This window comes from Panthera leo, chromosome E3 (assembly GCF_018350215.1).
Source record: "Panthera leo isolate Ple1 chromosome E3, P.leo_Ple1_pat1.1, whole genome shotgun sequence".
NCBI classification, from domain to species: domain Eukaryota; kingdom Metazoa; phylum Chordata; class Mammalia; order Carnivora; family Felidae; genus Panthera; species Panthera leo.
This window is the reverse complement of record NC_056694.1, coordinates 20,606,367-21,183,082: the sequence shown is the minus strand read 5'-3', so window position 1 is coordinate 21,183,082 and position 576,716 is coordinate 20,606,367. Positions and strand designations below refer to the sequence as shown.

Genomic DNA, 576,716 nt, shown 5'->3' with positions numbered 1-576,716 from the left:
TGGAAAGCTTTTCCACTGAATCAAACCGTGCATGTGTCTGCATTGATGTTTTCTGTGTTGGTTGGGTTCCCCTGAGAGGCCGGTGCCCGAAATGTAGAATTTGATATTCAGTAACGCTGCATGTGGGGCTCACAGTATATACCCGTGTCTCAGGTGTGCAAGTGACAAGGTGTTAAGGTTTCAGAGAACTGTCACTCCTTAGCAGACACACATAGTTCATAGGGATCATCATTACCAATTGGATTTTCCAGTCCCCAGTCCCCCTGGGTTTTCAGGGCTCTGCCTGTGCTCACAGCAGCAAGCCAGACCCTCATCCCTGGGGCTCTCCTGGGGAAACAGGCTCATGGCGGCCAATGGGATTGGCAAGGATTCTGTTGGAACTAATGGGTTCTCTGGTTACTTGGAGTGGCCTCAACCGTCCCTCCCCAACCTACTTCCTCTTTGCTATTATTATCCGATTCCCGCTCAGATGGTCCCATTTTGTCCCAGCAGCTTTACATGATGCGGGGAGAGGAGCTGGCAAGATGGAACCCAACTCGGGCTTGGAACTGAAGATGCTTTAATTCTCAGCTTTGAATCACCTCCGATCTTGAAATGATGACTGAAACTAGCATGGTCTAAACACAACAGGAACTAATTCTGGCTGTGACCTGACTGCTGATTGGGTCTGGATCTTAGTCTCTGCCCTTTCTGCTCTCCTCCGAGGTCGCAAGGGCTCGGTCTTTTCTCTTGTGGGTTTGCGGAAGTAAAACTAACAAACTTATCTACCCGCCACAGGTAGTCAACCACAGGAGATGCTACCTGGGCGTAAGAGTATTCTTGTTATAAAAGGAATCTGTGTGAGCCTTTTCAGCCAGACCCAGGTTTGGGTTAGACTTGGCAAGCTGGCAGTTTCTTTCTTCCATGGCTTCTGTTATCGTGCTACTGAGTCTGAGATCAGAGTGAGGCTGGGCGGGGTCAACTGTGGCAAGGCTGTTCAGCTGGAGGGCCAAATATTGTTCTCTAGCTCCTGATGTAGAGACACTAAGAATTTCTATGTTCCAGTCATTTAAAAAAAGTGCATACAAATGTGGCACCTGGGTCACTCATTCGTTTATCAATCTCAGTATGTGATACAAGTGAGGTGAGGTGGTGAGGCGAGCCCTTGGCTGGTCCTCAGGCAGCAAGGAAAATTATCGGCTACTGTTTTCAACATTAAGTGGTGTCGCAGTGGGCAAGAAAAAGTGCCTTTACGTTTGCTGAATTATAGAGGGGTCTAGCGTCCCTCCCTCGTCTTCATCGGGATCTGATTTCCATGACTGTATACTTTGCCATAATTTTTCTTGAGCCCTTTTCAACTATTCTTGTTCTTTTTCATAACGCTTTGTGTTTTTTCCCAAAGTTGGCTCCCCCACATGAGTGGAAGCTGATTCTATCTGTCAGATAAGAGTTGGCATCGGATTTCAGGATTTCATTGTCTAACTCATGTCCAGGCGTGGGCGAGGCTCTCTGGGGGGTGCTCCTTGCGTATGCTTCTTTCAATCTAGACTTAGAGGGACGCCTGGGTGGCTCAGTCGGTCGAGTGTCCAACTCTTAGTTTCAGCTCAGGTCATGATCCCAGGGTCGTAGGATCGAGCCCTGTGTCAGGATCTGTGCTGAGTTTAAGATTCTCTCTCTCTCTCTGTCCCTCTCCCCCACTTATTCTCTCTCTCTTAAAAAAAAAAAAAAAAGACTTAGACAAATCATCTGCTTCTCCATACAACTACCACACAATGATGATTTAAGGATGAAATCACTACAATAGCCACTGCAGTTCAAAAAGATGTGCGAGGGAAAGAGATATATGGCAACCACTCGTCCATAGCTATTCTGACATCTAGCCAGGCAAATGTCTGTTCCTTGATTAGCGCTCAGTACGAGACCTTGAGAGTTATTGCCATGGCTCTTGTCTTTACCCTCTGGGCTTCTGATTCTACACTCTGAGTCATTCTTTCCTTTCTTCCCCCTGCCCCCCCCCCCGCCCCCAGCTTTGCTGAGCTATAATTCACATATAACATGGTATAAGTTTAAGGTGAACAATGTAATGATTTGATATATGTATAGGTTGCAAAATGATTACTGTGATAAAGCTAGTTAACACATTCATTTCCTCACATAGTTACAAATTGTGTGTGTGTGTGTGTTTGTGTGTGTGTGTGTGTGGTGAGAACATTTAAGATGTACTCTCTTACTAACTTTCAAATATGCAATACAGTATTGTTACCTGTAATCACCATGCAGGCCACTAGATTCCCGGAACATATCCATCTGAAAACTGGAAGCTTATACTCTTTGAATGCCTTCACCCATTTCCCACTCCTGCATCCTGTCCCCGACAACCACCAATCTGCTCTCTGATTTTTTGAGTTTGTTTTTTTAGAATCCACATATAAGCGATCGTGCAGCATTTGTCTTTCTCTGCCTGAATTATTTCACTTAGCCTAATACCCTCAAGGTTCATCCATGTAGTTGCAAATGGCAGGGTTTCCTTCTTTGTTATGACTGAATAATAATTCCAGTGTGTGTGTGTGTGTGTGTGTGTGTGTGTGTGTGTGTGTATACCAAGTTTTCGTAACCCATTCATTTATTGATGGACACTTGGATTGTCTTCATATCTTGGCTAATTGCAGGTAATGCTGTAACAAACATGGGTTGCAAATATCTTTTTGAGATGATGATTTCATTTCCTTCAGATACATACCCAGAAGTGGAAATCCCACTGGTCAAAGGGTAGTTCTATTTTTAATTTTTTGAGGCACCTCCACACTGTTTCCCACTGTGGCTGCACCAATTTATGTTCCCACCCACAGTGCACAAGGGTTCATTTTTTTTCCACCTCCCCAAGTGGCTTGAACTTCCTCACAGTATGGTGGCCTCAAGGTGGTCAGACTTCTTAAAAGGTGGCTCAAGACTCCAGTATAAGTGTCCCGGCAAACAAGAAGAAAACTACACCATCGTTTTCTCATTTGTGGCTTCAGAAGTCATAGCATGTTACTTCTATCATATTCTATTGGATACATGTGAGTTACAAGCCTGCCCAGATCCACGAGGAGGAGACAGAGGCTCCCCCTCTTGATGGAAGGATTGTCAAAGAATATAAACATACATAAACATATATAAAATATAAAGATATAATTGGTGGATATATCTTAAAACCGATATAATATCTAAGCTTTAAACACATTAATTCACAATATTTCTACTCCAGTTATAAGATAGAGAATTTTCCTAACAATTGAGAGACAGTGAGCTGTGCTGGAGATAATTCTCAGTTCAAGGACCTGGACATATCTTTTTTTAGATATCCAAAGGACTAGCCCAGGATTGGCAAACTTTTTCTGCAAAGGGCCAGATTGTAAATATTTTAGGCTTTGCAGGCCAGATGGTCTCTGTTGCAACTCCTTGACTCTGCTGTTATAGTACAGAAGCAGCTGTAGACAACACATAAACAAGCGAGCATGCATGTATTTCAATAAAACTTTATTTATAAAAACACGCAGTGAGCCAAACTTGGTCCACAGGTCATTGTTGGCTGACTCCTGGACTAGACCATGGTTCTCTACCGAGCTCCAGACTAGCCATGGAGGGGGCAGGGCTCAGTGGTAGATATCAGAAAAAAAATGATGCTGATGTTGGCAAGTCTGGGCTTAGGTAGCTTGAGACCCTGTCTCTACCGACCTCTGATGGTGGCTGATTGAGGGTCTGAAGGCACTCCTGAATTTCCCTTAACATCAAAGTACCAGCTGGGAGAGTTTACCTAAACATGTGTTTACATGAAAATATAATTTCTCTTGCTGGACAAGGTAGATCCCCTGTTAAAGCTCAGTGATTGTTCAGTCTTGGCTGGTGGACAGCAAAAATCATGGCGCTCAGCAGGTCCTTGAAAAATCTTCTCTGGCCCTGCTTAGTAGAGAGGATGGAAACGATTCAAGTCCAGGACTCTAATTTCCAGAAAAAGTCTCTGTCGGATTAAGGCAATTCCTCTGTCTCAAGAGACAGTCTGGTAAACCTGAAAATCATCAGAACAACAGTTTTCAGTGCGGACCAAATTAGAAACACAGCATTAAGATTTAGGGCACAGTAAAGGCTGATAGAGAGATTAGGCTCCCTCATTATCAGAAGAACATCAAAGGGGATCAACGATCTCTGACTCGGCACCTAATTCATCACCTATCCCTTTATGGCCAGCGTCATGGCCAGATCTTGCCCTTTCTGGTTAGGAATCTGTGTTAGTACAAAAAGGAGAGAGAGTGACATTTGACTTAATGTCATGACCCCTTGTCTGCTCTATCTGAACTCCCAAGTTAAATCGGCTCTGGTTATTTATATGGTCTCTGGGGCTGTGTGTCAAGGGGGAAAGTGTTCACTCTTATTTACGGTTCTAACTCAAAGGCTAAGCTATAAGGTAAAACAGCTAACACGTCGCCCAATAGTTGCACACCATTATTTTGGTACAGAGTTACATTTGCGTTCTTTGTCGTAACTTCAGTCCAGGAACGCGGGGAAATGGGGTTGCTGCCATGGAAGGAGCCCGTCTTTCTCCTGCAGTCTTGTTTGTCTGGCCTTTCTCCTCTATTCCTTTTGATCTTGTAACCGCAGGGGTTTGACCTTACAGGGTTTGGCCATGACTATAACTGTGTAACGCACAGACGTGGATAGATTACTGATACAGCCAACACACTTCCAAGGCTCAGAACTACAATGAGTTTCTGAAGATGAGGCAATAACTTCCGGAGCATGGAAGACAGAAAAGATCCAGCGTTCGATGGTGGCGAGGTGTAGAAGCGATCTGTTTTGAAAGCTTATTCTGCCAATTACTGGTCAGTGCGTGTCGCATCCATCCATTCGTTCAATCTGTCTGCCGTTCCGTGCCTTTACCTGGGAAATGGAGGTGATTTTCTATGCTCCATAGGGCTCTCGTGGAGATTGTGTGACATCATTGATTATGATTGTGACTTTGCCAAGTGGCTTGCTGTGGCCTGAGGAATGTAGTTGGGAATGACACCCCATGAATTCTGAGCCCAGGCTTTAAAGGCATTGTGTGTTTTTGCTGGCTCCTCAGGGAGCCACTCTTCTGCCTCCCAGGTGCCCTGGGCCCCAGAACGGGAGCAGAGTGACCCCAGGTGACATGAGCCAGACCTGAAGCCTGGCCAAGCCCAGGAGCACACCGCTGAACCCTAGCTGAGCTGCAGGCGCAGGAATGAGAAGTAATTGCCTACTGCTTTCGGCCACTGATACTTTGTAATTGTTTGTTATGTGACAACAGCTAACTGATACAGCCACAGAGAGATGAATCAAAGACACAACGAGCTTTCAGCCCAGGCATGTGGGAGACAGAGGAGGGAGGGTCACGCTCTGGGAGAAACTCATCGGTGTGATCGTTGAGCAGTGCCCTTTGTCTATCTGGTTCTTGTTTCTTCTAATGTGAGGAGATTATATACTCATTGTAGATGGCCCCATATAATCGCAGTTCTAGGTAAAAACTTTCTGTATCTATAGACTTACTGTCCTATGTGTATAGACCAATCTGTAATATTTGTTCAGGGGCGCCTGGGTGGCTCAGTCAGTTAAGCGGCCGACTTCGGCTCAGGTCACGATCTCGCGGTCCGTGAGTTCGAGCCCCACGTCGGGCTCTGTGCTGACAGCTCAGAGCCTGGAGCCTGTTTCGGATTCTGTGTCTCCCTCTCTCTCTGCCCCTCCCCTGTCCATGCTCTGTCTCTCTCTGTCTCAAAAATAAATAAATGTTAAAAAAATATATATATGTATATAAAAAAATATTTGTTCAGAAACGAGAAGCCTGAAAGGGCCCCGCTGACTTCAGTAAAATGACGAACAACACGGATACATTGAATAGGACCTTGTTTCTAAATTCCTGCAACAGTATGGAGAAGGACCCTCAGCCTTGGAAGAATTAGATTTAAGGCCAATGAAGGGAGCTAGTTGTATAAGAAAATTTGAGACCCCTTTCTCACAAAGTTATCCCGAAGTGATAGCACAAGCCAATTATATAAACTTTTAGCTTTAGAGAAGATTTAAAGCCCAGGGGCCATGGATGAATTTCATCAGCTAGTATAGTATGCTTTAAAAAGAAGTTACTTGACAACGTGGAAGGATGGAGGCGATTACATACACATACATTTCCATAAAAATACAATTTCTTTTGTAACATTCCAAGATCTGACAACACAGATCTTCTAGTAAAGCAAGAAACAGCCATTTGGAACACGAGTGAGAGCTTTCTCCTTTTGATAGGAATTAACATTTCTTTCTTTAAAGAAAAATAAAAAGTTTATTTTTGAGAGAGAGAGAGAGCGTGCATGAACATAAGCAGGGGAGGGGCAGAGAGAGAGAGAGAGAGAGGGAGAGAGAGAATCCCAAGCAGGTTCCACGCTGTCAGCATGGAGCCTGACGTGGAGTTTGAACCCACGAATTGCGAGACCATGACCTGAGCCGAAGTCAGGAGTTGGCCACTCAACCGACTGCACCACCCAGGCGGCCGGGACTTTACGTTTCTGATTTACCCCAGTGCTCATCTGACCAGCACTATCTGCCTTGCCCCCGAAACCCGTGGAGTTTATTATGCTTGGTTTTGACAAACCCTAATGACTGATCCTAAACTGGTCTAGATACAGAGGTCTTGATTACGTGAAAATCACCATCCATAGTTTTAAATTGTTGTCATGAAAAGTAACTAGATCCTTTCTCAAGGAGCTCTGTGGTGTGTCCATCCCGGCAACTCGGAGACCTACTTTTCTAGATACTTTATAGAGAACAAGTTTGCTCGGGGTCTTCTTTCAATGGTTGGATGTTGAAAGGGCAGTTGAACCCTGAACCCCTCTTCTCATCTCCTGCCTTGTTCCTTCTCCTTTATTCCACATTTCGGTCAATAATGTCACCCATTCACTCAGACTAGACACCTACAGATCCGATTTTCTTCTTTCCTTCACACCCAAGCTAATTCACACCCAAGTTACAGCTTCTCTGTAATCTCTTCTGTGTCAATCCCTCTTTATTCTGTTCACCTGGCCACTGCTTTAGCACAAATTATAGCTGGATTATTGTAAATAATAATAATAATAATAATAACCCCCAAACTAATTGGTATGTCTGATGACTTCGTGTATCCATCAATGGGTATAATTGTTATGTCTTCGTGTATCCATCACCCCACACAACTCCATCCTGTAATAGAATGAGATTTCTCAACATGCATCATCTGTTCATGTCGCCCTCCTTTTAAAAACTTTTCAGTAACTGATTTGTCATTGGCCATAAACTCAATGCAAGAAATTCCAAAATTGAATGCTATCTTTCCTCTTAAATCTTATTATCTCTTGCTACCTTTTGCCGCAAATCCTATGTCATGACCATTCTGACACAGTTGCAGAATAAACTCTTCAAATGTATGGCTCCTTTTTTGTTTGTTTGTTTGTTTTTTCTGGTCCCCCTGCCTGGAATGGTCCACTTTCCATGGCAGTCAAGAAAACTGCTACTCATATATAAGGTATCAGATCGGGGCGCCTGGGTGGCTCAGTCGGTTGAGTGTGAGAATTCACCTCAGGTCATGATATCACAGTTCATGTGTTCGAGCCCCACATCGGGCTCTGTGCTGACAGCTCAGAGCCTGGAACCTGTTTCGGATTCTGTGTCTCCTTCTCTCTCTGCTCCTCCCCCACTCATGCTCTGTCTCCCTCTCCTCTCTCAAAAATAAATAAACATTGGGGCGCCTGGGTGGCTCGGTCGGTTGAGCGTCTGACTTTGGCTCAGGTCATGATCTCATGGTCCGTGAGTTCAAGCCCCGCGTCGGGCTCTGTGCTGACAGCTCAGAGCCTGGAGCCTGTTTCAGATTCTGTGTCTCCCTCTCTCTCTGCCCCTCCCCTGTTCATGCTCTGTCTCTCTGTCTCAAAAATAAATAAACATTAAACAAAATTAAAAAAAAAATAAATATTTAAAAAATTTTAATAATAAAAAATAAATAATAAATACATAGAGTATCGCGATGCTCAATTATCTCCTTTCCTTTGGAATCGTTTCTAGTTTTCCTCAACCATAAGTCAAATTTAATTATATCATTCCCTCCCCACTGCTCCAATTGCTAATTTTAATTTTCTCTATTAGAAGACTTATCTGATGGGCATAATTGTTTATATGCTTCCCTGCCACATTGTTGACTTCTGGGAGACAAGATTAGGTCTCATTAATCACTGTGGTGCCACCGTCCGTGACAGTGCTGAGCACATCGTAGATATCAGTAAATGGTTGCTTGAAGAAGGAATGAATGAATTACAAATGGACCTCTCCGTGTCTCTTCAATGAGGTAAGACCTGGACAATAATATGGGGGTCTTAGTAGAAGCTCGTAGAACACTAATGTTCATTTCCTCCTGCCCCATTAAGCAGAACAGGTGATCTCCACCTGCACACCTAGCCCTCTCTTGCTCTCCCTTTTCTCAGACCTTCCTTTAACTGTTGAATTTTTCTCACTATTCACCTTCGGCTTGCCCATGCAACTTCAGCTACACACTGACATCATCCAAGGACCTTTCAAAGTGTTCATGACCGGATTTCATCCACAGGGATTTTAATGTAACTGATCTGGGGGAAGCCTGGGCATGGGAATGATTCGGATGTGCAGCCAAGGTTGAGACCTTGTGTTCCGGGCCTGAAGTTGGCACTTCTTTCTGGTTCCACATAATAAAGCTGCTGACAAGAGGTGATCCTCACTTTTTCAATACCTCTGTAGGCTCCAGGTTGGTCAAGTGCCAAGGTCTCCATGCGCACAGGGAATCAGATGTGGGAGTCGAAACTAAAAAACTCATGTGGGCTCTTTATGATCCTTAGGTTATCTGTATTTTCTTGATTTATAGAATAAACTTGACCCCTGCGAGAATTTAAGCGTCTCTTCATAGACTGTAGTTCCTTCTCTCTCTCATATATTTTGGTTCTGGGACCTGGAAGCTATGGCTTTTACAGTCCTTTCTGGCTTTTCTCTCAACATTTGCCTTGTTCCACTGAAAACAGACATCTTTCACTCAGCATCAAAATGTCATGCTAAGAGAGTTTTTAGTATCCAGCTTGTAAGCCAGGGTGAATCTTGAAATTGGCTCTCTACTGGAATCTAATCAGCATGATTCAGGGGTCTTTCCAGCCCCAATCCAGCTGGAACCTTCTTTTAGGACAAGCAGTGTGAGTATATGCCATATGTCAGAGAGTGAGGGCAGTCATACGGATGTGGAAGAAGAAAGATGGGAAGGGGGAGAGAAAACGGCTTCCCAAGCCCAGCTGGTGGATCTGACCTAAGGAACAGGTCATTCCCTCTGGCCTCAAAGCCTTTCCATATCGAGGAAAGATGTATTTCTCCTCATCCTTGAGTTGAATCAATAAGGCCCTTTTTGGTGGGAAGTAAAACAGTGCCTCACGTGGAGGGAGGCATGGGCTCCGAGGGTGGACAGAGCCAGCACGTCTGTATGCCCCCTGTCTCCCCCGATACTTCTCGAACAGATGGAAGGCTATGAAAAAGAATAAATTCCCAACAGCATGAGAAAGAAGAAAGACAGCCATGCACTGACACGGAAATCAGCGCATTCCTGATACATGGGAAACAGATATGATCAGATTCACAGAGAAACAGAACCGGAGGAAACAGCTCACAACATACGGGGGAGTGGACGGTGGCTAAGTAGAGGCAATTTAAGAAAAACTCCAATCCTACAGCCAATAAAATGGTAAGGACCTCGGGAGTACCCACCGAGCTCTCTTCAGCTCTTACATGCATGATGCCATATCTCTCTTTCATTTTTATTGGTGATATTTTATTGGTAATATTTCCTATTTCATTGGTGAGATTGGGGATAAGAATTCAGAATTTCCAAATTCGTCATCAGTTATCCATAACTGTCACAGGCGGAAACATGCAGACGAAACAAAAAACATACTGCTTATTATCATGAAGACAGGTTTCTCAGTTTCTAAGGTATATAAGCAATTACGTATAGATTTAAAAAATATATATAGATGCCTGGGCTCTCCTCAAAACCTCTTGAATCAGAATCTTTGTGATTCCAAATACCACCATCTCCAAAAATTTCTAAAGGAGATTCTGGTGTTCTCAATGTCAAGGACTAGAGTGTTTTCTCCAGACTCTAGTTAAGATTTGGGGCGAGTTGGGCTCTAACAAATAGACTTAATACATGCTTTACAGGGACCACAGGTAGAATGGGAACATGGGAATAATGTGATAGATAGCATAAGAAGACTTTCTAGGGGCGCCTGGGTGGCTCAGTCGGTTGAGTGTCCGACTTTGGCTCAGGTCATGATCTCACAGTTTGTGAGTTCGAGCCCCGCATCGGCCTCTGTGCTGAGAGTGCAGAGCCTGGAGCCTGCTTCGGATTCTGTGTCTCCCTCTCTCTCTCTGCCCCTCCCCTGCTCACACGCTCTCTCTCTCAAAAAATAAATACATTAAAAAAAAATTAAAACAAAACAAAACAAACAAGAAAACTTTCTAGAGCTGAATATTCTCTTTAGGTCGAAAGGCCCTCTGGTTACTGAGAAGAATGGAGGAATAAAGAAACCCATACATGGAGTCTCTGTAGAGAAAGTTGGGGATACAAAGGATAAAAAGAACACTTCAGGAACCATTGGATCTTGGGTGTGGCCGAAGTTGATTAATGCAGGGGAGGAGATCAGAAGCTTCAGGCTTCCTTATGTCTGATGCTTCCTGCCTCAGTTTCCTTTCTTTTCTACAGTGGGAAAAATAGTAAATAATAAAATCAAGTCAATAATAATAATAAGATAATAGTTTGGAGAGTGAAATGAGTTAATACATAGGAAATTCTTATAATTCTTATACTAGTGACAGGCATATGATAATAATAAATGTTTGTTAATGAAGTTTTGGGGTGAGACGGGGGGTTCGTGGGGTCCGGAGCCAATGGCCAAGAAAGAATTCTTGAAGACGTCTTTGGTGCAAAAAGGCAATTTCATTAAAGCACGGGGACAGGACCCGTGGGCAGGAAGAGCTGCACTGGGGTCCTGACCATTAACTGATGTTATACCCTCAGGTTGGGAGGGGGTCAGGGATAGAGCAAGTCTAAGGAATTTTGGAAGCAAGGTTTCCAGGGCCTTGAGGGGCTAGCTGTTGCCAGGGAAACACCATTTATTACTGTTTAATAAAACCTCAGTCTTGAGACCCCCTCAGATGCATATGGGGGGCCATAAGCTTAAAGCATGATTACCAGCATGTATCTTGGGGCAGTTGAAATAAAGGAAGTAGACTTACAGGGTCCTCGAGGTCGGGATAGTATTAAGCTAAGCTTCTGCTTTGCCCTCAGCAAAGGGTCATCAGCAGGCAGCTGAGCTCCTCGAGAGAGGTCACTCTGCGGGTTTCAAGGACTTGTCAATGGGCTACAGGCAGTAAGGGAATTAAGGTTTCCATTTGCCTTAGTTTCCCACTCCACTATGGCAAGCACTTGAGCCCTTTTCCTTTGTTCCGAGGAACGTCGCACATGCTCCCCCTGGGGGCGTAGGGTGTGCCAGCCTGTATTTTGCCCTCAGCCTGCCTCCTGCTCCCTCATCATTTATTGTTATCATTCTTATTCCATAATAATATGCTTATGAAAACTATTCAATAATTCTCCTGTGCAAAATATATAGGATGCTTCGGTGACTCCAGGGGGAGGGGTCCCGGGGGGAGCATTATTAATTTTATCGTTAGTTTTGTGGCAATGCTTCTCCAGGTCCGCTAGACACAGTGGGGGGCTGCGCGGGGTGTGCTCCCTGGGTCCTGCCAGCCTGGCCATGTCGCGCATTTTAAAGATGGCATCGGCCGGCCTTACCTAGACGGGATCATTCACTCCCGGTGTCCTCATCTATCTCCAGCTTTTAGTTCTGATCAGAACACGTGAATGAGGATGCTGCAAGGAAGACTGTGGCTTCCGGAGGTGCCCGGTGAACACCCAGGGAGCATCTGAGAACCCAGAGGAACCTGGCTCTGTTCCACAGAATGAGCCGGAGATCCTGGTCTGTGGCATAGAGGCTGTAGCCAGAGCGCAGTGGCTCTGTGGGAGTTTGGGAACAATCCTGAGAACTTGGCAGCCGCAGCGCCCTCCGTGACCTTCGTGAAACTGACAGCTCTCTCCGGCTGCTTATTCCCCCCTTCTCAGGCTGCTGTCTCTCTTTCGCTTGCAAAGCTGAAAAGGACAGCTTGAAATTTTACTGTCTGGGCACAAGACCCTCAGTCTTGCGTCCTTAGAGTCCCTGACACAACCGGAGAAAAACGTTAAGGCAGTCGGGAGTAACAAAGGAAGTCGTAAGAGGGGTGAAGGACGGAAAAACCTTTAAGGCATCCTTTTTTTCTCACAACCTTTTCAGAAGGATCAGGTTTGGTAAAACAGGGGCCCCCGTGAAGGTTACCACAACGTGCCACCTCGAAATACGCCTCTTTGGCATATGGACTATTTTGAGCGAAAGGCCATTGAGAACCAGCAGATGCCGGGAAAGCTCTAAACGCAGGGCGCGAGCTTTCCTGTCCTAAGGAAATGTGCATTTATAAGGAAAATTTACATTTGTAAAGAGGATTCTTAACAGCTCTTACCAATATAGAAGCCACCTACTTAATCCGCTTAACAAAGTTTACTACAAACAAAAACCCTTGTTGACCAGAATTTTCTGGGTCCCCTTGCCAGATCTTTCCTCCCTCTCTCAGAAACCCTAAACACCTTTCCCTTTCTTTGGGGTAAGGAAGTAGGTGAGTCCAAGTTCTGACCACCCCTTGGGCTCACCCACCTCCGGGTGCTCCCACATGCACGCACAACGCGCGTGTTCGTAAGCTTCCGTTGTTTTTCTCTTGTTGATCTGCCTTTTGCCGGCCTAATTTACCGGGCACCAGCCGGAGAATGGAAGAAGGGTAGAGGGAAATCATTTTCCCGCTCCTCGACACCAGGCAAGGGTCAGAGTAGCATTTGTGTTTCCAGGGTCCCAGGGCTAAGATGGAAAGCTCTCCCTCGAGATTCTAGAAAGCACCACAGCCAAAGGTGGTGGAAAACCTAAAGCCATTCAGTAGTGCCCATGTCCAAATTGTAAGGTGGGGCGGGAGTCAGTAGGTTGCTATATTCAGCAAGGAGTTCAGAGACAAGGAGATGAAATCAAGTACAGATGAGAATCCCACCAGATTCTAAGCATCTCTAGAGCAAGATATGTGTATTGTTTACCACTGGGTTCCCAGCCCCTGGTGTAGTGCCTGGAAAGCATCTACACCAACGTAGTGACTAACTTCATAATCAAGTGGTCTTGAAGGGGAGGGGCTAGGAGTTAAGAGAAACATTATCTACTCTTCACGACTTTTTTAGGAGCTGGCTGGAGCTTATTCCCTGGTTGTGTCGACTCTGCTTCAAGGGCTGAGTAGAGGATAGACGTTCCATTTTTTATCTCCTACTGGTTTCCAGGTACCATGTCAGGCAGGAGTGATGCAGAAATAAAAAAGACATGGTGTTTTCCCCTGAGAAGCCCAAAGCTTCACAAAATAAATGGTATTCTTACTCCCCATTTAATGATCAGTAGGAGTTTTCCAGCTAGACAGAGAAAGTATTCCAAGAAATGGAATCTTGTATGCTAGGACCCAGCTGGAACTTTACTAAGGTGACCACATGTAGTTAGGATATAAGGTACTGTTAGAAAGGGGAGTGATAAATGTTTGTAAAGCAGCTAGCATCGGCCCAATTGGTAAAAGACCCTTATCCTTTACCTTTAAAGTATTACTTCATCTTGTTGTGGGTGATCAATAGCAATTAAAGGATTTTATGAGATCTTTGGTTTTGGTAAGAATGACCTTGGATAGACGTATGGAGAAGAGAATGACGGAGTTGACGCTGGAGGCAGAAGGACCAGTTGTGGAACCTTTGTTTTGTCCACGTGAGAAATGATGAGACCCAGAACTAATATCTAGAAATGGCGGGAGGTAGAAAATAAGAAGACTCATTTGAGAACCACGTAGGAGCTGGAATCAAGAAGATTCGGCAGGAGAGATTGAGAATTACCATGATGTTTCTAATTTCGGAAATCAGCTGGAGGGTGATGCTTTTTATCCAAGATCAGGGCACGAGAGGGTGAGTACGTGATCAAGATGATGTGCTCATGTTGATATATTAATGTTGAAATAATTGTGGACATCCAAAAGGATCTGTCCTGTGTGAGTCTGGAACCAGTGGGCAGGGCAGCCATTGGCTTCCTTGGGACTCTGCGGTGTCTGAAATATTTTACTTAATGACGGATAAAATTACTCCTGAACTCTTCAACTGCAGGTAAACTGAAGTTTACTCTCCTTCATAAATATCATCTTAATTCCCCAAATGTATGTCTTTTCTATAACATGAGGTCGGAGTGTCAGACCCAAAGTCCAAGTGTTCATTCCCATTGGCCAAAGACGACCCAGGGTCTCTGATCATGTCATACTCTTCACCAAGAGGCAGTACTTACGTACCACTCAACAGCCGTCTGCACCCCAAGTCCATCTCTCCCGCCTCTCTTCTGGGTAACTCCTCAGCTGCTATATTTAGACCTCCTCCCTACTCACTGAATGAACACTTTCCAAGGCCATCAGAGAACCCCTAATCGCTAAATGCAGTGGGACACTATTTCTCCGTTCCTTCGTGGACTCCTTACAACATTTGAGCCCGACTACTCCTTTCTCATTGAAAATCTTCTCTTGGGGAGCCTGGGTGGCGCAGTCGGTTAAGCGTCCGACTTCAGCCAGGTCACGATCTCGCGGTCAGTGAGTTCGAGCCCCGCGTCAGGCTCTGGACTGATGGCTCGGAGCCTGGAGCCTGTTTCCGATTCTGTGTCTCCCTCTCTCTCTGCCCCTCCCCCATTCATGCTCTGTCTCTCTCTGTCCCAAAAATAAATTAAAAACGTTGAAAAAAAATTAAAAAAAAAAAAAAAAAAGAAAATCTTCTCTTAGCTTTCTTAATGGACTCTTCCCTGTTTTGTTTTTTCTTTTTTTCTCCCAACTGTGACTACTTCTTTTTGGGTCTTTTAGCCAAATCCTTATCCTCTGGACATTTCTTTTTATCATTTTTAACATAATGAAGCTATTTTTCCGCTTTTTAAAACAGACACATCATTGTTGAAGAATGAAAGCAATCCAGAATAGTGCGAAGTTGACTGAAGCAGATCGCTCCTCAATCCATCACCTACAGGAAACTAAGGTTCACGTTTTGATGGTCAAATTTCTCCTCCCAAGCACTTTCTCTCTGAAGTGAATTAAAAAATGTGTCTAACTAATTTTCTCTATTTGATTTTTTTTGGGGAGGGGGGAGTTGTTCTCAGTTTTGGAGGCAATTCTACCAACCATGATTACCAGACAAACTGTTATTTTGCATTCTGTTTGAAATATTTGATATCTGTCCATAGTGAGTTGGGCTCAGTAATGAGCAGCTTTCAGGGAAATCTCTGTCTATAGAGCCGGGCTTCTGCCACAAATTAAGATCAAGTATGTCTTGCTAAATGGCAGGTAATAGATTCTTCATATAAATACCAAGTGAGGATTATAAAACTCTACTATTGGTACTAAATTGGGGGATATTTGGGAGAAATCCAGAAGAGACGGACAGTTTTCATTTTACCTCCATAACCATTTATTACAATACAGCTTGTGCTGGATGAAGGAGATCGTGTATCTCCTGGTGAAGCACATTAAAACTTGAGTTGGGGGTAACATCATAGGATAACCCTGTCTCGCCATGAGGTTAGGAAAGAATGGCCAACAGTGTTGAAGCAAAAACCCTGGATGGGGGTTCAAAAGGCATGCCTGATGAGATCGCTGTCATGGGCTTTCAGGAAAAGGAGCTCTTAACAAGAGAGTGATAGGTAACTGATTGATTCTTATAAGGGGTTGTTTCTGCAGAAAAATTTCAGGCCGGAAAATAATGGCCTGGGCTTGCATACCCTTCAAAGTAATCCCTGGTCCCAAATACCTACACCAGTAGCCAGCACACTGCCTAGTTATTATAGTTCCCCCACTTAGGGAAATTGTCCTGGGTTTCCCCAGGGGTGGTGTCTTCAAATCACTAGGCAAGGAAGGTGTTTTCTCCAGGAAGACTTTAGAGTAACAAACTTTCAGAACAAGAAATTTATTTTCCTACCGGGAGATTTACTGGCTTTACCCCTTTGTTATAAACTATCCTTTTCTGTCCTAATAGACCAGTGGTTCCCAATAGGTGGAGATTTTTGTGCCCGAAGGGATATGTGGCAATGGCTGGAGCCATTTTTGATCTTTGCAACTGAGGGGAAGCGCTATGGCATCTAACGGATAGAGGCTAGACGTAATGGGTAGAGGCTACGTCGAAACATTATCTGGCCCCAAATATCAGTGATGTCAAGGCTGAGAAACCCTAAATAGAGGATGTGCTCTGGACCAGTGGCCAAGACATAGTTTCTCCTATGGTCATTTTCGAGTGACAACTTTTATTGCACTTGATGATGTTTTCCTCCAGTGTTTTGTATCCATTTAAAAATATCTATAATATCCGACGGGAAGAATCTGTTGGTTATGGTCCTGGAGAAAAAGACACACGTCACCCAGAGAACTGGATCTTGCTGTCACCTACCGTGTTGCTACTATGTTTCCTGCTTGGGTTTGTTGCTTAAATGTTGTAGTTTTGAAATGTATGGGAGGAAGTGACCATCTGTGTTTTCTAGGGAGCAAATGGGTAGAATGTACTGGATGCCAATTGCCTTGTTTGATTAGTGCTTCCTTCCACCCTGGAGTTTCTCATCTTAGAAAAACAGAACGACTTCACCCCACCCTTGGTTGGCACAGGGAGAACAATTTGATACAATATGGCACTGTTACCTGATGAACAGTCCAGGAGATCAGGATTGGATGGTTCCCTGTACTCAGTCAGCCAGAGGGGATTCTCGAGGACTTACCGTTGAGACCAAAATATTCCGGTTTAGTTAAGCTGCTCGGTTGGTCTGAAAAATTGCAACTCTAAGATATGACATTGGTGACCATTTTGCTTCTCTATGGACTAGAAAACAGAAAAGGTGGGGGGGAACTGAGGCTTAAGAATGACACCTGTATAAAGAAGGGGAGTAGAAAAACCTAGAGAGAGTGTTGGGGCAATCCGTGTTGCTGGCTCTGGTTGCTATTCTGTTCTGAGAGGCTGTGGGATTCCTGAGTATCCTCACGGAAAACTCCCCTTTTTTGCACAAGCTGGTCTGATCGTAAACACAAAGTCGTATTTAGGATCAGACAACACGATACTGTAGTTTTGTTTTTTATTATGAAACAAACTAACTTAGCCAACTGGAAAGGCCGATAAATACAAATCAAAAAAGACGGCATTTCATTTTTGTTGAACACACTATGACTTATTTAACAAGTTCTCCTTACCAGTGGATATTCAGGAATCCAGTAGGTTCATTCCCACAAAGAACGACCTTGAACATACTTTTTCAAAAATACTCGCACAATTCTCTTTTGTCCATAAATCCTTTAAGTCAGATTGCTGGGTCAAAAGATATTTCCATTCAAAATTGTTTACATATGGTCATACTTCCCTCCAGAAAAAAATTATATTTATTTACACCTTTATCAACAGTGATTGGGAGCTAGTGTTTCCCCCAAACTATTAGTAACATAAGATTCTGTGAACAGTTTCCGTGTTGGCAATCTGGAGGAAAAAGCTCCCGGCACATTTAAAACTTTGAATTTATTTGATCACCGGTGAAACTGAGCGTCCCATGTTTATTGTTGATTTGTATTTCTTATTTTGTGAATTGCATCCCCATGACTTTTCACCACTTTTGATTTCAGAGTTCATATTTTATAAGCAATCTTTACATATTAGGACATTCACTCCCTATTATCTGTGCTGCAACTCCCCCCCCTCCCCGACTTTGCACTTTGTTTTTATTTTATTTCTGACTTTGTATACATATATACTGAAAGAGTGCAGGCATTTCTAAAGCTTCCGTAGCCAAATTTCTCCACACTTAACTTGTCTTCCCCTGGATTTCCTATTTATGAAAAGAAAGGCAGGGGCGCCTGGGTGGCTCAGTCGGCTGAGCATCTGACTCTTGATTTCAGCTCAGGTCATGATCTCACGGTTCATGAGCTCGAGCCCCGTGTCTAGCTCTGCCTGCTTGGGATTCTGTGTCTCCCTCTCTCTCTGAGCCTTCCCTGCTCGCAATCTGTCTGTCTCTCTCAAAATAAATGAATAAACTTTTAAAAAAGAAGAAAGAAAAGAAAAGCAATAACTTTCACCCATATTTTATTCTGGGACTTTAATTTTTTTATTTTTAAACATCTGATACACCCTCGTTTCCGACTTTTGGGTTTTCCACCCACAAACATTTGTTCCTCCGTCTCTGCAATATCTTTGCAAAACATCCCCTTGTTCCACCTCCAACTTCTTCACCTTGGCCAAGAACTCGTTATTTTTGTCCTACATTCCTGCAAAAGCCTTCCTAACTAGTCTCCCTGCTTCCAATCTGAGAACTCTCAAAGTCAGTCCCAGATGTTGCTAGAGTAGTTTTTTAACAAGCACTTCTGGGGGACTTCCAGGAACGATTTTTATTTGGGCACAGCCATTTGATTTTTTTCTCTAAGATTTCCATGGAAAATACTAGCTTAAGCAGTTTAAATGACTCTCTGATGTTCAGAGTGCAGCTCTGGTCATATTTTTTAATTCCCCCAAATTAAGTTAAAAATCCTACCAGGATCCCACGCTTCAGAAAGACAGGAGGTTCAGCGTAACCTTGTAGCAGATGTTCTGACCTAAGATACGAAGGGCTGTTGAGCTTTTTTTTTTTTTTTAATTTTTTTAATGTTTATTTATTTTTGAGAGAGAGGGAGAGACAGAGCATGAGCAGGGGAGGGGCAGAGAGAGAGGGAGACACAGAATCCGAAGCAGCCTCCAGGCTCTGAGCTGTCAGCACAGAGCTCGACATGGGGCTCGAACTCATGAACTGCAAGATCATGACCTGAGCCGAAGTCAGACACTCAGCCGACTGAGCCACCCGGGCGCCCCAAGGGCTGTTGAGCTTTTAAACAGCCTTCGGAGAAAGAGGAGTTTCTATGAGTGTGATATTATTCTCCCTATGATGAAGACACTGCTTACCGAATACTTGGGAACTTCTTCACATTTCCAAGCTTTCTGCGGTTAGGTTTGAGCCGCGTGGCTGATTTTCATCAATAGGCCGTGAGCAGATGTGAGGGGCGCATGTCCAAGGGGAAGCTCCAAGAGCCAACATATGGTTACTCCACTTTATTATTTTCTTCTGTCATGAAACTGTTACGGTCCAGACACAGGTACTTTATTCATCCTGTGACCTGTCCTGAAGATGCGGGCCACAGTTTCAGTGGACTCACGGTGAAAGGAGAGCAAGGAACAAATCACAGATTTTGGCATCAATCGCCAGCACGGCATAACTCAGGAGACCAGGTAGAAGCTTGCAAGTCGTCCTAAGGTCAGGCTCTGAATTGGTACCACGTCACTTCTATTATACTCTAGTGACCAAAGAATCCACAGGCCAGCTCGGATTCAGTAGACGGGGGGGATGCGAGGGGGTGGGGGGTCAGTGTCAAAGAATTTGTGGCCATCTTTCATCTGCTACGATCTACTCTCTGGCCACCAATAAGTTCCTCTTGCATGCAAAAATGCCCATTCTCCTCCAAGACCACCCACGTCTCATCCCATCACGGCACTGGTTCAAATTCCAAGAGATTGTCATCCAGATCAAGTCCTGGTATGGGCGAGATTCTTTAGATGTGATACAGCTCCTCGAGTATCTCATTCCTCTTCATCTGAAGATCTACAAATGAAAGAGCTAAGCCATCTATCTCCCAACATACCCAACATGCAATAGAAAGAGGCAGGAAAACTATAGCAGACGCTGAAGGAGGGGATATGGGGCACACACAGCAGTTGCTAGTCTATAGCAATTCTAAAATCCAGCCAGAAACGTGTTGCTGGTTCCTTGACTCGAGTCCAGTTTTACTCCCTGGGAATGATTTCCCATGGCTCTTGGCTACATGCTCTGAGACCATTCCATTCCGTGAGAAATCGATCAATTATGCAACTGACTAGCCTTCTCAGCCTTCTTCCCGTGGAAAGTTGGAGATCCATCATTTCATGGTCTTTCTGCCCCTTTTACAAGATGCCAGTACTGACACCAATTTAGTTCTCTTGAATATTATGTGAATTTCCTCTTAATCTTTTTAGGCTTCACTCCATTAGACGAAAACAACACTCAGAGATGTTTTCGTGACAGGCTCTCTCTGGCTTCATTTTAGAGTCTGAGTGCTGTGAGACTCTCTTAAGATGCCTAGTTGAGGGAGTCCGTGAGGCATGCCCACAAATCTTTCTGAAGAGGCAACAAAAAAAATCTCAGTCTCATCCTTGAGATGATCTTTGCCCTGAGGCCATTTCTTGTCTCCAGGCCTTTTTACCATCTCGAGAGACTGGGATTGAAAACTGGTTTTCTTTTTGAACCTATGGATTCTGACTCCCTTGTATTTCCTCTCAATTCTTATTGAATTTGAAAACTGAAGAGTTCCCTTTTTAAAAAAAAATTTTTTTTTAGGCCCTCTCTGTATTTTCATACATGTAACTCAACAAAATCTGCTGGCAGCGTTAATATTCTTCCTGGGAATCCCTTAGCCAAATCTATAGGTTTCCTATATATTTCCCGTTACCTCAGGTAACATACTGCTTATCTTTTCACTGTTAAGGATACACATCCCCCTTTACATCAGCCTCGGATAACAAGCTCCTTACTGAACCCTAAGCTTTCACGAAGACTCCTCGAGATTCTTCCTGCTGTTGTCTACAACTCAGTCTGAAGGACGATGTCACGTATCTGTGTGTGTGCGTGCGTTTTCATGGCAGCACCCTACTCTACAAGTACCAGTTTATGATGTCATCATTGATTGGATTACAAACCGCTTTTAGACTTAGAGGCCTGTAAGAACAATCAATTTGTGATGCCGATAATGATCTGAGTTTGAGATTCAGTTAGGGCATAACGGGGACTGTTATTATCTGTGTCTACTCTACAGTGCTTGGGACCTCAGCGGGCGAGGCTCAAATGTCTGGAGATGGCTAGAATGGACTGATCGGGACCCTAGGTGGAAAGATAACTCCCTCTTGGATTCTTTCCGTCTCTCTTGCTCTGAGGCCAACTGCCATGTCATGAAACAGCCCTCCGGAGAGAGAAGCCATGTCAGAAGAATACTCAGCAGCCTACGGAGAGTCCCACATAGTGGGAAACTGAGGCTTGCTGCCACCGACGTGAGTGATCTTGGTGGCGGATATCTGAGGCCTGCACGCGAGCACACGGGCGAGTCTGGAAGTAGACTCTCCCTCGGTCAGATCCTCACATGACCGGAGCCCTGGCTCACATCTCAACTGCGACCTCATGACAGATGCTGAGCCGCTCAGCAACTTCTGGATTCCCCATTGACGGAAACTGAGAGAAGTATGCGTTGTCTTAAGCTCCTACATTTGGGGCAATTTGTTAGACAGCCATAGATTGTTAATAATGTTATTCCACTCTTCTCCTAGGATAGTATCTTAGATGCGTGTGAGGCAATGCACGTTGTAGTTCGCGGGTTCACGGATCAACGTCATGATTAAATGGGCCCTTCGGGCCGACCGCCTTCGGGAGAGGAAGAGGGTTTTGTGTGTGTCTGACGTGGAATGAGGGGAGGTGAATATTCAGGAAAACGGGGTGGACTGTGGAACATAGTCTGCTATTCACAACATTTGCTTTTCCTTCCTCTGGGGGAGGATTATGCTTCTCCACTCCATTGACACTGGGTAAAACTGTGCAACGTCCCTCGGCCAATGAAACACGAGCAGGAGCGGGGTGCGCCATTTGGGGCGGGAATCGTATAGCCTCCCTGACATTCTTCGCCGTTGTCTTTCTTCTGTGCCATGAGACGAGGGTTGCTTCCTCAGCCTTGCACCTGGAGTGAAGTAAATGTACAGTAGTTGACTCATAAATGGACACGGAGTCTGAGCCAGAAATCAATCTCAGTTGCTGGACGCCATTGAGACTCCAAGGTCACTTGTCACTGCAGCATTACTTAGCCTACGCTGACTCACACAGTGACCCTCCGGTTCCCTCTTTTTCTGCAGCAACAATCACAAGAGCTGCCTGCCTGCCATGAGTGGCTGTGTGCCTGTGGGGAGAAGAGCCCATGGAGGCCTTCAGCAGAGTTGTGACAGGAGCAATAAACCAACGTTTTCTCTGTTAAACATCTAAGATATGGGAATTATGCTTAAAAAAAAAAACCAACTCCAGCATAAATAAACCTATTCTAATACACACCTCGTCTCCCTGAGTATTGATCCTATCCTTATTTAAAATACTGATATTTGCTCGTTGTGGATTTTTGCATTGATTTTGATTTTTTTAAATATTGTGTTAAAATAATATTTCTCTTGGTTTACTGAGTTCGGGGGAGACACCCTTAAATTTTGGACTGATGTGAGTGTCTCACTAGCTTCACTAGCTTCACCTGAAGGATGAAGGCTTCATCCTGGCCTTGCCCCGAGGTGATGCACATGAATGCAGTTTTGTTCTTGAAGGCCACACGAACTTGACCTTACGTATTAAAACCACAAGGCGTTGAGCCCTGAGATGTCCTGGCCGGAGTATTCTAGCACCATCAGAAGCAGAAGGTCATGGGATTTTATAGATAGAAAGGGTCCTAGAGTAAAATATCCCAAATCTCTCTGCTAGAGAGAAGGAAATTGAAACTCAAAGGGAAAACATAATTTGGCCAGAGTCACATAGCTGATGAATTACAGGTCTTGTTCCCAAACTCATTATCTTTTGCCTCAAGTTTAGCATTCCTTCTGTTACAATAAAAAAAGCCAATTCTAGACCCTTTTCTTCACAAAAAGAAATCATCTCCTTGTTAAATTTCATCTGGGTATTCTGGCAAAAAAATGTTGAGACATAATAAAAATCTGGAGTTCCTTTCCTGTAACTCTAGAGCACGATTTTACTCCAGTTTAGTCTATAAATTGACATGGATTATGAGGTTGTGTGGTATTTAGCTTTATGATAATTACCTATTTGAATAGCTGATAAGAGTTAATTTATCCTGAAGACAACTAGAAATAAAAGAATAATTGGGTTATAAAATTAAAGCAATAACATCTGCAGTTTCTACTACATTGAACATATTTGATGTAGAGAATATTTCAATTAGGCTCGCAAAACCTGTGAATGCTTTTTCTTCCTCAGATTCTTCTTCAAAAGATAGAAAGCCATAGCACACCCCCAAAATAAGCAAAACTAGAGAACTTGCCCAGCCTTTTGGTATTTCACATTTGTCTGGAGAAAGGCCAAGACACTTGGCCTCAGATTCTCTTCCATGGCCAGTAATTGCTGAGGTGAAATAGATGGTCAGCCTCGTGTGAGTTTAATTTAGTTGCATGATTGGGCAGTTTCTGGACGACTAAAGACTTTACTTAAATCAGATAGCCATGGATTCTAATGCTGGCGCTATTGATAACTCTCTGTGACTTTGGGTTAAATTGCTTGGCCTCTCTGGGTCTCATCTTTCTTACCTATAGTCACTCATGACTTATTAATCCGTGGCCTTCTTTGTTCCCGTCACCCTGATGAGCACTGGGGGTTGGGGGTGATGGAAAATATGTAGTTCCTGATCTCAAGCAGCTTATGATAAAATATGGGCACAACCACCCTCCACATAAGACAAAATTTGGTGAGTCCCACGCAAATGGCGTATAAGAGAGAGATAAAAAGGAAGGCATCACTTTCGTTTGGAAGCGGTGGCCTACTGGGACTGGGGAGGCAGGGAGAGATCGGCCCCGGGTGCAGGCGATTGTGGAAAACCCAAAAATAATAATAAAACCAACCCCAAATCAGCCTACCATCTCAATCGCTGTCTGCTGGCAACGTTAAATTACATCAGTGATACGACGCTACTCTCCACCGGGGCTGACCATTCTCGCCATCTGGAAGGTTGAAAAAAGGATTCAGAAAGGAGGTAGAAGAGAGAAGCTTGACCCTGAAGCAGAGCTAAGCTTTATTGGAAGAAATGGGGGAAAACTTTCAAGGCAGGTATGGTGTCAAGTTGGGTAGAGACCAAGGTGCAGAAAAACATATGTTTGACCTCATCGTTTTATTTAAGTCTTGTTGTACAAAGAGTATAGTATTGTAAATCCAATCATTAATATGTAGAAGGAGATCCTTGTTAACTCTCCAACACATACACATGCATTTTTAAGTGTAATTAATTACCTAGAAGAAGATGAAGTATGTGTAAGGTGTAATGACTTGTAGTGGAGCGTTTTCAAGAATTGTTCTACTTGGGGGCGACTCGGTGGCTCAGTCGGTTAAGCATCCGACTTCGGCTCAGGTCATGATCTCACGGTTCAGGAGTTCGAGCCCCGCGTCGGGCTCCGTGCTGACAGCTCGGAGGCTGGAGCCTGCTTCGGATTCTCTGTCTCCCTCTCTCTTTGCCCCTCCCCTTCTTGCTGTCTCTCTCACTGGCTTGCTCTCTCTGTCTCTCAAAAAGAAATAAACATTAAAAAAAAAGAAGAAGAATTGTTACCCTTACTTTGACTTGCAGAAATACAAATCGAAATTGTAAGAAAAAGGAAAACTTTTAGGTTTGGGAATGTCCCCTTGAGGAAAGAGGCAGGTCAAAACCTTGCACTTGATATCATAGGCTTCTTTCTTTTGTTTTCTCATTACTAAAAGGTTCCTCATTTATCAAGATAAATCAGTTGATTCAATGAGAAGTAGGCTAATGTGTTTGACTTAAGAGTTAAGGAGGTGAATATATATTCTCATCTATCAATCTTGGAGCATTTAGACCAATGAAGGATAACAGGTGGAGGTTAAAAAGCGTGTGGAAGGCAGATCCATGGTCCCCTGGTCATAGGAATAAATGTGTGTGTGTGTGTGTGTGTGTGTGCAAGGGCGCGCACACACGCACGCTAGTGCATGTATTATGCTTATTCAGTTTACTGCTTCGGTTCTGGGGCTGACTTTGTGGCGCCCCTCTGGAGAAAGCTGCTGAAGGCAGTGGCCTAGCCATACAGAAGCCATGTTGGATGAGGAATGAATAGCTAACACCTTTTCTACTGTCAGCTGCCACCATCTCAGCGCCCACCTTCAGCGTTTAGACAAAGGACGCAGGCTGAGTACAGCAACAACTTTCTTCTTTGATCACCCCTGGGTTCCAAGAGACTGGAAGGAACAAGCACTTAATCTCTCTATTTGTGGCAGCCGGCTACGAAGGATCGGGGAAGCCAGTGCACGCCTCCTTATTCCTTCAGCTAATGCAGGGACCATCTAGCGCAGATGTCAAGGAAGAGTGGCATAGTCCAAAAAGCGTGAATGGCTTGGTATGGCTGAAACACAGAATGCTGGAGCAGTGAGAGAATATTAGTCCAGAGAGTAAGCTGGAAAAAGAGGTATCGGGGGGAAAGAGAACTAGAGGCATATTCGTCATTACGAGAGGTTTTGTTTGGGGCGCCTGGGTGGCTCAGTCGGTTGGGCGTCCGACTTCAACTCAGGTCGTGATCTCACGCTTTGTGGGTTCGAGCCCCGTGTCGGGCTCTGTGCTGACAGCTCGGAGCCTGGAGCCTGCTTCGGATGCTGTGACTCCCTCTCTCTCTGTCCCTCCCCTGCTCACACTCTGTCTCTCTCTCTCAAAAATAAATAAACATTAAAAAATAAAAAGAGGTTCTGTTTGAATCCGTAGGCAGTGGGGGGCCTGGGAGCACATACACCAGCGGATGGTGGGGAATATTCGCAGTGTTAACGTGTTGGAATGTTAGGGTGACTTTCCCAATGGTGAGATACATTACAAACAGAGACGGCACGGTTGACATTTTTGCTTTTGTTTTTAATTTTTTTAAGTGTGTCTATTTATTTTCAGGGAGACAGAGATAGTGCAAGTGTGGGAGGGGCAGAGAGAGGGAGAGAGAGAGAATCCCAAGCAGGCTCTGCGCTGTCAACTCGAGAAACCATGAGATCATGGCCTGAGCCGAAACCAAGGTCAGACTCTTAACCGACTTAGCTGCCCAGGCGCCTCATGGTTGACATTTTTGAAAATGACAGGCTGTCACCTCAGGCTTCACTACGGTATCGCCTAAGGATAGGTGGAGGGTTGGGTGATCTCCTCAAGTCCCTTGGGAGTGCAAGGAAAGAGTTTCTATTGCCAGAGCTCCTGGAATCCTGGAGAAGGAGTGAGGGCATACCCATTCACTTTTTTTGTGGATATAATAACGACGCATTTGAGTTCCGAGGGCTGGATTGGATTCCTCGTCAAGAAAACTTCTAGCTTCATAAAACACTGCCCTTCCCTTCCATTTCTTCCCATTCGACTCCAATGACAGAATTCATAATTTTCAGGATGTAGAAGTCAGTAGTTTCCTTAGACAAAAGCGAAGCAGTCCAATTTCCCAGCCGTTTACAAGAGCAAACACTCCTTTGGCCTTCCCGCCCTCAAGGAAGGGCACCGTGTGTCCCCAAAAAGGTCTGTTCGTGGCGCTCTTGGTGTTTGTGACCTGTGTGAGTGGCCTTTTTTTTTTTCCTCCAACACAGAATCGAACTGGCCCGTCTTATGTGTTTGCGGATGAAGAAATTCCAGGGTCGGATTCATCACACTGTATTTGCCTTCAGAGGAGTTACCCCGTTGGCTGATTCCTGAGAGCGTCCAGTGCAGTCACTGTGGACTAGGGTTTTGCCTGGTGTGTACACAGAACTTTTCTAAAATGACCTATAAACACGCAAACTCTTCCTGTGTATGATGGCGTCTCTCCCTCCTTTCCCCGCTCCCCTGAGTCTGTGCATGAAGGGGAACACTGTCTTAAAATGCAATAACTTTCCGTGACACTTTATTATTCTAATAGCCATAAAATTACCAGACACCGCATCTTCTATTTTTATGCACGGTAGCTAGGGAAACAAATTCATGCGCACATCTTTCTTCGCAAAGCAGAACTGACTAAAAGGTCAGGGGTTTATTTTTTTTTATTTCAGTTTATTGCTGTTTCATTTGGAATTTATCCTGTTCACACCCTCTCCCTTTCTGACCCACAGCATCGAAATATAAAGATGGTCAATAGCCAGGACGGGAGAGATTCAGATGCATTCAATAACGTGCAGAAAAGGGTGGGCATCTTGCCAGTGTCTCCATAGAGAGTTTTAAGTTGATTCTCCCTGCGAGGAAGGTTTGGGGATTCATACACTGTACGTTCCCATTTTTTAAAGTTTATTTATTTATTTTGAGAGAGAGAGAGAGATCGAGAGAGAGAACGCACTGGGAGGGGCAGAGAGAGAGAGAGAGAGAGAGAGAATCCCCAGCAGGCTCTGCACCATCAGCACAGAGCCTGACACACGGCTCGAACTCACGAACCGTGAGATCACGACCTGAGCCGAAACCACGAGTCAGCGCTTAACCACCGGAAGCACCCAGGCGCCCCCACATTCCCATTTTTACCAGTGTCGATACCAAACTGAAATGGCGAGGAGTCAAATCCACTTAATCGCTCCTTAAAGCCCCTAATGGGTCTTTATTGCCTATAAGCACACCCTGGCTTCAATCAAACGTTTAGCATCATCTCTTTAAACCCTGAGACCTTGACCTCGTTACTCTTGGTTACTTACTCTTGTAACACTTCTGTGCTTTCGTGCCCAAAGCGTGCCCAAAGCAAGTCTTCTGCCTGAGACTCTTCAGCTTAGTCCTCAGAGCGAGACCATAAACTCTGGATGGGCAGGGATCATGTACCTGCGGTATAGAGAGTAGACACTCAATAAATGTTTGTTTATTGGCAGCCTGACCCAGCACAGAAACTATCTTTCTTCCTGCATTATGTCCTTCTTAGAATTCCGTATGTGTCCGGGAGTGGGGGGCGGGGGGGGGGCGGTCTGCAGGTAGTGCCTTCTTTTAATCTTTGTGTATTTGCGAATGCCTTTAATTTGCCTTTACATTTAGCCAGATGTGAAATTACAGGTTAGGATTCTTTTTCCTCAGCACTGGGAAGATATATCACTCCACTGCCTTCTGGAATCAACTGTTGTGGATGAGGAGTCAGCTGAGAATGTAATCGTCATTCCTTTGTGGGTAATCTGTATTTTCTTTCTGGTAACCTAAAGATTTTTTTTTTTTTTCTTCATCTGTCTGCATTTCAGTAGGATGTGCACAGATGTGTATTTATTTTCGTTTACGCTGGATTTGGTACATCTCTCAGCAAATCTGGAAAATGCTCAGCCATTATCTTTCTAAATATCTCTGCTCTGCCACTTGCTTCATTCTACGCTTTCAACATCCCTATTAGACATATTTTGGAGCCCATCCATTTATCCTCCATGTTTTGAAACTATGGCTTCATGAAAAAAAAATTTTTTTTTTAATCTCTCTATGATGCATTTTTCGTTGAATTCTGAGCAGTATCTTCCAATTCACTAATTCTTGCTAAATACATCCATTCTGGAGTTTGTCTCGTTTACTGACTTAACATTTTTAGTGGCCATATTTTTCATTTCCAACATTTCTAGCAGACATTTTTTAAATATACATTTTATAACTGCGTGTGGGGCTCCTGGCTGGCTCAGTTGGCAGAGGGCGTGGCTCTTGATCTCGGGGTTGTGGGTTGGAGCCCCCCGTTGGGTATCGAGATTGCTTTAAAAAAGTAACCGTTGTACCACCCCCCCCAGAACTTTTTGTTTTACTCTCGATTAGATGTTTGCTTTTTTCCCCAGCTTTTCTTGAGATATAATTGACATGTACCATTGTGTAAGCTCCAGGCGTAACATGTGTTGATATGGTACATTTGTATCTTGCAATATGATTACGACCGTAGCTTTCCATTACGTTACCAAATTACCATTTCTTTTTTTTTTTTTAAGTTCATTTATTTATTTTGAGAGACAGCGCACAGGGGAGGGGCCGAGGGAGAGAGAGGGAGACAGAGACGCACAAACAGGCTCAGGGCTGTCAGCGCAAAGCCCAACACGGGGCTCGGACCTGTGAACTGTGGAACTGTGACATCAGGACCTGAGTAGGAGCTGGACGCTTAACCGACTGAGCCATCCCAAGTTACCATTTCTTTTTTGTGGCAAGAACATTTAATATTGACTCCTTGAGCAACTTCCAAGTATATAATATAATTCCGTTGGAATTTGTACCCTCTGATCAGCATCATCCCATTGCCCAAACTTGTATCTTTTTGCTCCAGCATTGTGCTGGACCTTCTCCTCTTGAAACCCGGACTTCGCCAAAGGTTCTCTCATCTGAGGGGGATTATTTCAGAAAGTGTTTTCCTGGGGCTGCCAGACTGGCGGAGAGGGGCTGGCGCCAGTTCAGGGACCACTGCAGGGTCCACAGCCACGACCGGGGTCTGTCTGCCTGTTTACCTGCTGCGTGGGTGAGTAAGACGCTTTCCAGGTTCCTTGGCATCCGGTGCTATGTCCCACAGCTTTCCGAAGGTACTTTTGTCCATGATGGATGATGGAGTTTGGGTGGCGGTGGCTGGAGGGCACAGATGACGGATGCCTTCTGGCATCACGATGCTGGCTTCACCCTCCAGAACTTACCTGTTTTAATGTTAGCCTCAGATCCTTCTAGTATGTTTATTGTTGTCTTTTTTTCGTGAATGATCACCCATCATGGGTTGTTCGTTGTTGATCCCGTCGGATTTCTTCCTTCACGTGAGGTCTCGCTGTGTATTTTGTGATTTTGTACTGTAGGCTCATCTTGAGTGACCGTGTTTGCTTCCCTCCTGTTTTCCTCTGTCCTCGCTCCTCCCTACGTGCCAGGTTTGCAGCTGGCTCTTCAAGACCCCCCAGTCCAGAACCCAGATTTCTCGTGTGGGGTCGAGGCTGTTGTTGATCGTATCGCACCGAGCCAGTGGGCTGCTCATCCAAGTTTTCGGTAGAGGCTGTGTCTGGTCCCTCCCGCCTGCCTCCTTATCCCATTGTAGTAGAATCTCAGCTTTCTCAACTTTCTTGCAGAAGTGGGAAAAGACTGTCTAGCTCCTAGGCTCACGCCGTCATCTTGGCTCTCGTCCCCTTCCCTTCGTGGGGAATGTTTAGTCTTCATTTTCTCGTAGGAGCCAAACTCCTGGCCGCCTTTTCTCCGTTCCAGCAGCCTGTTCACCACCTTGGGCTTCTGATCTCCAGATACGTTGCCCACGGCAGCCTTTGCATTGGTGTGGCACAAGACGGGAGGGAAGGACTTTGATTTTGTGGTTAAAGGAAAGGTTAATTTCCCCCTGTCCTTCTCACAAGATATAAATAAGGAAGCCTGTGGCTCTGATCATTACAGGGAGCCATCTTATTGCCGTAAGGAACCATCTTGTGTGTCCATGAAGAAAGTCAATATTAAGGCAATGTATCAAGTATAGGTAGTATCTTTTTCATTTTTATTTTTTATACCTTATATACATGTCTCTTTTGCTTATATGCTCGTTATATTTTATCTTTTGTTGCCCTATGTTTAGAATAGCAGTAGGGTTTCAAGACAGGTAACTTCTAATTTTTTTTCTTAATATTTATTTATTTTTGGGAGAAAGAGGGAGACAGACAGAGACAGAGCATGGGTGGGGAGGGGCAGAGAGAGAGGGAGACACAGAATCTGAAGCAGGTTCCAGGCTCTGAGCTGTCAGCACAGAGCCCAACGCGGGGCTCAAACTCACGAACCGCTAGATCATGACCTGAGCCGAAGTCGGACGCTTCACCAACTGAGCCACCCAGGCGCCCCCTCAACATGGGTACCTTCTAATTCTCCCTTGACCAGAGTCAAGCTAGACATTTTTAACTCTGCTGCCTGTAGCAGATGCAGTGGTGGGCTACCGGGATTCCCGGTAGTCAGGACAGAGGCATTCATTCCCCAGCTTCCAGGAGTGTCGACTGTTGACTGTTCACTGCTGAGTCACTCTGCAGGAAGTTTCTGGGCGTAGGGGAGCTGCCCTGCCTGAGGTTATGACCTTTCCTCAGGACCAGCTAAATTCCACTGGCCGGTCAAGGAGAGATACAGAGGCCTGAGCTCCTTGCTTTAATTCGGGACAAGGATAGAAGACCATCCCTCGTCCACAACTCCCTGTGGGGTGACCTCGGGCCTTTGCTACAACTGCATTCTCTACACCTTCTTCTGTTCGTCAATTCGCTGCACTCACTGCCTTATGGGTATTAATTCTAAGAGCACCTCTCCTAGACCTCTTGCTCACAAACTTCCCTCTCAGTAGGCTGTGTCCTGGGGAATTTTTAAGACACCACGCTGTGGGGAACATCAAGTGTCACGGGGAACCCCGTCCAGCTCCTTCCTTACAGCAGACATCCGGGAATGTCTGTGGAATGCACACACAAATAAAAACAAAGCTGCCTGAATTTAACCTGCTCCGTTTTCCCAAGCTACATAATTTTTCCGATTTTACTAATAGAACTTAGACCTTCAGTGCCTGAGAAACTCATCCAGGGAAAGATACTGTTCCCTTACTTTGCAAATCCCCGTTTTAACTGAAGTTTAATGTTGCCTGGACGGACCCAGCGCAGCTGACACTTTTGTAAGACGTTTGGAGAGGAATTACTTGCACACACAGTATTCAAGTGAGCAGAGGATGCGGGCGGCAGCCTGATCATGAACTGAGCATGGGCTGTAGATTGAGGTTTGGCCACAGGAAAGAATGGAGGAATGGCAGGGCTGGAGAATGGTAACCATGGTGATCCCTTTCCAAACATCACAGGGGTGGGGACAGCATGGTAACCTTACCTCCCACAAAGCCCACTTGACACCTTAGCTGGGCACTCTTTTCTCAGGACTGGCAATTAAGATCCTCTGGGCAGGGGCGCCTGGGTGGCTCGGTCGGCTGGGCTTCCGACGTCGGCTCAGGTCACGATCTCGCGGTTCGTGGGTTCGAGTTCCGCGTCGGGCTCTGTGCTGACAGCTCAGAGCCCGGAGTCTTCTTTGGATCTCTGTGTCTTCCTCTCTCTCTCTGCTCCTCCCCACTCGCGCTTCTTCTCTCCCTGTCTCTCAATAATAAATAAACATTTAAAAAAAAAAAAAGACCCTCCAGGCAACTTTCATCTCCAAGGGCACAAAACTGAGCATCTCCTTGTAGAGCATAGAGAGGGTGATGGATGGGAGGCCCACACCTGGAGAAATGGTGAAGTGGATGTGTTGTCAGGTGCCTGAGCGGTCTCCACGGGGACATTTCGACGGTGCGTGACCGTGCGGCATTAATAAGAATGAGAACGTAAGCACGTCTCAGATCGTTGACATGACCACCGGTGGTGGATGCCATTGTTTACCCAACCTGTGTCCTTTCCCCCACTCACCTTTTTCAAAGCCTCATCTTTTTTCTTTTTTTTCCCAGATATTCCTATCCTCCACTCAACCCACTTTCTAAAGACAGATTCTGGTTTCTCCGTGCAAATCATGGTAACCCTACTTCCCCCGCAAGTGTTTGTTTCAGGAACCCAGATTTTAGTAAACTAGCATTTCCTGGTGATTTAAAGGGACGGGACTGCTGAGATGGCCTTTTATTTTATGGTGAGGGGAAAGGATTTCCCCTCCGTCTCATTTACAAGATATAAAAATGGGAAAGCATTTTCCCTAGTTGCCTCGAGGTCAACTTCCTTGAAGGAAGGTAGGAAACCACTTCGGGTACGTGCAGAAAGCCACCTTGTCACCACGATGGAAGCTAATGTGAGTCCACATACAGGAGAAGAGCAGTCAACGAAATCTCAGAGTAATGGAAACAGAGTTCTGGTTTTACTTACTGTGGGTCCTGCCTCCCCTTGACCTAATGGTGTGTGAGATAGTAAGTTTCCTTATCGTTTAAACAGATTGAGCCAAGATGTCTTATTTCCTTACAGGTGAAAACATCTCATTGGAAACATAAACTTATGATCAAGTACTGTCTTTGCAAGTGGTTTATAATTTCACGGGCACCAAATAGTCACTGGTGCCAGTTACAGGCAGAAATTATCTTTAAAGGTCTGGATAAGCAGATCTTGCTGTCAGTGGATTGGATTTCTAATGCCAAGTAACGGTAATGACCTCTGGTTGGCGCGCCCGGGTGGCTCAGTCGGTTGAGCGTCCGACTTTGGCTCAGGTCACGATCTCACGGTTCGTGGGTTTGAGCCCCGCGTCAGGCCCTGTGCTGGTGCCTCGGAGCCTGGAGCCGGATTCTGTGTCTCCCTCTCTCTCTGCCCCTCCCCCGCTCGTGCTCTCTCTTTCTCTCTCTCTCGATCCCTCTCTCTCAAAAATAAATAAACTTTAAAAAGTCAAAAAAAATAATGACCTCTGGTTGAAGGTGACTGCTTGACTGTATGAGTTTGTTCCCTCTCTCTACTAATATGTTCCATAAAAGATAGTGTAGGAATGAAAATCATGTCTAAATGCTCAATGACGAGAAGATGAAAAGAGAGTCATCAGAAGGAAGAGTTCACCAAATCTCTGGAAAATGGATAAGATACAGATGATTGAAGAGTGATGAAGCAGAATCCAGGAAGCCACAGCCCAGCGTATTTACAGAAAAAGAGGGTAGGAGTACAATGTGGGGCACAAAACAAGGTGATTAATCCAAAGTCTGTTTTTGAAACAGTCAAACCCACTTCACCCTGGAGGACGTAATTCTTGGAAGCCAGGCTACTATGCCGAGACTTTTAAAGGAGGAGTATCTTCCTCCAGAGAAACTGGAAGTCTCCAGAAGAACGTCCTTTACATTTTATCATTTAGGGGCTCACCAGGGAACGATTTACTTGTTTCCCCAAACCGGTCTCTCTTGGAGCAAAGTGGCAAAATCAGTAAGGTCTGTCCATGCTATGGGGCCCTCATCAGGCTTAACTGACTTCTTCTTCTCCTTTTTTTAAATATAATTTATTGTCAAATTGGTTTCCATACAACACCCAGTGCTCATCCCAACAGATGCCCTCCTCAATGCCCATCACCCACTTTCCCCTGCCCCCCCACCCCCATCAACCCTCAGTTTATTCTCAGTTTTTAAGAGTCTCTTATGGTTTGCCTCCTTCCCTCTGTGTAACTTTTTTTCCCCCTGCCCCTCCCCCATGGTCTTCTGTTAAGTTTCTCAAGATCCACATATGATTGGACTTCTAACTGACTTGTTCTTGAGCACGAACATTCATAGGTCCTCTACTGGGAGACCCTCCAACGTGAAAGAGAGACATCGAAGTGAACAGACACAAAACATAGTTCTGGAGGAAACAGACGTCATGCAAAGAACAGGAGGGAACTGAAACTCGCGTGGACGTTCCCTGAGAGATGTGAGAAAATGTGGCAACAGGAAACGAGAGGAGGACAGAGTGAAAGCGGAATGAACGTCTCCCAAGAAATACCTCCCAGACAGTAAAGATCAATTTGTCAGAATAGAAAATAATTCAATAGAAGAGTTGGAAAATCAGATCTGGGAAGCCTCTGAGAAGTAGGACAGGGAAACAAAGAGGTGGAAAATACGAGAAAAGAAACCCAGAGGGTCAATGAGGGGGCGTCCAACATCTGACCAAAAGACAAATGAGAGGAGTAAGTCAAAGAAGTAATAAGGCAGTTTTTCCAGAACAGCAAGACTTAGTGTTTATATTGAAAATGTACACCCAGTTCCCAGAACAATGAATAAAACAAACAAACACATACATAGCACATGACCACCAAATGTCAGAACATTAAGGTTAAAAAGGAAGTCCTAAAAGCAAAAATGAGAGAAAAAAAGTCCAAAATGAAAACAAAGGCAGCAACAAACCATCTATCAGCAACTCTAGATATTACGAGCTCTTGCCTTTCTGAGGGAAAATCGTATCATTTTAGGATTCAATACATAACTAAAGTATCAATAAATAGGATGGGAGAATAAAGACATGATCAGACATGCAAAGCCCAGGAGGAACTCTCCGGGGAGACAGTGGAATCCTAAGTCTGGAGAAGTGGTTGAACAAAATTAAAAATATGTCTAAAGTAATTAGTTCCGAAAAAATGGAACTCCAGGCAAAAAGTCATATGAGAAAGAACATTTAATCATAGCTACGGCTGTGCAGTGAACCACATTTAAGCAGTCATAATAATGAAATCACTATTGATTTTCAATTTTCCGAATCAACCTACGGATACAGCTTAGAGGACTAATTACTGGTAGGGAACGAAATGTAAGTCTTGTAGATCTGACATGTAAAAGTAACAATTCAGAAGAACTCGGGAATTAGGAACAGGAACAGAACTGAAATCAGCACCTATATTCTCACATGAGGAAGTAAGAAGTCAAAATACAGTGTTTTGAGGGAAAGGAAAACACAACATTAAAAAAAAAATTGGTTTAAAAAAATTAGCCAACAAAATGACATAACTTCCCATCTTCTGGTTCTTGTATCGTCTAGATTATCTTGTCGGGAAGAAAAACAAAGGTCCTCTTTTTTTGCAGTTGAAAGTGATTTTCATGAGAGAACACCTGTAGCTTCTGATGTTATCATGAAATCAAGATTTTGATTTGTCTTCACGAAAACGGCCACGTATGCCTTCAACTGTCACAGGCGAATGGGAAAACTAGCGAGACGGGCATAACGGATGAAGGATACTATTGAATCAAGGGGAGTAAGTAAAAACCTAAGTCAGTTCGTGCTAAATTGGAGGGGTGTTGCTAACATGAAAAGACCCCTGGCTATCGCAATTTATATTCCATTCACCTAATGGGTGCCGATTTCCCACCATATTAAACGTACCGCCATCGTATGAAATTAACGCTAAAAATTGGATTTTGTTAGTCTCGTGAGGCTGCTCACTTTCCGTTTGCAGTATCTTCTGGGCGGCTCGGCAGGTTTGCTGGCTCAGTGGTAAGTACCCGCTGAAACCACGCAGAATTACGCTTCCTGACGAGGCGGGTTCTCAAACCCAAAGCCCCACTATGACTGAGTTGCCTAGATCCTCCCTATTCATAAAGCGATCCGTGGACCCCAGCCCTGGCATCCCCCCGGGGGACTTTAAGAGATACACAAACTCGGGCCTCGCCCCAGACCTACTGAATCAGATTCTGCATCTTTAACTAGATCCCCAGGCGATGGACATGTGCATGAAAGTCTGGAGGGCACGGACCCAGCCCTTCCTCTAGCATCACGTACAGGTACGCCCCTCCCTCCGGAATCCGCACCCACTGTTCTCCCACCCATTTCGGCCCAGCCTGAGCATCTCTCCTCTGAGGACAACCAGAGCTCAGGGGACCACGTGTGCACTCCCCCACTTTGCTACCAGTGTCTCTTGATAAACTATCCAGCGACGAGCGTGCCCCGAGTCCTCATCTCCCAAGACTTGGTATTCGTTTGCATCTGCCCCCATCCCTTCCCCGGTAACGGAACAGTAACAGACTTTTCTCAGAGGGTTGTGAGCCTTGCATGAAATCATCCGCATCGAGCACTCAGCACAGAGTAACATCTCAATAAACGCGGCTAGAATTATTTAGCTATGATCAAAGAGTCCCGGGTGACAACATTCAGCAGGAAAGGCTCATATGTTAATGGTCTCCAGCCTCGGCTGTCATCAGGTTCATTTCCCTCATCAATAGCTCATTACTTGATTGTCAAGTCACAGACTCTATAAGCCACACACCATCACACCGAATAATAGCGATGATGGCAGTTCTCGTGTGTAAAGCATTGCAGAGCCGGTCTCCCCGTCATCCCGAGGGAGGTCTGTCTGCTGCAGGTGGGGGGGGGGGGCGCAGAGCTGTGTGGTCTCTCACCCCCACAGTCCGGTTCAGTTTGGCTCTTGAGCTCACAAGCCGTCCATCCTGCCTTGCTTGGGTCCCAGGGTTTTCCAGGGCCAAAAGAGCCTTTGTTTTCCTTTCACTCTCATCTTACTGCACAACCTTCTCCTTAGAGAGTCAGGCATGCGTCCGGAGGCCTGGGCTGGACCTAAAACCTCACACGCTGAGCTGGGAAAGACCCTTTTCCACCTCACCTACCTCACCCCAAACGGGAGCTTGGTAGCTGAGCGAAACCCTTTCCCCGGACACTCTCGTCCTGGGGTGACCCCTTTCCCAGGTGGGTCCTCAGTCCCTCAGTCAGGCTTCCGGAAGGCCTTCTCTGTCGTGACGGCAAACACACCTCCTCATGTTGTCTGAATCGCAGAAGTGACTGGGCCGCGTGCCCATACGGGCTCCTTTCACACTTCAAACAACCTGTTCTCCCGAGTCTGGAAAAGTGTTCTTCACTTCGAAAGACCATCATGTGAAAGTGGAATTTGACATATGCATCCCCAGGACAAATGGACAGGAAATCATAAAGAAGAGGGAGACTGCTACTCTGACCCTCTTCCTCCCTGTGAGAGGCACTGGATGCTCTCCAGTGTTATCACATTCAATTCCCCAAACATGTATTTATTTAGCAGATGAAACCGTGGCTTGCACAGGCTTAAGAAACAATGCTGGGATGAACTCCTGTATGTTTGACTCCCAAATCCATATCCCTTCTATTTATGGCTTCATATCATGGACTTGGCTGATGACAGGTACTAAGTTCCCTGTCACGGGGAGCATTCAAGCAGAGGCTGGAGGCTGGAAGGCCTGGTCAACTGTCCCCGGGCCTGGAATGAAGCCAAGGGCACCCGGGGGTTAGAGCCTCGGGCAATTCCTAGAGCAACGCCATAAAGCAGTTGATGAAGGAGACGGTCATCAATCCCAGACAAGGCAAGGGAATAAGGAAGTACCAGAATATAAAGCTAACAGTACCCATGATCTATCTATGATAGACCAGAAGCACAGCAAGTTGGTCTATCATAAGGTGCATTGCAGAATAGGTAAAGAAAGATCCAGAGCTGAAAGCTGGTAGTGCGTAGGCTAAAACCGGCCCGCAAACATGTTTTCTTTGGTCTTCAAGCATTCGTTCCTTTTTACTTAATCGACATGTAGAAACTGGTAGATTTCACCCACAGATCCAGATTTCAAAGCTTCTCTTTCAAAAGTGGGGCGACCTGGTGATCCCGGGCCCACATTCCTATATGGCAGCAGCCGAGCGGCAGCTGGTTCCACAGGCAGGGCAGGTGCTCTCTCTCCCATTTGTAGGTTCCCACCGTCTTGTATTGCTATGTCTTTCGTTTGCATTGTCAGCCTGGATGCTGAAAATAACCGAAACAATTTATGTTTTCTGCTGCCGTGCAGCAGAGAGACATGGAGAGACAGGCCGCCGGGGTGCCCGGTGGCCCGGTCGGTCGAGCGTCCGACTTCAGCCCAGGTCATGATCTCACGGTCTGTGAGTTCAGGCCTCGCGTCGGGCTCTGTGGTGACAGCTCAGAGCCTGGAGCCTGCTTTGGATTCTGGGTCTCCCTCTCTCTCGGCCCCTCCCCCTCTCATGCTTTGTCTCTCTCTGTCTCTCAGAAATCAACATTAGGGGGGGAAAAAAGAGAGGCTGCCTTTGTAGCATATCTCAGACTTCTATTCCCTTCAAGGCTCACTTTAAGCCACAGTATACAGAGCGTCAAAGACAAGCTGCTCCGTACAGAACAATTACGAAACAGGGGTTGAAGAGAGAAGAGAGGGAGAAAGAGGAAGGTGAAATTCCGTGAATGTTTCCTACAGCATGACTTCAGTTCTTTTCAACTACGTGTTTTGTTGGTTTTATAAAACTCTGGTTTAAAAAATCCTCCGGGTTTTGGTAAGATCGTGGACCCACGCCAACCGAGTGACCAGCGAGATAGGCTGAGAAGCAGCTCCAAAGAGCAGTGGGGCTCCTTTGCTTACAAGCGATAAAAACCAACATCAGTACACGGAAACAAAAGAAGGGTTTTTTAAAAACAATTTTTTCAAGTTTCGTTGTTTATTTTGAGAGAGAGCGCGTGCGCAAGCAGGGGAGGGGCAGAGAGGAAGAGAGAATTCCCGGCAGGCCCTGTGCTGTCCGTGCAGAGCACGACGCAGGGCTTGATCTCACGAACTGGGTGATCCAGACCTGAGCCGAAATCAAGAGTCAGATGCTTAACCGACTGAGCCCCCTGAGCACGCGTAAGAGAGGGGCCTCATGGAAGTATATTAGATGCTCGTGGCATTGATGGGAAGGCTCGAAAGTATGACACAAGTCTAAGTAAGCACCCAGGAGTTCCTGTGGGTAGAAATATGAGCGATTCTGGAAGGTCCAAGAATCAGAGACTCCCCCTGCACCTCACTAAGGGGCAAGCTGGAATGGGTGACTCCGATCGATTTTAGCTATTGTGCCATTCTGTGTAAGGTCCTGATTCCAGAGAGGAAGCTCGACGGCCTAGCTTACATCAAGGGAAGCTGGATTGGTCCCCACAAAGTCAGAAGGGAGAAGACACTATTAATAATCAGCATTTTCAGCACTAAGGCCAGTGTTTGAAACAAAGTAGACACTCCGTGAATAGCTGTGAAAGGAACCAATGAAAGAATGACAGAATATGCCCAGCCTCAGAGGAGGGTAAGATAAGAGCATCTGGGAAAAAAAAAAAAAAATGGTCCTTAAGCCCCAAGCCAGTGGGGAAGAGGTGATTTTTCCAGAAGGAAATCAGGGTGATAATGTCAAGAGAGAATGGAATAGTGCTGGGCTCCCAACAGAGAGGGAAATGCAGACAGATGCTTTTGATTTTCCAGCAAGGTTTATATAACAAACATGGAAAACTTCAAATCTCTCTCAGTGTTTCACACTTCAACATAGGAACGAGGAATCCATCCAAAGGCAGCCAAATCCATTCTCGTTTTCCTGCATACGCAAGGTAGCCAGATTTGGGCTGCTGTTGACTGGTGACCTGAAGGGCTGCGTCCCCACTACTCTGGTTCTGATGAGGAAGGCCATCTTCTGGTGCCAAGCCCGGCCCCGAGCGAGTTCCCTGAGGTGCAGGCACACCTCCTCCAAGAACATGCCATATGTACAAGAGGCTGTTCCAAGGAGAAGCAAATTTGCACTTCCCACTCAAAAGGGGAACGGGGAGGAGGGGTGTGAGGAGCCCCCAGATTTTCTGCTCTTCCTCCGAGGTACTTTAGGAAGGAACACATGACTCATTTCAAAGGATCAAGGGAAGAACACCACCTGGGAAGTGGGAAACGGTCAAGCGGGCTCAGACAGGAAGCGCGGTAGTGGTGATGATGAAACAATGTATCTTTCTTCAGTGGATCTGACTGATGCTTGTTCTTATGGCCCAACCCACCCGTCTTGCCAGCCGGTCTTATACAATTTAGCTTTCAGTTAGAAGTTGTCTTGTGAGGGCTTCAGAAGGCTTAATGTGTGCGCCTCCTTCAGGCCGCCGGACCAGAGGCTCCGAGAAGCCTTCGGAACATTCCTTGCAACAAGAGTGGGCTGGCTCTCCAGCCCCTGTTTTAGCTGTAAGTCAGAGACCTTTGTGTATTTCTGTTGCTTGGGTTGGCAGCGTGGATGCTGCGCCCTGGGGTGAACTTGTTTAGAGAAGAAGCGGGAGGAGGGGGCGCCTGGGGGGCTCAGTCCGTTAAGTATCTGACTCTTGATTTTGGCTCAGGTTCTGATCTCCCGCTTTGTGAGATCGAGCCCCGCAGAGGGCTCCATGCTGACAGCACGGGGCCTGCTTGGGATTCTCTTTCTCCCTCTCTCTCTGCCCCTCCCCCCTCGAAAGAAAGAAAGAAAGAAAGAAAGAAAGAAAGAAAGAAAGAACTTAGAAAAAAAGAAACAGAAGGGGGAACAGTGTGTCAGCAGCCTGGGTACCCCTAAAGCAGAGGGATCTGAGGACACGTGGACCTCATCCGATGACATACGTGTTTTTTCAGCCTGCATAGGATTTATTTGTGGAAGGATTATTTTCAAAATTGTACGAAACCGAGAGGCTTCACACACTAATCTGGATTTCTAATTTGTCTGGAAACTGCGTAAAGTCTTAACGATACGGGGTCTGCTTGCCCACCGGGATGCGGAGTAGAGCTGTGGTGTCCCCACCAGCAGCGGTGGCCCCTTGGGACAGAGCCCGGGCTTTTCAGGGAGACCCCACTCAGCTTTGTGCCTCACCCAGTGTGCGCATGCGGGGACGGGGGAGGCCAGGCAGGGAGACAGGACTGCACCCCCGCATCTCCAACTTTACTTCTGGTTGGGCGTCCGTCTTCCGTTGCTAAAAGCCATTCCTCTGCCTTTTGGATGTGGCTAATGACTATTATGTGTGGAGGGTGGCCAGTGGCTTGGAACCAGGCTAGGAAGATGGAATATGGAGAAAAGCCAGACAGGATGGCAAGTCCTGGCAGAACATTTCTAGCTGTATTTGCTGCTGAGGCCAGGCTGTACCTGTGTCCCGTGTCTCCAGACGCCTTGGGGGACGTTAGCCATACTTGGAGCTCATCTTGGCATCTCTTAGGTTCTGTTTTCAAGTTGCCAAGCAGGAGTTTGGCTTGTAAGGCAAGGCCTAACTCACCTCGTTGTATGATGTACCAGATCGCGGGTCTTGAATGCCACGCTGAGGGTTTATATACGGACAACGGGTTTGGAAACACCAAAGCATCCCAAGTTCTTCTGCCTAGTTCTTCTGTCACGCCCGCCCTGTGTTTGGAGTCAGCTGCTCCCCAGCGACGCCCACCAGAGCCACGTGGAGTGGTTCACAGCCCCAGGGATCCATCCACCTTCCCCAGAAAGACCTTTTTGTTGTTGTTGTTAAAGCACTTTGTACTTTCACATCTGGTGTGTGCTCTTTTGGTTTGCGAACTTGCGTCATGGTTATTGTAGATGCGGGCACCACGACCGATGCGTTGCCTGTCATGGCAACACCTTTAATAATTAAAGAGTGGAACTGACCGAAGGGCCTATCACCCATAGGGAAGCTGACCTATTTATGGCACATTTACACGATTCAATACCGTGCAGCTTTGGAAGGACTGATGTGTCTGTGGCTTGGATGGGGTGATCTCTAAAGTGTATTCTAAGCAAAAATAGCAAGGTGTTGATGAGTGTTTTTGCTGTGTTTCCATTCATTTAAAAAGTGTGCAGGGGCGGAGGGCGCCTGGGCGGCTCAGTCCGTTAGGCATCTGACTTCGGCTCAAGTCACGATCTCATGGCTGGTGAGTTCGAGCCCCGCGTCGGGCTCTGTGCTGACAGCTCGGAGCCTGGAGCCTGCTTTGGATTCTGTGTCTCCCTCTCTCTGCCCCTCCCCCACTCATGCTCTATCTCAGTCTCTCAAAAATAGACGTTAAAATTTTTTTTTTAAGTGTGCAGGGGCGCCTGGATGCCTCAGCTGCTTAAACGTCCAACTCTTAATTTCCCCTCAGTCCATGATCTCACGGTTGGTGAGATCGAGTCCTGCGTTGGGGTCTGCACCCACAGTGTGGAGCCTGCTTGGATTTTCTCTCTCCCTCTCTCCCAGCCCTTCCCCCACTCATGCAACATGCATATGCACTTTTTCTCTCTCAAAATACATAAACAAAAAAAAAGTGTGCAGACACTTACTGATTTTTATATAAGATGGGATATTTTTAGGAGGTACTCCGTGCCTTTTACCTGGAAGCCTGGGGCACAAAGGTTGAGGGACAGGTAGACTTTTCATCGTATATCCTTCTGTATTGTTCACTTATTTTACCATGTGATTTTCTTTTCCAATAATAAAAATTGAGTCGTGTGCTTGGGCGCACTTAGTTCTGAACTTCATTTCTCCTGGAGTCGGCTTCATTCCTTCTAGGAAAATGTCTACATCCCACAGTACAGTTTTCTAGAAGGAATCACCACGCCTGCCTGGCTGGTAGAAAAGAGCAGGCGGTCCTGGGCTCCTGCTGAGACCCGGGATTCTTTTCTTAGAATTCTGGGTGAGAACAGCTCTCCGGAACGACGTGGTGCCTTGTGGAGTTGCTTAGCAAGGGGGCAAAGAAGATACAGAGCCAGGTAGCAATTTTGTGTTGCTTTCTGCATGTTGCCTTGGTCTGACACCCTCCTCCCGACACAGTCCCCTTCCACTTCGCCACATGTCCAATGAGCATGATACTATGTGTCCTTCCCACTGCGGGAACATTTCAGGAAATGAACAGCACAGATGAAACTCTATCTGGGAGGACTGTGTCTTCCCTTGCCACCCCCAAGGGGCGGGGGTGCGGGTCTGTTGCCTCGACGCTAAGAATACAGGTAGAGCGGGGTAGGGTGAGTGGAATGAAGTGTGAGATCCATGAAAGACTCAGGGGGATTGTAGGCAATAAATTGTTCTGCAAGCAAAAGGGGGAAAGGACTTCTTGAGAAAGGGAAGCAAACGTGTAAGAACATCCCAGAATCTGGTACATTCAGAGAGCGGCGAGCGGCTCCCGAGGGGCTGGGATACAGTTTGAAACAGGGTACTTATCAGCAGGTACCACTAGAAAGTTCTGCAAGGAATTGAAACCTTATTCTAGAAGAAACTTGGATGCCTAAGAGGTTTTTTTACGTGAGAGAACGATGAGCGAATTTTATTTGGCAAAGAACGGGCAGAAATAGAGGACACAGTTACCAGAACAAATCCCTCCTGACCGGAATGGGGAGACGGATGGTTATTGCAATGCTTTCTAGCTCAAGGGGATTTACCCTGAAAGAAGACAGTGATAGGGGCTCCTGGGTGGCTCAGTCGGTTGAGCGTCCGACTTCGGCTCGGGTCATGATCTCGCAGCTCGTGAGTTCGAGCCCCGCGTCGGGCTCTGTGCTGACAGCTCGGAGCCTGAAGCTTGCTTCCGATTCTGTCTCTCCCTCTCTCTGCCCCTCCCCTGCTCATGCTCTGTTTCTCCGTCTCTCAATAATAAATAAACCTTAAAAAAAAAAAAAAAGGAAGAAGAAGACGGTGACAGTGGGGATACTGGGGGGGCGGTGAGGGCAGCGCTGAGAGGGATTTGTGAAGTCAAATCCAGGAGCTTGGTGACGGGCTAAATGAAGGACTGGAAGGAAGGCCAGCAATGTCTTCGAGTCCAGGAGAGAGCACACCCCTGGAAGACCGGTGTTTGCCCTTCAAGTGTTCAATCTTCGTATTTCACCCACAGTTAAGAGCTGTTCGCGAGCGAGTGTCCTCTTGATGGCACGAATTTACTTGGCCAAACGTTTATTAAGTCTTGACACTGGGCCCTTGTAAGGCGTGAAGGTCAGGAAAGTCTTCGGACTTGAGTAGTTTAGATCTGTCTCCCTCTCATCCACCAGAACCAGCAAAGATACGTCCTCCCTGCTCAAGAACAAGGAATGCGCTCATAACGATTAAAAGGAAATAACACTATCCTCCTTTGAAGATCAGTGGGAAGCCTTGCACTTCAGACCCCCCTCCCCCACTCACCAGTACTGTGTCCCTTCTACCCCAACGCCAGTAACTTGGGCGCCACCCAGGAAAGGCAGCAAGGAGATGAGTACATTTTGAGCCACATCCTTCCTCCAGGACCACAGGAGACTAGCAAGTATCATAGTTGCTGAGTGGGAAGATGTTTTGTTGCAAACAGCTCCCACCCAAGGGGAATGGGCGAACCTACGGGAGCTGCTCGGAAGGTGAGGTTTGACAATGGGGAATCCATACCCGAGGCAGCCTGGCTTCCCTTGCGGCTGCCACCGGACGTCCTGCTCCACGGCACCCTGGCCGGGCGTCCTGGCTCTGTCGGGGTGTGGTTGTCAAAGCCCTGGCTTGGCCGAGCCCAACTCCTCCCCTTGACGGGCTCCTGGAATCTGCTGGAATTTCTTCTGCCTCCAGCAGGATGTAACAAGCTGGGGAGGTTTTTCGCTCTGCTGCTTTTTCTGCAATTCTTTTCTTGTTCGGGTGCCAGCGGGCCCTCGTCCTTCCAGGATTCCAAGCTGTGGCGTCTCTGAAGGCTGATGTAATGGTTCTAAGCCTCAGAATAGAAGACCCACTTTTTGATATGATCTGTCTGTTGTGTGTTCACCTCGCTGAGTCCTCTTTGCTCTCTTGCCAGCCTTTCTAAAGACCCACCAGCGCCTTTCCGTGTCTTTCCCCCCACCGAGGATATCTCCACGGTCCTCCTTTGAGCTCTGCCTACGCATTCTCTGTCTGGGCTCCCCCATTAAATTGCATTTTTCAGCTCCTGGATCTTCATAAAAAGCTTCCAGAACACTCATTCCTAGGCTCAGCCTCTTGCCTCAATTCAGGTCTGGTATTCATTCATTAATTCATTCATTCATTCAGAGACATTGATGAGCCACGTATGCTATGCCAGTACCTACCCTAGGCATTGGGCAAATAATAAGACAGACACAGTCAATCCTCACAGAACCTCTATCCCGGCTCTTCTAGCCTTTCTTATTTATTACAAAAAAATCTTTTTCAATGTTTATTTATTTGTTTTGAGAGACAGAGAGAGATAGAGCATGAGTGGGGGAGGGGCACAGAGAGAGGGAGACACAGAACCAGAAGCAGGCTCCAGACTCTGAGCTGTCAGCACAGAGCCCGATGGGGGGCTCGAACCCACGAACTGTGAGATCGTGGCCTGAGCCGAAGTCGGGATGCTTGACCGACTGAGCCACCCAGGCGCCCCTGCCTGTACGGCTTAACTGCGACCACAACTTTTTTTGTTTTTTAATGTTGATTTATTCTTGAGGGAAAAAGAGACAGAGTGTGATCAGGGGAGGGGCAGAGAGAGCCGGAGACACAGAATCCAGAGCAGGCTCCAGGCTCCGAGCTCTCAGCACAGAGCCCAACATGGGGCTCGAACTCACGAGTCGTGAGACCATGACCTGCGCGAAGCCGGATGCTTAACCCACCCAGGCACCCCGCATGCACAACTTTTCATCTGTTTTCCCCTGCACTCAAAATCTTTGCAAACATTCTTGTTACATAATAACCTTCCATGCCCCTCCCCCCACCATCAGCTTGAAAGAAAACCCCCAACCACGGTCTCTCAGCTGCACGATCAGCTCCTAGCCTGCCTTTCTGAGCCTGTTTGCAAGCAGCCCCTAACAGGGCTTCCCGGGAAGAAGGAATAAGAAAGGGAGAGAAGAGGGAGAAGGAGAGACTCCAGAGGAAGAGGAGATTCAGGTGCATTGGGACTGTTTATTGAGTGTCTACATTGTGCTTGGCATTGTGCGAAGGTCCTCACGCGCACCAGGCCATTCAGCAATCCCCTCCAGGCACTGATGTTTTCTAAGCTCCTTTGAAATATGAGAAAGTGAAATTCCGAGATTTTGTGGCAACTCATCCAAGTAAATGAGGTAATAAATAATGATAGCTATCACCTGTGGAGAACTGACTATGGAGCAGACACAGCCAAGTTCTACACCAGCACTGTCTCCATCGTACTTCTGCGAGGAGGTGACTTTACCATCCCCATTTTACAGATGAAGAAACTGAGGCCCAGAGAGGCGAGCAGGTCCAAAGCCACCAACCCCTGTGTGATGCAGCCTTAAACCAACTGCAGCCTCATGTCCAAAAAATCTTAAGAGTAAAAAGCAATTTACATAGATCCCGGATTCTTCTCTAGGAGCAGCAAAGGGAATCCCATCGCTGGCTACAGAGGGAAGCTCATGTAATCCCCTCTCTCCAAGGACGGCGGATACCTACGGTTTCTCCCGTCTCTTCCCTGAACCCCCAGCAGCTTGCTCGCTCTCCTTTCCCTCCTCCCTGCATCTCAGATCCCTTTCCTCATGGGAGTAGCTCTGTGCCTTGGCTAATGAAAACCCATCAAGCTTTTCTCTACCCAATTTGCTTCTCTATGCCAAACACCCCAAATCAAAGACCCACGGGCCGTATTCGGTCGCCACTCTTTGTCTTTGTTGCGCCAACGCAATTTTTAAAATACCTCTGGGCAACATTGAAAAACGAGTGACTCCCAAAGGTCTGGCCTGCCCTTTGCCTGATTTCCAGAAAATCTATCAAGAGCGGGCCTGGATCGCTGGCCGCCCAGGCACACACACCGTACCCTTCACCCCACCGTCTCCCAGCCTCAAGCTTTGTGCCATTTATGTGTGGTTCCAGGTCTCCTACAAGAAGGGGGAAGTGAAAGGTGGAGGGAAGATGCCATGTTTTACTCTGGAGGCAAACAGCAATCCCCTGTGTCTAAAGATTTAAATAGAAGACTGAGGGTCTTTGAAAACGGAATACAAGCCTGGCTCCTTACTCACTCACTTATTCCTCCTGGCCTGTGGGCTTACAGTGTCTACATGAGATGAACAGAACAAAAACCCCTCTTCCCTCCCCAAACCCAGGCCAAGAGAACAACAAAAAACCCAGTCAAGCAGACAAACACAGAAAACACTTTAGAACGGGGTGGGTGGAGGGGGAGGGAAGTCAGGAGAAGGAAATTGAGGGTCATATGTTGGTAGGTCTCCTCGCTCTGGTTCTGGTCACAGCCTTCCGCCTCCCTTACCGAGTAACTAACAAGCAAGCAAGCAAACAAACAAACTACTCCTTCCTACCAGAAACCACCAGCTCAGTGCGCTAGACGTTATTTGAATGTAAGTAAAACGGCTCCTTTGGCAACTACCTGGCAGCCAACGGCTTTTACAACGTGTTTTCTGATACAAACCGTTTCGCAAAGAGCTTGTATCTTTTTACTACCAAGCATTACACTCTGAACAGAAAACCTAATAAGATTTTCAGCAGAGATTTTAAGAGGATCCATCATAGGACTTAACAACAACTGTGATCTATTATGTTTAGTGCAGGAATAAAGACCTGAGAGAAATGGCGATTTCAGTTTGACTTTACGGCCCCCCAAGTTGTGTTCAAGTTAAGTGAAAGTGAAAAACTTCGTCCTGGAGAAAAAGCAAAGACCGTGGGCCCAAGCACGGGTTTGAATTCCCCTGTTCCTCACTTACAAGTGATTGCACTTTGGGCAAATTGCTTAACTAATCTGTACCTCTGTTTTCACAGCTATTAAAGTAATCCTACTGCATAGGATTATTACAGTGAAGATTGTGGCACAGAGCCTGATTCATAGTAGGATGCCCTAAATGCTTTAAGTTATATATGGGACAGTAGTTCAGCCAAAACCAGCCTAAGTAAAAATGAGAAATTCTTGGCTGGCCTAACTGAAAAAAAGCTCAACAGCAGAGCAGCTTCAGGCATAGCTGGATCCAGGTGCTTGAATTATGTTGTCAAGGTCCAGTCTCTCACCATCTTTGGGTTCTGTTTCTTTCTGTGCTTGATTTCATTTTTCACTGAGCCCAGCAGACTAGCTGGCCATTTTGGGAGCCAGCAGATCAGAACTCTGAAAATATACATGCTGAGATGTGGACGGTCTGGAGGCGGGTCTCCTTGGGCAGTGCAAAACTAGTCTGGGCACCAGAGTTTGTGTGTGGTGTCCTAGTAGGGGTGGGATTCAGGGCCAATGTGAGAACATATGACATTTCGTCCTCATCAAAGCCGCCCAGAATAGGCAGGTCCAAGATCATCGCTTCCATTTGAAAGATAGGGAAACCGAGGCTCCGTATTAGTAAGAAATTACCATGAAATTAGTGGCTTAAAACAACACACATTTATTACCTTGCAGTTCTAGCGGTCGGAAGTCCAAAACGAACCTGACGGGGCTACCCTCGAAGGGTCAGCAGGGCTGCGTTCCTTCGGGAGGCTCCAGGAGAGAATCCGTGTCCTTGCCCCTTCCGGCGTGGGAAGGCCACCCGCGTTCCTGGCTCAGGCCCCCTTCCCTCTTCAAAGCCAGAACGCAACATCTTCAAGTCTCTCTTTGACGCCGATCCTGCCCCTCCTGCTTCCCTCTCTCCTTGTAAGGACCTTTGCGATTATACTGGGCCCACCCAGATGATCCAGGAAAATCTCTCCATCCCAAGGCCCTAAATTGCATCACATCTGCAGAGTCCGTTTCGCCATGTACGAGAGCATATTCGCAGGTTGCAGGGATTAAGGCACGGGGGTATCTTGGCAGAGGCCGTTATTCATTTAGCCCAGCACAGGCCCGTAAAGGGAAAAGGCCCTCGGTCACTCCGTGAGCTACAGCCAGAACCGAGGTTAACGGTTCTAAACTAAGACAGTCCGAGTAAGAATCCTGGTTCCTTGGCAGAGTGGCTGTGTGCCCTCGGTCTGGCGTCTCTGAGCCGCTGTGTCTTCATCTGTCAAATGGGTAAACTCTTACAAGGGTTAAATGAGATGCTGCTTTAAAGCATCTGACACAGTATCAGACGTGGAGCAGAAAAGTCGTCGTGCCCGGCATTCCTGTTAGGTTTACCTGCCTTGAACGAGCAGGGCCCCTTGAACATGGGGCTTAGGGAAAGCTAGGGAAGAGCCAGCAGCATCCTGGAAGGGGCTTTGGGAACTCACCGTAGAGAACTTGGACTCGTCCGAGTTCCGTTCCTTATTCACGTACCTAGGCAATAACAGGTCTTTCCCTCACAGAATTAAGTAGACAATGTATGCTGGTGCTTTGCATCCTTGCTAAGGATACCTCCTTCCCTCTTGTCTTTCTTCCCAATTTATTTGCTTCTCTTTTCTCCCCCCCGCCCCCCTTCCTTCCTGTCTTTCCTTCTGCTCTCTTGCCTTCCTCCTTCCCTGTTGGCCTCCCCACGTCCCTCCTTCCCTCGCTTTCTCCCTCTCGTTGCCCGGACTCGAGACCTCCATTTAAGAGCAATTAATCAATTTCGGCGACTTCTGATGTCGACTCTTGCTCTCCCCTCGTCGGTGTCGCGGCAACCAGTCCTTTCCACTCATCAGTTTCTTAGTTCTGCAATCTAAATGCTAATGGTCCCTGCCCAACCTGCCCCCTCACCCCCCTCTACAGATTCACGCAAGCCTCGTCCTGGCAGAACTGTGCAGAGGCCAACGGCAGCTGCCCTCCCCACCCCGCCCCTCATCCGGAACGTGGGCTCGGAACCCTGCCATCTTTGGAGAGCGGGGGACAGGGGATCTTTCGCCGGGAGCCCCCCGGAGCGTCTTCCTCCCCGGCAAGGCCCCGTCTATCGAGCCGGCCGATGCCCACGCTGATGCCCTCATTCCCTTTCATGCACTGGTGCTTTTCAGCCTGATACTGCGAGTGCAATATGCTTGCCAGTAATGATGTCTTATTGGAGTGTAAAGATTTTCTCATTTCACTGCTTTATCCTGAATTTAAAGTATTTTGAAATTCACTTACCCCGGAGAGGGCCGGCAGCCCGGCGTCGCTGTAAATAATCCGGCGCCTGCTAAGGTGTTATCTCTGAAACGGGAGATGGGCCAGGTGGCCGCTCTCGTGCGGGCTGGGCAGGATCAGGCCAGAGCCCTTCCATCACAGCCACCAGGCAGCCGCTTTTCTTCCAAGCGCTGGCCCTGGGCGCGAGGGCACCCGAACCCCTGCCTGGAAAGTCAGGAAATCTCAGAGCTGATGCTGAGACCGACGCCGAAAGGGGTTCAAGGCAGAGGGGGAGGGGGAGGGAAGTGGCTGTTATCACTACAGTCAGTATCAGCGAACATTTATTGAGTGGCTGCTGCCTGCTAAGCACCCGACTCCGTGCTGGGCAGGATTTCCCTTCCTCAAGCCTCTTGGTAACCCTGGGAGATGGTCGGGAGTCCGCCCCGTCTGGCCAGCCGGCCAGATCTGATGCCGCGGGGAGTCTCCCTGCCCTCCAGTGTCAAGGTCATTGCTACGGGTGTCCGTGGAGAATAAACCAAGAAGACAACCTCTCCCAGAGCTCGTAGGTTGCACTAGGTGCTTCGATTTACAGCTGTATCGCACGGGCCCATTTGTGACCAGAGTGGCTAAGAGGCTCATTTAGACCCAAAGCCGGGGTTGGGGCAGCCGCAGCGGTCAGGAGCACACACACTAGAGTGGACCCTGACTCCATGGCTATTTTCTAGCTGTGTGACCTGGGGGACGGTCCTTTGGGACCACGGGTTCCCTCATGTGTGATCTGTGGATAACAGTGGCACCCACCTCCCAGGGTCGTGCGAGGACTACGTGAGTCACCGGCACAGCGCACACGTGGGGTAAAGGCTGTAGAAGGATCCCTTAGCCGGAACCTTGAAAACCTGCTTCACCTCCTCCGTGTAGACAATCTGTGCCGTCTCCCGCAGGTCATCAGGGTCGGTGATGTGTCCGGGCGACAGGCAACAGAAAGCACGTCTCCAAAGGCGCCCGTCACTCCTGTCTCTCTCGTCCTCCCTCGAGGGCTGGATGTGGACGGTGGTAGAGGTGCAGGGTGACCAGCTCATCCCACCTTGTCTGGAGCTTCCCCGGTGTTAGCACCGCAGGGCCCGTGTTCTGGGAACCCCTTGGGTCTCTGACAAGCCAGGAGGAGCGAGATCTACAGACGTCTGGGTTTCGTGGGGAGAAGCGTATGACGACACCGTATTCATTTGCTAGAATTTGCCAATTCATTTGCCATTCATTTGCCAGAACAAAATGGCACAGACGGACGGCTTCACCAACAGAGAGTTAGTTATTTCTCACAGTTCTGGAGGCGGGAAGTCCAAGATCAAGGTCCTGGTGGGGTTGGTTTGTCCTGAGGCCTCTCTCCTGGTGCACTGACAATGGCGGAGTGGTCCCCCTTGTGGGGTCTCTAACGATCCCTCAGGGCACAATCACAGACCTGCCGGCGGAAAAGCAGAGGAAATGAAAAATGTGTTCAGCTCACGGGTCCTGGAGGAGGAAGGCACAGCCCAGCACCCTGGGGACCACGTGGGCGGAGCCCCCCGGGAGGTGGGCTCACCCAAGGGATGGGGAGACCCACCTGAAGCGCCTCTACTGGGGGTCGGGGCAACAGGGATGAAGAGGGTCCGTTGGTGCATATGAATGTCACTGGGCCACAGTCCGGGGGAGGGCAAGGAGACAATTTGTGGCAGGCCCCGGCCTGGCCATCCGGGTGAGCGGGCACAGCCTGGGTGTGGGGGTGCCGAGGCCGCCGGAAAAGAAGAATTTTGAAAGTGCACGATTCGCCTTGGTTTTCAGGTGGTCATCTGCTCGCTGCGACCTCACACGGCCTCTCTGTGCTCACCCACCCTTGGCACCTCTTCTTAGAACACCCAGTGGTATCAGATGAGGGCCACCCCCCCCGGCTGACCCCCACTTAATCTGATTTACCCCTTTCAAGGTCCCATCTCCAAATACAGTCACATGCGGGGGTTAGGGTCTCAACATCTGGACGCGGAGGGAACACAGCTCGCGGGTGACAGCCGCTGTGGGTGTCACGGCAGAGCCTCTTCCGCGCAGGCCCTCTTCCACCTGGAACTCCAGGCAGCTGCCAGTTCTCTCTGCACGCCGTCACTCTGTCCCTTCCCCATTGGTGGCTCTGACGGCCACGCAGCGATCTTTAATTGGAGGGCATAGCTCAGCGGCAAGCGGGAGCCAGGCGGACTTCTGATAACAGGTTCCAATTAACTGGCTCTAATCTTTCTAAAGGAAAACTAAAGGCTCCCCCACCTCTACCCTGCCCGGAGCCTTGCGACCGCTGCCCGCTGCGACCAGGGAATCCCTCAGCTCCTGGGGGCCCGGGGTCGCCCCCGGCCCTGCCGCTCTCCCGCCTGGGCGTCGCCACCCACCTGACCGCGCTCGTTCATTCCGCCTCTTCTTTTCCTCTAGCATCCTAACCCGGTGTCTCTCTGGGGGGACGTTTGTATCTGCCGTTCTCTGTGCTCCTCATTTCCTGACGCCTCCTCATTATTCCACCCGAAGGCCACCTCCTCGGAGGGACCTGCCCCCAGCCACTCGGCCACATCACTCGCCAGATCTCACGGCTGTCCGGTGCGGGCGGTGGGAGAGGTGAGGTGAGGCCATCTGTCAGTTAACTATCAGGATCCCCTCTACGTACTATGCCAGCGAGCTCCAATGACACACGAGACAGGTCCCGATGCCCCCAAGGAGCTTGTTTCCGCGTGGGGAGCTCTACAGTAAACACAGAAACATCCGGACACACTCATGCCTAGTTTACTGGGACGCTTTCAAAAAGCAGCAAGGTAGGGGCGCCTGGGTGGCTCAGTCGGTTAAGCGTCCGACTTCAGCTCAGGTCACGATCTCGCGGTCCGCGAGTTCGAGCCCCGCGTCGGGCTCTGGGCTGATGGCTCAGAGCCTGGAGCCTGCTTCCGATTCTGTGTCTCCCTCTCTCTCTGCCCCTCCCCCGTTCATGCTGTGTCTCTCTCTCTCTGTCTCAAAAATAAATAAACATTAAAAAAAAAAAAAAAAGCAGCAAGGTAAAACTCTTAGCCCTTCTGGAAAATCGCCGGACTAAATCCATATGCCCGAAAAATCCTGGCCTCTGGAATTGCGAGCGATAAAATATCCCTTTTGTGCATCAGCACCCAGTCTATGGGACTCTGTTACAGCAGCCTGAACTGAGACATTGGTTTGATTTCAGTTGTCTTAGTGGATGTTGCCTTGTGTGCAAACTACATTTTAAAGCACCGCCCCCCCCCCCGCCAAAGTGCCCTTTTGTCTGAAGCAAAATGTTTGACATTCATAATGACCCAAGATGTCAAAGGGCATAGAAATATTAAATGACTATCAACGCATTTCTTCTCGTGTGATTGCAAAAAGTCGAAAATCTCTGAAAAGCAGAAAAGAAAGGAAAAAATCACCCGTAATTGTATCATCCGTGCACAGCCACCATTTACGTGTTAATGTCTTTTCTTAGGGGCTTTCTTTGGTGCATAGAATTTGTTGTTGTTGTTGTTGTTGTTGTTGTTTTACATAATTATATCCATCCTCTAGACGCAATTTTTATCTTGTGTTTTTTTTTTCCCAGTGACTATTATATCATAAGCATTTTCCACATTACACAGTCTTCATGAACATTGCATTTTATGACTCGGCGATGTTCCATGCTAGGATTAGGGCATGGATTATTTAACCAAACATTTACATTAAAATTTTCTTGATCTCACCGTTACTTGTGCTGCCGCGATGATCATCTTGTTGTAGGAACTGAACTCACCCCCTCCTCTGCCCCAGCCCACCATCCGTCTTGAGGCTCCATCATTAAGCTGTAAGCTCCAATGTGTAATTACGGGATCAAAGGGTGGGACCATTCTAAGGCCTTCTACGCACATTTACAAATTACTGTCTCCAAAAGGCTGTGCCAATTTACACTCTGATCTGCGACGTTACAAACTACCCATTTTGCGACACTTGTGTTAATATGCCTATTATCATTTTAAAAGACCAGCTAATTTGAAAGGCATGAAATGTTATTGTTTTTATTTGCATGGCTTTGATTAGTAGGATATTGAAAAATGTTTCCATGTTTGTTAAACAGCCGCGTTTCCTCTTGGGAAAATGTCTGTTTATGTCCTTTGGCCATTCATCTTTCGGCATCTTTGCTTTTCTTAAAGATTTGCCTTAATTCAAATATATAAATACATCGTTCCTTTTAATTATGTTTGCTGCGAATGTGTTTCCCCGTTTGTTGTTTTCGTTTCAAGTTTGATTATGCTTTTTATGTACAGAAGATTTAAATTTTTTTTGTAATCACATCTGCCCATCTTTTCCTTTGTGATTTTTAAATCTTTTCTAATGTAGACGCTCTTCTCTCCAGAAGCTTGATTAATATTCATTTCTTTTTTATTGTTTATGCTTTGGTTAAAAAATAACTCTTTGATCTGTCTGGAATTTGTTTCAGGACATAACCTTGAAGAGACTTTTCTCATGGCTAACCATCTATCCCAATAAAATCTATTTGATAGTCTTATTTTTTCCCTTCTTTATCATGTATTAAATTTTCACATGGAATGGGGTATATACGAAGCTGTTACGTTCAGTCAAACCGAGGTACCACACTGTTTAAATGACTGTATTTTCAAAGTCTGTTTCAATATCTGTTCCTGCTGGTCCCTGGGTGCTTCTAGTTCAAGGACAGATGCCTGGAATGGTCCACTTTCACTCTCCCCTGGCTTCACAGCAGGAAACCAGTTCAAGGATAAACAACAGAGACAGTGGGATCCGCACAAAGAGGAAGGATGATGCCAGTCCCAGAAAATTTCCCATTCTCCTGAAATGATCGCTGACTTTGAAAGTTCTTTTAAATATCAGCTTCACTGAGGTAGAAGTGATATATGGAATTGTAAGGGGGGCACCTGGGTGGCTCAGTCAGTTGAGTGTTCGACTTTGGCTTGGGTCATGATCTCAGGGTTCGCGGGTTCAAGCCCCACATGGGGCTTTGTGCCGACAGCACGGAGCCTGCTTCACATTCTCTGTCTCCCTCTCTCTTCACCCCTCCCCCACTTGCACGTGTGCACTCTTTCTCTCAAAACTAAATAAACACTAAAAATTAAAAAAAAAAACTATAAGGTATTTAAGGTGTACATCCTCACGATCTGATGCTCATGTACATTGTGAAAGGGTTTCCCCCCGTGTAGTTAATTAACTCATCCATCAGCCCACATATTTATCTTTTTCAGGACAGGTGAGAGCATTTAAGTTCTGTTCTCTGAGCAGATTTAGATGATCCAATATGGGGTTATCAACTATAGTCACTGTGCTTTACATCAGATCCTCAGACCTTATTCAACTCTTATTTTTTCATTTTCTTTTTTTAAGAGAGACAGACAGAGAGTTGGGGAGAGGGACAGAGGGGGGCAGAGAAGCTTAAACAGGCCCCACTCCCAGAGCGGAACCCGATGGGGGCTCAATCCCACAACCCCGGGATCACGACTCGAGCCAAAATCAAGAGTCTGAAGACCAACCAACTGAGCCACCCCGAGCGTCCAGACCTTATTCATCTTACAGCTGGAAGTTGGTACCCTTTTATCAACCCTTCCTGATTTCCCCCGCCTCCTGGATCCTGGCCACCATTTTTCTAATTTCTGTTTCCATATGAGTTTGACTTTTTTTTTTTTTTTTGATTCCACACAGAAGTGCTATCTGTCTTCTGTCTGGCGTATTTCACTTAGCGCGATGTCCCCACGGTCCACAAGCTGTTGCAAATGCCAGGTTTTCCTTCTCAGGTTGAGCAATATTACACTGGATACATGATGTTGTTTGAAGTGATGGAGGGTCGGAGCTGACGGTCAAGAAAGTTTTCTTGGGACATCTTCGGTGCAAAAAGGTGGTTTTATTAAAGCACGGGGCGGGGGAGGGGGGCGGCGGGGACAGCACCTGTGGGCAGAACGAGTTGCCCTGGGATTGTGAAGAGTGACTGTTTATACACTTGGGAGCGGGAGAAGGTAAAGGCAAGGGGAAGTTTCCAAAACGTCTTTCATATGCTAAAGAAGATTCCCCAGATCCTGGAAACCTAGTAATTGTCAAGCTAAAATTGTCCCTTCCTGTCCCCCCCCCCCAAAAAAAAAAAACACACACAGCAAAGCACTAACCTTAAAACAGTTGGGAGTTCCTGGACCAATGTTCTCCTCTGCCTCAAGTATTTGCCAATGGGCTGCAGGTTATAAGATTTAATTTTACCTACATTTCCTTCTGCCTTTGTTCCCCACATCACACATACACCACATCTTGTTTCCAGTCATCAGTTGACAGACCTTTGGGTTGTTTCCACACCTCGGCTATTGAGAAGCGTGTTACAGTGAACTCGGGACTGTACGTACCTTTTTGAGATCTAGTTCTCACTTCCTTTGGATGTATCCCCCCAAGGGGAATGGTAGTTCTGGTTTTCGTGTTTTTGAGGAACCTCTGTATCATTTTCCATCATGGCCGCTCCAATTTCCATTCCCACCGAATGCACTTGAGGGTTCCTTTCCCTCCACACCCTCACCAACACTTGCGATGTCTCATCTTTTTGATGATGGCCATCTTGACAGGTGTGAGGTGATAGCTCCTTGCGGTCTCGATTTGTGTGTTTCCCTGATGCTGAGCCCCTCTTCATGTACCTGTTGGCCGTCCGGATGTCTGATCTCTGACTCTCGTGTCTACTTTTTCTTCTGTGCTTCACACAGACTTCCGCTCTTGTCACGCCGAGCTGGGAGTAGTTGCTCAGAAAGGATGGCTTCTGGGCCATGAGTTATGTCCTCACCCCCACCCTGTGCTCCCCGGGACGACGGGAGCCTGACCCTCCACTAACTCTTTTTCCATTTACCTCTGAGTTTGCTCCTTCCCCTCCAGCCTGACAAACACCTTGCCATTGTGGGTGCCATTTTTATTTTTATTTTTTATTTTTTAAATTTTTATTTCTTTTTTATTTTTTTTATTTCTCTTTATTTTTCTTTCTTTCTCACAGGATTTTATTTCTTCCTGACGTGAGGCAGATGCCTCCCAAGGTCAAAACCTTATACCTAAATCCTTAGAACGCATTTTAATGTACTTCTTTGCAGACCTGAGGATTTCAGATGTTTGTTACCTCTCACTTGTCTCGTTTAATCTGAGGTCCTTTGCTACACGCTGGGGAGAGGGTGGGGCGGGAGGATAAGAACTACATGAGAGGCACACGGAATCCCTGGTAGGAAGGGGGACCCGGGAACTCTCCCCTAGGCACCACCCACAGGCCATCTGAGGGCATCTCCACCCACCAGAAATTAAAGGAGCGATGTTCAGCCTCCACGCCACTTAAAGCTCTCAGGCAGGAGCCTCTCTGCAAACAGACCGCAGGAAATTAATATCCCACAGTATCTGCACAGGTATGTCGTGCCCCCATCTAGCTACAGAAGCTGCTATTCTCTGGTTAGCATTTTGAAAATTTAGGGTTCGGATTCTGAAAAAGCATGCTTTCAAAATCCATTGGCACGATGCCCGGGAGAGATCCGAGCAGACCGTCTCACTGTGGATCAGGTCTTAGCAATGATGGCAGGTAGAGTAAAAATGCCCAAGGCACGATCCACTCGTTCATTTACGTCCTCATTCACTCGCTCACGTGACAAATGCTTATCACGTTCCCGCTCCACGGCAGGCATCGTCCCCATTCTAGGAACTTGGGATGTAGTGGTGAAAGCAACATAGTCTGGGGGAGGAGGCATTCAAACCGCATCAAATGGAGGAGACAGGTAACAATAGAATGCACTGTTTTTCCTTCTGTCTTTTACTTTCCAACCACCTGCCTTAATGCTTATAAATGAAATGGGGAATCGGTGCTGGCTTGTGGTTTATCGATAATCAGTGGAGATACCTTGCACACAGGCAACGCTGTTGGAAGCTATGCGGTGAATATGTATTGCGGCTCTTTTAGAAATATGCTTCTATTCGTCACTGCCTCTTGAGAAGGAACGGTTTCTCACCCACTGGGAATCCGTATCTGAGGTATTTTGCTAATAAAATAACCCAACGACAGATCGCTGCCAAACAGTGTCCCCATGTGGGATCAGGGAAACTGAAGGCTTCCACGGGTATGGATAGAATCTTGGCTCGTAGATCCGTCCAGGATGCGAGCTTGTTTGAGAGCAAAAGATTTTTTTCCCCTTTCCCCCAAAGGGTTACAAAAGGGAGAGAAAAACATGAGCATTTAAGCAAGAAGCGTTCAAAATTAGTCACAGATACTTTAGGGGCTTTGCGGATAGTCGGGGGATTCTTAATTACATGTCACGATGCCTTGACTTCTTTATTTGATTCAGCAAATCCCTACTTAGCCGCAGCCTATCACTGGCCTCACACAGTGTTTGGCATAGAGTGGGATCCTAAATGAATGTTTGGTTTTTTTTTTTTCCAATGAGGCAACGTGACAGATTCTGGAGATACACCAGCTAGTGCCACTAGCCTTAAGAAGATCATAATTTAAGTGGACGACCATTGTGTGACCGGCTGACTCTAGTGCAATAACAGCCGATGTTTATCGAGCTCTTCCTGTTTCCCAGGCACCACAGCAAACACTTTATGCACCTTATCTCTTAAATTCTTATGATAACCGTATGGGGTAGGCAGCGATGTCTTCTCGGGTTATGTCTGAGGTCACAGATGCAGGGAGAGGTCCATCAAGCTAGGATGGGGGTGGGGTCTGAACCCAACGGTGTGTTCTCTCTTTTGCTTGGCGTCTTGAAGGCTTCTGGAGGGCTGAGTTGGGTGATTCAGCAAGCTGTCACCTGAGATGAAAAATACAAGAAACTGAACAGTGTATCACATCATTTTGCTGCTAGTCTGGTGTAGACCTGGTGACCCCATCCTGGCAACACCATCTCCTTGGGCTGCCTCAGTCTCTGGGTTGGGAGGAGAACCTGGCTCCCTGTCCAGCTCTCCTCCCTCGCTGGACGTTTGTGTGTTCCCTACTCTGGCCCTCCCTATCCCCATTTCTGTGGTTACTCCATGCTGGGTGTTGCTAACTCAGGCTGAACCACCCGCATCTGTTACTGACATACCCATACTGGAAAACATACCCCATCGACTAGGTTTTCTCTCGCAGTCTGGCCACCCTTCACCCCACAATCCCAGCAGCTGGGTGCCCGGCGCATCCCCTCCCACATGACATCACGAATCCCTTCTGTTTACAGTAACCTGCCCCCCTTACCTGCAGTTTTGCCTTTTGCGGGTTCAGCTACCCGCGGTCAACCGCAGCCCCGGAGGTGGATGATTCTCCTTTGATGTACCGTCAGAAGGTCAATAGTAGCCTAAGGCCATGCCTACGTCACTCACCTCGCTTCGTCTCAGCACGGGGGCATTTTCTCATCTCCCGTCCCCACAAGAAGAAGAAGGGTGAGTCCAGGACTAGAACATATTTTGAGAAAGAGACACTCGTGCATAGAACTTTTATTACACCATATTGTTATGATTATTCTATTTGAGTATTGATTATTGTTATTAATCTCTTACTATCTCTAATTTATGAATTGAACTTGATCATACGTAGGTATGCATAGAAAAAAAAACAGTATATATTAAGTTTGGTACCAACTACACTTTCAAGCATCCATGAGGGGGTCTTAGTATGTATCCCCTGCAGGTAAGGGGGGGGACCACCGAACCAGCCATTATAGTAAGCCAAGCACCTTCATACATAACGCATATGAGTCATGTGCTATGGAGTGTTATTGGGTAGCATATCATTCATCACTCTTATTTCCCCTCTCAACCTCTCAGAAATATCCATATATATAGGTCATATACTCCTATCACACTGCTTTCGTTAAGAGATAGTGTATTAGGTATACAACGCTGTGTAACAAGTTACCCCCAAACTTAGTGGCTTAAAGCAACAGCACTTATTCTCTTACGGCTTCTGCGGCTCAGGAGTCTGAGTGTGGCTTAATTGGGTCTTCTGGCTGACGGTCTCTCACAAAGCCACCGTCACAGTGTGGCAAGCGTTGCGCCCCAAAGCTCGGGTCCGAGGGGATCGTCTTCCAAGCTCACTCACACGATCGTCGGCAGGATATGTTCCTCGTTGGCTGTTGAACTAAGATTGCCCTTAGTTTCTGCCCCATGAGGCTCTCCACAGGGCAGCCACAACATGGCAACTTGCTTCCTTGGAGAAAGCAGGAGAAAAGAGCCAGACAGGGAAAGTGTGAGCAAGACAGAAGTTTCAGTGTTTTGCAACCTAATCTTGGGAGTGCCTGTGCTGCATACATCCTGTATAATTCCCGGACCGTGGATCGGATGGAATGTCACTCCCAAGCCTGTGTTATGTGACGTGGGCCAAAAGGAGTTTGCAAATGTAATTAAGGTCTCAAATTAGTGGGCCTAAAAATAGAGACGTTATCATGTGGAACTGACCTGACCACACAAGTCCTTGGGAAGCTGCCACATATATATTTAACGAGCCTGGGTCTCACGATGAGAGACGAAGCAAGTTAGAGACTCAAAGCACAAGAAGGATGCGACATGCTGTGGCTGATTTGAAAATGGAAGGGGCCGTGTGGTAAGGAATGCAGGTGGTCCCTGGCAGCCAAAAGCAGCATGCAGATGCCAGCCCGCAACAGAACAGGAGCCTCAATTCTATGGCCACAGCTGAATTCTGCCAACGGCAAGAATGAACGGGGAAGTGGATTTTCTCCAAAGTCTGTGGGCAAGGACTCAGCCTGACCAACACCTTGACTTCAGATCTGTGACACCTAGAGCAGAAAACCCGGCTAGCCTATACCCAGACTCTTGACTCCCGGAAATAGGAAGATAACGCTCTTACGTCGTTATAGGCTACGCGTGTAGTCATTCGTGATGCCGTGTCATAAACTGAAGTGTGTCTCCCTCCACCCCCAAATTCACATGTTGAAGCCCTACCCCCTAATGTGACTGTATGTGGAACTAGGGCCAAAATGCAGGAAATCAAGGTTAAATGAGGTCCTAAGTGTGGGGTCCTGCTCTGATAGAAATAGTGTCCTTAAAAGAGGAGACACGGCGGCTCCCTTGCTGTCTCTGGGTGCACTCACCGAGGAAAGGCCATGTGAGGCCACAGCCAGGAGATGCCTGTCTGCGACCCGGGAAGAGAGCTCTTGCCCCAAACCAAATTGGCTGGAGCCTTGATCTTGGACTTTTGGGTTCCAGACTGAGAAAACAACTTCTGGTTGTTGAAGCCACTCATCTGTGGTATATTGTTATGCGGCCAGAACACATGCAGTGATAGAAGACTGATAGAGTGGCATCCCATCACATCTGCTGTATCCCATTCATTAGAACTAGGTCACCAAGAGCACTCGGCTGGCTCAGTCGGTTGAAGTCCAACTAGATCTCGGTTCAGGTCGTGATCTCACGGTTCATGAGTTTGAGCCCCACACTGGGCTCCCCCACTCTTCCCCACTCTCTCTCCCCCTCCCCCACTCTCGCTCTCTCTCAAAATAAATAAATAAACATTAAAAAAAAAAAAAGTAAGTCACCAGCTCCAGCCTGCACTCGAGGGGAAAGGTTACCTAAGGGCATGACCCAAGGAGATGGGGGTCACCGGGGCCATCCCAAAAGTCTGTCTATCCCGGATGCATTTAACCAAAATGTCATTTAGCACATATGCATGCCAGACATTAGGCGGACCATTCACAGACCCGGAAAATCTGGAGATAATTCCAGCTTTCAAAACCATCCGCTCCTCACGCAACTGTGGCATCACTCTATTCCCCCGAGCGGCCATGGGAAGCTTTGGGGCGGCTTGCATCTTCGTTCAGCTGGGTGACAGTGTGGCACAGGGGTGCCACGTTCGGGTTCAGGTCCTAACTCTGCCCTTTCTAGGTGTGCGTTCTTGAGCGGATTGCTTATCTATCCTGAGCCTTTGTTTTCTCACAGGTAAAATGGGCAGAAGAAAAATACTTTACCCACAGCATCACTAAGAGGATTCAATATACTCATGCGTGCAAAGATCAGAGCCCAGCGCCCAGCACATAAAAAAGGCTTCACAAGTATTATCCACGTTAAAAAACTAATTTCCACTGAGTGAATTTGAAAGATCTTATTGACTTTATTCAGCAATTCGTGAATTTGACGGATGGAAAGGAGTTCCTAAGAGCTATACAAGGCAAGACATTTTGCAGGCAGAGGGGGGCAGGACCAAGGAAGTCCTCCTAGGCAACAAGCGGGTTGGTTATTGCAAGGTCACTGTCCCCATCGAGAGTGGCAGGGCTTTGTCAAGCAGATGACCTAACACATTGGGCGAGTCCTGATTGGCTGGTTTAAGATCCTGTTTCCGGGAGAGCTGAAACTGTAAGGAAGGTAAGTTTCTTTTTGGTGATGCGGGGCTTAGCATGAGCGACTCCACGTTGGGCGTGTTGTCTTTTCTCTAACATCTACTCTTACCATCATTACCGAGAAGGTCTTCTGCACAGCCTCGCGTGCACAAGCGATGATGTCCGCTCTTCGTGAGAGTAAACCGTCCACCTCCTTCAAATATCTTATTCATTTCACCTTCATAGCACACGCTGTGAGATAGCCCCTTGGTATGCCCAACTTACAATAACAAAACTTAGCAAACGCTACAGAGGTTTAAGGCGTCCCATCATACATCAATTGAACATTGAAGTTAGGATTCGGAGCCAGGTCTCCCGACTGAGTCCCTTCGCTTCCCACCCCACCCAGCTGCCTTTCCCAGCGGCCTCGGTTCTAGGTGGCTCAGGACCTCCGCACTGCCACCTGGGCTCCAGGTCAGATAAAAAGGCTCATTTTCTTTACACGGGGAGCCCTTTGGCCCAAGAAGAGGTTTTCCTTCATCTAGGATCGCCAGGTCACCCAGATAACGGAAATTATTTAAATATCTGTCATCCCTTTCTAAATTCCAGCACCTCAGACTGAAAAGCCAGGCCTGCTGTGAGGGCCGCCCGCACAACTCTCTGGGAGAGCAGGCGAGAAGTTGGAAAGGTTGGTTTGAGACCTGATACTCCTGGCCCGGCACAGCCGGGCCCGGGTTCCATCCCCTGCAGCCCTGGGACTGTGCGTGTCTGGGGCTGAATTTCAGGGGCAGGGAGGGACTCTCCCAGCCCCCATCCGTGTCCCTGGGCCTCTGGGGGCACTGTAGAGATGTAGTCCATTAAGGAATTACCTCCGTGCTAATGCTTTCCACTGAGAAGTGCTATTCTGCTGGGGCCTCCTGAGGGGTAGCTGAAAGTGTTTCATTTCTATTCATTCTATTCTCTGGATTCTTCGATTTAATGAGGTCTTTACTTTTGCCTTTAAAGAGTGCTCTCACCCCTGTGGAGTCTAGCTGTTGGCTGGAATTTGAATACTGTGGGAAACAGGGAAAGAACAGGAGGAGAGGGACCAGAAGGTTAACCCCACACACACTGAGAAGGAGCCGGCTGTCTCTGACTCCCCATCTCTGGCCAGCCTCACTGCCGCCTGTCCTGAAATTCCAAATTTGGTGTCACAGAGACCTCCCACCTACTGGTTGAACCTGCCCCAGTTCCAGAGCAGACTTCCTCGGGGGCACAGAGTTTCTTAATAGTCTCCACCCCCGGACCAGTGGGAATCAGGATGAATTCACTCTCAGAAAATAGAGCCGAGACAATAGCTGGGCCTCCGGCTGTCTCCCCTATCCCTGTCCGTCCCCAGGCTCTGTCGCTGGCGATCACATATTTGTCCCTGGACTCGGTGCCAGGATACCCCTGAGTGCCCACAGAGTGCAGAAAGCTTCTGGAATATGGAGCTCTACTCAATGCTCATTCCATTCAAGAGATAGGGCGTCCAGCTTGATTGGCCATTCCATCACCCTCTCAGTGACCCTGCTTAATTCTCTAGACCCACCTTTAGCCTCAAACTCAAACCCAGCGTACTGTCCAGAGCCCTGGTCGCTCTTCAGCCATGACGAGTGGATCTTTCCATTCTATAACCTCCACCCGTCAGACTCCTCAATATTCTGGTGGTTGGACCTCTTGCTACCATGGCCTAATTAGCATTGAAAGAGTCACACACCTTAGACTCTGTAGTCCCTGCAGCTCCAGTATAACCAATATATTTGTCTCAATCTGGAACGGACGGGCCAACAACAGAATGGAACAGGCACCAACTTCTGGAAGAACCCAATGCGATAAGCCACCGCTGAAAACTGTCTTGCCGTAAGTTGCTGGTAATCAGCCACCAGGAATCAGACTCAGAGTTCCAGCTGACTCTCAATGCCCACACAATCTGAAACACAGCACTTCCAGCAATATACGTCCACCCAATATTTATTTCATTCAAGAGCCTGGGTTCCCAACTTGGTTGCTCATGTGGTAGTCCTCCCGGCAATCCTCCTCAAGGCCATAGACTCAACTTTAGCCTCAAGCTCAGCCCCCACCTAATGGTCTGGAGCCCTCAGACACACTTAGCTCCTCAGAAACCGGGTCAACAGGGAGGTGAAGGAAACCAGTATGAGGCACGTTGGGAGACTGAGGCACTGCCGTGAAACCCGCAAGAGAGTGACGCTCTCAGACTTGCGCTAGCCTGTTCGCTGATGCTCAATGTCAGGCAGGCATTGGCAATGGAGTTACTAGAAAGCAGTGCCTTCCAATATCCCCTGCCGTCATCTGAGACCGAACAAGGTCTTTCCTTCTGGCGGTACGTTGGGATCACCAAGGGAGCTTTTGAAATGTCAGAGGCCTGGTCTCCATACCCAGAGATTATGACTTCATTTGTCTGGAGTTAGTCCCGGGCCTTAGCCCTTTGGAAGAACTCCCCAGGTAATCCCAGTGGGCAAAGGACCGACGATAAGGAGAATTTCTGGCCTAAACACAGTAAGATTTAGAGTTTGACAGAGGCCACTAGATAGAGCCCTCTGGCTATGGCGTGGAACTGGAATCCGAGGCGGGAAAAGAAGGCAAACGATCATAGAGACTGGGCCTTAGATAAACTCAGCGATTTCTTCCAGGTCCACCAACTGCAGTCTATTCCAGATCTTTCTCCCCACCAACAGATAAAGCCGAGGTTCCTAGTGGACCTCCAGGCGAGGTCCCTCATGATTTTGGGCTAAGGGATTGGACTGAACTGAGTTGAGAAGTGAAGGGCCCTCTGACCATGCCTGGATGAGTCAGGGGCTAACATTTTGGCAACAGCACTCTTCCTGATTCAATTACCTTCTTCACATTATTCTCTGGCATAAAACCCTTCCAGGAGCCTCTAAGTTGTTGCAATAAGAGGCAGCTACAGACCTGGGATTTGGAGAAGATAAAATGAGCCATTTACGAGCCTTCCCTTTGGAGTGAAATGGGCCAAATGCATTCTTTTTACAAAGTTAACCAGGAAAGGAAACCATCTGAAAACAAACCCTGTGAATGATGGTCCCTGGGCAGAGAGGGGGTGGAGCCTGGAGGTAGGAGGCAAGTGACGCTAACGGCCAAACAACGATCAATTAGCCTGCGGAGTTGAGCAACTGTTGGGTTTGCCACTGACCGCATCCAAGTTAGAGCTCTTCGGGGACCCGCGGTGGCTGTCAGTGCCCCGAATGAAGCTGTGTGAGGCTGCCGGTGCCTTTGGCTGCTTTCAGTGAGCAGATGTCACCTAATGTGGCTCAGCCTCATTTCCATACGAGCCGCCCAAACCCTGCCCCAGGCAACCTTTGCGCACCTGCTTTCCCAGAATGCCCAGCGCAGGGGGTCCAGGTGAGAAAGGATGCTTGCAGGGATCGCTTCTAAACCTGACGTTTGGGGAGCGAATAAATAAACGACCGAGTCGATCCTGCACGTTTCTCATGACTACCATGTTGTCCCTGGCCGTCCTGCTTTTTTTCTGAGACCGCATAATACCGATCTTATATTCAGTCATGTAAAATATTTATCAAGTGTCTACTTTGGGTAAAGGACTTTCCCCCCCCCACCCTCAGGCCCTGGGGAAGGAACAGTAAGCGTAACAGACAAGCTTCTGCCCTCAGAGTGCTTCTTGTCTAGTGCAGACAGAAAATAGGCAGGCATTCCAATAAGTAAATACAATTTCAGAAACATAAAAGCTACGAGGAGAGTGATGCAGAGGGACCTGAGTATCAAGGAAGTTAGCACAAGCAGTAGTAGAAAAAAACAGAGAGGGGCGTCTAGGTGGCTCAGTCAGTGGAGTGTCGACTTCAGCTCAGGTCACGACCTCACAGGCTGTGAATTCGAGCCCCGCGTCGGGCCCCGTGCTGACAGCTCAGAGCCTGGAGCCTGCTTCTGATTCTGTGTCTCCCTCTCTCTCTGCCCCTCCTCTGCTCTGTCTCTCTCTCTCTCTCAAAAATAAACATTAAAAAAAAATTTTTTTTAAAAACAGAGAAATTGGGGGCTCCCGGGTGGCTCAGTCAGTTAATCATCTGACTCGATCTCAGCTCAGGTCTTGATCTCAGGGTTGTGAGTTCCAGCTTTGCATTGGGCTTTGCATTGGGCGTAGAGCCTACTTTAAAAAAAAAAAAAAGGAGGGCCACCTGAATGGCTCAGTCGGTTGTCAGACTCTTGATTTTGGCTCAGGTCATGATCTCAGGGGTGTGGGATCAAGCCCTGAGCTCCGCGCGGAGCATGGAGCCTCCTTAGAATTCTCTCTTTCTTTCTCTCTCTCTCCCTCTCTTCCTCTGCCCCTGTCCCTCATTCACATACTCTCTCTCTAGTATAATAAAAGATATTTTAATTTTTTTAATGTTTATTCATTTTTGAGAGAGAGACAGAGAGAGAGAGGGAGACACAGAACTTGAAGCAGTCTTCAGACTCTGAACCATTAGCACAGAGCCCGACGTGGGGCTTGAACCCATGAGCAAGGTGGGTGATTGCTAATGGGTACAGAGTTTTTTTTGGGGGGTAGGGATAAAAAGGTTCTAAAATTGTGGTGAGGGTCACATCACTATGTGAATATACTGACAACCATTGAATTGCATATTTTAAAATGTTTGTTTATTTATGAGAGAGAGAGAGAGCAGGGGAAGGACAGAGAGAGGAGAGGGAATTCCAAGCAGGCTTCATGTGCTCAGCACAGAGCCCCACGCGGGGCTCGAACTCGTGAACAGTGAGATCCTGGCCTGAGCTGAAATCAAGTCGGACGCTTACCCCACTGAACCACTCAGGTGCCCGAATTGTACACTTTAAATAGGCAAATTGTATGATATGTGAATTTTGGCTCAATAAAGACTTTACTGAAGGGAAGAGCAGAAGGAGGAGGAGAAGAAGGAGGAGAAGGCAGAAGCAGCTGCTTCCAGCCACAGAAGGATTAAGGATTTGGAGGAAGCATTCTGTGCAGAGAAAATAGATCACGTAAGTGTCCCAGAGTCCCTGCTCCATATTTTATGGTACAATAAAAAGAACATGGGTTTAGGACCAGGCATATCCTAGTTTGAATACTATTCCCACCATTTACCATGACTAGCTTCTTTTATAATGTTTTAAAATTTTTTTTTAATGTTTATTTATTTTTGAGAGAGAGAGAGAGAGAGAAAGAGAGAGAGGATGCTCAGAGAGAGAGAGGGAGACCCAGAATCCGAAGCAAGCACCAGGCTCCGAGCTGTCCGCGCGGAGCCCGGCTCGGGGCTCGAACTCGTGAACCGTGAGATCATGACCTGAGCCGAGGTCGGCCACTCAATCGACTGAGCCCCCCGGGCGCCCCATCTTTTAAAAATGTTTTAAGCTTCCGTCTTGGAGACCTTACTGCGCAGCAGACATTGTGCTAATGGCTGTACGTGCACCGATGTAATTTCATCCTTGTAAAAGATATGTCCCCCCCCCCAAAAGATATGTCCAAGTCTTAATGTCCACCCCCCATGAAGGTTACTTTCTTTAGGAAAAGAGTCTTTGCAGATATAATTAAGTTAAAGATCTTGAGATGCGATCATTCCGGATGACCCATGTGGGACCTAAATCCAGTGACAAATGTCTCCATGAAAGGCAGGAGAGGAGAAGTCGTGGACCTGGAGGCAAAGGCCACGGAAACAAAAGCAGAGGCCGGCCTTACGCACTCGCTATCCAAGGAGCAGCCGGAGACACCAGGAACCCGAAGAGGCAAGGAGGGTTCGCTCCCTAAGCTTCACTGATTTTCACCTGTAGGTGGACATTCATCATCGTGCTTTTGAGTCCCTGCTGCCCGTCTTTATTAGGAGAAACGGAGAATTGTTGACAAGTGTCGGGCTCGGGTTCAGCGCGGGGGCAGACACGACACTCGCCGTTGAAGCGGGGACGGGAGAGACGCTCCCACGAATCCCCCAAAGCCTCTACCAGGCTACCACAAAGACACCCGGCTTCTTCGTCTGCCCACGGGGATTGGTAATTCCGAATCCCCTGACCGCAAGAGACTTCACCGAGAAAGCAGACTTTCGCACACCGGACGTCGTATTCCACGAACGACTGGGCAAAGATTGGTCTACGGCGAGCTCCAGACGCAGGAGCAGAAGTCAGCGGCACGGTGGTTTCTCTCCACGTCTTCCCATGGTACGCTTTTCCTTTTCCCGTGGCTGGGAGGGAGGCCAGTCCCCAGATAAGAGGCCACCGAGCACTCCGTCCCCCGCCACCGTGCCCCCCAGACTGGCCTCGGACCGGGGCGAACGGTCGGGTCGCTGCCGGGTCTGTGCACAGTGTCTGGGGAAGGGGCTTCTCCTCGTGACTTGGTGCCTCATTTTTATTTTTAATTTTCCCCCCGTGTCCTGCCCCGGGGAAGGGAGAACGCTCCCCCAAGCTGCGACGCTGGGTTCTTGCAGGGCGACAAGTAGCATCTCTGATTCCCCAGTCTCTCTCGGGACACGGCTTGAATAACAGAACTATTTGTTTACAACCCTTTGGACTTACATTGGGAGATACCGGTTCGTCGAAGGTTTGTCAAATAGATTTTATGATCCCCGTTTCGCCAAGAGTAAAAAAATAAGGAAATTGGGAGTCGGGGACAATGTGATTTTTGCCAAGTCCCGCCACTTCTGAGCACAGAGCTGCTGGTCGTCGGCCCCGAGGTCCGTGGGAGCTGAACCGACGTCAGACTCTGTCCCTGACTTTTACCCAGAATTTTAGAGATTAGAGGCTTCGTCGTGTATCATCTCTGAGGTTTTTCCTTGCGGTTTTTGATACAGGAACTTGTGCGGTGAGAACCAAATGTGTGCACCCATTTCAATTTGGAGATTCCATTTTAAACGTCTGTGGGACGATGCGAGAGGAGACTTAACACTACACTGTCGGTTTCAGGTCTGTTTACACTCACCATTTTATCTCTGGCACTTAGATCTTTTTTTCCACAATATCACAGCTGCCTCCTTTTCAGCACAACCATTTCCTGTCTCTTCTATGCCCCGGGGAAACCACATAAAACCAGGAACGACGGAGGGTACCACACGCAGTCAGTGCCTTCTGGAAGTTTAAGTGAACTCCCTCTGGCTGCAAACCTCAGCCCTCCGAACAGGCCCACCTCCTCCCCCACCCACAGCTCTGCTTCAGCAGAGGATTTGTCTGGGAAGGCCCCTGAGTCCGTGTCTATTTGGTGACAGCTGTCCAAATGGAAGAGGTGTCACGCATTTGGAGAATGAAGTTATTTGGCCGAATTGATGGTGTGTGACCATGAGTGGCAGATGTCTGTTTTTCTGCGCTGGGCACAACACCCTCACTTCTCCTGGTTTCCAAAGCAGACACGCTGTAGAGAGACGAATCTGAAGCAAATGCCGTTTCTTCTGCGGGGGAAAGAACAGCGTCATTCTGGTGGCGTGAAGTCCTCCCGTCAGGGTCTTTCCATCCCTAAAACTAGTTCCCAGCCTCCGCCTTTGCTGAAAGCCTGCATGATTTTTCTCCTTGACCTCTTCCCCCATGGGCGTCCAGAGGGCCGCTAGGCACGGAACGATGCCCCCTCGCACAGAGAAGAAGAAGCCAGAACTTCTCAGGGCCTTTCACGTGGAGTCTGTACAACATGGAAGCTTCCCTTCAGAGCTGTGATAACACCGGCTTTGGCCCGATTCCGGCAGAATGGGCCGTGTGGTGGTTCTTCCGGATGGAGCTGTATGCGCAAGGGACAGGGGTCGGGGAATCAAACGTCATTAAAATCTTACCATCAGGCCCCATGCTGCACACTCAGCACGTCTTTCCAACGAGCTGGGTTACGGTGCTGTTGTCCACGGGGTTTCTCTGTCTCCTATAAAGCCCCAAACTCACGTCTTGAAGTCTACCTGTTCTGACCGATGAGTCGAAAAGGCACAAAGGTGCTCAGGCGGCGAGGGGGACGGGGTGAAGGATGCCGGAGAAGGTCATAGATGCCCAGAGTAAAGAAGGACAGAGAGTCGTAAACACGTGCAGGACCTACCTTCATCGTGTGTGACTTCTGCTTATTGGAAAATGGGACCCAGTCAGTGGCCTTGACCTTAACCACACATGATTAGCTTTGCTCTTTTCTGGGGAAGAATGAGGCTGGGGGTAGAAGAGGGTATCTGCCCCCGCTACCCTAGCTGACCAAGTCTTACACTCGGCCCCCTTTTCCAGGCCTCACTGCCGTCATCAGAGGGATATAAAAAGAGGAGAAAACTCCGCCATTAGCAGCAGACCTAGGAGAGCACGCCATCCAGGTGCGAGAGAGTCAAGGCATTTCTCCTAGATAGAGTACGAAAGGAGCCAAAGCGAAGGGGCACGACAGAAGCCAGTCAAACTCTCCTTCCTAAAATGATGGTAGAAAATAAACAGAAGGGATCTTGCCAGAACTCAGTCATCAGCAGCCGGTTTGGAAGGGCAGTGACTGGAGGCTGGAAGGCATCCGAGAAACGCTGGACGCTGAATCCTTTTCCATTGCTTTCGAACTTCGCGGGGCTTGGAGGCCCCAGAGAGGGAGCGGAGATACAGCACCAGAAAAAAGGCAGCTGTTGCCACACTGAGCGGGTGGGATGAAGACACGCCAGACGGAAGTCAAATTCTAGGGGATTGCTAGGTTGGGAAGTCACAGAGTGTCAGCACGATTGGACTACACAACTCTTAACATGCCTTCTTGACCTGAGAATCTGTGATCGTATGAATCAAGCCTAATTCATTCTGTATTCAACTTCTAGCCTCTGGTCCTGTACGGGTTTCGATCAGCTGCCCCGAGGGAATGACCCGGAATATATATCAGAAATAAGCTTTCAGGAAGAGTGACAGATGAGTATCAGTTCTAATCCAACAAACTACACATATTTGAGCACACACCGTATACTAGGTCAGGAGACTCTGCAGAGAAAGGATAGATCATCACATTTTAGAGGGACTCAAAGTCAGGTAGGGAAGAAAGGCACTTAATCTAGGGTACCGTGTGATTAAATGCTATAATAGACCATCGCTTAAAGTGCTTGGAAATATAGATGAAGGGTAATTAATCTGCCTCAGGGAAAGCTACAGAGAGAAAATGATTTTTTAACTGGGCCTTGAGTATTAAGTCATGGCATTAACTGATCAGACTTTGTGAGAAGAAAGCAAATCGTCTGCTGTGATGGGAATGTGGGGCGAGGGAAGGGAAGTGGAAAGGTTGGATGCAACCAAGTTTGTCTGCCGTGTTGGAGAATATGTACTTCTTTCTGCAGGAATCGGGGAGCCGTTCAACCCATTTCTTAGAAACCTGTTTCTGGCAACAGAAACGCCTTTCAGGCACGGAGTCAAAATGGATCGAAGATTCTAAGCAAGATGGTAGGGTGAGTACATCAGAGATCTCTACCCTCCAAATCAACACATAGAAGTGAGCAATCAAATGCTTTGAAAAATAGATAAAGAGGGGCGCCTGGGTGGCTCAGTCGGTTAAGCGTCCGACTTCGGCTCAGGTCACGATCTCACGGTCCGTGGGTTTGAGCCCTGCGTCGGGCTCTGTGCTGACAGCTCAGAGCCTGGAGCCTTTTTCAGATTCTGTGTCTCCCTCTTTCTCTGACCCTCCCTGTTCATGCTCTCTGTCTCAAAAATAAATGTTAGGGGCGCCTGGGTGGCTCAGTCGGTTAAGCGTCCGACTTCGGCTCAGGTCACGATCTCATGGTCCGTGGGTTTGAGCCCCGCGTCGGGTTCTGTGCTGACAGCTCAGAGCCTGGAGCCTGTTTCAGATTCTGTGTCTCCCTCTTTCTCTGACCCTCCCTGTTCATGCTCTCTCTCTGTCTCAAAAATAAATGTTAGGGGCACCTGGGTGGCTCAGTCGGTTAAGTGTCCAACTTTGGCTCAGGTCACGATCTCATGGTCCGTGGGTTTGAGCCCCACGTCGGGCTCTGTGCTGACAGCTCAGAGCCTGGAGCCTGTTTCAGATTCTGTGTCTCCCTCTTTCTCTGACCCTCCCTGTTCATGCTGTGTCTCTCTCTGTCTCAAAAATAAATAAACATTAAAAAAAATAATAATAAATAAATGTTAAAAAAATTAAAAAAAAAAAGAAAAAGAAATAAAGAAATAAAGAAATAGACATACAACCAATAAGCAAAAATAAAAAACCAAAAATCTCTGCCTCCCAAACCTCCCTCCAAAAGGCTTCCTTGGGCCAAAAGCAAGTATTCAGTTCACAGTATTCCGTGAAGACCATATCATACACCCCGGAAGGGACAGGAATATACTCTCCTGTAGGAAATGGGGGGATGAGTCACTCCGTGGTGGGAGTGGAGATCCTGTCTCCCCACACCAAGCCGGGAGGCTGGAATTATGTACGTAACCCAGGCAAATCAGCATAACAGAAAGGGTAAGTGTTTGGGCTTTGGAGCCAGCCTTCGTGGGGTTCCCAGCTCTGGGACCTTGGACAAGTTATTTACCCTCTCTGTGCCTCAGTTTCTTTATTTTTAAAATGGAGATACTGATAGCATCTTTTGTCCATTCTTTTACGGAGATCGAGTGTATTAAAGGCGTAAGTTGTGTACAACTTACTGGAACGTTGTAAGTACTTGGTAAGTGCTGGCCATTATGAGGGAAAAACTTGGGAAAGCTCTGTGAGCCTGTCCAGGGTTGTGTCAACACACAATTCACCTTCGGTGGAGGGAGGAAGTGGACACCAAGGAACTTGGACTATACTACGTATTGGTGGTGGTGGTGTAACCATTCTGGTTCCCGGTGATCACCATGCAAGATTTCAAAGATCTCAAAAGACATTCCAAATGAACAGGAAAAGAACTCCCGAATTTATCTATCTTGCATAACCAAAACTTTGTACCCTTTGACCAACATCTCCCGATTTACAGCGATGTGTATAGCGATGTGACTATAGTTTTCAAAACTGTATTGTATACTTGAAATTTGCTAAGACAGTAGATTTTAAGTGTTCTCAGCACACACACACACACACGCGCGCGCGCACGCACACGCACACACACACAGAAAGAAAATGAAAGGAAAGAAAGAAAAGAAAAAGACAACTATGGGGGCACCTGGGTGGCTCAGTGGATTAAGCATCTGACTTCGGCTCAGGTCGTGATCTTGTCGTTCGTGAGTCTGAGCCCTGAGTCAGGCTCCGTGCTGACAGTTGGGATTCTCTCTCTCTCCCTCTCTCTCTGCCCCTTCCCTGCTCTCTCTCTCTCTCTCTCTCTTACATATATCAAAACATTTGAGTTGTTCATCTTAAATATATATTATTTTAATTTGTCAGTTATACTTCAAAAAAATTGGAAAAGAAGCTAACAGGAAAAATAATGATTAACCATTCTCTATTCCATTCAAGGCTAATGAAGATTAACGTGTTCTCTGCTTTGAGATTCTTACGGCAGAAATGTTATATGATCCTAAAGCAGAGATCCTTCATCGTTTTTTATGCCGTGGGCCCCTTTACGAGTTGGGTGAAACCTGTAAACTCCTTCTCAAAATAATGTTTTTAAAGGCATAACATAAAATATATAGAGGAAACTGTATTGAAATACAGTTATCAAGATTCAAAAAGAAACCCAAATCTGTAATATGGTAATTAATATATGTGCTTTTAATTAACACATTAAATAAAAATGATCCAACAGTGAGTCTACTAACTACCTTAATTTCAAAGTGAGGAAGAGTACACATAATATGTTTATACACCTCCAACAACAGTAAAACGATATGAAAACAGCTGTGATTTTTATTAGTGATGAAGGCAGCGGTATAAGGAAGAATCGTATTCAGAATTTGAATATTCACCTTTAGCTTAAGAATCAAGTCCCACATAAGGCCTTCATGAAATTATGTCCAGTGTTGACCCAACAGATTCTCTGCATCCGATGGCGATTGGGGATGTCCAATAACTACACGATTACCTGGCACAGAGAAGGAGATCAATAAATATTTATCAATGAGTGAATGAGTGAATGAATGAATGAAGCCGATCAACCAGAGAAATAAACAAAGGAAAGCATCCTCTCCTGCCCACACATTCCCTATTTGTCCTCCTCATTCCTTGTCATCCCCATCCCCCCACGCCCTTGTACATGCACATATTCACTGCACGGATATTCAGATATTGATTGGGCAGCTACCCCATGAATGACATCATACTGAGCTCTGTGGACGATACCAAGATGAATGAATGAGACATGCCTCCGGCCCTAGAAGAGGGCATAACCTGGAAGGCTGTGATTGGAGCCCAGCAAAACCTCACTTGTGTTCAGCATGTGCCTATTTTTTTTTTTTTTTTTATTGATTGCCTATTTTTTCCTTGTGAGCTTCTGTAAAACCTGGGGAAGCATCAAGGCGAATCTCGAAGTTGCCAACGATGAAATAGCAGCCAGGTTGCAGGATCTGAAAAGGAAACCTGTCACACACAGGGCTTGTTCGAACCACGCAATTTGCAAAAGCTGACTTTGGAAGAAGTAGGTCAGTTTGCAGAGTTAGCTGCCATACGATCTTGCAAACAGCTGTCCGAGCTGGAACCTAGGTCTGCTAGAGGAAAATCACAGATGGGACCTCTTTAAAATATTCCACAGGGGGGTGCTTGCTATTGGAATTTTTAAAGATTGTCTTACAAGATGTTTCCATGCTGACTTCACGGAGAAATCAGGTCACTTTGCCTACAACATTCGATAATAATCAGAGTGGAGGTGCAAATTTTCTTCCCGATGTTACTGCCAGATTTTCAATAGACCCTATTCCGCTGTTGGTTGAAGGAAACTGCTACTCCAGTACAGAGGTGGTGCGGGTCGGTTGGAGAAGTGACCTCTCCGCCTTTCTCAGCGGTCAGCTGGCCTGTCAAGGGCATGTGCACAGCAGAGCAGAAAATCCTCCCCGCTTTCCATTTTCCTGGTCGAGAAGTCCAGGATGTAGAATGGGGGGTTGATAAACTACGGCCCGAGGGCCACTGCCTGTTTTTACCACGGGCTGACTTAATTCAAACTTACCTCTCCTCTGTTCATCTTAAAACCTATAAATATGCCAGAGGGTATTAAAGTCTGCTCCCTCTAAAAAGTTATTTTATTTTATTTTTTTATCTTGTTGAAGGTATAGGTGAAATAAGACAGGTCCATAAATAACTATAACACAAAGATCAAAGGAGTAAGAGAGAGACAGAGAAAAGTACTTTGGGAGCTCAGTGTGGGAAAAACTACTTTAGACTTAGGGAACAGAAAAAGCTTTACAGGAAAAAGAGGTATTTAATCCAGCCTTTGAAGCATGAATAGAATCCGAACAAGAACCCCATGAAAGGGAGCAGAGTCACAGATCCCATATGATCTGTGAAGACTTGGGAAAATCACCCAGTGTTTTGGATCTCCTCCCTCTACCTATCCATTCATCCAACAAAGATTTGTTAATTTTCCTACTAAGGCATGGGATTATGGAGCTCCAAACACAGGGGTTTAACTTTTCTCCTCTTTCTTCTCTCAGTGTCCAAAGTCTTGCCTAAAACGACCCAGGAAGTACACAAAGACATCTCTAAAGGCAAGCAGGGAAAATGGCACGCATCTGCTACAAACCTCAGGGCATTTCTCCTAGAGTCAGAGAAGTAGAACCATGTTAAAACAAGCGTGGTGGTTAATTTTATGTGTCCACTTGGCCGAGCTAAGTGATGCGTAGATTGCTAGTAAAACATTATTTCTGGGTGTGTCTGTGACAGTTTCTCTAAAGGAGATTAACACTTGAATCAGTAGACTAAGTAGAGAAGATCCACCCTTACCAATGTGGGTGGGCACCATCCAATCTGTTGAGGGTCCAAATACAGCAAAAAAGCAGAGGAAGGGTGAATTCTTTCTCTCCTTTCTTGAGCTGAGACATCCTCTTCTCCAGGCCTTGGCCATCTGAGTTCCTGGTTCTCAGGCCTTCAGATCCTGGGACTTACAGCAGTTGACCCCCCCACCCCCTTCTCGGGCCTTAAAGCTCTGACTGAATTACACTAGTTTTCTTGGTTTTCCAACTTGCAGATGGTGTATCGTGGAGCTTCTCAGCCTTCATAATCGTGTGAGCCAATTCCCGTAATAAATCTCCTCTTATATCTCTCTCTATATCTTATTGGTTCTGTTTCTCCAGAGAACCTGACTAATATAGGAAGGCAGAGAAGACCGCAAGAGTTGCGGAAATTGAGAAGAACACTACACTGCTCTTCAAATGTGGAGAGGTGACGTCTGGGGGGAAGGCTAAGTCATGGTACGTGGGACAAGTTCCACACGTGAATTTCATTCATTCATCAAACCGCAGCTGCTTCCATGGTCAGAAATGGTAACACCCAACAGGAAGCTGGAAAACAAGCCTCCCCCATGACTTCCCCTGATTGAGAGTGTCACTGGGAAGGTCAGTAGAGCCACAGTATCTACTTGAAACAGAGGTCAAGTTTAATAGAACATAAGATAAAGATCATTGGTGCCTAGCTCAGTAGCTTTACCAAACACAAAGACAAAACAAGGCAGAGAGCTCCTTTAGCACCGGGATCCTTATCTAGTCCAATTCAATTCATACAGTCCGTCAGATCCTGTAATGAAAAAAATCGATGCTATAGAAGCATCCAGAGGGACAGTAAAGAACTTATGGAGATCCTTCATACTGTCTTTCACAAATATTAGGTAAGGATAGAAATATCTCCCATCAAGGCTGAAAAATAAGATAAAAAACCAACTTGAGTCCCGTGGAAAGATATTTCAACAAAAAAAGAGGAAAGAAAATATAGATTCGAAAAAAGATATTTTAGGAAAAAATAGAAGTGCATTTTAGATAACATATATTTTCTACTCTCTAGGGAGTCAAACAGAAAAATAGGATCATATCATAGTAGTCTATGATGAAAAGTTGTAACAGGAGATAAAAGGCAAGATATAAGGAAACCAATAATGCAGACTTTTAAATTGCATTAGAAAACGAAATCAGTGGTATATGACTCATAAACTTGGGAAGCTCTTGAACACGGAATCCAAGAAAAGGCAATGAAAACAATGAGAGAGAATTTTACAGCTTACGTATACAAGAGAGAGAATAGAGATTCATGATATACAGCATTAGTTGTTGGAAGAAAGAGAGAGGAATAAATGTTATATAATAATCAAAGACAAAATTGAATACAGCACTCCTGAACTGAAGAGAAAACCAAACCTACGAGTGTTCAGGGTTCAGCTAGTTGTGGGCAAATTTTACAGAAAGAAATGAACTCTGAACTATCTCTGTATGTGTGTGTGTATATATATGTGTATGTGTATATATATATATATACATACACATATATATATATATCTCCATATATATATATGAAGGGAAGGTCAGTAGAGCCACAGTATCTACTTGAAGCATACATACATACATATATATGCATATATGAAGATATATATGTGTATGTATATATGTATATATATACATATATATATGAAGATATATATATGTACACATATATATGAAGATACATATATGTACACATATATATGAAGATATATATATGTGTGTGTATATATATATATATATATACACACTAATTTAAGAATAAAGAGAATTCTAGGAGGGTAAAGTTTGTATAAAAATGGCTACCTACAAAGGTAGGTCATTGGGTTGGCAGGTGTTTTTTTTTTTAATGTGTTCCCCATGTTCCCTTTTCTTTCCTCATTCTTTTTTTTTAAATTTTTTTAAATGTTTTATTTATTTTTGAGACAGAGAGAGACAGAGCGTGAGCAGGGGAGGGGCAGAGAGAGGGAGAGCGAGACACAGAATCCAAAACAGGCTCCAGGCTCTGAGCGGTCAGTACAGAGCCCAACGCGGGGCTCAGACTCACAAACCGTGAGATCATGACCTGAGTCGAAGTCGGACGCTTAACCGACTGAGCCACCCAGGCGCCCCTCCTCATTCTTAAAAAAGAAGACATCTGTCCAGGATCAGAAGTTCATAAAAATACTACCTAATAATTCTTTTTTTTCCCTGTTTACTCTTGTGGTATCTGAATCCCATCCACCCACCCATCCATCCATCCAACAAATATTTATTGAGCATCTCCTGGGTGCCAAGTACTGTTATAGACAGTGCAGATACACCTGCAAACAAAAGAGACCAAGGAAAATAACAAGTATGATATATTCTGTGTGATAAGTGCTATTGAAGAATAACAAAGCAGACTAAAAAAAACAGAGAATGGAGGAAGGCTCCTTTCTAAGTTGGTCTTTGCCACATGAATTGAGGAAACAACCAAGGTGGGTATCTTGGGGAAGAAGGAACTGTAAGTACAAATGACTTGAACTAGAAACGTGTTCGTTTGAGGCATTTGTGGAAGAGCGAGAGACCAGTTTGGCTGAAGCAGAGTGAGTGAGGGGAGAGGGCGTGGGAAAGGAACCCAGACACGCAGGTAAAGGCGAAGGAAGAAGGTTGGATCACTAGGGTTATGAGACGATGTAAGGAGGGTGAATTCTGTAGCTGAGTGAGATGGGGACCAACTGTAGCGTTTTGAGCAGAGGGGTAACGTGATCTGACGGGCCTTGTAGAGGAATATCAGTGAGTGATGCATGAAAGATAGGGGAGGCAGGCAAGGGGAACAATAAGGAGACCAGGGGGGAGATAATAGTGGGTGGTGGCTGATGCGATCATCCCAAACCTCCAACTGAAGGCAGAGTGCACTGCTTCCATCAAATCTTTGGTTAGTGTTCAGCTCCCTCGTGAGCTGCTCTCCTCTAAAGGGACATCTTCCTCCTATTCCCACTGCCAGGTCCCACACACTTCTGACCTGAAATTCTTTCTAGAAAGCGATGGTTGCTGTCAAGTTTTGCTGCTAGATTCCTACCATCTTCGCTCCCGGAGGTTTTTTTGTCGTGGAGCCAACGCCTCCGCAAGTTCAACCCGCTTCAATTCTCTCAGATTTGCCCACTCTATCTGAATGCGGGAATACGCTGGGCAGACCCCGCAGGGTGGTTGACCAGTTGTCTGATCGTTACAGCCACCCGTTTCTGAGCCAGTGGAAATGCTGGGCCGACAAAAAGTTGTTTTACCCTTTTCTGGTGTTCTTGCTTCCGTGAGTCAACAGAAATCCAAGCAGTTCTTATGTCCTATTAATCCGGGGCCATTTACCCCATAAATGAATTAAATTCTCCCTATATCTGGGGCCTTGCAGATTTTGCCAGTTCCCCGCCCCCCTCTCTTTCCTGTAAATATTCGTCTTCAGTTTTTTGTGTGTTTTTGTTTTTGTTTTTCGTTTGTTTGTGGGTTGTTTATTTTTTTGGTAGTTTTTAGAGAGAATAAAGGAGAGCCAATACCTGAAGCTGTTAGCCATTCGCCGTGTTAAACCAGGTGTTACTGAGACCGTGCTAAGATAATAGAGGGTATTGCGCTGCAGAAAGGGACGACAAAAATGCCGACAATTATCACTATTACAAGCATTTCCACAACAGAATGAGTTATCAAAACAAGAATTAGACACGCATGACTAATTAATTAGGGAACATAGTTTGTACCATGTGGTCCGCTAGAGTTGTAACGAAATCTCAATTTTCTACAAACTCACAGGGATGAAAGCTGTTGTGTAGAACAGAGGCACACACTTGCTTTGCGTCAGAGGTTGGTTGTGCTTTATAAGTGGCATTATTTTGTTTCTGTTGGGTTGTCGCACATCAATCAAAACTTCAAACTCAAGGTCAAGGATGATAGAGAAGCACGAGAAATAGCTGAGTATGTAGAATGAAAAACACATAAGGAAGTGTGCGGGTCTGTTTGTGTCACTTTTGATTTGGCATTTTTGCTTATAATAACAAAAATACACTCAAAGCATTATTCTTTAAATCTCTGAAGGACAAAAGATGTTGTAAATCTAAAACTCTCTAGCTCCAGGATTGCTTTTTTTTTTTCCCGATGGAATTACATCTACAATGCAGTTTCAAAATTTCACAATGGGTTTAAAACAAAAGATTTCAGTTATCGGAACACATGGCGAACATTACTCTAGAACTTCTCGCCAACATAATAAAACAAGAAAACAGAAATTATCAGTTTACATTTGCAAACACAGAGACAAAGTTATTGTTTTTAAACAAAAAGTCAGTCTACCTTAAAACCCCATGAATATCAACTTTAATAATAACAGGATTGGGGCACCTGGGTGGCTCAGTCAGTGAAGTGTCGAACTCTTGATCTCGGCTCAGGTCACGACCTCACGGTCACGAGATCGAGCCCCGCGTTGGACTCCAGAGCCTGCTTGGGATTTTCTCTCTGCCTCTCTCTCTGCCCCTCCTCCTGCTCACACACACACACACTCTCTCTCTCAAAACAATAAACATTTTAAAAATATAGTGGGATGAATATGAAAGTTCAGTAATGTGGCCAAACACAAGAGAAACACATCAACTTTTGTATGTGTCTGAAAAAAATAGAAAATTGCACAGTGCCATTCCTATGATGACCTAAAAATAAAATGTCTAGGAATAAATTGAACAAATAAGAGCAGAATTCTTGGGAAGGAAAATATTAACTTGACTAGAGGACACAAAGGAAGATAAAAATAAACAGAGTCAAATAATGAAGAGACCTACCAAGTTCTTGAGTAGAAAGATGGATTTCATCAAGATTTCTAATTTCCTGAAATTGATCTAAAGTCTAGGGCTATCTTGCTACAAATACCAAAATAGTTTTTAGAGCCTAGGAGAATGACAAAAGAGCTCATTTGTAGGGAAGCATAGGACTATAGCCAAACATATCTTGAGAAAGAAATGCAACGTGATATAATGTAGGTATTAAAACATACGATGAAGACATACGCTACCGAAACAGTGTCTTACGTATAGAGGCCTACGGATCTTTGGAACAGAACAGAAAGCCTAGAAATAGATTTATCACTCCACTAATAATACCTCCAGGCCACCTGTTAGATACTATTTTTTCGGCTCTTAGATATTACTACTAATACACATGTAGTTGAGGTGGCTGGTGACCTGGTTAAGCTAGGTTTCAGAAAATTATTTGTGAGAGTCTGAGAAGCTCCCCAGAAAGTGACTCAATCATTGGGAAAATGCCAAGTATGATCAATGTGACCCGGTATCTAGATGTAGCGATTAGAGTTAAGGATCGCTTGGGATCCAGCACGATGGCCATGACCAGGTTTTGTCCCTATCTAGCTTTGTGGACTAATTACCAGGGTCTGAGTAGAGACACTGATGCATAAAAACTGGAAGAGTCTGTTTCACCAAAACGTACAAAATAATATGGCACCAGCTGCCCCACTTTGGTACCATTTATAACAGAATGAAACACGAAATGGATGTGTGTTGGGGTCGGGGGGGGGGGGGGACTTGATAGATATGTTTTCAGTCAGACAGGGCTAGAGGAAGCTACAATAATAAATGACACCAAAGCTCGATGACTTATGACAACAAATGTTTACTTCTCACTCTCATGATATGTCCATCATCGCTCGGCTGCGGTCCCACAACACAACATCTTTATCCAGGAGTCAGAGTAGTCGAGCAGCTTCCATGGGGGGGGGGGGGTCACTATAGCTCTCACGACACAGAAAAAAGAAACATGGTAAACCACACAGTCTTTCAAAGCTTCCTTTGGAAGCCACCCTTCAGCTTACCTTTCACTGGCCGGAGTAAGTCATATGACAAAGCCCGATATGGACCGAATGAGGCAGGGATAACCCTCCCACAAGGCGGGGTATCACTGGGAGGGCAGAGGAACGTGTGATGGGTCAGGAGTTCACTCTAACACACCCATTTCCTCAAAGCCTACCTTGTGGCCCTGGGACCCACAGAGTCGTAGGGACTCCCAGTCCCCTCGGGAAATTGCCCTCCGGCCCCAGACCCAGCAAGACAGAGAGTTTTTCTAGAAGCTGTCAGCTTGTTCTTCCCTCTCTGAGGTGAACACGCAGCCAGTGGAGCAGATGTTGGCTGCCAAGGTGATGCCAGGCCCCACGGTGATGGACAGCTCCTCTGTTTTGTTTACTCTTAGAGGCAGGGTGATAAATTCCCCTTCTAATCGGGTTCGGTGTTTCTCACTCTCCGATGCACCAGCCCTGCTAATGACTGATTCACTGAGGTTAGCGACTAAGACGCAGCACGCCGCACTCCGCTCTGCCTTTGTTATGCAAAGTCATGCCCTCACTATCTCCTGAACACAAAACCCAGTTCCCGAGGCTGGCGCGGCTAGATGATGGAGTGTGCAACAGCCTCCGGTAATTTGTTCACAGGAATTCGGGCCGGTATAGTCTGTCACTCCTGCTACATTCGGTTTAACTCGCTGGGGGGAGAAGGGAGCTCGGAGGGGACCCCTCTGAGGCCGATCTGCAAATAAACTCCCAAAAGTTCCGGAGCTGCCCATCCAAGAGACCTCACAGAGCTAGTGCTCTGTGCCCTCCCCTTGCGTCCAGAGAAGCTTCGACTCTGGAGAAGAATCCCGGGGGGTAACTCCATGGGAACCCCAGCCTTTGACAGCCACCACTGCCGTGGCTTGAGAGAAATTAAATCGGACACAGCATGGAGAGGATTTTTTTTTCTTTTTCAGTCCGGGCCATGCATTTCTTCCTCCAAAATTCATATTAAAACAAAGACCAGTGAAAAAGAGTTAAAGGGAGTGGATCCCAAACCATAGCACCGTTCCCTAGATCTATGCTGAAAGCTGCTTTCCAAGTGGTTGGATGTTTAAAATGGGGCAGGGTTGGGGTGCCTGGGGGCTCAGTCGGTTAAACATCTGACTCTCGATTTCAGCTCAGGTCATGATCTCACGCTTTGTGGGTTCAAGCCCCACGTGGACAGTGCAGAGCCTGCTTGGGATTCTCTCTTTCTCCTTCTCTGTCTCTCTGCACCCCTCCTCTGCTCACACGCTCTCTCTCTCTCTCTCTCAAAATAAAAAACTTTATTTTTTTTAAATTGTTTTTATGTTTATTTATTTTTGAGCGAGAGAGAGACAGAGCGTGAGCAGGCGAGGGGCAGAGAGAGAGGGAGACACAGAATCCAAGCAGGCTCCAGGCTCCGAGCCGTCAGCACAGAGCCCGGTGCGGGACTCGAACCCACGAACTGTGAGATCATGACCTGAGCCGAAGTCGGACGCTTAACCGACTGAGCCACTCAGGCACCCCTAAATAAATGAACTTAAAAAAAATAATAAAGAAATGTAAAAAAATCAAATGGGGCAGGATTGGGGACAAGGCATCCCAGGACCTTAGTTATTGAGGCACAGAAGTGCACCTGGCTGTGTGGCTGATTCTCATATGGGCGTCAGTGTAATGCAACACGGTGACTGTGTAAAGGGTCTGAGGGTGCTATTTGGGAAAGTGTTGCTACCACCAACGACGAGAGAGCCCCACAGTGAAAGCACAGGTACAGGGCAGAGCAGAAAGTTAATTGGGTGGAAGACTTTTGGTCATACGAACTGATTCTTTTGCACCCCACACAACCTGCGAATTAAAAACCCGCGTCACCTAAAAGGCAGGCTAAGTCAGAGTGCTCAGCCCGGAGCTCACCTGGAGCCCAGGTATGGCCTTGAACGGTCAGAGACCGTGCTGAGAATAACCGGTGGGGGAGATTGCGACTCTGTGGACATCAGTTGCCCAGTTGGCACAACGTTCGGGACGCGTCCTTGGGAGAAAACTTGATCGGGGTCAGACTTGATTTCGGTGACAGAAAACACGCTGATGTTAACTAACCTGCGCTGGCGAGGAAAATGCATCTTTAGGACTTTGTCATAAGCACTGAATGAGCCAGCCAGAGAGACAAGGAAAGAATATTGATAAAGGTGTGTGGGGCTGTGGCTAATTTACTTTCCGTGTGGACTACCTCGGTCAAGGATAAGTGAGGAGAATAGCTCTTTTAAGTGCAGTAGGTAAAGATCTCAGCCTAAAACACTTGAAAATGCAAGAAATTATCTTTCTTTGTGTTCCAAAGCGATCTGTCTCGCCAAGTCCCCAGTCCCCCAAAGGCATCAGAAAACCTAACTCAGTCCAATTCTTCCTGTAACGTGCGCCTTCCCAGGGTACGGTTTTGATGCCGTGCGGCATGGAGACCTCAGTGGGATGGAGTTAAGGCTTTCCTTTTCTGGTCTTCACAGTGTGTTACTGAGACTTCCATCACCTCTGCCCATGGGGCCCTTTGGATCCGGGGGCTTGTTGCTTCTTTGTTTTCATGCTCAGAGTGAGGTTGCCCCTGGTCCCACCTGCCCATTCGTGCCACGAACCCTGTATCCGTCACGGCTCTCCTGAGACACAGACACAAACATGGTGTGTGAAGATATATAGAAACAGGTTTATTACAAGGGATCGGTTTGCACGATTACGAAGGCTGAGAAGTAACTCGATCTGTCACCTGCTATCTGGAGGCTCGGGGAAGCCGATGGTAGTCCCAGCACGTAGCCGAAGGCCTGAGGGACCAGAGAGCCAATGGTATAAAGTCTCAGTCTGAGTCTGAAGGCCCAGGAACCAGGAGAACCAATGTCCGAGGGCAGCAGAAGACGGATGTCCCAGCTCAAGCCGAGAGAGAAAATTTCCCCTTCATCCGCCTTTTTGTTCTACTCAGGCCCTCAGTGGAGTGGGTGAAACCCACCCACATCGGTGAGGAGAGATCTGCTTTACTCAGTCTACCGATTCGGATGTAACCTCTTCCAGAAACACCCCCACAGACACACTGACAGGTTTTACCAGGTCTGCAAGCATCCCTTAGCCCAGTCAAACTGACACATAAAATTAACCATATTTTATGTATATATATATATGTGTATCCGTATCCTGTATCTGTGCCTACATAGTCTACCTCTAAAACTGTATCTATGTATCTATCCACGAGTGTTTGTGTATTCTTTTAAAAATACAGGTGACTTTGGGGCACCTGGGTGGTTCAGTTGGTTAAGCTTCCGACTTGGCTCAGGTTATGAACTCACGGTTTGTGAGTTCGAGCCCCGCATCAGGCTTTGTGCTGACAGCTCAGAGCCTGGAGCCTGCTTCGGATTCTGTGTCTCCCTCTCTCTCTGCCCCTCCCGAGCTCTCTCTCGCTCTCGCTCTCTCTCAAAAATAAATAAACATTAAAAAACTTTTTTTAATAAAATTTTTCCAATAAAAATAAAAACACAGGTGACTTTTGCATTTGTGTGACGTTTTTCTTTTTTTTAAAGTTATTGAAATATAGGACTTTATAAAAATGAACGTACCTTAAAACAATATGATTTTCTGTAAAGTGGAGAAACGGTGATAGCAAAAATCAGTACTTGAGAGCTTACCATGTATTTGCCAGATACTCTATGAAGTACTTAAAATGATTATTTCATTTAATTTGCACAGTCAACTAGAAATTGGTAGACGTTATCCCCAGTTTGTAGATGCAGTGGGAAAAAAATGACCTTGATTTTACTCACCTGGAGAAAACTACTGATAATTTGTTATGGTCCTGCTTTTCTAACAATATATACTTTTTTTCCTCCAGTAGTGTAGAGCTGTTAGATGGACCACTTTTTAGTTACAGATGGTGAGCATTTTGAGGTGTGTTTTTTTTTTCATTTTTTAAAACTTACTTATTTGCAATTCATTTATTTCTTTATGTTTTAATTTACATCCAAGTTAGTGAGCATATAGTGCAACAATGATTTCAGGAGTAGATTCCTTAATGCCCCTTCCCCATTTAGCCCATCCCCCCCCCCCACAACCCCTCCTGTAACCCTCTCTTTGTTCTCCATATTTAAGAGTCTCTTCTGTTTTGTCCCCCTCCCTGTTTTTATATTCTTTTTGCTTCCCTTCCCTTATGTTCATCTGTTTTGTATCTTAAATTCCTCATATGAGTGTAATCATATGATATTTGTCTTTCTCTGACTGTTTTCACTTAGCATAATACCCTCCAGTTCCATCCACGTAGCTGCAAATGGCAAGATTTCATTCTTTTTTGATTGCCGAGTAATACTCCATTGTATATATATGCCACATCTTCTTTATCCATTCATCCACCGATGGACTTTTGGGTTCTTTCCATCCTTTGGCTACTGTCGATAGTGCTGCTATAAACATGGGGTGCACGTGTCCCTTTGAAACAGCACACCTGTATCCCGTGGATAAATGCCTAGTAGTGCAATTGCTGGGTCGTAGGGTGGTTCTATTTTTAATTTTCTGAGGAAACTCCACACTGTTTTCCAGAGTGGCTGCACCAGTTTGCATTCCCAGACATTTTTCTTTTAACAGAAATAGCATCATACCGTACACATGACATATTGCAACTCACTTCTACAGTGTGCATAAAAGACATTCCCAGATAGACACGTATAAATCTACTTTGTTTGTTTAATAGCCACATGGCATTCTATTACACAGATATTCCATTATGCATTTAACTGTCCTGCCACTGCTGTAGATTTCATTATCTCTATTCGTATGTACCACCTTGTGCCATGTATTTACTTCTCTAGATATCTACCCAGGTTTCTTGGTAAAGAGTCAGATGCATTTCTTAAAAGGAAAAAATATTAGACTGTTGAATTGCTTTCTGGAAAAGTTTTACCACGTGGATCTACCAACAATGCATGGGAAGGCTTTTCAGCGTGCACTTACTTTTTTGTTGTTGTTTCTTTATTTTTGAGAGACAGAGAGAGACAGAGAGAGCATGAGTGATCAGGGGAGGGGCAGAGAGAGAGGGAGAGAGAGAGAATCCCCAGCAGGCTCCGTGCTGTCAGCACAGAGCCAGACGCGGGGCTCCAACTCACGAACCACAGCATACACTTACTATGGCCTCAACTTTACCATTCTTTGGGGGGAAAAAACCCAACCAGGAAATGCCGTTGTTTTGTTTTACATTTACTTGGTTACTAGTCAGATTACACATCTTTCCATTTGCAATTCTTCTTTTCGTGCAGTCTGTTTATACTGTCTGCCCAATTTTCTATTAAGGTTTCGTGCTTGTGCCTCGTTGATTTTTGAGAAATCTTGATATGTTTGGGTATCAATCCTTTATAGTTATTTTTCTCCAACTGTATTGAGATGTGATTGACACGTGACCTGGTGTAGGTTACAGGTGTACATCTTACTGACTCGATGCACTTAGATATCACAACATGATTACAGTCTCACCCGGACCGTACCACTGTCCACGTATCCCTAGACTTTATGGTACAGCTTTCTGTTTCTGAGCCCGCCTCTAGCTCTGCGACGAGCTCCTGTGAGGCAGGGATAGCATTTTATGCACCTTTGAACTTCCTGGTTCTATTTTCCAGTGTTTAGCCCAAAGTCTGGCACAGAGAGTGAGTACAGTATCACAATAACATTTGTCTCGATGGATTGGATAATTAGCTAACATCACCGTCACATATTTTCATATGTTTTCATGTAACTAATTAGTGGCCCTTTCATTTCATCTTGAAGAGCTCCCTATTTTCAGCGTTTCTTGGAAGGCATGACTTACAAGCAGTAATGAATTCCCTCAGCTTTTGTTTGTCCGGGAAAGTCTTTACCTCTCCATTTCTGGAGGAAAGATTTGCCAGGCGTATTTAGCTCTTCAGTTCATCCAGAATTGACCTTTTGGGTATGGGAAAAGGTAGGTATCTAATTTTTTTCTTTCCAGAGGGCCAAATACTATTTGCTGGATAACTCATTCTTCTCTGCCATTTTGAAAATGCTGCTTTTATAACATACTGAACCCGCATGCCTGTGTGAGACTTTTCTGGGCTCTCTGTTCTACTCCATTGACCTGTTTGGCTAACTTCACACCAGAACACATTGTAATGGGTTGCAGTTTTTAAGGAGGCTTTCCTGGAACTTTGGTACTGGAAAGGAATCACGGTGCATGTAACTAAGACAATGACTGACCTCTCTCACACACACTGGAGCTCTCCTCGGGAACTCTGACTCACCCCTTTCCTCCTACGTGAGGCGGGGAGAAAGGCGCTCGTCCTCCCCACTGGAAGAGCTTCTGGCATTTCCATAGCTCAGTGATTGGCTTACATTTGCTAATAATCCCAGAAAAGAGAGAGAAGATTTCCCTGGCCTCTCTGTCTAGGACCGCCGTTCAAATCCTCATGTCCTATCCTAGGGTTTAGCCCTTCTCAGGAGGACTGTCCACTTCTGGGCCGACTCTGCCTTAAGCATGTGAGCATGTGGCCTTCTGGATGGCCCGCACCACACAGTACACAGTGGTCCAGTGACAATTACTTCAGAGTGTCTGAGTGTCTGGGATTAAATTACATCACGTGTGATGCCACAGCCCAGGTGGTTTTAGGATGTGCCAACTCCATCTCGTTACCACTCAATTTCTTATCAAGAGTTGGAAAAAAAAATTAACATGGCGTCTGGTCTCACCCGGACCGTACCACTGTCCACGTATCCCTAGACTTTATCGTACAGATTTCTGTTTCTGAGCCCGCCTCTAGCTCTGCGACGAGCTCCTGTGAGGCAGGGATAGCATTTTATGTACCTTTGAACTTCCTGGCTCCGTTTTCCAGTGTTTAGCACAAAGTCTGGCACAGAGAGTGCGTGCAATATCACAATAACATTCGTCTCGGTGGACTGGATAATTAGCATTGTCACGCAGTCTCCCCAACGTCATCCTAATTACATGAGACTCTTGAGCCCTGTCACACACTCCACAATCTCCATTCCTCCTTTGCCTCCCCCACGATGCCATCGTGTCCTTTCTTTATCTCAATATTTACTCGATTGTCTGCATGACCCTCGTGTCCGTCCCCATTAGCGTCTTTTACATTAAATCAGATATCTGCACCAACGCAAGAGGCTCTTTGCAGCTCCATCAGTGAGCGAGGGATCAGACAGCTGAATGGTTGATTTAATTGGCATGAAATAACTAAGCCATCTGTTCCGTGGAGTTGATCTTTTAAGTGTTACTCTCTTGCCTGCTCTGAAATGTCTTGGCCACTTGGAAAGCTCATGCATGTCAGGTGGCGGGTCACAGAAGATGGATGATTTAGGACAGAGAGCAAGGGCTTAAGGGAAGTTGAAGAATTTTATGGCGCTCTCTTTCACCCGGCTTTGTCTGTCTTTATAGCACTTATTAGTACCTACTATTCACTTGTTTATCTGTCTCTCTCCGTAGAGGCTAAGCACCAAGAGAGCAGGGACTTGGCCCTTTATGGTCCCTGCTGATACCGGGGTCTGGCATACATGACCTACCTTGATTTGGGCGGCAAAGATCTGCTCAGCTCTTTCTTGGGTTTAGTTCCCTTGGGACCTGGTGTTCCAAAGGTCCGTTGGGAATGTTGGGTAGATGGCAAGATGGTGTGGAGGGCAACACAGGAAGGAGTCTAGAATCCAACTTGGCAAGTTCAATGCTTCTGGCAAACTTGATTTTTGTGGGGAACGGCCTTGGGGTTCAAGGGCCCCAATCTAGAGGAACAGTGAGGGAAGGCACAGCAGTGGTGGGTTGGGGAAGCCTAGTGAGGTGGACCTTGGGAATGTTGTTTAATCTTTCTGAACCTAGATGTCCTCGTTTGTGAAATGGGGATGGTATTTACCACCACCTTCAATTTATGGTGATTAAATCCGATAATGCACATGAAATAATCGTCAACATTTATAGTATTTACTACGTGCCAGGTAATATTTTAAGGGCTTTATATATACCGGCTTACAACAACCCTCTGGGTTAGGAACCATTATTATCTCCAGCTCATCCAGATGGGGCAACTGAGGTAGAGACAGGTGCCCATGTTCTCTTAGCTAGAATTTACACCAAGCCCGGTTCTCAAGTCCCTGACAGCCTGGTATAGAATGGTAATAATGAGGGTTGAAATCTGGAGACGCCCAACTTCTTCCCACTTTTCTAGTCTGCTGAGCTGGAAAGTAAGACAGGATTTAAGTAAGTTGCAAAACTGAAAAGCTGGATTAGGTGTCTGGGTCACGGCTGGTAGCCTGTTCCTACATCTGGGAGCAGAGGTCAAAGTGAACTACTGAGGGGTTAGGTCCAGCTCCTAAGGGCTCTGGGACAAGACTTCAGTTCCATGGGAAGTGCACATGGGAATCGGGGCAGAATTACGGGAACCGGCACCCAAGCACTCACATCCAAGTGTGTGAGTTTGGGGCTCACCAGCCTTACAGCCTCCTGGCCTGGTTATACACTGCCAGGCCAATCAGCTGCTGGCCCAGGGCCTGGATAAGCCACCGCCTCCAGGCCAATATCACTGGTGGCCAGGCAAGGCCGCCCACCCCATTCTCTGCAGCTTGACATCATCTCTCCTGCCTTAGTCAAGCCCATTCTGTCTGTTTGTTCAGCACATTGGTTGAAGACCCCCTTCTGGGCCAGTGGACTCCCACGGCACCCATGATTTTGAGACAGAAGGTGTTCCGAGGGCACACGAGGATCCAGGCTACAGAAGACAGTGTGTTTCGTGCCAGGAAATGGAAAACAGAAAGATGTTCCATTTCTGTCCAGCAAACATTTACGCAGTATTCCTATTCTGTGCCCAGCCCGGTTCTAGGCACATGATGCATATTAACTCACCTAATCCCTCAACTACCCTGTGAGGGAGGTTCTTTTATTCCATTTACAGTATATGAGGTCAGTGTTGGAACCATTTTGCGGGTCCTGATGTCTCCGGAAAGCATCCCAGGCTCCGCTCCCAAAAGATGCTCGATCCTTTTTCTTTGTTCTATTCTTTCCCTCTTCCTCCTCTTTCTCAATTTTCAGTGACAACCCTTCCTCTCAGACCTGGTTTTTGTTTTCTGACCACTTCCACACATCTAAAGCTTTATTTATCCATTCAAGTAGTTACTGAGCTGCTAGCACGTTGTTCCAGGCACATTGTTCTAGGCACCCATGACCCTGCCTTCTTGGAGTTCACATTTCCTTGGCGTGGAAGAGACAATGGAACACTTGGGCACTTACACGCTCCCCCAACTCATCTCGAACACCCGTAAGTGCTACTAAGGAGTTAAAACCGGCTGACATGAGGACAATCAGGGAAGCCTTCTCAGGGGAGGTGATATTTGAGCAGAGATTTGAATAATGAGAGGGGACAGATGATAACAGGATGCGGGCGGGGGAGAATTTCAAAAGGAGACCGCAGGTGCGGATTTTCTGAGGTGAGGACGAGCTTGCTGTGTTCCAGACACAGAGGAGAGGGAGTGCTCTGCGCATGTGGGGGTTGGGACGAGACGAGATGGAGAGAGGCGGCTTGTGAACAGGCTTGTAGTCGGTTCCCACGTCTCCATCTTGACGGTATGGGTTACCAACGTCTTCTAGAAAAAAGAGGTACAGGGGGTGTCTGGTCCCCAAACGTAACACTCCAGCAGTTGAAAATCTGACCTTCCCTTTCCAAACGTGGCGTATCCAGTCCAGCTTTAAATAGCGGAGGCTAATGCCTTTTGCTTGATCATAGGCAGCAATTTTTCCCAGGAGGACACTCTATCTGGAAATTTCCAACAGATCATCTGATTTCTCATGGAAATCTCTCTAAAGACGGTAAGTTAATTATTCTGCTTAGTAATAAGAATAGAGTTTTATCAAGACTTCCTCGTAGGTAAGAAGCCTAGCGTTTGGGCTAGGTTGCTGTAAGCCCCAATAGGTAGACTGACCACCGAGAGTTGCAATATACTTGGCAGATATGCTATTTGAGAAAGTTACAGATGATGACCATCTCCAGTCCTGTGGTTTTCAGTCTCCAGATGCCCCTCGCCATTGGAATCTACCCACCCTTTGGCATTTCCAGATCCATCAACCCAACCGCTGGGAACCAGCCTGCTACAGGAAGCCAAGTCATGGTTTGTGTTTAAGGAGATGCTGGATCTAATTCCATTGTTCTGTGGTTATTCTCGAAGGCAAATACATATATAAAGAGAGCACACTAAGAGATACTGGGTCTACTTCAACCGCTGTAACATACAAATACACAGAGATAGGGCACTGACGCTTGTATGCTCTAAACTTTGAATCCATTTTCCACACAGTAGTGTGGGTGATCCCAAGAAACCACAGAGCTGGCTATGCTACCGTCAAGCCAAGAACTTGATCTTGGCTGTATCTCTTGAGTAGGAGGATCAGAAGGTACACGAACCCTTTAAACATGTAGGGACCAGATGCTAAGAATTCTGAATTCCATTGCCAGCCAGGGACACTAGTGGGAAATGACAGCTTCCATCGCTTGGAAATCTTGAGAACTCCTGATCAGGTGGGAATTTGAGTCTGGGCAAAACTCCTTTCATCCGAGGTGGCTGGGGCATAATTACTAGCTGACGACCTCAAGAATTTGTCCAGCTTGATTCATCAGGCAATCCGGATTGCTTAAAGCCTTTAAATGGTATCTTGTTTCTCTTGGGTAAAACTCCAAGGTGTCCCCAACTCCCCCAAAATCCAAATCCCTTGCGTCGCACACCAGGCTGGACAAGAGCTGGTTCCTTCTCTTTGCTCACTATGTCTAGCCACACTAGCCTCCTTTCCATCTCTTAAGCACGTGATGCTCCCGCCTGCCTCCAAGCCTTTGCACATTCTGTGCCCTTTGCAAGGGGCTCACGGTAGCTTAGGTGTAATTAACTCTGATTCTCCCTTCAGACATCAACTCAAATGCACTTCCTCTGGGAAACTTTTCCATCCCCTTGAAATAAAAGTTTTCTTTAAGAGACATTTTCTTGTTAGTGCCCTATAGTTTTCCTTCACAGCACTCGAGTAGATTTATCGGCATTGTTCTTTTGTTTGCTCGGAATCTGCCTCTGCCACTAGCTTCTGAGCTCCATGAAGGAAGTAACTGTGTAGGATGCTTTCATTGATGTTAAGTCCCTAGTGTTAAACACTAGGAACACAAACGGTACTCAACAAGTACCTGCAAAATGTATGAATGCACCTTTAGAACATGCTGGTTGGAGTTAAAATTACTTACCAATGAAATTGGGGGATGCCAGTCCAACCCCGCTCGTTGTCTGGCCCACGGTAGGGGCTCAATAAATATTTGTTGGCCAACTGACAAACGTGGAAGGAAGGAACGAGAGGTGTTGTCCAAACGGGCTTGTTGCCCTCAGTATCTCCTTTCCAGTTCATCGACTCAGCCACGGGCATCCCATAAACGTCTACCTCCAACTTCCTCCCGTGGTCCTCTGGGATGCTCTCCAAATTCTGCCTCCAGAAGCCACTCGCTTTGTTTTGCTTTCTCTCTAATGCCGATCATCTGCTTCAGTCCCCGTCCCTTCTCTTCGGATGCTTGGTGGCCTTCGTGACTCTGTTGCTCTTTCCTCTACTCCACACTCTGCCACGGGAAACAAACACATCCCCCTCTGGGACTCTGGTTTCGGCTCTCGTCTCTGCGTTCTGAAGCCTGGGGCTGGTCCCATTTTCTCGCTCAACTGATCTTTAGAGACAAACAGCACTCGGAAGGGGAAGTCAGATGGTCGTGATCTGCTGTGATTAATATTACTATGTTGGACATTTTACTGGCCATGAATTCACTTATAAACCCAGGAAACAGAGTGGCCTGCCTCATAACTAAACAACCAGGCAGAACAGTAAAGCCAGGCCTGTACGCCTGACCAGATGGGCTATTTGTGGATCAGTTACTTTGGCCATTGGCTGCTCCAGGCGTTGGCTGGTTATCGTCTTCCAAGTGGCCAAATGTGACGGTAGCTTCATTCTCCAGCAGGGTCTTGGCTGTGTAAAGAATTGTGAACTGCCAGAGCAGGCAACGGTGTTGGCTTCTTGGGACCCGAGATAGAGCTGGGGCCCCCAACCCACATAGCAACTTGGCATTTTTCTCCTGGGCATACGGGCTTCCGTGCCGGCACGGGGGTGGGGGTGGAGGCATCAGGTGTATGTAAGCCCATGCCCAGGCCTGAGCTAAAATCACCTCTTCTTTTCAGAAAGCACATTCCGAGTTCTCCAATCTGGACAAAAACGCAGAAGAATCTGATACGACTTTCCAGGGCAGCGGTCTTCAACCTTCACTGCACATTGGAACCGGTGGAGAAGTGTGAAGAATCCCGGAGCCCAGCTCCGCTCCAGAGCAACGGCAGACCTACAGGAGTCTCCAGGCATCGGTGTTTTTAAAAACTCGGCAAGTGATTTCAGCGCACGCCATGATGGAGAACCACTCGTCTCAAACTCAAGCGTGCATACGAGTCAGCCGCAGGCTGTATTAGAGCACAGCTTCCCAAGCCCCAGCCCCAGAAACCTGGGTTCAGTATTTCTAGGGTTGAGCCCAGGAATATGCATGTTAACGAGCTCCCGGGTGATGCTGCGTGTCCACGACCCATGCGTTGAGTGGCTCTGTTCTAGAGCTTTGCTACTCAGTGCGTGTAGTTCATGGACATCCTCCAGGAGCTGATTGGAAATTACGAATCTCAAGCCCATCCCAGACTTGTTATAGCAGAACCCACATTTTATTTTTTTGGATTTATTTATTTATTTAACATAATTTATTGTGAAGTTAGTTAACATACGGTGTATACAGTGTGCTCTTGGCTTCGGGGGTAGATTCCCATGATTCATTGCTTACGTACAACACCCAGTGCTCATCCCAACAGGTGCCCTCCTCAATGCCCATCACCCACTTTCCCCTCCCACCACCCCACCCCCATCAGCCCTGTTTGTTCTCTGTATTTAAGAGTCTCTTATGGTTTGCTTCCCTGTTTGAAACTATTTTTTCCCCTTCCCTTCCCCCATGGTCTTCTGTTAAGTTCCTCAAGTTCCACATATGAGTGAAAACATAATATCTGTCTTTCTCTGACTGACTTATTTCACTTAGCATAATACCCTCCAGTTCCATCCACGTTGTTGCAAATGGCAGGATTTCATTCTTTCCCATTGCCAAGGAGTATTCCATTGTATATATAGACCACGTCTTCTTTATCCATTCATCTATTGATGGACATTTGGGCTCTTTCCATACTATGGCTATTTTTGAAAGCGCTGCTATGAACATTGGGGTACATGTGTCCCTGTGAATCAGCACTCCTGTATCTTTTGGATAAATACCTAGTAGTGCCATTGCTGGGTCATAGGGTAGTTCTATTTTTAATCTTTTGAGGAACCTCCATACTGTTTTCCAGAGCGGCTGCACCAGTTTGCGTTCCCACCAACGGTGCAAGAGGGTTCCCGTTTCTCCACAGTCTCTCCAGCATCTATAGTCCCCGGATTTGTTCATTTTAGCCACTCTGACCGGCGTGAGGTGGTATCTCAATGGTTTTGATTTGTATTATTGCCCTGATGATGAGCGATGTTGAGCATCTTTTCATGTGTCTGTTGGCCATCTGGATGTCCTCCTCGGAAAAGTGTCTACTCATGTCTTCTGCCCATTTCTTCACTGGATTATTTGTTTTTCAAGTGTTGACACCCTGAATAGCCAAAGTAATGTTAAAAAAAACCAAAGGGGGAGGCATCACAATCCCGGAATTTGGCCTCTACCGCAAAGCTGTAATCATCAAGACACTATGGTACTGGCACAAAAACAGACACTCAGATCAATGGAACAGAGTAGAGAACCCAGAAATGGACCCACAAACGTATGGCCAACTAATCTTTGACAAAGCAGGAAAGAATATCCAATGGAATAAAGACAGTCTCTTCCGCAAGTGGTGCTGGGAAAACTGGACAGCGACATGCAGAAGACTGAACCTGGACCCCTTTCTTACACCAGACACAAAAATAAACTCAAAATGGATGAAAGACCTAAAATGTGAGACAGGAAACCATCAAAACCCTAGTGGAGAAAACAGGCAACAACCTCTTTGACCTCAGCCGCAGCAATTTCTCGCTCGACACGACCCCGAAGGCAAGGGATATAAAGGCAAAAATGAACTCATCAAGATAAAAAGCTTCTGCACAGCAAAGGAAACAATCCATAAAACTAAAAGGCAACCGACAAAATGGGAAGAAGATGTTTGCGAACGACACATCGGATAAAGGGTTAGTATCCAAAGTCTGTAAAGAACTTTCCAAACTCAACACCCAAAAAACAAAGAATCCATGTTTTAAAACGAGCCCTAGACGGGGCGCCTGGGTGGCTCCATCGGTTAAGCGTCCAACTCTTGATTTCGGCTCAAGTCATGGTCTCACCATTTGTGGGTTCGAGCCCCTCGTTGGGCTCTGCAGGGACAGCGTGGAGCCTGCTCGGGATTCTGGATCCCTCCTTCCCTCTCTGCTCCTCCCCTGCTCGTGCTCTAAATAAATAAATAAGAGCTCCAGGACATTTGCGTGCACAATATGGATTGAAAAGCTTTCACGTGTAGAGGGTACCAGCGTGTGGCATCTGGGCAAATGTATATTACCCGGCCTGCCCGGTATTTTTTGAAACGTGCGATCAATTGACAACACTTAAAAATCGGGATTTTTTTCCTCTTCTTGAAAAATTGGAAGATCCAGCAACACCGGGCCTCCATTCCCACAGGATGACAAGCGGGGGCGGACTATACATGCTTGAAGCTGCCACGGAGCTGCTTCGTTCACTACTGCCCTCTGCATGGCCCCTGCAGGCATTTACGTTTGCAGCTTGCAGCTCGCGTCCTTACCTCCCCCTTCCTCTGCAGTCGTGAGCTGCTGCTCCCAAGGATTTTATCTCGAGCCAGCCCGTTTTCGCCCTTCGCACCTCCCTCTATCCACCTGTAAAATGGAGTGATAGCGCCCACCCAGGGTGCTGATAAAGGTGAACTGAGCGTGCAGGGCGTGCTTTAAGCTCTACACCCCTGCCTCACACACCAGTCGTTCCCACACCCAGGGTTTCTCAAAGTATGGACCTCGGACCAGCACCGCGAACGTCACCTGGGGACTTGTTAGGGACGCAAACTTTCCAGCCCCATCCCGGACCTACGTGCTCAGTGAATGATCAGGTGTTTCAGGGGAGCGTGGAACTTTGCGTGGATTGCCCAGGGGCCAAAGGTCATCATGAGCTCCATTCTTTACGTGGAGAAAGTTCAATCAAGACTCACAAGTGGCGGGGGACACGTGGGTGGCCCAGACGGTTAAGTACCTGACTTTGGGTCAGGTCAGGATCTTGCGGTGCGTGGGTTGGAGCCCCATGTCAGGCTCTGTGCTGACAGCTCAGAGCCTGGAACCTGCTTCGGGTTCTGCGTCTCCCTCTCTCTGCCCCTGGCTAGTGCGCTCTCTCTGTCTCTCTCTCTCTCTCTCTCTCGCTCACACACACACACACACACACACACACACAGACTCACAGGTGGCTAAAGTTTTGCAGGTGAGAGGGACCAAGGGAACGGGCAAGTACGTGTAGGATCCTTTGCTGTGCAGTCCCTGACACCCCCATCCGCGGGCTCACTTCTGCTCCCATCTTGAGCCAATGAGCTGGGCCAAGACTTAGTGTCTGGGTAACGTCCTTGAGCCTGGGCATTCACAGACTCATGACAGAGACCACTTCTATTTCACCACACTGGCCCAGTGCAGATAAAGCGTCTTCTGCCTCAGTTTCCCTAGCAGGCACTTGAGATCTGAAGAGACAGGCCTACAGCCAATGCCGTAGCCCCCTCTACTGGATTGAGCTCCCCAGATCTCACATGTCTTAGCCTAAAACCGCGCCCCATTGTAGATATGGTATATTTGGGACTGGGCCAGTTCTACGGCGCCGTCAGCTTCCTTGACCTCTGCCCCTCTCCTTGTCTACACTAGCTGAATCCCTGGGGTCTCAGGATGCTCCTGACCAGAGCTTGTCTGAGTAATAGCAGAGAACCGGGGTCATACAACCTTCCGGCCGAGAAACTGTGAAGTGACACATTAATACTGAAGCAGAAGAAGTGGCTAGACATAAAGTTCACACCAGAAACTTCTTTCTCTTGGTTGGGAATCGTAAGACACGCCCGGAAACAGAGGGGAAAGGGAAGGCCGGGAGAGAAAATATTTTCCTAAAGGTGATGACCAAGGCGTAGTGAGCTGGATCACAGAAGGATTGCTTGGGAACTCTTGATCCGACAGTTTTTTTTTTTTAATTTTTTTTTTTTCAACGTTTTTTATTTATTTTTGGGACAGAGAGAGACAGAGCATGAAGGGGGGAGGGGCAGAGAGAGAGGGAGACACAGAATCGGAAACAGGCTCCAGGCTCCGAGCCATCAGCCCAGAGCCTGACGCGGGGCTCGAACTCACGGACCACGAGATCGTGACCTGGCTGAAGTCGGACGCTTAACCGACTGCGCCACCCAGGCGCCCCGATCCGACAGTTTTTAAGGAGGGAGTCAACAAGAATGACTCAGCCATGTGGGATTCATCCAGTCGAACGCCGACGAAAACAGAGACTGTGTACGTTTTCAGAACGACTTCGAAGCAGAGCGATCAGTCAAGGTGCTTTTACCGTGCACTCCTAGGGATAAAGACAACAACAAAGAGTCACCCGTGAGCCACTGTCCCATCTGCTACCAGTCTGATGCCTTGTCCCCAAACTGCTACATGCTTCCTCTCCCAGACAGTTACAGACTACATGAAATACTTGATATATTTGTGACTTAGCACGTAAGATTGGGGGGACTGGGTTATAAACTGTTTTCTTTTTCTTTCCAATGTTTATTTTTCAGAGAGACAGAGAGAGAGAGAGAGATTGAGAGAGAGAGAGAGAGCGCATGCACGAGCGCATGAGTGGGGGAGGGGCAGAGAGAGTTGGAGACACGGAATCTGAACAGGCTCTAGGCTCTGAGATGTGAGCACAGAGCCCGACGCGTGGCTTGAACTCACAAACCACGAGATCATGACCTGAGCTGAAGTCAGAGGCTTAACTGACTGAGCCACCCAGGTGCCCCTGGATTATAAGATTTTAATAAAATCACCGTTTTAATGATTGCAAGTTTTTCCATCATAGGATATCACATAATTGTTAACAATTTAAATTCCTTTTTTTTTTTTCTGTTATAAATGCTTCGATTACATTTGTGTGCATAAATCACTGTCTGAATCTCCAGTCATGGTCCCAGGGTAAATTTCTAGAATGAGCCTTAGTGCTCCAAAGACTATTAATTATTTTTAAAGTTCTTTATACATAATTCCAGATTGGACTTTTTAGAAATATATGTTAGTTATTCCAATAGGTCAGATATAGCTAGCCCCAAATCAGCAATGATTTTTTTTTTTTTTTTGACAGGGAGAGAGAGAGAACATGAATAGGAGGCGGGCCGAGAGAATCCCAAGCAGGCTCTCGCTGTCAGCACAAAGCCTGATGCGGGGCTCGAACTCACGAACCGTGAGATCATGACCTGAACTGAAATCAAGAATCAGACGCTTAACTGACTGAGCCACCCAGGCGCCCCTGGATTTTTTTTTTTTTTTTAATTTGAAGTGTTTGTGGATTAAAATGTTACAGTTTTACTTCAATCTTCATTAAGTAGCTTTTGGGTTTTCTTATTGATGTGTCAGAGTTCTTTACATACTAAGGACATTAATGGGTTGGGTTTGTTTTTTTTTTTCTGGCAAACATTACTCCCAGGTTTTTATCTGCCTTTAAAAGGAAAATAAACCCATCTCTATTTACTTGCCATCTTCTTTGTAACAAAGGATACTCAGATTGTTAGCATTCAACAAATCCAGCAGCAAGAGTGGTAACAGCAAACGTTTCTTCGGGTAGAATTTGCCAGGTGGCTGGAGATTACAAGCAGAGAGGCTTGGCCGCAACTCCCAGATCTCTGATCCGGACCACAAACTTGCTGGGCTGGGCCTTCGGACGTGTTACCTCGGGGTAGGAATCTGTCCAGACAGGACGCAGCCAGGAGGAGACACAGAGAGGAGCTTTGGAGGCGGGCTGTGAGCACTGAGCGAAGAGTTGCCTTTGTTCTACACCAAGCCGCAAGGCACAGACTGCCTCGCCCTGCTTCCAAATGAGTACAAGGAGGTGAAAAGCAGTGTAATGAAAACTTTATTTAGATGACTATGAAATTGAAGAACTTCATTTTCATACTTTTCGGTAAATTTAAAGCGAAAAAAAGTGCTTTGAGCCCTGACATTTTCTCCCCTCAATCCTCAGGCATATTGCATTTCGAGGAAAAGCAATCCCTCATGTCAGGTAAATCCCTTCTTTGGGGACAATAACATTTCTTTCTATATATTGGAATGGGCTGGGGCGGTGTTTCTCAATCTTGGCACGAACGGCATTTCGGGGTCTCAGTTGGAGGCTAAAGAATGAATGAATGATCCAGTAGTTTGCATTTAAATTTTTGAAGAATTGGGGATATGAGAAATTCGCCTCCCCCCCCCCCCCCCCCCCCCCCCGCTCAATTAATTACCGGGAGAACGATATTGGGATTGGTACAAGAAATCGTTGCCATGATGAAAACCATGCAAAAAAATGGAACGGTCTAACTTCAGAATTAACGAGCTCATGTTCACTGGAGGCATTCAAGGAGAGACTGGATTGTGCTCACACAGGAGGTGGTTTAAGACACTCACACAAAAGATGAGGGATTCAAAGTTTAAGGGTATCTTCTACCCCTGAAAGTCTATAAATCTGTGTTTCTTGCTGTCTTCCTTTTTAAATATTTTATATTCAGGAGTATTTTCCACTAGAGGAACTTACTCCTTTTAAAACAGAAGACAAACTTTTCCAGAGAACTCAAAAATCATCAGACAAACTGCAAAGCCTCGCTTCTTGGGGCTCCACAGAGAAAGCACGCTTTGAGTTAGGGACTTTCTGCAAAAACTAACGCTGTTTCCACTGGCCTAGAGCTAGAAGATTCTTCCTGATCTCTCTCAAGTGCAGTAGGGTTGACATGAGTGTGGGGGCAAATTCAGTTGAGGGGAGGGGAAGACCCAATGTGTGTGTGTGTGTGTTTGTGTGTGTGTGTGTGTGTGTGTGTGTGTGCGCGCGTGCACGCGAGCGGGCATGCGCATGAATGCGTGAGCGTAGGGATACTGAGCTCTTACGCAGTTTCCATAATTAGCGCTACAGGTCTTTAAAAAAAATGTTTTTAATGTCTGTTTCTGAGAGTGAGGAGACAGAGCCCGAGTGGGGGAGGGGCAGAGAGAGGGAGACACAGATTCTGAAGCAGATCCAGGCTCCGAGCTGTCAGCCCCCAGCCGGACGCCGGGCTCCAACTCATGAACCCTGAGATCATAACCTGAGCGGAAGTTAGGTGCTTAAGCGACTGAGCCACCCAGGTGCCCTTAGTTCTTTTTTTTTTTTTTTTTTTTTAGCGTTTTTATTTATTTTCGAGAGAGACAGAGCACTCGCGTGGGATTGGGGGAGGGGCAGACAGAGGATCCCAAGCAGGCTCCACGCTGACAGCAGAGACCCTGATGCGGGGCTCGAACTCATGAACTGCGAGATCACGACCTGAGCCGAAAGTCCCATGCTTAACGGACTGCGCCCCCCAGGCGCCCCCCACGCTACAGATCCTTTTTTTGAGATTCCGGGGCTACTCTGAACTGAGATCTAGTTTTTTGGAGCCCTGGATCTTCCGGGGGGCTGGATCCTTTTCTTCATCCCACTAGAAGGCGTGGCTCAGCCAAAGACATGAATAAGCTGGAGCCACGGCTCAACAGGGGCCAAAGGTCAGCAGTTGCCATGGGTCAGGAGGCACAAGGGGTGGACAGAAGCCATGGATGGAGAAGAGCTCTGGGTCCGTAGAAGCCCTGAGTTAGCATGAGCCGTGAGTCAGCAGAGGCCGCAGGTCAACAGGAGACGTGGTTCAGTAGGAGCTTTTGTTCATCACACACCACGGGTCAGTAGGAACCATTGTCAGCAGGAGCCATACATCAGCCGGACAGGGTTAGCAGGTGATCGTGGGGCAGAGGCCACAAGACACGTAGAAAGAGGGCAGCACCAGACGCTGAGGTGACTGACGCCAAAGGAGAGCAGACGCCATAATCAAGCAGAAACTACAGAGGGGCGAGAAGCTAAGTAGAGAGCACGTGACAACATTATCAACGAAGTACAGAGAATAAGTAAATCCTCACCATCATAGGGGAGGGGACAACGTGTTTCCGAGAGCATGTCAAGCTACCCCAGCGGGCGCAGGAGCGTTGAACCCCGAACAACATTCTGGCGTCTGTGAGAACTGCCAGTTTGGAAACAGAGTTCTCGTCTTCCCTCATTTTCCAGGCATTCTTATCACAAACCTACACTACACACGATTTCTCTAGGTTGGATGCCTAGAAAGAGAAATTCTCGAGATACGGGATGCAAGCTTGTTGTTTAAGGTTCCTGATACGTGCTGCAAAATTGCTTTTCAAAGATGTTGAATCAATTTGTTCTTTCCCACCTTCTCGTTAAAGTACTCATGAGAATGCATTCTTAAAGATTCAAAGTTTTAAGGGGGCTGGAAAGCTATTAGTACTGCTCTCTACGAGGAGGAATTTCTGGTACAAAATTTCAGATAGATGCTTGATGTGTAGGGTGTGAGGGCAGAGGAGATTGATACTTGCCATTCTGCCTGTGTACCTCTTACCGTGTAAGTCAGAATTCTCTGGACTTTCAAGAGAAAGAATCCAATTCAGTTGAAACTGCCTGAGCGCAACAAAATAATTTATAGGAGCACATGGCTTGAAAAGTCATGTGGTAGCTTTCAGGTATGGCTGGATCCAGGAGCTTGATGTCAGTCAGGGCAACCGTATTTACACTTTTTTGTTGTTGTTTGGTTGGTTTGGTTCTAGGTGATGTTCAATTTATGACTGACTTATTATTATTATTCATTATTCAATTTATTGTACAAAGTTATACATTCGCGGAATCAGCTCTTCCTTGAAGTGGCGTTTAGCTTTCCAACCTTATTACTCTGTTTACAAGACACTCACTTTGTGTCTGCTCGCTTGTTTGTTTTATGATTTAGTATCTTCAGGTAGAAGACAATATTTCAAGAAGAGTTAAACCTCATCTACCCTTCCGGAGATGGATGGCAGACAATAAAAACCTGCACAGACCCAATTGCCTTCAGAAGTAATCCAAATTTATAACTTGCCATTTAAGAACTTCCACTGTGGATACCAAGCAGCCTTTGCAATTTGTGCCCCTTCAAGTCTCACATGTCCCCACCAATCCAAGTGTCTTGTCAACGGTTGTTTCTTTCCTAGTCTTGCCTTTGCCTTCGTGGCTTTCTTGGTCTGAAAAGGGCAGGTCTTCCCACGTACTTAAATCTAATCCAACCAGGCCTTAGCCCAGTGCTACCTTTCCTGTTAAAGATGTCTCCTAACCTCTGCTGACTCAAGTCCCTACTTTCTTTGTGTTAGTCATTAACATAGTCTGCCCTCAGGGATAGTTATTCCTGCTCTTTACTCCTCTTGGAATTGTGACTTCATGAGGGCTGATACCGTGCCCCTCTGTCCTTTCCTTTTTATGGAGATAAAAATGGTATATAGTGTTATGCAACGATGACTGTAGCTCATTGAACATTGATACAGAGCGATCACCATCGTCAGACTGGTTACCACCCGTCACCGTGCAGGTGAGTCGTATCTTCTACCTTCTACCTTAACTCTGGTGGTTGACAGCTCTGATTGGCCAGATTGGGCCCATGACACGTGCCCACTCTTGGAGCCCGATGTTGAGCGGAATCCGAGCGCCCCCCCCCCCCCCAGCTACCTGGCTTGAAAGACTTACGGTTTTTGAACGCAGGCCAAGTAGGCAAGTTGAAACAGACGTCCACAAGGCCCGTCTTACGGACACGGGGGCTTCAGGACACGCTTCAACTGGGTAGAAGCTGCTCCCGAAATTGTTCAGCGTGGCTTGGGCACTCCTATCGGTAATGTCCATCTCGGACATGTTCTAGAACCTCGACCATAATCCTATAATTTTCAGTGTGACAATGGTGCAAAGGCTGCGGAGAGAAGGAATGGACTCGTCTGTCACATCGGAGATGCGGGGTCAACTGAGATAAAAGTCTATGCCTGGAACAGCCATAAGTACAATGGATGAAAACTTCTTCGAAGCATCATTTTGAAGCTTATTTATTTTGAGAAAGAGAGACAGCATGCAGGAGGAGACAGAGGGGGAGAGAGAGAGAGAGAGAGAGAGAGAGAGAGAGAATCCCAAGCAGGCTCCGTGCTTTCAGTGCAAAGCCTGATACAGGGCTCAGTCTCTCAAAGCGTGAGATGACCTGAGCTGAAATCAAGAATCTGACGCTTACCTGACTGAGCCACCCAGGCGCCCCTAAGCATCATTTTAAGTAAGAGCGTAATAATCTGCTACTCTAGGGGGGAGGTGAAGCTTGGGAAACACGCTTTTCTATGGCACAACATCCAGGGGCTTTCTGTTGAGAACAGCCTGGGTCCACCAGAGCCGAGCAAACGCCTCTCCCCAGCCCTCCCCTGCGGCCCCGCTGGACGACGGGTCACCAAGTTTTGATTGAATTCAGGCCCTTCTAATATCTCTCGAAGCAGAAACAACTGTCCCCAGATGCTCAGGAAATTCGAAACCATCCCTCCTCCTGACTTGCTCTTCTCCTGCATAAAGGCATTTCCAGAATATCACATGCTCCTGAAAATGTACTTCCTTGTGTGTGAAATCTGTTAACGGTTCCCCCGAGAAGTGTCTGAACGCGTAACGGGTGCCCAGGCTCCTGGTGTCAGAGCCATGATGGAGGGGATTTACTCCCCAAGGCAGCATACATTCTAAGAACTTCCATGAGACGACCCCAGGGAGCAGTCGGTGTGAACTCCGGGCATCTGTGGTTGGGAAACCACTGTCCGTAAAAACTCGGTCTTCTCTTTCCTCGTGGCCCCAACTCTGGGGTGAGAAATGAGCCTCCTACAGACTGCTCGTCATCTGTTTCTCTTCCTCCTTCCACAGAATCCGCCTCTCAAGGGGATCCAAATCCGTCCTCGCGGGCCTCACCAGTTGGTGGGGGGCACAGGCGTCTCATTAAGCCACGGCGACACAGTTCTAGAAGTACTAATTATAAGGATAGTCAGAATGCTGGAGCGCTTTAGAATGAGATAAAGAAAATTTGCCCGGGAGATCTAGAAATCTTCGCAAAAGAGGAAGCATTCAAATCCAGTCCTAAAAGAACAGGAGTTTGCCAAGCAGAGATGAGATTGGATAACAATTAAAAAATAAAAACAAAGCTGATATTTGGCGGGAGCCCAGTGTGTCCCAATCGCTATTCTAAGTGTTTCCGTGTATTTGTGTGCATTACATGAACCTCCCGTACAGGATTTGCACGTACGACCTCATTCGATCCTTACGACAACCATAAGAAGTGGGTGTTGATATTATCCCCATTTTGCAGATAAGAAGACTGAGGCCCGAGAGGTGATTTGCCTCAGGTCCTACTGAAAGTATGCGGTAGACCCAAGATTCCAACCCAGGCATTTGAACTCTGGAGCCATACTACCTAATGAGCATAGGAGAAATATGATGAAAGTCATGAGGGTATTGTGGTGATTTACAAATATATCCTTCCCTTGGGGCGCCTGGGTGGCTCAGGCGGTTAAGCGCCGGCTCAGGTCATGATCTCGTGGTTCATGAGTTTGAGCCCCACGTCGTTTGAGTTTGAGTAGTTTGAGTTTCAGTTTGGGTTTGAGCTTTGTGTCTGTGCGGTACCTAGGCAGCCAGTATTTGGGGCGCTGAAGCGCAGAGTGTACAGAGAATCACAAAGGAAGGAGGAAGCTTCTACGATACATTGTAAGTTATTTTGCAAGCAAGCTCACAGGGCCTGCTTGCCAAAAACAACTGTCTCCTTCTCCAATCCTGACCCTTCCCACACCTAGTCAGAACATGCTTCCATTTCTAGAACTTCTTGTCGATGCTACTGTATAGCTTCTATTATGGCACTCTTTGCTTTGCAGCCATTTCTGGACATGATTTTCTTCCCAACTAGATGGCAAGCCCCTGGGACGCTGGGCCCACGTTCTGTTCATCTTTCTCCTTGCATACCATCCTTTGGTCACTGCAGGAGCCCCATCAATGTTTGGGGGATAAAAGCATCCCACTCTCAAACCACATGGCTGATGGGCTTTTATTCAATTTCAGCCAACGGGCTGTTTTCTTGTCTTCGGCTTGGAGTACGATGTCTGTGAGCAGGACAGACTGAGACCCAAGAGGCAAATTAGGTGGGGACGGGGCAACAGCCAGAGATAGGGATGGTCCTGGTGGCAATCTAAGGCCGGCCACCAAGGGGGATGCCCATCAATTTGAGCTATCGTTTCTAGGTAACATGTGAATTCGTTCCTCTTTCCTACCCTGTTCTCGACTATGTCCTCCGTTCCTGCACATTGAATATGTTTGATGCATATTTGCTGAATGAAAGATGGCTGGTGTAGAAGATAATTTTAATGTTCATGATACCCAAACTCCCCAGGCTATTCCTATAGAGATAAGGAGTTGGGTCTCATTTAAGAGGAGCTTTATAGGTAAAGAAGGACTCCACCCACAAGAGGTCAAGGGCAGGCACATCCTAGGCATGAGTAGACACTCGGAAAGGGTTCAGGGAAGTAAAACACAAATAAAAGGAGAACCCCGACCATGTCAGTTGACATAGGAGACACCTGCTATTATTGTTATTTTTAGCTATCTATTAGTTTCTTCTTCTTTTATTAATAGTCCCCTGAGTTCCACTGGTGAACCACCCTTCTGCTAATTCTTACTCTATATAATTTGAATGGAGTCAACTCTCTACACCTGGATCTTGGGAAGGACATGCATCCTGGCCCTGGCCCATAGGGGCTCTGTATTCTCCTGGTAACGGTGATTGGTTCAGGAACGGGCATGCGACTCAGAGCCAATGAGAATCAGAGGGACTTTTGCAGCTACCACGGGGAGAGAACTTTACCTCTTTCCTGGTGCCCTGGAACCTGGTGGGAGTTGACTTCAGAGATGCTAGCATTTCTCTTGGAACCAAGTGGTAGAATTTGAGAATGAAGCCAGCAGAGTGGAAGTCAGAGACTGGAAAGAATATGAGGCAGAGTTCTGAGGACACAATTTTGGACTCTTCAGGAGCCGTATCTCTAAATATCTCTGGGTTTTTAAGTTAGATATGCCAAATTCTCTTTTTATCTTAAGCCAGCCCGATGGGGTGCCTGGGTGGCTCAGTGGGTTAAGCATCCACTTAAGTTCAGAACCACGTGATCTGAGGGTTCATGAGTTGGACCCCTCATTGGGCCCTGTGCTGACAGCTCAGAGCCTGGAGCCTGCTTCAGATCCTGTGTCTCCCTCTCTCTCTACGCCTCCCCAGCTTGTGTGCTGTCTCTCTGTCTCTCTGTCTCTCAAAAATAAAAAAAAAAAAGAATTAAAAAAAAATTTTTAAGCCGGCCTGAGTTTAGTTTTCTGTCACTTCCCACGTTAAGACCCTGACCCAAGTGACTGCCTTTGGATATTATTTCAGTAGCCAAGCCTCCCACCCCAGGGTACACAAATTATCAGACTCAAGGCAGCAAGATTGAGTCATCTTCCACCGATTATTTTCCTTACTTTCATAACTTAATAAGAAAGGTTTTTTGCCTTATTTATTCAGCGATATAAGTCCAATATATTTTTCCAAATGGTTCAGCAATTATCTCCAAAATACTATCCCCACAAATGTGAAATGCCACTTTTATCATATTCTAAATTTCCATATAGTTTTCTTTGGGGTATTTCTAGACTTTCTGGTCTGTTCCATTGATCATGTATTCCCTTGTCATCAATTTACCGTTTTATAATTTAGCTTCATAATACGTATTAGTATCTGTTGCATGTTCGTTACCCACCGGCTCTCCCCCCACCCCCATCCCCCCGCCTTGAAATTCTATTCTGTTTCTGGCATGATATTCTAACAGATGAGAACTAGAAATGTAGCATCAAGGTCCAAAGAAATCCAGTTGGGATCGTGAACATTAATAAAAGGAAACCTCATCCAGAATGAATTTGGGAGCTCGGCATGGGGAGTTTTCACACCCAGCACCAACTGCAGACCCTACAAGAAGAGAGGAAATTTGGACCACGCAGTGGATCCCAGTTTATTATCCGAGCAGGAGGAAGGCAGGCTTCCTCCTCGCCTGGCAAGAGCCCAGCCAATGAGAGATAGTCACAGCTCAGCCAATGAGAAGCCACTACAGTTTGAACTCCCAGTTTCGTCCAATGGACTTTTACTTTACAACAGCCCCTCCCTCTCCCCGCCCCGCCCTCCCTCTCCCCGCCCCGCCGCCCCCCCCCCCCCCCCCCCCCTATAAAGGAGCAAAGCAAAGTCCTCTGCTTTGGTCTCCAGACTTGCCTATGGTTTTGTGGGTGCTTGCTTATTCTGGGTTGCAATTCTCAACTTTCCCCAAATAAACCCAATTTGGGGCCGGTAAAATAATGGGTAGTTTTATTTTTAAGGTTAATAGGATCAAGATAGGGGATAACTGGAAATAAGTGAGTCTTTCTGTTCAGGACTTAGATGTATATTTTTCATTTGTCTAAATCTTTGCAGACCTCTCGGTAAATTTTTATAACCTCATCTCATTGAATAAAAACAACGCCCAAACCAAAAAACAGCTATTCTTCTGGCGCTTAGGTTATTCAATTCGGACACTTTATTCCTTCCACACTCCCCTCATCTAATGACATTCTGGACTTTATTTATTTAATCCCCCACGCCCACCCCGCAATTTTAGTGAGATATAATTGACATACAGCTCGCTGTAAGTTTAAGGTGTATAGCGTAATGACTTGATGTTCGCATATCGTGAAATGATTACCACAATGGGTTTGGTCAACATCCTCAAACTCATGTAGATACAGAAAAGGAAACGGTGGAAAAAATGTTTCTTTTCCTTGTGATGAGAAGCTCTTAACAACTTTCCAATATACCTACAGGTGTGGGAGCTATGGTCATCATGGTGCATATTACATCCCTGGCATTTATTTATCTTCTAACTGGAAGTTTGCACTTTCTGACCCTCCTCCTTCCCCTCCTCCTCCTCCTCCTTCTTCTTTTTCTTCCTCCTCTCTGTATCTTCTACCTCTATTTTTATCTCCCTCCCTCCTTCTTCTGTTCTTGTTCTTGTTCTCTCCCCTTCTCGCTCTCCCTCTATCTTGCCCTCCCTCCACCCTCCCTCCCCTCCTCTTTCCTCCTCCCCCTCAGCAGAGTGAAACGGGAAGCCAGCTGGCCATGCAGAAATGTCATTTGCAGAGTACCAGTTCCAGCTTCTGGTGACCTCAAAGCCGAGACAATGGCTTGACAATTGAAATGACTCGTTTGCTCTCTTTCTATCCACCGTCCCCACCTGTGTTCACCTCCTTATGTGTCCAGCTTGGGGGTACTTACCCAGCACTTCAGTTACCCTGCGGCTGATATCATAAACTCAGCTGCTTCCAAAAAGCAGGTGGCCGTCCCTGAATACCAGCCCACTCTGCCCGTGTGCCCTCCTACGACTCTCGGGGCAGCCCGCTTCTCCGTGCTCCATGCTTTAGCTCTTCTCCACTCACCAACATCTGCACCAATCCTCCTGCCTTCTCTGCTGTCTGCATGAGAAAGGCGGGGTTGCCCTGTGCAAGGGCAGCCCCTGCTCCCGTTCTCTGGACCCCATCCCCTTCTTCTTTTTGGAAATTTCATGAGTCACCTGTCCCCAGCTCCACTCCGTACCTCTGCTCTCTCCCTCTTTGCCGGGTCCCTTGCCTTTGGCTTTAGTTAAATTCAAATTTCAATTCACTGATTTTTAAAAATAATTACATTCAGGGGCGCCTGGGTGGCTCAGTCAGTTAAGCGTCCGACTTCGGCTCAGGTCATGAGCTCATGGTTTGTGGGTTCGAGCCCTGCGTCGGGCCCTGTGCTGACAGCTTGGAGCCTGGAGCCTGCTTCGGATTCTGTGTCTCCCTCTCTCTCTGCTCCTCCTCCACTCATGCTCTGTCTCCGTCTCTCAAAAATAAAAGAAAACATTAAAAAAAAAAAAAGAATTACGTTCAGCAAAATGGTACAGCTCGCTTAGAAAACAGGTTGGCAGCTTATTATAAAATTAAACATGCATTTGTTATATGACTCAATGACTCAGCATATCCCAGTCCTGGATATGTTCGCAAGACAGAGGAAAACTTACGTACACATGGAAACCTGCGTGTGAATGCCTACCTCTCTTCATAATTGTCGAGGTGGGAAACGATGCAAAGGCCCTTTAGCTGATGGATGGATAAAGCCACACGATGGGCTACTACTCAGCAACCAAAAGGGATTGAAATATTGATACACACGACATGGATGAATCTGAAGTGCGTTGTGCTGAGTGGAGGAAGGCAGATGCAGAAAGGGGTCCGCTGTACGATCCCCTTTATGTGACATTTTGGAAGAGGTGAAATTATGAGGACAGAAAACCGATCGGTGATTCGTTGCCATCAAGAATCCCTTTGAAATTTAAACACTTAAAACAAACAAGGAAACAATCCCACAAAAAGCTCTTTTGGCCCTCGCCCTCCACCCTACATTATTGCCAGTATACTCTGACTTCCACAGGAAATTTTATTAAAACAGTTGTCTGCGGGCACCCGGGTGGCTCAGTTGGTTGAGCATCTGACTTGGGCTCTGGTCATGATCTCACGGTTCGTGGGTTCAAGCCCTGCGTCCGGCTCCACACCGGTAGGTGCCTGCTTGGGATCCTCTCTCTCTGCACCCCCCCCTTCCTCTCTCTCTGTGTCTGTCTCCCTCAAAATGAATGAACTAAAAAGTTGTCTGCATTCATTTTTTTCTATTGCCTCTCATTCCATCATCCTTTCAGCCAACTTCACCCCTGCTTTTACGTTACCCAATTCGTTAGATACCCAATTCGTTAGATGTTGCATCTCCCACGTCTTCATTTAGTTTAGGGATGAATCTCCCTGCCGAGACACTGCAAAGGCAGGTACCATGCTTAGTCCGCCTTGCGGTGGCCCCAGGCTATAGAGCCGTGGCCCAAAGAAAGACCCCCGGAACGTTTCTGGAAAGTAGCTTTGGAACCGGTCGCTAGCAAAGGTGGAGCTGTCCCAAGTTTTCAGAAAAATCCCGTATCTCACCTGCTTTGTGCTTTATAATGCTTCCTCATAAAGACCTCTCCTCCATACATCCTCCACCGTCGACGAACGAGACAAAAATGAGTCACGATTGCACAAAAGCTAACAACGTCCACTTATTTGCTTAATCCTTGCCCCTCTAAATATATTTCCCAGAAGGGTGGACTTCTTTTATTGGACCTTGAAAGGGATGTCTTTTCCTCCCCTGGAATGGATTCCGATTCTGGATTTATTGCATGTTGTGTGTATCTTCTTTGATTGATTGGTGCTGAACAGCTGAGCAGCAACATTACTAATTATCTTCAGGATGTAATGCAGTTGAAGAGTCATTAAGGACTCTCTAAATTTGGAAAGCATCCACTGCCAAACAAAGGGCCTCTCTTCTCGCCTCAGCCGGGAGGAGAATGCACAATCAGGTCCCCGGGGCCCTCTTTGACTCAACTTGGGTTTCATTTATGTTCTAGGGACTCCAGTAAAGGAGGGCAGGCCCCTAATTTTGCCCAGTGACAAAGATGAAGAGGAATTCTGCTGAAATGCCAACAGTTTATTTTTATCTGTTCCTTACTAAGAACTTGGTAATGTTTCTCTCTTGTAGGGCACTGGGCTGCTACAGGGCAAATAAATAGGCTTGCCTTAAATCGCAAAGCAGAGCCAGTGGGATGGGAGGGACCGAAATGTTTCTTTCCTCCATCAGCCTTGCCTCTGATGTTTAAAACCCACGGTTGAATATGTAGTGAATATCTTATGCAGTTAAGGAGCTGTGACCCAATAAAAAAAGAAAACCCGAGTGGGAGGGGAAAACGCCTTGAACCTGACTTACCGACTGAGATCATGCATGCCAAGTACTCAGTACAGTGTCCGGAATAAAAAAGGACTCAGTCAAGAGTAGCCCTTACGGCTCTTCCTAATGATTGCTGGAGATTGCCTTGGAAAATTTTTGTTGAACATCTGTTTGGTGTTAGGGTCCTGTGCTAGATGTTAGGGATGCAGGGTTGAATTGTCATGATCCCTGCTCTCAAAAGGCTCATGGGATCAGGGCAATGCATTCCTCAGAGAGAGCATGAAAATGGAACATAGCATTAACAAGGGGGCTGAGGATTATATGACAGTGGCCAGGGAGCAGTTAGCTGTGCTGTGGGGACAGACGGGATCAGGAAGAACATTTAGGGCTTTGCCAGGTGAAGAATGAGGGGCTGATAAGACCACATGGAAAAGGCAAGGTGACATGGGGAAAGAAAAAAAAAAAACAGAATAACAGGGAAAAAGTAATAAGTTCAGTGTTTTCAGAGCATAGATTTTTATGGAGGAGCATAGAAGAAAATGGGTTTGGGAAAATGTCCTAAAGGCTGGAATGCTATGCCTGGGTGGATGGACTTAATCTTATTTAACAAACAAACTAAGAAACCAAGGGCAGATTTCTAAACAGGAACACAATAAAATTGACTTTTTATTCATTGGGGCGCCTGGATGGCTCAGTCAGTTGAGAGTCTGACTCTTGATCTCAGCTCGGTTCTTGATCTCAGGGCGGTGAGTTCAAGCCCTACGTTAGGCTCTGCGCTGGGTGTAGAGCCTACTTAAAAAAAAAAAATAAGGAAAGGAGGGCACCTGGGTGGCTCAGTTAAGCGTCTGACTCTTGGTTTCAGCTCAGATCACGAGCTCACAGTTTCGTGCGTTCAAGCCCTGCATAGGGCTCTGTGCTGACCGCTCAGAACGTGTTTGGGATTCTGTCTCTCCCTCTCTCTCTGCCCCTCCCCTCCTTGTTCTGTCTCTGTCTCTCTCAAAAATAAATACATAAACTTAAAGAAAGAAGGAAAGAAGAAAGAAAGAAAGAAAGAAAGAAAGAAAGAAAGAAAGAAAGATACATTCACTGATAAAAAGGACAGGGGTTGGCAAACCATGGCCTATGGGCCAAATTCAGTCCCTCGTGTTTTGATTTTACGTCTCATGAGCTAAGATTTTTTTGTTTTCATTTTCAGATGGTTGAAAATCAACCAAAAGAAGAATATTTCACGGCACATGAAAATTATGTGAAATTCAAATTTCAATGTCTAAAAATAAAGTCTTATCAACAATAGCCAAAGTGTGGAAAGAGCCCAAATGTCCATCGATGGATGAATGGATAAAGAAAATGTGGTATATATATACAGTGGAGTATTACTCGGCAATCCGAAAGAATGAAATCTTGCCATTTGCAACTACGTGGATGGAACTGGAGGGTATTATGCTAAGTGAAATTAGTCAGTCAGAGAAAGACAAAAGTCATATGACTTCACTCATAGGAGGACTTTAAGAGACAAAACAGATGAACATAAGGGAAGGGAAACAAAAGTAATATAAAAACAGGGAGGGGGACAAAACAGAAGAGACTCATAAATATGGAGAACAAAGTGAGGGTTACGGGAGGGAGTGGGGGGGGGGGATGGGCTAAATGGGGAAGGGGCACCAAGGAATCTACTCCTGAAATCATTGTTACACTATATGCTAAGTAATTTGGATGTAAATTTTAAAAAATAAAAAATAAAATTAAAATAAATAAGTAAATAATAAAGTCTTAGTGGAACACAGCCACACCCATTTGTTTATGCCTTGTGCTATACAACAGAGATCATCTAAAATATTTATTATCTACACTTTACAGAAAAAAGTTTTCTGGCCCTTGGTTAAAGGATTTAATTCAGAGCAGAGGGGAGCCTGGCTGCCTTAGTTGGTGGAGCACGTGACTCTTGATCTCGGGATCATGAGTTCGAGCCCCAGGTTGGGCATAGTGATTATTTAAAATAAATAAATAAAATATATATATTTTAAATCAATCTATCAGTCAATCAGTCAGTCGAAGCAGAGAGAAAATAGAGGGCAGGAAAGCCGGTGTGAAGGTCTGAGGAAAAAGACACCTCACCAGTGTTTCTCAAGCCCAAGTGATGTACAGATCCCCTCACAAAACTTCTCCAGGAGTTCTAGCGTTGATCGAATTATTTTTATTCAAATGTAAATTAAATCTTTACAAACAGACATCTTGGTAAAACTTCCTTATTCTTTTTGTTCTTATACAACTCTAAAACCAAAAGAAAACTTAAAAAGTAAATACAAAGAAAGCAAGACCAGTCAATTTCACATTAGTGTCCTTTTTTTTTAGTGTTTATTTTTATTTTTATTTTTGAGAGACAGAGCGTGAGTGGGGGGGTGGGGCAGAGAGAGAGAGAGAGAGGCACAGGAACTGAAGCAGGCTCCAGGCTCTGAGCTGTCAGCACGGAGACCGAAGCGGGGCTCAAAGTCATGAACCGTGAGATCCTGACCTGGGCTGAAGTCGGATGCTTAACTGAGCCACCCGGGTGCCCCTCACTTTAGCATCCTTAATTTAATGTGAGAGATGATGTTTTCCTGCCGTTTCAAGGTCCAAGGCTAGTCCCCAGATTCCTCAGAGTGTAAATTCAAGTGTCGACTGCTTTGTCTGGGAGATGACTTAATTGCCTCACAGCCTCCTCTGGGTGGCAAAGCTTCGGGAAACTTCACTTGTATAGAAGGAGAGTTGGCAACATTTTCTGTAAAGGATTAGATAATAAATATTTTAAGCTTTGTAGGCCCCTGCTGCAACTACTGAACTCTGCCCTTAGAGTTCAAAACACTCCCAGACATTATATAAATAAATGGCATGGATGTGTTCCAATAAAGCTTTATCGACAAAACAAACAGTGGGCCAGAATTTGCCAATCTTTGTTCCAGATTGTGGACTCCCACCAGGAGAGCGGAGAGTTGGTAGGATTCCTGTCCAGCTGGGGCCACACACTTGGCAGGCCAGGCCACCACTGTGAAACGTGGAGAAATCACTGCTATAACCAACAGCAAAATGTATTTATAAAACTTTATGTATGCAGACAAGCGATAAGGTGGCTTTGGTCTGGGAACCATAGTTGGCCTACCCTGGATATACAATGGTGTCTTGGCTCAACACCTGCATGCAAACCAGCTCGGCAAGCATGATCAGGTCGCCAATTTTCTCAGCCCAGCATGTGATTTCCACCTCTGTAACCTCTCAGCCTTAAGAGGCTCAGAGATGCCTGCGGGTCGTAACCACTGGGTTCCTGCTGGGACATCCAGAAGGGACTGGTGACAGCAGACCTTGCACATTTGCCACCAGAGACTAACACATATTAACAGTCTGAGCACCACTGGTATCATGGTTCTGGAACTCTAAAATGCAGCCAGAGGGGCGACTGAGGAAGAGTTTTTTAATTTGATACTGAACGTTTTATCCATACCGCAAGGCGTTTGGGATCAGAGTTTTGAATCTCTTTGTGAAGCCCTTCTGTTTATAGAATCCCATCCTACCTTTATCTTGCAGCCTGCCGCACCAAAGAATTAAGCTCATTATTAAGCTCATTATTATTATTATTATTATTATTATTATACTTTCATTTTAGAGGAAGAATTCATTTTGAAGGATGAAGGGCAGGGCATACTACAATTTGGATAAGAAATGGTCTTGTTTATCAGCCTTGCTGGGAAAGTAAACTTGGCCACACATTTCCCCTTACCAGGTTACTCTTCCCTTCCCAAGATAGCAGATTCAAGGAAAAGGGGAGATAAAATCCAATTCTGGTGTGTGTGTGTGTGTGTGTGTGTGTGTGTGTGTGTGCATGTGTTTAAACTTCTCATCTTGGTGAATGGACGGGTGGCTATCTACCAACCAGAAATAGAGGGTGAGTCCCCCAGTGGGGCTTTGGTTGTGTTTTGGGGTTTTCTCGGACACGCTGCGTTCCTTTACTCGTAACCATGCTTCCACACGCTGTGCCCCGTGCTAAGTGCTGCTGAACACGAGATGGAACAGGGATGGAACACGAGAGGGACCTTGCCTCCAGAGAGACCGTAGTAGAGAGACCAGTGTAGGCACCACCCAAAAGGGTTAGCTTTAATTAAGTGCTTACTGTGTGCCAAGCACCATTATTATCTTCTCTTCATAGATAAGGACACAAAGACCCCTAACGGTTAAATAACTTGCCCAAGGACAGTCAGCGTTCAGTGTCAGGGTCAGGTTTTGACCCTGTTTGCCCCAGTCTTTGAGCTTCTCTACGGTCTCATACAGGGGATGAACGCCTAAAGACAACTGTATGATATTCCGACACGCTACAACACGGGAGGGCTCGAGTAGAGGCTCCGGAAGCATCGGGCCGGTGAGGCTGGTGGGCTAATGTTAGCCCATGACAGAACAAAGTGCCTAGGACCCAGGACTTCCGGGTGGGACACAAAAACCCGGCTTCGGCAGCCAATGGCGTACTTTGCTAAAAATCCCATTTTAGATCACTCCGGGTTATTTTGGAGGGAAGAATGAAACAACAGTCAACCAGGCTTTCTTCCTAGAGATCCCTGTGGCTCCAAACATCACCTTCACAGTGAAAGCTGCCCAACCACCTTCTTTAGATTGCAACCTGTCCCTCCTCTCACGGTTGCTGTGGTCTCTGTTATCCCACCCTCCTCCTTTGGTTACCGTGTAACTTGCTTATTCGTTCGGTTTATTGCTTATTCTTATTGTTTATTACTTGACTCCTCCCTTAGGAATCAATAAAATCAATAAGAGGACGCCTTTGGGTCTGTTTTGTTTACCAACATACCCCAGGGTCCTAAAGAGCGTCTTGTGCACAGCGAGTGCTCAACTAAATGGACGAATGAGTCAATGAACGCATGACAAAGCGTGGGTAGGAGATGGGCTGGTTGATTTTGGTGGCCCAGCCCAGCCCTGGCATTCTGCTCCCAAGTCCAAGAAAAGCATCCTCCCTTTTGGGATGCAAGCAAGTCCTCACCTGTCTAGACACCTGCCTTAGGTCTCACTGGGATTGTGCTTCTGAAGCAGACCAAACCTCCACGTTCAATAAAACTCTCATCTTCGCTCTCCTGTGCTCATCTCCATTCTGGTCCCCTGCTCTCCAGACATGGGCAGTTAAAGGAGAGAATTTAGCGCACACAGCAAATATTCCCCACATCGCCATGGCAGGCAGAACAAACTGTGTGATTTGAACTGGAAATATCTTTTTTTTTTAATTCATGGGAGTGTCTTTGAGTTCGAATTAACATAATTATAAAATTTACAGGCACCCAGTGTACCTTTTCTAAGGCTTCTATAACTGATGTGTCAAACGTTACTTTTGAAAGGACTTCATAATTCAATTACAATCTCCTCCAGGTTAAAAATTGGAGTCTGGGAACTGGAGGTGGGGAGTGAAAGCAATACATTTTTGACCACCATCCAGATGCAGGATGAATGCAGTCTGTAATAGAGGCATCCTGGTTTTCTTTTGCTCATTGTGTCAAGTCATACTCCCTTATTAGGGGGAGGACATCCCCCTTTTTTAAAAATTTTATTAACATTTATTTATTATTTTTTTAAATTTTTTTTAAAGTTTATTTATTTTTGAGACAGAGAGAGACAGAGCATGAACGGGGGAGGGTCAGAGAGAGAGGGAGACACAGAATCGGAAGCAGGCTCCAGGCTCTGAGCCATCAGCCCAGAGCCCGATGCAGGGCTCGAACTCACGGACCGCAAGATCGTGACCTGAGCCGAAGTCGGATGCTTAACCGACTGAGCCACCCAGGCCCCCCAACATTTATTTTTTTGAGAGACAGAGAGAGAGACAGAACACAAACGGGACTGGGACAGAGGGAGAGACAGACGGACAGACAGACAGAATCCGAAGCAGGCTCCAGGCTCTGAACTGTCGGCACAGAGCCTGACGCGGAGCTCGAACCCACGAACCCTGAGATCATGACCTGAGCCAAAATCAAGAGTCAGGCGCCCAAATGACTGAGCTACTCAGGCACCCCTATCTCTTTTTAATAATCTCTACACCCGATAACGGGGTTTGAACTCACGACTCCAACTTCAAGAGTCGCCAAGTTCTTCTGACTGAGCCAGCTGGGGCCCCTTCCTTCGTCTGATTTTTCTTTGGCAAACTCTTTAGTTTATTTTTTGAGCCCTCAGCCCCATTTGCCACCATTCTTCCCCCCACCTGATTGGCTGGACTGAGTCTGCACATTTTCTGAAGAGTGTAAATTTTGTCAGCCTTTCTGCACGTGTTCTTTTTTCTGTGTGATAAGCCCTTCATTTACTAATCTAACAAATTTTTGATGGATTCCTCCCCACCTATCCACTGAACAACTAGTTCTTTAAGACCTGGCTCAGTGGGCCCTTGTCTGTAATGCTTTCCTGCTTCTATGCCCGGATGAGTTCATTGTTTCTTTGATTCCCGCGTGTGCCTTGGGTAGACGTCCATTATCGCACTTTGGCTGCATTGTATTTTATTGCATTCCACACTGCCTTTCCCACTAAACTCTAAGCTCCATGAAACAGCATCTCATCTCCGTGTTTATGAAGGGGGAGGTTTAGATTCTGAAGGAAAGGGACATGTGGAGTTAGCCTGGTCCTCTCTGTCATCTCCTCCCCTTCATAAATCAAGAGAAGCTCTAAAAGGGTAAGTATAATAAGTCAATAGGAAAATGGGCAGAGACAAATAAACAGAACAAAACAAAACAAAAATATTGGGCCCTGGGCACTTTACAAATGCCACCAAGGCCAAGCTCTTGGTCTGTGAAGGTGGAGGGTCTTCTGTTCTCAATGGGGCAACACAGTCCACCCCCCCCCGAGCGCAACATCCTGTATGCCATCTCACGGCATGTCCAACTTTCTTAGGTGTGAGTATTGACTCACGGCATGTCCAACTTTCTTAGGTGATGCCAAGGGAAATTTCTTTATTTGAGGCAAGAAGAAAAAAGAGAGAGAGAGAGGGGGGCAAATATAAATGTAAATGTGGTATAGATAAAGAGACACCTTGAGAAAATTCACCCCGGATGGACTTGTTCCCACCATGTATGCTTCTGCAGGGTTTGGCAGTGAGGGTAGAACATAGACCCGGGTCCAAGTAGAACAGGTTTGAAGTCCTTGCAGACTATGTTTTACAGTCAACCAGTGAAGGCTCGAGGATGTTAGAGCTGTCAAAGGACAGCTTGTGATTTTACTGAGCGTTGCCTGGCATTCTAGATATTGAAGGGGGTAATGGTCGTGCGGCTGGAGATGGGAAGGTGGGGGTGGTGGAAGATGATGCAGGCAAGGGCGTCAGGGAAACTCATGAGAACCAGGGAATTGGCTGAGCTGGGCTGAAACAAGCCAGACCAGAGGGGGGTGGGAATGGAGTCCCTGGGCTCAACAGACAACAGGTTCCAAACAGGAACCGGGAAAATCAAGATGGAGCCACGGAAGGAGTTGCCGTGACCAGTGGGGAGGCTTTCAGAATTCACGCTAAGTTTAGGTAAGTCAACATGAAGCTTACATCTTCCCACTGGTCAATACCATGCTTCCGTTCCATTTGATGGGAACGAAATAAAAGTTGTGGTTTTATTAAAACTGGTAAGTGTTTATCAATCGTGTCACTGTTTATCAAACCCGAATGCCAAGTACTATTCAGGTCTTATAACCTACACTATGTCTACCTTCTGGCTGCAGTCAGGACAGCCCTCAGCCCCAGAGCTGCTATGGTTCTTTTGGTGATAGAGCGGGTTTCAGAGTGACTGTCCCAGCTGGCATCTGAGCTGGGGCAGCAAGGAGCGAGGGTCCCCGCACCCTTTTTCGTAGGTGCTATCCAAACACAGGCCTCTTTGGTCTTATGTAGAATACTGAGGGGTAAGATTTGCTATACATTTTATAGGGAAAAAAAGGCGAACAAGAAGGATTTTTAAACACATGGGGCTTTAAGCTACAGATTCGCAGACACATTTTCCCTTTCCTTGTTGCATATCTCTCTCCTTTCTGGGAGGAAACACACAGATCTTGGTATGCTTTCTTTGAAACAAGAGAAAAGAGTCAAAACAGTTCATCTCACATGCTTCACGTGATAAGAAAAAAGTCAGCACAAGCTGGTGTAGGAGTAGATATGGGTAGCAGAGCCGAGGTAGAGGATTTTCCCAAGGGGTTTCCATAATGATGCTCTCGGAGGAGGAGAGACTCAAGGCCAAGGCGTGGCCAGGCTCATGAGTAACTCAACTGACGTGGAGGTGATGGTCCCATCCCATGAGAAGGTCAAGGAATCACAGCCAGAAGATTACGTAATCAGGGTGGCCCTGAGGATAACGATGGCGAGAGGAGACAGGAGAAGGATAAAGGCGTAGGGGCCAAGGCCAAGGTTTGACACTTCAGCAACCAAGATGACAATGGCACCATACATAGAGAAAAAAAAGACGCACAAGGACAAAGCAAACCTACACGGTGAAGAAAGGATGGATGGAATGAGCCCGCCTGGGAAAATCACAGATGGCTTCTTGAACTGCAGGTGGGAGCAGACATCCAAGCTCCCTCTTCTTCCTCAAGATGGCGTGCCAGTGCCTCTGTTTCCCTAACTGTGTGTTTGCAAAACTGGTCTCTAAGGCTGCCATTGTGGTGGTTGAGAAGGATGGACTATAGTAATCACTTGACGGCTGCTAGAACTTGAGTCTCGAGGACCCTCGAGTCCGTACTTGCTGTCTCTTTTCTCCACCTCTGCACTTTCATCAGCGTCATTCACAGCTGGAGAGATTTAAGTCCCCTCGTGTGAATTACCGCACATGCGCCCGGTAGGTGTTGACCGGTCACCCCACCTCACCCACTCAACGTCTCCCCACGTCTTTCCAGCGCCTTTCCAGCCTCAACGCGTGAGCTGAGTTCATGCCCCAACAAGACATCACAACTTGTTACATCTCTGAGTCACTATCAAATAGTCTAAATTTAACTATTGAATATGTAAATGACAAGGGACTGGTGTTCAGAAATATTTGCATATGAACTAATTTCTAAACCATCCTGTGGGTCTCATGCCATTAGTCAATGTCTCTCTAGGCTCTTCAAACACGAATTCATCGTGTTTCATTAGTTTGTGCTGTTTCCGTGGCTCCCAAGGGGTTACGTTGGGGAGGAGATATTTAATCATGGTTTTGAACTTCGAACGTTTTGGTAAATAAACCCCCCAAACCTCATCCTTAACCAAATTCGTTTCACTTCAGGGAGAGAACAGATCTGGGATTGACTTGTTGGTTCTTAGAGATTAATGCAAAGTAGTATTCATATTGGATTTCAGATTAAATGATTTTACTGAAGGCTTTAAAAAAATAACCCTTTGTATCAGATCAGACGAACGGCTTCGCTTTAGGAATGCCACCACAGCCTCCAGGGTGAACTGCTTGTGGGCAGTGTCTCTTTGTCTTCTTCTGCTTCTGCTTGGTGGAAGACAGGCTCCTTGGGGGGCCCCAGCTGGTGGGTTGTTACTGTGTGGCCAGTTCCGGGGGCACCATTCACGTCCGCGTCTGACCATATGAATCTCCAGCACAGTTAAAGGTTCAGGGATCAGAGGGGAAAGTTATTCTCAGCTATGTAAATATACAGATAAACCTCTTAAGTAAAGCTTTCTTAGCTTGTTCAGGTTTCCTAGAAGGGGACCCTGAGAGGGTGATTCTGGTGAAAATGATTTATTGGAGGAGTGCTCCCTGGAGAGAGGGTGTGCAAGAAGCAGGTGAAAATAGAAGAGAACTCTGCAGAGGTGTGGTCTGACTTCAGCTGATACCCTGGGGAGCTGTGGTCCACCTTGGAAGGCCAGACACCCAGCCTTTTGTACCCCAGAAGGCCACCGGCCGCTGACTGTCCCCTGTGGCTGGGAGTAACCTCCCCGATGAGGCAACTCCATTTCAGCAACAAATACTCTCAGAAACAAAGGAATGGGTATGCCACCAGTGACGGGGACCTGGACAGGGTACCAACAGCATCCACTACACTCAGGGAGGAAAAGGGTGGAAAAGCAAAGACCTCTCTGAGCAAGGAGCTAATAAGTGGAGACCACAGGGATAAATAAGAATCAGGATAAGTGAGAGATTTGGAAAAGCAGGGAGAGTGGTGTCCCAGGTTAAGGGACTGGCACATAGAGTGGTCCTGGGGTAGAGAAGAGAAAGTGGGTCTTCTTTTCTTTTTATTCAAGGTGCCCTGGCCCCCCAATTCTGGGTGGTGTAGCGGTATTCCCAGAAGGCAATAGCAGGACAGGCAAACGATTTTGGGTTCCATTGGGATCCAATAGATTTGTGGAAGAAAATACTATGAGGACTGGGTTCTTCAGTTTGCTAATATCAACTTTCAGTGCTCTAATGTCTATATGACATTGTATATAAACACATGTCTATATTTATCTGCTTTAAGGAGATGCGTGAAGGATCCCATACCTGAGCACTTTGCAAATGTCTAGCAAGGCCAAGCTCTTGGTCTGCAAAGGTGAAGCGTCTTGTATTTTCAATAGCATAATATGGTTCATCCCTCCCAAGTATGATATCTTATGAGCCATCCCTTATTGACTCATGGCACCCAAAACTCAACGGAGATGGGTAGATAGATGATAAGTGGATGGGTACATAGGTATGTAGGTAGATAGATAGATAGAGGATAGATAGATAGATAGATGATAGATAGAAAGATAGAAAGATAGGTAGGAGATAGATAGATGATAGAGAGAGAAATAGAAAGATAGATAGAAGATAGAAGACCAGGGATTTAAAATACATTTTTTGGCATATGAATTCTGACATATCAAGGGCAAGACCTCCCCAAGAAATGAAACACCTTGACTATCCAGTGAAATTTAAGGAACTGGGAAGAATCAACCTTTGTTTGTCCTCCTCTAGCACAAAGCTTTTTCATGAGCCACACTCAGCTCAGCTGGACTTAAGCAAGGCAGGGAGGCTGCGAGGGTAACTGGTAGGGGAGAAGGGCCTCCATTTTGTTTGCAGACAGAAGGTACTCGATACATATTTGTCGGATAGTGAATAAATATCCTATGGAGGCCTCACCGCTCACCAGCCACCATAAAGACAAGCTGTAAAAGAGGAGGAAAAAAAAAAAAAAACCAAGGAGAAAAAGAGAGGATGATGAAAGGAAGATAATAGATTAGGGTGAGCTTAGAGCTACAAATTTTAAAATGAGATAAGAGAATTTCAATTAGATGGTGGATTGAGGACAGCCTTGGACCAAGATCCTCCAAAATGTAAAAACATCGGTTTGTTCTCTGTATTTCCGGGTCTGACTCTGCTTACTGTTTGTTGACTCCCTTGTTTTGTCTTTCTGACTCCACATGTAAGTGAAATCGTACGGTATTTGTCTTTCTCTGACTTATTTCACTTAGCATAATACCTTCTAGAAATACAGAGAACAAACCGATGGTTGCCAGAGGGAAAGGGTGGGAGACGGGCAAAGTGAGCAAAGGGGAGTGGGAGATACAGGCTTCCAGGGACGGAATGAGTAAGTCACGGGGCTGAGCGTTACAGCACAGGGAATGTGGTCGGTGGTACTGGGCCAGCACCCTATGGGGGCAGATCGAGCTGCCCTGGGGGTGAGCACAGGGTCCCCTTGACTTGTCGAATCACTACGCTGCACACCTGAACTTAACGTCATACCGTGTGTCAACTGTACTCTGATTAAAAAGACGTAAAAACAGGGGCGCCTGGGTGGCTCAGTCGGTTGAGCACCTGAATTCGGCTCAGGTCATGATCTCGCGGTCCGGGACTTCGAGCCCCGCGTCGGGCTCTGGGCTGATGGCTCAGAGCCCGGAGCCTGCTTCGGATTCTGTGTCCCCTTCTGTCTCTGCCCCCACCCCTCCGCTCTCTGTCTCTGTCTCTCGCTCTCAAAAATAAATAAACGTTTTTAAAAATGTAAGAACAAACACAACAACCAAACAAAAAACCCCCCCGTATCTGAAAAAGAATGAATTCACAGGAACGCTAGGAAACCAGCAAGGCAGGCAGCTGCGGGGGAAGGACATTTTGAAGAAATCCAAGAAGACAGAAGGCAGATGGATCTGATTGATGACGGAAACAGATCATGGAAAGCTGTAACCCATAACGCTGGAGGGAAGAGGGATCCTTCCCATAGGAGCCTTTTAAAAGCTCCAAGTCCACAAATATAAGGAACAGGGATGAGATATGTTACAAGCACCAAGGTAATTAATAAATTAATTATAGTCCAAGTTCCCATCATCCGTTTCCCTGACTTTACATTCTTGCACTCACTGCCTTCTTTGCTTGCTGTACTCCCGTCTCACTGACGTCCTTTATGGCCCTGCAAGATGTGAAGTATGCTCCCACCTTCATGCCTTTGCACTTGTGTCCTCTGTCTGGAACCATCTGTGTCTGAACCTTCACAGGGTTGGCTTTTCCATGCCGTTCAGATCTTAACTCAAAGCACCTACTCAAATCATTCTCCGACAACAATATGTACATTAGATCCCAACCCAAACCACTCTGTCGGATCGCCCTGCTTCCTTTTCTTCACAGCGTGTATTTTTCTCTGAAATTGTCTTACTCACTTCTGTCTTTGTTGATCATCATTTCAAGGCAAAGCCTTTACCTGTTTTGTGTATCATAGTGGCTATGGTTCCTGGAACATGAAGACAGTGTGGTGCTTGTATCAGTTAGCTTTTGCTGTGTAACAAACTGTCCCCAAACATGGTAATTTTTTATTTAGCCCATGATTTGGATGAGCTAGGCAGTTCTTCTCTGTGCAAGCTCAACTCATCTCCTCTGGGCCCTTTCAAGCTTCCACAGTGCGCTGTGGATGGGCTGCTAGCGATAACCTAGAAAATCTTTTTCACACACTTAGTACCTTATTGATCAGGGCAACCGAGGCAAATAGAGCACATGCCTCCTGTTACCTGTTTGGGCTTCCTCACAGGGCTACGTTGAGACCTCAGAATTCTTATGCAAAAAAATGTATTTTGAACTCTCTGGTCTTTAATCTACCTTCTTATAAGAGAAGCAAGAAAGCAAGCCCCAATGTGCAAGTAATTTTCCCGTCTCTCTTCCAGGTCACTTTTCGATAATCCCGCTGAACAAAGCAACCCACGTGGCCAGGCCCAGACTCAAGGGAATGGAGAAATCCATCCCACCTTCTTCCAGTAGGAGGAGCTCCAAAGTCACATTGCAAAGGGGCCTGGATACAGCAATAGAATTTGTAGCCGTTTTGCAGAAATGACTTATCACACTGTCCAATGCTACCTTGTCCTACTCTTCAATAAACACATGTTGAATATATTTGATTTCCTGGATCTGGGAAGGAAGCAGAGTATCTGAATGGGAACCAAAGCAGAGTTTGAGGAAACCCTGGAACACATAACAGGAACATTAATGCAAAAAGAAACACAAGGCAGCTTTTCTTCAGGAGGAATACACCAGGGGCTCCCGGGTGGCTCAGTCAGTTAAGCATCCAACTTCGGCTCACGTCACGATCTCACAGTTCACAAGTTCAAGCCCCACCTCGGGCTCTGCGCTGACAGCTCGGAGCCTGGAGCCCGCTTCAGATTCTGTGTCTCCCTCTCTCTCTGCCCCTCCCCAGCTCACACTCTGTCTCTGTCTGTCTGTCTCTCTCTCAAAAATAAATAAAATATTTTAAAAATTAAAAAAAAAAAGAAGGAATACATGAAATACCCCACCACCAAAGTAAAGCCCTCCCTTTTCGGACCTGCCACCCATAACCTGCTGACCTCTAATGTAAAATTCTTGAACGTAGTTTTCCAGTTATCACACTTACCCACTAGGACAGAATCATCCAGAGAGAAGCTTCTTAGCAAACAGATCTACACAAAAACAAATGAAACTCTCATTACCTAACAGCCTAGATCTTTATTCATAAACATGAACTAACGACCAAGGATCAACAAACACACGAGGAAAAGAAATTTCCTACACGAGAAATAATAAGATTAACAAGGAAAATAACTGTGCTTTTTAGAAAACCGAGATCATTCAGGGGACAGAACGATCAAAAAAATTAATGAATGGCTCCAGCGAGATTGGAGGATGATGCATACATAAATAAGAACAGACCGCTGCTACAAAAAAGATGCAATCAGAGAACAAAAGAAAGAAAAATGAGCACCTGGCAATTAAAAATACGTTTGGCACTAAAAACAATTCAGCGGGCAGACAGAATAAGAGAATGGTCAATGGTTAACAGCCCTGTCGGTGGTCTGGTGATAAAGCCAATGGAATCTTGCAGACCTGAGCCAAAGGCAAAATAATGGAATGTACGAGAAAAAATATGCAGCAGCGTGGATGTCTGCCGTTTCTTTTATTGGGGTTCTAGAGGCAGAGGACGGAGGTAATAAAAGGGAGGAAATTTTCAGTGATCTATTAGAAGATAATTTCCCTGGGACAAAAGCTAAGGACCCCTCTTGGGCCTCTCTTCTAAAAGCACTAATCTCATTTATGAGGGCTCAGTTCTAGTGACCTGATCACCTCCCAAGGGCCCCATTTCCTACTACATCACACCAGGGGGGTGTATTTTGAGAGAACGCAACACTCACACTGTGGCAATGGGACCACAGAGAACGGTGTGGCTAATTTTGCTCTGGGCATCTGGGAATACTACAAAAAAGGAGACGCTATTTCTGTGCCACGTGGAAAGACACGTGGGAATTTTCCACCGAGTTACGAGAGACGAGGCTTTTTAGGCAGAGGGGACAGTGCCTAAGCAGAGGGTAGAAAGGTCTGCAATCGCCAGGCAGGTTAGAGAAAGAGACGAATAGTCTAGCACGGTGAGGGTTTGAGATACACAGCAGGACGTGAATAACAATGAACTTGAACGGATAAGTTGGTGCCAAATTGCAAAGAGCTCCCATGCTCTTCTGAGAGCCTTTTTGTACCTTACGCGAGATATAGTTGGAAACCCTTGAAGAGTCTTCTGCAGCAGTGACATAATTACAACCTCCTTAATTCTGAGTTGCGATGATAGAAAGCTGCGTCTCGATTGGTCCTTCCCCACGCTCGCATGGATGTAAAAACTCATGAGACGATGAACAACTACAAGAGCCCTAGAAACTGGAAAGATTATGCAACAGTCTTCCAGAAGACAGGAAGCATTTCCACGTGTTAAAACCTGAAAGTCTACAGGTATGATGGTGAAACCAGTAGTGGAAAACTGTTGCAAGAAACCTCACCAGCTTGGACTTTTCTTCCAACCAGAGTGAAGGAATTCAAGTCTCCCTCAGTAGGGGAAAATGTTACTAGAGTAGTTAGAGTCCTTTAGTAACCTGACACAGCATCCGCTGTGACCTGAAGTCTGCGTTTAACAGGAACTAAGCTGTGCAGTGGCCACGGCGACGGTTGTAGATTTCTAGTCGTGAACGCAGAAAGAGCCCATTCGGGAATAAATTCTAACTAGTGTAGAAAACCAATGAGGTAGTGATATCGCAATATCCCTTCTGAGATCATCAGATTCTCAAGAATTTTAAAGCTTTTTAAACCAGGGAGTTTGGCTGGGGCGCCTGGGTGGCTCAGTCGGTGAAGCGCCCGACTTCAGCTCAGGTCACGATCTCGCGGTCCGTGAGTTCGAGCCCCGCGTCGGGCTCTGGGCTGATGGCTCGGAGCCTGGAGCCTGCTTCCGATTCTGTGTCTCCCTCTCTCTCTGACCCTCCCCCGTTCATGCTCTGTCTCTCTCTGTCTCAAAAATAAATAAATGTTAAAAAAAATTAAAAAAAAAAATAAACCAGGGAGTTTGGGACACCTGGGTGGCTCAATCGGTTGAGCGTCCAACCTCAACTCGGGGCACGATCTTGCGGTTCATGAGTTCAAGCCGTGCATCGGGCTCACGGCGGTCGGCCTGTCAGTGCAGGGCCCACTTCAGGGTCTCTGCCCTCCTCCCTCTGCCCCTCCCCTGCTTGCACTGTCCCTCAAGCAAATAAATATTGAAAAACTCAAGAAATAGACGAGAAAGTTTAATGACAAGTGGGTATTTTAAACTAGAAATTTGTTGGGGCACCTGGGTGGCTCAGTCGGTTAGGCGTCCGACTTTGGCTCAGGTCATGATCTCGCGGTCCATGAGTTCGAGCCCCATGTCAGTCTCTGTGATGACCGCTCAGAGCCTGGAGCCTGTTTCCGATTCTGTGTCTCCCTCTCTCTCTGACCCTCCCCCGTTCATGCTCTGTCTCTCTCTGCCTCAAAAATAAATAAACGTTAAAAAAAAAACTTAAAAAAAAATAAACTAGGAATTTCTCTAAAGGCTGTATATGTCACATAGTTCTCCAACTCCAGAGCAGGAAGAAAGAATAGGCCACATAGCAACCTGATGGATCCTCAGGGAAACTAAAGAAAACGTGTGTGTGTGTGTGTGTGTGTGTGTGTGCGCGCGCGCGTGCGCGCGCGCGCCCGTGCATGTATATGACGAATCAGAAAAGGCTATAAACATCGTGTTCCTCGGTGAATACACAGAGGCGGAATTAAGAGCAACATACAGTTGACCTTTGAACAGCACAGGTTGGAGCTGTGCAGGGTCCATTTATACAATCAAACATACTGAAAAAGTTTTTTGGAGATTTGCAACAATTTGAAAATACTTGCAGACAGGCGCCTGGGTGACTCAGTCAATTGGGCATCGGACTTGGACTCAGGTCATGACCTCGCGGTCCGTGAGTTCGAGCCCCGCGTCGGGCCCTGTGCTGACAGATCAGAGCCTGGAGCCTGTTTCAGATTCTGTGTCTCCCTCTCTCTGACCCTCCCCTGTTCATGCTCTGTCTCTCTCTGTCTCAAAAATCAATAAACGTTAAAAAAAATTTTTTTTAATACTTGCAGAGAAACTGTGTAGCCTCGAAATACCAAAAGAATTAAGAAAGTTATGTGTTATTTTAAGAATACAGTATAGGCTACATACAACCTACAAAACATACGGATGTTTCGTGCGTTATCAACTGTTTGTTATCAAACAAACCAACAAACAAATCAACCGTCTGCTATCGGTAAGCCTTGCGGTCAATAGTAGGCTGTCAGTAGTTACGTTTTTGGAGAGTCAAAAGTTGTATGTGGATTTTGACTGCATAGAGGTTTGGTGTCCCCCCTAATCCCTATGTTGTCTAAGGATCAACTCTTTATCTCAGACATGTAATTGAGTCTTATTTTTTTAAGATTATACAGCATGAAGATAGACATTTATCTGAAGAGACTTTGAAAGAGTTCTAATAGAGGAAACAGAGGCACACTTTATAAAGCATCTAGCGTTTTTGTATTCTCAATAAAATGCAGGAAATTGTTTGCTTTATGAAACAAGAAATGGAAAATTATATGATCAGTTGACAGATTGAGATATAAAGGGAGAGGATAACATGATGATGGGCAGAGATAAAGATAAATAAAGAAGAAACATTTTGGAAAAGAATAAAATTTCCCTTGAGATTAAATGTAGCTTAGAGGGGCGCCTGGGTGGCTCACTCAGTTAAGTGTCCGACTTCAGCTCAGGTCATGATCTCACAGTTCGTGAGTTCGAGCCCCACGTCGTCGGGCTCTGTGCTGACAGCTCAGAGCCTGGAGCCTGCTTCAGATTCTGTGTCTCCCTCTCTCTCTGTTCCTCTCTCTCTCGCTCTCAAAAATTAAAAAAAAAAATTGAAAAACATAAGACACATTAACAGGAGAAAAACAAATTGAATTCCGAATACACTGGGGCCATGTAAGAATACGAGAACCAGGAACAAGCCAGGCAATTGAGGCTGTTAGGCCATTTTGAGCTAAGGAGTGGCATGGGGTCTGGGGCTTCTAAGGGGAATAGGGTGATTCATTGCACAATGAGAAGAGCAGATATTTGGTAATTAGATGTTTGTCCTGCCATACACATAGGTCATTCAGATAAAAAAAGTTATCGCTTGATAACAGCTGTCTTTCTGGGCCAGGCCTCCTGTCTGAATTCCTTTCGGTAATTTTAGGGACAAGTAAAAGCTTTTCTTGAGTCCGTTGGGTCTTGATTGCCTTCAGCTCAAAATGGCAACATTTGGGGGGGACTTTGTCTAAAGCCCTTCACTAGACAACACTTTCATCGGATGAGAAAAATTAAAATTACCAATGAGCGGGCAAACGGCTTTCATGTGCCTTTAGATGTAACACAACATCACTTTTACAGTACTCTAGCCAGGGATGTAAAACATGAATTTAATCACGAAGGAACATCAGACCAACCCAAATGGATGGACATTACATAAAATAACCAACCTGCCATGTTCCACAAAAATGTCAAAGTCATGAAAAACAATGAAAGGCTAAGGACTGTTTCCAGATTCAAGGACACTAAAGAGCCATAACAATTACATGCAAAACATGATTCTGGACTGGATCCTGTACTGGTGGGGGAAAAAAGGGGGGGGCCTATAAAAGCCATTATTGGGACAAATGACCAAACTGGCATATAAACCGTGCAGTAGACGAAAGTGTTATATCAATGTTAAAATCCCTGAGCTCGATGCGTGTACAGTGGGTACATCAATAAAGGAATATTCTTGTTTTTAGAAAATACACAATGAAATATTAAAGGATAAATTGGTTATTATATATGCAAACTTCTCCGAAATCGGGAAGAACGAGAAAAGAGACAAGGACAAATGTGGTAACGTGTTAACAAATGGTGAATCTTATTAAAATATGTGGGGGTTCCATGTATGAATCTTGTCAATGTTACGAAAACTTAATGCCCATTTTTGAAAAAATTAAAAATTGGGGTGCCTGGGTGGCTCAGTCGGTTAAGCGTCCGACTTTGGCTCTGGTCATGATGTCGCAGTTCATGAGTTCGAGCCCCACGTCGGGCCGTGTGCTGACAGCTCGGAGCCTGGAGTCTGCTTCGGATTCTGTGTCTCCCTCTCTCTCTGCCTTTCCCCTGCTCGTGCTGTGTCTCTCTCTGTCTCAAAAATAAATAAACATTAAAAAAATTAAAAATTAACGCAGGTAAAAATATACATTGCTTCAGAATTCTGGCTCTTCAGATTATGGAATGCATACACCCATCAACACAGCAATTCTACAGCCAATAGATACATATTTGTATTTACACGTACATATGCAATATTTATATATGCAATATATATATTCCCAAATTGGAATAACCTAAATGTCCATCAGTAGACTCGTTTAATATCTTATGCTGGATGAGTTTCTACTTAACAATCTGTGGTCATTAAAAGAAATGGGGTACTAATAAGAAAAGTCTCCTAAGTCTTTGTGGCAAAATGAATTTAGTAAATAATAGTGTTTATCGTATAGCCCAATTTTTATTTATAACAGAAAAAAAAAAAGAGATCAGTGCCTAGCAAACCGTTAACAATTGTTACTTAGGGCAGGTCTATACTTTGGGATAGATTAGGTTCTGAAAGATATTTGTAAATCCATATGTTTTCAAGTCCCAAGTAACTAAGACAGATATAAACCTGAGGTTCCCCGTTGCAATTCTGCCTAACAAGAATATGAATCAATTTCTTTGAAGCTTGAAAAGCAGGCATGTTCTTCTCCGTCTTCCATATATATTTTCTCGCAGATTTATTTTCCCCAAATAGATAAATTTTGTCTTCTTGGAGATCTGTTAAGGCAGGTGTGTGTCTCTTCCTGCATAATCTTTGCTAGTGACATACATTATTCTTTAGCGGTTTGAAGCCCGCGTGTGGTCGTTTGCCGCTCACACTGACGGCATATGCGGATTCAGATAAGCCTCCGTCCCTGGTGGGGAGAACCTGTGAGACCACAGCATCGGCAGCGGCCCTTGAAAACCCACTTAGTCCCTAAATTCCCCATATCAAGTCTTGCCCGCAATTAACACTAGGCGGATGGATGTCCGACTTCTTTCCGTCACGCGGTCAGTTTTTGTCCCTTCTCGACGAGCCCAGGTGACTCCACAGGCGCGATTCGTTGTGACTTCAAAATCATTCACACTCACAAATGATTCGTGCGGCGCACGTCTGTCCTCTCCGTCCTCTTGAGTCTCATTTCCAGAAACGTCTCTCGTTTTCCTTTCTAACCATGTGCCCTTTCTGGGCACCTTTTCCAACATCCTTGCTGCTTATTTACTCATCAGATAGGATGCGTCCATAACATTTGTAAACTGCCTAAACACCAAGCACAAGCGTGGCAAATGCAAGCGTGGACTGAGCAGTGGCACAAAGACCAGGGCAACCACGATTACGTTATCTGTCAGTGGCAGGCTGGGTGCCTTTGACTCTGAAAAGTAGCTTTCATGGTATCAGTGAGAAACTGTAACTTGAGTATTTGTTAACAGAGCAGCTTCCCATTACATCTGTGCTCTTGGAGTTAATAATATTATTATCATTATTGCTAAATTTACTACTAGGTATTCATACACATATTTTTTTAATGTTTATTTTTAAGACAGAGAGAGCAAGCAAGAGGGAGAGGGGCAGAGAAGGGGACAGAGGATCTGAAGTGAGCTGTCAGCACAGAGCCCAACGTGGGGCTCAAACTCACGAACTGTGAGATCACGACCTGAGCTGAAGTCCGACACTCAACTGACTGAGCCACCCAAGTGCCCCGGTATTCATAGATTTTTTAAAGTTTATGTATGTATTTATTTTGAGGGAGAGAGCGAGCAAGCACGGGGGAGGGGCAAAGAGAGAGAGGGGGAGAGAGAGAGAGAGAGAGAGAGAGAGAGAGAATCCCAAGGAGGCTCCATTCTGTCAGTACAGAGCCCGATGTGGGGCTCACACTCACAAACCGTGGGATCGTGACCTGAGCCGAAATCAAGAGCCAGTCACTTAACCAACTGGGCCACCTAAGTGCCCCCAGTATTCATATTTTATTTTGTAATTATAAAATCAAGAAAATAGGGGCGCCTGGGTGGCTCAGTCGGTTAAGCGTCCGACTTCAGCTCAGGTCACGATCTTGCGGTCCGCGAGTTTGAGCCCCGCGTCGGGCTCTGGGCTGATGGCTCGGAGCCTGGAGCCTGTTTCCGATTCTGTGTCTCCCTCTCTCTCGGCCCCTCCCCCGTTCATGCTGTGTCTCTCTCTGTCTCAAAAATAAATAAACGTTAAAAAAAATTAAAAAAAAAAAAGAAAATAATAGAAAAAGAAGATACCTTCTAATCATGTTATCTACGGGCAGACAGAATTACATTTTTGCACATTTTTATCCTTTCACGAAAAAAACGTTTTTTGTTGGCTTGTTTTGATCTAACCATGGTTTGAGAGTCCTTTGTGTCCAGAAAAAAAAACAACCGACACCTGTCTTTCATGTAACAGCTCGCCTCGTAATGGGGAGTCTTGTCCAGTTCTGGCCCCGGTCAGGAGTTCAAACCTTGTTGGGGGGGGGCGGGTGAGAAGAAAACAAAGTGTCAAATCAAAATACCTCAAGTATGGGCATTGTAAGAGGATGGGAATGAACGGTGGAAGGAATTTAACATAGCATGCATTGAGAGTGTGTGATTATATAAATAGGCTGAAAACACATGTAAATGTATAATAAGGTATATAATGTTAAATATAGGTTCAGCCGTGATAATAAGTCTGAAATTCCAAGGTTGATACCAGGGATAAAGGGAGGGAGAGGTTGAGAGGAGCTGAGAGTGAAAGCAAGGTAATTTATTTTATGGGGAAGGTATGATTATGGATTTGATGTTTCAACTTCAATTTTATGTTTCAGCCACAAGGTGCCCAGACACTTGGTCAAACATTATTCTGGGTGTGCTGTGAGGATGTTTCCAGACGAGATGGACAATTGAATCATTAGACAGAGGAAAGCAGATCGCCCTTCTTGATGTGGTGGGCCTCATCCAATCAGGTGAAGGCCTGAATAGACCAAAAAGGCTGATCCTCCCTCCAGCAATGGGGCATTTTTCTGCCTTTGGACTTGAACTAAAACCTAGGCTTTTCTGGTTTGTAGGCCTTTGGACGAGGATGACACCAATGGCTCTCTGGGGTTTCCCACTTCTGGAATCACTTTCAGATCTTGGGACTTCTCAGTCTCCACAATCAAGGGACTCAATATTTTATAATAAATCTCTCTCTCCCCCTGAAAATATATATTTCTCATATATTTAAATATATTTGTTTGTTTCTTTCTTTACTTAAATATACCTCTATACCTTCTCTTGGTTTTCTAGGGAACCCTAATACAGAAAGGGGCTAATATTCTTTTACTGATGGCCCTTGAGCTGAATAACTTGCAATTCTTAGGACACTAGTTTTTGGTCTAAACCCTCATCCTGGGTGCCAGCGAGGCGGCTTCCCAGAAAATTACCATGAGGTGTGGTTTGTGATCTTTCCAGCTGGAAGTGATGTGGGTCGTTTCCAGGCTAGAACTTTTTTTTTTTTTTTAAGATCTTATTTTATTTTTAACTGTTTATTTATTTTAGAGAGACACAGAACACAAGTGGGGGAGGGGCAGAGAGAGAGAGGGAGACACAGAATCCAAAGCAGGCTCCGGGCTCTGAGCCGTCAGCCCAGAGCCCGACGCGGGGCTCGAATCCACGAACCGCCAGATCGTGACCTGAGTGGAAGTCGGGTGCTTAACCCGCTGAGCCACCCAGGCGCCCCTCGACTTGTTATTTTCTTAACTGTTGTAGAAACAGTGCAAACACACAGAAGAATACATGGTTTAACCTATACCTGTGGTCCCAGTACTCGGAAGCAACAAATGTTCAATTTTTGCCTCATTTACCTCTGACATCGTATTGGTTTGAGGGCCATAGTAACAAAATACCACATGCTGGGTGGCTTAAACAACACAATTGTATTTTCTCACAGTTCTGGAAGCTAGAAGTCCGAGATCGAGATGTCGGCTGGCTTGTCGTTTTCTGAAAACTCATTCCTTTCAGACGGCTGCCTGTTCGCCGTGTCCTGATGTGGACGCCTTTAGATCTGTGGTGTTTGTGTCCTTATCACCTCTTCTTATAAGAACACCAGACACTGGATGGGGCCCAGCCGCAGGGGTTCACTTCACCTTAACCGCTTCTTTAAAGGCCCAATCTCCAAATATAGTCATATTCTGAGTTCTTGGAGTTGGGACTTCCGCATGGGAATTTGGGGGGACACTCCCACCAGTCCAGTCCATTGCGATGCCTCTGTTTTTAAAAAGCAAAATATGGCAGTTACATGTAAATCTATGTTTGTTTGTTTGTTTATTTTGAGAGAGAGAGAGAGAGCACAAGCAGGGGAGGGGCAGAGAGAGAGGGAGAGAAAGAACCCCAAGCAGGCTCCAAGCGGTCAGTGGAGAGCCCGAGGCGGGGCTTGAACTCACGAACCGTGAGACCATTACCTGAGCCAAAATTGCGAGTCAGATGCTTAACCGCCTGAGCCACCCAGGCGCCCCATAAATTTATTTTTGTGTTCCATCTCCTCTCTCCTTCATCGTGTGTATTCACACCCTAAAATAAACGTGCGTTGTTCCAAGAATATACATGTGTCTATCACCGTTATATTACACTTGGATACGTTAAAAAATTTTACATAAATGGGTGTCACGTGGGACATATCCTTTGATTGGCTTTTGTTAATCAGCAATAGCTTTTTGAGCGGTCTCCGTGTTAATATGCGTAGGCTTACTGGGTTCTCTTTCATTGCAGTGTAATATCCCAGTGTATAAATAAACCACAGTCATTCCTTCCCTTAGTGATGGAAAGTTAAGTCGTCCCCCCTTACTTAATACTATGATAAACGACATTGTACATAAGTTCTGTGTGTGTCAAGGAGAATTTTCTAGTGTATGCACCATATTTGGTCATAGGATAACACATATTGACCTTTATCTGACATTACTATTTTCCTCGGATGTAGCTATACCAATTGAGTCTTAGCAGCAATGTATGTCCTTTTCCCTCACATCCTTCTTTCTTTCTTTCTCTTTCTTTCTTTGTTTCTTTCTTTCTTTCTTTCTTTCTTACTATTTTTTCATTAAAATTTTTTTAACGTTTACTTATTTTTGAGAGACAGAGCACGAGCAGGGGAGGAGCAGAGGAAGGGAGACACAGAGTCCCAAGCAGGCTCCAGGCTCCGAGCTGTCTGCACAGAGCCCGACGCGGGGCTCGAACTCGCGAACTGTGAGATCATGACTTGAGCGAAACTGACTGAGCCGCCCCGGCGCCCCTCCCCCACATCCTTCTTAAAGTTAGGAAGCGTAAGACATTAATTTTTGTCAGTCTTATGGGCGTGACACGGAAGAGCATCTGTTTTTTAATTTTTACTGTTCTGATTGAGAGCGAGATTGAATATAATCTTTTACGATTATTTGCCATTCAGATTTTCTTCTGTGTAACTGCCTTTTTATGTCCTTTTTCATCCTTTTTCTAGTGATATTCAAATTACTTGTGAAAGTTTCTTTTCCTCTTTTTCTTTTTTTTTTTTTTAAGGATTTTTTAGGATATATGTATCCTGAATTTTAAGTTATTTTTCCAGGCTACTTTGTGTTTCATTCTCTTTGTTTTTATGGCATCTTGTAATTAAAAGAAATTTGAAATGTGGCCAAATTTATCCTTCTTTTCCTTTATGATGTGTGCTTTTTCTGTTTTGTTTACGACATTCTTTCCCCCCTGGATGTCATAGGAATAATCTCCGATGTTTTCTTATAAAAATTTTAAAGTTCTTACCATACTTAAGTCCTTAATCTGCCTATTCTTTGTTTTGTGTACAGTGGTGAGGGGTCTGATTTTCTCTTCTTGCCCATGGATAGCCAATAATTTACTAAATAGTCCATTCTTTCTCCTGCTGGTTTATAATGCCTCCTTTTTTTTTTTTATATGAAATTTATTGTCAAATTGGTTTCCATACAACACCCAGTGCTCATCCCAACAGGTGCCCTCCTCAATGCCCACCACCCACTTTCCCCTCCCCACCCACCCCCCAATGCCTGCTTTGTTAAAACCTAATTTTCCACACTTATGTGTGTCAGTTTCTGGCCTTTCGATTCTCATCCATTGATTTTTTTTTTTTCCTCCATCCTTGGGCCAATAGTATATTGTTCTCATTGTTTTAATTATTACATCTATATAATACCTCTTTTTTCTGCTATTTGATAGTATGAATACTTATTTTTTATTTGTGTTCTTCAAGATTATGTCGGGTATTCTTGGCCCTTTTCCTTCGTGTTGTTTTATTTTTTTGAATAAACAGGGTTCTCTGTGGGGCGCCTGGGTGGCGCAGTCGGTTAAGCGTCCGACTTCAGCCAGGTCACGATCTCGCGGTCCGTGAGTTCGAGCCCCGCGTCAGGCTCTGGGCTGATGGCTCGGAGCCTGGAGCCTGTTTCCGATTCTGTGTCTCCCTCTCTCTCTGCCCCTCCCCCGTTCATGCTCTGTCTCTCTCTGTCCCAAAAATAAATAAAAAAAAAAAAACGTTGAAAAAAAAATAAAAATAAACAGGGTTCTCTGTTGTGTTAAAACAAAGCAAAGCCAAACAAAAAATGGGAACAAGTTCAAAGAACACGGGAGCCAATAGGAAAGAACCGCCAATGACCAAAGTTGGAACATTTTTCAACAACAAAATAAATTACAGTAGTGTAGGATTATGCTGATTACCTAGAACAAAGAATAACATAAGTATCCATGAATCCATTCTGAGGTAAATAAGCAATGGAATACACAAATGGGGGAAAAGGAATAAATCTTCCTGGCATGAAAATTCCAAGTAAAAAGGGTAAAAACATTAGAGAAATAGACACTCACCATGAGACCACCAACAGTAATAACTGTTGCAGGTGAGATCCAAGGATTGAATGCTCAGATAAGTGGAAGGAGCCTTCAACAGAAACAAGATAGTCCCATAACCTCAAAAATCTGCCCCCCAATACTTATCATTATACCGGTTTTAACGTGTGTTCACGTGATCTTTGATGCTCCTCCCTCCAGGAGGTGAAACTTAATTGCTTTCCTTTTGAGTGTGGGCTGGACCTAGTCATTCACTTCTAAAGCCTAGAATATAGAAAGAGAAAGAAACCTGGAGGACACGATCTGAATCCTGTTTTCAAGGCCAATGTCATCAGTAAGTTATGTTGATGTCCTATACCCCTGACGGACGTGATGAGAGGGGCGCAACACCTCTGGGGTTGTCTTCCTCCAGTCAGATAACTTCAGTCTAATTATGAGAAAGACATCAGACAAACTCAAAACTGAAGGACGTTTTACCCAACATTCACTGCTCTTCTAAAGTGTGAGGTCATTAAAGACAAGGAGAGAGTGGGGTGCCTGGCTGGCTCAGTCAGAAGAGTGATGGACGTTTGATCTTGCGGTGTAGAGATTAGTTAAAAATAAAATCTTAAAAGCAAGAACGTGGATGGACCTGGAGGGTATTATGCTAAGTAAAATAAGTCAGTCGGAGAAAGACAGATACCATGTGTTTCCATTCATATGTGGAACTTGAGAGACTTAACAGAAGACCATTAGGTCTTATAGACCATCCTATATATATATAGGATATATATATAGCCTAATAGATATATATATATATATATCTAGGATATATATAGGATATATATATATAGCCTAATAGATATATCCTAACAGAAGACGGGAAGGGGAAAAAATAGTTTCAAACAGAGAGGGAGGCAAACCATAAGGGACTCTTAAATACAGAGAATAAATTGACGGTTGATGGGGGAGGAGGGGAAAATGGGTGATGGGTGGATGGGCATTGAGGAGGGCACTTGTTTGGATAAACACTGGGTGTTGTATGTCAGCGATGAATCATGGGAATCTACTCCCGAAGCCAAGAGTGCAATGCACACACTGTAGGTTAGCTAACTTGACGATAAATTGTATTTAAAAAAATAATAAAATAAAATCTTAAAAAACAAAACAAAACAAGGAGAGAATGAGAAATTATCATAGTATTGGTTTGCAAACTCAGAGTTCCCCCGGAGCAAGGTGGGGGAGGAGGAATCTGAAACTGCCCCTTCTACCTGAAAGATGTGACAAAGAAGGAGGCAGACGGCTCCATATCGGTAGGGGGTGGTTTAAAGGTTTTAATGAGCCAGGAAACTCACGTAGAAAGCTTGTCTTGGGTAGTTGCAAGGTAAGTAGGTCTGCACACCTGCCCACCAGAATCTTAAAAGCTTACAAGGAAGTCTCCCAGGGGTTCAGTCGCGTGTACCCTTCAGATGGATGGGATTGCTCGTTCAAGGCTGCCTTTCTTTCTTTCTTTTCTTTCTTTCTTTCTTTCTTTCTTTCTTTCTTTCTTTCTTTCTTTCAAGGACCAACAGCTTTATTGAAAGATGCAGAGAGCAGAGCTCCCCTCCCCTCAAGGTCCTGGCGGAGTCAGCCTCAGGATCAGGACCCGCAGAACAAACATTCCAAGGATAGGGCAGGTGGTGGGTGAGGGGCCTCCAGCAGCTGGGGTCCAGCTCGGTTGGTCAACGGACAGTCACGTCCTCTCGATGACCCATCCCAACAGACAGACCAGAGGAGATTAAGAAGACGTGACAGTGAAACACAACACAACCGGATACTGGAACAGAAAAAGGGTATTCGTGGAAAACCCGGTGAAACACCAAGGAAGCGTGTGGTTTAGTTGATGGTATCGTGGCACGGTTAATTTCTCAATCAATTTTGACACATGGGCTGTGCGTTAGGGGAAGCTGGACAAAGAGCATAACAGAACTCTGTGCTATCTGGACAACCACCCGTGATTCTAAAATTATCTCAAAATAAAGGTTCTTTAAAAAGCCAGTTAGTTGCAAATACGTTCACCAGATGAATAGCAATGAAAGATCACTCCCTCCTCCGACACGAGTCCTGTTTTATGACGTCTCATGATAATGGAAGATGTATTTTGCACATTTCAGCATTCATGCACGTAGAAATATTTGCGTTTCAGACAGGTGAAGACGTACTCTGCTATAAAAATAACTTCACAACAAGAGATTTCTTTTCTTTTTACATGGAATGGCAGGAAAATGCACTGGGTCAAACCTGCCACTTGGGAGGGAGATCAGATTATATAGGTACATTTATTTCTACTTGCAATATTCTTACCCGGGAACTTCATTTTAGTTTAATATCGACAAGCCTGAGCTCCTTGGTTAGTTTATGAGCTTGTCAATTCAGCTTTCTTATCAGAATAGGGAAAGAATTTACATGACAGCATCTGAATAAACAAAGTACTTTTCTGGGCTAAGAAATTTACTTTAATCTTTCCCTTCAATTTAAATCCCCTTCCCTTCTCAAAGGGAGACTAGTTGTTTTGATGACATGTTTCCTTTTCCCAAGAAGAGGTTATCACTTTGCTTCCTTATGCCCACATAAAATTTAGAATTTAGTTATCAGGGGTGCCTGGGTGGCTCAGTCGGTTGAGTGTCTGATTTCGGCTCAGGTCATGATCGCACAGTTCGTGGATTCGAGCCCCATGACGGGCTCTGTGCTGACAGCTCAGAGCCTGGAGGCTGTTTTGGATTCTGTGTCTCCCTCTCTCTCTCTGCCCCCTCCCTGCTCCATCTCTCTCCCGCGCTCTCAAAAATAAATAAACAGTAAACAATTTTTTTCTTAAAGAGAAGATGACCAAAACGTTGGGGCGCCTGACTGGCTCAGTTGGTAGAGCATGTGACTCTTGATCTCAGGGTAGCAAGTTCAAGCCCCCTCTTGGGCATAGAGTCCACTTTAAAAAGTAAATATTAAGAAGAGGAAAGTGCTCTGTGAAGACAGATGCCTACAGACAGCGCAGTTTCAAACTCCTGGCCTCCAGAACTGTGACAGAATGAATTCCTGTCTCGAGCCACACAGCTTGTGGCATTTGTTATGGCTGCCCTAGGAAATTAACACAACACTCTGCCAAAAAGTTGTATGACGTTGTCTATGAAGGACTTGCTTCATGGATCTTATTGTAGTTCTGAACAGGATCTTCTTTTAAGATTATATTTTCTAGTTGTATCCTGATTGTCTTTAAGAATGAATTTACTTTTTGTATTCTACGGTTTATTCAGCAAGCTTGCCCAACTCTTTGGTTATAGATTCATACACACACACACACACACACACGTATGTATTTGCCAACAAACATATAGCTTGCAAATAATAATAGTTTGTTTCTTTCTTCCCAAATCTCACGTACTTTGTTATTCTTTCTTGTCTTACTGCATTCACTGGGAACCCCAGGTTAATGATGAATAGAAGCCATGATGGAAGGCACACGTATCTTCCTCCTATTTTCCAAGGGTTACTTCTCCTATTTCGTTATGTTTCACTATAATGTTTGTTGGAGATTTTTGGCAGCAACCCTTTTCTCTTAGGGAAGTTACCTTCCATTTAGTTTGCTAAATGTACTTAAAATGAATGACGTGGGTGAGATGTTGCACCTGCTAAAAATAACCCTCTTGCTTCACCTGGTGTTATCTAATTCTCCCTTTAGGATGGACTGAAATGCTACTTCCTCTGTGAAGGCGTCCCTCGTTGTCTGCAGGCTAGCAAAGGGGCTCCAACAAAGGGCTCTAGAGCATTCTGTATTTTTTTTTCTTTCTTACTACTTGCCTCACTTGATTACATTTGCTTGTATAACTGTTTCTGCCTTCAGGAGCACAGGGATCTTGCTTTCTGCCTCACTCTTATCTCCATATCTCATCCAGAGCATACTGGCTCCTTCCAAAGGACAACTGAAAGAACGAATGAAGTACAAAGAGAGCGGGGCAGCTGGGTGGCTCAGTCCTTGAGCGTCCGACTTCGGCTCGGGTCATGATCTCACGGTCCGTGGGTTGGAGCCCCGCATCGGGCTCTGTGCTGACAGCTCAGAGCCCGGAGCCTGCTTGGGATTCTGTGTCTCCCTCTCTCTCTCTCTGCCCCTCCCCTGCTCACGCTCTGTCTCTCTCTGTCTCTCAAAAATAAATGTTAAAGAAAAAATTAAAAAAAAAAAAAAAAGAAAGAAAGAGAGCAAGAGACTTTATGGAATTGAACAAAGCAGAATCAGATGTCAACACACTTGCCCAGACAAAGATTTGAGCAGGGTTTCATGTCACTAAAATTACCAAAAATGCCATAAGAGGTGTAAAAGAAGATAGAATGAATGGAGATTCACTTCCTGTATTTCTGGACGGGAAAATTCCAGTAGTGTGGGTTTATTATAGAACACTGGAGTCTCAGACTGTTGGGGAAGTACGTAGTGCTAGGAGAATGAAGAAAAAAACAATTAAGTCAGAGCCTTGTGTATAGCAAAATAAATCCCAGATGGTTTAAAATGTAAAGGTAGAAAATAAAACCAAAAATGTACTAGAAGAAAATGTAGATGAACATTTACATAGTTTGGGGGGGGGGGTCATCATTTTCTATCACAGGCCAAAAACTACAAAGGAAATAGTTGGGAGTTTGAGTACATAACAGTGAAACACGTACAGAATCAAAACCAGAAAAAGCAAGTTACCGGTAAAGGCGAACTGGGGGACCCAGTAATTGGAAGGTATAGGACAGGGGAAAAAAAAAATCTGGCGTCCTCAATACCTAAGAGGTTTTCATGACTCAGTAAGAAATAGCAGCCTAGCAAAAGAGGACTGGTAAAAATAAAAATAAATGACCCCGTGAGCGTGTGCTCACCCTCAACAAGAACACGAGAGGGATAAAGGAGTGTCCCCAAAGTGTCGACGCGTCGGTTTTTCTGGTGGATGTGGGAGAGACGGGACAGGGAAAGATGCCGGTGTGCCTATGCAATTCTTGCCAGGGGAGGGCGCTGGTGGGACGATTAGTTTTTCTTTTACACTCTCAACTTTTTCTTTTTTTTTTCCTCCATTGAAAAAAATTTTTTTTTAATGTTTGTTGGTTTTTGAGGGAGACAGAGAGAGACAGTGCAAGCGAGGAAGGGGCAGAGAGAGAGACACACACAGAATCCGAAGCAGGCTCCAGGCTCTGAGCTGTCCGCACAGAGCCAGACACGGGACTTGAACCCACCAACCGTGAACCAGGAGATCATGACCTGAGCGGAAGCCCCACTCGGGCACCCTGGAAAGTTTGGATATAAATAGAGAGAAGGAAAAAGAGTCGCTGAGGTAAGGGAATGAACGACTGGGTTGTGTAATAAGGGAAATCAATATTACACTACCACCTCGAAAGAAGCTCGGGGCAAGGGATGATGTTGTCTCTTAGTTCAATTACATCAGATGCCTGAAAGGGTGACGCCGCCTCTCGGTTGAGGCCACTTCTGCTTTGGGAACCGGAGGGGATGGAAAGGAAACCTGCAAATGGGAACGCCCTCACCCTGGGAGACTTTTTCATACCATTTGATGATGGACTGGGTAGTTATTAGGGACTGAATGGGATTCTAGTATGTGCCGGTATCTTTTGACCTTTATGATTGTTTTGCTATAAGGGGTCTCTGTTAAAAGACCAGGTGGGGCAGTGTGATATTGTGATCTATAATAAGAAATATATGTTGGGGGCGCCTGGGTGTCTCAGTGGGTTGAGGGTTGGACTTGGGCTCAGGTCATGATCTCATGGTTCGTGGGTTCAAGGCCTGCCTGCTTCAGATCCTCTGTCTCCCTCTCTCTCTGCCCCTCCCCTGACCTGACCGCTCTTTCTCTCTCAAAAATAAATAAACATTAAAAAAATATATCTATATATCTGGTATTCAACCCCGGGACTGGCACAGAACTCCTAAAACCATTGGAATTTCCTGTGGTAAGAGCAATAAAAGTCTCTTTTGTTGTGTTAATGAGTGACTTTGGGAAAGCCCTTAGGTAACCTAAGGATGGGGGCCTCGTTGCCAGGGGAACCGATCTTCTGAGGAAAGGGCTGGAACTTTCAGTAAACCATCCCCCACCCCTACCTCCTGGGAGGGGAGAGGGGCTGGAGGTTGGGTTGATCACCAATGGCCAATGAGCTGCTCAATCATGACTAAGTCACGCAACCTCAGTAAAAACCCAGAAGGCTTTGGAGAGCTTCCTTCCGGGATGGAGACCACGTGGAGGGGCCAGACACTGGCGCCCCCAGAGAGGGCATGGAAGTTTCTTATCCTTTCCCTACACGTTGCCCTACGCATCTCTCTGGCCGTTCCTGAATTGTATACTTTTATAATAAACTAGTAATCTAAGAAGTAAAATGTTTCTCTGCGTTCTGAGGGCTGCTCTGGTGAATTAACGGAGCCTGAAGAGGGGATCTTGGGAGCCTCTGACTTCTAGCCAGTAGGTCATAAGCAGAGGTAACAACCCCGACTTAAGACTGGCTTCTGAAGTGGGGACAGTCTTGTGGACTGAACGCTAAACTTGTGGGACCTGTTAATATCTCTGCATACACAGTGTCACCACTGAGATGACTGTAGGGCCCCCAGCGGGTGTCCAACCGATGCTTGCCGATGTGGGACCCTCTCTCCAACCCCAACACACACTGGAACGGGGACCGCAGCGTTTTGACAAACCATGAACCATGTAGGTCTTAGCTCCGGTTACCATAACAGAATACCACAGAGGGTGGCTTCAACGAGAAATGCGTTTTCTCCCAGTTCTGGGGCCTGGAGGGCTGAGATGAGAGCGTGAACTGGTCAGGTGCTGGCTGTCCTCACACGGAAGGGTGTATGAAGAAACAGGGATGACGCCTCAACTTCTTATGAGGCCACAATCCTCTCTGACTAGGGATCCGCCATTATGACCTCCCTTTAACCTTAATTGCTTCCTGAAGACTCTATCTGTGGACACGGTCACATTGGGGGTTAGGGCTTCAACACGGGGATTTTGAGGAGGCACAACTCGGTCCTTAGCAATAGACAAACAGCACACAGATAGGAACAAAGGCTTGGCATTCGTCGTGATCATGTCCTTCCTGACATCACTCTCTTGCTCTTTTTCTGGCTTCTTGAGTCGAACATGTAGCTCATTTGTTTTTCTTTTTTTTTTTTTTCTTTTTGGAGATGCCGTTTTTCGTACAAGTATCGCTTAATTCCATCTGCCAGATTTTGCTGTTTCAGCTCCAAGTTTTTCCTGATTTCCCAAGGGAGATCCTTTCTCACGCAACGTTCCGTAAGGTCATGGCATTCTTTTTTTTTTTTTTTTTTTTTAAATTTTTTTTTTAACGTTTATTTATTTTTGGGACAGAGAGAGACAGAGCATGAATGGGGAGGGGCAGAGAGAGAGAGGGAGACACAGAATCGGAAGCAGGCTCCAGGCTCTGAGCCATCAGCCCAGAGCCCGACGCGGGGCTCGAACTCGCGGACCGCGAGATCATAACCTGAGCCGAAGTCAGCCGCTTAGCCAACTGAGCCACCCAGGCGCCCCAGGTCATGGCATTCTTATGTTTTACATCTTTTGCTCTTTTCATAAGCATATAATTTCCCTCTTCACTACCACATTGGTTTTGTCTGGAGCTTTACCTCCGGATTGCCACAGATACACTTTTTATGGACAGGTAAAAGACAAAACGGGGAAATCTATTTGCTAGATAAGAGACAAGAATTCTGTCTCTACTGTCTTGGCATCATTCGTTCACTCTGTGAAAGGGAGTTCTAATATTGGCTTACTGAAGTCATTTTGCTCAACAGCAAGAGGAAATGAACGGTAGGTATGCTTTCATCAGTCGGATCGGCCAGGCTGTGCTGTATTCGCAACCAACCCGCAAAGTCTCAGGAGCTGAGAACAACCGAGTTTGTTTTTTGATCGTGCTACGTGCCATCAGCGGCTGGAACTTTCTTAACCTTGCTCAGTGTGGAGAATCGAGTAGGTCGTGGATAAGAGGGGCTCCATCCATTGTCTCGTGCAACTGCCAGGCAGGAAAAACACATGGCCACTGGCGAATCTCCCACTGTCTGCCCAACGCTTCTGCCCAGAACATACCATTTCACTTCTGCTCAAGTTTCATTAGCCGGAGTCACACCTAACTTTAAGGGGCCAAGAAAATAGATCTCTCCTGCGTCAGCCACAGGAGAGCGGACAATATTCCAAGGCCAATTTTTGCTTCCTGTTGGTCTGTTGGTTTTCATTACGGGAGTTATCATACATCCTTCCGGTAAATTTCTTCGATTAAAAAACGAAGCCAAGCTGAGGTTAGCCAGGGTTAGTTTGTATCGCTTCAAAAAGAAAAAAAGCCACAGAAGGCATTGGACTTGGCACGGTATATGCTACTGAGCAGATTAGGAAAGTGAACTCTGCCTTACACTCCGGGCTGGTGGGAAGAAAGGGCACACACGTATTTTTCAAGGATGAGGTTTAAAGAAACAGGGCATGGCAGGAGCCAATGTTTAGACGCAAAAAACTATGGGTAGCCACCGCACGTCAGCATCATGCAGATGCTACCTAAGTTCATTTAATTCTTTCTAAAAACAATTTGAGGGGAGTCTTATTATCTGTGACTTATATACGCAGAAGCTGAGGCTCGGAGAGGAGACATGACCTGTCCAAAAGCCACTTAAGCCAGCAAAGGACAGCTTTGCTTTAACTCTATCACCTGAGCATACAGCGGTGAAACGGAACCGCGCAAGGTGTATGTTGGGAGGGTAGGTACCCTTGGGTTTGGGGCGACTGGGAGTCACATGAAAGGTGGGAGGAGACCTTGAGTCCAAAGGGAAAGAGGTTGGAGCTTACTAATTAGGCAGTGAGAGGGAGGTTTTGAGCCATAGAGGGCATTAGCAGCAGAGCTATGATCGATTGACTCCTTATTGATCTGCTATTGATATCTGGACTGATTGGAAATGAGGCACCCTGGCGGCCTGGAGACCAGCTGGAGGAATATTGTAAAAACTCTGAGAAGCCTGAATGAGCATGGGTGTTGGCAGTGGAAACAGAAAAAAAAAAAATTCTATCGAGTCTCCAGACCCATCAGGAATTGCTGAATGAAGTCTGAGTTCTCTCTATGTAGGTGGCTCCTACTTTTCATTACAGGTTTCTCAGAAACTTGCTCCCAGAAAAAGCCTGGATCAGAAGCAGGAAAAAAATAGGCAACTGCCGAAATGAGAAGTCTACAGAACTCCTTTCCCCGCAATCACCTCTTTCCTATCAGTTATGGGGCCTGACCCTTCACCAATGCCCTTTATTCCACTGAGAGTCTCTTATTCAAGTGTGACTATTTGGGGACAAGAGGCAGAAGGGACGCTGGCAGGTTTCCTCATTGGCAATGCCCAGGCAAGTAACAGAAAGGTGTGGGAAGGATCTGGGTGGACTCTGTGAAGAACAGGGCACACGTTTTCCGTAAAGTGGGCTTCTCAGCTCTGGTCGCGGGGCCCAAAGTTGCTGGGTCTCCTACTTCAACAGAAACCTCACACCCAGATTTTTGGGGGTGGGAGCAAGCCCTCAAGTTAAAAATATTGCAACCAGGGGCGTCTGGGTGGCTCAGTTGGTCAAGCGACCAACTCTTGATTTCGGCTCAGGTCATGATGTCACGGTCTCGTGAGTTCGAGCCCCACCTCGGGCTCTGTGCAGCCAGCTTAGAGCCTGTTTGGGATCCTCTCTCTCTCTGTCTCTCTCTCCGCCCCATCCCCACGCACACTGTCTCTGTCTCTCTCAAAATAAATAAATAAAACTTAAAAAAAAAGTTAAAAACATTGCAGCCAGTTCACATTTCTTAATAGTACTGTGCTGGCCACATTCAGCTCTCAGTTTGTCACCTGGCGGGAGGGGGGTGGGGTGGATTAAATTTTCAAACCATTTGATCAAAACCTTTCCAAATTGAAAAGCGCATGTGTAGGAAAGCTACATACAGAGCAGGTTCACGTGGATGGCTGAGATAGCACACTGAGAAACTGGGCTCTAGGCACGCAGAGCCAGAGCCCTGGGCCCCGCGCTGGGCATCCTGGTACCTGGGCCTTGAAAGAGAGAGGGGCCAGGGCGGCGGCAATATTCCCTGCGATCCGGGCCTCCTGGCTGACCACCCAGAACTGGGTTTGGACCGGAAACAGGGTTGGGCAAAGCTAGTGTTTCTCCGGGCTCCAGTCGGCCCCTTCCCATTAACATTACAGTAATGCAGTTGTGTGGTGTTTGAAAAAGCGTCCCTAGTTACAGGGAATGATTTACAAGACACCAGACTCTGCATTTCAGAGGTCTCCAGTGCACCATAAAAAATATATTATAAAGGAATAATCTTTATCTGAGCGAAAGCAGCAGTGAAGGAAACTCATGTCCAGCTGAGAGCAGCAGTGAGCTTTTGTTCACTCAGGGAAAAGTCCGTGTTCTTCATCGTACTTGATTAACATTTCCCCCCTCTTTGGCACTAGGTATCTAGTTAATATTTAGACATTATATACATTTTCTTTCAACTGTTGTTCCTAGTATGCGATCAAACAAAACCGGAGATGCCAAGCACATCAGCCGGCCCTGGGAAAGCAGACCCACCAGGCACCCAGCGGCGGCTAGCACGGTAAACAGGACTCACCGGAGCCAGCGCCTGGGAGAGCCGGGCCCCGGGGGTGTGCGCGGCCAGCCCCCCCTCCCCCGTCCCCAGGAAGCAGGGCTCCCTAGAGAGCCTCAGCTGATCCCGCTGCCTCTCCCTCCCATGCCGCCACCTCCCTGAGCAAAAGGCCGCGGGGAGCAGTGTCTAGTTTTGAATCTTCCAGAGCCTTCTGATGTTTACCATTCCCCCCAGGAGAGGGAGGTGAGGGATGGCAATCTCTCGGCAAAGAAAATATACTTAAAAAAAAATTCAGGGAGGCGATGCACACGGACACCCTGCAGCCTAACTTGTCTCTGCTCATTAGGCGTTCAGAGCGATGACGGGCTCAGTCTATCCCAGTCCAGGGAAATCGGAACTCCTTTAGCGCTAATGCCCCCCGCCCCAAGGGGCGCAGGTGTACGCGTCGTGAAGGGTGTCGGGGAGGGGACGGCCTCATCTTCGGGGGCAGAGGGCGCAGTCACCCAGTGGCGGGACAGAGGCGGAAGCTCTGGGGCTGGGAAACCTGGGGGTCTGTGTCAAAACTCCACCCAGAAGATGGGGAGGCTGGAAAGATGGAAGTTTGTGGGGGAAAACGGAGAAGAAAGCACTGCCGGACCCCCGGCAGGAGGATATCCGGGGTGAGAGAAGGCGGGTCAGGGACGCGCCGAGCCGGCCTGGAGTCCCAGGGGAAGAGGGGAAGCGACAGCTCTCGGTCCTCGGGCCCCCAGCTCCCCGCTGCGCGGCTCCGGCGGCTGGCGCCGGTCTCCGTGTCCCTAAAAGTATCGGGAGAGGGATGGAGAGCGCCGCGTCCCAGGCTCCCCGGGGAGAGGGAGGCACGCGGGGCTGGGCGGGGCACGCCTCCAGTGCGCCGTGTGTCTGGGGGGGGCGCGATCTCCGCTCTCCCGGGCGCCCCAGCCCCAGCGCACGCCTCCGCTTCCGCGCCCCCCTCCGCAGGCGCGCGCGAGGCGCACTCCCCCTCCCTCGGCGGCGCGGGGCGCGCGCCCGGCCCCCCTCCTCCTCCCCTCCGCGCCTCTCCGCTCTCCCGGCAGAAAGTTAGCAGCGGGGAAGGAACTCGGGGCCGCAACAGCGCGCGGCGGCGGCGGCCGGGGCTGAAGCAGGAGCCGCGGCGGAGCCGGGGAAGCGGGGGCGCCGCAGACGGAGCAGGTGCGGCCGGCGGGTCCGCGCGCCCCCCTCGGTCCCCTTGCCGGCGGCTGAGGGGGGTGGTGGTGGTGGGGGGGCCGCCCGGACTCCGCGGGAAGAGTGGGGCGGGGGGGGGGCCATGCGGCCGGGCTCCCCCCCGGCGCAGCGGGACAGCGGCCAGGGCCGGGGGCGCAGCGGCGTCGCTTCATGCAGCCGGGGCGGCTGGGCAGCGGCGGCGGCGGCGGCGGCGGCGGCGGCGGGGGCGGCGGCTGAAACCATGTCCGGGCAGCGCCGGGGGCCGCCGCCGCCGCCGCCGCGAGCCGGGAGCCGCGATGGCCCCGTGGCCCGCACCTCCTCCGCCTCCGCCTCCGCCTCCACCTCTCGCCGCGCCGCCGCCGCCCGGCGCCTCTGCTAAGGGCCCGCCGGCGCGCAAGCTGCTTTTTATGTGCACCTTGTCCCTGTCCGTCACCTACCTGTGCTACAGCCTCCTGGGCGGCTCGGGCTCCCTGCAGTTCCCCCTGGCGCTGCAGGAGCCGCCGGGCGCCGCCGCCGAGCCCCCGCCGAGCCCGCCGCCACCCTCTCTGCCGCCTCCCCCCGTGCGCCTCGGCGCCCCCTCGCAGCCGCCCGCGCCGCCGCCGCCGGACAACGCGAGCCGCGGGGAGCCGCCCGAGCCCCCCGAGCAGCCCGCCGCCCCCGGGGCCGACGGCTGGGGGCTGGCGAGCGGCGGCGGGGGCGCCCGCGACGCCTGGCTCCGGACCCCGCTGGCCCCCGGCGAGATGATCACCGCGCAGAGCGCGCTGCTGGAGAGGGAAGCGCAGGAGTCCAGCACCACCGACGAGGAGCTCGCAGGCCGGAGAGCGGCCAACGGGAGCAGCGAGAGGGGCGGCGCCGCCAGCACCCCCGACTACGGGGAGAAGAAGCTGCCACAGGCGCTCATCATCGGGGTCAAGAAAGGAGGGACCCGCGCGCTGCTGGAGGCGATCCGAGTACACCCGGACGTGCGGGCGGTGGGCGTAGAGCCGCACTTCTTCGACAGGAACTACGAGAAGGGGCTGGAGTGGTACAGGTAGGACCCTGGGCGCGGCGGGAGGGGGTGGACGCGCGGCGAGACCCGCAGGGCGAGCCGCCGCTTTTCCGGGCTCTCGGACACCCGGGCGCCGCGGTCCCGGGGGCCCTTGGCCCCAGCGAGGGCTCTGTCAAGCCCCGGCGGGGGCTGCTCTGGGGGAGCGGCGGCGAGGGGCTGGACGCCGGTCAAGGAGGACTCTGTTTCAGGGCGAGGGGTGGAGGTGTCGCCTTGCCCTGCCCGCCTCGAGGCTCCTCGTCCGGGGAGGTGCCTTCCGAATCTGCCCAGCTCCGAGCCTGGGAATCCCCAGCCTTCGTGCCCGCGGGGTGTTTCCCAGCCCTGGCTCTGGCGGGGCTCTGCGCTTCCGTGTGTGGGGACGCCGGCGGGGCGGATGAAGCAGGGTAGCGAGATTGATCTAGGGGCTTTGAGATCCCCTGGAATGTCTCAGAATCGCCCTGAAACGCATTTGCGTGGCTGGAATCCAACTTTAGTATTTTCAGGTTAGAGCCCAATGACCCGGGAACGGTTAAACAAGGTGATGCTGGCCAGTTCTGGCTTTCTAGTAAAGACGGAGGGTGCCCCCATCTCCAGAACTTTCTATCCACCCGCTGGGTAGGTTTTGCATTGGGAGCACCAGTTGGTGCCCTGTGAGTTTTTACGCCCCGTGCCCGTGCCCTTTCTGTAACCCGCGCCTCCTTCGCTACAGATTGGAGCTTCTGTCTTGTGAAATGTTCACCTCTCGCCTTTTCCACCCTCTGCCAGTGGGGAGAAAAAGGGAGAAGAGCGGAGTAGAAAGTTAGGTGCAGGTAACGTAAATTAATAATCCGGCTTTCTTGCCAGCCATAACATTGAACACGACACTGGTGTAGGTGCTAAAATGCAAACCTCCTTTGCTTTTTTGGGGGTGTGTTTTTTCTTTGCTTCTTTCCTCTGGTTTTCTGTCTCTTTGGAAAACAGATCTGGATGGCTGGCCCCATCTCGGCTGCATCTCAGTAATTAATTGCAATTGTCAAACAGAAACACAGGCTTTGTCAGCTAAAGTGATGTTATCATCTTAACCGAGCCAATAGGTAAAATACAAGGATTGTTTCCTGATAAGTCTCCTTCCTGTTGAAGAGCTGTGCTTTCCAAGTTTAAATTACAGCCTGGGAAAGTTTTAGAAATAGCTTAACTTAAAAAAAAAAAAAAGATAATAAATGGGTGTATTGTGATTGATTTCTTCCACTTTAAAAAACATGCCTTATGCTTTCAAAGCTTGAGAGAAGTACACTTAGGCATAAACATTCCAGCACATTAAACGGAAACAGCAAATGTGTCTGTTAATGTCTTGTCTGTTTCAACAGTGAGAACTAATTGCAATATTTTAGGAGGCTTCAAACAGCCCCTTCCTATCAAAACATAAAACAGCAAATGCCTAATTTAACTGGAAAATCAGTATTTATAACATCACAAGCCATGGCTTCCAGTTTGCGATTATAAATAAAAAGGTGTTAGAATGATTAGTGCAACAACAGCTAAATAGAGAGGGGGTATGATGTCTGGGAGGGCTGCGTTTGGTTGGTTTCGTTGGCTTGGTTGGTTTGGCTGGGGGGCATTCTGGTCTCTGCCGTGGGGTAGCTTCGGCCCTACGAGGGAAACGGTGGCTTTTTCCAATTCTAATTTTAAAGCTGTGTATCTCAGGAGAAGTGTCCAGTGCCCTTTCCGGGGAGAGAGAGGCATAAAGATCACATCTTTCCAACATGTGTTAGGGTTGCTTTGCAGCAGCTGGAAATAGAAAAGGGAGTGTTTTATTCAGACGACTTAGAAGGATTGCAGGGTGGAATGTGGGTCAGGAGGTCCCGTCCACGGGGCTGGGGGATTTTCTGAACGAGGAGCTAGGAGATGCCAGGTTTTCTTAATGTTCTTGCGTACCGCGGCTGGGAGAAGGCGTGGAGACTGCTACGATATGGCTGTGGAAGGTACTATCCCAGCGCTGTGGTCCTCCCAGCCATCCCTGGTGTGGTGTTCGGGGCTGAGCGTGAATGTTTGGTACCCATCTGCAGAACTGTTCTACTGAAGACACGGGCAGATTCCCTTGATCCTCACTTGGGAGGACCATACGATTTCTCTGGGTGCCCCATCCTCTACCCCAGTGTCTCCCCCGTGGCAGATCCTTATAGTGCTTAGTGGTGCTGACTGCAAATGCCCGAGAAGCATCTCTGTAAGGCAGAGGGTATCGTTAGCCACCCCGACCTGGCTGCTGAGTCTTCTAGAAACCCCTTGGGGCCCCTGGGAGTGTGCCGGGGCTGCTTGGATACCTCTCCAGCCTCTCACCAGGGACAGCAGTGCTTGGAGGCTTGTTTGTGGGATTTTCATAGGCTCTCTCTCTTCAGGCTCTTCTCCTCTCTCTCCCTTGGAGGAAGAGGGATGACATCCTCATTATAATGTACAAGAGGAAAGAGTGCCATCAGGTCAGACCAGTAAGAGAAACCCTTCCTCTTGTGTCTCTGGTCCAACCGTACCTTTTTTTTTTTTTTTTTTTTTACGTTTATTTGTTTATTTTGAGAAAGACCGAGGCAGCGCGAGTGGGGGAGGGACGGAGAGAGGGAGAGGGAGGATCCCAAGCAGGCTCTGCACCTGTCGTTGCAGAGCCCGATAGGGGGCTGGCATGCACGGAGCTTCGAGATCATGACCCGAGCGGAAACCAAGAGTCGGACAGTTGACCGGTCACGCTTGCTCCCCACCCGCAGCGTGGTCTGTGCAACATCTTCCTCTGCTTGCCGGATGAGAGGGCCACAGACCGATGGGAGGTTTTGATTCTCCCCGACTTGTTCTCTTTCCTTTTTCTTTGCCGTGCGCTTCCCCATAGGCTGCTAATTCTGCGAGTGTTTCTGGTGTTGGTTTTTTCAGCCAGAGGGAGAAGAACGTGGGGCAGGTGCTTGGGTGACACTGGTTCGGGCTTTCCTCCCATCCCGGCTAAGCAGCCCTGGGAGTTTTATTTTCTCGGTGTCGCACCAGTCATGTCTAAATCCGGGTTTTGCTTTCTCCCGTTGCTGTTGATCTAATGTGATTTAAAAACACTTTTGAGATTAGGACATGTGCATCCGATTTCCGGGCAAGATAGACTAATGGATTAGGATGGGGGGGTGTTAAAAGCTGGGGAGAAGCAAGCCTCCCTTGGTGGATTGACACAGGCCAGTGATTAACGAGTGGGGGGGGGTAGACTCAACCCTCCGCTCCCCACCCCCCCAAACCAATAACGGAAAAAGGCAGAGCCACAATGCACCTTTCAGAATGGGCTGATCCAAGCTGTGTCTGGGCACAGACCTCATACTCCTCTAAGGGGCGGGACCTTGTGGCGGGCCGACCCAGCAGAACTCATCACGGTGACAGGGCTGCCTTGAGGTGCTGCCTCCCTTGTGGTTTACAGGCTGTACAGGGACCGTGTGACTCCAGGGCGACGGGAAGCGACCCTCCCTGGTTTCAAGCTGTCTTCGCTGCCAACAGTTAATACGCTCAGCCCCCTGGCTGGGGAAAATCACTCAGGAAGACGGTTCCCGTGGCCTGGCTCCTGCTACCCAGAGGAACGTGGTCACAGCAGCACTGTGTGCACGTGGAACCTGGAGAGTGAACGAGGGAGGACGCCAGAAAGGCTCTGGCGTTTATGGAATACCTGTGACTTACAGCGGCTGGTGCTTTGTAGATGTCCTATCGCATCTGAGCGTAACGGTGAGGGCTGTGAACTTACAGGTGGCTCCTGGACCAATGCCTTGCCCAGGATTGCTCAGCTGGTCCGTGGTTGAGCTGCCCACATCTGTCCAGTCTCACGGTGCTACTTTCTTCCCGCCCCACGTAAAATACTACCTTCTTACGTTTAACAAACATGCGATGATACTTAGCACGTACCTGGTACTGTTTTCAGGACAGGGGGTAAAGCGGTGAGTAAGCATTCGGTGCTCCTGAAACTGACATTTTGGTGGTGGGGAGGGGAGACAGCAAACAGCCGTCCTTTTCACATTTTTAATGCGGCTACTAGGGAATTCAAAACGACACTCGTGACTCAGGTTATATTTCCACCGGGCAGGGCGGCTAGTGGACCAGTGCTTTTTAAACTTCAAGTGGGTATGGATCACCTGGGATGCTGTTAACATACGCGATTCTGATTCAGCGGGTCTAAGGAGGGGCCTGAGAGGCTGCATTTCTAACTTCTGATCTCTGGATCTCACTTTGAGTAGTAGAGGTCTAGAGGGAAATTGGTGTGTGTGCGTGTATGCACGCCTGTGTTACGTTAGATCAGATGGCTGGGGAAAACTTCTCTGTGAGGGTGATGCAAACGAAGTGAAAGAGTTAAGATCCTGTCACGTAAAGATCTGGGTAAAGAGGTTTCCAATGGGGGCCGGGGGAGAGCAGGTGCAAAGGCCCTGAGGTGGAATCAAGCCTTGTGGCTTTATACAGTGTTCTTTCATTATTCCCAAAGCACAGCGTTTGTAGATGGACAAAACTGGGTTCAAAATGTGGTTTTGCAACCTACTGGTTGCATAATTTTTGGAGAGATGGCTGATTTGACACCACTCAGTTTCAGTTTGTTTATCTGGGAATAATTCCTTCCTTGCAGGGTTGTTGGGAGGAATAAATGAAGTAATAAAGGTGAGTGTATTTTCTGAAAAAATGAGTATCCTAGAGCAGAAATCCAAATGGACCCAACCACGGTTTTTTTTTGTTTTTTTGTTTTTTTTTTTTAATTTCTCAAATCATTTTGGTCTCATATACTTTACCTTTGATCACAGCTGTCCTAATATTGACAGATGAGTCTCTTAGTGGGGATGTTTTTGGGAAAAGTCCGATAATGATTGGTTGGCTTTGCAATCTACAGCTGCTTGACCTTTTCAGCCACGGGTCACCAACTCAGATACCCAGTGAAATAGACCAGGCGGGGAGAAACTTGGGGCGCGTGCTCTTGTCTACAGGTCACGGCTACTGCTCTCTGATCCAGCTACCCCCTTCCGCGTGCAGATATCACCACATCCTCCGCTTGGTAAGAGAAGGGCTTTGATGTGAAAGCTCTTGGTTTTTAGCATTGGCAAACAGATGAAAATTTCTTAAAAGCGTTGTGTGGGCCAGCACTGTGGGACAAACAAAACACGTCTGTGGGCTGGATACGCTACCAGTTTGCGACCTCTGGTTTAAACTCGTTTCGGAACTGGCATACCCATACCCTTGGCAGTTGCCAGAATTGTGGCTTCCATGTGCTATTTCAGTGTAGATTTTCCGCCCCTTTTCAGATTTTGCAACAGCAAGGGGGAAATACCTCCCAGATATATTGCAACAATAACAAAAGGAACGGGATGTAAACAGGAACATTGAGGCGGAGGAAGACAGGTCACAAATAAATTTCTCTTTTGTTTCCAGTGAGCGTTTTCTTGAAGGCGGGACAACTCTTCAGTTGTTCCCTCGTTAATCAGGAGTGCCGGTATGTGATCTGTATAGATGAATTGCACCTATAAAATAGATTCCGGTCAGGTGGGTTCAGTAAGACCTGAGAGATGGAATAATTGGGTTCTAGCTTTTGCTCTGCCATGTTGCTAGTTCTGTTGGACCTCAGGTTACTTTGTTAATTTCTTAAAAAAAATTTTTTTTTCCGTTTTTTAGATGAGTCTATATTGTCTCCATAGGGTCCATCCACGGAAATACTTTGGTCCTAGAACCGACTTCTGTGTTAGACTTTTTGGAGGGAGGAAGCCAGTAGGGTAGAAGCAGCATTTTTCAGAGCATGTTTTTATATCCGTCTCTGAGTCAGAAGCCACGGCGTCTTCCTCCTGTGATCACCAAGCCTCAGTTACTTCATCTGTAGAATGGGCACAATATTACTTGCAAAAGGGGTTATGTGATGATAAAACGAAAGCAATTATGATGTAGGAAATTTCGCTCGCCCCTTCTTTCCTGTCTTTCTCTCTCCCTTTCCCCGTGCCATTCTTCCTTTTCCTGCATTTCTTTTCTTTTTTTCTTGCCCGTAAGTACTAAAGGTCCTAAAGAGAAAGCTGTAATGCATTTTTCATTTGAATATAGCCTTTTATTTCAAGATTATGTCTGAATGAGGGATTTCAAGCCCTGAAGCAGCTCTTAAGTAGCTCTCTAGAGAATAATCAAAACCAGATTCCAGAATTTGGTCTATTGTAACTTGAGCTGAAGGAGGAGAAGAGTCTGATTTCACGAAGTAACCACCGCCAGAATCCTTCACCAAGGGGACGGTGTAGGGAAATGGGCCGGCACTCCGGGCTTGTGCGCTGACGTTTTCTTGAACCTACAGGAGAAGTGATGCTGCTTGGCCTGGAAAGCTACAGAGACATCTAGAGTGCCAAGGGCGTGCTTGCCTTCAGTTTTTCTGCAGAACTGAAAGCATTTGAGAATGCAGGACTGTTCTAGAAGGCCCCGCCAAACACCCTGGCTTGAGGTTTGGCTCCTTTCCCTGGTGGTCTCCAACTGTCATGACACGATTTATTTCTTTTTCTTTGTCTTTTTGTTGACCGCACCAGTCATTTTCACTTTTAAACTGAGTCAGGAGAGAGGCCTTGAGATTTTAGGTGGATGAGAGATGGCTGGGGTTGTATGGTAAGAAGTTTTAAAGGTTTTGGTTTTGCATAATGGATGATATCTCTGGAACCGATTGAACCACCGCCCTGTTAAAGTAATCTCTTGATTCCATTGGTTTCTGCGGTTTAACAAGCTCCCTCTATAACTGTCTGGGGAATTTCAGTCTGAAATTATAATTCACTAAGGGAGCCTTTCAGCCCATCTTGCCATTAATTAAAAGCAGGCGGTTGAATGTTTGTGTTTTAATACTCAGTAGTTAGTATTCCTCACTTTAATTTTTTTTTCAACCTTTATTTAAGAATGTACAAAGCATATTCATGGGGAAACAAAGCAACGCATGAATTAGATAGTGTTTTTTTTTTTTTTGGTTGCAAGTAATAGAAATTGAACTTAAGCTACAGAAAAGGTAATTTACTGGCTTATGTAATTAGGAAATCTAGGGGATAATGACTTCAGGTAAAGCTGGATCCAGGGGCTCAAATGATATCACTAGGTCTCTGTCTCTTTCCATTTTTAAAAAATTTTTAAAAAATACATATTTTTTAATTTTTAAAAATGTTTATTCATTTTTTGAGAGAGGGCCTGAGTGTGAATGGGGGAGTGGCAGAGAGAGAGAGAGAGGGAGACACAGAATCCGAAGCAGGCTCCAGGCTCCGAGCTGTCAGCACAGAGGCCGATGTGGGGCTTGAACCCATGAACTGTGAGATCACGACCTGAGCTGAATTTGTTTTTTTTTTTTTTTTTTTTTTTTTAATTTTTTTTAACGTTTATTTATTTTTGAAACAGAGAGAGACAGAGCATGAACGGGGGAGGGTCAGAGAGAGGGAGACACAGAATCTGAAACAGGCTCCAGGCTCTGAGCTGTCAGCACAGAGCCCGACGCGGGGCTTGAACTCACGGACCACGAGATCATGACCTGAGCCGAAGTTGGCCGCTCAACCGACTGAGCCACCCAGGTGCCCCGACCTGAGCTGAATTTGGATGCTCATCTGACTGAGCCACCCAGGCGCCCCTCCATTCTTTTTTTTTCTTAATTAATTTATTTTTGATAGAGACAGAGAAAGCACGTGAGCTGGAGAGGGGCAGAGAGAGAGGGAGACAGAGGCTCCAAGGTGGGCTCTGTGCTGAGAGCAGAGAGCCCGATGTGGGGCTTTGAACTCTCGAACCACGAGATCATGACCTGAGCCAAAGTCGGACGCTTAAACGTTTCAGCCACCCAGGCGCCCCCTGTCTCCTTCCCCTCTTTGCCATGGTTTTCTCTACCTTGCTTTATTCTCAGATAGGTCATCTCACCGTATTTTAGGTAAGTAGGTAAGCAGCAACCCCAGACAAATATATTTTATGTTTATCAATTCTTTTGGAAGTCATTTTTCTTAGGAGCTTCTGTAAGAGATTCCTGGAGATTCCTCTGGTCCAGGTCGGGTGATGAGCCCGCTCCTGCAGCAGTCTGGGTGCCATACTCCAATCAGGCCCGGGTGCTGTGGTCACTCTTTTAGGTTGGGGTAGTGGTGGGGGCAGGGAAACAGAGTTAGTCTCACTGAAACTAGGGGATAGTCTCCCCCTAAGGACCAGGTGTTCAAGGGTTCTGTTGCTCGAAGTGGGGGCCAGTTAAACCACATGTTTGTTAAACGTGCGAAGAATCCAGTCTGGGACAGATGCCTGATCTTTCTGAGTATTTTCACTTAGAGAGAGGTACAGGGGCGCCTGGGTGGCTCGGTTGGTGCAGAGTCCAACTCTTGATTTCGGCTCAGGTCACGGTCTCACGGTTCGTGAGTTCGAGCCCCGCGTTGGGCTCTGTGCTGACAGCACGGAGCCTGCTTGGGATTCTCTGTCCCTGCCTCTCTCTCTTTCTGTCCCTCCCTGGCTCTCTCCCCTTCAAAATAAATAAATAAACTTAAGAATTTTTAAATAGGGGCGCCTGGGTGGCTCGGTCGGTTGGGTGTCCGACTTCGGCTCAGGTCATGATCTCACGGTCCGTGAGTTCAAGCCCCGCGTCGGGCTCTGTGCTGACAGCTCAGAGCCTGGAGCCTGTTTCAGATTCTGTGTCTCCTTCTCTCTCTGCCCCTCCCCTGTTCATGCTCTGTCTCTCTCTGTCTCAAAAATAAATAAACATCAAAAAAAAAATTAAAAAAAAAAAAAAGAATTTTTAAATAAAAAAAGAAAGAGGTACGAAAGGTTAGTCTGGGGAGGTCCGGTGTTATTTTTACTTCAGTTATTCATTCATTTGCTTACTATTTAAACATGTACTGATTGTCAGCTATGTGCTGAGGTCAGACATGAATCAGTCATGACCAGTGGTCTGCAGGAGCTTAGAGAATGGGGAAATGGACAAGTAAATGATTATACTCCAAGGTAAGGAAAGCTCGGGCCAAGTGGGGTCTATTCCAGGAATAGAAGGATGGTTCGATCTTAGGCAATCAAACTATGTGATCTGCTCTTTTTTTTTTTTTTTTAATTTTTAAAATGTTTTTTAATTTATTTTTGAGACAGAGAGAGAGAGACAGAGCATGAGCAGAGAGAGGGAGACACAGAATCCGAAGCAGGCTCCAGGCTCTGAGCTGTCAGCACAGAGCCCGACACGGGGCTCGAAGTCATAAACTGTGAGATCGTGACCTGAGCTGAAGTCGGACGCTTAACCGACTGAGCCACCCAGGCGCCCCTATGTGATCTGCTCTTACCATGAGCAAATGAGAACGATCCCGTGGTTCACCTTATGGCTGCCCAAAATACAGCTGATAATGTTAAATATTTATTCCTGGTGTGTAGAACACCAGCTAATAGGATCCTCCCTGAAACCAACGTCATCTTTAATGATGTAACACTAAAAACATTCCCACTAAATTCCGAACAAGGCCAGAAAGCCCGTGCCCGTAACAATCACTGTTATTTACCTTTGTTCAGGAATTTGATAAGATAATGCACTTGGGATGAGAAACAGAACGAGAAAGGGGGACGTAGAATTTTCCCCTTGGCCCCCAGTTTCATGTTTTAATGGAAAACCCAAGATAACTAGTCCATCCCTGAATCTATTAGGAACAACGATGGGATTCATTAAGGGGATCGGTAAGAAAATTACTATGCAAAACCTAGAGTTTTCCTATATGCCTACGCCAACCGTGTTGAGAGTATAAGGAGAGAAAATACTCTATTTCTAGAAGCGACCAAAGAAATGAAACAACTAGGAATACATTTAGCAAAAGTTGTACGAACAAAATTCTGTTACTTCACCAAGGGGCATCAGAGAGGAGAGGACTTGTTTCTCTAGGATGGGATGTCTTTTTTCTTCCATCCGCTCCCCCCTCCTCCCCTCCCCTTCTCCCTCCTCTTCTTCCCCCCTCCTTCTTTTTTATTGGGATTCCAGAGATGGTCTTCCCTGTACGGGACGGTAGAACTGCCAGGTGGAGGTCAGGCATGTTCGAAAGTCGTCTGAGGATATTGTTTCTCTGAACGTGGCCCAAATGTTGGACTTCGTATCTAGGATTCCCTTACTTCGCACGTTCTGTAGGACCAAGAAGAGGGTGGAAAACCAACTGTGACCGTTCAGACTTAGACGCCGAGTAACAATTCCTTGCTGGGGCAGCTGGCGGCCTTACATCCCCAATTCAAGGGTGGTCTGGCCGTGCCAAGGTGTGGATTAACGTTCCGACGGGTGTGAATTAGTAAATGTAGATCCACGAGGCGAAACACAAAGTCGGGGATTAGTAATGGTTATTTTCAGTGGAACAGGGAGATGAAGGTTTGGGGCAGGGGTGGGGGGTGACTGTCGCGTCGTGGTCGTGTCCGCTCTTCTCCAGGCACTGGCTTCGTGCAGGTGGAACCTTGGGACGGGGTCCTGTCATCACTGGTGTCTCCCACGGGAGTGAACTAATGCCCAAACAGGGCAAGTCCTTGGCCCGGGACACTGGAGCTGGGCTTCAGACCCAAGGCTTTGGCCCCAAACACATGGCATCTTCTCTTACTTGTCTCGAAGCTCTTGTCCCCCGGAAGGGTTGTCTTTCCAGCCGTGTGGGAGTGAGTCCTAATTACACACCTTTCTCTGCCAGACACTCTTGGTTTCCACACGCAGATGGACTAACTGATGTGCAGGACGGGCTGGGTGGGGGATCTGCTCCCTACAACAGACTGGCAGTGACCTCCTTCCTGCCGTGGGCCCTCGCTCGTTCCTGCTTGAGGGATGGGTTTTTTTTTTTAAGTTTTATTTATTTATTTTGAGAGAGAGCACACGCTCGCAGGGGAGGGGCAGAGAGAGAGGGAAAGAGAGAGAATCCCAAGCAGGCTCTGCGCTGTCAGCTTGGAGCCCAACACGGGGCTCGAACTCCTGAACCGCGAGGTCGTGACCTGAGTTGAAACCAAGAGCTGGACCCTTAATGGACTGAGCCACCCCCGGGGGCCTCTTAAGTGGCTTTTTTCCCCGCCCCCGTTCCCTCCTCCTGGAATACTCTGCCCCTAGACTTTAAACTACCTGTGTCCGCTCATCCTTCAGACGTTGGCTTAAATTCCCTCTCCTCAAAACGACATTTCCCAGCTATCTAGTTTTTTTTAAAAACCTGCTTCTGTGTCTGAGCTTGTCCGCAGTTTCATCTTCTTCACAGCATGTATGACCCTCCCAGATCACCCGAATTAACGCATTTCGCGCTTTCTGGAAGGAGAACTACAAGGGCCCAGGGGTCCTGTCCATTGTTCACGTGCCAGCACCCAGAGCTGTGCCTGGCACACAGTAGGCGCTCCATAGTGGCGGCTGATGAAGCACAGATCTTGAATCAGTGAACCAGTGAATACAAGGAGTGCCTTCCGTGCGCTAAGTTTTCTTGCAAAACTTCAGGCTTCTGGAAAGAAAGAACACATTTCTTGGGAACTCTGGCTAGGAATTGTTCTAGGCTCTTTCGCGATGCTATTTTTGCAAAGCCTATTTTTGGGTGCAAGAAAGAGAAACCCACTCAACCCAGCTGTGTGGGCTAGACAGTCTCCCCAGAAGGTTCCCTACAGCTCACAACATTGTCTCCTCTGGTCCCCACAGCAGCCTCACAAAGGAGGCACTTTCTTACCCCACTTGTACACAGAGAGTCCGACATTCAGAAGGGCCCGTGACAGTGCCACGGTCACACAGGTGGGTTGTCTCAAGGCAGGTGTCTTTTCACTGTAACACGTGGCCTTTGGAGGTGTCACCGACAGCGTCTTAGAAGGGCTTGGGTTATTTCGGACGGACCGTTATGTGCCAAGAATGATTTGGGTTCCGTTTCTCCAAACGCATGATCAGAACTATGTTGTTCGCCTTTTAGTAATTAAACAGTTACACAGAGGCCTTGTGTTGGATTTGTTACTCACTACAGGTACAGGTACACCCTCCCCTTTGCCCCCAGGTTAAGGCTTCTGCAGGGCGTTGGAGCTGAGGGCATTGGAGGCAGACGGCCTTGAGTGCCCCTGTCACAGGCCGCTCTGACTCCTCGAAGCTGCGTGGGGTTTTGAAAACAAAAGCGGGACCTGCAGTCCGAAATTCAGGATGTGAGGCCGTGTCTACCTTGTTTTGTGTGCATGGGCACATAGTTAGCCTTTGAGCCTTTGTTTTCTCATCTCTAAAATGGGAATCACAGCCTCTAAGAACGCCACGGTGGTTTTGCAAGGAGAGAACGGTGATGATGTGCTGGGATCTGATCTGCGTGGTCCGTGCGCCTCAGTTGTTACTAACCTGCGCACGTTTTCATGAATTCCCCCAGGTAATTGGTTTTCTGGAACGTCGCACTCCAGGGAGTGCCTGAAATACAGGACACTCTTCTCATAAACTTAGACTAAGTTTAATTTACAGAAACTGTTATGTAGCACGGATACATCAAACGTTGGTTGGGGCCGACGGCGTAAAGATCCCAGGGGGGCACCTGAGTGGCTCGGTTGGTTAAGCGGCTGACTCTTGATTTGGGCTCAGGTCATGATCTCACGCTCTGTGGGTTCGAGGCCCATGTCGGACTCTGTGCTAACAGCTCAGAGCCTGCAGCCTGCTTCGGGTTCTGTGTCTCCCTCCCTCTCTGCCCCTCCACCGCTCGTGCTCTGTGTGTCTCTCTCTCTGTCTCAAAAATAAATAAACATTAGGGGAAAAAAAGGATCCCAGGAATTCCTGGAGAACATCACTCTGCATTACTCTCCCCTGACCACCATCTTTCTATACTGAAAAACCATAAAAAGCTGCATGTAGGGCATGTTTCCTCGTAAGGATTGCTCTGCAGTTGGTGACCTTTGGAAGCACCCAGAAGGTTCTCCCTTGTTACTCTCAGTCGAGCTACCAACTCACTGTTTGTGCACCCTGTCTGTGTTTCCCAAGTTGTGTTCGCTTCCTGCCCTCGGGCTGCCTGACCAGCTGCTCTCTGATGGCCGGAAAGGCGGGATCATGCCCCCCTCCCCACAAATGTCCCCATCCTGACGGCCGGCCAGAACGTGTCAGTGTGCTAGATTGCGTGACAGAGGGGAACCAAGCCGCAGGTGGAATTGTGGTTGCTACAGAGCCAGCCCTGATGTGGGAATTATGCGGAGTCACCTGGACGGGCCATTGTGATCGCAAGGATCCTTTCAAGTGGAGCAGGGAGGCGGAGGGAGAGAACCAGGGGATGGCGGTTCGAGAGGCTCCCGGCCCACTGTTGCTGGCTCTGAAGCCAGAGGAAGGAGCACTAAGCCAAGGAATTCAGGCAGTTTCCAGAAGTGAGGGAAAAGGGGAGGAAATCGATTCTCCCTTAGAGCTTCCAGAAGGAACGCAGCCCTGTTGATGCTTTGATGTTAGCTCTAGGAGACCCACTTCTGACTTCTGACTTCCAAAACTCTTTTTTTTTTAATGTGTATTTACTTTTGCGGGGGGGTGGGGACACAGAGAGAGAGGGAGACACAGATTCTGAAGCCGGCTCCAGGCTCTGAGCTGTCAATACGGAGCCTGACGCGGGGCTTGAACTCACAGACCGTGAGATCATGACCTGAGCCGAAGTCGGACGCTTAACCGACTGAGCCAGAACTCTTAACCGACTTCCAGAACTCTTAAGCCCGTCGGCTGGATGTGGTCGTTTGTTACAGCAGTGGGACCCTCTCATCGGACATCTCCGGCGGCCCCCTTATTGTTTCTTTCCTTCCCTTGCTTTTTTTCTCCCTTCCTGGAAAATCATCACCTCCTGGGCCCTTCTAGGCCTCTTGCCAAACAGCCACGTGGATGTCAGCATCCAGATGGACCCTGTGCTAGTTAGGGCTGAAAACAAAAGTGCCAGAACGCAGAGACCCCAACACGCGGTGGCTTAAATGCCATGGGTGGTTTTTCTCCTACATAATGAAAGGTGATATTCAGAGTTTGCAGCGGTCAGTGCTGCCTGGAGACCAGTCACCCGGAGGAAGCACAGGCTGCAAGCAGGGAGTTGAGGTTGTGTGTGTTTGCGCAGCGGCCCTGCGTGGACACGCCAGCCAGCCAGTGTAGACCGCCGGGGCAGCCGTGCTCCCCAAGGTCGTTCAGAGACGCACGTTCTGTTCTTTCTGTCCTGTTCCTCTGCCCGTCGCCCAGGGAGCTCGTTAGAGAAGCAGACTCTTCAATCCCCTCCCAAACTTTCTGAAGCCGAATTTGCATTTTGAGAACATACTTGGGGGATGATGATCCACAGAGGTTGAGCAACAGGGCCTTGGAGCAAGGTTTTTCGGCCTCAGCGCTGTTGGCATTCTGTGCTGGGACAGTCTTCAGCGTGGGGACTGTCTCGGGCATTTGTAGGGCGTTTAGCAACCTCTCTGCCCCCTCCCCCCCAGAGGCTAGGACTTAGTCCCTCACCCTCAATTTTAACAGCCAAAAATGTCTCCAGACTTGCCCAATGTCCTGTGGTGGGGACAAGGTGCCTCTGATGGAGAGCCCCCCCCCCCCCCCCCGCCTTAGAGGGTTTTTCTTTTCCACACGATCAGAGCCGCGTTCCAGCCGGAAGCGACACCCATAACTTCCGCTCACATTCTGTCCATGAGAATTTTGTTGTGTGGCCACATCCAGCCGCAGAGCAGTCTGGGGACCGTATCGGGGGTCTCTGGGCCCAAGGAGGAGGAGAGAAGAGGTCTGGGGGACAGTCGGCTTCCATTAACGTAACTGACACAAGAATATGGTCTTCCTGTATGTATCTCTCTTTATTCTCTTCTGTCAAGGGGTAGAGCTGGCAGGCTGGGTGAAATTAGTTGATATAAATAAATTAGGCATATATTCTGCAGTTGGAATACCAAACTATTTTAGGGGCTCACAGGATATTTTATTTATTTTTTATTTTTTTAAATTTTTATTTATTTTTTAGAGACACAGAGACAATGCGAGTGGGTTGGGGCAGAGAGAGAGGGAGGCACAGAATCCGAAGCAGGCTCCAGGCTCCGAGCTGTCGGCACAGAGCCCGACGCGGGGCTCAAACTCACGGACCGCGAGATCATGACCTGGGCCAAAGTCGGACGCTTAACCAACTGAGCCACCCAGGCGCCCCCCAGGATATTTTAGATGAACACATACAATTTACCTGATTCTGTGAGACTGTATTTTGATATCGGGAGTTTGGGGGCACCTGGTGGCTCAGTCGGTTAAGCATCAGACTGCGGCTCGGGTTGTGGACTCGCGGTTCACGAGTTGGAGTCCCGCCTCAGGCTCTGTGCAGACAGTGCGGAGCTTGCTTGGGATTCTTCCTCTCTCTGTCCCTCCCTGCTCTTTCTCTGTCTCCCTCTCAAAAAAAAAAAAAGTATCCTCTAAACTTCAGTCATGAGTATTACTCTTGTAGGTTTTGTTCCCTGTGTATTGATTTTCTTGCTTAAAAAATAATAATTAAAAGGTTTGTAAAGATTTTATCTTTACTATAAATGTGTTGGATGGGGTGGAGATACACATACATATACACGTGTTTATCTATGTTATGTACGTACATATGTATGTATTTGTCTATCTGCCTACGTGCATATGTATCTAGCGTGTTATGCATCTATCTATGTATCTGTTTATTTGGTACCGCCCTCCCCCTCCCCGTGCTTCTACAGTAGACTTCTGCTCCTGTCCCTGCTGACACTCTGGCCCCTCTGTAGCCTGCTCTCCACACAGTAAGTGTAGTAAGTGATCGTTTTAGAACATAAACCAGACCGTATCACTCCCGTACTTTAAATTTCCAGTGGTTTCTTGTCAACTTGGAAGGAGATTCTAAGTCCTGACCATAATCCACAGACCCAACAGAATCTGAGCCCTGCCTGCCTTTTCAGCCACATCTGTTGGCCTCTTCTCTTTGTCTTCTGCTTGAGCCACACTAGCCTCCCAAGAAGCATAACATGGCCCTGCCTCAGGGCCTTTGCACTTGTGGCTCCGGCCGCCTGTATTGCTTTTCTGTAGATAATTGTGCGGCTCACATCCTTTCTTCATTTGAGCCCTCTGCTCGCCTGCCTCCTCGTCAGCAGGGCTTTTTCCTTTACCACTTGGACTCATGCACTCCTACTGGTAAAGGCTCTCACTTTACCACTCACTGGAAGATGCTTGTATATACAGTATTGCCATTAACATGCACCTACGTTCAGTGGTACTCCACCCTTACCCAGATTTCTGGTGTCTTAATTTCCTGGTTCCTAAGCCCTCCATTCTGGAGGGAAGTCTGGTTTTTGATCTGGTGCCACAAAATGACCTTGACATTGCTGGGGTCAATTTAAAAGATGTTTACGGCTCCGCTATACCTGTTATTTAAGTATACAGCCACTAGGTGGTGATCATGGGACATGGGCTGAGTCCAAAGTACAGGGTTTCTTGAGATCACGGGTGTGGGTGGTTCCTTGCTCCTTCCAACCTGGGTTAACCCTGCATGTTTGCCCCAGTAAAATAAGAGGCTTTATAAAAGTTCACTTTAAGTAAACAGTAAACAGACACCCATACAGATGTTTAGAGCATGTTTAAGACAAGCAAACTCTGGTACAAACGCTGTCCTCTTCTCAGCCAGTTCTGTGTGTTCAGATACAGAGAGAATATCACCAGGTGGCCCTTGTCTTTCCTTCTTAGCGCTCCTGTGACTATTTGGATATGAACAAACCACGAACAGAATCCCGTTACCATATGTGAATGTTGACACATTTAATATTAGAAAATATCTTTATTTTTTATTTTATTTAAATTCAAATTGGTTAACATACAGTGTAGTCTTGGTTTCAGGAGCAGAACCCGCTGACTCATGTCTTACATACGACACCCAGTGCTCATCCCGAAAATGCCCTCCTTAATGCGCAATCACCCATTTAACCCATCCCCCCGCCCATGTCCCCTCCAGCAGCCCTCAGTTTGTTCTGTGTATTTGAGAGTCTCTTATGGTTTGTCTCCCTCTCTGTTTTTATCTTCGTTTTCCTTTCCTTCCCATGTTCATCTGTTGTGTTTCTCAGATTCCAAACCAGTGAAATCATATGCGATGTATCTTTCTCTGACTCACTTACTTCGCTTAGCATAATGCCCTACAGTTCCATCCACGTTGTTGCAAATGGCAAGATTTCATTCTTTTTAATGACCCTGTAATATTCCATTATATATATATGTTTGTGTGTGTGTGTGTGTGTGTGTGTGTGTGTGGACACCCCCCACATCTTCTTTATCCGTTCATCACTCGACGGACATTTGGGCTGTTTCCCTAATTTGGCTATTGTTGATCGCACTGTTGTAAACATTGGGGTGCATGTGCCCCTTCAAATCAGCATTTTTGTATCCTTTGGATAAATTCCTAGTAGTGCAATTGCTGGGTTGTAAGGGGGTAGAAAATCCCTTTATAACACACGTGCTGGACATTAACTGGGTGCCCTGTCCACTTCACATCTGAAAATTGCATGGTGATTTCGACCAGCAAATCCCACGACGTCGCCCAGAACGACTAAGCTTCTTATTTAGACCAGAGCAGTGAGTTTGTTTTGAACCTACTGGTTCTCATCCATGTGTCTATCACTGTGTTGACAGCTCATTTTACAAATTTCCCCTCAACTCTCGTGCTTGGTGCTCCTAGGTGTTGCTGGGATTGTGTCTTTTTTCCGGTTTCTTTCTTTCTTTCAAAACATTTTTTTAATGTTGATTTATTTTTGAGAGAGACACAGAGCATGAGTGGGGAAGGGGCAGACAGACAGAGAAAGAGAGAGGGAGACACGGAATCCGAAGCAAGCTCCAGGCTCTGAGTTGTCAGCACAGAGCCCGATGCGGGGCTCGAACTCACAAACTGAGAGATCATGACCTGAGCCCAAGTCGGACACTTAACCACCCAGGAGCCCTTCTTTTTTTCCTTTCTTCACCTCTCGTCTGCCGGGAGGAATAAATTGCCCCAAGTCACAACATACGAGAGCGTGTTTGAAGAAAATCTTTCCCTGTGGCTTGAAACTTGGTTTCGGCTACAGATTTTTATGGGTTACGACTCTTCTGGCTTAAACACACAGAAGTTCCAGGTAAAATCTGAACAAAGCATGAACCAGAATGGAATTAAATGGCTTCTGTATCTGAGAAGTCCTGGGTTGGGGTGGCCTCATTAGGGCTTAAACCCTGTCCCCAGATCTCTCACGTCCAGTGGCCAGTCCTTGTTTGTGGCCAGTGACAGGGGGAGAACGGAGCCCTAATGAGGCTCCCCTGGGGGCGTTTCCCAGAACCAGGATGAGGTTATCCCGGGAGGGAAATGGGTGCTGGTATCCAAACAACAGATGTCTGTTTCCAGACTCTTCTGTTCAAATGGAATCTTTCCCCAAGGCACAACCGAACAAAACAGGCACACTCATTGTTGTGTTGGCTTGCGTTGGAGGTAGGAGGCCTGGGTCCTGTTCTGTGTCTTTCTATCAGGGTGGGCACAGAGCGGCTCAGAATCTCCCTCTCCCGGCTTGAAGGTTCTGCATCCCTTCTTTAATGTGGAAAAGAAAGTAGGAAGGGGAAAAGAGAGAGAGGGAGAGAAAAGACCAGAAACTTGTCTAGTCTCTGTACCTAAGTTGTGAGAGATCCTGAAAGAACAAACCTAGAGAGCCTGCCCCTCAGAAATCACTAATTAGTTATTTACGATATTTTCTATTTCTGTCACTTCCTTAGCAACCCCTAGCAGCTGCCTGGGAAAATTTAAAGGAGTTGTCGGTCTTACATGAGAATGCTTCAAATAGCAAGTGAAATTGTTCAGTGACATGAAGCCTTCCTGCTCGGATTCACTTCAAGAAGAGAGGGAAAGCGATTTGGCATTTGATCAATCTTAACATAACTGGATAGCCCAGAATTTCTGGAACCGCCCCGATTCTAGGTCATCCTCCTCTTTTCATTTAAGGTCAAGGCCTTTGATATGGAAGGAAGTGTGCTTTAATTTTCATGCTTTTGCTAGACTTTTTTTTTTTTTTAATGTTTGTTTAGTTTTGAGAGAGAAAGAGAGACAGAGAGAGAATCAGTGGGGTTGGAGGAGAGGGAGACACAGAATCCAAAGCAGGCTCCAGGCTCTGAGCTGTCAGCACAGAGCCCGACGCGGGGCTCGAACTCATAGACTGTGAGATCGTGACCTGAGCCGGAGTCGGATGCTCAACCCACTGAGCCAGCCAGGCGCCCCTCTTGCGTTAGACGTTTTATGAAAATACGTCCACCTTTTGAGAAGACCAGTTCCTTCGTCAGATCTAACATCTTGACGCTTTGTTTGAAAATATGTACCTAGTAGTGCTGATGCATAGGGGCACATGCACCCCAATGTTTACAGCAGCGCTCTCAACAATAGCCAAATGATGGAAAGAGCCCAAATGTCCATCAAGTGATGAGTGGATAAAGATGTGGTTTATATATGCAATGGAATACTACTTGGTGATGAGAAAGAATGAAATCCTGCCATTTGCAACAACTTGGATGGAACTGGAGGGTATTATGCTAAGTGAAATAAGTCAGAGAAAGATACCATACGTTTTCACTCTTATGTGGATCCTGAGAAACTTAATAGAAGACCATGGGGGAGGGGAAGGGGGGAAAAGTTACAGAGAGGGAGGGAGGCAAACCATAAGAGACTCTTAAAAACTGAGAATAAACTGAGGGTTGATGGGGGGGTGGGGGAGAGGGGAAAGTGGGTGATGGGCATTGAGGAGGGCACCTGTTGGGCTGAGCCCTGGGTGTTGTAGGGAAACCAATCTGACAATAAATTATATTTAATATAAAAAAATACGTACTTAGCGTATTGTCTGTAGAGTTCTCACCAGTACCAGGCAAAGTTTGCGTCCTCAGCCAGCACGTGTGAGTGAAAATTGTGTCACGAAGGATCTTTTGAAGGTTCCTCAGTGGAGATTCCTTGGAAACTTGGGGACCCAGAGCTTCTGAAGCCCCAGGCTCAGTTATTAGGTCCGGGCCAGTTTTCAGGGTGATGCTAGATTCCCCTGACTTCATCCCTCCCCACCTTGGTCTTCAGGATGTCCTGGCCCTGGAGTGGAGTCTGGCTGTCCCCTCCGCTCCCCCCCAAAAGAGGGCCCCCGGCCTTTTTTTCCTCTCCCGGTTTGCCTGCTGGACGCGAGATAGGGATACGGAGAAGGAGGACCAAAAATACCTCCTCCCTGTCAGCCAGCCTCAGTCAGGCACATAGATCTGAACGCTTTGTTTTCAGAAAGACACGTCTTTTCCAGATTTCTCACGACTTAAGATTCTGAAGACTTCTGACACATTCGGTGTTTTTTTGGTTTGTTTTTTGTTTTGTTTTGTTTTGAGAACCGGGCATGCATTCTTTTTTTGTTGTTGTTAGATTTCCAAATTTTTCCTTTTTTTTTTTTTTAAGTCTAATGAACACACAGGGTTAAAAGAGTTTCTGGGGTACCGTATAATGATTTGACATTTCTTTTTTTTTTTATTTTTTTATTTTTTAATGTTTATTTATTTCTGAGACAGAGAGAGAGAGAGAGAGAGAGAGAGAGACAGAGTGCGAGCAGGGGAGGGTCAGAGAGAGAGGGAGACATGAATCCGAAGCAGGCTCCAGTCTCTGAACTGTCAGCACAGAGCCCGATGCGGGGTTGAACCCACAAACCGTGAGGTCATGACCTGAGCTGAAGTCAGACGCTTAACTGACTGAGCCACTCAGGCGCCCCTGATTTGACATTTCTATACATTTCTCAGGGCTCGTCACGGTAGAGCGTACTCTTAATCCCCTACCCCTATTTCACCCCTCCCCCCTCCCCACCTCCCCTCTGGCAACCACCAGGTTGTTCGCTGTATTTAAGAGTCTGTATTTCGTGGGCACCTGGGTGGCTCTGTCAGTTGAGCATCAGACTTCGGCTCAGGTCATGATCTCACAGCTTGTGAGTTCAAGCCCCTCCTCGGTCTCTGGGCTGACGGCTCGGAGCCTGGAGCCTGCTTCGGATTCTGTGTCTCCCTCTCTCTCTGCCCCTCCCCTGCTGGTGCTCTGTCTCTCTCTGTCTCTGAAAAACAAATAAACATAAAAAAAAAAGTCTGTCTTTTGGTTTGTCCCTTTTTTGCCCTATGTCTGTTCTTCTGTTTTGTTTCTTAAATTCCACCTATATGGAAATCCCATGGTATTTGTCTTTCTCTGACTGGCTTATCTCACTTAGCATAATATCCTCTGGATCTATCCACGTTGCCGCACATGGCAAGATCTCATTCTTTTTATGGCTGAGTAATTTTCCACTGTGTGTGTGTGTGTGTGTGTGTGTGTATCACACCTTCTCTATCCCTTCATCTGTCGGCGGGTTGCTTCCATACCTGAGCTGTTGTAAGTAACCCTGCAATAAACGAGAAGATGAATATATCTTTTCAAATGAGTGTCTGTTTTCTTTGGGTAAATACCCAGCAGTGGGATTACTGGATCATACAGTAAATTCTCTGTGTAATTTGTGGGGGACCCATACTGTTTTCCCCGACGGCTGCCCCAGTTTGCATTCCCACCGGCGGTGCACAAGAGTTCCTTTTTCTCCGCGTCCTTGCCAAGACTTGTTATTTTTTTATTTTTTTTGGTCTTTTTTGATTCCAGCCGTTCTGACAGGGGTGAGGCGATGTGTCCTTGCGGTGCGGATTTGCACGTCCCCCGATGACCAGCGACGTTGACCACTAGGTGTGCATTCTGGAAGCCACACGCCGTGCGGCTTCTCGGAGAGGAGGTGCTTGGGGATAGTAGCGTCCACACCTCCCCGAGTCCAGCTGTCTCTTGCGTCTGCCGGCAGACAGAGTTGTGATTCTCTGGGAGCCACTCTGGCAGCCAGATTCCACACGTCTGCATCTTAGAGAATAGCTCTCCTTGTCGCATTTCGAGGCTGTTTGGGAAATAAACCCACATCTCTTAAGGCTGTGAAAGACTGTTGATAATGTCTACCTACTGGAGTTTGGTTTAAAGGTCTCAGCACTTCGGATAACTTCAGAGAGAGATATTGATTTTCCGAGCCCTGCTGAGAGCTGGCAGCTTCAGAGACCCGGTGACTCAGCTTCCCCTTCTCCATGTGGGGCAGCTGAGGTATGAGGATTGCCCTGGGCTGTCTGTTTTTTTAAAAAGAGAGGGAGGAAAAAAACATCCCATCAGCCCAGGCTATTTCGAGGCAGTGTGAGGGCTGGAAAGCCTCTCTTCTCTTCCTCAGGCTTCCGACCTGCTGCCCTGGACTGTGTGATGTCACTGCAGGGAGGGGCTGGTGGCAGGGTCTGTTCTGCTCCGTGACGTCATGGCCGCGTTCTTGCTCCTGATGAAGAATTCTCGCCCCCCGCCCCCCGAGGTTGGCAACGGCCTTTGGAAAGTGTTTTCATGAAGGGGCGTTGGCTAGGATTTCGGTAATGACTTCACTCCCTCGTTACAAAGCTCCGTGACATGAACATCCCCCCGTCTTTATAAAGTGCAAGCCAGCTGACGTGGGGCAGAAGGACTTCTGAGGCCTGGCTCCTATTTTCGTATCCCCCAACTACACCGCATGCACCACACCCATGGACTTTCCTCCCGTCCTGCTGACGGGCACTGGCTAATCCTGGGGCTTTGCCCTTCTTCACCTTTGTAACAAACGTCATGGCGCCATGGACCGAATGGTTCTTATCCCAAGAGCTTCCACATGCAGTCTCCACAAACAACATGGCCGCCCCAGGAGAGAGAGAGAGAGAGAGAGAGAGAGAGACTGTGCGTATCCCCATTTTACACACGAGGTAGGGAGACTTCAGTAACTTACCCAAAGTCACCTGGATCCTGACACAAATCCCAGAGTCTCACCGTCAGACTCTGTATTTTGCTCACAATCCTGTACGGATCTTCCTGACTGCCCAGCCCTTGGTAGACCACATAGTAGACGCTAGGATCTCACTTCGATGATTATCCTTTATCTTTTAAATGTTTGTTTATCTTATTTTGAGAGAAAGAGCCCGTGTGTCTGTGTGCCCATGAGTAGGAGAGGGGCAGAGAGAGAGAGAGGGAGAGAGAGAATCCCAAGCCGGCTCTGCAGTGTGAGGGCAGAGCCCAATGTGGGGCTTGATCCTGCGAACCACGAGATCATGACCTGAGCTGAAATCAAGAGTCAGATGGACGCTTAAGGGCACCTGGGTGGCTCAGTCGGTGAACCGTCCCGACTCTTGATTTCGGCTCACGGCTCGTGAGTTTGAGCCTTGAGTCGGGCTCTGTGCTGATATCATGGAGCCTGCTTGGAATTCTTTCTCTCCCTCTCTCTCTCTGCCCTCCCCTGCTTACTCTCTCCGCACCCCCCCCCCCCAATAAATAAACTTAAAAAAAAAGTGTCAAAGGCTTAACTGACTGAACCACCCAGGCATCCCAAATTCTTCTTTTTTTTTTTTTTTAATTTTTTTTTTCAACGTTTTTTATTTATTTTTGGGACAGAGAGAGACAGAGCATGAACGGGGGAGGGGCAGAGAGAGAGGGAGACACAGAATCGGAAACAGGCTCCAGGCTCTGAGCCATCAGCCCAGAGCCCGACGCGGGGCTCGAACTCACGGACCGCGAGATCGTGACCTGGCTGAAGTCGGACGCTTAACCGACTGCGCCATCCAGGCGCCCCCAAATTATTATTCTTTAAATAATATGTATTCAGCGAAGACAGTTCCAAAATACTGAAAGCATAAAAAACCCCTATCATCCAAAGATAACTATTCTTAGTAGGTCAGTGTTTTCGTTATTTCCAAAGTATATAGAGATCCTTTCCTTTCAGAAATGTATATTTGTTTTCTTCCACCTAAAAGTGTATCATGACTCATCTTTCCGGGTCTAAAGTCTACGTACACAATCTAATTTTAACGATTTTTGTGATCATGGAAGCAATGCAGTGGGCTACCCCTGAAAGTTAGGGCTTGACCGCACACAAGTTCACATACGGCAGAAGAATCGCCCACAGAGTGTGTTAGGCGGCTCGGGCTGCCGTAGCAAAGTGTCACGGACCGGGAGGCTGAAACGACAGAAATTGATTTTCTCACAGTTCGGGAGGCTGGGAAGTCCAAGGTCCAGGTGTCGTTGGCCGGGCTGGTTTCTTCTGCGGTCTCTCGCTTTGATTTGTGGATGGTGTCTTCTCTCTGTGTCACCGTGTGGTCTTCTCCCTGTGTGTCTGTGTCCATGTTTCCTTTCTTTACAGGGACACCGGTCATGTTGGATGAGGGCCCCTTCGAATGACCTCAGTTTACCTTTATTGCCTCTTGAAAGGCCCTGTCTTCAAATGCAGTCACATTCTGAGGTCCTGGGAGTTAGGACTCGAACACATGGGTTTCGGAGGGATACAGTTGAGCCCGTAACACAGCAAAAGCCAAGTGTGGAGCCTGGAAGACACGCTTGGAAATCTGGGTTTCATGGCCCCACTTCCCCATCCCCCCGGGCTGCTTGGGTGCCTTTGCCACCCCTGCTGCCCCTGTTCTTCCAAAACCACTGCTGGGACCCCGTGACATCCCTACCCCCAGCTTGGAGATAGTCACATCCTTTCTTTAGATGTGTTACTATTTCCAGCCGAATGACACTCAAGCCCCCAAGGCTCAAGAGTCTCCTTCCAAGGACTTCGAAGATCTTTGCTCTGATCTTTCTTTGCAATGAAAAGTGAATTCTTAGAGGCCAGTCTTGAAAAAAAAAAACTTACGTAAAAGTAACCTGAGCCGGTATTAGAGGCAAAACGCACTAACAGACACATGAAAAGAAAAGTGAAAATGGTTCCTCTTTCCTCTGCTTACATCCTCCTTCCTGCCCTGCCGGCTTCATTCCCAGGTGGCGGCCACCGTGGAGCCGGCTGTGTGTCCCTCCCTTTGAGTGATTAATACAGTAGAGTAAGATGTGGCCACTGATACGGTCTGGTGACACCGGTGAGGTGTTACTGATGCTTCACACACCGCTATGGCACTGCCCTTAGTCAACCCCCCATGCCGGCTCGCCACCTGCCGGGCTGAGCCCTGTGCGTAATCTTTACGCTATCCTATGCCTGTGTCGTCGTGTTACTACCCCATTTTTCAGACGGGCCAACGCCAGCTTAGAGATGTTGGAGGGCACAGCTCAAGGTCACAGAGCTGGGAACACCCTTAAGCCGGACCTGCTGACTTCTAGCCCTTAGACTGTGAGCACGTGTCCGTGACGCGACCCAGGGGTCAAGTTCGTTGTTTTGGCATCTCGACCTTGCGCTTCCTTGGAGGGCCGTATCATGGCAGCCTTAACCGCCCCTCTTCACGGACGTCTCTGTCCATGAAGGATTTCCATCCTTCGCGTTTATAGACTAGGCTGCGGAGGGTGGGTGTTCTGTGCTGTTGAGTGCAGAGGTCTCTAGGGAGAATGGTTGGAGTAGGCACTGTTAAAATCATGATACGATGTGATCTATTTTGATAAGTTGTCACCAGGCAATCTTATTTCTAAGTTCTTGGGAAAGACCTCTGTGCGGTCCCCAAGTAATGATGTAGATTTAGTAAAACAGCCCCTTTTGTGCCCCAGGTACCTCCTGGCCCTTGATAAAAGCTTTTAATAATAAGGATGGTGATTCCACGTACAGTTACCGTGAGATGAAAGAAAATAGGCCGTTTGAGTGTGGTTATCGTTCTTGGATGCTCTTATTTAGACTTTAGTTTCTATTATCAAAATAATATTCAATGCTCCTCTTTCCTCTGCATGAAAGGGGGAAAAAAGTAAATACTTCCTTTTTTCTCTTTGAACTGCTGCAGAATCCTTTCTCTGTGAGACTTCAGAATTCTCCATGAGGCCAAAGATCCCTTTTTTAACTTTTCCCAAAGCGCATTTAACTGGAGTGGCAGGGTTGCCTTAGCTCTAAAGCAAGATTAGATTTTGGTTTGTGACAGACGGGGAAAGTCCTCTGTCTGTCAGATGCAGCAGAACCCGGGTCCCCCGTGTCCCCAGCCTGCCCCGTGGGGGTTCTGCAGGCTGAAGTCTGACCCTGGGGCTCCCTGAGAAGTCCAGCTTGGCACCTGTTGCTTTATGAGTGCACAGTTCGAAGCAGACGTGTTCAAGTGATGGGAGGGACCTCAGGAGGCTTCTCTCCCACCATGACCAGGGAAGAGATCAGCAGAGCCTGGGGGGAGACCAGAGCTGAACAGTTTCACCGAAGACCCATGATCAAAGAGGGTCGCATGTGGTATGGCCATGGTGGCTGTCTTTAAAATTCAGCAGATAACATTTATGCACCTGTTACCGTGACAAAGCGAGTTGCCGTGGATGGTGCCTCCACGGTCACGTTTGCCCATAGAATCTTTTATGGAGGCACTCCTTGCCATAAAATGCGCAATTTCCACATAAGATTTCCCCCTTCACTGTCTTGCTGTGAAAGCGGCCGCTGTGTGTCTCTCCATTTTTGGTGGGCACGCCAATCTGGAATAAAGATCGTATTTCCCAGCCTTCCTCCTGCTTACAGGGCTGATAAAGTTGCTGGCTGTGACTTCTGGGAACGTCCTTACGAGGACACTCTTGTCTTGGCTGTGGACAGGGTCGGCACTACAGTGAGAAAGCCCCAGCTTGAGAAGGATGGAGGAACAGAGAGAACACTCCAGTGAGAGTACTCTGGATAGGACAGAGAGAAATTTCTGTATCGCAGAAGCCATGATATTTTGGGTTTTCGGTCGCCCTTGGCTAAAACTTAATTATAATGGATACATTTGCCTTCTGTGTCCCAGGCCTTGTGCAGTGTTTGTAGGTAGATCATCTTATGAGTCTTTATGAAAATATGTTGTCCATATTTTGCAGACGAAGAAACAGACTTCTAGAAGGGATGTTACAAATGACTTGTGCAAGGTGACATGCCTTGTATTTGACGGGTCCAAGATTCTGACCTCTTTGATTCCAGAATCTGTACTTTTATTTTTTATTTTTTTAAGTTTATTTATTTATTTGAGAGAGACAGAGAGAGCTCGAGTGGGGTAAGGGCAGAGAGAGTGGGAGAATCCCAAACAGTGCAGGAGCCTGATGCGGGGCTCAGACTCAGGAAACCGTGAGATCATGACCTGAGCTGAAACCGGGAGTCGGACACCCAACCGACGGAGCCACCCAGGTGTCCCTAGAATCTGTACTTTTGATCTCTGTGTTTTCCAGAAATTACTCAGACATTGATTTCTCCGTCCATATGGATGGCCTGCCCATGTGCCAGGCACTGTGCTTGGGGTGGGGGAGACCCGGGTAAATAAAAATAGTTGATTCGTGCTCTTGTGGGACTTGCCTCCCAGTGGAAAAGAAAGATCTAACCCAACAACGGTGAATCAAGAAAGTTAAACGATGGGCATAAGGAGCGCTATGAGGGGACAGTCCCCCGCACTGCAGGAGAACGTACCGCGGAGTTCGCTTTGAACAAATGGCTGTTGTATCAAGATGGCATCGCTTAGAGTGAAGTCGGAAGGGACAGGTGTGCCGGGACTTGGGGGACACGTTAAAGACCCGGGGCTTTTGTCCTGGGAGAAACAGAGGACTGTTCATTGGCTTTGACAGAGAGCTGACATGGCCAGCTTCATACTGAGAAGTGATCAGTCTGGTTGCCATGTAGGGAACGGGCTGGAAGGATAGGGGTGTAGGTCCGTACAGAGTCTAGGGAAAAAAATGCCCAGTGCCTTAGACCAGGGAGGTGGTGGCGAAGATGGAAAGAACCAGACGATGTTGGGTGATATGTGGGAGATACAGTTGAAAGGATTACGGCGTTGGCTTACGTTTGGGGAATATGAGGGAGCTCGGAAGTCCGCTCGAGCTCCTAGGTTTCCGGTTTGTGAGATCGCGTGGGAGAAAGACGATTCTGCTCACTGAGTCAGTGACCACGAGAAGGTCTGTCCAGTTAATCTGGCTGGCATACCCCGGGCCCTCTCTCTCGGAAGAACTGTGAGTGCAATCATATGGCTTGGGGTTGGATTTCCCTTCAGAAAACCCAGCTCCCCTGGCTTTACCACATTGTACCTGGTTACGGTACAGGCATCGGCTAAGTGACCACGTCTTACACAGCGAGATCCCTTTTCAGGGGAGCCTGGCAGTGAGGGCGAAGGAGATTGGCCTTGGGAGCCTCGAAACGAGCAGGAAGGAGCGTGACGGATGCTTCCGGTCACATTTCCTGCCTGTGCGGAAGGCGGGTTTGCAGGGGGAGAGAAGAAAAGTGAGGTGGAGACAGAGATGAGAGATGGAGAGAGAGACCTTATTTTGCTGTTGGAATTCTGAACCCAGGCATGCCCGAGGCCAGCTCGGTCCAAAAGAGTTCTAGTTACTGGAGCCGGTACGTTTCCCTTGCTGTTTTAAACCAGCTTGCGGCAAGTTTCTGATCCCTTCATCTGACACCTGCCTGATCAATCCGGGGAGATAATGAGGTCATTTTTCAAAATTGTTGTACTTGAGGTGGTTCGGAGACATCTCTGTGTAGATATCAAGCAGGTGGTTGAATATACGCATCTGAGCTCCAGGGAGAGGATGTGGCTGGAGAGACATTGGGAGTCACCAACATACAGGTGATGATGGAAGCCATGGTCAATGATGATCTCGCACAGGCAGCAAGACTATGCTGCCGAGGGAAGAAGGCTCGGGATCGGGCTTCAAAATTGGGTGAAGAGAGGGCGCCTGGGCGGCTCAGTCGGTGAAGCGTCCGACTTCGGCTCAGGTCACGATCTCCTGGTTCGTGGGTTCGAGCCCCACGTCGGGCTCTGTGCTGACAGCTCGGAGCCCGGAGCCTGCTTCCGATTCTGTGTCTCCCTCTCTCTGCCCCTCCCCCGCTCGCACTCTGTCTCTCTCTGTTCTCAAAAATGAATAAAAACATTAAAAAAGAATGAAATTGGGTGAAGCGTACGTCACGTTGAGGTTAGAAAGGAAACAAAGATGGACAGTAAGGAAACAAAAGTGCAGTTCTAGGGGCAGTGAGTGCTTTAAAAAAGAAGGAGCGGTCAGCCGCATGGAGGGTCACTCAGGGATCTAAAGAGAAGGCTGAGCAATGGCCATCTGATTCAGATAAAGCTTGAGAAAGAGATGCGTCTAAGCATTCCCAGAGCTGGGAGACGCCAGACCCAGCGTCAGAGACATCTTTAAAAGTTCGGATAGAAACGGGTCAGCGTTGAGTTGTGGCCCTTAGGAACTTGGGGAGGCCGCAGTGAGGAAAATGAGTTGCGGATTTAACGCGTGTCAGGCAGTCCCATCCTTAGCCAGACCCCACCGGTGCCAGTGAATCGCACGGCACAAGGCACTTTTATACGGTGAATAACAAGGCCCTTTTATTCGTGTGTCTGGGTGGGAAGACAGACAAGCAAATGCCAATCACAATTTAGGTTAATAAGCGTGGAATGTGTCCGTTTGCACGCTTTGGGCCGTAAGCAAGAGAGAGCCTAATGAACAGTGACTCGGGATATTTAGATTTTACTTAGCGGGAGGCCCAGACAGGTGGTCCTGGGGCCGATCGAGCAATTTGCCAGCGTATTAAACATTCAGGCGGTTTCCGTTCTTCCACTCTGCCATGCCTGGTGGAGTTTGAAGTGTGCCCGATGCCCCGTGATCTGAAGATGGTTGCTGTAGCTGTAGGCCTCAGATTCTTGCAAAAAAAAGAGCAAGGAGAGGAGAGGAAAGAGTGACGAAAGGGCTTTTTCTTCAGGCAGCCCTTGCCTTTCGTTGGGGAGAAAATTCCTCCCAGAAGACCAGGGTGGATTTGGGCCACGAAGGAGTCTTGTTTATTTTGTTACGTCATCCGTTTGTTTATGTAAACGTTTTTGTAAAGGGTTTTATTTATTGATTATTTATTTATTTATTTATTTATTTCTGAGAGACAGAGCATGGCGGGGGGTGGGGGGGTGTGGGGTGGGGTGTGCAGAGAGAGAAGGAGACACAGAATCCGGGGCAGGCTGTGAGCCGTCGGCACAGAGCCTGACACAGGGCTCGAACTCGTGAACCGCGAGATCCTGACCCAAGCCCAAGTCAGCTGCCCAGCCGACTGAGCCACCCGGGCGCTCCCACACATTTACTTCTTTAAAAGAATCTGTTCAGTAACTAACCACTCTGGGCCAGGCACTGTTGTAGACCCGGAGTCTAACGGTGAATAGAAGGAGAGAGGTTCCAAGAGAGGTGACACTGAAGCCAAGAAGTGAGGGACCCCGTGGGTTAGTCACTTAGGTAAGGGCGGGTGGTCAGGGCAGAGTGTCGGGGCGTAAGGAATAGAGTTTGCAGAGGCTTGGAGGAGAGAGAAAAAATGGTTCATAAACGTCCAATGGTGAGATGGCCCGATTCTTCTCTTTCGGGGTGTCTGCAGGGCGGGTCATCGCTGATGGGGGTTGGGGGCTGTGACTGCTCTCCGACCTTGAGGGTCTGTGGGCACGCTCACATGTTCCGGATTGAAGGTTGCCTTGAATTACTACCTTATAGGAGTGAGCCTTACCCCGTCTGTCCGTCTGCCTGTATGTGTGTGCGTGCGTCTGTATGGCTTTCTTCCCCCCCGATGGCACGTGCCCGCATGGCCACGAGACGCTCTTCTTCCTCCCATAGCAGTATTTTTCACGACTCGCATCCAAGTGGATTAACATTCCCGGCCCACCGGACTCATGTGGTGGAAGCGTGCCCCCCCGAGGGCCGGGGCCGGTTGACCGCTGCGCTGACCGCCAAAGCCCATCAGAGGGTATTTTTTGTGCAGACCACCCTGGGGCGGCTGTCGTCTGGCCATTGCCCCTCCTGCTTTACGGTGACGTCTGTTGGGTTCTGTGTGACGCTGTGTGTGGGTGTCTACGCGGGACGGTGCTCCGTGGAAGAGTACAGCAGAAGGAAGGAAGAGAATTGGCCTTGTGAGGACGGACATGAGGAGGGTTAGGGCACTGTATATTTTCTGCCTCGGGCTTTGTCCTGGAACCTCTTCTCTCTCTCTCTCTGTCTTTTTTTTTTTTCTTTCTGTTTCGTATGCATTGGTTTCTTTAGTCTTCCTTTTTCCTCAACAAGGACTGTGTGTGTTTGTTTCATGAATCAAATGCAGGTTTATACCCAGAGTTGCCTTCTCTTGACAAGAAACCTCAAGCTGGAAGGAAGGCCTGGGAGACTTCCATGCATCCCTTTGGTTATCTGTGACCACGTGTCTTTTTTTTTTTTTTTTTAAGTTTTATGTGTTTTGAGAGCAAGAGAGAAAGAGAGAGAGCGCAAGTGGGGGGAGAGGCAGAGAGGGAGGGAGAGAGAATCCCAGGCAGGTTCCACACTGTCAGCGCAGAGCCCGATGTGGGGCTCGAACCCACGAACCATGAGATCACGACCTGCGCGAAAGTCAAACGCGCAACCGACTGAGCCACCCAGGAGCCCGTGTGACCACGTTTTCTTTCTTTTTTTTAAATACCCAGTTGTATTTAATTCTAACGGAATTAGAATGAAATGGTGGTTTGGCAGTGTGGTCCTTCCAGGAAACTCCAGTTCATGAGACAGCTTCCTGACGGGGACTCTGTCGGAAGTGAGATGACATAACCAGCCTTCTTGGGAAAATAAAACTAACCGGCCACCTCCACCCTGAAGTTAACCGGCTAACTGTGCACCTTACAGTGTGAGTTGTTTTCATTCAACTCTGTAGGCCTCCATGAGATCTTGGAGAGCACAAAACCCAGAACCCAGAGCACATCTTTCTTTGTGTGTCTGACGCTCCGTGACGAGGGTTATCTGGTCTACCAAAGGTTCCCGCTGACGATCCGTTCTTCCTTGCCATTCCTTTATTAAAACCATTGTATTTGTGTATCTCCAGTACCCGGTGTGCCGAAAGCACTCCTTGTCATCTTTTCCTTTTGTCTCATTTTGCTTTGCTTTTGTAGCTCATCAGGAATGAAGCTGGCCTTGTGGGAAATTACCTTGGTCTCTCAGACAAACCCTGCAAGGACATATGGGTGTCGAGCGACTCGGCGAAGGTCACAGCGTTTCAATAAGCTATCTCCGCCGGCTTTTGGAAGAAAGAATAAGGTGCCGTCTGCCAGACGTTTAGACTGCCTTGTGCTTGGGGAAGTAGGGTAGCACAGGCTCTAGGGACAACTGCTTGGCTATGAGTATTGGCTGCACGACCTGTTGGCTCTGGGCCTCGAATGAGGTATTGCACTGGTTTATGACTCAGTTTCCTCATCTGTCAAATGGGTATATCAGCAGTGCTCCTTCATAGGATAGTTCTTTTTTTTTTTAATGTTTGTTTATTTTAAAAAAAAATTTTTTTTTAACGTTTCTTTATTTTTGAGACAGAGAGAGACAGAGCATGAACAGGGGAGGGGCAGAGAGAGAGGGAGACACAGAATCCAAAACAGGCTCCAGGCTCTGAGCTGTCAGCACAGAGCCCGACGCGGGGCTCGAACTCACGGACCGTGAGATCATGACCTGAGCGGAAGTCGGACGCTCAACCGACCAAGCCACCCAGGCGCCCCAATGTTTGTTTATTTTTGAGACAGAGAGAGACAGAGCATGAATGAGGGAGGGTCAGAGAAAGAGGGAGACACAGAATCCGAAGCAGGCTCCAGGCTCCGAGCTGTCAGTCAGCACAGAGCCTGACATGGGGCTCGAACTCACAGATCGCAAGATCATGACCTGAACCGAAGTCGGATGCTCAGCCGACTGAGCCACTCGGGTGCCCCGTTCATAGGATAGTTCTAAGGCCTAAATGAGATCTACATGCAAAGCTCTGGAAAATGAATACCAATAAAGCAAAGAAGATGATGGAGACATTTTTTAAAACATGAGAAGTCACTTACTATGATTATAGACAAGTTGATCCAAATGCTTTTGGTAGTTGTTGTTTAAAAAAAAATTTTTTTTTAATGTTTTATTTATTTTTGAGAGCAAGAGAGACAGAGCATGAGCAGGGGAGGGGCAGACAGAGGGGGAGACACGATCGGAAGCAGGCTCCAGGCTCTGAGCTGTGAGTACAGAGCCTGACGCGGGGCTTGAACTCACAGATCGTGAGATCATGACCCGAGCCGAAGTCGGACACTTAACTGAATGAGCCGTCCAGGTGCTGCTGCTGTTGTTGTTTTTAAACAACATGTATGCATGTTGTATAAATGCAAGCATTTGCTTGTATACATTTGCTTGTATACATGCAAGCATGTATGTTTCTTCTCTCAAAATTCTTACTGAATTCGACTAAAAAACCCAAACAACCCTGTTTATCCCATACTGAGTAATTATTTTATAACCGTCTGCTATCTCCAGTACTTTGCAACGTTAGCTTAGGAATACACACACAAGGAAATGACAAGACTTGAAAGAGTAGGATTCATTCTGTCAGTAAACACTTTGAAAATCGTACGTGATCAGCGAAGCCACCTTGGCTTGGCCCCAGAATATCCAAAAGGATGGGTCTGTCCATCAGCCTGGTAACACTGTCATACTTCTTGTTCCTAAAATATAACCAGTGAAGTTCCACTGCTTTTTTTCCTTTGGCTCAGAAGTGATTTGACTTCTCCTGAGTTAGCACACTCGTCTCCCATTGTTCTTCGTATTTGGTTACTTTCGTCTTGTCTGCGGGGCCACAGGAAGGGTGGTTTTGAACCTATTCTCCTCAACGAGCATCCGATCACACTTTACAAGTCCTTTTTTTTTTTAAGTTCATTTATTTCCGGAGAGAGAGAGAGAAAGAGAAAGAGAGAGAAATAGTGGGAGAGGCAGAGAGAGAGGGAGAGAGAATTCCCAAGCAGGCCCTGCACTGTCGGCGCAGAGCCCAGCGCGGGGCTCGAACCCACAAACTGTGAGATCATGACCTGAGCTGAGATGGGGAGCCCAACGCTGAACCTGCCTGAGCCACCCGGGCCCCCCAGCGATCACACTTCTAAATCACCTACTACTTAGAAATCCTGCCATCATATGCCGCAAACCAGAATGTAGACATTTGGAGGATGGGATCATGTCTACACCTGAGAACGATCTGGAAAATGAAGGAATGGGCTTCACCCAGAAAAGCTGCCATTTCTAGTGAGCAGTTTGAGGGTGCCCCCCTGGGGCACCGCTGGGGCAAAGCAGCAGATGAAACGAAGTCACTAATGGCTGTGTTTTTATACTAAAGCTGGCCCCTCATCCTTATTTATTCTCTTAATGTAGCTATGTTTTCTCAACAGTGAAGTCACCATCCGGGCCGGAAGTAGGCCTGCTTGCAAAACTCCTTACCTAATTTTAAAAGAGGTCAGGTCACTGGCTGCTTCATTAACTCATTATGAGTTAAAACAACGTTTATTGAGTACTTGGGCGTTTTAAAATTTAATAACCCCAGAAGGATTATTTGGTGGCTGAGACCTGTGGTCCTAATACGGAAGCTTCGTTAGATTTATTTATTTTTTTAAATCAGGTATTTTTTTGGTACTTTTTTCCTTTTTATTTTTCTTCTCCTTTTATTTTTTTCCGCTCCCTCTCTGTCTTTTGCTTTTCACCCCCCTCCTTTCCCTCCTTCCCCTCCTTCCCCTCCTTCCCCTCCTTTCCCTCCTTTCCCTCCTTCCTTTTTTCTAGGAATATGTTACACCAGGATACACAGTACTTTTGAGAAATTGCTTATTTATTTATTTTGAAAGAGAGAATGGGGGAGGGGCAGAGGGAGAGGGGGAGAGAGAGAATCCCAAGCAGGCTCCAAGCTGTCGGTACCGAGCCAGACGCGGGGCTTGAACTCATAAACCGTGAGATCATGACCTGAGCCAGAATCAAGAGTTGGATGCTTAACCGATGGAGCCATCCAAGAGCCCCCACAATACTTTAAATTCTGAACGGCCACTCTCTTATTTTTCCTGCACCTTTTCCAGGCACACCCCCGCTTGCCCCCTGTGCGTTGGTATGCAGCATTTCTCAAAGATGGATTTTCACAGGAGTGCATCAGAGGCCCGAACAGGTGTCTGGCCATCTCATTGACGCGTTCTGTCACCTGTGGCTGGCTCGTAGGAGCCACCCGAAGGTTGTGGTTTACTTCCCGCAAACACACTTTCGCAAAGTAGCCTTTGTTGTTTTTTTTTTCCTCTGCCTATAACACGATACTTGTTCATCATAGGGAATTTCGGAAACACCAGAAGCGCATGGGGAAAAATTACATTCTCCCCAAATCCTGTGGTTTCTTGCATTGGCCACAATGTCTGTACGTACGGATATTGTTGCTTTTCTGTGCACTTATATGCGTATATATTTGATTATCGGTATTATCTCAAACTTGGGATCATGCTATATAATTTTTAACCTGTTTCTTTTTTTTTTCTGCCTAAACATAGAGTGCTGATGTATTACGATGCCACTGAAGATGCCATTACCACAGTGGCTTTCAATTTTTTTCTTTTTTTCCCCCCACTGTATCCTGCAGTAAGAAATACATTTTGTACAATGATCTAGTAGAAACACACATGCATTTTTTTTTAACGTTTTATTTGTTTTTGAGACAGGGAGAGACAGAGCATGAACAGGGGAGGGTCAGAGAGAGGGAGACACAGAATCTGAAACAGGCTCCAGGCTCTGAGCTGTCAGCACAGAGCCCGACGCGGGGCTCGAACTCACGGACCGTGAGATCATGACCTGAGCCGAAGTCGGCCGCTTAACCGACTGAGCCACCCAGGCGCCCCAACAATTTTTTTTTAATGTTTATTTATTTTTGAGAGAGAGACAGAGTGAGAGTGGGGAAGGGGCAGAGAGAGAGGGAGACAGAATCTGAAACAGGCTCCAGGCTCTGAGCTGTCAGCACAGAGCCCGACGTGGGGCTCGAACTCACAGACTGCGAGATCATGACCTGAGCCGAAGTCGGCTGCTGAACCGACTGAGCCACCCAGGCACCCCCACACATGCATTTTTACAAAGTCTCATGAAACCGTACTTAACTCTTACTCACACTTAACTCCGTTATTTTCTATTCTTCTATTTGAAAAGCTGGCCATGGCCCACAAAAGCTGGTTTTGTGATTCATTAATGACTTGTGACCCATAGTTTGAAAACCACTTTTTTTTTTTTTAATTTTTTTTTAACGTTTTTTATTTATTTTTGAGACAGAGAGACAGAGCATGAACGGGGGAGGAGCAGAGAGAGAGGGAGACACAGAATCGGAAGCAGGCTCCAGGCTCCGAGCCATCAGCCCAGAGCCCGACGCGGGGCTCGAACTCACGGACCACGAGATCGTGACCTGAGCTGAAGTCGGCCGCTTAACCGACTGAGCCACCCAGGCGCCCCGAAAACCACTTTTTTAAAAAAATTTCTTTTAATGTTTATGTATTTTTGAAGGAGAGAGAAACAGCATGAGCAGAGGAGGGGCAGAGAGAGAGGAGACACAGAATCTGAGGCAGGCTCCAGGCTCTGAGCTGTCGGCACAGAGCCCGACACGGGGCTCGAACTCACAAACCGTGAGATCATGACCCGAGCCGAAGTCGGATGCTTAACCGACTGAGCCACCCAGGCACCCCTAAAACCATTTTTTTACTACATGAATTTTATTAACTGTGTAGTTCCTGGTATGGTTTGGGTGTATTATGTGTATTTAAGTGATGCCACATAGTTTCTGTTTCCTTATTCCACACTGCAGTCAACAAATGCATACAGAACGCAGGCACAGATACGCACACACACTCGGGGTCTTTTCCCGGGTATACACGGGCACGTCATCATCGGGTCAGAAGGTGAGCAGTGAGCATGATTTTCAGGCTTTTCGTACTCGTTGCTAAATTTCCCTCCTGGAAGCTTCTCTAAATATTTACACTCTGGCCAGCTGTGTCTGGGGATGCCCAGTTCTCCCTGCCCTCAACACGCAGACACCACATTCTTCTGAGTTAACTTAGAATCTCAAGCACGGGTAAGATTCACGGCGTCACTTGACCGCGAGGGGAGAAGTGTTTTTGGCAGCGATTGGTCTGATCTACGACCGAAGATTGCTGTTGTGTCTAAAGTGTATTATGTTGATGCCCCATGCAACACGCCCTACAGGTGGCGTGTATCATTTCTAGTTTTCACGGATGCCGCCAAGAAGAAACGCGTATTTTAACACTGCACGGTGCTTTCCGGATCCTGTGTATCTTTCCAATGTCTGTGGCCACGGATCCTGCCACTCAGAAGGAGTACAGACGCTGTGAGCAGACGTGGTACAGTTTTCAGGACAGGTTTCATTTCAGATGCTCATGCTGTCCGTAGGTGCACTTACATTTCTCATCCGGGGTCCTTCTTTCCGGGTCGGAGAGTACCATTTCTGTACGGGCAGGTGTGTGCCTACACTGAGAGCAAGACCATCCTGTGTTCAGTTTACAGAAACCTCATTTGCACAGTGGAACACGCATACACGTTCGTTTTTATTTTTTTAGCTTTGATTTATTTTTATTTTTTATTGTGGGGGTGGGGGAGAGGGTGTGGGTGAGTGGGAAGGAGCAGAGAGAGAGAGAGAGAGAGAATGAGAATTGTAAACAGGCTCCACCCCAAGCATGGAGCCTGATGCGGGGGCTCGATCCCACACCCCTGGGATCATGATCTGAGCCGAAATCAAGGGGCAGAGAGAGAAGGAGACAGAATCCGAAGCAGGCTCCAGGCTCCGAGCTGTCAGCCCAGAGCCTGATGTGGGGCTCGAACTCGTGAAACTCGAGATCATGACCTGGGCCGAAGTTGGACGCTTAACTGACTGAGCCACCCAGGCGCCCTTCTGTTTTTAAAGTTTATTTATGTATTTTGAGAGAAAGAGTGAGCAGGGGAGGGACAGAGAGAGAGGGAGAGAGAGAATCCCAAGCAGGCTCCATGCTGTCAGCATGGGGCCTGAAGTGGGGTTTGAACCCACCAACCGTGAGATCATGACCTGAGCTGAGCTAAGAATCAGGTGCTTAACCCACTGCACCACCCAGGCGCCCCAGTACTGTGTTGTTTCTGATTGAGGATGCTGACCTGAGTTCTTCCAGGGCAGAGAAAATCCTCGGGAATCAAACAGGCGCTTGGAAAGAGTTAACCGAACCTTCCTGAACGGCCCCGTCCACCTCTACCCCATTCACACCCGGGGAGAACCTGCATCGTTCAATCATGCTTAATCCGTTTAGAGGGAGCCCTTTCAAAGCTGAATTATGCCAGTTGGTGCACCTCATGACTAGAATTACGGGTGGCTTCGAGGGTGGCTGATCATTCAAGTGTTTTATGGAAGACAAAAGCCTGGTAGAATCACATGTGCGCACACATCCACCCGTGCGTACGCTTTAAGGTGATAAAAGTCAGAATTTACGACTTCGTCGTTCCAGACCTGGTGGAAACGCTGGGGTGAGCTGGAAGGGTGGAGGTCTGGCCGAGTGTGGAGACCCTGGACGGAGGCGTTATACACGTCATGGGACTTGTCACCTGACACTAACCTGCTCTTCTGTTGTGATGGGATTTTCAGTAGGTTTATATTCAGGTTTTAGACTCGTTCTGACCCCAGCTCGAATCTCAGGTCTGCCACATTCTAGCTGTGTGACCTTGGGCGTAATTGCTTGATCTCTCTGAACTTTACTTCTTAATCTTGCAAAGGGGACAGTAGAATGCCTTTGCCATAGGGATGCTGATTGGGTTAAAGGAGATAAATTCACCGACGCGCCTTGCTTGATTGGCAGACCCTCGGGAGACACTGAAGAGGTAAAGCTATTTCTTACTATGATGATGATCTGGGAAGCGAGGCCTTCAGTTCGGAAGGTGTTACTGGGAATTGATAAAGGCCCTCTGGGCTTTATTTAGGAACAAAGGATCAGAGACCCGGGTGGCGAAGTGTTTGTAGGAACCCAGATTCCAGAAGAGCCTCCAGCTTAAAAAGTTTTCGGCTGGATGTTTGTGCGGGCATCGAGGAGGAGTCTCGAGAGGTGGGGCCCCACTGAGGAGCCAGGCTGGGAGTGGCAAACCCCGAGGCATTCTGGAAGGGAAGTAGGAGTTCCTTCCTGAAACAAGAAATGGGATGTGGTGCTTGGAAAACGACCCCAGACACCTGCCGGGGTGAAAACCCGGTGGTTTCTTGCATTGGCCATGGCGGCTGTATTATGTATGCATGTCGAACCCTCCGAGATGAACCCCATAGCACACCTGCATCGTTCTCATCCAGGAGATGGAGAAAGCACGGCATAGATTCAAGTTCACCCGAGTGACTGCGTTCCCCCACCCCCGCCCCCTGCCCCCTTCTGGTGAAGTGTCCCTAAGTTTCCCAATGCCACCTGGGCAGGCAGAGAAGCAATAAGGGGGGAAGTTACCTTCTGCGATTTCAACGGCAAAGACAGATTTCCAAGCACAAATTAGTGACGCCTTGTATTGTAAGAGACCCGAAGCCTTCGGTTCTCACTCATTTCTTTCTGGTTCTCTTGTTGTCATGGGGACTTCTTTTCCCTGAGTTATTACATCTTGCACTTCAGCAAAAATTTTATTGCTTCGGGACCACCGAGCCTCGTGTGGGACATTTTTCACTGCTCATGGTGTAATACACAGAGGTAATTTCTTTCAAATGATTTTTGCTTGAAGTGGTTTTCAATGAATTGAGAAGGGTGAGAGTGTGGACGGAGCCCTGAGTTTCTAGCATCAGGTGCAGGCATGGGAGCACATGCCCTCAGCCTGGCCAGAGCCTTAGACGCTCGCTGTTTTCCATCAGTGGCGTAGAACCAGGCATCGGTCCGTGTTACCTTCTTGTCTGACCACAAAAAGGGGGAGAAAAGGCATTATTTAACGCCGTCGTCTGTTTGAGTCTCTTCCCGATCACTTCTCAAAGTTTTATTTTATTTCTGAAACGGAATGTTTTCATCAAAAGGGCATAGTTGCTACCTCCCAAAGGTGGAGGTTAGTGGCCGTACTGGGGAAACAGTCAGACAAAGCAATCTCGATGGTGGAGTGGTGAAATTGTTCCCCGAGTGCTGCACAGGCAGCCTCTGATTTTTATCTATTTTCCGTGTCTTTCAGGGCTCTTGTATACAAGGCATTTTCTTTCCTGTTATTACTTGGAGCTCAGACAGTAAGAAATTTGGTATTGGAGCAACTCCTTGGGTTTTCTTCTTGTTTCATTTGATTCCTATCCCTCTTTTCCTCCCATCCTTCCTACCCTCCTCCCTTCCCTCCCTCCCTCTGCCTTCTCTCTTCCCTCCCTCCCTCCTTGTGTGGAGTTGGGGGGGGGTCTCCAAAACCACCTTTAGATTTGATGATTTGCTAGAAAGACTCACAGAACTCAGAAAAGCTGTTATACTCACGGTTGTGGTTCATTACGGTGAAAATCAGCAAAGGGTGAACACACGGAGGGCAGAGTCCAGGAGACACGGGACCCAAGTTTGGGGTTAGCACAGGCAGTGCTCATTGTCCCGGCAATGATGTGTGACAGACGTGATGAGTATTGCCATCCAGGGAAACTCCCCGAGGGTTGATGTCCAGGAATTGTCCTGGGGGGCAGTCGCGGAGGCATGGAGTTCCTCTGTGGATTGACCTTAGCAACTTGGTCTCCAGGTTCATCCCACCCCCTCCCCGTTCCAGAAGTCAAACTGATGTAGCATGCCCCTGGGGCCCCAGGCCAACAAAAACAGCTGCTCACCCTAAATCACCATGTTAGCACAGTCTAGTCACCATGGCCCAATGTCTCAGGTGTGCAGAGACACTCTGATTATGCAGGATAATCCAAGGGCTCAGAGTTCATCTCCTAGGACATGGTCAAGAGTCAGTCCTTTCTTTGGAAGCTATGGGGTTTGGGCTCCCCAAGCCCACTGAGTAAGCCCTTTAAGGCACATTGCCCCATCAACAGGGGCTTCAGGTCAGGCAAGTGCAAGCTTTTGGGAAAATACAGATGCTTCCTTATATCATATGCAAATCAGAGGACTTGCTTGGGACTTCTGGAAGATTTGCCTTTCTCTCTTTGCTGTCCAACAGTGAGCATGCAATTTTGTTAAGAGTCTACCTTGGAGGGATAAACCTTTTCATAATGGTTACAAAGGCACCGCTTAATCAAACTGCATTTTCAGTGGCCTCTCCTGACCCAAGACTGGGGGAGAAACATTGCAGAACCCCTTACGGGGTGTCACGAGACACGTTCTGCCCACCCTTCCATCCAGGGAGTAAGTTTCAGCCCTAGCAACCGGATCAGGCTTTCCGATTTTGAAATTTGTGTCTTGAAGACAAATATTCTAAAACCAATATGGTAGTCTCCCACGCTCCTTTCCTGATTCCCTCATACCCTCCCCTGTCCCCCCTTCAGTCCGCCCCCAGATCCTGGGCTCCAAATAAGCCTTAGAGAAACTGCCAAATAGGTAGTATGTTTTGGAGGCAGTTTACATCAGCTAACTTTTTACATGGTATGAATTCTGTCGACGCACGTCTGCTCCAATAAATTGACATTCTCATCTCGACGGACTCATTTGGTGGGCCGCATTGATAAGCCACCTCTTAGGCTGACCCTTGCAACTTTGCCACAAACAATAGGAAATGCATGATTATTTTCCTGCTAACGAGCGCTGGAGAGCAAGCCTTTCCTTCCTCCGCTTTCACGGTGACATCCGTTGACCTTCAGCTGGCATTCTGAGCGCCACAAAGGACCGTCAGAGCCTGGGTGACTCCGTGGAGCCCTTCACACCCCAAAACAGCTTCCAGAAATGCCTTTTGGCCCCCAAACGCAAAAAGCATCCCAGGACTTGAATGGGACCCAGTGGATTTCCGGAAGGAGGTGCAGTGTATAGCGTGGGCTAATGGAAGGCTCTGTATTTTAATTGCTGATCTTGCCCTTGCTAAGTAGCAACTGCGGGACCTTGGGTCTGTCATCCAAGCCCTCAAGCTTTTCATTTTCTCATCGGGAGGTAACTACTTCATGGCATAGTTATGCTCATTAGTAGGATAGGACATGTAAAGCTTGTGGCACTGTGCACAAGGTAAACAGCCCTAAAATGGCAACACTCTTGTTGTCAACAGTGGTAGTGATAACAAAAATAATGCCTTCTGATGTAGCTAAAGATCTCCAACATACCCTGTAGATTTATGAGCCAAGAGTGCCTTCCCAGTAAACCCATCCCTGAGATTCATCCCTTGTAGGGGATTTCTAGAACCTTCTGCCTAGGCTTCCTCCCCTCTGCCTCCAGGATATGGGGAAATAGGAACAATGGAAGATGGATCCATCTCTCCGTCCGTCCACCCGTCCGTCCATCCATCCACCCATCCGTCCATCCGTCCATCCATCCATCCATCCATCCATCCATCCATCTTTCCTTTCATCCATCCATATCTCTACATACAGATATAGACAGATAAACAGAGGTAGATCTTTATTAACTATATTTGACATATAACATGTAAGTTTAAGGTGTCCGATGTATTACTCTGATGCATTTATGTATTGTAATGTGATTGTCATTGCAGAGACAATCACAGGACATAATTACACTACAATATTGTTGCCTGCCTTCATTATATTGTGCATTAGATTTCTATGGCTTATTAACTACTCATTGCAAGTTTATACCCTTAAACATAACATCAGTCTTATCCCTTGCTCCCCCGTGCCCTTGTAACCAACCAATTTATCTTCGGTTTTCTACGAGTTTGATTTTTTTTTTCAATTCTTTGTCTGACTTACCTCACTTAGCATGATGTGTTCAGAGTCCATCCATCTTGTCCCAAATGGCAGGACACCCTCCTTTCTCATGGCTGAGTAATACTCCATTGTGGTATTGTATTGTGTGTGTATTGTGTATGTATACATGTACATATGCATATGTACGTATATATGTACATATGTATACATGTATATATATATATACATATATGTACATACATACCACATTCTTTTTGATCCATTCATCCATTGATGGGCTGGAAGATGTATTTCACAGATTATCAAGATACAAGCACATACATCTTATTATTTTGAAATTGCCCATATGTTGGTATTGTGAGGTACACTTCTGGTATCTTTGGTTATTAGTCATCTGAATCATCTCGACTCTTTCCATCCTGAACCTGGCTTTGGATAACCGGATTTGTCAGCTCTTCTCTTGTCTCAAGCATCTCAGTGCAGGGTGACGGGAGTTCACTGGGGGTCCCCTGTGTGCCGGTAGATCTCCTTACACGGGCGGACAGCCGACATCCCTCTGCATTCGGGTCTGTTTCCCCGCGCACCTGAGCATTAAGTGTGGTCATGTGTGCAAAGTAGCGAGTGAGACTTTCTAACACGACTCCGTTCTCTTGGTTCAGAGGGACACTTACACGAGCAGTTAACTCCAGTCTGGGATACAGGATTCAACATCATGGTGGGGAAAAATAGCAGTGGGCTGGAAGCTGGTTGGTTTGGATTCTGGGCCCCGTCCTGTCCTGCACTTTTTGTTTGAATTTAGGGGAAAGATCACCTGCGGTCGCTGGGTCAAAGTTTCCGTCTCTGAAAACCGGAGAAGCAGGGGAGATTGGATTGGTGAACAGGTCTGGGTGTGACCAGGCTGCCTGTGTTCCACTGCTAGCTTGGGTGCTCGCTGGATGTGTGACCTTACTGGATGTGTGACCTTACTGGATGTGTGACCCTGCACACGTGACTTAACCTGTCTGTGCCTCAGTTGGCTCTTTTAAAAAATAAGGGTCCTCCTAGTCTTGCTATGAAGATCGAATGGGTTAAATATACTGTAATGTGTTTATTTTATTTTTTTAAAGTTTACTTTGACAGAGACAGAAGGTGATGGTGCGATTGGGGGAGGGGGGGCAGAGAGAAGGGAGGGGAGAGAGAGAATCTGAAGCAGGCTCCGTGCTACCAGGGCAGAGCCAACCGCAAGATCATGGCCTGAGCCCAAATCAAGAGTCGGCTGCTTAACCGACTGAGCCATCCAGGTGCCCCAAATGTCGTGTGTGTGTGTGTTTTTTTAAATTTTTTTAATGTTTATTTATTTTTGGCAGAGAGAGACAGAGCATGAGCGGGGGAGGGGCAGAGAGAGAGGGAGGCACAGAATCCGAAGCAGGCTCCAGGCTCCCAGCTGTCGGCACAGAGCCCGACGCGGGGCTCGAACTCACGGACCTCGAGATCGTGACCTGAGCCGAAGTCAGCCGCTTGACCGCCTGAGCCCCTAAAGGTCGTGTGTTTTGAATGGAATCTGGCAAATGCTACGTGGATGATACATTGTGTTATTAAGTCGGTGTGGATTAAACTCACTCCTATAAAGAAACGTGTTACCTGTAAAAAATTGTAAATCGTGGTCCTCTTGGTCTGTCTTCGTAGCTACTTCTTCACTCAAAGGAAAGAAACAGGGTCGTGGGACCATAACGTGCAGCTGACTTTCGGTCTGACTTTCGGCACAGGGACGTGTGGGATTGTGGACGGTGGGACATCCCAGGCTGGGTCAGAGAGGCAGCCCTTCCCGTCCCTTGGCCCACTGCTGCCTTGATTGGCGTGAGCTCAGGGTTGCTGGAACTTCCGTTTCGTAGGAGAAGCCGGATTTCCAAATCTTCCTAGGAAGATTGCTACAAATGTGTGAAATCGCAGGAGGGGCCAAGCCAAACCCGTCCGTGCGGGATTCCTGTCTCAGATCTCCGGTCTCAGAGATCACCTGTTCATTTGCTGGAATGGGGCCCCCGGTCCCCCCACCCTCCCGGAGGCGCAGGGCACGGATGTGAGGGTGTGGACTTGTGGCAGAGCTGGGACCAGAAACCGGAAACGAACTCCCAGCTCCGGGGCCTGTCTACCATAAACCATGTATCCAACACATACGGACTGTGTGCTTCTTCTGTTCCAGCTACTGTGCCGGGTGCCGGGCCACAGTGGGGTCCGCGAAAGACGCAATTCCTTCCTCTTCAGGAATTCACAGGGTAGCCTGGCGCTCGGCCACGAACCAGCCATTCCGGGCCTTTCTCGTCTCCTTACGAGGCTGCCAGCTCCTGTGACGAGTAGGCCTGTGTGATGTGGACAGGTAGGCCTGTGAATGCAGGTGACCTCTCCCCCGTGACGCGGATGTACCCCAACGTCAGCCTTAGAGAGGCAGAGAGTGCTGGAAGCCAAGGGGGGCACCTGGTGGTGGGGATTTCGGGCCTTATTCTCAGGACGGTGAGGGGTCCAGCGGCCGCACTGACCCCAGCGGAGTTCTGTTGTGTGGGGCACATCTGTACCCAGCTGTGGGGGGATCGGCCTCCCGAGAGCTCTCTCTACAGTGCAGCCAGTGTGCTTCGCGAATTCTGCACTAGTCTTTGTTTTAAAACAACAACAACAACAACAAAACACGCTTGGCAATGTAGCTGATTCCCTAGGGTATTACGGAGAGTACATTTCCAGTGTCTGTGCATGGAGGAACTCGGCCGCCAGCCCTTGTCGAAGGATCTCGTTCAAAGCGTGTGCTGAGAGGCCACCGTGGTCCCCCTGTGTGAACATTGAGACCGTCGGCACTGCACACCGTAGTGACGGATACTGTTTCTGTAAGTCAGGATGCTGTCTGTTGCCAGTGATGTCACCCTTCCCCGTAAGGGAATTTATTTGCTCAACTAACTGAAGAGTCCAGTGTTGTCCAGAGGTGTCAGGAGAAGCTGTAGCCAGGGACTCAAAGCCATCAGGGCTCTGTCTCGAATCCTTTGCTCTGTTTTGTACTGGCTTCGTGGTCGGGCAGGCCTCCCTGATGGGCGACTGCCTGTAGTTCCAGGCTTACTTTCACATGGCCCACCCCGGCCGAGGAAGGGGAATAGTCGTCTCTCAACTCGATTCAGCAGGCGTTCTCAGGCTGATTCTCGCTGGCTGTCATGGGGGGTCACAGCCATCCCCGAGCCAGTCCCTGTGTGCCTGACGGCACAGACCTGGGCATCCGGCCATCCCTCGAGCGAGGCCGGAGGCAGCCTGCCCCTCACTCTGTCTACCGGATTCAAAAGCCAATCTCTTTCGGAAACATCCTCCTAGATGCACCCAGAAATAATGTTTTCCTAGCCAGCTGGGCATCCTTCCACCCAGTCAAGTCGACGCATAAAATTAACTTTCTCAAAGGCATAGTGAGGAAGTTATTTAGAATGGCGGTTCAAACCCAGGTTGCAAGAGCCTATCTTTGAGGATATGACCGTTCTGGGTCATCCGGTCCCTGCAGAGTGACCTTGACCCTTTGTTATTATTATCTCCTATTGTTTATTTATTTTTGAGAGAGAGAGAGAGAGAGAGACAGAGTGTGAGTGGGGGAGGGTCAGAGAGAGAGGGAGACACAGAACCTGAAGCAGGCTCCAGGCTTCGAGCTGTCGGCATGGAGCCCGACTCGGGGCTCGAACTCACGAATCCGTGAGATCATGACCTGAGCCGAAGTCGGATGCCAAACCGACGGAGCCACCCAGGCGCCCCAGACCTTGACCCTTTAAATACTGGATGTGATTCACTTGAAGTGAGAAGAGAGAACACGCGATGGGAGGTTATTCGTTAACATCTGTGGTGGGGGGAGGGGTTCATCGTATGGATTTTGAGAGTGTTTCTGTGAAGGTTACATGCTCTATATAGCACATAGGAGATTTCTGGTGCCCAGTGAATGTTCTCACGTTTCCTCGCCTCTTTCATTCTTACGATCACCAGGAATCAAGTATTGCTAATTAAGCCACGGCCATCCTTTTACATCGAGAATTTGAAAACACTGTGTGTATCGAAAGAGCGTCCTTCAGACTCGGACATTAATTCTCTATCACGCTTGCGCATTCGTAGGTCAGAAAAAGTAAATGAAACCCATTGGCTCAAACGTTCCTGGAGTTTTCCATTCAAGGTGTGAGCCTTCTGCGTTACCCCTGGCTGGCGGGGTCCTTCCCTTCCGCCTCCCCGCGGTGTTGGTGTCCGTTCCTCTGGGCTGTTGGTTTGGAGCGTTTCTTAAAGGGCGCTCCGTTATCGTCCCCGGGATTTTCTCCCAGGCCGCCGCCAGTTTGGACGCGCAGGCTCAGCCGGTGACAGCGTGTATCGGGACTGCCGTCCAGCCCGCGGCGACGGGGAGGCACGCGGTGGTGCACGTTTCAGGACTGGTGAGCGATCGAACTTCGCTCTCTTGCCTCTGCTTCTGCCGTATTTGTGATCGGCAGCCCCTGGACAGCGGCAGTCTCATTATCCACAACCTCATACCCCCTTTCCCGAGGCTGTGCGGGAAGTGTGTGGGTGAGTGTGGCCTCTGTGCTCTGCTTCTGTGTCTCCTGCCAGCAGTCGTCCCAGCTGACAGGATGCAGACTCAGTACATCACAGCCAAGCATTCACGACCGGGAACTCAACTCTTTTTTTTTTTTTCTTTTAAATTTTTAACGTGTATTTAGGGTCGAGAGACAGAGACAGAGCACGAGCAGGGGAGGGGCAGGGAGAGGGGAAGACACAGAATCCGAAGCGGGCTCCAGGCTCCGGGCTGTCAGCACAGAGCTCCACGCGGGGCTTGAACCCATGAGCCCTGAGATCATGACCTGAGCCGAAGTCGGACATTCAACCGACTGAGCCACCCAGGCGCCCCCGTAAGCTCGGCTCCTAGCACATTCCCCACTGCTCCTCATATGCCAGGCTCCCGGGCTGCCTCTCTGGGTATCGAACGGCCCAAGCTTGCTGCGGACTCCGGGCCTTTGCCCTGGTTCTCTGCTTTATCCGTGGTTCTCAACAGGAGAGTCACGGCCCTTCCTCTTGGCGAGTGAGGGGAGCATTTTCGGTTGTCCCCGTGACGCGGGAGAGGACCCCGCCTAGAGACATCAGGTGCGTGGGGTCCAGGGATGCTAAATAATGTCCTGTGATGCTCTGGACAGACCCACGCAAGAAAAACAGCCCCGCTCCAAATGCTAGCAGCGCCCCCTTTAGGAAAATCTGCACCTCGGTGGCTCTTGGGCTTTGCTTTGCCCGGCTGTGTCTCTCTTGTCACTCCTTCCCGGTGTGACTAGTATCCTCTCGAAGTGTCCGGGCCACAACTTGCGTGCATGGGCTGCCGTCCTGCTCCCTCCAGCCCGGGTGCCTCTTTACCATACCGCTGACCCTGCCTGAGGTTATCTTGTTTTCTGTTTACACTCCACGAGAGCGAGGATCTTTTCCTGTTTCGTGTACTGCGATATCCTCCGCATCCAGAACAGAACCTTGCACTTAATAAATACTTATTGAAGAAATGAATGGACGAGTGAACACTTAGAATTGTCTGCTAATTGTCTTAAGTCTCTAATTAGACAGGCAGCAACTTGTCCTTCCCCACTTCCCCTGTCTCCTCGGTAGTGAATGACAGGCTTAAAGCAAGCCGGTAAATGAGCTCTCCGGCACTTGGCTGTTGTGAATGTCTGTGATTCCTGTATCTGTTTCCTAAGGAGCGGTGACATCGCTCATCAGTGTCAACGGGGACTGGATGGATGATGTCTTAAGCTGACTGTTTCTTGAAAAGTGCTCCCCGGGCATCTCTGCCTGTTTGGGCTGGCAACACGCGTGTGCGTGGGGGGGAGATTAGGATGTTGGTTATTGAAAGATGTCCTTTCCACTTAAGCTTTGGTTGAGAGCCCCACGTGCGGGTTCACAGACCTTCCGATGAGGGGGAGAAATGATGCTCTTCCGCCATTGGCTTCTTCCCCGTGGCTGAAGTGATTCAGGGCATCTCGTCAAGGCTTCGTCCGGAAAGGAAGGGATGAGACCCAGGAGGGACTGTGTAGCCGGTGTTCAGGGCTCCGTCTAAGTCAAAGACATGGGTTGTTTTGTTTTTGTTTGTTTCTTTTGTTTTGCCCGTTCTCTTAATAGAAGTGTTTGTCTGGCTTGGTCAGGTCCTTAGATGGAAGGAGCCTCAAAGATCTTAGGTTCCAAGCGACTCCCCTTGCACATAGTGAATTACCTTGATCAAGGTGGGACTGGTAGTTAGAAGCAGAGCGTGGTTAGCCACCGGGCATTCGGGTTGTGGCTCCCTTCATGTGGCGGAGTCTTGCTGATTTTGGCTCATTTAAACCGTGCACGATGAAAGGATTCTTAAAACAGTGAGCACTCCTTTGGGGTAAGTACTTCCCATTCCGTTTTCTCACTCAATCCCGACCACCTGTGGGGGCACTATCACATTAGCCCTTATGCACATGTAGAAACTGAGGCTCGGAGAAGTGGAAATACTTGCCCAGGGTCACACAGAGGCAGAGCCAGGGGCTCCCAGATTCCCTGCCCTCCCAAACTTACATTCGTCATTGCTGTAGTAGATGGTATCTCTTCTTTCCTCTGTTTCTTCCTTTTTAATCTGTGTTTGCTAGAATGCATGGAAAGAAAGAGTGTAGAGGTAAATGTGGCTCAAAGATACAGTGAGAGTTTCTCATCACGGGACCTAAAAATCACAGAGTCTTGGGGGGCCCAGGCGGCTCAGTCGGTTAAGCGTTCGGACTTCAGCTCAGGTCATGATCTCGCAGCTCATGAGTTCGAGCCCCGCACCAGGCTCTGTCTGACAGCTCAGAGCCTGGAGCCTGCTTCGGATTCTGTGTCTCACTCTCTCTCTGCCCCTCCTCCGCTCATGCTTTGTCTCTCTCTCTCTCTCTCTCTCTCTCTCTGTTGAATAAACGTTAAAATAAAAAAAAATCTAAAAATTGTAGATTCTTAGTTTCTGTTTAGAATCTTGTTATTATGTTTTTGATTACGTTGTACGGTTTGTGCATGTGCGCCTGCTTCACTTCTGCAGAAAGTCTTCGAATTGAAGGGGTTTCTATTTTTGAATCATTTGTTGTCCTTCCTTGCCGTGCGGGACCTCCGCAAATGTTGCAAGATTCATTATACCCAGACATTTTTTCCGTCCCATTTTGCATTTGAACATCAGAGCTGGATCATAAATTGTTTCTTTTATTACTTCAAATGATGTACTCCTTTATTCTTTTTTGTTTTGCTTTGTTTTTGTATAAGGAAAAGCATTTACCTCGAGAAGATTTGATTTTAAGTACCAGCACTGTATTTCCTTAAAGGATGCATTTGAGAAGGAGAGGGGGAAAAAAAAAGCTACGGGCTTAGATTGGTAGGACTGCCTGTAGCTGAACAGAATACTCTGAGGGTACCTCTTGTCGATGAACTTGATTGAACTTCAGATTCAGTAAGTCCTGAAAGTAGAGAGAGGCTATTATATTGTCTTTTTTTGGAATTATAGTAAAAAAATGCTCTGTAGCTTATGACACCCTTTTGCCTGTATTATTTCATTCACTTGATTCAAATGAATTCAGTGGGGTTTGTTTCTAAAGTGCCTGGCCCTGAGCTAGGTGCTGCCCTGGGAGTGGGGGGAACACGATGCTTCCTCTCAAAGAATTTGTGATTTAATAGAGACTCATGGATACATAAAGAAACCTGCGTTGTGACAGAGGTCTCTCTGAAGCACAGTGGTGATATATTGGGCATCACTTTCAGGGGTAAGTGACAGAAACCGACGGAAAAGGAGAATTTATTTGCTTACATAACTGGAAAATCCAGGGGCCATATGTAAATATTCAAATAGCTGGATCTGGGTGGGCAGATACACCGCTCCCCCCCCCCCCCCCAGCCAAGCAATCCCTTGGATGTAATTTTGTGTTTATTTATAGACAGACTTTCCCTGTGGAGGCAGAGATGGTCCCAGAAGCTCTGTGCTTTCACCTTTGTAGCCTAGGTACCCTGGATTGTCAAGAGAAGTAGCTTTTCTAAGAATTCCACCAGAAAGTCTCAATGTTGATTCCCACCGGATCTACTTGGGTCATATGTCCATTCTTTTTTCTTTTTTTTTCAATTAAATTTTTTTAAAAATTTTACTTTAGAGAGAGCGAGAGCACAAGCAGGGGAGAGAGAGGGGCAGAGGGAGAGATCGAGAGAGAACCTTAAGCAGGGATTGATCCCATGACCCTGGGATTGTGACCTGAGCTGAAATCAAGATGCTCAACTGACTGAGCCACCCAGGCGCCCTCATATGTCCATTCTAAGCCAGCCGTGGTGATGGGGGAATAGACTCATGGTTCGCCATGTCTGAAACATGGGCAATCCTGGATTCAGGGGGAAGGGGGCCATGATACGAGGAAAACGTGACAGAGAGGGGTGGTTCCCAGGGAGCATACGGGTGCCGCCGGAAGAATACGGGGGAATGGATAGATTCCGGGCAAGCAAAAGCAACAGAGGTCTTCACTTCTTTATCATGAAGCCTTTTGAAAGTCTCCTGTACTGTTTTCCGTAGCACAAGTCTGTTTCTGCGCTTAGCTGCCGCTGGCTTCTCTTTCCACTCTATGGTTCGTGGCTTGAGCCTTAGCGTCGGTCATCCTCAGGGTCTCCTTTCTGCCTTCTCAAATGCGAATGCTTCATGGCTTTAGTTATCGCACATCCAAAGGTTGCTTTCACATTCTTTATCTCTAGCCTTGACAGTTGGGACAAATGTGTGCCTTCGCGTATTTTTCATGGGTCCCTTGAACCACCTTCCAGTTGTGTTAAATTCACATCAAGTCTTACAGGTCACAAGCTCAAGGTATCATCTGTTCCCCCAGATTAGAATCCTGCTGAGCTCCTCCAAAGCCCCAGGTCTTCGAAGGTGTCCGAGAGGTCCACCTAGTCAGGTCTGCCTAATTGTCATCTCAACATTTGGTTCACTGGTGAGATCTGTTTCAGTGACAGGGAAGCTTTGCATGTTCCAGTGAGGAAGAAAGGGTATAGATTTCTGGTGATGAACTCATGAGCTCTGAAGGCCAGAACGCTTGTCTTTAAATCTTGGCTTTTACATCCATCCTCTGTCTGTGTGACCTTGGGCAAGTTATTTAACCTCTCTTTCTCAGTTTGCTCATCCATAAAAATAGGGATAATAATAGTACCTACTTAAGAGTGTTGTGTGAATCAAATGAATTATACATATAAAGCACTCAGAATAGTGTTGTCACATAATCACTTCAAAAATGTTATTTATTTTGGGAACAAGGTGAGGTGTAAATCAGTCAGTCAGTCTATCAGGGAAGTCAATGTTCTGTAAGGCAGCTTCGTTTTTGGCTTGATGGTTCTTCTTCTCCTGACCCCCTCTGGCCCTGAACATCCTCTTCCACGTGTTCCTTTTAGAGCTGGGTGGAATGAGGCTTACTGTTCTAGAACATGGTGGCTTTACAGCTGTTTCCCATTAGCTGTATCATCCCATCCCAGTGTCCCCTTCTCCAGTTTAGATAGTCTAAATTCTTTAGTTGACATTTTCTAGGCTCTGGACCACACTCAGTGCTCTGTTCTAGATCACCCAATTGTGTTCTTCATTTGAAGTGTCCAGAAATAAATTCAACGTTTCATCTGTTTTTTGGCAAGTCTGCAAAGGTTCATCTTCTGTGTTCTGTATACCGCACCCCATGAACATAACATGAGGTTGAAATAGCTTTTTAAGACCATCTATACCACTGGGTGGTTCGGTCGGTTAAGTGTCTGACTTTGGCTCAGGTCATGATCTTGAGGTCCGTGAGTTCGAGCCCCGAGTCGGGCTCTGTGTTGGCAGCTCAGAGCTGGGAGCCTGCTTCTGATTCTGTGTCTCCCTCTCTCTCTGCCCTTCCCCTGCTCATGCACTCTCTCTCTCTCTCTCTCAAAAATTAAAAAAAAAACATTAAAAAAATTTTGAAAAACCCATCTACATCGCAAGATTGACTAATATTGGGTCTTGTGGTCCACTGAGACCCTTAAGAAACTTTTTCATTTGTCCCAGTTTTGACCAAATATCTTTTATAGTCCTATTTTTAGTGGGTCTAGAAATCTGCCTGAAGTTTGATTCTGCCATCCAGCACATTGGACAATGAGACAAGCTTGGTGTGAATTGTAAAGTCAGTAAACATGTATGAGTTAGGTTCAGCTGTGTATTAACAGAAACTCTGCACCTAACAGTGTCTTAAAGTAAGACAGAAGTTCATTTTTCTCTTCAGCGTAGAAGAAGCCCAGAGGTAGGCTTGGTCTAATAATAGAGCGTGTAATTCCTCCACGTCATCAGACCATGGTCATCAGTCTCCTTTTAACAGGTGTTTCTCCTCTGTAATATGTTGCCTCAAGGTTAAATATTGTTGCTGGGGCTCCAGCCATTGCTTCATATTCTAAGTGAGAGGAATAGAGAAGAGACAGAGAAGAGCATGTCTTTTCCTTTTAAAAGAGTTTTCCTGGAAATCCTGAAATCGACTTTTCATTAGCCAAGACTTAGTTACATGGCCATACCTAGTTGCAAGGGAGGCTGGGAAATACAGTCTTTTGACTGGGGAACTATGTAACCTTATAAAATATGGATTCTTTACTACAGACGAATGAAAGAATAAATGGTGAGTTGAGCAGCTGGCAGTCTCTGCCACACCTAGGTTGGTGATAACATTTTGAACAGGATTAATAGGTCATGTATCACACAACTAGAGACCTTCCCGAGTACGACTTTGAGTAGATGATCAAACTGTCAGCATTTCTGGAATGGTTGTTCTCAGACCATATCAGATTTGCTAGAGATTCTTATCAAAGAGGTAGAATCCGGGGCACCTGGGTGGCTCAGTTGGTTAAGTGTCGTGCTTCAGCTCAGGCCATGATCTCACAGTTCACGAGTTCAGGCCCTGCACTGGGCTCTCCGCTTTTGGATCCTCTGTCCGCCCCGCCCCTGCCCCCTCTGCCTCTCACTATTCTTTCTCTCTCAAAAATAAATGAACATTAAAAAAAAAAGATGTAGAATCCTGGGTCATGTCATATATTTTTATATACATTAAATATTTGAGTGCTTCCTTTAAAATCAGTTTGGTTGAAGTCTAATTTACATTCAATAAAATTCACAAAATTTGCGTGTTAAATTGATGAATTTTGATGAATGTATACAATCCTATATAGCATCAGGATATAGAGTGTCTTTGTCACCCTTGTGCCCCATTGCAGTCCCTCCCCTGCTCTGGCCCCAAGAAATATGCTTTATGTCTGTTTTTACCTTGTATAGAGTTTTCTAAAGGGAGCATACAGTATGTAGTCTTTTGTATACCATTAAAGTTGAGACTTACTAACCTACATGTTTTTTTGTTTTTTTTTTTTAATTTTTTTTTCAACATTTTTTATTTATTTTTGGGACAGAGAGAGACAGAGCATGAACAGGGGAGGGGCAGAGAGAGAGGGAGACACAGAATCGGAAACAGGCTCCAGGCCCCGAGCCATCAGCCCAGAGCCTGATGCGGGGCTCGAACTCAACGGACCGCGAGATCGTGACCTGGCTGAAGTCGGACGCTCAACCGACTACGCCACCCAGGCGCCCCTAACCTACATGTTTTGATAAAAATGAGCCCTGATTTGTCCTAAGCATTGTCTCCTTTGGCTCTAATTTCTTCACCTGGTCTCTAGAGTATCATGGGACCATTTGTTGGATGTTATGTTTGGCAGATACTGAAATAGAAACGCTCCCTGCCTTTCCTTTCCATTTTCCCTCGATTAAGTCATCCTCCAGATCTGTACTGATCCCACTTGCACTGGAAAGAAAGCTTCTTCATTCCTCTCCTCGTGCACCAGGTGCTTGTTTCATATGCTGCATTTTTCTGCAGACTCACCTGTTGATTCCATGCTTATTCTAGGTCCGCTCCATTAGACAGTGAGCTTCTCAAGATGAAGGGCGGTGTCTGTTTGCTCATCATGGAATCTCCAGTGTCTGTGACAATATCTGGCTTGGTGACAGTCCTTGAAAAATATTTTCAGGTGAATTAGTTGAACACAAAATGGTTGCAAGGGTTCTAATGTGATGGAAAAAGTACTGTATTGGTCAGCAAGGAAATACGGCTGAGGAGATTCAGAGAATGTGTTATAGAGGTTGTTGTTTGGACCTTGAAGGAGTCTGCTAGGCAGAGAACAGGATTCTATCATCCTGAATAAAGCAATCCACCGGCACCAAAGCATGGAGATAGGAGTGGATATGAGGCGTTGGAAGAGGAAGGAAGAGTTGCAAGTGTAGATCAGACTGCAAGTCAAATGTTGATGTTAAGCGTCACAATTGGTCAGGAAAAAAGTGAGAGAAACTTGACGGCTGACATGGAAAAATACTCTCTGCGTTTTTCCTTGATGTGGCTCTACTCGTCTTGTCATAGACTTTTAGCCGTCAGAAGCAGTGGGCTCCATAGTCAGGTAGCAGTGAGTGCTATTTCAGGAGGTGAGAGATGGGGCTCCTCTTCAGCACCACTGGTCGTGGACAGCGCCCACTTGAAGACTGAGTTTTTGCTGCCTTCTGCAGGCCACCGTATTTGGTCGGTCTCCATATAAGACTTTTTGGCAGGATGGCACTTAGCAGGTGGCAGAGCATCAATCCTTCAGAACCGAAAAGGAACAGCTGCTCACGGTGGCAGAGGAGTATGCAGAGCCGTCGCGTGTCGTCATCTAATCCTTCAGTGCATCTCAGCAGATGACATTTTTGCTTCTCTTTCACAGAGGAAGGAACTGAGGCACAGAGAAAAGAGATGAGTAACAGAAGACTCAAGCTTGGGTCTTTCTGACACCAATATCTGTGCTCTTAGTCACTACCCTTATCTGCCAGTGGGCACCAACAGACACTTGCTGGAAGTTTTCAACTTCCTTCAGGTGGCCAAGTGTGGCCGTCTCCTCCGTGGAGAGCCAGCATTGTAGACAATTCAGTTGGGATATTGCTGGAACCAGCTCATGAATGCTGGCAGTGGTGGGAGGAGAGAGGACTTTTGCTAGCTCGCTCCCTCCTGAATTTGAAAGGGTGCTCTCAAATACACACGTCAGCTGGCAAACAGGTGTGTGCATCTGAAATATTTCAGCAGTCACACCTGCGAAAGGGAAGTTCGTGGAATTCAGGAATCAGTTCTCTCTGTCACATCGGTAGGAGTCTTTGGAGATCTAGTGGAAAAAGCCCCTTGGCTTCTTTCTCACTAATTTTCTTTATAATTATATTTCCCTAATGGTCGTCTGGGACTTGGTCAGTGGGAGGTCCGTCTCCAAGTCTGTGGGAGAGATGCGCTGAGCTGTCCCCAGAGTTACTGGTTCCTGGTTGTGCTTCGATGGGCATGCTCACATATGGCTGAAGCATTTCTTTCTTAATGGTTGCATGCCACTCCTCCTCGCTTTAAAACGAGCCCATACTGTGCCCCATTAGCTGAAATTGACATGATGGTTATTTTCAGTGCCATTTCTTTAAAGAACTCAGCCTCACTGTGCACGGCTAGCTTTCCCCCCTTGCTTAAGTGGAACGGAGAACCCCTGGGAAAACGTGGTGGCAGCTTTTCAGTAGCTGCAGAGCCCAGCTCCTGCCTTCCCACCCTCACATCTATAGCTCCAAGAACATCACGCATTATACAGACATTAAGGATTCCTCCCTCAATGCAGAATCCTCTGGAAATCTCAGAATCAAAAAGCTCCGTGATAAAAATGCAGGAAGCAATATCCTTATTGGTAAACTTACATATCCAGCTGAGATGCTGCACATGATAATGCAATTTTCTATGCAAAAAGGGTTTATCTCCATCCAAATATTATTCCACATCATTATTCATTCTGGAGAAGTGATTGCTGTCCTAGGTTAACTGATTGAACTTTTAGAACCAAAGCTTCAAGCTTATCTTACTGGCTATTGCCTGACTTCTCATAAATTGCCATTAGATTGGTAGGAATGAATAAATGTACACTCCATTAGGAAATATTAAAGTTTTTATACTGGTTTAGAATAAAAACAGGATTAAGGGGGGGCATTTCTCAGATTCAGTACAGCGTGAAATTGAAATCTTTTTGGCATGTGAAATACACAATATGAATATTCTTCCCGTTTTCTGGAGGCTGGGGAGATCATGAGGAGTGGACAGACCATGCCAAGGTTCACCTGTAGGTAGTAAAAGAGGAGAAGTAGGAAGGACCCATTTTTGTCCTTCTCAAGCCTGTGCCTGTTAATCATCAGGTTTTTAACGAAAACAACAGTAACAGCAGCAGAAATATGTGTCAGGCAACGTCTTGTATGTTTGCTCATCTTTGGCAGGCTTTCTGTTTTTTTTTATTTTTATTTTTTTATCAGAGAGAGAGAGTGCGAGCGAGGGAGAAGGGTAGAGGGGGAGAGAGAGGAAGAGAGAGAGAGGGAGACAGAGGGAGACAGAGAGAGTGAGAGAGAGAGCGTGTGAGCAGGGGAGAGGAAGAGAGAGAGGGAGACACAGAATCCAAAGCAGGCTCCAGGCTCTGAGCTGTCAGCACGGAGCCCGATGAGGGGCCCGAACACGTGAACCGTGAGATCATGACCTGAGCCAAAGTCGGACGCTCAACCAACTGAACCACACCTAGGCGCCCCGAGAATTAAATTATTTAATGTCTGTAAAATGGGCTGTGAATCAAAAGAAGCCTCCAACAAAGGTTGGTTATTGTTTCTATTGTTACTACTATTATCTTTATTTTGGTGGCTCTTCAGAGCGCTTTGTGAGGTAGCGATTGGTAGCCTCAGTCCCATTTTCCAAATGTTGAAACTCAGATTAACAGCGTAGAAATTGATCATTGCCCAAAGAAGCAGAGGAAATAAACACATTCTGGTTTGCCACTGCGACGTAACAAACTCACAGGATTTTGTACTGTGAAGCAACAACCATTTTATTAGGCTCATGGATTCATGGCGAGTGGGGGGCAGGGGCTAGAACGGTGCACAGCAAGGCTGGTTTGGAGCTGAGGCTCCATAGCATCTGGGGCCTCAGCTGGGAGGACTCAAATGAACCGGTGCTGGAATCTTCCGGAGGCTTCTTCATTCATGCGTGTGGGGCCTGGGCTGGTTGGGCGCAAAGGCTGGGTTGAGCCGGGATGGTTGATCAGATGCCTCCATGTGGCCTGTCCGTCTGGCTTGGGGTTCCTCGAGGCATGGTGACTTCAGGGTGGTCAGACCTCTCCCACTGCCGCTCAGGGCTCTAAGGGTGGTGCCCTAGGTAGAAGCTGCATGGAGTTTACTGAGCTGACCTTGGAAGTCACATAGCACTGCTTCATACCTTGAAGGTCCAAGGAGATGAAACCCACCAGGATTCAAGGGAAGGGGATATAGACCTCCGCTTTCCATGGAAGAAGTGCCGTAGACTTTGCAGCTCAGTTTTATAACCATTAACCCCACCTACTGTGGAGACTTAATGTTACCTGTGTGCCTGTGTGTAGACCTGTATGATGGGGCCCCATCTAATATGGCGGCGTGGCCATCTCGGAAGCCATTTGCATTCACACTTACGACGGTTTTTGTCCTGCGAGTGTTCAGGTTCCCGCCCACCTGCCCTGCCTCTGCGTGTGCAGAGGCACCCTGCCTCATCGGCCCCTCCTGTCTTCTCCATCCCCTCGTGTTACTTCGCCATCCTTTTCCCTTCCATTTCTTTCCTTCCAGTGGATTCAATTAGCTCTCTTTGCTGCCTTAGCAATAAAACCGCTCCCTCCACAGCATTAGAATGAGTCTCTCTCATTATTTCATTTAGATTGTTGTTATGTTTGAAAACTTGAGGGCAGGGCAGGCAGGAGGAAAGGAATGTTAATTTGCAGGGAGTCCCTGTTGTGTGGTGGGAGAGCCACTGAAGAAGAGCCAAGAAGCTGGCACTTGACGTACCCGTGGATACAGAAAGAACTGGAAGATGCTCAACGCCGCACCACGCCAGAGACCCACGACCTTGCAGGAGACGACAGCTGTGTCAGTCGTGGCCACAGCCCGGTTTGAAATGGCCCATTGCCACAAGTCCTGTGTCTGCTTCCGAAGGGCCATTTCCCCCCCACGCGTGTGTGTGCGCTCACGTGTATACGTGTGCGGCCTCATTCGGCTTCCCTTCGTAATCTCCGGTCACGGAAATGCTCTTTCACTGTGGCCGTCGCCGGGGAAATGCAGTAGGTGGCAGCGACCGAGCTGAGGCTCCTTGTCATTTGACTCACAGAATGTCAGAGAACATTACACAAAGCCAGGAATTAAGCTCCGTGAGTGCCAGAGCGACAGTGATTATGTGGGAATGACATACAAATAATTACAAAGCACTCAGGGTTTTTGTTCATAATCTGTGTTTAGAGTCCCTCCTTTCAGGAGTTTGAAATGTCATCAGGTAGCTGAATGGTGCTAACAGACTTGTGTTTCTTTCCGGCCTCACGCTGTGCCGAACGGGAATCGCGTTTGTTATGAGACTGAAGAGCGTCTTAGTGGGGTTAGAACAAAAGCGCTTGGTGGGGAGCAGACGGGTCTAGATTGAAATCTGACGGCCTTTCATGTGTTCCTCTGCTGTTTGGCCGACACACGGTGGTGGTATTTGCAGGGAAGGAGGATTAGACTGATGGCCGGAAGCTGGGTGGGAAGGGACTGGCATTGCCGTGGTCGGTAGTGGCCCCAGCCCCAGACGGGTGGAAGGCAGTGCCTAGGTCATTGTGCCTTAGATGGTTACAAAATTGGCTTTCCCACCATGCTTCTGTGGCCAGTAAGTTTTCTATCTGCTTCACTCTTTCATTTTCTTTGGTTTTCGTCCTAAGATTCCATCTGGGACCGCTTGCAAGCATCCAAAACCAAGGAGTGATTCAGATCAGCTTTGGAGATACAGGTGGAGATTGGAGTAGGAAGGCCTGCCCAGGTCCGTTTGCTTTATGAATAAATATGTCACAAAAAAAGCCGAGTTTTCATGAAGGACGGTGGGGTCCGCGTCACTAATGATACCAACTAATTATCAAATCAAGGTGTTGGGCTCCTCAGTATTGCTCAGCCAGCGCTGGATACGTTTCACGAGTGCAAATGGCCAGCCCAATGGGCCAGTTGGAGAGTATTATTAATGACGTGGAGACATAAAATGGAGATGCTTTGGGGGGGGTGTGTGCAGATAACGTGTACTTGGACGAGAAAGGCCATTCTGCACATGAAAAATGAGATCTCAAAGTTATGCAAGAATGAGGGAAAAGTTTAGTAATTAATCACATGGGTCCTAATGAGGAGAGGAAATCAACATGATAAAGGGATTTGTCTGAATGGATTATAGGGAAATGTAAAAGAAGGAGAGAAAAAAAAAAGCAACAAAGGGCATGGCTGGCTTGGGAATTAGCTCTTTAAAAATCCTCAATCATTCTTCCAATCAATTCTGTATTTCCTCAGTAGCCACACACGTGAAACACGGCTCTCTCTCCATTGTCTGAGATTAACCACTAACCACAAACCGTACATTTAATGACGTATCGAGTATTTGTCTTCCAAAAATACACTTGAACGTTGTTTATTTCCCCGATAGGTCCGCTATGATGCATTTAGGTGCCATCTTGCTAAATACATACTGTACTTTAATATCTGCGCCAGCTAGTTTCCAACTGCTTAGGAAAAGCTAAGGAAGCAGCTGTGCGGGGCCCCCCCAATTACAGATAGAGTTTTTCTCATAAACTGTTTAATTGTTTGCTTCTGGAAACAATTAGACTGACGGTATTATAGAGCGAGTGTCGTATTGCAGCCGGCAATCCCCTTTATGAGTTTTCTTAGCAAAATACCATGTTGACATATGCTGGGCCCACAAAGAAGATTCAGTTAGATGGCGGCCTGACTTCCAAGGAAATCATGTGCGGTGGTAGTAGGCTCCCTGGGAGAATGGCATTGCCGAGGGGAAGTCAGTCTGTCAACAAGAGCTGCCTTGGCACTGGGTGTGGGTACTCTGCCCCCTCGTTGCCGCGGCGGAAGGGGGAGCCCTGCATCTTTCTGCAAAGCCAAGCGCATTGCACAGAGGGTGGTCCGCCACTTTCGACACTTGCCCAGGAGGCGTTCACAGGGCTTGCAAGGTCCCAGTATGTGACCACGCCAGGTCTTCTAACGTGAGTGGTCGGCGGGCACAGTGGCCTCACGCCTGCCCGCTGGTGGCGCATGTCCGTCGGGTGCTTGGTTTGTGGCAGACTTTGTGCTCTGAGCTTTTTCATGCACGAGGACCGTATTTAATCCTCACCAGTGCTCCATGAGGTTGTGTTACTGTTTCTGTTTCGGCAGCTGAGAAAACGGAGGTTCAGCACATCAGGTGGTTTTGTCCAAGGTCGCACGGTGGTGACAGGTGAGGCGCCCTCGTCTCAAACCCAGTCTTTCTGGCTCTAAACTCTGGGCTCTTGACAAACGGTGGCACACCGTTTCCTAGAAGTCCTAGTGGGACAAGAGATTTCTTAGGCCCACTTTTTTTTTTTTTTTTGATGTCACAGAGACCAAAAAAAAAAAAAAAAAAAGAAAGCTTTCCACTCATTCATGTCATTGATTATTTCCTCCTTCAGTAATCTGCTTATTCAATTTTTTTCCCGTATTCAGCATCTACAAGGCGCCAGAAAGAATGGAAGACACAGGCATAAAGCAGTGCCTTCATGAAGCTCTCTAGCGGAGGAGAGTAGGAGGCATAAAATAGACAGTGAACAGAAATATAGACAAAGCAATTTCAGTGAGGCAGTGAGAATTGCTAATAAGCGCAATAACTTAATAATTATTGACTTGGTTGTGGTTCTCCTGATTGGGATGGTTGATAAAGACTTTTCTAAGGAGATTTCATCTGAGTTGAAGCCTGATCACGAGAAGAAGCTGGTCTCCTGAAAGAGCTAGGGAAAGAGCAAATTCAAAGTCCCTGGTAAAGGAATGAGCTTGATGTGATCCAGGAACCTACATAAAGCCAGAGTATTTGGACTAATCCTTGGCAACTGTACTTAAAGCCCCAGTGAGGAGCCTCTGGTCACACAGTCCATCTATCCACGCATTCATCCATCCATATTCCAGCAGTTTTAATCTATCCATCATACATCCATCTGTCCATCCATATATCCAGGATTTATATATCCATCCATTCATGTATCCATTTATCTGTTCAGAAACTATCCATTCATCTATCCACCTATCCTCCTCCTTCCCTTCTTCCTTCCCTCCCTCCCTCCCTCCCTCCCTCCATATTCTGGAATTCATAATCTATCCACCATACATCTATTTATTCATACAAAAACTATCCATCCATCCATCCATCCACCCATCTATCCATCCATTTATCCACTCATCCATCCATCCATCCATCCATCTGTCCATCCATTTATCCACTCGTCCATCCATCCATCCATCCATCCATCCCTCCATCCAACCATCCATCTATCCATCTGTCCATCCATCCATCCATCCATCCATCCATCCATCCAACCATCCATCCGTCCATCCATTTATCCACTCATCCATCCATCCATCCATCCATCCATCCATCCATCCATCCATCTGTCCATCCATTTATCCACTCGTCCATCCATCCATCCATCCATCCATCCAACCATCCATCTATCCATCTGTCCATCCATTCATCCATCCATCCATCCATCCATCCATCCATCCAACCATCCATCCGTCCATCCATTTATCCACTCGTCCATCCATCCATCCATCCATCCATCCATCCATCCATCCTCCATGCATCCATACAACAGATTTTCATGCAAGCCTACTCTACAATCCCATTGCTAGTGTTGGAGCCACAGAAATCAATAAAACATAAATCTTTCTTTAACAAGTTCCTGTGCTCTTAGACAGAAACTAATGCAAATCATATTTAAAAAAAGTGGGTTCACAGTTGAATGTTCAGAGGGCTAAAGGATCCTGAGGGAAGCAGTGATTACCTCTGCCAGGGGAGTTGGGGAAGGCTTCACTGAGGTGGTGACATTTAAGACCTGCTTTGGAGGGGGACTTTTTCCAGGTAGAAAAGGAGGCAGAGGACACAGCGTGCCCGAAGGCCCGAGGCGGGGTGGGGGGAACATAACGCACATGGAGGGGTTTTAAGGGTGAATGGAGTGAGACCAGGGCAGTGCTAGGAGATGAGGGTAACGTGTATTCTGGGTCGTAAAATGGAAGCCACAGATTGCATTTGACTTGTAGCTGTGCTTCTTTTAGGCTTTAAAGAATAAATTCATTTCCCGGTTTTTAATTAGCAGCAGCAGCTGCTCTCGGAAGAATCAGCAGACTTGGCAACAGAGGGCCCACCGTCCTCCCAGGTAGCAGTGGGCTGGCCCTCCAGTCAAGGTTGCCATCTTCCGTTGGAGCCCGTGGCCCCACCCGCGCAAGTCTCGCCTCCCCCGACTCTGTCCGCGACACAGAAGTGGAGTATCCGTTTTCTTTTATTACCGCGCGTGCACTGTTGCTTGTCTTAGAGCAAAGAGGAAAGTAAAATATTTCCTTTCCTTATGTCTCTGTTAAAAGAGGGAAAAGAAAAGCTAGCCTGAGAGGTCTGTTTCATGAAAAGTGAGAGAGAAAACATATTTCTTTGTAGACGTGAAGAATACTGTATCTTTAACATGCAAACAGAGTATGTCAACGCGGGAAGGATACATTTTTAGGTGGCATTCTAGGAAAACGCACACACACACACACACACACACGCCTGCTTCTTTCCTTTATGTTACCTGTTTGGCCCTGAAAGACATTTGAGTCTATAACCCTTACAGCAGGACTCAAGGAATCTTGAAGAATTTTAAGCAGAGGAGTGACGTTGATATGGTTCGATCACTGCTTTGGTTACACCACTCTGGTCACGGTGGGGAGGCTTGATGATGATGATGGTTTTGTGGTGGGGAGGATGCTGGGTAAATCTACAGACTGTAACACCCTTAACAATGCTGCAGTGGAGGAAAGCTGTGAGTCTTCTTTTTAAATGTTTATTTACAAATAAAACTATTTTTAATGTTTCTTTTTGAAAGAGAGAGAACAGAGTGCGAGCAGGGGAAGGGCAGAGAGAGTGAGAGACACAGAATCTAAAGCAGGCTGCAGGCTTTGAGCTGTCAGCACAGAGCCCGATGCGGGGCTCGAACCACGAACAGTGAGATCATGACCTGAGCCAGAGTCTGATGCTTAATCAACTAAGCCACCCAGGTGCCCCTAATATTTATTTATTTTTGAGACAGAGAGAGAGGGAGTGGAGGAGGGACAGAGAGAGAGGGGAACAGAGGATCCGGAGCGGGCTCTATGCTGATAGCAGTGAGCCAGGTGCAGGGCTCGAACTCAAGAACTGTGAGACCGTGACCTGAGCTGAGGTCAGAAGCTCAACCGACTGAGCCACCCAGGTGCCCCAGAAAGGTGTGAGTCTGAATGAAAACAAGACGGTGGCCAGGAGGAGTCACGAGGCAAGATTGGGATTCAGACGGGACGTGAAGGAGGTCAATCACATGACTGGCGTTGGTGCCCCTCCCCCTATTTTCACTCACCCCAAAGAAGAACCCCGGTCGCCGAATTCGGTATTTTGACCACAGCCTTTCTGCGGAGGCGGAGGCAGCTGCAGCCTCTTGAAACCTACAGTATATCCTTGTAGCGAGACTGCTTTGTGGATAAAAATGATCCTTGTGTGAAACAGATGTCACTGGTGCTGGTGCAGAAAGATGGGGAAAGATAAAGAATTACAATGGAGTTGGAAACACTGTACAAAAAAAAAAAAAAGAAAGAAAGAGGACCTCACGGCACAGCAGAGCAGAGAAGCAAAACTGCTTTGAAGCTACATATCTTTCCTGCACCTGATAGTGAAAGCCTGTGAAACTTCATACATCATTTAAAGAACTGAAGCGAAATTTGTTATGGTAGTGCCTTCACTTCTCATCTGGTGCGTCTTATCTATTTAATGCGACCGAGAACAACTGGAGGGCAGGTACCTAGTCCTATGTTTCTCCTGTCATTTTAATAACCCCTTACCTGTGCTCATAGTTTCATAAAATCAGTTTTCCATACGTTCAGGACTGCCATGTAAAATGGAGCCGGTTGTGCACTGCACAACTCTGGGAGGACACTATCTGCATCGATGCCGATGTGAATGGTACTCTCCAGACTTGCGTCCTGTTCAACCTGCACAACTCTACTTAGGGGACCTATGAGATTACGCTAATTCCAATATCACATTGTTTTGACTGCTGTAGCTTTGTAGTATGTTTGAAATTGGGAAGCATGAGTTCTCCAACTTTCTGAAACCTGGGTAAGGGGCGCCTCTGTGGCTCAGTTGGTTGAGCGTCCAACTTCGGCTCAGGTCATGATCTCATAGTTTGTGAGTTTGAGCCCTGCATCGGGCTTGCTTGCTGCTGTGAGTGCAGAGCCCTCTTCAGATCCTCTGTCCCCTTCTGTCTCTGACCCTCCCTCAGTCATTCTCTGTCTCTCGCTCTCTCTCAAAAATAAATGAACATTTAAAAATATTTATTTATTTTATTATTATTTTTTAAGTGTTTATTTTTGAGAGAGAGAGAGAGAGAGGCAGAGTGTGAGTAGGGAAGGGGCAGAGAGAGAGGGAGACACAGAATTCGAAGGAGGCTCCAGGCTCTGAGCTGTCAGCACAGAGCCCGACACGGGGCTCAAATCCACGGACTTTGAGATCATGACCTGAGCCAAAGTCAGACACTTAACCGACTGAGCCACCCAGGCGCCCCCCAAAATATATATATTTAAACCTGGGTTCAAATCTCATTTCTAACACTTATAGGTCATGTGACCTTAAGCAAATTATTTAACTGCCTTGAACCTTATGTTCCTTATTTTTTTTTTTTGGAAAACATTTTAAAACATAAAATGTTTTTATTTATTTTGAGAGCGAGAGAGAGCAAGTACATGAGCAGGGGAGAGGCAGAGACAATGGGGGGGGGGGGGAGAGAGAGAGAAAGAGAGAGAGAGAGAGAGAGAGAGGGAGAAAGAGAGAATCCCAAGCAGGCTCCACACTCAGAGCTGAGCCCGACTCAGAGCCCTAACTCACAGCCGCGAAATCATGACCTGAGCCTGGTTGGATGCTTAACCGACTGAGCCACCCACGCGCCCCTGGTCCTTACCTTGAAACTAAAGTTGTACAGTTGCGATACCTGCCTTTACCCTAGGCTCTGAAGTCAGACTGCGTGGCTTTGAACTTCTCTGTCTGCTCCCTCCTGCTGAGTGCCTCTGAGAGAAGCCTGTTAAACTTGCTTTTTATCATCCTTCTCATCTGTAAAATGGGGGTAATCATAACACGTCGTTTGTAGAATTGTTGTAAGGATTGAGCAAGTTAATATTTTAAGACTTTTTAAGACTTTTTTTTACACTTTTTAAGACTTTGTTGCCCTTCTAGGAGTTCTTTCTAAAAAATTTTTTAATTGGTATTGTTTTTTTTCCCCCTTTTAGGAGTTCTTTTGTTTCTTTATGCGTTTTTTAAAAACCAGACTTGTTTGCAAAAGAGCCGTTTTAGGATCACAGCAATGCAGATAAGGTACAAGGATTTCCCGCGTCGTCCCTCCTTCACTCAGGCACAGCCTCCCCCATGGCAACCTCTCCCCCACCAGAGCGGTGCACCTGTTCTAATGGTTCAACTCACACGGACACCTCATTATCTGCCCGAAGCCCACAGTTGACGTTAGTGTTCATTCTCGGCGTGGTACGTTCTGCGGGTTGGGACAGATTGATAACGACACGCGTCAAACACTAGAGTAGCACACGGAGTATTTTCTCTGCCCTGCAAATCCTCTGTGAATCTCCTGGTCGTCCCTCCCTCCAGCCGTTGGACTCTTACTGTCTCCGCAGCTTTGCCTTTTCCAGAATGTCATGCGTTACAAGTCAGCTTTTCAAGACTGGCTTCTTTCACTCAGTGGTGTGCATTTAAAGTTCCTTTATGTCTTTCCAGGGCTTGATAGTTCTTTTTTTTTTTTTTTTTAATGTTCGTTCCTTTATTTATTTATTTATTTATTTATTTATTTATTTATTTATAGTTTTGAGAGAGACTGAGACAGAGAGAGGGAGACACAGAATCCGAAGCAGTCCCCAGGCTCCGAGCTGCCAGCACAGAGCCCCACGCGGGGCTCCAGCCCGCGAACCGTGAGATCATGACCTGAGCCGAAGCCGGACGCTTCGCTGACCGAGCCCCCCGGGCGCCCCAAGATGGGTCCTTGAATGGAAGTAACTTTTGTCTTACCACACAGACTTATCTTTTAAGGGGTACGCGGTTCCTTGCACACTCTCTCTCCTCTGCCTCCCTCCTGAGCCCCCAGAACAACGAGCCGCCTTTTCGGTATGGCACAGAAGGGTAGTAGAGATACGTGCCTTCTTGGGTACACGCTTTACCCATTTCCTCCAATTTTCTCCGCCCCAGAGGGGAGAGGGGCCAAGGAAGCTCTGAATAGAGCCGTACCTCCTGCCTCTTTCTTACCCCTTGAAACAATGTCTGTGCTCCAATCGTTATGTCGTTCCAGTCCAATGCCAGCATTGATCCGATCATCGATCCTCTTTTCAGTTATTTCTAATTGGTTACAGATGTTAATCATGGTCTCTCCCTAACAGATTGTATCTGCTGCCAATACCTGGGCTCAGATTGCTTCTAAGAGTCTTTCTTTCCCTGTGGGCGTAACTGGTCAGGGGCTTCAAGAGGGTCTAGGGCACCCATGGCCTGGCCTTTCTCACGTGCCTGCACTTGAGAATGGATGGCCCATTGGCCGCTCCTCCACCCCCTGCAAGCGTGTAACGAGCATCTCAGGTGTGGACCCTGCAGCCGCCTGTGCAAGAGAAAACGTGGCCCCTGCCTTGTGTAGCTTACGGTCCAGTTGTGCAGACCGATGTTAATGAGATAACCGCGCATGCATAGGAGGTGGGGTACAGGTGTTCCCTTCATTTATAAATAGGGAAACCGAGGCAGAGACTGGGAATCTCCGTGGTGTTCCGCTGGCATAATCGTTATGGCTTATACTATTTTGTGAGTGGTTGCTATGTGCCAGCTACACACGTGGATTTACACGAGTTAGTTTAATCCTCGTAGGGGTCCTCTGAGGTAGATGTTGTCTCTCTCATTTTATAACAGAAGCAGGTGGGGTTGAGGGAGATTCAGTGACTTGCCCAGGGAACTGGAAGAGGCAGGATTTGAACCCAGGTTGGCGTGACTCCAGGGTCTACACTCATAATCATCGTGCCCTTTTGGCAGATCCCATTGGAGAGGGGCCGCGGTCAGCAGAGTGGGCCAGGGAGTTCTAGGCAGAGCAGAGCAGGACCTAGGACGTCGGTTGACTTTGAGAGATGCTGTCACTCGAGAGCACAGCTCACGTCGGGAGGACGCAGGGGGCGAGGCCTCCACAGGTATCTGCCGAGGGTTTTAACTCAAGCCCAAGCCAGGGAGGAAGTGATGGTAAGGATGCCAGACCGGAAGGGACAAGGCACCCACACACGGGGAAGCGCTCGAGTCTATTGGGTCACGATGCATGTTGGGGACATGGACGGACTCCCAGGTGTCCAGGAGGCAGGGAGGCTGTCTGGAAATTGGGGAGCTGGTTTCATTTACCTGCTTTTGACCACCTCCCACACCCTTGCCCTTCTGGCACGTGCACCATATGCATCTATTTTTTTTTTTTAGAAAGTTTATTTATTTTTGAGAGCATGTGAGCAGGGGAGGGGCAGAGAGAGAGGGAGAGAAAGAGAATCCCAAGCAAGCTCCGTCCGTACTGTCCGCACAGAGCCCAGTGCAGGGCTTGAACTCACGAAACCAGGAGATCACGACTTGAGCTGAAATCGAGATTCGGAATCTTCACCGACTGAGCCAGCCTGGCGCCCCAGCATCATCCCATCTTAGAAGAAAGCTGCTCAGACCTCAGGCAAGGTCATGCCGAGGCCCAGGAGTTAGGAAACTTCAGGTGTCTGGGTTTTTCTGCTTTGTGCTCTGCTGTGTCCCCTGGACGGAAGACAGCCGGGGGCCACAGGAGATGCCACCCGGAGGCTAGCACCTGCCTTGCCTCCCATCGGGCTTCAAGCCTGAGAACGGAGTTGGCAAAGGTAAACTCAGCCAAGGGGTGCCTGGGTGGCTCGGTCGGTTAAGCGTCCCAACTCTTGGTTTTGGCTCACGTTCGAGCTCCGCGTCAGGCTCTGTGCTGACGGTGTGGAGCCTGCTTGGGATCCTCTCTCTCCCTCTCTCTCTGCCCCTCCCCTGCTTGTGCTCTCTCTCTCTCTCTCTAAATAAATAAACTAAAAAAAAAAAGGTAAACCCAGAGAAGGCCTGCGGCGGGGGGGTCCCGGGTAGACCTTTTTCTGCTACCTCTCGGCACACCTTTGAGTGTGAGATGATTCGTGCATTTACCAAATATTTACCAAGCCCCAGGCACATGTGCCAGATGCTGGGATGGGGCTGGGACAGGACAGACGCTAAGTTAAGTATCAGAAGGGCGAGTAGTTTGCCAGCTGAGGAAGTGAGGAATGAAGGATCGCAGGCAGAGGAGAGGGTCCGCGCAGAGCTCTGGCGGGGGCATTCGGGACACAGAACGTCACTGTGCCTGGACCTTAAAGCAAGCGATGTGGCTGCAGCGGGTTTGAGCAGCATCAGGGATGATGGGTTCCACCCGCCGCGGTGCGTGAACAGGTTGTGTTTTATGTTGAGGGCAGTGGTGAACCTCAGAAGGTTTCTAAGCAAGGGAGTGGCTTGCCCAGAGGGAGAAGTCGAGAAAAACGGCCCTGGCTGCAGGATTGGCGACTGGATCGGGGCGAGAGGGGCTGCGGGAGGAGCAGTTGGAACGCCCGTACGGGTGATGGCTTGGGTTGACATAGGGACGCAAAGCAGGGATGGAAGGCAGTGAATGGGGGGGTCCAAGGAAAAAGGATGCAGATTCAAAAGGACTCAGCGAAGGAGAGAGCCCTGTCCAGGCTGACTTCTGGGCGGAAGGAGGTCCCAGTCTGTGATGCAGGGAACACAGAAGGATGAGCAGGTGTTGGGGACACGTGGGGCCACCGAAAGGAGGTGCCCACTGGCAATCAGATTCAGAGGTGTGGAGCTCAGCAGGTGGGGTGAACTGGAGGTGATTTGCACAGCTGCCACAGGAGGGGAGGGTGAGAAAGGGCCTGTCAGTGGCTAATGTAGGATGGGCATTTGCGTCATTGTCTTTCCTTTGGTATTTACAACACAGTCCCATTTTACAGATGAGGAAGGAGAGGCACAGAAAGGCTAAGGATCATATGTGGCTTCGTATGCAAGCTGGAATTTGAGCCACGCTGTGTGTGTGTGTGTGTGTGTGTGTGTGTGTGTGTGTACGCCCACTCATGCGTATGTATGTGTGTGTGCACACGCATCTATGCGTGTGTGTGTTTTCCCCAATAGACGATCCTGCCATCACGCTCCCCTGTGCCAACCAGTGTTGGAAAACATCACCGTTGCCTTTGCCAACTTGGCACGTATCGTTCACTGAATTCCGTGGGGACGTCTCGTGTTGCCTGACCCCGGAATCCTAGCACAGGGGTGGCACCTCGCTCCTGGAGCGTGGGACTCGAATGAGCGCTAGCCTGATGGAAAGGAAACGAAGGCAGGGGAGCGTCACCCTGAGTGGCGGATGCTAGATTTCCAAGATTCTTTTTCCGCACCCTGCCATATGGGCAGCTACCGTGGCCACGAACGTAGATCTTGGTGAAATCACTTTCCTGCCGAAGCACAAGCTATTGGGAAATAATTCCGCTCCACGCTGTGCGTGCGTGAACCCGTGGCAGTATTGTTTCGGGTAAGAGCAACCCTGTAAAAGGCTCTCTTCTGATCCCGTCGGCTCGCTCTTTTACTCGGAAAAAAAGCTTAGACATAAAGGAAGAGAAGTGGCTCGAGGGGAAGAGCTGGAAGACAGGGGGAAAAATAAATGGCCGAGACCGGTGGTGCTCGTTTCTGAGTACCCTCGGCTGTTGGAGCATGGCAGAGTGGAGTCCACGTGAAGCATTTTGTGGAACAGCCGTGCGCAAGGCCACGGCCACTGGGCTTTCAGAGGCCGTGACCTTATTAAAAAGTTAGGTTTTGATCCTTGGAAGCAGACTTTGTTTGTGTGGGTGAAAAGGAAACAAATCCTGGCGTGAAATTCTGTTCCACCGAATTTATTCTGAAAGATGTTCTTGTTCAGTGGGCCAAGGTGTTAGGAAAATCCACGAGTCGCCGCTGAGAAGCCAATTCTAAGGGATTTGGTTTGTCAAGAGCCAGGCATGAGGGGCTGGTCGCCGCTGGTCATTGTTAAGAGTTGAGCCGGGGGGTGAACATGCCGATTCCCCGAACGCCCCTGAAATAAAGGCCAGGTCAGAGGCAGGGGCTCGAAGCTGGGATGAGAGCGCTTAGGCCAGATTCTAAATCAGATGCAACGGCCAGACGGGCAGTCGTTGCTTCGAGCAGAGAGATTCAATGGGTGTTGGTTCTGCCAGTCTGCAAGTAGGACTCAGGACTGGGACCCATCCTCGGCTAAAGGGCTGTGACAATCTTTATGTCCCTTTTAGGCCCTGCACGGGCTTTTGGCTTCTCTGCGCATCTTAAATGACTTTGCTCCAACGGGTCCAGAGGGAGTACCTTCGTCGGCTTACCTGAGTACTGTCGCCCCCTAGTGGCCAGAGTTCTCTATAGCAAGCCTCGTGGTACTCCTTGGCCAACCTATGGATGTACTTTGCTTGAGTCAGATGCCCAGGTCTAGCCCAATCAGTGGCCAACTCAAAGCCATGGTACTCTGCCACTGGGGCTGTGTGGGGCAGGGTAGCTGGAAGGGGCTGGACCGTGGCTGCCCTGCCCAGTGCGCACTCCCAGTTATGCAAGAGGGCTTGTCTCAAAACTAGTTACTAGAGTTACAACCAAACTGGTGAAAGGTTGAAGTGTTAATCAGCCGCTGGGTTAGAAAGTGGGAGCCCGGGGCGCCTGGGTGGCTCAGTCGGTTGGGTGTCCAGCTTCGGCTCAGGTCATGATCTCGCGGTCTGTGGGTTCAAGCCCCGTGTCGGGCTCTGTGCTGACAGCTCAGAGCCCGGAGCCTGTTTCAGATTCTGTGTCTCCCTCTCTCTCTGCCCCTCCCCTGTTCATGCTCTGTCTCTCTCTGTCTCAAAAATAAATAAACGTTAAAAAAAATTATAAAAAAAAGAAAGTGGGAGCAAAAAGAGCTTGTGGGTTGAGCAGAAAGTCAAGGATCCGCACCCCCCCACCCCCCAGAGTGATGTAAAGATCTGCCCAGCCATCATCTAGTCTATTCTGTCAGGGGTGTGGGACTATCTCTGGACTTGGGTCAAAGGGCAAGGATTAAAGAGGCACCTGTGTGCTCTTGGGAAGCTTGATTAGCCAGTCAGAGACAAGGTCTCTTGTCCTGTGAACTGGACGAACAACTGTGCCGGCCTGCAAGGGTTGTGAGGGGGAGGTGAGATATTGAAGGCGCCTCCCCTAACTCCTGGCAGCCAAGAGGCACAAAATGATGATTGGTCTCCTTACAGGGAAATTCAGGCGACCTTCCAGTACAGAATGGATTGTCGAAGGAATGTGACCACCCAGGGGCCAAGTGAGTGGGATACGACGTGTGTAAGCATCTTAGTTATTGTAGCCAGAAGAGCTTGGCATACTGACCAGCCTTTCTGGGTCAGGGTCCAGAGAGGAGGGATAAGGGCGATATTAGAGGTGACAGTAATGTCTGTCTGCCTGTCTGTCTGTTTTGCTCACTCACTCGCTTATCCGTTGCTTTATTTTATCCACCCGTCCGTCCAGCCATCATCTCTTGATTATTCCATCTATGTACTTACACGGCATTTTGTAATCAAGAGACATTTATCGGATGCCTCTCTTGTGCCAGCACTGGGGATATAGTAGCGAAGAGAACAGCACCCTGACTTCACAGACTTGCATTTGGGGGTGTGGCGGGGGGGGGGTGCAAAAGATGGTACCTAAAAGCAGAGTCACTGCAGGGGCACCTGGGTCAGTAGCGCATCTGACTTCGGCTCAGATCACGATCTCGTGGTTCGTGAGTTCAAGCCCCGCATCGGGCTCCCTGCTGTCAGCACGGAGCCCACTTCAGATCCTCTGGCCCTTCTGCCCCTCCCCCACCTGTGTTTTCTCTCTCTCTCTCTCTCTCTCTCTCTCTCAAAAATAAACATTAAAAAAAAAAAGCAAAGGCATTGCCGATGGTGACAGTATAGTGAGTCCCACATGCACTGCCCATTTGAAGGGAGGTCTTATCATCCCATTTGAAAGATAAGGAAAGTAAGACTGGGGGAATGTGGCCGATTGCCGCTCCAGTCGTTAACCATCTGGTAACTGGGCTTGGAGCTGAGCCCTCTCCTTGAAACGTCACCGGGTGGACAGGGCGAGTCTGGGGCTGAGCTTCCGGGCTCCAAAGCCCACATTCCTTTGAGCTTCCCCCATGATGGAACTCACCGAGGGAAGGAAGAAATACGAGCCGACAGAAAAAAAAAAAAGAAGAAGAAGAAGGTTTTCAAAGTAAGAGTTTGTAAATCAACCTTAAGAAGGTCCGTGAATTGCAAGGGGGAAAAAAATAGCTCACTCGGTTACTTTTATTTTCATTTCTGGTTTTTAAATTCCCATAGCACACCGTCTCTGAGTGGTTCAGGGTACTTTTAGCTTCTGGGAATGCCAGGCAAATACTTATCCTTGTGGATAAAGCGATGCCATAGCCGTCTTCACGGTCTTGCTCGAAAAAGTCTCCCCTCCCCCTGGAGTTTTTACACTAGCCCGGAGTTTTAGACTGCTGCTCCTTTCTTTTTGTGTTAGTCCAAGGGCTGCAAGGTGCATGCCCTGGGCGGGGAGGGGGAGGCAGACGGCTGTCGAGCGGTGTGAAGGGGGCCGGTGGGAATACCCAAGCGTGGATGCACCTCCTCCGGGAGGTGGCCGTGACTCAACGCCATCCCGTTCCTGCAGGGGGGGGCGGGGGGGCTTGAGGGTGCCCAGTATCTCATGTAAGAGCAACGCACATCAGATTCTTATGCGTGACGCCTTGAATTTTACATCTTAGTTCGGTTCCCACAAAATGAAACAAACCCGTAGCGTGGGCCAAACGAAACGCACCTGTGGGCCAGGCCGTTTGGCTCCTCGGCCGGGAGGTTTTGACCTCTGGATTACGACGCGCTGCTCGAGGGGTCGAGGGACAGGGATGGCTGTTGTCCCCTGTCCGCCTGTGTGCCCCGGGACTTAGCAATGCCTGGCGCGCCGCCGATGCGAAACGAATACTTCTCCGTGGAAGCGGGTACTCGGGTTAAGTCGCGGGTACTCGGGTTAAGTCACCGGCTCAGGCTTCCGCTGGTGAGTGACCCAGCGGCCGCTCGCGCTCACATCGGCTGGTTCCTGGGTGTCCCTGCAGATTGGTTCATTCACAGTGTGCGGTGTCCCTGGCATTGTCCTTAGCAGCGGGCCACGTAGTAGGACTCGTAACCTGGGTAGCTGTGGGGCTCACAGCGCAAAGGTAGATGTTTAAGGCCCGACCTTCCCATTTTACGGGGTGGGGGGGCAGCAGAGGCGCGTGGAGCTGAAGGGACTTGTCCGTGTCACATATGAGGAGCGCAGCAAGAGGCAGAACTGGGCTTTTGAGGCTGTGCTTTCTCTAATACCCCCGATTGCTGGCTTTCCTGTCTGCTTCTTGGCCCAGGCACATCCAAGTCAACAGAGTCGACGTCATGCGATATATGTATCTTTTCACGGATCGTATCCTTCTCGTGTCATTTATTTTTCCTTTTCAGTCGTCACAGCTCTGCTGTTTGCTTGAAAAGGGAGTGTGTTTCCTGGGGGAAAGCAGTCTGATCCCTCTGTCTCTGTTTCTTGAACAAACACAGCGATCAGAAGACCAGCTGCTGGGTGATAAGAATTCAGGGAGGGGTGGGGGGGGTGGTCCCTCCAGGGGCTGAGAAGCCAGAATTTGCTTGGACCTGCTGGTCCTGCTGGGGGGGGCCGCCTGTGGCAGCTGTGGACCAGAAGCCCCGTGTCTTGTGGCATAAAAGTTGGCGGGCAAAGGCCACCTGTGCTTTGTTACTCTCAGTGGAGGGAAGGGGTGGCTTGATATCAGAGATCGGCCTAGAACATTCTAAGACCAGTGGAAATCAGTGGCCACTATTTGAACAGTGGGAGATCTCACATAAAACTCTGGGCTGCTTCCGTCTTAAAAAGAAAAAAAAAAATCAAAACCCGGAACCACATTCCTCTCCAGTCACGCTCCACAGGAGCGATGCCGCTTCACGTGGGGAGGTGGGGTTCTGTAATTGGCCACAGTCCCTGCCATTCCTAGCTGTTGAGTTCTGACCCGCTTCATCGACTGATGTGTGCCCCACCCCCTCCCCTGCCCGGCCTCGGCTCCTGCAGGCATTTGGGTTTGTGATCCCAGGTTCAGATCTGTGTTGGACCAGAACAGGAAAGGGACTTTCCTACTCACCTGGTGTCCGTACGGATGGGCGGCGAGAATCAGCATGCTAGGTCTCCCCAGGCAGGAGACGAGTCCCAGGAGCAAAGTCAGTGCTCTTGGCATCGTCTCACTCCCAGACGTGCTTACTTTTTTTTTTTTTTTCATGTTTATTTATTTTTGAAAGAGAGACAGAGTGCACGTGGGGGAGGGCCGAGAGAGAGGGGGAGACACAGGATCCGAAGCAGGCTCCAGGCTCCGAGCTGTCAGCACACAGCCCGACACGGGGCTCGAACTCACGGACCGTGAGATCATGACCTGAGCTGAAGTCGGACGCTTAACCGACAAGCCACCCAGGCGCCCCTCGGGTTGATTTTTAAATAAGCACATACTTAGCTGTTGGTGGGTGAAGTGCAGGCTGGATTATAGTCCTCCAACAAGCAAACTGTCTTCTCATTCCTTCTGGTCTTAGATAATGAAGGACGCTGTCGGCGGGGTAGTTCCTCAGGCTGGGGACAAACCTGACACTTACAAAGTTGTTGGCAACAGCGGGGTGTGGCAGGCACGGCTGGGGGGCTCTTTTTCCCCATTCTTCCCATGGAGACTCTTAACCTGCCCCTACCCCTCCCTTCTAGCTGCATCGCCATGGTTTTGGTGGGGACTCCAAGGTTTTTGTCCCACTGCTAAGGAAGTCCTTGTGGAGGCGCCCCTAGTGGAATGTTCAGTGAGCGAAGGTTGGACGGGATGTTTACAGTTGGGACAGAACTGAGAAGTTGCTGGGTTCTTAGTGAATATTTTTCTCTGCTTTCGCTAGAGATGTCTAGAACCTAAAATGCTTTTCGCTAGGGCACCTGGGCGGCTCAGCTGGTTAAGCATCTGACTTCGGCTCAGGTCGTGATCTCGCGGTTTGTGAGTTCGAGCCCCGCGTCGGGCTCTGTGCTGCAGCTCGGAGCCTGGAGCCTGCTGCGGATTCTGTCTCTCTCTCTCTCTCTCTCTCTGCTCTCCCCCCACCCCTGACCTGCTTGTGCTCTGTCTCTCTCAAAAATAAACATTAAAAAAAAAAAAATGCTTTTTGCCAAGAAAGGGATAGAAGCCCTCACTCCTCCACCAGGAGTGTGAAGAGGAAAGCATGCTCTTTCTCTCAGGTAGCAATGACCTTGAAGGTAAGCGAATAGCCAACATGATTGACCGCCGATGTGGCAGGCAGTGTGTTGTGTGCTTACGTGACTGTCTCATTTGGTCCTACGGCCACGTTGGAAGGTTGGTTTTGTTATCATCCCCAGTTTCCAGATCGAGACTGAGGCACAGAGAGGTTAGGCAACTTCTCTCAGGCCACACAGCAAGGAAGTGGGGGATGGTGGCTGGATTTAGGCTCACTTTCCACTGCAGCCTAGATCTGTACGTTTCATCCGGGTACATACTCCCTGATACTTTTCAGCGTCAGTGGAGGCTGAATGTGGCAGTTTATGAACAGCACGTAGTTTGTGGGAATTACTGTCAGCTCTGATACGATAACAGTAAGTACGAAAGTGAGCATTTTATTCAGTGCTTACGATGTGTCGGGCTGAGCGAAGTGCTTCAAGTGCGTTTTCACTTTGTGCCCTCACAGGGACTGTCAGAGGTGGGTACAGAAGTGACAGACCACCATCCCACATCCAGGATTTGAACCAGGATTGACACAGTTAGGACTGAACCTGTCGAGCTTGTCTGCAGACCCTGCCATCGGCCCGCCATGTTGAAACTGGGTCCTCTGCCCTTCTGCCCTCTCCCCGTCACCCGCTCTAGTCCCTGGCACATAGCAGGTGCTCAGGTACTCAGTAAATACCTGTTGAGAGAGCGAGGCCCTCTCTGTGGTGCCCAGCCTGGAGGACGGTACCGGTCACATCGAGCTTATGCGGTGGGAGCTTGGGTGAGGGCTTTCCAGAGAAACGGAACCTCTAGGACATACGTAGATATATTTTAAGGGGAGATTGACTCTAGGAATCGGCGTATGTGATTGTGAAAGCCGAGAAGTCCCCTGCTCTGCCATCTGCAGGTGGGAGATCCGAGAAAACAGATGGTGTAATTCCGTCCCGGTCTGAAGGCCTGAGAACCGGGCTCTGATGTCCAAGGACCGGAGAAGGTGGCTGTCCCGGCTCAAGAAGAGGGCGGGAAATCGCTCTCCCTCCGCCTTTCTGTTCCATCCGGGCCCTCCGCCGACTGGATGGTGGTGAGGGTAGGTCTTCGTGAGTCGGAGCCCTGGTTCAGTCTGCTCCAGACCCCCCCTCCCCCCAGACACCCCCAGAAACGGTGCTGGACCAGCTCTCTGAGCTTCCCTGAACCCAGTCAAGTTGACCTGTAAAATTAACCCTCACAGCGCTCGGCACGTTTTCACTGATGCTTTTCTACCGTTCCTCCCCCCACCCCCTCCTCTGTTATCGTCGGTTTCGAGCAGCACTTGGTGGAAGATGGAATGATGCTCGTGGCCCAGGGGCTGGCCAGCTTTTCCTCCACAGGGACAGATTGGTAGGTATTCTAGGCTTTCTGAGTCCTGTGGCCTCTGTCACAACCGCTCAGCTCCGCACTGAGGCGTGAAAGAAAACTTTGTGGACGAACCGTGGCAGCAGGCTGGATGTGGCGGGCAGCCTGTGGCTTGCTGACTCCAGGTCTGGAGTATTCCCGTCCTGACAAATTCTGGTAGATGGTAACATGTCTGCTTTTTGTCATGCAGAACATGACTCTGAGTGCGTCACCCCTGACCCTTTGCTATCATCTTACCAGAAGGTTCTGGTGGAAAAGGCCTGTGCTTTGGTGTCAGCTATTTCTGTTTGAATTCTGCATCTGAGCTGTGCGATCCTGGGTGAGTTCCTGAGCCTCTCTGATCTTTGGTTTTGTCATGTGCAGTACTGAGGTCATCATCCTCGCCTTGCTGTGTTTTAATGGGCTGAAAATAGTTGCTGTTTCGGGCACATAATAAGCACTGAGCAAATATTAGTTGTGTGCCTTCCTGCAGGCTTTTATTCCCAAATCTTAACCTTTCCACCAAAGCATGGAAACGCAAACTGTAAAAGCCAAGGCGGCCCTGGGAGGCCCCCCGTCTTTAGAAATTCTAGAAAGAGGCTTTGAAAAGTGAGAGACATTTAAGTCTGAGGAATTCATCGTGTCTTACTGCCTCACCATTCTCTTTTGAGAGAGAGTGAGAAAAATTTGACATTTCGTTTTCACACCTGTAATGTTACAAGTCTAATGCGGGCCGGGGAATCAAAGGTGGCTGTGACGTCAGGGGACAGGGAAATGGCAGTGGCAGGGGACGCGTTTGGCAGACCAAGGGCAGAGATGCTGTGTCCCACTCCGCGAGGCAGGTGGATCCGAAAGGTACGGGAAATCGAAGGGTCTCGTAGAAGTTTCGCGACCAGGAGTCGATATGGAGACCGTTCATTAGGAAAATGAAGATGTTGGATGAGACCACCAAATATAACTGTGCACGCCTCCAGCCACACGTATGTGCGTTCCACAAGTACTCGCGGGGGGTGTAGGGCAACTAAATGTCACACAGAGCTGTCTGGTTCCTCGTCTGCCTACACCTCCCAGTTCCGTTCCCAGACGGGATCTCCGCAAGCTTTGAAAATGTCTCTGTTCGGTCCAGGCTGGCGTCTGTGCTCCTTAGTGCCAGGACCTTCGTGTTTTTACCACTGAGCTTTGGCGATCTTATTTTTTCTTTTAACTGAAAAAATGTTTTAATGTTTATTATTTATTTTTGAGAGAGAGAGAGAGAGACAGAGTGTGAGCAGGGGAGGGGCGGAGAGAGAGGGAGACCCAGAATCTAACCCTGCTTAGTCTCTCCAGAATCTGAAGCAGGTGCCGGGCTCCGAGCTGTCAGCACAGAGCCCAACACGGGGCTCGAACCTACAAGCAGTGAGTTCATGACCTGGGCCGTAGTTGGACGCTTCACCGACTGAGCCACCCAGTGCCCCTTTGGCAGCCTTTTATAGCCTGTCGCTTGGGAGGGAGTCTGCCATGACCTGACCCCTCCCCAAGCAGATCGAAATGCTCCTGTTCTGTCCAGCCTCACAGCATTTTGTTCTTAATACCATGGAACGCTTAAAGCACGGAATTTACCTTGGCTGTGCATTTTTCTCCTTAATATTAACAGATCCTTGAAGATAGGGCCACCGTATCTTATTAATCTTTTCAGTTCTAGCACCTAGAATGGGAGTGGGCCCTTAATAGAGTCTTGATCAATATCGCTGAATTCGAAAATAGGAGGTTCTTCGTGCATGTGGGGATATTTGCAAATTGACAAACCAGAAATGTCTTGAAATGCTGGCTGTCCAGAAGGAGAAGGTTTTGTGCTGACTTCATAGTTGAGTCGTCCTTCCTTTTCAGCCAGTCTTGCTGAACTCTTGGTGAATCTCAGAGTATCTTGGGGGTTAGAACATCATTCAGAGACCTGTTATGATTGGCTTTTTTGCAAGACACAGTGTCATCCCAGATGTCAGTCTTCTAGGGCTCTCGTAGGGGAGCCCTAGGGAGTAGACCTGCCCTAGGAGAAATACCCCAGGATCTGAAGGTTATGACACTGAGAATCGCCGTGGCCATGGGGGTAGGTAAGTGGGTTTCATCCAGGACGATCGGCGGGCAAGGGCGAGCGGCTTAAATGAGGCACTTCCTGGGAAGCGATTCATGTTTAGTAAGTGTGCATTCTAAAACTCGAGTTAAATAGCCACTGCGAGAGCTCTTTGGGTGGCTTCTCTGTTTGGGATTCAGTGCACATCTATTAGCTACCGTGCTCACTTAACGGTTCGAGACCTGCTCAGATGAACACCGTCAACACCTTCACCTCACCGTTGCCAAAACCGAGGTTCGAAAGATGAAGCAACTGTCCGAGAGGCTGAGTTGTAGAGCTGGGGGCATTGAAACGGTCTCTTCCCTCGAGGGGGTGGTTTGCCCCTCGGAGCTCTGAAGCCGGAAAGGCTGCCTTTCCATTCAGGCTCTGTTACTTAGGAGCTCTGGGACCGTGGACAGATTACTTAGTCTCTCTGTGCCTCGGTTTCCTTACGTCTAAGTGAGGATACTAAGTAAGGGCTCCTCCCTCATGGTGAGGATCCAACGATACAATGTGTGCAAAGTGCCCAGAACAGTGGAACAGCGTGTGACTTCCGGCTGGCAGGGTGCAATAGTGTTACTTACTATTACCGGGCGGGACCTCTTCTTCCACCCCTCCCCCCCACCCTCCCACCTCCTTGATTTATTTGTTGCATAGTTTTGCATTCATCATCTTGATGGGCCCCTTGGCTGACAGTAGTGTCTGCTTGCATATTACAATGTACATTTCGCCTCCTGTCCTTCTTCTCAGGCAGCACTGAATTTCCAGGGACACAGGGACCTTGCTGCATAATGCCCCTGCTAGCCCGTAGCCTCAAGTCTGGTGACTCTTGTTATTTTTCTTCTGCGAGATTATGCGTCCCAGGGTTTTTCTCTGTTCACACCGACTAAATAGGATGTTATTTATGCGGGGGCCTTGGGGTCTGGACTGCCGTGGTAGCCACCACGTTGATGGGCAGCGTGCACACTGGCAGATTGATCCGTCAAGGGTTCCAGGAGCGGAATTGCATTTCGCTCTGTTGCTCCGTGAGGGCCTTGGCCGTGCTGTCTGTTTGATGTGCCGGAGGGTGGTTTTGCGGAGGGCCCCCCGAGCCCGCGGGACATCAATACGGAGGCTTCTGGAGGATGGATCTGAACAATGGGTGTTGCTGGCAAGTGTCTGCAGGATGAGCAGCTGCTGCTTGCCTCTTGCCCTCCCATAAAAGGAGGCAGCATCTGACTGCAGAATGTTCTGTGGCTGAAGGGACGTGGATTCTGTCATTAAAAACCCCAGGGCTCGTTACACGGTGTAGTGGGAAAAAGCCCTTCCCGCACCAGTCCGGTCGTATCTGCCTGCCTGCAGACCCTCTCTGGCTATCCACCAGGGCCAGAATCCGCTCCAGAGCCCCTAGCTTGGCACAAGCTCAGGTGTCCCGTCTCCAGCTGTGGGCACAAAGCCACCTTTCTCCCACGCACACGCACCCCACGGTCACTTTCTGCTGTCTTCACTGGTCTTCAGGTAGTTTGCTCATAGCTTTTACCTTGGCATGGAACGCCCTTCCTCCTCTTCTCCGATGGCAAACTCCTAGGTATCCTTCAAAACCCAGCTCTGGTAAGACCTCCCCTGGAGGAGCCTTCGGCAAGGCCAAATTACTTGCTTCTCTCCTGTTCTCTTTGGCCACGCTCCTTTCTAATACGATAAGGACTCCGCCTCCTTTTTGTTAGGTCTCTGCACCCGTCCGTAGTCCTTGAAGGCAGAGGCCGTTTATCTCTGAACGCCTGGCGTAGTCCTAGCCCCATATTTGTTATGGGAATAAGACGAGTTCAAGAGTCTGGTTCGTGCAGTGCCTGGGTGCGTCCCCGCTTAGGGACCAGCAGGGATTCCCTGTCAAAGAAGTCGGCCTCCTTCTCCCAGCCCAGGGGTCTGGTCTTCTGTTGAATTTCAACCATACTGTCGATGTCTGGTTGTTCAGTCGACCCCCACGTGCAGTTCCAGCTTGGAGTTCTTTGACACCAAGAGATGGGACCTCGGCCCTCAGATGCCTGGCTGGATCACACCGGCTGTGCTCACGGCCCACGGGAGACACAGCGGTCGGGTCCTCTGCTCAGGATATTCTCAGTTGCACAGGGGATGACAGTATGTTCCCCTTTGTCTCCGGTCCTCACCCACGTGTCCTTCTCCGCTTCCCTAGGGCCACCTTCCTCTCGTGGGCACAAGAGCGTCTCAGCTCTAAAATACCTTCTTCTGGATGCTGCCTAAGTCTCTTCACGTCTCAGGGGCTGAGTCATGTTTACCCAGTTCTGCTGATTCGATGCATGCTATTTTTAGCAACAAACTATAACCACCCCCCCCCCCCCAAGTGTGTGTGGTCTCATTTTAAGTTACGTTTCCCCATAGGTATTGCTTAACTGATGCTTTATGCCTTATTTTAACACCTTCCGACCCCCCAGCACCCCTTCCTTTCCCGCTTTTCCTGGGAAGAGCCTGAGGCGTCTCCGATACGCCCCTGACACGTGGGTAGGGATTCTCGATGGACTCTAACACGTTTATAGTCCCGGCACACTGGGGAGTGAACTCAGTGTTGCAGCCAACACAACCTTAGAATGAACAGAATTTCCTGTCCCGCCTTATCTGTTTTGTTTGTTTCTCTAGGCTTCTGTTTTACCCAAAACCTGCCAATATCCTTCACACCTCCATTGCTTTGCCAGGATTCACTAATCGCTTGTTTTTTTCCAGCAAATATTTATTGTTTGCTTTCCATGTGTTAGGCATCGCGGATGCAACACAAAGCCCGGCAGATCTCAAGCTTACGCGCCGAACGGCTAAATAAATGAAATACTATGATCGGAGATGAGAATGCTCCGGAGAAAGATAGAGGTTCGAGAATAAGCCTTGTGGATACTTGGGGGAGGAGCATTCCGGGAAGAGGAAACAGCAGGTGCCAAGGCCCTGAGGTGGACATGTGCCTGATGGGTTTGAGGAACATGCAGGAGGGAGGTGTGGATCAAGTAGGAAATGGAAGTTCATCGTATAGAGACTCTGGCTTTTCTTCTGAGTGAGGCGGGAAGACATTGGAGAAAAATGATTGTCTTCGTGCCTTAACAGCATTTACTTGCTCCTGTGTTGGGAACACGTGGTGTGGGCCAAGGGTAGAAACAGATCAGATAGCGGGACTATGGAGGATAGACCAGTGGGGTTCCAAGTTCACGAAGACCTCCTTCTCTCCCCCATCACTAACTTGTCCTTCTCCTTCCCTTGGGACATCTGGGGCAGGGACGTTCTCCTTTGGTGCCACTTGCCCGGCCTTTCCTTAAACCTCTGCATTCGTCGTGTTTTGTGCCAAGTCGCATAGGAGTGACACCACATAATATATCATCATTGATTTTCCTCTTTACTGGGTTTACTCACCTTGGAAATCCTTGGAGGTTTATTTGTTTGGGAAATCCCAGGGACTAGCAGTGCCTGGGACCTGGTAGGCAGGGGTGGAGGACAGGACACACATGGAAACATGTGCTTCTCAGCAATACACAGAGGAGCCTGTACAAGTCTGTCCCTGTGTTCTTGGCTACCTGTCATCCGGCCATGGTGGCTAAACAAACACATGTTCCCCAGAGAGGACCCCCGGAGGGGTGTGACGGATGGAAGACGGGACTGATTTATTTATTTATTTATTTGTTAATTTTTTTTTTTTAACATTTTATTTATTTTTGAGGCAGAGAGAGACAGAGCATGAACGGGGGAGGGGCAGAGAGAGAGAGGGAGACACAGAATCGGAAGCAGGCTCCAGGCTCTGAGCCATCAGCCCAGAGCCCGACGCGGGGCTCGAACTCACGGACCGCGAGATCGTGACCTGAGCCGAAGTCGGACGCCCAACCGACTGAACCACCCAGGCGCCCCGGGGACTGATTTATTGATGACACACGTCTTCAGTACGGTGCTTCATGTGTCCCTGTTTCATCCTCCCACAATCTCAGGAAATACCCTTTTTACAGGTGACGGAACTGAGGTTCCGAGGGGTTAAGTCACCAACTCCCTCCCCCACTGCCCGGCAGATGGCGGAGCGAAGACCCCAGCCCAGGTCTGTGGGCTCTGAAAACTGAGTGCTTTCCCCAAAGACGGACTGGTCTCCTGAACCATCGGGAAACAACTCGTCGCTCCTGATTACCTTAATACAACACAACGTAGCAAGGTAGGCTGTGCCCATCACTCTTGGGTCTTCATCAAACTGCCTACCAGGGGATGGATGGATTCTCTGAGTAAGTTTCCTTCCTTAGAAAATAATTAGCTTTTTTGTTCACTGTCTGCCTTCTCTTTAAGGGTTTTGCATATGTAGTAATGATGCAGCATAAAATCAAATAACGTTAATATAAATACATGAAACATTTTTCACGTGTATGAAAACATGTTAGTATATACAATATAAATACATGTTATGTCCCGGGTATTTATAAAATCACCAAGAGATACATAGACATAACCTACATGTTCATGGATGGGGGGCAAGTTAAGAAATGTGTAGCCCTGAAAAGAAATTGTGTGGCCTCCCCTATGCCAATATGGTATGATTTCCTAGGTATATTTTAAGGGGAAACAACTAAAACGAAGCACAGTATACACAGTAGGTTTCCATTTGCATCGAAAGAGATCTATACAGGCACACACTTACTTATGGTTGGGATAGTCCCAGAGGAAGGTAAGAAATTGGAAACCGTATTTGATTCTTAGGGGGGGCTCAGTGGATTGTGTGTCATGGGTGGGAAGGAGACTTGTTTTTCAATAGATTTTTTTATGCTATTTGATTTTTCCCTAAATTAGATTTTTGAAAAAAAAATGTGACATACATATACATATAGACATACATAGATATAAACGTTTGTGTGTATATGGCTGTATAAGTATACTGTGTATACATATTGGTGCATGCTTTTATAAAGCCTAGATAGTTTTTAAAAGGCGCACTTGACCTCTTTTTTTAAAGTTTACTTCCCTATTTTGAGAGAGGGCAGGGGAGGGGCAGAGTGAGAGGGAGAGAGAGAAAATCTAAGCAGTCTGTGCATTCCCAGCACAGAGCCTGTCGTGGGGCTCGAACCCACAAACCGTGAGATCATGACCTGAGCCAAAACCAGAGTCAGACGCTTGACTGACGGAGCCCCCCGGGTGCCCCCCCATCTGACATCTCTTATACACGTTTCAGAACTTGTTGGCCTCACCAGACAGTGTCCAGGGACTTTGGCTGTTTGGTTTGTGGTGGCCATGTCTGAGGCCGTCAGCTCAGTAAGGGCTGAGTGGCCTCCTGACGTGGGACCTCTCCGGTGCCTTGCCTCAAGTCCTCCCTTAGCACCTCTTACCTTCTGCCCTAAATTTTCTACCTGGATGCTCGTTCAGGCTCAAAGACAGCCGGAAGGAGAAAGTTCACTTCTTTCACAGCTCGAATAAAAGCAGAGGCTGAATCTTCCTGGCTGTTGTGAGGGTTAATTTTATGTGTCAACTTGGCTAGACTGTGGTGCCCCGTTGTTTGGCCAACCACCAGTCGAAATGTTGCTGGGAAGGCATATTCTTTTCGATGTGATTAACAGTTAAAACAGTAGACTTTGAATAGCCAGTTACCTGCTGCAATGTGGGTGGGCCTCATCTAATCAGTTGACGATATTTCTATCTCTGTTTCTATGTTTCTGTATCATCTCTGTTCGTATTCATATCCGTATATCTATATCATTTGTCTCTGTCTCTTTTGCTTAAAGCATTTAACCGTTATGTTAAAGCAGCATGATTTGTCTGATGCAGTCCTAAAGTAGCTTTATGTTTGTCTTCCGTTGTCTCTTTAGAGTTACTCAGTGGGCTGGTTCTGTTGTGGCCTCTGGCTGAAAATTCTGGAAGGCCCTACTGACCTTTGGGTACCTGTTCGGTAACAGAAGGTCCTGCAGCCCCTGTAAGTCATAAAACTCCGCTGCACATCAGTAATTAAAATATCCGGTCCATCCAGAGAAGCTGCTAAAACTTTGAACTTGGTTTCTGGAGCTTGCTATGTATGAGGCAGCTTGGTTACACGGAGGAGGGGTGACGACCTCCCTTTCCCCCCCTCCTCCCTCCACTTACTGGCTGCAGTTTCTGCCTTTCTCCAGGGTCGGAGAGGGCCCGGGGGGAGGTGAGTGTGTGTGTGTGTGTGTGTGTGTGTGTGTGTGTGTGTGTGTGTGTGTGAATGAATGTGTTTACTTGACTGAACTGCTCTCAGCACTTTCTGGAATTGGCAGATGTTTGAAGCAGGCTCTTTCGCTCACTGTTGCTTTTGGGGTTTTCTTTGAAGATTCCCATACACATACACCTTCCTAATTACTGGGCTCCCTCACCCGGAATTCTCTTGATGAATTGCATCTCTTGATGCATTGCGTCTTGATGAATTGTGTCTCTATTTCTGCACTGTCCCTTCCAGCTTCCTCCCCAGCCATTCCTTTGGAAAGCAGGGTCTCACCTCTGTCCTTTTGCTCTTGAGGTTCCGTTTTTCCTTCCCAGTTGTCTTTCTGATAGAACCTTTGCTCACACGTGGCTCCTGTCTGGTTCGTGGACACCTGAGCTGCCCTCCAAACTCCTGTTGACGTCACCTGCCCTCGGGATGCAAGCTATCGTGACGTGTACTGACAGGCACAGAATCGAGGGTGTCGCGTGCGCCTGTCACTTACCCGAGATCAGGCAGCTAGCAAGCGGTGTAGTCGAGATCTCAGTCTGGGTCACTGGATCCTCTTGCCCAGGGTTTTAAACACTCAGCGCTGTACTCTTTTTTTTTTTTTTAAGTTTATTTATTTTGAGAGAGACAGAGACAGTGCAAGTGGGGGAGGGGCAGAGAGAGGGAGGGAGAGAGAGAATCCCAAGCAAGCCCTGCGCTGTCAGCTCAGAGCCGCACGCGGGACTTGAACTCACAAAACTGTGAGATCATGACCTGAGCCGAAACCGGGAGTCAGATGCTTAACCGACTGAGCCACCCAGGCGCCCCCAGTGCTTCCTTAATGTAAAATCCAGCATTATTGTTTTCCTTCACTGCCTGCACAAAGATGTTTAATGATAACGTACAATTCTCTTTCTCCCCTTTGGGTTATTTTTTGGGGTACCGGGCTGAAAATACTCTATAGACCTCTTCATCTTGGGTTTCCTCCCTTCTTGCTTCGCCCTCTAAAAACCGGTAACCCCACGGGGCGCCCGGGTGGCTCAGTTGGTTAAGTGTCCGACTCTCGATCTCACGAGGCCCGGGTCACGATCTCGTGGTTCGTGAGTTCGAGCCCTGCATCGGGCTCTGCGCTGACAGTGCGGAGCCTGCTTGGGGGCCTTCCTCTCCTTCTCTCTCCCTGCCCCCACCCCACTGGCTCTCTCTCTCAAAATAAATAAATAGACTTCAAAAAATAAAAAATAAGTAGAAAATTAGAAACATAAAAAAATGTTAACCATACAGAGAAACAAACACACACGTAGCTGCCAGAGAGAAACACCCCCGTCTTTGGCTGGCGTCTGTTTGCTCTGCATCACGGAACTCTGCCCGTGGGCCCCGTGGCATAGGGTCCCCTTGCCACGAGCCGTCTGTCCGCCTCCTGCCTGTTCCGTGTGTTTCACATCAATTCTCTCCAGCTCGCGCTTAGATTTTCTCCGCTGTCGGATCTTAACCGTGTGCTTTGGAATTCAATTTGTAAGAAAAACATATCACACTTGATCAGGTTACCCTGCCAACCCCCTCTATCTGTCTGCTGACGTCTCTGGTGTCTGAGGGTGATTTGGAAGCAAACTTGATTAAAGCACCGCCAGATTAGTGAGAGAAGGATGCACCTTGAAGCGACTTGGATAGCCCGTGGTTCTTCCTTTAATAAAAATACGGGATAATCCCATGCAAGCAAATGAACTACCAGCTTTTGTTAATGTTCCGACCTTTTTGGGAATTAATGAGGTTTTATTCAATTAGAAGGTCCCGGTAGGTTACAATAAAGCGGACTCATGCATTTTTGCAAACATGAGTGTGTGAAATCAAGCTATCTAAGACTGAAAGCCAGTTAAGACTGGCTTAATTGTTTAAAAATACTTCTCCTAGATTTTATTTTAGTTCTGTGTGGTGATAGCTTGTCTGTTTCAGTGGTATTGGGTCTCTTACCAGATGCTTGCATTGTGACAGCATTTTCTTCCCTACTTAACCCAAAACCTAATCTACCCCTCTTTCCCCCCCTTTCTTTGGGAAAAAAAAGGATTGGGGTATTTAGCTAGTCTGCCTTGCTTCCAATTTCTCGTATCGGAGGAACCCCGTTTTCTTTTTTCCCTTCATATTTTGTAGATTGCAGATATGTGTGAAGATGTCATCGTCAGCGAAAGGATTCTTTTCAATTTTCCACTGTGTTTCTTTTTGCCGATCTAATTATCTCTTTAACTCACTGCTGCTTTTATTTGTAGCCTGTGACTCCTTTTCCAACCTTCTGATGCTTTTCCAGAATGGCTCCGGTTTTGAAGCTACTGACTATTGCTTGTATGTACAGTTGTCGCAGTTAGAACCATGGGGGTCTGGCTTCCCCGTCCCCTGTTTTCAACATCCCCTCCGTTGATGGTGGTTGTCACCAAAAATCACATATTTTGCTCTCCGCCAGAACTTCGGTAAACACGCCAGTTGTAGGTGTTTTGTGCCCGTGGCCTCGTGACAGTTTTCCTGCTTTCGAGACACTTGAGCCATTTGGAAGCTCCAACCGCTTTTGGGGGAGAAATGGGCGATACGGAAGGAGAGGACAAGGCGGCAGCGAAAAATAGGACTAATAAAGAATTTGTGGTAATGCAGGCACTCAGGTTGCTATATTTTTACACTCGGAGGAAAGATTTGTGAACTTTTTTGCCGTGATGATGAATACCCATCACACAAAATTTACCGTCTTCACCTGAGTTCATGCCCAAATTTCCTTTTTCCAGATGTTTATTTTGTTTTATTTTGAGAGAGAGAGAGTGAGCTCAAGTGGGTTAGGGGGAGGGACAGAGGAAAGGGAGGGGGGAGAGAATCCCAAGCAGAATGCATGTCGTCAGGGCAGAGCTTGATGCAGGGCTTGATCCCATGAACTGTGAGATCATGACCTGACTCGGACACTCAACTGACTGAGCCACCCACGCTCCCCCACCATTTTTTTTTTAATTTTTTTTTTTTAACATTTATTTACTTTTGACACCGAGAGAGACAGAGGATGAACGGGGGAGGGTCAGAGAGAGAGAGGGAGACACAGAATCCGAAACAGGCTCCAGGCTCTGAGCTGTCAGCACAGAGCCCGACGTGGGGCTCGAACTCACGAGCCGTGAGATCATGACCCGAGCCGAAGTCGGACGCTTAACCAGCTGAGCCACCCAGGCACCCCTTCCTTTTTTTAAAGGATCTGTTTTTTAAGATACATTATTTTATCCATTTAGTGTTTATCCGTTGGTTGTTTTTGCTCTTTGAGGCATAGCTTCGGGCACAGAGGGCTGTTGATCACTGGACAGAAGGAGGCGGGTAGCCTGGAGGCTTGGCTATACTGATTGGTCTAGTGTTGCTGTTCAACGGTTACTTGTCTCACGCATCTGAATGTGTTCTGCTTTTCAGAGAGCCGGCATATGCCTCACGTACGGCCAGCGTCCCCTCCCTCTTCTCCGTTTCCATCTCCATTTTGTCCTGTCTCTCAGACTCCGTCCCTGTGGTGTATTTATTGGAGCGACACGGTTCCAGTCCCTGTGCTCTGTAGTAACGTTTGGTGGGTATTTAAACATCGGCGATGCTTTAGGTATTGCTGGGCAGTTTTCTGTTTCGTCTTAAAGTTTATTTTTTTAGTAATCTCTATACCCCCGGTTGGGCTCGAACTCAGGACCCCGAGATTCACACTCACGTGTGCTTCCAGCCAAGACAGCCGGGTGCCCCACGATTTGCTTTTTTACTCCACAACCTTCACTGGAAATCAATCCGTATTTTCATACCTAAGTTTCTGGCAAATGCCGGGTGGCCCCTCCCACATGGGAAGAGTCGCAAGTCGGGGACCTTTACCTCCTCGCCGCATTTGCCCGGAACAGCGACCCTGGGAAGGGAGGGGTCTCACCACCATTGTCGCTCTATGTGTGAGAGAACCGAGCACCGGGGAGTTCAGGCGTTTTGTGCAAGGTCGCACGGCTGGTTAGTAGAGGCGGGGTTCAAACTCAAGGTCCCTGACCTTGAAGCGCGTGCACTGGCCATTTCACTGACCTGCCCCTGAGCCTCTGTTAATGGGGAGATGTCAGTCACTCAAAGAATTTGTTTCCACCTAGTTCAGTAAACGGCCCGTTGTTCATTAGGCCACACACACAGATACGTCCTTGCCGTTCCGTGTTGTGTTTCCAGTGACAGGTGCGTCCTTCTAGAAGAGGGGTCGGACCTGGTCAGAGCTTCCCTGTCTCAGCTCCCCTCAGGAGATGATAATGAGCCAGAGAGGTGAATGGATTTTAACCAGGTGAAGAAGAAAGGAAGAGAATTCTGGGCCAGAGGGAGCAGTGGGCACAGCAGTTGGGATCAGGAGACCGGAGAGGGGCGCCCGGGTGGCTCAGTCAGTTAGGGGGCCGACTTCGGCTCGGGTCGTGATCTCACAGTCCGTGAGTTCGAGCCCCGCGTCGGGCTGTGGGCTGACAGCTCAGACCCTGGAGACTGCTTTGGATTCTGGGTCTCCCTCTCTCTCTGCCCCTCCCCCGCTCATGCTCTGTCTGTCCCTCTCTCTCTCTCTCTCAAAAATAAATAAACATTTAAAAAAAAAAAAAAAAAAGGAGACCCGAGCTTCGAAAAACCTGAAGTCGGGTGGGTTGAAACACAGACAGGAAGAGGGGCAGTGGGAGGGGTCTGTGCGTGGCTTGTTAGGCCATGTTGTGTGGATGCCGGTCTTTATTCAGAGAGTATTGGGCGACCATCAAATGATTCTGAGACGATGGCAGTTTGGACAAGGCCAGGGGTGGTGGAGATGTAGGGAAGTGAATCGATACAGTTGCTGTCAAAGACGTAGAATGAGCCCGTCTTGGAGCGGCATTGGATGTCGGGGGCGGGGGCAGGGGGGAGGATATGAATCAGTAATGTCCCCTGGATTTCTGGCTTGAGTAGCTAAATGGAAAGTGGCGATGTTCGCTGAGCTGGGGAAGGCCAGGAAATGGCCAGCGTTGGGGAGACTGTACGAATTTAAGGATGGGTAGGTGATTTCTGAAGGGCCCTCCAGATTTCTAGGCAGTGAATGGTTGAGTTAAGGTTAAGAGCAGTGTCTGCTGTTCAGTCTCTGCAGCTGCTGGGAGTTTCTAGTCACTCCCGTGAGCCTCTGTGTCATCTTGAGCGACAGGGAGGTTCTCAGTACCTGCCCTAAAGAGCTGGGAGGATTACATAAAAAATGCACACGATGCACTTAGCCCCAACGTTCTCGCAAGTGCTCAGTCTGGTTACCTAGATCATTATCATTATTGCCACTGTTATTATTCTAAAATGATTTGTAAGTAAAATAGTAGAGGACCTTTGGGTGGCAGAGGAGATAGCTCTTTTGTTTTTCAGGATAGGCCCATTAAACCTTGCTCTTGACTTAACAATGGGCTCCCCTGAACGGTGCGATCTTGGTCCCCAGACCTTTCATTTTATTACGAGTAAATCAGGCAAACCGTTGCATACGTGCGGGGGGTTGTACAAGAGCTGTAATATGTAATTGGAAAGGTCATTGATGTCAGGTTTTAAATTAATTTTTCCCTTTCATTACTAAGTTCAGATCAAATTCCTCATTATACTAAGTTATAAAAAAAAAAAAGAAAGAAAAAAAGAACCAAACCCAAATACCCTGTTATTTTCACCGGCTGGTGTCTGCCTCGAGAATGGTCGCCACGGGACGATGCTGTAAGGGGATGTTCTCAGTAGCGTAAATGGAAAAAACTACTTTTACGAACACCGAATTCTCATGGGAGGATCCTGCCTCTGACAGGTGTCAGAAGGGAGCTGCCAGATTATTCTCTTCTTCCCACCTGCTCAATTAAAAGCAATTCAAACATTGCCGGTCGAGGTAGAAACTTCGGAGCTGTTAAAAATGTCACACGAAATGGGAGTATACCTGTTGGAGAGGGCAATTTTCCTCCTAGAGATGGCACAGATAAAACCATCTGATTTTCAGAAAGTATAATATGGTTTCACTAAGTAAATATATACCAAAGCTTCTATGCCTTATCTCTGTTTGAAAGAAGGATCTTGTATAAGAAGACAAATACAGGGTATTTGGAGAACGGATGTTAGCAACAGTGTAAGTAATTGCCTGTATTTTAGAAGGAAAAGCAGGAGAGCGTGTCTTCCAAATCAGGGGCGGGGGAGTGGTTTTACGTAGACTTTATTCGTGTTGGGATGTGCTTGGCCTGCATGGGAATTTAACAGACAGTCCCTGAGAGCCTCTCTGCCTCAGACAGGCTTTTGTTCCCTCTCCTGTATCCTTTGTCTTAACCTGCTTGACCCCTGTGGGAATTTGAGCCCGTCACCCCTTCTGTAAGTCTGTTCTTTTCAACCAGGAGATGTGGCCTATAGGAGCACAAAGGAACATGCAGGGCCTTCAGAATAATGTGGTGCATCTTCTTGGGTTGTTGACGTAACCCGACAATTCAGAGGACGTTTAAAACCTTTTTTATTTATTTATTTTTGAGAGAGAGAGAGCACAAGCAGGGGAGGGGCAGAGAGAGAGAGAGAGAGAGACAGACAGACAGAATCTGAAGCAGGCTCTTGGCTCTGAGCTGTCAGCACAGAGCCTAACGTGGGACTCGAACCCACGATCAGCGAGATGACGACCTGAGCTGAAGTCGACGGTCAACTGATGAGCCACCCAGGCGCCCCAGAGCTGGGTTTTTAAAAGTTGCTCTTCAGTGCGAGTATTAACACATATGGTGATGGGCATAAATCTTAAGGGCGCGGTGTGATGAATTGTCCCAAACTGCAGCCACCGTGCGGATCAGGAAACAGAAGGCGCCCACTCGTGCACCTCGCCATCTATGCAGCCAGTCACCGGGACTCCCCTGACTTCCGTTACCGCAGATGAACTTTGCCTATTTGACCTTTATGTATATGCAATCATAAAGCGTACGTTTTTGTGTCTGATGTCAGCAGCCCCGCGTTATTTGTGAGATACGTTCATGCCGTAGCTCATTCTTTTTCATTGCCGTGTGGTATTCCGTCACGCAAGTATGCTGAAAATCGTGTACCCGTTCTGCTGTTGAGGAATTTGAGGATGCCTCTGGGTTTTTGTTATTGGTAAACGGCACTACCATGAACATTCTTGAACGTTCCTTCGGGGAGCATATACACACATTCCTGGTGACCGTATTCTTAAGAGTGGAGTGCCTTCGTCATAACGTTGGCTTAACTTCAAATGTAGGTAAAACCGTAAACAGTGTTCTGAAATTCGCTGCTAAGAATTCAAGTTCCCACCAGCAGTGTCTGAGAGTTCAAGGTCCTCCACATCTTTACCCGCACTTGGCACCTGTCAGTTGTGTTAATTTTTATCTTTTGTTGGTGGTGGGAGTGTGTCTTATTGTGGTCTTAATGAGCAGTTTTCTAATTTTTTTTATGTTTATTTATTTTTGAGAGAGACAGACAGAGCGTGAGCAGGGCAGGGGCAGAGAGAGGGAGACACAGAATCCGAAGCAGTTCCGGGCTCTGAGCTGTCAGCACAGAGCTTGACACGGGACTTGAACTCACGAACTGCGAGATCATGACCTGAGCCGAAGTCGGACACTTAACCGACTGAGCCAACCAGGCTCCCCTTAATTAGGATTTTTCTGATGACTAACAAGCTGGATCACTTTTTCATGTACTAACTGAACCCTTGGCTGTATGCTTCTGTGAATTGCATTTCACATTTTTTGAGCTTTTTTTTTAAATTTTAGAGAGAGAGGGAGACAGAGTGTATGTGGGGGGAAGGGGCACAGAGAGAGAGAGAGAGAGAGAGAGAGAGAGAGAATCTTAAGCAGCTTCCACGCTCAGCGTGGAGATCTCACGACCATGAGATCATGACCCAAGCCAAAATCAAGAGTCAGATGCCCAACGCACTGAGCCACCCAGGTGCCCCTTTAACCGTCGTTTTTAATGGTTTGCTTTTTTTACTTACTGATTTATAGATGTTCCTTATATATTTTGGATAAAAGTCCCCTGTTGGATATATGTGTTGAATATATCTTCAACCAGTCTTTTCATGTTGCCTTTGTGAACAGCAATTTTTAACTTAAAAAAAAAAAACCACTTTTTTTAATGTTTATTTATTTTTGAGAGAGACAGAGAGAGACTGAGTGCAAGCGGGGGAGGGGCAGAGAGAGAGGGAGACACAGAATCCTAAGCAGGTTCCAGGTTCTGAGCTGTCAGCACAGAGCCGGACGCAGGGCTTGAACTCATGAACCATAAGATCATGACCTGAGCCGAAGTCGGACGCTTAACCGACTGAGCCACTCAGATGCCCCCTAAACTTTTATATAGCCTTATGTGTCAATACCTTTCTTTATAATAAGTGCTTTTCTCATCCCGCTTAAAAATTAAGATTTTATCTCGGGGTCATGATGACATTCTGTGCCTTCTTCTTAAAGGCTTGTGGCTCTGTTTTCAAGCTCGGATCTCCACTTCATATATGATGGAGTTTTTTGGCGAAGTAGAGATAAAGATCCATTGTTTCTTTTATTTGTTGTCATTGTTTTGTTCTCTGATGGGATCCCGATGACACAGAACCATTTATTGACAAATAATCTACTTACCCCCACTGGCTGTGTAACGTCTCTTTTGTCCCAGATGAAGTGATTGCATATTTGTGGGTCTGTTTCTGTACTCTGTTCTGGTTTGTTGGATTGTTGCCTGTTCCTGAACCAATTTCACACCATTTTAGTTCTTGTAGCTTTGTAATAACTCTTGATATCTGAAAGTCTAAGCCTTTAAGAGATTGCTCCTTTCCTCCACGATTATCTTGTCTTATCTTGGTCTCTTATGTTTCCATATCTATTTTAGAACTGTATCAGTTTGCACAAAAACAAGTCATTGGGTTTTGATTTGAATCACATCAAACGTAGAGCCTAATTTGTGGGAAAAGTTAGCATCTTTATTTAAATCTTTCCACGTATTAAGATATCTTAACTTAGGTCAATGTTTCCTAGCTTCCTGTGTAGAGGTCCTGCACGTTTTTGTTATATTTAGTCCTATGTTTTTGATGACACTGCAAATGTAGGTTTAAAACTTTTTCAGTTTATAATCATTTGTTACTAGTATCTAGAAATACGGTCTATTTTTTGGATATTGTCCAAATTCCCTTTCATTTCTAGTAACGTGTCTGTATATTCTTTTGGATCTTAGTATGTAGAAGTTAGTAAACTGTGAATATTGACAATTGTATTTTTTCGTTTCTAATCCATTTTCTTGTCTTCTGGGACTTCATTTCCTATATGTTGTCGGATAACAGTGGGATAGGAAACATCCTTGTCTTGTTTCTTCTTTCAGAGAAGAAACTTTCAACATTTCCGATTTGATTATGGTAATTGCTCTAGGGTTTTTAAGTTGCTTTCTATCAGATAAAGGAAATACCATTTTTATTCATAATTTGCTTGCAAATGATCGTGAATTGGTATTGTGTCTTATCAGATGATGTTTGCTCATCTTTTGGTATGATTTTTCCTCCTTTTTCTGTTAGTATGGTGACTTATGTTGATTTTTTAAAAAATACTGAGGTGTATTATAACATTAATTGACAGGATACATTTGGTAATTTTTATTTAGCATATTTACATCTATATTTATTAAAGAGATGACTCTCTAACTTTCCTTTCTTGTACTAACCATATCAGATTTTGATTGTGTTTAAGGTAATGCTGACTTTGCAAAACAAGTTGAGAAATAGCCCTGTTTTTGTTGTTGTTGTTGTTTTAAATACTCAGGAAGGTTTTGTGTAAGACTGGTAAGACTAACTGTAACTTAAATGCTTGGAGAATTTCATGGATAAAGCTATCAGGGCCTGGGGATTTCTATGTTTGGAAGTTTGCATGTATTTTTAATTTTTAATTTAATTAATTGATAAGGACTGTTCAGATTTACTGCTTCTTCTTGTACTCGTATTCTAAATTGTGTTCTAAGATTTTTTTGCATTAATCTGAAATTTCACGTTGGTGGGCAGAAAGTTAATCTTTATATTCTTCCATTATCTTTGGAGCGTCTGTAGGATTTGGAATGATCTTGCTTCTTTCACCCTTGACATTGTAATTGATACTTTTTTTTCTTGACCCTCTGGAGAGGCATTTATCCATTTTGTATCAATTTTTTAGTCTTTTCAGAGAACCACCTTAGACTTGTTTGATTTTTCTCTATTTGTGTATGAGATTTCTCCTTATGTTTATTATGTCTTTCTTTCTCCTTTTGTAGTTTATTTGGCTCTTAATTTTTTGAGCTACAGAGCTAGATAATTGCTTTTGGCTTTTCTTCTCTTCTAATAGATGCATTTAGGTTATGAATTTCCCTCTAAACAATTTAGTTGCATCGTACCAATTGTGTTTTCATTAATATTCAGAGGAAAATATTTTCTAATTTCCATGTTACTATGTCCCCCCCCCCCAATTATGGTTACTAACAAGTATAATGTTTAGTTTCCAAATATTTTTGATTGCTTAGTTTTCTTTTGTTATCGATTTGTTGTTGAATTTTAATGTAGTCAGATAATACGCTCTGAATGATGTTTGCTTGGGCTCGCTTTATAATCCAGGATAGGATAAAGTTTTTTAAAATAATTTTTTTAATTTACTTGTTTGTTTTTAAATTTACATCCAAGTTAGTTAGCATATAGTGCTAGGATGATTTCAGGATTGGATTCCTATGTGTAACACCCGGTGCTCATCTCAACAGGTGTCCTCCCCGATGCCCTTTCCCCATTTAGCCCATCCCCCCCCACAACCCCTCCAGCGACCCTCAGTTTGTTCTCTGTATTTAAGAGTCTCTTCTGTTTTGTCCCCCTCCCTGTTTTTATATTATTTGGGCTTCCCTTCCCTTATGTTCATCTGTTTTGTCTCTTAAAGTCCTCATATGAGTCAAGTCATATGATTTTTGTCTTCCTCTGACTAATTTCACTTATCATAATACCTTCTAGTTCCATCCATGTAGTTGCAAATGGCAAGATTTCATTCTTTTGGATTGCTGAGTAATACTCCATTGTATATATATCTTCTTCATCCATTCATCCATCGATGGATGTTCGGGCTCTTTCCATACTTTGGCTCTTGTTGACAGCGCTGCTATAAACATTGGGTGCCTGTGTCCCTTCGAAACCGTGCACCTGTACAGGATATGATAAATTTTAATAAATGGCCATATATACTTCACAATTTTGTTTATGATCTAATTGCTGGGCGTCACATTCTACACATGTCATTTCGGTAAATACTGTTAATCATGTTGAGATTAAAAGAACTTCTTTCTGGTATTTTGCTCTGCTCGCTCCCACCACTTACTGTGTCCCCGGGAGAGTCTGTGAAAGTCCTCTGCCGTGTCTGTGGCTTTGCGTATTTCCTTTAGCAACCTCGTTGTTTGCTTTATGTATCTGATGTTATGCTCTTAGTCGTGGACACATTTAGACGGTTTCTGTCTTCCAGGAGGATTGACCACGTTACTACTGTGAACAGCTCTTTATCTTTAGTGAGGTGTCTTGCTTTAACGACTGCCTTGCCTTATACACGTATAGCTGCATTGACTTTCTTTCGCATCGTGCTCGCCTGGTATAACTTTCTCCACCCCCTTACTGTCAACCTTTATGTGTTCTTATAATAAAGGTATGTCTTCTATAAAATCAATATACAGTGTTCTATTTTAATTCATTTTGATGTTTTTAAGTTGGTGCATTTAGGTTATTTATGTTTAATTTAGTTGCTGATATGTTGCAATTTTTATGTAACCATTTTTTATTTTCCCAGTGGGGTGTGTGTGTGTGTGTGTGTGTGTGTGTGTGTTTGCTTCCCTCTTGGTTAGTTTAAAAAAGGGAAAAAATTGAAAATTTATTTAAAAAATTATTCCATTATCCCCTTGTGTTAGTTTGTAGATTCTTATAGGGGTTCCCTAGGGATTAAAACGTGAAATCTTTGAGGGGCGCCCGGGTGGCTCAGTCGGTTGAGCGTCCAACTTCGGCTCAGGTCATGATCTCACGGCTCGTGAGTTTGAGCCCCGTGTCGGGCTCCGTGCTGGCAGCTCAGAGCCTGGAGCCTGCGTTCGATTCTGTGTCTCCCTCTCTCTGCCCCTCCCCCCGTCACAAAAATAAACGAACATTTAAAAAACATGAATCTTTGAATATCACAGCCTATTATTCATCGATTCACAAATAATGGTAGGGATAGAGAACATGTTAACTCCCCCTACTCTTTCTAGCCTTCTGAGTTATTGTCGTCATGCATTTTAATTCTACGCATAGTCGTTACACTGCAAAACATGCCACTTCTTGTGTGCATTCAGTGTTTCACTAAATTCATTCTCGCCCTTAAACTTTTAAAATTCCTTTCTGCATGCGTGTTTCTGTCTGGGATCCTTTTCTTCCTTTCTCGGTAATTCCTTACGGTATTTCCTTGGCACGGGTCTGCCGGCAGGGAACTCTCTGAGGTTTTGTCTGTGTGGAAATGTGTTTATTTCACCTTTGCTAGTGAAAAACGTTTTGTCTTGAGTATAGAAGTTTAGGTTGGGAGTTCGCCTCCACTTTATGTTGTTCCATCATGTTCCGGCTTCCAGTACCGTAGTGAAAAATCAGCTGTTAGTTTAATTTTTGCTCCTTCGAGGACACATGTCTGTCCTCCCCCCCCCCCCACGCCAATATTTGAAAATTTTGGTTCTTTTTCATTCTCGCCAGTTTATATGTGAGCTACTTAGGTGTAATTTTCTTTGTAAGTATCCTTGTAGGGCGTTGTATCACTTCTTAAATCCGTGTCTTGAGGTCATTGACTGGTTTTAGAAAATTCTGAGCTACTGTCTATTCACACCTTCATCTGTTTCCTTTCTCCCCGTTTTTCTCTCGTAGGACCCAAATTCCATATATGATAAACCTTTTCCCAGGGTGACATATATCCCTTTCGTGCTCTTTTTCTGTCGACTGAGTTCTTAGTGTCAGTTATTGTAGCTTTGGCTTCTAGAATTTCTATTTTATTCTCTGTTTCAATTACGTTATCAGATTCTCATCTATTCTATTGGCCATCCCAAAGTTTAAAGTCTGAGTCTCATAATTTCAATAAATGAGTCACTTGTGGATCTCTTTTTGTGATCTGTCTCTTTTCCCGGTTACACTGCCTTTTGATATGCCTGGTAATTTGGTTGGATGTTGGACATTATGAACGTTAAATTGTACAAAATGTGGATGGTGTTCTTGTTCTTCAGTGAAGAGTCACTCCTTTGTACGGCAGGGGACAGGGGACAGATCATCTCACACCGCCGTGGGCAGAGCGGACTTGAGATTGTGTTTCGTTCCTTGAAGGGCTCAGTCTGCCTTTTGTTCAACCTCAGTCTTAGGGTCTCACCCTCTTTGTGTCCCAACTAGAGCCTAGGGTATTTCCCACATCTCTTCCCAATGGCAGACCTTCACATCTGAGTTTTGTTTCTCTAGCGCCATAAGACTGTCAGAACTCTGCCTTCTTTTTATCCCTTTTAGTTTGGCTCCTTCGCTTCCTCCCCTGTGACATTTCGTAGACAATGCTTCAAGAGGAAAAGTGGTGCTGAATGTTAGTCTCACTTCTCTGTTCTTTCCTTCTGTCTCTGATTTTTGCTTCTCAAGTTCTAGTTAAGTTGGCATCCCTAAACCCCAATTTATTTTAACCCAAGCCCCATGCAGTTGCCTCTGTCTCTGCTGGTTTGCATCCCTTGTAACAATTGCCTTTGCCTATTCCTTCAGCTTCTTAACCTGTGCCAGTAATTTTGACAAATATCCTGTGGAAAACATCAGCATGCAGACAATTGGGCTCATCTTTGCGAGCTTTCCTTCTCTCTGGGGTCCGAATTTTAAATTCTGGCTGCCATAGAAACGCACCGATGCTTTCAAACAGATGAATTTTGATATGTTATTGGCTTTTATCATTGCTCTTGGTGGGAGTGTTGGTCTGCTTCACGCTATTCCACTTTAGAAGAGACGGGATGCTTGGAATTTGATGCTGTACACAGATTTCCCGTCTGTGGTCTAATAATGCTGGTCAATATCAGCTCATTGTTGCCACTGAGCCACCAATTATGCCATTGCAAAGACGAGTTATTATCAGTGACACTTAATAAGCATTTTAGAGTTTATAGTTGTTGTTTCCATCTACTACCATTTTCTGTTTTCACTGAAACCTCACAAAATGGGAATCATTATCCTCATTGTGTAAACGAGGTAACGTCTTTCAGGTGTGAGTACGTGGGCTGTTCCAGATCAGAGAGTCAAAAAGTGCCGTTGTTTGGACCCAAACAAAGACCACCTCGACCCTTAAGTTTGTCTCCGTTTTTCTCCGTGCTCCTTTTCTTGAAAGAAGATTCTAGATGTGGAAGAATTTCCAAGTAGTTTTATTTGTTTGTATTTTTAATCTCAGGCAGTATAACGTGATGACTAGGTACTTGGGCTCTGATATTAAGAGCCTTGCATTCAGACTCCACATCGTCCCCTGAATTACGACTCTTTGCAAGTTACCTGCTTAATCTTCTATTTTGTCACCCTTAAAGTACAGGTAATAAATCGTACCTTATTCTCAGGTAAGTTAGGAATCACCGAAGAATTACATGCCCGTGAGGAGCTTAGAACGCTACGCGCCATCCAGTAAGAGCTTGTCAGCTTTCGTATTTAATAACAGTAATGCCCCTGTTGTTGTGACTGCTGCCTCTTGACTGTGACTGTTGACTCTTGGCTCAACCCCTTTCCCCCCGCCCCGCCCCCCCCGTCCCCGTATTTTCATTTCCTTTCAAGGCTTCCCCTGTACTAAGGAAGTGATAGGTTTGCAAAGGTCCAAAAGTACTGCTCATCAACCATTCAGAAAACAGATGCTTGCGTCTCATTGCCAGCGCCAACAACTATGCTTTGTTGTCAATGGGTAGAATTGTGAATAACAGCCAGAATCCCGGAGTCTTGGAAGACAGTGTTACTCAAACTGTAAGATTCGTTACGCAAGGCTCGAGAAACCAAGAGCCCTCGAGGATTGACTGGAAGAAGGGATTTCCTGTGTTGTCGTGTTTTGGGCTGAAGACCTTACTGTGTTTTCTGCAGGTGAAGTTATCGATGGCTTCTCCTGGCTTGCCTTCACAGGAGGAGTCCTGTGACATGTAGGAAGAAAGGGAGAGGGTCTTCTTTTAACGTTTTATTTTTGAGAGAGAGAGAGAGAGCGAGCACGATCGGGGGAGGGGCAGTGAGAGGAGGACAGAGGATCTCAAGTGGGTTCTGCGTGGACACCTGTGAGCCTGATGTGGGGCTGGAACTCATGAACCATGAGATCGTGACCTGAGCTGAAGTCAAGACGCTCAACCCCACTGAGCCACCCCGGGCGCCTCAGGGAGATGGGTTTTGATGTACGTCTTGTGGTAATCTTGAGTAGAAGGAAGGGGCAAGGAAATCAGTCTGCCATTCCACTCCGGAGAGGGACCTTGATGCAAGTCATCTAATCCAAAGGAGACTAAAGAAACTCTCTCCACTTCAGTAAGAAAGATGTACCCGGATCAGCTTTTCTCTCTAGGAGAATACAGAGTGGCCACAGAGCTTCTAGGAGGAAATGATTCTTGATGTTAAGTGGGTCTCCAGCTAGGAAAGCAGGGATAGAGTGGTGTATCAGTCAGTTCATACTAAGATATGCTACAGTAACAAGTTGACCCCAAGGTCTCTGACTTTACCACCACCCAGTTTTACAGCTCACGTTCACTCTGTTTTGGCTCAGCTGTAATCATGCCCACAACTTATCTACTCCGGGATCCAGGCTAACATAGCTGCACCTATCTGATATATCAAAGGTTTTAAGGCACAGGGAAAAGAGAGCATAGCCACATACCGTAATGTTTATTTATTTTTGAGAGAGACACAGAACTTGAGCGGGGGCGGAGGGCCAGAGAGAGAGAGGGGGAGACACAGAATCTGAAGTGGGCTCCAGGCTCTGAGCTGTTGGCACAGAGCCCAACACAGGGCTTGAACTCACAAACTGCGAATCATGACCTGAGCTGAAGTTGGACGCTTAACCGACTGAGCCACCCAGGCGACACCATGGTAAGTGTCGTCTCTTCCTGTCACCCTACAACATTAGCACGCGATCGTTGACTCTAGTCCTTCTGCTGCGCTTTTCATTTCTGGGACTGACTGGTTTATTTACGTATTTACTGTTTTTTAGAGAGAGCACGAGCAGAGGAAAGGGGCAGAGGTAGAGAGAGGAGAGCATCTTAAGCAGGTTCCACGCTCCGTGCAGAGCCTGACGCAGGGCAAGAGCTCAGTGACTGTGAGATCATGATCTGAGCTGAAATTGAGAGTCGGACGCCCAACCGACTGAGCCACCCAGGCGCCCTTGTGACTTACTTATTTTGGAACTGGAAGTTCACACGTCTTAATCCCCTTCACCTATTTCACCCATGCCCACCCCTCTCTGGCAACCACATTTGTATTCGTGAGACTATCACAGACTTCTTTCAGTCAAGTTTATACTGTAGGCTATTTAGGATGCTTTCAAATAACTTTTCTTACTATAATCGAAGGAAAACATGCCCTCAAATATTGCCTGGAAGAAATCCCTAGTGGTGGGATTACTGGGTCAAACGTATGCCCAGTTTTACACGTTTGCTGTAGATTTCCAGCACTCTGGTTTTGCCGGGAACCTGTGAGAGCATTCTGCACCTTTGACTGCGTTCAGTTCTGTGATATTTCTCAGTGCTGTTTGTTTGGTGAGTGGAAAAAGTTGTCAAACTTTAGTACAGCTTTAATTCTGGTCAACTTGGATGTTTACAACCTACCTTTCTTAGGAATTGTCTGGCTTTTTCATGGGGATGGCATCCCTCAGGTGAATCTCTTGTCCATTTTTCTGTTGGCCAGTCTCTCTCTGTGTCTCTGTCTCTCTCTCTCTCTCCCCCTCTTTCCCTCCCTCCCTCCCTTTCCCGCTTTCTCTCTCTGATGGAAGTAATTTCCTTTTCTGACCTCAGATGCGACGCATGTCAGTTGGATCATAGACATATACAAAGGGGAGAAAATAAGTCTTCCCATGAAACTGCTACCGGAAGCCACTGTTAGGTGCTGTGTGGCGTTCCCTTTCAAGGTTCGCCACTGGTTTTCAGAACTTGAACATGCATTAGAGTGGCTCGCGGGGCTTGATAAAACACAGATTTCCGAGTTCCACCCCTAAAGTGTGTGATTCAGTCGGTTTGGGGGGAAGCCTGAGAATTTGCATTTCAGACAAGGTCCCTGGTCATCCCGATGCCATTGGTGTGGGGACCCCGGTTGAGATTTGCACACACAGATGAGCTATCCCTACTGCGGAGTAACTTGGTGTCTTGCTGAATTGATCACAGATACTATTTAGGCAGTTCTGAGCCACACTGGCTTGCAACATAGCATATATTATTCCATTGTGATGATGCATCCTAATTTATTTGATATCAGAGGCATTTAAGCTGTTGCAGGTTTTTTTTTTTTTTTATTATGATGATAGCTGTGCATCGAAAATCCTCGCCCCTGTTTGTCTGAGTGCTGTATTTGTGCAGGCCTTTCTCTATGACAATTTCCCAGCAGCAGAATTGCTGGTAAATGGGCATGCACATATAAAATTTGACACATTTCATTGCTCTCCAGAAGGATTGTACTAAAATTTACTTCTGCTTACTGGTGGAAGAGTCCCTATTTCCTTACACTCTGGCTGGAGATAGAATATGATCAGATTGTACCAGGGGAGAGGGAAATGATGTATGTCACCCTTATTCAAGCACACATTCTTTTGTTATTTGTGAGGTTACACATTTTATTTTATTTTATTTTATTTTATTTTATTTTATTTTTTTAACTTTTTTTAACGTTTATTTATTTTTGAGACAGAGAGAGACAGAGCATGAACGGGGGAGGGTCAGAGAAAGGGAGACACAGAATCCGAAACAGGCTTCAGGCTCTGAGCTGTCAGCACAGAGCCCGACGCGGGGCTCGAACTCACGGACCGTGAGATCATGACCTGAGCCGAAGTCGGCCGCTTAACCGACTGAGCCACCCAGGCACCCCGAGGTTACACATTTTAAATGTTTATTGACCATTCACATTTTTCTCTTCTGGATGTCATTATTTGCCCCTCCCCCTTTTTTGGTTCTTAGTATTTTATAAGACATTTTTTAAATGTTTATTTATTTTTGAGAGAGAGAGAAAGAAACAGAGTGTGAGCCGGAAAGGGACAAAAAGAGAGAGACAGACAGACATAGAATCCAAGCAGACTCCAGGCTCTGAGTTGTCAGCACAGAGCCCGATGCGGGGCTCAAACTCATGAACTGTGAGATCATGACCTGAGCCGAAGTCGGACGCTTAATTGACTGAGCCACCAGGCGCCCCTGTTTCAAATGTTTTATAAAGGCTAGTTGTTTAAATTTTAAAAAAGGTTTTTATATTTATTTATTTAGGAGAGAGAGAAAGTATGAAAGCAGGAGAGGAACAGAGGGAGAGAATCCCAAGCAGGCTTCACACTGGAGCCTGACTCGGGACTCGATCTCACGACTGTGAGCTGAAATCAGTAGTTAGACCCTTAGCGGACGGAGCCACCCAGGTGCCCCAAGCGTTTATTTTTTCAGGCGATCTCTACACCCCACGTGGGGCTTGAACTCACGACCCTGAGATCTCAAGAGTTGCATGCTCTTTTTTCTTTTACTGCCCCCTTATGTTTTATTCTCTAGCAGTGCAACTTCTCTTTCCTTATTATTTTCTTTTTCCAAATTTTTGAGGGGCTATTCTGATCTGCTTCTACTTGCTGATCTTAGAATCAGGTTGCTAAGTTCCGTATAAAATGACTTTCGAGTTTTACGTACTGCGACTAGATTTGCAGATTAATGTTTAAAGACTAAAAGTTGACGCCGTATTAAGTTGTCCCATCTAAGAACCTGCCGTGTGTGACAGTGTATTTTGTTATATTGTCCATCAAAAGGAAAATATTTTTCGTTCGGGGTTACGGCCGTTTTTCTGTGAAGTTGCTTCAAAGGTGTTTTATATTTTTGTTGTTACTGTGTGAAAATCACATGTTCTGCTTTTTAACCAGATATTGTTGCCATGTAAGGAAATCAGATTTGAATTTTATACACAGTAACTTCATAGATAATATTAGTTATATATGTGTGTATATATATATATAATATATATGTGTACATATATATATAATATATATATGTGTGTGTGTGTATATATATATATATATAATTATATATATATAATATGGCCTCGACTCCCTACTGAAAAACTGTCGCAAGTTTGCGCTGGACTCTCTCGGATTTGTGAGTAGCAAAGCGTGATCCACAGGTGATGATATAGTTGCTTTTTTTCCAGTATTTATACAGTATTGTTCCATCCTACATTTTCATACTGCTGACAGTTTTCGAGATGACGTTAAATAAGAATAGACAATTTCCTTTTCTCGTTCTTGACTTTAATGAGAATTCTTCCATCGTAGCATCATTAAATATGATGGAGCAGACATTTCTCGAGCACCGAATATTTTCCAGGCAGTGCGTTGTGTGAGGTGCGGGAAGGAGGTCAGGAGAGCTTCACGTGTAGATGTTTTCAGGACAGAATACTGTCTTTGGATTCTTTTATGACGTGCCCTCCCTGCAAGTGAGGTTTTTATTTGCGTTTTTCATTTTTTTTAAGTTTTATTTATTTATGTTGGGGGTGGGGAGGAGGAGAGAGAGAGAATCCTAAGCAGGCTCTAGCTGTCAGGGCAGAGCCCGATGAGGGGCTTGAACTCACCGACCTAGAGATCATGACCGAAGCTGAAACCAAGAATCAGATGCTTAACTTAACTGACTGAGCCACTCGGGTGCCCTTATTTTTAATTTTTAAATTATTTTTTTAACGTTCATTTATTTTTGAGAGACAGAGAGAGACCGAGCATTAGCGGGGAGGGGCAGAGAGGGAGACACAGAATCCAAAGCAGGCTCCAGGCTCCCAGCTGTCAGCACAGAGCCCGACGTGGGGCTCGAACCCACAAACCGATATCATGAGCCGAAGTTGGACGCTCAACCGACTGAGCCACCCAGGGGCCCTCCCTTTTCATTTTTAAAAAGCATCCCTTATTTTACTTAGTCTTCTTCTATTTTGTCCCCACCACCCCACCTCCCTCCCGGATAAGTACCTGAGGACTTCATCTCCTTCCTCCCTTCCTGCCAGGGAGTTTTCTTTTTTGTTGCTTTCACAAGCGTTTCAGCTTGAGGGTCCAATCCCCAGGTTACAACCACCGTCTCATTAGAACCGCATACTTTGTTTCCTTGTTTCTGGCATCTTCCTGCTGAGGTGCAGGAGATTGCTACCAGTTTAATTTGTACTTCTTTGCATTTGAGCAGCGTCCCTGCCCCTCCCGTGGGAGGACAAAGTGTTAAGGGGTGTGTGTGTGTGTGTGTGTGTGTGTGTGTGTAGATGTTGCTTTATTTTCGCCGTCTGCCTGTGGTGCAGGACCGTCATTTCCAGGAACACTTCCATTTTGCATTTTGTCTTTTTTACTTTCTCTCTTTCTCTCCAGCTCTGCTCCATAGGCTTGATAAACAAGTTACTAACTTGTCTGGCAAGGGAGTGAGCAAGCACCTGGTTTATCCAGGGCTCTGCTTCCTCGTGTACAGTCCGAGGGCTAAGCGAGCTCGTTCCATGCCTGGTCATCTGGTTTGTGTTCCTTCCGTCCTGTGTTCTTCCTCAGGGACTCCGGTTCCTATTGGCCGTCACTGTCACCCACAGATCTATAGAAACCATCCTAAAAGTAATTTCTAATGACTTCTCTCCCCCCCCCCCCGCCTCCCCCTTTTCTTTTGCATTCTGGAGAAGCTTCTTCGTGTTTTGCTCGAGCAAGGTGTTAAAATTTTCCCTACTGTCAATTCCGCTCTTTGCCACCTTTAATGTTTTAGTTCTGGAAGTCGTTCATTTCTTCCCTTGAAATCATTCCTTCACGGTGTCAGCTTTCGCTTTATTTTCGCCCTCAGTAAGTTGCCTTATGAGTCCCTCTTATTTTACAGGTTCTGTGTTTTCTACGATTTCCTTGAGAGTGCAAGGCAGATGGTTTTGAAAATTTCCCGAGCAATTTTCCTTGAAAATATGATCTTCCTCTGCTCGTTGGAGGTTATGTTTAAATCCTCTCTGAAAGCGACAAGTGTTCACGAGCCTCTTGTGGTGGTGGAGGTGGTGTTCTCCTTTAAATTTATCCTCAATTGTGGACAGACAGCCGGAGTCCAGCTTTTTATTTGCCCCCAAGTTGCATGGCGTTTCTCTAGGGTTTTGTTTGGGTCACCCTCACGCCGTTGGGATTCTTGTCTTCTGTCTTGTAAGATTGTTCTATGATGGAATGAGATCATGTGTTTAATGAGCTTATTATTAATTCATTGGCTGATGCTTGACGTTAGTGTTTAATAGTTGTTGTTGTTACAGTATTTTCGCAAGCTGGAGTGGAGGATGACCTAGGGTGGCATCAGGGGGGATGGGAAGGGGTTCTGGGGACCAAGGCAGTCCTATCAGCTCGTTGATTGCCAGGTGGCAAAGTGGTAGGATCCATAGAGACCCCTCTCTCTTTCTTTTTTCAGTGTATTTATTTATTTTGAAAGAGAGAGAGACAGTGAGTGGAGTAGGGGTGGAGAGAGAGAGAGAGAGAGGGAAAGAGAGAGACAGAGAGAGGGAGGGAGAGAAAAAGAGAGAATCCTAAACAGGCTCCGCCCAGATGGGGCTTTAACTCATGAACCGTGAGATCATGACGTGAGCGGAAATCAAGACTCAGTTGGACACTCAACTGAGGCAGCCACCCAGGTGCCCCCAAACAGAACCTTCTCTTGATGCTCCTGGCTACCAGATTGGACCCTGCCATACCCCAGCCTCCCATGCTTTGTCTCTAAGAAAGGCCTTGGGGGGTACAGTTCCATTTCTCCCGGGTTCCATCTTGCTCCCAATACTTTCCAGAAAGGAAGTTGCCTGTGGTAATTTCTTTCGGTGCCCTCTCGTCTGCTGTCTGCGTCACCTAATGTTTCGCAGACTGTTCACAAATAGATGGCACCCTTCCCTGCATTCAGAGCTGGGACCAAGTTCCCCCACGTCGGTTCCGCTGTGTATGTGAGTGTGTGTGTGTGTGTATGTGTGTGTGTCTCCACACCAGAGACAGGACATAAGTCCACACTCCTCATGCCTCCGTTGTCTTCTCAAATCTCTTGTCGGTGTTACATCCACCAAATCCGTGTCGACTGCACGCCCTTGTCCACAGGAGTTGACACACTCAGTGTTAATTATTTCTTTAAATGTTTGTCCTTCCCAGCAGACCCCCGGCTTCCATACGACGAAGACTTCTCTTACTTATTTCTCGAAGTTGAACTTTTTGAGATGATCCTAGTTCACTGACAGGATAAGGAATGACACACAGAGGTCCCAGCTGCCCCTCATGCGGTTCCCTCAATGGTAACATGGTGACGTCTTGCAGAACTGTAATACGGTATCGCACCCAGGATACTGGCATTGATAAAATCCACCGCTCTTATTCGGATTGGCCCTGTTTTGCCTGGACCCTTTTAGGTGTGTGCGAGTGTATGCGTGTGCGCATGTGTATTTAGCTGTGTGTGCGGTTTTATCACAAGCCTGGGCTTGTGAGTCCTCTACCGCAGTCAAGATACAGAATTTCCCATCACCACAAAGATGCGTCCTGTGCCCTTTTATGGCCACACCCATTTTCCTCCTGGCACTGCTTCCCATCATCCCCCACCCCCGAGAGCTACTAATCTGTTCCCTGATTCTTTAGTTCTGTCGTTTCAACAATGTCATATTAACGGAATCTCACGCTGTGATGGAACGCTTTGAGGTTGGCTTTTTTCACTCAACGCGATTCCCTGGGGACTCAGCCACGTTGCTGTGTGTATGGCCATAGTCCCTTCCTTTTTGTTGCTGAGCAGTGTTTGGGGGGAGGTACCCCCATTTGTTCACCTGTTGAAAGGCTTCTGAGCTGTTTCTACTCTTGGCTCTTAGAGAGAAATCTGCTATGAACCCGCCCGTATGGGGTTTTGTGTGAACATTGGTTTCTCTGGGATAAATACCCACGAGTGCAATCGCTGGGTCATATGATAATCGCGTGTTAAGTTTTATAAGGAATTTTCTAACTCTTGCCGAATTCCATTTTCCTTTTCCACCAGCGAAACATGAGCGACCCAAGTTCTCTGCATCCTCACCAGCATTAGGGCTTGTCCCTGCGTTTAATTCTAGCCTTTCAGACGGGCGGGGAGTGATTTCCTCATTGTGGCTTTACTTTGTTTCCTGAATGGCTAATGATGTTGATTATCTTTTCACACGCTTTATTTGCTTTTTGTATATCTTCCTCGAGGAAATGCCCGTTCATGTCCTGTGCGTATTTTCTAATTGGATTGTTTGATTTTTAATCTTGACTTTTGAGAGTTCTTTATGTAGTCTAGATAGTAGTCTTTTGTGGGCTACGTGATTTGCAGATTTTTTTTTTTTTTTACCCAGGCTGTAGCTCGTCTTTTTATCCTCTTTGCAGGGCTTTTTGCAGAACAAACGTTTTGTATTTTGATGAAATCAAGTTTATCTGAATGTCCTTTTATGAATCATGCTTTTGGTTCCTAAGGATTTTTTTTTTTCTTGGTCTAGCCAAGATTGGGGAAATTTTCTCCTGTTTTTTTTTTTTAATATTTTTAAATGTTTTTAGTTATTTTTGAGAGAGAGACTGAGCACGAGCGGGGGAGGGGCAGAGAGAGAGGGAGACACAGAACCGGAAGCAGGCTCCAGGCTCCGAGCCATCAGCCCAGAGCCCTACGCGACGCGGGGCTCGAACTCAAGAACTGTGGGATCGTGACCTGAGCCCATTGATCTGTGTGTCTGTTCCTCCAACCACAGTCGTGATATTGTAACTGTACAGTGAGTCTGAAAAGGGGTGATTCTTCCCACTTCATTTTTCTTTTCCAAGATTGTTTAAAATATTCTAAAGCCTCCGCCTTGCCATATAATTTTTTTTAGAATATGTTTGTCGACTTCTACAAAAACCTTGTGTAGATTTTGATAGGAATTCATTAAATCTATAGATCAGCCTGGAGAGACTTGACATCTTTACTGTATTTGAGTCTTTCCCATTCCTGAACATGATATGTTTCTCCATTTATTTAGATCTTCTTTGATTACTTTCATTAGCATTTTGTAATTTCCAGCATACAGATCCTGTACATGTCTTGTTAAATTTATAACTAAGTATTTTATTTTCTCTGGAGCCGTTGTCAATGATACTGCATCTTTAATTTGGGTCTGTACAAGTTCATTGTTAATAGGAACATGTAGTTGGTTTTGTGCATGTTGACCTTGTATTCTGCAACCTTGATGAACCCATCTATTGCTTCTGGAAGTGTTTTGGGAGGGAGATTCCTTGGGATTTTCTGTGTCAACCATCATGCCATCTGTAAGTAGGGATGGTTTATTTCTTCCTTTCCATTATGTATAGCTTTTATTCTTTTTTTTCCCTTGCCTGAGTGCAGTGGCTAGAATTTCTAGTACTCTCCTGAATAAGCGTGTTGAGAGTGGATATCTTTGCTTTCGTTTCTGATCTTAGTAAGAAAGTACATGGTCTTCAGCATCAAGTATGATGTTAGCTATGGTTTTTTTGTTTTGTTTTGTTTTTGTTTGTTTGTTTGTTTCTGTAGATGATCTTTATCAAGTTGATTCAGTTCCATTTTATTCCTAATGTGCTGAGTGTTTTGATCAGGAGTGGGGTTGGAGTTTTGTCAAATGGGTTTGCTGTATCAGTTTTTCTTTTTTTAGCCTGTTGATAATAGGGCGGCGTATAGTGATCGATTTTTGAATTGGCCTCGCACACTGAAATAAATCCCACTTGGTCATGGCGTATAATCCTTTTTATATATAGTTGAATTTGCTAACATTTTTGTTAGGGATTTTTGCATCTCAGTCGATAAGAGATATTGATCTGTGTTTTCCTTTTTAATAATTGTCTTTGTGTGCACTTTTCTTTTAACAACAGGGTAATACTGGCCTCATCAAGTGATTTGAGAAATGGAGAAGTGTTTTGGAGAAGAGATTATGTACAGTTGGTACTATTCTCCTCAAAATGTCTTTCTAGAATTCTCCAGCGAAACCATTGGGGTCTGGAGATTTCCTTTTTGGGGAATGTTAAAATTATGAATTCACTTTCTTTTTTTTTTTTTAATTTTTTTTTTTAACGTTTATTTATTCTTGAGACAGAGAGAGACAGAGCATGAACGGGGGAGGGGCAGAGAGAGAGGGAGACACAGAATCGGAAGCAGGCTCCAGGCTCTGAGCCATCAGCTCAGAGCCTGATGCGGGGCTCGAACTCGCGGACCGCGAGATCGTGACCCGAGCTGAAGTCGGACGCTTAACCGACTGAGCCACCCACGAATTCACTTTCTTTAATGGCTATAGGACTATTTGGACTCTGTGTTTTGTCTTCATTGAGTTTTGATAGTTTGTGGTTTTTGAGGAATTGTCTAGTTCTTCTAAGCTATGAATTTATGAGTGCAAAGTCGTTCGTGGTATTTTCTTACTATCTTTCAGTGGCTCCAAGATCTGTAGGGACAGTTCCAGTTTCATTTCTGCTATAGGTGACTTGTGTCTTCTCTTTTTTTAAAATTTTTTGCCAGTGTTCTTAAGTTTTATCAATGTCATTGATTCCCCCCACTCCCCAAAGAACCAGCTTTTTGTTTCATTGATTTCTTTATTGTTCTCCTATCCTCAGTTTGTTGATTTATGCTCTTCTGTTTATTATTGCTTTTTTCTGCTTGCTTTGGGTTTCTTTTGTCCTCCTTTTTCCAGTTTCTTGAGGTAGGAACTTAGCTTATTGATTTGAGACCTTTCCTCTTTTTATTATTATTATTTTTGTAATGTTTATTTGTTTTTGAGAGAGAGGGAGAGCACAAGCAGGGCAGGGACAGAGAAAGAGGGCGAGAGAAGTTCCAAAGCAGGCTCCACGTGCTGATAGCAGAGAGCCCGATGTGGGGCTCGAACTCACAAACCGTGAGATCATGACCTGAGCCGAAGTTGGACGCGTAACTGACTGAGCCACCCAGGCGCCCCTTTCCTCTTCTCAAAAGTTAGCAACTAGGACTATAGATTGCCCCGTCAACACTGCAGTAGCTGCATCCCGCAGATTTGGATGCATTGTATTTCCATTTTTCATTTAGTTCCCTGTGTCTTTATCTTCTGTGAGACTTCCTTTCGGACTGGCCGATTATTTAGAAGTCTGTTGTTCAGTTGCCACCCGTTCAGACGTTTTTCCTGTTGCTCGCTATTATGTTTTAGTTTGGTTCCATTGTGATCGTAGGGAAGAGTTCACACGATTTCAGTTCTTTCAAATATGTTGAGATTTATTTTGTGCCCCACAGTGTGACCTCTCTTGAAGGTTCTCCATTACTTGGAAAAAAAAATGTGTTTTCTGCTGTTTAGGTACAGTGTTCTATATGTGGATCCTGTTGAATCCTGCTGGTTGGCTATGTTCAGATATTCTGTATCCTTGCTGATTTTCTGTCCAGTGGTTCTATCTTTTGCCGGGAATGGGGTGTTAATATTACCAAGTCTAATTGCCTATTTTTCTGTTTCTCCTTTGAGAACTACCAGTTTTTGCTTCCATTTGTTTTTTTTTAGGCTCTCTTGTTTGGTGGGGACACATTTAGGATCATTCTCTTACTCTGTTTTATATTTCTAATACAGTGCCCAGCATGTAATCTGTGCTGTCAGTAAATATTCCCTGAATGATTTGGCAAGTTAAAATTAAATTAAGTACATAAGTGAAAGATAGAAAATATTTCACTTTCCCAAGCTATGATTTGATTCCCCCCTGGTTGTAGAAATTATGCATCATGTAGTTTTCAATTAAATCTCATTAGTTCTCATTTGTTTTTTTTAATGCTTTTAATGATTCAGAAATTGTTACGTTTGAGAAGGAGCAACCCTTGGTCCGAAAAGCAGGGACTTTTGGAGGGAGATAGAGTAGATTTCAAATCCGAGCTGCGTGTGACCAAACAGAAAACTTAACCTTTTTAATTTTCAGCTTCTTAGTTGGACAGTGAAAATGAAGGCACTCTGTCACCTAGGAAACTTGGTGACAGTTGACAGAACTGGTGGTTTCAATAACTACAGAAAATTGGTTTATTTAAATAGGAAATTTCAGAGGTAACCCATCCCAGGTGTGGCGTGATCATCAGCTGTTCAAGAAACAAAGTCAAGCCACAAAGTCAAGCCACCGCACACGCTAGCGTTAAAAATAGGCACGCGCTGCGATTCTGTTCCGCCATCGCTAGGATGGCAAAAACAACACCAGGCAAAAACCCTACAAAAATGGGCAAAGAAAAGCGTTAGGATGTGGAGCAGCTGCTGGAACATTACATTGCTTGTCGGGGGAAGTACCAAGTGGTACTACCATTTTGGAGAACTGGTTGTGAATTTCTTAATAATGTTAAATATCCATTGACCCCATGACCCAGAAATTCCACTCTTTGCTATTTACCCAAGAGTAATGCAGTCGTGTGTCTGCAAAAAGACTTTGACGGCAATGCTCACAGCAGCTCTGTTCATTGTAGCTCCGACCTGGAAAAACCCAAACGTCCATCATTGTGGGAATGGAGAGATAAATTGTAGTATACATTCACACAGTGGCGTATTATTCAACCACACAAGGCAGGCCATCGCTACGTATAAAGTTATGGACGCAGCTTGAAACACGAAGCTGCGCAAATGAAACCAGACATAAGAAGATAATTATGTATGATGCTCTTCATCCATAGTGTTAGAAGCAAGATGTGGTGTTAGAAGTAAGTGTGGAATTGATGTGAAAAGGGCATAACAGACTTTTCTGGGACACTAGGAGGCTTCTATATTTTGTCTCTAGTGAGGCTACTTGGAAATACGCCGTTCTCAAAACTCATCGAGCTGAACATTTAAGAACTGTATTTTATAGGATGAAAATCATACCTCAGTGCAAATAATAACGCAATCCACTGGAACATTAAACAAGAAAGAGAAGGACTTGAAGGACAGGAAACAGCAGAAGATGCTCACTGCTGTCATTATGTCCATTTATTTTTAATGTATTTTATTTTTTTCACTTGAAATGTCACCCTTTCTTATTTTTTAACTGAAGTAAAGTCAACATATCCATCAGGTCTGTTTTATTTTATTTATTTATTTATTATTATTATTTTTTAATGTTTATTTATTTTTCGGAGACAGAGAGGGAGGGAGAGAGAGAGAGGCAGAGCATGAGCCAGGGGAGGGGCAGAGAAAGAGGGAGACACAGAATCCGAAGCAGGCTCCAGGCTCTGAGCTGTCAGCACAGAGCCCGACGCGGGGCTTGAACTCACGAACTGTGAGATCATGACCTGAGCTGGACAGTTAACCAACTGAGCCATCCAGGTGCTCCTCCCTCATGTCTGTTTTGTAGTCGAGAAAAATTTGAACTCAAGAGAGGTCAAATGGCTTGCGCAAGGTCACATAGTAAGTGTATGCCAAGGTTCCCAACAGCTACCTTAACTACTCTGTTACCCAGTCTTTCTGGTATCTACCACAAGCTCTGGCTCATAGCGGGAGTACAGTACCTGGGTGTGGAGTGAATGAAAGCATTTCCAATGAGTGCTGGTATTGTTCCTCACCCAGATAATGGAGCCACAGATTCAGGAAGATACGAGGAATACAGAGAGGTGTGTCCTTGGGCTAAGGTTGGTGCAAGGGCTGGTCTTGGGGCTCCTCCTACCCGGGAATAGTTGGTTTGTTCTGTGAGTGAAATGGGCCGGGGGGGTGGGGGGGAGTTGGACTCACTGGATTGAGCATGATGGTGGATGGACCACAGTCACGTGCAGGGACATGTCTGGGTCCGTACGTGGGCCGAGCAGAAAACGGGTCTGAACCACATGGCCTGTCTCACTCCTATGGAGTGGGACACAAGAAACAAGAACATTTTTTCAGCTCGAGAGGGGAGTGCCCGAGGGTGTTTCTGCACAAGGGGTGTGTTACTTCCTTGCTTCCATGTGTTCCCCATTGTCGAAGCCTGAATTCATCCAAGCAAGATTGTCCAGAGTTTGTGGGGCCCTCTGTGTGCAATTTGGGGGACCTTCTTGAAGCAAAATGGAAATAAAAATCGACTTCCAATTTAAACCTCTACTGCAGATTTTTTAATTGGCTGTAAGTCTTCTCCCAAGGTCTTGCAGTGGCCCCGAGCATTCGAGGGGCTTAACTGAAGCTGCTCCTTCATTAGCTTCATAGTACAATTGCCCCTGTGCCCAAAGACCTTCGCGTATCCTGCGTTCCTCCTGTGTCATTCGACTTGTCCCCTTCCAGCTCACGTCTGGTCCTCCATCTGGCTCCAGCCCCGTGGAACTTGCCCCTCACCCCCTGAATTTACCAGGCTGATGGTTCTCAGCATCTATTTGGGCCCGGCGTTCCCTTCTTACAGCATATATGTTGTAGGACCTCCGGGTATGAACTTCATAGATAATACAACCAATCCACATGCATAATTAAAAAAAAAAATCTGTATGTGACCTCATTGTGATATAAAGGAGAAATACAAGTGAAAGGGATTTTTATAAAAGAATATATACATACCAATAAGTAAATGCTTGGTCACGACTATACCAAAAGGCTAAACCATGGGTCCGTGAATCTCTAACTCCCCGACCTCCCCCTGCCCCTGTAGGACTTAGTGCCTTCAGTGCGGCTAAGTGGATGAGAGCATTTCTGACTCTGGTTTAAATTTTTTTTTTTTAATGTTTATTTTATTTTTGAGAGAGAGAGGGAGAGAGAGAGAGAGAGGGAGACAGAGCACGAGCAGGGGAGGGGCACAGAGAGAGAGGGAGACACAGCATCCGAAGCTGTGTTCTAGGCTCTGAGTTGTCATCACAGAGCCTGTTGCAGGGCTCAAACTCGTGAACTGTGAGATCCTGACCTGAGCCGAAGTTGGATGCTTAACCGACTGAGCCACCCAGGCAACCCCCCGCCGACTCTGGTTTTAACATGCCCTGTATCCCATCTCTAGACGGCCTCTCCCCCCTCTGCCTTATTTCCTAAAATCCACCAAGGCTCAAAACCGTGGTCCTTGATGAAGGAGGACACTTGTTATGATGAGCATCGGGGGTTGTATGGAAATGTGGGATGGCTAGAGTACAAGCTAACATTACACTGTATGTTAACCGACTAGAATTTACATAAAAACTTGAAAGAAAAAAAATAAAAGACCACGGCCGTCATCTCACCGCTTCCAGAAACTTCCATTGACAGATAACCACTCTAGAGGCAATCAATACCTACTGATGTCTGATCTGATTAATATTAATAATCATTTATGTCCAGAGTTAGAGATAATAGTAGGCCTAACAGGACTTCAGGCAGAGATGAGGTACAAGAACCTGTACTTAGGATGCCAGGGGCTGGACCAGAAAGAGAAGGAAGAGAAGCCAGAGGGTGAGTCTGTTACGTCGACGTTACGGGTCGTGTGTCATTGCTCGTGAAAACCTAGTTTGAATCTCCTCTTCTTTTAAAAAAAAATTTTTTTTAATGTTTACTTATTTTTGAGAGAGAGAGAAGAGAGAGAGAGAGAGAGAGAGAGAAGACTGTGAGTGGGGTGGGGGGGGCGGGACAGAAAAAAAGAGACACAGGATGCAAAGCAGGTTCTAAGCTCTGAGCCATCAGGACAGAGCCCGACGCAGGGCTCGAACCCACAAACCGTGAGACCGTGACCTGAGCGGAAGTCGGACCCTTAACCATCTGAGCCACCTAGGCGCCCCTGACTTCTTTGACTGGCTGTGTGATCCTGGACACGTTCTGGAATCTCCGAGCACCTGAGTTTCCTCCTGTGTAGAGTGAAGTTAGTGGCAGTACCTGCCACACAGGGCCGATGAGGGAGTGAAATCAGAGGTGCCCGCCAAGAGCTCACGTAGGGACGGGTGCCTCGTAAGTGCTCGCTTAAGGCGACTGTGATTTCAGAACGGTCGTGCTCCCGGATTCCTTCCTGGACAGACCGGTGCAGGAGTTGGCAGACTTCTTCTGTAAAGGGCCAGAGAGTAAATATTTTAGGCTTTGTGGTCCCACAACGTCTGTTGCACTTAGCTTGCTGCTGTAATGTGAAAAGGAGCCCCGGACGATACAGAAGTGGATGGCTGTGTCTGTGTTCCAATAAAACTTTATTTACACAAACAGGCTGGGCTGCGTTTGGCCCACAGGCTCTAGTTTGCCCATGCCTTGGCTAAAGGATGGGCTACCAGCGTGGTCGGTACATAGAAGAGGGGCAGCATAACGTAGCAGTTAAAAGCCTGGGCTTGGTATAGATGTTTTTGTTTTTCCTATAAGGAAAATAGAATCATACTTTATAATCTGCCCAGTACCCTGTTTCCTTTTTCTTATTCTTTTTTTTTTAAATTTTCTTTTTCTTTTTTAAAATTTACATCCAAATTAGTTAGCATCTAGTGCAACAATGATTTCAGGAGTAGATTCCCTAATGCCCCCTGCCCATTTAGCCCATCCCCCCTCCCACCACCCCTCCCGTAACCCTCAGTTTGTTCTCCATATTTATGAGCCTCTTCTGTTTTGTCCCCCTCCCTCTTCTTATATTATTTTTATTTTCCCTGCCCTTATGTTCATCTGTTTTGTCTCTTAAAGTCCTCATATGAAGAAGTCGTATGATATTTGTCTTTCTCTGACTGACAAATTTCGTTTAGCATAATACCCTCTAGTTCCATCCACATAGTTGCCAATGGCAAGATCTCATTCTTTTGGATTGCCGAGTAATACTCCATTGCATATATATACCACATCTTCTTTATCCATTCACCCGTCGGTGGACCTTTGGGCTCTTTCCATGCTTTGGCTACTGTTGATAGTGCTGCTATGAACATGGGGGTGCTGTGTCCCTTTGAAACCTGTATCCCGTGGATAAATGCCTCGTGCCATTGCTGGGTCGTAGGGTAGTTCTGTTTTTAGTTTTTTGAGGAACCTCCATACTGTTTTCCAGAGTGGCTGCACCAGCTTGCATTCCCAGATCCTGTGTTATTTTTCCGTACAACCTATAGAGGATGTGTGTTAGGTAGATAAATGTATTTATGCAAACCCATTTTTACCGCCTGTGGCAGGAATTTATTATATGTAGACGAACCATCATTTAGTTGGCCATTCCTCTGTTGCTGGACATAGAGATCCAGTTTTGGCTCTCATGGTGTATAATAACGTATCTGTGATGTCATTTCTACTTGTCCCCTGCCCGATTGTATGGTGCATGAAGGCAGGAACGAATGTATCCTGCTTATTAGTTCGTGCCCGGAACTTGGGAGTCCTAAAACCATCACTTTGACCCTTCCTGCCATCTTGGGGAAATCCGTTGACTTCTTCCAGCCAAAGTTTCTGCACCAGTAAAATGAGGACTCAGACAGCGGTGTGGGGACCCAGGGCTAACGTGTGTAAAGGACTATGGAGAGTGCACCGTAAATGCTCTGCCAGTCTGAGAGATGTTCCGCGAGCATCTTTTCTGGCTTAATATGCCATATGTTTTCTAGTTGGCCAAGGAGAGAGGGTGCTCATTTTCCATGAGAGATGTCAGTTCTGTATCCAGAGACGGGAGCGAACGGTGCTGCTCTAAGGATCTCTGACAGAGAAACGAGAAAGAAAATAAAAGCAAGAAGAGGGAAGCTACCTGGGTGTCCTCATTTAGCAGCCACGAGGCACTGTGCACGCTTCCTCTGTTACGTCTGATGGTTCAACTAAATCTTGATTTCTTTCCGTTTTCACTCTCACTTTTCTATTTTTATCGTTTCCATCCAGAGATGATTTCAGGAGCGGTAAGACCTGAAGGCAGGCTTCTGCCGGCATCCAGGCGTGTGGCAAGAGGGGATAGATTTAGAGGGAGACAGGCAGGATAAAGTCCAAATTTACCGTAAAAGGCGACTTCAAAGAACTATGTAGGGTGTGCACAGTTTTATGGAGACTGGGCTTCCACGTGCAGGACTTCAGACCCTACTGGGCCTGCACGAGAGGCAGGAACCCTGAGGCAGAAGGAAGGATTGGCCCAGGCTCACCCCGCTAGCTCATGGCCGGACGGACCATCATCCTCCCAGGAGGATCTGGCTGAAAAACACGGTAGGGCTGATCCACCGGTGGGGCCTCAGAGCCTGCACCCTGCAAGGTTGGGGAAATCCTACCCCCTACTAAGGGTAGTCCGGGCCTTCCCTCTCCTACAACATTCAAGGCGAGGTCCCCCGGGGTGAGGTCTCAGACCACGAAGGGCCATGATTCTGCCACGGCCCTGGGAGGTTTCTGTTGATGCATGTCCGGTGTGCAACGAGGCAGCCTTCCGCAGATGAAATGCGCGAAGGGATCCCAGGTTTTGGGCCTGCAAGTCTCGGATGTATTTCTTCTTAATCCCACTGGGCTCCTTGGACTTGACTTCTGTCTGCAAAAGTACACGGCCCGTCTGTTTTGTGCAGGTGGACCTGTGGTCCTTGACCCACAGGATCGAACGATCACCCACAGAGCTGTGTTCCCAGGTGAGATCTTCAACCCCACTAGACGCGTGCTCCCGAAGATGCTCTGAGAGGAAGTGATTTGTCGTTCACAACGCAAAGACTCTTTACTAAGGGGAGCGGCGTCTTTCATTCATGCCACGGGTTGGCTGTTGGTAGGAGAACGGACAACAGGCCCCAGGGTCTCCCTCCGCCCCCCGAATGTTTAGATCCCTAGAAGCGGTCTATTCCCCTACTCCTCCCGGCGCACGAGGATTCCCCTGGATTGTGCAGCGGGTGGGGTGGTCAAGGCCCTGAGTTTGACCAACTGCCATTGCTTCCCGACCAGCTGTGTTGTGTTTCTCACTTGCATATAATTGGTGTGCCTGCCTCGGGTCTCTGAAGAAGGCCGATCTGGGTTTAAACACCTGTTCTGTGACTTGACAGTTAAAGAAAGTTAGGCAAGTTAGGAAATCTTTTTTTTTTTTAAGTTATTTTTTTAAATTCACTTGCCTGATGATTTCTGCAAGACCCGTGTAAACGGTTAGAATTGCTGAATGAGAGTTTACTCAGTTTAGAGTTTTTTTTAAAAAAAATTTTTTTAACGTTTATTATTGAGACAGAGAGAGGCAGAGCATGAACGGGGGAGGGTCAGAGAGAGGGAGACACAGAATCTGAAACGGGCTCCAGGCTCTGAGCTGTCAGCACAGAGCCCGACGCGGGGCTCGAACTCACGGACCGCGAGATCATGACCTGAGCCGAAGTGGGACGCTCAACCGACCGAGCCACCCAGGCGCCCCATCAATTTAGAGTTTTGATACATACTGTCTTTTTGCCCTTTGGAAAGCTCCTGTCAACGTATAGGCTTACCAGCAGATTTTGAAAGACGTTCTGATTTCCTTTTCTTCTACAAAACCAGGGATTAGGATGATTGTGTTCTCTTCACAGATGATGGATGAAAAGAATTTTCTTACCATTACGATTTGTACCTTCGAATTGTTTTGCGTTGCGAAATCTGTTGTTACGCACTTGATTTTGACATTTTGTGGTTTTAGGGGGCTTGAGGGCCCACTTTAAAAAATGTATTTTCCTCTTATTGATTTTTAAGAACTTTTTATATAGTACTACTCTCAGCTCTGCATCTGTCTGGTATGTTGCAAATGGTTTTTCCTTGCCAGTCACTTTCTTTTGAGAGCTATTTGTTAGTTCATACGGGTTTTTTCCTTTTTATGCGATCCTATCTGTCAGTCTCTTCAGTACGCTTTCTTTCTTTGTAAGTGCCGTTAGAAAGACGTGCACTTCTTGGCAGTTACGGCTGAAGAGCTTTGCATGTTTAAGATTTCTTCTGTAGTTTGATAAATCCAATGCCTTATTGCCTGGCTTTCTAGATGCACCTGTCTCGTTTTTTTGTTCTCCTTATATTCCTGGTACGTAATATGTCTGGGTCCAGTCTTTTCCTTGGAGTTTCTGCAGGTCGGAGGGGGAGTGTCTTAGGGAAGCTCTGTTACTCCTAGACTTTTTTTTTTTTTTTTTTGGAGGGGATGGCTCATGGCCTTTGGCTGGGGCTTTCCAGCACAGCGCTTCTCAATGGCAGGATTGGCTTCACGGATGTGCACTGGGGGTCCTTTCACAGGGCTGCCTGCTTAGAAAGACCCTGTGCTTGGCTATTAAGGCAAACACCATTTAAATTAGCTTTTCCATAAGGGGACCTACATTTGTATTTGGCACTGACCTGTGGTGCAGATCACTCTTTGTGAGGGGCTGTCCTGGATGTTGCAGTGCAGGCCCCGGTTTCTTCTTTACATCCTTCTTTCCTTCTTTACATTTCTTCTTCTGCCCCTGCTACGTCTCGAAAGGATTCCTAGGCATTTGTGCCAAACGGCCATATTTGTGCCATTGATTTCTCTGTCCCGGGATCTCCTATTCAGAGGATATACTCCTCTAGGATGTATTTTCTGCTTGCTGATTTCCCTCGGGGTCCCGAGGTTTCCGAGATTCAAAGGTCTAAACTTTTCAAAAGACCGAAGCGAGAGAAAGACTCCTTGCCACTCCGTTTCTCCACGCCCTGGTCACGAAGAGCTTATCTTTCCAGTAGGAGGGAGGGCCACAGGTAGAAGGAAGCACGGGAATGAGCTGTGCGTCTCCTTCCCCCGCCCAGCCCAGCCTTAGTTATCTTCTCACCGTGCGGGACGACTCATTATTTATTGGATTGATATTTACATATTTACTTACTTTTGGCTTTTCGGTTTCCGTTTAAGTCAGAAAACAACCCAATTAATTTATATACAGCCTGAAAAACCAGTAGAAAATGTGAGTCTGTGGTCCATCTGGGAGGGGACAGGCGTGGACTGAGCTGTCACTGCACGGGCAGCTCAGCACTGCACTGTGCGGCCCAGGCAGGCCCTGGGGGATGCAGGGCCTTGGCCACGCGACGCAGCTCACTGAGTTGGAGGCCGGGGAGGCACTGGCTAAGCCACGCCTCCCCGCAGGGCAGACACAGTAACAGGCCTGCTGACGAGTGGCCTGTGTCTGGCAGACTCCTGATGCTTCCGGGGAGAGCCAGCGCCTGGCCTGGATACTCTGTGAGCAAATCCAGCCCCGCTGTGGCCCCTGAATGAAGCCAGTCGGCCATCCTTCCCAGTTGCCGCAGGGGCTTGCGGGCAAATCACGCTGCCCTTTTCCCAGCGGGCCCGGGGTTGGACATACTGAACGCTTGAGTCTCCTCCGGCGTAAAGAGGACTGTGGCAGGCCACACGGTGGGGGCCAAGTGGCTGTGAGCTCTGCACGCGTTCCTTTTGTTTGCTGTTTCACACGTGGGTGAGTATTACAGGTTGAATTGCGTCCTCCCCCCCCACCCCCCAAAAATGTATGTTGAAGCCCAGACCCTTGGGACCTGTGGACGTGATCAGTTTTGGAAACAAGGCCTATTGCAGATGTAATCAAGTTAACATGAAGCCATACCTGAATAGGGTGGGTCGTAATTCAGTGACAGGTGTCCTTCTAAATTTGGACATAGACACGCAGGGGAATGCCGTGTGAAGACAGGAGACAGGGAGCACACCGTGTGGCAACAGAGGCAGAGGTTGGAGTGACGCGTGTGCAAGCCAAGGGACGCCTGCCGGCAGCCGGAGAAGTGAGGACCAGAAAAGGAAGGGTTGTCTTCCTCTGGCCCTGCCTTCACCTGGATTGCAGACTTCCGGCCTCTGAACTGCCCTCTGAACTGCGAGAGAGTGAAAATTCCGTTGCTTTCAGCCACCCAAGTGTGTGATACTTAGTTACAGCAGCCCCGGGGAGCTCATGCAGACTCAGCATGGGTTTGTGGTGGCAGGGGAGTGGACGTTGTTGCTGGCTGTCTGCACGATGTGGAAGACGGAGGGTCTGCGTGTCTCAGACCTTGGTTGTCTGGTAGGAGCCGCCGTGCGGGTTGCTTTGGGCCCCCACCAGCTCCCGCACCCACGGGTTGAGGCTACACAATTCCTTCTTCAGTTCCCTGCTGGTGTTCGCGATGCCCACAGCTTTTAGCGAGAGCTCAAGAGCACGTTGGGTGGGGATAGCGTTGTGAAAAAGGGACTGTCACGGACCTGAACTGTGTTCACCTTCTTCGACTTCTGGAGGTCCCAGATGATGATGGTTTAGTCTGCAGAGCTGTTCTAGAGTTTGACCCCTGGATTCGGAGGTCCGTCGTGTGCTGCTGGTGCCTTCCAGTGGATTCTGTTGCCAGTAGAGGGTTAACAGGTCCCAGACTTTGATGTCGCGGAGAAGTCACTGACGAGCAGGCCGGTGGTAGAGGAGATGTAGAGGTAACCACCGGGGTGTCACTTTAAGGGCGCACTCTAAGATTGCTGGGGTCTTGGGGCCCCTGGGTGGCCCAGTTGGTTAAGCTTCTGATTCTTGATGTCAGCTCAGGTCGTGATCTCATGGTCGTGGGATCAAGCCCCGTGTTGGACCCTGCACCGAGAGCACAGAGCCTGCTTGGGATTCTCTCCCTCCCTCTCTCTCTGCCCCTCCCTTGCCTGCTGGCTCTCACGCTCTCTCTTAAAAATAAGTAAATACACGTAAGAAAGATTGCCGGGGTCTTAGGATCCTAGGACCACCCTGTGTAGATAGGTGTGGATGTGAGATAGTTCATCCTTCATCTTGAACACGTCCCACCACGCTTTTTGTGAGGTCCTTGCTGAACTTGTTTGGGATCTTGTCCAGGGTGACAGACTTGGAACTGAAGTTCTGCAGGTGGCTTGTCTTCTCTGAGAGCCCATCTTGGAGGCGCTTGCTGGCATAGAGCCCCGGAAGGTGATCTGCTCCTCGGCCTGTGCCGTGTTCATCTGGTGGAAAATGACTTCTCCGTTGCAGAATTCCCATCAGGACCTCAGGAAGGTCCTTAGGGCCTCAAAGCAGCGTGTCTCCAGGCATGTGTCCAAGTGCCTCTTGTAGATATCCAGGTTCCTCATGAATCTGCACCCATCCTTGGAGTGGAGATGCCCGGTGAGCCTGTTTCTCTGGAGATGGACCTCAAACTGCATCTTAGGGAGAGAGGCGGGCATCTGATGCTGTTGGGAGAGAGCGTGGACCACAGCTGCTTTTGTGGTCCTTGCAGACGCTGAGCTTGAAGGTGAAGAGGTGCTTGCGTGGGCCTACCTTCCGTACCCTGGTTGACAGGTCTATGGTGAATGGAGAGCTCCTCAATCTGCTTGGTCATTGTGATGTTCTGCCTCACCAGCATCAGCCTGATGTCCTACCGAGACGTCTCTCTGACTTCAAAGAATATCCCGTGCAGAACGTGTGCCTGCAGTGGTGACCCACCGGGTCCCTGAACACACAGCCACACGATTGGCCATTAAGTGTGGCTTCACCGATGGCTGCTCAGCAAACACCAGGGGCTCCTCCCCCTCCTTGGGCATCAGGGCACACTGGACTCAGAGGCAAAGAGTGGTTGGGCTGACCGTGTCACAGCAGTACTGATGGGTGGTAGAGGGCGCACTGTCCTCGTCCAGTGGAGAGTAGGTGGGGGCGGAGGGCATCCGTGGTGACATTTGTATGGGCCGGTCCCCTTGGCTTTCGTGATGATGATGGCTCGGGGCTCCAAGGTTATTTCCATGGTGACGCTACCTGGGCTTGGGGACTGACGGTTCCCTCCTGGAACAGAAGTTGTAACGGGGACTGTCCCAGAGCAGCACCTCTCACCTCCCTTGTCCTCATGCTCCCTGTGTGTTGCCTAGAAAAGGACCCGTACTCTATTTTAACCGAGGAAGCATTTTCTTTATAGGGTCAATTTCTGCATGTAAATCACTAAGCACTGTGCCAGCAGCCTTACTCGTTTTGTGCTCAACAGCTCGTTCTGGCCTCTTCATGTGACACTGCACGTGTGTCATTCTCTGGGGGTCTCATCAAACACAGTCTACATCAGAGTGTCAGAGTTTAGAGACGAAAATAATTACTTTTAAACTTTAAATACTTACGGGGGGAAAAAACTCTATTCTCCCTCATCTGCAAAATCTATGAGATACTCTTTTTCTATATGTAGGGAGATATATATATGTATATATATATAATATTTTAAGTATATATAAAAATAATATATATATTCACAATATCCCATATATATTCTTATATTTAGGAATATGTAATAAACACATGTTGTATTTACATATTATATGTATGATACATATACTACAGATAGATATAGATAGATCTACATATAATAGATATAATATATATACGTATATCTAGATATATAGATATAGGTAGATGTAGCTACTGCATATAGTAGATATACATTGTATTTACATATTAGAATATATAGCATATTTATGTAAAAACAGATACATTTCTTTCCTTTGTACGTGTCTGTCCAAGCAACTCTTCTTACAAGGACCCCAGTCATATTGGGTTAGGACTTACCCCAATGACCTCACCTTAATGGCATCTCTAAAGACCGCGTCTCCAAATACAGTCACATCCTGAAGGATTGGGGGTGAGGACTTCAGCATACGAATTTGGGTGTGGGTGTGGGGGATGCAGTTCAGCCCAGAACACACGGACAGGGTGGGGATATGGCTCATTCAGGACTGTGACTTTGTCCTCGTTGGGGTAGTGACATGAGAAAGAGGTAAGGCGGCAAGGATCCTCTCAAGGAATTGGTAGAAATAAGCACCGCGGACTGACCGCACCTGGAGACAGAAAGGAAGGTGTCGGGGCCAAGCGATGCCATGTCTCAGTGAGGTCAAAGGCGAGGCATGGAGTGATTGAGGCAAGTTGGAGGGGTCAGAGGCTGTGGTTGGAAAACAGCTGATTATATTAGTGATTTCAGAGGTGATTTTCATAACCATCCGTGGTGTAGAACTTCCATGAGTGGTTTACCTCTTCATAAGACCTAGACATGCCTGCTCTTTTCAGGCCTTCTCGAATGTGCGATTTTCAAGGCAGGGATGATCCCTCGCATTTCCTCCAACCTCAGCCAAAGCCGCCTCTGTTGTGATGCCTTTATTTGCAAAGAGCAAGAGAGCATTCAAACGAGGCTGAGGAAGAGGGAGATTTATTATAAGGATTCGCAGATACAGGATGGAACTTAATAAGAAATAGAGCCAGACCTCTCAAGAGGCTGGCCCCAGAAATTGCAAAGTCACTCGGAAAGAGGGAGCTGTGCTGAGAATCCCCAAAGCCACTGGGATCCGAGGTAGCCTATATTTTGGAGCCCCCCGGGTCTTTCTGTGTGTCAGCTGCACGGAGAGCCACACAGCCGTGCAGACCGGCTTTGTCTTGGCCAAGCAGGTGCAGGACTCGCCCCGTGGTAGTCTCTGAGCTCGTATGCCCCCCGTGCGAGCAAAGAGCAGAGGCCACCGTCATCCGCAGCACAGGTGTGTGGGACAGAGGCAGACGTCATCCAGGTGGAGGGGCATCAGTTTGGTATAAACATGAACACAGTTTTTACAATCAAGATCCCCGAAGATGCTGCATTTAGCGTATTCTGATTGCTCCCGTGTATTCGATAATTAAGAAAACTTAAAACTGATGGGTGGGAGTCGCTCGCGAGAGTGAATCTGGCCTACTGTGTGCCACGTCGACTCGTCTCTCGCTTAACTGCCGCTGTGCACCCCTGTGAGATTAGTGTCCTCGTTTAACCCATGAAGAACCTGGCTGCAGGCTTCAGAGCTAGCAGTGGGCAGAGCTGGCATTTAAGCTAAATTGGGGATTCGTGGGGCGCCCGGGTGGCTCGATCGGCGCATCCGAGTCTCGATGTTGGCTCAGATCGTGGTCTCGAGGCTCGTGGGATCAAGCCCCACATTGGGCTCTGCGCTGACAGTGCAGAGCCTGCTTGGGATCCTCTCTCTCTCTCTGCCCCTCCTGCTCTCTCAAAATAAATAAATAAACTTAAGAGAAGAAACTAAGTTGGGGATTCAGAAGATGGCGATTCAGAGAAGGGTTGTCACTGGTTAGCTTTGTGAACTTGGACAAGCGATAGACCTCCTGGGACATCAGGTTTCTCGTCTTTCAGGTGGATCGTAGGAATGAAGGTGCCAGGCTGGTGTGAAAAAAAATCAAGGGAATGTGCCCCTTGGCTGCTGGGTGGGTGGCCAGGAAGTAGCATCCCTGCCCTTTGCCTGAGCTCTGAATAAAGACCAAGGACTGACTGGTGCCCGTCCTGGCACCTTGTTAAGGGGCAGATGGGGAATGTGGCTTTAGTGGGAGACAGATGGGTCCATTGACATAGATTGACTTACGCACTCCGTCACGGATAACACGTGATTGGGACATGCCTGCCTTCATGGGGACTTGCCTGGGAAGGCGGTAGTGCACGCCGGGAGCAGAGGAGGAAGCTTCCATGCCGTGGGCAGCTGGCTTCCTAGGAGACACGGGGCATTTTGCCTACGTGTCACTGCCCGGAAAATCACTCCATCTCTCTTCATGCGGAGAAAGCACAAGGGTGGAGAAGGGGCCTCCTTGGCATGGAAGGAAAGCTTGGCGGAGGGATAAACATTTATTTACCCTGTCTGGTACCACTTCACGCTCTTCCGTCGTTTTGGTTGGTGCAGATTTTTGTCACCTCAATGAAGATTCCTTCCTTGGGGTGTCACGCATCCCACGTATCATAGCTTCTGTTTTGCCACGTTCCCTGCCAAACATCTTCTCCCCTCCGCAGGTAGAGGAATGGCCTCTTCTTCACCAGTCCCCGGATTTACGTCTCTGGTTCCTCTGACCACTCCTCTGAGTTCATACCTGAACATCCAGTGACTTGACCTTCACACGAGAGCTCTCACAGCATTGCCAGGTCGATGTCTCGGTTTCTCCCAGACCGGCTTCTTTCGCTCTCTGTAAAAGGGGGTCCCCGTCCCTTGACCTGCTGACGTCAAAAAGACCCATGAGTTGGTCTCGATCGCCTCTCTCCCTTCACGTTCCATTTCGAGCCCACCAGCGAGTTCCGTGGTTTGGATTTTCTTTGGCTCTCAAATATATCCCAAATTGGCCCCCGTGTATATGGCCCACTGCTACATCCCCCGCCCAGCCTGCCTAGTTTCTCTCATCCCATGTACGGCGTGGTCTTTCAGCTGGGCTCCCCTTGCCCGACTTTCAACCCGTTCCTCACACGGTGACGTTTCAGAATGGGTCAGTGCCCTGTGTAAGCACTCGGGGGGGTTTCTCCTGCCTTCGGACCAACCCCAAGCTCCACGCCGTGGCCTCTGGGATTCCACCCGGCCTGGCCCGCGCTCCCTGTCTGCACCAGCCACGTTCACCTATGTGCTTCCTTAGCCAAGCCTCTCGACTGTCAATCCTGTGAGCGTGTGGGCCTTCTCTGGCTTGCCCACCGCTCCCTCCCCACTGGCAGAATTGTATTCTGATGTGTCCGGGTGTGTATTCTGTAGGTGCCCGGTAACCGTTTGTTGAATGACTAAACGCACGGGTCCATGAATGAAGATGCGGCCGGGGTTTGTATCCATGACCCTCTTCAGTCACATGTGTCTTCTTCTTCTTCTCTTGGGTCTTGTGCATGGATGTCTGTAACAACAGTCTCCATCAGGGACTCTTCCTGCTCCAGCTGCGATTTAGAAATCAGGGTGGATTTCCCAGGGGCTCCGTCGGTTAAGCGTCCGACACTGGGTTTCGGCTCGGGTCGTGATCTCACCCCGAGCGCGGAGCCTGCTTGGGATTCTCTCTCTCTCCCTCTCTCTGTCTCTCTGCCCCTCCCCTGCTCATGCTCTCTCTCTCAGTCTCTGTCAAACTAAATAAATAAACTTGAAAAAAAAAATCAGGGTTGATGCTCACATCTTCACAAGTTGCCTTGGTGAATGGTCCTCATTATTAATCCGTGATAAAGTAAGTCTGTCCTCACATATATCCGGCAGTAAACACGGGACCCGGTGCTGTGAGCTCAAGAGGACCCCTCGGTTGGCTGGGGAGCCGGGGCCCCCGCTGGTTAGGAGCATCCAGGTGAATTCCTACCAGGGAGGGTGTCAGCTCATTTTGATGTAATTGAAAAGCGCGCAATGGCGGGACTTCATATTTTCCCTGTAATTTTGCTGACTTTGCCATTTTGGCAAGAAATAATTTATTCTAATGTGATTTGCATTGCATAAAATTATAATAAATGTTTTTAAGAACAAGGTGCTGTATATTTATGAAATCGTTGTGTTTATGGGAGGGAGAGGTTTAAAATGTATTGGCATGTGTTTCCCGCAAACACTTCTATGCAAAGCTATAGCCTCTGCAGCCTTGACATTAACATATATGATTTGCATAAACCATAAACAGTGGGCAATTTCTTTGTCAAACAAAAAGTACTGATTACCTTAGAAAGGATATTAATATCTTCCCTTTCTCCGTATTTTTAAATTTTGCTGACTGTATTTTGACGATCATTCGTCTTGTCTCGTAGCACAGCCTGTAGCAGAGAGGCTCTCGATACTTCCCAAAAAAAAGAAAAAAAAAAAAAAGACGCGAGAGAGGCAACGGCTTCTGAATGTGAATGGTCTGTGATACAGTAATTGCGACTGGTGACAGAGAGCCTTTCTTCAGCTGTGGTTCACGGCTATTAGACCCGGGTGTATGCCAGGTGGACATCTGATTGACAGAGGGGTGTCGGTAAATATATTTTCAAATTAAATTTCATGTTTATTTTCAGCCCTCCTTAACAGCTTTCCAGTTGGAGTTTTGGTCCGCTGAACCTAGCTAGATTCTTCTGGAAGCAAAAAACAAACAAAAAAACAACCAAAAAAGAGAGCTCGTTCAAATGATCCGCTCTTTGTTTCTTCTTGGTAGCTGGGGATTTTTGAGGCGAATTTCAGCTGAATTGCCAGAAACAAGGCTGAGGTTGTGGCTCCCTGCCCCAAAGTTGGGATTCCGTTTTATATGCGAAGGTACTGACGGATCATTAAAGAAACATATTTTTTAATGTTTATTCATTTTTTTGAGAGACAGAGACAGAAAGCGGGAGTGGGGGAGGGGCAGAGAGAGAGAGAGAGGGAGAGAGAGAGAGAGAGAGGGAGACACAGAATCCGAAGCAGGTTCCAGGCTCCGAGCGGTCAGCACAGAGCCTGACACGGAGCTCGAACTCACAAACCGCGAGATCACGAGCTGAGCCAAAGTCAGACGCTTAACAAACTGAGCCACCCGGGTGCCCCCTGACTGATCGTTAAAAAGAAGGAAATGTTGGGGCGCCTGGGTGGCTCAGTCGGTTGAGAGTTGGATTCTCGATTTCAGCTCAGGTCATGATCTCCCAGTCGTGAGATCGAGCCCCGTGTTGGGCTCCGTGCTGAGCGTGGAGCCTGCTTGGGCTTCTCTCCCTCCCTCCTTCTCTCAGCCCCCCTCTCCTGCTTGTGCATATGGTGTCTCTCTCTCTCTCAAAAAAAAAGGGAATGTTGATCTTGGGGTCAACCAGATCGGGAGGTCATTGAATGCTGACATGGTTGGGATCAGATTATATAACTGCTTGAAATGACTCAGTCCGGTAAGTGGTGAGAATGGTGGTACTTCCAGCAAAGATCAGAGTGAGGATTCAACGAATTGATTCACAAAAGGAGCTTAAGATAGTGCCTGATACACCGTACGCACTCAACAACTTCACTGTTACTATTACTCTAACCACGTAAATTAGAGGCGGTGACGCCGGCAGCGTGGACTTCTGTGGGATCTAGTGCCTGACACAGAGTGGTAACTCAGCACGTGTGGGTGTCTGCCCCTCCCCCAGCGATAGATGCCTTGAGTTAGCCTGTCATAGGAACACTGAAGGACAGGTGGGACTTCGGCCATCAAGAGCGCCATTTTGGTTACACAGAGAGGATGATTGGACAAAAGAGGCAGAATTTGCAAATCGAGGAAATTAAGAAGTAGAGTCATCAAGCGTGTCCTTCTCCCAGAAGCCTTGTCTTAGTTTTGGCCACGGGGACCAGAACCGTCCTCGTCCCCAGGGTAAGGAGGCTGGAGGTGAACTGGGCCAACCATTCACACGTTGGTAACCAACTTTTCCGTGTGTGCATATGCTGTGTCTGATGAAACTAAGAAGGTATGAAAAGCTCGAAAGACTGATGGGCGACCTTGACACAAAATGTCTCGGGTGGATGAGATTTTGGAGAATTGGAACTCCCCTACACTGTCAATTCAGTCGCTTTAGAAACCAGTTTGGCAAGATGTAGCAGAGCTGGAGGTGTTTACGCTCTGGGACTTACAACTTCTCCTCTTACATACAGCCCAGAACAGCGTTTCTCAAAGTGTGGCCTCTGGACCAGCAAAGCCACCATCATCTGGGAATTGGCTAAAAGTGCCAATTCTCGCGTCCCATCTCAGACTGAATCAGAAACTCTGGAAGAGGGGCCCAGCGATCTTTGCTTCAAGAAGGCTTCCAGGTGACAGAGTCTCAATTTTGAGAGCTACTGTCTTCGAGACACTGGCATCAAGGCACCAAGGAGATGGGTGACCGACTGCTGGAATTGTCCAACAGTTGTCCGTCACCAGGGGCGCCAGGCTGGCTCAGTTGGTGGAGCATGTGTCTTTGATGCCGGGATTGTGCGTTCGAGTCCCATGTTGGGTTTAGAGATTACTTAAAAATAAAATATTGAAAAAACATGTCCATCACCATCGAATCGTTACGGCGCGCTCCTCCAAAATCATTCTAGTCAGCACGAACAAGACTGCGAACAATGATGGCTGTATCTCACAAACATAATGTGGAGAGAGAGAGAGAAAAAGGCAAGTTGTGTAAGAATACACACAGTGTGCCACCACCGTTTGTCCGATTACTTGGAAATTGGCAAAAGGAATTCTACATATGCATATATAGTTACATGTTGTTTAGAGATGAATGCCTATGCAGCAAAAGGAGGGGAGAAGGAAAGGGTTTGTTTCTTGAGTGCTGGGTGTGTCGGTTTCCATTAGATTACTCTTTATGTTCCTTTGATTCGCTAAAATATATCACCATGTTGATCACCATTCTTAGCTGGAAGAAAGGACACTTTCCTAAAATACGTCTCCTGGTCCCCAGGACAACTTGCCTTCCCCCACCTTTGTTTGAACGTGACAGTTCTCAACTGCCCGCTAAGCGTCCCTCAGCAGAGGAATTTCTGGACAAACTGCGCCTTGCTCTATGAGCCAGTTGAGTGCTGTGTCTGAAGGAGTCAGAGGGCAGCCTGGTTTTTTTCTGGTTTCATATTTGTAGGCTCTTTATATATTGCAAAGTATTGTCTCACACATTTCATCCTGAAAATAACTCTGAGAGTGAGTGTGGATATTATTATTTCTTGGTTGACAGACGATGAAGAAGAAAATCAAGGGAGAAAATCAACATTTATTAAGCACTGTGCTGCGGGCCGTCTACAGAGACAGGTGCTTTCTACATGTTTTCTCCTGGAGCCATCAGAGTGACCCCACTTGACAGATGAGGAAACTAAGGTGTAACGCAATTTAAGTAACCTGTTTACGTCCGGTCAGTGCAGGGTCAGAAGTCCCAATCCGATCTGCACGGAGGTCAAGACTTTGCTTTAATGACTATGCTTTGCTAGCTTTAAAAAAAGTTTTTTTTTAATGTTTATTCATTTTTGAGCGACAGAGAGAGATGGAGAGCAAGCAGGGTTGGGCAGGGAGAGAGGGAGACAGAATCCGAAGCAGGCTCCAGGCTTTGAGCTGTCAGCACAGAGCCTGACGTGGGGCTCAAACTCACGAACCGTGAGCCAGTCTGACGCTTAACCAACTGAGCCACCCAGGTGCCTCTGCTTTTCTATCTTTATTTTTTTTAATGTTTACTTATTTTTGAGAGAGAGAACGAGCAGGGGAGGGACAGAGAGAAAGGGAGACACAGAATCCCTAGCAGGCTCTAGGAGCTGTCTATCAGCACAGACAGCCTGATGCGGGGCTCAGACTCATGGACGGTGAGAAACGGCCTGAGCTGAAGTTGGACAGTCAACCGACTGAGCCACCCAGGCGTCCTGCTTTGCTATCTTTAAGCAAAAGTGTGGTTTCATAACTTGCCTAACACTGATTGGGTTTGGCCTTTACGTATTCTTTCTTTCTTTTTTAATGTTTGTTTATTTTGAGACAGAGAGAGAGAGCAGGGGAGGGGCAGAAAGAGAGAGAGAGAGAGAGAGAGAGAGAGAGAGGGAGACCGAGAATCCCAAGCAGGCTCCGAGCTGCCATCACAGAGCCCGACGTGAGGTTTGATCTCCCGAACTGTGAGATCATGACCTGAGCCGGACTCAAGAGTAAGATGCTTAACTGACCGAGCCACCCAGGTGCCCTGACATACTTTGTCCACTGGCTTATGTCCACGCTGTTTTTTTTGTTTTAATGCTCCGTAGAAGACAGGCGTCTTGACTGCAAGCAACAGAAATTGATGCTGGCTCATCTCAGCAGAAAAGTTGGGAAAATATCAAGGGGACCAAGGAATAGAGGGGAAGCCTGGAAAAAATAGAAGTGGACGGAAGCGCTTCCCGAACAGCTGGGCAACAGAGCCACAGCCCCGTCCAGACCGGGAAGAGGGAAGAGTGGCCTCTTCTGTGCTGGGAGACAGGCATCCCGAATGCTTTGCCGTGAAGCCTGTCGAATGGGAGAGAGTCCCTTCCCACTCTCCCCTCACCACCCTCACCTCCCCACCTGAATCAGGATGCTCTTAAGGAGGGGTGAATGGGTGCCGGGGATGCAGTCCGTGTGGCAGACGCGAGGACAGGAAGTTCCTGTCCCTAAGCAGGCCGTCACGTTAAACAAGGAACGGAAGAGAGAAATACATCTGTGCTGCCTGGCGTCCCCCAATGGGTAATTAAAATGATGGTACTGCTGTTTTTACTACATTCAGAAGTGTTTTAATTTGTATTTAGCCAGAGGCTTTCTGGCAACAAGAACATTTTTACAAATCTAACAAATAATTATAAATAAATAAAGTCTCCATTTCTGCTATTTGGGGGATCGTTTCCTTCAGGTAACGCATTTATAAATCCACCTGTTTGACAATATGGAGCTAAAATAACAGTAGAGCTTGAACTGGTTGCTTAAGTGACAGTCGAAATGGCGTATTTGTCAGCGTAGCAATGAAAAACAATATCATGCAGGGAGGTAATCTGGTCCCAGAGGCACCCTGGACTGTAAGCGCTAAATTACCATAGACCTAGAGTATAACCTTGCATAATTCTTGAATAAAGGGTATAAAGGAACAGAAAACCCAAGGTAGCAGGAATTCATATTAAAGGAAGCTGACACGATTTGTAGTTAAGGTGACTTCAGGACTAGTGGTACGGTCTCTAGGTACTACTCCCCCGAAAGTATTTGACAGTATTCATCATCAGTAACACCGGGTATGATAATAATTGCGAGACAGAGCACGTAAGCAGGAGCCGCTCTGTGGTTAGGTGTTCGCGTCTCCTCTTGGGGTCTCACGTCTTCTCGGCTCAGTGTGGGACGATGCCAATCATGCTTGATTTTCCAATCTTCGGTTTGTGGAGGATTTCAAATGGAGCTTCGGTGACAGCGGATTTCCTTCTTGAGTATGAGAGCTGACCTTATTTTGGAGACCGCAGCCAGCTAAGATATTTCCACTACAGAATATTACTGGCTCAGAAAATTCATTGGATGCCAGCCAGCTAACTCATGTCAAGATGAGACACCTACGGACCTTGCATGTGAACATCTACCCATAGCCTACTTTTTTTTTTAAAATTCTGGATGGGCAAGGCCTTAGGTAGACAAACTGGGGTTCCATATGGCCTCAGGAGGAAACAGTGTTTCAGTAAAGACTATGTCGGGGGGAGGGGGGCGGGGGAAAGGACACGCTTTCCAGATACTTTCCAGGAACGGTTAAGAAATGAGAAAATCTTTTTTTTGTTTGTTTTAAGAAATGATATAATCTTGTTCTTAAAAAGTTTGGGGGGACGGCAGAGGAAGGGAGAACCTATCCTGGCGAAATATGCTGAAATTATAAACACATTTCTTTGGGGCTGGGCTCAGCGCTTACCAACATCTATCTGAAGGGCACGTGACTCGCCCAACTCCGACAGCCCATGGCATCTGCCCATAAGGGTTAGATTCCGTCTGTGTAACACAATCCCCGAAGAAATGTGTGCAGATCGTATTTTCAGTGCAGTAACAGAGCTCCGCCTTCAAAGGAGTCTTGCCGTAAATGAAATACGTCTTTTGCAACGTAACCGGTTGCGTTGAAGAGAGGCAGCATGGCCCGATGGTGAAGAACAGGGCTGCTGGGAGACGGTTGCTTGGGGGAGAATTCGCCACTCTGCAGGTCCCTCGCTATAGGCAAGTGTCGTTTGGCTTCTCGGAGGCTCAGTGGGGATTCTAAGAGAGCACTGGGTCCGGATGGCGTCCGGTGAGCGTTTCCTGGGTGTGAACCACTGCTACTCGTTCTTAACTACGTCAAGTTTGCCAAAAGCCATCTTGGCTTTAGAGGAAGCATGTTGCTGGTCTCTTACCTTATGCCGTCTTCCCGGAAGCACTCATCTGACTGACTCATTCTCCTTATGACTCTCCTTCTCGTTCATTCAGCATGTACAGAGTACCTGCCCTTTGTCAGACAGAGGTAGCTGGTTTTCACAAAAGGAAAAGATCATAGTTTCTGCTCTCAAGTAGCTCACAGTCTAATGGTGGAAAAGCAAGGAAGCTGTGATGATGATTCCTATTTGTAGTTCTTTTATGGTCTGTCTGCTTACTTCCTCGGTATGCCATTTACTCCAGAATCTTTGGGTGGTTGTCCAGTGTGCTCGGTTGGCTTTTGGGGCGCTGTGGTGCCCTGTTTGCTCCCTCCTTAGAACGCCAGTACCTTCTGTGGTCTTTTCGTAGACCATCCCAGTCTTGAGCGTTGCTCTGGGTTTGTATCTTCCCAGGGAAGCTGGAGTCGGTCCAGCCCGCTGAGATGGCCCTTCATTTTAAGCCCCTGGATGGCTTCAAAATAAGGCCAGTGCTCAGCCAAGAAAATGCTTGAGCCATCTGGGGGGGTCACTTTTTTCACGAATTCCAAGGAAGAATGAAGGATCCCTTGAGGGGTAGGAGGTACCACCGGTGAATTCTCTTTTGTGATTTGCCTTCCCTGCCACTAGGTGTCACTGTTCTACATAAATAAAATGGAACCAAATTGGCCTTGGCACTGAAATTTGGCCTTTGGTTAAGAGGATCTGGCATGTTTAGGTACCTCCTCATTTTGAGGTTCTCGAGTAACCAGCCCTGCCGCCTAAAGACTGGCTGCCGTGCAGGAACCAACCCTGCATCAAAAGCCTTTGAAATTAAAGCATCTGACACATGTAAATCCAATATGCTGCGTGTATCCTCTTTGGTATTGATCCTTTTAAAACAGATCTTTAAAGATTAACTTCTTGGAACCAAGATAATGTATCTGTGGAATGTATTATTTATGTTTTCTGTTCGGGAAGAAGTATCTGTTTGCATCAAGACGTCATAGAGAAAACAAAGGAAATTTCACAAAAGAAGACTGCCCTTCCATAAGTGACCTCTCTGTGATAGACAAAGGGTGCCATAAACTCACTCAGAGATAACATAGGACATTACCCACTTGACCCTTCCCTCATGTAAAAAGAATTCTTTCAGGATGTTCTATCGTTAGAACAGTTTCTCAGCAGTTACGAGAGGTTATCGGTAAAATAAAAACACCCCCCCCCCCATACACAGAATTATTATTGAATCAGTGATCTGTAACACACAGGAGACCTCTCCTTGAGTTATTTGAATGCTTTTTTTTTTTACACGAGAGTATTGGGTTATGTTCTAGTGTTTAATAAAATACAGGGACCTCTGCAGCAACTGCAGAGGTCAACGAACTATCACTCTTCTTTTTGTCTGTGACGAGTTGGTGGACTGAGGTTCTAGGGTGTCCATCATAGGAAACCCTAGACAGGATTTTCTGCTCCTGTCATGTCCTTCTCGGAGGAACGTCACATTTTATCGGTAAAGTCATGTTCATGAAAGCCAGGTGGTGCTTTGAGCTTTATGTGGCATTGGGCTTATGGGCTCCATGTTAAGACAGGTTCAGTTCCGTGTGAAGAAAACAGGCAAACACTCTTGGTTAAAAGGAGGAAATTATAGGCAAAGACGAAACCAGAGCAGTTATTTTCATCATGAGATGTTTGTCTTACGAGACCTGGGTTAAGTCCGGAACGTTATGGTTGAGTTATACTGCCCATGGTGTGTTGATTGACAGAAGCCAGAATGTTCTTTTTGGTTGATCTCTTCTTACAACAACATAAAGTATCTTGATAACCTGCGGGTCTCTTTCATATGGATAACTCAGTGGAGCCTGATGGAGTGTGGTGAAGACAGGTCTAGGTTCCTGTCCAGAGTTCCTCAAGCCCCTTTCACACCAATGTCCTGAAGAGCATTCCTGGGAAGCCCTGTGTTGCAAATAGTGGGCAGAGAGCTTTGGTTATGGCAATAGAAGCTTGAGATTGGTGTAGGATTCCTTTGAACCATCTTGAGAAACAATCTACCATAATCCAGAAGTTTCCTCATGTAGTATGGACCTGTGGAGTCAGCATGATATCTTGACCATTCCACTGGGGAGTGTTTTGATAAGTAACAGGAAGTAACTTTCATATTTTATTTTACTGTCAATCCCAGATAAATTGTTGATCACCAGATAATTTCTAGTGCCTAGGCAGTGTCTCCATGTAAATAGTTCTTAGACGATAATCACATTATAATTATGAAGAGAATGTAATGTCAGCTTCCTGGAATAGAAAAGTGATTTTTTTCCATAAAGGGCATTTTTAAATGGGTCATTAACTCATTTTATGAGTACCTTAATGCTCTGAGCACTGTGAGGAGATAATGTATCAACCTACTGGGACCCAAATTGATTCAGAAAAGAATTTCATCACCATGGAATATCCTCTTATAAGGTATTATACATCCTAACAGCTTGGAACAAATAAACAATGGAGAGTTTTTATTGTTACAGACAGCCATGTAAATACTACACATGGGTGAGCCTGTGATTCTAGACCCAATCCATACGCCATTTGTAGTTAAATAGGCTTTTTGTCTGATGAAGAAGAGGGTCCTAGTTGGCCAAATGAAATCCAGTACTTAATTCTTCTAATATTTTACTCCGTCACATTTAATTCAAAACCAGGGTCAATCCCACGTTAACATCTTGTGTCGTTAGATTAGCCTTCCCGACAGTGGGTCTAAATCGCCTCCAGTCTGTGCGTTTCCCGCGAAGGTGGCGTAACGCAGATCAGGACCTCCACCAGTGAGAGGCACACAGAGTATTCATTCATTATGTTTCTCCCATTCGTAGAGCTGAAAGTATAGTCTGAAACCCAGAGCTGTAATGAAGAGGGTAGGATTATCCATAGATAAGAGTTCTAAACGCATTCTGATAGAGGCTTCTAATCAGTACAAATCGTAACGGCCGTAGAAGGAGTTGTTCTGCAGATGGCTTTATTCTTGAGTACTCAGTACCATCTGGCACTTTGGGGCTGAGCCCAGCCCCACCACTACGAGGAACCATATTTGCGATGTATTGGCACAAATACGGAAGTCAATGGCTCCTTGACGTTTTGGACTCTTCGTCATATGGCAGGTCCAGCTTCAGAGCATGCCCTTTTGCAGTGGGCAGAGAAGTGACTCGGATGAGGTTGCTTTTTGTTGAAGAAAAGGTCACCTCGAGGAGTCTTGAAGCTTTGGCTTGTGTTCGAGGAGTACATATGGCACCACGTGCCACTTCTTCTAGGTTAAGTGAAATACTTGCAGTATTGATGCAGGAATCTAACAATTTCATGCTGAAAGATCTGAGTTTATGTTAAAATAAATTTAGATAATTGATATACTGAATCAGTGTGGAATTGATTTTAAAACACTGCTTTTAAAACACTTCATACAGACTTAGATTATTGTACCTACTGTGGTTTCTCTCTTTCCTCCCTCCCTACATGGGCTGTGATGGTTTTGAAGGCAGGAGCCGTGTCTTTTTCATTTTTTTATTCCTGGAACCTGAGACCCGGATGGACACGTTTTAGATACCCCGGAAGTTCATTGAATTAGCCCTGAAAAGATGGTGTTTGTGCCTTGCTGATTCCATTATGAGAAAGTCATTGAAATACGGTTTTACCACCCCCCCCCCCCCCGAGTCCTAGAAATCAGGATCTTTAGGGACCAATAACAATTTTGAACGTAAGGGGCTTAGTGTCCTTTTGTAGGTACCTGATCATTCAAGTGCTCTATCGGTATTTCCGGAGAGAATAAGTAATTTTGTGAATTTGCTGGCTCCCCTGATAACTAGCTGTGTGATCTTGAACAAGTCATTCTGACTCTCTAAAGCCTTAGTGTCTTCATCTATCCTGCGGATTAATCTGGCCTGGCTGGGCAGTTTTCATTTGCGTCTCTCATGCACGTCCGGTAGGATAGTGGCTTCCGAAGGCTTGCCTCGTGTGGCTCGCTCTGCTGGCGGTTGATGCCGGTGGTCAGCTGGGAGCTGTGCAGGGAATCGCCTCTGCCGGGCCTCCCCACATGCTGTTGGGATTTTCACGGTGGTCTCCAGGAGTCTGCTTTGTCCGAGGAGGTGAATTTCCAAGAGTGGGCGTTCAGAAGACCCAACGGAAGCTACAAGGCCCCTTGTGACGTAGCCTTAGCTAGACCTGAGTCATTTCCGTAGTATTCTGTTGGTGAGAAGTCAATCCCAGGGCCAGTCCAGATTTGAGAGGAGAGGGCTGTATTAGGATATGAGTCCTGGGAGGCATGAGTCACTGGGAAAAGTGGCCGTAGAAGGCCGTCTTCAGAAACGAGCTACCAAAGTGAACTTGGCCTCTCTGGCCAAGAGTCTGGAAATAACCATGGTGGGGGAATCTGTGTAATGATCGTCTACATTTAACAACCGTAATGAACTTGAGTCGTCCAATCATGACTATTAATGAGTCTGGTTACCTATGTGGCAGCCGCCTGTGTCTTTGCATCCGGGATTGTCTGATTATCATGCAAGTCTTGGACTGCATTATCATTTGGAGAATCTGTATCGCCTGATGCAAGGTGATCTGTGATGACACTGCCTGAACTTCATTCTAATGGGTTTTGAATGGCTTCTCTCCACTCGGTCCAGCCCCCTGAAGTTTGTATCCTAGATTCTTGAAATAGTATTTTGTTCCAATTTAAGCTGTATGTTGGTATTCTTGAGATCATCTGCAGGTGGCTTAAATAATATTTCCCAGCCTCTAAACGGGTCTCATCCCCAACCTGGTCCATCGTTATTCTTCTGTTACGTATCCGTTTTTGACAACTTGATGTCTGTCCTCCAAGATGGTTCTCTGTGGTTTTGTTGCTTCTTCAAGATACTTGGGATCATTCACTCATTCAACTAGACATTCGTGTTTATTCATCCAGAAATTGTGTGCTCAGTGCCAGTATGTCCGCAATTTTATTTTAAAACAACATATCGGGGCGCCTTGGGTGGCTCAGTCAGTTAAGTGTCTGACCCTTTTTTTAAAAAATCTTTTTAAATGTTTATTTAATGCAAGAGACAGAGTGCAAGCAGCGGGGGTTGGGGATAGACAGAGGGAGACACAGAATGTGAAGCAGACTCCAGGCTCTGAGCTGTCAGCACAGAGCCCCACGTGGGGCTCGAACCCACAAACGGCGAGACCATGACCTGAGCCGAAGTTGGAGGCTTAACCGACTGAGCCACTCAGGCACCCCTAAGTGTCTGACTCTTGATTTCGGCTCAGGTCGTGATCTCACGGTTAGTGGGATCGAGCCCCGAGTTGGGCTCTGCTCTGACAGCACGGAGCCTGCTGGGGATTCTGCATCTCCCCCTCTCTCTGTCCCTCCTCTGCTTGTGCGTGCACTCTCTCTCAATCTTGCTCAAAAAAAAAAAAAAAGCTTAAAAAATAAAGCAGCATGTCTTGGCAGTTCTTCTCAGTGCATAGAGTTGCTGTCATTCTTTTTAATTGCTGCCTGAGATCCTTCATTTCTCTCTTCCTTTACTGATGTTCATGTAATAGTGCCACGTTTTGATACTACAAACGATCTGACAGTGATCCTCCTTGAAAATGTATCTTTGGTCATGCACACTTCTTTTTTTTTTTTTTTTTTTTTGGTAAGGTAGATCCTTAAGAAGTGGAAATGCTGGGTCACAGGGAAAGGTCATTTACAATTTGGATTAAATGATGCCGAGAACACTGACTTCCAGAATGACTGTGCCAAGGTATGGCATTTGACAACGTTAGTGGCTCCTGACTCGGGCAACATTGGCTCTTGTGCTCCTCGCTTTATGGCTGAAAGCTGAAAAATGGCATCTCGCTGTTGAACGTGCCCTTTCTTACGAGTTCATTCTTGAGAGTTTCATGCACATTTGTTTGTTTCTCCCTTTCCTCGAAATGACCTGTTCTGACCTCTGCCTGGTTTTTGGTGCCTTGTTTGTCTTCTATCTCGGTGACTCCTCTGGTGCTGCTTTTATGGTATTGATAGTATTTGGAAGCGTCCCCTGCCAGGAACAGGGAAGCGGATCGACAACGACTTTCACGAATAAGGGTTTATTTTTTCTTACGCGACGAGAAACCTAGAGGTATGAGACTGTCAGCGTTCCGTCTGTGGCTTGGTGTTGGCATCACTGGGGTCCCCGTAGCGTCTTGGCTTTTTCCTCTCGATCACAAAATAGCGCTGATGGCACCTGTCTTTTTTTTTTTTTTTTTTTTTTATCAGAAAGCTACAGCTTTCCCAGAATCTACGAGGAAGTTTATAATGTCTGGAATGGAGACGGGAAAAGACAGAAGAATTGATCAGGAGTTTTGGGTTAACGAACCAGCACCGTCTGCCGCTTCGCCATTAACACTTTGTGTTACTTGCTGTTTCAGTGATATCTTTTCCCGTTTGTCACGGTGTCTCAATTCAGTTTGTGGTATCTTCCAGCTCGCAGGCATTTATATTTTGAAGGTAGTAAGTGCTATCATTTCATTTATGATCTTACTTTGTATTTTTTCCATTATGACGTTTTTTTCTGTGTTCTAATAGATTTATCGTTTCGCTTTGTATGTTTTTAAAAAAATCAATCTGAAATTAATTTTATTTATGGTCTAGTATGGGGAAATATTCTTTTCTCCACCTACCCCCACATAGTGAGTTACTTTTTCTTTCTTTAACAGGTAGAGGCTTATTTTTCTTATTAATAAAGGTCTCCCCAGCTTTATTGAGGCATAATTGATAGGTATATAATGTGATGCTTTGATGCAGGTTTCCATCGTGAAGTAATTACCACAATCAAACTAATCACCATATACATCACCTCACAACCTCACAGTTATTATTAGAGAGTGTGTGTGTGTGTGTGTGTGTGGTGAGAACTCTTACTATCTATCCTCTTAGTAAATTCCATGCATACAATATTGTTAACTACAGTCACATTGCTATACGTTAGGTCTTCAGAAGTTATTCATCTTCCATGATTGAAACTTCATACCCCTTGACTAACATTTCCCCATTCATTTCCTTCTCCCATGGTCCATATAAGTGAGATCATGTGGTATCTGTCTTTCGGGGTCTGGTTCATTTCAGTTAGTGTAAATGTCTTCTGTGTTCATCTTGTTCTTGCAAACAGCAGGATTTCAGTTTTTACAAACTGAGTAATACATATAGCTCTATGTATGGATATGATACATAATGTTTATTACAATCAGAGTTATAATACATAACATGTATGTATAATATCGACATACTTCCTTTATCTGTTCATCTTTCTATGGATATTTAAATTATTTTCATATCTTGGCTATTATGAATGCAGTGAATATGGGAGTGCAGATACCTCTTGAAGATACTGATTTCATTTTCTTTGGATATGTACCCAGCAGTGGGATTGCTGGATCCTACGGTGGTTCATTTTTTAATTTTTTGAGGAACCTCCATCTTGTCTTCCATAACGGCTGCGCCATTTTATAATCCCACCAGATGTGGACAAGAGTCCTCCTTCCTCCACATCCTCAGCAGGACTTCCTGTCTTTTGTCTCTTTGTTGACAGCCGTCCCCTGGGTTGGTTTGCTTTTCACTGGTGATTAGTGATACCGAGGATTTTCATACAGCTCTTGGCCATTTGTATGCCTTCCTTTACTTCTTCTGAGAAATGTCTATTCAAGTTCTTTGCCCCCTTTTTAAAATCAGGTTATTAGGGTTTTTGTTTGTTTGTTTGTTTGCTATTGAGTTGTGTGAGTTCCTCATATATTTTGGATACTAACCCTTTGTCAGATACATAGTTTAAAAATATTTTCTGTCGTTCCATAGGCTGTCTTTTGACTGTGGATTGTTTTCTTCCCTGTGCGGTTTAGTTTGGTCTCATTTGCCTATGTTTGCTTTTGTTGCCTGTGCTTTTGGTGTCCCATTCAAGAAATCATTGCCTGGATCAGCGTCAAGACCATCTTTCCTAACTTTTCTTTTAGTACTTTTGTGTCAAGTCTTCCCTCTGAGTCTTTAATCTGTTTTAAGTTGATCTGTGTATATGGTGTGAGATCAGGGTCCAGTTCCATTCTTCTGCACGTGGATGTCTAGTTTTCCCAGGACCGTTTACTGAAAAGACCATCCTTTCCCCACTGTGTGTTCCTGGCATCCTTGTCAGAGATCACTGGACAGCAGATGTGTGGATTTAGTTCTGGGTTCTTGATTCTGTTCTTTTGGTTCATGTGTCTTGATTGTACAGTTTTGATCATTGTAGCTTTCTAATGTATTTTGAAATCAAGAAATGTGATACCACCAGCTTGGATTTTCTTGCTCAAGATTGCTACTTGGGGTCTTTTATAGTTCCATATGAATGATTGCATTGAATCTGTAGATCCCTTTGGGTGGTATGGACACTTTTAACAGTATAAATTCTTCAGGACATGAACATGGGGTGTCTTTTCACTTATCTGTGTCTTTAATTTCCTCTGTCAGTGTTTGTAAGATTTTCAGTGTACAAATCTTTCATTACTTCGGTTAGCTTTTTTTTTTGAACACGTATTTATTTTTGAGAGACAGAGTGCGAGTGGGGGAGGGGCAAAGAGAGAAGGAGACACAGAATCCGAAGCAGGCTCCAGGCTCTGAGCTGTCAGCACAGTGCCCGACATGGGGCTCGAACCCGTGAATCGTGAGATCATGACCTAAGCCAAAGTCGGATGAATGTTTAACCAACTGAGCCACCCAGGCACCCCAACTTTGTTTAGGTTTATTCCTATTTGTTTTGTTGCTACTGTGAATAGGATCTTTTTTTTTTTTTTACTTTCTTTTTATTTATTGCTTTATATTTTCTCCCTAGCTTTGTTGAGGTATAATTGGCATTCTGTAAGTTCAGGGTATACAGTGTGATCATTTTACACATGTATATATTGCAGAATCTTTACCACTGTAAGGTTAGTAAAAACATCCTTCACCTCACAATATTAATATGTTGTTATGGTGAGATCATTGAGAATTTAACCTTCTTAGCAACTTCCAAGTATGCAAGACAATCATAGTCACCATGCTGTACAATAGATGCCCAGACTTCATTCCTCTTATAACCGGAAGATTGGTCTCAAACCAACATCTCGTTTTCCTCACTCCCTAGCCCCTGGCAACCACCAGTCTATTCTCTGTACAAACTCAGCTTTTTAATTTTGCAGTGTAGCTTAAAATCAGGAAGCCCGATGATTCCAGCTCTGTTCTTTCTCAAGATTGCTTTGGCTCTTCAGGGTCTTTTGTGGTTCCATAGGCATTTGTTTTTTTTCTGTGAAAAATGCCAATAGAATTTTGATGATTGTACTGAGTCTATAGTGGATTTGGGTAGTATGGCCATTTTAACAATACTAAATTTTCATTTCATGAACATGGGATACCTTTCCATTGGTTTGTATGTCTTCAGTTTCTTTCATTAATATCTTGTGCTTCTTAGAGGTTTTTGTGTTTAGGTCTGGAATTAAAACACGTGCAAGTAATGACAATTTGTGGTTTTCTTGATCCTTCTAATTCATAGGATTTTGTTTTGTTTTGTTTTGTTTGTTTTTGTTTTTGTTCTTTTTGACTCCATGCAAGGTGGACACTTTCCTACCCAATTTTGAGTCATAACAATGATAGTAAACTTTTAAATTTAGTCCTTTATTTTAATTGGAATGTCTGTAAATGTTTCACTCCAAAGTGTTATGTTTGTAATAGATTTCTTCTAGATGCTTTTTATCCGATGAAATAAAATCTCTTTCTAGCTTGCTGTGGGTTTTTCTTGTGAATTTAGGTATGTATTTATTTAAATTATTAGTCTGCATTGAGGTGGTCATGTAGGGTTTCTCCCTAATTTCAGGAAGGTGGTTCATTTCAGAAATCCTAATGATGAACCATCATAGCATTCCTGAGGAAATTCTACTTGTCTTGTTGGCGTAGATGCTGCTAGATGGAGATCACTGTCATTTGTTGTAATTTTGGGCATTTCTATTTATGGATTAAATTAGTGTGTTCTCTTGAGGGCCTTTGTTTCTGGTAAAATACAGTCTGTTTTTTCTATCACTTTCATGTTTGTCTTTGAGAATGAATTGGGAAGTTTTCTATCTTTCCCAGTGTCCTAAAGTAATCAGGACAAAATACAAGGCTATTTGTTATGAGAATGTTGGTTGAACTCACCCATAAAAACTATCTGGGTCTGCAGCTTGGGGAGGGTTTCATTCTTTGCTAACTTTTTTTTTTAATTTCTCTTTGCTTTTTTAAAACCCTTTTTGAATTGAGTTTGGTGAGTTAAAAATCCTTAGTAATAGCCTATTTAATGTAAGTTTTCAGATTTATTGATACACATTTGTATATAGTACAAAGCTCCCTTTTTTGTTTGTAGTTACACACTGTTTATCATTCTTAAAATGGTTATTTGTACTCTGTTCCTGGATTGGTCTTGCGGGGAGTTTATTTTATTGTTCTTTTTACAGAGCTAGCTTTTGGTTTTATTGCTGCAGTCTCGTATTTTTCTTTTGTTTTCTATTTCATTTATTCCTGCCTTTATCTTTATCATTCCTTCTTTTCAGTTTCTTCAGGTTTTTTTTATTGTTGTTTTGGTGGTTCTTTTCCAGCTTTCTGAGTTGAATGTTTAGCTCATTGATTTTCAATCTTCTTCCTTGTTTTCTAATACGAGCATTTGAAGTTGTAAGTTTTTTTAGGAGACTGCTTTGACATTCCATAATTTAGATATGTAGCATTCTAGTTCATTTCTAAACAGGTCATTATTTCCGTTTTGAATTTCTGTTTAATCCAAGAGTTACTTAGAACACAGTTTTAAATCTAAAGATGGGTAGTTTTAGTGATGCTGTTAGTCTTGCTTTTTGGCCATATATTTGTTAATAATTTCTAAGTTTACCACATTAATTCCTCCATGCACATTTTAGAATTTTGTCTTTTTTTTGAACTTGAGATTTTTTTTAATGGTCTGTTAAAAACATTGATTTTTTGGTCAGGTTATTTATTTAATGTTATTTATTTGAGAGAGAGAGAGAGAGAGAGAGAGAGAGCGAACATGAGCAGGGGAGAGGGGCAGAGGAAGAGAGAGAGAGAGAATCTGAAGCAGGCTCCATGCACAGGGACCCTGGGATCATGACCTGAGCTGAAATCAAGACTTGGGAGCTCAACCCACTGAGCCACCCAGGCGCCCCATTGGTAAATTTATTTTCTAATTTTTTTTAACATTTATTTATTTTTGAGAGACAGAGAGAGACAGAGCACAAGTTGGGGAGGGGCAAAGAGAGAGGGAGACACAGAATCGGAAGCAGGCTCCAGGCTCTGAGCTGTCAGCACAGAGCTTGACGCGGGGCTTGAACTCACAAACCGCGAGATCATCGCCTGAACAGAAGTCGGACACTTAACCGACTGAGCCACCCAGGCGTCCCTTTGATAAATTTATTTTCCAAGGATGTATGTCCTGCAGGTGCACAGTATATGTAAAGTGCATACCTGAATATTTACATACATAGAAGTGTATATGAGCACATATCCCTGTTTACTCAGACTTGCTCATTATCATCATGGAAATCCCTTCTGTATTTTCCTTTGATCTGTGAATATCTGAGCCGGAAATGTGTTACTGTCTCCTTGGAATTCAGAAAGATGTTGGTATACGTATTTATTTTGAAGTTCTGATAACTGGTGCATAGCATTTCATGACTTTTATAGTTGCTTAATTGATCATCTTTTATTAATAAAATATTCTTCTCTGTCCCTTATGATAGCTGTCACCTTTGATTCTGTTTTATTTTCCCCTGACATTCAAACTACTAATTCCATGTTCTTTTTGTTCCACAGTTGACTGACATTTTGCCTTTTTATTTTATTTTCAATCTTTTTGAGTTACTTTCTTCCAGAAGTATGTCTTGTAATGAGCATATAAATAATTTTTTTTTTTAAAAAAACGTGTTACTTGTGGCATCAGAAATGTGAAAATTCTGTGTGGGCTGAAAACTCCCCGAATCTTGACTGCTTTGACAATTTCTGCTCAGCCTTTGGGATGATGTTCAAATATTCCCTCCTCTAATGAAACCCTTCTGGAAATTCCTCACCCTGAAAATAAGTGCATTTCTCATCTCTTTTCCTTTTTTATTGTTTTTTTTAAGTTTTATTTATTTATTTGGGAGAGACAGAGACAGAGCGGGGAAGGGGCAGACAGAGAGGGAGAGAATCCCAAGATGATGACGTGATTGGCCTGAACCGAAACCAAAAGTCAGGCACTCAACCGACTGAGCCACCCAGGCACCATTTTCCTCTCTTTTTCTATGTCACTTTATTACATTTAAATTCTAGCTCTTAGTACGTTGTATTATAAGTATCTACTCAACTAATTTCCTCCAGGATTCATGAATAAGGAAACAACATTCATATTTCTTCGCTTCTTTAATCTTCCTACTCCCAATACGCCCTCCCCCCACCCCCCCCAAACGCTTACGCTATGTTGTTTTTGGTTCTGCACCTGCCAGCAGAGACCTTGGGGTCTCTGGAGTATTCAGAAGTTATGCCTGCTGCATGCAGAAGCGTTTCAAAGTGTAGAAGGAGAAGAGTGCTTCATATAGAGACACAGAGACAGGAAAGCACTGGGCCTGTTTGAGACTTTACCAGAAGGTCATGGTGGCTGGAAACTGTTTTGCATGAAGCAGGGAGCAGGGAGTGGGGGTAGATGAGGATGGAAAAGGAATAGATGTTCCCGCGAAAACATTCTTTTCCTGCAAATGGAGACACTGCGTCTATCATCCTGTTGTAAAGTCTTTGGGACCCAACGTGGAACTTTGCTTTAATAATTTCCCGTTTCACTCCTAGAATTGAACAGCTGGCCATCCTTGGCCTCCTGAAGAGTGCAGCTTAACTTGGGAGAAATCACTCAAGGAAAACTTGGCCAAGGGAACTGAGACCTGGCCAAGAATTGCAGCGCTCATAAATAATGCAGCGCGGTCCCATTTTTCTGTCCCCGCCCCCGTCCCCCAACTTGATTCTATTGGGGGTTTATATTATGTGCTTGCCTTTTTGTACAGAAGCCTGGCACGTTGGGCACCGTGCCCAGTTTGTTTTATTTTATGCTTATTCTTTGCTCACTGCCCCTGACTCCACAGGGGAAGGCAAGTTGCAAATGGCTGTCGCCTCGGTTTCCCCGTTGTCCCCATTTCTAGGAGCATGAATGCTTATGTGATATTACAGAGCAGGTTGTTTGAGTACAGAGCCCCCCCCCCACCCCCGTTTGCCCTTTGCCATTTTCCCCCCGTCACGTTCACCCTTGCCATCGAGTGACCTTCTTTTTCTTCCAGGATGACTCTTGTCACTGCTCTCTTTTGTGGTTCTTCTTGAACCTGCCCAGTACCCCCGACACAGATTCTCGTGGCCAGAGGTGGTAGAAACACAGCTTCCTCTGAAAGAAAGCTATATGGGGCAGAGGGGTGGGACTTGGACAGACAGCCTGTGTGGCTTAAGCAGAGAGACATGGGGTTGAGTGGGAGAACTGAGGTCACGGACAAGCTGGTCAGGAACTAGTGTGTTTGAAATACTCACACTAAACCTAGCGAGCCACCAAGAATTTATCACATGTTGACACTGTTGGCAGAAGGTACCATTCAGTGCAATTTTGGTAGTGACACACGATCTCTTGATAAGAAAGACCTGTCATCACTTAGAAAAGTCAGCGATGAATCTGGCCGTGATAGAATCACAATGGCAGCTAGTTAAGGACCACATGCTACGTGTCCTGGAGTGTGCATTTTATCGTTAATCATCAGTGACCGTAGCATCGAGTGGGCGTTCTATACTATCGGACTTTATAGAGGAGGAAGGTGACATTTAGGGAGGTTAAGGGACTCCTCCAGGGTCGGGTGAGTAGGTGGTGGGGCTGAGATTTGCCTCACTATGCCTAAGTGAGATGTCTCAAATGAGAAAAACAGTAAGGCCTCTCCTGGCAAATAGACTCTTAACTTGCCTTTAGTGTTTTTACTCGTTTCTCTTTGGATCCTCTTTGCCTATTTCTTTTCCTTAAAAAAAGGTTTTTTTTAAAGTTTATTTATTTATTTTGAGAGAGAGAGAGAGAGAGAGGAGAGAGAGAATCCCCAGCAGGCTGTTCGCTGTTAGCATGGAGCCCGATGCAGGGCTCGAACTCCCAAACCTTGAGATCGTGACTCGAGCCGAAACCAAGAGCTGGGCACCCAACCGACTGAGCCTCCTGGGCGCCCAAGACACTGCGCCACGCAGACGCCCTGTCTATTTCTTTTCTGAATCCTTTTCCTCTGAAAGTCCTTAAGTACTCTTGAAACTCTGGCCTTTATTCTATCAACTCTGATGTGCTTCTCTGATCACGTCTATGTCGACTCTCTCATACAGATACCCCCAGCCCAGACCTTTCCTCTAACCCTTTTGGGCACCCTTTTGAATGATCCACAGAGCCTCAAGTCAACATCTTGGTAACTCTTGATGAATGAAGTCTCTTAGCTGGACACTTGAAATTCATGCTAGAGACCTTACACCTTTAACACCAAGGTATATACACACACATCACAGAGGACAGCCAATTCAATCTTTACCTGATTTCCACTGTATCCCCTTCCAATCCATTCTCCACAGCATAGCCAGAATAAGTTTTATTGTTAAAACGATTAAAGTAGTTGTTGTCGTTCCCTATCTAAAGCCCTTAAGTGGTCTCGTCTTCGTTACTTTTTTTTTTTCATTTTTTTTTTAACATTTATTTATTTTTGAGACAGAGAGAGACAGAGCATGAACGGGGGAGGGTCAGAGAGAGGGAGACACAGAATCCGAAACAGGCTCCAGGCTCTGAGCTGTCAGCACAGAGCCTGACGCGGGGCTCGAACCCACGGACCGCGAGATCATGACCTGAGCCGAAGTCGGCCGCCCAACCGACTGAGCCACCCAGGCGCCCCTCGTCTTCGTTACTTTTAAGATAATATCAAAGACTTACACGGGACATGTTAATTTGCTAACGATTGATTCATTGAATCTTCATGACTCTTTGAAGTTGTGATATATTATTACCCCCTTATACCGATGAAATGAAGACCGGAGACGTTCAGTTGCCTTCCCAGAGTCTAGAGATAGTGATGGAGCAGAGTGAAGTCTACACTGTGTGGCTCCAGAGGCCATTGTTAGCCATTAGACTTTGCAGCCAGTCTCCTCGTGGCATATCCCACATGATCCCACTGGAAATGTTCAGACTCCCTTCATTTTTCTCGGCCAAGTTGACTGGTAGGATCCTGGAGAGAGGAGGTGTAGGTTAGAGCCCCCAGCCGGCCAGCCAGCCAGCCCATAATGCACTTAGAGTAAAAGCAAGAAATAAACCCCAGCTCCTCAAGGTTGTGTATTATTATCATTACTTCCAAGCTAATGTATTGGTGCATTGTTGGGGCTCTACGAATTCTGGTGAAGGATGGACTGAAATTGTTGAGATTCCACAATGTGAGAACCAACAGTGGGCCTCCATACCATCCATGAAGGTTATATATGGCCCTGGAGAGAAATCTCTACGCATCATCAGGGACTGAACCAAGAAGGAGTATGCATTACCTGTTACGTGCTAGGTATTTTGCGATGTAAGGAGGATAACCTGGTCACTGGGCAGTCCCAAAGCCAGTAATTCTGATAGGAATGGAAGGGTCAGATCCCTACAGATGTGTCTGGAGTAACAGATTCCACATCTGAGCTGTATTAATTACATCTAAATAGCTCAGTTTCACTGTGGCCACTCCCCCCCTCCCTGCTTCCTCCTTTTAAAAAAGAAATTCTATGGCTTGGTAGGATCGACTCTACAGTCATCAATTTGTGAGGTATATGATGAGTAAACAGTATTGCATTACGGTTCTCAATAGAGGACAAACTATCAAATCAAGGGCTATACATGGAGAGCTGGGAATATGTCAGAACCATTTAGTTCTGCTGAGGGCTGATTTTATGAGGCAGAAACAACACAGGATATGATTTTAGTAAATATTTGGATGGCCCTCAAAACACCAGCCTTTTTGCTCTTTGAGTACAGAGTCTGAAGGTCCCCAAGCACGTTAATTTGCAGCCTCTTTGAATTTTATTTCTTAAATGATACAATAGCAATCACTTTTTTAAAAAAAATTTTTTTTAAAGTTTATTTACTTATTTTTGAGAGAGAGAGAGAGAGAGAGAGAGAAAGAGAGACAGAGTACACACAAGCGAGGGAGGGACAGAGAGAGAGAGGGAGACACAGAATCCGAAGCAGGCTCCGGGCTCTGAGCTGTCAGCACACAGCCGGATGTGGGGCTTGAACTCACGAACTGCGAGATCATGACCTGAGCCGAAGTTGGATGCTTAACCGACTGAGTCACTCAGGTGCCCCGTGTTTTTAAAAAGCATTTTACGTTTGTTTATTTTGACACATGTGAAGATTCCTGTGACCACTGCCACAAATCAGCATCCAAAACAGTTTCTATCACCCCTCAAAACTCTTATCTGCTTCTGCCCCCCACTCCTACTTCTCGGCAACTGTTGATAGGTTGATAGGTTCCCCATCATGTAGTTCAGGTTTTTTGAAACTGTTGTATAAAGGGAATAATACCATAGGTTCCCTTTTGAGACGGTTCAGCATAATATCTTTGAGGCCCATCAAAGTCAGAGTGGGTTCGTTAGCTTCCTCTTTCTAATGTTGATTTATGGCTTGAATTGTGTGCCCCCCACCAAAAAAAAATATTTGTTGAAGTCTTGACCCCTACTGCCTCCCAATGTGAGTTTATTTGGAAATAGGATTATTGCAGATGTAATTAGTTAATACGAGGTCATGGTGGGTGGGTCCTTAATCCCATGTGACTTGTGTCCTTATAAGAAGAGTAGAGATGATGGGGTTTGGAGCGGTGGAGGTCTGGAGCCAGAGGCCAAGAAAGAATTCTGTGGAGTTCGGGGGAGGTAAAGGCAGAATGGAGGCCTCCAGAAGGACTTTGATATGCTAAAGAGGACCCCTAAGATACTCAAGGCGTTGTTATTGTCAAACGAAGGTTGTTTACCCTCTTGTAAGGCTTTAACATTAAGAAAGTTGGGGGTTCCTGGAGAAATGATACACTCTGTGTTTGCCTCGGGTATTTGTCAATGGGCTGCAGGTCATAAAGAAATTCGATTTTACCTGCCTTTTCCTTCTTGCCTTTGTTTTCCATATCACTATGAAGGGGAGGGTGATGTTGGGGCTCCAGGAGATGAGTCTATAGGTTTCTGGAGATTAGGCTGTTGATAAGATCGCCTTTTTCTTGTCATTTACTAAGGTGTTTGTAGATGAATGGAGACTCGTGTCCTGCAGGACTGCGATCTCCATCAGGCAACCATTTGTTTTCTTCCCTTTCTTTGTTCTTGGGCAGCCAGGAGTCCATGAGGAAAATGACACGTGTCCCACCCGGGGAGGGGGCGGGGTCTGCTAGTTTGTGCTTGGCCGTCCACTTGCCTTAGGCTCCGTCATCAGAGAGACACAGAGAGGAGAACGTCATGCGAAGACACAGACAGAGCACAGTCATCCGAAGACCGAGGCCGAGATTGACGTGAGGCTGGCACATGCCAGTGATCTCCCAGGGCCACCAGAAGCTAGGAAGAGGCAAAGAAGGATTCCTTCCGTTGCAGGCTCTGGAGGGAGCATGGGTCTGCGGACATCTTGATTGAGACTTCTGGTCTCCACGACGGTGTGATGCTAATCTCTGTTGTTTTATGTCATCCCGTGTGTGGCACTTTGTTCTGGCAGTGCTAGGAAACCAATACTTAGAGAAGATGGGACTCCGAATTGCTAAAAATTCCTCAACATCTCTACGACCTAAGGCACAAGGAACAGAAAATGAGCCTAGAAAAACGTAAGGGCAAGTGTGGTGGAAAGACATGGGATAGTTTGCGGGATTACGGATAATTGAATAAAAAGGTAGCAGAAAGAGTGGGGAGTTGTCCAGCCAGTTCTGGAGCTTGGGTACAGGAACTAATTGCCAGTGTCTCCTGGGTACAGTGAAAATGTCTCTGCTCCAACTTCTTGCGATTGAAATCCGTTTCCCTCATTACTAGTAAACTTGAATGTTTCTTCCAATATTTGCCAGCTTTTTGTGTTTGATCTTTTCTAAATTTCCTATGTATATTTACCCCCATTTAGAAATAGGGGTAATCTTCTTTCTTTCAAAAACCTATTGTGAGAGTTCTTGAAATATTCTGGATTTCGATCCCATTTCTATCATATAGTATGCAAATAATGTGGTTTAGAATGTTCCTTATCTTGGCCCTGTACCTTTCTTTAAGAGTCTGTTGTCAAACGGATGTTTTAAATTAATCACAAGGTCAAGCCCCAATCAGTGTTTTCTTTTATTTAAAAAATTTTTTCTTTAACATTTATTTATTTTTGAGAGACAGAGACAGAGAGCAAGCAGGGGAGGGGCAGAGAGAGAGGGAGACACAGAATCTGAAGCAAGGCTCTAGGCTCCGAGCTGTCGGCACAGAGCCCAACGTGGGGCTCGAACCCACAAACCATGAGAACATGACCTGAGCCAAAGTCTGTTGCTCAACCGACTGGGCCACCCAGGCACCCCAGTGTTTAATTTTATTGATTCTTTCTTTTGTTTGTTGCTTAATGTCTTGCCCCATCCCAAGATTATAAAAGTATTCTCTTAAATTTCCCGGTCTCTAATTCATCCACAGTTTAATTTTGTGTGTGCGGTGTGAAGGAGGAGTATCATTAAAATTTTCCAAATGTATAGTCAGTTATGGCAACTCCATTTTTTTAAAATAATTTTTTTAATGTTTATTTATTTTTGAGAGAGAGAGAGAGAGAGACAGAGCGTGAGCAGGGAAGGGGCAGAGAGGCATATAGAGACACAGAATCTGAAGCAAGCTCCGGGCTCTGAGCTGTCAGCACAGACCTCGACGTGGGGCTTGAACCCACGAACCGTGAGATCATGACCTGAGCCGAAGTCAGACACTCAACCGACTGAGCCACCCAGGCGCCCCCCTGATATTTTTTGAGAGCAGATAGAACATGTATCCGTCATTATTTTTTACAGAATTTGTATGATTTAAAAAAATATTTTCTTTAAAGATAACTTGTTAATTTAGATAAAAATATTGCTGAGAATGTAATTGATAGAGTGCTGAATTTGTAGATACTTTTAGGGGGAGATTTTAAATACTTGCCTTATTGAGTTATTAAAATCTTCTTTCAGATACTTCCATAAGTTTTAAGACACTTCCATACATTTATACAATTTTCTTTATATTTGTCTTGTCGATTTTTTTCCTGTGTATCTCATTTGTTTGAAGATTTATCTTCTCAATAATCCTTAAAGAATTTTTTTAATGTTTATTTGTTTTGAGAAAGAGGGAATGTGCATATGCACACACATGTAAGCATGTGAATGGGGGAGAACAGAGGCAGGGAGAGAGAGAGAGAGAGAGAGAGAGAGAGAGAGAGAGAGAGAATCCTAAGCAGGTTCTGCACCGTCAGCACAGAGCCTGACGTGGGGCTTGATCTCATGAACCACAAGATCATAACCTGAGCCGAAATCAAAAGTCAGATGTTTAACCACTGAGCCACCCAGGTGCCCTCAATAATCCTTTTGATGTGCTCTTCTTTGTGTGCAGCCGAGGAAACAATTTTTGTGTATTTATGACGTATCTGGCCACCTAACCGGATTGTATTATTACTTAGAATAATTTTTCGGTTGATATCCTTCATTTTTCCAGGTAGCGATCATCTCTCCCACTAAGAATCACTGTTTCCTGTTTTCTTTTCTAATATTCCTTCTCCTTTACGTGTCTGCTTGCATTTATCCCAATTCTAGAAGAATGGGATACAGCAGCTCTGATATCCGGAATTTCGTCTTTTCCTGACTTCCCTGAAAACATTTTTTACGTTGGCATTTATTTCAGATTTTTGGTAGGTATGCTTTCTTGAGTTGGGAAGAAGTTTTCCTTAAAAAAAAAAAAGCAGAAGTGTATGAAATGCTTTTCTGGTGTCTGTTTGAGGGATCACGTAAATTTGTGTTCTTGGTCTGTTAGGTGGATTCAGTGAATAGAAACCCCGACGTTCATCAGTCCCGTCATTCTTTGTCCTTTAACATGCCTTGTAATTTTTTGTTGAAAGCTGGACGTGATGTATTGGGATATAGGAACTGAGGTAAAATAGACCTTTAGTGGGAAGCTGTGGTGGCGGTTTCTTCCGGTTCCTGGAGGGATAGAGTGCCCTTCCCTCAGGTGGAAAACAATTCAGCCACCCTTTCTTCCTCTGGAGAGTCATCCTTTGTCACGGAGAAGACAGAGGTATTGGACGATGGCTGCCTTCTTCTCTTCCCTGTCTCCTCCCCAAAGCCCCAGGCTGATCTCCCTCTGTGCTTCAGTGTGAAAACCTGATGGGGTTCCCATGAAAACCCATGAAACCCATGGGAAAACCCATGAAAGTGTGGGGGCCCCCTGTGGTATAGGAAAATAGAAGTGTTTGGTCTTTTGTCCCCAGTTCCCTGGCACAGAGTTCCTAAAATCCTTGGAATTTACTATCTTTGGCATGCTAACGTGATGACTCCAGATTGGGGGTCACAGGATCGCTTTCAGGCTGGGAAGTGGTTACCGGGGAACGCAAAGTTCTGACTGGAGGGTTGGAAACACCCTCTCACCCCAACCTCCAGGAGAGATGGGGGCGCTGGAGATTGAGTTCAGTCACCAGTGGCCAATTATGCCTGTGAAAGGAAGCCTCCGCAAACGCCCCTAAACTACAGTGGGGTTCACAGGGCTTTGGGGTTCACGAACACAAGGATTCACTGAGAGGGTGTGCACGCACCCCATTGGTGGTTGGCGTTTGAAGTGGGGCAGTCTTGTTGGACTTAATCAAGCCCCTTAACCTTTGGGATCTGCACTAACTCTGGGTCGTATCAGCATTGGATGGAATCATCAGACACCCAGTGGGTGTCAGAGAATCAGAGACACCCTAAGACTGGGGTGACCCCCCCCCCCCCGGAGTTTCTCGGCCTCACACAAGTCCACACCTGGCCTCCAGCAGCCCATCTAACTGACCCTGTAGGGGTCCCTAAGTCTATAGCTTCAGGCAAGCAGATCTTGACTGTAACTGTTTCTCCAGAATCCAAGATGGAGGTCTGCTGTTCCCGTTCTTTCACGGATCCAAGAAAAGTCACTGATTCTTCCATCTGTTCGACTGGAAGAAAGGGTGTTGGCAGGACGGGAGTAACGACTTTCAGTCTCTTTCCGCGCTGGAACCGAAACCTGAAGTCTCCTCACATTGTGTGAGCCCGGCTTCTCCAAGACGTGTTATTCTTTTGCACACTCTGGATAGGATTGGCTCAGAGTTGGCTTCTGTGTCTGGGAGTGGGGCTAGGCTACAGGTTTTCATTGGTACGTGGATCGTGCTTGTACGGCTTTGTCTTCAGGATTCACAGAACTAGCTGAGCAACTCTCTGCCTTTTCGGTTTTGGGGTTTTTATTGTTATCCGAAAGGTTTGGCAGAACTCGGCATGCAAAGCTTGGGCGGGTGTCTTTCTTTTATTTATGTTTTCCTTTTTCAGTTTCGCTTCTTGTACTCATGAATGCCCACAAAACCCAAGCGTACACATGCATATTCAAACATACACGTATATAATTATGCATAAAAGGAATTAGAGCGTGGAAACATTTTGTTATGGAATCCTTAATTTACACGTAATCTCTCGTGTCTTCTGTTTTGCTAACTTTTCTTTTTTTTTTTTTTTTTTTTTTTTTAACCTTCCCTCCACTTTCCTTCCCAGCTCATTACCCAGACACTCCGTAACCAGGGCTTACAGCCTGGCATGCAGCTCTCTGCAGCCTTTGCCGTGCTCACAAAATTATACAAATGCATGGGCGTGTGTGCACGGGCAGACGCACAAACACACACGGAGGGAATTGTTTTGATTTTGTTCTGCAGAAATCAGAACGCACGTATATTTGCCTCTCGGCTTCTTGCCCGTTTCACTGTCAATACATTGTGCAGATCGCTCCAGATCAGCTGTTTAAAAATCTAGCTCTTTTTTTTTTTTTTTTTTTTATGACTACGTAATTTTCCACGGTAGGGTATTCACTGTTCCCTGCTTTTTTCTTCTGCAAATGATTCTGCATTGACAACCCTCACACATTTCGTAGATACTGGTGCTTTCATTTCTATTTGATAGGCTCCCGGGAGTGGGATTTCTCAGTTGAAAGGTACGTGTGTTTTTAATTTTAATAGGTCTTTCCAAATTGCTTTCGCCGGTCCCTCGTTTGGAGTAGTTTTTTGACAGCATTTCCAATTTCTTCAATGGTTATTGGTCTACTCGAGTTTTCTACCTCTTCGTGAGTCAATTTCAGTAAATTATGTTTTCCGATGGAGTCATTCATTTTGCATGGATTTTTAAGATCGGTGGTATAAATTTTACATCATGTTCTCATATAATTTTAGAAGTTCTTCCTTGTATCTGTAGAGCTTTGAACACTGTGTCTGCGTCTTTCCTCTTTTTGACTAGCTGTTCTCTGTGTCACTCCGTAAGTCTTTAATTTGAGAGTAGCCTGGAGACTTGAAATATTTTGAATTTGTTTAGTTTAGGCTTGAACGTGTCAACCACTCTTTACTCTGCAGCCGCCATTCTCCAAAGCATGGGGGTCATTCCAGCATTTTCCTCCCATAGATCTGCCATACTTTCTTGGTTTCTTGAACTTACTCTTGAAAAAATGTGGGCTTTTGGGGTCATTTCTTGGAATTTTGGGGGGGGGAAGCAGACACCGGTTCTAAAAATCCCATGTTTTTAAAAAACTTACTTTGGGAGAGACAGAGACAGCGTGAGTGGGGAAGGGGCAGAGAGAGAGGGAGAGAGAGAATCCCAAGCAGGTTCCACACTGTCAGCGCAGAGCCTGATGCGCGGGCTCACCCTCACGAAACCGTGAGGTCATGACCTGAGCCCAAATCAAGAGTCGGACGTTTAACCGACTGAGTCCCCCAGGCTCCCCCCTAAAATCACATACTCATCCAGGGTTCTCTGTGTATATTTCTAGCGGACCAGCAGTTTTAACAAAAGTATGTTTGGAAAGACAGGACCTACAGATACAAATAATTCCTGGCAACTCTCTAAAGAGGATATTGTCAAACAAAAAATAAGCCAAGCCTACTCTATCAGGCTATTTCGCATGCGTTGCCTTCATTAATCTTTACAGCTGTACGGCAAGGCGACTGTATAATCATTCCCATTTTATCGTTGGGAAAACCAAGGCTTAGAGAGGTAACCATTTTACCTAGTAAGTGTGGTCAGGACTCACAATCGGTTTTCTGGTGTGCTTGCTCTTTTTTTTAAGTTTATTTATTTTGAGAGACAGCACACGAGCACGGGAAGGGGCAGAGAGAGAGAGAGAGAGAGAGACAATCCCAAGCAGGCTCTGAGATGTCCGCACAGAGCCCGATGTGGGGCTTGAATCCACGAACCGTGAGGTTATGACCTGAGCCAAAGTCGGATGCTTAACCGACTGAGCCACCCAGGTGCCCCTTTCAGTTTTTTTTAATGTTTATTTATTTTTGAGAGAGAGAGAGACAGAGCGTGAGTGGGGGAAAGACAGGGAGACACAGAATCCGAAGCAGGCTCCAGGCTCTGAGCTGTCAGCACAGAGCCCGACGCGGGGCTCGAACCCACAAACTCCAAGACCATGACCTGAACTGACGTCAGCTGCTTAACCGACTGAGCCACCCAGGCGCCCCGCCCCTTAAACTTTTTTATTGTAAAAAACACACGAAAAAGTGCACCAAAAATATAACGAACACAAGAACGTGCACTAATCCTCTACCACTGCTCAGGTCAGGGAGATAGTAGCCAGCACCTTTGAACTCCCTTTTGTGTCCCCTCGGATGGCTATCTACACTATCTAAAGTTACAGTCATGTATTCTTCACTTTTCTTTTTCATTTCACCACCTGTCCTCCCTGAACAGTAAGAGTTTTGCCAGTTTTTGACATTGGCGCGGATGAGATTATACTAGGTGCCTTTTTTTTACGCCTTGCTTATTTCACTCAACACTCTGTTTGTGACGAGTCTCGAAGTTTTGTGACGAGTCCCGTCAGTGTGGCTGAGGTTTGTTTTTAGCTCTGTGGGGCACACCGTTGTGCAACCATACCATTCAGGACGGGTAGACGTTTGCGTCGTTTCCAGTTCAGCACGCTCCTGGGTGATGGCGCTGAAGAGAGAGCACTCTCGTGTCTCTCCTCTGCTCCTCACACGGGACACGTTTGGGACCAGATGCGTGGGGGTTCTTGCCACGCCAGTTCTCGCATTCTCTGCAGACCTCAACTGCGTATCCCACAGTTCAGCTCAGCGCTGACTGTTGACTTGGAGACCATGTTAGATCCCAAGGGTCGAGACCTCCCTCAGTCCTACAACCCTGCTTCCTCTTCAGACTCCACTTTCAGGGCCTTAATGGTCACCTGTTCTTTGACTGACTTGCTATAAATCGGGGCTCCCACAACACCCTCCTTCGACTTGATAATTTGCTGGAACAGCTCCCAGAACTCGGGGAGACACATTTGCTGGCTTATATGATCCAGGATATATGATAAGGGATACGGATCAACACAGTTGGATGAAGGGATCTGTAGGGCGAGCTCGAGAAGAGTCTTGAGTTCGGGAGCTCTGTCCCCGTGGAGTTGGGGTCCACCGCCCTCGTGGCACCTGGATGTGTTCACGAACCCAGAAGCTCTCTGACCCCCTGGTTCAGAGATCTTATGGAGGCTTCGTCACGTAGGTTTGATGGGTGAACTCAGTCCCTCCCCCCTTCCTGGAGGACGGGGACTGGACGGTCTGAGCTCCTGATCATGGCTTGCTCTTTCCGATGACCAGCCCTCTAAGGACCTGGAACCAGTTTTGACACACGTGCTCTGACACCCAGGAGCTCTGCACTAGAAATGGGAATAGAACCGAGTCTGTTTCTTACTATAAATCGCAATGTCAGAAGCCCTCGTCCAGGAAGCTATCCAAGAGCCCGTCAAGGATCACCTCAATAGGGAAAAAAAAAAAAAGAAAGAAAGAAAAAGAAAAAGAAGGAAAGAAAAAGGAAAAAAGGCAAAAACAAGAGATGCTCCTGTCACCCAGGAATTTTCTAGGGATTTAAGAGCTCTGTGTCAGGCACTGAGGTCAAAGACCAAATAGATAAACGAAACGTGTGCTCCTACTTCTTTATCACTAAGGAACTCACAAAGTTGTTTTTTTTTAAATTTTAAACGTTTATTAATTTTGAGAGAGAGAGAGCAAGCAGGGGAGGGGCAGAGAGAGGGAGAGAGAGCATCCCAAGCAGGCTCCACGCTGTCCGCGCAGAGCCTGATGTGGGGCTCGAGCTCACGAACGATGAGATCACGACCCGAGCAGAAATCAAGAGTTGGAGGCTTCACCGACCGAGCCACCCAGGCGCCCCGGAAACTACCAAGATTTTATGAGCTGTGGCCAGGAGCCAAGGATGAAGACCGAAAGACGTATTTTTTATTGTGTCGCAATGACCACGAACGTTCTTTCTACCCGTATTCGGTAGGCGCGTGCGTGGTTTTCTCTCGTACTTTGGCGTGCGTGTGCATAAATGTATACAGAGGGAGAAATGCTGGATTAGTGGGTATTTGTATCTTCCTCTTCGGTGAGTCATGCCAGACTGCTTGACAAAGTGGTTTCCCTGATTTTCACTCCCACCTGCACTGTATGGGAGTTACTGTTATTTCCTCATATCGCGTATTTTTGAGACTGCAGTTTTCATCTCTGCCAAAGATGTGCCGGGGTAGCTCGCTGTGGTTTTGATTTGCATTTCCTTGATTCTCATGAAATTGAGTACCCTTTCTTTCTTTTTTTCTTCTGGCTGTTTGGACTTCTTTAGTGTTGTGTGATCTAGTATTTTACTCGTTTTAAAAAACCACGTAGTCTGTCTTCTTAGAGATGTGTTTATCCTGGGTATGAATTCTTTGTTAGTTTTATGTGTTTGAAGTATATTTTCCACTGTCTGCCTTGACATCTCTCTCTCTTAATGATGTCTTGTGATGAATAGAACTTCTTAAGTTTAATGGAATCCAATTTATTATTGTTTGCTTTTATGAGTCAAATATCTTAGGTCTTATTTCAGGTTTCTCTGTCTACTAAATGACGTGGAGGTATTCTCGTATAGGATACTCCAAAAAGTCTGATAATTTTGACCAATTGAATTTAAAAAAAGCAAACTCGGGGCACCTGAGTGGCTCAGTCGGTTAAGCGTCCGACTGAGGTCAGGTCATGATCTCGCGGTTTGTGGGTTCGAGCCCCGTGTCGGACTCTGTGCTGACAGCTCGGACCCTGGGGCTTTGTCCGGATTCTGTGTCTCCCTCTCTCTCTGCCCCTCCCCCATTCATGCTCTGTCTCTGTCTCTCAAAATAAATAGATGTTAGAAAATTAAAAAAAAAAAACTCAGTTTTGCTTTAAAAGATTAAGTCATCCATTGGAATTAAACATTGTTTTGATTTTATAGAGAGGTGTCATATGGTGTATTTTTCTGGAAAAACAGATTTAATTTGGATCATTAGAGGTTTAAAACTCTTTCCTTTAAAGTCGCCCAAACGTGGAAACTTTGTGTAGACAAATTCCTGCAGCTCTGCCTCATTTTACCCAATATCTCTGTTGTCTGGATCAGGGTGTTAGTCTGCTCATGCTGCCATAACAAAATACCGCAGACTGGGCTACTTAAACAATAGAATTTATTTTCTCACCCTTCCGGAGGCCTAAAGCTCAAAACCAAGATGGCAGCAGCATTGTTTTATTGGCTTGCAGATGGCCGCCTTCCTGCTGCCTCTTCACACGGTTCTATGGGTGATGCCCCTGGTGTCTCTCCGAGTGTTCTCATGTCTTCTTATAAGGACACCAGTCACATTGGGTTAGGGCCCATGCTGATGGTCCCGTTTCAATGTAAGCCTCCTGTCTCCAAATTCAGTTCCTTTCTGACGTATTAGGGGTTAGAGCTTCAGCGTGTGAGATTTGGAGAGGACAGGATGCATCCCATCACAGTGGCACATGATCTCACATTTCATGTGTGTCACACACATGTATGACACACCTGTGTGCTTGCTCTTATTTCTTTTTTTTTTTTTTTTTTAATTTTTTTTTCAATGCTTTTTTATTTATTTTTGGGACAGAGAGAGACAGAGCATGAATGGGGGAGGGGCAGAGAGAGAGGGAGACACAGAATCGGAAACAGGCTCCAGGCTCCGAGCCATCAGCCCAGAGCCTGACGCGGGGCTCGAACTCACGGACCGCGAGATCGTGATCTGGCTGAAGTCAGACGCTTAACCGACTGCGCCACCCAGGTGCCCCTGCTTGCTCTTATTTCTAAGGGATTCACGGACCTAGAGACTTGCCTCACGCCGAGAGGGCTCGCGTGGGAAAGGTAGCGTCTCCTCCTGAGGAGACAGTTGGGTTCCTTCTTCCGTGTCCTGGCATCTTGCAGAGGAATGTGAGTGGTCAGAACGTCCATTCCATTGGCCTCTGTGAGCCTCAAGTTCATTCTTGGGGAGTCTTGAGGGAACCCCGGTCTCCAGGAAGGCTCCCACATTCAATCCCACTCAGGCTGTCTTCTCTTTGATCGAGTTAAACCAAACTGTAGAATAAACCCATCCTTAGAATCCTGGCATCCAGAGGGGCTCCTGGGTGGCTCAGTCGGTCAAGTGTTTGGCTCTTGATTTTGGCTCGGGTCATGATCTCACGGTTCATGAGTTCGAGTCCCGCGTCGGGCTCTGTGCGGGCCGTGCGGAGCCTGCTGGGGATTCTCACTCCCTCTCGGCCCCTCACCCGCTTGCGCTGTCTCTCTCTCTCTCACAAAAATAAATAAGTAAAGATTAAAAAAATCCTGCCATCCACTCAGAATAAAGAAGACCTGTCAAACCATAAACTTCATGCCCGCCCTGGGTCCTAGGACCCAGCTTGTAGAGTAGTGGCACGTTTAGGACATTCCCCGGACGCCTAAGGAAGAGTCACAGAGGATCATCGTGGGAGGGGGGTGGGGGAGGAGGGGAGTGGGGAAATTAATAACCCCGTTGAGAGGAGCAGCAAATGCCATTTTCCCTGTGTTGTTGATTAGCCAGAGCTGGGAGGGGAGAAATTAGGATAACCCCTAGATTTGAAACGCTCGTTGAGAGAATCTGCTGTCCCTGTAGTGCTCCCTGCTTGGTTTTAGGATCCTGTGCTAGTAAGACTGACTTCCTTTCATCTAGCCGAACATTCTGCTGCAGCGCAATCCCTCTGTTTTAGATTCGCATAATGTCTTTCTTCACCTTCAGTATAAACACGCACATGCACACACTCACATGCACACACGCACACAAGTGCTCAATGCACACAGAGCTACTAAGGCATTTTCTGGGAGGGTTTTAATCCCAAGGACGCAGCCAGTATCTTCTTCCGTAGCTCTAGGGGCTGGCACATAATAGGTGCTCAAATAAATGCAGGTTGCATGAATGCTGGAACCGTTCACGGTCAAGATGAGGAATTACTCAGTCAGTGGGATCCTAATTAAGAACATCCGGAAGGGCAGTGGGAGAGCTGAGTTAATCTCCACTCACCGACGTACGGGCACACTCAGTTTACCCAGCTGTGACATATGCCCACAGACAGGTAGATAAGTAGGTCCTAGACGAGTGGGTAGGTAGGTACATTGAGACGGGGAGGTACAGAGATCGGGGTGTGTATGTGCCTCCTTCAGCCTGTCCTTTAGAGATCGTAGAAACGAAGACAGTGGAGGTCCTGGGGGAGAGTCTGTCAGATACACGCGGATGGACCAAGTCAGAATCTGTACCGGCTTCCTTGCCTTGTTCCACCTGCTCCCTCTACCTCTGCCCGCCTCCCACCTGAGCGAAGATGCCTGCTGTTAAGATGAAAAAAAAAAAAAAAAAGCCAGGATCCAACCACTTTCCTTGGAATCCTGTAAGGGGAGTGGAGCAGATTTAGAACTTTGGCGGTGGCCGTGACTTCTATGCCAAAAAGCTGTTTTTTTCCCCCCCGAATTGACGATTCATTGTAAGGTACTAAATCCGGAGGAAACAGCAGGCACTGCAGCCTGCTTTTCTGTTCTTCCCCTTCCCCCTTCCCGCCGTAGGAGTCCACAGCCCCGACAGCAGATGTCCCTGCTCTCAGCCTGCCGTGGGCGCCCAGGAGCACCTTGACATAGAACAACAGCCTGCTAGATTTCAGGGGCGCCTTCAAAGCAAAAGAAACGCAACCCCGCTGAAGTGGGAGAAGAAAATATTTCATAAACAGGGACCATTTGGTGAGCCCTCACGCTCTGAAAGGTTCAGGATTCAAAGAAACAGAAGAAAAAGAAAAGAAACCTAGCATTTCATCCGGAGGCTAGTCAACTCCTTGGGAGTCATTGCCTTGAGGAGCAAATGTTGGAATGCTGATCGTCAGCGTTAGAAACTGGCTCGGAATCAGGGGAAACAGAGAGTGCCCTTGTCAGCCGTGGCCATGGCCTTACCCCCGCCACGTTCCTTGTAGGGAAGCTGGGGGTGACGTGGTTATTGGTAAAAGCCCGTCTGTCTGGAAGAGAAGAGCAGATGAAAAGAAGAACGTCTGCATGGGGGCAGGTTGTCTCGTACGATGATGCTTCTAGAGTTTCTTGGGGGTGTGTCACAGCCTCTAAGAATTCCTGCGGCATGAAGCGTGTGTATGTGCAGACACGCGTGTGCATGTGTGTGTGTGTGTGCGTGTGTGTATTTACCTTTTCCACCCTACCTTGGGAATCCTGATTTCCCTGACTCTTAGTTCCTGTAAGAATAATAGCAGTAATTGCTGAACGTTCCTGGGGTACCAGAAAGGAGCAAGATGGATTCATCCATCTGCTGCTGGGAAGGGGGAGGGACGTGCATCCCTCCGACTCACGGCCCGTGGGACCGGGCTGCTGATTTGCTGTCTGCGGAGAAGCCACATCAGCAGTTGTGTGGTCTACACGAAATTCTGGACTGTGGAGAACTGTCAGCCTCTTAGCAAAAGTGGCGAAGGACAGGTTGGAGCACCTTTCCCCGTGCAGCGTGGGCTCGGTTACGGTGGCCCTGGGGACCTGGGGTGCAGAGAGGTGTCGAAGGTGGACACCGCCTGCCCCCCGACCCCGTGGGTTCCGCGCGAACTTTGCCACGGGGACTCCGTGGCTTTGGGCCAGTTACCTGACCTCCTCGGGACGTTGTTCCTCAGATGCAAACTAGGGGGCTATGAAGGGAACACTTCGTCATTCCGGGGAGGTCTCCGTGGTTCAAGGGCGTGTTCCCGTGAAGCCACAGGGCCTCGGGCACACGGCTTGTGTCCTCAGAGCTGATCCTCTCCCGACAGCCGAGGCGACGGCACTGCTAACATTGATTGAGCCGTCATCATTCTGAGCCCAGTGTCAGCCGATGTCATCGTCCCAGAAACCCCATCAGTGGGTGCTGTTAGGAAGTCCTTCCTCCACGCGAGGAAACGAAGGCACGGAGTGACTTGTCTCCGGGAGGAACACCAGCCCTTGTTAAATCCCACGCTCTGTGCCGGGCCCTGCGCGTGCTGTTCTCGTTGAATTCTTCTAACACCCTTGCGGTCATCTCAGTATAAATGTCGCGTTATCTTAAAGTTTAGAGATAAAGAAGAGAAGGCTCAGAGAGGTGCAGTGACATGGCTAGGACTGCACAGGACCGGGGTTCAGATCTCTGCCTTCCTCTGCAGCTTGGGGCCTTCCCGGAGGGTTCATCTTTACCTTCGGGATGTTAACGGGTTGAAGTCGCAGGCCATCCAAACTTCTGTGGTCCCACTCCACTCAGAGCCCGAAGGGATGAACTAATTAAATCAGAGCTGGATATTTTCCAGGTCAATCCATGCATTCGATCTCCCTGGGCGTTCATCACGTCCTTGCTGATGGCAGTTTACTTCTCCCTGCTGAGTCTTGTGGGCATCTCCAGCACCTGGCCAGCCTGTTCTCATCCCTGCTTCTCTCCTTACTTCTCCTCTTGTCCTCTCTTCCATCCATCCATCTGTCCATCCATCCATCCCTTCCTCCCTCCCTTCCCTTTCTTACTTCACCTCTACCCTCTCTGCCCTCCATCCCTCTGTCCATCCCTTCCTCCCTCCTCCCCTCTCTCCTGAACCAGACAGCGCGCTAGGTACCATGGATACGACAGCGGACAGAAATCACGCGACGTCACGGAACTTACATTCTGTCAGGGAGAGGCGAAACACGTAAAACCTAACCCATGGTCTGTGGTGATGAGCGTCAGGACACCACAAACAAAAACAAAATAGGGGAAGGGGAAGTTTGGAATTTGAGGCAGAGTAACCAACGAGGGCCTCGCTAGGAAGGTGGAGTTCGAGTAAAGCCAGATGAAGTCAGTGGTTGTCTCCGGGAAGAGCTTTACGGACAGACGGGCAGGAGCAAATGATGAACCCCTGAGATGGGAGCACCAGAACCAAAAAGAGGCCAACGCAGAGGTGGCAGAATGAGCCAGTGGCAGGTTGGAGCGGGTCGGGCAGGGCCCTTCCGTAGCCTGGCGAGGACTTTGGCTTTCGGTCTGAGTTAGGTGGGAATCTGTCAGAAGACATAAAGCAGGGGTGCTACGTCATCTGACTTCGCTCTGATGGGGTTGCTTAGTTTTAACAGTACAGACCGGAGAGGGGCTGGTGCAGAAACGGGGAGGTCAGCTGGCATACTATTGCAATGGTACAAGCAAGAAAGGTTGGCGTCCTGGACCGAGCCGGTAGTTGCGGGCGTGGGGGACGTGGTCAGGTTCTGGCTGTAGTTGAAGGTGGAGGTGCCAGGACGCGGGGACAGGCCACTCTTTCCTGGTCTGTAGAGAAGGCAGACACGTCTTCTAGGTCTGGAAGTCTGGCCATTCGGGAGAATATTACCTGTGGTAGCACTAAGCAGAGGAAATCAGACAACATAGGTGGGACATAGTCGCAAAGAAGACGCTAGGTTGGGTCCTTCCAGAAGCAGAAGCGCATGCCAGTGTGGGGTGAGGGACACACAAGGGGTTTTGGGGACTTGACGAAGGACAGGTGGCAGCGAGGTGGGAACGGCGGGTCGACGCCTGCAGAGGAGAAGGCAGAGGAGGAGGGTGGGGAGAAGTTGTTGCACACACCGCTCTAAAAGGAACCCAGCCAGGCCAGTGGAGGGAGGGAGGCCTCAAGCCGGAGCTACCCGTCAGTGACGCCCCCTGCAGCAGGGGCCTCGAGATACATCATGACTTCCTCGGAGAGGGTGCCCAGATCTAAATGGGGGAAGGCAGATCCACACTGGGACAAACGTGTCAGAGCCAGGCGTCAGGAGCCTCACTGAGCGGGAAGTAAGGGTGGGACCAGGAGCAAGGAAGGAGGATGGGAACAAAGTTCCATAGTACTCACCCCGGGGAGCCGGGTATTTCTGTGTTCTAGGTATCATCTTGCTTAGTACTCGCAACATCCCTACGTACCGATTTAGCCAGAAAGACAGGAAGAAACCAGGTTTCACGAGTGCCGAGGAAAGTGTGGGATGCTAAGGGGGGTGCTGGCCAGGGTGGGGATTAGCTTCGCCACCTCGATGCCCCCGTATCGCTTCACTTGGGTTGGCTCCTACTGTATGCATCTGTCTCCCTTGTCAAACATGGCTTTTATAGAGATGCCCACACAACACTTAAAAAGGAATCCGTTGCACCAAATGGATACAAGGGTGGATATAAGGAAGGAGAGATAGATGGATGGATGGATGGATGGATGGACAGATGGATGGAAGGAAGCTGAGAGAATGGTCCACAGGGGAACAACCAGGACGAGTGTGGATCCCAGGTTTTAAATAAGAAAACAGAAGCACAGAGAGATTAATTAACATAAATAGGGTATCTTGAATTCAGACAGCGGGACGCCAGAGTGTGTCCTCTTAACCACTGTGTGAGGAGCAAAGACAGCTGTAATTCCTCCATCCTGGAAGCCGCCAAGCAGCGTGTGGTTGGATTTTCTGGCTAAAACCCCAGGATCAGGCCAGATGATTGTCACGAGGCCACTTCCTGCTCAGAGCTCTCTCTTCCGGCTCGAAACCCCCATCCCAGCCCCGGTATGATCACTTCGCCGTGTAGGGACACGACCCAAGTCTGTCTTCCCTTCCACTTTATTTGCAGAGCTTAACCCGTATCGGTGCTCAATCAATGTGTGTTGAATACATTATTCAACAGTTAAAAAAAGTAATTGAAGAAATACATGCAGGCAGACGGCCTTTCAGGTTCCACAGTGTGGTCAGCTCATCATCTGTCCGTACCGATGAGTAGTGTTTTTGCTGAAATTATTTCTCCTCCCCGAGGGCCGGCAAACGGAAAGGAGTGGCCTCGGGCACCCCAGCTTGTCACCCGTCTGCTGGAGTGCTCGTGGTTCTTCACCATTCCCCTTTCCTCAAGGAGCTTTCAGAGCAAAACGCTCCCCCCCCCCCCGCCCCCAACCAACGTAGTGTTTTAAAAATGGTAACCATTCCGATCATTTCTCGGGATTCCGTGGCTGGTGGGGTGCTCCCGATCGTGCCACGTTTGCTCGTGTTCCGTTGACCAAAACAAGTCCTGTGGGCGAGGCCAGGTTCAAAGAGCAGCCGAGTACGTTTCGTCGTGATGATAGGAGCCACGAAGCCGTATCGTGAAGGGGCGCATCCAAGAGGGTGAGAGACATTTGTGACTGTTCTTACAACATACCACCCTTGACCTTCTGGGTCCAGCTACCCGCAAAGGATCCTTTTGGCTCGTGTCCTCTCCTGCAGCTGGGCCCTGTTTTTCATCTTTTTCACGTTAACCCCGTCGAAGTTCCTGGCTTTGCCCCCGATCTGCGTCTGATGCAGTTGTTCCATCCGGTTTTTAAATACGTGGGCATCAGCTCAGTGTAGACTGGGTTTTGCCCCTGGACTTGGCTTTTGTGAAGTCCTGGTTGTTCTCGCGTGGACCATTCTCTCAAAGCTTCCTTCCATCCATCTGTCCATCCATGCATCCATGCATCATCCAACATCCATCCATCCATCCATCCATCCATCCATCTCTCCTTCCTTATATCCACATTACATCCATTTGGTGCAATTGATTCCTTTTTAAGGGTTGCGTTTGACAAGGGAGACAGATGCATACTTTAGTTGCCAACCGATACGGGGGCATCGAGGTGGAGAGGCTAATCCCCGCCCTGGCCAGCGCCCCCCTAGCATTCCACACTTTCTTCAGCACTCACAAAACATGTTTGTTTGTTTTTGTCCTGTCTTTCCTGCTAAACTAAAACTTCTTTGGACGCAAGGACCGTGTTTGTCTAAGTTACCGTTTATATCCTTACCCTCAGCACAATGCCTGCGTAAAGGACACGTTTCATAAACATCTGTTGAATTGAATTGAACTGAAAGCTGCAGAAAAGAGATGACGTTTGAACCAGGCTCCGAACAATAGCGAGTTACGTTTGATCCGCAGCAACTGTGTGAGTGGCTGGGGTTGTTCTCATTTCGTAAGTGAGGGAACAGGTCCAGGAGGTTAAGTGAATTGTTCAGGATCACGCGGATGTTAAAAGGGATGGGGCCAGGCTTCTGGTCCTACAGGCTGCGTGCATTCCGCTGACAAATTACTATCAAATGCAGGGGGAAAAAAACCTGGGGAAGAGAGACGCGGCCTCTTTTACTGACGACTCACTAGTGATAGTCAGCAGATCCTTCCCACATTTCTGAGTCCTGCCTTGCTAGTCACCCATCCATCAATTCATCCATCCTTCTATCCGTCCGTACATCTGCCTGGTCATCCGTCCAGCAAATATTTAATGAGCTCCCGAATTCCTTTTATTCGTAGCTGAATCCCCAGCACCCGGAAATGTACTTGGGGTGCAGTCGATGCTTGTTAAGGACTGGTTGAATGAATGTTCCGGGCAGTTGGAAGGCAGTATAGGCGTGGCAATAATTAGAACGTGGACCCTGGAGCCGGTTTGTCATGGGTTCAAGGGTTTAGCTCTGCCATATTTCAGCTGGATGAGCTCGTGCAAGTTATCCAAACTCTGCCTCAGTTTACTCATCTGCACGCGGGATTAACGATCGTGCCTACCTCCTGGGATTATTGAGGTTCAGACACACTGATAGAGCACGGATGCTCGCACCTGCACGATACTGCCTGACCCGTTACAGACCCCTCGTGGTGTTACTGGTTTATTATCATTAAATAAGTCGGATAAAGCATTGATCAAATAAGACAGAGTCACTGCTGTCCTAGAACCTACATTTTAGAGAATTAGACAGCTACCTACGAAGCCAACACTTCTGTAGCTACACTTTTGTTTGAAACTGTTCGCTTGTCCTTGTCATCGCTTCTTGGATAGCGGGGGTAGGGAAGCCTTGCTGGTCTTTTTACTTGGCCCCGTTGGAGGAGGGAGGGGACATTGCCTCCTGTGTGCGGCACTGGGCATCTCTTGGCATCCAAGCGGCCAGCCCAGTCCGCGTGTCCTCACTGAAGGTAAGGATCTCATCTCCTTCCCGGACATGGTCAGACGCACCCACGTGCCCACCGTGGAGCTGGCAGAGTGAATTTCTGGAAGTACCTGGGAGCCTCACCCTTCCGTGTCCCAGCTGCTGAGACCAGTATGAAGCTTGGGAATTGCTTGAAATGTGACTTGAGGCTTCAGCTCTGTTTCCCGCTCTTCCAAATGCTCTGGAGCCCGAGAGTGGAAATTTCTGGCATCCTTAAACGTGACTGCATCGCAAGTATCTGAGCACGGGGAGACTTGGCCGTGGGGGTGTAGCTCATGGCACCTGGGAGGGTTATTGCCAGGCTTGTGATCAGCACACCCGGGGCTCACGGGCTCCAGGAGCCAGAGCAGTAATTTTTACCCCTGACTCCCCGCTTCCCTGCAGATTGATGGATACAGATAAAATACCCAACAGCAGGCACATTAGGACCTAAGGCGGTAACTCAGGCAAGGCTGCTCCTCTTGGACTAATGTTCCCTTTCTCTTGCAAAGATTTCTGGAACACGGCTCAGAAAACCAAAGAATTTCAGAATTGGGAGGGATGTAAAAACGCCACAACGAAACCCAAACCCAGCTTGATCGAAAGTCTCTTCCGGTGAGACCTCGGCCATCTCTTCACTCGCTCACCAGCTGCACTAAATTCTCACCCCTTTCTAGAAAACACCCCATTCTTCTTGCCTCTGTGACTTCTGACATGCTGTTCTTGCATCCTGGACTGCCGTTTCAGTGGAGAGTCATTTGGTCGGAGGTACCAGGAAATGCAATTCATATTGGCTTAAGCAAAATAAAATATATCTATTGACTCATGTAGCAAAGGGTCCGTACGGTCTGCCTTTCAGGTACTGTTTGATTCAGGACGTAAATAATGCTAACAGGATCCAGCCTTTGGCCGTGCTTCTTGTGAGTGGCTCCGTTCCCAGGATCTGCTGTTTTTCTTGGCAGTTTCAAGATTCTCCCCTTTGAGTTGCAAGATGGTTCCAGCAGCTGTAAGCTTCACATCCTTCTAGCACCCAATGTAGTGCAAGTGATACCTTCCTGCACCCCCTGGCCAGTGTCCCCTTGTCTCCCGTTGGCCCTACTCAGACAAGGCCGTGGGATGCCCCGGCTGGCCGGGAACCCCCGGAGCTGTGGGCAGACTCGTCCTACGCGCTCAGCCGTGTTGAGAATAGACAACAGGTTTCCCAAAGGAGATTTTTGTGTTTTTAGCAGAAGGAGGAAGGATGGACTCTGGGGCCGGGGACAGTGTAATTTTGCCGTCGTTTTTCTGCCTGGAGAAGGCCACTCGTCGTTGAGCCTTTAGTTACTTTTCTGTCTTCTCTCCAGGCTGACTTAATTACCTTGACCTCTATGCTTCCACGGCTCTTGAGAGTGAACTTTTTTTTATTTTTAAATCCTGCTGTGGTCGTCCTTTGCACGTTTGACTCCCCACCTGGGCTTTGCCCCCACCAAGGGAACTCACGTTGGAGTAGTCCGACCGTTAGGATTTCGTACTTGGTATGCAGTCGGGATCCAAACGTTTATCGAACGAAAGGGTGATCTCCCAGATCCACCCTTCGTTTTAGTGCCCGAGTCCTCGCTATTAAATACTGAAACCCGTACGTGATCATTCCTGGGGTCGAACTGTGCCCTTACCCGACTCCTAACAGTGCTTCTCCTATTCGGTGATTGCCCTCGGTCGAACAAGGTCGCCCTCCAGTATTTGGAATTAGGGTCTTCCTAGACTGGGGTGGGACCTCATTCAGCGACTGGTGTCCCAATAGGAAGAGATGCACCCCGAGGGGAGGAAGACAGAGGCGGAAACGGGAATCACGCAGCCGTTAAGCCAAGGAACCCTGAGCGTTGCCAGCAACCGCCCGAAACCAGGAAACGGCGGTGTAATGCTTATTTATTTTTGAGAGACAGAGACACAGAGTGAGCAGAGGAGGAGCAGAGAGAGAAGGAGACACAGAATCGGAAGCAGGCTCCAGGCTCCGGGCTGTCAGCACAGAGCCCGACGAGGGGCTCGGACCCACAACCCGAGAGATCACGACTTGAGCCCAAGTCGGAGGCTCAACCGACAGAGCCACCCAGGGGCCCTGAAAGTTCTGTGGGTTTAAACCACCCCGTTTGGGGTATCTTGTTAGTGGGGCAGCCCCGGGACTCGACTTCCTGGAGGGAGTCGTTCCACTCGCCCCCGTACAGTTTGTCCCTGTCCAGCAACTTGTTTCGTCAGCAAATGCTAGCCAGACATTTACCGCGTGCCAGGCCCTGGAGAGGCGCTGAGGACCAACGCGGCCCCGTGCGTCAGGGGGCCGGCAAGCGGGCGTTCCGTGCCTTTGCCTTATTCCGCGACGGGGGCCCATACAGCACACCGTATCTGGGTGAACCTGCTGATTCTGGAGCCAGCCGGACCTAGACTCCGGTCCTCGATCCACCGCTCCCCGGGTGTATGACCTTTGACCTCGGTCCGGCTCAGTCCCTCGTCTTCAATGCTGGGTGACATGGAGTCGGCACGGGGGGGCCGGCGGAGGCGTCCCGGGCAAAGCGTTCGGCCCGTTGCCTGGTCCAGATCAGCAGCCATGTTTATGGCCTCCTGAAGAATTTGGAAATCGCCGTCCCGCAGCCCCGAGTCTATCCTCTCAGTTTAGCCACAGCAGGTGTGATTGGAAGTCCCTGTCACTTCCCTGGTTGCACGTATTCAGTGATGCTCACCAGTGCTGATGCCTGTCAGAACGACGCCCAGACCTCCCACAGAAACATCACCTCCCTTGCTCTAAAAGCTCTGCCTCGAGTAATGCAACCGCCCAGAGACGATCCGACTGGCTTCGAGAGCCACGTTACGCTGTCGACCGCGATGGAGCTCGTAGGTAATGAAAACCAGCCGGGTGCTTTCACACCTGCTTTCTCTGTTAAGGGCTTGTCCAGATGGTTGCTGGGCCCCGAGGGCAGGACCTTGTGTTTATCTCTGTTACATTTCATGTTGTGTGATTCAGCCCTCCACACCAGCTGGTGGAGGTCTTCAGGGATCCTGATTCTATTATGTAGCATATTGCCTACAAGATGAAGTCCCGACGTTGTAGCACGCACAGATTTCTATCAGCCTTTCTTTGAGCCCTCGATAGAAATGTTGAACATTGGGCCAAAGGCCGAGCCGGGCCTCCCTCCTGGCTGCCACGTGAAGACACTCTTCCGGCAATGTCTTAGGGCCCCTGGTGGCAAGCTCCGGAAAGGGCTGCCAGGATCCTCTGTCCCGTCCTGTCTGCTGCAGGAAGACACGGCTTCCGAGTGGTTTTCTGTCCCAGCTCTGTCCTGCTCTCAGAAAAGCCCCCGGCCACTGGAAGGGGACATTCGGGTACCACGGTGGCAGGTGGCTAAGCCGAGGTCCCTGGGGTTAACTGAGACGCTTCTGCATTTATTAGACCTTCGGGGGGGTCCGTGTAATTCTGAAGGATTCCAGAATTTCTTACAGGTTTAACTGGTGTGCCTGTGGATGCGTGATGAACCCACAGTGTCGGAGCCTGTTGGGGAATAATACTCGTAGCTGTAACTGTTCATCTTTATTAGTAAGCACTTAGATTTTGGGGGGACAGACCCATGCACTGATCACTGGATCCTTTCAACAAACGTTTGATGTGGACACTATGATAGACGAGGAAATGGAGCCTCAGAAAGCTTAGGAAAGTTGTCTGAGGCCAGGGAGCTGACGAAATCATTGGTAATACAGGGGCGCCTGGGTGGCTCAGTTGGTTAAGTGTCGGACTCTTGACCTCAGCTCGGGTCTTGGTCTCAGGGTCGTGAGTTCAAAGCCCGCGTCGGGCTCCGTGCTGGGTGTGAAGCTTCCTTAAAATAAATAAAACAAAATAAAACGATAATCAGTAGGACAGTTAGTCAAGCCCAGACCCAACTTCCCTGAGACTCCAGGCCATATACCAAACCCCCGTCTTAGTTGCAGGCAGCTTTCCTGTATCGAACTCAGCAGGATGTTGGTGTGCTTAATCCATTAACGAAATATAGTTGCTTCGTGGCTGTGTCATTCGTGAGATCCACTGGGTCAGGGACCACGTCTGCTCAGCTTCCCCACAGCCCAGCCGGGGCCTGCCTGGCGTGTGGCTAACGCTTAATAAACATCTGTCCGAGGGGCTGACGGCTCCGTGCAAATGTGCTTTAAGCCACTTCTGTAGAGCGTGAGGTGAACTGTCGACTGAGGGTATTTATATGTCGACGTGCACACGTCCCCGTGCCACAGGGCCCAGTGTCCCAGATGGGAGTAGATGCTTGCCTCCCAGGGCACTGAGAATGAATTAAGGTTTGTGACACCCTTTAAAATTCCTTACAACGTATGGCTGCTTTCATCTGGCTAAGCGCAAGGCGGCATTATGGGGCCATTACTGGGCCCGACGCTAATGGGAATTTGTCAACCTCCTTCCCGTCCGCAGCATGTTAGACCTGTACCTCCCCCCAGTAATTGCGAAATAACTCACGGAGCGCTTGGGTTGCTAAATTAATAGATGAAATAATAGGATGAAGATAGGAACAGGCATGTGGAATGAATAGAGACATCCCCAACGAGGAGGCTCTTTCCCTGCTCGTAGGTCTCTTAAATAAAGAGGATGCCTCCAGTCAGGATTGCAGGAATGGATTTTTATAGACTTGGGGACAGTTCAGTGGGTTTGTGGGAGGATGTGGTGGCTGTATTTGATGGGCGGTCTCCTGTAATTCTGCCCGAAGTCCTGTGAGATGAGGGAAGTGCGTGTGTTTGCGCTGTGATTTAGCCACAGACGGCTCACCCGTCAAGGAGGTAAGTGGGAAGAACCAGCTGGCTCCTTCGAGCAGGAGCAAAACGGACAACGGGGAATGGCTTTTCTACAACGATCATCACACGAGCAGGAAATTTCCAGGGGCCGGTCCAGAGGAGAGGAGGAAGAAGCGGGAACAGTCGAAGCCAGGAGACAGGGGGGAGGACCGGCTCATCCCGTGAAAGCCCCTTAGAGACAAATGTGTCTAACCCATCCCGCTTAAAGACCAAGGCGTTCAGTTTCGTTTTGTGTGTTTTCACATCCTTTTGTCTGTCGGCGCAAATTAAAATAGACTTCGAAGGAAAGAACATAACGAAAACTTAACTCTAAATTTAGAGATTTGAAATTAAAAAAAAAAGAAAAGAAAAAAAGCAGGAAAAGTGAACCAAAAAAAGTCCCTGAGGATGTAGAACATTCCTAAAATGTACTTGATATTCGTTCAGGGTGCATTAGATAAAATTAAGATTAAATTGTCATTAGAAAAAAAATTTTTTTTAATTTTTCTTTTAAAGTTTATTTATTTTGAGAGAGACTGCAGGCGGGGAGGTGAGAGAGCGAGGGAGAGAGAGAATCCCAAGCAGGCTCCGCACGGTCAGCACAGAGCCCCCCGCGGGGCTCGAACTCAGGAACCGAACCGAGAGATCATGACCCGAACTGAAGTCCGGCTGAGCCGCTCAGGCATCCCCAGACAAGTTATTCTTTAAAAATTCTTGGGTGTCAAAGCCTGGCAGTAAAGAACACCTGGATAAATGGATAGACACTCAAAAGGAAATTGAATTTTTTAAAAAAAATGTTTAATGTTTATTTATTTTGGGGAGAGAGACAGAGCGTTAGTGGGGGAGGGGCAGAGAGAATGAGACACAGAATCGGAAGCAGGCTCCAGGCTCCGGGCTGTCTGCACAGAGCCCAGCGCGGGGCTCGAACTCACAAAACACGAGATCATGACCTGAGCCGAAGTCAGACGCTAAACCGACTGAGCCACCCAGGAGCCCCGAAAGGAAATTGAATTTTGAGGGGTGAGCTGGGTCCAGGTGACGTGGTGATTTGGGAGAAAGACAGAGGGAGCTGCTTCTTGGTGTCCAGCACCCAGGCAGAAGGTTCCTGGGGTCTGCAGTTGGGGCGGGTTTTATTTTTTCAGAAGGACTTCATGTGGTAGTGACAGCTTTGTTGAGAGATGTTCCTGCATCCCTGCTGGGTGGGCCACCACTGGCTTTCTGGGTGGTCCTCAGAGGTTGATGAGGGACTGACCGGGGTACGGGGACATGAACGAGAGAGTGCTAGTCCCCGGGAGAGGGGCCGTGCGCAGCAGGGAAGTTGAGGGCACTTTTGGGGAAACCGATGGGAGTTTCGGTCTGAGCCCTGTCTCTTCTCAGCACTGAGATTTTGGATAAAGAGCTTCCCTTCTCCAATTTTCTCAGCTGCAAAATGGGGCTAAAACAGCACAAACCGAGAATGTTGTTTAATGAAAAGATTTGATTTTATGTGTTAAAAATTCATCTCCGTACCTGGGACACTGTCAGTGATCGATACACGATAGTGATGATTGCTCTCATTGTAATTGACATGATTAAAATGGCAATATGATCACAACAACACAGGGCTCAGAGCCCCACTGAGGACCTGGGGTGCAGCCCAAAGAAAGACAGGACCCCATTTGGATGGTGTCCAGGTGGCAGGGAGGGGGCGGAAACAGCTCTCTCGTGCCTCTGGGTGTCCAGGATTAGATTTCGAGCAACGCCTTAACGTTATCATTTGTAATAACTGTTACCGTTTATCCTAACGCGTGGCAAAGTGTCTGACCTTGTGCAAGATACGTGGTCTTTGTCCTTGGTTATGGGTGGATGACCTGACGTGCCTGATCGGAGTGGGTTTGCTTGGAACCTTGGGTCACACTGGACGGTCTAACACTGTGATGTACAGTGAGGGATGTCGGGATGAGGGGGGGCCATGCCAGAAAGATCAACAACGATGCGATTTGGGGTGGAGGCTTTGGGTCACACCCAGAGGGCTGAAGACCGGAGGCTCTGCTTACCCTTGTGGGCAGTCAGGCATGTCTACATGGCTGGGCTCCCGAAACAGCTCTGGACCCGAGGCTCGTGGGGCATCCTTGGTTTGCAGTACTCCCTATGTGTTGTCACGGGTGGGCGCAAGGAGAGTTGGGCGCCCTTACCCCGCGGAGAGAAGACGGCGGAACTCTCCCTTTGCTACTTTGCCTGGGCTCTGCCCCGTGTCTCTCTCCCTTTGGCTGAGTTTCACCGGTAGCCTTGCCCTGTACCCACGGGCGTCCCAACCCACAGTGAGTGGGTTCTCCTAGCGAATTGTCAAACCTTAAGGTGGCCTGGGGGAACCACCCCCTAAACGTGCAGTCGATGTCAAGAGTGAGGGCAGCCTCGGGGTCTGTGCCTTCTAACTTCGCGGTTGGAAATGAAACCCTCACACAGAGGAAACTTCAGTTCTCCCAGAATCCCATTGTTCAGTGAGAGTCACTGTTTTTTTCTTTCCTTTCCTTTCCTTTCCTTTCCTTTCCTTTCCTTTTCTTTTTTTTCCTTTCCTTTCCTTTCCTTTCCTTTCCTTTCCTTTCCTTTCCGTTCCGTTCCGTTCCGTTCCTTCCCTTCCCTTCCCTTCCCTTCCTTTCCCTTCTTCTCTTCTCTTCTCTTCTCTTCTCTTCTCTTCTCTTCTCTTCTCTTCTCTTCTCTTCTCTTCTCTTCTCTTCCCTTCCCTTCCCTTCCCTTCCCTTCCCTCCCCTCCCCTCCCCCCTCCCCTCCCCTCCCTTCCCTTCCCTTCTTCTCTTGATGAACCTTTGATGCATGTGAATATTTGCACACATCAACTATACTGACACGTATTGGATATTTAAGCTCTTTGCACTCTTCATTATTTTATTTTTAAGTTTATTTATTTTGAGAGACAGAGGGGGCAGAGAGGGAGGGAGAGGGAGAGAATCCCAGGCAGGCTCTGTGCTGTCAGCGCAGAGCCCGATAATGGGACTCGAACTCATGAACCTCGAGATCGTGACCTGAGCCAAAACCAAGGGTCGGATGTTTAACTGACAGAGCCACCCAGGCACCCCTGCACTTTTCATTATTATAATTAATCTCGGATGAACATCCTCATAGTCAAACCTCCGTGCGTGTATATATATATATGTGTGTGTGTATATATATATGTATATATATATATATATATATGCGTGATTATTTCCTTCGGATGCTTTCCTAGAAGTGTAATTGTTGGGGTTCACGTACTCTGCCAAGTTCTCCCAGACTGGGCAGTGCTGGCCCGAGGGCTGGGGCTTCAGCACCTGGGGCTGGGTTGGAACAACACATACCACCGGGAACAGTAGAGTCTCAGAGGGTAAACCAGGAACTCAGACCTGAGCAAAGTCAGTGACACGCAGGGCTTGTTCATGTCAACTCTAAGCCATGTTGACTTTGCACCTTATGGCACTAAAAGTGACCGAGGCCTTCAGATTCACAGGCCAGGCTCTAAATGTTCTTTGTAGGAGCAGTCTTGATCGCTAATTCTTTCCGAGCAGAGTTAGCCATTTTGCTCTTGGTACCTTCAGATACCAACAAGACTGAGCCCCCTTGGGAAAACCGAGGCAGGTGCCTTCCGACCCCCTCTCTCGTGGCTCTAAATGTAAACAGAGCCGCTGTCAATTCAGTCAGGGGGCTGGTGGCTTGTCTCCACCCGCTGCAGAGCTCAGAGGGCAGCTCAGGACTAACCGTTCCTGAACTGAGTACACTTCCGAGAAGTTTCCTCCATTGGCCCCACCCCATCAAGATAGTAGTGAGCCCTCCTGTGAAATTCTGGAATGTGGAGTCTGGAGGGCCAAAGGAGGGAGATTGGGAGACCCTGGGCGGGGGGTGGGCAGGCGGGAGGGGGTGCAGGCAGGCCTGGTGCCCCTTGTCTGGCTCTACCCCTGCAGGAGAATTTGTTCCCGAAATTTCGTTTCAGTTCTAGGAGGGAGGTGAATAGAGAGAGAGTGGGGAGGAGCAGAGAACTTTGCCAGCTTCCTGTCTGGCAGTCTCTGGCTCCTTTTTCTCTAGACCAGTAGTTTATCGACAGTGGCTTGTCTTCCCAGAGAATCTCTTGACTGCAGGTGTATAAGGAAGGCATGTTTTAGTGTCCTTCCAGCTCCAGGGAGAACCCAAGCTGGTTCATTCCCACCGAAGTATCTGTGCTGAGGCTGGTCCATCTGGGTTTTGAGAGCATGGTTCCGTCTCGAGGGCTTAGCGCTACTCTGCCCCATCGTCAAGGGGATTGGGCCTCGTGGGGGGTTCAGATGGGGTGCTGAGGTAAGGCCCAGCCAGGAGAAGAGCCGTCCCATGGTGGCTTGCAGGGCTCCTCTGAATGGTGGAGGGCAGCCACCGGCCTGATCCGGAGCTCGAGATCCAGGAACTCAAGCCGCCTTCCCTCCTCAGTGACAGCGCTCTACTGATCTGACCCTTCTGAGGGTGCCGGAGAACTCTCGGATCTCATTCCCTTTCCTGGGAAGTGAGAAGTTCCCCTCTATCCTTGTGTGCCTGATTTTAGTTATTTTTTTAAATGTTTTTTTTTTTAAATTTATTTTTGAAGGGGTGGGGGGTGCAGAGAGAGAGGGAGACACAGAATCCAAAGCAGGCTCCAGGCCCTGAGCTGTGAGCACAGAGCCCAATGCAGGGCTCGAACCCACAAACCATGAGATCATGACCCGGGCTGAAGTCGGACGCTCAACCGACTGAGCCACCCAGGCGCCCCGGTCTGATTTTACTCTTTGTGCTCCCGCCAGACTGGGTCTCACACAGCCCTGATGGGACTCGAACCCTCCTGTTCCTCTGCGGCTTCTGCCCAGCCTTTGGGATTTTTTTGTGGCAGACGGAAAAACCTCATTCTCCCAGATCAGTGAGCACATTCTTCTCTGCCTATTGTTTAGCCTAGGATTTGGGTCTTTTGCAACTCAAAGGGTACAGGCTCTTGAAACTCAAAAAGGCCTTTTGCTCAAGACCTAGTTCTTGCCTCGAGTTTCAAAGGCCTGTTTTGAACCTCAAAGGCCAAGCTGTGAGTCCTTCTCTCTTTGGATCCCTGTTAGAAAAAACTGTAAGGAAGACGGTGGGCACGGAATCTTCTAGCTATTAAAGGGGGAGCTAAAACCAAAAACCAAAAAAAAAACCTGAAACCAAAAAAAAAGGGGGGAGGGAGGAAGGAAGAGGAAAAGGAAGGAAGGAAGAGAGAGAGAAAGAAAGAAAAGAAAAGAAAGAAAGAAAGAAAGAAAGAAAGATTATGTTACATCAGGTTTTATTTGGCAGTGATCAGTTCCAAACTCATTGAAACAAAAAGAGACTCAGAATTCAGATTCAGGGCAGCCTGCGTGACCCCAAGTGCCTTCTGGAGTTTGTCCAAGGAAAGCAATAGAATTAGAACGATGAGCTACCCGTTGTTGGGTGTTTAACCAGGAGGTAAGTGGAGCGTTTTAGATACACCATTGTTTTTCGCAGTGATCTCGTTAAATGGGTGTTACCATTCTTGTTAACCATTTTAGCGATGAGAAGACGGAGACTCCCGAGACTCCCGAGATTAGTTACGGGGCTGGTTAGCGATGGAACTAGCCATCACACCTGCTTCAGAACCACATCTCTCAGCCCTGTGAAAAGAAGGAGAGGCGATGTAGACGGGGTCGGTCCTTGAGGAAGGGGGATGAGGAAGAGGTAAATTCAAAGAGTGCCATGGGCATGACTGTTGCACCCGTGTCTCCCTTTACCAGGGCCACCCTCCCTCAGCTCCTGTAAGGCTGGCTCCTTTCATTACTCAAGTTTCAGATCAAAATATCATAGACATCATCACCGATCGCCCCTGCTAACCCACCCACCATGTGGACGCATGTGACCCCCCTCCCCGATATGTTTTGATCAGTCCTCTTCTTTATTTTTTTTAATTACCATGTTCGCCATTTTTTTTTAATGTTTATTTATGAGGGAGAGAGATGGAGAGCTCAAGCCGGGGAAGGTCAGAGAGAGAGGGAGAGAGGATCCGAAGCGGACTCCCCGCTGTCGGCACAGACGTCGACATGGGACTCGAACTCACGAGCTGTGAGATCGTGACCGGAGCCGAGGTCAAACGCTTAACCGCCTGAGCCACCCAGGCGCCCCTCCTCTGTTGTTGTTTAAGGAGCCTCACCTCCTCTGGGACTATCTTTTCATTTATTAATGTTCGGACTGTCTGTCCCCCCTTTCTAGAATCTCTGGAGTACAGGCTGCTGAGGTGCTTCTGGTTTCTTGATGGTCCCCGCTGTGAAAACGGTGCCTGGCTCATAAAAGCTTGCTCGATAAATGCATTTGAACGAGGCTGGTGGAGTGACGACAAGGGATCGGAAAGGTTAGGAAGGGAAAGACCCCATCTTGCATACCTCGAAGCCACATTTCAGAACCAAAAAACGACAGGCTTTACCTGTTCGCTGCTTTTCAGCCTCGATGTCAAAAGCGGCTTCGTGCCAGGTCCGTCTGGTTTGCTTTGGGGCTGCCTCTTGAAGGGAGGATCAGAAAATGCCTTTAATCTTTAGCTTCATTTGTTTATCAAAGACCGAAGAGCCTTTGTCCTACATCACAGCCAGGATTCTTCCCCTGCCTTGTACTTCAGAGGAGCGCAGCGCAGGTAAAACAATGGTTTCTGGACTCTGAAAGAAACCAGGAATGTGAAGTTCCAGTTGGACACCCCAGGAAGAAGGGAACAGGCCAAGTTCAAATGATTACCTGGTTTCTGAAGGCCTTTATTGATGAGGCTGTTTTGGGGGTGATAGTGGGGTTCGTGGGATCTGGGGCTGATGACCAAGAAAGAATCCTTGACGAGGTCTTCGGTGCAGACAGGTGGTTTTACGAAAGCACGGGGACAGGACCTGTGGGCAGGAAGAGCTGTCCCAAGACCATGAAGAGAGACTGGTTATAGACTGGGGGCGGGAGGGTGGGACGGTAGGAAGTTTCCCGCGAGATTTTCTTGCACTAAAGAAAACTGGATAGTGGAGGCCTAGCTATTGTTCAGCTAGGGTTTTTTCCCTCTAGCAAAGCATTAGCATTAAGACAGTAGGAGGTTCCCTCAAGTATCTGTCAACGGGCCGGGCCGCAGGCTATAAGGAAATTTAATTTTATCTGCCATTTCCTTCTGCCTTTGTTTCCCACATCATTTATGCAGCTGGGAAGACCAGCCGGAGCCAGGGTCCCAGGGTTTGCTGCCTCGGGATATTTGGGGGCCCACCTGCTTTGGACTCTGCCCATGGGACACTTCCTGTGTACCCGGGAAGGCAGGCATCTCAGAGGTAGCCACAGAAGCCTTTTCTAGTTTTCACTAGAATGGTTCAGTTTATTCTAGTTTTAACTCATATGAGTTAACACTTTTGCAAATTTTGGTCCTGTCCAAGCAGTGCCTGTGGTGAATACACACGCAATGATATATCGTGGCGCCTGGGTGGCTCCGTCGGTTGGGCGTCCGGCTTCGGTTCAGGTCATGATCTCACGGTTTGTGGGTTCGAACCCCGTGTCCGGCCCTGTGTTGACAGCTCAGAGCCTGGAGCCTGCTTCCGATTCTGTGTCTCCCTCTCTCTCTGCCCCACTCGTGCTCTGTCTCTCTCTGTCTCCAAGATAAATAAACATTAAAAATTTTTTTTAAAATACAGGTTAATTCTATGTTTGCAATTATAATACTACATAAATATCACGTGATATATAGATAGAATAGTACATATTTCACATGTATATGCATGTGTGTATGTATGTTTAAACATATACTTAATAACTTTATTTGTTTAGATTTATATGAAAACTTGACATTGGGGCACCTGGGTGGCTCCGTTGGTTGAGCGTCCAGCTCGATGCTGTGTCAGGTTATGATCTCATGGGTCCGTGAGTTCGAGCTCTGCATCAGGCTCTGTGCTGCCGGTGAGGAGCCTGCTTGGGATTCTCTCTCTCCCTTTTGCTCTGTCCCTCCCCTGCTCTCTTTCTCTCTCTCTCTTTCTCTCTCTCTCTCTCTCAGAATAAACAAACTGGAAAAAAATTTTAAAAGGAAACTTGGCATCATTGATATCAATGGTAAAGAAACAAAAGGTATCATGACCTTAAGTAGAAGGGAATTATAAACGTAATACCACGAGAAACCAATACTGTTTTTTCTAAGCCGTTTAAAAATGAGAGATTAGCGGATGTTAGGTGTTAAAGACCTAGGAATAACAAAAATTAAGCCTTCTTTCTGTCGCCAGAAAGGATCAAGGGAAATTGAGAAAAAGCATCTCGCTTACTGTGAGTTTTAATATACGACTACGGCTGTCGTTAACGTATCACCTAAACACGCCTGGAAAAACACCTGAAATAATGCGTGTGCCTTGTCGGGGACTTTGGGAACCACTTCAAATCTCCAGCCCCATCTGAAGCAGCTGGCCCCTCTTGATCATGTTGAGGTCTTCTGGAGAACGAAGCTCAGTCTTCGGAGGCAGTCCACTCCCAAGCTCGCTCTCTTTAGGGTGAGAAAGGCCTAGAACACTGGAGTTGGGATGGAGTGAGAAGCAAGTCCTCAGGAGCCCCTGCGAGCACAAGATATTTCAGGCGGATGGAACTGTGTCTAAAAAGGCAGAAGGAAAGAGACGGCATGGCCTATTTTTAGGGAAATCGCGAGCAGTTAATTCAGTGTTGCTGGATCCGCATAAAATGCCAAGGGAAGGCAGAGAGGGGTGAGACATGAGCCAGGTGGGGGCCAGATCCTGGAGAACTGTGGGCCACACGCCTTTGGCCTTCAGCTTTCACACCAGCAAGGCGGCTTGCTGCTGTACTCGGCCCTGGTATTTATAGGCACATCATATTTGGGTGGCAACAGCATTTCCTTCTGGAAGAAATCTATTTTTGCTGCAGGAATGTATTGATACGTTTCGGGGGTGGGTGGGAGAGGTGTGAGAGCTTCTAGGATTTTGTTTTGCTTCTTGAGATCTGCAGGCTGAGGGGAGAGATGAATTTCTAAGGATCATGAAAGGGGATTTGTGAAAGGGTGGGTGGCCCTAAGGGAGGAAAGCTTTGTGGGGGGGGGGGGGGCGGCGGGGAATTGCCATTAGGGCGGTAAAAGGTGGCTTATGGGAAATCAGGTGACCAAGACAATGACTGAATATATGTAGTTTACTTAGAAGGTACAGGGACACCACAAGAGAGCGAGGAGGGGGTGCAGGGAAGGAGGGGCACAGGTGGTTGGGGGTTCATTACTAAGCCAGCTATCGCGGTGGGTGCCTAAAATTTAATCCTGAGTGTGTGTCGGGGCGGGGGGGGGGGATCTCTGGGAAGTGGGATAAAGGAAGTCCCTTCGAATCATCCTTGCCAATGGTGAAAGGCTACCCCCAGGGACATGTTAGTTTCCAGGCACCACTGGCTTGTCGTGGGCACAGGCAGAACAGGATTCTGAATCCTGGGGCCGCCTTCCCATAAAGATGGCGGCTGTGAGGCTAGAAGTCAGAACCCAAGGCCCAGAGGTGGTGAGGGGTCCCGAATGGGTATGTGGACTTTCATCCGCCCCTGCTCCTTTGCTCTGGGATCCCAGAAATCGTGTGAAGTCTTCAATAATATGCCCATAAGGGCATACCTTGGTCTACTACTCCTTGTTTCATTGTGCTTCCCAGATACTGTGTTTTACACACTGAAGTTTTGTGGCAGCCCCTTGTCCAGCAAGTCTGTGGACGCCGTCTCTCCAATAGTGTTTGTTTGCTTCGTGTCTCTGCGCCACGTTTTGGTAATCGTCTCAAAGTTTCAGACTTCTTTATTATAATATTCGTTGTGGCGGTTTGGGATCGGTGGTTATGACTTGCTGACAGCTCACACGATGGTTAGCATCTTTAGCAGTAAAATAATTTTTAATGTTTATTTTTGAAAGAGTGAGAGAGACGGAGCAGGAGCAGGAGAGGGGCAGGGAGAGAGAGGGAGACACAGACTCCGAAGCAGGCTCCAGGCTCCGAGCTGTCAGCAGGGAGCCCGACGCGGGGCTCGAACTCACAGACTGTGAGATCGTGACCGGAGCTGTCGTCGGATGCTCAACCGATGGAGCCACCCAGGCGCCCCGGCAATAAAATATTTTTAATTAAGTTAGGTATGTTGGTTTTTTAAAGATATATTGCCATTGCACACCTAATAGTCTATAGTATAGCGTAGACATAACTTTCACGTGCTCTGGGAAACCCACAAATTCATTAGACTCTTTTATTGCAATATTTGCTTTATTGCGGTGGTCTGGAATGGAACCCGCAGCATCTCCGAGGTGTGCCTGTGTGTTGTTAATACATTGGAAAGTTGGATCCGATTGGTAGATGTGACTAATTGCTGCGGGTGGCCTTGACTTAGGCCCCACAGAAAGCTGGTGCTGTCCAAACAGGCCTGCCTCATCCGGGTTATACAGCTATCTTGGAACTGTTAGGTCTTGTCTTGGTTGAAAAGACAAAAACCCAACCCAAATTGGTTTAAAACCAAGAAAAATGGAACTTAATGGGTCTTGGATCCGAAAAGTGCAGGTGATGGTTCTTCAGATAATCTAATTCTAGGAGCTCAAATAATCGAATCAGAGTTTGGATGATCTCTGTCCATCTCTTACCTCTTTTCTCTGGGCTGATTCCGTTCTTATTATGATAGGATGGCTTCCAGAAGCTTCAGGCCTTAATCCTGTCTTCCCAACCACCCCGGTAGAAACACGACTATTTTTAACAGGCAGTTGCAGGAAATTCCAAGATTGAGTCGCATCGGCTCTGACTCACCTTTCCTGGGTGCTGTGAACATCCCGGAAGCTGAGGTCAGGGTTCTGCTGAGCTCTGGCTGGGCAGGCTGAACTCACTTGCCTACCTCCCCTTAGAGCGAGCGGTGGGCTGCATTTCCCCCAGATCTCCTGGACTTAGACGTAGACGAGGAACTGTTCCCCGAGATAAAGCGGGTACTGCCGATCGAAAAAGAAGAGCGGGCAAGCAAAAACCAGAGACAGCCACCACAGCCAAGAAAAGCCGCCAAGATGCTCGGAGGCCTGGAAACTCAGGCCCGTTTTAAGGGCCTCGAGCAAAAGCAGCATCTCAGGCTACCGTGGCCCCAGATACCCAGTCTCCATAACTGCCCTCCCCCTTCCTGAGCCAGACCTCCGGCTTCCTTTTAAAGCTGCTGACTCCAGCTGATGGATGAGGGTCTCAGGGTTTCCGAGGCACTGGATTTCTGTTGACTGCTGTAACCTTGAGCTACAGGCTTTATTGGCAGTATTTAACACAAATCTGTTTTCCATCCTTGTCAGATCCCACTTCAATATGCGCCACAGGAGGAGAAGTCGAATGCTAAATTGATTTCTTTAATGGGGAGTGCTCAGCGGCAGATAGCAACCCTTCTGGAGATGCATTAGTCGGATTACAATTGAATCTTTTCTCTCTCGCGTTTATGGACTCTCCTGTTTGCCAGAAGGAGGGGACTCTGATACCATCATTTGCTTAACCTTTTTTTTTTTTTCTTTTTTAAGACTGGGGGCTAAGAAGTCTGGGCCTTCCACCTCCAGCCTCTGGGTCAGAAGCTGGGTCTTTCAGACTTTCCAGAGAAGACTGAAACCCAGAGTCGGGTGAATAAGCATCTTGAGATGGCCAGGAATGATTAGCATCGAGATGCTTCTTAGCCACTTGGGTGCAATAAAGGGCTGGGATCGTGTGAATGAAACACTTGGGGATCTGGGAGGTGGCATTCTTGCCTCTGTGTGCAATTTTAGAGATTGTTTGTGCTGTAGTTGGAGACCATTTGGTGGCTTTTCTAGAATATAGTGAAATTCTGCTTCCTTCCCGTTTGATAAGGATCCGTTCCATTTCCACTATCCACTCCATTATCACTATTATGATAACAATAATAATAGTCCTTTTTTTGGAGGGGGCTTTTATTATGTTCTAGTTTGTGCGCACGTTTATCTCATTTGGTCCTCACAAAACCCCAGGACATGAGTCCTGTTATCACTGCTTTGCTCATAAAGGAGACTGGAGATTTTGCAGCTTGCCTCAGGGCCTGTGTTCTACGTTTGTGTCACTCCAAAGGCTCTTCCCGTAACCGCCATTCTATATTTCCGTCCAAGAAAAGGCCCCGTCCGCTCATCAAAGATGGATTTGGTATTGTCTCCTACCCTAGGATAAGAACGCAGATTTAAAGTATTACATTCTGGAATGCGACGCATCTGGAGGACCTGCCCACTGTAGATCTTCTTAGCCACACCCACTGCGCCAGCTCACCAGGAAGGACCATCTTTGTTTCCTAGATGTGTTGATGATGGGAGGTGTGTTTTCAAGGCAGAGGAGATCTGGACCAAGGCTGTTGTAGGAGGGGGAAATCAGGCAGATCTCTGCCCAGAGAAGAGCTCAGTGGTGTTTCCGTCTTGGAATCCATAATATAGCTAGTCTACAACCTTCCAAAATCTGACCTTGCAGAGGGACACCGAGGCAGCTTAATACGACTGTGTGACCAAAAATGACTTACTCTCTTATTCTCCCTATAAAACGGAGTCGGTTAATATTACACAGCGTAACGTATGAGGGTTGAATCCAGTAATGTCCATCAGGGATTCAGGAGATGCCAGTCGCTCCCATTTTGTTTGATTTTGCGGGGTCTCTGTTTTGTTCCATCTCGCAGATAAAGAAGCCGGATTAGCTCCATGTCTGAACCGTGACTGAGTCCCCTGAACATGGATGGGGCTGGATGGGAGAGGAATGAATGAGACAGAAAACTGAGATCTGTCGGTCACCTCAAGGGGTCAGAAACAGCTTCAAGAAGGGAGAGCAGGTGCAGTCTAGCTGGTGACATTTGGGTGTCGTGACGATCTGGCTACAGACAAGAAGTGGAAATTGGAGCTGGCTGTTGGCACTCAGGAGGTCCACCGAGAGATGACGAGGTGACACATCAGGCTAGCAGAGTATGATGAACCTGTCATTGGGTATTAGGGACTGAACCGGATGCTGTTCAGAGGCAGAGCTCTGTAGACCGGCTGTCTACGAGGTTGTAGACGGGGGTGATGTCCCCTTACTATTGCCGTGTAACAAACCAGTTCAAAGCCTAGGGGCATAACCACGGCCATTTTATGAGGCTCAAGCATTCTGCGGGTCAAGGAACTTGGGAGGACTTGTCTGTGCTCCCCGAGGTCTTAGAGCTTCATTTGGAAAGACTCAAAAGGCTGGGGGGTGACTCAGGGACCCCACGCAGGAAACAGCTGGAAGCATCCCCACTCGCCCATCTGAGGGTGATGCTGGGTACAGCTGGCGCCTCACCTGGGGGGTCAGACGGAACACCTACGTGCATGTGGTATCTCCATGAGATCCCTCCATGTGGGCTAGTTTGGGCACGGTGCTAGGTATGCAGACTAGGTTCAAGGAACCAGAACATATGAGCCACTCCTCAATGGGAGGGATGTCAGAACGGCATTGTAAGTGTGGGATGGGAGATAAGGTTGTATCCCTCTCTGGGAAATCCCATCAACCACAGATGTTTACAGTCTTAACTAAGCTGTTAGAGGGTGAATGTTTAATAGCACAGGCTCTGGGGCCGGGCACCTTGGCTTCACATCCCGATTCCACCACGTTCCGGCTTAGCGACGTCGGGCAAGTCATTTAAACTCTCTGTGCCTGGGGGCAACCTGGGTGGCTCAGTTGGTTAAGCAGCTGACTCTTGATCTCAGCTCAGGTCTTGATCCCAGGGTGGTGAGTTCAAGGCCCTGCACTGGGCTCTGCACTGGGCGTGACGCCTACTTAAACCAACAAACAAATGAATAAATGGACAGACTCTCTGCCTCAGCTTCCTCACCTGTGAAATGGGGCTGCTAACGGTACCTATTTTATTAGGTCATCGTGAAAATGAAATAACCTAAGAAACATGAAAAGGACTCAGAGCAGAGCACGGCATATGATAAAACACCAACTAAAGGCAAGTGTTTACTACGTTTATCATCACTAAGAAGGTTCAGAGACTCAGGCCTAGGGAACCAGCCAGGAAAAATCCCGAGACCCAAACCAAGCAACGAGGTTCAGGCCAGCCTATTGGCAAGTAGGGCCTGATGCTGCGAGCCTAGAACTGACTGCTTCTCTTTTGGGTCAGAACTGATCCAAGAGATCAGACCTCTGTTTTAAGGGCAGGCAGGAGATGGGGCCCAGTGGTTCCTGTAAAGGTGAGGTGTCCCCCCCTTCACCCCCCCCCCCCCCCCCGCCCACCTCCAGGCACAGGGTGAATACAGGCCAATTCAGTCACATCTGATAAACGTCCGACCCCACCTTTCTGGACACAGGCCCCTCTGTGTCTCATTGTACCTTATCTTATTTGTCACATACTTGTCAGATAATGAGCCATGTTAAACAGCGAGTGCTACACGAAGGAGGCCTTCACCACTGTGACCAAAGCTTGCCCAAATCTGTTTGGTGGAGAGTTGAAACGGAGGAGGAGAGCAATCACGTGGTCAGGTTCCACCACTGGCCGTATGAACCCCCTTGGTGCAAGTCAGGGTTCTTTGGTCACAGGTGACAGAAACCCAGTTCAAGCCAGCTTAAGCTAAATATGGAATTTATTTGCCTGGTTAACTGAAAAGTCCAGGAGGAGACAGCCTCAGGTGGGTCCATATGCTCAAACGATGGCACTGGAAGTCCTGTCCCTCTTTCAGAGCTACTTTCTTTTTCAGTTAATTAGTTAATTAAAAGTTTATTTACTTTATTTAGAGAGAGACAGAGGCAGTGCGAGTGGGGGAGGGGCAGAGAGAGAGGACTCTGCTTGTGCAGAGCCCGATGTGGGACTCCCGACCCGCCAGACCGTGACCTGAACTGAAACCAAGAGTCGGACGCTTAACCGACCTAGCCACCCAGGTCCCTGTTTTTCAAAGTTTCGGTCCTGTTTTCAGTTGATCGATGTGTCCATTTGTTAATTCATCCATCAGACCCATCTTAGGGGCTTATTGTACGTTTTAGGCACTGGGGATATGGCGGTGAGTAAGACTGTGAAGGCTTTGAGCTCATAGTCATGTGAGAGCAGGTGAGAGATACAGACAGTACAGGGATTGTGGCCATGATCAGTTTACGTTCTAAGTGTCATGAGAAGCCATCGGTGATTTTTAAATCGGGGGACAGTACGATCTCATTTGCCTCTTTAAAAGCTCGCTCCTTCAGGCTTCCCGGGGAATGTGGTGGCAGATGTGGACGGTTCTTGGGTCAAGGTTGACGTCCTTCTTGATCAGCAACCCCTTCAGAACAGAATCCCAGGGAGGGATATCATTGGTCACCCTTGAGTCACATGCAGGGTCATGGACCAATCACAGTGGCCGTGGTGATGGGGTATTTTGAATGGCTCTGCTGTGGTCACACACCCACTTCTAGAGCCTGGAGATGGGGTGTCTCCACCCAGGATGAAAGAGTAAGTCCTTAAATCAAAATTGTGGGTACATTGAACCATTGAGGTGATGGGTGTTGGATTGGCAAAAGTGATAGAAGTCACGTACGCCTCTCGGTGGCATTCTTGAAGTGTGGACGCTCAGCTCTGCTTGGACACATTCAGTGACATCCGGGGTTCCTTCCGCCGCCTTGCCTTCCCTTGCTGTCATCGGCCAGAGCAGTGCGAGGGAAGGGCTTCAGTGACAAGGTATTGCTTCCGGGTTTGAAGCCAGGGCAATGTCCGCTCATGTGGTCCTTGTTCTGTCTTCTGAAGCTGTCCAGTGAGCCCAGATGTGTTCCACGTGGCCCTTCCGAAGGGCATGGCAGCGCCTCCCTCAAGTGGGTAACGTCAGCTCGTTCCGTCTTGTTCCTGGTCATAGTTTCTTTGCCGTTCTGGTTGCTTCCCTTGGAGTGCTCTGGACTTCGTCAGATAGATGTTCAAAGGCTCTGTTTTGTGAATGTGGGTCACGCCTAGCTTAGCAGGAGTGATTGCTTTTTTTTTTAATGTTTACTTTTGAGAGAGAGAGAGAGAGAGAGACAGAGAGACAGAGAGCCAACAGGGGGGTGGGGCAGAGAGAGAGGGAGACATAGAATCAAGAGCAGGCTCCAGGCTCTGGGCTGTCAGCGCAGCGCTCGACGCGGGGCTCGAACTCACAAACTGTGAGATCGTGACCTGAGCAGAAGTCGGATGCTTGACCAGCTGAGCCACCCAGACGCCCCCCAGCAGGCGTGATTTCTTACTTTAAGCCTGATTTCGGCTGAAATAAAGCAATGCAGTATGCAAACGAAGTTGTCCTCAGCTCTAGACGAAGAAGTCAATAAATCAGCGATGTTGGAGGACGCACCGTAAACCCAAAGCAGCTCGAAAAGCAGAACGGGCAGTTTCCAGGAGGGAAATATTCCTGGAGTCCTGTCCATTTTTTGTGAAGTTGTGATAATTCTGTAGATTGGAGGCCTCTGTTTTACTTAGAGAAGGAAAGTTGGAAGGGCTGCTCCTCCCATACCATCCGTATTTAACTCCGGTACGGAATTCATCGAGTCTTTTGGTCACGCGTTGATTCAGCGAGCATCAATTTTGCACCTGCTGCATACCGGCTTATGGGATAATAGGGACGTAGAAATGAGCAGACAGATCTCCTGGACTGTGGCTCGCGTGGGAGGCAGAAAAGAAGACCAGTAATGTGGGGAAGTGGGATCAGGGCTGTGACAGGAGAATATGCTGGTGAGGATCCCTCTAGAAAGTGTCTGAGACCACAGCTGAGGGGAAGCCCACATGGGTGGGGCGGGGCACGTGTGTGTTCCGGGCAGTGGGAACGAGCTGTACCAAGGCAGGCACCAGGACCTGAGAAAGTAGCGTGATGTGGGTGGATATGTGGCCAGAAGGAAGGATAAATGGGGTAAGGCCGGATATTAAGCTTGGCCGGTAGACAAGGATCAGACAGTGCAGGTCTGGGGATGGCATGTGAGGGCGGCGGCGAATGATTGAGAGTTTCAATCACGGGCAGTGACATGATCGGAGCCGCGCTTTAGAAAGATCCCTGATAAATTGTGTCGACGGTGGGTGGAGAGCGGGACGGTCAAAGGACAAGAGACAGGACCAGGCGGTGGACCGGGGAGGGATGAATATCAGAGCAGAGACAGTGGCTGGCCTCGTCAGCTCAGGCTGTTACGACAGAATACTGCTTGTGACTTCGCAGACACAGACATGTATTTCTCACAGCTCTGGAGGTGGGGGGAGGAGGCCAAGGTCAAGGTGCAGGCAGATTGGGTGTCTGGTGAGAGTCCTCTTCCTGGTTTGCACATGGCTCACTTCTTGCTGTGTGCTGACGAGGCAGAGAGAGAGAGAGGGCTGATGATGCAGAGAGAGAGAGAGAGAGAGAGCATCTCTCTAGTGTGTCTTCTTAAATTTTTTTTAATGCTTATTTTTGAGAGAGAGAGAAACAGAGAGACAGAGCGTGAACGGGGTACGGGCAGAGAGAGAGAGAGGGAGACACAGAATCAGAAGCAGGCTCCAGGCTCTGAGCTGTCAGCACAGAGCCTGATGTGGGGCTCGAACCCATGAGCCGTGAGATCGTGACCTGAGCCGAAGTCGGACGCTTAACCGACTGAGCCACCCAGGCGCCCCCAGTGTGTCTTCTTATAAGGGTGCTCATCTCATTGGTGGAGGCTCCACCCTCCTGAACTAATCACCTCCCAAAGGTCCCACCCCCCCCCCCAAATGCCATCGCACTGGCAACGGGTCTTCAAATAACGTGAATCTGGGGGGACACAAACATCCAGTCCAGTCCATGGCAGAGACCAAGGAGACCGAGGGACCCGAGGGAAGGGAGGGGGTGGGACTAACACTCAACAGCCCCGGTGAGTGATTTGTCTCAGGGGCTGTGGGGTGTTGGGCTCGGCTGTGGACCTCACGCCCCTCGGCGCCCCACTCCTGACCGGCAGCATTTCAGACTCTTGTTAGAGATTCTTGTAGGATTGAAACACGTAATCGGACTCCTGGACCCTGCTGCTTGTCTGATGTACCACACATTCCATTAGGAAGACGCTAACGATGTTTTGATCCTTAGAGATGAAGCGATGTGTTTTGGGTGAGTCAACATAATGAAGTCAAAGGCAGTACGGTGGGGTTCAGCTCTGCCTTCGAGACCTCCTTTATCCGATCTTTAGTGGCACTAAATCTAGGCTCGCAGGTGCCTCTGGCCAGAATGTGGGCTGGTTCAAAGCCTAGCTGGGCGGCCTCTGGCCAGCTACCTAATTCCCATGGGCTCTGGCCTCTTCGCAGGACTGTGGTGGGGCGTGGGGGGGGGCACCCACCGAGTTAGTTTTCTTCCCTCCTGTTCCCTCCTGCCTGGGTGAGCTGCCGGAGTCTATTCCTGGAAAGGCTGGCTCGCTCAAGGGGCTCTGTGGCTGATACGTTCCTCAGACCAAGGTTTGGGGTCTCTTTTTTTTTTTTTTAAAGTTTATGTTCAAGTTCTTTCCTTTTTTTTTTTTTTTTCCTCCTTCCCCTTTCTCATTTTAGCAGATGAGAACTCTCGCTGTGTGTGACAAGTGGGTATTCTGAAAATGACAAGTCACCTCATTTGGGACCGAATGTGCTTGGGGAGTGTTATCTGTGTGTGCACAGCGTCCCTCTGAGTAAGTCTGTGCGGGGAAGAGCTGGCATTCTGTCACGGTGAGCCTGGGGCTCAGACAGCTTCAAGCCTCGGCAGGGGGAGGGGAGGCGTTCGCCCGGGCCTCTGCGGCACGAGGACTCGCAGATCCTTCTTTCTCAGTGTCCCCAGACGTTTCTCGTCGTCTCTGCTGAGCTTATATCACACTCACAATCTCTTGACCCACCTCCTGAATTCAGTCGCCTAGCCTTGAACTCACCGTGCCTCCAAGCTGATAACGCTGATAGCACTCGGATGCTGAATATTCATTTATGGGCCAGGCACGATTCTAAGCTCCTTGCGCGTGTCGACTCCTGTACCTCACGTGCAAGTCTCTGTAAAACAGATGGGATCGCCCCTCCCTGGAGAGGACTGACTCCCTGTGTAGCCAACCGAGATTTCCCCAACGTTCCCCACTCGCACGCCACCCTCGTGGTTGTACGACGTAAGGACGTCCCCGAGGATGGTCTCAGTCACCTCTGTCGTGCGGTGTGCCACCTGTGACGTTGCTGACCCCAGCCTTTTCTGCAAATTACCTCCCAACTTGGGAAGATTTGCATAAATCAAAATAAGGCTGCGCAGTGCCATTCAAATGCACGGTGTCCTTTGCCGTCAGTAGAAGGTAACTGTAAGCACACGTATAATGCAAACAAAACAGAACAGTGTTAGGAAGTTCCTGACGGGGGCGGGTTGACCAGGCTCTTTGTGGACGTGCTTTGGTTCTGTGTTCGTCTGTCTTCCAAAATCCTCCCAGATTCGCTGAAGGCAGTTTCTTGTTTTGAAAAGGACTGTTCAGCAAGACCGAGTGGGGTCCCCGACCTGTTTGACTGCTCGACCCCTCTCTGCCCCGCACTTTCTTCCTCGACCTTCTCCCGGCTTGCCCTTCTGACTTAACGACCTTCTTCCCACCTCCCTGTCTTTGCAATTGGCCGTTCTCAGTGAGCGGAGGGTCCCGTCCTTCCGCCTCTGGGTGACACAACCGTTCATTTCTTTCACGGAGTGCTCCGGTGTTGCCTTCCCTGTGATCTTTCTGGAAATCCCAAAGCAGACTAGGGCATCCCTCCTCTGTCCCAGTGTAAGTGTGCCCCCCTCTGTCTCAGCTGCCGCCGTATGCTGGAAGTTTCTCGGGGAGACACTGGTAGTTGGCTCACCCAACACATTCTGTCACCTACCCTCTGTAGAAGCCAAGAAACTCGAAGTGGACTTGACCAGCCTCCCCTGGAACTATGTGGGGAAGACCTACACCCTAGTTCTGTCCAATGAGATGTATAGTGAAAGACAAGTATGTTGAATGACTTCTAGAAAGGTGCTTTGTTTCTTTGTGGTGAGGGCAAGCCTAGGAGAAGACCCCACTCAAATTGTCCCTTCCTCCTTTTCCCGTCTTGAAGGCGAAATTGACCCTCCCTCTTTCGGTGGCAGCCTCACTATGGTCACACATAGCAGCGTGCATAGAAATTACATCCTGTGGAAGGAGTCAACGTACTTAAGGAGGCGCAGAGTAGAGGGGCAACTGGGTGGTGCAGTCGGTTAAGCGTCCACCTCTTGGTTCGTCTCAGGTTCGTGAGATCAAGCCGCACGTTGGGCTCTGTGCTGACGGCTCAGAGCCTTCTTGGGATTCTCTCTCTCCTCTCTCTGCCCCTCCCCCACTCGTGCTCCTGCTGTCTCCCAAAATAAATAAATAAATTTGTCAAAAAAGAAGGAGTAGAGAGATGACATGCGTGTCACCGGAGATCCCGCAGCTGCCAGACCAACCCCAGGACCACGTATTTTCAAACTCCTTGCTGAATAAGTGATTAGACGTTCTCGTGGTCTTGGCCACGCATCACGAGAAGTGCTGTCACGTGCAGTGGAAAGAATTCTTAACGGAGCTTCCTTCTTGGATTTTGAGCAATTCTGAGGTGGGAGGAGAGTGTATATCTTTATTATATCCTCACTCACAAAGGGCTTGATGCATGGTAGTATTTATATTATTATCAACAGAAACAGCTGATATTTATTCAAACGCTGTGTCTGTCTGGCTCCAGAGCCCAGATCCTTCACCACTGTGGTATAATTCTGGTCATTGATCAAAGTGGAACGAGCGAATAAATGAATAAATAACTTATCAGCAGGGGTATTTGCAGAAATTGGTTTCTTTGCCAATTTTACTTCACCGCTTTATTAGAATTTATATTAAGATTTAAAAAAATGAGGCTCTGTCACTTGTTCTGTATTTTGTTTAAAATTTCTTTTTATCTTTCTCTGTTTTTCTTTTTTTTTTTTACTTCCTTTATCCTAACCCATGAAAATCTGCATTCTTGACTTTTCGGAAGGCATCAGAGGGAGATGGGTCGGGCGTTCTGTGCCGGGTTTGATGGGTGTGTGGATTCATGTAACACAACCCTGGGATGCGGCTGTTTTCCGGGGAAGGATCGGCTCAGAGAGGTTGACTATTGTAACAGTGTCCTGCGACAGTCTGGACTCCGTGTTCTTCCCGCTCTGTCACCTGAGTAACAGCTGCTTGAGAACCACTAGGATACCCCGCCTTTGAAATCTGATCTGCTTTTTAAAGGAAGTCAGGACGGGGACCCCGTGGTGGCACCTATGCGGTGATAATGGGGGATCCCTGTCTCCCTGGAGTTCACATCCTCCCTAGCGGGCAGTTTCTTTCCTTCCTCCCTTCCCACTCTCTGCGCCCACACCAAAGAGCTTCTCCAGTACGCCTCATACTAAACTACATAGTGGTGTTCTTCGGTCCTTGCTTTCCTCCTGCTTTTTTGTTTTTGTTTTTGGGGTTTTTTTTTTTCCTTTGGTCTTCTGTCCCTGCTTTTGCTTTTTCCCCCATTTTTAATTTAATGTATTTATTATTGAAGAAATCTGTACACCCAGCGTGGGGCTTGAACTCACGAGCCCGAGGTTGGGAGTCGTATGCTCTACCGACTGAGCCAGCCGGGTGCTTTTCCATTTTAAAACCCCCCGAGTGGCAAGGCAGGGCCTTCCTGAGAGTTTTGAGAAACAGGAAGAATGCGTTTTGCCTGCAGGGATTAGGGGAAGCTTGGAAACACAAGTATATTAACATTATTTTATCTTGTCATATGGATATGTCTACTATCTACTGGGTCTGTCACTGAGTCTCTGTCTGTATCCACCTTCACACCACGGTTATATGTTTATATGTTTATATGGCTATCCAGCTATGTTTCTTCTTTCTGCATTTCCCTTTTTCCTTCTCTCTCCTGTTCCAGCCCCACCCAGGGAGATTCTCAGCTCAGTCCTTATTTCTTCAGGGGAGGGATCTGGCAGGAAGAAAACTGATATTGCCTACCCAACCCTTTTATTTTTTTCTGGCTTTTATTCAAAAGCCGAAGCCTTACATGGGGCGGGGGGGGGGGGGGGATTTGGTCCGTAGAGTTGAATTGTGGGGAGGATGTGGGTCCTTCCTTACCACCCTAGAAGGAAGGTCGCTCCCTTCAATGCACCCAGTTGGAGAATCAGTGAGGGAGAGATCTCTGGGTGCAGCAGACAGGGACCGAGGCTACCTATCTCCTGGACACATGCAAGGGAGGCCATCAGACTGCACAGGAGAATGTCAGTGTGGTGCTTCTAGGCGGATGGGGTCGCAGGCAGCTTTAAAAAAAATTGCCAAGTGCTGAGCATGATGGAAGAGAGCCTTTGAGGCAGCAGGGAAATGCTAAAAGTCTTACACTAGGGGGCGCCTGGGTGGCTCAGTCGGCTAAGCATCCGACTTCGGCTCAGGGCATGATCTCACGCTTCCTGAGTTCGAGCCCCGCGTCGGGCTCTGTGCTGACAGCTCGGAGCTTCGAGCCTGCTTTGGAGTCTGTGTCTGCCTCTCTGTCTCTCTGTCCCTCCCCTGCTCATGCTCTGTCTCTCTCAAAAGCAAATAAATATTAAAAATTCTTTTTAAATATAAAAAAAAAGATGAAGAGGAAAGAGAGAGAGAGAGAGATGCATATAGGTATATGTGTATGTTGTATTTGTACCCCTATATTTGAGTGCTATAATTCATACCTGATTCCTCGTTTTATCATTGGCCTATAAAAATGGATCCTATAAATGGATGGATATAAATATGAATAGGGTTATATTAAGCTCCCTCAACTTAGCACAGTCCTTCCTCAGGGCACCCTTTCCGGATCCACATAGCTACTGACATCCTTTAATTATTAGACGCCGAGCAGGATATTGCGCAATCTTGCCCACATTTGTTTTTCTTTAATTTTTTAAGAAGTTTACTTACTTATTTTGAGAGGGAGAGTCCCAAGCAGGCTCCGTGCTGTCAGCACAGAGCCTGACGACGCAGGGTTTGATCTCACAAACCATGAGATCGTGACCCGAGCCGAAATCAAGAGTCGGACGCTCAACCGACCGAGCCACCCAGGCGCCCCTCTTGCCCACATGTTTACCTTGTCTTTGTCCCTTATTCCTGTCTCCCTGTACGTTTCTGTTCAGCCATCCTGAGCTCCTTCGACGCCTCGAGCGTGCTGGGATTTCTCGCCCTCACGCGGGACTTACACGCATGTTGTTACCTCCTTTTGGAACGGCCTCCGTCCACCCCTATCCATTACATCACATACACTGACCCACCATTTTGCCTGAATAAATTTTGTATCTCTTGGTATCAGTTGAGAGGTAATTTTTTAAAGTTTTGGGGAACAGTCCTGTGACCCTGCCAACTTGGTCATATGGCTAACACTTAAGCAGTTCCCAGAACATACGAAGGCTTCATGAATATTTGGTGAATGAGAGAATGAACATTGGGATGGATCAAGGAACGGATAAACGAACAAACAAATGGATCGTGAGTGACAGGAAGGATGGATGGGTGTTGGATGTCTGGGATTTCTGGTCTCTCGCGCCTCAGCGATAATCTGGAAGTAAAACATATTCCCTGCTCTTCGACTTTCTGGGGTCCGGCACATGCCAGTCGGGCTCATCTTCACGTTCTTCATTTCGACGTCAAGGAGCTGAAGTAACAGTTGGAGGCATTTGCTTTTTAAAATCAAATCCTGGGGCGCCCGGGTGGCTCGGTCCGTTAAGCGTCCGACTTCGGCTCAGGTCATGATCTCACGGTCTGTGAGTTCAAGCCCCGCGTCAGGCTCTGTCCTGTCAGCTCAGAGCCTGGAGCCTGCTTCGGATTCTGTCTCCCTCTCTCTCTCCCCTCCACCACTCACACTGTCTCAAAATATGAATAAACGGTGAAAAATTTAAAAAAAATAATAAAATAAAATCTTATTTTGAGCTGCCAGAGGTCAGAGCAGCAAACCAGAGGCATAAATCACCCCTTTTGTTTCTCTATATTCGCACTCGGCCATCTGAAGAGGGTACTTTTGTTGACTTGCGGGGAGAGGTTGCCTGGCTTCACAGATCCCCATGGGCACCAGAAATTCCTTCCTTCCTTCTTCCTTCCTTCCTTCCTTCCTTCCTTCCTTCCTTCCTTCTTCCTTCCTTCCTTCCTTCCTTCCTTCCTTCCTTCCTTCCTTCCTTCATTTCCTCCGTCCGCCTTTCCAGATAGCTTAGGAGTTAAGAGAAGGAATGTTAGCATTGTAATAAAACTTGAGTTCCGATTCCATTTTGCCGCTGATTAACTGTCCATCTTCAGCACAGTTAATTTGGCTTTTCGGAGCCTTATGCCTGCTCACGCGTAAAGTGGGGCTCACCATATTTAACTCTCAGGGATGTTCTGAGCATTCAGTGAGTTGGTAAATGGGAGGCATATCGCACAACGCCTGGTACAGGGACGATGCTCGATGAATGTTAGCGCTTATTATAAACTCCTTAATTTATTAATCCCTCCTGCCATCAAGCATGTATTGAACTCTCTATTGACTGGCAGACCCTGAGCTGAGTAAAATATTCTTCTTACTTTTTAAGACCTCACGGTCAGTTGAGATGGACAGATGCATGGGTCAACCACGAGAAACTGTTGACAGAATTAATGGTGGCATATAGAAAGTGGCAAGACTGGGAAGGGGACGACTCACCCTGTCTGTGGGGACGTGGGTGGCACGGCTAGGGACAGCTAAAGAATTCTGGCTTCATTGTGCAGGGGAAGGGAACGCAGGGTTACAAAGTGTTTTAAGCTGGAGAGTGATACGATCGGACTCGTCCCCTAAAACTGCTTTGGCAACACAGTGAGGGATGAAGCACAGGCAGAGAGGATTGCGGAGAAGCAGATCGAAGGGCAGGTGTTAAACGGGGCGGGTGTGACACGAGAAGGGTCTGCGTTAAGGAAGAGGAGAGATGCAAAGGAGGAGGCACGATGGGGTCTCTGGAGTACCTTGCTGTGCAGAGAGTGGTCCTCGGGACGGCGGCATCGGCGTCACCTGGGAGCTCGTGGGAAACGCGGACTCTCAGGCTCCACCCTGGGCTTCCAGGATTTACTGCCTGTCATAACGATCCCCAGGTGATCGTAGGTGCGTTCCGACCCAAGACGCACTGCAGGTGGACGCTGTCGGATTTGGTGACCACCTGGGCGTGAGCTGAGTGGGAGAATAACCGCTCAAGAATCGGGGAGTCGACAAAATCAAGCGTCCCGGGGTTCGCTCCTTGAGAAATGGGTGAAGGTTCCATGCCTCATTAACGATCTTTTCTCCTTGATATCGATTCAGAATCGTAGTTGTACAGGAAGACCCATGGCTTCCCCTTGAGCCCATTGGGGGACAGCTCCAGAGGGGTTTGCTTAGGCATCTTTGCACATCGGGGCAGTCTTTGTCTCTTTATCACCAAAGCCGAAGCTGAGTGTTTATGGCTGAGTTATAAATCCCCAGAACGTGGATTTCCTACCGCAAGTGCTGACTCAGCCGTAACGTTAGCAGTGCAAATGGCGCCACAGTAAAATGTATATATCAACGTTGTGGCAACTATAAAGGTCTTTTAAAATCGAGTTGACATTGCAGTATGTTTCCTTGCGATAAGGTGAGGATTTACGTTCATAAATGGAATTGTGAAGCTTGAGACGCATAATTGCCAATTTGGGGTGTTGAGATTTGGGGATCTTTTGTCCTTGATCGTCACTGAGGACTTCCTCCCCCCACCCCCTTTTTTTTTGTGGGAGGCGCTCTCCCGTTTTAGCTTTTAATCTGGCTTTGTACACAGAGACGAAGGCAGTTCTGAGGACCCCCTTGGTAAGTTCCCCCGGCAAAGTGCCTTTCGAGCCAACTCAGTTCAGCAAAGCACTATGTTTTTGACTCCTGCCCCGTGCCAGGCATTTAACTGTGTACCCAGAATGTGGAGTGAATGGGAGAACTTCAGCAAGCTCACAGTCTAGCCTGGAGAGTAGACTTCCACCTAATCATTCATTCGGCAAATACATCGTGAGTGCTTGTTAGGTACCGGGCGCTAATTCTGGGGAGCAGGGGTCAGGGCGGTAAACACAACCAAGTCACTGTCCCCAACGAGTTTGGATGCCAGTGGGGGAAGACACATGGCCAACAGACAGGAATGAAATATACTGTAATATTGCGGAGTAAATGGTGGATAATAAATAGAAGGATCCTATGAGATCACAAGAAAGAAACATTTAGGGGCATCTGGGTGGCTCAGTTGGGGAAGCGTCCAAATCCTTGGTTTCAGCTCAGGTCACGATCTCACGTTTTGTGAGATCGAGCCCTGCGGTGGGCTCTGCACTGGCAGTGTGGAACCTGCTTGGGATTTTCTCTCTCCCTCTCTCTCCTTCCTTCTCTTTCTCTCTCTCTCCCCCTCTCTGTCCCTCCCTTGCTCACGGTACATCTCTCTCTCTCTCTCTACAAATAAATAAACAAATGTTAAAAAAAAAAAACAGGAAACATTTGTATCTGCCTAAGAAAATCCAAAAATGAGGACAGAGAGAAAATAGATCTGAATGTTGACAACTAGCTGTTCCCTGTGCAAAACGTGTTAAGCAGCACTGTGACTGGTGTCCAGGAAGTGTTTGGGGATAGCTCCTGGGGAAGGTAAAAATCAAGGCGATTCCTCATGAACTGCCCCCAAATCTTAGATTTCAAGCACTAATGAAATACAATAAAGTGCCTGTCTTAATAAGGTTATGCTGGCAGTTGTGTGGAAGGTGGCAGAACGTGGCCATAATGGAGACATCAGCCAAGGTCAGAGTGGGGGATGGAGGGGAACCCTCCAGGGAAGCCTGGTGGGCAGACAGCAGCGGGGATGAGGGTAAACGGGGGAGATGAGTCCAGAGACGTCTGGGTGAGAACACGTCTCCTATTTTCCCACGTTGGAGGATAACGTTGATCTTGACCTTGAACCACTTCCTTTGGAGGTTATCATTCTGTCTCTGGCCTATTTCTGAAAGATCTCATCACACGCTGAAGGTTCGTCAGTGACCCACAGCCTTAGCTGCCCGCCGCACGGCCACCGCTGGGCAGCACATGGCACTCGGAGAGAAATCGAAGGGGTTGCCAGAGAAGGACCCGCGACGCCCTTATCCCAACAGTCAATATGTACTCTCTTCTGAGCGCTTGATTAGGATTGCTCCATCGGCATGCCGACCCCTTGAAATGCATGCACGGCGTACATGTTCTGCATTGCAAAGTGTGTATTTTTAATATTGATCTCTCAGTAGCCAACAGGCTTCATTGATTTTCACAGGACCTGGGAGAAAGACGGTGATAAACCAAAGGGGCTTACAACTTCATCAGCTCGAAGGACATGACTGTTTTCCCCTTCCTTGAACTTTGCTTGGCTCCCCAAGAAGATAATTTATTTTTATTTCTCTCTTTATTTCTTTATTTTGTATCAGCCTGTATTAAAGTCCTATAAATAACCCTGGAGACACACGAAACAGATTCATTTAATTTTCCTTTAGTTATCCTAAGTCGGAACAGATGTGTGTTTGTGATAGAAAAGGGGAGGGAGAGAATGAATCATAGGTGTGGGTAGAGGGAGGAGAAACCTACTGGCATTTGTGCTAGAAGGTCTGACTGATTTGGGAAGGTCGGCAAACAGCGCAGGCTCAGCCTGGCTGCGTCTGCTTGGGCGTCGTGACCTCTGACCCCGCCAAGTCCCTAGGGATCCAAGACACCAAATAATACGGGGCTCGATCTCGCGAACCGTGAGACCGTGACCTGAGCTGGAAAGCAAGAGTCAGATGCCCAACCAACCGAGCTCCCCGGGTGCCCTGATCGGGCATCTTTTGGTGCTGAGCCTTGGGCTAGAAGCTGGGGCTGTGGGAGGCCTAGTCCGGACTCTCGGGGACAGGGCATCTTCACCTGAAGGTGAGGGTGAGTATCTTTTGTGTTGCCCATAAGGATTTCCCGAGTGTCCCATCTCAGGCAGGAGGCTGGCTGGGGCATCAGGAATATGAGCCAGGATGAGGATAAACGCTCAAGGTCAGACATGGGAGGACAGCGATAACTTACCTCTGTGAATGTTCAGGGGGCATATATATAGTATATATACTATATATACCTGACATGATATACTAGGATATTCAGTGCCAAGAGCAGATTGTCATGGGAGCGTTAGAAATCACATTGCAGAAGGTGCGGAGGATATAGGGAAAGGTATAGAGGACGCATCCTGAGGAGCGGAGGGCCCCAAGAAGCAAGGAAGGTGTCAGAGTCCAACCACATAGTCTTGGGAGACAGAATGGGGTGCCTTTTTCGAAAGGATGAAAGAGGAAACCAGCACGGGAGTCCACTTGGCCAAAAGGTGAGGTTATGGAGATGTTCCACGGCACGGGCACGGTCTGATGGCGTCGCCATCAGGATCATCAGAGCCGGGATTAGAGCGGGGCGTCCCTAACCTTGATGTTCACCCAGTCACCTGGGGATGTTGTTAGCAGGCAGAACTGAATCTCTAGGTCCGAGGCTGGCCTGAGATTGCGCACGTCAGACAAGCTCCCGGCTGGACTGCGGGCCACGCTTGGAGAACTGAGGGAAGCCAGAAGCCCCTGTAGGGTGGATTCAGCCAGGGAGGCATTAGGAGACACAACCCGCCATCCACATACAGGTGGACATCTGTCACCTGGGAAGTACCCACTGGAGGACGTTTCACGGAGATTCCGTGTGTTTCCACCTGCCAGCCTTCACCTAACTCAGCACGGCACTGCCGAGTAGGTTTGATCATGCCCCGTTTGGCACAAACACGCACCGTGAGGCAAAGTGACGTGTCTCATTTAACAAAGTTCCGGGGCTCGTGGGGGTCAGTGCACATGGTTCAGATCTCAAGAGGCATATGGAGGCGTCCGTCGGACACAGCCGATGCCAGCTAGGCTCGAACCCGGACCGTGGGGCCATCCCTGCGAGTCCAGTGGGATCTTCCTGGATTGTAGGACCCAAGGCACGTAAAGGATTTTGCACAGGACTTAAGCTACGGAAACCTGAGCTATTACGCAGAGGTTGGCGATCCTGTTGCGTAAAAAGACCTGATAGGACACATTTGGGGCTTGGAGCGTTGCCTTGTCTCTGCTCCAAATGCTCAGCTCTGCCGTTTTGTCAAGAAAGCAGCAGAGACGAGAAGTAAACCAACGGGTAAGGTCGTCCTCCAGTAAAATTCAATTTAGAAATAAAGCAGGGGGGCTGGCCGGAACTGCCCCCAGGCCCTGGTTTGCTGATCCCTGATAAAGATCATTATTATAATAATACTCTCAGCAAGGAGGCAGATAGCAAGAAGCCCGATGAGACGCCCGGGCAGGGTTGTAGAGAGGGCTCGTGCTCTGGGGGGGAAGCTTTGTTTAACTCACAGACAGATGGCAAAAGATGCTTCGGCCTTGCCCGGTCTGAATGGTTTGTCTCGCGAAAATGGAGGGTGGAACAAAGTAATTATAGGTAACTTAATGCCTGGTAATAACGGACTCCGTGATAGTGAAGCCGTTAGGGCCAATGAATAGCGACCTCGCTGCAGTTTATTGCATTGAAAAATACGAAGACGTTCCTCCTCCGAGGCCCCCAAATTACAGAATGAATCTCTGTGAGGCTGAGTCGACCAGCTAAGCGCTATCCGTCAGGGAAGGTAGCTCCACTGTGCCCGATAGCACCGGAAAAATCACGAATACCGACGCCCTAGACAGTGCCCACCCCCCCCCCCCCCCCCGATTTCTGGTCATGCAGAAGTGGGGCATCACCAGAGTGGACTGGAGGAGGAGGCAGGAAAGTCTGAACGCCCTGGCTGTGGATCTGTGGGCAGGTGGGGCACCCGGAGAAGGATTCGGGTGTAGGGGCCAAGCCCAGCCTGTGAGGCTCCCCTGGGAGCTGCCCCCTCTTTTGTCCCCGTCTCCTGCGCCCCAGCCCCTGGCAGTCCAGAGAGAGGCGGATTTGGTTTGGTTTTGTCCTGTGTGTGTTACTCACCTCTGCGTCCCCAAGGTTTGGCCTGCGGAAGGACTGGACACCTACACGGAATGAGTACGTGAGTGAGTTGGGTGAATGCGTGAGCAGTGTGAACGACCTTACGGAAATGAGCAGGAGACAGTAAACGATGGGGCTCGGGAACAGCAGCGACCAGCCTCCTAGAGAGCCTAGAAAGGCCCTCTGAGCCTTGGCTTAAGAGGGCTGTCCATTCAGGGGCACCTGGCTGGCTCGGTCGGTTAAGCGTCCGACTCTCGGTCCGGCTCCCAGGTCACGATCTCACAGTCCGTGAGTTGGACCCCCCCGCGTTGGGCTCCGCTGTGATAGCCCGGAGCCTGCTTGGGGTTCTCTCTCTGCCTCTCTCTTTCTACTCCTCCCCTGCTGCTCTCTCTCTTCTTTCAAAATGAATAAATAAAAATTTTAAAATATTAAAAAAAAAAAAAAAAGGAAGGCCGTTGATTCAGGAGGTCTCAAAACCAGCTAGGAAAGAAAACGCTAGTCAAGCAAAGGATATCCGAAGGCGGCCGAAGGGGGTCCAGAGGATCGTCATAAGGAGATCATCCGTGCATTTCTATTTCTATCACGAAATACCACGAGTTCTGTCAACTCATTACATCTCTCTTGCCCAATTCCTATTTACCCTTTGCCCCTAGGCTGCAATGTCACTCCTTCAAGGAAGAAGGCCCCGTGAGCAGGTGCACCACCCAGCCCCACACATCACACCTGCTCCCGAGCGCCCCAGGCCTCCCCTCTGATAGGACTCTGCACCCTGTGACTCCTTGCTCATTTCTCACTCCATATCCAGAATATCCGCCCCGGCCAGAGTAGGGTCCAGGCATGTTTTCTGCATGGCTGCATCCCCAGTGACAAGTATAGAACCCAGCACGGTGGAAGCTTCATTGGGATTTAACAGGTTGGGGCGTGAGTCTTCTTTATCCTAAGCACCCACGGACGGGGTTGCTGAGATGTGATCGTATCCCCGCGGCTGGCACCGGACCCACCCTGGACTCGGCTGTGTGGAGGAGGAAACCGCCTTTCCATCTGGCAGGGACTGGGGGGCGGGTGGGGGGGGGATCACGGATCGATCGACTGTTCATTGGTTTAGCTGTAATATATGGGGTGTCTGCTAAGCGGCTGTTCTATTTTGATGCCAGTGATATATTCATAAATAAAATATCCTTCTGCAGATCAGGGTCACCAAGTGGAGAGAAAGACAGACACACGCACAGACAGTTGCCGCACAGTAAATAATCTGAGTCTGGGGGTCTGGTCGGGACGCTGTGCGAGCGTAGAAGCTGCGACAGGCATCTCACACTGTCGACGAGAATTCTTTCGCACTTTAATGGGCACACGGGACTCCTGGGACCTCGAAAGGCAGAATCCGCTTCCCTAAGTCCGTGGCGTGGGCCGGAGATTCTGTTTTCCTAATAAATCCCCCAGTGACGCTGTTGCCGTGGGTGGACGAGCCCTACTCTCAGCAGCGAAGCTTTCCAGAAGGGTGACGAAGGTGACACGGTAAAGCCCTGGGGGGTGCAGAGAGGTTTGCAAGGTAGCAAAGAGAGGAAAGGCTCAACCGGGCTGTGCGAGGATGGTCTGGGCAATGCGGGAAGTCCAGCAGGACTGGCTCTGAGAGGGGGGACGGGGATGGCCAGGAGAAGGTCGCCGGTCCAGGTCCCCGATGTTCCTGCGTGCTGTGCTGAAGGCTTCGCACGGCTCTGGAAGGGGCCGGGAGCTACGGAGGCTCCCCCAGGAAGCAATCTACGGGAGTATGTTTTAGAGACAGCATTTCACGGACAGGCTGAGAGTTAGTAATGTCGCTTTTTCACAGATAAAATTAAAAAGAAAAATTCGAAACCAGAGGTACTCCTTTGAAAGCAGGGCTTCTCGACCTCGGCACTGTTGACATGTATCCAGAGAATTCTTTCTTGTGTGCGTGGGGTCGGGGTGGGGGGCTCCCTGTGCACTGCAGGATACTGTAGCATCGCCCCACCAGGGGCCGGGAGCCTTCTCTACCCCCCAACCCCAGCTGTGACGACCAAGAATGACTAGAGATGTTGCCAGATGTCCGCAGGGGTGCGAAATCGCCCACGGTTGAGAACCACTGCTCTGCGGTATGAAATGCTTTATTGTCTCTGTTTTGTTTTTTGTTTTTTTTGTTTTTTTTTGTATTCTCTTCATGGAAGCCTGTACCCTTCAAATATTCAGTAGCCCCCAAGATTCCTGGAATAGGTTCTATTGAAGAGCCTCACCTCTGAGACAGATCGATCTGGCAGGAGAGGAGCCTGGCCTAGGGTAAGAAATACAAACGCACCTGCTTATAAATTCTGTTTTAAAAATAATAAAGTGACCTGCCTCTTTCCTCCCCTTCTTGGCCTTCCCCCCACCGTTCTGGATGTGCAGGCGCTGTTGAGGAAAACACAGTCATGTCATGCGAACGACAAATCCTTGACATCTGTGGATGGGCTTGGAATTCTAAGAGTACGTTTTAAGGTAAAATCATGCCTAAGGTAAACTCCCATAGATGACCTTGAACTTCTCGGAATTTCTTGTCCATCATAACGTCAGATCAGGCCGGCTGATTTTTACACGACCTGAGCAGATGTCCCCTGACCTTTCTGCCTTTAAATTTTCCCCGTGGTTGTGAACAAACGCAAGGTGCCCGGTGAGGGAGTGTTGTTGCGGAAAACAACGAATGAGCAGAAAGAGCTCATACTTTTTTTAGTATGTATCATCTTGGAGTGTAGGGATGGAAACTGTGGAGCCTAGTGGTTAAGTAGCTTGAGCTTCGGCTTAAAATAGGCGGGGTTCGGGGCGCCTGGGTGGCTCAGTCGGTTGAGCGTCCGACTTCGGCTCAGGCCATGATCTCGCAGTCTGCGGGTTCGAGCCCCGCGTCGGGCTCTGTGCTGACAGCTCGGAGCCTGGAGCCTGCTTCGGATTCCGTGTCTCCCTCTCTCTCCGCTCCTCCCCCGCTTGTGCTCTGTCTCTCTCAAAAATAAACAAACATTGGGGGCGCCTGGGTGGCTTGGTCGGTGAAGCGGCCGACTTCGGCTCAGGTCACGATCTCGCGGTCCGTGGGTTCGAGCCCCGCGTCGGGCTCTGGGCTGACGGCTCAGAGCCTGGAGCCTGTTTCAGATTCTGTGTCTCCCTCTCTCTCTGCCCCTCCCCCGTTCATGCTCTGTCTCTCTTTGTCTCAAAAATAAATAAACGTTAAAAAAAATTAAAAAATAAATAAACAAACATTGAAAAAATCAACGAGTCGGCCACTCAACCGAGGCGTCCCCTCCGTAAACATTCTTAAGTGCAGGCGGGTTTGATGACTTGGTGCAAGTTAAGCTACTTGCACCTCGGTTTCCACGTCTCTGAAAAGGGAGAAAGAACGGTCCCTTCTGAGTGACGGTTAAGTCCGTTGTTGGCAGGATGCCTTGCCTAATTCTGGCACAGAGTAGAGGCTCATTGGACATTCGCTCTGCTATTGCTCTTCCCCGACACACCAAGATGGAAGATTGCGGGGGAGAGCCAAAGGTCGGCCGTGTACGTGTACGAACTCGTGGGGGCTACGGTCCCGTGGGTGTTCATGGTGGTGGAGGTGATGTTGGGAGCCCTTCAGACAAATGTGAGCATCCTTACCCGGACCGCACCCCCCGGGCCAGCTCTGGGTCGTCCCTGCTCACCGTTCTACATGTTAGCGTCAGCCTCTGGGTCCGGATGAGGCAGATACTTGACTTCTTTGGGTGAAGGCCGACTTTCTATAATGTGCACCTCTTTTCTCTTGCTCACCAAACCTTCAGGCAAGAGGTGTCACCTTTATTGACAAACTTCACATGCCTTTCAAAGAATGAAACAAACAGGTATGAAACAGAAACTTCCTCTGGGCAAAAAAGAACCACAAAAAAACAAAAAACAAAAAACAATCCCAAATCCACATGCGTGCGTGCGCGCGCGCACACACACACACACACACACACACAAAACACAAAAAACTTGGCTCTAGGCTGTGAATTTATTGATTTAGCCCCAACATGCTTCCTTTAAGATTTCCAAGCATTAGGATCAGGTCAAAGGATCTTTTTGAGACAGACGGGTAGGAGCATTAATTATGGACTGGGGAACTGACATCAACTCTTGTTTTTTTACCTTTCTGCAGACAAAGAGTAATAGCAATCCAACCCAACACACACACGTTTTTAATGTTTATTTATTTTTGAGAGAGAGAGAGAGACCAAGCATGCGCAGGGAAGGGGCAGAGAAAGAGGGAAACGCAGAATCCGAAGCAGGCTCCAGGCTCCGAACCGTCAGCACAGAGCCCGACGCGGGGCTCGAACCCACCCACCGTGAGATCATGACCTGAGCCCAAGTCGGCCGCTCAACCCACTGAGCCACCCAGGTGTCCCTAACACGCATTTTTGTTGGACAGTAACTTTATACCAGCTGCTGGCGATCCAAATATGGGTAGAATAGCCTTTGTCTCTCGGGGAATAAAAATGTAGTAAGACGGTGGCCTCTTCGTGGTTTTATCTGTTCTGTCGGAAAGTACGTGCATCAAAGATGGAAAACGTCATTGTCGTCATATTCCAGATGAGGACATTGACCCTCCGCATACTACAAAGTAGACTGCATTCATTCATTCGGTCACTTAACCAATATCCGTTGGATGTTTAGTGTATGTCAGGCACTGGGTATCCGGTGATGAGCGCCATGGGTAATGGACTTCTGGAGTTTACAGCTTGAGTGAGGCCAGATGGCACTAAACCACTAAGACCGCAAGGGAGCAGAATTGGAAATTGTAGGGAGTGCTGTGAAGGAGCATGTGACAGGAGAGTTTCCATGGGGGCCGGGGATGAGGCTAATGGAAGTGACATTTGACTGAAATCTGTGGGATGAGTAGGGGCAGCTTGGTAACAATGAGTGCTGTCATCCCGGCAGAGGGGAGGTGCTGAGGCAGACAGGAACCGGGCTCATTTAAGGAATGGAATTCAGGCCGGCGTGGAGGGCTCTGAGAGGTACGAGAGGAGGCTGGTGTGGGGGTTCCATCCCAAACGCCTCCAGGAGTCAGGCGGGTGACATATTTGTGTGACGGGAGCCAGCCCGGGATATGAAAACTGGAACATGCGTGGGCTCCCCAGAGCAGACCTTCATCCTGTGGGAATGGGGGCCCCGGGTTAACAGATCTTTCCATTTTTTTCCCCAAGAACTTCGTAACTGTTACAGGTTTTAGACACGTCATGTTATGTTATGTTATGTTATGTTATGTTATGTTATGATGTTATGTTATGTCAAGTTATGTCATGTTATGTCATGTTACGTTTTATTTCAATTATTCTTATTTATTTATCTACTTATTTATTTTTGAGAGAGAGCACACAAGCAGCGGAGAGGCAGAGAGAGGGGGACAGAGGGTCTGAAGCGGGCTCTGCACTGACAGCAGTGAGCCCGACGTGGGGTTCTAACTCGCGAACTGCGAGATCATGACCCGAGCCAAAGTCGGACACTTAACCGACTGAGCCACCCAGGTGTCCCAAGGTTGGAAACACATTTAACAGGTATCATTACAGGAACTAATTAGAGACGACGGGATATGTTTGGGGGTCGGGGAAGACATCAAGAATTCTGTTTGTACAGTGTGAGTTGAGATGCCTGGTAAAATTTTTTTTTTTAATATTTATTTTTGAGAGAGACAGAGGTAGAATGTGAGTGGGTTGGGGCAGAGGGAGACGGAGAGACAGAATCGGAAGCAGGCTCCAGGCTCCGAGCTGTCAGCACAGAGCCCGACGAGGGGCTCGAACCCACGAGCTGTGAGATCATGACCTGAGCCAAATTCGGACGCTTAACCGACTGAGCCACCCAGGCACCCCTCACCAGCTTTTGTTTTCACTGCTCTTGCTTCTTTAAGTTTTCACCACCGTTGTGCAGATCCATACACGGAAAGAACTCCAAACGAGGTTCTCTAGAATGACACTTCAGAATCCAGTTTTCTCTTTTCTGGAACTTACTCTGAGGAGGTGGCGGGTTTCTTGAGAGCTTCTTGTCTTGGGAGGAGACCCCCTAGTTGGAAGATGCTCACAGTACTCAAAACTATATCTTGCCTTCGTGTTACACAACTCCCATTCAACACACGACTTCGTCTTTTTTTCCAGTGCTCATGGGCTCAGTTAGACGGCTCTTGACCAACCCATCCCACATCCAGGGGACCTTCTGAATTCTAAAAGTGACATTGCACCTCTGCTAAAAATCCTTCTAGTCCTTTCCATTGCCCCCAGGATGAGAATAATTATCACTCACTAGTAGTAACTAGCACGCATTTTGGATGAGGCACGGTTCTGTGCTTTATGTAATTCAGCCCATTTCCTCGATCACCCCATTTGAGCAAAACCAAAATTGCTGTGACCATGACCCCTGCCCGCTCCTCCTGGTTTGTCTTTGTCTTTGTGATTTCCAGCTACAGTCTTTCCCTCTTTTATAAAAAGCAGTCCCTTCTCAGGTTGGACTTGAAGTAGGCTGGCTTCTGGAAACCATCGTGTGAATTCAAAGCAAGTGCCCAGACTGATGACCAAGGGACCCGTGCCATCTTGAGTAACGGACATCAAGGTCCCTGGTCCAGCAGGAGAGAAGGGTTCTCGGTGTTATTTGTGCATTTGTGATTTTGCGGGGCAGGCGTTCTCTGACTCAGTCAGGATGCTGATTCCAAGTGAAAGGAGTCCCTTTTCAACTTGCGTTAGCAAGATACAGGAATTCACTGGAAGCATACTGAGCCTTCAGTACATCCCAGGGGTATAATGAGGTGAGCTCCGCCTCACAGGGAACTAGAGCCAGACACAGGCGGTAATCAGGGTGGCGGGGGTAGGTCTCCGCCATCACTGTCTTGGGACCAGAGGTCAGTGCTTCCTGACCAGAGGTCAGGTCTACACAGTGTCCAGTTCTACACGGATGGAGGGCCATTGACCAGCCTGGAATAATGAACATTCCTCAGCTCGGTTCTGATCCCTTTGGAGAAATCATCCGAATGGCCCAGCAAGGACCAGGGATCTAGTTGGAGGTCGGGAAGGTGGAGTCAGGGAATATCACCATGTCTGCTCAAGTGACAGGTGGGACGGTTGGAAGAGAAACGGTGGTCTGGCCAGAAACCCTAAAAGGTGCTGCTCTTGGCCTTAGCTTTGTCATCTTTAAAAGCTTTCTGAACACCTTGGTTTCGCCCAGCCTGCTCCCCGCACGGAGAGTTGAAGCTCACAGTCACGGATGACACCGTGGTACTCTTGAAATATAAACGGAATGCAGCCCAAACTCTCAAGATCTGGGGATTACGCACAGAAACCTCTTGTGCCATTTCCGCAAAGAAGCTACAAATCCCCTAAGTACCCGTGAAGGGGAGGCTTCCGCTGGGGAAACCTCAGAGAAATCAAACACTTTGCTCTGCTCTCATGTCCTATGAAGGGCTTTCTGTTTTCTAGCAGTGAACTTGGATTTAGTCCACAAAGCCAAAGTCCCCCATTAGCACGGGAGATACAGCGTGTCACAGCAGGCGCCAGGCATCGCTAGGGTGTGATAATGCCACTGGGTCTCTGTCCCAGGGAAGCCTCATGTCCCAGAGTCCCTGTGTCCACACCGGGTAGAATGTCTCACCCAGCCTTCCGCTGGTTCTCGATCATGTGAGTCCTGCCCGTTCTTCCTTTGCTTCTTTGCCGGTAACCCTGCGTCTCAAGGGGGAGACCAAGTCCTTCCTCCTTGTCTAGTGGTCACCATCCAGGAGGCTTCGCTTAATGACCCCTCTTCCCTGAATACTTTAACAATCCGACATGCGTGGGCTTCCCAGAGCAGACTTTTACCCTGTGGGAGTGGGGGCCCTGTGTTAACAGATCTTTCCATTTGCTTCCCCCAAGAACTTCGTGATTGTTACAGGTTGGAAACACATTCTATTATATTTTTATTTTAATTATTCTATTTTATTTTCTTGACTTAATTTTGAGAGAGAGCTTGCAAGTGAGGGAGGGGCAGAGGGAGGGGGACAGAGGATCGAAAGGGGGTTCCGCTCTGACAGCAGTGAGCCTGATGTGGGGTTCGAACTCGCGAACTACAAGGTCATGACCCAAGCCGAAGTCGGACGCTCAAGCAACTGAACCACCCAGGCGCCCCAATCCCTGAATACTTTTAAATTCTTGGTGCTATATTGAGATGTGATTTACCGTGTATGAAATTCCCTTGTTTGAAGGGTACAGCTCAGTTGGTTTTGGCAAATTTACATAGTCGTGCGACCGTCGACACAGTCCAATTTAAAACATTTTCTCCGCTCCAGAAAGGTCTTTCATGCTCTTTTGTAATCAAATCCCCATTCCCGCTCTCAACCCAGGCAACCACTAATCTCCTCTCCCGTCTCTGCAGATTTGCCTCGCTATGAATTCTAGGCTCCTGGCAGAGTCATTCCGTCCTCGAGGCTCCTAACGTTCTTTGTATGCACTTGCAGAAATGACCCGGTAATTGTTGTTTATGTGTGTGTTTCTCCAGCTAGAGTTCAGATACCAGACTGTTCTCTCATGCTGCGGGCTTATTAGCAGAACCCCTGCAGATAGTAGGTAGACTAGAACAGTCTATGTATGACTGAGCACAGGCACAGATTAAGTCTATCGTGTGATCTCGGGCAAACTTTCATACCGTTCCTCTCTTAGAATAGCGTGGCTAACGTTTCCTGAGCATTTTCTCTCGGCCGGATGCTCTGCCGGGTGTTCCTGTTGATAGTGAACCTCACGATCCTTTACGGAACCTTCACTTCAGTTGAAGGAGTGCTTACTGTTGTTATTGGCATTTGCAGATAGGAAGACAGAGGCTAAGGGAGACTAAGAACTCTCAGAAAGTAAAGTGATGGGGCCAGACCTCCAACCTGATTCTGTTGAGTCGAGAGATCCATTCTCTCTCTTTTATTTTTTAATTTTTTAAAAAGTTTATTTATTTAGTTTGAGAGACAGAGAGAGAAAACACGAGTCGGGGAGGGAGGGAGAGAGAGAGAATCCCAAGCAGGTTCCGCAGTGTCCGCGCAGAGCCTGTTGTAGGACTTAAACCCGTGAACTGTGAGATCATGACCTGAGCCAAAGTTGGATGCTTAACCAACTGAGCCACCCAGGTGCTGTGAGAGATCCTTTCTCTTGACCACAACGCTGCACTGCCTCCCACCTGTGGACAGTGTGTCCATAAGACCCACACCGTAGGTGTTTCCTGGGATTGATATAGGTCTACAGTTTGTAGACTTTTAACTTGTGATTTGGTCAGTGAGTGCCCCCCCCCCCCCCCCGCCGGTGCATTCACTGTGGGGGCCCTCTGAAAGGGGTGGGGGCCTTGTAGAACACTTTAAGCTCATTGGCCAAATTAGTGTGAACCCATTTGATTTTCCTGATCAGCTAAACCAACTGCATGCTTTCTTTCCTCGTTGATTCCTTGCAGGCAATGGCCCAGTGGAATATGAGGTAAAAATAACAAATTTCACATTGGTAAAGCATTTTACAAAGAAACACACACACACACACACACACACCCTCCCTGAGAGCTTACTAGAAAGCTGGATTCTTTTGAGTTTTGAAGGATTCGTGCTCCACAGTTTTGAAATGTTGGAGGCAAAGGGAGAGAATCATGTGGGCTGGGTTTGCGACCGTTTGGCCTTCCGTGGCCCACAGACACTGGAAGAAGTGAGGCCCAGCTCCCTTGGGAAGGATCCTTCTAGGGGTTAGTAATACGAGTGAGAACCCAGATTCTCTGGCTGCGCCCTGTTCAGGGACCAGAGTAGATTTCACATGGAAAATTCTCACATTGGCTTGGGTCATGGTCAACAGACCTGAGTGCCTGCACGCTGGCAGGTGGTGATGCTAGGAAAGAAGTGAGTCCAGCACGAGCCGATAGGGGATGGTGGGGATTGCGGTCAAAAGGAGAGAACAGCTTCCGCCTTCAGGGAGCAGGTGCTACTCAGCTCCAGCTCCTCGTTGTCTTAATTCTTCTGATTTTTAAAAACTGTTTGTTTATTTACATTATTTTTTGAGTTTATTTATTTATTTTGAGAGAGACAGAGACGGCACGAGTGAGGGAGGGGCAGAGAAACGGGAAGAGAGAGAGAGAATCCCATGCAGGCTCTTCCCCGGGAGCACAGTGTCCGGCATGGGGCTCGAACTTACGAAACCTGCGAGATCGTGAACTGAGCCGAAAACCGAGAGTCAGATGCTTAACTGACTGAGCCATCCACGTGCCTCTATTTATTTATTTTTTTTTGAGAGAGAGAGAAAGAGAGCTTGTGTGGGTGAGAGCAGGGGAGGGGCAGGGAGAGAGAATCCCAAGCAGGCTCCATCCATGCTGTCAGCACAGAGCCCGATTTGGGGCTCGAACTCACGAACTGCGAGACCATAACCTGAGCCAAAATCAGGAGTCCGAGGCTTACCTGACTGAGCCACCCAGGGGCCCCGATTTTTCTGATTTTTTAAAATAAGCTGGAAATCTGGCCGCGGATCGAAAATCCTGTGACTCGGCTATCTGTTCATCCGTCAATTCAGCCAGTGTTTTTTGGGCACTTAACCGTGTGCCAAACTTGCTCCGGGTGCCGAGGATAAACTAAACAGAACAGACAAAGCCCTTGTCCTGCTTAGTCAGTTAGAAACGTGTAGCACAAACGGATCACGCTTGCTGTTCAGCTTTGGTCCACGGACCACCTGTCCGCAGCTTCTGGCTTAGGCTCTCCAGCCCCCATCGGGGGGGGGGGGAATCCCTGTAGCACTAACTGGCCTCTTCCCTGCCACGTCCCTGAGGGCCCCGTGGAGGCTGCTTCTGCTGTTTGTGGCTCTCTGCGTGGGGTGTCCATGCTCAACCCCAGCTTCCCGTGGACCCTGAGACATCTGCTCTGCGTTTGCTACAATATGCACTTTGTGGGGGGAGAACTCTCTCCCCACCAGAATTCAGAGCTTATCCTGGCTCTACAGAACCTTGTCTTTGGAATTTCTCATCATATATGTGTGTGTGTGTGTGTGTGTGTATTTAATGTTTATTTATTTTAGGAAGAGAGTGCAAGCAGGGGCGGGGTGCGTAGAGAGAGGGAGACAGAAGATCTGAAGCTGAAGAGGGCTTTGAGCTGACAGCAGAGAGAGCCAGATGCAGGGCTCGAACTCAGGAACCACGAGATGGTGACCTGAGCTGAAGTTGAGTGCTTAACCGACTGAGCCACGCGGGCGCCCCTCCTATCCATTATTCTGTTGCCCAGTGGTCACAAATCGCCGACAATGTATGGGTTCACCTTGCTTGCAAAAAACATGCCTTTCGGCAGACTCCAGCTTGCACCGTGGACAAATTTATCAGCTTAGCAGAGGAATTCCGTTCTACAGCTTGGGAAAGTCCACACACACACGCTTAACTTTGCTATTTTGTCAACAGGCATCAAGGGACCCAGTTTTCAGATGCAGGGGATCCCTCACACCAGGGCTGGCAACAAACAAAAGTAAAAATCGCAAACAAAATAACAACTCAAAGAGCTTCCATTATAATGTGGATGCAGAAATCCTAAATGGGAGATTTTCGAATGTAACAGCCACACCTCCAGATTATACACCACCTCCGGAAGGATTCAGGAGACCTCGTCGTTTCTTTGCCCCCAGAGGGAGCCCTTACTGACTTCAGTGTTTTCCCTCAGGCTGACTTCTCTGGTCTCCCTAGGCAGCTCCTTAAGAAGTTGGCTGCAAAATTGCCCTCTTTCCCGGGAGGTTTTGGTCCCATGTCCCAGGACCCAAGCTCTATTCCCCAAACCCTCTCCTGCTGCCTTTCCCCCAGGGCCATGAGGAATGCACCCAGCGGGCTCCTCGTGACCCACCCTGGGGCAGATGAGCTTTTCTGGGTTCCCAGCCTCCATCCAGTCCAAGCCTCTTCTACCTGGAGCCATGAAGGCACCTGAGAAGGTCAAGTGCAAAGGTGACGGCATAGAGGAGGCGGGGATGGTGGGATGTTTTGCATCGCGTCTGAGCAAAGTGAAAGAGAAGCCGTGCAAGGAGGAGACGCGTGTGGACAGACGAGAGGGTTGGCAGATGACAGGTGAGGAAGCCGTCTCAGGAAGATTAAAGGTCATTTCCAAGGGCACACATCAGGAGCCAGAACTATTCTCCAGGTTTCCTGCCTTCTCATCTCCAGCCCTCCACGGTGGTAGCCCCCACCCCTGCCTGGACCCCTTGCCCCGTGTGAACACCAAAGACAGGCAGGAATGCTCTGGAACTGCCACGCCTGGGCTTTCTCTGAGGCCTCGGGTCTCAAGCGACTTGACCTAGCTCCAGGGAAACAGTGGGACGGTCAGGTTTTGGCACTAAAATCTCAAAGGCCTGGCCAGCGTGACCACCTGGAAGGTCGGCACCAGGGAAGGGGAGAAAGGAAACGGCTGTATTCAGCTCGTCAGACCAGGAGGAGGCAGGACGATGTCTCTCTTTGCTGACATTTGCAAGGCCAGGTGGCAGTGGTCAGACCTCAAGAATGTCAGTGCTTCTGGATGGGGCCTGGATGGGGCTCTTTGTCTCCACAGACCTCGCTGGGTCAGCCCTAACTCCAGTCACTGCTGTCCTGGTCCTTCTGCTGCTTTGAAAGTGAAATTCGGTTCCCAGACCTGCTGTCTGGGCGGCTGAGTTGCAGTCTGGGAAATTCTTTTCTCTCTTCACAGAACTTCTTTCCTTTTTCTGTGCCTGCTACATTCAGTTGTATTCTTTTGTTCATAAGTGACAGAAACCCACTCGGACTGGCCTAAGCAAAAAAAGTGCTCAGTATTAATTTAAAAAGTTTAAGGTGTAGAAGGACGTCTTCAGGAATGGTTGGATCCAGTCTCGTTCAGTGTGACAGCGGCTAAGAAGATGTTAACAGAAATCTTTTCTCCATCTCTTGTCTCTTTTTTCCCGCCGGCCATCTTCAGCCTGGTCCTCCATGAATATTGGTAAGAGATCTGTTGGTCTCTTCGGGTTTACATCATAGCGTGGTGGTCGAACCTCTCTGCGAAAGCTCCGGCAATCGCCTGGATGCTGTTCTTTGATGGACAGCTTGGATCGTGTGACCACTCCCGAATCACTGACGGGAACCAAACTCCCGTGGGCTGAGCTTTGATGATGAGTCCTCCTCGGATTTTTAGAGTGGAGTCAACCATGCCTAAGTCGCGTCGGCCGGGTGGAAGTAGGGGAGAAAGGGTGCTCGCGGACACAAATCTTCGATTCTGAACTCCATGGGAGAACGCATAATGCCTGGCCTTTCTACCGTCGTATTTCCAGTGCTGAGCAAAACGTCAGGTGCACAGTATGCGCTCAATAAATGTTTGCTGAATCAAATAATGTGCTCCCACAACACCCTCTTACCTCCTCTGCCTTAAATGCCGAACAGACTGTTTTACATTTGCTAACCCGTGGGTCCTCCTCCTTGGCCACACTGTGTCTGAGTCACCGTTTGCCTGCCGGCCACCAAGCACCGTGCCTGGCAATGGCAGGTACTCAGTAAATATTTATAAATGGAGGAAAAACGAAAGAGGGTCCTTAGAGATGGGGAAGTAATGCTAACCGTGTTAGACGGATGATGATAGTTTGGGAGGTTGAACGAGCAGCGGAGAATAAAGTCTGGGGAAGTCCAAGGCCAATAGTCATCTGCCCGGGCCACCTCCGGGTGCGTGTTGCAAAAGCAGGGTCCCCCTCCTGCACCTGGCTTGTCAGCGGTGCAGGCTGGTGGACAGAGTGTTCTGGAGAAGGGATCTAGCAGTCACAGTGCCCAAAGAGAGCTGCATACTCTCGGTACTGAGGCAGCGCTGGATAAAGGGGGCTCATGGTGAGCAAGCTACTGTGTGTAGTGTTGGCCATGAGCTGCGTGGAGCACCCACGCGTGTGTCGCCGTGACCCCAGGAGGTAGGCGCTGTTACTGGTGACCTCCGCCCGTTACAGATGAGGAACGCCGTTAGACATGTGCCCAGAGCCTCGTTTGAACCCAGGCAGGTGGCCCCCGCGGCCGGCGCTGCTCATCTGCAGGCTGCGTGACTTCCTGCAAGGCTAGGAACTGGAAGAGAAAGGAAAGGAGGCTCAGAGGAGCTCTGATGCTGAGGTCGACGTCGTGGGGCTACTTCTTAGTGCCGTGCCCTCACGCAGGTGGCTTCTCCAAAGCGTCATTTCCTGTTCTGCAAAGTAGGTATGAAAGAATAGAGGACCTCCTAAGGGAAGAAGGAAGGCCCCGGGCAAAACCGTGAGCTTGGATTCGGGAGACCTAAACTCAAACCTGGCTTTGCTCAGTGGAGTGGAAAAGCCCGGCCCTGGGGCGGAGCGTCAGGATGGGCGGGGTTATGCCTCAGTAACAAGTAGGGCCCAGCGCCCAGAGGTATGGGACAGCCAAGGGCTTTTTTTCGTGTTTGCTGTGCATCCACCATGGCTCTGTGGGAGCTGTCTCCTCACCTGAGGACCCACACTCCCCAGACAGCCGCCATCCAGGACGCTGGTTTTGTCATAGCGCGGAGAAAGTCGCGAGTTGTAGGTGCTCTGGCTCTCAGACCTCCCGCTGGAAGGGACACCCTCTCCTTTAGCTCCCTGTGTGTCCAAAGCGAGTCACAGGTCACAGCTGCCTCCGAAAGGGCAGGGAAGGGTGACTTCCGCATGCACCTGTAAGGAGAGAGAACCAGAAACATGGCGGCCGTCTCAGATCCAGAATCCATGTGACCTTGAAAGGGCCCCCTTCCCCCGCTGGCCCTCTCAGTCTCCCCCTTGTGTAAGACGAGGCCAATCGTGAGGCGCCTGGGTGGCTCAGTCGGTTAAGCGGCCGACTTGGGCTCAGCTCACGATCTCACGGTTTGTGAGTTTGAGCCCCTCGTCGGGCTCTCGGCTGTCAGTGCAGAGCCGGCTTCCGATGCTCTGTCCCCGACTCTCTCGGCCCCTCCCCTGCTCGTTCTCTCTCTCTTAAAGAATAAATAAACATTTAAAAAAGAAAAGAAAAAAGATGAGGCCAATCACTCGAAACTCTCTTGTTGGAGGATTGAATGTCGCCCATGAAAAAAAATGCCTTTTTAAAATGCAACGTTGGTGCTCCAATAAGTGATTTTTCCTTCTTTCTGTTGCCCCTCTCCTGCTCCCTGCTGCATTTTTTTTTCTACCAGCCGCGAAACCCTTGCCTCCCTCTGCCCCCCCCCCCCCACACACACACACACAGAGAACAGTTCACAAATGTGCCTCCTCTCCCCCAGGGCCGTGGCTTTTACACAGTCGGGTAATACATTTTTATTTCCTTGCAGGAGCAAGGCCTAAAAATAGATAAAGTGCAGGGCACACACGATAACCATGCGATGTATTGACCCAGCCACGAGTTTATCTTGGTGAAATTCAAATTCGCTCTTTATTCCCGAAAGCAAGAGCACCTTCGATGGGCAGTTACGGAGGCATTACCGGGGCCATTTGGCAATAAAATGTGACTGACTTCATTATGTAGTATGGAGACAAGGAAGACCCGGTCTTAAATCACAGGCCTGCCGGCCGGGATGCATTCGGCACAGGCCTGTGCAGATGCGCTCTGTTTGGCGGGAGACCGCGTTGCAGAGAGGGAGGCTCTACGAAAATGCGGGATTATCCTGAGTTCTTTCGTTTAGCTCCGTGCCAAAAGGCAATTTATGTGGACCGTGGAGCGGGGCCGTAGGGTTCTGTCTGGGGCCCGCCAGCACCTCTGGCCACCGTCGCTCTGCCTTCAAGGCTCTCCGACTCTTAGAGGTATCGTGGCGGACGGCCGCCTGTTCGCTTCCAGCGGGTAGATTGTGGGGAGACGCTTCTACTGGAAGGGTCCCCCAAGGCTGCGTTTCTCTTTAGTCGTGCCTTTTGAAAAGAAGAGAGCAAGACGTTGTTACAGGCGCACCTGGTAGGTATCGCGGGTCCGGTTCTGGAACACCACCGTAAAGTGAATCGTGCCATAGAGCTTGTCACGCGCCTCTTTTGGCTTCCCCGTGCACAAAAAATCAACGTTTACGCTATCCCGTAGTTTATTGTTGTTTTTTTTTTTAATTTTTCAATGTGTTTATTCATTTTGTGAGAGACAGAGTGCGAGCGAGGGAGGGGCAGCGAGAGAGAGGGAGACACAGAATGTGAAGGAGGCTCCAGGCTCTGAGCTGTCAGCACCGAGCCCGACGTGGGGCTCGAACCCAGGCTCAAACGCAAGATCATGACCTAGCTGAAGTCGGAGGCTCAACTGACTGAGCCACCCAGGCGCCCCGATATACCATAGTCTGTTAAGTGTGCAATAGCATTATGTCTAAAAAAAAAAAAGACTGTGTCTGTATCTTAATGAGAAAAAGACGGCATTGTTAAAGAATCCTCACCATCATCTGAGCTTGTGGTGCATTGCAGTTGCTGATTGAGGATCACCCTAGCAAATATAATAATAAAACAGGTTGGACTTGAGAATTACGGAGGCGTGACCCAGAGACACGAAGCGAGCAGGTGCCGTGGGAGAACGACACCGATAGACTTACTCGACGCAGGGTTGCCACAAACCTTTGTAAAAGCTTCTAGAAATAGCAGTATCGATGAAGGGCAATAAATCGAGGGATGCCTGCATTTAAAGTTCATCCCCCCAATGTCTCCTCGCCAGTCCCACCCCATAAACGGCAGCGTATGCACTGTAAGACCATTTTCCACCTGTGAGTGCTTGGCTGATGGTCCATTCTCTGCACGGGGCACCTGGGTGGCTCAGTCGGTTAAGCGTCAGACTTCGGCTCAGGTCATGATCTCACGGTTTGTGAGTTCCAGCCCCACTTTGGGCTCTGTGCTGGGAGTGTGGAGCCTGCTTGGGATCCTCTGTCCCCCTCTCTCTCTGCCCCTCCCCTGCTCGCTCTCTTTTGAAAATGAATAAATATTAAAAAAAAAAAAAAACTTCATTCTTAATCATTCTTCTTCATTCTTAATCATCTCTTATCAACCCCTTGCCTGGATGAGGGGCCCGAAGAAGGGACCCCTTCCAGATAGAACAGCTTCTAGGTGGCAGAACTGGTCTTAAAATTCTAGGCCTCTGCCACCATTCCATAGACGGTGGTGAGATCCGGGGGCTGAATTTTCTCCAAAGACGGGACCCGGGGGCAGGTCCCAGACGACGTGGAACTTTTCCCATCTCTCCTGGCCTCGCCTGTCAACGACAGGTGCCTGTTCCCAGCGTTCCCCGTCCTACATTTTGCCGGAGAGGTTCCGGGCCATTCACACCCCAGCTTGTCTCTCATTCCACCTCGCTGTCTGCCTCTCCTGCACTCAGACACCCAGCTCTCGGGCAATCTCATTAAACCGGCTTTAATTACTGATGTGAAGGCGAGGAGAGACTCCTCTGGTGCTCACCCCCGCCACTGCCATTATTGATTGGCTGCCGAGACGTTTCTGTTAGACAGCAGATTAGAAGACGTTAGTTTCCTAATTCTCCACCACTCTTCCTGGCGATAATTGCTTCCCAGGTGAAGCGTCCTCCCGAACAAGAGGCGTCTTGCATCGGTTTTCCACCTCCGCTTGCTTTTGAAGTCGGGTTTAGCACAGGTGGGAGGTCTGTATGGTCCCTGTTTCTCGGGGCAGAAAGCCATGTGAGGTGCCACGGTAAAGGTTGGCCTTGCTTTAGGAACTCTCTGGCGGTCGTCCCAAGGTCAGAGTATCTCTACTGTTTCCTCTGCTCGCCCTGAGGGTGCTGAGTCATACCTGGTTTTCCCAGTGCCTGGGATATATTTGCCATCATCTCCCAAAGGACCGGGTGATTCCTGAGGTTTTTCCGATCTCAAGCTTCCTTGATCATTCCTGGCAAGAGGGTCTTGCCTCTGGAGTAGATCTCTTTCTGGCTTGTTTCTAAGTGTCTGTTCCCCGTTTGGCTATTGATGCCCTTCTACCCTCCGAACACCGACCGACATGATTTCATAGGCAAAGGGTAGGTGACCAGGCTGATAGGTAGGGTCTGGAAACCGTTACCAATTACAGTGATGGATGGGACTGAGGTTATTTACAAAGACTCATTCTTACCCCGGGAGATAGGAGATAGAGCTCTCAAAAGAGATGCACCAGCGTGTGGAAGAAGGAGCCAGTGAGTTCCAGCGTGGCCCCAGACGACAGAATCCCCTCGAATGGGAAGGGAAGCGGGCTGAGGGGGCCAATTTTATGTTTGCATGGGAAATACCATTAATGATCAGCTCTTAGAAAAGACAGGGCTGGTGGCGTGGCACTGTGGGCTCCGGGTAGGTTCACACGGAGGCTGCTTGTTTTTCTTCCTGAGCCTTGGTGGAGGCACGCGTGTGGGACTCTGGACTTGGCGGTCTTCCTTGGAAGAATACCAAAGAGCAGGGCTCGTGAAATCCCAGCGCTCTTGTGAGCCAGGCACCGGCCAGATGTGGACTGTGGCCAACCGGAGGGCATCTTCCCTTGATACAGACCTTCAGCTGGTGGCTGCCGTTGGGTAACATGGGCTCCACGTCGCCAGGCGTGGAGGATGTTTCAAAAGCCAGGAACGTCGACCTGTATGTAAGATCTGCCACATGATAAAACTGTCAGCTCAGGTTAAACCGGGTGCATTGGGACACCAGGACTCTGGGCTTCTGAGTAACTGACGGAGCCATCTTCCTTTCGTTCCTGTTGACTTGACAGTGATGTATCTACTTGACGAAGACCCCATTCTGTGGATTTCCAGTGGCAGAAGCCTGGAATGGGATGGATCGTTCTTTGTGCACCTGGACGGAGACTTCCCCTCGTGATGCATGGGTTCACCGGTGATCCTTTGTGTTCACTTGTGTCCTACCCAGTCTTTTAATCTTGGTATGCGATTTGACAAGGACCTAGAGGGTCCTACTGATCAGACATGCAGATGATACAGAGCCAAGTATGGTCGTTATTGAGAGGCACGATGCAATCGGGACTCAGGACCATCTGATCAAGTGAGAAAGCTTGAGAGACGCCGCTAGGTTGAAATTGAGCAGGGGCTAAGGCAAAGTCTTAACATTTGGGCCTCGCGCAAATTGCTTTTTCACGAAATCAGAAGGAAAACCCAAGTTGGAACGCGTATATGTAGAAGAAGGGCGGGGTGGGGTGGAGAATAGGGGTGGGGTGGGGTGGAGAATAGGTTCTGGGATGATTTGTTTGACCATCATATAGCCAGCAGTTTGGAAAGATGCTAAAGTTGAGGTCAAAAACATATAGATGGTCATCCACTCATCATTTCCCACTAAGCGTTTTCTCTGTGCCAGCTACGTGTAGGGAATAAAGAGAGGACTATGACTGGGGTCCTGCTCTTGAGGTTTTCCCAGTAACCGATTCGGATACTTTATAGTCCAGCGGAATACATTTTATGGAGATTTCTACAGAGTACTACGGAATCCAGAATAGACCGTGCCTACTTTTCTCGTATTCTGTAATTTCACACAGAAAGCAAAATAAGGTGTTTTTTTTTTTTTAAGATCAAGGTATAAATGACACATAACATTATATTAGTTTCAGATGCACAATATAACGGTTCGATATTTGCGGACATCGCGTAACGACCACTCCAATAAGTTTAGTTCGCATTCATCCCGATGCCTAGTTACAAAAATTCTTCTTGCTCTTGTGGGGAAGACTTTGAACAAAATGAGGTTTTGAAGGAAGAATAGGGGTTTTTCATGTGAAAAATGGAGAGTACGGTCACAGGGGTAGCAATGGTAGGTATTTGGGCTTCTTGGCACTGATATTTGGCCCTTGGCTTTATGAGACCTTGGGCTTGGTGCTATGTATGAAGTTGACTCCTTTCCGAAACCTCAGGCTGGAAAGCAGGACCGGTGCAGACAGTCAGGACATTCTGTCTTTTGGGCTACCCAGGTTGGACCGATTAGGGATAAGGAAACACCTTTCTGGCACTCTTCTTTGGGTGGATAGGACAGTTGACTGTCTTTCTAGCTGGTTGCCAACAAGAAAGATCATAGATGCAGGAACGTACTGCAACCGGGGTGGTGAGTTTACGGGAGGTAAGAATGGAATCAGTATCGAGGAAACAAAGGTAAGAAACGAAGCACGGGAAATTCTGCCCCACACTGTCATTTGAACCCTCCACCACCAAATGGTGCTTGAAGTGTCCCCCGTGGACTGGGTGGTCACACAGACCTGTCAACTCACTTTTACTTTCCTTCTATCATTTTGAGTGGAATCATCTGTCAGTTTCAAATAATGGGAATCCGGTGTGATTTTATTTACCCGGGCGGTCATAGGAAAGAAAAGATGTTCTGGGTGGAGGGACAGCATGGGTGGAACTCAGAGGCGCAGGGGAACGCTGTGTGCTCCTGAGATCCGACTGGTGTGGGACGCGAGGCATACAGAGGATGCTGTGGGTGATGCAGGTGGACAGGCTAGAGGCTACATTACAAAGCCCCTTGGCGACCCCCTAGCTTATACACTGTTCCCATGTTGCTTGTCATCACTGAGATGCTAACTACAGCTTAAAAAAAATTTTTTTTTTAACACTTATTTGAGAGAGACAGAGCGTGAGTTGGTAAGGGGCAGAGAGAGAGAGGGAGACACAGAATCCGAAGCAGGCTCCAGGCTCTGAGCTGTCAGCGCAGAGCCCTATGTGGGGCTCGAACCCCGGGACCTCGAGATCGTGACCTGAGCCGAGGTCAGACACTTAACCGACTGAGCCACTCCGGCGCCCCACTAACTACCGCGTTTGACTGCACAAAGCTCTGATCCCTTGGGTGAAGCTTCCGTGGATATTGTTCAGAACATAGCCAGTGCGTGTACATTTACGTACTTGTTTTTGTCCTCCCCGTGACACGGTGAAGTTAGCGAGCGTACCCGTGTTGTGAAAACACCGGCAGGAACAGAGCGATTTCGCGGTTAGCTCGAGATTACCTAGGATCCCAGCTCCGCAGCGTCCGGGGGGTCCACCGGTGGGAGCGGGTGGCCCTCTGGCCACAGGGAGGCAGGAGGGGCCAGAAGAGATGGAACCATCACGCCAGCATGGGCTTCCTGGGGCAGCTGGCATTCTGGAGCAGCACTGGCTGACTTCTCTAGCTTCAGGGATGCTTCTAGGTTCACCTTCCACTACAAGTGTTGAAACTTAACCTTCACTGTCCCTGCGGACCCCAATAACAGTAGTCTTTTCCCACAGCCAAGCACGGCATTAGCGGTAGTCACCGGTGAGGACAGCTGGGCCCAGCAGGGCAAGGAGCTCAGTGCAAACGGAATCTAAAAGCCCAATTCTGGACCCTCAGGAGGCCCCGGGGAAACTCTCCCAGAAAACAGCTGGGAGACAGTTGGAGGGCCTGAGGCCATAATCATTTGCGTATGAAAGGAGCATAATCTCATTTTGCAGTCCTGGCCTGATGAGGTCGGGGACTTAGGAGTTAGATATATTTCATTGTCTTTTTATGGGGTCCTGGGGGGAAAGAAGTGTGCATTTTCCTGCCAGGGATTCGTGCATTTGTGTGTAAAAACAAGCCGGACCACATTCACCTATCTCTTGCTCAACAATACGGAGTCTATTGGAAAGATTGCCACGGTGATAGGGAGCTGGTGCCTGTTTTTAAGAAAGACACAGTAATAAAATCCTCCCAAGGTTTTATCTACCGTATTAAAAATGAAAAGAAAGAAAAAAAAAAAGCCCTCTTTCAATTCCCAAGACTTGCCAACCTCCTTCCCGCCTCCAGGCCTGCGTGCCCGGAGAGCATTCTCCTTGTTCCATTTTCCAGGCCTCCCGTTGGCCTCCCTTTGTCCTTGGGGCCTGAGTTGAAATGTCACCACATCAGAGCATTCACGCCATTCTCTGATCTGGATAAGGCAGATTTTTCTTCTGTTTGTTTGCACTACGCTCTCTGTTTTTCCTTGGCAACGCTTCTTACCTTTGCAATGAGTAAGTAAGGCAGGTAACTGTTGATGCTCTTTGCTCCCGGCTAAACTAGACGTTCTATAAGGGCAGTTTCTGCATCGTCCTGCTCATGACCCCAGCCCTAGAGTCTCGTGGGGTAGCTCACACTGTGAGTGGTCGGTGGTGATTGTTTTCGTTGAATGTGTCGCGTTGTTCCTTCTGACTCCAAACCGGGTATGTTTGATTCCTTGGCTTCTGAAGTCTACGTGTGGAGACCAGAAACACATCTTGTTGGGCCAGGTGGGGACAGTGGCCCATGGGAGCTCAGACCTTGACCCAAAGGGTACAGACGCCAGTGTATCAACTGTTTGCTTGCCTTGTAAGCCAAGTGGACCCAATGTGGGCAGGTCTTGCAATTTTGTTAGGATTTTTTTTTTAAATTTATTTCTTTATTTTGAGAGAGAGAGAGAGAGAGAGAGGGAGGGACAGAGACAGGGGAGAAGAAGAGAGAATCCCAAGCAGGCTCGATCCCACGAACCATGAGAGCATGACCTGAGCTGAAATCAAGAGTCGGGCGCTCAACCGACAGAGCCACCCCGGTGCCCCTTGTTAGCAAAGTTTTGAAGCCTTGATTTTCTGGGTTCCTTCTAAGGTCGACAACAGTTTTCAAAAGTGCATGCTTCTCTTGGCCAAGACGCTCCCGGGTGGGAGCTGGACCTGGCCGATGGGCCGTGGTTGGTCTCCTCATCGCGAGAAGCTCAACCGCACGTGGCTTATTGCTCTGCCCTGGCTGCACCCGGAGGGGAGAATTCCAGCCTCGGTACCATTTTAAACATGCTTGTTGAAAACCGGAGGCGAAAATAGGGCAGCCAGAACGATGGGGGGTCTGAAACCATGCCATGAAAGGAGCTGTTGCCCAAAATGCAGATCGGTCATGTGACTTTTCAGCTTTACTGCCCTGGCTCTCCCAGGGTGGTGCCCGATTTATCAGACAAGAACCTGGACCCCAAAGTTTCTGGAATTATGACCAGAAACATGTGGGTGGTAGGTGGGTAAGGAGGGCGATTATTAACAAATACGTGGGTGATGGTACACCCACGTGGATGTGGTCCTTCCTCCAAGCAGACCCCTGAGGAGGTCCTAGCTTTATTCCAATTACATGGCAGTTTCCCAGCTATTCTGAGAAGTGCTCTTTGGAAATTGCCATCGGAGCCTGAACATAATTTTTAAATATCCTCAATTGTGACAGATCTCCAGATTTGATTCTTTGAAGCAGCCAAGAATTATTTGGAGCTAAGTCTGCTGAATTAGTCTGATGATTAAGCTTACCCGTACTGGTTAGGGCCACCGTGATGGGCAATCAAGCCTTAACGAGAACACGGCCAGGACCCAAGCATGCGAGGATCAGACAGACACATGGCCAGTGGGGAAGAGGGAGGACACAGAACCAAGTGGAGCCTCACTTAGTCAGGGTGGGATGTGGGCTTAGGGTGTTCTTACTTCTCCAGAATGCTCAGGCCCGTGGCGTGAAATCCAGAAGGCAAAGCAGAAACAAGTGTGGTTTAGAAGGCCTGGTGTGAGCCGGGATTTACGGAACGAACCAGAATATTGGAGCCAGGTCCTCCTGTATCATGGACTACAGGGTTTGCTCAAGGGCGTGGAGAGCAGAGCCAGGCTCTGGTAAAAAGATTTGTAAGAGTGAGGTACAGGGGCACCTGGGTGGCTCAGTCGGTTGAACGTCCGGCTTTAGCTCAGGTCATGGTCTTGAGGTTTGTGAGTTGAAGCCCTTCATCGGGGCTCATTGCTCTTGGTGTGGAGCCTGCTTCTCTGTATCCCTTTCTCTCTGCCTCTCTCTCTCTCTCTGTCTCTGTCTCTGTCTCTCAAAAATAAATAAGAACATTAAAAAAAAAAAAAGAGCGATGTCCATATGGTAGGAATAGGGGTTTAGGAGGAACCTCCCGTTCTCTGGGGACAGTGGAGCATGAAGCAAGTTGGCCAGATGGACGAACGTGCTTATCAAGACAGAAGCTCTGTGCCTCAGTGAGCTCTCTACTGAGTCCTTCTCAGCCCGAGTGGCCTGCTCTCTGGCTTTCTCCGCATCATCTCCTTACCACCCTCCCCCTTGCTCTCTGCGCTTCAGCCAGAAAAGCCAGCCAGTGCCTTTCTTTCTGTTCTTTGAACACGTCTCCTTCGTTTCTGCTCTGGGGCCTGGGCTCTTGGCTGTCATTCTTGTGGGACACGCTTCCTTTGGACTTCCACTTGGCCGGCTCTTTCTCGTGGAGGTCTCAGCTCAGATGCTAACATCTCAGCAGAGCCTTCCCTGACCATGCAGACCGAAGTAGTTTCCCTCCCTGCCCCCAGGTACTTTCAACCCAGTACCCTACTTTGTGTCCTTCCTAGCATATCCGAACTCACGTTGCTTATTTGCTCACTTCTTTATTACCCACCTGCCAGCACTAGAGCGGAATTCAACGAGGACAGGGTCTTTGTTTCCTCTTTGATCCTCAGAGCGGTAACTGGACATGACTCATGACAGGTGCTCCTTCCGTGTCTGCAGGATGAATCAACAGATGAATGATTGCTTGGTCCATCAGATAGAATCAGCCCCTTTGGGGGGGTTGGGGAGGAGGGGCGGGTGAAAGAATTCAGGGAAGGATTAGAATCTCGCCCCTGTGTCACCTGGTCCCACAGTTATTGGGCAGCAAGTTTTAGATAACGGGGGGGGGGGGGGCTGTCGCAGTTGCTGGGCTTTAGAATTCAGTAGTATGATAGGTCCCGGGGCCCCAAACTTGGGGACTAGGGGAGGAGAAGCAGGAGCTGCTGGAATGTCCATCACAGAATGAACGACAAAAAAAGCGGTTCCTGAAAAATCTGGCCAGTAGGAGAGTTCCAGACAGAATGGCGTCACCATCAAGTGAGTGCCTTCCAAGTGTGTGTTGGGCAGTTCGTCGCATGGGGTTTTAACTACCTGTCTAATTGAACTGGTCCCCCCTTGACAGCCTCAGGGAGAAGGGTCCTCCGCCATCCCCTGTCCTTTCTCGAAGAGCGGTGAAAGAGCCTCTCGTTATTCCAGGCTGACTTATTCTTTGAAATAATTTGTGCCTCCACAGACTTCTTACTGTGGAGCCTTCATTTTATATTAGAATTTACCATGATGTGTGATGTCTCCCTGGGCTCATCTTTAACCTCGGTAGGACCTAGAGAGTGTTTTCTTTATCTTAAAAGTTAAATAAGCATCCGACTTCAGCCAGGTCACGATCTCGCGGTCCGTGAGTTCGAGCCCCGCGTCGGGCTCTGGGCTGATGGCTCGGAGCCTGGAGCCTGTTTCCGATTCTGTGCCTCCCTCTCTCTCTGCCCCTCCCCCGTTCGTGCTCTGTCTCTCTCTGTCCCAAAAATAAATAAAAAACGTTGAAAAAAAAAAAAAAAAAAAGTTAAATAAATGAGGCCACTTGGGTGGCTTAGTCGACCGAGCATCAGAGTCTTGGTTTCGGCTCCGGCCATGATCTCATGGTGGTGAGATCACGCCCCGAGCTGGGCTGCAGTTCAGCAAACGATCCACTTTATTAACACAAAGTGGTAACAATCACCATAGCCATACACTAATAGTGAAGTCTGTAAAACAGAGCCTGTGCCAACCCCCAGCCATCTCTGTTCTAAGCCATCGCAGTCTAAGCGCTGGGACGTTCTCAGGCATTCAGGGCAGGCCAGCGAATGGAACGCTTTGCACCGAGATACCCTCTGCAGAGGGATCTGGAGGGTGTGGTGGCTGTTCCAACATGAGGACTGGATGAAACACATCAAATGGGGGGGATACCGCCCAATTCTGAAGGCTCCAGAGCGCCATGAGGGACTGCTGGTGAGATCAGCGGAAAGTACAGGGTGTAAAATGGAGAGCGGCCCTGGAAAACACGCTAATGAGAAAGGCGTGGCAGGGAAGGCAGCCAAATGATAGGAGTGGATTCGTTCATTCATTCATTCATTCATTCACCCGTTCGCATCATCACGTAGCAAGTATTGTGTGACGTTCTGGGACTGTTGAGATGATGGGTGGCTTTCTTTCTGTTCTCCTTCCCCAACTTTTCAATTTGGACAGAGTATTTCTATTTAAGAACAAAAAAAAAAAAAAAACAAGAGAAAATGGAGGCTGATCTCCTTGTAAAAGCAAAATCATTCTTGTAAAGCTCTCACAGTCAAAGGGATGGCTGAACAGAACACCAGACTCCTTTATGGATCTCATTTTCGAGCTCTGTTACCAAATGCTGATGTAAAGCCGACAGTGACATAATCATCGCAATAAACAACGTATGTGTGCCAGCTTGCAGTTTTCCAGGGCCATTCATGAGCGATCTTAATCCCCGGGACAGCCTGGATAGACGTAAGAATTTTGAGACGGGGTCAGACCTGTGGTCATTTCTGCTCTGTGGTTTATATATCCTTACCTGCTTGGCCTTTTCCTACCCCCCCGAGCTCAAACGTACTTTGTACGCAGAGATACTTAACTATAAATCTCTCTCAGATGATTCGTTAAAAGCTTAAATAAGCCCCACGTCAGCAGTGGCGCGTGGGGAACCTTTCTTCATCTAAGAGACGTGATGACATCCTTGTGGCCTGTCCCTTCCTTTCTGTACCCACCTCCCCGCGTCTGTCGTTCCCTGATGGAAAAGCCTTTTCTGCATTTGTGAGATCTTGGTACCTGGAGGTGGCACAGGGCCACGAATGTCCGCAGAGAGACGAGCCATCAGTAAGAGCCCTCGGAGCACCATCTAGGCTCCCAGAAACCTTGGTCTCGTTCTGAGCCTCTCTCCCTTCCTCCTGGCTGCACGTTCAAACGCAATTTCACACGGCTCCGTTCCTTGTTTCTTGCTCATCCTTTTGAACAACTTCTTTTTTAACGTTTCAGCTTCACTAGTCAAGTCTGCCTATGTCCCACTTACGAAGTGAACAGGACGTTGTAGACCAGGCTAACGTCTCCACCAGCCCCCACACCAAAGTCCACTTCCCACCCCGTGCCCCCAAGGTGCCCCGCTGTTCCCGGTTTGGGGTATAACCTCCTGGACCACCCGCTGCACAATTACACACAAACGTACGGCCGCAGGAAGTGCACAATATACAGTATTGTTATTTTGAGTGGGTGCGTTTAAGAAAATCACAACACGCTTGCTGTATCATGTGCCGGCCGACTTGCTTTGTTCTCTCTTGCCCAAGTCCCTTTGAGATATTTACATGTCAATGTACTTCTCATTGTTGCCTTGTATCCCCTCGATGGCTACGGTGGAGTTTGTCTAGTCCTTCCTCCCAGTCCTGGATAGCTGGGTTGTTCCCAGTTTTTGCTGCGATGAACGTACTGCCCTGAGCTTCTCGTCACATGCCTTCCTTTGCACTTGCGTGAGTTTTTGTCTAAGAATACAGCGAGAAGAATTGTGTAACACAGTGGATAAGTGTCTCAGTTTTTATTTTTTTGAATTTTTCATTTTTTTACTGTTTATTTATTTGGAGAGAGAGAGAGAGAGAGAGCACTTGAACGGGGGCAGGGGCAGAGAGAGAGGGACAGAGAGAATCCCAAGCAGGCTCTGCACTGCCAGCGCAGAGCCTGACGCAGAGCTCGATCCCACGAACCGCGAGATTGTGACCTGAGCCGAAACCGAGAGTTGGACGCCCAGCCGACTGAGCCACCCAGCCGCCCCTGAGTGTCTCAGCTTTTAAAAGACAACACTAAGGTGCCTTCCAAAGCAACCAGGCCAATTTCTCCTCCTGCCCTGTCCTTCCCATCTTCGGATACCATCACCGTCCTTTTTCCGATCCTGCCACATCTGTCCTCTCTTTGGTGCCATTGTGGTGGATGGTTTCGAGTCATGGCGGGTTGTTTATTTATTTACTTATTTGTTTGTTATGTGGGGTGGGGGAGGGGTTGAGGGGGAAAGAGAGAATCCCAAGCAGGCTCCACGCTCAGTGTGGAGCCCGAGGCAAGGCTTCATGCCCCAACCCTGGGATCGAGCCAAAATCCAGAGCCGGATGCCCAACCGACCAGGCCACCCAGGCGCCCGGAATCCTGGTGAGTTTAGAGCGTAGTACCCAGGACCCTCCTCACCTCCTGCCGATTTCCCGGTGCCCAGTTTCTCTGTGTTGCCTCCATGCCCACCCTGAACTACCCTTTATTCAGATACAGGCCTCCATCCCATGATCCGATGACCCTACGGCACTGATCGGTCGTCGGCTGAATCACTCATTAATTTCCCAGATGCGTGAATGACACGATGGCCTTTACCCCAGCACAGACACGTTTACAATGAAGTCATCATTTGGCCCTACGCACGGCCTCTTTTATTGCCAGACTGTAGATTTCCAGGCACTCCCAAAGGAAATCCAGGCGATCTTGGCTTTAATACCACGGAGAGACTTAACCGGCATTTTCTGCTATCAGCCGCTGTTCTGCTGTTCGAGAAACTCTCATTGCTCGTGCATCGATTTTTGAAGGTGATGGTGTAGACAGCCTGTCGAGAGAGCTTGCAGCATCCAGATGTTTCATTCTCCTCCAGTTACGGGAGTCTTCTGGATCGTAAAATTACGGTGCAGATCCGGAGGGACACGGATGAACACCTGCCACGTAGATTGACCATATTGCCCTGTGCGGAGGTCATATATCCCGGTTGGTAATAACAGATTGATAATGCGTTCCCACCACACTGTTGCTTCATGAGAGATCTGTCTTGGCAAAGTCTCAGGGAAAGCGAGTGGGAGTTGAGAGGGCTGGTGCAAAGGAGAAGGATTAGTTCTGTTCTCGTGTGCTTTAGGCAACCAAAATAATCCTTTGTCCTCATTGCTATCTAAGCTATTATCCCAGAGCATGTTTTCATTCAGCCGATTTTACTGAGCATCAACCTTGTATCAGGGACTGTGCTAATGCTGGTGATACAAAGGACCAGGGTATGTGGGGAGGGGAATAAAAGACCCTGTAGGTGCTCTCAGGAAGTAGACAATTTAGTGGCAGAGATAGACACAAATACCATTTTATGTACATGTCTCAAATTACAACCGCGTAACTGAAATGAAAGAGAAGTGCATGGCGTTCCGAACACATAGAACAGAGGCAGCTACCAGAAGGCTCAGGAGAGATTTTTACAAGGAAGTGACAGTAACTGAGAGCTAAGTAGGCAAAGTGTTAGGGAAAGAGCATTTCTAGCAGCAAGACAAGCACGTGTAAAGGTCCTGGGGCCAAAAAAGGGAGTAGTGCACATTCCGTGAACCAAAGGAAGGCCAGTGTGCTTGGAAGCACAGTATGGTGTGTGACTGGATAGATTTCTGGTCCAGACAGAAGGACTTTTGAATTCTGTTAAGGATTTGGGGTTTTATCCTGAGAACAAAGGAAAGTCACTGGTGAACATTAAGTGTGTGTGTGGTCGTGGGGGACAGAGATAGTGACTCCTTTTTTTTTTTTTTTTTTTTTTTGGAAATAGGAGTCTGATGCAACGTAGGAAAAAGAATGGCTATTATCTTATCCCTTTGCATGGAAACATTTGAAGACTCCATCACTCTCAGGATGAAATTAAAAATCTTTAACATTAGGGGCACCTGGGTGGCTCTGTCAGTTAAGTATCCGACTTCGGCTCAGGTCACGATCTCGCCGTCCTTGAGTTCAGGCCCCACGTCGGGCTCTGTGCTGACAGCTCGGAGCCTGGAGCCTGCTTCCGATTCTGTGTCTCCCTCTCTCTCTGCCCTTCTCCTCCTTGTTCTCTCTCTCTTTCTTTCTCAAAAATAAATAAATATTAAAAAAAAACTTTAAAGATTTCTTTAATGTTATTTTTAGGATATTTCCCCATGTGGCTAATGTCAGCTTTTTTTTTTTTAATTTTTTTTTTTAACGTTTATTTATTTTTGAGGCAGAGAGAGACAGAGCATGAACGGGGGAGGGTCAGAGAGAGGGAAACACAGAATGTGAAACAGGCTCCAGGCTCTGAGCGGTTGGCACAGAGCCCGACGCGGGGCTCGAACTCACGGACCGCGAGATCATGACCTGAGCTGAAGTCAGCCGCTTAACCGACTGAGCCACCCAGGCGCCCCACTGTCAGCTTTTAACACCTCATCTCCGCCATTCAAGTGAAGCAGCTACTGCTGTGATAATGCTGTGTAACAAACAGTGCCCACAGCCCAGTGGCTTGTAATAACGACCAGTATTTTCTCCTTCACAAATCTGAAGCGGCTCTGCTTCAGCCTCTGAATCGGGTTCGGGTCTGGTCTGCTTGCCTCTCCTTCTGGGGTCCGTGCGGCTATGTGGATCATGCTTTTTCCATCACCAGTCACAAGAGTATGAGAGGCCAAGTCAGACCCCAAAAGGAACTTAAAGTCTGTACACCTGTCACCTCTCATAACGTCTCGTTGGCTAAAGCAGGCCTGCATCAGTGTGGTGGGAAGTCCGGCCCTTGGAAGGAGCCAGCAAGAAAGAGAGCAAGAAACAAATAGTATGATACTTGAAGGCAGTATAGCATATCCAGGTGATATTTAAGAGTGTAACATTTCAGAATACAGGCTTTGAGGCAAGGCTTTGTTACTCTGGATGCTGGCTTTGAAACTCCTTGGCTGTGCCAGCCTGGGCAAGTTAGGAGCCTCCTTTTGTATCAGTTTCTCCTCTGTGCGAAAACGATTAACCATAAAACAACATAATAATAGTAATAATAATAATAGCATAATAACAGCACCTGCCTACGTCACTAGGATCGACTTTGTTAAAGGCTCGGAGAATTGCCTGAATATGATAAGCGCTTAATAAATATTAGGTGGTTATTGATACAGGTCCATCTCCTGTCAAATGAGGCGTCTCCGGACCTGTTTTGAAATTTAGAATTATTTCGGTTTCCGAAAGGCAGTGTGATATATACACCATATGATACATCCCCAGTGGGTTCTGGGGCAATGACCTATAACCAGACTCTTGACTCTCCTGCCACGGGACACGATCGCTCACACAAAATGGGAGCAGTTATAACATTACACACGCTCGGGGGCGCCTGGGTGGCTCGGTCGGTTGAGCGTCCGACTTCGGCTCAGGTCACGATCTCACAGTCCGTGGGTTCAAGCCCCGCATCGGGCTCTGAGCTGACAGCTCAGAGTCTGGAGCCTGCTTCCGATTCTGTGTCTCCCTCTCTCTCTGCCCCTCCCCTGTTCATGCTCTGTCTCTCTCTGTCTCAAAAATAAATAAACGTTAAAAAAAAAAAATTTAAATTACACACGCTCGTCTGTCAGATTGGAGAGCGTTTTGGGTTTTAGGTTTGCGGGCAACGGATGCCGGCCGGTGTCGCCTTTAAACGTGGCATGTGTGGGTGCTACGCTCCCATCTTAAAATGCCCTTTACGACCCTCTCCGGGCATAAATCCTCGCGGTGGACTGATTCCAAACACCCCCTCATTCTTTGAAGACCCGTTATGCCCCACACTGGAAATAATTTCTCCTGTAGTTGTGCCCCCTCGACATCGATCTCTCCATGCCCCCGTGTTCTCATGACTTGTATCGTTGCTTGAGTTTAGTGATTGTGCAAAACGCCAGGGGCTCCATACCTGTCCTGGGACTCAGACGCTCTATGCGTCTGTCTCCTTGTCCCTTTGCTCACGCCGATGACGGTGACGACCGCTACGGGCACCGCGGCCGGTACCCGGTGAGGGTTGGGGTGCACCAGCCACGTGCCCCGCGCGGACGCTGCTCGTCTGGCTTGATCCTCTCCCCCGTGTGCAGTGCTGCTGAAGCAGGTCTGTTTTTACAGACAGGGAAACTGAAGCAAGGAAACCCGTAGTACCTCGCCTGTTCATAGATGCTGGTGTCTGAGGCTGAGAGCATTGCCTTGGCAATCAGCCCGAAGATTCTACGCGTCCAGATGGTATTTGTTACTCCCTGTGACTCAGAACCCCTCGGATACCCTGGTTTTCAGAGCAGGTAGCATCTCCTGGGTGGTGTTCGAACGAACAAACGAATCTTTTCCATGCGGACCTTCCTTCTGTGGCATCTGTGTGTCAGAGAAAGCCGGAGCCAGACAGAAGTTAGAGCGGTAACGGCCAGCTCCACTCAGGAGCTACTGCACTAGGGGAAGAGAGACCTCGGTACAGAATGGGGCTCCCTTCCAGGTACAACAAGGAAAGGAGGGGGTTGTAGCCAAGCGGCAGGGTAGGGCAGGGGGGTCAGTGGGTGGAAAATTACTAAGAGGAAGGATCAAGGATCAGAGGGGTGGTTCTGGCTTCAGAACCACCGGACTCAGCAGGATTCTTGACGAAGACAGAGCAGGGTAATAAAATATCAAGGCTAAGAGATGAGGAATCTGATCAGATAGCAAAGGTGGGGAATTTTTGCTAATCCGACCTTGCACGATTCCGGCTAATACTGGACTAAACAGGTCACAAGTGGAGCCTGCCAAGGTTCGGGCAAGGAGTGAGTCTTGTCGCAGACGGACGGATGGCCATCAGGGTCTCCTTGAACACCCGAAGGAACCCACCAGGTTTTCCTGCATATCCTTTCCCAAGACTGTTCAGGTGAAAAATTCTTCCCAACTTAAAAAAAGCAACTTCCCAAAGGGGCACCTGGGTGGCTCAGTCGGTTGAGCCTTGATTTCGGCTCGCGTCATGATCTTGCGGTTCGTGAAATCAAGCCCTACGTCGGGCTCTGTGCTGTCAGCCGGGAGCCCGCTTGGGATTCCCTGTCTCCCTCTCTCTCTGCCCCTCTCCCGCTCCCGCTTGCTCTCTCTCTCTCTCTCTCTCTCTCTCAAAACTAAATAAACTTAAAAAATTTTTTCCCCAACTTCCCTCTGTTTCACCAATTTGTGACATCCGTGCTCTGACCCACATTCTGATCTCTTAGGGAACGATCGCTCCGTCATCGGTGAGGGAAGTGGGCTCGAGGGAAAAGAGGTGGAGGTAATCAGGGGACACAGATTCATTCCTGTCCAGGGAGACCGCCACCTCTTCTCTGGCTTTCGGTGGCCTTTTTGCAAGGTCTGCACCTGCCCTTCTTTCCCACAACTGGTTCCCACCAGCAGACTCTGAAACCTCCCTCCTCTAAACTGTTGACCACTGGGAGTGGACGGGGACCAGATCTTAATTCATCTTTGCACTTTTCCTCTTCGGGGCTAGTGTAGGACCTGACTAAAAGGGGAACGCTCGGGCAGTATTTATCACGTGGTTAAAAGGACGACTGGGGATGCCTGGGTGGCTCAGTCGGTTAGGTGTCCACTCCTGCTTTCAGCTCAGATCGTGATCTTGAGGTTTGAGCCACATGATCTGCGCTGACAGTGGGGAGCCTCCTTGGGATTCTGTCTCTTCCCCTCTCTGTCTCTGCCCCTGTCTCTCTGTCTCTCAAAAATATATAAATAAAACTTAAAAAAAAAAGTGAAAGAATGATTGATTCATTGGATGGATAGATAGGTATTTGGATGGATGGATGGGGGACCAGATGAATGAATGAATGTTTGGTGCCATATAGAGCAAGACTACGCTTTGCATGGAATATTTATTTAATTTTTAAAAATGTTTTATTTATTTTTGAGAGAGAGCGCGAGCAGGGGAGGGGCAGGGAGAGAGGGAACAGAGGATCCCAAGAGGGCTTCATGGCTGACAGCACAGAGTCCAATGCGGGCCTCGAACTCACGACCCGCGAAAGCACGACCTGAGCTGAAGTCGGACGCTCAACCGACTGAGCCACCCAGGTGCCCCTGAAAGGGCTGTTTTTAAACCAATCGTGAAAGGGCTGTTTTTAAACCAATCTGTCGGGTCATTTCAAACATGTCTGGGCCAGTGGCTGTCGAGCCATTGCAAGTGGAAGGGGGATCAAAGTCCCCGTGGGACACCTCGGAGCTGTACTCCTGAGCCCAGGAGGTAGGAGAGCCTGCGCTTTGGAGCTGAGCACGTTTGCTCAGCAGGATGCATTGATCAGCTTAGTTCAGTCCCTTTATCTTGCATGCTAAGCGCAAGAAACCCCACCTCCTGGAGTTGTCCCGAGGATTAAGGAAAATAGCATTTGTTTTGCTCCCTGCCCCAAGCCCGCCCTGGGAAAGACCCACAGTGCCAGCTTTGAGCCCCCTTGCCATTGTTTTTGAAAACATAGCCTGAGGCTCAACTCCTCAGCCCCAGCCCTACTGGGCACCTCTCCTCCTGAGCAGCACGTGCTGGGGGTTTTTGTAGGCAGCAGGAATTATATCCAGGGGCGTCCCACTGGAGTTTTTAATCAATCCCTCCCTCTGAAAGAGCTGCCTCCTCCCACCCCCGCCACCTCCCACCTTGCTGCTAGGGCACAGGCCTCCTGGCATCGTTGGGCTGTGGACGGATTTAGGCCGAAGACAGTGGGTGTGCCTGGACCAAGCCTGAAGCACTTAAGTATGAAGCAGGCAGCTCGGAGCCACTGCCGACGTGGCCAGTGGGAAGCCCGCTGTGGTTCCTGGCTCTGCTCTCCAGCCCAGGATGGGCCGTGCCTAGAAACTGGCGCCGGGCACCCCTGATGGGGATTCCGGCTACAGGCTGGGTGATACGGGCCAAGTCGCTCAACCTCTCTGCACCGTGATGGAGATACGGGGCAAGAAAACCCTGGCACGCTAATCACGGGGAGCTGTCCCGTGGTACCACGCACCCAAATGGCAACTCGAAGGAAGTTCGACCTCCTTGGCGAGGCTCATGGGCCCTTACCTTATGGACCCTGCCTTGCATTCTGATTTTCAGGCTGTAAGCATCAGTGTGTCTGCCCTAGGGGATGAGGTGGGCCAGCCCAGAACTTAGACGTGAATGTTCTAACCTTTTCCACCCTATTAAAAAACGAAAAAGCAAAAAAGCAAAACAAAAAAACAATGCATGGGCCTATCGTTTAGCCACTTTCTAAGTGGGAAAGAAAAACGGAGCATTCAAGCATCGCTTCTGTCCAGAGAGTTTTCCAGATCCTTGCTCAGGGGTTGGAAAACCATGGCCCATGAGCCACATCTGGCCTGCCCCCTGACTTTGTATATAGCTCGTGGGCCAGGAAGGGGTTTTACGTTTCGAAGTGGTTGGAAAACCGTCCAAAAGGACATTAGTGTTTGGGGGTCCCGTGAAAACTCTATGATCCTTTTCAGGAGATGTTTTTGGAGCTGTGTCCCGGGGCATGCTTTGGTGTGGGCCGTCCAGTCTAAGAAATAATGTTCCTTACCGTGGGGAGCTCACAGTCTGGGACCTAAAAACCAGGCGCTGTTCTGCTGGCTTCCTCTAGGAAAGGAGGGGCTAGTCAAGGACCTTGTGCCCGACCTTGGCCATTTTTAGGGGAGGGCCATGCGACCGTGGGCAGACAGGTCCATAGAGAGGATCCAGGCACCTGACTGGTGGCTGGACGACAGTCTTTGAAATCTTCGTGTTACTCTTTTCTAGCTTCTTAACCTCCCGGTCTCAAGTTTGTTCATCGGTAACATGGAAATGGCAGGCATACCTCCTCAAGGGCTTGGGGCTTAATTGTGAGTTCTACGTGGCTTCAGTAAGACAGGTACTCACTCAGCCCTGGGCCTAGCACATAAAGTATGCGTTATTATTATTCATTTGATTTAAGTTTATTATGTATTTATTTTGAGAGAGAGAGAAAGAGAATGAGGATGAGCAGGGGAGGGGCAGAGAGAGAGAGAGGGGGGCGGAGAGAGAGAATCCCAAGCGGGCTCCATGCTGCCAACACAGAGCCGAACTCGGAACTCAAACTCACGCACCTGTGAGACCGCGACCTGAGCTGAAATCAGGAGTCGGATGCTTAACCGACCGAGCCAGTCAGACACCCCTGTTATTCGTATTTTTAAAAATCATATTCTGTGTCTCTTAACTGGCTGTGTGACTGAGGGCTGGTTATTCTGTCTGTCGAAGCCTTCGCGGCTTCATCTTTAAAATCGAGCTCCAGGGGGCACCTGGGTGGCTCAGTGGGTTGAGCGTCCGACTTCGGCTCAGGTCGTGATCTCACGGTTCGTGGGTTCAAGCCCCGCGTCAGGCGCTGTGCCGACGGCTCGGAGCCCGGAGCCTGTTTCGGATTCTGTGTCTCCCTCTCTCTCTCTGACCCTCCCCCATTCATGCTCTGTCTCTCTCTGTCTCAAAATAAATAAACGTTAAAATCGAGCTCCAGGGGCGCCTGGGTGGCTCAGCCACGATCTTGCGGCTCGTGGGTTCGAGCCCCGTGTCGGGCTCCGTGCTGACAGCTCAGAGCCTGGAACCTGCTTCGGATTCTGTGTCTCCCTCTCTCTCTGCCCCTCCCCCGCTCATGCTCTGTCTCTCAAAAGTAAATAAACGTTAAAAGAATTAAAGTAGTGCCCCAGATGAAACCTTCAGAGAGTGGCCGACGAAGCTTAAAAGACTCCCCGGGTAGTTCGTTGCAACATATGGTAAGCATTCAATGGACGCGTTCTTAAACCTCCCCATCTCCTTGCCACACCGATGATTGGTGAGTTTGTCGCGTCCCAAGAGCCTCCCGCGGTGGCTTTCCCTCCTGGACCACTCGTGTGTCGCTAGCCGCGTGTCGTGCCACATCTTTTTAGTGCGAGAGTCCTGGCTTTCCTCCCAGGATTGGAGAGACTGAGTACGTGATGCTTCGCCCGTGCTGGGGAGCAGGTGGGGGGGGACAGGTGCCAAGGTGGGATGGCTCAAGGGGCTGCCGGGGAGGAGCTTTGTGAGAAGCTATTTATGGTTCATCAGGAGCCCACACACCTGCTCCTGGGTCCCCAGCCTACGCCCCGAGGCTCTGCCTCTCCTGTTCCCTGCATTCTGACGAGCTAGCCTATCCGAACCATTTTCCGCTTCTACCTTAATAATAACAAGCCTGGTCCCGTAGGGCCACCCAGAGCAAGAATTAAACCTCCCAGTTTCCTTCACTGACCACTGAAGCCATGTAAATTGTGCCCAGTGGAGCGCCACCTGAGAGCCTGTAGAAGTCCCGAGACCTGTCCTTTAACGGGAGGCGATTCACCCTGTCTCCCTGCTTCCTCCTTCCTGCTGGCTGGAATGCGGGTGAGGTGGGCAGAGCATTAGTGGCCGTCTTAGGCCACGTGTTCCGTTAGCTTTCCCCAGAAGAGCAGACCCTTGCGTCAGAGATTGGAGAGGAGGTTAATTGATTGGCCAAGTGACCCCGGGAAGCACTGATCCGGGAGGGGGACGTGAGATAGAAGAGGAGGGAAGCTAGTGCCGGGTGTGGAAACGAGCAGGTTGGGGTGGGTCCATTCGGCTGAGGGGTCTCAGGGCAGCTGTATAGCGTGGGTCTCAGAGGTGCTCTGCTTGAAAGGAGGGAGGGCCAGGGTATTTATACACCAGCGCCTCTCCGCCATCGGGGGAGGGTTCCTCGTGGGGCCATTACTCCCTGCCACTCCCAGGCTTTCGTCGGACCGAACATTCTGCCGGGGCCAGAGAAAGGGCAGAGAGTCCGAGATGCTCGCAGTCTGGAGCTGTCAGCATCTTTGGGAACGGCGAATACGTAACGGGATGGAAAGGCCCTGGCCAGCAGCAGTTGCCAAGACTGCGCGGCCATCACACAAGGCTCGGACGGCTTACCTTTAGATTTTACGTCAAAGAAAAAAATGTATTTGGCGTTAGACGGCATTGGGGTTTTTGTCACTCACGGCCAAACGTCATCGCAAGTGATGCATCAAATGATGATGTGATGACGATGGTGGTGGTGATGGTGGTAAAGAGACACTAGCACATACTTACTTACTTGTTATACAACCCCCCCCCCAACACACACACAGACATGCCCATGCGCGAGAAGGTAAGCTTCACGACCTTTCTGTCGTGTTCATTGCCTGACACCTGGTACCTGAAACCTGGCAGGAAGCTCTCAGAAGATGCTTCTTGAACGAATGAGTCAATGCTTCTGCAATGAAGGAGAAGTCAAGATACGAACCCTGATGCCTTTCCAGCTCCCCAGCTCTTATCTGTTATACGACGGTGAGAGGTTTAGAAATCAGATGTTACAAATGGTTGAAGGAACTCAGTCTAATGCCAGAAAGCCTGAGTCTTGGCAAAGGCAGAAACCTTGGACGGGATGAGAGCAGTGATTGGGCTTGTGGAATAGTTTTTCTAAAGATCGCCACGAGGGGGTGAGCCAGAGTCCCTTCCGGCAAAGCCAGCAAAGCCCAAGGCTGGGCCAGAGATTGGGTGGTCCCACCCAGTGGGACTCAGAACGAGGCATTTGTGAAAAGCCCACTACATCCCTCCCCGGCCACTCAAAGCTTTTCTTGGTCTGCTAAGCCCGAGCCCGGATAACCTTAGAGGTACCTTGGCCCCCTAGCACAGGTGCATTTTCCTAAAATTGTTCAGACGGGGTCTGGTTGGCCAACGGTTAGGGATGCGCTGGGAGTCCCGGGAATGTGCTAGGAGACTGCACAGGACAGGTTCTACAGAGGGTCCTCGAGGTGCAATAAACCTCCTCGGTAGCTCGGAAGCCTTAAGCGTGACTTTCTAGTCCACGTTTGGCAGGCGTCCTTTCTGTCTGCCGGTTTGCATTTACGGTTCCTCTGTTTTTCATGGAGGAAAACCTTTCCCAGAGTCCCGCTTATGAAGTCTCTCTGGCCGAAATTAGGTGAGTGACCCACTCTGAGCTGTGGGAGGGGACAGGTGAAGGGGAAATGGTGAGAGCAGACTATGAAACACTTTAATTTCCTGGGGGTACCTTCCAGAAGCAGGAGGATGGTGTGATCACGTTTGTGTCCCTGGAAACAAAAGGGAGAGGGATGTGATTTAAGCACAGGGTCCGGTGATGGATCTGGGTGAAATGGAGAGAAGGAAGCTGCTGTAATATGTCACTAGGGAGGAGATCAGAGCCCAGAGGGTCATGGTGAGGACGGGGGGAAGGTGGAGAATGGGGATTCCGGAGTACTCTGCGGTCAGCGCTGGCCAGGGCTCCGCACCCGCGGCCCTCCCCAGGGCCCTCCTTTGGAGGGGAGCCTTCCGGAGTCTCAGCCACATAGCACGTCACCAGCCCAAGCCCCTTTTCCTGCATTTTCTCTAGGAAAGGTCAGGAAAGCAAAAGAGCTGCATTCGATTCGGAGCAGTGGGCCATCACTGCGGGGACCTGTTTAATGATATCGTATCTCAGCTGTGTAGCCTCCGAAAGACCAGCGAGCGTTCCCTGGCCCTCTCAACACGGGACCCTGCGTCCCTCCCGTGTGTGCCGGGCACCGTTCTAGGCTCCAGGCCGCGAGGCCGAGGGAGTCGAATCAGGGAGGGAGGCAAAGAACGCGACGATGATAAACATTCAGAATCGTAGCCGCTCCGACGGGCCACACGCCGTGGGGATTTCCGGCCGTCTTTCCCGCGTAACAACCCACGTCGAAACGGAGCGGCTTACGTGGGGACGATCGTAGTGTTGGTTACGATTCTGCAGTCTGAGCAGAGAGAGCAGTCAGGAAGACGTGGCTTTGGCGGGCGGGGTCCCAGTTGAGCTGGCTCACCGAGGCGGGAGGGTCTGCTTCTAAGACAGCGTGTGTGAATCTCTCCCACACTCTTTCAGGATTGCTGTGGTTAAGTGCATTAACACAAATACCCTGGCTTAGAACAATGTCCAACATATAACATGTACTCACTAAATACTATGATTACAACCAGTATCCGTCCTCCTCCTCCTCCTCCTCCTCTTCCTCCTCCTCCCATCCAAGATGCTGAGAAAAGTGTAGTCCTATCAGAACAAAGAGAATACCAGGGATCGATTCTGGGGAAGTTAGCAATAAGAATAAAATCAAGTTCTTTTTTTTTTTTTTAATTTTATTTTAGAGAGAGAGAACGTGAACCAGGGAGAGGGGCACAGGAAGGAAGAGGGAGATTCTTAAGCAGGCCCCATGCTCAGCACAGAGCCCGAGGTGGAGCTGGAACCCACAAACTGTGAGATCGTGATGACCTGAGCTGAAATCAAGAGTTGAATGCTCAACCGGCCGAGCCACCCAGGCGCTCCCAAATCAAGTCCATTCTGTGAAGCCAAGGTGTACTTTTGAACACGCAAAATGACTTACTAGATGTCCCATCGACATTGGCCCTCTACCCCAAGTTGCAAGGACAGTAGTGCAGTGGTCTGAATTTTGAACCTTCAGATGTTGTTCACGAGCCGTGTGTGAACCAACATCCTTTTCCACGCGAGGCTTTGCCTGGGTGCCCCTTCTTTGCCCAGCTCTGGTTCTTCATACTCTTGACTGTTGAACATCTGTGCCTACAGCTTCTAGCCTTTCTAATCCCACTTTAATTAGTGTCCTGGATTGACTATCTCAAGTCCTGTTCCTTGGATAGTCTTGGCGCATATGGTTCCTGGAATACTGGGAATATTCCCACGATATTCTGAGGAAAGGAACCTCGGCCGGTTATTGGTACAGCGAGACCTCAAACTTGCCCTTCTCACTTCCCGTCCAGAGCTGTTTCTACTGCCTCTTCCTGGGCTCTGTTTTTCCTGTTCCCAGACAGACAGGAATCTTCAGTGATTCTGCTACAACACCACGTACTCCCACAGGGATTCCATAAGCATTTTATTCCCCACATCATCAAAGAATTTAGTGCTGTAATGCTGGAGGCAAACGTCCTTCCGTTTTAGCTCTGCATCCTTGTCCTTTGCAGACCTGAAGGGATTTGGGCTGAGTCAGGACAGCCCTGCTGGAGTTTGGCTAACGTAGTAGGAGGGAAGGGCTCATAAACAGACATGGTGTCCTTTGTGGGCAGGATTGAGTGAGTGCTCGTGACAGTGGACCATTCGCTGTAACAAAGTCAAACGACATAGAAATGTACACCAGCATTGGGTACTTCTATACGACAGACTCTGTTTTAAGCGCTCGGCGTTTCAACTAACACGATGTTCACGACAACCCTGTGACGTCCCATTTCGCAAAGGAGGAAACTGAGGCCCATTTAAATACCGGCCCAGCGTCCCACAGCTAGGAAATGGTGGAGTCGTTTTGATCACAGGCAAGCTGATTCCAAAGCCTGTGCTCTCTCACTCCTAAGGGCTCCACCACTCAGTAAAGGATAATTGATCAGTAAAGTGCTTCCCTTCCCGTGTTCCGAAGTTGTGTTTCTTAAAGTCCTCATGTGAGTGACGTCATATGATATTTGTCTTTCTCTGACCGACTAATTTCGCTTAGCGCAATACCCTCCGGTTCCTTCCACGTCGTTGCAAATGGCAAGATTTCATTCTTTTTGATTGCCGAGTCATACTCCACTCTGTGTGTGTGTGTGTGTGTGTGTGTGTGTGTGTGTGTGTACCACATCTTCTTTATCCATTCATCCATCGATGGACATTTGGGCTCTTTCCATACTTTGGCTGTTGTTGATCGTGTTGCTATAAACATGGGGGTGCATGTGCCCCTTCGAATCAGCATTTTTTGTACCCTTTGGATAAATTCCTACTAGTGCAATGGCTGGGTCGTCGGGTAGTCGTGTTTTTAACTTTCTGAGGCAGCTCCACACTGTTTTCCAGGATGGTTGCCCTGTTCTTTTTGGAGAATTAGGCACTGCGAAAAGTTAAGAAAACTTCCCACGCATCCTATCGTTAGCGGAAGATACGTATTCCTAGGGTTTCGGTGTTTCTCTTCAGGCAGTTTCCTGTCCAGATCGTAATAAGGTGGTCACTCGTTTGCCTTAATTTTGATGAGTTAGTCTGAGAATCACCTCCTGGACTCCGGCGGAAAGAGGAAGAAGGTGAATGGAGCGAACTGAGTCAGACGAGGAGTGGGGCTCTGGGGGGGGGGTGTGGGGGGACTTCTCAGCTCAGAGCCCCCGTGCTTGTGTGGGGACGCCTGGGGCCAGGCGGGGCGACAAACCCGCCTGGGCGTGGGAGCCCCTCTTTATCATTCTTGTTAGATGGGATAAGATTTATGTCCGCTCAGAAATCGTTGCAATGATCAAAATATGTGGAGGGCTGTCAGAGGGAAGAGGGATTGACCTCTCTGTGATTACAGCAGAGATGGGCCGCTCTTCCAGGGGAGGGAGGAAGGAGGGTGGGTGCTGGAGGGGGCGGGTTTCCAACTCGGGGGCCGGATGAGCCCTCAGAACGAAGCCACGTCGGTCCTACTGCTTAATGAAGTGAGGGCTCGTGGCCCGAGGCCCACGGTTCCTGAGCTTGGGTGCGAAATGGGCAGCACGCCAGAGGATGCACGGCCAATACAGTGCTGACATTTAAAATCTGGAAATTTCCCCGCAGAGGCAGACACCTGGTGTCCCCGGCAGACCAGGGGCTCTGGCAACACGGCGGCCACCTTCCCACAAGACAGGCGGGCTGTCACAAGACGGCGGCCGCCCCTTCGCGCAAGGCGCGAGTGTTCCGCGGCGTCCCTCTCCCTGTCGCCCCCGCTCATTCCCTGAGGCCGAGCGACAGGTGCTGGTTATTACCTCGTTTGTGGTTTTGTTTCTGTCCACACAGCCTCCTTCCTGTGCTCGAATTAACGCCGAGGAACACAGCGCGGAACGTGAGGGTGCAGATTCTACATCTGGAAGGCTTGGGTTCGGATCCCGCCTCTCCCACCCCGCTGGCTGTGTGCCTCTGGGCTAGTGACTTCCCCTGTCTGTGCGTGGCATTTTCTCAGCCTTAAAACGCCTACGTCAGGATTGCTGTGAGGAATCCATGAGTTAATACCAGAGGAGACGCATAGAAGAAGTGTCTGGGAATTACTCACTCCCCGTTGAAGGCTCTCACGATTGCTACCCGTGATCGCCGGTCCTTTCCATCAAGGGCCTGCCACCCCAGTATTTGAGTTACTGCCTGCTGACTGGGTGGTGTTCCTTTAGTGCTTCTCTCCCGCTCGCCCACCATGGGTCCAAAGTCTCTGGAATACAAAGCTGGAGGCAGCTTCCCCTCTGGAATAGATGTTTTATTCCTTGCGGCCGGGAGTTACCTGGGATCCTGGCCATAGGGAGGAGTCTAGCTTAGTTCCTTTGAAAATAGGTCTATTCCGTGGGGCCAGCGGGGGTCCCTCATCTACCTGTACAGGACCGGTGGGGGTGGTGGCCTTATCGGTGTGTGTGTGTGCGTGGACGAAAGTGCTTTGCTGAGCCGTCTGCGTGTGGCAGTGCCGTGGATGAGTCTGGGCTCTGGAGCTGGGAGGCCTCCTTCCGTTCGTTCTGGCCCCTCTTCTTCCCGGCTGTGACCCAGGGCAAGTCCTAACCTCTCTCGGATCACTGGCTTTGTCCTCCTTAAAACGAAGGCAGGGGTAACTTGGGCGGCTCGTGTCAGCCTTGAGCGAGGCGGTTGCGTGTAGGAGGCTGGTGCACCGCAGACACGGCCGTCTTGTGCCCTTTTCCTTCTTCCTAAGGAAGAGCGAAGGGCTTGCCATCGCAGGAGCTTGAACCTGAGCGCAGATGGTCCCCCGCTCAGCTCATCGAGGCGCCTGGAAGACGAGCTGATCCCTCAGTGTGGGTGCTGTGGTGGTTCAGGCTCCGTTTTTCAGCTTCCGCAGGAGCAAAGGTCCACCCCAGACCCGAGCCCAGTGCCTGGAGCAGTGCTCGCACCTCAGTCTTTGTGGACTGAGTGAATAGATGGGCAGTACCTTCCCGTCTGCGGTGGACCAGGGTGAGACCCTCGTGCTGACACGAGCACACGGCCCGTCCCCATCGCGCAGGTAGGACAGGCGGAGAAGCAGCGTTTGGAGTCTGGAGCGAAGGAGTCAGTCACTCTGTGCCTCTGGGCAGGCCGCGTTACCTGGCTGAGCCTCAGTTTGCCCTTTGCAGAATGGAAACGGGTCAATCCAGTCACTGTGGGGATTGAACGTGACTTCAGGACAAGGCCTGGAACATACTAGGTGCTCAGTAAGTGTTATTTTCCTTCCTCGCGTTGATTCAAAGTAAAGGGAGTGTTTTGACCTTTGAATAATCCTTTTATACCTGAATGAGATATTAACGCTCCTGGTTAAATATATCCCTATGCTGGGGCGCCTGGGTGGCTCAGTCAGTTAAGCACCCGACTTTGGCTCAGGTCACGATCTCACGGTTTGTGGGTTCCAGCCCCGCGTCGGGCTCTGCGCCGACAGCTCGGAGCCCGGAGCCTGCTTCGGATTCTGCGTCCCCCTCTCTCCCTGCCCCTCCCCTGCTCACGCTGTGTCACTCTCTCTCGCAAAAATAGAATAAACGTAACGAATTAAAAAAATGTATATATCCACATGCTAACAGTCATAAACTCATTTCATTCATTCATTTATTTGTTTCCTTTAACTTGCTCACTCGTCCTTTCCTTCAAAGGGGGCACCATTTATAGGACACCCTTTCTACAAACATCCTTTATAGGACAAGCCCCTGTGAGGCGCTGGGGAAATGAAATTTAATAACACCACATCCTTTACTTGAGGACCTTACAGTCTTCTGAGAGAGAAAGAGACAGCTAGCTGTGATACACCTTGCAAAGGTGACATGTCTGTCGGTAGCCCGTATCACTCCTTAACTCCTGAATCCTGTTTCCACTCATGGTTCACTCCCACTCAAACACTGGGCACATTTCCGTTCAAATTTAAGACACTCTTGCAGAGGCATTTTCCTCTTGCTTTAGTAAGATGCTCTGTCTCAGGCTGAGGGTACAACTAGATGAGGTTAATGGTAAGGTCACCCCTTGTCTTGGCCCCCTCGGGTGGGTAAGCAACAGGCCCCTGGAGTGAAGGGAGGGATAACACTGCCTAACTGCTCATTCATTCATCCATCCATCCCGTTATTAGAGCATAGTGGTCAAGGGGGAAGATTTTGGAGCCAGGCTGCCTGGGCTCAGATCGTGGCTCTGGTTCTTGTCTAGCTTAGCTGCGAGATTTGTGGGAAATTCCTGGACCATTCTGGACCTTGGTTTACTCATCTACAAAATGGGGTTATAAGGAGTTGTATTAGCTAGCTATTGCTGTGTAACAAATTACCCCAAAATGCAGTGGCTTGAAATTTATCACCTCCGTTTCTGTGGGTTGAGAGTCTAAGCATGGCCCCCCGGGGTCCACTGGCTCTGGGCCTTTCTCAAGGATGCCATCAAAGGGTTAGCAGAGGCTGCAGTTACCTCGAGGCTTGAGGTCTGTCAGATTCCAAGCTCACTCAAGAGGGGTGTTGTCCCGAGATTCAGTTCCTTGCAGCTTGTTGGGTCTGAAGGACTCAGTGACTCCCGAGCTGTTGGCTGGGAGCTTCCGTTGGTCCCTTGCCACATGGTTCTCTGCACAAGGCAGTGAACAACCTGTCAGCCTGGCTTGTCAGAGGGAGCAGGCAGGCAGACGAGAGAGAGTTTTAGCAAGACCAGAGTCTCAGGCTTTTACAGCTTTATCCCATCCATCACTTCTGTATATTCTGTTCATTAGAAGTCAGTGACCAGATCTGGCATGGATTCCACAGAGTATAAGCGCCCGGATGGTGTGGGGCAGAAGACGACAGTGGTGGTGGTGGGGATTGAACAAGCTGTATGTGTAAAGCATTTATAAGAGTGTCAGGGACAGACTCCACACTTAATAACTCTTAGCCATTATTATCACTTATATGATTATTACCTGTAGCATGTTTGTTTTTTTTTTTTTCCCAGCAAATATTCATTAAGTTTCCTCTTCCACCGAAGACCCCGTCTTCATTGCTGTTGGGAATTCTTAGGATCCTGGGAGCAGATGAACTATAAGTGGGTCTTTCCTCAGAGAGCTCTCTACGTACTGGGGTGATGGATGTTCATTTAAAAAATAAAGACCACAGAGTAAAAAAAAAAGGTTGTTGTATCATCGGAGGAGGGCAGAGACGCAGAGCTGGAAGGCTCTGGATGTGCACAGGGATTAACAATTGTTCAGTTTGGCTGGGAAGCAGGACACGTGAAGGTCGGAAGGTGAGGTTAGTGCCAGATGGCGACAGGAGTTTGGAGTCCATCTTCAGTGAAGTGGGAAGCCAGAAAGGATTTTTTTTTAAATGTTTATCTATTTTGAGAGAGAGCCAGTAAGCAGGGGAGGGGCGGAGAGACAGGGAGACAGAGGACCCAAGGCAGGCTCCAGGCTCTGAGCTGTCAGCACAGAGCCCGACGCGGGGCTTGAACCCACAAATCGCGAGATCACGACCTGAGCCGAGGTCGGGCGCTCAACCGACTGAGCCACCCAGGCGCCCTCAGGAAGGATTTTTGAGACGGGGAGCGTTGTCGGCAAGGATGCATGGCCCAGGGTGGGGGACAAGAGGGGAGGCTCCGAAGCCATCTGTTAAAGTTCAGGAAAGAGGTTATTTTTCTTGGACAAGGCAGTCCAGCAGAAGAAAATCCAGTGTGAGAAAAACACCTGTTTCTCCTTCGGTCACCCTCCTGAGATGTGCCCACGATGAGAGCACCACTTTCTTCTTCCCAGTCTAGAGCTGCTTGGCTGCTGGGGAGTAGTCCTGAGAACTCAGGGCTCATTCCACGAGCCCGCTGCTAGAGCCTCGTTCCGTGACATTGCCTGTGTCATTTGACCTTCCGCCCCTTACGTTCCTCATCTGAAAACAGGATGATTTGGCTGACCTTGAATACTTTGGCAATCACACTCACATACACGCATGCCCACATGTGTGCACATTACTATGTATTGAGTACTTTTAAAGAACTCAGCAGTTTTATGGGCTTTCGTTATCCCCATTTTACGGATGAAGAAATAGAGACTATGAATTAAGTGACTTGCTAATAATCGTCCGAGCGTCACCCCAGGCTCCTTGACTTCTCAACCGTGTGTCTAAGCCCTGTGCTATCACGCGAGCATCTACATGCTTAATAAATGGCCTTCCCTCTCTGCAAACAAGCAGTCAGAGAAAAGGAAAGGTCTCGCTGTTCCCTGCAGGGTGAGATATACAGGGCTGCTTGCTTGGGAGGGCAGAGGCCGGGTCTGACTTAACCCCAACTCCCTGCTCGACTCTGACCAGAGAGAGACGACACTCTTTTATGTGCGTGCGTGTGCATGCGTGTGTGTTACGTTGCTGAAGGAATCTCAGACTTACGAGTTTTCCATCTGTCTCTGTAATCTGGCATCTTCCTTGTTTGCGAGCTCACCTTTAAATCTCTCTGAGCTGTATAGATACCTGTATAGACACCTAAATGCCTTTTTATCAGCCATCAAGCCATAAGCTGTGATATTTTATCGGACCCTAGATTTGGTGAGACATCAGAGAGTCCTGTGTGGTCTCCAGGGGTCGCTGGCCTCTGAAGCTATTTCAATAGCCACTCCGTGATGTCTTGGGTAGCATTACAGGGCGCTGGGGACACTAAGCTGCTTAGCCATTTTCCTTCCCTGGGAAGGCCTCCCTTGCAACATGAAAATTACATTGAAAGCGAGGCTGAGAAACTAAATGGTAGGATTTCCTCCAGGGAGGTTCTGTAATCTGGATTTGAGGATGGAAAAGGTGTCCTGGTTGAGAGGCCAGCGGAGGAAGATGCTAGATCCTTCAAGCTTGGGGTGACAAAGAAACTCCCCTTCAGGGGGCGTGGCTTTGGACCATGCTCCAAGAACAGAGCATGGTTTTGTTGTCTAAAGATAAGGGGTAACTGTGGTTTACTCATGAGAAGGGGGCATTATAAGCCATTTGAGATTTTCTTTGTACGTTTTTCACTTTCCAAATTCTCTATAATGAACATATCATTTCATAATTAAAAAAAAATTTTTTTTAACGTTTATTTTTGGGAGAGAGGAGACAGAGTGTGAGCAGGGGAAGGGCAGAGAGAGACAGAGGCACAGAATCTGAAGCAGGCTCCAGGCTCTGAGCTGTCAGCACAGAGCCGGACGTGAGGCTCAGTCCCACAAACTGTGAGATCGCGACCTGAGCCGAGGTCATGAGTCGGACACTTAACCGACGGAGCCATACAGGCCCTGAAAAATGGGTCGTTTGATAAAATGACTCCTGTCTGCTCCTTAAATAACTTGTCATAGGAGATCATTGTCATATTAAAAATGGTGGTCTTCATAATTTTGAATTTAATGTATCCAGAGCAAACTCTTTTTATTTATGTTCTCTTCCCAAACGTCCTTCAATGCTGGCTTCCCCGTCTCGGTCAACAGCCACTCTGTTCTCCAGTTGCTGAGGTCAGAAGGCCTGGAACCATCCTTGACTTGGGATCTCACAGTTGACATGTAGTGATAGGCCAGCAAACCCTCGGATAGGGCATCTGTCCTTTGGAAAAGTGTCCAGATGGCTTCCTTCCGTCGGTAACCACGCTGGTCTAAGCCAGCATCCTTTCTCAGCTAGAATATTTCAGTAGCCTTTTAATCGGGGACCTTCTCTCTTCTCCAGTTTATTCCCTACATGATGGGGAGAGAGGTCATTTAATGTCAAGTCCCAGTCTGTCCCTTCCCTGTCAAATCTCCATAGCTTCTGATATCACTATGGATAAAATTGCACATTAAATTGTCTCCAAAAACATGATTTTTAAAAATGGCTCTAAGGGCTAAATGGTGGGATATGTCATAGTCTATTTACTTCTTGGTGGACCCTCCCTGCATTTAATAATAGGGCTCTATGATGCACATCACCGTTGGTCTTTCTCTACCTTTCGGATGATTTATCTAAAACGGATTCGTTTTTTTTTAAAAGTTTATTTATTTTGAGAGCAAGAGAGGACAAGCAGCGGAGGGGCAGAGAGAGACAGGGGGAGAGAATTCCAAGCAGACTCCGTGCTGCCCGACGTGGGGCTTGAATTCACAAACCCCTGAGATCGTGACCAGAGCTGCAATCAAGAATCTGATGCTTAACTGACTGAGCCACCCAGGCGCCCCTAAAGTGGATTCTTAGAGGAGGAATTACTATATAAGAGGGACTTACCGAGTTTTATCAGGGAAGGAAAGAGGTTGAGGACTTGTGCCGGTTTATTTTCTGGAAGGTTTGTCCTGGTTTATATTTCCACGAAATGTATATGAGCGTATCTATAAAACGGCGCCCTTGGAGCAGTGGGTTTTACACACGTGGCCCGTATTCTACCTTGGTAATTAAAATATTATATCTGTGGGTTTTAGTTGTATCTCTTTTATCCTCAGTGGTTTGTATACCTTTTTCCGCAAAGCATTATTGATCTTTTGCGAATTGGCTAACCTGTTTCATTTGTCCAAGGACTGTTCATTTATGTTTTTCAACGTTTTTTTTGTTTTGTTTTGTTTTTTTATTTTTGGGACAGAGAGAGACAGAGCATGAACGGGGGAGGGTCAGAGAGAGAGGGAGACACAGAATCGGAAACAGGCTCCAGGCTCCGAGCCATCAGCCCAGAGCCTGACGCGGGGCTGGAACTCACGGACCGCGAGATCGTGACCTGGCTGAAGTCGGACGCTTAACCGACTGCGCCACCCAGGCGCCCCTGTTCATTTATGTTTTGACTGTCCTCATCACTGAAGCTCCAAAAGGGTCTTGGTGCTTCCTGCAAAGCAGGTGCTTCCCAGTATAGCTGGGAAGGAGCGGTGGGAGGCAGTGTGGGGTCTCATACAGGCGTACTGGTTTCCAGCCCCGCTCTCCCACGTACCAGCTGTGTAGACCAGGCCCGAGTGGACAGTTTCTAAAATTCTGTTTGCACAGGTCAACGCAGGTCTAAGAACAGCGCCTGCCTATCTCCTAGGACCTGAGTCAGCAAAGTCTTCCTGGAAAGGACGAGAGACAGTGAATATATTTGGCTTTGCAGACCGTATGGTCTCTGTTGAACTGTGAGCTCTGATTGTGGCACCAAAGTCGCTCTAGACGACAGAAATGAATCTGTGTTCTTTTTTTTTTTTTTAATTTTTTTTTCAACGTTTTTTATTTATTTTTGGGACAGAGAGAGACAGAGCATGAACGGGGGAGGGGCAGAGAGAGAGGGAGACACAGAATCGGAAACAGGCTCCAGGCTCCGAGCCATCAGCCCAGAGCCTGACGCGGGGCTCGAACTCACGGACCGCGAGATCGTGACCTGGCTTAACCGACTGTGCCATCCAGGCGCCCCAATGAATCTGTGTTCTAATAAACTGTACTTACTGACGCTGAAATTTGAATTGCACGTCAGTTTCACGTGTCACAAAATTTCCTTCTTTTAAAGAAATTTCCCACAACTGTTTAATAATGTAGTGACCACCCTGAGTTCACAGGAGGCATTTGGTCCTCCAGCTGAAGTTTCCTGATCCCTCTCTTAGGGTCCTGAGCGCACTGAATGAGAAAACATCTGTGAGTAACGTGGCCTGTTGTTTGGCACAGACCAAGTGCTTAGCCTGTATCGTGATTGTTCTTATTATAGGAGTTTGATTTTGCAACGTATCGTCACTTGTCATTTTTAGAATGTGGGCTAATTCTCACCTTTCGTACTTGCTGGAGCATGCCTGGGATGGTCTGATTTGTTGTGGACGTCCCCGGTACATCACGACGCTGAATGCTTCTGTTTCTCTTGCCCTGTGTAAATGCAAATCATTTGTCTCTGTTCCCCACCTGCGTTCTGGGCTGCAATTGACTGAAACCCTTTTAGCTCTCTGAACACACCGTGCCCTCCTTCACCTTCAACTGCTCATTGCATTCAGTATCTTAATTCTTTAAACACATGGCCCAGCCGTTGCCTCCCGATGCCGAGACCATAAATAATACCAACAGAGCCCTCGGACCTAAAAGGTCTTAACACATCCATCATTGTATTCTCCAGTCTGAGTCTTTTTGTTTTTAAGTAGTTTCCCCGGCAGAATCCCATCCAAGTTTCCTGCCCTTGAACGATTTTTGAGAACTTCATCCCCGAACGTGACGCTGTTAACACCATAGCCAGTTGCTGGCTTTTTTTTTGGAATTCAAATCCCCTGTCCCGTGGTACTTGGCCTGTAAAGGCAAGTGGAAGCACATCGTTCGTTCTTTAATTAAAGCAGCAGCCGCTACAGCTGTTGACAGTCTGATTTAAATGCCTCTGTGAAGAGCGGAAGTCCCAGTGCTTTCCGGTGGGTACCCTGCCCCATCCAGTGCGGCCTCTGTGGCAGTGGGTGTGGATGGGTTCCAATAAAACTTTATTTACACAAACAGGTGGTGGCTGGATTTGATCTGCCAACGCCTGCAGTGGAGACGTAGAGCGGCGCTCTGGTGGGAGTTGTTTGGAGATCAGGAGACAGGGAAGCTGTGTCCCGTGAGCAGGCCCCCCGGTGCACACGGGGAGCCCTGTAGATGCCAGAGTGGGAGTCTGTGCAGGGAGGGCTGTCCCCTGGGATCTCTCCAGTGTTGCCTTGTGGACGGTGCAGGGTCCCCCTCACGTCACACAGCAGGGACTTTCGTTAAAGGTGGAACTTGGGTGCCTGGTGGGGGGGGCTCAGTCAGTCAAGCGTCCGACTTTGGCTCAGGTCGTGATCTCATGGTTCGTGAGTTCGAGCCCCACGTTGGACTCTCTCCTGTCAGCATGGAGCCCGATGCAGATCCTCTCTCCGCCCCTCCCTCGCTTGCTCTCTCTTTCTCAGGAATAAAAAATTAAAAACAAATAAATAAAAAATTTAAAAAAATATATAGAAAAGCAGAACTGAAGGGGCTGGGCCCCCACGGGGAGGCAGTTTGTGTGGATTTTCAGAGTTTGGGCTCTGGAATAAGGCCGCTCAGCTTCGAATCTTGGTTCTTCAGGTAGCAGCCGCCTGATCTTGGAGCCTGAATCCCTTCCTGACAACGTGGGGACAATGATGGTAATACCTGCCTCCCAGGTGATAAATGGAAAGTGCTCAGCAGATGGCCTCTGGTGTCCCACATGCCTATCAACAGGTGCAGTCCTGTTCCACGGGGAATATAGGAGGTTGTGCACGTGTGTGTGTGTGTGTGTGTGTGTGTTTGTGCACGCACACGAAGGCACGGGGTTTCCGTCCGTGTGCTTGCCTTGTTTTGTGCCTCTACACCCCACCTTCTGGAAGGCTGCTCCAGGGGAATAAAGAGCAGCCCGCAGGACCTCAGGATACAGCTGAGACCGCAGACAGCATTTGAGATGAGCTGGTGGTTCCGTCTTCACTGCGTCCTCTGCCTTCACTCAGCCGGCTGGATTCTGAATTTCTTGCTGCTCTTTGACAAAGAGCCATCCCGGTGCCTTCCAAAAGCCCCAGGAAGGAAGTTGGACCATGCTGCCAAAAGGCCTTGAGTTGGGGTGGGGGGACACCTGGCAACCTGTGTGGGATCATCCTTTCTCCTGCGGGCTCTGTTCTCTGGTCACAGGCAGGTGCCCGGCCTTATTTCCTGGGGCCATGTGCTTCCCCAGCCACAGCTCTCTTCTTAAATAAAACCGGTCATGGCACTTCCCTGCTTAAAACGTCAAATCTCCAGGGGCGCCTGGGTGGCTCAGTCGGTTGAGCGTCCGACCTCGGCTCAGGTCATGATCTTGCGGTTCATGAGTTCGAGCCCTGCTTTGGGCTCTCTGCTGTCCATGCAGCATGTCTCCCCCACCCCTCCTTCCAAAACAAATAAACATTAAAAAAATTAAAAAAAAAACCCTTCAATCTACAGCCTGACATCCTAGTCCTTACTTTTATTTATCAGCAAATGTTTGAGCACCAACTAGGTGACTGGCTGTTCTGGGCACCGAGGATAGAAGAGTGTAGAAAATGGGTAAAAACTCTGCGCTCACGGAGCTTACCTGTGTCCGTGGAGGTAAATTATATGAAATAGGTGAATATATACGGTAATCTCACTTTATCTGCAATTTCACTGTCCGTGGTTTGGATGACCGCGGACAAGCAGGGTCTGGAAGCAGAAGATCCTTCCGACGTATCGTCAGAAGGTCAGTAGTATAAGGTTTTGTTCTCTACCTATGAGCTGGACTGGTTCCTGAATTGTCGTTTCCTCTGGTATTTGGCTAGAACTCTCCAAAGTAACATTTACAATTCTCTCCCCCTCTTTTGACTTGGAATCCCTAGGAAACCAACATTGCCCTTTCCCTAAAGCCATGCCCGCTAAAAGCCACTTAACTTCATACGAACTTCAGAAAAGTCATCGTAACAGCTCACGTGTGGTCAGTCTTGATTTCGGTGGCCTCGTGGGCCACTCAGAACAGCTGATGACATCATCGAGGACAGTCAGCCAGCAGCCCCGGAAGATCATTCAGACTGAAGCTGACAGAGCTTCCAGCCCGCCATCTAGAAATTTCTCAGCTGGCTGCTCTCCAGACCCAGAAACCGAATCTGTAATTTGCTGGAACTATCAGCCTGCCTTTGTTTTCCTGTTGTTTCCGGAGGACTGTCTCTTGTTAACTTACCTGATTGCTCACGTCACAGAGAGGCTTCGTGGATGTGGCAGTTCACCTGCACGTATCACCTCCCAAAATAAAACGTCCTCGTGTGTGGCCAGGTCCGAAGTCACCGTGAGGACCTGTGTTTGCAAAATATGTCGTGTTGAGGCTGTGTAGGTAGCTTTGAACATCATAACCCGTTGGAGTGACGTGGGCCCTGGGAGTCTCTGCACTGGGGATTGTTTCAGTCCTTGGCTGCCAGTCTCCTTAGTCCTCGTAGGGACCTCTCTAGTTTGTCACAGACACACGGTATCCTTCGGGCTCGGACAGCTGGATGAAGTCAACAGGAACCACCTGAAGGAGGAAGACAGTGGCTACGGGGCCCTCCGGCCTGAAGACCCGACTCGTGGGAACGGCGAGTGTTTGTTGGATTCTTCAGCCTGGTCACAACCAGCGGTGGGACCCGAGAACGACTGGCCGGTCATCCTCTTCGTCCGCTTGAGAGAACGGCCAGAAGCGGAGGGGCGGGGGACGGGGGGCGTAGCATTAAAGTCACACACAGACGGAGACCCACTTTGAACGTTCCCTGAGCAGCCAAAGCCAGTGTGGTCATACAAACCAGGCTTAAGGGAGCGTATTTTGCACGGTGACCCCGACCTGGGTCCTTTCTTGCTTATGCCCCTGCCCCTCGTGAGCAAAACTTGACTTGTCTGCCAAGGTGGCTACGAGGTGCCCGCTGATCGATTCCCTGCCCCTGAAGAAAATTCTCATACTTACAACCAATCGCTATGAAATCAACAGTCACTGCTTTCTCTCGGTCGAAGGCGCTTTCCAAGCGTGCCCCCGGTCTTCATTCCGTGTTACGGCGTGAGCCTGCCCGCTCGGCAGGCTGGCTGTTGGGCAGGTGCACTAGAAACTTGTGCTAATTAGTACTTGGGTGACTCATCGGTCTTGTGTATGTGATTTGTGACCTCCACACAGGGCGTCCGGGTGGGGGATCGGATTTGCATCTTGGGAAGATCAGTTGTGAAGTTTAAGTGTGATAATAGATAAGGGGGCTTGTTGTCTCTAGTACAGAAGTGACTCACAGTAGGAGTTGATGATGATGGAGGGGTGTGGTTGTGCCCAAGTCTGAATGTTCTTGTCCCCCAAAGTTCATCTGTTGAAACTGTGACCCTCAAAGTGATGGCATCGAGGGGAGGGGCCTTTGAGAAGTGACAAAGTTGTAGGGTGAAGCCGTCATGAATGGGGTTAGTGCCCTTAGAAAAAGAGCCTGAGAGGCACCTGGGTGGCCCAGTCCATTAAGCATCTGACTCTTGATCTCTCTCAGCTCAGATCTGAATCTCAGGGTCTTGAGTTCAAGCCCCGTGTTGGGCTCCGTGCTGGGCGGGAAGCCTAGTTAAAAAAGAGAGAGAAAGAAAATGGGGCGCCTGGGTGGCTCAGTCAGTTAGGCATTCGATTCTTTGTTTTGGCTCAGGTCAGGATCTCATGGTTCGTGAGTTCGAGCCCTGCGTCGGGCTCCGTGCTGACAGTGCGGAGCCTGCTTGGGATTCTCTCTCCCTCTCCCTCTGTGCGCTCTCTCTCTCTCTCTCTCTCTCTCAAAATAAATAAATAAACTAAAAAGAAATGAAAAAGAAAAGAAGCCTGGAAAGAAACTCTTCTTCCGCCATGTGAGGGCACGGTGAGAAGTCTGTATCCTGGGAGAAGACCCCCCACTCAGTCACGCTGGCGCTCTGACCTTGGACCTCCAGCCTTTGGAACCGTGAGAAAGAAAATGTCTGTAGCTTATAAGCCACCTAGTGAACAACGCTTTGTTGTAACAGCCCAGACAGACCAACACAGGGAGCATCAGTGTTTGTTCGGCACTTATGCAGCTGTTGCGGAGTCAGTGGAAACCGTAGAAGTAAAACGAGCAGAGGTAGGACGAGGAATAGCAGTAGCGACACTGTTGACTTAGCCGTACGAGGTGAAGATCAGAAGGCACTTGTGTCAGTTATCTGTGCTGTGCGGTAAATTGCCTTCCCGCTTGGTGACTTAGAACAACGTTGTAGGAGTTTTCTCACCGCTTCTCTGGGTCGGCAACCCCGGGGGGGCGATTTCCCTAAAAATCCTCTGTCTCGGTCCACGGGCGGCAGTCAGGGAGCCAGCTGGGGCTGTGGGCATCTCAGGCTCGGAGAGGGGACAGGATCCGTTTGTAAGCTCACCTCCGTGGTCTTTGGCGGGATTCGGCTCCTCGCAGGCTGTTGGACTGAGGACCTCGGTTCTTTGCTGGTTACTGGCGGGGGGTCCCCCCTCAGGTCCTAGCCACATGGACCTCTCCACGGGGCAGCTCACAGCATGGCTTTGCTCCAAATGAGCAAGTGAGGGAGCGAGAGCAGGTGTGAGCAAGGGGCCAGGAAGTCGTACGTTCTTATCTCAAAGGAGCCTTACCAGCTCATCCCTTCCTGTCCGCCATGTTCTGTCAGAAGTGAGTCGGGGAATGGGGTCCCCACCTGGGGGACTCTGGGCCATCTCAGAGGCTGCCTGCCGCTGCAGCAGACTTATTCCACACTTGCTGTGGGTGGAAATAAGTCTGAAATGGCCCAGAGATCAGATGGGGGGACAAGGGGGATGATACGCTGTGGGAGAGCTTGGGAAGAGACCCTGTGATGTTCTGGCCCTTGTTCCTTTTCAATCTCATTCTCATAACCCCCTTGAGTTGTTTCCTCTGAGCTGTGTGGTCTGGGTCGTGGTGCCTGTCGTTGTCCTGAGTTCATATTTATTGCCTGGCGTGGCCCAGCTCTTAGCACTCTGTGGGCTTCAGCTGAGATTAGTAAAGATGTATGAAGTGAATTACAGTGGACTCTTCTTATCCAGGGGGGATGTGTCCCAAGACCCCACGTGGATGCCCGAGACTGTGCATAGCACTCGTGCACTCAACCCGATATATATCCCGTTTTTTCCTATGCGTACGTACCTAGGGCAAAGTCTAATTTCTAGATGGGGCCCAGCAAGAGATTAACACCGCGGCTGATAATCAAATAGAACATTTATAACAACGTCCCGTAATGGAAGTGAGGGGCGTGTCGTCTCTTTTCTGTCAACGTCTCTTACTGTCCAGTACTGACCTTGACGGTGTGCGACGATAAAGCACCCACGTGAAGATGTGAACCGAGGTGAATGATGTCAGCGTTGTGACGTAGCCTTGGGCTGCTGCTGACCTTCGGACGGGACATCAGAAGGGGGACCATCTGCTCCTGGACCGCTGCTGACCGCGGGGAACAGACTGGTAAGGGGACACTGCTGCATTCACCACCTGCTTGGCATTTCATCCGTGGTAGGGAAATGAGTGGTGGTCTGCCAACCTTGGAGTCGACGGGGGAGAATCCCAGGAAAGACCCTCCCCTCTGGAGCTGCCCCTGTGGTTTTCGAGAAGTGCGTGCACTACTATAACCCAGAGTGAACCCCAGTATCCACCTGGGAGGGCGTGGGGGGAGCATCCGAGTGACCTTGAGTCTCCGCTCCCTCAACCGCGAAGCAGGCACGATGATGCTAACCTCCTAGGATGTCATAGGCTGAGTTGTCTCAGAAGCTGACCCTGAGAAGACTCAGGTGCATATAGGGTATTTGGAAAGTAGCTCCAGGAGGCAGTGATGGGGGAGACGGGGAAGGCATCCAGGGATGAGGGAGTGTCCGTGGTGCATTGTGAGTTCCATTGGGAACTCTGGAAGCCGGTGGTGAACTTGAACCTCATGTCGACCCCATCCACGGGGAGAGGGGCCGGGGTATTTGTACCCTGCTTTCCATCAGCCACCGGGCGCACGTAGTGTGTCTGTCCCTGGAGCGTGGGCAGGGACCAACAGCACCCGCTACCTGGGGCCACAAGCCTCTCTTTGTGCACTGGTTTACCTCTTCTCCTCCTTCCCCAGTCTGAGTTTCTCGGGGCCATTCCTGGAATCTCATCCCCCCCGTAACGAGCACACAGCCGGCACTCGGTGTCTTTCGAATGAATCGTGAGGACTACAGACGTGTATGAAACGTTCAGTGGGGGCGCCTGGGTGGCTCAGTTGGTCAAGCAGCGGACTCTTGATTTCGGCTCAGGTGATGATCTCACAGTCCGTGAGATCAAGCCCCATGTCCGGCTCCGCGCTGACAGTGTGCAGAGCCTGCTTCTGATTCTCTCTCTCCTCCTCTCTCTGCCCCTCCCCCGCTCACGCCCACTCCCTCAAAATAAATAAACTTAAGACAAAATTTTTAAAATGTTTAAAGTAATGCCCAACACTCAAACGATGCTCCGTGCCTTCATTATTTATTTATTCATTCATATAGTTAGTTAGTTATTTTTTGCATTTTATTATGCTCGATTGGGCCAGTGAAGGAAAACCCACGCTCAGGGGGTTGTTTTAATTTTGAGAAGCATCCCTAACGCCTTGCTGACCTATGGAAAGCTTATGTCCTTTAGTTAACCTGATTCTCACATTCATATAGCAGTTTGCACTTTGCAAATGATCTCCCCAGGCATCATTTCATTTAATGCTCTGTGGTAGGCGAGGCCACCGCTTTTCCTGCTGCTTTGCGGTAAGCCCGTCCAGCAGGCCCCCATTGTGTTTCCAGGCAGAGTTGACATGTCTGTCTGGATAGATTAATTTCCGCTTGTGCACTTGGCTGGAACAGTAGGCACCTTTGCCTGTGTGGACAGAGACAGGGTTAGGGGCCAAGGAAGAGGGGGAGGGGCGTGGGAGACACTGCTTGTCTTTCTCAAGAAGTGAGGCTTCCTTTCTGTTTACACTCAAAGTCCTGCACATTTGTATTCTCTCCAGTGTATGTGAGGATACTGATTCTAATTAATCAGACCACAGTTCTTATTACTATTCTAATTAACTGTGAGCAGGCCCCGAGTACCCTTGAGTCTGTCGTAAGTTTTGGGGGCTTTGGGAGAGGAATCTGCTGCTGACCTCTGGGGTCGCACATTCTTTATAATAGATAACAAAAGGGTTCAGCAGCAGGGCTAAACTGTTAAACAGTGTGTGCCTTAGAATCTTCTAGTTGTAAGGGACAGAAACAACTCAGAACGGCTTCAGGATAAAAAAAAATAATGGATGGATTGGATCATGGAACTGATTCAGGTATGGCTGGATCAAGGAGTTAAGAAAAAAATGCCGTGGCATATGTGTCTCCTTTTGTTTTGCTCTTGATTCTCTGCTGCCCGGTAAGGGTAAAAGATGGGCACAGCTATCTGTGGGGCGTCCATCCTACCAGCTTGGCCTCCCCAGGAGGAAAATTGTGTCTGCTTCCCAGTGTAGGTGGGTTTAACAAATGTCCTGAGGTGCACCAGTGGGCCCGGGTTGGGTGATGTCTCATCCCTGGTGCTTGGGGATGGACTTTAACTTCAGCTAGACCTCCTCGACTAATAATTTGCATGTGATGGATCCCATTGCAATTTCCGTTGGCTTCTTGGAGGAAGTTGGCCTTCCCTTTTATGTGATAAACGTGGAGGGTACTGTGTGAAGAGAAAAGTAGGCAGGGCCTGGAGGCCGGGAGCCCTCCCTAAGCCAAGGAATTAGGAGGTAGAACTGGTGCATACAAGCACCCAGTAGGGTTGGCCCTTTCAGGAAGGTCAGGGCTCGTGACTGTTAATTAAGCACCTTCTATGTGGCTGGAAGTGATCTAGCCCCTTTAAGGGGCATGGACGGGGGCGCCTGGGCGGCTCAGTCGGTTAAGCGTCCGACTTTGGCTCGGGTCATGATCTCTCGGTTCGTGGGTCTGAGGCCCGCGTCAGGCTCTGTGCCGACAGCTCGGAGCCTGCAGCCTGGTTCGGATTCTGTGTCTCCCTCTCTCTCTGCCCCTCCCCTGCTCACGCTCTGTCTCTCGCTGTCTCTCAAAAATAAATAAAGGTTAAAAAAAAAAAAACTTAAGGGGCATGGACACTAAAGCTTCATAGCACGGGCTCTGGAGTCCGACTGGTTGAGTATAATCATAATTTTGTAACTGGGTGACGTGATGCAAAATCTTAAGTCTCCAGGTTTCAGTCTCCTGTTCCGCAAAGTGGGGATAATTATAGCACCCTGCGGTAAGGATTAAAACAGTAATGCCCGCCCCAGTGCTCAGCATTGTGTCTGTTAACCACGTTAACGCCAATAAGCGTTCGATATTATTTTTACTGCCCTCGGTAACAGGAGGCCTGTTTGATTCCTGCTTCTTCAGGTGAGGGTAACTCTTTGAATTTCAAGTCCGTGGCTTTCCTGGTATCAGAAAGCGTTTTTGTTGGGCAAGAGGGGCACGCAGTTAAATAGCGAAGGCAGAATCAAACTGTGGATTCGTGCGTGTTTTCGCTGGTACTCTCGAGCTCGCTTCTCACACGGCTGTGATCTCGTCCCCCGTCCCAAACGCATGTGCGCGTGGGATTGGAAGCCACAGCCACCTGCATTTAGGTCCCATTTCTCCCCCTGTGCTCGTCTTGCGACTCATAAGCCGCTTTTCCCACCTACATGTTAGGGCAGACGACATTCTCCAACATCACACAGTTATGAAGATTCTAAGTCGAGATTTTAACTCTGGTCGTCGCAGTCTAGGATTTTTAACTCTTTAGATATCTCTAGAAGGTTGAGGGCTAAAATATGATCAGGTGGCATACTCCTCTGTCCCCAAATGCCCTCAAGAATTCGGGTAACCATCAGAAAACCAAGGCTCCTCCTGTCTTCACACATCCCTTGGCCCCGTTCAGTCTTGGGCAGATGTCTGAGTGTCCCCCGCGTCCTGGGCACCGTGAGACGAGGGAGTCAGGACACTCTGGCCTTCTGGGATCAGATGCGGTTTTTCCTGCTCAGTGCACCCAGTTTAGGATCACTCTCCATTGTGCACCAGGGGTATCCGAAGCCTGCTTGGTCATTTACACGCCTTAACCCATTGACTTGGGTTGCGAAGCCATTCGGAATGCTCTCGCACGTGCGTGTGTTCAGGGCGTTCTGCAACGGCCCCGTAGTAGCGACCATGAAACGGATGTTTATCGCGTGAGTTCGGCTCCCTGCCCGAGTCCTGAACCTAGAGTCACCACTTCCAGCGTTTAAATGTCACCTTCTCAGTAGGACCTTCTCCCGGACCAAGATTGGGAACTGGCACCATGGATGAATGAGTGAATGAATGAATGAGCGAGCTTCTTGCCGTATCTCTGTGAGGTTGGTTTTATTATTATCCCGGCTTTATAGATGGGGAGACTGGTAAGGGGGTGTTTCATGGTCCTTTTTTTTTTTTACATTTATTTATTTTGAGAGAGAGAGAGTGCAGGTCAAGGAGGGGCAGAGAGAGAGAGAGAGGGAGAGAGAGAGAGAATCCCAAGCAGGCTCTGAGCCATCCGCACGGAGCCGGACACGGGACTCAAACTCACCGACTGCCACATCATGACCTGAGCCGAAGGCGGCCGTGTAACCGACTGAGCCCCCCAGGCGCCCTTCATTTTTGTTCCTGATTAATTTGCCCCCAGCGTCATGACACAGGAGAGGCCAGAGGCACAGCCGAAGCCCAGGCTCCCTGGTTGCCCGTCCCCCGTTGTCTGAGCGGCCACGTCGAGGGCAACAGGTCCGTGCGGTGGCGGGGCCCGGTCGCGTCAGCCCCGCTGTTGATGCTCACGGTGTCCGTAAAAATGTTGATTTTGGTCCCGCCACCGATGCTGATGAATAAAATTCAGTCCTCTTTCAGATGCACATTAACAGCAGCCATTTGGCATCCTGTCGCCGCGTTAATTTTTATGGACAAGACGACACCGGCCGGGAGCATCTCCTCTCCCTTCAAACACAACGCGCGCCTCCCAGGCGGGGCCCGGCAGGGCCCACGTGTCATCACGAGCTGGGCTGGCGTGTGGCTGCAGCTTTCCTTCGGGGACCCGGGGCGTGATTTTCAGATGGCGGTTTGTTTTGCCGCCGCGTTACATCTCGGGCTTGGCCATTACATTTCATTAACAGGGAAACATAAGCCATAAATCATTGATCAGAAACAGGTTGTTAATCGGTCTGGTTAAAGCGTCTGCCGGCTGGCAGGGCGCGGGCCGCAAATTGATGGATGCCGGGCTCAGGACTTGCTCAGGTAGCCCATTAGAGCAATCCTGCTAATCATCTTCACTAATATTTATTGAGCTAGTTTCCCCTGTGCCTGCGAGGGCTGGAGTCTCACAGCAGCCCTAAAAGGACTCTTCCCCTATTACGGACGACGACATCGAATTGCAGGGCAGTTCGGTGACTCGTCGCCGGTCCACACGACCTCGGAGCGACACGGGTGGGATCCCAGCCCAAAGGCCGGGACTCCAAAGCCGGTGCTCCTCAGGGCCACGTGCTTCCTCCTCCCTGAACTTCACCCTGAGACAGGGAAAGGGGACGGCGTTCAAAGCAGCCCAGCCAGCCGTCTGACTTGGCGGCTGCTCTTCTGTGGAACAGACCCCCCGCCAACGTCGAGGAGGCTGCGAGGGGCACCCTGAGAATCCGCCAGATTGAATTTTAAACCCGCGCCTCCGAACGGCTCAAGCCGACCGGCGTGGCCAGGCCTCGGGTTAATTCATCTGACTTCACGCCTGTCGTCTTGGGCAGAGTGGTGGCAGCTGGGCCCGTTCACATCCTATTAACCTTGTCTGTTGGAATGACACCTGGCTGTGCGAAAGCCCCGGGTCCTGTAATTAGGAATGTAAACAGCTCCGGCTTCCTCCTGTCCGTGCTGGCTCTGCACCTGCCTCCAGCACCGGCCCCCGCCCCCGACCCAGGCTGTGATGCCCGAAACAGGTGCCCGCCCCCTGCCCCCAAGCTGAGGCCGTGTGGGACTGTGGGTCTAACGCTTCCTTGCCGGTCACCTACCCTGGGCCAGAGGCTTGCTAACGCATGGCCTCATTGACGCCCACGGTGACCTCACCTGGGTTGCTTGTTCCCATTTAACAGGTAAGAACATGGGCTTTTGGAGACACCGAATATAGGTGCTCTGAGGTGACACCCGGCTGCTTAATCCGTGGGACACTTTTGTTTTTCAATCCTTGAGACCCTGTAGCGTACAATCGTGTGCACTCCTGGGTAGGTGTGCGTTCTGCGGGTTTGGACCCGTTTATAACGGTGGGTATGAACCACTGGGATGTCATACAGAATAGTTTCACTGTTTTGAAAAGCCTCTCTGTGCCACCCGTTCGTCCCTCTCCTCCCTCCCCAGCCCCCGCCTCCCCCCAGTCCCTGGCAAACACTGCTCTTTTTCTTTTTTAAATGTTTTAGATGTTTATTTCTGAGACAGAGCGCTAGTGGGGGAGGGGCAGAGAGAGAGGGAGGTGCAAGATCTGAAACAGGCTCCAGGCCCCCATCTGTCAGCACAGAACCCGATGCGGGGCTCGAACCCACGAATTGTGAGATCGTGACCCGAGTCCTGAGTCGGGCGCTTCATCAACTGAGCCACCCAGGCGCCCCAAGGCTCATCTTTTTACTGTCTCCATACCTTTGCCTTTTCCAGAATGCCGTTGTACTTGGAATCATGTGCTTCCTGCCCTTTGTAATATACGTTTAACATTCTTCCACGCCATTCCATGACTTGATGTTCTTTTTTTTTTTTTTTTTAATGTTTATTTATTTTTGAGAGAGAGAAAGACAGACCGTGAGTGGGGGAGGGGAAGAGAGCGCGAGGGAGACACGGAATCCGAAGCAGGCTCCAGGCTCTGAGCTGTCAGCACTGAGCCTGATGCGGGGCTCGAACTCGGGAACGGTGAGATCGTGACCTGAGCCAAAGTTGGACACTTAACCGACTGAGCCACCCAGGCGCCCCTGATGTTATTTGTTTTTAGCCCTGAACAGGATTCCATTGTCTGGACATACCACAGTTTATTTCTCCTTTCACCTACTGAAGGACATCTTGGCAGGCGCCTGGGTGGCTCAGTCAATTAAGTGTCTGACTTCGGCTCAGGTCATGATCTCGTGGTTCATGGGCCCAAGCCCCGAGTCAGGCTCTGTGCTGACAGCTCGGACCCTGGAGCCTGCTTCGGATTCTGTGTCTCCCCCTCTCTCTGCGTCTCCCCTATGTACACTCTCTCTCTCTTTCAAAAATAAATACACATTAAAAAAAATTTTAAGGACACCTTGGTTGGCTTCCAGGTTTTGGCACTTTGACTAAAACCGCAGCATGTTAGGGTTGGGGTGGAATAAATTTTTGACTCATTTGGGCAAATACCAAGGACGGTGATGGCTGGATCATATGGTAAGAGTACGCTTAGTTTTATAAGAAACCGCCAGCTGTCTTCCAGAATGGCTGGACCGTTTTGTGTTCCCACCAGCAGTGGAGAATTTCTACTCACACCCTCCTCAGCGTCTCGTGTTGTCAGTGGTCTCGCTTTTGGTCGTTGTAAACAGATTTTCAACGTGGACGTTTTGCCTGTTAATCCAGAGATCCTTCTAGTAGGACAACGGTGCATATCCGATGGGACCACGTAAAGATGAAACAACCTCGCACGTGTATCATGACCATGATGATATCTAACACTTGGCACCTGCCGGGCGCTGTGCTAAGTGACTTGGTAGATTCGAGCCTCGCAATACATCACCCCGTGACTCGGGCGCTAATGTTATTATTACTAGGTTTGAGTATGGTTGATACACGTCGTTAACGTGGGTTTCAGGCGTTCGGCATAGGAATTCATCAAGCCTCCACATTATGCTGTGCTCACCACAAGTGTGGCTGCTATCTGTCACCTGAGCATCGTTACGATCCCCTTGACTGTGTCCCCTGTGCTGGGCCTTTTATTCTCGGGTGCTATTATTATCTTCTTTTGCAGATAAAGAAACAGTACATCAGAGAGATCAAGCGCTGTGGCCGAGGATAGGTAGGGAGTGTCTGAGCTAGATTCAGACCCAAACCTGTGGGACTCTGGGGCCAGCGTCCTTAAGCATCGTGCTGTCCATTGCCTTATATGTAATAGATGTTCAGTAAAAGAACGTTGCCCGCCTCAGGTACACACGGCAGAGGCGGGTCCGTTCCAGTGAAGGATCCATCGTAACGCCGGGGTCTAGGTAAAACGGCCCGTTGCGGTCCTCTTTGTGGCTTTTGTTCGAAAACCCCGAAGTGTTGCCCCAGCAAAACCCTGTGTCCGTGCCCGTGGGGAAGACGAGAGCATCGCCCTCCTCATTATGGCCTCAGCGTGCTCTCCGAACCCTCAGATCATCAATAACATCGATACCAACTAATTTAAACCCACTGAACCAGTGAACTCGGGCTGCAGATGTGTTTATGAGCAGGATACGGAGTAGATATTTTAACTAAGTGGAACATTTCTTGCTTCAATTAATGCAAAAGGTAGCAACTCAAAGGAAATATTAGGGGCATTAAGTTTTATATTAGTGCCATTTATTATCTATGATATTTAACACTTTTCATCACTTTATTTCCGTGTTGACAGCTGCTGAGAGAAAAAGAGCCTTCCGTGGTGACTGTGACCCAGGACTTACTATCAAGCCGAGACCGATGGTCATTAACCCCTGAGTTGTCACGGTCTCCTGAGGAAATCGTGAGGATTTTATGAGCGTTATTAATGGAAAACGGGTAGATCTAGTTAGTGATTAGCAAAGAACGACTCCGTAGAAAAATTCTTGGAGAAGGTAACATGAAGTGGCAGGCAAATAACATTTATTGAACCTCTATCTGTGCCAGGCATGTGCTAGGCAGCCTACCTACTGAGCAGTCAATCCTATGAGGCTATGATTATGCCCATTTCACAGATGAGCAACTCTAAAGGCTGGGATATTTGTTCACTCTTCACAACTTTTGCACCGTTAGCTCCCCGTGGAGATCTGATGCTGAGTACAGTGGCAAATTTCCTGCCCCTGTGGAGCTTCTGTTCTGGGGAGGGAACTAGATATTTATAAATTACTTCTTAATTATGATTACAATAATGAGACCAGGGCTGAGACAAGGAAAGAACGGAGGCGCTTTGGGAACCTGGAAGAGGTGACCTTCGTTTAGACCTTACGGTGAGAAGTCAAGGAGGACTTCCTGGAGGAAGTGATATTTCAAATCTCAGGAAGTCCTGGGATTTGGATGATTACCAGTGCTCAGGCAGGGGAACAGGAGAGGGAACGTGGAGGTGGTATATATATGATCCCAGGTAGAGGAAATAATATATATATCAAGGCACAGAGATGTGAGAAAGCCACTAATTTGCCAAGGAGTGTGCTTCTATTATGTGACAAAGCTAATATTTGAATCCAGCTTCATCTGAATCTTTCCTTCTTTTTTCACGTTTTTATTTTATTTTTGAGAGGGAGAGACTGAGCATGAGCAGGGAAGGGGCAGACAGAGGGAGACACAGAACCCGAACCAGGTTGCAGGCTCGGAGTTGTGGGCCCGGAGCCTGATGCAGGGCTCGAACTCACTGGCGGTGAGATCATGACCTGAGCCGAAGTCGGAGGCTTAACCGACTGAGCCATCCAGGCGCCCCATCATCTGAATCCTTCTATTGAAACCCGACACAGAAGGGGATCTGTGATCTTCTTAGGCACATAATCAAAATATCTAATCTTCAAAGGAAGCATCCAAGTAGTTTGAGGCATGCTGGGAGTTCCCACTTGGGCCATAGCAGTCTACTAGTGACCCCTGGCCCCAGGTTAGAGTCCCGCCTCGGCAGGCTTTGAGGGGCGAGAAGCTTCTTGGCTTCCTTCCTAGCTTCTCGCAGGAGGGACGCAAGGCTTCACACTGTTGCCTCTGTTTGAAAATTGGAGGCTGTGAGGAACAGAGACCCCAGGCAGGCTGGCTCAAGCACCTGTAAGGTGCAGGGGTCATTTTGCTCCAGGTTAGGCTTGAATGAGGCTCAGGCGTCGCCAGACGTTGTTCTGGCTCCACTTTGCACTCCGCGTGGCCCATTCCCGGGAAGGCCATTCCCTCTGCGGTGGCCGCAGAACTGATGTGAAAGTACTTAACCTCGGTTTAAATATGGCCGCAGGGACCTGGGGTGGGCTGGGCTGGTAGCGAGACTCCAATACTCTGGGAGCTTAAACGCAAGCCGGCCAAGACTGCGGCCCTGATTGGCTGGCCTGGGTCATCTGTTCCCCTCCCCTCTGACCAATCACAGTTGTGAAGGGAATTCAGTGAGCTGATTGGCTGAAGCCTGAGCTAGGCACCGCCCCCCATCCCGGAACTGAGCATGCGCTGAGAGGTGCGGTAGGCATGGCTTCCCGAGGGGAGAATGGGGCTGTTTAGTGAAATAATGTGGGTGGACCCTGGGCTCCACGGAACCTTCGCCTCACCCTGGAGGAATATCATTCCCATCTTGAAGCTGCAGTGACACCCATGACAAGCAGCAGCCATTGTGGGGCACTGCGAGGGAGCCCTGGCTGTTGTAGAGGCAGTGCGGGATGGGGGTGGGGAGGCGGAGCCAACGGACTTTAGACCGAAAGGACTGCAGTTCCCGTCTAAGCTCCGCTGTCACCACCTGTAACTCCTGGGGCACGTCATCGAAGCTTCTGGGCCTCAGCTTCCCTGTTGGTAAAATGGGAATGCCGATCTTGAGCTTGAGATGCTTCTGTTAGAATAAATGAATTACTGAATAGAAGAGACCCAGTGCGATGCCTGGCACTTCCCAGAGCACTCGTAAAATGTCAGGTGCCTCCCAACAGATCCAGGTAGCTGCTTGACTTCAGAGCCCCCCCCTGTTTCTCTTAGTACATTAAGTTCTTTAACTCTGTTAGCTTTGCAATATACTCCCTTTTCCCTATTCTTACCTTATCACATATTTATTTGTATTCTGTGTAGTCTTGTTTGGTAGTTTTAATCCCGTGGGGTTATTTTTTTCCAACCTTCTTATAACTTATTTATTCTCTTTATTTGCCCATTTTATCTTATTTATATTGTCTGCATATTGTCCCATTTCATACGTATTGGAAAGAAAAGATAGTACGTAGCATTTATTTTATTTGCGTCCCCATTTGTATCTTTCCAATGCAACCTTTGAGCTAATTTCTTTTATTAGTAAATGCAATTAACCGGATCCTGCCTGCTTATTGTGTAACCAGTATCTGTTTCTTTCACTATGCTATTTTTAGACATGAAATCTAAAGGCTTGCTATTATATATTGTAATAATGGCAATAGAAATCTAAACTGTACCCAAATACCCCAACAACATTTAATAATGTTACATGATAGCCCTTTGCAATTCAAAAAAATAAATAAAGGTACTTCAGCAGCCAGGATCGCATTGCCATCTCACAAAAGCTCTGCCAGGAGGAAGAAAAAAAAATGAAGACTTAGAGAACGACACTTTTTTGCCTAAAATTGCACAGCTGAATGGCGGGACCAGACTTCTCTTGCTGTTTTTTTGACTCAGAGCTCGTTGTTCTTTTCCACTTCAAAATGTTCTTTTGCCTGAGTACCGTGTACCTACTGAATAAAGGCAAATCTTTGGGAACCAGTCTTCATTGTTTTTTGTTTTTTGGGTTTTTTTACAATACAATTTAAATCTCATTTCCATCAAATTTCCCAGAATGTTCTTCCCCAATTCCATTCATCAAAGACGGCGTCAAGTTCACAGCAGGCTAAGAACAGGTCAGATATCCCAGCAGATTCCTTTATGAATTGTACGATTTTCCACCAGCTAATAAGTAGTGATTTTTTTCAGGAAGCGTGGCCTTGTGGAAAGATCGTGACCCTTGGAGTCCAAAAGAAAGACATCAGTATCTTGGGTTGTATCACTTCTTAGCTCTGTGGTGACTTAAGTAATCCAGATGTTTTCTATACAGAGAATGGCAGTCCAGTATAAAGTGATGTAAGTCTGTAAAGGAATTTATCAGTCCACGTGTCTGCTCAGTCCAAAAGAAGGCAGCCTTTGCTTCAGGTATGGCTGGATCCAGGTGCTCAAACTCTGTGATCAAGACTCTGTGTCTTTCATCTGTTCAGCTCAGTTCTCAGGTTGGGTCTGTCCACAGGACAGACTCTGGCAGCTCTAGGCTTACAGTTTAGCAGCTCAGCTACTTGAGCAGAATGAAATTTTTTCAACAATTCCAACAAAATTTTAAAATTGCTCTAATAAAACTGACCAGGGTACCATGCCCATTCCTAAACCAATCCTTGTGGCCGGAAGATAGAACAAAGTGATTGGCTGTGCCTCAGCCATGTGCCCATCCTTGGATGCACATGGACTAAGAATGGGGCAGATTGTTTGTGTCCCACTCTTGATTTCGGCTCAGGTCATGATCTCACCATCATGAGATCGAGCCCTGCATAGGCTCTGTGCTGACCATGGAGTCTGCTTAGGATTCTCTCTCTCTGCCCCTCCCATGTGCTCAAGAGCTCTCTCACTCGCGCTCTCTCTCTCTCCCTCCCTCCCTCCCTCCCTGAAAAAAACAAAAAAAACAATACAAAATGAAAACAACAATCAGAGTGCTGAAACGCGAGAATAGGCAATAAATACATCAGGAAACTTACCACAGTGACCTTGAACAAGTTACTTGATCTTGCTGAACCTTACTCTTCTTTACGAGGCAGGAATAATGACACAGTCACTCTGGTTGCTTTGGCATGAGATACTGAAAGTACTTTGCACATAGTAGGTGAACAATAAACGTGAGTTTTCCCTCCTCTCTTCTGAAGCTTCCGCTTCGATTTTCCCCAGACTCTACCAGGACTGTGTATTAGAATACTGACTATGTGTCACTGTGTTAAGAAGCACATTTGTTTTGGTTGCTTTGTCTTTCCTCCTGACAACAAATGATACATTTGTAGATAAGATGGATCAGAATACAATAGGGTAAATAATGATACAGGAAATTCTTTATTTGGCTGGGAACTAGCAAAGAAATGTGATCAGAGACTAGATAAGATATGAGAGCAAAATGCATTCTAATTGTTGGTTACATAGCAGTTTTCTGCAGGCATTGGTGACCACACTCTACCCTGATACCTTCCTAGAGTCTAAGAATCCTTTTTTTGTTACGTGATTGCTTTATACCCCTCCTCCTCCACCAGAGGGCTGGGATAAGACTGAGGATAAAATAAGGGGATAGGAAATAGTTGTACAACTTCTACGTATTTTGTGTGATTACGTATCTAGAGATATGTGTATGATTTTAAATTATAACCTAGGATCTTAACTATATTGTTTTTTCTTTACTTAATCTATTTAAAGTTTAGCATACAGTATAAGGTAATGAGTTCCAGTTTTTTCCCCCTAGATAATAGTCAGGCCTGCCAGCACCATTTATTAAATGAAGTCATGATTTAGTTACTGACCTTTTTATTGTATAAATTGCTGTATGTAATGCAGTTTATCTCAAGGTTCATCTCCCCACGATACCACATTAATATTACATTGTTTTGATTATGGTAATTTCATAGTATGTTTTAATGTCTTGCAAGGCAAGTCATTCCTCATTGTTCTTTATTTCTATTTTTGGCTAATCTGGAAAATTTATTCTTCTGTATGAAAATGAACATTATTTTATAAAACTAACAAAATTTGATATCCAGATTGAATTACATTGAATTAATATGGTAATTTTCAGATAATCAATATTTTACTCCATTAAGTATCCCATCCATGGAGATAATACATCTTTCCACTTATTGATATCTAGGTAGATATCCTTAAATACAATTTTATACATTTTTTCATGTAAGTACCATATGTTTTGGGTTTATAGTACATTTCTGTGTATTTCTTAGCTTTTGTCATGCTTGTGAGTATGTTTTTTTTTTCCATTTTCATGCATGCTTGATTTAGGAAATACATTGTTTTTTGTGTATTTATCTTATATTCAGCCGTCTTACCAAATTAAAATGTTTTTTATCTGTAGCCTTTCAGATTATATTGATACACAGTGATATCAGCAAAGAGATTTTTTTTCTTCTTTTCTTTTCCAATATTTCGGCAAGTTATTTTTCTTGTCTTATTGCATTTTGAAAACCTCTAGGAAAATGCAAAGTAATACTAGTGATGCGGGTCATTTAACGTTGTTCTTGTTGCAATGAAATTGCTGTGGAGAGTTTCAAGAGGGCACTCACGCGATCCATGTGCCTCCTCAATTTCAAAGACAGTATTTCCTTTAATCATATCTCAGGGTGTGGTTTTAAGGTTGAACTAGCTAGAAATTGTGTGGTGGTGAATGGCAGAAACTGAACTCAAACTAGTTAAGGAACATTTGTAGATTCGCATAACTGACTTCAACAAAGATTGGGCCAAGGTTCTCATTAAACGTTGTCAGGAACCTTATCTCTCTCCATCTCTTACCTATGATATTTTTACCACTGGCTTCATGGACACAGCGTCCCCTGGTTGCCCCAGACTTACGTCCCCTCCACCCAACAACCTGAGCAGGAAGTGAAGACTTTCGTAATCGCTCCAATTCAAGTCCCGACTTGATGTGATGATCGTGAGCCTCAAAAACAGTCCGTCACTTTTCCCAGGAGGATAAGACTGTGGATGGGCATGCCTGGGTCATGTTGCCGCTGCTCTGGCCTAACGTGGACTAAGAATGATGGCAGGGGGGATGTTTCCCTAAGGAGATGAATTGTTCCCAAAGAGTGAAACGAGGCAGAACAACAGATTCTACTAAATAGTTCCTCGTTATTCCATCTCTCTTTGGATATGTGCTCTCTCTGAATTAATATTCCTTTAAAACTGAGCCCTACGTCAAAGTGTACTCACCAGAGCACTGGAGAGAGAGACTGTTATTTTTTTCAGAGAGAGCGTGTTTCCGCAATGTAGCCTAAGATTACTTGACATTTTTGCTAGCCACACCGTATTTCTGAGTCCTAATGAGTTGATGTTGAGTGACTGCTGTCATGGGGTGTGACTACTTTCCTGGCCGTGTCTCCCATCGTTTAGTGCCATATTCAGGTATTTTTAGAATCAGCTCCATCACTGCAGGTTATCCAAGTATTTTCCACTCCTGGAATTGAATCCTTTTTGAAACCTCTTCCCCAGGCTTGTGCCGTTTGAGGAATATTGTTCTCCTCCTAAGTCCAAGCCTTTCGTCCCAGTTCCCGCTGCCTGGGATGAACTTCTCTCTTGTCCATTTGGCGAATCCACAGCCAAGCTGTGAGAACCGGCAGAATGCTCCATTGAAGTGCCTGAGAAGCTTTTGAAGATTTTTCTCTGAGCACTTATCACACTACGCCTTAAAAGAATGCTCTATCACAGGTTAAATGACAGAAGGCTTTTTCTGTTCCTTGAAGGCCTGATGGAATTCACTTTCTGAAGCTTTCTGGGCACATACTTTTTTTCCCTGCAGGATGTAATTGCTTCTGCCTCTGAGAGAGACTATTTCTCCCTTCTTCATTAGTATTGTGAATTTGACTTTGCTCTCCTCTGCATTAGGTGAAGAGATGTTGGGTCCCTCCCACCGAAAACTATGGATGGGATTGGATTCATCATTTCAGCTCTTTTTTCTCCCTAATAATTTCTTCTTTTATCTTTGAAAATGGCCGCCATCTGTCTTCTTTGCATTCATCTTGCTTTTTTTCTAGATCCTTGAGGTAAGCAGAATCTATTTTCATTTGCCTCATTTAAGATTCCTAACATTTGGAACTATGAGTTTTCCACTGAGAACGGCTTTAGACATATCCTACAGGTTCTCAGAATTCATATTGAACTTTCTATTTAAAATATAATCATAGGGGTGCCTGGGGGGCTCAGTTGGTTAAGCATCTGGCTCTTGATTTCGGCTCAGGTCATGATCTCATGGTTTGTGAGTTCGAGCCCCACGTTGGGCTCTGTGCTGACAGCACGGAGCCTCTGCTTGGGATTCTCTCTGTCCCTTTTCTCTCTACCCCTTCCCCTTTTACGCTCACTCTCTTAAATAAATAAACATTTAAAAAAATACGTAATTGTAAATAGTTATGTGCCTGTCTTCTAGCAGACTACTCGTGAGCAAGGTTGAACAGTCTACACAGTAATATAGGACCACAGAATCTAACAGATGTTGATGGGGCACCTGGGTGACTCGGTCGGTTAAACGTCCGACTCTTGATCTCAGCTCCGGTCTCGATCTCAGGGTGGTGAGTTCAAGGCCCATGTTGGGTTCTGCACTGCATGTGAAGCTTACTTAAAACAAATGTTGATTTATTCTTCAGATAAATGTGTAAGTGTTGCAAAGTAAGCGTATGTATTATTACCCAGTCTCTTTTCGTGCTGGGACTTAACCAACACAGAGTGAAAAAGGTGTTAAAGTCACCACTTTTAGCTTGAGTAACTCGGTGATTTACCAGTTCGTGCAACTGAAAAGTCCTTGGTAATAAGGCTTCAGACATGGCAGGAATCAGGTGTTTAAATGATGTCATTACATATCTCTTCCTCTCTTTTTTCTTTCAAACACATAGTTCAACTCATGGCTGTGTTTTCCCCCATTCTCAGAAAGGATCTCCCTACATTGTGATAAGACGCCCTTCTTCCACAGGTCCAAACACGTGTGCTTCTCATAAGTCACAAAGTTCAAAGAACAGAAATATGTCCTGAGAGGTCCAGAGAAAGTGCAGGGTGGTTGGTCCAACTTGGGATATATTGCCCATTTTTGCATTTCTGTGGGTAAAGAGAGAAAGTCCTTGATTGGCCATTCTTGGTCCCTGATGATGTTTCTATAACAGAAATGGGATCTTCCCCATGAAAACCATGAGGGTTGAATGGCATTAGTAAGGAATTGGGGTTGGGGGTGCCGTTTGCCAAAGGAATGGAAGTTGGACAGGCAGACAGATTCTACAGTGGTTCATCCATGAGAGGTCAGCCAGACAGAGTTCAATGGGTAATATGAAAAGGAAGGGCATGGGGGCGCTTGGGTGGCTCAATTGGTTGAGTATCTAACCCCACATCAAGCCCCACGTCAGGCTCTGTGCTGACAGCTCGGAGCCTGGAGCCTGCTTAGGATTCCGTGTCTCCCTCTCTATGCCCTTCCCCCGCTCACACTGTCTCTGTTTCTCAAAAAAGGAATACATATTTTTTTAAAAAAATTTCTTCCTGGAGGTGTTACCCTGAGAAGGGCAGGATGTTACTTAAGTGGTACTCATTCAAAGAGTGGTTAATTTGTATCTGATCATGAAGAAACACCAGGCAACCCCAAATAAGGAAAGTTCTATTAAAAAGCGGGGAGACTAGACTGCATTCTTCAAAAAATTGTCAGTGTCATAAAAGATAAAGAAAAGCTGTGGAAATGTTCCAGCTTCAAGGAGACGACAGAGACATAGCCACTAAAAAATGCAATCTCCGATCCTTGACTAGGCCTTGTACTACAGGGAAGAAAAAAAAGCAATGAAAGACTTTATTGGGTCAATTGACAATATTGGAATTCAGATAGTAGATTAGATAAAAGGATTGAATCAGTGTTAAATTTAGTGAAGAGGGTAACTCTACTGTGGTTATAGAAAAATATCTCTTATTCTTCGAAATACGCACTGAACTGTTTAAAGGTGAAAGGCCGTGATATACACTACGTGCTCTAAAATGCTTCCGATGTGTGTGTCTGCATATCTGTAGGAATGAATATTTACACACAGCAAATGAAAAAGCAGAAGAGACAGAATGTTAACCAAAGGTGAATCTGGGTGAAGTGTCTATAGTTATTCTTTGGACTCTTTTTATCCTTGTGACTTTTCTGCAAGTTTGAAATTATTGCCAAAGAAAAAGTTTAAAAATATCAGCGTTTCGCTTTCTTTAGGCAATAACAAAAGTAATTGGGATTTTTTTCCACGAGCTTGTGACATGAGCTAGGTTTTGGAATCTGTTTCCAAAGACACAGCAATTAATATCAACCGGTCCCTGATTCAGAATGCCATTGATTTTTATCCTGTTAGCGGAGATATCAGGCCATCCTCTCATTGACTATTTGAGGGCGTTTTAAAGGGAATTCGAGAAAGGGTTTCGCGACAGCTTGCACTTTCTGGGCCATTTTCTCTCAGGCTCTGAAATGTCTTTTGAAGGCAGATCACGCTGGTTACAATGGGGAGGGCAGATGGGGACGGAGCCTACCCGGAGGTGGGAGGATATTCAGGGGGCTATTGGCAACCGTTGAGCTAGGAAATCATGAGTGGAAGAAAAGAGAACACGTCTTTGAGAGATTTTTCAGGGAGAGTTGTCAGGATTAATCGAACGCGGGGGCCAGGGCAAAGGAGGTGAAAAACCCAAGCTGTCTGCTTTAGAATCTTGGCAAACGATAATGCCAAGTAACAGGATTGAAATATAGGTAGGGAGATAGGTGGATGGAGGTTCTGAAGCATCGTGGAGGAGAAAGAGGTTATTTTGGCATTGATGCTCCCGTGGGATTTCCCACAGAAAACATACCGAGTGGGAAATTGGAAGTATAGGTATGGGGCTCAGAAGAAGAGTCAAAGCTCCCTGTAGTTTGGACAGTCATCAGTGTGTAGGTGCTCATTAAAACCTTGGCTGAGATGACTCAGGAAAAGTGAAGGCCCAGAAAAAGAGGGGGGGGGGGAACTAACGTAGGATCCTGTGAACATTCCTTTTAATAGGAACCATCCCAGGGCATCTGGGACAATAAATATTTAGCATATTTGAAACCAACTATGGACAACCAAGTAGGATGAAGTTGGGCAAGGGTCTAGTTTGTTTACTGCAGAGGGAGTAAACCAGACGTAATGGAAGGAGTTAAGTCCTACATACCTTGCTGACCGGAAATCTGAATAGTTGACCAATCCAGAGGAATGGTGGAAAGGTGGACGTAGGTGTTAGGGGAGATCCAAAAGTTAGAGCCATTGAATAGCTGGACTGCAGAAAGAGCGCAAGATTTGGATTATTCAGTGTGTCCCGAGAGACGACTTTAGCCTCCCAGCTGCATCCTTAAAATGCCCTACTTGGGGCGCCTGGGTGGCTCAGTGGGTTAAGCGTCCAACTTCAGCTCAGGTCATGATCTCGCGGTCTATTGAGTTTGAGCCCCGAGTCGGGCTCTGTGCTGACAGCTCGGAGCCTGGAGCCTGCTTCGGATTCTGGGTCTCCCTCTCTCTCTGCTCCTCCCCTGTTCTCTCTCTCTCTCTCTCTCTCTCAAAAATAAATAAAAATTAAGAAAAAAATTTTTAAAAATTCCCTACTTGAAAGTGATTTGCAGGAGAAGGGTTCGTAACAGCATTTTACACAACAGTGTTTACGTGCTTGGCAACTTCCCATCAGTAAGGGTTCCTGGTTAGATAAGACAATAGCTGGGTTAAGTCCCTCTGAGAGATAGAAGGGACAGAAATCCAACTCCAACGATTTAAGAATTTACAACCAGGGATTATGTAATACGATGTTTCAACTTGCAAGCTCTGAAGATGGTCGTAGTCCAAATCTTCGCTCTACTGCTTACTTATCTGACACTTTTCTCATCAGTAAAACAAAGGTAATTACAGGACCTACATCACAAGGCTGCAGCGCAGGTTAGTTGCCTTGATCAAAGTAAATGTCTTAGAACAGGATCTGACACATAGTAACACGTAGTAACTGCTCAGGAAGTTGTCATTCATTTTATCCAGGAATGACGGGCTTCAGGCGTGGCTAGATCCTGGTTCTCCAAACAACGGCTGTGGCGAATCTGCCTCTCCGTTTTTGGACCGGCTACCCCTGTTGACTTTATTCTCAGGTGACCTCTCTACCCTGGGGAAAGGTGACCACCAGGAACCGCAGGCCCCAAGGCTACCGGTTTCACAGTCGCGGCGGAAGAAAGGGGTCTTTTGCCCCTGTTTCTGGCATAGTCCCAAGGGTGACCTTCATCGGCACAACTAAGGTGATGGGGCCATCCATATTACCACGGGCAACGGAATGAATTGGACGGATCGTTCTGGAGCCACGGGCTCTGTGTGTTGTCTTCTCTCTCATGTTGGAGATCTTGCCTGGCAGGGCAGGGCAGGGAAAATAATTCCTCCGACCGGCACCGCCACGTTTAGCCTCGTGCCTCGCGCCCTTCCGTGGTGCCCGGCACCTCCAAGTCCTGGGCCTCCCATGTTTCTTCGGAATGCAGCTGCTTCATTCTGCTTGGGGTCTGCCCGCGTGGGTGCTTCATTCCAGATTTTTCTGTCCTGCCATGTCAGTTTTCTCACTCGCCCTGCCTCCTCTCCATTTCTCTCTGTTCGCGTGTACTTATTCTGTGGACCTCGGAGTTACCGTCGTCGAGGGGTCTTTCTGGAAGGAAAGGAGATAAATGCCCATGTTCATTCCACTGTGGAATCCTGAGTCCCGGCAGAGGGTTTTCTGGAGGCGGTGGTTCTTGCCATCCTGACAGATGATGTTCTCGAGGATAACAGATTTCCATCAATAAGGTTATGTTGGATAAAGAGGAGATACTATGGATTATATGCACTTCCCCCCGAGCAGTAAGTACACTTCTTTCCCTGCCATTGATCTGTAACACACCAGAACCACGCTTTGAGAGCGGCTGATGAATATACTGGTTACTAAGTGCTTTCTAAAGATTCTGCGGTGAGGACAGCATTCGGTAGAGGGATCTGCAAGGGCTAAGAGTGTGTGTCCATTCCCACAAACCAGAAAAAAAAGGTAAAAGAGCCCTCAGGTGCCATCCGGGGGGAAACGCACCCCCAAGAAGCAGGTACTTAACTTCCGTGAGCACTGGTGGCAGCCTGCATTTTGTGACACAGCTCGTGGCCAGTGTCTCTGTGTCCCCCATGTGTCCTCTCTGTGCCCACACTCTGAGCTAAAATGTGGGACGTGCAGGTCAGTAAGACAGAGCGTTCACTGGGGCGCCTGGGTGGCTCAGTCAGGTGGGCAGCCGACTTCGGCTCAGGTCATGATCTCGTGGCTCATGGGTTCGAGCCCCATGGCCGGCCCTGTGCTGACAGCTCAGAGCCTGGAGCCCGCTTCGGATTCCGTGTCTCCTTCTCTTTCGCTGCCCCTCCCCTGCTCGCGCGCTCTTTCTCTCTCTTAAAAACAAACACTAAAATTAAAAAAAAAATTCTTTTTTAAAAGGACGAAGCCTGCTCTGAGGTTTGGTTTCCTACCCAGGAGACTTGAATCATTTTGGGAAAAGATAACAGCTGCCAAAATGGCAGTGAGGGGGATGTGGGATGTGGTATCTTACACAGGAGAACCGGAAGAAGCCATTCAAAGCGACTTCGCGATTACATCTTTCCAGAGTCTTCAATCAGTTGGTCACATCTGAACTTGGAAGATACTTCTGGGTTTTTGTGGGAGGTTTTTTTTTTTCCCCCATAAACAGTGGATCAGTGCCTATGGTTAATGTTCAGAGTTGAACCCATTTTTATTATAATGCCTGTGGTTTTTGTACTGTTGTTGTTTTTTTAATATCCCGGTCCATCCACCCGTTTAATATCCTGCCTTTCCAGCATATAATTTCCTCATCTCTGCTGAAATAAGGTTTCGAAGCAAAAAGGATTCCCCTATGCGTGTGTCTTTTTTAGGGCTGAAAACACAGATCCTGTAAAGGTACATGAAGACCTCCGCTTTCTGGGTTTGTTGGGGGGCTGCAAGGGGGGGCTTGTTAGCCCCCCCCCGCCCAATACTAAGCGCTCAGACCCGTTTGGCGAATCCATGCAAAGCGTAAAAGTGAGATTTCTTCCTAATACAGCCCATCCTGAAAACTAAGGTGACTTTGTTTTTACTCAATAATATAATGAGTTTTATTTTGAGTGATGCTGGATATAATGGCTAAATCAATATGTGTGTTTAGCGTTGGGCTTTATTTCCGCACTAAGTGACAGGAGATAAGCCGCCTAGAGTGTGTTAATTGCTTTGTGTTTAGCATATAAGGCTAATCACAAGTAGCAGAGGTGCTCTGGGCCACTTCGGGCCTGGTAATGGGGTTTATCTCAACCAGGCTTTGTTTACATTATCGACTGGAGCCGAATGGCTCCCGTTTCTTACACACTTAAACACTAAGCTGGATTTGCAAGCGTAACGCGAGACCTGCCCGCATTAGCAGGACCTAGTGTAGGTGTGGAACGAGGCAAGCCAGACGAAAAGCAAGCAAACGATCACGCCGTCCCTGGCACAGGGTAGCTGTGAGTGACAACAGGACCCACAGAAGGCTCGGCGGAGCCAAGGGACCTTCACGAGCTGGACCCGAGCTGGAGGGACCACAGGTTAAGCGGGGATCTCTCTGCACCATGACCGTTTGGCTCTGGAAACCTCCTTTGTGGGTGGGGGGTTGTCCTGCGTATGGTAGGATGTTGACGAGTATCCCTGGCCTCTGTCCACCAGATTAGAGTGGCCTTCTCTGCCCACGGTTGGGACAAGCAGACGTGTCTCCAGACATTGACAAAGGTCCCCCGGGAGGGTGCGGGGCGGGGGGCAAAAGGACCCCCGGTTAAGAACCACTTAGTTAAAGGAGGCTTACATATAGCTTTGGTTCTGGGCAGAGGTATGTGGGTATATTGGTACTTATATTAGATGCTGGCTTTTTTTTTTTTTAATTTTTGAAAGAAAGAGGGTGCAAGTGCTCGAGGGGCTGAGAGAGAGAAGTGGGGCTCACCTGAAAGTGGGGCTCGAGCTCCCCCAGAGAGAGGGGGAGATGCAGAATTCGAAGCAGGCTCCCGGCTCTGAGCTGTCCGCACACAGCCGGATGTGGGGCTCGAACTCAGGAGCCGTGAGATCGTGACCTGAGCCGAAGTCAGATGCTTAACCGACTGAGCCACTCAGGCGCCCCGAAGCTAGCATTTTAAAAGCCTGGAGACTTCAGCTAGTTATCTGCGTTTGGGGATTCTCTGCAAATGTGGGGAGATCTGTCCTCCCTGTCACATGGCCGTTCCCAGTAGGAGGTGATGACTAGCTGTCCCTTCTCGACAAGGCACGTGGTCTCCAGGTTTCCTCTCCTAGGTTTCTCCTAGGCTGCTTCCCTCATTCGCCTCCGCCCTTGCACGGGCTCCTGGAGGCATTTGCTCTTGGAACACCCGCCTGCAACGCTGCACAATCCAAAGCTCGTCCCTCAGCACCCAGAGGATGCGATGGAACCGGGTTCCCACCTGAGCTCTGCCAGTTACCAGCCTTACCACTCCTTCTCCAGTTGTGTTGTTTCAGCCTCTGCAGGCATCTGCGAAATGCGAATGAGTCCACAGTTGAGGGAAGTTAGGGAGGAAAGGGGACAAATCTGAAAGCACCCGGGAACTTCATAAATATTGCTGCTGTGCCCCATTTTTCGAGATCGCCCCGGGGCTTGTGCTCAGAAGGTGCGTAGACTGCCATTATGGGGCCATTTCCTTCCCTTCTCATTTGCACTTTCAGGCAATGGGGACCAGAGCCTCTATCCATCAGATGACAATGGCCTCCAGGGACGTCACACTTTGTTTTCATGAACTATGAGTGGGGGGTGGGGGGAAGGGTATGGGCAAAGCCGCTTCACCATACCGCTTTTCTCTCCTTTCCCTCAAGGACATGAATCTATGGGGAGCACGGTGGTTAGGTACAGGGTCCCTGTTACCCTCCCCCACAAAAACAATCAAGCAGGAGGTCAGGAATTCAGCCCATACAGCCCAGATCGGGCTGCCTGGGATCAGGCCCAGTTGGCACCTGTCATCTTGTGGGTCCTACGGAATCTCACACGTACCGTCTCGCTTGGCTGCTTCCATCCTGCTAGAGGAAGGAAGGGGCAAGTTCTGAGCCCCTCGTATTGGAGCTTCTAGGGCCTGTGGTCAGTTCCTTAAACCTGCGGGGCGCTGGCCCTGAGTTCCTTGCACATGCTGTTCCCTCTGCCTTCTGCCCTTTCTCTGGTGTCTCTTTCTCTTCCGTCGGCTTTCTGATCAATGTGAATTCTTCGGAGGAATGTCTTCTTTTTTTATTTTTTTAAATTTGTTTAATGTTTGTTTATGTTTGAGAGAGAGAGAGAGAGAGAGAGAGAGAGAGAGAGTACGAGCAGGGGAGGGGCAGAGAGAGGGAGACACAGAATCCGAAGCAGACTCCAGGCTCCAAGCTGTCAGCACAGAGCCTGGCGTGGAGCTCGAACCCACGAACTGTGAGATCATGACCTGAGCCGAAGTTGGACGCTTAAGTGACTGAGCCAGGCACTCCTGGGGTAGGGTTCTTAAATTAAGGTTCTAGGAAGCTTGGGGGTCCATGGGTATATTTTCGAATGTCTCTTATTTTCGAGTCTGAGAGACACTGGTCTTGTGGGATGTTTACATGGAATCAAATACACGAAACAGAGTCTGATAGCTTCACCAAGACATGTTATGCGTAAGGCCGAGGGAACACTCGAGAGGGAATCAAGGAATCTGTCAGTGGGAAGTCAAAGAAGGCTTCGCAGGGGACAGAGGGTCCAAACTGAGTGTCGAGGAATGAGGCAGGATTCCTGAGATGGTTTGTTGGAAAAGGAATTATGTCTTAGAGTCCAGAGTCTGATCTCTAAACTGTGATTTGCTGTTTATTAGCCACATGATGTGAAACAATTGTCTTCATCTCTGTAAGCCTGGGGTTCCTCTTCTCTAAGGTGGGGGTGCCCGTGTTCCTTCTCCCCTGAGAGTGCATAGCACAGTGCCCTGATGTGCTACCTTCCCAGCCATTGGGACCGGCTCTGGAGGGACCCGGGGGCCACCTATGGAGAGGAGCCTGTGCGGTGGCAGAAAGCAAAGACACGGCGTGGCATGGTCAGGAAACTGGAAGTCGTTCGGTGTGAGCAGGGATAGTGACTGCAAACCCAGATGTCTCCAGGGACCGGGCAGCTAAGATAAATCAAGGAAGCCAGAGGTTAAAGATCGGTGGGGACCATGGCAGACTGGACAGCTCTGGGAGTCCTTGAAAAGCATGCGAATTTAACTGCTTAGCATATATGAGCAAGTGTATGAATCATGACTTCAGGCTGGGTCCGGCTGTTGGATTGCCCGTTACAGCCAGACAATATGGGAGGGTGTGTACGTGTGTGTGCATGTAAGAAATTGGGGTTGGCATGGAGAGAGAGTGGGGATTATAAGAGAGAGGGACACAACATCCGTGTTTTACTAACCCGTTAAAAATACTACCAGGGTTACAGGAGGTTGAGATCGGTGTTACAGAAAAGATGGGAAATCTACCAATTCCAGGCTTTCCTTCCTACCCGTTATTCCAGCCAAGATGAATGGAAGCCAGACCAGGGCCAAACAGCCTTGGGGGTTTCTGGAAGAGATTGAGAGGGCTATAAAGTTGGAAAGCAGAATAGATTCTACACCTGAATAATCAATTAATGCCTCTTTAATGATTGCAAAGGAGATATGTACAAATTTCAAATCAATCTGAAGAATTAATCAACCAAGGCAATAGGGCCTCGACTCTCAGTAGATAAACCAGCGGGGTGTGGTTTGCAGACAATCCTGTTTTACCATAAAACAAGAGATTCGTGTCTTCCTTCTTCTCACGTGGCAAACGGGGAAAAGACCTAGCGGTTTTTTTGTCCAAGAATATGAGCTTGAGGACCTGGGAGAGAAGAAATGTTATGCTACAAGACCACAAAGAGAGAGAAGGTTTTTTTCCTCATCCAGTGAGCCAGATCTTCTAATAAAGAGGAAAGATCAGGGGAGAAAAATCAAGATTTGGGCAACGGAGAAAATCTGGCCCGCGGCATCTCTTCTAAGGATAAATCGAAGATTTCCTGAAATTTGTAACTCCACTGCTGTGGGGGGTTTTTTGTGTTTCTCAGAAGCCACTGATATTTTTTGCATTGTTTATGAAAACATCCGGTTACACTAGCAATAAGTTTCTTTTTTTTTAATTTTTTTAACGTTTATTTATTTTTGACAGAGAGAGAGACAGAGCACGAGCAGGGGAGGGGCAGAGAGAGGTGGCGGGGGAGGACACAGAATCCGAAGCAGGCTCCAGGCTCCGAGCTGTCAACACAGAGCCCAGCATGGGGCTCGAACCCACGAACTGCGAGATCGTGACCTGAGCCGAAGTCGGACGCTCAACCGACAGAGCCACCCAGGCGCCCCAACACTAAGTTTTCTCCATCGCAGCCTCCGCTGGCCTATTCCTTTGGGGAGACCAGCCGAAGACGCATGAAACAGTTAGGTGGCATTTCAGGCCTTGAAAGAGCGCGTTCTAATGTTACGTCTGTAGCTCCCCCTGCACTCCAGTGTGTATAGAGGCCGGGTCGCCTTCTTCGTATTCTCAGCGCCTGTTCAAGGGCCGGGAACGTGGTAGGTATCCAACACATGCTTGCGGAATAAGTGAGTTTATTACATAAGAAATTCACGGTATGAGTCCAAGTGTGTTTTGAGAGGTCAGGGTCGGGGATCTTGAATTAGAGCCGTTGTTTAAAAAGTGCAGTCCAGCGGAGTAGTTAGGGACAAGGCGGGCAAGCTGGCCTCCCCTCTTAAAAACTGTGAATTTAGGCAATATGCTTAAGACTCCTGCCTCAATCTCCTCGCCTGTGGAATTGGTGGAGGTAATGCCGTCTACCTCAGGGGCTTCTTGGGAAGATCAGGAAAGTTAATGAACGTAGAATATGTGATGTGCACTCAGTAGAATTCAACCATTATCATTTCTAGGGATGTTTTCCAGCGACATTCAACACACGCTTATGTAGGCCTTCCTCACGGACGCTTACATTTTCATCGAAGCACCAAATCCTAAGCTCATTAACTGTGGAGGCTTCATTTCACTCATTAGTCCTCAATGACCACGTTTTTCTACCCTTCAGGTGTCCAAAATGTGTTCCTACCTCAGGACCTTTGCACAAACGATCTCTCCTCCAAGAGGTGTTCTCAAAGGGCTCTGCGGAAAAGAACATCCGTTCCCACTATCCCTTTCTCTTCCCACCCTGCTTGATTTTCCTTTGCGGCACTTTTCATCGTCTGAACTTATTTATTTATTTTCCATCTCTGCCCCCGGAATGTGAACTCCGGGAGGGGAAGAACCTGTCTTGTTTGCTGCTCTACCCCGGGGGGCAAAATCAGCCTGGCACATTGCGTTACTCCGCAAATATGAATGCTTGATGGATCATAGTTCTCTCGCCAGTTTACGCGAGGGTAAGTCTCAAAGGGTAAAGTGGCTTGACCACCATATATAAGCAAAAGGGATAGAATCGGGGGGGGCGCCTGGGTGGCCCAGTCGGTTGAGCGTCCGACTTCGGCTCAGGTCATGATCTCACAGTCCGTGGGTTCGAGCCCCGCGTCGGGCTCTGTGCTGACAGTTCACAGCCTGGAGCCTGCTTCGGGGTCTGTGTCTCCCTCTGTCTCTGTCCCTCTTCCAGTGTGCCTCTCCCTCAAAAATAAATAAACATTGAAAGAAATTTCAAAGGGATAGAATTAGAATTCACACTCAACGATTTAGAGGTCTGAGCTATCCCCACCACACGTTGGCAACTCCTGGCTGTTAGAGCGAAAAGGGGCCGTTGCACACAGCCCCTTTCCATAAGGAGCGATGGTGGGCTGCCGGGAAAAAAGGTAGTAAAGGCAAAATTAGTGAGATTGATGCTGGAAAGTCACGACGTGGTTACATCCGTGCTCGGAAGTAGCCAAGCAGGAGGTTAAGGATGTGGTATTCTGGATGGCAAATCTGCCCGACATTTTTGACTCTAAGCCACAGGTCTGGGGGCCCTCAGGGCTGCCCTCACTTCAGATCAGCTGGCTACAAATGTCAGGCTTCCCATGACTACCCTCAGGGGTGGTGATTCACTAGAACAACTCGCAGAACCGAGGAAAGCGTTGTACTTGCCATTATGTGTTGTAGCGAAAAGATGGGACGTCAGAAGCAGCCAAAGGGGGAGAGGGAGAGAGAAACGTGGGGCAGGATCAGGCAGGTGTGGGAGGGTAGGGGTCCCGGTTGCTAAGCTTCTGTCCTCCTCAGAGATGCCTTGTCCTTCTGACATGAGGTGTGGCGGCACGCTGGAGTGTGACCAGTCCAGGAAGCTCCCCCGGGCTTTGGTGTCGAGAGTTTTTACGGGGCCCCATTGCTTGGGCATGACTGGAAGCATGGGGGGTGGGTTGGGCGGGTGGGTTGTTGCCCGCGTGGTTGAACTCAGCGTCCGGCCCCACTCCCTTCCCTGGAGGTCAAGGCTGGTATCATGTGGCTCAAGGCCTGTCATCGCACGGTTGGCCTTTGTGTCGGCTGGTTAACATGACCTATCTGTGGGCCCACCGGGAGCCCCCTCACTATCGTAAACGGCCAAGAGTGGGCGGCCGTGGGCAACAGTTGTGCTCCTATCACTTAGGAAGTTCCAAGGGTCTAGAGGTCCCTTCTGGGAGGACCTCTCTCGGGTCCTCCCAGAAGCGAGGACAAAAGTCCTACCCCTCTCTGGAGGCCAAGTTCCTTACTCTGCAACCCGTCCCTTCAAGTTTTTTTTCTTAATTTTTCTTATGTGTGTTTATTTTTGAGAGAGAGACAGAGTGTGAGTGGGGGGATGGTGCAGAGAGACAGGGAGACACAGAATCCGAAGCAGGTTCCAGGCTCCGGGCTGTCCGCACAGAACCCAATGCGGGGCTCGAACTCACGGACTGTGAGATCATGACCCAAGCCGAAGTCGGCCGCTCAACCGACGGAGCCACCCGGGCGCCCCTCTCCAACTTTTTAGGTTGAGGCTAAGCCAGCACTTCTCAAGTGGGAGTGACTGTAACCCCCTACCTAGGGACAGTTAGGCAGGTAGAGAGATGGTTTTTTGTTGCCATGGCCCATGGTGAGGCTAATCCTGCTGGAATCTAATGTGTGAGGCCAGGGGTATGCTAAATACCCTGCAGTGCACCAGACAGCCCTCTCTCTCCACAACAGAGTTATCTGGCTCTGAAAATCAGTAGTGATGAGTCTGAGAAACCCTGGGACAAAGTAGATCCAGAAATCAGCCCAGACATGCAAGGAGGCCTAGAACAAATATGGAACAGACAGATTTTACCTCTCACGTGCTGTCTTATTGCTGCAAACACGAGGACTCTTATGAAGCTATTCTTATGGACAGAGTATTTAGGAATCTGCCTACAGAGACAGTTGTCGGGTCAGGCCCCAAATACCCAATTCTGTCTCTCCAGACAGGATGGAGGTCAGAGTAACACACAGGCATGAGTACCACTCTTGTGTACAGATCATTTTATTTTATTTCATTTTATTGTTAAATTTTTAAAATTTTTGAGAAAGAGAGAGAGAGAAAGAGGCAGAGGGAAAGGGAGACACAGGATCCGAAGCAGGCTCCAAGCTCCGAGCTGTCGGCACAGAGCCCAACGCAGGGCTCGAACCCACACACCGTGAGATCGTGACCTGAGCGGAAGTCAAAAGCTTAACCGACTGAGCCACTCAGGCGCCCCTGTGCAGGTCATTTTAGAAGCTACACGGGCAGGGCATTCGATAGCATTGAATCACATAAAGAAGTTGTGAGGTACACACACATATACACACAAACAGTGGAATATTACTCAGCCGTGAAAAGGAGTGAAATCTTGTCATTTTCAACTACATGGGTGGATCCAAAGGGTATTAAGCTAAGTGAAATAAATCAGTCGTAGAAAGACAAATACCATAGGATTTCATTCATGTGTGAAGTTTAAGAAACAAAAGAAATGCGCCAAGGAAAAACAAATAGAGACAAACCAAGAAACAGACTCTTAACTATAGAGAACACACTGATGGTCGCTAGAGGAGAGGTGGGGGGATGGGTGAAGAAGGTGAAGGGTGTTAAGAGTACAGTTACCGTGGTGAGCACTGAGTCACGTAGAGAATTGTTGAATCACTATATTGTAACCCGACACTAATATAACACTGTATGTTAGGTACACTGAAATTAAAATTTTATTTATTTTTTTAAATTTTTTCAGTGTTTATTTTTGAGAGAGGTGGAGCGTGAGCAGGGGAGGGGCAGGGAGAGAGGGAGACACAGAATCCGAAGCAGGCTCCAGGCTCCGAGCTGTCAGCACGGAGCCCGACGCGGGGCTCGATCGCACAAACTGCGAGATCATGACCTGAACTGAAGTTGGATGCTTAACTGACGGATCCCCCCAGGCACCCCTGAAATTAAAATTTTTAAAAATAGCACTGAGTCCTGTAATTAGGAAGGTCTTCACATTTTACTTCTGTCTTGTCCAATGAGGCCCAGAAGAGTGTCTCAATTTGGTGCTAGCCTGCCTCTCCGTCATTAGCTTAGCTCCTTGGGTTTCATAAAGAGAGGATGTGCCTTGCACTTGGACCCTCCTTCCACAACATCTACATGAAATTTTCAAGTGTCCTGTCTTTCTGTTTCTGATCTGTTTGTGCTTCCCATCTATGTTCTGCAAATGATACCATTTATATCAAGTGCCCTTATACGTGGAATTTCTCTCAAGGAACGTAAGTTCCAATTTAAATGAAAACCTTTTATGTAAAAGTCGTTCAGCTTATAGAGAATATTAAGTTAATGTTCTAGAAACTTCTAGTGCTCACTCGTATCTGGTTCTTTCCTCCCTCCTGGGCATCCAAGAGGATCGTATGTCCCATTTTCCTTGCAGTTAGATAGGATCTTGTCATTGGTTCTTGGCCAGGAGGGAAATGGAGGCAAGGGAAAGCCCGTGTGAGCCTCTGGCTTTCTATTACTCAGCCACAATCGAGTGAGAAGCCCATGTGTTGAGGGAACGGATCACATTCTAGGGCAGCCTCCCTGAAGGATAGCGTAGAGTAATCCTTCCAGCCCTCCACACTGGACATGATGCATGAGCAAGAAATGAGCATTATTTGCAGGAGGGGACTGACTGACACATCATGATTAACTCGTTATCACAGCCTCGCCTAACCTTGTCTGCAATGCCGAAATTAGTACCAGGAGCGGGATGATTTCATGACGAAATCCCCAAATACGTAACATGAGCTGAGCAAGTTGGGGGGAGGGACAGAGAGACGGCTGTTCGAAGCTACCGGTGCCACCGTGTCATCCTTCCTGAGCAATGGCAAACTTTGTTTGAAAACAATGAGGTGGGGGGGAAAATGGCCAGTTGGGAGTTGGAAATTAAAAAAAAAATAGAGATCCCCAAAACTGTTTGCATAATGATAGGTACGTAGATGTGGCAAAATGGAAAAGCTTTCGTGGCAGCACTGTACCCAGGTCATGCTTTCTATTGAGGAGTTACTGGTGAATGAAGACCTTTCCACCATCAGGAAGATTCTTCTCTACCAATGGTCATTAGCACCTGAGCACGGCTCCCCTGGAGTCGAAACTAATGGGACCCTCGAGGTGGAAGAGAGACCACTAGGGACTGAATTTCCCATCCCCTGATGAACAAGGCTAAGGTGTAGATTTAGGATGCCCAGTCATGAAGAAGTGAGGGAAGCAACATGGAAGGAAGGGCAGCGCCCACAGATGGTACCAGGGGGCAGTTTGGGACAGCCAAGATTACATGGAGAAGGACTCTCAGAACAGGGCAGAGAGGAACTTCTGGGATGGGTTTTCACAAGTCAGGTAGCAGCATCGGGGTTCTAGAATCCGTTCTAGAATCTAAGGTAGGATAGGCGAGTGAGCTGGGTCAACGAGAGAAGCCAAAATGGCACCTCGCACGCATCTCCAGTAGAACGCTTCGCGTATATTCCATTGTTACGCCCCCGTGTTTCTCACTGTCTCTAGTTTGCCTGCTGCTTGAGAGCAGGGCTTATGCTGGATTATCCCTGTGTGCCCCGCGCCCAGCCCAGGACCTAACCCGGAACCGATGGACCGTGTTAAGACTTCCCTGGCTAAATGAGAGAGAGTGGATAAAATAATGCCCAAGTTGAGCACGCAACACGGTCGGGGACCAGGATGTATGCCCTGATTCACAGGGACAAAGAGTTGTACAAATGGACTGCAGAGAGGACTGACCCAAGAGAAACCGGGAGACAGAGAGGTACCAACTTCCAGTTTTAAAATCAGGAAGTCGCGGAGATGAAAAGTACAGCGTAGGGAACACAGTCCGTGTGTGTGTGACAAGTTGCGTGGTGACAGACGGTGACCCCACTTAGGCGGGGAGAATAGTGTGATGGGTGGACCTGTCGAATCGCTACATTGCACACCTGAAACTAACGTAACGTTTTGTGTCAACTGTACTTTAGTTAAAAAGGCAGGAGAGAAGGAGCTGGGAGACTGGGTGTAGGAGGTCAGAGCAGCACTCGCCCTCACTCTTTTCATTTATTCAGCCGTTCAGCAAACGTTTGCTGTGCCCCTGCTATGGGCCGGGCCTGTGGCTGTGCTCTGGGGATCTCGTGATGAGCCACAGAGACCTCCTAGTTGTCCCCAAAGCGTTTACATCCTAGAAGGCTTAATTCGACGCACAAGGAAGCTCGGTGATGCTTCGAGGGTAATAAAGCTGCCTGTTGACCAAGCCAGTTTGGGACACAATATCCTGATCTGCTTTCAAATATTTGACTCTGTATCGAGGAGCATGACTAGCGACCCAAGAGACGTATCTGGTCCCCACACACGTGATCTTTGGTTCACATAGTATTTTTAAGAATTGGGAAATTGTGGGGGCGCCTGGGTGGCTCAGTCGGTTAAGCGTCCGACTTCAGCTCAAGTCAGGATCTCGCGGTCCGCGAGTTCGAGCCCCGCGTCGGGCTCTGGGCTGATGGCTCAGAGCCTGGAGCTTGCTTCCGATTCTGTGTCTCCCTCTCTCTCTGCCCCTCCCCCGTTCATGCTGTGTCTCTCTCTGTCTCAAAAATAAATAAACGTTAAAAAAAAATTAAAAAAAAAAAGAATTGGGAAATTGTGGACAAACACCAACTTTTCCACCTTCTCTTGAAAGTCAGAAGATACGGTGACACTGGACCCCATGCTTCCTCAAAAAACTGGCAGGAGCTGAGTTAGCAGGTCGTTGTTTATTTTCTCTTTTTCTTCGGTTTATTTATTTACTTTGAGAGAGAGAGAGAGAGAGAGAGAGAGAGCAGGGCAGGGGCAAAGAAAGGGAGAGCGAGAGAATCCCAAGCAGGCTCTGCACCGGCAGCTCAGAGACCCGACGGGGGGCTCAAACTCACGAACCGTGAGATCTTGACCTGAGCTGAAGCCAAGAGTCGGACGATAAACCGACCAAACCACCCAGGCACCCCTGTAGTTTATCTTCAATACACTAACCAGTCTGCGTGACCGTCCATCTGGCCCAGTCCACCTGTCTGTATCGCCCACCTGGCTCCTGCAGTCATGTGACTTTGCAACCCCCGTTGGACTTCCTCAGCTCGATGCTAAGACTTCTTCCAGCCTTTTAACAAAGAGCTGAAAACATCGCGTTCCAATCCTGTGGGTCGAAGCTGCCAGCGACTCAACTTTTCTTTCTCACCTGCTCACCCGTCAGTCTTGTCCTCAATCCTTACTCCTCAACAGTGATAGGAACGTCCAAGCAGGAACGGGCAGGGGTCCTGTGCTTACAGGACCCCTAGGCCCTGAGTAACAGCACTGATTTGCAAGGAAGGGCAGCATCATTTCGTATTTTTGTCCTCATCATTCTGGTGTCCAGGTTCCTCCGTTACATACGCAAAAAATGGTCCTATGCTGACATCTTCATACTTTTAAGCATACGATGTTCTTATTAACCCAAGCGCCTTTTTTTTTCCATCCATAATTGAATGGTTTACTTTATTGTTGCTTTATGGCAACGGCTGTGCATTTCCACGTTTCCATTGGGTGCCTGATTTTAACAGGAGGGCACTCGGAACCAGGAGGCCTGGCTGCACTAATTGCCTTCATCACAGGAGCAGCTAACCATTGCTGGCAACACGGTGATAGATGCTCCCTGGGACGGCACTGAAAACAAAGCCAGGGCGGTGGGGGTCCACCCTCCGGCTCCTGGGGATCCGGCGTGCCCCTGCCGATCGAGACAGATCTCAGATCTCCAAAATGTAACCTCTTTCCCTCCGTGGTGACAGGTTGAGCATTAACTTGGATTGAGGGCTGTTTGTATCAGTTTGTACATTTCATCCGGGTTCGGTAGGCTTTGTGCGTGTGTGCGTGTGGTTTCCAGCAAGATGCGGCCTCTGTGCCCGTCCAAGGCGTTTGGTTCAAATCAGCTGAGACAGAGAGTAATCAAGATTTATGATTCTCCTTCTGACGCCCATCACAATCCCCGCAGCCGCAACTCGCCAGCTGTATCCCAGCCATCCCCAGTCGGACTGACACCCCCTTCACTGTCTGTCCAGCGAGTGATTTAGTGTCCAACTCGAGAACTGTCCACACCCTTCTGGCATTCCAGATGGCAGCTGTGCGGTCTCTGTGTGCCCCCCGCCCCGCCCCAACCGCCCCAACCCCCTGCCTCCAGGCAGGCCCTCCTCCCACCAGTCTTGCCTTCCAAAGGCAGTAGATGCCTGAAGTCTGGGATGTGGGATGGGGAGAACTTTCTAGAACGGGTGTCAAGCCCAGACGTCACCTTTGACTGTTTGACTGTTTTCAGTGGAATCACGGCAATGACTTGAGTTAAATTAGGATCCCTTTACCTCACTTGATCTTGGCCCGAGTAGAGGGTAAACGCAAAAAGAGAGGGTCTAAGGCTGTGCAGCCCTTGCTTCTATTTAAGGAAGTGCTGCTCTTATGGGGCCCTGGGAATTCTTAGACGTACGAAGAGCCATCGGCACCCTCTACTGTGTCCCTCCTGCTCCAGCAACAATGAGGGGGTCCTAACGCAGAGGGAACATTTACTGTTCCCACAGCCACACTAGCGCTGGTCAGAAATTGCGGCTGGGAGGCCTCAGAATAAGGCTTTGCATTTCTAACAACTTGAGCGTGTACCAGAATTATCTGGAGGGCTTGAGACACGCAGATTGCCGGGCGCCACCCCCAGACTTTTCAGGTCTAGGAGGGGACCCAATGAATTGACTTCTGAGGGACTCCCAGGTGCCCGCTGGGGCTGCTGCCCTGAGGACCACACTTTGAGAGCACCTGATGTAGCGGGTGCAAAGCTCAAAATGTGGCTCCCGGACCAGCGGCTTCGGTGTCACCCGGGAGCATGTGAGCAGGGAACCTTGAGCCCCACTCTCAGAGCTGCTGAGCCAGAATCGGCACTGAGCTAGATTTTCAGATGATCTGTGCGCACAGTAATGGGCGAGAAACTCTGGCGAAGCACCCAGAGCCTGGAGCCCACATCGCCTGGGTTCAAACCCCGTCTCTACCCTTCCTGGTTTTGTGATCTTTGGTGAGTTAATTAACCTGCCCGTGCCTCAGTTTCCACATCCGTAAAATGGGGAGGGGGAGGATGGCCCTAGCCTCCTAAAAGAACAGATATGTTAATATATATAAAGCGCTCGTAACAGTGCCTAGGATATTGCAGCGCTCGTTAAATGTGATGGCTAACGTTCATTTGCGTGTTTGGTGCTTTCAAAAGCAAAAGTAGACCTCGTGGAAGGACTGGAATATCCATCAGGTACGCTTCTTGAAATTACTGCAGACTCACACATATATGAGTTTAATTTCAGCAGAAATACCATCGGCATACGGGCCTGTCCTGTCTGGCAAATTTCTATTGTTCTCTGTGGCAATTTTTTTTGACAGTTGCCACCTTTTTTTTTAAGTTTATTTACTTATTTTGAAAGGGGGGGGGAAGAAGGGGCAGAGAGAGAGTGAGAGAATCCAAAGAAGGCTCTGAGCTGTCAGCACAGAGCCCGACGTGGGGCTGGAACTCAGGAACCGTGAGATCATGACCTGAGCCGAAATCAAGAGTCAACGCGTAGCCGGCTGAGCCACCCGGGTGCCCCAAAAGTTGCCAACTTTTAAATATGGGAAGATTTCACCTAAATATCTGGATTCTCAGCTTCCTGGGGGAAGTTAAGGCAGCTGGTCGCAGCCGGTCTGCATTCTTGCTGCACAGAGCAGCGGCAGCCGGGGATGGTTACCAGCCTCCATCATCAGGTGGGTGGGATGGCCATCCTTCCCCGCTTGCCTCTGACCTCACCACTCCCTGTTGTCTTACACACAACCCGCTTTGTTCGTTTACGTCACGCGTCTTGCCCCTGGAGACATTGGGCGATCTCTGTGCTTGATTATGCTTGGTGGTGCCCGAGGTCCAGGACGTCCCGTGGGAGTTCTCTCCTCGGTGCGATTGTGGATACTCGCCTCATGGGTGAATCTCGGTTGCAATCCAGAAAGCCAAGTCCAGGGGCTCAGTCAGTTAAGCGTCCAACGTCGGGTCAGGTCATGATCTCGCAGTTCATGGGTTCCAGCCCCGTGTCGGGCTCTGTGCTGACAGCTCGGAGCCTGGAGCCTGCTTCGGATTCTCTGTCTCTCTCTCTCTCTTCCCCTCCTCTGCTTGCTCTCTGTCTCTCTCTGTTTCTCTCTTTCTCAAAATTAAAATAAACGTTAATAATAGTAATAAAGAAGGCCAAATCCAAAACCGTCAGTGTTGGAGGGTGTCTGGTGCTGTATTCTTCATCTACCCTTCCCAGAGGACAGATACTGAGCTGTGGAGGAGGGGACGTGTTCACAATGCCAGCCTTCTAAGGCCGGGGTCAGCGCGCATTTTCCTGGAAAGGGCAGAGAGTAAATACTTTCAGGTCTGGGGGCCCGAGAGGCTACTGGTCTACCCTTGTAGCATGAAAGCTACGTGCACGAGCATGGCTGAATGGGCAGGCTGTACATGACGGATGGCAGGTCACATCCGGTCCGTGGACCTTCGTGTGTCAGTCCTGCTTGAAGTCACCGTGGGCATAGCTCTTTCTGTTTCATGGAAACGCTCTTTAAATAATTGTAGTCATTTCAGTGTATGTATCACTTGGCCTTTTCCCCCCTTTCCTGACCTCCTTTTATTTCTCAAGTATTTTCCCATGTTTGAAAAACATTTCGTGATTTTTCTCGTTAATGGCTGCAGACTGGGCTATTTTGACCTTCCATTTGTGACACCTGTTTCTGCTTAAAGACTGTGTATGTCCAGGGATCAGATATATGATAATTACGCGTGTGTATATATGTTTGGCCTCGCCCACACATTGGCAGAGCTGGTGTGATAAGAGGAAATGTATTTAAATGGACAAAAAAGACAGAATTAAAAAAAAAACAAAAACAGTGTTGATTGCATTGAAACATCCAGTATGCGTAAAGAAGCTATCCTGACTGGTTGTTATCTCTGGGTCACAGTGGAGTCAGATGAACCTGACATGTGTAGCCAGACACACAGAACTCTCCACCTTGACTCTGTCTCTTACAAGTCCTGTGGCCTCAGCAAGTGGTCCAACCTGAGTCTCTTGTGTCCCCAACTGAAAACGCTTTTCCTGCGAGGTTTCCTGGCGGTAGGGACGATGTATAGAAAACACCGGGGTGAGTGCATGGTGTCCGGGAGGAGCCTGTCAATGAGATCGCTGGTTGTCACAATAGATCATTCACTGGTATTAACATCCGTCTTCGCTTTAGATCCGTGAAACCTTAGGGCGCCTGGCTGGCTCAGCGGATTAACCATCCGACTCTTGATCTCAGCTCACGTCTTGATCTCGGGGGTCATGTTGTTGATTTTGTAAACAGGTCTTGTTTCCCATTGTGCTTCGCGGTTTGCAGAGCACTTTCGATACCTCTGTAATTAACCTTCGCAAAATCCTAGCCTTAGCCAAATTGTAAATAAGGGTAATCGAGCGTAGGCCGTGAGTCAGGCGCAGCAACCCCATGTTTCGTGGGTAAACCGAAAGCCAGGTTGTCTAAGGGATCTGTTCAGAGATGCATGGCCAGCTGAGAGCTTGCTTGTAGGATAGGACTTGTTTTTATTTTATGGAGTCCTCTTGCATTATTCGTTGTAAAAGTGGGGCTTGAACTCACGTACGGTGAGATCGTGACCTGAGCCGAAATGAAGAGTTGGATGCCTAGCCGACTGAGCCAGCCAGGTGCCCTCTAATTTTATTCTTTTTTACCTAATTCCATCCTATCCCACCAGACCAGGGGGCGATTTTCAGATAATTAAAATTACACTCCTAAATCATCTCTGAAAAAGGAGAAGATGTGTTGTTGTTGTTTTTAATGAAAAAGATCCCATTTTTCCAACAGGGAAGTACCGTCAATCACCTGATGGTAAGAGTGATCCCGGTTATAGACTGCAGCCTTCGCTGAGCACCCTACTGTCTGTTATTATTTCATTCTTAATCCTGGGGCCCACATCTGATATCCAAAATGCTCTTGAGAGGAACCTCCGTACTGTTTTCCACAGTGGCTGCACCAGTTTGCATTCCCCCCAGCAGCGCAGGAGGGTTCCCCTTTCTCCACATCCTCGCCAACACCTGTTTCTTATGTTATTGATTTTAGCCATTCTGACAGGTGTGAGGTGATCTCTCATCCTGGTTTTGATTTGCGTCTCCCTGATGATGAGTGGTATTGAACATCTTTTCATGTGTCTGTTAGCCCTCTGGATGTCTTCTTTGGAGAAGTGTCTGCTCATGTCTTCTGCCCATTTCTTAACTGGATTATTTGTTTTTGGGGCATTGACTTGTATACGTTCTTTATATATTTTGGTTACTAACCCTTTATCGGATATGTCATTTGAAAATATCTTCTCCCATTCCATCAGTTGCCTTTTAGGTTTTTGTTATTGTTTCCTTTGCTGTGCAGAGTTGTTTTTTTTTTTTATTTTGATGTAGTCCCAATAGCTTATTTTTGCTCTTACTTCCCGTGCCTCAGGAGACATATCCAGAAAAATGTTGTTACAGCCAATGTCAGAGAAATTATTGCCTGTCTTCTCTTCTAGGATTTTTATGGTTTCAGGTCTCACATTGGCTGGTAATGTGCTATTGGCTCTTTAAAAAAATTTTTTTAAATGTTTATTTATATTTGAGGGGGGGGGGTGCAGGGGAGGGGCAGGCAGAGAGAGAGAGGGTGAGACAGAATCCAAAGCAGGCTCCAGGCTCTGACCTGTCAGCACAGAGCCCAACACAGGGCTCGAACTCATGAGTCATGAGATTACGACCTGAGCCGAAGTCGGACACTTAACCGACTGAGCCACCAGGTGCCCCTGCTGTTGGCTCTTTAATAGCTACCTAGCAAAGAGCAGGTGGCAAAGTGGACTATTTGGCAAGAGCTAAAGGCTGAGATTGGCTACTGTCTCCATGGCATGGATTGATGTCACATGGTAACATGGGCAATAACAGGCAATTAAGTTTCCCAAGTAACAGAAGGCTTAGAAATAGCATCTTTGGTTGATAAACCTACCCCATTTCTCCTTAACGTTGATCACCAGGACCAGTTCTTTGATTTCAAAAGCCGGTAGACAAGAGCTTAATCATAAAACATGCTTTGAGCTACGAATAACCGAGAGCTCTGATTCCATTAGCTTACGCAAGAAGATCAGTTTATTATTGTACATAATAAGAGGTTTGGAAAGGAGGGTGGCTTCAAGGTTGGGTAATTCAGGAGCTCCATGATGTCACCAATGGTCTGGGTACTTTGTCTTTCTCCTCAGCTATTGTGATATGTCAGTTTTCCATGCAGGCTAGTTTTTCTTCATGGTCATGAACTACATACACCAATATTAGGCATCACATCCAGCATCAGCTCTGTCCAGAAGACCAAGGATAGGAAGATGAGATATGACATCACTTTCTGGGTCCCCTTTTTTATCAGACAGGAGACCTTTCTCAAGGTTCCCCACACTCCCCTGCACCCCCACCCCCACAAGTGGATTTCTGCTCAAGTCTGTTCTCCAGAATTGGGTCACATATCCACCTGCGTGAATCACTGGCAAAAGAAAGGGGATCATCGTAATTATTCTTGACTAATCAGATGTGTCCTGAAGGTCAGAGATGGAAAACGGGCACCGCTGGTCAATACCTTCAAAGAAGGAGCTACCAGAACCTTCTGCAACAGGGCAAAGGAGAGGGTAGATGTCATCACAGGTCATGGGCATACATCTGTGGGCTAAGCATTTGGGATGTACCCAGCTTTATATGACAGAGTCCTTACTTTTAAGTCAACGCCTCCCTCTTTCTTTAAGGTGCTTCTGCCTGTAAATATCTACTGCGTATGCCTCAACCACAGACCTTTGAAGTATTCAAAAAAATTGCTGTTTTAATTCCAAAAGCAAAATCTGAAATACAATACATTTTACTTTTCAAAAGTAAAAGTAAACCTCTGACTTTGGGTGATCACTTTGGAAGACAGCCTTACTGTCTAGAAACTAGAGAGAGCTCCATTCATAAGGAATGAAACCCTACCCACGGAGCTGCTTACTATTCAGTCGAACAGCCTGGCTTAAAATTTCCTCTTCCAAGAAGCCTTCCTTGATTCACCCAGTCTGGGTTCCCGACTCCGTGTGCTTGGCGAACGCTGTCTACCCTGCCGTGTAACTTAATTCACGTCCCCATTTCCTTCCTCCTGACTGACTAGTCTGCGAGCTCCTCTCCTTTGGCCCTCTGTCTCATTCCAGAACTGCGGCACGCATCTAGAACACAGGAAGTGTGACGTCGTATTTCTTTATGCGGACTCTGTGAATGAGTTAAGTGAATGAGCCATACTAGGGATTCGATGAGAACTTCGCTAGCACTGCTCCCCATGGTTACCAGTCCCGACGCTCGCCACCGATGTGGCCACGACCCTACGGTGTGGGCGTTGCGTTATGATCATGATGGAGAAACTGAGGCTTAGGAGAGATTTAATACTTGCTGGAGCTGAGGCATCTGGACGCGCACAGGCTGGGCCTAAACTCTGTCACGGTCGGCTCCATGCACAGGTGACGATATGGCTGATTGTGCTCTATCACACGGGGAAAAATGATCTGGACGGTAAAGAGTCCTCCTGTGTTTGGTGTGAATGCACTAATAGGGTAAAAGAGTGTGTGAGTGTGGAACCCCCTTAACAAGTGTGATGCTCACGTAGACTGCGTGACTGCCGTGGATGGTCGTGCTTCGTTGCCAACGAGAGAAGCTTCTCTGTGTGCTTGTTGGATGCAGGGAGATGGCCTGGTGGCCATGTCAGCCCGAGGATGAGGTTGACCTGACAGCAGGAAGAGTTTCTTAAAAAAGCTCAAGCCACCCAGGGTCTGTGCTCGGGGGTCCTCTCTAGGCTTGGGGAAGATGGTCAGGGCACTAGACAGTTGTTGACATGTGTATTAATTCCATCTCTGGGCACAAGCCTGACTCGTCTGTCTAAGCTCTGGTGTAGACGCGAAGCCCTGAGCTCCAGGCAGGAGGCAAGAGGGTCAGAGCGCGTATAGACATGGGTTCAGGTGTCGGAGACTCGGGTTGGAGTCCTGGCATGCCACACAAGTTAACTGTTGTCATTTCTTCATTCTTCTGACCCTCACGCCATCACGCGCTAATTTTTGGGAACTGAACCGGGTCATTCTTTGCCTTAGAGATTCAGATTCCTCAAGTGAAACCGGGGAGTGGAAGTCTTTGCTCCCAGAACTGTCCCATGAGGAAAAACTGAGATAAGGGAGGCGATGTTGTCACAGCCCCGGGAGACCTGGGGACAGGACTGGTTTCGGGCGCGTGTGACCCGGGCAGTGGCGCGGGGCCCTGCGCTTGAGGTAACAACCTGCCGTTGCCCTCTTGAACTTCTTAATGGCCTTTGAACGGAGATCCCCACATTTTCATTTTGGATTGGCCCCCGCAGAGTACGTAGCTGCTCCCCCCCGGCAGAGCCCCCGGAGCTGTCTCAGCACCACACCCAGGAGGAGCAGGATGCTGGCCAGAAGGAACTGACCAGAGGGAGGGTCTTCTTCCTGGTTGGGTGGCCGCCATTTCTACATCTGCTGTCAAAAGAAATGGGTGATCCTCTGGCTTGGTTTCTTGGAAACTGGGACATGTTCTTTCTTACTGTCACGTCTTGGCACGTAAGGTCCTCTTTGCCAAGAACACCTTTCCGTCCATGCCTGTCAAGACCCAACTCTTAAGTCCTCCACATCTTTTTGCTCCTCACGTGAGCAAGTCCTGTCCGTCTTGTGGGTGGGTAACATGGTAGCATGACCCTAGGGATACTTGGGAATCCAGGCTTCTTTTAAGGTGAGAGTGCATCTCACCACTGGGTATGGCGCTGGCACCAGCCAGCCCGGGTTCGCACCCCAGCTCTGCTGCTTGCTAGCTGTGGGGCCTTGGGAGAGTCTCATGAGCACTCAACCCCTTTGTCTCCTCATCTGGAGAAAGGATATAATGCTAATTACCTACAGCCAGAGCCATTTAGGAGGAGGAAATGAGTCAATGCCGCTGCAGCGGCCGGAGCCGTGCCTGTGGCATAAAATCCTGTTCCTTTCCACCCTCTGTAGCCTGATGAAGTCAAAGAACTTCAGGATGGTCAGAACCAGTTCACACCCTCTTCTGTAATCTTGCTACCCATGCAAACCTAGGCACACCCTGTTCCCCCTTGGGTCTCGCTTCCCTCAATCTTTGGAATTCTAGGAGTGGGACCTGCCCTCAGCTGGAAGAGGCAGGATGTCCTGGAAGGATCGTAGGCTTTGGTCTCAGAAACCGGGGTTTGCATTTCATTCATGAAAAGTCTCTGGGTCTAATTTTGCACCTAACATTGGCGATAATGGTACCGTTCAAAGAGAAGCTTCTCCACGAACGAGCACGGGTTCCATGAAGCGGGGTGTACCTGCTTTGTTCATTGCTACATCCCTCGGACCGTGCCTAGCACCCAGCAAATGCAAAACAAATGTTAGGGAAAGGATTGTTGAGAGAAGGAAATAACGTGATTTGTACCTAACATGGCGACGGCCGCCTGCACAGCTGACCTCAGGAAAGCAGTGGCGATGGATATTATCCAGTCAGGTGGGTGGGAACACTGTGGGCCCAGCCAGGGGCTCTATTCAGAGCAGGACTGCCTATTCGTGCTGCCAAGGTTGGGTTACTAGGACCTGATGCAGCAAGGATGAGTGGAGATGCTGAAGCAGAGACCCGGGTGCATGGACAGGTGCAGTAGCACTAGGGGAAGGGGATGGCTGCAGATTGTTCGGCAGCTCTCAGCTAGCAGCAGCAGGAACAACTCCAGCCCCCACCCCCTCTGGCAGAGACGAGGCTCCTGTCCCACTCATTTCTATCAGAGTTAGCTTAGAATCGTGGTAATGCTTTGCTTGCCCAAGGAAGACATTTGCACTCCTGCCAGGAAGGGGCCGGGCACACCCGAGGATTGTGTAATCATCGTTGCATTTATTTTGACTAGGCAAGGACTAGATCCCAACCAAGCAGAGAAGAACAAATTGGTCCCAGATTAGAAAACGGAACAGGAAGAATGATCATTGAGAAAGCCCATCAATAAGGGGGTCTGGCCTGTTTCCCCAGCAGCACAGCCCAGCAGAAAGAGTGAGAGAAAGAGGCTTAGCTCAGGTGTCGTCTTCATGCTCACTGGGGCTTGTGTAGGAGGTGACACCGGCTCCTGAAGACCTTGAAGAGAGGCTGGAAGTTGAGTGGAGGGCACATTGGCCGTGGAATGGGGCAGGTCTGGATTTTGAAGCATAGTCCTCTGCCAGGAGGCTGTGGACAAGCTCAGCCTCTCTGAGTCTCCGATCCCAAACCTCCAAACAAGCTAGTAAGAATACTAGCGTGCAGTGAGGATTACACGGACAAGGAGAAGCAAAAGACGGGTAGGGTAACACATGACACGTGCTCTCGCTCAACAAATGTTCTCCAGGCCCATCCCCCACAGTCTAGAATCCCAGATTCTGTAACCAGATTTCAGCTCCCGGCGATCCCGGGGAAGACAGTGGGAATTGCAATAAATGATTGAGAGGGTCTCACCCTTGACGGTCTCTTCCCCAGGATCTTTCTGGAGCCCTTCTTGTCCAGTGCTGGTTTCCACAGGTTCAGGGAGACAGGCCCAGGAGCTTCCTAATATCAGGAGCAAGACTCCGGGGGTTCTAAATGTCGATGCCCGGGCACCAGGCGGCACCCCAGGGTGATGTACACATGACATCTTCAGCATCCTGAAGGATGCTTGTCACTGCTCCCTAGGTTGGTCATCAACTGTGGACTCACCCAACACACACTCACTGGAGCCCACTTTGCACGAGGCCTTTTCTGGACCAAAAGTTCAAGAGGTATGAGTCATATAGACCTTCCCAATAATACCCCTTGCCAGACCTGTCAGTAATAACCTCAAATTACCTTGCTCCCCATCCCGCATGACTTCTGGGCCACTCAGTGCCCTGGACCCTTGTCCACAAGACATAATCAAATCCATTTCTGCCTTAATGTGTAATCCATGAAGTTCCACGAAGTGGGACATGGAATGTGTCGACAGCATAGAGCATAGGGTTTCAGAAGCCAGATGTCTGGTGTCTCTCTCGGGAAAACCAATAAAACAGGTAGAATTTGGGGCACCTGGGTGGCTCAGTTAAGCATCCTTCCACTCAGGTCATGATCTACACTTCGTGGGTCCAAGTCCTGCGTTGGGCTCTGTGCTGATGGCTCAGAGCCTGGAGCCTGTTTCAGATTCTGTGCCTCTTGTGTTCTCTCTCTCTCTCTCTCTCTCTCTCTCTCAAAAAGAAATAAAACATTAAAACAGAACAATAGAGTTAGCTTCATCATCTGCCCAGATCTCTTTGACCGTCTCTATGCAAGACGTTGATATAATTGTGCCATGAAAAATATTTAACAAACTCCAAATACCATCTGTAGAAATTAGCTGTGGTGAAGATTGGGTTTAGGTAGGAACAAGTCCCAGGTGGGTGCATTTTGAGAGGGAGGAAATCCAACAGCGTAAGTGCAAGATGGAAAGAGAGTTGTCAAGATGACCCTAGAAGGGGCAGCCACGAGGTTGGTCTCTGGCTCCTCTTGTCTCGCTGATACAGTGCACATCTTTGGTTTTATGCATGGATCTCAAGCTAGTGTATCCAACCCAGACTCATCTTTAGTGTTCCATATTTGTATAGCTCCTTGCCTCTTGGCCCCTCCTCTTAGGTGTTAGAAAATATTCCAGACCAAAGCCACAGTCTCCACGAGTGCCCTTCAAGATTTCCATCCATCCGTGAAAGTCATGGCTACCCATTCACCTTGGAAAGCACAGACGTAGGAGTCATCCGTGACATTTCTTTCTCCTTCAGTCCCTCATAGCCAATGTGTGGCCATCTGTTGATTTAATTCCGAAAAGTCACTTAAGTCGGTCTGCGTCCCCTACCGATGTTCTAGTTCCAACGCCATCTCTGTTCCTCACGTCTATCAATGGTCTTCCAATTGGTCTTTTTGCATGCGGTCTCTTCCTACACGGCAGCCAGAGGGATTGTCCCCGAATGCACATCTGATCACGTCATTGGGCCTGTTCACATAGGTACCTACTAAAACCCTTGAATGACGTAGCCTTGCTCGTGTGGTAAAGATAAAGCCGTGGAGCTGGAGGCAGAGGCAGCTTCCCCTTCCGCCGCACTGACCACAGGAACCGAGAGCGCAAGACCGGTCCTTTCTCGAAGCCAAATATGAAGGTGTGAGCAGCACCAGAGGAAGTGGATGCCAGTCGGATAAAGATAGCAGATATCCACCCTGAGGGCGGTCTCTGGAGGGAGAGTTTTTCAAGAAAGACCTTTACAAGGGATTAACAGGGGTCCAAGACCCTATGCAGGTGAAATGAGATACTGATTTCGGCGAAACACTAAGAGGCCCGGTTGGGGGTTAGGGTAGTGCTGCAGCTCTCTAGAATCAGGGCACCTCTACCAAGTTCACAGCAGCCCCATTATGAGCCCGCGAGCTGGTGACGTCAGGGAACCTCACATACATCCTCCTGCCGAGGTATTTCAGTTCACGTAGCTAAGCAGGACGGGGCTGGGGCTTCTCCACGCTCAAGAACCATCTGCTCTGTGAATGCCTTCTAGAATTGAACTGGATGTCACACGACCCAGCGTGTAATTCCTGGGAATCAGCAGTGCGTGGCCGGGCTGGACTGCAAAGGAGCTTCTCCGTCCAGCTCGTCTCCTGGTGTCTTTCTCCATCCACCTGCCTGGGATTTTTCCGGCCTCTTTCTTGCAGTTCAGTTTATACGTCACCCTGGATGCCTCTAGTGAAGCCGCCGTGTGAAGAAGAGCGGGAGCAGAAGGGAAAGCCAAACGTGGTTTCTAACCTCGCAGTTCATCTTCCGTGTCTTTCCAGAGACGTTTTTAAAGGGCACTTCTCTGATTCCAGAGCCCCGGTTTTCGAACGTGACAGAGAAAAGTCTTCATAACCTGCCCCACATCTTCTAGGAGTTCTCGGTTACAGGCACAGTAACTGAAAGCCTTAGAAAGAATGCACGGGGGCAAGCTCATGGATTGGAAGGAATAGCTAAGCAAAGAAGTTCTAGACAGAACTGGGACCAGAAGACCTCCAATAATCCAGAGAGTAGGAATCAAGGGACCGACTCTTAAGGGTCTTATGGCCAGGACACAGCAGCTCCAAGAGGTTTCCTTCAGCCCTTCCATTCGTGATTCGAATTCCTAGGAACTCCTCTGTTTTACTTTTATGGCTTCTTGGTAGGGATACCAATCAAAGTATCTCACGTCCCTTGGGGGAAGGGCAGTGACCAGAGTATAGCCAACTCGGTTAAGAAGGGCAGTCCCATCCTGACCCCACGCAAGAAACAACCTTGCTCCGGGCCATACACCCTGCAGCCCTACCACGTGTCTTCCCAAGGAACAAGGAGGCCACCGGCCAAGGGCGCTTTCCCACCGCAAGCTGCCCCCTCCAGTCTAGGCCATTCTCTTGGTAACGGAAAGGCTGGACTTGCCCGCTTGCCTCAGTGACTTCTTCCCTAAGCCTCTCCTCCCCGAGGCAGATTGTAAAACAAAGGCAGAAGGGCCCTTCAGGCTGGTGTCCACTGATTTTCAGTGTGCAGGTTATGATGTACTCAGGCATGTGTGAAAGCCACCCCCAGTGAGGGACAGAGCTGGGGGGTTGGAACAGAAGTGGGGGAACACGCTGAGGGTAGGAAACCAGGAGCCAGCTGTCCCCACGCTGCCGCATTTTGGCCACGGCATCGGAGAAGTCGGAAGATTCTAAATTTGAACTTGGCCTTCCAGATCGTTACGAAGATAAGAGGCTACTGCATATTTTATAGAATAGCTTATTAAATTGCTTTCTAATGGTCGAAGACCTGGGCACGTGGCTTGTGATTCGCTGTCGGTGCTCTTATCCCGGGTCCTGCAATGTTATAAGACGATCTGTTGAAGCCATCAGGGCCCCCGTGATGTCCACCTGCTGCCGGGACTCTGTTTCCCCACACTTGTGTCTAACGAGCCCACCCCCCGCAGAGTCACCTGGGTCCTCAGCAGATTCTGCAAATTCAGGAGCCTCCAGGCTGGTGTCCTGGCTTCTGGACTGGCCCTCGCAAGTCGTCTTCACAGGGCACCCGGAGGGATGTTTGAAAACGGAACAGATCCCGCCACTTCTCCGTTCGAAAGCCTCCGGCGGCCCCCACCTGTCTCTGAGGAAAAGCCAAAGTCCTTTGCGTATTTCATAAAGGTTTACACGACGGGCGTGTCCCAGCGCCCGTCGCTCTCCGGCCCACAGTCCTCCGGCTGATGCGCTCCAGCTTTTTCCCTGGCTGTCCCTGGGCCACGTCAGGCTCTCAGCCTTGCGACAGGTTCCCAGCACCTGCTGCTCTTGGGCCTGAAATGTTCTGTGGCTGGTTTTCTCGGCTCCGTCCGCTCTCTGTTCATGATGGGGCCGAGCACCGCCTCTCTGGTGGCTCTGATCGCGGGAGGGGGTCCTATTCCCGCCGCACCTTCTAACCCCTTCCCTGCATTATGCTCCTGCGGGTGCCCTTCTTCACACTGTGCATTTGCCTAGTGCTGTCTAGACTAGACTAGAAGCACCTCGAGGGCAGGTACCTCTGTCTGTTCCCTGCTGTATCCCCGGCACCTGGAACATTCCAGAAGGAGGCGCTCCGCAAAAGTTTGTGGAGTAAATGAACAAATGAAAGCCTCACGCCCATGCTCCTGAGTCCCTGCTCCTGGGCCCCTCTCCATCCGGGATGCCAGCCTCCTCCTCTCTCCAGTGGCTCATCCTTCAGGGGCCAGCTCAGCGCTGCCTAATCTCCGTGGCGTCTCCACCTGTCATCCCACCCGAACAGAATTACTTCTGGCATTGCCATCATACTTGACCCACACTTCTCTAATAAAGCTCGACGTATTAAATTACTGCCCCCCTTTTTTTCTTTTAAAAATGTGCGTAAGAAGTACACGAATGCATTCCCGCTATTAAGTGTTCGCACAATATAGGGGAAAGATGTCCTCTAAACCGGCTCTGAATATCCACTTTGGTTTCCCAGAAGTCCTCTTGTGGGCTTGGTAGATAAGGCAGCTGAGATTCACTGCATGGTCCCCCCCAGGACACCCAGCTGTGGGGAGGTGGAAACGATGAAGCAGGTTCTTTTCAGCCTCATTCCAAACCATGTGCAACCTGCTTTACAACCGTGGTCCTCACCTTGGCTGTACATTGGAGTCACATGAACAGCTTCTTTTTAAAAAATTTATTCTACTTATTTCGAGAGAACGTGTGCGCACGAGCAGGGGGAGGGCAGAGAGAGGGAGAGAGGGAGAGAAAGAATCCCAAGCAAGCTCCGCACTGCCAGCTCAGAGCCCAGCACGGGGCTCGATCTCACGAACCGTGAGATCGTGACCTGAGCCAAAGCCAGGAAGAGTTGGATGCTTAACCGACTGAACCACCCAGGCGCCCCACGTGAACAGCGTTTTGGATGCTGCCTATACCCCATCCCTACCCCAGACGGATTGATTCAGAATCTCGGAGAACCGGTCTGGGGAAATAGTATTAAAAAAATAGGGGCTCCTGGGTGGCTCAGTCGATTAAGCGTCCGACTTCAGCTCAGGTCTTGATCTCGCAGTTCGAGGGTTCTAGCCCCCCCCGTCAGGCTCTGTGCTGACAGCTCAGAGTCTGGAGTCTGTTTCGGATTCTGTGTCTCCCTCTCTCTCTGCCCCTCCCCCGTTCGCACCCTGTGTGTGTGTCTTTCTCTCTCTCAAAAATAAATAAAACATTAAAAAAAAAAAAGACTGTTGTGGTCAAACCCAGGACATCTGATCTTTTTGAAAATCATTGTAATTCTCGAGGACACCGGGCGTAAGAATCTCTGCCCCACCTTAAACGATTCTGTTTCCATGGTTTGGGGCCTGGGCCTGGGCCTGGGGGTGTGCCTTTCAACGAGCAATGCAGATTATCGTGATGTAGGTGGATTTTGTGGGTCCGTACCGCAAGCATCACTGGCCTCCGGAAGCAGAATGTTCCTGACAAGTAGCAGAAGCTTGGCTGGAGAAGCAGAACTGGCTGGTATCCAGAAATTCTTTAAGATCACGGAGAAACATGTTGCGTGTGCCTGCCTGCCTTATGTTCCAGCATCCTGCTTCCAAGGTTCTGGAACCTTTGACGCCCCAGCACCAACTCTTTCCATCCTGAACATTGGCAGAAAAGGCAGCCATCCTTCCTCCTCAACCCTGAAATTAGGAAGAGACCAAAGTCCTCTTATATTTCAAAACACTGAAGAAGAAAGTGGCTGTTTAGCCACCTACGTAATAACACTGATACTCGCATTTATCTGCATGTGCGTGCGTGTGATCAGAGTTCAGCAGTTGGACAGAGCCTCCGTCGTGCTGTCATCAGCTTTAGAGCCACGTGGTGGGTGAATGCAGTCCTTTCTGTTTCCCGACCTCTTTAACATCCATTATTTCTCTGTTGTCCGCATCTAATGGTCTCGATCCTTTTAGTTGTTGATGGCTTGGCGATTACCCGGGCTACCGCTTTAGGATTACATCCAAATGCATCTGAACAGTGGAATTTACTTACCGCTTCCCTCCTAAAAGCTTTTTGGCGTGATCCAGCTGGGATGGTTTCACTGGGAGAACCATTATTTGCGGCTCTCGTTTTGGGGGGGTGGAAATAAATTTCCCAAAAGATGAAGGCACCCCCCATTCGGTGTAGATCTGCGATGCTACTTTTTCCTCTCTCTCCCTTTTGCGTTCCCCTTTCACAGTTTTCTTCGGGGACGACTCTTCTCGGGGGAGACGGGAAGGCTCTAAATCGCTCAAAGGAGCCAGGTCAGTGTTTAGGGTGGTTTGGATCTTTAAGCCATTTGCCGGATTTTGGCGGTATCCTTTTACACTGTAAAACCCCTTTTTCCCGGGTAACCTGTGACATTACTCTTGAACATTATTCACAGATTTCTAAAACCTCTCAATTTCACTTAGCCATCAGCTAAGCAAATAGTGCCCCGGAGTTCAAAATACTCTGTTCGTCTCAAGCTCCTGCGCGTTCATGTTCAAATGGCACTGGTATCTGCTCCTAATCTCTCTATACGTTCCTATCTATGCATATAGTAGCTTTCAGTGGTGTAATCAGAGACAGAAACCACACTGTGCAAACTGAATGCGCGCGCACACGCACACACACACACACACACACAGGTTTGTGACAAATGCATAACATGATAAAACACGTTGTATACCAGCTAGAGCGAATTCTGGAGTACGCAGAGAAGGTGTCAAGTACAAATGATGTGGAAGGATCTGAACTCCTCTCATTCAGGAAGATTGTACAGGTGGTGATGGCTGGAATGCCTCCCTGGCGTTGGGGATCCGAGAGGCAGTGTGCAAATACTGGAAGGCTGAGAGCCCAAGGCGTCTTATCCTCTTGGGTTTAAATCCCAGCCGAAGTGCTGGGTGAGGGCAGCGAGGGCAAGTTGCTTCACCTCTCGCGGTGGCTCGGTGACTGCTTTGTCTAAGAGTAGAACATTTGCCTCCTGGGGCTATGGTGAGAACCAAGAGAGGTCACAGGTGTCAGGCAATCGGCACAGTCACCACAGTGTGGAGACAAGAAAGGAACAAGGTAGCGGATCTCTTCTGGAACGCACCCCTCCCTGCCACACACACCGTGAATACGAGTCTCTTACAAACTGTCTGGGTTAATAGCATCCGTGTTTACTCAGCGACTCCCGGAAAAAACTTAGGAGCTACATTGGAAAAGTTTCTCTCCCACCTTATCCCTCCCGCCTTCTCGGACCCTGTCCCCCCGGGTCAACTGGTTACCACATTGTGCCGTTCAGCCTCCTATCAAATAACTTTCCAGTTCTGTCTCCCCTGTCTTCGTCCTAATGCAAGAACCTCTTAACCGATTTCACTGTCTTCCTGTTGGTTCCTCCACGATCCACCATCAGCCCCATTTTACAGATTAAGAAACTGAGACCCAGACTGGTTCAATAAATAGCCCGACATCACACAGCTGGTAAGTCGTGCCATGGGTGTTGCAACCCAGACAGCCCGGTTCCGGGGTCTCCTCTCCTTCCTGCCCTGGGATTCTGGGTGCAGCACCTGATTTCGGCGAGGAAGCCCCGCCGAACACCTGGTCATTCCACTTTGAGCGACTTCTGTTTCCCCTCAGCAAATGCTCCATCAGAACTGCCCTACCGGTTATATTGATGTCGCAGGAGCTCCGGGAAGCAAGAGGACCGGGCAGAAATCTACAAGCGGGTCTTGGTGGGCGACTGGCATTGCTCGTAGCCTGCTGGCCGGAGGCACGCCTGGGCCGTGTGCCAAAAGGGAGGGAGCTAGATTAGAGATGGAGGAAGTAGGGATTCCGGTCCCTTTCCGCGTTCCAGAAGTCCCGCTCTGTGGATGTGGCTTGGCGTGGGGATTTTCTAGATTGGGAGGATGTGCCCATTCTGGGGTGGTGGTGGAGGTTTGGAGTAAAAGCCCAGGTCAACAAGACGCTCTAGTACCGTAGGGAGAAGTCACCCCCGTCCCGGTGAAGACACAGCTGGATGGAAGCAGGGGTTCCGGGCTTTCCCACGCCCCGTGGTCACTGGCACTGGAGTGGCAGCAAAAGTCCACTGAGGCACTTCAGGTCCGGGACGGGATGGATTGTTGACCAGTCTGTGGATCTGAGTGCTCTCCTGCAAGGCTGACCACGGCCTGCCCAACCATAATTTTGCCAAAGACACTGACAGCCAGTGCGGGTGTGTGATTTGATTTGTATATGTAAGGGCGCATCCACGAGAGCCTGAGGTACTATGACCTTGGCATTTGCTTGTGCGGGGTCCCACCTTGGCATTTCTCAAGTGTGTCTGAGAGATGTCAGGAGCTGTTGCCAGAGATTAAAAAGATTGGGGGGGGGGGGGTTGCTGACAGCGTGGCCGAAAGGACTGTGAAAAAGCGACCTCTACCTCTTCTGAGTTGAGAATGCGGCATAATTTATCGCTCTTCAGAATTCCTAACGCACCTTACCAGGGAGGTTCTGTAGCGAAGACCTTGTTTTCGTTTCATTGACAAATCCCGCCCAAACGTATTTGACCAGAGAACTGTTTCTACCCAGAAGAGCCAGGGACATTCTGTGGACGGTGTCCCTCGGGATTCCGTTGGGGGAGATTCACTTAGTCGAGCACAGCCCTGGAACTTAAAGAACACAGGCTTGCTAGTGTAGACGGTCCTCACTGGGGGCTTCACCCGTTGGGATTCTCCCACTCTAGATTGTGAGCTCCACTCTTGGATCCGTTGTGTGGAACTTCTTCACCGCTGCGTCTCCCCAGGCTTTGACGGTTGATTTTTTTGTGTTCTGGCCTTTTCTTTCAAGAACAACCGTCATTCGTGAATTTTCCATCCCTCCGTGCTTTCATCCTTTCTTGTTGTTTCTCTGCACTTTCATACCATTTTGTACCTTGAAGATCCACTTTTCCTCGATCAGGCCCGACACACATCTTAATTCTCTTCTCTTATTTTTGTTTTCCGCACCGTCCGGCTCCCTCCAGACAACTCTCTTCATTTCAGTTTGCTGCTTTATGATTTGCAGCTTTATTAAATTTTAGCGCATTGAGTTTAGGTTTCTGACTCTTGATAGAGACCGTAAAGCATACACGTTCAGGTTTTTTCTTTTGTCCTCTGTGGCGTATCTTCTTCTGGGCACATTCTACGATGCTTCACGAGCACTGTGCTCTTTCTTACTGTCTACACGTTGCGCTTGTAAGATACTTTCTCGTGGGAGGGGAAGAAGAGTTCTTATTCAGGCTGTTTGCTCATGTTGGGCTCTGTGGGTCTATCTTTATTTCCCAGATGCTGCTGTTGGAGTCTCTTCTATCGGTGGTACTTGCCATGCTGAACCAAATTCGTGGCATCTTTGAAGACTTAACCAGTGTGTTCCTTCACGACTCAGGAGGAGTTTGCTATCTGTGCTTTATGCAGAGAAGTGTGCGTGTGTGTGTGTGTGTGTGTGTGTGTGTGAGATACCCATATATATATACACAGAGGTTATAGTTTATTTAACAGACATTATACAATGCTTACTGGGGTGCCAGGCATTATTCCAAAGGCCTTTACAATCATTCACTCTGCATGATGACTTCTGAGGTTGATGCTCCTAGCGGCCCCATTCGGCAGATGAGAAAACTGAGTCTGAACAATTTGCTGACGTCAAAAGCTAGCAGGTGTCGGGGGGTGCCTAGGTGGCTCTGTCGGTTGATCGTCCAACCGGCTCAGGTCATGATCTCGCAGTTCGTGAGTTCGAGCCCCACGTCGGGGTCTGTGCTGACAGCTCGGAGCCTGGAGCCTGCTTCGGATTCTGTGTCTCCCTCTCTCTCTGCCCCTCCCCTGCTCATGCTCTGTCTCTCTCCATCTCTCAAAAATGAATAAACGTTAAAAAATTAAAAAAAAAAAAGCTAGCAGGTGTCAAGGGCCAGAATTTTCAACCTTGGGCAGACTAGCCCTGGAATCTGTGCTCTTTACCTGCTGTGATAGGCTTCCTTTTCATTTCTTCTTTGCAAAAATAAGGAATAAAACAGCCTGGAAAACTGCAGCTGCTCTGGTTTTCTTGGCTCTTGCCTACGTCCTTCCCTTTCTTATTAAAGTGACGTGATAGCAGCATTCCATGACTGGGCATCGTAGCCCTGAATGAGGCTAGGAAGTGGGCACCCGGTGGAGGGATGAGGGGATGAGGGGATGAGCTCCACGGTCACCTCCTGAGAGAGCTCCCCATGGTGCCGGGTGCTCCCCGCCTCTGGTCGGTGCAGGGCACCGGGCTTCAAGCTCCTGGGCCTGAGACATGGTGGCGGGAGGGTCTGCCCCTGTTTTGCTACATCAGAGACGTTTCCCGTCTTCGATTAGCAGAAATCAAGGGCCCAGAAGATTTTGATCAATAATATTTCTTGTTCCCGGGGCCGCATTTACTGGTGTGCATATTTTCATGAATATTTCAGTGGGAAGGTAGTGGAAAGCGGATCCAGCCGTTTCCCAGCTGCTGTCTTGCCCCAGAAGCCCCCATTATCTAGCTTGATCCTGAAAATGACCTTGCAGGGTGCTGTTATTAACCCTGCTGCCCAGGACAGAGAAGGAAAGCTGGGAGTGCTCCAGATGTCTCCGAGGGTCACAGGGCTAGCTCACAACAGGGGCAGAGCCCAAGCCTTGTCTCCAAAGCCTTTGTCACCGTCGGGAGAACAGGCAAAGCTTGGGAAGCCTTGCGGCTTCTGTTTGTGTGTTATTTTGTCAGGATTGCAGTAACAGAGGACCACAGACTAAGTGGCTTACACGAAATCCATTTCTTTTATGGTTTTTTTAAATGTTTCATTTATTTTTGAGAGAGTACAAGTGTCGGGGGGGGGAGCAGAGAGAGAGGGGGGACAGAAGATCCAAAGCGAGCTAAGCGCTTTCAGCAGGAAGTCTGACGCGGGGCTTGAACTCGCGAAGCGTGAGATGGTGACCTGAGCCGGAGTTGGACGCTCGACCGACTGAGCCACCCAGGCGCCCCCAAAATCCATTTATTTTGTGACCATCCGGGGTCGTAGAAGTCTGAGGCCCAGTGTCAGCAGCGTTGGGATTCTTCCAAGGCCTCTCTCCTTGGTTTCTAGAGGGTAGCTCTCTCCCTGTGTCCTCACGTGGTCTTGTCTCTGGTCTCTGGTGTGTCAGTTTCTTACTCCCTCTTCTTATGAAGACTCCAGTCATAATGGGCTAGGACCCACCTTAATGGCTTTGTTTTAACTTAATCGCCTCTTTATTATTTTTTTTGAAATTTATTTATTTTGAGAGACAGAGAGAGAGAACAAGTGGGTGAGGGTCAGAGAGAGAGAGAGAGAGAGAGAGAATCCCAAGCAGGCTCTGGGCTCTCAGCACAGAGCCTGATGTGGGGATCGATCTCATGAACCATGAGATCATGCTCTGAGCCAAAATCAAGAGTCAGACGCTTAACCCACTGAGCCGCCCAGGTGCCCCAATCCCCTCTTTAAAGACCCCCATCTCTGCACACGGTCACTTACTGAGGTCTCGGGGCTAGGATCTCAATATGTGAATTTTGGAGGGACATAATTCAGCTCCTAATGGCTGGAACCAGTGGTGTATCCGGGTGGCGACAGGAAAAATCCGTGGGTAAAGACCAGATCATACGGTACAACATTTGAGAAGTTGGGACTGCGTCCTTCCTGCAGGTCACCACTGCCCTGTGAGGAACACACACTGCTGATTGTGTGTGGACACCTGGGCACATGTGATCGTGTGTGACAAGGCTTTAAGTGGTCCGGGATGCAGCAGTTAAATCCTGTTGAATCCCACAGCCAGGGTATCATTCTCTTTTCCTTTTTCTTTCAGTTTTTCGAGAACAATACCTCGGGGGGGGGGGGTTTGCTAATATGTCTTTTCCACCCCTCCGACATTCGCTAATGTTTCCCTTTTGGGCAAAGAACAAGACTAAGGGTGTAGAGAGGTAAAGGCATCGAGCTAGAATTTGAGAATACGCTGTCATTTTCAACTTCTTTAATTTCTCTGCTTGGCTTTCATGTATGACAGGTGATTCTGGATTTCTCCTGACAATAATAATATAAAGCTTTGCTTTATATCCTGAAGGGAGCCGAGTTTCTTTTTTTAAAAAGGGGATTAAGACTAAGGCAAGGAAGCAGAGCGGGGGAGAGGGCTGCTGTGTTTGGGAAAAGCGTCTAGAGAATAACGAAGAGGTGTGTGTGTGTGCGATGGGGGGGCACATGTCCCTGAGCACAGGTGTGCGTGACGGTGGATGTGTGGGTGGGCGCGTGCGTGTGTCCTCATAGCCTGGAATCATCCCATCACCGGAGATGAACCAGGAAGATCGGCTACACCCTTGTCCTCTCTCTTTAAGCAAAATTGGGAAATACATCCATACGGTCTGGAGTCCATCATGGTCTGAATTTCTGGAAACAAACGGTCGTCCGCAAAGAGGTGTTGGGTACTTCGCACACGCCAGGTGCCGTGCAGAGTGTTCTGGCCACCACTGGGATTAAGAATGACAGGGTCCCGGCTGCCGGGTCCGAGACTGACATGTGACTCCCGCCGCGCACCCGTTACTGACCAGGCGCCCTTGGCCACGCGGTTCGTACCCTTTGATCCTGTGCCTCCTCACCTGTCTGGTGGGTTGGGACAGACCCCACCTGTCAGCCCCGGTGACGGATGAGCTGGGGCGTGTGCACCCGGTCTGCAAATTGTGTGAAGGCATCGTTACCAGAAGCCTGACATTCAGGGTTTCCAAAGCGCCATTCGGAGAATCCTTGCCTTGGAAGCCGGTGGAAGGTAGAGCCTCCACTCGGATGACCGAACGGCACTCCTCGGGCCCTTTAGCTGGTGGTGTGAAAGGATTCTGTTCGGCATCAGGGAGCCGGGATGGAGGGGACCGCGCGGTTTGGGGGGCAGGGATCACCTATTGGCAGCGTTGAGCTTTCAGGGGCCTGGCATCTACTGTGTATTCATCTGGAGAGGTATCGTGGGTTTGTACGACACGGCCCCCGAATTGTAATAATGAGCCCCATGAATGCGCAGGGCTCCGGGGAGAATAATTGAAAGGCAGCTATCTAAGTCAGCCCTGGTTCATCCGAACTCATTTGCAGTGTCTCTTCCGGCGCGGGTGGGGGCGGGGAGAAAAACTTCAGGTTAACAAGTTAATGACACCTGCCTACTGTGCCTTTAATTACCCTGCAAACCTCAAGCCGAGACTGACAACTGCAGGAGCCGTATGTATGCAGATTTCCCCGGATCTCGCCCCCACGGAAAGCACAGCTGTCTTCCCACCAGCTCTCCTGACAAGGATGGGCGTTCTTCCAGGAAACCCACCTTTACCGGGCCGGTGAAGCTGGTATTTTTCTCACGGGGGATCTCTTTTAATCTGTAGACCAGACGCCGTGAGGTTAATACCAGTGTGTTTATTCACCCAAGGGGACACTGAGGCCCGCAGACGTTAAGTGATAAGTCCAGGATCACCCAGATCACAGCCGGGCAGGTGCGAGTGGAGCCCGGGTTCTGTCCGATCAAGAAACCGGATTCCGGGCAGCTGCAGAGTGCTCAACTCACTGTCCTCTTCCTCCCTGTCTCTCTCCCTCTCTTTGTGTCTTTCTTGAGTCTGTTCTTTACTGCCCCTCTTTCTGTTTTCTATTCTCTGTTTTTCCTCCCTCCCTCCTTCCCTTCTTCCCTTCCTCCTTCCTTTTCTACCTTCCACCCTTCCTTCTTTCCTTCCCTCCCTCCTTCCCTCCCCGCTGCCTCCCTTCCTTCTTCCTTCCCTCCTTCCCTCTCTCTCTCCCTCCCTTCTTTCCATTCATTCCTCTTTCTTCTCTTCTTTCCAACAAACATAAACGAGATGCTGATCAACGCTAGTCTGAGCACTGCCGATGCAGAAATGAAAAAGACGCGCCCCGCCTCTGCTTCCGTGACTTTACGTTGTAGCTGGGAGAGACAGGTGACAAATAAACAAGAAGAACGTGAAGCACACAACCCGTGAGTTCAGGGATGGGTAAAGGTGAGGGGAGAGGTGCCCAGCCAGCATTTTTACAGGGAGGCCCAAAGAATGCTCCCTGTGAGGGGGACGCTTGATCCGCGAGCTTAGTCGGGTGAAGGAATGAGCTCTGGGAAGCCTGCCCTATGAGGCTGCAGGTGGAGGGACCCCAGGGGCAGCGGGGTCTGCATGCGCCAGCTTGTCCTGTGGTAACAGAACAACGCAGACTAGTGGCTCGGACTACAGACACGGATCTCTCCCAGTCGTGGAGGCTGGAAGTCCAAGATCATGGTGTTGGCCCATTCAGTTCCTGGAGGGGACTCTGTCCTGGGCTTGTAGACGGCTGCCTTCTCGCCAGAGAGAAGCGAACCCTGGTGTCTCTTCCTCTTCTTATAAGACGCTAATCCCATCGGGGGTGGGGGGGGGTTCTGTTCTCATGCCCTCATCTAAGCTGATTTGCCTGCCAAAGACCCCATCCTCATGAGTGGTTAGGCCTCCAGCATCATATGTATTCGGGGGAAGACACGAACACTGAATCTGTAGCATCAGGGGGATGAGTTTGGCGTGTTTGGGGAACACCCAGAAGCTGGACCCGAGGGAGCGACGGATCGAGTGAGGAGATGAATTTAGAGGGCAGAATGCTGGGCGCACATCGGTTATAGCTCTGTGGCCAAGACAGAGAGCCCTTGCACGTGTTAATAAGGAGCACTTAGCAGAGAGGGCCTGACACGGGGTACTTGTTGTCTGCTCCTCCCCCTCCCCTTGGCCTTGAACGGGCCCTCCCAACCTCATGCCTTCCAGATATGGCAGAAGTTCTCTGTCTTACACCTTGCTTTTCTTTTTTGGTGGGGGAGGCGCGGCATTTAAAAGGCAGGATACCGGGGCGCTTGGGTGGCTCCGTCGGTTAAAGCGTCCAACGTCAGCTCAGGTCATGATCTCGCGTCACGAGTTCAAGCCCCGTGTCGGGCTCTGTGCTGACAGCTAGGAGCCTGGAGCCTGCTGCGGATTCTGTGTCTCTCCCTCTCAGCCCTTGCCCTGCTCACGCTGTCTCTCAATAATAACATTAAAAAAATGTGAAATATGAGATCCAGAATTCTGGCCTATTCGGACAACTCAAGATATGGCCGCGCTGGCTCCATATTCCCCAGGGTGACAGTCAGCTGGACCGAGTACCTGCCGACCATTTCCGGCAGGATGTGCGCGTTGCCCTGGTCCCCACCCCTCCCGATGCCAGGTGCTCCCGGGACCCAGAAACCAGCATGTGTCTCCGTGTTCTTCTTCGCACTCTGGTGCTCTGCCCCCACATGGGGACCTTTCTCCCTGGAGTAGTTTCTGGTTGGAGCCGGGGATCTCCGATTTACTAAAAAACACCTTTGTCCCATGGAACACATGCTGTTGGTCGCCTTCCGACGACTCCGTGAATTTTGTCGGAAGAAAGGAAGGAGACGGGAAGGCTGAGCACCTGTGCCCAAGTGTTGGGCTTCTCACTTCCTGTGTTACCTTGAGCGAGCCCTTTCCCCTGTCTGGGTGTCAGCCTTCCCATCTGGAGAAGGAACTCTTCAGGCATCTTTCCAGCTCCGCCTACATCTACGGGCATATCCTTGGCGACATAAGACACACCCTCAAAAACCCGCCTTCCCACAGAAATCCTTAACCTCGCTGTCTCTCTGTGGTGATCTGTTGAAATAGGTGCAAGTCTGAGGTCACTCGTCAACAAAGATGAAGTGAGATGTCATTTTAAATGCTTATCGCAGCGCCGGGAATAACTATGTCGGTACCTGTCGCTATCGTTATCCAGTTGGATCCTCGAAAACCATAGAAATAGAAAGAACAGTTACACCTGGTTCCAGAAGGGTTAAACCATAGAGTCTTAGGACAGAAGGTCTTACAAATGATGCAAAGGGAACGTGGATCGTTCTTTTGAGGAAGATCGTTCTTTATGGAGTGTGGGATTTGTTTGGTTTTTAAAGATTTTATTTTTAGGCAATCTCTACACTCGACATGGGGCTCGAACTTATAACTCCAAGATCAAGAATCCCATGCTGTACCGACTGAGCCAGCGAGGTGTGCCAGACAGCTTGGTTCTGATCAAGGCAGGACACCCAGCCCAGGATTGAATCAACAGGGACAAGGAGATATTGATTCTAGGTTTGGAACTACCACGTAGGTAGTTTGCTTGTGTAGACACCCAAAAAACCCAGAATCTCATATGTGACTTTTTTTAAGACAATTTTTTAATGTTTATTTATTTTTGAGAAACAGAGCATGAGCAGGGAAGGAGCAGAGAGAGAGGGAGACGCAGAATCGGAAGCAGGCTCCAGGCTCTGAGCTGTCAGGACAGAGCCCGACGTGGGTCTCGAACCCACAAACTGTGAGATTGTGACCTGAGCCAAAGTCGGACGCTCAACTGACTGAGCCACCCGGGTGCCCCTCTACTATGTGATGTTTTTAACCAACATATTCAGTTAGTTACCTATTTTCTTCTTCTCCTCCTCCTTCTCCCCCTCCCCCACCCCCTCCCGCTCATCTTCTTCTCCTTCTTCTATGGACGCTTAAACAAGTGTAGCAGTACAGGTTAAGCTATGTTGCAGTGACAATCACAACAAAATCAATGAGTTGCAATGCTTTTTTCTCATTCCAAAAACATGTCTAGTTTATGAACCATCAGGGCTGCAGTGCCCAGCACGGGGCTTCACAGACCGAGACTCACGGAGGCTCCTTTCCACAAAGGCAAGGAAAGGAGAGTGCGGCCGGGAGTGCTGTGGCTCTTAACATGTCACACGTCACTTCTTCCCGCCTGGCACCGGTCGAAACAGTTCAGACAGCTCTGCCGAGTTTAAGTTGGTGGGGACATGCTGTCCTACCATGTTTCCGAGGCAAGAGGAGCAAATATTTGTACAGGGCTCTGCCTTTGAGTTCGAAATGGTCAAATGCACCTTTGCTCTCTGCTGAACGCAGAGAATCCGGGCTCCCCGAGATCTCCTAGCTGGCCCTTGAAGTCACATGCATTTCTCACCCCTGGACCGGATGTTCTCTGAGGATCTGACAAAGATTGAATCTGATTGTTCTATTTTGTTCCTATGAGATTGAATTCGAAATTCTTCAGCCAAGCCGCACCGCTATTATCCTTTCTTAAATTTGATGAGTTGGTCTTTTTGGATCATCCAAAATTGCTCTTTAAGGGGAATCAGTAATGAGACAGTTGGGGCTCCCGGCAGGGATGCAGCCTGCTGAGGTCAAAGAGATGTGACCTTTGAGGTTGGACTGGCCCAATCCCAAATCTTAGCTCTGGCATTGAGATGTGGGGCTCTGGCTAAGAGATGTTGCCTCTCTGGGACTCACTTCTCAGTCGTGAACGTAAAGGAGATGATATTTGTCAAGCACGTTACTTGGCCTCGATCATAGCTGGCATTTTAGTGATAACGATGACGGTGCTTTCGGGGAAACTCAGAAGCTGTATTTGGGTCCTGGACACGGGCTGGGAAACACAACGATTTGGGTGGGATACGGAGTATCCCAAAGGCTGCAAGTACACGTCAAAGCGCACGGGTTTGAAGAACAAGTTCCCACATAAAAATCCCCACGTGGCTTACTTTAAACTCCTTTGAACCTAGTCAGTGTTCCTTTACTAAATATCTTCCCCTCTGTAGAACCCGTGTGTGAGGTCACGCCGGGAGAGTCTGTTTCTTTCCTTTCTTCTTCGGGCTTCTCGGGATGAATAACCTCCTAGTATACATTTACGGCCGTTGAATGTAGGTTGACCAGAGAGAGGTGGCCTTGCTAACCGTCTCATCGGATCTGATTCACGTAGACAGCGACGCTTTACGGTTTGGGCCAAGAGTTCTAAATGATCTGGCTTTTCTGTCTGCTTGGTTCAGCCTCCCTGGACATTTGATAAAGACGCTCTCAGACGCAATAACGTAACCTGACAGGTTGGATTTACATCTTAACGTAGCCTCACGTCATCGGGACTGAGAGGGAGAGCACGCACCCAGACCCCTTATTTTGTCAGAAGGATACTAACTCTTGTCCATTCAAACGAACTTCCCCTCTCGATGACTACCGGTGCAAGGCTTCAATGCTTCTCTCCCACGAATCCTTGTCAGTTTTTTTTATCAAGGAGCAAGTAAAGCTGGGCTGGGGAATAATCAGAACTGTGGCCAATGGGCCAGGGTGGAAAGTTTTGAGAACGAATGGTCAGGAAAGGCTCAAGCAAGAAGAACAGGTGTCTTCACCGAAAGCTGGAACAGGTCTGCACCAGATCATAATTGGAGAGGCCAAGACCCCATCAGAAGCCAAAGGCTCGAGAGAGCGGCCGAGCCGAGGACAGGAAGCGTGGCCCCGGGGTCCATGATGTGTAGTGGGGAGCGGAGAGCTCAGAGATGCTCGTTCTAGCTCTTCTTCATCCAGGTGTGGTCACCGTTTGAAGCTCCCGGCCTCCCTGCTTGCATTCCCCAAATGGAACCTCTGTCGTTGCCTTCTACCCAACCTCCTGAAAAAGTCACCAAGGGCATCATTCTGCTTCCCCCAGTAACGAGTCGAGACCCACAGGTATTTATTTACTGGTCATTTATGGATCACGTTCACTGTAGCCCGGGTCACCCTGTACCTGGCATTCTCGGTCATGTTAAATACCTAGAGATGACAAGTTTAATGTATGCCTCGTTATTAGGGTTATAAAGGTGTGTTCCTATTTATAATTAACGTTGGGTCTACCTTATTGACTAGTTCACGTTATATTGTCATATTTAATCTTTACAGTGACCTTGTGGGGCTGGTATTATTCCCGTTGGTATTATCCCCACCCAGGGCTCATGGAGAGTAACGTATCCAGCCTCACACGGGCAGCGTGGGTGACACTGTGCGTCTGTCTGTGTGAAGGCGAGCGATGCAGAGGTTGGGACCAAGTAAGGTTTCCATCTAGAATATGTTAGAGGAAATGTACGGGGACATCTCAGTGGGGATCCAAGGGAGCAAGGGTCCTGTTGTGCCTAGAATGTGTGACAGAGAATTAAAACGTAGTTTGATGACAATCTGAGAAGCCTTCCCAGAGAAAGGGACAGTTCAGTGTGTCCTAATGGGGGAGGGAAGGGTTAAGTATAAAAAGTGGGAGGCCACCGAAGCTGTTTACTATAAGAAGATAGTCCCAATAGGGGCGCCCCCTGTGGGGGGCTCAGTCAGTTAAGCATCTGACTTGATTTCGGCTCAGGTCATGATCTCATGGTTTGTGCTGACAGCACGGAGCCTGCTTGGGATTCTCTCTCTCCCTCTCTCTCTCCCCCTCCCCCACTCATGCACACACACACACACACACACTCCCTCTCTCTCTCTCACTGTCTCTGTCTCTCAAAATAAATACAACTTTTTTTTTAAAAAAAATAAAGGAAATGACTCTCATAGAGCTTTGAATTGTAGATGTTCTCTGAGCGATGCCGTTGTGGCTGTGTGATTTCTGGCAAGTGACCAAACCTTTCTGACCCACCTGCAGGAGGAAGGGGCTGAGCCAGGGGCTGTACGCGTGCCTGTTACTTGAGCATTATCTGACAGCAGCTCAGAGCGACCCCTGGGGATTTTCCATTTGTTGAAAGGAGAAAAAGAAATCAGGTGCCAAGTGACGGTAATATTTTTAGATCGCATCACTTCACGCGGCCCTTCTGGTCAGCTTAAATGAGGGCTCTGGGGCAGGGCAGCAGCACGAGTGACCGCAAGGCGCCAGCGTGAGCTTGCTCCTCTGCCCTGAGCCCTGGGGAGTGACAGGTTCACCCGCGCAGCAGGAGGGGGACAGCTCCGTGGCAGCTTTGGCTAAAAGGAGTTAATGGATCGTGCTCTCTTCTGCTTGGTGATTACAGGATTCTTTCCTGCCCATCACATCTTGGCTTTATTGCCATGCTGAACACTCACTGTATTTCTGCTTCACCCTCTCAAGCCTTAAAGCAGCTCACAGTCGACTCATGGGGGACCGGATATCGGAACATCTCACTGGCCCCTTTTCTGTACAGATCGGGAAACTGAGAAGGAGGGGGACTGAGCAAGGTTGTAGAACCAGATGCACAGAGCTGGATCCTGGTGTCCTGATGGTTCCAATGGACAAGTGTCAAGGGAGCACCATTTGCCTGGTCCGTTTCGTTGTCCACGTTCAAACCTGCAGAGTGGCAGTGAGGTGGGGGTCGGGGAAGACTCTGGCTGGGAGGTGTGGGCTAACGGGGCGGGGAGGGGATCAGACCTTTCCGAAGGAGGTTGGAACCCTGTGATCTTAAGGGTGAGTTCACGGCAGGATCAGACAAGGAGGCCAGAGGAGCTCAAAGAAGGAGACGTGGCCAGAAACCTGGAAAGTACGAAAAGCCGGGGGCAGAAGTTGCTATGTGAGAGCACAGGTCAGAGTCACAAGTTCAGGCCGATGAACGTTGGAGTATTTGGACTGTTTCTCTTCCCTCCTTCCCTCTCTCCCTGTCTCTCCTTTTTTCTCTTTCTCTCTTTTTCTTGAATATGGGCCAGAAGATCTGAAATCCAGCTTTCTTTCAGAAAATTACCAAGCTAGACGAGACAGAACTGTTTGCACAAAACCTAACGATGAACAGCCATAGGGAGGAGAGGACCCTGTAGGTACCGATGCTGAAAAACTAAGCAGGGTGCTAAACTCGATCGAAGAAGGTGGCTTAATGAACGAATTCATTCATTAAGCGGCTGATTCACAAACACGCCTGATATTTACTAAGTTCCCGGATCCATTCTTCACTAGGTGAAGCGGGCAGAGCACACAGTCTCTGCCTGAGCTGTGATAATAACACCTCACTGGGATTTTGATGGGATTAAGCGAGTTGCCCTAGGAAGGTGAACACGTTGCATCCTGAGATACGTAGAGTCCTCTGCCCTATTTACAGCCGCCCCTGCTTCTCCATGGGGACCACTGTCCTAGAGCCCCAGTGGATGCCTAAAACTGTGGATAGTACCCAGCCCCGTATATGCTATGTTTTTTCCTATACATACCCACCTGTGGTAAAGTTTAATTTAGAAATTAGGCACAGTAAGGGGTGCCTGGGTGGCTCAGTCAGTTAAGCGTCTGACTCTTGATCTTGGCTCAGGTCATGATCTCACGGTTTGTCCGGTTCGTGAGTTCGAGCCCCTCGTTGGGCTACACGCTGTCCGTGCAGAGTCTGCTTGGGACTCTCTCTCTCCCCCCTCTCTCTGTCCCTCCCCTGCTCACGCCCTCCCTCTCGGAATAAATAAACGGACTTAAAAATAAATAAATAAGTTAGGCACGGGAAGAGAAAGAGAACTCACCCTTCTTGTTATGATAATGTGAGATGATAAAATGCCCAGGTGATTGGAAGACCCCTCAGACTCCCTAAGAGGTAGGAGGAGCCAGAAGCCCTGGGGAGGGAAGTCCTTTGCAGCAGTTTGAACCTGACCTGTGCTCTCTTTGTGCGGAAGTGTTTGGGGGTGTCTGTGGCTGCCACACGCCAGCATACGCATGAGTTGGGACCTTTTCCACCAGAGTAGACGCCATGTCAGCTCCGCAACGCTGTTGTCTTCCCTCCTTGCTCTGAGAATTTCCTGGTGGCCAGCCACTGAGCTGCTGAAATATACTCCAGCCTGAGTACTTTGCTTCTTGCCTTCAGATAGCTCAGTCTGCACGGAGCCTTCAGACGTTCAGTGTGTTTGCCCTCCCCTCTGTTTTTTTAAACAATTTTTCCCCGGCGAGACATCAACAATCAATCACAACACTGACACTCAGCCATAATGGGGACTGGGGCTATTTCTCGATACAGTTCTCCGTTTAGCTACCAGGTGGGAGCTGGCGAAGGTATGGTTTATTTGTCGTCTGAAATCTGGTGTAACAGCTAATACATATTGATTTAATACCGGGTTCGACATTTCAGATACCACCCTGCGATTGATCCACTTGGGTTCGTGATGAACCGATCAGTCATTGATTACTGAGTGGCTGGGGATTCCAGTCGGAGTCTCTGTCCCTTCCCTCTGGTTTCTCCCTACCTGGAGGAATTCACTATTACCCATGCACTGGGGTTTTGTACTCTACAACGAATCCTCAAACTTTTGTACAAATGATCAGTAAGACAAGTGCTATCTTTGATCCTTGAGGAACACCGTTTATTACATGTCTCCATCCTCTAAGCCCCGTTTCTCTGAGCAGATTCTCTATTCAAGGCAAAACGCACACACACCCCCATTCCCACGGTGATGCAGGTGTTGTGAACAGCTTTTGATGTGGAAATTTGTCAATGGTTTTGTCGTCTTTCTTCTTTAAGTCTAATTAAATTATTTCCGCAGACTCCTTTAGCCAGATGCCTATTTGCCGTCTCAGAAAGCACTAGTAAATGACTTGAGCATGACTGCAGACGCTGTGTTTTCTCTCTCTCACAGGAGAGAGATGTTCCGTCCCCAGCACACGCTTACTGCTGAACGGTGTGGTACTGGTTTAAGGTGTAATGTTTGGTCGCAGAAGAGAATACCCATTCTTACCTGGTTCTGAGTCTCGAGGCCTCTCTCTCTGCTTTCTGCAGAACCTCTGTGACCTCCACCCTCCATCTTGGCCACACACCAGCATCTGGGAACGATTATGACCAGAAGGAGCGTGGATTTAAGAAATCCTGCCCAGATAATTTGGAGCTTGGCATGCTTTTAACTTTATTTCGTGCCCAGAATTTGGGTAGGACTTTTTCGTTATGAGTGACAGGAAACCTGACCACACTGGTCTAAGCAGCTAGGAGTTTATTGGCAGGAATGTGAGGAGACAAAGCCCATCCTAACTTCAAGTGCAGTTTGACTTGGGTGCAAATGATGTCACCAGGACTCTTTCTCTTTCTTCTTCCATCTCAGGGTCCAGACTTCTGTGTTGACCTCATTCTCAGACCAGTTCTGATCTGATGGTCATAAGATGGAATCAGCAGAAGCATTATCTTCAATTTCCCCCAAGGTTTAAGTCGCATAGGGAAAAAGAGCTCTTTTCCCTCCTTCTTCCGGGAGCTCCTACAAAATTCCCAAGATTCATCCTGATGAATCAGGTCCCATGCTCTTCCTTGAACAAATCACCATGTGGCCATGAGAACGAGTGATGCTAATTGGATGGGGGTTGGGCTGTGCGTTCCACCTCCAGTAGTTGATGGAGTTCTCCTTATGGTTGGACTAAGAGGTGGAGAAAGAGGTTAAGGAGCGTTGAGTGGTTAAAAGAACATGTGTCCACTCTTGGATCATTAATTTTCTGTCTCAGAACCAGATTCCCTCAATCCAAATGCAACTGAATTTTTCAGATCCCCTTTCAGAGAAGGGACATTGGACTAAGATAGATCTGGGTCAACCCTCGGATCCAACACAAATTTGCTGTTTAATGCACCTGGCCTTAGTCTTCTCATCTCTCAAATGGGGATACTAATAGCTTTCTCAAGGGCTCAGTACGGTGACAGGTGCACATGTGACTTTTGTAAATGGAAATCTGGCTTGTTCTTCATATCTAGATTGCTGCTGTGTTAACCTTCTAGATGCTGTCAGCCGAATGAAGGCTTGCTTTCTTCTTACCTCTTTTTGCCCTCAGGGAGGGGCTAGTAACACCTGAACTTTGACCAGGTGCCCATAGCCCAGCTAGCCAACTTCCTTGACACATACCTGCCTACTTCATCTCTGGATCATCTTCCCTGCCATGCATCTTATGCTGTTGGGATGCTTCTGTGTCCTATGTGAGCCTATTCCATAAATATATCCATGCTTTCCAGACTTCCTGGTTAGTCTAAATTTCTCCTGTAATTTATAGCTAGATCCCACTGTCTCCATCATTTCTAGTACCCTCCCTGACCCTTTTGGTTCACTGAATAGCCCTTGGCTATTCCCTGTGTGCCCTGTGTTCATCTAACAAGCCATGCTCAGCCTTGTCATGAGATGTGATGGGGAGAAACTGAGTAGGCGAGCTATCACAAAACCACACTGAGTGGAATGGGAAAAGGCATTAAAGGTCATCTGAAATAACTTCTCTCCCGTGAGAAAAGTCCTGGCTGTGTGAATGGGGCTGGACACAAAGTGGGTTGTTTGGAGGCCAGTTGTGAACCCCCAGGATTTCAGCAGAACTGTGGGCAATTGTAAACTCCAATAAATTAGAACATTCTTGTTGAAAATCAGCATCTCATACTTCCTCAGGGAAACAACCCAAACAAAATTAAGATATGCTTTATGGAGAAAAATAGCTCTAAATTCAGTCTTAGGGCTTCAATTAAGTTCACTGCTGAAACAAGTAAGAAGCTAGGTGGGTAATGTACACCAGTGAGTGGGGCTGGTGTTGACATGTGTTGTCTGAGTAGGGGGAGACTGTGGTGAACCAGGTAATACAATCCTCTTCTAACGAAACCAGCTGTTACTCAGTTCCTCTCAAGAGTTGTCATGTAGGAAGGAAAGGCCAGTGTAGACAAACCTTCCCCTATTTCAAGAGATGATGGAAATCTGGATTTTTATACCCAACTCAACTTTTACATGTTAGTTTTTTTTTTTTTTTAACGTTTATTTATTTTGACAGAGAGAGACAGAGCCCGAGCAGGGGAGGGGCGGTGAGAGAGGGAGACACAGAATCTGAAGCAGGATCCAGGCTCTGAGCTGTCAACACAGAGCCTGATGCAGGGCTTGAACCCACGAACCATGAGATCATGACCTGAGCCGAAGTCGGACGCTTAACCGACTGAGCCACCCAAGCGCCCCTACATGTTATTTTTAATCATTAGCCAAAAAAAGTTTCCAATGCTTGTCTTAATGTTTAGGAAGCTCTTGAAGATATGGAGGGGAGAATGGGTGGCAGCCCAGGTGTGGACAGACCATGAACAGAAGCCCCGAAGCAGCACCAAGAACATGTATGGGAGCGTTAGATAGGTGTGTCAACAGCCTGGAGGGACTGGGGATTGGTTGGGTGAACACAGGATACATGGGAGCCAGATTAAGGAGCGACTTGAAGTCTGCCAGAATAGTTTAGACTTGATTCGTGGGCTACAGGCAATCCTTGTAGGTTCTTGAGCATGAGGGTTTGGGGAATTAATCTGGCAGAGGGTGTAGGCTGGGATGGAGCAAGGAAAGCCCAGAACCTGAGATGTCAGCTAGAAATATATTCTGACGTATTTGGCTACTTACCCCATACTCACCAGTAAAGCAAATTTGAAATTGAATTAAAGTTTTTTAAGTTTATTTATTTATTGAGAAAGACAGAGACAGTGCAAGTGAGGGAAGGGCAGAGAGAGAGAGAGAGAGAGAGAGAGAATCCCAAGCAGGCTTTGTGCTGCCAGTGCAGTGCCTGGTGCGGGGCTCGAACCCCTGAAACCACGAGATCATGACCCGAGCCAAAACCAAGGGTCAGATGCTTAACCGACTGAGCCACCCAGGTGCCCCTGAGATCGAATTAAAACAGTGCAGTAAGATCGGACCCTCAGCAGAGATGAAACCACAAGGCAAGAGATCAAAAAAGAGGGGAGGGAAAATTATGCCCATGGGTTTCAACATTTATTGAACGCTGCAGTGTCCAAGCTCTGGAGCCTAGTTATAGACATAAATAGAAAACAAATCCCACCCTTAAATGACTCACATAGTCTCATAGGAAGGAGTCCGGAGAGAAGAAAATCAGGGACCACGTACTGAAACTTTGCACCCACTTTTTAGTTGTGTTAGAAAAGAGAAAAATGGGACAACCGTCTGTATCTTAGCCATGTTGATAAAAGAAATCCCTGCCTGTTTTTATGTTATGACATCATTCAAAACAGCTGGATGGATGTTCACCAGTTCGGAGGGTGTTGTTTGAGATGACGGCTGTGAATACATGTTATGTGACAAGTGGGACGGAGTGTTGGGTTGACATGACCTATCTTTAAGATCTCGTAAAGAACACACGGGGTGGTCTCCACTAGGGACCCGAAAGGCAAGGCACAGGAAGGCCCACTCAAGACTTGCTTTGCAAGTGAGCCGCTTTTGATACAAACAGTTGTATGGGGGTCCACAGCAGAGGCGGCAAAGTGTCCTCACAAGCTAGGTAAGGGAAGTGAACTAACTTCTTGATTAGAGAAGTTATACTTGCCTATCATATCCGACTTGCTTTTTCCTGGCCCTAAACTTCACAAAGAATTTGTTAAGGGAGTTGGAGCAAACAGTATTCTTTCTGCAAGAGACTGGGCATTTTAGTGCATGGTTCCCTTTATGGACTGAACATTTGTATTAATGTGTTCAGTTCCTGTGTTGAAACTCTAATCCCAGGGTGATGGCTTTAGGAGGTGGGGCCTTTGGGAGGTGATGAGGTCATGAAGCCCCGATGAATGGGATTCGTGCCCTTGTGAAAAGAAGCCAGGGAGCGGGCTCTCGCCTCGCTGGTGGATGGTCCGCATCCTGAAAGACGTCACTCGCCAGAACCTGACCGTCCTGGGACCCAGATCTTGGACTTTGCAGTTTCCAGAATGTGTTTCTGTTGTTTCGAAGCCACCCAATCTGCAGTGCTTTGTTAGAGTAGCCCAAATTCACTAAGAGGGTCCCCGAGGAAGAGAGAGTACCATCACTGCATCAGTTTGAATTATCCATGTTAACCAAGAGAAATATCCCACCTCTGAAATAAACAAAGGCGGAAAGTGCTCATCTCTTCCTTCTTTGGTTTATTGGTCCTCTTTCCTTCTCTTCCTTGCTGTCTCTACCCTTTCCTTCCTTTTTCCTTTTACTCACTCATTCACTGAGCACCTGCAGGAAACCTGGAGGGCTCCCAGCAGGCTCCTGTGCCTCGGGTAGATAGAAATCTACCTGACAGGGGTCCCACCACTGGCAGCTGCCATGTCGAGCCACATGAAAGCTAATTACAGAAAAACAGCATGCATCTGCGAAGGGGCAGCTGGAGTACAGAACTGAATTCCTCTTGCCTGTTTGGCTCTGCAATTCCAAATGACTTCTTGCTTCTCACTTTGGCATGAAGGTCTCACTCCAGAGCCATCCTGTGCCCAGAAGTAGGAGATCCCTTTGCCATGTGTGAAGTTCAGGGACATCTGTTCCTTAAGCCACCAAGTGTACAGAGGGGATGCATTCCTGTGGGATTGTGTAGACATCGTAGGTAGTAAATGATCATCAGCAGGGTCTGTGCCAAGGACCACGGATGCAGACGTGGATCAAGCCATGTGGTGACTCCAGGGGGTTTGATTGGGTGGGAAAGTTTTGGGGGTTTTTTAAATGTTTATTTATTTTTGAGGGAGAACATGAGTGGGGGAGGGGCAGAGAGAGAGGGAGACACAGAATCCGAAGCAGGTTCCAGGCTCTGAGCTGTCAGCACAGAGCCCGATGCGGGGCTTGAACCCACAGATCATGACCTGAGCTGAAGTCGGGCGCTCAAACGATTGAGCCACCCAGGTGCCCCAAGGTCGGAAGGTTTTTGTGAGCACATGAATCACCATCTTATGGTCTGCAGTGATTGCTTTGAGGAGAAGCTTTGTCTCCGTAATCTGTTAACAACACGTCCACACCACCCCCAGAGTAACATACAATCGAAGTAAGAATTGCATGCTTCCTCTGTAAACATCGTCCAAGACTCTTTTGGTCTGTTTGGGCTGCTTGAAATAAATGTCGTAGGACCGAGTGGCTTTTAAACAGCAGAAGATTATTTCTCACAGCTCTGGACACTGGAAAGCCCAAGATCAAGGTGCCAGCACATTCAGAGTCTGGCGAAGACCCATTCCAGATGGCCGTCTTCTGGCCCTGACCTTAAGTGGGGGAAGGAGACAAGGGACTGTTTGGCTAAGGGCATTCATTCCCTGGGCGAGGCTCCGCCCTCGTCATCTAATCACCTCATGTAGGATTTCAACATATGAATTTGGCAGGGGACACACAGATATTCGGCCCTCAGCACAAAGCCCCCAGCCCTGCTTCCGACCGAATTACCGCCTCTGAGCACTTTCTAGAGAGTTGGTCTGAGTCAGCGCTGTCTGGCTGTCCAACCTTCACATCTAGCCCAGTAATCTGAGCACTGAGACAACAGAGCCCCTCATGCTAACCTCTCTTGCTCTGTCATGTCTCAGGGAAGATGAATGAAGACAGTCTGGAGTCAGAGATATCTGGATTCTCTCTGCCACTAATTGACTTTGTGACCCTAACCACATCTCCCCCACCTCACTGATGCTCGGTTTCCTCCTCAGTGAAATGGGCAGATGATATTGTCCTCCCAGGATCGATGGGAGGGTTATAAGCAATCAGGAAAAATTGTTGCTAGCACGAACGAGCAGTCAGGGAAGTTTCGTTTATCTACTTCTCTCGAAAAGACACCGCACAGAAGCCGACTGACCTTCTCTTTCACGTATTCAGACTTCGCACGACTTGAACGTACATACATGGTGTGTCTACTTTCGTAAACCACCGACACATATGCTAAATGCGGATTTTCCTCCTCCTTCTCCTAACTCACATTTATTGAGCCCTTACCGGGAATAGACACCGTTCTAATCAATCAACATAGATTAATTAACTCGACCCTCTGAGGAAGGCACCACCATATTCATTGAACCTGAGATGCCGTTAATAAGACACACAACACTTTTATGTCTGGCTTTACTGTGACATCAATTGCATATCCCAATTTCAAGGATAGTGGAAAGTGTATCTTCGGATCAATGAAGTAGATCAATAAGACATTCTACCCTCATTTTATAGATGAGGATAGCGGAGATCATGGAGGTCAAGCATCTTATCCGAATTCATGGAACTAGAGTTTGAGAGAAGATTTGAACCCAGGCAGTCTGACTTCAAAGCCCACACTTTTAATTACTTCACCGAACTGCCTCCCTCCATCCGCTAATGAATGAACATTTCAGCCATCTCCTATCCAGAGTGAATTACATGCCCTTTGGGGTTCAGGTGGTCACTTGACTTTGTTCAGCTTTGAAGGGAGGGAAAGAAAGTCAAGAATAAAGACGAAACCCTGGAAACACATTGTCAAAAATTTTGTCTAATACATGAGCTCTCATTTGACATCTTATGATACTGTTTGGCTCTTCGAAAGCCAAATGCCTTTTAATATGTAGGTGGATTGTTTGGCTTTTGCACATTCAACTTTTGTGTGTGAGCTCAAGGGACGTCATGTATAAAAGCTGGCATCTTGGTGTACTGTTTGCAAAAATTCCTCCCAATTCTCGACTCCTGCCTGTATTCACACACTTTGCAACGAGATGGTGCAGCCTCTCCGATCAAGAAATGGAGTCTGGGGCGCCTGGGTGGCGCAGTCGGTTGGGCGTCCGACTTCAGCCAGGTCACGATCTCGCGGTCCGTGAGTTCGAGCCCCGCGTCGGGCTCTGGGCTGATGGCTCGGAGCCTGGAGCCTGTTTCCGATTCTGTGTCTCCCTCTCTCTCTGCCCCTCCCCCGTTCATGCTCTGTCTCTCTCTGTCCCAAAAATAAATAAAAAACATTGAAAAAAAAAATTAAAAAAAAAAAAAAAGAAAGAAATGGAGTCTGTTTCCATATCTTGTAAATCTGGGCCGGTCTTGTGCTTTGCTTTAATCAATAGAATGTGGTAGAAGTGATGGTCTGACAGTTCTGATTCAAGAGCTCAAGAGGTCGCCTGAGATTTGGCCCTGGCCGTGAGAAAAATCCAGGGTAGCCTGCTGGAGAGCAAAAGACTACATGGAATGGAGCCAACCCATCTCAACTGATGCCTTCCTAGATTAACCAGCCCCCGACTCACCTGCTAGAGACTGCACACTCTCGAACAAGCCCAGATGAAATCCCACCAGCCTGGCACAGGAAACCCGAGTTCAGCCCAGATGGGCGGAACCTCCAACCGATCCATAGACTCCTAAAGGGGAAAAAATGGTCCTTGTTCCAAGTCACTATGTCTTTAGACTATTTGTTATACGGCAATAGCTAGCTGATGCAGCTTCTGTCGTAGAGCTTTGCCAACCAAACAAAATGATGGGATAACTCTTGGCCAAGGTAGAAAATTCCTGGGTGACCATTCACTCTGGAAGGATGCTTTATGTTCGCTTTTGCGCTGGAAACTTCCCCGTTGAAACAACTCCATTTTCTGTATATCCAGTTGCCATAGTAACCTGATACTTTTTGTTCTCTGCTCTGGTCTTCCTGATCATATCACTTTGCAGTTAGTCAACATGATGTTGGAACCTTGGTTGTTATGGTAACCTGGGACCATTTTTTTTTAATGTATTCCATTGACATTGTTTTGGAGGAGACCTGAGATTTAGTCTTGTACTCATGTGGAGATACTTGTGGTGCAAGGCAGAAAGCATTTCAGGAAACGCTCCTCTGGGGAGAAATTCTTCATTAAAGCTTCCTTCCAGAAGCCCCACACATTCTGTGCTTTTATGGATTTTTTTCCTATTTAAATGCCTCTTAGAATTTTGGTGAATTGCAAAGTATGTTTTAAAAAGTCCTAAAAGAGCCCGAATTGCAAATAGAAAACATGTGTAGCTGGATTGTCATTAATTATGCATGAAGCCCCATAGGTGCCCCCCAGCACAGAGCTCCACAAACCCCAGAGATGAAATTCTCTGTGATCTGAAGAGGAGGCCTGTGAAACACACGAAGGAAGGGTCAGTGGGGGTAGACGAGGGACGAGGGAGGTGGGAGTCGGGCTTGGAAGGCCACAAGGAAGGGACTGTGGGAGAGAGAAGTTGAGGGCGTCCCCCTTGAGGTCCCAAGTGCTGTTGTAGGAGCAAAGAGGGGAGGACAGGAGTCAGGGACTGAGACATCTACATCCAGAGCAGACTCCAGAGCAAAAAGAAAACATTTCTGTGCTGAGAGGCATCATTTCTGAGAAGCTCAGGGCCCTTACAGTGTTGGAAGCATTTGCTTTATTTAAAAAAAATCATGAAATGCCCGAATGGTTATAAAATGGTCGTATGTATCAAATGTTTGCACTTAATGCTCTTACTAATAAAAATATGATGCAATATAGTTATGCCTGTCACCAGGTAATTAGAGGATTTATTTTAACATCTATTCATTAGTAGAACACCAGAGACCAGTCACAAGACTCAGGCTTGAAGCTAGGGTGCTGGCTAGGGCCAGGACGAGGGTGAAGAAAGCGAGGCCACCAGGGTGCCCAGTTCACGGGGCCCTCACTCTCAACCCTTCGGTCGTGGGCCTGATCCTGGACTTTGCTCACTCCTGACCTTGCTCTCCTGCAGTGTACTTTTTTGTCTTTCATTCATGTTAGCATATCATGATTTGGAACATTAATTGGAAGTCTCCAATGGAGGCTGATTAGAATTGTACGAGTTGGGCCAAATGCGTGTCCCCCCTGCTCCTCCAGTGGTCCTCACCTTTGCTGTCTTTTGGTTCTGATGTCAATGAAGGAAGGACCATCGAACATGGAGGGCAGAATTGTTTGGCAAAGTCAGCAAAGAGTAATATAGAAACTTCGGCACCAGAAGGTTTGGGTTCTGGGCCCAGATGGGCCACTGACTTATTGCATGACCTTCAGCAGGTGGCTTTCCTTTCTGGGCCTCTGTTTTCTGCTCTCAGAAAATATTTGCATGAACTATTTCTCAGGGGCATTCTGACTCAGACTGCCTAGGTTTCCAGAAGAGGGGGTGATAGCTTTTGGAAGAGCAGGGTGATCTGAAGGAGAGATATTCATATTCCATTGTCTTCCTGCCATCTGGAATCCTGTACTCTGGCTGATGAGCTGGAGGTACCTTTGGTATAGGATGTGGGGCATCAGAGTGGGTGCCCGACACCAGGCCAGGGGTCTCTAGAGCCCCCTGATACAGTTGGAAAGAATATTTGTGTGATGATGGTCTCAATCTTCAAAATCAAATATGGCGCCCAAGAGAGTAAATTCTATTCTCGTACATGAGAGGCTCTATATAGCACACTGGCTGAGAGCACATGTATGAAATGGATCAAAAGAGTACCACTTATGTCACAGGCTTCAGTGAGTTAATACGTGCAAAGACTTAGGACGGTGTCCAGCACATCGTGAGGAAGTTTGCACTGTTTTGTCCATGTGTTTATTCAACAGGCGTTTATTGAGCACCCTTTCCATGACAGATACGCGCTGAGCTCATTATGTGCGCTATTTTCTTTCGTTTGCATAGCAGCCTCTAGAAAGAGTGCGTGCGGTTCCATTCTACAGGGAGATGAGGTTGTAACACCAACGCTGAGGGTGAAATACTGTCTCCAGTCTTTGATTCCTTGATTTTCCCTACCTCCAGGGTTATCCCGGGACTGAACAAGACAAAGCAGAACGACTTCTGTCGTAAGCTCTAATGCACTACCTGGATATTGTAATGAAAATGATAGAAATCGGTGGACAAGCTCGTGTTTGCACCATCCGTAACTTGCATTATTGCCAGTGTTGATTACCTTCACCAGACGTTTGGCTAATCCCCTCTCAGACTTCCAGTTTCCAAACTAAAAGCCCTTCACTTTCCACAGTGCCCCCTTTTCCCCTCCCCCGTCATTCCTCTGGACCATTCAAAGGCAGCAATCTTGTGGCTTCCCCACATCTTCCAGAAGTTCTTTCTCCCCCAAAATGAACATCTTTGGCTTACGATCTGACATCAGGTCTGGTGGTTTGACCACTTCTGTGGCTGGAAAGTCTTCATACATTTCCAGCCTTCTTTGCAACTAGGTAGGGACCTTGCATGGTTTTCTGGACAGGGAGATGTAAATAGACATCGGTTGGGGGACAGTTTGGAAAATGCTTTGATTTCTCCATAAAGAGGATGGTTAGCTCTGGGGCCACCTCCTTCCTTCTTCCTACTTTGTTTTTTTTTTTTTTTTTTTTTTTTTTTTTTTTTTTTTTTTTTTTTTTTTTTTTTTTTTAAATTTTTTTTTTTTATTTATTTTTGGGACAGAGAGAGACAGAGCATGAACGGGGGAGGGACAGAGAAAGAGGGAGACACAGAATCGGAAACAGGCTCCAGGCTCTGAGCCATCAGCCCAGAGCCCGACGCGGGGCTCGAACTCACGGACCGCGAGATCGTGACCTGGCTGAAGTCGGCCGCTCAACCGACTGCGCCACCCAGGCGCCCCATCCTTCTTCCTACTTTGAATATTGACGCCTGGAGCTGAGACAGCCCATGATTGAGCAGCAAAGGCAAAAGCCAATGGGCAGAGTATGCTGGAAGGGAAGGTAGGAAAGAAGGAAGGCCCCTCAAAGACACTGTTTATCAGCTGAATTGCCTTTACAAATGATTAACATACAAATTCTTGCACTGTGGCAGCAGGGAAAAAACCTTTAATGTTCAGATGTGGCACACAACACAATTCGTGATCTGGACATTCTTTGTCAAAAAAAATTTTTTTAGGGGGCGCCTTGGTGGCTCAGTCGGTTGAGCATCCAACTTCGGCTCAGGTCATGATCTTGTGGTTCGTGGGTTCGAGCCCCGTGTCGGGCTCTGTGCTGATGCTCGGAGTCTGGAGCCTGCTTTGGCTTCGTGTCTCCCTCTCTCTCTCTCTGTCCCTCCCCTGCTCATGCTCTGTCTCTCTCAGTCTCTCAATAATAAATGAATGTTTAAAAAAAAAACCTAACAACAACAACAACAAAAGAATGTTCTCTCCTGCCCACTGTTCCTCAACTATCATGTTCCCTGTATGTGTTAGGATTGTCCTGACTCTGACCTTCAAGTAAGCTGTTCACTTTCGGGCAATGCCCGTCCTTATTTTCTTTGCCTGGCTAACTTTTACCTTAAAACTCAAAAGGAGTGACATTAAGTCCAAGAAATTTCTCCGGACCATCATTTTTTTTCCAACTCTCTCCCTCCCATTATGGCTCGCAGACTTCCTGGGTGGGCGTGTGGTAGCTGTTCATCCCTGCCCCGGTGCAGAGGACACCCTATTTAATCACTGACACGCCACCTCCCTTCTATTAAATAGTCATTACCTGAGGATAGGGAGGACAGTGTATTTCTAGCACTCCGCACGGTGCCCGGTCAATAACAGATATGCCACGAAGGTTTACGAAAAGAATGAATAACTCAGTGGTTTCTGTGGGAGCGTGTTACTACCACTTACGAATCACTGAAGGGGGCAGCATCCCAGGATAGGGTCTCATGCAGTTTTGTACAAATAGTCTGTGGACCTTTGGGAACGTGGCAGTAAGTTGGCCTGAAGGGCTCGGAAAACAGTAGAGCGTGAACCTGAGCATGAATCGGTTGGGATAGGAGTATGGTAGGATTTCGCTTTTCTTAAACACGTTGCCTAATACATTTCCACAGGGGATCCCCGTGCTGTCTCGCACACCCCAATTATTCATCCGTGCCAGCTTGGTTTCTCACTGCAAGAAAGCATGTGTTATCTTCTCCAACTTGGACATTCCCTTCTTTTAAAAATAAATTTTTAGTGCCTTAAACTTGGTTCGTCCCAACACTCCTGCCTGTGATGTCTGTGATGCTTATATCGTCATCTGGAAATTTAGTAGTTTATCCCCAGCCTTTATTTCAGAGTATGAGCCATTTCGTCACCAATGACAAAAAAAAAAACACCCAAAAAACAAAAAACAAAAACAAAAACCCGACAACAAACCCTCTCTTCAATCTTCACTGTCCATTTGATGGATCTACTCCATAGTACCTTCTTCGAATTCTTGGCTGTATTGAAGGCTGTAGTTTGAGCCTGCTGTCTCTGTTAGAGCACAAAAATATGTGCAGACTGAGAACAGGGACCAGAGACGGGTGCAACGTGCCTGTAGCTGCGTGGGTTTAGTAGGCGGGGAGATGGGCATCCCAGGAATTCAGTAGGCACAGGATCTTTGGCTCTACGTGGTTAAAGCAGTGGCTCCGAGTGGTGCTGAGCTGGGCTTACTGTACCTGAAAAAAATGCCATTCAGCTAGGCTGAAGATGTGGGATCGGTGGGCGTGTTAGATTGATTGGCAAGAAACATCTCTGGCTTTAGTCCTTTGGACCAGGGGGATGGCCACAGTGAAGGCAGTGCATCTGGGAGGAGTTGCCCCCACGTGTGAGCGTGGCAAGGAATGAAGGGGTAGGAGCCTAGGAAGCATAGTGATTTTTAAAAATGGCCTTTAGGGGCGCCCGGCTGGCTTCAGTCGGTTAAGTGTCCGACTCTTGGTTTTGGCTCAGGTCATGATCTCACACACAGTTCGTGGGTTCGAGCCCCGTGTCGGGCGCTGTGCTGACAGTGCAGAACCTGCTTGGGATTCTCTCTCTCACTGTCTGTCTCTCTCTCTCTCTCCCCCTTTCTCTCAAAATCAATAAATAAACCAAAAATAATGAAGATAAAAAATGGCCTTTGGAGTTAGATCTTCTTCTTCTTCTTTCTTTCTTTTTTTTTTTTTTTTTTTTTTTTGCTTACTAGGTGTTTGTAAAACTTCTCTCCAAGCAAAATTTCTTCATGTCTGAAATGGGAGTAATAATAGGATGTTCCACATGCGATGCTGTTGAGGAATAAGTGAAATGACAAGAAAGTACCTCAGTCATGGCGGCTGTTGTTACGGGAGTGTGACCTTGGCAAGGGGCAGGGGTAGTAGCTGTAGGCTCATAGAATCAGAACTCTGCATTCCTTAGAAATTCTTCAGGATGGTTACGAATTTTTGTACACTTGGTTCCCGTCACGCTGGCCACTTTGCGGTTCCCCGAACCACGCCCCGCCCCCCCCCCACCCCCCCCCCCCGACCCCCGCCTCCTTTCCTCATCACCACCACAAAGTAGAGTTTGCCTCAGGGTCTTTGCATTATCGTTCCCTCTTCTGGGGATACTCTTTTCCAGGTGTTGCAGCTAGCTCTTGCTGCATAACAAACCGTCCCGAAACGTGATGCCTCAGAACAGCACCGATTTGTCATTTTCCCAGTTTCCGTGCACGGCACCCCTGTGCCCTTCTGCTTCTGCCCTGCTCGCCTGGGATCATTCACACGGCTGCGGCTCTCCAAGTGACGACGGTGACCTCGCTTGCTTGTGCAGCCACCACTGTGGCTGTTCACCAGGGCACCTCAGCCTCTCGAGGCTAGACTGGGTTTCTTTGCCTCATGTGGGCTCAGGGTTCCAAGAGGGTGAAGAAAGCCTGGCTCGCGAGTATCGATCGGCTGGGACCTCCAGGTTCAAGGAGGTGTGTCTGAAGCAACGGCACCCTTTATTTGTGTGTGTTTGCTTGTCTGCCTCCCTCGTTGGAAGGTCAGCTCCGCGACAGCAGGGGCTTCCTGGTTTCGTTCACTGCTGCTTGCCCAGCACCCGGGCCGGTGTGCATTCCAGGGACTCCGCGAACATTGGTTGCACGTTGAGTTCATTCAGGTGACACTTGTGTGGATGCAGTTACAGGAATGCTTTTCCCAAACACGGTCAACGAGCCTCAGTAATAAACAGTGGTGTCATTTGAGGTGGGGCAAGGACGCAGGAATAACAGGCGACTGCATCTCCCTTGCGAAAGTCGTCCGTGCTTTAATTCTTTTGAACGGACCCGTGCACATGGCCCAAATCCTAGAAATGTGTATTTATCCTTTGGTGGCAGCGGGTTCTGTGCGTCTTATTAGAACGGATTGACTGCTTGGGTTTAGCAATGCGAGAAAAGAATCAGGCTTTGGAGGGATTAAAATTATTTTCGGCATTAAATGCGATGTATCTGAGCCTAGGCATCTAGTCTTGAATATAGATCCCCAGACCAGAAAGATTATAAGACATTAAATCTATGTAAATTCAAACGATTAATTTATGTTTGAACAAATTCAACAAGAGATTTGACTTGGGGGCTCACAGACAAATAGATTTGGGTTGGGGAAAAACGCGTACCGCGGTCTTTAACCACGATGCTGTATTCCCCTTGAAGATTGCGCCGCTGAGTGAATCTCTAACAGGTCACAGTCGAGAGCCCAAGCAATTATGCCAGAATGTGTTAATAATAAAACAGGGGAAACGACTATGTTTGTCTTGTATAAGGATGAAAGCAGCTGTTGGTACCAATTCAGAAAAATGATAGGGAAACAGGCAAGCTCTCGTTGCTTGGGGTGTGGGGCAGGATGAAACACGGGGGCTCTCCCCAGGAGCTTCTCAGCCCTGACGTGCTCTCGGGAGCCCTGTGGGTGACCGGGACTGTGGGCGCCACTGTTAACATTTCACTCGGTGGCGGTGGCTGGCAGGGACGGTTAACAAAGGCTGCCTCGAGCAGGCATCTGGGAAGCCCGAGACATAATAAAACGAGCTGCCTCCACGCGGTAATCGACAGATGTGACTGAAGGAATAAACAGAATAATCTGGACTTACAGAAGCCACAGGGGGCTTTTGGCAGCATGCAAATCCACAAACTTATCAAATGTATCCTTTGAAAATGAAGAGCTCTTTTGAAGCTGGCAGGCAAGCGAAAGGAAATCAAGCCTGTCCTCCTGGATACATCCGGGAGGAGACGCCAGCAGGGTGGAAAACCTGTAGCTTCCATAGGTCCGGTGTTCGCAGAGGTAATATTAATGACACCAGGAGACAGCTGGCGAGCTCTTACTATGTGTCAGGTACTTCCTGTATGTCAGGCCATTTAACATCAAGGTTACCTTGATACGATAAGGTGCTATTGTCGTGCCCATTATACAGATGAGGACGCTGAGGCTCGGAGCGGTTACGTAACTGCCCACCGTCACCGGTGGCGGAGCTGGGATTTGGACCCAGGCCGGCTCATCTCGTTCCAGAACCTCCCCTGCAGTAGAACGGTTCCCTCAGATGGAAAGAAGGGGGCTGTACCTCACTCCGCTACTCGCCTCTGCTCCGAACTCCCATCTCGGACACCAGGCACGCGGGCTTTAGCGCAGGGGCTGGCGGATTGGAGACAGCCAAAGGTGACGGCGACAGTAATGGGGTTTGCTGCTTTCTGAGCACGTCGTGTCGGGCGGGTTTGCGGGAGTCGATATTCATTCACTATCTCGTTTAATCTTCGCTAATAACGCTACTCCCTAAACAAAGGTCCTGCCGATTTTAAAGATGAGGCCACCGAGGCACAGGGAATTCAAGGACCTTGTGAGAAATGGGCAGAAGGGAAATTTGGATTTATCTGCACGGCAGCTTAACTGCTGTGCTTTCTCTTCTGGAACGTTCCGCGTCGTTGGCTCCACCACCACCCGGACGGCTTCCGTCCACCGTGGCCGGCGCTGGGCTTGAGGAACCAGGGCAGAATAGCGCTTTCCTTCCTTCCCGCTCTCACCAACCACCATGTTCCAGAGACACAGCTTTCTCTACTTTTCTTCTAGGAACTGGGAACACCAAAAAACCAAACTTCATCCCCACCCTCAAGTATTGATTGATCCTTCCCTACCTGCCCACTTGTGGCACGAATGAACGGATGAATGAATGAATGAATGAATGAGTGCATGCCTAATGGAAGTCCGAGGACAGAAAGACCACAGGCAGCAGAGTTTTAGGAACCTGCCTTAAGTTGGTTTCCCCTGGGAGGAGCCCTGAGTCAGTGACGGGATGACAGGCGGCTCATTTAGGCGCTCATCCCCGGGAACCCCAGTAGAGGCGTGGAACCAAGAACAGAAGGAGGCAGATAGCAAAAAGCAGGATGCCATGCGGGTGAAGGAGGCACAGTCCCACAGGGAAACTCGGGGTCGCCACGGTGGGGGAATCTCTCAGGGCTTCTCCAATCAAGGGATGAGAGAGAGCTGGGGTACGTACTCCCTTGTGTTCATCAGCCGCTGATCGCCGGCCGCTCCTGGGGACGGGGTGTTAACTCTAAGCCACTTTCACCCTGCGTCAGCACGGGCCAACTGGGCTCCACAGCCAGAGCGACACCTCGAGCAAAGAGTCACAGGCACTGGCAGCCTCAGGCTGTCACGTTGGTTCCCGGGCACAGTGTGATGAGGGGGTACAGGCAGAGCATGTGCAATGCAGCCTTGCTGATCAAAGTGTGTCCCTGGACCAGCGCCTGTTAGCATCACCTGAGAACCTACTGGAAATGTACGATCTCGGGCACCGTCCTGTCCCCACTGAGTCAAACTCTGATTTTAAAATATCCCAGGAAGGGGCGCCTGGGTGGCGCAGTCGGTTAAGCGTCTGACTTCAGCCAGGTCACAATCTCGCGGTCCGTGAGTTCGAGCCCCGCGTCAGGCTCTGGGCTGATGGCTCGGAGCCTGGAGCCTGTTTCCGATTCTGTGTCTCCCTCTCTCTCTGCCCCTCCCCTGTTCATGCTCTGTCTCTCTCTGTCCCAAAAATACATAAAAAACGTTGAAAAAAAAAAAATATCCCAGGAAGACGGGGCGGCCGCCTGGGTGGTTCAGTCAGGTCAGCATCCAACTTCAGCTCAGGTCGCGATCTCATGGTGCGTGGGTTCGAGCCCCGCATCCGGCTCTGTGCTCAGAGCCCCGGCGGCTGCTTCGGATTCCGTGTCTCCCTCTCTCTCTGCCCCTCCCCCTGCTTGTGCTCTCTCTCTCTCCAAAATGAAAAAAAAAAAAAAAGGGGCGCCTGGGTGGCTCAGTCGGTTAAGCGTCCGACTTCAGCTCAGGTCACGATCTCGCGGTCCACGGGTTCGAGCCCCGCGTCGGGCTCTGGGCTGACGGCTCAGAGCCTGGAGCCTGCTTCCGATTCTGTGTTTCCCTCTCTCTCTGCCCCTCCCCCGTTCATGCTGTGTCTCTCTCTGTCTGAAAAATAAATAAACGTTAAAAAAAAATTAAAACAAAACGAAAAAAAAAATTGTTGATGTCTCTAGGTAATAAAGACATACATCCAAGTTTGAGAAGCCCTGGACTATATCGCATTTTTTTGCCAAAGGTAGTCATTCGTTCAACAGGCATTTTTGGAGACTCTCAAAGGTGCCAGGCGCCCTGCTGGAGACTGAGGAGTCAGGGGATGGAGAAATCCCAGATGGGGCCCGTGAGGAGTTTTTGAGGCATTTTAAACATGCAGGAGGTCTATTGATAAGGCAGAGAGACACCATCTCGGAGGTCCTCTCTGGGGCACACAGCTCTGCTCAGCTTACGTGAGAGGAGGTGTCTGAGCTGAATCCGTAGGGTCAAGAGGACTTACCCAGGTGGAGGAACCAGAAGAATGTCTGGGGACGAGGAAATAGTACGTATCGAGCGTTGGAGGCCAGAAAGAGAGCACCGGGCCTTTTTGGAACTTCAGTAGAGGCAGTCGCCACTTAATTCGGGCGTCGTATTCTTTGAGATGGGAGGGAGGTGGCAACTAAGTGGTGTTGCAGAGCATCTGTAAAGCATAGCGTTTATGGAGATGCGTTCTGGGCGTCCGATTCTGTCCATCACTTTTATGCTCCCTTAACGTTCTCTAGACCTCAACCTTGACGTGACTACAGCTGTTCGTTTCCACGTTGTCACCCTCCCCGGGGGTGCAGCGATGGCTGTGGGGCCGTCCAGCAGCCGTCCTTGATGGCTTGCTAACCTTCACCCCCCATTTCTTCAACTGTTGTCTTCGAGACGTCTCAACTCTGTACCCTTCCCTTCCCGAGACGCTCTCTTGTCCGGCCTTGAGGATCGTGTTCACCCCTTTGGTTAAGGGAATGATCGGATGGACTGGGTTTTTGGTTCACTGGTTTTAACCGAGCCCCACTGTTGGTCTGAACTTGGGCACGTACGTTGCCTAACCTTTCTGTGCAACCGTCCCACCGTTGGGAAAGAACGCCATGGTAGATGTCACTAACGCTCACCCATCATTTCTGGTTTCTCTTTCTGGTGCGCCCCCAGCCCCCTCGAGGTTAGGCACGGCCCTGCACCTGTTCGGACCAATGAAAAATGGCACGTGCCAGTTCTGTGCAGAAGATGTCAGCCGCTGGTGTGCGATTCTCCGTCCTCCTCCCTCTCCTGTGGCAGCCACGCGGGGGCTTCACGTTGAAAAGAGTGGCTTCATTAGATGGTGGACTGTCCCCCGGGGTCCTACGTGCTGACTTCACGGAGCAACCGATGCCTGTGCCCTCCTTGGTGGCCAATTGTATTGCACATGCTACATGAGTAATAAATAAACCTTGTTTGTTTTTTTTTAATTTTTTTAATTTACATTTTTTTAAATTTTCAGAAACAGTGAGACAGAGCATGAGCGGGGGAAGGGCAGAGAGAGAGAGGGAGACACGGAATCCGAAGCAGGCTCCAGGCTCCGAGCAAGCGGTCAGCACAGAGCCCCACGCGGGTGCTCGAACCCACGAACCGCGAGATCATGACCCGAGCCGAAGTCGGACGCTCAACCGACTGAGCCACCCAGGCACCCAAACCTTGTTCGTTTTAAGACACTGAGCTATGGGGGCTGGTTGTCACTAAAGCACAACCTCACCCATCCTGATACAGGCACCCACCAGAAGGGTTTATTGTGAGGATTTCACGTCATAAGCCTTCATGCAGTGCCTGGCACAAAGAAAATGCTCAACTAACGGAAGCGACTCTTAATGGCGTTCAAGGCCAAGGGGAAGTGACATAGATTCAGTGACACTCGGCCTCGTCTCCTTCCGTTCCCTCGCCTGACGTAATTGGCCGCTTCTCCTCTGCCCTCTGACTGCACATTGTGCCCACCTCTGCAACACATAGAGTTACAGCAATTTATTTGTTAGGCTGTCTCCCACACCAGCTCTTAGAGTCGCCAGCACCGGAGTGGAGTCTTTTCTTTCTGCCATGCCTTCCCCACATCTCGGCGTAGGGCACGGCACTCGAATGGGTGTTTGGAAAAACATCTTGTACGCGGCAGGATCGGCTGCGTCAGCTGGACTGTTTCTGTAGCTGGTGCGGCTGCCGTGAGCCAGCACCTGTCTCCCCTGCTTCAAGCCTGTTTTTCTTTCCCTCAGTCAATTCCGCCAGCTACGTCTCGAGCACTGAGCGCTCAGTGCTGTCTAGGCCAGAGGTCAGCAGACTTTTTCTCTAAAGGGCCAGGTCGTAAGTTCTCTGTCCTACTACTCAGCCCTGCTTCTGTGAAGTGAAACTGGCCAGAGACGACACACGTGGATGGATGTTGTTCGGCTGCAAAAAAAAAAGCTGTCTTTAGGAAAGCAGGAGACGGGCCGCCTTTGGCCTGTGGACAGTCCTTGACTGATCTCTGATCTAAACCGATGGGGGCTTACACTCTTATATTCTGGTGCAGGGAAGGGTTTTTAAAAAAAAAAACAGCAAATGGGGTGCCTGGGTGGCTCAGTCGGTTGGACGTCCAACTTCGGCTCAGGTCATGATCTCGCGGTATGTGAGTTCGAGCCCCGCGTCGGGCTCTGTGCTGACAGCTCAGAGCCTGGAGCCTGTTTCGGATTCTGTGTCTCCCTCTCTCTCTGACCTTTCCCCGTTCATGCTCTGTCTCTCTCTGTCTCAGAAATGAATAAATGTTAAAAAAAAAATTTTTTTTTTTAAAAACCAGCAAAGAGTTGGGACGCCTGGGTGGTTCAGCCGGTTGAGCGTCAGACTTTGGCTCAGGCCATCATCGCACGGTTCGTGAGTTCGAGCCCTGTGTCGGGCTGGCTGCTGTCAGCACAGAGCCCGTTTCAAATCTTCTGGTCCCCTGCCCCCCCCCCTCTCTGCCGCTTCCCCACTTGTGCTCCCTCAAAAATAAAATAGAACATGAAAATCAATTTTTTAAACCAGTGAAGAGTTAAATAAAGGCAGTAATTTCATTGTAACAGGTGCCCCAAATAAGAAACAACAGAATTTGATGGTTGGTGAGGTGGGGGTGGTTCTAGGGCTAGGTGATTTGGACTGGGAAGTCAGGATGGCCTCTCCAAGGGAGATAACCTGTGAAATAAACTTGAAACAGACTTGTGCGTTTGGGGAGGGAAGAAGGATTACAGAATTATACAGGAGTGGCAAGTGCAAAGGTCCTGTGACAGCAGTGGGCAGAGACAGGAACAGAAAGAGGATCAGTAGCTCTTGATGAGATGGCCTCCCTGGCAAATTGGACTTTGTCCTGATGGGCTAATTTCCCTGGCTTTGGCTTTATTCCTTTGTTCCTGGCCGGATCCCCGTGGGCTAGCTTCTATAATGCCTGCCCCTCCTAAGCATTTCCTTCCTTCAGATGTCTGTGAGTGGTTATTATACCTCCCCTTGGGCTCTGCTTATCCACGCTAAACAGACCTAATTTGCTTAATCCCTTCCTGATATTTCAGTGCCCCCAGCCATGTGCTTTCTGCGAGACTGAGACTTTCGAGGCTTTGTCCTTCTCAAGCACCAGGACCCCTCAGAAGTAGCCTCTCCCCTAGAACTCGCTTTCCCTAGCCCTTTTTCTTCCTGCTTCTCTTTCTGAAGTCAAGCCTCTTCAAAGCTCCCAGCCCAGCTAACGTCCTGTTTCTTTTTCCCGCACGATTGTAGGGCTTGAAGCATTCGATGCTCCCCCCCTCTGAAGTGTGATCGTGAGCCCATCCCACCTTTGTCTTCCGAGATCTTTACTCTGCCCACCGGAGGGCTGGAGTTTGGGAGAGTTTCCTTTGCGCTTTAGAAATCCCCTGAGTGCCGGCTGCTGATGATTTTGTGAGCCCCCCCGGCTTCGCACCCGGGTCCGGCTTCGGCATGTTGCTCTCATCCACCCGTGGCTCGCCCAGGGGGACGCAGCACGTGGCCTTCCTGCTAGGACTCTGTGATGGACTGTGTCTCTGGGGGCTTCTGTCTCATCCAGCATTCTGGAGCCTCTCGGGAGGGAGCTCGGTGGGCGGGTGGGGGGGTGAACTGAGGCTGGGGCTCGGGTTCGCAAGACTTAGGCTCAGATTCGGACTCCTCCCAAGCCACTCTGTGGTTTGGGGCAAGGTAGCTCACAGGATTGTGTGGAGACTTAGTGACATAGCACAGGTGAAAATGAATTCTTTCAGGGGCGCCTGGGCGGCTCAGTCGGTTAAGCGTCCGGACTCTTGATTCCGGCCCAGGGCGTGATCTCAGGGTTACGGGATCGGGCTCCACATCCGGCTCTGTGCTGAGTATGCAGCCAGCTTAAGATTGTCTCTCTGCCTCTGCCCCTCTCCCCTGCTTGTGCTCTCTCCCTCTCAAAAAAATCATTCATTTATTCATTCGACGCATATTTATTGAGTATATAATATGTGCCAGGCTCTGTATAGGGACCCAGGGATCCAGCAGGTGCCCAGAGATAACTCCACACCGCTGCACTATGTGGGCATAGCCGCTGTCTTTCTGAAGCCTACACCTTTGGCAGAAAGAATACCAGTAACCTGACATCTCTTGACTGTTAATTTAACCAGACATGGCGCTCATACGTGAACGGCCGTGTGAGTCCCAGCTTATCCACCTGAAGACTGAAGTTGCATGGGTCCGCGGAACTTGCCTGAGGTGACAGATAACAGGAGCACACTTAGGAGTTGAGTCGGGGCCCGTCTGTCGTGTCTCTCGAACCATTGCCCTTGACCGAAGGGCTCTGCTCCTCCATTCAGGTGCAAAGAACGGGCAGAATTCCCAGTTGCTGCAGTCTCTAGCTTTGTCCAGTTAGGAAGGTGGTTGATTCCGATGAAAATCTTGGGAGACGCGGTTTGCATGGCCAGCACGATGCCTTCGCTGTAGTTGGCCTTGCCCTCCTGGGGAGGGGACAGAGTCTTTTTTGAGGGATTCTTAGAATGGGCGGTTCAGGGCTTTTTAGTTCATGTTCCAGACACTTTTCTTTTGTTTCCAGAAAGTCACCTACACCATGCACTAAAAGCTGCTTGGGGCAACCTCGATGATAGATTCCATATAATTACATAATATCTAATGTTACATATCAACCATAAAGACATCTATTAAAATTCTACAGAGGGGCACCTGGGTGGCTCAGTCGGTTAAGTGTCCGACTTCAGCTCAGGTCATGATCTCGCGGTCCGTGAGTTCGAGCCCCGCGTCGGGCTCTGTGCTGACAGCTCAGAGCCTGGAGCCTGTTTCAGATTCTGTGTGTCCCTCTCTCTTTGACCCTCCTCCATTCATGCTCTGTCTCTCTCTGTCTCAAAAATAAATAAACGTTTAAAAAAAATTAAAAAAAAAATTCTACAGAATATCACAGAGGCCTCTAAAGGCCACGTAAATATCCTTAGTCTTACTCTACAAAAAGGTACACTTTATGGATGTATTTAAAGACAAGTAAATGCTTTAACGGTGATTTGTAAACCCAGAAGGGGTTTGTAAACCCAACTTCAGCTCAGGTCCCCGTCTCGTGGTTTGTGGGTTCGAGCCCCACATCGGGCTCCACGCTGATGGGGGGGGGCCTGCTTGGGATTCTCTCTCTCTCCCTCTCTCTCTCTCTCTCTGCTCCTTCCCCTGGTCACACTCTCTCTCTCTTTCAAAATGAATAATTAAACTTAAAAAAAAATAGCTGAGGTTCACACCTCTGCTTCGCCAACCACAAGCTTTATAGCCTCGTAGGTTGTCTCATGTCTCCGGCCCTCGATGTTCTCTGTAAAATGGGGAGTAGCACAGACAGGGCATGAGCGGTAAATGGAGGTTATCTGAGAGGTGTCTCGAACGCTGACCCTCTGAGAGATCGCACTGCGTGAGCGAGCTGGGGAGGGGCAGAGAGAGAGGGGGAGAGAGAGAATCCCAAGGAGGCTCTGAGCCATCAGCACGGGACTCGAACTCACGAACCGATGAGATCACGACCTGAGCTGAAATCAAGAGCCGGACGCTTAACCGACTGAGCCCCCCAGGCCCCCACCCTCTGCATTTTCTGATCAGCTGACCCCGATTTCTTTGGCCTCCCGGCATCTAATGTATTGGTCCGGATGCAGGGCAGACTCTGCCCGAATGGCCCCCTTTCTTCCTCTGTCCCCTTCCCACCTCCCCGCTGTCACTGTGAAGGGAACGATTTCTTCCTCCAGACCACCTCGCGTGGGCAGGTTTGTCTTTTTTTTTTTCCTAGCCTTTAATGTGGATCGTGCTGATGAATTGTTCTTTCAACACTTTGGGGGTTCCGGCTTCCACATCTGTTTATTCTGTGACCCCTGGAAGACCCGTGGTAACTAAGAGTGTGCTGGCATCCCTGTCACCAGGTCCTGATGGGGCCCGAGTTCATGTACTTTGACCATTCGAGTAAGCGGCCGGCACGCTGCTGGCCACGCAGAGGGGGCACTGTGCGCGGCTCTGATGTCTTTAGTTACAGTGAATAGGATTTCAATCACCTCGACTTGGTTAGAACAAGCCCCAGGCTGCACTGGAGAGTAAATAAAGAGCCGCCTGCTCGCCGGGGGCCTTGTCTTTCCCATTAAAGGACGCTCTGGCACTGGGATTGGAGTTCTAGCAGAACAGGGCCTCCCAGCTGCCACCTGTCATTCTGTGCGCCAGCCCCAGCCCCTGGCTCCCTCGCTCCCCTGGCCCCAAAGCCACCGGAGGCCCCTCTGATTTAAACCCTTAGGTACCTCTCCGATCTCTTCTTGCCATCGCCACCACCCCGGGCCAAGCTGGCGACATCCCTTGCTTGGATGATTGCAATAGCCTTGACCCCGCCTCCCCCCCCCCCCCCCCCCCCCCCCCCCCCATCAATCCGTTCCACGCCGGCCCTGCTTCTGCCCAAACCATTCTCCCCACCGTAGCCAGAGTGATGATTTAAAACCGCAAAATAATTTGCAGTATGTTCCTCCCGTGCTCGTTGCTTAAAACCCTGCAATGCTTTCCTGTTTCTCTTCAGGTAAGGATGAAATCCTTCACCAGGGTGACTTCCTCCCAGGTGCTAGAAGCTTCAGCCCTGCCCTGTGCCCCCTGGCCGGGTCACATCCCTAAATTACAGGCTTTCCCTGTGCACTAAGCTCTGTCCCTGCTGCGCGTGTAACTATTACAATTTAACATTCCTTTTACTCATTGGACTTCCGTGCCTATCTCTCTCATTAGACTTTAAGCTCCATGAGGGCAAGACCCATCCACTTTTGCTCATATTTTCCCTCCGTTGCCATCAGGGAAGACCCGCCCCGCACAGAAGGCGGCGAGGAGTAAGCTGAGTGTAGACAGGGAGACTTCATGGACCAGAGAGGGACAGCGTAGGACTCGCAGCCCAGCAAATGGGGGGAGGAACATCAGTGTAGTTATGCCGGGCTCCCCTCCCTCCCAAGTCCCGTGGGCGATGTGATGGCCCAGATGGGTGCGGCCCATGCTGTCGCTCCTCTGAGGAACCCAGGCCCGAAGGCCCAGTGCCTTTAGAAGGAGGCATCAGTAAGGCTGCCCCCTCCCCTGGGAATGAGCAGGTGCATGGCAGCCACACTGTGGTTGCCTTGACTACTGAGTCGCCTGGGTGGCTGGCTGTAGACAGGGCTGAGTAGTAGCATCAGACAAGCCTTGTGGTTTGGGGCGCTCAGCAAGGACGAAGGTTACGTAGGGCCCGTGGCGGGCTGCCTCTCCCAGCACCTGCCATAGCGCTCGGCACCTGTGTGGGGTGGCTAGGTGGCCCCGCTGCGTGAACAGACCTTCCCCGGGTCGGCCGTGCCCAAGGCAGCTTGGGCTCTGTGACCGGAGCCGATGACTTACCCCCTGCACGTCACAGCTTCTCATCCCTTGTGACGGTCGTTTGCATCCAGGTAGAGCATGATATGTGAGTGGTGGGCTATGATTCAAGTGGTAACAGCAGCAAACCGATGTCCGCCTCCCTGGGTTAGCGTGAGGGTAACGTGAGTTCATCCCTCGACGGGACTCAGCCCCGCTCCCGGCACATAGTAGACGCTAAATAAAAGCTAGCTGGTCACGGTGGCCGTGGCACGTGCTCGGCGGTTGGCCGGCTGCTGCCGCTGGGTTGTGGCGGTGGCCGTGGGACAGAGGTGCTCGGTTGGGAGGGTTGGCGGTCGACTGCGATGGTTTGGCTCGCCGTGGCGGTCGCCGGTGCTCTGTGGTCACGGGTGACGGGCTGGTGTGGCTGCTTCCGGCGTCCTTCCGGGGGGCAGCGGGCGGGGGGTGGAGCAAACGTGTGGCTATGGTGGCGGCTGGTTTCGCCTGAGCGGCTGTTGATACTGATGGGCTACGGGGGGCGGGGGGGCGGGTGGTCAGTTGCAGTGATGGCGGATCACCGTGTGGATTATTCGCTTGTACGGGTCGTTGGCTCATGGTGGTTGTCGGCGGTGCTCCGCCGGCTGTGGGAGTGACCGTCCGGTAGTGGGAGGTTGGCTGGGGAGGGGGAGGGGGAGGCTGAGGAGCTCACACGGCTCTGATTCAAGGTACACTTCCCTCCAACCGTGTCCCCGTCCGTTGTGCTCTGTGATCGCACAGCGAGGAGCCCGTACAGCTGGGAGGTCGCACGTCGCGAACCAACACCTACGATCAGGAGCGTCAGCTCAGAAGGTAAACCACAGCTTGTGTGAACCGTCCTGGGCAGCGGAGCAAGGGCCTCATGGCTCCTGCAATCGGGAATCGCACGAGCCTCTCATTCCTTGTTTCAGCCGCTCCGGAGAAAGACCGCCTTTCTGCGTGGGGTCCCCACGAGGATCCCCCCTGGTATCATTTTTCCTTGGGCCACATAAGCTGTGGATTAAGTCAAAGCATCTAAAATGATGCCCTGCAAATTCCACGCACGCCATGTCTTCTATCCTTTGTTGCCTGGCTGTGGGAGTGCGGCAGGGTTCCTGCAGGCTTCGTGTCTGTGTGTGCGCGGTGGGCGTGTGTGTGTGCAATGCACGTGCGTGCACACACATGCATGCACACGCCCAGAGGCGGGAGTTTGGGTGAGCAGGTGTAGCCCCGGGGGTCCCGGCCCCGCCGTTCTCCTGGAAAGCTTGTCACCAGAACCCTCCACCCCCCGCCCCCCAGCATCTCCCAGAGAAGGTGCCTAGGAGGAAGCCACCTACAAACCCTGGAAATGAGAACGGGGCCGTGTGCATCTCTAGGCGGTGAAGGGTGGCCACCGGAAGGTGGAAGGAAGGGCGGCTCCCAGCCTGTGGCAGCTGAGAACTGAGCAGGAAGGGGTCATTTCCAGCCTGATTTCTGCAGTCTGTCATCAGGCTCCCTGGAGGAGGAGAGTTTCATGCAGGCGCCAGAGGTTAGGGTACGTGTGGGAAAAGAGATAACACGCAGAGTGATACGGCAGAGGGCATCTCAAGAGCAGACAGACAGACAAGGACGCTTGGGGGAAAGAAGAAAGGATGCTCCCATATGCCAGGTCCGCTGGCATTGACACACGTGTTTGTATTTAATCCCGGAGACGGGCTTCTGGCGCCCCCTGGACCCGCCTTTCCCAAACCGCGTCCCTTGAGGCCAGTCGTTTTGTCCCTCTTGGCTTTAATTTCGACATCTGCAGAACTGGAGCCCTCATGCTGTGAAATGGGATAGCACGCGCAGGGTTGTCAGAGTCCTGGCTCCCCCGCATCTTGGCCTGTGCGACCTCTGACAAGCCGCTTAACCTCTCTGAGCTTTCGTCTTCTCCTGTAGGCGAATAGCCCGACCCACCTCCTAGGGCCTTGTGAACCGGACTTGAAATTGTTTAGAGAACACTTGGCCTGGTAACCCGTAAACCTGGTAAACAGCAGGCTCGTAGTTTCCACTCCCGTCGTCGTTATGACCACTTCTTACTTCGTGATTTTGTTAATAGGCTTCTAATGAATATATGCGCTTGAAATATCCTGCATTTTATGAACACTCAATCCGTCTGTTCCTTTTCTTCCTTTCCTCTGCATTTGACGACTGGACTATGGGCAACTTTACAGGAAATGAAACTGGGGCTCAGAGTAGTTGAGACACTTTCCCAAGACCACACAGCTGAAATGAGAAGGGCTGGCATGGGATCCGTTGGCAGGACCAGTGTCCTTCTTGAGAGGAAGAGCTGAGGAAATCACATGACACCCTTCCGGCATTTGGACGTCTGGGGTCCTCTCATCTACCCTGAGACGTCATTAATCAGTGAGCTGTGTCCACGTTGGCCGGGACTCCCCAAGGTGCGTGGGCTGATAAACATTGTGGGGGTTGGATGCAAAACGTCCAGGGCCCTTCCTCGAGAACGGCCCGCTCCTTTCTCTCTGCAGAGGAACGTGGAAAGGGGGCATCTCATTTCCCTCGCAAATGACGTTGTCAAGAACCAGTGAGATCCGGAGAACTGAACTCACAAATGCAGCTGGATTCATCCAGGTGACCTGAGAATCCTCCAGTGTCACCCGGGAGCCCTCCCCACGGAGGCCCGGTGGGGCGGGCGGATGTAGAAAATGCGTACCACCACCCGAAGGGCGCACGCAATCACAAATAACCACAAGAGACTTGAATTTGGGATTGCTGGGCTTCCCACCACCGACAGAGAAGAGTTGAGTTCTAGGCAGAAGTGGGATGACGCCAGAGAGCGCTGGAAAGCCCTTCGCCTCCCTGGGCCCCTTCACCCTGGCCCTGAGAACCATCAGAAGACGTGTGACGAGCCCACGGTGGGGACGTCAAGTCAGCACATGGCGCTCACTGAGCACACAGACTCAACGTGACCCGTAAATTACCCGTACAGCTCAGTCTGGGAGGTTTCGCTTATAGAACCCCGTGAAGTTTTTCTTGGGCGCACCAAAGGTGGGGAACCGCTAAGCTAGGCTAAAAGAAGGGAAGGCAGGGTCTCTATGCAGATGTGTGGACATTTCCACATCCCACCTTCTAGGTAATTAACCGATCCCTAATGAAGGAGACCAGTGGATAGGAAATTAGGAAGCATTCTTCCATTATTTGTAATGTTTGCCTTGATTTATGGTGATACTAAGCCTCCGTACCTTTGGTCCGTGCTGTCGGGTGCCTTGGTAGATGGATGAATCGACAGATATGCTGAAAGCACCCAACAGAGGATCTAGTGCGTAATAGATCTTCAGTGAATGTTTATTGCACATTAATTATGCCTGATCAGATCCACTTGTACACGTTTTTTCAAGAGGCAGAGAAGAACTTGGCCCGCTGTGTCCTGCCTTGTCAAAGTTGTATTATTATGGCCTGTCTTTCATGTCCTTGGCATTGTTTTTCTGATAGTTGGATATACCGTGACGCCCAGCCCTCCTTCCACCTCTGATGCTAAGACCCTTCCCCCAGCACAGGGCGAACTGAAGGAGGGTACTATTGAACCACAACTCTGGATACAGACAGAAAGTGTCGTGTCCTGGAGAGATGCCAAAATGAAGTTAGTAATGGAACATTCAGGTCGCCCTTCCAAAGGCTGGGAATCCCAGACACTAACCCTGCAATATCATGAATATGTAAGAAGGTAGGAGAGAAGAAATTGACATTCGTTAAGTGTCCATTGTGCACCAAAGACGTTACCCATAGAGAATTCAGACCAAAGACTCCACAAATGTAAGTGGGATTCAGGAAGCAACAATTTCAAGAATGCGCTTTTTCAAGGAATATTTATCCAGCACCTGCCATGTAGCCAGTGCTGCTCTAGATGTGGGGATCCAGTCATGAACAGAGAGATGAAAACCCCTGCCCTCATGGGGTTTAAATTCTCCTGCAGGATCGCCCTGTAAATTACAAGTGATAGAGAAGCAAGAGGTCAGAGGTTTGGGATGAAATCTGGAAACGTGATTATTTTCATGCTCTGAGCATATTGTGTGGAGCAACCTGGGTCCTTCCAGAGGAGCCAGAATAGAGTGAGCCCAGGAAATGGTATTCTGGGACTTCCAGAGCTCTCCGCCTATTATTCAAGGGTCTGTCTCTTCCCTCCCTGACTCCGTCCGTGGCCGCGTTTCCCTCGGCAGAAAATGCATGGCGGAGAATTGGTCATAACAGGGTTCCCCACAGGACAATTCTCGGCTCTGTCTGGCTTACGTTGAGAGGCAGTGTGAATTTGATCAGGCAAGAATCATGAAAGTGTCACTAAGACACTTGCCACAGCTAAGCAATCTGGCTCCCGCTGCTTCAGGTACAGTCCCCCCTGTCCCAGGGCCTCATATATCTGATGATTCATCACACCTGGCCAGATAGAGTCTCCAGGTCCTGTCTCTAGATCCTGCCACGGAAACATTGTCTTATTGGATCAGCCAAGGTTCTCCCGAGACAAAGAACCAATAAAAGATGGGGTGTGTGTGTGTGTGTGTGTGCACGTGTGTAGAGAAACGGAGACAGAGACTGGGGGAGAGAATAGAAGAGGGAGGGAGGGAGAGAGAGAGAGCTATTTATTATCAGGCATTGGCTCATACCATCATAAAGGCTCAGAAGTCCAAAGATGTGCAGTCAGTAAGCTGGAAAGCCAGGAGAGCCGATGATGTAAATTCCAGTCTGAGTCCAAATCTAAAGACAGAAGAAGACCAATGTTCCAGCATGAAGACGGTCAGGCAGAGAGAGAGAGAGAGAGAGAGAGAGAAAACTTTCTCACTTGGGTTTTTTGTCCTATCCAGACCTCCAGGACGTCGAAGGCTGTCAAACACACCCTGTAGGGTAGAACAATCCGCTTTACTTAAATTTATTCAAATTGAATCTCATCCAGAAATGCCCTCAGAGACACACCCAGAAATCAAGTTTAAACAAATTCTCCGGGCAAGCTGGGGCCCAGTCGGGTTGACACGTGGAATTAAACATCACTCGTGTGGAGCTTGGGGATCTCTAAGATACGACATGAGAGTGGACATATAGTGGGTGGTCAGTAGATGTTTATTGAGGATGGATGGATGGATGGATGGATGGATGATCAGGACAGACACACGGAAGTTGGGGTGTGTGGATGATGACGGATGGATCGACAGATGGACTGAATGATGGGTAAAGAAGAAAAGGTGCTGATAGCAGTTAAATAACTTGTCCCGGATCAAACATCTGGTATATGGCAGAGCTAGGATTTGAACCCAGGCGGTTGGGCTCCATCCTGGTAATCAGACCTTGAGATGAACTGTGGCCAACTTTGCTCCAGCAGTCAGCGGGGGAATACAAGCAAGGAAAGCCAACATACACTCCACATCTGTCATCCTCAGACACCATAGATGTTTCCTCACTCTCATTATTCAGCCATCCGACAAATGTTCACTGGCGGCCCATGATGAGAGCCAAGTAGTAGGAACAGAGAAGTGAACAGGACAGACAAAACTCTCTGTGCTCATGGAATTCTAGTGGGGGAGGCGGACAGTAAATCCAAAACTGTATGTATGAGTCTGTGGTGATAGAGTTAGGAGGAAAGAGAGACGGACTGAAGGGTGAAGGGAGTAAGCTGGAGAGAGGACAAGGGGCTCCTTGAGAAGGAGAAAGTACAGGAACTCGAGGCCAAGTGGGCACCTGCGGGGGAGGACCCCCTCCTCACAACAGTGACGCCTGGAAGGCAGTATTATTTCCGGTGTTATGTACGAAGAGGTATGATTATGTAATGTCGGGGACCTCCTTCAAGGTCACAGAGTGGTGGCATATTGGGAACAAGTTTGCGTATCGTCAAGCACAAATGCTACAGGGGAGAGGAGTGGGTCTCTCGGATCCTCCACATCCGTGCTCGTGAGCAGATGCCTTCTCGTCCCTGAGGCTTCTAAAGATGACTTTGTTGCCCCAGATTTTTAGGACTGCAGGGCTCGGGATGGTACGCGTGAGGCACTTATTTGCACCCTCTCTTAACACCTGCTCCCAATCCGCGGTGCAGGGAATGCAATAACGAGGAAACTTTTCCACTCTGATTTATGAAAATTAGTCCCACTGCATTATCTTCATGCCTCGTAAATCTCCCCCAGCCGAACTGGAATCGTAAGCCCGGGCCTAAGAGAAATGTACTGGAACTGCCACCTGGCATCATAGAGAGCCTTGCTCGTCCTATAACTCCTTCATTAGCGTTTTCATTAGTATCGCATTATCTTGCGCGATCCTCTTAATAGTCTTAATGGTCTGGTGAGGTGGTTAAGGAAGCCATTATTACCCCCATTTTGCAGATGGGGCAATGGCAGCCATCTCGCCCAGCCAGGGCGGAAGGTAGGAGATGAGGGCTGGGCCTCGCGGCCTTCCAATTTGGAAACGGAACCACCACCTGCCTAGTTACCAGTGCCCGAAGCCGGGGAGTCGTCCTGGCTGTCACCATGTCCCTCACTGCTCGTATCCAGCCTGTCAGCAGACCCTGTTTACTCCAGAACGTGTCTCCAGCCCTGTGGCCCTACTTCTCCTCCTCTCCGCGTTCACCCCCCAGGCCAAGCTGCCATCTTTCTCCGTAAGCAGGCTTCTTGCTTCCATTGTCCCGTCTGTCCCCAACACAGGAGCTTGGGTGGACTCTAATAGACTTGACCCACCTCCAGTCATCCCCTCACTGTCACGGATTCCTGATGAAATCTGAATTCCTGTACCTCGGCTGCCTGCCTCTTTTCAAAACCCTTGCTGGTTATACACGGCCAGCTGGCTACTTTTTATTACCTTGACTCCGGGCCCCAAACACGTGCCCAGGACCCTGTTGACTTGCGTGTTTCTTGGGGTTAGCTTTCTCTTCCTTCAGAACTCAGCTTAAATGACTGTTACCTCAGTAGGTGGTTTCCCAACTATCTTCCTCGTCAAAGCTTATAAATCATCAGTCCTCTTTGTCGTAACATGCTTACATGTGCTCGCCAAGCTACCGCTGGAGAGTCGCTTCCGTGGAAAGGACTCATCTGTTGTCCCAGTGCTCAGAACCCAGGAGGTGCTCAATAAATATTTGTGGAGTAGATGAATGGACTTACACAAATGCATGAGATGAAACATGCCGGTTACATATATTAGTAATCTGTACGTTCTTCTCCTTTTCCGTAGGATTCCCAATTACTTTTCTTTATACTTCCTGCAGATAGATGATAGAGTAGACAGACAGATGAGAGATGATGGGTAGATAGATAGATAGATACATAGATAAAGGTAGATGGAAAGGAGCTAGAGATGGTCCTCAGTCACTGGCTATTGAATGGATTCATGATGGGTTTATGGCTGCATGGATGGATGGACACATGGATGGATGCATAGATGGATAGATGGTTTTTACTTTGCGATCTCACAAATTTTTTTCACAGCCAAGTAACCCAACTTAAATGCCTTTTGTAATTGCCCCCTGCCACCCTTTCCTTCTGCAGTGTCCCCTCGGTCTCCTTTCAAAATCTTGTTTCAGGGTTGTATTGTCTTAACATACAAGAAGTTCTTATGTGACCCCAATAGTAAGGCTCTGCCATGATAATGTGGGTGGTTTTCTGACTGTGTTACATTTCTTTTGGTAGCCATTCCCTTCTTGCAAGAATATAAGAAAAATAAAAGCTGCCTAATGCAAAAGCCTATCCTACCTGCAGGCACAGTTGATTTATAGATACAGAAAGTGGTTCGGTTGAGGGTGGGTGGGTCAATACGACAGGCAGTTATAAAACTGGTCATGGCACTTGAAAGCCTGAGGTCACACAAAAATCCAGTCTTAATAAGGTCCCACAGTTGTCACCATTAGAATTTTCCTTATCAGGAAGGTCTCCGTGGTATCTGCCATAATCATCACCCAGGATCCCCAGTCCTGGTATTTCCTTCCCCCTGGGACATTTGTCATTAATCCTCCAGGCTCTCAAAAGTCCTCTGAATTCTCCATGTTGCTGTAGGAAGAAACGTATGGGTTTCTTACTAGTCTCGCCATAATTGCTCTTTCTTTCTCCCCTGGTGTTACCATTTTCTCCCTGGCCAGTTCTTCACATGGTAACAAATCAAGCAAAGTCAAATACCATTCCTTGAAACAGCGTTCCCTTGGGGGGCATGCGGCTTGTTATCCCACTCACTATCTGGTCCGTACAAAAGAAACACACTCCAGTCGCCATCCACCAACGGCCAGGCGTTATGTTTGCATGGCGTCTCTCTTGTATAACGTTAGGCTATTGACTCTCTCTGGGTTTCAGCTCATTTGCCCGCGTTCTTTATCTTGAGGATAGAATGAAAGAAAACAAATAATTATTTAGCTCCTTTTGTGGTTGTTGTCGCTGTTCACTACAGATTATTGGCCAAGGGGAGGGGAGGTTTCCCCCAAACAGTGATTCAGGAGCCCAGACTGATGGGAGGTTCTAACATGAGAAACACCCAGCTTCCAAGACTGTTCCTGGTATAAACATATGCCCGTGTAGAAGAGGAAGGAACGTGGGAGATCACGGGTGGGAAATTTTAATAGGGCAGATCTAGGGTTAGGGGAGTGAACATATCACTTTAGTGCATAGTCCATTGGCTAGAACTCAGTCACGTGACGACGTCCAACTGCAAGGGAAGCTGGGAAATGTAGTCCAGTTATCTGTCCAGGGGTAGGAGTAAATGGGTTTTGGAGAGCCGCTAGCCTAACCTGGCCACCCAGAACTTGGTGTTTTAATATAATTACCTTATTTAATCTCCAAAACAATGGGGTTTGTAAAGGAGGCGTTATTATCACCATCATCAATGAGGAAACTAGGCTCCAGATGTAAAGCAGAATGGAAGAGAACACATCAGGGGTACAGTTAATAAGTTGTTAAGGTCTCGATTTCAGGTTAGATACATGTGACCCCCAACCCAGTTTTCTTCTCAGGAAATCACAACTCTTCTCTCTAAGGAAGGGAAAGATCTGACTTGAGCTCACAAAATAACCACGAAAACTGCTGTTGGCTGCCGAAAGTGTGCGGAGTCAAATCCTCACTGGCCTTGTAAGATGGACAGGAGCTACTCTGGGCATCTCGGTCAGGAAGTATGTATCCTTCATCCCCAAATACCTTCTTTCCTTCCCACGAATCCTTCCGGCTACTGTATTCGCTCCCCAGGAATGAGACTTCGGCACCTGGTTAATCAATATCTCCTCATCTTAATTAACCTAACACCATTTTGCCCGGCAATAAATTTAGTTAACGACCATATCATTTAAAATTCAACAGCCTTGAGTGTTTCACATCCATTTCTGTATCCAATTCTTTTTTTCCCTGGAAACCAAATTTGAAAGAATATTTTTTTTTTTATCAGTGTCACTAAAAACCGCATAAAGTATTTGAAAGTAGCTAAAACGTACGGCAACGCCCCCACCAATACAGAGAAAGCCCATCTTTCATAAAATGCGCAAATTTGATAAACACGCACACGAAATACAAAGTAAAATTGGAATGCTTTTAAACTATTGTATACATTCTTAAAATTCCGTGAAGGTAGTTTAAAGAGAAAAAAAGAATAACTACATTTGACTAGATAGAACTTCTCAAAGTAAGTGTGGGTTTCATGAACAGACTATTAGGTGGGTTGTTCATTTAGAGAAATTGGGTTAAATAAACCGGCTTGGTTAGATCATTTGTAGGCCTTAACACTGTCTTGTTTGAAGGTATCCCTTCCACTGGTACCATGAACCAGTCACCTTATCCGTATGTGAGGGACCAGACTGTCCTAATGGAAGCTTGGGGACCCAGCCTCTCTCCACCAAATCCATACTTGTCTCCATGCTGACCACCAGCGGTGGCCCTGCCTACCATTTGTAATTGATAATGATTGATAAAGGACTGTGGGCCAGTGAGCTGACGTCGGTTAGACTCAGTCTTCTGACCTTAGTAAGTGACCAAAGAATGACCATTCTGTGCTGTGGCTACTTTTGAAGGATCCACAGATTCCTTTTCTAGAAACTTTATAGTTGAGGCTCCCAGACGGCACAAGGACTCGATCCTCAGGCATTTTCTGTATGTTCACCCAGTGCCTCTGTGAGCTGAGCCAGTTGTAAGGCTTAAAAGACTACCGGTGTGCCGATTTCCAAGTTATACTTCCCTGTCCAAACCTGTTAGCTCTAGACTGGTAAATCCAGCTGCCTTCTCAACACCCCCACGTCTAAGAAGCCCCTCGAAATCAACATGTCCCAAAGCAAACTCTTCATCTTTCAGCTCCCCAAACTCCTGTCCTGTGTGAGTCTTCTTACAAGTTGTTGGCTCTAGCTTCCTTTCATGTAGGGCAGGAACCTTGGAGCTGTCCTTGGTTCTTTTCTGTCTGCCCTGCTTTCAATCAATCGACAAGCAAATTCAACATCCCGTCCAGCCCTCGTGGCATTCACCTTTGCCCCAGCCACCATGACCTCTCACCCTGACTATGTCAGTAGCCTCTCAGTTAGTCGCCTTTCTCCATCACCAACCCCTGGAGCCTGGCCTCCCCACAGCAATCAGAATGGTCTTCCCAATGTGTAAGTCTAGCCACGTCCTCTCCTTACTCGGAACCATCCGATGGTTCCGTGTCACTCAAGACAAAAGCCTCATTCCTCACAGTGGCCAGCAAGGCTTTACATTGTGTGTCCGGCTCTTTCCCTGCCCTCCTCTCCCCACCGTCCCCCCACGCTTCATTCCAGTCATGCTACCCTCTCCCTCCCTGACCCTCAGATACACCAGACACGTCTTTCTCAGTCCAGAATTTTGCACCAATTTCCTCTGCCTCCCTCCACACAGCTGGCTTTCATGCATCTGTAACCCTGTTCAGATATTACCTTGGATCTGGTCTCCTGGCTTAAATGCACCCCAGTTTGCACACGGGGAGTCACCTCAGTCTCACTGTATGTGGTTTGAGGCTGTCAGTCCCTTGCATAATAAACTAGAACAGATACTTTCTGCCAGGAATTCAGATCTCTCATGGAGTGATACAAAAAAACCGAGAAGAAGCAGTGAAAGAAAGGAGGAATCAGAGATGATAAGGAATTAAGAAGGAAGAAATGGACGGGGTGCCTGGGTGGCTTAGTCGGTTGAGCATCTGACTCTTGACTTTGGCTCAGGTCATGATCTCATGGTTCATGGGATCAAGCCCCACGTCAGGCTCTGCACTGACAGTGTGGAGCCTGCTTGGGATTCTCTCTTTCCCTTCTCTCTGCCCTCCATCCCCTCCCCTCTCTCTTTCAAAATAAATACATAAACATTAAAAAAAAAAGAACGGGAAAATGGAGGAGAAGGGGGTCCTTGTAGGACCATTCCTGTGATGGTGCCCTACTAAGACTATCCATGAGATCCTGTGGCCCATCTGTGTTCCCGGGTTTCCCCTCCTCCTACCTCTTCCAAGGCTATTCGTAAGCTTATGAGCCACCATATGTATATATCCTTTGAGTAAATTCCCCTTTACAAAAAGTTCACCCAAGACATTTCTTGTTGATCGTTGGAAACCAGTGTTCTCAGTGATGGACCAAAAGGCATGGAAGGAAAAGCCAAGAGCTGAACATCGAAAGGACGGCAGGGTGTGAGATTTAACTCAGACAGGCCCCGTTCAGAGTCGCGGCGCTGAGACCAGCCCTCTCTGATTGGAGTAGGGACACGGACTCACACATTCGGCCCCCCGCCTTTGGGTGGCTCTGGGGATATTCCACTGTGGGGGCCAAGAAGGGCAGTGATCTGCTCAGCAACTCACAGCAGATAAGTGAGCAGGAGGAAAGTGAAACCAGACGCCTTTCTTCCTGTGCTGACCCCCTAGCATAGAGGGGACAGCAGGGAAGATGTCATGGGGACTCTCTCTGCCCTGAGCCTTCACTGTGTCATTTTCCCGCCTAACCTCTCCTCTGCTGGTGCAGATTGACCTGTCGCATCCTGTGTGCATGAATTTAGGCAAAACAAAAACCTCAGCGAGTGATATCTGGCACCAGCAGATATCTGCTGTTCTCCTGCCTCTTTTACCAATACCACTCATGACTATCTAAAATGTTCTTTGTTGGGGCGCCCGGGCGGCCCAGCCGGTTAAGCGTCCGACTTCAGCTCAGGTCACAGTCTCACAGTTCATGGGTTCAAGCCCCGAGTCGGGCTCTGTGCTGACAGCTCAGAGCCTGGAGCCCACCTCGGATTCTGTGTCTCCCTCTCTCTCTGCCCCTCCCTTGTTCATGCTCTTTCTCTCAAAAATGAATAAGGGTTAAAAAAAATTTTTTTTTAAGAAATCAAATGCTCTTTGTCTTCACAATTTAGACTAGGCGCCCCCTCTTCCCCCTTTCAGGGGTCAGATTTTCCCTCTTCTGGCCTCACAGTGCCTCAAACAGACCTTTGTCTACGCCAGCTCTCAACACACTGCAGCATGAAATGTGTTTGAGGCAAGGGTCCGAAAATCCTGTATGCGTATCTCAGGCTGGCGGCATATTATTAGGGCATGTTTGCAGGGTGGGTCACTGTCTGAGCCTCGTGTTCCTTGGTAAAAGGAGGAAAGTCATAGAGCTTATTTTCCAGAATTAGAAATGAAAGGCTGTGTTGTCATAGAAATCCCCTTACAGATCTCCGTTATAAGGCACTGTAAATCCGAATGTAAATCTACATCATAAAGCATATGTGACAGGTGCTTAATCATAATGAGCCGGCTTCCCCTGGCTTCTTTGCATATCAAGGGTAGCGTCGAAGAGTGGTGGATGGGGCTGCCCTAGCAGAACTCTGCCAGCTGTGTGACCTTGGGTAAAGCACGGAACTACCCTGCGCCTCAGTTTCCTTATCTGTAAAACGGGGAGACAAGTAATTGTTACCCCAGAGGATTGTGGTAAGGGGACCATGAGCTTAATTTTACAGAGAGCTTGGACCGATGCCTGACGTGTAGTAAGATCTCAGTAAATATTACTAGTGGGTATTTATTGGTAGGAGTAACTTTTAGGTATTATTGGCGATCTCCCCAGTAGGCAGTATCGGGGCAGGTAACATTGATCTTTATCTCCTAGGATGTAGTGGAGTTTCTGGTTCCAGGGATCAGTGAGAAGTTGCTTAGTAAATGAAGGGCGCCTGGGGGGCTCGGTCGGTTAAGCAGCTGCCTCTTGATTTGGGCTCAGGTCATGATCCCAGGGTCGTGGGATCGAGTCCTGCGTTGGGCTCCATGCTAAACGTGAAGGTTGCTTATGTTTTCTCCCCCTCTCCCCCTCTCCCCTGCTCTCTCTCTCTCTCCCTCCCTCCCTCATTCTAAAAAAACTGCCTAGTAAGTGAATGAATAAAGAGCCAGCAACGAGTATGGGGGTCCAATGGGTCAAGTCTTAGAACACTGGAAGGAATCCTGTTTGCTGCCCCACCCGGTCCCGACGCTCCAGCCCATCCAGAAGACACAGAATCATTTAGCATAAGAAGACATAAACATGTGGTGGACTAGGTGAAACGCGGGATGAAACCGGTAAGATGACATCACAAATAACCTCCAGGAGAAAAAGAAACTCAAGCTCGCTCAGCGCACGCTCTGGCAAAACGAACCGTGATTTACTCCTGCAAATTACCACCTGTAAAATATTTACAGCTAATTCCTTCTGCCTTCCAGGGCGGCGGTGGCAAAGGGAGGCAGGTTGTCTCGGCAGTAAACCCACGATGCAATTTCCATCTCAGCGGCCCCGTTTCCTGCGGCAACCGCGGGCGACAGCGTCATTTATATCTTCCGCGCGCGCCGTCTTTTCTGCACGCGCGTGAGCCTCGATTACAGGCGGTTGCGGTCTGTGCGGTGGGCCTTCTGCATCGATGAGCCAGAGCAAACATTTACTAGCGCTAGTAATTCGTCCGGGGGTGGAGGAAGAGGAGGGCGGGAGCCGCCAAGCGCGGCCTGTGTCGCGGGGCCGCCCAGGTTGCAGACTCAGCCCAGGGGTGGGGAAGAAACGTCCTGCACCTGCTCCTCGAAGTTCACCCCCTGGCACGTTCCTGTCCCCGCGCCTCCGACCCCTGAGATCCTTGCACAGACGCCCCCAGGGCTCAGCCCTCGGACCGGTTGTCATCTCTGTAGACCTCGGTGTGTGCCGTCTGTCTGCGTTGTCAACGCTCCAGCACGTCTCCACCCCAGTCTCTCCCAGACTCACGTACTCCTTGCGCGCGGGGCGTTTGCACCCGGGAGTCCACAAGGCCGATCGTGAACGCGGCGCGTCTCAGGTGGGCCTCCTGATGTTCGCCCCACGCGGCGCCCAGATGTTCTCTGTGTCTTCCTCCAACCCAGTAATGACCTGGAGCCCCCCTCACATCCCTCTTCCCCTGGCGCTCCACGAGCAATCCACCAGTGGATTCTTCCAAGTGGTCCGGTCTCCGCCCACCTCCCCACCACCCCCACTGCCATCCCTCGCCTGGCCTGCGGCAGCTGCTGTCGTGGGGGGGTTTCCTGGCTTCTGCACCAGGGGCGCAGTCCATGCGAACGCATCAGGAAAGTCCTGGAAAACTGTAATCCAGACCGTGACCCTCCTCCATACCCTCTGTTCAGAAAACTCCAAGGACTCACTCCCCATCGCAGTCAGAATAAAGCTTTATTATCAGGCCTTCCGATGCTTCTCTGACTTCATCTTCTGCCATGGTCTCCAGCCCACTGGCCTGATTCTTCCCATGCACGCTCAGAGCACGCCTGCCCCAGGACCGCAGGACCTTTGCACTCACCGTTTCCTCTGCTTGAAAGTGTATGTGCATATACCTATGCAGAGAAAGAAGGCAGAGAGGGAATTTTTTTAAATGTTTTTAGCGTTTGTTTATTTTTGAGAGATAAAACGTGAGTGGGGAAGGGGCAGAGAAAGAGGGAGACACAGAATCTGAAGCAGGCTCCAGGCTCTGAGCTGTCAGCACAGAGCCCGACGCGGGGCTTGAACCCACAAACCATGAGATCATGACCTGAGCCAAAGTCGGACGTTTAAACCGACTGACGTTTAACCCAGGCACCCCCAGAGGAGGCTTTTTTAAACAGGAAACAAAAAAGCTAGCCACAAAATATAGACAAATTAAACTACTTTAACAGGGGAACGTTGGACCACCAAAAGATACACAAAAAAGGTGATAGAGAAGTTAAGCCACGAACCGGGAGAAGCTGTTTGCAATCTGTATAACAGAGAAAGGAGTAGTAGGTAGACTATCCAGAGAATTCCTACAAATCAAAAAGACAAAAGATCCAATAAAAAATGGGCAAAAAGATATACGTGTTTCACTCAGGAGGAAACACAAATCATTGGCAAAGAAACACGGTCTCTCCAGCTCAGAGAAACCCAAATGAAGACAGTAGCGCAAATCAGGTCACAATGAGAAGGATGATATTAACTCTTGTGAACAGTTGACCTGCTACTTATAAGGATAATTATCCCAGAGCACGTGGCTCAGCATTTCCATTGTTTGGCAAACACCCTGAAGAGACTCTTGTCCTTTATCTTGCCGTATCCCAGGAGGCATGTATGAGAATTGACCCAGCGGCATGGTTAATAAAGTAAAAAATCCAGAACGAACCCCAGTGTCCATCATCGAGACCATGGATAGGTAATGCCGCGGTTACATGGATGGAATATCATACAGCCATAAAAAATGAATTAACCACCCTCAATGCAGCAGGATGAATAGATTTACAAAGATAATGCCTGATTTTTAAAAATCAACCAAAGAAGAAATCCGGGGTGATGGCACTCTTACAAACCAGCAAGCTGAGCCATGCATTGTGTAGAAACGCAGCATACAATGTATACACACGCAAGGGAATGATAAGCACACAATTCGGGAGAGTGCTGCTTCAGTCCTTAGGGGAATTCTCCAGCAGCTGCCAGCCTGCCTCTTGCTTTATGGGTGGGGGTGGGGGAATCATACGGTTTGGGTCAATTAGCAGAAATGATGAGAATCGTTTCCAGGATGAGCATTTAATTGCCAGGGTGACATTTTCCAGAATGCACACAGACGTGCTGTCCTCCTTATCCCCTCTCCCTTTTTCTCCCTCTCACGCATCCCCCTGGCACAACATCTGGGAGGGTTTGAGATGGTGGGGAGCTTCACACAGATGGGCACGATATCAGTAACTCATGGGTTTGTGTGTGTTTATTTTTATGTTGTATATTTTATATATACATATATACACATATATATGTATACGTATATACACATATATATGTGTGTATATATATGTGTATATACGTATACATATATACATATACATATATATACATATATATACGTATATATATATATATATATGTAGACACACACACACACACACACACACACACACATGTGTGTGTGTGTGTGTGTGTGTGTGTGTGTGTGTGTGTGTATCTCAGACAAGCCACACAGGGGAGAAAGCCTTCAGATCGGACATGCCATTAACAAGAGTTGACCCAGACACTGGGCAGGAAAATAACGGCATTTCAGAACTTGGAACATCATATGTGAAATCCAAGATATGACAGAATCTTAGCCTACCCAGAAAATGGCAAGAAGTTCCAAGTGGCTCAAATGCAGAGTTGGGGGCAGGAGACACATGGGGGGTTTGTGGCCAGGACACCGTGTTCCTCACTGAGGAGCTAAAATGCAGGGGACAGCAGGGCCACGCTGATGTTAATTCTTGCCTTTCTTTTGAATTGTGTCCCTCTCGTATTTCTGCACAGCTGCACCCAACCACGTGAATTTCCACACGAAATTCTTTTCACGTGAATACTCCTCAATGCCGAAAGTTCATGTGAAACTCCACCTGTTCCCTGTGCTGCCAGGGGGGCCAAGAGTTCCTGGCAGAGGCGTGTTGTGGCATCTGGAAAAAGCAGGGGGTGAATCCGGTCCACCTAAGCACACTGCCTGGGACCCTATTTTGGCCCTTTCCCCAAGGAACCTACAGTCTAGTAGAGAAAACAAGGAAATACATAGGTGCCGTATGGTGTGATGGGTCAGTAATGGAAACAGGGAATTAGCCATGGACGGTGGAGACCAGAGAAGGGAGGGGTCCCTCCAACGTGGGGAAAACAGGTCACAAGGGCTGTGTCCTGAGGATTGCTGTCAGTGACAAGGTTGGTGGAAATCAGAGGTTCGGTACCTTTAAGAGCTGGTGGGGGGGACGTGGGTTCTCTCCCACGCTGTGACTGGGCACATAATTTGGCATGACCAGCGTGGCGGGCGATTTGCCAGTATCTACGAAAGCCTTTATACGCAAGCTCCCGTGGTCCCACAGTTCAGCTTCTCCAGGGCTGTGTAAGGGACACACTCCACTCGGTGCATACCGAGGCACATGCAGTGGTCCTCCCTGCAGCCTTATTTGGTCATCACGGGATGTCCGCGATCTGCCGCAGAGGAATGACGGAATAAACAGCCGTTTGCCTATACCATCAAATGTAACATCCATTTTCAAATGATCGTTGGAAAGCTCTCAAGAAGTATTATTGAGTAAAAAACCCAGGCTTTAGAGGGCTGTGTGGGGTATGATAGTGTTTGTGCCCACATGCCCACACATGCGCATGCACTCACCCAAAAGAAGACTCACACCCAAGGCTCCGAGCAGGAGGGGAAGCTCTGAGAATAACGAGGGAAGAGCGTTGACGTGACCGAAGGCCGCTGGGGAGCGAGCCCTTGGGGGCAGTAATGTCTGTCCGGAGAGGAGGCAGTGGTGTTTGTTTTTCTCTGCACTAAGCCAGCCATTTGGACATGGAAAGGGGAACGTTTTATTTCCCGGGAATCAGAGTAACATGTCTACTCCAACTCAAGGTGCGTAGGTTTGAAGCTTACTGAGAATTCATCTACAAGGGTTGACCAGGAAAGAGGAAGCCTGTCCCTAAGGCAGTATATCAAATGTGTGTTGAGTTCCGGAATGGGACAAAAGTTCTGTGGACCAGGCAGGAGATGAGATCCACGGTCAGCTGGGGGACAATGTCCTGCCCCCCTGTGATCTTTCAGCCAAAGCAGAATCTGACTTCGCCAGGGCTACGGTGAGAGGGTCCAAGTAGGAGTGTGAAAAGGGAATAGCAAAGGGATAGATGCTAACTCACCCTGAGCACATTCTCCAAAAGTGGAGTTTTCTTAACATGGTGTGATGATTGCGGGGGTGTGTGCACAGATGTGAGAGGAAGAAGTGTAGGCAACACAATCAGACGTGCAACAAAGGTGGTGACTTTTCGCGTGCCCCTCCCCCACAACCAGCAGCACAGGTCCGCACACCCCCCACACCCTCTCCAGGCACGGATCTTCCTGATGATTCCTCCCCTAAGTACTAGAACTTGGCTAAGACTCTGAGTCCAGCCTCGGAGAAGTCTCCAAAAATGAATAGAGCCTCAGTGAAGGAGATTGGGATCAGTGTATGCTTCTGTGATAGTGGTGAAGTAGAATGCTTTGCACCCAAGTGGGCAGAAAATCCCAGTCCCGTGGATAGAACTGGAATAATAGAAATGGAGGAAAGACAGGATATCCCAGGTGCATGTAAGTCTGACAGCACTCTGGTGGAGGCCATCTATTATTTCTGGGTTCCATCTGCTGGGGTCAGTGAGAGAGAGTGCTGACATAGTCCCCTCCTAAATGAGATATAGTTGTCATCTGGCAGCTGGAGGCCGATGCAGAGGTGTGTTTGACTATAGGAATTAGGAACAAGTACAGACCCATGCAATTAGAGATAGGGAAAAGAAAATTATTCCCTTTCAAACTTTTTGAAAAGATTTCATTTAAGTCAAAGGAGCGGATCTCATTTGGATGCTAAGAGGTCTTTAACAGCTAACATTGCTAATTTCCTTTATCGAAAAGGAGATCTCAGACTCACAGTCCAGAGCAGGCAGGATCCGGGCTGTGGTCTCAGCTGAAGCTCGACTGGGGAAGAATGGCTTCCAAAATTGTGTGGTTGTTGGCAGGGCTCAGTTCCATGTGGACTGTTGACTTGTGGCTGTTCACTAGAGTCTGCCCTCTTGTTTCCTGACGAATGCACTTTTCCCTGTGGTGGTTTGCTTCATGAAAGCCAGTAAGAGAGAGAGAGAGAGAGAGAGAGCGAGAGCCAATGGAGAGGGTCTGCTAGCAAGATACGAGTTATGTGGAAGTAATACCACATCCCCATTGCCAAATCCTGTTGATTAAAATCAAGTCCTGGGTCCTGCCCCTGCTTAGGGTATGGAGATTATATAAAGGCATAAATACCGGGGAGGGGGGCATAGATGGGGAGTTGTCTCAGAGTCTGTCTGCCACAGCAGTTGTAATTGTTTTTCCCTTCAAGGTAGTGACCTACAATTTCTGCATTCAGTAGATTCATTGAATCAAAGAAGGATGAAACTGATTTAAAGAAAAATACTGAGTCCACGATAGCCATAATGGAGGAGGATATCCAGAAGTGTCAGAGTGGTCTCGAGACTGAGAGACACTTACTGTTATCAGGATGTACTAATCACAATGATTTTTCATTCATTCACTCATCTGTTCATTCTTCTCTCTGTCTGTATTAGGGATCTCCAATAGATAGATAGATAGATAGATATAAAGACAGAGGGAGAGAGAGAGAGCTGTTATAGGAATTGGTTTATGGGATTATTAAGGCCAAAAAAAATCCCATGATCTGCAAACTGAAGAACAAGAAAAGCTAGTGGTGTCGTTCAGTTCAAGTCCAAACCACTGAGAACCAGAGGAACTGGTATTCTAAGTGTCAGAAACAGGTGCGTTGATGTCTGAGGGCAGAAGACAGACACAATGAGCAAATCTGCCCTTCCTCTGCCTTTGTGTTCTATTCAGACCCTCGACAGATTGGATGATGCTCACCTGAATTGGTGAGGGCAGATCTTTGCTCAGTCTACCAATGTCAGTGCTAATCTCGCCCAGAAATAGACACACCCAGAAGTAATGTTTCACCATCTATCTGGGCATCTCTTCGCCCAGTCAAGTTGATACATAAAATTAACCAAGCATCGCATGTATCCAACTGTCTGTCCATCTGTTTATTCATGGGGCAACATCAGTCCAATTCCAGCCCAGCCCTGTCCTCTGAGTTTGCAGAGATGGACAAGACGGGTTGCTGTCTTTCAAGGAATTTGGTTTAGGGATATGTTTCTAAATCCTGGTGACTCATTACAGTGCCCTGGAGAGCGTTTAGAAGATAACCAATGGCCAGGCACCATCACAGACCAGTTGAATCAGAATCCCCAGTTGTGGGTCCCAAGGAATTCTGTGCCTCCGGAGTTGAGGTCACTGGTGTGTGACCTCACAGCATCGATCCCTTTGATGCGGAATCGCAGATGGAGAAATTGTTGAAGATGCTGTGCGCGAGCCCCACAACCACAAACCAGGCGGCGAGTTCAATCAGCTTGTTTCTTCTCCAGAGAATGGAGCCTCCGGGGAGGTGGTTGGAGCTTCTCCAGAAGCTGGAGTTGGGTGACTCCATATTCCACGTGCATTTCATGGTTAAGGTCTTGCCATGTCTAACTGGTTCTGAGTTGTCATCAGCATCATCAGTGGGCCAGCCTGAGCCTTTCCTACCTTGTCACCAGCTGGTGGCCAAGAGATGGAGCCCTGCCTAGCACCAGATTCAACCTTTTTCCCCTCCTTTGTCCTGCCCTGGCCTCTTTGGGTGCATGAAATGAGTGTATATGTGAGTGAAAATGTGAATGTAGGCATTCATTTCCAAGAGGGCCGTTCATGTATTCATTGTTTATTAAGCACCTATGATGCACCATGCTCTATTATAAATAGATCTAAAACTTGATGAATAAGACACAGTTCTGCCATCATGAGGCTTAATTCCAGGTGGGGAGGCATCAGCCATCATGTGGACCAATCAGTAAATTAGATGTCATAAAGTGAAATAAAGAAAAGGCAGGACAATGAGGTAGAAAGTGACTTGGGAAGGGCATTATTTTTGGCAGAAAGATCAGGGGAAGCCTGGCTGGCAGGTAACTTTTAAGGGGTGTATAGATTATCACAAACATCACAGCTGATGGACCAGATCAACACTATCTAATAGAACGTTATGACCGTGGGATATACTGTATATGTTCCTCCAACGCAGTAGCCATTGGCCATTCGTAGTTCTTGAACACTGAGGACTTGCACCTTTAACTTTATTTTATTTTAATTAATTTACAGTGAAATAGCTACCACATGTGGCTAGTCGCTTCCGTATTGAACAGTGCAGAGCCAGACATTTAATATAAGACCTGAAAGGTGAGAAAAAGCCCGCTGTGCAAGGATCTGGGAAACAGCATTGCAGGAAGAAGACAGAGCAAATGTAGAAGGGAAAAGATCTGAAGTCCTTAGGGAGACAGAGAGAGGTGACAGCCAGTGCTGGGACCTTGGGGGAATGGGATTGAGTTTAGGAACATTTCGTATAGAGCCTTAGGGACCAGAAAGAAGGGGTTAGAGTTTTTTAATATAACGAGAGATAGGGGTGCCTGGGGGGCTCAGTCAATTGAGCATCCGCCTCTTGATTTCAGCTCAGGTCGTGATGCCAGGGTCATGGGATCGAGCCCCACATCAGGCTCCATACTGACTTGGAATTCTCTCTCTCTTTCCTTTTGCTCCTCCCCTGCTCACATGCACACACACTCTCTGTCTTGCCCCTCTCTCTTTGTCAAAAAAAATATACATATATTTTTCAATATATTTTCAATATATTGAAAGTATTTCAGCAGAGGAACAATGTGACAATAATATAATAATTATAGCCAAAGTTTACATCGATTTTATTAAGCGGGCCTTCTTTCCCCTCCTTTCTTCCATCACCCAGAAAATGCTTATTGAGATCTCTGCGATTCTAGGCACTGTGTGAGAGGCAGGGGAGGCAGCCATACACAGAGGCGCCCGGTCGCCTTTCTTCTTTGGAGCTTGCTTTCTTCTGGAGGACGGACAGACTGCATGCAGGAAAATAAACACATGAACAGGATCATTTCAGATAAGAAAAAGCCCTGTGAGGTGGACAGAGGAGGCTGGCGTGAAGGAGAGCAGTTTTAGACGGTGCCTGGGGAAGGAAGGGGATCGTGCTCGAGGACTCACTTCTAGGAGGAGCAGAGTGTGTGTGTGTGTGTGTGTGTGTGTGTGTGTGTGTGTATGTGTATGAGTGAGTGTGTGTATGAGTGTGTGTATATGTGTGTATGAGTGTGCATACGTGTATGAGTGTGTATGAGTGTGCGTATGTGTATGAGTGTGTATGAGTGTATGTATGCGTATGAGTGTGTGTGTGTATGTGTATGAGTGAGTGTGTGTATGAGTGTGTGTGTATGTGTGTGCATACGTATGTGAGTGTGTATATGTGTATGTGCGTACGTGTATGAGTGTATGTATGTGTATGAGTGTGTGTGTGTGTGTGTGTGTGTGTGTGTGTGACAGAATTAGAAAGACACCCTGCAGGGGACCGGTGTGTGTGGACGTCTGATAACGTAAGAACCCTCCATCCTGATAGCACAGCATGTGCGTGTTTGTGTATATCTCTCTAGGTGTGTGCCGATCTTCTTTCCCATCTATCTGTCATTTCTCCATCTGCTACATGATCAGATTGATTGGTTTCAAAATCTGTTTCGTATTTCGTGCGCCCCAAGCTGTGAAAGTCGGATCTAAATACAGGCACTGTAGGAAGCACTCATTAATTTATGGTTGTACTTAACATCACCGAAGCTGGAGATCTTGATTTGGGGATGCAGATCTCTCAAGGGCAACTCGGAAGGCGCTGACCGGGGCGCTTTGTAGGAGAAGCCATCGGTCCCACCATCCTGGCCGGGCGTGGGGACGGAGGGGGCTTCTGGGCTGCATTCTCGCCACAGAGAGGACGGTTCTCTTCAGCACTGTCCCCGTCGCAGGCAAACACTAGAGCCGGCCCGTGGCAGCGAGATGAAACCTCGTTCTTCATAGCACCGTTCACACCTGTCATTCACTCGGATGGCTGCTTCCCCTGCGACCGACTGATTTTACAGGTTTCCGCGGCGGGGCGCGAGGGGACCCGAACGAGCCTTTCACCCATAAAACGTCAAGGGCTCTGAGCATTACCCATCCAGCTGACCAGGTTCCTTGGCTCACCGGGGAGAAACACACACACACGTTATTTGCCAAAGCAAAGTTCATTGCAAGGGTGCGCACGGGGTCAGCTTTAAATGATCTCATTAGGAGCACGGGTCCAGGGTGGCGGCGTCTGAGAATGCTCCATAAAACAGGCTTCCCACGGAGCAGCAACGAATATCAACACTTGTGCCGAGTGATTCCTAACTTCCAAGCACTGTGCTGAGTACATCTTGCTTCGTCTCTTCAGGCTCCTGTAACAAAAATACCATCAGCTGGGTGGCTCAAACAGGGAGCGTTTCTTTCCTACGGTTCTGGAACCCAAAAGCTCTGACAGCAAGGGACTGGCACGTTCGGTGTGTGGTGAGGGCCCGCTTCTTGGTCTTTTCGTCATCTGTCTATGCCCTCACTTGGCGGAAGTGGGCGGGGAGCTTCATCTTGATTCCTAATCATCTCCCAAAGGCCACACCCCCAGAACCATCACACTGGGTGTTAGGATTTCGCATATGAATTGGGGTGGGGGGGGACACTGAGGTTTTCCTAAGTCCTTTAGAGTCAAGGTGGAGTAGAGTAGAGTAAACCAGGCTCCCGGGGGGCCACAGCCTGGGGGACCTTACCTCCTGGGCAGGAAACACCAGGCTCAGGAGGCATGGCCACAAACGGTCAATCAGGGTGATGATGGGGCCTCCACCAAGGGGTCACGTGAATGTCTGGAGAAGCCGGTGGAATGAAGGGGGGGGGGGGGTTGGTCCGAGGCAAAAAGCGAGATTGGAATGAAAACCCAGCAGATCGGGTGTCACCTTCACAAAGAACAGTGTCTTTGTCCCTCTGACGCTGAGGGTTGCAGCGGCCCACACAGTTAAGAGGCTTCGATATGCATACGGGTGAGAGAGAAACCCTGGGCAGGAGCAGGCGGGGCTTGGATCAGCGTCAGGATGCAGGCGAGAAGGAAGGAGGCTGGCGGCGTCCCGAGGGCAGGGATGCAGTGACACACAGCTGGGAGTACAGTGGGAGGTGGAGACACTTGGAACCCAGCCTTCCCCTCTCCTCTCCTTTCACCGTCCATGACCAGTGCAGACACACGGACACCTCTGTAATCATCATCTCATCGTGGCCCCTGCCGAGCCCAGGGAAAGAAAATACAATGAAAGAGCTAATCGAGGTTGGGGTGTGAAGTTCTGCGGTGGGGTCACTCTTGAAATGTGTCTGAATAAAGTATCAGAGAAGAACGATCCGGGGGCAAGCGAAGTGTGTTCCGTAATCTCATCGATTCAGAGTCAAGGGGGTGTCTTGTCCTAGAACCTCTGGGGTGAGACTGTCCAATAACCAGAGAGAGAGAGTTGGAGGGACGGCTGTGGGCGAAGGGCGCTGGTGGACGCTGAGGTTATAGGCAGGCAATGGTTTAGACTTTGGAACCATGCTTCTCAACCTGTGGGCTTGAGAATTATTACAAAGGACTTCCATGTCCCTGTAATACCACACATGGTGTAGAAAATAAATCAGTAAAAATCTCAGACACACACACACACACACACACACACACACACACACACACACATGGGGCAACCTTTCTAAAAAGCAGGTTGACTCACGAACTCATTTTATTTTTTTTTTAACATTTGTGTATTTTTTGAGAGACAGAGTGTGAGCAGGGGACGGGCAAAGAGAGAAAGAGAGAGACACAGAATCTGAAGCGGGCTCCAGGCTCTGAGCTGTCAGCACAGAGCCTGACCTGGGGCTCGAACTCACGAACCGCGAGATCCTGACCTGAGCCGAGTCGGACGCTTAACCGACTGAGCCACCCAGGCGCCCCCCCATCACGAACTCACTTTAAAGGACTGTTGAAGTCATAGTTGTTTTCTGTGCATGTGCGTTTTCTGAATCAAACCATGTGAACAAGGTGGTGGTCCGTTGATGCTAAAGACGGGCAGTGGCACAGGAAACGTCAGCGACAGCAGGGAGAGAGAAAAGCAATGCCTATAAGTGGCGTACAATGAGGCCCCGCCCCCAAAGTGGCCAAGTTCTGCCCAGCCATGAGGCATCCCAGATGCTTGGGCCACCTCAGGGTGGCAAGGAGAAGAAGGGTTCTAGTAACTAACTGGGATATATATGCCCAACCAAAGCCGTTTGGTGCTCTAAGAGTGCGCTGTATCTACACGTGTTTGAGCGGTGGGTTTCCGTGACTCCGCGTTGGCATTTACGTAGGGGTGCATATATTAGACGACCTGCGATGGTCCTACAGATCCAGAATTTGGACAGGGCTCTGGTCCCACACTCGCTCGACAAACCGATTTGTTTGCACCTACTATGCGCTACATTACATTGGCGGCAATAACAAGAAGGGACACGTACGGATGCTTGCTCTGTTCCAGGATGCCTGGTACCTTTGCTCGTCAACGGACAGGAGATGTTGTCTCCGTTCGATGCATGGCGGAAGTGGGGGTCAAAGACGTGAAATGAGTTGCTCAAAGGAAGTGTCGTTCAGAGACAGCCCCGAGGTTGAACGCGTGGCCGCACACCTTGGTCAGGAGGAACGTGCATTTAGCAAAGCTTCCGAAGGAGGCGACGGCGGACGCTGGAATTCACGCGACCCTCCCCCAGTGATTCCCAGCCTAAAACTCAACGGCCTTCTATGAATCCTCAGAGACAAGCACAGACCCCTGTAAACTATTTTATTTCAAAAAATACAAACTTCTTCAGGGCAAGATCTTGCTCTTGGGTTTTTTTTTCCCCCCCTAGTCTAGCACAGTGCCAGACACACGGTAGTTGACGAATGAATGAACACACGCCTGAACAGTTTTCTCTCTTTTTCTTTTTGGCTAAGATTTGTTTCAGCATAGTTTGTGATCTCGGCCGTCTCCTGTGAGGAAACGCTGAGTAAGCAATTGTATGTACTTCCAACACATAAACTATAAAATAATAAATTTATAATTACCTGGATAAGTCGGTTCTAAAACTTAGAGCTAGTGAAGGGAAACATACATAGGATAAGAAAAGAATTTGGAAATCTGTTAAGGGCGTGTGAGTGAGGGCACGGAACCTGCTGTCATAGGCTCGCATTTCTTCACCCTGCAGGGGGCAGTTGGGACACCTAGACACGTAAATCTTCCTCTGGGCTCCAGAGAAGATGATGTGAGCCCTGAATCTGCCCCGCCAGTTTCTGTTCGAGACCAGATCCGAGAACATGGACGTAAGGACCTTAATATTCCTCACGACCAGCTCCTCACTACTTAGGGAGTGATGACACCCTCGGATTCCTAAAAATTGTGGCTAACAATTGTGGAACCCTCATTGTACTCATTTGGAAAAGCAAGAGCTACCTCTGAAAAGCTGTGCATCATTCTGCTGTAGAACTAGAAACGGCCTGAAAGCAGTCTTCCATTTTTCCATCTGTCTTTGTCTTGTAGAGTGTCCCTGGCCACAGAACGACTTAGTCTACCCAGGGTCAACTTCTGATTGTTTGGGATAAGTTCCACCCCCACGTGGTTCATGACACTTTGGCGGCCCTCAGGAGAGAGTACGGGGCATGATTCTCCCAAATAACTCTCCTCTGAGAGCGGGATGTGTTCTCATATTCCTTCGCTTCCATTCTCTGGTTGCCGGCATCCACTGATAACCTAGGCGTTCACCTTGTTCGTTTGTGACGATAGCTTCAGAAACGTGTCCCCTGGGACCCTGGGCTGCTCCGCAGAGGGTGTCAGAGGTGGCTCTGTATAACGATCAGTAAAAGACTCCTGTTCAAACTCATCTTACGGGTTTCAAGGCACGTTTCATTTGCATTAGAATACAAACCTTTCTTGAAACCCAAGGGCCGAGGGATATTTGGTGGCGGTGGTTGGGGGTGAGGGTGAGGGTAGTGATGAGTTCCCCGCCTTTTCTTCCAGATGAGTCTCCCAAGGCAAAAATCGAACACAGGGTGATTTCTCCATAGGTCACCGTAATCCAGAAATTATCGATATACATCCAGCTCCCTCTGTTCTGAGACCCGTAACCCCACTCCCAAGGCCCTCAAGCTTAGCAGATGGCCCTGCTCTCCTGTCATCGGGAACATCAAAGCGATTAGGGGGAAGTTCCTAAATATTGCCTGCCCTCGTCCCACCCATGTCCCACCAAAGCTCAAGACCCTATCAGCTGTGGATGCCAGGGTCTCTCTGTGGCTATGGATGCCTAGTGGACCCTCATTTCTGCCATCCGGTGCCCTCCCCCAGGCTCTAGCTCCACTCTGGACCTTCCTCTCCTTATCATACTGAAGAGCAGTGAGGACCACAGGTTCCGCTGGGTTCCGAATCCCAACCCTGCCACACCGGTGAGCTGTGTGACCTTAGTCAAGGCGTGCAACTTCTCTGAGCCCCAGTTGATTCATTGAGAACCATTGGGAATGAGGGGTGTCTCCCCTCTCAGCCTACTTCGGTAGGACTCCTGCTCCTCCCGCCTCCATGACGTGTGTCTGACATAGACCATCATAAACCTTCCCAGACCTGCCTGGCACAAACTTTAAAACAAAAATGCCTGAGACCTGGGTTTGCTATTTTCTCCCACCATGTGTCATTTACTTTTTTAATGTGTATTTATTTATTTAGAGAGAGAGAGAGAAGAAGGGGGGGGGAGAGAGAGAGAGAGAGAGAGAGAGAGAGAATCCCAAGCAGGCTCCACACCACAGAGCCCGACACAGGGCTCGAACTCCCGAACGGTGAGATCATGACCTGAGCTGAAACCCAGAGTCAGACACTCAACCGACTGAGCCACCCAGGCGCCCCAGCCATGTGCCATTTAAAACTGCAATGCTTGGGGCACCTGGGTGGCTCAGTCGGTTAAGCATCCGACTTCGGCTCAGGTCATGATCTCGCGGTTCATGAGTTCGAGCCCCGCGTCGGGCTCTGTGCTGGCAGCTCGGAGCCCAGAGCCCGCTTCAGATTCTGTGTCTCCCTCTCTCTCTGCCCCTCCCCCACTCCTTCTCTCTCTCTCTCTCTCTCTCTCTCTCTCTCTCTGTCTCTCTCTCTCTCTCAAAAATAACTAAAACATAAAAAATTAACAAATAAATAAAACTGCAATGCTTTCCTCATTTCCCCGCTCCCTGGTCACTTAAATTCCTTGTGTCTCTTCAAACCCTGGTTCCTTCTTGCCTTTCTCCTCCTCCTCCTTCCTTTCTTCTTATCTTTATTTCTCCTCTCCCTTCTAAGCTCCATCCTCTTCTGCGGCTTCTCTTCTGCTTCCATCCCCCCCCCCCACCCACACCTTCCCGCAAGGGCATGTGGGAATGCAAGCCAGACTGGGCAGCAAAGGAGACGTCTGTCTGTCCACCGCGGAGATGTCCATCTGAACCACCGACCAAAAATGGGATAGTCAGACCTTTTCCTCAAAGAACTTACAGTCCTTTGAAGGCAGGTACCGCGCATGCTTGAGCATCAGTTTATGCTCAACACCTGGTACGCGACAAGCACCAATTAATACTTGATGGGATTAATGAGAGGATTCGTCTGCACACAGCCCTTTCATCGTGCTGGTCCAAAGAGAAAAACCCCTTCCTAAATTTATTCAGCAAGTTAGTTGTTAAATCTCAGCTGTAACTCAAGATCCCTGCTTTCTCTGCTTCCATTTGGCTGATGATCGTATGGCCCCAGGGTATGCTGCTTTTCTTAGGGCTCTATATAAGAAATGTCCTTTTCAAATGCTTTGAATTTCCGCCTTCAGAGATTCCAAGATTCCTGAAAATTTTTTTAATATTTTTTTAACGTTTTATTTTTATTTTTGAGAGAGACAGAGCTGGAGTGGGGGAGGAGCAGAGAGAGAGAGAGAGACACAGAATCCGAAGCAGGCTCCAGGCTCTGAGCTGTCAGCCCAGAGCCCAACCCAAGGCTCGAACCTCACAAGGCATGAGATCGTGACCTGAGCCGAAGTCGGACGCCCAGCCGACTGAGCCACCTAGGTGCCTCTTGAATTTTGGGTTTAAAAAGCCCAGTAGGGGTGCCTGGGTGGCTCAGTCGGTAAAACATCTGACTCTTGATTTCGGCTCAGGTCACGATCTCATGGTCATGGGATCGAACCCCACGTCAGACTCCGTGCTGAAAGCCAGAGCCTACTTGGGATTCTCTCTCTGTCTCTCTCTCTCTCTCTCTCTCTCTCTCTCTCTCTCTGTCTCTCCAAATAAATAAGTGGAACATTTTTGAAAAGCACAACGAACTTTCCAACAGAACTGGGCAAGGCAGGTCCTGCCTGTATGTCCTTGGACAGGGTTCATTGTCACCCTGGCTCTCAACTGCCACATCTGTAGAAACGGGCTCCGTGAAGCCCATGGTATCTGTGAGCTGTGGCCAGGAGAACGTGTGCAATTGCCTTGTGCGGGGCTTGGCAAGCAGCAGGTGCTCGACTGACTTTCTAAGTGAATTCTTTTCCTCGACACGGGGGAAATGGCCCTACCTCATGCCCTTGCTCTCACCACCGTTCTCTTGGGTTACAGTTCATCAGGAGGGCTCAGAAAATATTGCTAATTTATGCACCATTTGTTCCACCGGAAAATGCATTTGGGGAAATGTGAGCTGCCCACGTACCTCCAAATCAGGCAAGCCAAAGGCAAGCTGTGCCACTGACCCTTCCAGAGAGAATGGGCACTTTATATCTAACACGGGTGATTGCTTTCTCCCTCGGCGTTCATGATGGTATCCATTTGCTTCAATTGAGGAGGCCCCGGAGAGAGATATCACAAATTGAACGATGTAGCTTGATCTGGCAAGAATTTCTGGGGATTCTGGCCTGGGTTTGCCGCAACTCCCAGTGGTAAGTCAGTGACAGTCCACCTTTACAACATGTGTACTGAGTGTCATTTTTACATTCAGCTCGGCCACCCCCTGGCGGAGTGACCTTGGGCCAGTCCCGCAACCTTGCTGAGCCTCTGAAGTTCCGTTAAGCATTGTCGGGCAGCAACAAAGAGCTTGGGCTGTGGTGCGAGACAGAGCTGGGGTTGACTTCCAACGCCACTTATCGTGACTTCGGGCAGCTAATCAATTTCACTGGGACTCAGTTTCCTGCCCTAAGGGTAGTATCTTCTTAAGAGAGGTGTTTAAACATTAACAGCTAATGTATTCAGGGCCTTCAATGTGTAAGGGACCCTTTTAGATATTGACTTATTAAATCCTCATAAAATCCCTCGGAGATGGATCTGAATAGTACGATGTCTGTTTCCCAGAGAGTGGATCGGAGACACAGGCTACTTGGGTTAAGTAACTGGCCCGGGGTCACCCAGCTAATGAGTGGATCCAAACTCAGAAAGTCCGGAGTCTATGGTCTTAACCAACTAGGCTGGAGCGGCCAATGCCTGGAGGCGTTTCGAGGAGTGGGTCCGGCATCCGACGTTGAATTTGGAGCAGAAAGCACAGCACAGGGTGGGCACTCCGTGAATGGTGCGTGGTAATTCTTGTTAGCATCGTCTCCCGCGAGGCCCCCGGGCGCGTATCCTGTAGCAAAGCGCCACCACCCCGGCGTGGGAGGCGGGGAGGGCGAGCGCGCTGGGTGGTGGCTCATCAACATTTGGGGCTGTGAGAGCAGATGTGTGATCTTGCAGAACGATTCTCGCTTCAGGACTGTGTGTTGATGTTGATGTCGCGGCTGCTCTAAGCACCCCGGATACTGTTAACGAGCTGTTCCAAGCCCAGCTGCGGTGTTTTCTTACCAGATGGTCCACGCCGAAGTGCATGGTCTTTCAGACAGGGATGACACGGGTCTCACAGACGCCGAACCTCCACGCGTGGAAAACCTACTCAGGAAAACCCCCCAAACGGCGTCAATTCCCCTCACGCCCAAGGATCACGCTTTCATCCGGACGTCCTTCGTGTGTCCGTCCGGCAACCACAGAGAGCTAGGGGGGCGGCTACCATATGTGGCGGGAACTGTGTTAGATGCGAGGGACAAGAAGGGGAAAAAAACATCGCCCGCGGCTTTCAGGAACTGAGACTAGCCAGGAAGGGCCTGGGAACAAATGCTATTATGACAATATTCTAAGCTCTACGATGCAGGCAGCTATCAAGGACTCTAGGAATGAAAGGGGTTTCATGAATGAAGGAATGAATGAATGAACATAACTGATTCAGCATCAGTTCTGAAAAGGGGAGATGACTACTTCCCGGATGGGGAACAGCTGCTGTGTATCTTCTTACTGGCAAAAAATCCTGGGTAGCTCATACCACACAGCTGTATCATGGCTTCATGAGATGGTCTTACCATTGGGTGCCCAAATGCCAGGCGTCTCCCCAAACCACATGTTTTACTTCCTTTGTCACATGATCAAAGCCATTTAGGCTCCTCTGCCTTCTCCAGCACCCCTTCTCTCGTTCCCCTTTGCACTGAGCACTGAGCCGAGCACACGCTCACTCCCCTACACACACTGGCTTGGAAGAGGGGTGCCATTTCATTCCAGATGCTTCAGATGAGGACACGAGATCCACACACGTCTTGACAGACTGTAGCAATTAGCTGAAGTGCAGGAGATAAATTTGAAAGGGGCCCCATTAAAGGACAAACGCTGGGGTCTAAGAAGTGAATGGCAGAGGGCGAATGAGAAGGAAAACCTTGGCAACTGCTCCTGAGCTCACAGAAAAGGCCACAAAATCCATAGGCAACAAATCATGGAGGGATTAAACATCTGGATGGGGCCATGTTGAAAATACCTATCTTCAAGTATTTTTTTGCATTAATAATGATTTAATATTTTCATAGTGTGACATGAGTTTCATACTAAGACAGTGTCCCTCTGGGGGCACCTGGCTGGCTCAGTTGGTTGAGTGTCCAACCCTTGATCTCGCCTCAGGTCATGATCTCACGGTTTGTGGGTTGGAGCCTCACATCGCACTCTGTCCTAACAGCACAGAGTCTGCTTGGGGTTCTCTTTCTCCCTCTCTCTCTGCTTCCCTCTCTCTCTCTCTCTCTCATAAATAAATAAATAAGTTAGAAAGAGAGAAAATATCTCTCTCCAGTTGAAATAAAAGTAGGACATCAACACGTTCCTTAAACTCAGGCCGAACTCATTGTAGCTCCCGCGTGGGTCACCAGCCTCCGGGTCAGGGATGTGTGGTTGATGATAACTGGCTTGAGTCAAACTAGCCTTTTTCCCTAGACCTGTTCTTGAGCTCAGTTGTTCAGCTTTGCCATGCGGTCAGATAGAAATGTTCTTTCCTTGTTTTTCTCTAATAATTGCCGTGTCAGTGGTCTTGTACCCCTGGTGTCAGTTATAACACTTCGTGGCCTTCACCGGGCACTATTCTAAGAAGTGAGTTACCCTTGTTACCTCATGGGATCTTCATTACCATCCTAGAAGGGAGGGACTCTTAATTAGCCCTGTTTTTTGAGGTGAGAAATTTGGGGTTCAATGTGGGTTAAATACACTTCCTGGAGGGCTTTGCAACTTCAGAGTTTTATCAACTTCACGGTGATGTGGGTGGTCGGAAACTCGGCAGTCCTGCACAATGGAGTCCCACACGTTTTGTGTTCCGTGCCCTGCACCCCCCGGCCCCCGCCCCACCCCCCTCCCCGGCCTTATGAAACAGTTAAATGTGACGAGAGCCGAACAGGCACATGAAGACGTTCAGAATACCTTGGGCAATATGTTAGTCCGGGACGAGCATGACTATGGCCAGGGCTGTTGGCTTTGATCCGGAAACTGCTGGCCGTCCAACCCTTGAGCGCTAACAACATCTGACTCTACGTGAATTTTCTCTACCAGGCAAGTTCCTCTTGCCTCCTCAAGGTGCTTGCCAAGAAAGCTCAAAACCCAGTAGCAATTAATTATTGACGGAGCATGTGAATTAGAGATAAAAGAAAAGTCGTTCTTTCTCTACACGCGCGATAGTAAATACATTTAATTATGGTAGGGGAAGCTAAGGGATCGTGGTCGGTATTAAGTTTTATTAGCTGAGACATTTAAAAGCATGTCCTCACAACAAAGAGGTCTTGTGTAATCCTAAATGTACCTCTTTGGTGCGGGGCTCAGAAGTGAATAGACTTAATGGAGTGGAGCACATTGTGGCAGATGGCCTGCTGTACCGACAGGTATAACAAGTTTATCATCAATTAACTTTGGTCTACATATGCCTATAGCAAATTGACTGTATAATAGGATCCTGAGCCTCTGTTATCATTGATAGGCCCGCCACCCTGGGATTGGGGGACAGAGAGCATCAAACTCCTCTGATGTCTTGAAGCTCTCACATGAGACAGGGCCACTCTGAAGGCGAACACGGAAGGAGGGGTGGGGTTCGGAGACACGACCTTGGGAAGGAAACCAAGAGACGTGGTGTGGGACCTGCCCCTGGCTCACTGGGCAAACCTCGGGAGCAAAGTTAAGAACTCCATTTGTGTGTCGTTTTATTCTGAACTCGAACTCCAGGTGAGCTTTTAGGGTTTTACAGAGGAAGGACAAGAGAGGGACGTGACTCACCTTGGGAAGGTCGCGAAGCCTGTCCGGTTCCCGGCCTCTGGGCTTCAGTTTCTTCCTTTCCCCCGAGATGCCTTTGGACTAGGTCAATTCTCGCCAAATGTTTTCCCGAAGGACCAGACAGTAAATGTGCTTGGCTTTGTGTGTCAGTAAGTCCCCGTTGCAAGTACTCAGCTCTGCCGTTGTAGCACAGAAGTGGCCCCAGACAGTACATCGGGGGGGTGCGTGCGGCTGTGTTCCAGAGAAGCTTTATTTATGAGCATTGGAATTTGAATTTCATATAATTTTCATGCCTCACAAAATGTTATTATTACTATGTTGGGTGTTTTCCAACCGTTGAGAGATGAAAAACCATTCCTCGCGGTGAGCCGTACAAAAACAAGGGGCAGGTGGTCGTTGACCAACCCTTGGGCTAGATCATCTTTGAGTTCTTGGTGCGCTCAGACCTTTTCCAGAAGCTGCTGTGACAATAATAAAATCCTTGACTTTTTAAGCTCTCGCACGTGCCGGATTCTGTGCTAAATGCTTTACAAGCGTTATCTCCCTTAAGCCTTATACTACGGTGTGAAGTAAGTGCTGTCATTATCTCCATTTCAGAGATTATGTACAATGAATACACAGAGAAATTAAGAGTGTGTCGCAGTTGAACAGCACTGGGTAAGAGATAGGGCAGCAGATTTAAACCCAGGTATGTAAGGTCCCCACGAGTGAATCCGGAAGCCTTGTGCTGCCTTTTCTGGTGACGCTGTGATCAGAGTGGAGAGTGGGCACAGAGTTAGAAAAGAATTCCTAGGGTTTGCCAGCGCGTTTTGTTTTGTAGTTCTCGATCGGGCTCTTGCTGGCAACACGTTTCGTGCAAAAAGTTAAAGTGTTTCTGGGTGGGAATGACCCTCTCTTTCCTTTCCCTTCCTCTTCCAGAAATGTGATGCCTAAGACTTTGGATGGGCAGGTGACCATGGAGAAGACGCCGAGTTACTTTGTGACGAATGAGGCTCCCAAGCGGATCCACGCCATGGCCAAGGACATCAAGCTCATTGTGGTGGTGAGAAACCCCGTGACCAGGGCCATCTCCGACTACACCCAGACACTGTCCAAGAAACCCGAGATCCCCACCTTCGAGGTACTGGCCTTCAAAAACCGGACCCTAGGGCTGATCGACGCCTCCTGGAGCGCCATTCGGATAGGGATCTACGCTCTGCACCTGGAAAACTGGCTGCAATACTTCCCCCTCTCCCAAATCCTCTTTGTCAGCGGTGAGCGACTCATAGTGGACCCTGCCGGGGAAATGGCCAAAGTACAGGATTTTCTAGGCCTCAAGCGTGTGGTGACTGAAAAGCATTTCTATTTCAACAAAACCAAGGGGTTCCCTTGTCTCAAGAAGCCAGAAGACAGCGGTGCCCCCAGATGCTTAGGCAAGAGCAAAGGTCGGACTCATCCCCGCATCGACCCAGATGTGATCCACAGACTGCAGAAATTCTACAGACCCTTCAACATGATGTTTTACCAAATGACTGGCCAAGATTTCCAGTGGGAACGGGAAGAGGGTGACAAATGAGGCTAAGGAAGCGGAGGGAAGGCTAGCGAATAGCTGAGGAGGCTCCTTACCTGAGTCCTGAATCGCCCCCCCGGGGTCCACGGCCTCAGCCTCGCTGGAGTGCCAAGTCGATCCCCTCCTTTGTCCAGCCACGATCGCTTCCAACGCTGCAGGTTTAGGCGAAGGGGTGGATCCCATGGCATCCTCACAGAGGCACCGGGTTTGCCCGGGTGGCGGCGTCTGGTTGACCAGATGGCCGCCAGGAGCCACTGCTGATTCTTGTCTTCTGCTAATTAATGGAGTCTGAAGACAGGACAGATAGCTGTCAAGGTCAGAGACCGTGCCAGGAGCGTTTGGTTAAGTGATTAAAGAGAAGAAAGGAAGGTCTACTTTGGTCACTTGAGAAGCCTGAGTCCTAGCCCTGGCACAGCCCTCTGCTGTATAAACCTTTGCTTTGGCACCTCTCCAGAGTGCTCCTTGTGGCTGAGTACTCCAGGACTCCCAGGGAGCCAGGTCCTTTCTCTGAGGCGTCTCTAACCTTCTCCTTAGAGGTCTCATCCCACAACCCTGTGACTTCCCCCTTCCCCACCTTATGAAGGCGGAGGCATGCACGTTCCTCACCAGAAAAATAAAAATAAAAAAGCTGACGCTCTTGGAAGGCTTCTTTCCAAGGGCCCTCTAGGAAGGGCTGGGTCTTTCTCTCTCCACGAGTGTCCCGCGGCTGTTCTCGGAGCAGCGTGATTGCCATTGAGTTCTGAGCCCTGGGGTTGAAACAGATAAGGGTTAGTTCTGGGGGTGAAAAAAGAAGGCCAGACTTTTCGCTGGGCGGTCTTCATCCGTGAAGACCCGTAGAACCGTGGTTTTAAGAAACGCTCTAAGAGTGGGCTCCGTCCCTTAGGGTCCCCAGAGGGGCGAGGACCGGAGAGTGGGCATGTCTTCTGTTAGGAGTAATCCTGAGCAACGCAACGAACAGGGGACCGGTCACCACGCTTCTGTTCGCCCCACCATGTCCCGCCTCGCGGTCATCTGGTGCTTTATTTGCTCTCTGCAGAGATGGCACACGCTGGGGCTCCCTCTGTGGAGGGCCGTCAGATCCCGTCTGTGGACGTGGACGTGGGCGAGGACGAGGGCTGTCTGTGGACACCCCCCACCAAGGGCTGCTGAACGAAGCGTCCCTTCCCATTACTTTGATTCGATGGAAACGCAGCACTTGACGTCAAGTACTTGTTCACGGATCTCCCAAACCAGGACTGTTCTAGTAAATTTAAAAAGATGTATGAGTGGGGGGAGCTAAGTCTGTTCGGCCGATATCAAACTGTCATTTCTCCCGCTAAATGAAAACCGTGTTGTTATAAAGCTTAATGCAACCTGATTAATGGGCTCTCGGCTGCCGTGTTTGTATGGGTCACCTCCAACCCCGCCCCCCCGCCCCTCCCACTCTGGGACTGGCCCCTTCTCCGGGGTGGCCGGAAAGACCCAGATTTGACAATCTGCCAGGGGATTCTGTCTACAAGGCTGGATAATTCTGGAAACGGCACAAGGGAAGGGACTCTGGAAAGGAGCTCGGCTTTCTCTAGCTTGACGGATCCTGGCCAGAAATGCACCGATAGGCTAGACTCAGAAACAACCTCGCAAATAACTTTTTGCCAGATGAGGAAGTGGTTATCGAGCAGAAGGCAACGTGTATACGTGCCTTCACCACCAGAGCAAAAGAAGATACAGATAAACACATGCACGTGCATATAAACCCACCTCTTTTTTTTTTAATTTTTTTTTTTAACGTTTATTTATTTTTGGGACAGAGAGAGACAGAGCATGAACGGGGGAGGGGCAGAGAGAGAGGGAGACACAGAATCGGAAGCAGGCTCCAGGCTCTGAGCCATCAGCCCAGAGCCCGACGCGGGCTCGAACTCATGGACCGCGAGATCGTGACCTGAGCTGAAGTCGGACGCTTAACCGACTGAGCCACCCAGGGGGCCCTAAACCCACCTCTTTGAAGGAAGCAAAGGCATGCTGGTGCCAAACAGTGCTTTGTGGGCTGGCTGGTTGGGGCCTTGATGTGCCAGCAGAACAAAGAATGGGTCTAGCTGCCCATTGGGGGCAACCGTGGGGTCTCTGCAGGCCACAGCTTCCTGAGCCTCATTGCAGACTTCTTGGAGAACCAGGAGCTCCGGGGTGGAGCTCAGGAACCTGTTCTTTCAAAAACATTCTTTAAAAAAAAATTAATGTTTTATTTATTTTTGAGAGAGAGAGAGAGAGAGAGACAGCGCCAGTGGGAGGGGCAGAGGGAGGGAGAGACAGAATCCGAAGCAGGCTCCGGGCTCCGAGCCGTCAGCACAGACTTGGGACTTCGGCTCAGGCCATGATCTTGCGGTCCGTGAGTTCGAGCCCCGCTTTGGGCTCTGCGCTGACAGCTGGGGGCCTGTTTCGGTTTCTGTGTCCCCCTCTCTCCCTGCCCCTCCCCAACTCACGCTCTGTCTCTGTCTCAGAAATAAATAAACGTTAAAAAAATTTTTTTTTTAAATAGGCCGTACTCAGCTGGAAAATAAAAGTGGGGACCCCACCCCCACCACTTAAAGTACGTAGACACTTGCGTATAGCAGCAGGGCTTACGTTCTCTGGAGGAATAGGGCAGGGGCCGAAGCCTTGAGAGCTTGAAGGTTTTTATTTTAAGGGTCTGTCTGGCGATATGGTTGAAAGCTCACGGTTTGGAAAAGAAAGGCAACGTTGACATGTTTAAGTTCTATTTTCTGCCGTGTCTACTCTGGCTTGATCCTCGTGACTCCGGGAGTGAGCCAGGAAGCCATGTCCCCTTCTGCAGGGGGAGAAACTTGACAAAGGAATTCCTTCCTCTCCAGGAAAGCGAAGTCAGCCTGCTAAGATAAGAGTCAGGTTAATCATACTTCCGCCCTATTTAAACGTGAGCATTGCAACTCACGGAAGATTGAATTTTGTATTTGATTTCAATTAGCAAAGCATAAATTATATTTAATCTTCGCTTCCCCTCTTCTCCCTCGAATGGAGGGTTCACACCTCTGGAAAGGCTGCTGCGTGTGGCTCAGAGCTGAGAAGAGGAGAATTCTGCCTCCCAGCAGCACAGCTGTCATTGCTCCCGTGTTCCTTGCTTTTGGCCACTATTGTTCTGTACGTGAAACGTAGGAGAGCCTTGGCCTTGCCCCTTAGTCCCACCAGCTCAAAACACAGCAGCGACAAGGGCAAAAGCATTCAGCAGTCCCTTTATCTTCCTTTCAACTGTATACGAAAGCCACGACTTCAGTTTTGTCCCGTTTCTTATCCTTCCTGCTCCTTCCCGTTTGACCACCCTCGGCCCCCTTATTGTCCAGAGAAAACTTCTGCCTCTCTGCTGTTGGAAGAGCGGTGGCTGGGTTCTATCCTTGCCTCTGTCGGTGTCTTGGCCACCTAAACCTTAGTTGTCCTGTCTCTAAAATGGGTATATTTAATCCCTACCCCACCTACCCCTCAGTGCTTCTGGGATAGTCAAAATGAATTAATAGATGGAGGGTATTTGGAAAGAATGAAGAGCTTCAGTGACACAATGGATAGTGAGGACCATGGTAACGTTAGTGGTGATGATGGTAATAATGGTGATGATAAAGTTGAAGGAGGAAGACAAGGGAAGAGGTTCTCAATACCCCTTCCAGAACAATATGTCTTTATAGAGTTCCAAGGCTATATCTTTACTCATATTGGACTGTTATGAGAATGTCAAGAGAAGGGAGCCCGCATTGATCTTGCTCAAAGCTCAGGCCAGTAGAAAAGCCCTCCATAACACAGGACTGGCTAGATTTCAGGCATTCACACGCAAACCTTCTTCCTCCTGGTCAGGACCCTCCTCTCACCCCCTACACAGACAAATTCTCCTCACAGTGGCCTTTCCCTTGTTCCACACTCAAGGTTCTTTTAGATACAACAGGGCACCAAGGCTCCTCCAACAGGGCCAAACAGATCCTCTTGGGATGAACACGGGAGCGACGTTTTCAAACTTCTGGGCTATGAATTCTGTGCTTGGAGCCCTGACTCCTGAAAGTTCACGTGGGAGACAAAAAAAAAAAGGTGGAAAAACCAGGCAGGTGCCTGTTGTCCAGCGTTTCTGGAAATAAAGTCGGGTTGGGGTTCTCCTCAGGCTTTTGTGTAACGACTTGGGGTGGGGAGAGAGGAGTGCCTATGATTTCTAGCTTCTCAAGGGGGTGAGGATGTGTCATTTTAAGATATGAGATACATACTTTTTTTTAATTGTGAAAATATCGTATGTGGCAAGGTAATAATAGTGGGTCATCTGGTATCCGGGCGGGAGATGAAGGCCAAAGAAATATACTCGATGTGGGTCCACTGGCGGAAGACGGACCAGAATCTCTAGTGTCCCTGGAGACAGGAATGGGTATAGCGCTGCTCTAGGGTCAATCATCTTTCACTCCAGCTTTTATTCCACAAATATATGTATAGATGACCAAGTGGCAGTTGAAAGAGATGCGAGAGAGAGAGAGAAGCTGACCCAGCAGAGCGCCCAGCCAAGGGGTGGGATGGGGGGGCGGGGGGCGGCGGGAAAGACAGACTAGAAGAAATACATAAAGAGAGGGTTTCACTATTACGAGAGAGGATGCCCAGGAAACACTATAGAAACGCGAAATTGGGGTAGGGGGTAACTCACCGGGGGAAAGGAAGGACCGCTGTGTACGTATGGCATTAAAGACCATACCCGGCAACGTTTTACCTCATCCCAAATCATATGACTGTTCGTATGCTCCGGACTTAAGCTAAAGCACAAAGAAGTATGAAAGCACAAAAGATATGAAAAATACAAGATTGCATTAAGAAGCCTAGTAGGGATTTGGGGGGCGGGGGAAGAAGTGTGAATGAAGGACTTTGCCATCCAGGATCATCTTCTCCCAGAAGGCAGGCTGACCGTAGCCAAGCCACTTAATCGGGGACATAAATTCTTGCAGACACAGCCCTCACTCCCCACCACCTGTGCTTCCTTAGCATTGTCCCAGGGGAAGGTCAAGGGATGACCTTCTTACCCTAGCCGTCGGCTGTTTGTTGATTCATAGATCAAGAAGGAAACACCAAACCAATAGAAATTCAACTCTTCTGAAAATGTGCTGAACTCAATAATAGTTCCAATGAACACACACGCACACGCACACACACGCACTCACACATCTTCTATTGGATGAGACAGTAATGGAGATTTGTCTTCTAGGTCAATAATAACGAGCCTCATCCTTGTATTTTATAGCCAGGGACTCTGGAGGCTTGGGAATTTGAGGCACTTCCCCAAAGTTTCACAGAGATGTAACGACTGAAGTGAAACCACAAGGCAGGGCACTGCTCAAGGGATGGTGGGAGGGACAGCCTGCCCGGAATCATCACAGTTAAACAATTTCAACCGGTGTTTTCATAACCTTGTCTCTGAGCCCAGGAAACATCCGTTTGAATAGCTCGGATCCCATGAACCGTTCTGGACCACTGGAACAGAGTGATCTTGAAGTAGAACAGTAGAGGCCGGTTGGGAGGTTGGGGGGGGTCATCCTTGCGGCCATGAGTAGGCTAGAGCCAGAACAGTCCATCCTGTTTGGGGTCAGAAGGATACTCACCACGGCATCTTTCTGGTTCTCGGTGGCCCCATACCTCCTTGTTGTGGTCATATCTGTGGGGCTTAAGTAGGGGTCGCGTGGGACACGTGGAGCTCATTGGATTAACGCTAACATCCTTAAAGCCTCACCTCGAGAGAAGAGTTGATCTCACGCTCTTTTGAACATTTCTAACTAGCTTTTTGTTTTAGCCCCTTCCCTACCTGGAAGAAACGCACAAAATATCTTGGGGAAAAGGGGGACGAGATGGGCTGGAGTTGCGGGATTGGGCTGGAACCAGGTTGGGAAAATGACCAGCTGCGGTTCTCAAAAGGTTGAGAGCCTGTCACTTTCGGTCCTGCTCACCTCCACAGAGGGTCCCCAGAGGCAAGGATGGGGCGGTACACGGCAGCCTTCACAGCACTCTGCGCTGGATGGAGGGCCTCTTGTCCCCTTGAACAGTTTCAAGAAGCCTCAACCCCCTTGGTAGGTCCACCTCTGCCACATCTCTGCTCAATTACACCAGTGTCTCTGTAATAAAGAATATTTCCCCCTACATGTACATGTCTTCAGGCTCTGAGCTTTTGTCACCAGTTTGTCTCTGAGATCATGGGGACAGCCTTGGGATGATGAACAAACAAAACGGCAATAAATGGTATAAAAGGAAAAACAAAAGTGGTAGGACTCTTTTCCTGTAACTCCTGCCAAAAGCGAGATTTAGCAACCACATCGGTTCCTTCTAACCCAAGAAGAAAGAGTTGATGCCTTCAGACTCCCCTGGGGCTCCCTGAGACCAAAGGTAAGACTTTGATGGAGCAAGAGATCCCCCTTTCCCCCCCATCATTTATGGAAGAAGAGATTGCTTCCTTTTGATCCCTGTGGGAGGGCTTCTCAAGGGTGCCGGGGACAGGATGTGCTCCCTGGGGAATGCTGGGGAAAGGGCTTTGGAAATAAGGGCTTTCTTCACCCTGACCATCCTGTTTAGAGGAAGGAAAAAGCAGTACAGAACAAGAACCGTTAGGCAGCACGTCGAAGGGCTGAGTCGAAATCATAGACTCGCAGACCAGCCCACAAGCCAGGGTGAATCCCATCGTCCCCCCTGCTGAGAGCAGCAGAGAATGCAGATTGGGGTCTCTCTAAATTTCTGCTTTCTAACCTCAGCGAGGCCCTCGGTTCGGCAATGCATTCCTTTTATTTGTCCCTGGACAGCTCTTTTTTTCCAGCCTCCTTGTATTTCTTTCAGAGATTTCCACCGTTCTTTCAAGCTTTCCACCCTACCCACATTCTCACCCCACCCACGTTCTTTTGGTCAAGGAAGGTGGCTTCCTGGAGAAAGTCCAGCTCTCTCTCTGTCTCTCTGCCTCTCACTGGACCTGCGTTCTCTCCTCCATCAGGTGGAGACGGGGATAATTCCTGCTTACAGGGAACTGTGAGGACTACTGGAATGATACCAGGACCTTTAAAAGGGGAGTGGCAAAAAGAAAGAGCTCAGCAGGCTTACGGTTGTTGCCATTATTATAAATTTTAAAAATTGCTAGCCAGGGTGTGAATCCATAATTCCCCCACTCATGTCTCGTTAGTTCTTATATTTGCCTCAACTCCCTAACTCTCAGCTTTAAGAGCATGTGCTTTATTCATTGAGTCCCCTCTTCCCTGGTCTTCAATGTCGATCCAAAGCCAATCATCCCATCGTTAATTTAAGGACAAAACACTGCGTAGCATCTGTCAAAATACCCAACAGCACCCTGTCTTCCATAGCTCAAGTTCTGGAAAGGAGATTCTACCCTCGCTATGTTCGCTCAATGGCTATCCTTTTCTCACACCCCCGTGTCCTAGCGTCGGCTCCCAGAAGTCTAAGGAAGGGCTTGATTGGTTATCTGAGTTGCTGCCTTCATCCTTCACCTACTTAGCGTGAATGTTTGACACTATTGGCCGCCATCTTGCTCTGTGATCCACTCCTGCTTTATCTTCCACATTGTCTCTTGGATACTTGCCCTGCCTCTGCTGTCTTCCTAGCTCACAAACTCCTCTTCCTCCTCTCCTTGTCTTTTATTATTTTTTATTTTATTTCAATTAATGGTGGAGGTTCCTAGCTCCATTTCTCAGTGGGGTCTGAGCGGTGGTCAGCTCAAGGCTCTGGAGAAAGAGAATCTTTAAGGATTAAAAAAAGAATGCCAGGGGAGCCTGGGTGGCTCAGTCAGTTAAGTGTCTGACTCTGGATTTGGGCTCAGGTCGTGATCTCATGGTTCATGATTTTGAGCCCCCCATTGGGCTCTGTGCTGTCAGCATAGAGCCTGCTTAGGATTGTCTCTCTGCCCCTCCCCTGACTGTGCCCTTGCTCTCTCTCAAAATAAATAAAGACATTTTTTTAAAGTGGCCAATGATAAGAGGAAATGAATCTATTTTTCCTACTTTTGAGTGCTCTTGAGAAAGGACGACAGGCTTAGAATTGTGGCAGCCATTTTGTAACCATGAGTCAACAAACATAGACAACACTGAAGATGTCAGAGCAGGATGATGAAAAGAGCCTGGCGCTTCTTAGTTGGCTTTCTTGATCTGGTGACTCAGGCAACCATGCAACTACTTTGGGGTCCATAGGACAAGAAAGACGACGCACCAACGAGTAGACAGTATCTGGGGAAACCTTGTGATGTTAACTAGAATCATGGGATCAGTCAAGGGTGTATCAAACCTACATTAAAGGGACAGAATTGACCTCAAACATACGTGGACCCTGCCCCATTTTTCATAATCCAGTGCATTTTCTCATCCCATCCCCAATCTCGTAACGTAAAAAGCTACAACTCACGACATATCTTGAGATCTAGAGTCTTTTCTGTGCCCCCAAGGTTACGGAAGTTACAGGTTCCCCCAGGCACTTCTCAAATTTCAGGGAGCTTCCATATCACTTCAAACCTAGAGATGGTCTTCTCCCAAAGTACAGGGTCGATACATCTAACATTCCAAGTTATACAAATCCTATTAAATACCACTCAGACTATAAAGAACTTTCATTAAGATAAACAACTCCCAAGGCATCAGGGTGGCTCAGTTGGTTAAGCGTCCGTCTCTTGATTCCAGCTCAGATTGTGATCTCGTGGTTCATGAGATCAAGCCCCGTGCCGGGCTCTGTGCTGACCACATGGGCCCTGCTCGGGATTCTTCCTCTCCCTCTCTCTCTGCTCCTCCCCCACGCACACTCTGTCTCTCTCTCAAAATAAATAAATAAGCTTAAAAAAAAAAAGATAAACAACTCCCGGAGGCTCTATCTTGAGTTAAGGACAAATATCGACAATCGTCATAGTCAATATCTTTTGCGCAATCGTGTATTCATGCTTCTAAACCTGTGAACAGTATTCAGTTAGTTGGTCACTCGTCCATCCGTTGCTGACGTGGCTCCCCAAACACTCACTCTTCGAGTTTCCCCTCCACGCTAGTGGCTGCTGTTCAGCCTCACTTGTTACCGCTTGTTCTCCAGGGGTTAGTCTTTCTTTATCTGTAAGTATTCACTCCAGCGATCCCCTACGTTTGCGTTGTTTCAAGCACCGTCTCTGTGCTGGGGACTCCCAATTTCAGATTGTTCGTGCAGGGCTCTCTCTCCAACATCAGATTCTTATATCAAACTACCCTTGGCTTGTCCATCGGGCCGTACCGAGAGAGACAGTATCTTAATCTTAATGCATCCAAGTCCCATTCCAGATGTTCTAAGTCACCTAGACCTATTCCTCCCACGGTCTTGCCAGCCGAGCAAATAGCTTCTCTGTCTCTCCAAGCCAGAAGCCTATGTTCTTTCTTGCTCTTCTCTGTCTTCTATACCGTGCATATAATTTATTTATTTATTTTTTTATTAAAAAAATTTTTTTAATCTTTATTTATTTTTGAGAGAGAGAGACAGCGTGTGAGCAGGGGAGGAGCAGAGAGAGAGGGAGACACAGAATCGGAAGCAGGCTCCAGGTTCTGAGCTGTCAGCACAGAGCCTGACACGGGGCTCGAACTCACGAACTGTGAGATCATGACCTGAGCCGTAGTGGGACGCTCAACCGACTGAGCCACCCAGGTGCCCCGCGTGCATATAATTTAAAAAAAAAAGTCCACTATTAGTATTTACCCAAAGGAGACAAAAATACAGATTCAGAGGAGTGCACACACCCCGATGTTTATAGCAGCACTATCAACAATAGGCAAACGATGGACAGAGCCGAAATGTCCATCGACTGATGAATGGATAAAGAGGATGTGGTGTGTGTGTGTGTGTGTGTGTGTGTGTGTGTGCGTGTGTGTGTGTGTACAGATACATACACATATAATGGAATATTACTCAGCCATCAAAAAGAATGAAATCTTGCCATTTGCAAAAATGTAGATGGAGCTAGAATGTATTATGCTAAGGAAAAGTCAATCAGAGAAAGACAAATATATGATTTCCCTCATACGTGGAATTTAAGAAACAAAACAGATGAACAGATGGGAAAGGGGGGAAAGAGAAGAGAGGGAAACAAACCATAAGAGACTCTTTTTTTTTTAATTTTTTTTTTTAACTTTTAATTTTATTTATTTTTGGGACAGAGAGAGACAGAGCATGAACAGGGGAGGGGCAGAGAGAGAGGGAGACACAGAATTGGAAGCAGGCTCCAGGCTCCGAGCCATCAGCCCAGAGCCCGACGCGGGGCTCGAACTCACGGGCCGTGAGATCGTGACCTGAGCTGAAGTTGGACGCTCAACCGACTGAGCCACCCAGGCGCCCCAAGAGACTCTTAACAATAGAGAACACACGGAGAGGATTGATGGCAGGAGGTGGGTGGGGGATGGGCTAGATGAGTGATGGGTGTTGTATATAAGTGATGCATTCTATTCCTGAAACCCAAATTGCACTGTATGTTACCTAACTAAAATTTAAATTAAAAAAACAAAAAAGAAAAGATGTCCAGAATTCAGCTACTCTGATCACCTAACTTAGGAAAGTCAGATTTAGCAGATAATTGCATAGGACATACTTATAGTCAACATTTATATTTTTCTTACATGATCTTCTGAGACCTCCCCATAAGTGGTCTCCCTTTCACTAGTTTACTTCCTTTTTTTCTGATTTTTTTTTTTGAGGGAGGGAGAGCAAGCAAGCAGGGGAGAGGCAGAAAGAGAGGAAGAGAGAGAATCTCAAGTAGGCTCCACGCTGAGCATGAGCCCAACGTGGGGCTCAAACCCACTCACCGTGAGATCATGATCTGAACCGAAATCAGGAGTCAGGCGCTGAACCAACTGAGGCCCCCAGATGCCCAGTTTACTCCCTTTATAATTTGTAATTCGTTCTGCATCCGGAGTCATGCTAACTGACAAGGGAGACTGTATCATCCTCTTACTAATAAACTACTCGTGATTCCTGTATTAGTCAGTCACTTCTTTAGCTAGAAGTGGCAGACAGCACGAGTCAGGCAGAGGAATGAGGACTAAAGGAAATTCACTGGCTCGTGTAGCTAAAATTTCCAAAGGTGGCCGGCTTAAGATATAGCTGCACCCAGGAGTTTGGTAATGAGGAAGTTTTCTCTTTTTCACTCCTTTCTTCTTTACCCACTCTGTCCTCCAATCGTTTGCCTTCAATGATCTCTTTTCACGTGACATTGTTATGGCTGCTTGCAGCTCAGCCTAAACCACACTTTTCAATTCCACAGAAAGCCTATTTTCCTAAGAGCTCCATCAAAAAGGGGTCACATGGCCACTCAGGAACCAGTCACTGTGGCCAAGGATCTAAAGTACTCTCATGGTCTGGCTTAAGTCACATCTGGGGACCGGACAGAGCCAGCCCCTTCTCTTGTCTTGGAAAACATCATTATTGAATGGGAGAGAATGATCCCGAAAGGAGATGCTGAGAAACCAATAAAGTGTTTTTCATGGTTCCCCACTGCCTGCATGATAGATTCCAAATTCCTCAGCTTAGCACATAAGGGTTGCAAAATCTGTCCCCAAACTACTCCTCCCGTCTCCACCACAGCAACTACTCCATACTCAATGTTCTTTCTACACAGGCTTGGCATCATCTCCTACACAGTGTTTGCCTTGCCCTGTACTGTGATGTCTTCCTTACACCAGTCCTTTCTTTTCCTGCGAAATAATATTCATGCTTAAAGACCCGATGGAAATGTCCCCTCCGTGATTCCCTGGCTGAACAGGTTGTGCCCTCCTCTGCATTTTATTTTTATTTATTTATTTATTTTCAAATTTTTTTTTAATGTTTATTCATTTTTGAGACAGAGAGAGACAGAGCATGAACGGGGAGGGTCAGAGAGAGGGAGACACAGAATCCGAAACAGGCTCCAGGCTCTGAGCCGTCAGCACAGAGCCCGACGCGGGGCTCGAACTCACGGACCGCGAGATGATGACCTGAGCCGAAGTCGGACGCCCAACCGACTGAGCCATTCAGGTGCCCGTATTTATTTTTTAAGTTCATTTATTTTGAGAGAGAGAGAGAGAGAGAGAGACAGTGCGAGCAGGGGAGGGGCAGAGAGAGGGAGAGAGAGAAAATCCCAAGCAGGCTCCGCACCGTCAGCACAGACGTGGCGCTCAAACTCAGGAACCACGAGATCCATGAGTCGAAACCAAGTGTCAGACGTTTAACCGACAGAGCCCCCCAGGCACTTTAAATCCTCTGCCATGTCACTTAGGACTCCGCAGTACATTTCCCTGAGCCATGGTTTTCCACTGGACGTGAGATCCCTGGGAGTAGCAATGTCTCATTCATCTCTGTTCCCGGATGTCTCGTCTTAGGATTGATGCGGTAACTACTGAGCGCAGGGATGAGTGAAGAGTCAAATGAAGGAATAAAGACAGGATTTAACGAGGACAGCGCCCGGCCAAGAGTTCTAGAATCCTCATTGGGGTCCACCTCCCCACTACTTATCTACCTTTGAGCCACGAACAAGCCCTTTACCCTCTGCTCGTCTCACTTGTTGCCCCTTTACCCACCGAGCTACAGATGTCTCGCGAAGGGCCCGCATCATGGGTAAATGAAAGAGAAGAGCCACTCCCGTTTCCACAATACCTGTGCCAGGCTGTGATGGGCAGCGGACTTTTCAGCTGAACACATCACAGAGGACTTCATGAGGGAAGGTACACGGTCCAGGAAAGGCAGCTTTGATCCCACCTGAAAGCCTTCGGAGACTCCAGACGTGAAAGCTCCACTTAGCACTTTATCATCGTGATAAGAATTCCCACCTTTCTTTCTGACTAAATGCCATCAATTCACAGGGCTTCTCCTTTATTTTAAGCTACTGCTTATTGAGCACTTACTAAGTGTCAAGTTCTGTTCCCTCTACCTAGAGTGTTCTTCTGCCAGATATCTATCTCCATCACTTGTTGCCTCTGTCCCTGAGGTCTCAGCTTAGATGTCCCCATCTCAGCAAGGCCCCCAAGCACCTCATTTAAAATCATAACCGCCCTTGGGACGCCTGGGTGGCTCAGTGAGTTAAGCATCCAACTCTTGGGTTTCCGCTCAGGTCATGATCTCATGGTTCGCGAGTTCGAGCCCCACATTGGGCTCTGCACCGACAGCGCGGAGCCTGCTTGGGGTTCTCTGTCTCTCCCTCTCTCTCTCTCTCTGCCCTCCCCTGCTCACACACACTCTCTCAGAATAAATAAACTTTAAAATCATAGCCGCCCTTCCCCCCCCCCCCCAAGCTCTAACCCTTTAGCCAGTAATTTTGTTCCTAGGACTTCTCAGTGCCTGTTGTTATGTTGCAGACTTCGTCACCTGTATGTGTTCAATTCCTTGCTTCTCCTCCATGGGAACATAACCCCTGGAAGGGCAGAGACCGCTGGCTGTGACGTGCCACTCTGTGCCCCCCTGCCCTGAGCTTACATACAGTAAGCACTCAGTAAATACTCGCCGAGGGGGTGAAGAAATATCAAGCACCTGACATAGATTATTTTGCTCAGTGTTACCCAACAAGCCTTGCAAGCACTAACGACCTAGGGACTACTATTGCCCCATTTTCTAGATGAGGAAACTGAAGCCCAGGGGAGTGAAGGTCACATAAAAAATGAGTGACAGAGCAAGGACTCCAACTCGGGCTCATCATTGTATATGTTCCCCTGCGGGGCTTCCCCGGGCTTCCTTAAGAAAGCAGAGATGGGATTTTACATTCCTCGCAAGTACATAGTGGGATTTTCCCAGCGTGGTAGCCAGCCGGTCTCTGTCACCGCAGAGACCCCAGAGGAAAGAGATTTACTGCGCTATTGCTGGACCGACACAGACGAGCTGTAGACCAGACTCCTTCACTCTACAGGCTGCAGGTTATAAATCGTTTCTCCATTGGCGAGGGCACTTGACTCTGAGTCAGGTTATGATTCCCATTCTGCAGAAGAAGAAACAAAAGACAGAGAGGTTAAGTAATCTACCCCAGGGGAGGCTTTCCCTACTCGTCAGCTTCTAGCCACGCGGAGAGCTTGCGGGAAGAGCAAGGAAGGCACTTGTGCTAAGCACGTCTGCCACCCACAAAACACAAAGCTATCGGTCATTTTTACTAGAAGGGAACTTCTTGGAAGAACAGCTAACTTGCTGCGTAAGGCTCCTGCCACATGGGGGGGGGGGGGCTCCCTCCTTTAAAACGGTCATGATATCATTATATGCTATTCCGACAAAGAAGCCACTGCTCGTGGCTCGCCAGTGCTGAGCCTGACCTTGAGCACAGACCCCCCAGATGCCATTATTCTAGCTGGCCGCGCTCTGGACTCTTGGTCTTAGCAAGTGCTCTGCCACCAGAGAGTGAACAGAGACTTCTCACCCAGAGGGAAACGATAGCATCTTCTCAGAGCTGATGCGATCAAACCACGGGGAAATGGCTCACATCAACCATCACTCAGGAAAAGTACTGGACTGCCCTGGACTCTTAATTAATTCCCATGATGTCAAAAATTGAAGGGAAGTGACGCAAACCACCCGGGGGACCCGGTTTTGTTGAGCAGCGCAAACATTCAGACGGTGCATGGGATTAGTCCTCAGACTGCATGCGGTGTGCAGAGCTCTTTTACGTGGACTGCACAATTCTATTGTTTTCGACACCATTGGAGTGGTTGTAGGCAGGGCACGGGTCACTTCTTCACTCCCATCCCTGCAAGACCCTAAACTCTTACATCAGCCTGCTTCCTGATGTGTGTCGGCCTCTGAAAGCTTCAAGATTTAACAACACAGGGAGTTCCGATGCAATTACAAGATGAGTTTTCTAGGCTATAAACTTCATAATATTTTTTGTGACATTTACACTTAATAATATGCAGGGAGACAATAATACCCAAATCTCCATGCACATTCCAATTTTTTTTTTCTTCCAGACCATAATGTCATCTGTGATCACATTTACTGCTCACCATATCCTCATATGGTATTGGTTCTCAAATTTGAGCATGCATTAAAAAGTACTTGAAAATGTATTAAAATGCAGGTGTCTGGTCTCCATCCCTGGGGATTCTCTTTAAATAGCTCTGGGGAGGGGCCCACGATTCTGCATCTCTAACAAGCTCCCAGGGACGCTGATGCCACTGGTCCGTGGGCCATGCTTTGAGCTGCAAGCAGAGGAAATTTATCACACCCATTTCCCAGATGCAGACACTGGTCACCATCCACAAGGTTTCTGAAAGACCCCGAGAGCCTCTATGTTACTGAATGCACTAGCAACTCATTTCCCTATTGGCTGTGAGCAGAGGGCTCCGGAAAGAGACAGCCAAGCAAATTCTGTTGCGAATCTTTAGTAAAAAATTTAGCCCATTCATTTCTATCACTGTATTTCTCCTGCAGCCCTGGGCTAGCTGGGAAGAAAGAGGGAGAGGTGAGCTAATGTGTTGAATGACTATTTCTAAGAACTCGTTAAGGAAAGATGTATCTGGCCTAATGAGAAAACAATTTTCTTCTGTACTCCCACTGCTAAGGCTAAGAACTCCCAAGGTCAAAGCTAAACCATCCCCAACTCCCCCTTGATGTTGATTAAGGATAATTTATTGCAGATTCAAATGGGAGGTTGGGAGGGGGTGGAGGGAAAGATAGGCCTACATTCCAATGGATGAAAATAGCTAATCAAACATTTTTTTTTAAATTTAGTTATCTCTTTGGGGGTCCCCTGTCCACCTCCATTTTGGGCAAGTGACTTCACAGCACACTGTATTGTCGTGCCTGATAAAAGCCTTGAAAAAATTTTCATCCACAAAATGAGGAAGTAGTGAACTATAAAATTGCTAATTATTTTCTAGTAAATTTACTTTTAAATAACTTTAGACATCAATTACAGGCACCATTAGGCACCATTAAGCACTGGGTGTGTTTACCAAACAAGGGCAGTGCATTGCTGATTCTGTCCCATTTGTATGGCCTCATCATTTAATTTCACCCTCCCGGGAGCTCCCCTCCCCATGCCCTGGGCACACAGACCAGGGACAAGTATCAAACGCTGAAATTAAACTCCATAAATGATGGTGATTGTTTCCATTTCAAGTGTCATTGCCCAGTCAAGCCCCAGGTGTCTTAGATGGAAGTTACTTTAGGGGGAGATGTTAATTGTGACTGTCAGTTTCAGGTACATTTCTCAGCCCAGTGTTTCCCTACCGTTGTTCTATCATAGAATCCCCTGGAAACTTAAAAAGGGGGCTGGGCGGGGGTGGGAGGAGCCTTTATGCCAGGGCTCCCCTTCAGGCCAATTGCATTGGAGCCTTTAAGAATTTGTTGAAGATTTAGCCCAAGCGGTTCTAACGTGCAGCCAAGGAGGACAACCACAGCCGCAGCCACGGCCCCCGACTGCAGGCTCCGGCTTCGGGACCAGAGGTGAAGGCTGCCCGTTAACCCCTGTCTTCCTCCTGGCTCGTGTGCCTCTAGACGGCTGGAGTTAAGGAGGAGGTAGCAAGCCAGGGCCCTGATGCTTTGGCTCAGCCGTGACCGTGGGATCTTCTCCAGTGAGTTTCTCCCTGCCCCTCAGATCAGAGGCTTGGGGGTTTTTATAACCGCTTGTCAGCAGCACCCGTCTCACGGTGTAATTAGACGTGGGTTCGGACACGCGGGTGTTCTGGACCCAGCCTTCTGTGGCATCGCGGGCAGACCCCGAGTTCCTCCCCGTCAAGGGAGGCTTAGGGTTGCGTGCGTGAGCTCTGGCCCAGAGGTTCAGAGTCCAGGCTCTGGTGTGATGCCTTTGGGTTCTTTGCCTCATGCTCCACTTGCCAGCTGTTTATCAGTTGGTCTCATGGAGCATCATTTCATCAGAGCTACGTTGGGAGATTGTTGGTAGGGTTAAGTGAGCGAGTCTGTGAAAAGTTGCCCAGAGCGCCCGGAAGGGCTCGATCCGTGCACGCTGTCCCGTAAAGCAGAGAGCAGTGTGTTTTCCTATGTTTGTATTTGCACAGAAAAGGGAGCTTTTGTCGACGCTTCTTCCCTTTCAAGAAGGGGTGTCGGGGGTGCTTCCAACATCCAGCTCTCTTCCTCATTCTTCCCTAAGGGAGGAAGCGTTGCCGGTTTAATGGATGCAGACATGGCAACTTTTGCTGGCAGCTTTGGTCCCTGCTCACAGGGGCCATGGGCTCTCTCGGCACATGTGTCCTGCCTCTGCTTAGATTAGAGACAGGGACCAGAGGAGGAGATGGCTGTGTTCTCTCTCTTCTATCTTTTTTTAAAAAAAATTTTTTAACGTTTATCGATTTTTGAGACAGAGAGAGAGAGCATGAACGGGGGAGGGGCAGAGAGAGAGGGAGACGCAGAATCGGAAGCAAGCTCCAGGCTCTGAGCCATCAGCCCAGAGCCCGACGCGGGGCTCGAACTCACGGACCGCGAGATTGTAACCTGAGCTGAAGTCGGATGCTCAACCGACTGAGCCACCCAGGCGCCCCTCTCTTCTTTCTATCTTAACTGTGGCTCAACTCTGGGCCTGCTCTACAGAACAGCATCACCGCAAGGCACGGAAGGGGGGGGGATAGAAATGAAATCTATCCACCCTAGGGTCGTGCCCAGACCATGCACTGCAGCTGACCTCGCCCCGTGGAGGGAAGGGGTCAAGGATGGGTTTGGAAATTAACAGGGCTAAGAGCCGAGTTCTCACTTAGTACCAGGTCTGTTTTTAAATTTTCTTTAGTCAGACCCTAGAGCAGGGTTGAGGTGGGTCGTCCGCACCGGAGGCCATCCATCATGGCTCCGTTTGCCTGTCCACGCTGTCGGTTCAAATCCACAGGGTAGAGATTCTGAGTAGGTACATCCAGTTAGGACCGATGGCTTCCGCTGCCTCATATACAGGTCCTCTGTTCTCGCTTCGGAGCCCACATGGACCCCCACGCATAGGGCGTTCGCCTAACATAGCACCATTTACAAATACCCACAATCACATCATTTTCCCAATGGCTGCGAGTGCGTGGAGGTAGGCTTGGGGGAAAACTGAGGGATGTTTGCTATGAATCTGGGCCCCAGGGTTTGAGTGTCGCTTGGCGTCCAGATGCCAGGCCTTGGCTGACTTCCCACACTACTCTGGCATGAGGACAAGGATCCAACTCTTAGACATGGTGCCTGCCCCCCCCCCCCGCCCCCACTACAGTCACTGAGGCCAGCATGTCATTTGTTTGTCCCTTCACCCAGACCCTGCTTTGGCCGTGTTGATCCTCAAGATAGAAGACCCACCATCTTTTTGAAATTTATTTTTCACTTATTTTGAGAGTGAGAGAGAGCGAGCGGAGGAGGGAGAGAGAGGGAGAGAGAGAATCCCGAGCGGGGTCCCGGCTATCAGCACAGAGCTCGGTGTGGGGCTCGAACTCATAAAGCATGAAATCATGACCTGAAGTCCAGAGTGAGACTCTTAACAGACTGAGCCACCCAGGTGCCCCAAAACTCACCATTTTTTAAAATTTAATTTATTATTTTTTAAAATTTACATCCAAGTTAGTCAGCATGTAGTACAACGGTGATTTCAGGAGTAGATTCCTTAGTGCCCCTTCCCCATTTAGCCCATCCCCCCTCCCACAACCCCTCCTGTAACCCTCAGTTTGTTCTCTATATTTATGAGTCTCTTCTGTTTTGTCCCCCCCCCCGTTTTTACATTATTTCTGTTTCCCTTCCCTTATGTTCATCTGTTTTGTCTCTTAAAGTCCTCATATGAGTGAAGTCCTATGATTTTTGTCTTTCTCTGACTAATTTCACTTAGCATAATTCCCTCCAGTTCCATCCACGTGGTTGGAAATGGCAAGATTTCATTCTTTTGGATTGCCGAGTAATACTCCGTTGTATATATACCACATCTTCTTTATCCATTCATCCATCGATGGACATTTGGGCTCTTTCCATACTTTGGCTATTGTTGCTAGTGCTGCTATAAACATGGGGGTGCCTGTGTCCCTTCGAAACAGCACACCTGTATCCCTTGGATAAATGCCTAGTAGTGCCATTGCTGGGTCATAGGGTCGTTCTATTTTTAGTTTTTCGAGGAACCTCCATACTGGTTTCCAGAGCGGCTGCACCAGTTTGCATTCCCACCAGCAGCGCAAAGAGATCCTCTTTCTCCGCACCCTCGCCAACATCTGTTGTTGCCCGAGTTGTTAATGTGAGCCATTCTGACCGGTAAGGCTCACCATTTCTTCAATACACCCTTTTGCAGAGAGAGCCCAGAAATTTTGGCAGGATTGTCTGGTCTGGATTGGCTCCTGGGTGTAGAGAAGACATCAGGCCCTCATAATATGATGAGATCGTGTGAATTCCCGTAAGTAACTATAATATTGAATCGTAAATCTTGTGGTTGTGAGCTCCATGGTGTGAGTGCGTCCTTGGGGCCAGTGAGTGGGATTTGTAGTGAATTCTCCCCTGGGCGAGCAACTATGGAAGGAGAGGCCTAGAAGATGGATCGATATGTTTAAATTGTAACATTTTCTCCCATTGACAGCTGTAAAATCAATCTAATAACAGTACGGGGAGTTTGGAAAACAAAAAAAAAAAAAAACGGCTGCCTTGAATATCAACCTCTCACGCAATCAAACTTGTATTTTTGTGTCTCTTCTTTCCCTTCCATCCTCAATACGTACGCAAGCTATTTTTGCACATTCACCATTAATGCTTTGTTCCATAAATCATTTCTGGCCCCCTGTTAGGGGTACAGCCTTCTTGTAGGAGTTCAAAGCCAAGGAAGACGGCAGTCCCTGGACTCCGCCAGCTTAATTTTGTAACAGAAACAGACACCTACACATACACAGATCATTGTAACCGAAGAGGTAACTACGTAAAGGGAAGTTAAATCTCTTGTCTGAATGCAGGCAATGAAGAGAACGGCCTGATTCTTCCTAATGGCCTGCAAATCTGTCAGACGCGCCTGATGATGTTAGGATCGCGTGGCAACAAGGTGTAATAATGTGAAGGCCCCACACTGGGTCAGTTTGTCACAGTTCTATCACTGGAAGCTTTGGGGGGGGGCAGGGGAGACATCGCGCTTTGTGAAAATGGAATTCATTACTAATATTAACAAAAATAAATAAATCAGGAGGCTTTACATAAACACCCAGATAACCGGCTTCTGTCGAAAAGCAGAGCAGGCAATAATCAGGCGTGCCTGCTCCTTTGGGGACATTTGTAACGAAGGCGAGCGGGTACGGGTTGCCTCATTCAGATGAGGCAGGTGCACCTGTCGGCCACCAGTCTACCTGAGCTACCCTGCTCGTGACCTTACCTGCCTGGCCCCCATGGGCACCTGGGTCATGACTGTGGCTTTCCTGTGTTTCTCGTATTAGAAAATCGAGTCCGTTCAATGATTTACAAGACTCTGTTGGTTTCCAGGGTTGAATTCCTCTCTACCTTCCTTGCCCGCCACTCTCTCTGTGCTCTTTGTTCTGTCCTAGCAGACCTCCCTGCTCTGCCACGGGCACGCCGGTGTGCCGTGCCTGTCGATCACACTCCTTCTCCCCTCTGCCTGGGATTCTCTCTCTCCCTCTCTGCTCCTCCCCCATTCTCTCTCTCTCTCTCTCTCTCTCTCTCTCTCTGTCTCAAAAAGTTACCATGTTAGGGGCTCCTGGGTGGCTCAGTCGGTTAAGCGTCCGACTTCAGCTCAGGTCACGATCTCACGGTTCGTGAGTTCGAGCCTCGCATCGGGCTCTGTGCTGACAGCTCAGAGCCTGGAGCCTGCTTCGGATTCTGTGTGTTGCTCTTTCTGTCTGCTTCTCCCCTGCTCATGCTCTGTCTTTCTCTCTCTCTCTCATAAGTAAGTAAACATTAAAAAAAAACTACCATTTTAACTATTTTTGAATGCACAGTTTAGTGGTATTAAATACATTCATATTACTGTGCCGACATCCATTCCCATAACCCTTTGTGCAAATGTGAATCTTTGCACCCACTGAACACTAACTCCCCGTTCTCCCTTCCGCCAGCTCTGGGCAACCACCGTTCCACTTTGTTTCTCTACGAATATGAGTACTGTAGGGACCTCACACAAGGGGACTCATACCTTATTGGTCCTTTCGTGAGCGGCTGATTTGGTTTAGCGTCATGTCCTCAAGCTTCCTTCATGTTGTGGCACGTCAGAATGCTTTTCCTTTTTAAGGCAGAATGACGTCAGCGTATGGATGGAGCCTGTTTTGCTCATCCAGTCATGCCTCTGTGGGCACTCGAGTTGTCCCACGTACTAGCTCGGTTCATTGATGTTGACTGAATGAATGACCCTTGATTGGACCGTTGGACTTGAAAGAACCGGTTTCTGATCCCAGCTCTGTCTTGGGAGCCAAATGACCTGAGCAAATCACCAAACCGTTCTGAGTTTTCTTATGGGTAAAATTCGTTGGAGGCTTAAGAATCATATATCATTAAAAAAAGAAGAAAGATGAAGAATCATATACAGTTAAAAAAAAAAAGAAATATGAAGTCAGGCTGGTCTGGGTTTGTAGCTTAGTGAGTGGGTCACCTTGGCAGGTTATTGAACTTATTTTTTTTAAGTTTATTTATTTTTGAGAGAGAAGTGGGGGAGGTGCAGAGGATCCGAAGCAGGTTCAACACTGACCGCAGCGAGCCCCACGCAGGGCTCCAACTCACTCACCGCGAGATCATGACCCGAGCTGAAGCCGGAGGCTCAACCGACTGAGCCTCCCAGGTGCCCCGGTTACTCAACTTTTTAGGTCTCGGTTTCCTCCTCTGTAACACTGGGCCTACCAGACTGCCTCTCATAGACTAGTTAGAAGCAACAAGGAATATGGTGCGTGAAGGGTCCATCATAGGGCAGTAACTATTAGAGGTTTCTCTTCTTCCCTTCAATATTGAAGATTCTCGGGAAGCAGATCCCTGGAGTGGAGCTGGGGGCCTGACCTTTCAAGACCAAGAATCTTTGACCAGTGAAAATTTGAAGGAGGATTCTTGGTGGGGGAGGGAGGAGGGCTTCTGTTCTCTGGATGAGAAGAGGCTGAACGTGATTCACCACGTGCAGGGATGTGGACGCCCAGAGCAGCAGCGGGATGGACGCCTGGAGATTCAGCGGTGTGGGGTTCACGTGAGGGTGCAGGGGGTGGGGCACTGGTGGAGGTTGTTGGTTAGTTCTGTTTAGATGAGCCCATTGGAGAGAGCTCACAAAACCTAGGCTTCTGCAGTTTCATGTGGACCATCCACACCTTTGGGGGTAACAAGACCACCCATGTCTACATTAAAGATAGATCAATTAATTGATTGATTGATAGGTGATATGTAGATAGATGATAGATAGATAGATAGATAGATAGATAGATAGATAGATAGATAGAGACAGATGATGGATGGATGGATGGATAATGGATGGATGGATGGATGGATGGATGAATGATGGATGGATGGATGGATGAGGATGGATGGAAGATGGATGGATGATGGACGCATGGATGGATGGATGGATGGATGGATGGATGGAGGATGGATGGATGATGGATGGATGGATGATGGATGGATGGATGGATGGATGATGGATGGAGGATGGATGGATGATGGATGGATGGATGGATGGATGGATGGATGGATGATGGATGGATGGATGGAGGATGGATGGAGGATGGATGGAAGATGGATGGATGATGGACGCATGGATGGACGGATGGATGGATGGAGGATGGATGGATGGATGATGGATGGATGGATGGATGGATGATGGATGGATGGATGGACGGACAGATGGATGGATGGATGATGGATGGATAGGGCTGTTAATGTGTGTGAAAACATCCCCAGTCCAGTTTCCTGCCGTTGGCCGAGGCACCTAAAAGCAGATGGCAAAATCACCAATCTGATAGCCTCTATTTCTTGCACTTAGAGTTTTCGAGCCTTAAAAATAATCACCGTGATGAGAAAAGCCATCACTGCTCAGAGCATCTGCCGGGTCTGAGCACTTTGCTAAGTGGTCTGCCCCGTTTTCTCTTGCGGCAACAAGCCTTCCTGAGAGCCGGGGGCCATTAGTATCGCGGTTGTGACTGGCCAATTCTGCAAAATTGGTTCTGTTGGGAGTTGCAAAGAATACCAGAAAAGAGGGCGAGAAAAGAGGCTGGTCAGGCGTCCCCAGGCTGACACTCCACATGCCCTTCCCTCCCCGCCTGGGGGTGGGGGTGACCGTATGTTACTCGCCAGGCCTCAGTCATCTGACCTTCAGCAGGGAGGCCATATATAGTTTACCTCCCCGCGCCTTTGGAAAGATCTAGTGCCCTCCCTACCATGTTTAGCCCAGAGTATATTTTCCGGAGAAGCCGGTACTCCTGTCTCTCCCGCTCACTCGCTCAACTTTCTTAAGGTCTCTGTTACGGGCTGAATTGTGTCCCCCACCAAATTCACATGCTGAGGTCCTAACCCCCAGGGCCTCAGAATGTGAGCATATTTGGAAATAGGGTCTTTATTTTTTTAAGGTTTTTTTATTATTTTTTTTTAGTATTAATTTATTTTTGAGAGACAGAGCAGGGTAGGGGCGGGGGGGGGAGGGTCAGAGGGAGAGGGGACAGAGGATCTGAAGCGAGCTGTATGCTGTCGGCACAGAGCCCGACGCGGGGCTCGAACTCACAAACTGTGAGATCATGACCTGAGCCAAAGTCGGATGCTCAACTGACTGAGCCACCCAGGTGCCCTGGAAATAGGGTCTTTAAAAGAAGATCTTTTTTTTAATATTAAATATAATTTATTGTCAAATTGGTTTCCATACGACACCCAGGGCTCAGCCCAACAGGTGCCCTCCTCAATGCCCATCACCCGCTTTCCCCTGCCCCCCACCCCCATCAACCCTCAGTTTCTTCTCAGTTTTTAAGAGTCTCTCATGGTTTGCCTCCTTCCCTCTCTGTAACTCCCCCCCTCTTTTCCCTCCCCCATGGTCTCCCGTTAAGTTTCTCAGGATCCACATAAGAGTGAAAACATACGGTATCTGCCTTTCGTTGACTGGCTTATTTCACTTAGCAAAATACCCTCCAGTTCCATCCACGTTGCTGCGAATGGCAGGGTTTCATTCTTTCTCATTGCCAAGTAGTATTCCGTTGTATATATAAACCACATCTTCTAAAGGAAGGCCTTTAATTAAGGGAAATGAGGCCATCGGGTGCGCCCTAATCCAGTCTGGCTGGTGGCCTTATACGCAGGTGAGATTAGGACACAGACACACAGGAAGTGAGAGTCTGTGGCCTTTCGTCACGGCAGCCCCAGCAGGTGAGTGCAGACTGCCTCCGTGCATCAGGGGCTGGCTGGTGGAAACAGCAAAATCGGCTTCCTCCAGCTGGCATCCTCTTGCTGTCTTTGCACATGGTGTTCCCCTGTGCCCATGCCTCCCTGGTGTCCTTTCCTCTTCTTATGAAGACACCAGTCACACTGGATTCTAACCTGATCGCCTCTTGGAAGCCCCTGTCTCCAGATACAGTCCCGTTCTGAGGTTTTGGACAGTTAGGACGTCAACATAGGAATTGGGGGGGGGGGCACACAGGTTAGCCCATAACACGGCCTAGCAAACGCTTACCCATCTCTGTGCAGCATGGATTGTTTAAATCAAGGCCTGGCTGGGCTCAAGAGGAGATCAGTGACGTGTGAAGCCGGGGCACGGCTCTGTGGTCATCCCCCTAATGGTAAGAGTTGCATAGACCCTGCCTCAGCCTCCCACAGATTCAGTAGCCGTGGCTGGAACTGTGTCCTCTGTGGGTCATTCAGTCTGCAGCGAGGGCTTGGGGATGCAGGAGAGGCTGGGCAGTCCGCCTTCTGGATACTCCTCTCTAGGACCTGGTTCCCGCCGGTATAAGCTCCTGAATGGTGTGCTATAAACATAATCCATTTAGGCAAAGGAAATGTCTGACCATAGAGAGGCTTCTTGGAAATTCCATGAAATGCTTATGAAAACTAGAGATTACCAGTTCTGCTCTCCCATTTTCATTCTCTGGGTCTGGAGTGGGATGCAGATCTCTCTCTCTCTCTCTCTCTCTCTCTCTCTCTCTCCCTCTCGTTCTTTCTGTGTCTGTCTTTCTCTCTGTGTCTGTCTTTCTCTCAACAGCCATGTCATCTGGTTCTGCTATTCAGCCTAGTCTTGGGTGGAAACTAATGGATCTGAGACCCCCAAACCTACAATAGGGGTGTAAGACCCACTCATACGGTTGCACGGGTTGTGCACTGAACACGAGGGTCCAGAGCAGAAACCTTGAAAGTTCCACAGAATCCATAGGGTCACCCTCATGTATTCATCACTTTACAGTTCGCATTGCACTTAGGCTCTGTCATTTCCTAGCCCAAGAATAGCACGGGGGAGGAAAAAGCAAGGCAAAGTTTGAGTGGGACGATGTTGGAGTTGAGGGGTAGATTTAATTTCAGAGACTGGCCCTGTGGGGATAGATGGGTGGTAGATTAGAGACACGTCTGCCTGGTTGTGGTTCCAAATCCCAGGAAGCATCCACTATGGGACGCTTTGGGATAGGAAGGAAGAAAGGAAAAGTGTAAGGAAATCAAAATGTGATTTCCTGGGGGAAGGCAGATAACAAGTTCCCAAACCAGGGAGATGTGGGCTTGTCTCTCAGTCCTGACATGTCATGAGGTTATGACACAGAGTAAGTTCCACCCACGCTGAATCTCAGCCATCTTGTAGTTCTACCTGCCTCACATATTTGTGGAAAGGATCAAATGAGACTATGTCCATAAGGCTCTTGTCACAGAGCCCAGTAGAGAACAAGTGCTTAATAAGCATCAGTAAGTGTAGCAATGATCACTCAAAAAGGCAGACTAGGGGAAGAGCTTTGGCCATTGGGTAATCAGTTGGCAAGACAGAGAAAATGATCTAGAAGTCCCATTAGCGTGGCTGGTGTCCACCACAAAGCCCCAGGGGAGGCTGAGTGACGCAGCACCTGCCACGGGACAGAGGCCGACAGACTGCCACGGAAGGGCAGACACTATGCTTTGAAGGTCATCCCCATGCTTTGGTCCATAATAATGACTCTGGGTCCCAGTTACCAGTGATAACCTCCCATACCGGTCAAGGTTGCCTGAGATGACCCTGAGCCTGAAGAAGGAGGAGAGATTAAATTCAGCCTCAGCGTGGGGCTTTGGAGATATGGGTCTCAGAGATGGTCTGACCAGCTTCTCCAAGGGCTATAGGAAGGAGGTAGAGTTGCGCCCTTGACCTTGTCTTCATGGCTTGGGATTGCGAAGTCCATATATGACTGCAGCAAAGACAAGTTTGGATTTTCGGGGTTTGGTTCTGCCACAGGGCCTTTGCTCTTCTCACTGCTTGGACGTCACCTCCCCCAGATGTTTGGATGACTCATTCTCATTTCATTAGGTCTCTCCACACATGGCATTTCAAGATGTCCTGACCTGAATAAAATGGCACTCTCTCCCTTGTCTTATAGTCCCTTACTCTACTTGATAGGCTTATTGCTTCCTGACTACATGGCTTCAAGTTAGGGATTGATCTCTCCCACTAAAATGTCAGACTCACGAGGGCAGAGACTTTGTTCCGTTCGTCACCGTACCCCCTGAGGCTTGTTAAATGCAGAACGAGGCATGAACGGTAAGGGCTTCTGCTCTTCAAGTCTCGCCACCCTCAGATTTATAAAAAGTCTTCCCGAAAGGGATAATGGAGAAAGTTTTGTCTATTCTCTCAGCTTTTTTCCACTCGTATGGACTTATTACATTTATAAAAATCATGTCATTTTGCATATACTGCTTGGTAAGCCTGCCTTTTCACTGCCTTTTCACTGACTTTTTCACTGCCATAAACTTTTTCCTGTAGCGATAAATAATATTTTTTAACATGGTCCGCGGTATACTGTTATCTGGATCCTTTACAGTTTATTTGATTTTTTTCTCAAGGAACTTTTTATTGTTTCGAGTGTTGCAGTTTCATTATTAAAGCTGTGTGTTAATTATCTAATGCTGTGTAACAAACTACCCCAAAACTTAGTGGCCTAAAGTTACGACGATTAGTACACATGCAGGAATCTAAGCATGGTTTAGCTGGGTCCTCTGGCTCTGGGTTGCTCAGAGAGTATCATCAAGGTGCTGGATGGGGCTGTGGTCTCATCTAAAGGCTCTGCCGGGGAGGGCCCACTTCCTAGATCATGCGTATGGTTGTTGGCAGTATTCAGTTCTTTGTGGGTTGGTGGTCTGAGTACCTCATGACTTCACTGGCTATTGGATGGGGTCGTCCCTTAGTCCCTTTCCGCGTGGACCTCTGCACAGGGCAGCTCATAGCCTGGTAGCTAACGTCATCAGAGCAAGCGAGAGGGCGAGAGGGAGATAGAGAGCGCCGGCAAGAGACATCACGGCATTTTGCCATGTTCTATTTGTGATGGAAGGAAGGCACCAAGTGCAGCCCATATCCAGGAGGGCAACATGTGGGTGTGAATACCGGAAGACTGAGTAATTGAAGTCGTGTCAGGAGATGGCTGCCACAGGCTGATGTGAGTCTCTGTATCTTTAGCTGGAGTTACCTGCACATCCACATACATAGTTGAGTGCATCTCTGATTGCTTTTCGGAATACGTTTTCCAGAAGAAGAATCATTAGGCTGGATCGTGCAGCTTTTTATTGCTGGATCAACTGTTACGTGTTTCATAAGCCTTTTGCTACGTAAAAGTGTATGCAACACCTTTAAAAATAAAAAACGTAGGGAGGGCTGTAGGGCCGCCTGGGTGGCTCAGTGGGTTAAGCGTCCGACTTCGGCTCAGGTCATGATCTCGCGGTCTGTGAGTTCGAGCCCCGCGTCGGGCTCTGGGCTGACAGCTCGGAGCCTGGAGCCTGCTTCCGATTCTGCGTCTCCCTCTCTCTCTGCCCCTCCCCGGCTAGCACTCTGTCTGTCTCTCTCTGTCTCGCAAATAAATAAACATTAAAAAAAATGTTACAGTCATTTATTCCTTTCCCCCCATTCAGGATTGTGTGAGCATGTTTTTTACACACACACTTGTCACCAGTGACTCTTATTCACTCCCAAGTTAATGGGTGAAACATATTTCACAAGAGTTTTTTCTTTTTTTTTTAGTTGCTGGAGATCGAACACATTTCAGAGGGGTGTCGAGTATTTGGATTCCTTTTTCTGTGCACCGTTAGGTCATACCTTTTGTGCATTTTCCTATCAGGACGTATGTAATTTTTTATTGAATTGTCAGAGGTCTGCATGTTCCTGTGACATAAATAATAATAGAATAAACATAAATGTTAAAAATATCCAGATATCCTAGTTCTGATTCAGAGTTTACAAACACTTTTTCACAGTCTGTAATGGGTCTTTAAGTTTTGTTTGTGGTGTTTTGATATATGTACTTTATTTAAAAATACTGAAGGTAATCAAATCTATTAATATATTCTTTTCTTTCTCTCTCTCTTTCTTTCTTTCTTTCTTTCTTTCTTTCTTTCTTTCTTTCTTGTTATGCAAAAAAGTCATCTATGCCGAGTTTGGTTACTTAGAGTATCTGTCATTATTTTTAGTTTCCTTCCTTCCTCCCTCTCTCCCTCCCTTCCTTCCTTCCTTCCTTCCTTCCTTCTTTCCTTCTTTCCTTCCTCCCTCCTTCCCTCCCTCCCTCCCTCCGTCCTTGCCCCCTCTCCTTCTTTCCTTTGCTTCTAACATTACAGTGCTTTAATCTATCATCTCTAATTCATTTTGTTTTATATATTCAATGTCTCCTCCTTTCTGCTTCTCTTTTTATCTTCTCACTATTACTATTTTTATATATGACTAGTGGCTTGACCATGAACTGAATGATTCTTCCTTCTCCTACTGATGGGAAATGCCATATTTATCATATTGTACATTTTTATGCCTATTGATCTTTTCCTGGGCTATCTTTACTCTTCTTTGGATCAAACTCTGCAATCTTGAACCAGTTCCTGCAGTGTTTTAAACAAGTGCGTTAATTTTTTCAAAATCAGAATTTATTCGCTTATCATCCATGAGCATAATATCACTACGTTATTATATTAGTAAATTAATCTATTAGTACGCTATCTTCTGACTGCTTGTTGATATTTTCCCAGTTATTCTGGGATGTTTCCTTTTAAAACCTAAGAATCGAGGGGCGCCTGGGTGGCTCAGTCGGTTGAGCGTCTGACATCAGCTCAGGTCATGACCTCACGGTCCGTGAGTTCGAGCCCCGCATCGGGCTCTATGCTGACGGCTCAGAGCCTGGAGCCTCCTTCTGATTCTGTGTCTCCCTGTCTCTGCCCCTCCCCCGTTCGTGCTCTGTCTCTCTGTGTCTCAAAAATAAACATTAAAAAAATGTAAAAAAAAAAACAAACCTTAAGGATTGCTTTGTTAAAGATATAAAAGTCATGTGACTGAAATTGTTTACCCCTAAAAAGTCAGGAGAGTTAATGTTTTTAACATATTATTCTTTCACACAGAAACATAGTAAGTCTCTGTTTTTTCAAGTTGACTTTTACGAACACCCGGTACATATTTGTAGCAATTTTTTATTGACCTTGAACATTCTGTGTCTGCGTTAGGATGACTATTTACATTCTGTTGCATCATAATATTGGGGAGACCACTTCCCTCTCTGAACTTCCTGTCCTCGTCTTTAAGCCCGACATATTCATTCTTCCCTGTCCCGGATGCCGTGGTGGTTAAAGGAGCTGGTAAATTTATTTATTTTATTTTTTAATGTTTATTTCTGTTTTGAGAGACAGAGAGAGAGCACAAGCAGGGGAAGGGCAGAGAGAGAGAGAGAGAGAGAAAGAGTGGGAGACACAGAATCCGAAGCAGGCTCCAGGCTCCCGGCTCCCAGCTGTCCGCGCAGAGCCTGACGCGGGGCTCGAACTCATGAACTGTGAGATCACGACCTGAGCCGAAGTCAGATGCTTAACCGACTGAGCCACCCAGGCGCTCCCTGAGCTGGTAAATTTAAAGCTCCCAGAGCAGGGCCCAGCACACCAGGTGTTCAACATGTGGTGGGAAAGGTTGTTGTGAATTTAAAAGAAACTGTAGAAAAGCCTTAGATACTCGTGATCGTGCTAGACCGTGAAGAAACTCCCTCTTCTGCATGACCACTTTCTATGCACCTGGTACCGTTAGCCTACAAATCTTTTGCGGTGAAGCGGTGAGACCGCAGAATAGCAGACAACAATCCAAGTCGGAATATTGTGGTTCGAACCCTTTTTGGCTCAGTCCTGCATCAGACGCTTACCAGCTCCTTATCGGATCAAAAGCTACTTGATTTCCGGCTGAGGTAGAAATACCTCTCATGTTCTGCCGTTAGGTATGGCTTGGCTGTTAAGAGTGAGTCACGAATATTATAAATACAGGAGTAAACAGGTATTTACCTCCCAAGAAATATCGTAGCCATCGTGACTCAGAGATTCTATGTGATGCTTCTATGTGCCGGCTTCATCGGATGGAGCAGAAGGGAATAGAATGGGAAGCCTCAGATTATTCAATTTCTGCAAAAATCATAGTGGAAATGTCCCCAAATGTTGCCAACAATGCATTCTGTGACTGAGTCATTATGCAGAGAGATGAGCTGGGGGCCGAAGGACAGAATTAATATAAGTAATTCTGTCCCTTTGGCGATGTCTTCCTGCGTGAAATGATGATTTTATGTCTCACTTGTCCCTAGTTCGTACATTTCTCCTAACAAACAGTTCCACGGTGAGTGACTATTTATGTTTCAAGGCAACAGTATCGGCATAATGGGCTAGCCTCTGAATCTTTCTCTGGAAAGGTGCCGCACGGGCTCCCTGGGCAGCCCAAGAAAGCCTTCCAGTGGGGAATCGTGATCCTGTGGCGGGCTGTGGGTGTTGGGGTTTGGGATTTGGGGCCAGGCGGATCTTCGTTCAGGCACTTTCAGTGCGGCTTCCTGGCTTAGCTTCACGGCATCTGTTTTCTCGTTTGAGGATGGGGGATGCTCCCGACCGCTCCCGCCGGAAGGCGCACAGCACAGCGCTTGGAACATAGGTGGCGCTCAACAGAGGTTGACTGGGAGGGTGTTGCTTCTCCTTCCAGCCTCTGTGCTCGGGACATCACAAAGGTGAGCAGACAGGAGATGTGGGTCTGTCTCCTCGTCCCCCCCCACCTCCCTGTGAAAGCTTGTTTCCATTCATTCAACGATATTTAGTACCTCCTTTGTTCCAAGCAGGGATGAGAAGACAAAATGACATCACATGTGCCTTTGATGGTCATTTTCATCCGATCGTCTCCGCACGCTTACGACACGCTCTACGTGAAACCAAGCAGGGGCATTTGCTAAGCATGCCACACTCCCTCCTTGCTTGTAAGGAGCCAGCGAGTTGGTCACTACTGTCCCTAGTTTACAGATTAAAAATACCTCCAGCGCCAAGACTTAAGTAAGTCCCCCAGGGTCATGCTGTGATAAATCAGAATTTAAACTTAGAACTCTGTGACAGCATAGCCTGAATTCTCAAACTCTGGGCTATATGGACTTGAATTAACCTAAGTTTCCCACAGTCCATCGAGGGGGTCTGGAGGGGCAGAGATGCAGAAAATACAACAGAATGTACAAAGCGCTCTGAGATCGTTGCGTAAAGTTCGGCGGGATCACAGACGATCGATGGGTTATTGTCTGAATATTAGTTGAATACAGCTGAGTCATCCGAGGGTTTGGGGGATGGCTTGACAAAGAGGATAAATGTCTGATTTGAGTCCTGGAAGACTAGTAGGACATTGCCACACAGATCTGGTTTTCAAGGTGCAGGGAATGGCCACTTGAGGGACACGGTGGCTTGAATAATCACAGGGTATGCCATGGGGAGATGCCAGGTACTTCACAGCTAAAGCAGAAATAGAAATGCAGGGGATGAGTGGGAGGGGTCCCCTGGAAGGAGGCTGTTGGGATTTATTGCCTGTCTGGGGTTTGCGGTCAATCCTAAGGGCAATGGAGACACGCGGGGGTGTCTTATAAGAGGGGTGACGTGATCTGCTTGGCGTTTTAGGACGATCACACCTGCTGAGTGAACGGATGGCTCTAGATACACCAATGGCAGGTTGAGCCGATAGGTGAGACATAGTGAGAGTGTCCTGAGCTCAGACAATGGGACGGGGGAGGAGAGGATGAATTTGGGAGATTTAGGAGGAAGAACCCATAACTGTGAGCTTGAACATCTTTGTAGAGGGCGGAAGAGGGAGGGGAAAGAGGGTCAGGGAGGATACTAGGCTGGCTAAGGAGCTGACTTGGGCACCCTGGTGCCCTCCCCTCCACCCCCCCCCAACACCCAACTAGACACAAGCAAGCCTGGTTTGACACCTGTACATAGAATGCCAGGTATACCCAAAGTCCTTCAGTTTAAAAAGTACAGCAGAGACTGATTATTCCAGGGTCCTTTTGATCTGAAGGCAAATTTCATCATCCGGAAATCCACAGCGGGAAGTTGACAGCATCCCGAATGATGTAGACATTTTGTCTCTTTGATTCTCCAAGACAGATGTCTAGACCTAGGTGCCCGAGTCACCCTCCTCTTCCCCATTTCGGTCACTGTCTGTTTCCCAGGCAATTCACATCCTGCGGACCCTGGCATTTGAGGGCGTCCGGGATAAGGGCAGACGTCGCGATAAAGCCGCGAGCCCATCCCTGGGACCCTGCTGAGATGCTCCCATAACCCGTTAATTCAGCAAATGCTGTCGAGCACTGATGAGTTCCAAGGACTGTGTTGTGATGCTGGGGATACAGCCCCCCAAGTTCCTGACTTTGTGAATGGAATCTTCTGAAAGGGTGGGGAGGGTAGATGTTGCTCTTCCTAGTATAAAATAAAACATGTCAGTGCTGAGGAGGGAAGCACAGAGCGACAAGACTCCACACTAATAAAGAAAACCCCTACCCAGTGAGGTCAGGACCGGCGCTCCGGAGACAATGCCAAGCACACTGAAATCTGACATGGGGGAGCCCTGGGCTTGGGGCCAGGCAGACCCAAGGCGAATCCAGGCTCCGTCCCTTGCTGCTGGATGACCTTGGCAAGTACCTACCCTCTCTGTGCCTGGATCTCTGGCTGGTAAATGGCGACCGAAACCGCCCTTCTTCCTAGAGATTTGTGAGCAGTTAATGAGATAATGTAGCCCTACCTGGCAGGGTGCCTGACACAGTAACTGCTCAATAGTTGATGGTTTTTATCGACATGGACTTCTCAATTTGACTCGAGGTCAATTTCCTAAGAATCAAGCTCTCTAAAGCCAAGTCACCTAAAATCAAACTGTAAAAAAAAAAAAAAAAAAAAAAAATCGATTACTGAACGGCCAATTTGCCACTGTTATTTGACGCAGAAAGGCAGCGTAACTGGTCCAAAATGGAAACACGAAAGGAAAATGTCACCTGCGTCTCTGCCTAGCAGCTGGCTTTCTCTTGCTTCCTCTTCGCAGCAGATGACTCCTAGAAAAATCTGGTTAGTATACCCGCTGGCTCTCCTTCCTCACCTCTGCCTGACTCACCTCCTCCAACCCGGTTCCCGCCTCCCACAACGTCCTAGAAAGTTCTCCACTTGGCTCCTCTGACCAAGAGTTCTTTCCATGCCTGACTGGAGTTGCTGCTTACAGCGTAACTGATGTGGAATATCGTCCACTTTCCCCTTCTGGAAAATTCTTTTTCCTTGGACTCTTTTCTCACCATGCTCCCCGACCCATTTCTCTTGCTTCCGTGAGTCTCCTTGTCAGGTTCTATCATTGTTATTATTTAGGGCAGGGGCCCACTTCCTTCCGACTGCCTCCCCATTCCCAGTTGGAAACATTCTCCTCCACGGCTTTACTGATAGCCCCAAAGGTCCTTGTTCTAGAACAGATCTTTCTTCTGGGGTCCATTCGCATATGTCTAACTGACGCCTTGAGGTCACCTTTTGGGCATTTCGCAAGAACCCCAGTATAGCCCAGGTCCCACCCCCTAAAAGCCAAGATCGTGGCCCGTATTTCTATCTCTCTCACATCTCCACTTACCCAACTGACCTCCCCCCACCCCCCAGAGTTCTCTGAATCTCATTGTACAACATCCGCTCCCTGCCCTCGGGGTTCGTGTCTGAAACCCAAGACTCACCTCCCACCCTGCTCCCGCTCATTACTCCCACACACCTAATCAACACATCTTGCACTTTCCTTCCAAACTTTGCCCCTTTTCTACAGAAAGCTTTTATTTTTTTAATTAAAAAGATTCTCCAAATGCTTATTTACTTTTGAGAGAGAGCACAAACGAGGGAGGGACAGACAGACAGGGGGGACAGAGGATCTGAAGAGGGCTCTGTGCTAACAGCAGTGAGCCTGATGGGGCTGCAACTCATGAACCAGGAGATCGTGACCTGAGCCGAAATCGAGTCAGTGGCTTAACCCACTGAGCCACCCAGGCGCCCTCTACAGAGAGCTTTTAAAAATGCACATCGAGGGGCGCCTGGGTGGCTCAGTCGGTTAAGCGTCCGACTTCAACTCAGGTCACGATCTCGCGGTCCGTGAGTTCGAGCCCCGCGTCGGGCTCTGGGCTGATGGCTCAGAGCCTGGAGCCTGCTTCGGATTCTGTGTCTCCCTCTCTCTCTGCCCCTCCCCCGTTCATGCTCTGTCTCTCTCTGTCTCAAAAATAAATAAACTTTAAAAAAAATAAAAAAATAAAAATGCACATCGAATCAAGTGGCTTCCCCGCTTGGAATCCTTAACTGTCTTTGCGATAAAGACCCAAATCCTTAACGTGGCTTGTCAGGCCCTGAGTAAATACATCGTGGCTTCTCTCGAAGTATTGCATGTCAATACATGCTAAATGGCTTCTCTCAGCCATCTAGCATGCCGATTCCCTTCTGCTTCCTCATCTCCGACCACGCTCCTCTTCGCCTACCTCACCGATGGTACCCGCCTCTGCTGCCGCCTTGGCACGAGGTCCTCTCTGAGCACGGACTCTTCTTCTGGATCTCCCGCCCAGCATCCAGGCCAGTTTCCCTACAACCTCTAGTGATCAGAGTAAATGTCACCTTCGCAGATTCTACGAGCTCCCTGATGGTGAGCTCACATTTCACTGCCCCAGTAGTAAACAAGGACACGGATGACTGGTAGGTTAAATGTCGACAGTCGCCGAGTGCAGGGACCCGACCTGCCTTGCTCGCTGCTGCACCATAAGCGTGTTGAATAGCGTACTGGTACTGCGTGGACGCTCAGTCAGTAGTCTTCGAACGAACAGGTAGACGAGTAAGTAAACCCGTGTTTCTTCCCATACTGTCCGAAACCGGAATAAAATAAGGAAGCGGAGATAGCCGTGCAGAGGACATCGTCCTGCGTGAAGGCCACTCATTTTCACTGCTGGAGTCTCGAGCAGACAGTGGTAATGCCCGGACATCCAGCCGTGAAGTCTGAGCCGACGAGGGAAGGGCTCTCAGAGTGATCAGAGACGGCAGACGGGATCCGACCCGTGTTTAGGCGTGTGCAGCAACTGGATTTCACTGTGTGAGAATCAGTCCCGCTGCCTGATTTCACAAGGTTCCTGACGACAGCCCGCGCCTCCCTGGCCCTCTCTTGCACCTGCTGGGCTCCAACGAAATGGTAAATACATACATACATACATACATACATACATACATACATAAAAGACTTCCCCGACCGCCTCCTTCCGGTCTGGAAGTTAGGACCTTCCTGATCACACTGTGCACATCCTTCGGCGGGCGTGGATGCAAGGGTATCTCCCGCTGTGTATTTGCATTTCCACCTGCTCCCACTGATAATAATCGTCCTGGCTGCGGTATGGGAAGGGAAATAACGCGCTGCGCACGAAATGCTTTCCTTCGTTATCGATTGGTCTTTGCGACAGCCCCGTAGCGGCGGGTATGCCTATTTGCACATGGGGAAACTGAGACTCCGTGACCTCAAGCGCCTTGCTCAGGGGTTCGCACATTCACAGACGCAGGAAGACTAGAATTGGAACCCAGGTTTGTGTCCGACGCGGAGGCATGGGGTTAGATGTTAACAAGGCGTGTTGGGGTTTGCCAGATTCCTTTGCTTCGTCTATTACAATTCTCGTCTGTTTTTCCTCCTTTATTCCGGTAAGATGGTAAATTATATTGATTGATTTTAGAATGTTAAACCAACCTTGTGTTTCTAGAAGAAACCCTGCTTATTTATCATGCATTATCCTTTTAATATATTTTTAAATCTAATTTGTTAATACTTTGTTATGGATTGTTGTGTCTCTGCTCATGAGGAATATTGGCTTGTAATTTCGTTTCTTCTAATGTCTTTGTCGGGTTTTGGTATCCGAGGAATTCTGGCTTCATTCCGGGAAGTGTTCATCCCTCTATTTTCTGAAAGAGGTTGAGGAAGATGGTTGTTATTTCTTCTTTTCACTTATATTTTAAGCATTAAGATGATATTGCTGTCCTCTTTGGTCAGAATAGGCTTTAGTGATTTGATCAGAAAAGCAGGGAGGGGCGCCTGGGTGGCTCAGTCAGTTAAGCGTCCGACTTCGACTCAGGTCACGATCTCACAGTTCGTGGGCTCGAGCCCCGCGTCGGGCTCTGTGCTGACAGCTCAGAGCCTGGAGCCTGCTTCGGATTCCGTGTCTCCCTCTCTCTCTCTGCCACCCCTCTCTCCTGCTCATGCTCTATCTCTCTCTCTCAAAAATAAACATTAAAAAAAAGTAAAATCTTAAAAAAATAGTATAGGCAGGGAGACCTCTTAGGAATCTGCTGAGGTAATCTAGAAGGCAGGTGATGGTTGCTTATTCTAGAATGGTAGTCATTTTCCAGACATATGCAGGAGGGTAAAGCAAGTAGGATTCCCTGGCAGATGTGATGGGGGTATACATTTAAAAGGATGACTTCTGGCGCGCCTGGGTGGCTCAGTTGGTTGAGCATCCAACTCTTGGTTTCTGCTCAGGTCGCCATCCTAGAGTCGTGGGATCGAGCCCCATGTTGGGCTCTGTGCTAAGCGCGGAGCCTGCTTGAGATTCTCTGTCTCTCCTGCCCCTCCCCCCTGCTCACTTTCTCTCTCTCTCTCTCTCAAAAAAAAAAAAAAAACCATGAAGAAGAAAGAAAAAAATAAAAGAATGAAACTTTCAAGACCTTTGGCCTTTGGAATGGGCAGGTTAGAGTTGCCTTCACTCCAGATGCGGAAGGTTGTGGCTGGAGCAGGATATGGGCACGTCAGGAGTTTAGCTTTGGCCATGGAGAGCGTGAGACGCCTTTTAGGCATCCTAGCAGAAATGCTGATTTAGGAGCCTGAGGCCTAGGAGTGAATTCTGGGCTGGAGATACAAAATTGGGAGTTGCCAGGAACAGTCATGAGATTCGAAAGAAAGACCAAGGGAGTGTTTGTACATAGACAAGAGAGGAGGTCCAAGGACCAAGTCCTGTACCCCCTCACACTAAGAGATTAGGAAAAGTTGAAGAGCTTCAAAATCAGCTGAGAAAGAGTAACCAAGGAGGCAGGAGAAACACCGGGAGATTCAAGAGAAGAACGGGGCTCTGGGGGGACGGAACGAGGTACCACTCATCGTTCATGTGTAGTGAGACCAGGCATTCATCACAGGGGTTAGCCACTTGGAGGTCACTGGTGATTTGGCAAAGGGCAAGCTGGAGAGAGAAAGAGAAGAGAAAATGTAGAAAATTCTCTATTTTCCCACCAAAGAGACCAGAGAAATGGGATAGAAGCTGGCAGGAAAGGGGCATCCACGTGTTTTCCTTTGATAGAAGGAGTAACAGCGCCCACAGCAGTAAACACTGTTTCCCTACCCCCTTTGCTTGTGAATGGCCTTCGTGTTGTGCCTCAGACCACTTCCTATGGCAGACCCTGCCTTTCCAACATTTCTGGAATGATGCATCGTTCAGATTTGCTTCACCGGCGTATGGTTCCTGAGTCTCTGCGGCTCAGACTCGGGAAGCATCTGGTCTCTGTCCAGAGACCTTATGTCTCGGTAAGACCAGAACGTTCAGCCTAACCGAGAGACCCTTCTTTTGTTTCCTTATTGCAAGTAAGTATGTTCTGTTCTGAGAGGGAGAGAGAGAGATAGAGTGGGAGAGAGAAGGGCAGAGAGAGAGGAACAGAGAGAATCCCAAGCAGGCTCCATGCTGTCCCTGCAGAGCCCTATATGGGGCTCGATCCCACGGGCCATGAGATCATGACCAGAGCCAAAATCAGGAGTCAGCCGCTGAGCTGACTGAGCCACTCCGTTGCCTCTGACTTAGTGAACTTCTAAATGTAAGGCGTATATTAGCTTTACTTCCTTTCCATAACCCCAGGAGCCTGCAATCCATTCAACAAGCTTTTTCTGCGTATTTACTCTGCTGGACCTATTGATAGGACCTAGCCATGAGGCGGTCACAGTTTGATGACGAGCTACATGTAATAGTCATGAAACCATAATTATAACCAATGTGGTATGATATCTGGGGATCCCAGGGACGGCCAAGAATGACTATGCAGGGACATGAGAGAAGTGATTTAATTTACTTGATCGAATGGATCAAGAAGATGTGTACATATACCAGGCAGAATATCACTCAGCCATAAAAAAGATGGCCATTTGCCAATCTGGCCATTTGCAATGATGTGGATGGAGCCAGAGAGTAGAATGCTAAGCGAAATAAGTCTGTGTGAGAAAGAGACATACCATATGATTTCACCCATTGGTGGCATTTAAGAATCAAAACAAGTTGGGGTGCCCGGGTGGCCCATTTGGCTGAGCGTCCACCTCTGGGTTTCGGCTCAGGTCATGATCTCGCGGTTTGTGGGTTCGAGCGCGGTGTTGGGCTGTGTGCTTGTGGAAGCTGCTTCGGATTCTGTGTCTCCCTCTCTCTGCCTTTCCCCCGCTCATGCTCTCTCTCTCTCTCTCTCTCTCTCTCTTTCTCTTAAAATGAATTAAAAAAAAAAAGAAATAAAACAAGCAACCTAGGGGGAAAAAGAAAGAAGCAAACCAAGAAAGAGGCTCAACTGCAGAGAGCAAACTGATGGTTACCAGAGGGGAAGGAGGTGGAGGGATGGGGGAAATAGGTGATGGGGATTGAGGACAGCATTTGTATGAAGGTCATGGGGGGGGGGGATGGAAGTGCTGAATCATTAAATTCCACACCTGAAACTAATATTACACTGTATGTTAACTAACTGGAATTTAAATAAAAACTAAAAAAAAAAAATTTAATTTTTTAATGTGAATATGGACTTTGAAACGTGTAAGATACTAGGATAGCCCATAATAAAAAAAACCAATAACCGCGTGGTACATCTTTTCCTCCATTAACATTTTGTTTTAATTTTTTTAAGTTATCTCTGCACCCAGTGTGGGGGGTTGAACTCACAACTCTGAGATCTAGAGTCACGTACGTTACAGACTGAGCCAGCCAGGTGCCCCCCTTACCCCGACTTTTGTGTCTACTTTTAACCATATCATTCTTAGCTGACTTGGTGGTTACATCCATATTTTAAAATTATAATCCATATATATAGATTATATATATATATAATCTATATATATAATCTATATATAAGAATCTATATATAATCTATATATATAATCTATATATAAGATTCTATAATCTCATTCTATTTTTTTAAATTTTATTTTACTGTTTATTTATCTTCGAGAGAGAGAGGGAGAGACAGAGCACGGGTTGGGGAGGGCCAGAGAGAGAGGGAGACCCAGAATCTGAAGCAGGCTCCAGGCTCTGACCTGTCAGCACAGTGCCCGACGCGGGGGCTCAAACTCCCGAACCACGAGATCATGACCCGAGCTAAAGTCAGATGATCAACTGACTGAGCCACCCAGGCTCCCATATTATTATTATTTTTATTTTTGACGTATCAACTTTACACATTGTCACTGACTTCCTATTGTGTACATGGTTAAGTTAGCTTTCGCTGCTCTGGGCAATTCTGCCAGCCCGTCCTGCCCTTTCAAACAGGATACTCGAAATGCGTTTCCTAAAAATGCCTTCGATAAGCCATGGGGAGACTGTTAGTTGTTTGAGGTTGGATGTGAAACCGGGTAGGCGTTTTCGAGGACAGAGCGGAGCCAGGTGGCAGAAGGAGGGGCACCCCAGATGGATGATAAGTCACATAAAATGATGGAGAGGGCGAGGGGAGGATTTCAGATGCATAGTGCTTATGGTGCCTAAGCTGTACAGGCTTAAAGCATAATTGCAAGTTGTCTACTGAATTATCCGGGGCACCGTGTGTGGACAGAGGAAGCCCAGGAAATAAAAAAGCAGTAGGTTAGGACAAGTCAATCCTAGACTTGTCACAAAAGCCATTTCTGTCACCCATATAGTCTCATCAGTGA

General features: G+C 48.2%; 1 protein-coding gene across 1 annotated transcript; it reads left to right on the top strand.

Moving 5' to 3' along the window:
- Nucleotides 1-149,553: 149,553 nt before the first annotated feature.
- On the top strand, nt 149,554-537,884 carry HS3ST4 (heparan sulfate-glucosamine 3-sulfotransferase 4). Its single transcript, XM_042921277.1, has 2 exons — nt 149,554-150,287; nt 535,897-537,884. Exons 1-2 carry the CDS (start codon nt 149,554-149,556, stop codon nt 536,531-536,533), a joined length of 1,371 nt encoding a protein of 456 aa, XP_042777211.1. The 3' UTR covers nt 536,534-537,884.
- The last annotated feature ends 38,832 nt before the right edge of the window (nt 537,885-576,716 follow it).

What these genes read in the sequence shown, in the direction of transcription:
- HS3ST4 (XM_042921277.1), top strand. Translation starts at nt 149,554, where the DNA reads ATGGCCCCGTGGCCCGCACCTCCTCCGCCTCCGCCTCCGCCTCCACCT. An exon ending in AAGGGGCTGGAGTGGTACAG is followed by an intron (nt 150,288 to 535,896) that starts GTAGGACCCTGG and finishes TTCCTCTTCCAG; the next exon opens with AAATGTGATGCCTAAGACTT.